This window comes from Pimephales promelas, chromosome 23 (assembly GCF_988280905.1).
Source record: "Pimephales promelas chromosome 23, fPimPro1.hap1.1, whole genome shotgun sequence".
Lineage (NCBI taxonomy): Eukaryota > Metazoa > Chordata > Actinopteri > Cypriniformes > Leuciscidae > Pimephales > Pimephales promelas.
The window spans coordinates 17,658,531-18,139,031 of record NC_142791.1 but is presented as its reverse complement, the minus strand read 5'-3'; the positions used below and the strand labels follow the sequence as shown (position 1 = coordinate 18,139,031).

The following is a 480,501-nucleotide window of genomic DNA, read 5'->3' as shown; positions in this document are numbered from 1 at the left end:
GCGTCACGCCTGCCGTTGCTCCAGATGTATGATAGGGCCATAAAGGTTAAAAATGTGTAAAAGTTTCTAAGTGAAATAAATATTCGAAATATAATATTATAATATATAATACAATAAACATATCATTACAAAAACAACAGATTTACTATTACTTTACGTTAATTAATATTTTAAAGTCCAAAACATGAAATCGTAGAGAGCAAAGCTTACATTTTCTAAATATCAAACTAACAAAGTCCTGAATGATTAGTGTAATGCATCAGGTTCAGTCCCAGCTAACATGCAACATTCCCGTAACACTCACTAACGTTCTGTAAATGTTAGGACAAAATGTTCTTAAAACATTTAAAAACATGGATGTTAGGAAAACATGCAGAAATAACATTTTCATAACTTAATGGGAATGTTAGCAAGAACATATTTTAGCTAGGATGAAGTCAGTGTATTATTCCTGCTTGCCTGTATATTGTATACTAGCATTTATTGTTAGGTCCTTATTCTTTTCAACGATCAAACAAGTAGTCAATTTTAAAATGTTAGATGAACGTCCAAGAAAAAAATGTGTTCCTTAAACAATATATGAATAATGTTTTTGTGCTAGCGTTTTGAGAAAGACCGAAATAGAATGAAGATTCTATTAACTGCAATAAAGTTTGTTCGTAACTTTGAGATAACCTTGCCAGAACGTTAGCTAAAGTTATGAGACGGTTCCCTGAGCTGGGAATCTGCTAAATGCGGCTATATGGCATGAAGATTTTAAGATTATAAATATTATAACATCATCTTTTTCTGTAAAGCTGCTTTGAAACAATGTTGTGAAAAGCCCTAAACAAAAAAAAAACAAAAAAACATTTCAAAGATGTTTGATTAAAATTGTTCTCAAAATGTTTTATACAAACATTCCAGGAATATTTAACATAAAGTGACATCATAAAGACATTCTGAGAATGTTGTTCTAAAAAGATTTTCTCTCAAAATTACGAGAACATATTAACTATTAATAGCAATATAAGAACGTTCCATAAACATTATTTTAAGAAGGTTTTGTCCAAACATTTCCATAACTTTTGGAATAGACTAGTTTTTTCTGCATACTCTCAGAATGATCCTAATGCAGTTCATGGAATGTTCAGATTCTGAAGTAAAATGGATTAAATGGTTTGCAGGTTCCCTGACTAAAAGAGACGTTGACACACACCTCAGCAAAGGATGTGAATGGCATGTCAGGCATGCTTGGAATTTACAAGAACAATCCAGTTTGCCAGAAATGTCAACAACCCAAAAATTCCCAGAGACAGAAAAATTTGTCCTCAATTGATCCTAGGCCAAGATAATAGTTTACATAAAGACTTTTATTAGTGCGGCCTTTCTAGAAATGGCAAGTTGTGAAATCGACATAGAACATGTTTCATGTATGTCAATTTCACAATTTGCCATTTCTAGAAAGGCCGCACTAATAAAAGTCTGCTCTGTGATCTACTATTTACTCTAAACTGAGAAAATGTCCCACCGATGCTTTCATAATGTCAGCAAATTGAAAAATGAAACCTAACACATTTCAAACAGAACCTGTGAACAGATACATGCAGTGATTGAAGATCAACGTACGGTCTCAACACACTGCAGTTTGAGCTTTACACACTTCTGCTGGGCTCTTCAAGCCTATTTCTAAGTTATGGCGTTTCTGTCACTCTTTCAACTGCTGAAGATACTTACAGAAGAACATCCGACCAGAAATGAACCATCACTGAACTTACTTAAGCTGGGCTGTGATGGTATTCTCTTAGAAACAAACTTCGTTGCATTATTTTCCTGTTATGTCTGTAAAGCTGCTTTGAAACAATCTGTATTGTAATCAGCGCCGGCCCGAGCCTTTTGGGGGCCCTAAGCAGAATTTGATTTGGGGGCCCCTCCCACGACGCGGAGTCACCTGTGTTTGACGATTATTGACATAAATGTCACGCAAAAATGATACATTATAAATGAATACACTGAGGTTATGTATTAATAAAAAAATTGATGCCTACTTAAATAAAAAAGTTTGAAAACAGTCTTAAAACTGTCTCAAAACATAGGCTATACAATAAATTATTTGCTAAAATTATGACAAAACTGAGAAATTAGAAACGTAAGAGCAATGATACTTTGGCCTATCCTCCTGGGACCCAGGAATAGACTTTTGTCCACTGTAGTGGACATTATATTTTAGTGTATTTCTCTGACACCATGCATGGCACACTTTTTTTTTCTGGATGTCCTGTAAAGAGCACATTCAGGGCAATACAGAGATACCAAATGTTTGGAGGTTTCACCATGAAAACAACTTCTCCTTGGTCTTTAAAAATGTCTAACATTAATTTAGTGATCAAATGTAGCACTCTTATTGAAATATGGTAATATATTGTAATTATAATTTAAATCTAACTACTTTTCAAATTGTATTTCATCAACCAACATCTCATGAAAATGTTATGGGGTTTCAAATGAAAAAAATGACTTTGCGTTACAGGGCATTGATTTCATTCATGTCCACTGTAGAGAACATCAGGACATAAATCATGTTTATCAGGCATTCTGGGAGACATAACAAGTGAATATGTAAATAAATTATACGTCAATATTCTTATGACATATTAGATATTATTATTAAAATGTTGCTTATTATTACGCCAATGCTTACACTTCTTTCCTCATTAAATGTTGCTCCAAGAACACATTAATGTGCAAATTAGATACAGTGTATAGATACTTTGCATTGAATGGGAATATTAATTTATGCCAATTTTACCCATATATTGCATAAAGTAAATTGGTGTATCAATTAATTCCATTATATCTTTCATAACATAGTTGATAATCATCTTTATACAAATTTTTGTTCAAAAAAATCCTGAAACCCCAAAATGTATTGGTGATTGGAAAAAAAATCCCATTGTTTTTGCCTACACATTGTATGTCATTTAATTTTAACAACTGAGTCCTGGTGTCCACTACAGAGGACAAAGTATTACATATGAATAAAATATAATTTTTCAAAAAGGTTTTTTTTTTTTTTTACCATTTGTTTATTATGCTCTAAACAATGTGATGACATGAAAAAAAACTAAATTAAAAAAAAAAAACTTTCTGGGTCTCAGCTATTGTTGAAAACTAAAAATATTACTAGCCTATTTCTCAACTGTCTCAATACAGAGTAACTATCCTCAAAATCTTTATTATTGTTATTTTTATTATTGTAACAGACTTTGTTATATAGTACATGACATAATCAACACAGTCTGTTACTATAATACCGGTTATGATGTTCAGGCGCTCGTTGTATGTGTGTATGCAATGTATTTTTCCCCTCGGGGCTTGCCGTAGATGGGTCGTGCGCACTTGCTAGGCTACTGGAGTGTCGCGGGTGTTTGGAGATCTGATGTGTGGTATAATAAAGTGGAGAAGAGTTCAAACTGCTATGTTTATTATTTATTCAAACTGCTACCCTTACACCTTGAAGGATAAGTTCTCCTGCGGGCTATTTTCTCCAACTTAAACCGATACCGTGACTAGGCGCAGTTGCGCACGAATTGTCTATGCACGCGCGAGGTGTCTAGAAGATGCGTATGACTTCTTAAACGCTGGCAGACAGAGCAGCAGTTGTAACTTGTAGGCAGGTATATTGACCATTAAATCAGAATTTTGTTGTCTTGAACTATTCATTCAGTCATATTCATTCATTCATTGATTTATGTCACTTGTTTAAGTCATCTAAAAAAATAAAAATAAAAAATAACCTCGATTAGGGGGCCCCCTGGTGGCCAGGGGGCCCCAAGCAGCCGCTTAGTTCGCTTATGCCTCGGGCCGGCCCTGATTGTAATAAAGGTGATTTTATAAAACTTTTATAGAATTATTTTCGTAAATTACAGCACAATTGCTTCAAAAGTCACAGGAATGTTCCTGTTACACTAAAGAGCGAGGTTTTAACTTTCGAGATAGAAACTCTTGAACACCATTCGGTATGTGCAATCAGATATCTAAAATGACTGAAATGCTTTTCATTCAACCTGTTGGCCTAACTAGTCTGTCAGGATTTCATTCATTTGAAGGAATTGTTCTCCCAAAAATGAAAGTTCTCTCATCATTGACACTCCTTCATGCCATCCCAGACAATCCCAGAGCCCAAACAACATCTCTGTGGCTCCTCAAAAGCAATCCGTATACGACTCCGGTGGTTTCCAACGCATTCTCACCCCAAGGCGTCACCTTTGACCATGCTTCAATATTTGACGTTTTAGGCGCCCTTTAGCGTCACTTACATGACGCGATCCTACGTCGTCATCTAACTGACGCTAAAGGAAAGCGTCAGTTAGAGGACGCGGTTAGGTTTAGGTGTGGGGTGGGGGTAGGGTACACGCGATCCTAGGGCGTCATCTAACTGACGCTAAAGGGCGCCTAAAGCGTCAGATATTGAAGCATGTCCAAATGCTTCCCAAGGCGTCAGTTAAGTGACGCCTTGGGGGTGAGAATGGGCTGTGGTTTCATCCATGACTTCTCATGACATCTCAAGACATCAATTTGCAGTGAAAACAGACTAAAAATTGACTTTTTCCTTCACTGCACTAGCCATTGACACAGTCTCTACCCCTGTGAATTAATAAACTTTGGTCACGCTTTAGTTTAGGGTTCAATCCTCACTAATAACTAACTATTAACTATGACTTTTAACTAATTACTGCTTATTAATAGTTAATAAGTTGTTAAGTGTAGGTATTGGGTAGATTAAAGGATGTAGAATACAGTCATGCTGAATAAGGCATTAATATGTTCTTTATTAGTACACCCAATATCCTAGTAATATGCATGCTAATAAACAACTAGTTTATAGTAAGGACTAAACTAAAGTGTTACCCACTCTTTAGCATAATAATGTTTGCATGTCTTGTGGTCTGTCAAGTCAAGTCACCTTCATTTATATTATTCGCTTTTAACAATAAGACTGTTTCAAAGCAGCTTTACAGTGATAATAGGACTTTAAAATAACAGAGATTGTTTTGGCTTTACGGCAGCTCTAGAATTAAGTTATTGTTCAGCTAAAGTTAGTTTTGATTGATTCCCTTCTGTCGCAAAGATCATTAGTTATTTCTCTAACAGAAAACCAGATGAAAATCTGTTTGCGATTAAACCAGATGATAGCAAAATTAATGAACAAAAACTATTTTAAGTTTAGGCTTCTAAACTTTATGTTGGCATTATTGGAATTGCACTAGCATGGTTTAAATCATACTTATCTGACCGTTATCAGTTTGTAGCAGTAAATGAAGAGATGTCTTATCAATCACAGGTTCAGTATGGAGTACCACAAGGCTCAGTACTAGGACCGCTGCTGTTCACTCTGTACATGCTGCCATTAGGAGATGTTACACCATGACTTCAAGACTGGATTATTTTAATGTGCTAGTTGGTTGCCCTGCATTGTCCATTAAAAAGCTTCACAATTTAAAATGTGAGAAAATATGATCATAAATCACCCCAAATCACCATCAAATTTAGCATAGAATATAAAATATTGCTACTTTTCATAAGGCTCTAAACGGCCAAGCTCATTTATATTTCACCAATCTTCTATGCTACAATCCATTTTAAGGTAAAAAATTATTGATTGTACCTAGCAACGTCCATGAAAGGAGGTAAAGCTTTTTTACGTTTTACTTCCGAACTCTGGAATAGCCTTCCTGAATATGTTCGGGGCTCAAACACTGAACATGGCACTTTATAAATGTCTTGATCCTTAGGAAATGCTCTGGTTTAACTTTTCCACACACTAAGCTCCATGGACAAGCGCAACTTTGTTTTATGACAGAGAGAAATTCCCCTGCCTTCAGAAGTGTCATCGAGCGTGTCTGGTGGAGCGAGGGCTGGTGTCCCGGGCTCTCCGTCGGAGCGAGTGAGTGAGGAACCCTCTAGAGGCCAGTCAAACTGTTTGACACTGATCCACTGACACAGCTGTTGCTGAATTACTGGGAAAACTCCCTTGGAGGTGGAGTGGACTGAACTTTCCCTGGATGATTCAGACTCCTAATGTAGAATCTGAAAACAAGTTCTCTAAAGTATGATCAAGCATGAAATAAAGTGATAATTGAGGTACTCTGTGTGAAGTTGCAGGGGGGGGGGGGGGGTTGTATTAAGAAGAATTTTAATAAATTGCAAGGATTACAATGAGTGGACATTGGAGCTGAACTATCCTACCCTATCTCACGACCAATTCGTACGAATTCGTACGAGTGATTCAAAAGTGGCTAATTCGTACTAATTCATACGACCTCACTCGTACAAATTTGTACGATTTGTCTAAACCCACGTGACGGTTATGTTTAGGGGCGGGGTCAGGGGTAGGTCATTCGTACGAATTCATACGAATTGGCTAATTCGTAAAATATGTACGATTTAGCTAAATCGTACTAATTCGTGAGAGTGAGGTCGTACAAATTGTTACGAATTAGCCACCTCGTAAAATTCGTACGAATTCCCGTGAGATCGGATTGAACTATCCGTGATAGTGGCGGTCCAGGACCAGGACTGAAGGACAACTGTCCTGCAGAGTTCAGCTCCTGTAGCTTTAAACTTCAGCTGAAGACATTGATAAACGACTCTCTTTTTTGTTTGTTTGTTTGTTTTTTTAATTTGCCAACCACTGCCAGTATTCCAGATAATTTTGAAAAGCACAAAACCTTCATGGTCCCTAGATTATTTTGTTGTATGAAAATCTGAACATGTAATATACAACACTATCTCACGACCAATTCGTACAAATTCGACGCATGATTAAAAAGTGTCTAATTCGTACTAATTCGTACAACCTCACTCATACTAATCCGTACGATTTGTTTAAACCCACGTGATGGTTAGGTTTAGGGGCGGGGTAAGGGGTAGGTCATTCGTACGAATTCATACGAATAAATATGTACGATTTAGCAAAATCGTATTAATTCGTACGAGTCAGGTCGTATGAATTGTTACAAATTAGCCACTTTTTAATCATTCGTCGAATTCGTACGACTTGGTCGTGAGATCGGGTAAAGAAGGACCCGAAGTTTATTCGGGTTTATCTTTTTAATCACGACTTGAATGAGGGCAAGTTTACAAAAACAAAAAGCTAAATTTTAAACAAAAAGCTGGGAAAATCTATTTTCAAAGACTACAACGTTCATAATCAATGCTTTTATCGCTTGATTCTGCTCCTTTTTTTCCTGTGTTTTTCTCTGGATATTCTGTACTCTTTCAGAAATTGTGTAATAGCGCCACCTACCCTATAACAGTGAAAACACAGAAAGCTGAAAAATGTTGTCAGTGGTGGGGAAAGAGTTAAATGCTCATTGGATGCAAATGTGACAGAGAACAATAAGTTTGTGCCATGTAGTGAATTATGTGATAGCTAGCAGATAGCTACATTAAAGGTGCTCTAAGCGATGTCACACGTTTTTTAGGCCCAAACATTTTTTGTCACAGCAAACATCTCCTCACTATCCGCTGGCTGCCTGTCCCCTAAACACACTGTAAAAAAAAAAAACGCTTTTTATGCAGACAACCCAGGCTCCACGACCACAAATGGCAATAAAAACAAACTGCGGCAACCCGCTCCACGAAACATAAGAAACTGTTCCAGCCAATAACTGACAAGAAGGCCCTAGGGGTGGGGTTTGGGGGGTCAGAGCAGATGAGGAGAGGGAGGGTCTATCTAGCCTCCATTTTGTTTGAAAATACTTGAAGTCTCGTCACCCGACATCACTTAGAGCACCTTTAAGGACCAATCAGTCTGAGTTTCATGACTCAACTACATATCTAGATATCTATACCTTTGTGTGGGTTCTACTCCTCAAACCTAAAGTGTCAGTCAGTTTACCTCCATCTGAAGTAGAGCAGTATTTCTTTATTCTGCAAGCGTGAGTGTTATTTCCTCTTCATCCACTTGAAGGATGAGCCTGCGTGAGGGTGTGTTTGTGTGATAACAGTGGTTAAACAGGCACAACCATCATCATCATCAGCAGCAGCAGCATCTGTGCAGTGTGAGCTTTATCTGCGGTTGCCCACTGAGAACCAGTGAAGAGTCCTTCTGACCTACAATTACATCAAGTATAGACATTACTGTTGTACTTTCTCTTTTGGTGACAGACATCTGTTGGTCTGCTGTTGTGTATCCCTTCTCTAGAGACCACAACCAGAGAAACCTCTTCTGTTCTTTAATTACTTCTATCTTTCCCTTCACATCTAGGGCTAATATGAAGAAGACTTACCACAGTTTTTAGATTGATCTTGGACAACTGCTGAAGGCACCAACATGACTCTGCAGTAAAGACCAACTTTGTATGAATTTCAATGCAAAAACTGGTCAAATTGTCTCTGCTGAAGCCTTCTGAGCTCACGATGGTAATTACACAGGGTAATTAAGTGGGTGAATCAACCAGCATCCAACGCAATGGTTTTCTGCTGATCAACTATGCTTGTGGCTCTTGAGAGACATATCTGACACTTCTCCCAGCCTCTTTCCAGAAAACAGCACTGCATTCATGTTCATTTCCACTCCATACGGATACTCCAGTACCAGTACGGTTTATTATTCTTGGCCTTCACATTTACCTAATGGTAATCTTTGCATCAGTTTAACGTTCCTTTAAGTTGGCTATCAACCAATCAGAGGTGTATCACTGTATTACATGTAAAAACTCGCCAACAGTTAAAACTTGTAGTATCAGAATGGTGATTTCTTAACCAAAGAAAAGTATGCAATGAACCGTCTACATTGTTCAGCTGTATAGAGATAACAAGTAGGCTACTCACTTGAATTTTATAAATATCTGCAATTCCAGTTTCCAGGTTTAGGTATCTAAGGTATTTCTGTATGAAATGCCACAGCCGGTGACTATCAAAATAATCTGATGGACGGATAAAAGTAAAGCAGTGACTTGATGCTGTTTAAATTTTAACAAAATTAAAACACTTGAAACCATGATTGTACTTTTGTAGCAGATTAACAGAACTTTACATGGATTCCCACCACAGATAGTAGCCTAAATACATTTCATTTTAAACCTAATCATCTTCAATATCCAATATACACTGACGAACCAAAACATTGAGAACAATCGCAGGTGAAGCGAATATCGTTGGCCATCTCCTCTTAGGCCACATCCTAAGATCTGAATGCGTGTTGGATACAGGAGAGATGGGCAGGAATAAAGATCGAGCGACTTTGTCCAGGTCCACATTGTTATAGCGACTGGCTCAGAGTATCTTTGAAACTCAAGGCTTGTGCAGTGCTGAGGCTTTACCAACAGTGTCCGAGGAGGATCAAACACATCAGAGATAGTGTGTTGAGTAGTGAAGGTTATCCAGTCCGAACCAAGCCAACAGAAGGTCTACTGTCTGTGGCGCAAGTCACACACAAGTTTAATGATGTTATGGGAGGAATGAATGTGTTACACCCTGAGACCACAGGACACCTTCAGGGTTTTTGTGGAGTACAGGCCTCGGCGGGTCGGACTCGGGGACCAACAACATATTGGACAAGTGGTCACAATGTTTGGGCTCATCAGAATGTGTATAGTAACATATTTGATCTGGGTAAAACGTAACCGCTGTATAAACTCATTGTGAACATTATTGATGAGTAAGCCTTAGGTAGGCCTATGTTTTTTTTTTCTTTTTCAAATTTGTACTGATGAGCCTAATCCTTATTCTAGTTTAACAACCTAAAGAGGTACAAACATAAAAAGAAGCACCTCGAGCAGCATATATTGCCAATAAAAAAATATATAGAATATTATCAACGTCACTCACTCGCTATTAAATAAATTGCTAGTTGTCTACACGCAGACAAAATAATGGCACTTTTGAGTACAAATATTGTGGACGTTTGTCTCCATCTAGTGTCAGAAAAGTGAAGAGGAAGCAGTTCTCTGGACCAGAAGGCTTTTATACAAGGAACTTGTGATTCATATCTACACTACAATTTGCGAAGCTGACATTTTTTAAAGAATAACTTATAAGGCAACGTCTGCTGCCTTGAGTACTAAACATTGACCACATAGGCGGATGAATAACACACACAACACCTGTTCTACACATCTTCTGCAGCCTCATTTCAACACATGAGATGCTCTGGAAACACAGTACTGTTTGTATATATATATATATATATATATATAAAGTTTGCTTCTTTCAGATTTTCTGATTGGTTGCAGACCTATAATCAGAATCTATGAATAAAACTATGAACGTCACAGTCCATGAACAAAAAACACAATGACACACATCTTTCATGTTTTTATTACAGTTGCACAACACCCAGTGTGAAATGACTGTACATTATGAACTGGTATCTGGTTCTTTATTTAATAATCAGAAATTACTCAAAATAAATGTCATAAATCAAAACCATAAATGGCATGTTAGTTTGTTATAATTAATTATAATTTTTTTTACTATTGTTGTAGAGCAGGGGTGTCCAGTCCTGCCTCGTCCTCCTGTGCTCACACACACCTGATGATCCTGAAGACCTTCACAGTGCATCACGTGTGTTTACTGTTACTCACTCTGGGAGCAGGATCAGACACCCCTGGTGAACACATTTTGGAAACACATTGCAATAAGTCCCATTTGTTAACAAAAGTCAACTACATTAGTTAATATCAACTTTTAAAATACTTAAAAAGCATTAATTTCAACATTTACTAATAAATTTTCCATCATCTGTTAATCATTTTTTTGAATGAACAGTCTTTTTAACTAGCATTAACAAAGACGAATAAACTGTAACATTAACAAGATTAATAAATACTGTAACAGCTTTCCATTAACCCACTGTGGTATTGGTAATAGGAGTGAGCAAGTAATTAAGGCACATAAACGTTAACATTAAAGTGACAGCGCATGGTTCGTGGTCAAACTGAACACGGATTGACATAAAAATATAGTAAATAGATGCATTTAATTAAATGAACAAGAAGTAATGCATTGAATACTACGTTTTTTAAGTTTATTGGGTTTAAACTTAATACGTCTGTGAAAGAATGCATTGTAGGCTATCATTTAAAAAAAAAAGTTTTATAAAAGACGCTGTTAATAAAAACAGTGATTTGAAATGAAAAAATAGAGAATAAATGTTTGTGGTACAGACGTAGATCAGTTGCGCACTGTAAACACCGCAGGCGTTAGTAATGGTAAATGGACTCTGCATGAAGCTCTTTTGAAGCTGTTAAATGGGGTCACTATTGGACTCTTAATTGTGATTATTGCTGCTCTGAGATTCCTGATTCCTTATCGACTGATGAATGTTTTATCGTTTGTTTTTTTGAAGAAAAAGCATTAGGCAACTCTTGCCTCGGAAAAAAACAACACTGAAATAGCGACAATTGTGCAGATAAATTACTACCTATGGGCTTAAATTACAACCTGTGGGCAGTTTTTCTAGATCCTTTTGTGAACTTTGTTTACACTTGTATGATGCACAGCAGGTCATCTTAAAAGTGCGTCGGAGCAACCAATCTCTGTATAACGGCAGTTAGAGCCCTCTGCTGGTAGGAAATTGTAAGTTGCAGTTTAGAACATCATGAGCTTTCCAGTCATTATATAGATCAATGGTTAGTGCATGCCATTTCCTGAGCATTGCACCGACTGTTGACACAAAATGTCATGTCCACATTAAAGATTATGTGTGATAATGTTATGAATTACACAACTTTATGGCAAGCCGATTTAGCTTTTATTCATTTCCAGGATATGAATTCTTGATATCAACAATTTAATTGCTGATATCTGTAAATGTATTTTCACTAGTGAAATTTCAGGCTGCCATTCAAAATAAACTGTTGATATCAATAAATTTATTTTTTACTATTTTTGATATCAATAATTACATTGTTACTAGTAAAAATGCGAATTCCTGATATCAATAATTCAATTGTCACTAGTTGAAATGTCTATTCTTGATGTCAACAATTCAATTGGTACTAGTAAAAATATAATTTTTGATCAGTATTATTTCAGATATCTAAAATGGCTTTCTTGCTAGTAACAATCACATTTATGGTATAAGAAATTAACATTGTCACTAGTAAAAATTGATTTATTGATATCAAAAATGATCATTGTTACTAGTAGCTATTAAATTGTGGATATATCAAGAATAGACATTTCAACTAGTAACAGTTGAATTCTTGCTATCAAAAATAAAGGTTTTTACTAGTAATAATTGTATTTCTGAAATGTGCAATTGTAATTTCAACTAGAAAGAAATCAATTCTTAAAATCAACAAATGGTTTTGAATGGCAGCCTATGGTGACATTTGACTAGTGAAAATACAATTGTTGATATCAAGAATTCATATCCTGGAAATGAATAAAAGTTCAAACGGCTTGCCATACAACTTTCCACATGAAAATAGCCCTATAAATTACACATTACCTTGAAGTCCTTTCACGTCATGAAATGCAGCCCACATTTTTACTATCAACATTCAGGACGGAAAACTTCTCTCCAGAACTGTGTGACGGTGAAGTTTCTGTTCCTGCGTAACATCAGTCCAAGCGCTCTCGCTTCTCTCTTGGACTGCTCATAACTGGACATCCACATCTGCCGAAGAGGAGAGCTTGAGCTCTCTGCAAAGTCAAACAGTTGTGGAGATGGGCACTTGAGGTGGCTCTCTTCAGCCCGCCAGACTTTAGACGGCAGCTTCTGTCATCGACCGGATAAAAGACAACCAGTTAACAATAGCAAAACATTTTGACTTAAGTTAAATCAACTCAACAACCTAACTCAACTTAAGTTAAATCAACTTAAATTTAAATCAACTCAACTGTTTAACTCAACAATTTATCTTAACTTAAAGGGTTAGTTCACCCAAAAATGAAAATTAAGTCATTAATTACTCACCCCCATGCTGTACCAACCCCGTAAGACCTTCGTTCATCTTCGGAACACAAATGAAGATATTTTTGATTAAATTTGAGAGCTGTCTCACTACCACATTGGCTGCCTAAGGGACTGGCTCTTGACGGCCCAGAAAGTCAATGAAGAAAATGTTTAAATATTCCATGTGACTACAGTGGCTCAACTATATGTTTATCAAGCGACGCGAATACTTTTTGTGCGAAAAAACAAACAAAAATAACGACTTTATTCGACTATTCCTTTTCTTCCTTGTTGGCCTGAAACGAGACTTCCTTAGATTTCCACGACGCATGCGCGAGAACTGAACTGAAGTAGTTGAAGGAGATCGCAATTCTCACGCATGCGTCGTGGAAATCTAAGAAGTCTCGTTTCAGGCCAACAAGGAAGAAAAGGAATAGTAGAATAAAGTCGTTATTTTTGTTTGTTTTTTCACACAAAAAGTATTCTCGTCGCTTGATAAACATATAGTTGAGCCACTGTAGTCACTTGAGATATTTAAACATTTTCTTCATTGACTTTCTGGGCCGTCAAGAGCCAGTCCCTTAGGAGCCAATGTGGTAGTTATACAGCTCTCAAATTTAATCAAAAATATCTTCATTTGTGTTCCGAAGATGAACGAAGGTCTTACGGGGTTGGTACAGCATGGGGGTGAGTAATTAATGACTTAATTTTCATTTTTGGGTGAACTAACCCTTTAACTCATCTGGACATATCCTATCAGAAACATCAAGTCATTACCTTTTCCTGCCTGTGGATATTCTCCCAGACCCGGTTGCACACCATGCACTCGAAGACGTCGATGAAGTTATCCTGACCGATATCCTGAACACCCCATGGACGTTCCTTCAGTTCTGTCACCAGATTCACATTTGAGATTTCACGCTTGTGCTTCCACTCCAGGAACTTGAGATATTCCCAGTCATTCTTGTCCAGCCTCTTTAGATACAGAGCGAGCTTCTCCGGCGGGTCGTCGGGATGGACCACGACCGCGCTCCTGTTATCCGGCAGCCACATGTGTACGTTGGGTGCTCCATAATACACTGGCACAACACCTAGCTTGAGCGGCCTCCACAGTTTCTCAGTGATATAGTCCTCACAGATGGCGTTCTCAAAGGCCAGGACGAACTTGTACTGGGCGAGGATCTGGTAGAAATCCTGAGCCTCCATTGCAGTGGAGTCTCTCAGATGGGGCGGCAGGTCTTTATTATGTAGACACTGCCCGTACGAGTCCACTTGAATGTGCTGCATCAGCTCTTGAACGTAGACATCTCTATCGGACGGCGGGTGGCAGTCAGACTGGACGTACACCACAGGTGCCAGGGTTTTCCTCAGCTGGTTTTTGTAGGCCAGAGGGAGCAGATGTGTGTGTGCGGTGAGCTCGCGGATGCCCTCCAGGTGTTGTGTGGTGAGGGGCAGGTGAGCGTGCCGGCTGAAACTCGCTGTGTGGTTGAACAGGGTAATGAGCGGCTCGTGGAAAAGCTTGTAGTTATTCTTGGGTGACTCCTCGTGAAACAGCGCCCACTGGTGCTGCTCGTGTCTCGGAAGAGGGAGGCTTTCAACGCTGAAATCGGTACCTGATGAAAGAAAACAAGTAGAAACAAAGGGGTGAGTTAAGTACTAGGTCTGTAAACACTATTTGTGCAATTATGTTGAATGCTATTGGTCCTTTGGTTTATGATAAAAACTGAAAATAATATTAAGATTTAATAAATAAACATGGGATTCCCAGTAAACAAATTTAGGTTCTGGGAACGTTAGTTCCCAAAACGTTCCTAGAACTTTCCTTTAAGGTTAAGGGAACGTTCCCGGAACATTCTCCTTACGTTATAAAAATGGAACCTAAAAATAACCTACATGGAACGTTCCTATAATGTTTTTATTTGGTTCCCAAAAAAATAACCTCATGGGACCATTCGGGAACGTTCTGTGTTTGCTGGGTTGCTGTTCTAGGTGGATGAGCTTTTAGTAATGTGATCTCACATGAGATCCACCAAAAGCAAACCACAACATTCATGATAAAGGAGCTCCAAAAGTATATAAACAGCATAAATAAAGCAAACCACTATACAAATAAGAACCAACAAGGGACTGAACTAAACAGGGGTATACAAACATAAACACACACACAAAAGACTAAATGAGTCAATAGGGACAATAGGGACTCAGCAACAGCTGCAGATAGAATGGCAACGACAGCCGGAAGTAAACGATTAACTGCCGTAGCTAAAGAGCGCAAAAATCACTAAGCAACAGTAAAGTGGACGGCATAGGGGATAATTTAATCATCAGACAAAATCCAAAAAAGAAAGTGATTTTAAAAAGTAAGAGAAGGGCTGATTTTGGCACTTAATGATATACAGAAACAATTACAATGCCACATAACCTAAAACATAACATTAACTGTCTAAATCTGTCACGTAGTAACGACTACGGGAAATCAGCTGTTCTCCCGTAGTAGACGGTTATTTAGAACATCATGAAGTAGCAGTTAATGTCGCGCATGCACAATAGAACACCAGAATGCCGTTGCCGTTCCACAACATAGACATATACACTAGACCTCACCTTGGCTACGGCAGTTCATTGGAATTGCATGAGCATCAATGTAGTAGACACAGGTCTAACATAAATTAAAAAATCACCATAAATCATCATGAATGCGATTTTTCTTGTTTTTTTGGTTTGTTCCAACGGTCAGACATGTATTTATCATTGATTCCAGAAAGAATTTTTTTTTTTAAACATTCTTCCTAGTTCAGATTTCTTTCTTGAACATCATACGCTGCACAAAAGTCCGCCACCATCAATGAATTCGAAGTAAAGGCAGAGATAGCAGCGTTACCTAGCTACTTCCTATGACAAGACCCCTGTTCCAAGATGGCGGCGGTTTTGACGCATGCTTAGAACCCCAAGGTGAAGTCTAGTGTATGTCTATGGTTCCACAAGAGGCTGTAGCTTAAAGTCCCTCCTAAACGATGAAAAGGTGAACACAATGGGTTGCCATGGAAACACATAACACATAAGAAAAACTAGAGAAAACTAGACACATGAACAAGGAGAACTAAAACAAAAGCGAAACAGAGGCTGTCCGAAATCGCGTCCTTTTAATTAATTACTTTAATTAATTACTTTACTACGCCCTATTAGTAATTACTTTGCTAAAATGTAAAATTTTATATTCTGTGTAGTATAATTTCAATCCAATTCACATTTATTTGTATAGCGCTTTTCACAATACATAGTTTCAAAGCAGTTTTACAGAAAATGCATGTTTCTACATTACAATTTGGCTTATTATTTTGGTTGTAAGGTCATGAGATGCATTTTGCTTGTTTAAGCAATTAGAAAAGATATAGAAATACCAGGATTCCTATTTAAAGGAAATAAACACAAAATATGTCTATATGCGGATGATATTCTTATGACAATCTCCGACTCAGTCTCAGAGATTGGTACTCAGGATACAGATTAAATTTAGACAAAACTCAAACCCTCTCTTTTAATTATTATTAATCACAGGAGAACATCCGAACAAAACAAATAATATTAAATATTCAGACGTTATGTGACAAAAATGTATCCGTATCCTTAACAAATCCATAACGAAAGACCTAAAAGTAGATTTGGACAGATGAATGGCTGCCCTTAATCAGCTGTATAATCCAATTGAAATAATAAGAATGAAAGTTTCCACGTGATTACAGTTTCTATTCCAATCACGGCCTGTAGAGATTCCTGCATGATCTCTATTCGTATGGCAAAATCAGAAGCCTAGGGTCAGACTTAAAACACTACAATTATCACAGGAGCGAGGAGGACTGTCTCTTCCATGTTTGCAGGATTATTACACACCAGCACCAGTTAAAATATCCAGTTTGTTGGTGTAATGATGAGTATGAACCGGACATTCCCCTCCCCTCCTTATTAGGGGATAAAGCCACTAAGATTAAGCACTCTAATTAAGCCATTGAATGATGGTTCCTCTCAATACTCGGTTTAAGGAATGTAAAAATGTTGAGCTCGAGAAACAAACACGTTTGTCAAGATTATGGTTAAGAAGGGTTCGCCTATGACAAAGATGTTAAACCTGCACAGCTGGATTCAAGGTTTAAACAATAGACCCAAACCCTATACCTTACAATCTCATCCAATACGAAACATTAAAACAGGACCAATCAAAATCAAGGACTGGAACTAACCGTTTAATAAACTGAAATAACATTGATATTTGGAATCGAGATGGAGTAAAGCTTCGGTACTGTGTATTTAGGAAACACACCAACTGATCTTAATACTCAAGGCAAGTACCTATACCTAAAGAACTATTGGTTGCTAGTAAGAAAGCAATAACTAGGAAATGGCTGAATGACAATCCACAAATAAAATAAAGTGGATACTGCTGTAAAAGATATGAATGATATATAAAATCTGACCTTCTCTAAGATTAAACAAGGATGCATTTTACAAGTACTTGTCAAAATTTGTAGGAGTATTGATGGAACACTGGGAGATACTGTAAATGAACTGCAATGTGTTTTATCATTATTATTACTGATAATCTCTTCCTATTTTTCAGTGTGTGAAATATTTGTCTAATGAAAATATTCTGTATTGAATGATTTATGAGGGGACCTTGAACCTTTTATGGACCTGAAATCACCATTACCAAATGTCTGTCTGTCTGTCTCTCGGGACTATTGGGAGAGTAACCCCTGTTATGAGGTTACCTGTATATGAGCAACATAACTGTTTGTGATACCCCCAGTACCCTCTCTGTTCTGTTCTACGCAGAAGCGACAAAAAAATGTTGTATTACACATTTTTAAAACCAGACAAGTAAATTGTTGAGGGTTGATATGTAAAGGACTACACACCTGCGCACATATACACTCACCTAAAGGATTATTAGGAACACCTGGTCAATTTCTCATTAATGCAATTATCTAATCAATCAATCATATAGCAGTTGCTTCAATGCATTTAGGGGTGTGGTGCTGGTCAAGACAATCTCCTGAACTCTAAACTGAATGTCAGAATGGGAAAGAAAGGTGATTTCAGCAATTTTGAGCGTGGCATGGTTGTTGGTGCCAGACGGGGCCGGTCTGAGTATTTCACAATCTGATCAGTTACTGGGATTTTCAGACACAACCATTTCTAGGGTTTACAAAGAATGGTGTGAAAAGGGAAAAACATCCAGTATGCGGCAGTCCTGTGGGCAAAAATGCCTTGTTGATGCGAGAGGTCAGAGGAGAATGGGCCGACTGATTCAAGCTGATAGTAGAGCAACTTTGACTGAAATAACCACTCGTTACAACCGAGGTATGCAGCAAAGCATTTGTGAAGCCACAACACGCACAACCTTGAGGCGGATGGGCTACAATAGCAGAAGACCCCACCGGGTACCAATTCACCAATATCGGCTGATATTAGATATTTAATTGCGCATGCTTATTTGACCCATTTTTAGATGTAAATTACCTTTGATGTCATCTAACAATCACCTAAAAGTTAATCACTAATATTTTAATTACACTGTTAATTTAAAACAATTGATACTAGTTTATAGCATTTCACTTAGACAATTTTAATATCAGCTTGTTGGTATTGGATCGAATTATAATATTGGTGCATCCTTCCTCAATATATGAAGAGTTCAGATGCAAAAGCCTCTAAATGCCATTTGAAATTTTCTTCTTTAATGATGATTTTTATCAAACTTGTATATTTAAGTTCAGTAATTTCACTTAAATAACAATTAATAGGTAATCTTCATTGCCATTTAAGTGAAATCACTGAACTTTAATATACAAGCTTGATAAAAAATTATCATTCTAGAAGAAAATTTCAAATGGCACTTAGAGGCTTTTGCATCTGAACTCTTCATATATACAAATAAAAATGAATGAGGGAATAAAATGAATGTTTACACCACCAAACTCACCATAGAAAAGAAAAGCTTTTGTTTGTGGATGTGAATGATAGGACCTATTAACAGTGAAGAAGCATTTGTTGTGGCCACACTGTCCGAGGCGTCCCAGCTCTCCCGTCAGAGGAGACCACCACACGACCACAGGGTACGGGCCCTCAGCGGCCTGTTCCGGGACCTGCCGTCTGCTGTGGGCCTGCTCAAACCGGGCCAGCTCCTCAACAACCTGCAGAAAGAGAGTACAGGGACACTGAGACTACGCCACACACATGAGGAGGACAAGCACATCTCACACTGTCTGCAGACACACACTTCTTCTACAAGCTGTTTTAGAGAAGTGGAGAAAACTCCTATATGAGAAATGCAATGCATCTAATAGTGAAAACATCAACCAATAATGAGCTGTTACTTATTTCAATATGTCAGGTTGCAAGGATGGAAAATGGGAGATTTTAGTAAAAGGAAATACCAGGGATGAGGAAAAGGATAGAGAGTTATCCAGGTGTTAGTGAGAGACTTGAGCAGATCCCGAAAGCAACCTGTGAACAAGAGACACTTTAAAGCGAGCACATTATGGTTGTGTTCTGCATGGCCGTGTATCAAACCCCAGTGAGCTGCTACGAGTAGGGGCGTTCACGCCACGGAATCGAGCGCGTGCACGGAGGTGAGACGCTTACTAAGTTTAGAGACACAGGCTCTCGCCATAAAACAACATGGTTAGGTGTGCAAATCTTTGCCGGCTTTTTGAAGCTTCAGATAAAAGATAAAGGTAATATTGTACCTGAAATGTCATGATTAAAAACACAAACGCACACGCGCAGAGACAAAAAGCACAAAGTTTTTTAACAGAGATTCGCCACATGACAAATACGTGGTCCGTGAGCGTAACATTAAAAAGTTACTACTTCCAGCTTATTTCTTTGAATTCTATGTGTTTTTCTTCTTCTTTCAAATTGGCCTATCTGCATATTTTTTATTTCTGTAAATATATTGATCCTATAGCGGCTGTCCGACGAGCATCTTTCCGTATTTCATCGTCACTTCCGTTATGCGCCCCTTTAAACTACAGAGAGGAAGTTACAGCCCACTGTCTATGGTTACAGCCCGGGGTGTTACCATTAAAACACATGCTTTGAGCATAGGCTTTGAGGCGAGTGGTGCTGAAAGTTTCAGGTTTTATTTCGTCCTTGGTTTTACTATTTGCTCTGTGTGACATTATTGTCTAGAAAATATTGCGCACAACATTTAATTGCCTATAAATATTTGTATCAATTATATCAATATAGAAATTATGAATTATAAAAATAATTATTTACTCATGGAAGCTGCGGATGCCCTCCTGGAGATACGCTGAGGTGTATACAGATTTATGGTTCAACATAATCATTCAACATGCATCATGCGAAATATGAAGCTCCATCACAGTCTGTGCATTTGACCATGTGCTGTTCTTGTGAATGCAATGTAATATAGCCTACATTCACTCATATAGCCTACCTAATCTTCAAGCGAAGATTGAACAAGCAGAGCAGATCACGAATCACTAAAAACTTTTGTGCTAAAATGTATTATTCTAGATTTACGAAAAGATTTAGGAACAACTGAAACCACACGTAGCCAAAGCACTTTCTTAATAATTATATTATATCATATTAAATTAGTCTATTTTATAGTATATTAGCCTATACTAATCTACACTCACCTAAAGGATTATTAGGAACACCATACTAATACTGTGTTTGACCCCCTTTCACCTTCAGAACTGCCTAATTCTACGTGGCATTGATTCAACAAGGTGCTGAAAGCATTCTTTAGAAATGTTGGCCCATATTACTTGGATAGCATCTTGATGGAGATTTGTGAGATGCACATCCAGGGCATGAAGCTCCCGTTCCACCACATCCCAAAAATGCTCTATTGGGTTGAGATCTGGTGACTGTGGGGGCCATTTTAGTTCAGTGAACTCATTGTCATGTTCAAGAAACCAATTTGAAATGATTCGAGCTTTGTGAGATGGTGCATTATCCTGCTGGTAGTAGCCATCAGAAGATGGGTTCATGGTGGCCATAAAGGGATGGACATGGTCAGAAACAATGCTCAGGTAGGCTGTGGCATTTAAACAATGCCCAGTTGGCACTAAGGAGCCTAAAGTGTGCACAGAAAACATGCCCCACACCATTACACCACCACCAGCCTGCACAGTGGTAACAAGTGTTCATGTTCTTATTCTGTTTATTCTGAATGATATAAACAGAATTAATTCTGACTCTACCATCTGAATGTCTCAACAGAATTCGAGACTCCAGACCAGGCAACATTTTTCCTGTCTTCAACTGTCCAATTTTAGTGAGCTCCTGCAAATTGTAGCCTCTTTTTCCTATATTTGTAATGGAGATGAGTGGTACCCGGTGGGGTCTTCTGCTGTTGTAGCCCATCCGCCTCAAGGTTGTGCGTGTTTTGGCTTCACAAATGCTTTGCTGCATACCTCTGTTGTAATGAGTGGTTATTTCAGTCAAAGTTGTGAGTGAAAATCCCAGTAACTGAGCAGATTGTGAAATTCTCAGACCGAACTGTCTGGCACCAACAACCATGCCACGCTCAAAATTGCTTAAATCTTCTTTCTTTCCCATTCTTACATTCAGTTTGGAGTTCAGGAGATTGTCTTGACCAGCACCACAGCCCTAAATGCAAAAGGCTGTGCAGAAACCCTTATATGGAGATGCTGATGTCGAACCTGCGGGCTCGGCTTGAAGTGTTCAACCCTCAAGCTGTCACCTTCTCCGCCAGTGTTGGTCAAGTTACTTGGAAATAGTAATTAGTTACTGATTACTGATTACTTCTCCAAGAAAGTAATCCAATTACTTTACTGATTACTTATTTTCAAAAGTAATTAGTTACTTTACTAGTTACTTTACTAAGTTACTTTTCAAAAACATAATGCACAACCTGAATACGCTAAAGCATAGACCTTTTAGCCTAATTCTATTCTTTCTGCATATTCCATCATCTAAAATGTAATCAAATTAAACATTCTCTTTTTTAAACTTGTTTTATTTGTTTCAATATTTTAACTTTATGCACATTGCATCAAGCAAAAATTAAATTAATGCAACAGTCTCAGACTAGAAGAAAATTGTTGAACCTTTAAACCTATATTTTCTGCACATTCCACCATTTTAATGAAAAAGACAGCCCCTCTTCTGTTAATATAAATTTCTACATATTCCAGCATATAAAATAAATATATTTTGTAAAATCCTTCATTTGAATAGATGTAAAAATACAATAAAATCATGAAAGTCGCTCCTGACTATATTACAATGTATTAACATTAACGTCTTTTAACAGTAAAGTGCAGAGAGGAGTAAAAATTAGTTTTTTAAAACAGAAAATGCTGTTGTGTTGCATGCCGTATTTTGGCTTCAAGTTTTTTTGTTTGTTTGTTTGTTTGTTTTTTTTCTTTCTTTCGGGGTTAAACAGCGGTGGATGTACCATCAGCATGTAGCCGCAGCGGTCATGTCAGACGGGGGTTCAGGGTTTTTTTCAGTAAGTCTCTCTGCATAGTACGCAAGTCTCTCTCTTGCTCTCCTCGTCGTGCGCGCGATACGAAGTTTGGACTTTGGAACATAGTCTCGCATGCGCGCTCGCTCTAGATTCCGGGAGATTTTAACTAATTTGCGGTATAACTAGTCAATCACAAATGTGGCTCAACGGTAGATATAGTCATCTTTCAGGCATTTGACCGACGGGATTGACACTTCAGCGCGAGAAATCGGGGGTGTGTCGTGTGAGCGTGTGTGAGAGTTGGCAGCTCGGCTGCTCTCTCCCGCGCTCTAGTCGTCTCTCACTGATGTCGCGGCGCTCATTCATCATTTTTATTCACGCACGACTCATGTCACGAGACAGTCTGACTAAACAAAATCACGGTTAACTAACGCAGTAACGCAGGCTGTTTACGGGGAAGTAACGGTAATCTAATTACTGTTTTTTCAATTGTAATCCAGTTACTAGAAAAAAGTAATTGGATTACAGTAACGCGTTACTTCTAACGCGTCACTGCCCATCAGTGTTTTCCGCCTCCCCTCACAGATGCACAGCTGCCACTCACGAGCCACACTGCCGTCGTTTCTGATGACGAGGCTGAAGGAAACACCACAAGGGATTGCTGTTCCATCCTGGCATTGGACAGAGAGGAGTGGTCGGGTTCTCATCACTCCTCCTCGATCCAGGAATCCGGCCGGACCCGTGCTGGTATGGAAGCTGAGTTGATGTGCCTCCTGTCTCAAGCAGTTGACCGACTCGGGCTCGAGTGGTCGCTGCCCGCACCGAACAGACTTGACAGTGGCTTTCTTCAGAGTCGCCGCCGTCAAACGCCAGCAGCCAGGGTCACCCTGTTTCTGCCTGAACTCCACACGGAACTGTGAAGTCATGGAATGTACCATTCTTTTTGAGGCTTCACTCCCAATTTTCCCCATCGCTCTCAAGAAGGGATACACTGCCATTCCCACTGTGGAGGAGGCGTTCACAGCGCACCTCTGCGAGATGGCGCTCAAAGTCTGCCCTCCCGTCTGAAGCCTGCAGAGCCACATCCGCCCTTGTCTGCTGCACATAAGCCTCTGCCGGACAGGCTGCTTCTGCCCTGCATTCGATGGCTGTACTTTAGATCCTGCAAGCCGACCTCATCCGTGAATGGGACAAGAAGGGCACGCTACTAAGACTGCAGCTCAAGCGATCGGCAGGTCTATGCCCGCATTAATCGTCACAGAGAGGCACCTCTGGTTGACGCTTGCCGACATGAGGGAATCTGAGTGCGCCACCTTTCTCAACGTGCCACTTTCTCCTACTGGTCTCTTTGGCTCAGCGGTGAGCGAGATCGTCAACCATTTCTCCAAGGTACAAAAGACCACGCAGGCCATCAATCTTCTTCTACCTCGACGCTCAAGTTCCTCTACAGGCCGCTCACGTGACCAGCCACCTGCACGAGCCACCACTCAGCGTCCAACACAGCCTAACCAGCCTTTGCAGCGACGTCAGGGCTGCCACCCTAGGTCGTGTTTGGACAGCCACCACAGACCGCCGCCCCCCAGAGGGCCTCAGCAAAAAATCGCGCTAAAGCCCGAGCACGCAAAGTCCTCTTGGCGCCAGTAGAAATACAGAAAAGACAGTCAAGTCCCGCTGCAGCCAGACCATCATCAAAGCTAATTTCCCTGTCAGTCCCCTTCACCCAGACTACCTCAGTGGTTAATTTAGCAGCCAACGAGCCGGTAACACAACCCTCTCTCCTGCACACAAACACCGTGTTCACGGTGACCCAGAGAAATCTCAAAAAGAGGATAATATCTGGTTTTTATACCAACACTTTCTCTACAGTGTAGTCAACACTTTCCGTGTCACTCACAGAGCCCACCCTCATAAGAGAGGGCAATAGCCACACAAGTGTTGAATGTAAGAAATGTGTCCACAAGTCTTTGCTCACTCTCTGCCCGCTCTGTTACACGGCATCTAAAGACTCATATCAGTCAGGTTATGAATGTAAGTCACGTGCCCGCCCATGAGCACTTACGTTTACTAATACATACCTCCGCATTTAAGAGTTGTCACAAAACGCAGGGAGATCATAAAATGCTCCCCATCCAAAGCGATCAGGGCGTCAAATTTATATGTAAGTCTCGTGCCCGCGCAAAAGCGCTCACGCTTACTAATAGACACTTCGCCCAAGGCTCTGCTTGAGCATCACAAAGTGGTAAAAGTGCGGTCCCCATTCACGGCAATCGGGACGCCACATGCATATCAGTGGTGAGCTCAATAAAGCATGGCTATTCACTACGCTCGCCGTGCACCCACGCGCTTTCAAGCGGGGACCGCGACAACAGAGATCTACTCCGCACAGAAATAGCAAAGCTGCTGTACAAAGGGGCGATAGCACTGGCATCGCCTTCTCTGTGTGAGTTGGGCTTTTACAGCAGTTATTTTCTCGTACCCATGAAGGACGGAGCCCATAGACCCATCTTAGATCTGAGACATTTGAACAAAGTGCTTATGAAAAGACTGTTCAAAATGCTTACGACCAGGAAAATCCTCACGCATGCTTGCCCGAGGGACTGGTTTATTTCTCTAGATTTGAAAGATGCCTATTTTCAGATTCAGATAAACCCCATCACAGGCCTTGAGATTCATGAGATTCATCTCATTCTTGAGATTCGCCTTTTATGGTTAGGTATATCAACACACCGTTTTGCTGTTCGGCCTGTCTTTAGCACCCCGTACTTTTACGAAGTGCATGGACACGGCTTTCGCTCCCTTGAGAAATCAGGGTTTGCGAATCATGAACTATCTAGAGGACTGGCTAATTGTGGCACAGTCAGAAATAGAACTGGGAATGGTCCCTGCACCCCCAAACAGTCAAGGAATTATGGCCCCTGTTCGGGAAAGCGGAAGTCGACTTATTTGCGTGAAAGGACGCTCACTGCCTGATGTTCTTTTCAAAGAGCAAGGAAGTGCTGGCCCAAATCTGGCCCAGCCACCCGCTGTATGCATTCCCCCTGATCTCTCTGTTGCCACAGGCTGGGCCTCCCTGTCCACCTTTGTGAGGTTCTACAACCTAGAATTTCTCGCTCTGCAGGCTAAACTTCTGTCAGTTTAAGTGAGATGTACGTTTCTGTCCAGATATGATTGTGCGCATAATTTTCCCACTTATCTGGGTTTCCAGGTAAACCCTGGGACTCATGAGTGGATGCTTGGCATGCACTGCGTTGACAAAGGGTTCCTGTAGCATAAGCAAACTTATGCAATACAAGAGAACCTCTCTTAAGAGAACGTATCGGTTACCTAACATTACCTCGGTTCTCTCTAGAAGAGGGAACGAGTATTGCGTAACCAGAGAAACAGCCTCCGAGCCCTGCTTATATACATTAAGCCACGCCCATACTGGCGGGCTATGGGGCTTTGCAAGCTGCTGCACTGTGTTGTCAAGAATAAAAATTAATCAACCATTTCCGATCCTGAAGGCCGTTTTATCATTATTAACATTTCAATCAATAATAATCCAATCACAATTGGCAACATCTATGGACCAAACTCTGATGATTCCTCCTTCTTTGCAAATTTCTTCTCCTCTCTTTCAAACATTTCCAACGGTCCAATAATTATAGGGGGAGACTATAATACTGTAATCAATCCATCATTTGACAGGTCAAAACATACAGGTAAATCTCCGCAATCCTCCAAAACAATAAAGCAGTTCATGAGTGATTTTGGTCTTTGCGATGGTTGGAGGCTACAACACCCACTCGCCAGAGAATACACCTTTTATTCTAACGTTCACCAAACCTACTCCCGCATTGATTTCTTTCTAGCCAGTAATTCAATCATACCAAATATTTTAGAAACCAAAATACATCCGATCACTATCAGTGACCACTCCCCGGTAACTCTCACATTGAACCCATCTGCAATACAGAAGCACCCCACCAGATGGCGTTTTAATATATCACTATTGAAAGATCCAGAATTTGACAGTTACTTCAAAAGAGAGTGGACATCCTTCCTTGAAATAAATGACTCTCCAAAGTCGTCAGCATCACTGCTCTGGGAAACATGGAAAGTTGTTTTACGGGGGAAAATTATATCATATTCAGTACATAAAAAGAAAAAGGACAGAGAAAAAGAAGCACAACTGGAAGAAAGAATAAAAGAACTAGAAATTTTACACGCAAATAATCAATCAGAAAGCATCTATAAAGAAATTAGAGAAAACAAATTTTTGCTCAATGAAATAATAAACAAAAGAAACCAATTTCTGATTCACAGGCTCCGTCAAGAAACTTTTCACCATAGCAATAAATCCGGAAAATATTTAGCCAGTCAAATTAAAAGAAATAAAGAAAAAACAGCTATAACCTCCATCAGAAACTCGGCAGGGAAGCTAACCAATTCACCAGTTGAGATAAACAGGACATTTCAAGATTACTATACTAAATTATACTCATCCGATCTTGATCCGAACCAAGAAGACATAACCCAATTCCTCGATAACATCATTCTACCAAAACTCAACATGGAACAAATAAACACACTAGAATTACCAATCACAGAAAAAGAACTTCACTCCGCACTGAAAAGCATGCAAAATAATAAAGCACCAGGTCCAGATGGCTTCCCTGCTGAGTTTTACGAACATTTTTGGTCAACCTTATACCCACTATTTAGCAGAACAATAACAGAAATAAAACACAATGCAAAGTTCCCTCCCCACATGAATACAGCACTTATATCACTCATTCCTAAACCTAACAAAGACCATACCTTCACATCTAACTATCGCCCTATCTCACTCATAAATGTCGACATAAAAATTATTAGCAAAGCATTAGCCCATAGAATTGAACAAATTATACCATATATAATCCATCCTGATCAGACTGGCTTCATAAAAGGTAGACATGCATCTAATAACACCCGCAGATTATACAATTTAATGCATTACTCATCAACACAACAGAAAGATACTCTCATTGCCACATTAGACGCCGAAAAAGCTTTTGACAGGGTCAACTGGAAATTTTTATTCACCACGTTACAAAAATTCGGCTTTGGAGAGTCATTTATTAACTGGATCAAGATTTTATACACATCACCATCGGCCACAGTCACAACGAATGGACTAACATCACAAAGCTTCGCACTGCATAGGGGGACAAGGCAGGGATGTCCACTCTCTCCATCCCTATTTACCATTTTTATTGAACCTTTAGCAGCAGCTATCCGTCAAAACCCAGCAATCAAAGGTATTGAAACACCACAACAAATACATAAAATCTCACTCTATGCAGATGATATCCTACTATATATACAAGAACCCCTAACATCTACTCAAGAAATAATTAAAACAATCCAGTCCTTCTCAAAAATATCCGATTATGCAATAAACTGGAATAAATCCTCCATCCTCCCTTTACATAAAACCAAATGGGATGTGGCACCCCATCAATCACCAATACCTATTTGTCAGGATCACATCACTTACTTAGGCATTAAGATTTCCTCCAGACTGTCAGAGTTGGTATCACTCAACTTCACACCACTACTAAAAAAAATAGAAGACGATTTGCTCAGGTGGCTCAACCTCCCAATCTCCATAATCGGCAGGATAGCAGCAATAAAAATGACGATTCTACCAAAAATTAACTACCTATTCTCAATGATTCCAACCCACCCCACACTCACCTGGTTTAAATCACTAGACTCCATTATAACTCACTTCTACTGGAAAAATAAAACGCCAAGGATAAAACTCACTACACTACAAAAGAGTAAGGTTCAAGGAGGACTAGAAGCACCAAATTTCCAATATTACTCAATGGCTAACCAACTGCAATACATATACAAATGGATTCACCCCACCCAATCTGATATTATATGGCTAGATATAGAACAATCACTATGCAAAGATTTAAATATAGCTGACATACCGTTCCTCACCAAATCAATTAAACAACACACATGTTTTAATGCAGTAACTATAGCCTCCACTCTGACAGCCTGGTGGAAATTTCACCAAATCACAAACTCTACATTAGCTCCATCTAACCTCACTCCACTATGGAACAACCGTGATTTTATAAGCAATAAAAAAACATTGAATTTTCACACATGGGCGGAAAGGGGTATCACCCACATTAAGCATATTTTCAAAGCCAACACATTTAAACCATTTCCACAACTGGCTCAGGAGTATGGCATCGGGAACAACGAATTTTTAAAATACCTACAAATCAAATCTTCTGTCCTGACAAAAATAAACATCAGAGATACAAATTTAGAACTTCCACCGGCAATATCAGACATGGTCAACATTTCCTCTCCAAAAAAACTGCTCTCTAAAATATACAAAATTATCTCAAATCAACTTCAGACTATATACTTACCAACAATAAAATGGGAAAATGATCTTTCAATAGCCACTGATGCCAACTTCTGGACCCAAATCTGTAAAAATGTCTATCTCATGTCCAAAAATGCGAATCTTCAGTTAATACAATACAAAATACTCCACAGAACACATTACACAGGCAATAGATTAGCTAAAATGGGTTTCACATCAGAAGTTTGCACACATTGCAATCAAAATTCTACAGACACATACATCCATGCAACCTGGCACTGCACTCCAATCAAACACTTTTGGGAAGAGGTCACACAATCACTATCCACTATAGTTGGCTGCCACATCCCATTGTCTTCTTCCCTTTGCTTGCTGGGGGACCTTACAATAATCACTGATAAAACTATAAACTCTAAAATACTCCTCATAGCGCTAACCATCGCCAAGAAAACTATCCTCATGAACTGGAAAACCAGAAATAAATTACACATTAACATTTGGAAAAATCTTATTACAGACTTCATTGCAATGGAACTCGCATCTCCCCTTCATAATTACACATCGGAAACTGACCTCTACCGTCCAACACTTTCTGACCTCTTACAGCTATGAATCCCTTCTCTGTTCTTAACTCAGACTATAACCAACCCACGAATATTTGTGCATTTTAGTTGTTCGAACTTGTTTTTGTCATCATTGTTATTGCTATCTTTACTGTCACTGTTATGATTACTATTTTCACTTTTATTTAATTTTTTGTTGTTTCATTGTAATTGCTGTTGTTGCTGTCTTTTGCTCTCACCGTTGTGATCACCACTGCCATCATCATTGTCATTCATTATTATTATTATTATTATTATTATTACTATTATTATTATTATTATCATCATCAATATTGCCATTGTCAATGCTGTAGAATTAGAATGTAGAACTAGAATTAAGCGTCATTGTCATCACTAATGCAATAACTTCCCCCTTATCTCTTCATGGGTTTTTAATGCACCACAACATAGAAAAGGGAAAAAAAAAAAAAAAAAAAAAGAAAAAAAAAAGAATAAGTATATTTGGATAAACATCGCAAACACCAAGGCAGGCAAGACAGGCGAGAAGTAGTTTCAACGGGACAGCATCTCTGGCCCAATTTGAGACATTCTCGCACTGTACTCCCTCTTTTAATGCACTTTAGACATTGCACATAACACACACACACACAAAAAAAAAGAAAAATATAGAAAAGATAGGGACTGATGAGATGTGGGGGAAGGTTGTCTTATATTATATTATATTATATTATTATATTATATTATTATATTATCATATTTTGTACAGGATTGACAATGGCAATCGTTACATAGGAGGAAGGATGGAAATAAAAATCTACAAAAACAATATGGGCAGTATGGTGGTAGTGGGGAGTGATGGTAATGACAATGGTAATAAATAATAAATGGTTACTTTGTGTACACACGCATACACATACCCACGCTCATACACGCTCACTTACACACTTAGATCAAACACTTAATCACTCTTGCCACTGCTGGAATTATGGATTTACAAGATTGCTCACTACTGCACTATGTTGGTTTGTTTGTATGTATGTCTGACTGTTAAATAAAGAAAAAAAAAAAAAAAAAAAAAAAAAAGAATACAAAATTAAGGATAATTATTAGTTTTTTTGCTTCAATATCTAAAGAAAAGATTAATCTTTCCCGTAGCGCAAGCTAACTTACACAATACTCGTTCCCTCTTCTAGAGAGAACCATGGTTACGTTAGGTAATACTTGTTTCAGATCTGTGTGTATGGTGTGTATGTGGCGAATCATTTGATGTTTGTGTATTGAGTTGCTGTACTGCGCAAAACCACTTTTAGAAGAGTGAATAAAGTTTTGAACAACATGTTTTCTTTTGCAAGAAATGAGTAATGAGTGAAGATGAGTGAAGTTTTGCATGTTTTGTGTGTGTGTGTTCTGTGTGTGGAGGTGAGACAAAAGGAGCTATAGTTTGAGAAATTGTGTAAGCAATTACATTACGAAAAAATGTAATACACAATAAATCAACTATTCTGTTTTGAAAATTTCGTTGAATAATTAAGCAGCCGATGACAGGCAAAGCCGAATCCGAGTACAATGTTTAAACGTGGATGTTTTTCCACTAAGAAACAAAGATTGTTATTATGTTTTGATTGATACTGTGAAGCTGCTTTGATGCAATATTGTGAAAAGCGCCATATAAATACTTGACGTCTACAGGATTTGACCAAACGCGATACATTTATATGCTACTGACAGGCATGATACATGTTTAATAGCACATATTTTAATTGAAAATATTTAATAAGCTGATGATGTCTGAAATGTCATCTTACTCATGGAATTATTGGGGGGAGGGGGGGGGGTTGCACACGCACGCACACACACACACACACACACACACACACACACACACACCTGCATTAATAGATGAAGTTCACCAGGGCAACAGTGAGTCATACCTGTTTGCTGTCATGGCAACAACACAAATACTTTGAGCATTTGTTCTCCTTCATGTTTGAGAGGAGAAATCCTTCTATTCCAGTGGACGACAAACACACTCAAACACAAATCAAAGGCACATTATTTTTCGTAAAGACACAAAATAGAAATGCTTTTGAGTTTTTTTTTTATATTACGACTGGCTGTTGTTTGATATTATTGTGTTTTTAATTCATAAATGTGGATTTTTTGACAAACGTATTCCTGTCCAGTCCATAACTGCAGAAGACGAGCAGAAGACAGTGTAGTTCAGTGAGAGTGTTCAGTGAACAGCGTCGTCCAATAGTGACCCTACGTGTGACGTACAGCCCAAAAGTGCTGCTCTGTTTCACTACGTGAAATCACTCCAGGCCCACACAGAAGATAATCAATAGTTGAATAAAGGTGTTATTTTAGCTTGGTTTTCTTTTGCGCACAAATTGTTTCACCTCAAAATGTAAAATTTCCTGATAATTTCCTCACCCAAATGCCATCCAAGATGTTCACGTCTTTCTTTCGTCAGAGGAAAAGAAATTCCGTTTTTTTGAGAAAATCATTTCAGGATTTTTTTGTTGAAGTCAAAATCAACGCAGTTTCAAAGGACTTTCAAATGGCTCTACACAATCCCAGCTGAGGAACAGGGTCTTATCTAGCAAAACGATCAGCCATTTTCTTAAAAAAAAAAAAAAAAAAAAAAATGTATTTACTCTTTAACCACAACTGTTGGTCTTGTGCTGGTCTGCGACGCAACAGGCATTACGCAATCCCGTTGGAAAGGTCACGCTGGACATAGGCGGAAGTACCGCCCCATTGTTTACAAGCGTGGAGAAGAATGATTGTTTAAATTTTATTGAATGTTGAATGACATATTGATGTCTTTGTGTCAGTTTATTGTCTAAAATGATCCTTTCGTGTGCGTGTCCTGGATGTTTAAAAGAATGGAGCGGTACTTCCGCCATGAGACGGCTCTTATAGTCTTTTCAAAGTTCCTCTTCCCCCGCTGTACCTTTCACCCACCCAGATAAGGCCCGTACTGCTGTTTAGTCTCTACTTAAGGACACAAACTGGTACTGAAATAAACTGGCCAAAACAGTATGTTCCTGAAACGTCACCCACAACCACGTACACATCTTTATTTTACTCATGGAAACACATGGCTCAGATAACCTAATCTTCACTAATGATTAAAATTTCCATAATAGAGTATATACATTTTTTTTATTAGAAAACAACCAATGGTTTTGCAAGATAAGACCCAGTTCCTCAGCTGGGTTCTTGCTGTGCCATTTGAAACTGCATTGATTTGGACTTCAAAAATTTGGTTATACCGTTGAAGTTCATTGTGTGGGGGAAAATCCTGAAACGTTTTCCTCAAAATAAACGTATTTTCTTTTCCACAGAAGAAAGAAAGACATAATAAGAAGAAGAATTTATTACATTTATGTAGCACTTTTCTGGTTACTCAAATCTCTCACTTGATCATCTTGACAAGAACATCTTGGATGAGGTGAGTAAATTATCAGGAAATGTTCATTTTGAGGTGAACTAATCACCAGCTCTCAGATTTCATCAAAAATATCTTCATTTGTGTTCTGAAGATGAACGAAAGTCTTACAGGTTGGAGCAACACGAGGGAGAGTAATTACAGAGTTTTCATTTTTGAATGAACTATCCCTTTAATGTTTTACAGGGTGATTTAGTCGACTGATTGCTTTAGACCCTCGGTTCAGAGAATGAGGTTTAGTGATTTAGCAATTCAGGTCAACTGTCTGTAATACTACTGATACAAAAGAGTTCAATTTAAAATGAATTCTATTTGCAACTTTATTTTTTAGAGAATCCTTCGACAGAAATATGAATCAGCAGCACTGTTTTCAACACTGATTATAATCAGAAATGTTTCATCATATCGGAGTGATTTCTGAAGGATCATGTGACACTGAAGACTGGAGTAATGATGTTGAAAATTCAGCTTTGATCACAGGAATAAATTACACTTTACTATAAATTCACATAGAAAACAGCTGATTTATATTGTAATAAAATTTCACTATATTCTGTATTTCACATAAATTCAGCATCGGTGGTTTTTTCAAAAAACATAAAAATTATACTGACAAACATCTTAACGTTGAAGTGTATAAATAAGCACACAAATCTCATGTTAGCAACACTCTCTTATGTGTATATCTACTGTATTAGAGCATCGTATAGCATTACAGTCTGAAAACACAAGTTCATCATGATCAAAACTAAGAGTTCTCTGAGAAACAGCACAAGAAAGAGAGTAAAATGTTATTCTCTGGAAAGTTTACAGCTGCTAATTATAACTAGAGCAAATGCATGTTTTGGATTTGGTTGCTAGTGGCAACATGTGTAGGTGGCCACAGATTTATACACTGAAGAAAGACATAAGAGTCCAATTATGAGACGCACAATGGGCACTTACATGAGGACCAGCGCTCTGCTTGACTTTGATAATGTGTCTGCTATTGACACACATTAATCACAAATTAAAATCTGCCTAGCTTTAATGGAGACTTTCCAACATTTCACATTAGAACAGAAGAGCGTTGAGATATAATATTGGAACGTTTTGCATGAATTACAATCAAGTCACCTTTATGTATATAGTGCTTAAGAAAATGCAGATATCTTCAATCCTACAGTGAATACACACTCTCAAAAGCAGTCTCCGGGACAGGGCCCTTTTCAAAAGAGACGCCTCTTGTGCCTTTTTCTCTAAGCGTGTGTGATATAAAGCATTAGACACACTCAAGTATCACTGTAAGTTTGATTTCATTGATGCATTTCTGAACCTGAAATACTGTGTCCTGAGGTCAGAAAGCCTTTAATCGCTCTTTACTCTGAGGTAAATAAAACTACACACAGACATTCAGTGACTTCCCAGTGCATAAATGTCAAAGTGCTTGTGTGTAGAGGAGCAAACCCACACAGATGTCCTTGCTGTCCATTAGCTCCTCCATCATCTCAAGAGCATCTCAGACATCGGGTTTCCAAGCAACTGTTACTGTTTCCAATCAGGACTTTCACAAACTCTCTCTCGCCAATTAAAGACAGAAGCTCTTCTGAGTGATCAGGTGACGCAGAGACAGCAGTACAGCTTTGTTTCATTTCAATCTCTTGATTCAACGAGGTACATGAGGATCCTTTCACGAGGCTTCTGCCTAAGTGCCGTTTACTGTTAATGTGACTTCCTTTTGTTGCGGTTCTTCTCCTTTTCTACCTTTTCTTCATCTCCTCTGGGTGTTTAATGGTGCAATTTATTTGACGGAGGTTTTGTAAGAAATGTCAATGATACATTTTTATCTAACAAAATACGTCACCCAAATCCTTTAATAATAATATAGTGTACAATGGGATTATCAAGCTATTTTGGCATAAGAATAACCTGTACTATTGACACCCAATGATAAATTCAGAGGGTTTACAGTGAATAATGATCTACTAGAATAACTGAAAGATGTTCACATATCCACCATGTTTAACAATAGACTATAAACCTGTATATTTTGTATAAACCAAACATGCTATTGGGTTGCAAATATTTGACTTAAAACACATTTTTGCTAAAACTCCTGAGAAAAAGGGACGGTTCAGACAGAACGCACTTTTGCTGTTAAAGTAGAGAGGAAACGCGGTTTAGAATAGAGACGGTTAAAGATGTCTGTCTAGTATTTACATTGAAAAACTATGGAAAAGTAGTGCAGTGGAATGGGAAAAGGCATTCTATGTAAACGGATCCTTAATTTGTTAAATTACAGTTTGTACAAGCTATAGAATAACACAAGATATAGCGTCACTCATATTGTTTTGAATCAGTTTTGAATTCGCAAAAGTGCAACGCTCAACATGGAGGAATAAGTCCCGCCATCTAAATAAGAGCCAATCGCTGATTGGTAAGCTCATCGCATCACTGCAGTGCTGTTAGAAGCTCTGGTTCCCATATAAACAGTCAGATGCGCTTCCACTGCACATGAGCTTGATCCAGCCTGAAAAATTCACTTTTGTCATGATTTGAGCGTTAAAAACAGAATTTATGAGACAGTCATTGACCGATTTTATTGGTAATGTCAAAAATAAAATTTAATCGTCAGATTTGCAAACAGTTTTGGACAATTTGATGTTTCTCCATTCAAAGAGATAGGAGCTGCACTTGCATGAGGCGTTTCAAAGATGGCCACCGAGTGAAATTACTTGTCTTAAAGAGATCCTGATGCTAGTTTCCATGACAGAGTTAAAGATAAATCTTTGCACATATTGGAGCTGCCAGTTTGCTACATTATTAAACAGCACAAACTAAGCAAAAGCAGCAGTATCTGAATTCACTCACCCGTTTTCATCAAGTCCTTCAAGTGGACTATTAGTGGAGTAAGGTAGGGAACAGTAAACGAGGGTATAGAGGGTGATTTCAGACACAGCAGTAAAAGACACAACGGCGAAACATGTCTGTCAAGCGTGTGTTTACATAGTAAAACACTGGGAAAGTAGTACAGTGGAAAAACACTGGGAAAGTAGTGCAGTGGAAAAACATTGGGAAAGTAGTGCAGTGGAAAAACACTGGGAAAGCAGTGCAGTGGAAAAACCTTGGGAAAGTAGTGCAGAGCAAAAACACTGGGAAAGTAGTGCAGTGGAAAAACATTGGGAAAGTAGTGCAGTGGAAAAACATTGGGAAAGTAGTGCAGTGGAAAAACACTGGGAAAGCAGTGCAGTGGAAAAACATTGGGAAAGTAGTGCAGAGCAAAAACACTGGGAAAGCAGTGCAGTGGAAAACACTGGGAAAGCAGTGCAGTGGAAAAACACTGGGAAAGTAGTGCAGTGGAAAAACACTGAGACAGCAGTGCAGTGGAAATAAATTGGGAAAGTAGTGCAGTGGAAAAACATTGGGAAAGTTGTGGAGTGGAAAAACATTGGAAAGGTAGTGCAGTGGAAAAACACTGGGAAAGCAGTGCAGTGGAAAAACACTGGGAAAGTAGTGCAGTGGAAAAACACTGAGACAGCAGTGCAGTGGGAATACATTGGGAAAGTAGTGCAGTGGAAAAACATTGGGAAAGTTGTGGAGTGGAAAAACATTGGAAAGGTAGTGCAGTGGAAAAACACTGGGAAAGTAGTGCAGTGGAAAAACGGAAAGCAGTGCAGTGGAAAAACATTGGGAAAGTAACGCAGTGGAAAAACACTGGGAAAGTATTGCAGTGGAAAAACACTGGGAAACCAGTGCAGTGGAAAAACATTGGGAAAGTAACGCAGTGGAAAAACACTGGGAAAGTAGTTCAGTGGAAAAACACTGGGAAAGCAGTGCAGTGGAAAAACACTGGGAAAGTACTGCAGTGGAAAAACACTGGGAAAGCAGTGCAGTGGAAAAACACTGGGAAAGCAGTGCAATGGAAAACCACTGGGAAAGTAGTGCAGTGGAAAAACACTGGGAAAGCAGTGCAGTGGAAAAAACATTGGGAAAGTACTAAGTAGTGCAGTGGAAAAACACTGGGAAAGTAGTGCAGTGGAATGGGAAAGGCGTTCTGTGTGAACGGCCAGTTTGTCAGACCAATGATATTCCACTTGTTCAATGACATCCTCTCCTATTCTCTCCCATATCTTTCTTCTCCTCCTCCATTTCCCCCCTCTCTTCTTCATCGGTTCCTCCTATTCCCTCTCTTCCTCTTCTACCCACTCCACCTCTTCTCAGTCCAAAGAGCTGGGAAAGCTTCTCGAAAAATGTAACTACTAAAGAAAAATGGACTAAGCTAAACTAAATCTGAACTTAACCAGCTAGCTGTACTTCAAGCTACATGACTAAAGTCTTACAATATTTAATATATTTTTTTTTTTACTTTTATAAATATGAACTGTTAAATATGTGAAAAGAGTTTTGATGTAAAACGGTTACACAAATGCAATAAAGGTGTAAGTATTTAGACATGAATTTCAATTAACTTTCAATTAATTTTTAATGAATAAGCCCAGCTCCAAACGGCTCAATGGCATTAATGTATAATGATCACAATCTGAGTTTGTGATCACAATTTGCAAAGTGGAAACAATGCATATTGTGAAAAGACCTATACAAATAAAAGTGACATGAGTTGATAACTCCTCATGGTCAATACTATGAATAAATCTGTTCATGTTAGCCTTGTTTATGTGACTGCTATGCATTCCTCTGGTCATATCCCCAGTACAGACAGGTTTCTGTACACTTCATCACAAGGATGCAGAACGCAGCGCTCTTTACAGCAGAAACACAGACGGCATGGCGCTGTTGTGCTGTAAACCACAATAACCACCAAAGAGATAGAGTTAAAATGTAAGAAATTAAGACTTTTATTCATCAAGGATGAATTAAATTGATAAAAAGTTACAGTAAAGACATTTGTAATGTTACAAAAGATTGTATTTCAAATAAATGCTGTTATTTTGAAATTTCTATTCATCAAAGAATCCTGAAAAAAATGTACAAAACTGTTTTCAACATTGATAATAATAATGAATGTTTTTATCAAATTATCATATCAGAGTGATTTCTGAAGGATCATGTGGCACTGAAGACTGGGGTAATGATGCTGAAAATTCAGCTTTGATCACAGGAATACTTTACTATATATGAAAATAGAAAACAGTCCAATTTAAATAAGTGTATATATATCGGGCCATATGATTGCTGGCAACTTGGGCATATCTATGATCCATTCGTGGTCTGAAATATAGGGATCAGGTAATGTCTCACCATTACTGAGAATTAATTTCTTATTATAATCGGTGGAGTTATCGGTGCTATAGGCTTCCAAAGTAATTGCTGCTAGCCATTGATTTCCTCACTGTCACACACCTAGCTAGCTGTCTCATGTCTTGTAAAGTAGGTTTACAGTATCAACTTTCTTTCAAACGGCGGGTCATGATGTAGCCTTGTCGTCAACATTTAGGATTGAAAGCCTCAACAACCAACAAAACCAGGTAAGTTCATAAATTCATAGGGTATGTCATGTTTTTGTGATAAGTAAACTTAGTTGGACAATTTCATTCAGATACCCAATGACTAACGTTATAACTTAGCCTAGTCATCTGTTGTTAGCTAACGTTTACATAATGTTATATTAATATGCAATTGAAACACAAACAGATCCAACTCTGAAATGGCAGTTTATTATTAAGTGAACAAGAATTTACAAACAATGTGAAATCTATATGTCAATTAGCTTTCAACGGTTGATTAACGTTAGAATCTTTTGCAGGTGTAATGCCGAGTTCTGCATAACGTTACAAGCCAAGAATTGCACGCACTGCGTAAAAAAAAATTATTTTACTGTTTAAAAACGATATAATATTCTTTGTGGGGTTCATTGATGGTGATAAATAATTGGGCAGAACACCTGTTAGCGTTTTTGCCCCCTGAATGCGCGCGCATCCAGTATTGTTTGTATACAAGAAACCCGTCTATTGCTGTCCTTTTGTTTTGGTGTGCAATGGAGAGTGGGATTTGGCGTTTTCATGGTCCACGCAGTGTTAGACCACCCGAATAATCTAAAGTTCACTATTAACTAACCTTTCCCACATCACAAAACACTTCCTCATTACTCCAGACATTGCTCCAAACGTTATGGTGAAGGGTTGAAATAGAAGCCGTGCGTTCAGATGAGTTTGCACACATCATTCTCTTGATGATATGTAGAGGATGTAGAATCACGCTTCTCTGTCTGGCAATCCGATGGACGAGTCTGGGTTTGGCGTTTGCCAGGAGAACGGTACTTACCTGACTGTATTGTGCCAAGTGTAAAGGTTGGTGGAGGGGGGATTATGGTGAGGGGTTGTTTTTCAGGGTTGAGCCTTTCAGTGAAAGAAACTCAATGCTTTAGCACAGCAAAACTTTTTGGACAATTTAATGCTCCCAACTTTGTGGGGAGAGTTTGGGGGTTTGCGCACCAGTGCACAAGGCAAGGTCCATAAAGACATGGATGAGGAGTTTGTTGTGGAGGAACTTGACTGAGCTGATCTCCACCCGACAGAACACCTTTGGGATGAATAAGAGTGGAGATGTGAGGAATAGAAGAGAGGTAATCAGGCGCTAAAGAGAGTAACTATTAAAAGCAATTTGGACTAATGGGATCACTTGCGGTTCTGAAGGAGACCTGATTTCCAGGGGGACCAAATTTGTCACTACATCGTCACATCCAGACATTTCTTTCCATTTCCTTAATTACATAACTACTTCAAACTTAAAAACACCTGAGTTAAAGCTATTTAGTCTACCTCAAACTTTCTGGTTCCAATTTCTCATTGCAACTTAAAGTTTGGCTCAACAAACTTCTTTTCTAGAAAACTCGAAAATGTAAAGAATTATATGTAGAGGATGTGCTGCAGTTTGATCTGCGCTTGTTTCCCCAGAATGGCCTGGCCATTTACCACACGGTCAGGCAAGTTAATTTCCTGTTTTACCTGGAAATCTTTCCCTTTTCCTTTTGAGTGTCCAACCTGTGTTGTGTAATCAGCCTCACCTCCTTCATTAGAAGCAATCAGGCTCCACTACATTCATTTCCAGTGGATGTGAAGGAGTGTTTCCTAATCACAGCTATTGATGTGGTGTAACCCGCGGCTCACTCCAAAAGCTGGCGTCTTATCTGACCGCAAACAGCATGTTGTTGAAAAAAAACATGGCTTATGTACGCATATTAACATTGAAAAATATTTTTCAGGAGTTCAGGCTTACTGTCCTCAGGGAGGGCTTGAGTTTGGCCTGGACTTCAGGCTGGGACAGGAACCATTAGCCACGCTGCTAAGGGATGAAAAAGTTGCTTGAATGGAGATTTAACTTGATGAGAGTGAATGTTATGGTTCAATCTGGTTCGATGTAAACAAAAGTACCTTTTTGGCTTGGCCTTTGTTTAATGAAAAAGGAAATGGTTTCATCGTCTAATACCAGCAGATCTAAAATTGCAGGATTGACCTTTGGGTTGAAACTGGAGGTGATGGAAAATTTTGAAGGTGAAAGCTAAAATGAACATTGCGTTCAGTACGGGCAGTATTGAGAGTAGTTGCCTAGGCTGGAGTGGAGACATGTGGTTCCAAGTCTATGGTTAAGTGTCTGAACAGGCAGGTTGGGTTAGCTGGATACCTTTTAAAGCTTATTGTGGAAGAGGGTTCACTGTAAATTAATTAATGAGAAAACGGGATTCTGCTCAGATAAACTTTGATGGATCCATGTAAACTAAGGCTTTCTCATTCAGATAAGAAATGAACTAATAGAAGGGAAAAATCGGCAAACGACATGTTTATATGAGGTAATTATCTAAACTCTTCCACACTGTCCAGAAGGTTTGGAGGGTTCTTGGAGAGATGGCTTGAAGGATGAAGTTGAGGGAGACGTCAAGAAGTGGTTTTAGCGGGTGATTTACTGAAAGATGAGCTCTGGATAAGGAGGTACCAGGGTTGGGATGAATTCACCCCTGGAGGAAGTTTCTCGTTGCTCCAGAACACGAGCTCAGGGTCCGATGAGCCAGACTCACTCCACTGGCAGTTTGGATGGCTTCTGGAGAAGGGTTAACGCACCGCAGATAAGCACTACTGTATATTGCAAGAGCATTGGATGTCTGGATTGATCAGAGCTTGTCTAAGTGCTTTAAATGTCCATTTCTCAATGGCAGGGATGGCTGGATGTGCCGGAGTAGTAGAAGACATGGAGGAAGATGGCGAATGTCTCTCCGGCAGGGGTCTTGTCGTTGGGGTAGGCTGGTGCCCTCGTGATGACGATACGGGCTCGGCGGCAGCATTAGGGTGTTAGGCAGAGAAGACTCGCTCTTTAAAGGAGAACTCCGGCGAACAATGAACCTTTGGTCTAATAAAACATCGGTACATAGTCAATCGTTCTCTGAGATTTGTTTTCATGATAATCGAATGTAATGAGTTTTATCTCTAAAAACTGTTTAGCGTATAACGCTAGCAATGGGGGCATTGACTAAGTAAAAAGAAATCGCTAGTTTATACCACTAACAAGGCTCAAAATAGCCCCACACTAACGCAGTAACATAATGAGGCTCCATACATGCAAAACGAAGCATTGAGAACTTTGTAAGTGTACAGACCGTTTAATAAGAAGATAGTTTATGAAGACAGTTCACTTTGCGTATACAGACAGTCTCGATAAGTCGATCCCCGAATGCCGTCAGAAGTTCGTTGAACTTCATACAGTTCAAATCACTCAGCACGACGTTCGTGGTTCGACTTATCGAGACTATTTTTTAAGATGGCTCCTGTCTGTATACGCGAAGTGAACTGTCTTCATAAAGCATCTTCTTATTAAACGGTCTGTACACTTACAAAGTTCTCAATGCTTCGTTTTGCATGTATGGAGCCTCATTATGTTACTGCGTTAGTGTGGGGCTATTTTTGGTATAAACTAGCAGTTTCTTTTTACTTAGTCAATGCCCCCATTGCTAGTACTAGCATTATACGCTAAACAGTTTATAGAGATAAGTTACAACTCTTTACATTCGAGTATCATAAAAACAACAAATCTCAGACGGTTGACTATATACCGATGTTTTATTAGACCAAAGGTTGATTGTTCGCCGGAGTTCTCCTTTAAGCCCGTGGATTGCAGCGGAGACTCCTCAGAGACCAAAGATTCTTCATCGGACATGATGATCTCAATCTGGGACATGCTGAGCGGAAAACTGTCGAGGAACAGAGGTGAGAGACGGCGATATAAAGGCTTCCCCTTGAGCTGATTGGCTGGATTATCTGAACATGCTCCTCACAAACTTTATTCAAATAAACTAAATAGAACACATTTATCTATCATATTACTGTCATGTTAATGTTACTTTAAAAATAATTCATTATTTTGAAGAACAAAAAACCCTATTAATTTCACCTAAGGCCTAGCATGTTTTCTGTGTCAGAGAAATGTCCACTTAGAAGACATTATGAATGACAATTACATTCAACAAAACTTGACCATTCTTATTTTTTGATGGAATATTGCAGTGTTTATTATAAATGATTTGTAACACTTTTTTTAATTCATGTTCCTGGTAATCTTGAACAAGAATAACGTCCCCTCCCTCTTGCAGCTCAACTCTTCTTTTCACTGATGACGAGGGAGGGGCACATCAGATCCACCAATAGCAAACCACAGACAAACTCAAGCCCCGCCCTACATTTGTTCTTGCTCCAGAAGTCTTCGTCACAACAGAGAAGAAAATATGAGCACAACAACAGTTGCTATAGTCAAGTCACCATCATTTATATAGCGCTTTTAACAATACAGATTGTTTCAAAGCAGCTTTACAGTGATGATAGGAAAAATATAAATATCCTGATAAATAGAATAGCTTTAAGTAATGTATAGTTGCTGGTCAAGGTTTTCACCTGATCTTGCGGCCTCAAGTGTACAGCCACTTGTTTTATACACCTGCTAATTCAATACGTGTTGACTTACAATAAGCAGGCTAACGTTTATTTGAGGAAATTGGTTTATAATAAGCTGTTGAGTTTGTCACACATACACTATATGACAAATGAGCGCGGATGCAATGAACGATTAAATACGGTATTTTATTCACTGAAGCCAACATTGTGTCCCTGATCTTAGTGGGCAGGCGTAAGACACGCATGCCGAGACCACAACCAACACATCCAGTCTTCTGAACACAGGGCAACAGGCATATTTAACAACATTTACAGAATGAAAGGAGTGGTACAGGATCACAGCTAAAAAAGGTATTCACTCGATCTGAGTTTGGACACCAATCGGCCCAACTGATGTTTAAGGCGCATTAAAACCAGCAGCTCTCCTTCAATACTCACACAATTGCATTTTGAGAGGAGATCTTACATTACAGGGTTTGATAGAGATTAAACGGACAAAGATGACATCCCTGGAAAAATAAACATCATGGTAAACATGAGCATTTGCACCCAAGGAGTATTCCAGTCAAAATATTGTCATAAAAAAGAAAGGTTTTTCATTTGCGTTGTTATTGTTCAGTGCGCTTGCATGCCACCATCTTTATGTAACACTTTTTCTTTTATTGTTCTCCTCATCCTATGTAAAATTTTAACAAACTATTTAAAAGGACTAAATCTGTGAACGACGTGCACTGGTAAAGGGTTAGTGCCAGAGTTACAGCTCACAGAAAACTGTTTGGTCTGGAGAAGCGGTGAACACCAACCAACATAACACAGAGCAACACATGAAAGGAAGAGTCCATCTCTTCATATATATCACCATTCATACTGATGACAGCTCTGTAGTATTCATTACTAAGTGTATATATACTGCTCAAAAGTAATTGCATTTTTTTTGTTCTAAACAGCAACAAATAAATAAAAACAAACATTGTCTAAGTGCCTCTCTGCGAGCAACAATATAAAGTCTGTTGAAAGAGCTAGTAATGACAAAAACACAAAGCAGGTATGAACGAATCCTTTCTATTTGTCAAAATTCTAACAAAAAAATAAAGTGTCCTTAAAAATATTTCAAGTAAACATTATAGACGGCAGGGACTAATATCTGTAATGTGAATAGCTTTTCATGTAGATTCCTTTCAAACCCTTAAAAGTTCAAATAAGTAAATAGATCCGGCATTGACGATCGTTGTTGGTGTGTAATAAACGCGTTCATATAGTGTTCACGTCAGTTCTGTCTGTAATGAAAATGACATCGTAAATTCAAGGTCAGCATCACGTAAAGCAACAGTTTCCAACCTAAATTCTTCCGTCTTTGAACAACCTAAACATGACAGCCAAAACACACAAGCACGGACAAACACACACAACTTTACACGAGTGAAAAATGTACCTTCGGCTGTGTACCTTCAATAAAATCAACCAGCGATTTGGTTATGCTTGAAAAACCTGCGATATAATGAAGTAACATATCACTACCCTTTATAAAGCTCTCTAAAAGAGTCGAAAGAACTAATAAAGTGCACTATAAATACTACTGTCATCTTTACAACAATAATGCTCTCAACTGAGAATTAAAAATTCAAATATATAAGATTATAAAATACACAAAAGGAGCATTGGCATTTACACTACTGAAAAAGCAGAAGTATACTCTTTACTTCAACAAACAGATAAAAAAATAAATGGCACAAACTGCACAGATGATGACGTCACCACTGACGACATCTCGCAGTCTGAGACTCCGCAACTCAGCAAGTACCTCCAAATCATCCTTAGAAAATAATCTATGTAGAGTTTCGGTCCATTGCTGCGACATGCTGGTACAATCCATTAACGATAAGTGTGAGCAGATATTACATTGAGAGTTCGGTGGCTGGTTAGTAGGTGGTTAGTACATCGGTAGCGGACTACATCAGCGACGACAGGCGGGAGGCTTCTGTTTCGTAACCATGCGCCCAAATCCTGAAACTCTTCTCGCTTTACATCCGGCCGCCACTGTCAGTTTATGTCCGCCACTCGTTTGTTTATTAAAATAACAGCTAACGCTCCGAGCGAGACTATATTTACTGCCTAACATATGTATGTGTGTGGACGCTTAACTTGAAGAAAATACTTCTCTTGAAAGAAAAGCAAATTAGGGGACAGCACAATCAAGAGAGTCACGTTCTCTGAACGACAGCGGTAGCACTTTACTTTACAGTCGCGTTCTGCATGCACTTACTATAGTAACTGGGTAATAACTAGATGCTAACCCTGAAACTATCCTTAACCCATGTAGTTACCTAAAACTAGTTCGCACTCGTACTGTAAAATAAAATGCAACCATGAAATCTTCACACGCTTACAAATTAAAAGAAAAGCACACTATTTTGCTCCACAAGCACCGGCTGGTCAAGGGAGACCTAGAGATTTACAACTTCCAATCAATTGATCAATTTACATTTTACACAAATGTTACCTGATACAACTGTCGGCAGGTAAATAAATTACATCAAAATACAGTCGCGCGTGATATACAGCGGCTCTCCGTGAGGAAGCAGAATGCCGCCTATGTGAGCTTGGGCGTCTCGGGCCGGTAGTCCTTGCGCTCGGACGTGTTGCGCTTGACCTTGGCGCTGGCCGGCTGGGACTCCTGGTTGAGAGAAGGGCTGGACTGAGACTTCTTCAGTGCTGGGTCCCCGTCCCGGGCCGTCAGGACCTCCTTCACACCCTCCTTCAGGAGCTTCACGTACATCTCGTAACGGTTCTCCTACGGAAGGGATTCAGAAAACCCATTAGACTCCATTATCATGTCATCCGCCCAATGACACAAGAGCTGCAACCACAGCTCAGCTCTGAACCTTTGGAGAAATACCTCACGAGTCACTCGTTTAAAGCAGTAGTTCACTTCAGAAATAAAATTTCCTGATAATTTACTCTCCCCCACGTCATCCAAGATATTCATGTCTTTCTTTCTTAAGTCAAAAAGAAATAAAGGTTTTTGAGGAAAACATTCCAGGATTTTTCTCCATATAGTGACTTCAATGGGGTCCAACGGTTTCAGTGCAGCTTCAAAGTCTCGACACGATCCCAGCCGAGGAACAAGAGTCTGATCTAGACAAACCAGCGGCCATTTTATAACAAAAATAAACCATTATATACTTTGTAACCACAAATGCTGGTGTTGCGCCAGCTGTGATGCTCCAGTCCTCACATCACGTTGAAAGGTCACGCGTGCTCCGTTCAGAAATGTAGAGTGGGCAAAAAACTTAAACTCATTTTCACCTCCAACATCGTTGTTCTACCTTTTTTTTTACGTTTTAAATGGCGTTTAACTTAGTCTTTGCACATTCACTTTGTATTTGGACTCCATTGAAGTCACCATATGGAGAAAAATCATGGCGTGTTCTCCTCAAAAACCTTCATTTCTTTTCCACTGAAGATATGATATGAATATCTTGATGATGACATGGGGGAGGAGTTTCAGGAAATTTTAATTCTGAAGTGAACTACTCCTGGAAAGACCACTGTTTTTTCATGCACTGGCCAATTTTGAGATATTGAGCTATTTTGCTTCCATAACAAGTCTTCTTTCAGACTAGTGGGTAGAGAATATCCCAAATACACATTTAAGAGTAAATTTTATTACACTTCTTCTACTGCGTCTGTAGATTTCCATTACAATACATATCTTAGAAGGCATTTGGAGAAAGTCTGAAATACCAACTTCAGCAGCTCTTGCAAACACCAAACTTCACAGTTTTATTGCTTATAAGTTATTTGTGTGTGTTCTGAAAGGGTTTGTTCATGTATAATTTGCCTGATTGTAAACATTAAACATTGTATTCCTAAAAACCTGGTGAACATGTGAGTATTTTTCAATTTATGACAAAAAGAGACCCAAAACCCCCTCTGTAAAAACCTTTGACTTTAACATGTTGAACAAAATGAAACAAGAATTTTGAACTTTATAAAATATGTTCAGATTTCTGTCTTAGAAATGTATGCAAATTTAATTTAATAATGTTAATTTTGCATATATATATATATAACAACATACAAAACAACTTTGCGTGTTGTGGACGCATGTTGGGGAGGTGTGGCGAAACCGCAGATGTTTTGTCGTGGTGTCTTGCCGTAAAGCACACAAACCGCACTCCTCAGCTGATTTCCTCATGTTGCTTTTCCAGCACACTGGGTAAAACTTTGTTATGTGAGACTATTCTCTGTTGATCGTTTTCTGTACTGAATGAAATCTATTTATAATAAATCAATTTGAATTGTCCTCAGTGTCTACCATTTGGAATTAATTTTAGTCACTGAGCTTGTTGCAGTGCATTCTGGGATTGGCTTATCTGGGAAGGATATATGTGATGCTGCCGAGTCTGCAGTTTCGAACAGCTGTTGTGTTGAAGATGTTGCCTAAACACACCAATCACTAATGTCTGGAACACAGCTAAACTCTAAACACAGTGTAATAAACATCAACTTACAAAAGTGCACAATAAATCTCATCTCATACTGATTATAGCACAGATTGCTCAGGGTGGTCCAAGGTAAAGATCCACGTTCAGGAGGGTCTTTTACCCTTCACCTATAAAACACACTGACTGGATATTGATCCTGATGCCTGGCCGAAAAACTGTAAAGGGTGTGTGTCTTCCCACAGAGGTGTTTCTTTTATCAGAGAGGGTGTGTGTTACATCGATGTGTGATTTGTTATTGGGAAGCATTAATACATCGCAATAGCAGTGAACTAAAAAAAACCTGATTTCACATTAACCAATACATCCTTCCACTGGGTTAATTATAATAGAGTGTATAATCTACATGTCTACATTTGTGTCAGTGTTGTATTATTTATGGCACACATCGCACCTCCCCTGCGCTTGATGACGAGCCATTATCCATCTGTTCTTCAACTCACTTAACGCAGCTCAAAATGAACATCGTCATCATTTACTCTGCCACGTGTCGTTACCTGCATGGTTTTCTTTCTTCAGTGGAGCACAAAAGATGATGTTTGAAGAGTGTTGAAAGAAGATGAATGTTGGTAACCAAACCAACATTCAACATTTAATTCCAATAAATAGACAAAAATATAATGGAAGTCAATGGGAACTGAACCTGTTTGATTCCCAACGTTCATCATCTTTTGTGCTCCACTAAAGGACTGGAATGACACAAGGAAGAGTAAAGGATGACATTCATGGCTGGAGAAGTGTGTGATGTTTCATAATTTACTTCTCCTTAACCTCAGTGATCGTAGAAGACACTTTCCACTAATAGGCACAACACAGGGTTTGATATGCTGTAAGTAAATAGTTTTTAATAATTATTTGTGAACGATGCTGCTATATCGTACAAGTTTTTTTTCCAAGTATAAATACTGTATAAAACCCTGATTTGTTGCATTTCTCTAGCAATGAATTTATAAAAATACAAACCATGTTTCTACATAAACATTTAGCTTAAACGAAGCTGCTTCTCGGTAGAAAATATCCGTATGATGATTTTGGTAACAGGACTGAATGGATGCACAGTCAACACAACAACTGTGTATCAATGGACTTCAAAGATGATTTGATTTTTAGAGATGTTTTAAACAAAATCTGCAAACAAGTTTGTAATTGTTACCGTATTAATTATTTATGCTTTAAGATTACATCAAATTATTAAGGCTACATCAAAAAGCACTGATTTGAATTCATTAAATATGAAAACAAGTATTTACACAGCATCTTGTTAATGTTTAAAGCACAGCCTCTCTGATAGGAGTGCAGTTTGATTCTCCTCCTCTGACCTTAACCATCAATCTCAGCCAGAAAACGAAGCGGCTTAAGTGAACGCATTTCCATCAGTTCTCTGCGAGTTCATCCCTGACAGTCTAGATGAGAAAACGTCAAAGACTATGAATGCGAGGGTAAAATACGGCCAAGGTAAATCTGAAATGCTTGATGGCGTCTCTTGATCGTAAAAAGGCAAGGGCGTCTACCTCAAACTCCAGGTAGTGCTCCTTCAAGCGGTACTCGTCAATCTCTTTGGCTTTGACCTTCTTATCTGGCGGGTAGGATCTGTGCTCGGCTAACTCTGTGGAGACGTGCTTCAGCTTGGCCTCGTGCGACTTGAGCTGCTCTTCCTGAAACACAACAAACATCAAAACATCACCAGTTACCGCACACACCTCAGCTCGTCCTGTCACAGTGCCTCAAGCTGGCGCACACTGTGCGGTTCTGCCCACGATATGGCCGTCTGATGCAAATTTAGCAAATCCTAAAAGAAGTCTTTGATTATTAGTTTGACATGTTCAGCAGATTAAAGGGTTAGTTCACCCAAAAATGAAAATCCTGTCAGTATTTACTCACCCTCATGTTGTTCCAACCCCGTAAGACCTTCGTTCATCTTCGGAACACAAATTAAGATATTTAAGATATTAAGATCACTCCTGTATACTAGTCCATTGGCTTCTTGAGGGAATGACTTGCTGTCCTCGAAAAGTCATTAAAGGACATCGTTAAAATAGTCCAAGTGACTACAGGGGTTCAATCTTAAGTTTATCAAACGACGAGAACACTTTTTGTGCGCAAAAACAACAAAAATGACGACTTTATTTCAACTATTAGTTTATTTCTCTCTCTGCCTTGAGTCAGGTTACTAGTTTAATAGCGTAAACTTCTGTTATTGTACGTCACACGCATCACACACATGACCAGCGTCGGCCAATGGTGAGCCTACGTGTGACGTAGCTCTACGCTATCACACTACGTTAACTGACTACAGGCCCATGGAGAAGGAAGTGAATAGTTGAAATAAAGTCGTTATTTTTGTTTGTTTTTGCGCACAAAAAGTATTCTTGTCATTTGATAAAGTTAAAATTGAGCCACTGTAGTCACTTGGACTATTTTAACGATGTCTTTAATGACTTTTCGATGCCAGCAAGTGTCATTCCCTCAAGAAGCCTATGGACTAGTATGCAGGAGCGATCTTAATATCTTAAATATCTTAGTTTGTGTTCCGAAGATGAACGAAGGTCTTACGGGGTTGGAACATGAGGGTGAGAAAATACTAACAGAATTTTCATTTTTGGGTGAACTAACCCGTTAATGACTGTAAAGGACCACTTTGGAGAGTCTAATATATGCTGTTGATTAAATGAAGTACGAGTTGGGTTATTGGTAAAATATTAGTGTAAATGTTGTAACCAGGGTTCCTACACAATTTCCATTTCAAAATTCCATACTTTTCCAGACTCAAATTTCCAGACCTCATACAGATTTTTCCGACCATATTTAAAGGGGAACTATGCAGGTTTTGTAGCTGAACTGAACAGCTTTGGAGTTATTGGAATGGTTATATGACTTCTTTCTGGTTGAATGGTGGTCGTCTCGCCCCCCCGAGCATTCATTTCGTTCGTTTGTTAAATAAGAGGCGATCTGAAATGTGTTTTTGAAATCAAGTGACCAAAGTGCTCGTTGCCGCTGCGATCAGTAGCGTGAAGGCAGTGTTCTGTTGTGACTCGCACAGCCTTCACACGGACGCACACTTCAATCCGTTGCGGAGAGACTCTCTATGTTTGTTACACAAAACCTAATGCACAAAAAAATGTGTCCCTGCTTGATATACAACCACCAATAAACAATCGGTTTTGATGAGGGAAAAAAAAAACGACTACTTAGTGCGGATTAGAACCCAGACCCTCTGACACGCTTGGCAAAAGTTCTGCCACTGGACCGAGTCGGATCTATGTATTTATTCACGTGAAAAATTCTCAACACTAACAACATATATTAGATCTCATTAAACGACTAATTAAACACAATGTACTATTGTATACTACAGTAAGTAGCACGTCACAAGGACTCCACGGCGACTCCAGGAGTCGCTGTTTGACAAAAACGGAATTACTGCGAAGTGTGCCGTTAACTTGTTCTGATAAATTGTTTTAAAATTCAACTGCTAACAAATATTTTACGTTCCAATGATTTATTATTGGCGTTTTTGGATTTTATTAGAATAGGAGAGTAGATAGACGATCCTGAAGCACAATGGCGCTACATGGTGACGCACTTTCCCACAATGCTAACAGCACCGACAAGTATGTTACACTCTGAGTCAAAATGTGTATGCTATCATGTTAAATTTGTACATTTGTACAGTGCAATGTTGTTCATTTTTGTAATTTTGTAAATTTAAATAACTGTAAACCCCTACAGAAACAAAAGGGATGTTCATGTACAATTAACCAGAAAATTAGAAAATAGAGCTAAAGTCATGTTTAGTTGTTTAGTCAAAGATGTCTTAGATGCTTAGTAAAACTCTGTTTGAGGTAGGGGCGCTGTGATGGCAACTGCTGCCTAACAACCAATCACTGCAGACCTAGACTCAGGCAGATCAAGTGTAAAAACGATCTTTAGGCAGCGCTCGCTGGCAGCCTAATCCAAACGCCAAAAAGATGATTGCATATTATATACATTTAGAAGTGATTAATTTTATATTTAGAAAATGAACAAACGGTACGATAGTCTGGAAACATAAATATTTTTCCATACTCTGATTTACTTTTTCCATACTTTTCCAGACCTGGAAATTACTCAAATCAAATTCCATACTTTTCCATACTTTTCCAAACTGCGTAGGAACCCTGTGTAACTTATTTAAATATTTATATTTTGTATGTGCTTTTGTTATTTGTATGTGAATGACCGGAAATTTGGTGCACCTGTAATGTTGAGACTTGTCCTTTTTTCTTGATGAACATTTAAACGGTGTGAATGGGGAGCAGCTGTGTTTGAGCCTACATGCATTTTAGCTGAGATCTCGTGTTTTATTCATGAACTTGAAACTTGACTCCCGTTTTATGACGGAAGAGAGGATTATCATAGATTGTTTGCATTCCTTGATGAGCGCAGCGAAGTATGATGTGTTTTCATTCATTGATAATTCATAATATTGTCCATATGTATGGTTTTATGAGCTGTATAATTAATGTTTGTCACCCTAAATGTTTGCTTGTGTAATGATGTTTGTAATCGTGAAAACAAGTGTGTGAAATGTTTGCTGTGTGTATGTTTTCAATACAGTTTTCACAGTGCTATATAAAGGACACATTTGCATCAGTCGAGACTCTCTTTTTTGGATCCAAGGGCTGCTACAATGACGATTAAATTTTACCTCAGATGAAACTCTGGCAGTGTCAGATTATTCGACTCTCAGTCCTACAGTTTGACTTAATTTTGACGGCCAAAGAAAATCTGTGAACAAAATTAACGTTAGAGATTTGTTTGTAGCCAGTTTCAGTCCCGTGTGTAATGCAGCTCACAGTCACCGAACGCGTCAATTGATTAGTGATATAGAACTTCAGATGAGTTTTCTTGCGCTTGTAACACATCTTGACTGTCACCCAGTCTGACATTAATGACAACTGAGATCTTACAGTGTGACATGGCTCACAGCGAGGATCATGTTCGCACAGTCTGACAAGCAACAATCGTAAAGGCGATCATAAATCGCACTTTGATCTTCGTGAACGCACCTGAGACATGCGTGTGGTGGTGGCCGGCAGCAGCGGGCGGCTGAACTTCTTCTGAGAGCCAATGGCAGCGGGGAATGACGGGGCCGAAAACATGGCCGCCACTGAGTTTATTATCCCAATCCAGGCCTCCATTTCCTCAGGGCTCCTGCAGAGAAGAGGTTTCACAGGCTCACATGACCACAGTTGTGCCAACTCACAGTCAACCTCACGCAGGAATTTGACCACCAGAAGAGACAAACCAGGCTTAATTGAGCTTGAGCTGAAGCATGACTTTAGATGTGTGGTTGCGTGTGCAATGTTTGTGTGTAGCAGTGCTGGTGTCTGCGAGCAGATCTTACTGGGCCTGGAAGAGGAACACTCTCCAGTCAGCCGTCTTGAGCTTCAGCACATTGGGCTTCTTCTCGTAGTCCATGGCCTTGATGGCAAGAGCATGATGCACACTGATGGCGTTCTTCAGATCGTCCTCCGACAGGGCCTTCTCCGGCTTATACTCGTCCTACAAACACACACACACACACACACAGTGAGTGAGTGTTATAGTGTGTGTGCGTTTGTGTATGCACTATGTATTTGAAGATCTTTAAACTAAAAATACATTTTACTATGTATTTTTCATGGTTCCTCAATATATGAATATTATCATATTTAATTGCCTTAAAATAAATTATCATCAATTAAGGGACCAGGATGTTGGAGCCATAAAGTTACAATGACAGAATTTAATATTGTTACACAATGTTTTCATTATAGTCTATTACTAAATTCATTATACGTCTTAGTTTTCAGTGGTAAACAGGATGAATTGCATTTTGCAGCAGACGGTAGTGATGTGGGAAGGGGAAGTGCGAAGGTAGATAGTTTTTCCCTCTATTAAAACTACCTTTATACACACAGGGTATATACAGTAATCCTTAAGTTAAATTTACTACTTTTTAATACCTTTTTTACTACCTTCCGAATTTTTTTTAAAACCATCACGACACTGAATTGCAAGTGTTAACCAGCGACCTTTCTATTACACAGATTGACATTTATAACATACAAAAATGAATAGATTTAGAACACGCATTCCATTTTTATGTTTCGTGGATTGCATTTGCGACCGAAGTGCATTAGCTCCCATCCAGCTGACATTGATGTTTTTTTACACACCAAACAATAGAGTGAATGCATTGACATCACTTTCCCGCCGGTACAACCCCCCTCAGCCTGACTGAGTGGCAAAAGATCTGCTGCGTGACTGGATTTAATAGGGGAAACTATAAAACGAAAATGCGACTAAAACTAACAATTTGATGAATTTAAACTAAATGTTGGACTCAATATAGTTGGACAACTTACTAAAGATCCAGTGATCCACGGATATTGACATGCAGCCAGCAATTGTGTCGCCTGAGATTTATGTTTGCCTGATTTCAATAAAAGGGAAATAAAAGCAATATATAGACCTACATAGGCTAAAACAAATTTGCCTGTGAACACTTCATATAAATACAATAGAGGTAGGTCTAAATCCGGGTGATCACTTATATCAGGGTTATATAGCCTCTATATATCGTCATATCGTCCAGCCATTGAATATGACGTCAGCATCAAACAGACAGAGATGAAAGATCTTTGATTGTGCCCAGATAAGCCACAGCCCATATTTATTCAGACTAACGCAAACACAAAATAGGACACCTGATAGTCTGGAAAAAAAAAAATAATACTTAATTTTAAAAAAAATAATACCTCTCAGACTACATTTAACACTTTTAATGGCCTTAAATTTGACAATTTTGATTTATCACTTTTTAATACATTTTAAAACCCCGCGGACACCCTGACACAGCTTTGTTTTCAAGTCTTTACTTGCTTGAAACAAAGTTTTGCTCAAACTGGTTTGGAATAGAATCAAATAAACTTTCCCATATAGAAGCAAGCACATACAAAAGGAAGCCATTACAAGTTTAATCTTTCAAAGCTTATTATTTCCTCCACAGTAAATGATAACGAGGAAGCCATCCGGCAGCACATCTCCTGCTCCTCTGATGAGAGTCGTTCGGTGTGATTGCTGAACATCGTTAGCTGATGAAGCCTGAACCCTGAAGCTGCGGGACAGTCCGTCACCAGCACTAATATAAGCACAGGTAGACCTCTCACGCCGGTGACTTCTGCATCGCTGCACAGCCGAGCAACTCATGCCAGATCAAATGGAGCACATTAATAAACTATTGTACTGCGCTTCTTTCTTTGATGGGCTCTGAAAAGGTCTGTCAGACCCGAAATAAACGTGTGAATGTGATTACCTCTCACCATCTGAGTCCCCCAGGAGGAGAAATTGAATTATTATTGATCACGTTTGCAGGAAATGATGGAAATTTTAATAATCAGCAGTGCGAGGAGGGGGAGATGAAAGAGTGGAAAAACAAACCTTCTGCAAATAGAGGATCATGCCTTTGAGAACAGCATAAAAGGTCTTCCAGCCTCGCTTTCCTCTTGGTGCTAGAGAACACAAACAATGTAAATATTAAAATCATGATGATAATATTCTGCAACATTATTTCAGGGGTATTATTTCTATGTAAAGAAAAATGTATCATTTTTATGTTTTTGATTTAAAGACAAATCAAAGCAGAACTTTTGCTCCATTCATTTAGGAATTACAGCCTATTTGCCAGGGGTCAGACAGCAAGTAAGGTTGACATCGGGACAAAACATATTTTTGACTCTAGATTGCAGGCCAGAACATAATCAATGGATAATTTAAGAAATTAATTGATGAAAAACGCAACTAGAATTGCCTGTGACAGACTGTTACAGTGAGCTCTTACTCTGTGTTAAATCCAAGGACAGTCATTAACAAAAAGCCACATTTGTGTAGGGGTGTCTGGGTACACTGGATACATTAATAAAGCTGTAGGGATGAGTCACGATTTTCGAATATTCGATTTGTTGATTTAATTATAAAAAATCGGATAGGTTGTGCGATTATTGTCCTGATGTTTTCAGTGCTGATTCGGTGGTGTTCATGTAACCAGAGGGTGACGCTGCCAATAACTCAAAAGCTGTCACAAGGAACCGACAAAAGTAATGCTTATAAATGATTCAAATATAGCAAGGAGACATTTTAATTGTTTATTAGTGTCTGTGTCGGCTGCAATTGTGACCGCAGTAGTTAACGCACCTATAAAGAGAAATGCACTTTTCATATGGATTATATAAGCAGAGAGTAGTCTGTTTCTTTTCGTTTTGAATTGTTTCGTTTGAAATTAGACATTTTTAAGCTTTCTATATATTTCTCGTGTCTGTGAGATAGCTTAACCCTCAGACGGTCTTCGTTTCGATGTCACATCCTGAGCCTTCCTGGTCAGAAGTGACCGGTCCCCTAAAAATGAAATTTCCTCCATCCCAGTAAAACCAATGCAATTTATTTTTGTTCTATAGTATTTATTCTTTGTAATTTAGTATTTTGAGACAATTTGATTGAATTTATTCATATTTATGCAATATTTATGGTCCATTTTTGCCATGGAAATATAATATATATATATATATATATATAAAGAGTTCAGATGCAAAAGCCTCTAAGTGCCATTTGAAATTTTCTTCTAGAATGATCATTTTTATCAAGCTTATATATTCAAGTTCAGTAATTTCACTTCAATGACAATTAATAGGTAATCTTCATTGCAATTTAAGTGAAATTACTGAACTTAAACATACAAGCTTGATAAAAATGATCATTCTAGAAGAAAATATCAAATGGCACTTAGAGGCTTTTGCATCTGAACTCTTCATATATATATGTATATAGATCATGACCTCAAATTCTTTGTGTGTTCACATACATAATGCCATAAAAGTCACCAAGTTTCGTAACATTCCGATGAATTTTTAGAAATTCAAAACAGAAAATGTTACGGTCATAAATGACCGAAGACCGTTTGAGGGTTAAATGCTGAATTTCGGTTCATTTATAAGAGCTCCAGTTCACAAGCAATGCAATCTTGCCGGCGCCTCCATGTCCTGATTATATTGTCTGCTATATTTACTTCTTATTAAATCCAGGCAATTGGATGACAAAACCTTGATTAAAAATAAGATACAAATGATACAAAATTAAATTACATTTTTAGAAAGGCTTTCTACAAAACAAAACTTAATGAAGTGGTCAAAATCATGACTGACCCACCCACGTCACCCGATATATTGCGGCAACTTGCAACACATCCCGCGTTGTCAAAACACACGTACGCTATTATGTTGTGTGTGTAGAGTGATGTTACCATTGAAGCTAGCTGGTGAGAGAAAATGACACTACCAAAGAGTTTAAAGAGGAAAGTTGACAGCAAAAATAGCCATACAAAGAATAATGAAAAGACGATTGTGTGTTCATCCTAACTAGTTTTGAAAATGCAAAGCCAGTGTGCCTTATCTGCAACGACAACCCAATCCAACTAAATGCGTCTCTATAGCACGCATTGTTTTTGTCGTGCAATTTATATGCAAAAATTTGTTTACGTCCATATGATATGCATGGGTAGGTTTAGTAGTGGTGTGGGGTGCGTGTGTATTATACGCAATAAAGCGCATATCAATCGCACATAAACACAACGCATGCTATACAGACGCATTTAATATAATATTAGACATTTCATGGTGGTTATTTTAGAGGTGTGTCTAGCGATCCACACTCACAGAATGTCTTTCAGAACTTTTCAGGCTGCGCCGCGGTTTTGGCCCATGGGCCGCCTGTTGCGACCAATGCTATTTGCACTGAAAACCAAAGTGACATGTTCCAGAGAAAAAATAAAACCACCCAGACTGCATAAGTGAGCACACCCTTTTATAAATGTGTATGTGACTGTGTTGAGAATGAACTAATGATCAAGCTTCAGTGCCTTCAGCATTAACTCCAGATAAACCCCGGCTGCTCCTGTAGGATCTTCTTAGTTGCTTCGACTACAGGAGCCATGGATCATTATTCAAAGGTTTTGTCAATGTTCAAAGGTTTTTGTGTGCCCTTTCTTGCCCTTCATTTCTTGAAAACATTTCCAAAGCATCAGAAAAACCATGGAGCACAGTGAAGACAGTCTTCAAGTGGAGAAGTGCGGCAGAACAGTCACGATCAAGAACAGGGTCAAAACTGATGAGAAGACGGCTCTCTGGTTTTGTCCGTCCTTCTGTTAGACTCTCACACATGAATTATGGTGAATATCTGTCAGCTGTTAAATTTAACTACACAATTAGATAATACCAGTTTAGCTCAACCAGTGACCAAGCAATGCTTCATGTTGTTCAGTCTGTGTGTAAAAAGAGCATTACCAATTAAAGAAAAAACACTCAATATAACGTGATCAGGTCAAAGTGTCTGAATAACGTTTGGTCCCAAATTTTTATACATTTTACACATAGTCACTGTACGAAGAATTTTTGGGAATAAGATGTCAGTTATATATATAACTATAGTGCCCTGCAGACACTAGTAAAATATATATATATACACACATATACACTCACCGGCCACTTTATTAGGTACACCTGTCCAACTGCTCGTTAACACTTAATTTCTAAGCAGCCAATCACATGGCAGCAACTCAGTGCATTTAGGCATGTAGACATGGTCAAGACAATCTCCTGCAGTTCAAACCGAGCATCAGTATGGGGAAGAAAGGTGATTTGAGTGACTTTGAACGTGGCATGATTGTTGGTGCCAGAAGGGCTGGTCTGAGTATTTCAGAAACTGCTAATCTACTGGGATTTTCACGCACAACCATCTCTAGGGTTTACAGAGAATGGTCCGAAAAAGAAAAAACATCCAGTGAGCGGCAGTTCTGTGGGCGGAAATGCCTTGTTGATGCCAGAGGTCAGAGGAGAATGGCCAGACTGGTTCGAGCTGATAGAAGGGCAACAGTGACTCAAATAACCACCCGTTAGAACCAAGGTGGGCAGAAGAGCATCTCTGAACGCACAGTACGTCGAACTTTGAGGCAGATGGGCTACAGTAGCAGAAGACCACAACGGGTGCCACTCCTTTCAGCTAAGAACAGGAAACTGAGGCTACAATTTGCACAAGCTCATCGAAATTGGACAATAGAAGATTGGAAAAACGTTGCCTGGTCTAATGAGTCTCGATTTCAGCTGCGACATTCGGATGGTAGGGTCAGAATTTGGCGTCTACAACATGAAAGCATGGATCCATCCTGCCTTGTATCAACGGTTCAGGCTGGTGGTGGTGGTGTCATGGTGTGGGGAATATTTTCTTGGCACTCTTTGGGCCCCTTGGTACCAATTGAGCATCGTTGCAACGCCACAGCCTACCTGAGTATTGTTGCTGACCATGTCCATCCCTTTATGACCACAATGTACCCAACTTCTGATGACTACTTTCAGCAGGATAATGCGCCATGTCATAAAGCTGGAATCATCTCAGACTGGTTTCTTGAACATGACAATGAGTTTGCTGTACTCAAATGGCCTCCACAGTCACCAGATCTCAACCCAATAGAGCATCTTTGGGATGTGGTGGAACGGGAGATTCGCATCATGGATGTGCAGCTGACAAATCTGCGGCAACTGTGTGATGCCATCATGTCAATATGGACCAAACTCCCTGAGGAATGCTTCCAGCACCTTGTTGAATCTATGCCACGAAGAATTGAGGCAGTTCTGAAGGCAAAAGGGGGTCCAACCCGTTACTAGCATGGGGTACCTAATAAAGTGGCCGGTGAGTGTATATATATATATATATATATGGGGACTTAGCCATTTTTGGTTCGACTCTATCTCCCATATTCTCTCTCTGTATGGCTATTGGGCAGAACGCCAAGATGCAAAACTTTGACACAAAAGAAAAACATCCAAGCCTGGCTAAACTCTGCAAAAACCTTTATCAATTCTCCCAAAACCATGTAAAAAGTTTGAAAGTGAACAGAATGGCCATGGTGAAGCATGATGGTGCAGAAGCCGGCTTCAGTGGAGGAGAGGGGAATCATGAGTCGCTCCAAGAACCAGTCAGTTTTTGGCACAGAACCTTCTGGCATCTGACAGAAAGCTGAATATGAAGAGAACTTCCACCTCAGCATGACTGATCCAAAACAATGATCTGAACCAACGGTAGAAAGACTTCAGTAAAGACAGATCAATGTTTGAACAACCCAGTCAGATCTGAACATCTGTGCACAGGACATGCAAAACGTACGTCAATCTGGTTTTCAGTGGCATCGCATAGATTGTAATTATACATTAAACATGCAAAAGTTCTGAAATTATCTGATTTATTGATCAGATGATTTACATCACAAAAACAGGTGTGTACTTTTTATATTCACTGGATGTGCTACTATTTTCCACTCAGTAACATGGCTGTTAAACTCCATAAACCACTAATAAAAGATATAAAACTAACATAACTGTAGTCCATATATGACTCGCACCATTTTTTAAGTCTTCTGAAGTCCTATCCTTTTTGTGAGGAACAAACTCAAATTTAAGATTAAGGATGCACAATAGGCATGGGCGGTATCCAAATTTTCATACCATCAAACCTCCTCCCTATTTTACCGCGGTATAAGGTATTACCGCGTGACTAATTAAAAATTACGAAATAAGGCTCAGACGGTATCACACATGATGACACGTTCAACCAGAGAGTGTCGGTTCCAATAATGCATCTAAAAGCTGTCAATCAACTATTAGAAAACAGGAGGTGCACATTGTCTCACACCAGAGAATGTGAGCAGAGTGGTGATATTTCCTCTAGAGAGGGGAGCGCATTTATGGAGATCACGCGCCACGAGCTCTGTCCACTCGGTGAAGCGAGCCGAGTGGAGCCGAGATAACATTATTTATTAATAAACTAGTGTTTTTGTCAGTTGCTGCAAAGATAAAGATTGCATTGACGATGGAAACTGGCATCTTCACGGTAGTGAACACGAATAAAGAGTAGCCTGAATAAGCCTATAGCAGAGAGCAGCCCATTTCTTTTAGCTTGTAATTGTTTTGTTTAAAAGTATAGACTAAAAGTATAGACATTTCAAGCTTACTATATATATACTGTACACTTCTCAGATCATTAAGACATGCATCTTATATGCCGAGTTTCAGTTCATGTATGAATCGGGCTCCAGTCACGGGTCGGCGCGTGTCCTGATTACTATCTTTGCTTTGTATTTATTAATCCAGGCAATTCGTTGATGAAAAAAATAAATAAATGAAGATGCAATTTATTCAAAACGAAATTCGTTTTAAAGAAAGGCTTTGTACAAAACAAAACATAACAAGTGGTCATAATCATGTCTGACTGACTATGTCAGTTGCTGCAAAGATAAAGACTGCATTGACGATGCAAACTAGCATCTTCGCGGTAGTGAACGCGAATGAAGAGTAATGCACACTTCATATGAATTAGCCTAAACATAAGCAGAGAGCAGCCAATTTCTTTTAGATTGTTTGTTTTGTTTAAAAGTAGACATTTCAAGCTTACTATATATATATACACTTCTCAGATCTTGTTTCTTATATGCGAGGTTCAGTTCATGTATGAGTCGCGCTCCAGTCACGCGCCGGCGCGTGTCCTGATCACTATATTTGCTTATTATTAATTAATCCAGGCAATTCGTTGATGAAAAAAACATTAAAATGAAGATGCAATTTATTCAAAACGAAATTCGTTTTAAAGAAAGGATTTCTACAAAACAAAACGTAATAAGTGGTCATAATCATGTCTGACTGACCCATTCCAAAAGTTTTCCGATATTGCGCATTTTATGATCTTATCTTATCTCATGAAGTTCCCTTTTCATAAACTCAACATACATAGAAAAACATCATATTATTAAAAAAATATGAAAGGAATACGTTTTTTTTTTTTTCAAACCTAGCTTATATTTAAGCGTTACACGGTCCGGCCCGCTTTAGACTACATACATGTGTGCGTGCATGTGGTGGTGGAGCATTTATTTTCAAATAATAATTGAATAATACCAGGCAATCTTTAAATATTATTTTTGCTTGAAATGCCCATCCCTGCCAAACTGCAGAAGTCGTGCTCTATTTCGAGACCAAGTCACTCGGTGCGCAACTTGCAATCTTAGCCCTCTCTTCCCGACTCTCTCGTCACCACACTGTCACGTCATGAGAACCAGATATAAGCATTTTAGCCATTAAATAAATTGTATTTAAAACATTGCATTTATATAGGATATTATATCCTATTTAAGGATTTATATAGGATACTTATATCCTATTTAAGTGCATTGGTTTTTTTTTCTGACGGTATGATGATATTGAAACTGATACCGTTGCTATTTTTAGATCCCGCGGTATACGATATTACCGTAATACCGCCCAAGCCTAATGCACAATATATCGGACACCATACCGACATCAGTCGTTATATGTTCATTTTTAACGTTACCGTTATCGGGCAGATGAGAAAATTAGCCAGAAATATTAAAATCGAGAAATAATGTATTATTTCCTTCAGCTGAGACTCTTCAGCACTGTTCAACATTATTAAAGATGCAATGATTGATCGATTTTCACGTGATCGGCCATGATCGGCGATCGGCCGGTCAGTCTGGCATTTGCCGATTTTATGCCGGTAAAATGTACTCACACGCCGCATGATTAATGTTGTGCATCAGTATCACACGTGCACAGACTGCACACTGAACGCACATGTTGTAAACCTTGTGAATTAAGGGCGTTTCACACCGCAAGCGGGAGCAGCACGTTGTTTTTTACATTTTTTTTTCAACTAACTGAAGTAGGCTAGGCTATGTCAGAAAAGAAAATGAAGACTTTTTAAATTTGTTTTTATTATTTCCTAATGGTTTCCATGCACATGCTCCACTTGTCCTGTTTAGCCTGGCTGGACAAGTGTCAGATGAGAGAAGAACTGTTTGAGAAATAAAACTTGCCATTGATGTAAAAGTGATTGCAATTGGCCTATGTGTGTGAGAGAGAGAAATCTATATACTGCAAGGCTATATTTATTTTAAAAATTCTATTAAATTTAAATGCTATATATATCTAGTTTTTTTATTTTTGGTTATTGGATGTAAAAAAAGGAAATGGTTCTTCCATAACACTGCACTTTAGATGTGTGTGAATTTCCCACACCAGGAGTAATTTATATAGTTCTGTTTTATAGCAATTATCTGTTCAAACTGTTCTATGCAAAATGTTCTATTAAAGAGAAGAATACATTTTTGTGTGTACTGTAAAGTGGTTTGAAAAATGAAATCGGAATCGGCTAAAATTGGTATCGGCAGGTCAAACTCAAGGAAAAATCGGAAATCGGGATCGGCCTAGAAAACTGTAATCGGTGCATCTCTAAACATTATGCTTTTGAATTGCTTTAAATATGATTGGAATCCCTTCAAAAAAGGAAAATACAGTAAAGTACAACATGTGCATCACAAATCTGTCATATAGACTACATAAATTTATTATGAGAACATTATAATTGTGAGCACGGCTTTTAATTGTGAGACTTTTGTTCTTGTAATCAGGCTCTCAAAAATGATATAAAAATTTGGATTTAGATTTATAAGCCAATTTATCGGTTCTCGGCTTTCAGATATAAAGAATTATCGGTTATCGTTACGAGCCAAAATTTATATCGGTGCATCTCTAAGATGTTATTCACAGATAATCAATGATAGTACCGTATGCTTCTGCGTACTCAATACAATCAGCAACATCATAGTAAAAGCAAGATCGATTAGTTTTGTACTGCTTTTGGAGCTCAACAGAATCCGTTCTCATTCCCTCTCATTCGCTGTGTGTTCCACTCAAGCATTGTGTATGTTAGGGGTGGCACGGTACATGAAAAAACACCCGAACCGTTCGGTTCGCCTGTCTCGGTTCAGAGCGTGTGTGCGTCTCACGGTTCGACGCATGCGCAATGTAGCCTCGTGCCCGTATGTGACGTGTGTTTTCTTTTCGCGCGACATAAGCTTGGACCGGCGCTGCTGCACAGAGCGACCGGTGAATAACATCAAACTAGTGCGAGAACGACAGCTCCGTATGCTTTTCAATCACTTTCGCGGTATTTGAAGTCATTACCGATCGCTCTGTGCAGCGTCGGTTCAAGTTAGTAAACAAGCCAGTAAAAGTGGAGTATGCAGGTCACGGCACGCGGAGAAATTGCAAGTGGGAGAGATGAGGGAGTTGGAGGATGCGCCAGCGTCGTATAAGTCTATGGTACAAGTCCAGTGTGTGGGAACATTTTGTATTTCATGTAATGATATTTTAATATAACTACTACATACTAGCAATTTAATATACTACTACATACTATAACTAGCTACAGTGGCACTTTATGTTTAGATAAGAGCTTCGGTCAAATGTTTCCAAATCCTGCACTTTAATTTCAAGTGAAAAAAAAAGTACTCTCACTCTCTGGGAATAGAAGCATTGTTGATACCGTCTTTTGTGTTAAGGTTGAACTTATGTTTCACTTTATGTTTATGGCCTTTGCTATTGCTATAGCCTAATTATAGGCAATAGCCGCGTTTCCACTGCCGGGCCAGGGCCGGGCCGTGCTAGTGCGTGCTAGGGCCAGTGCGATAAGTCATTCCAAAAATAATGGCAACGGACGTTGGTAGTCTATCACAGCCACCGCACTAGACATTATTATTAGCCTATTTATGGACGTGCGTGTTATTCAAGCATTAATGGCAGGGAAAGAGACAGAGTTCTCCCTCATTTCTGCTCCGCGGTCTTGATTGTGGCATTTCTTTGAGGTTTTGTCTAGTAGGCTATTCCTTGTATCTTTTATGAATTTTAAAAAAGAACTCTGCCTCGTATTATGTCCAAACGGTCTACTTTTGTGTTCATTCGTTTCCCCTTATTTAATCCGTTGGCCTAATTGCAAAATGAAAAATGAACGGTTGTTGTATTTTGTAAAACGCAAAATTGAACACCAAAATGTTCATTTGAACTGTAGGTCTATGCCAAATGCTGCGCAAAAATATATAGGCTACACATCGACGAATTTTCAGATATTTGTTTGATTTTTTTTTGCCCCTTTAAACATTTAAAATATTTGACAAATTAATATGAAAAAAAATTATATTTTACTGGTTTTCTGAGGCCAAATTAGAACCTGGAAATGATATTTTCCCCGCAGTGCTGAATGAGAAGAGCCGTAACCACAGCCTAGAAATGGGATTTATAGGTGATTTATAGGCTATAATAGGCCCTAGGCTAAATGTGCCTGATAATAAAATAATATAAAATAACGAGGCATTAATTGTTTATTAATAAACTATTGTTTTCTAAATCATTTTCGGCTAAAAACATATCTCCATTTTCGGATGCACATTTAGAGAGAAATTAATTACCTACATAATTACATAGTCAGAAGATATTGGCTTTCGATTCGAATTTGTTTGTTTTAAATTGGATGTTTAAAGATTTAATCTACAAAGGATATAACCCATGTAGACTAAAGCTTTAAATGTCCAATTTAAAACGAACTAATTCGAATGCGGTGGCTGTTTCTGTTCTCGCGCTTCAGTTCACTGATCATGAAGCGCGCCTGATTGTCAAAGCACAACGTTTTCTTGTTATTGTGAGTTTACGCAAATAAATGTATTTGCGAATAATGTAGGCTATTATTATTTTCTGTATGACCAGAAATGAAAGAGTATTTTAAGTTGTTTCCACTGAAAGAACTGCAGTGAAACACACACTGGATGGATATGCGTCAAAAATATTGTGTTTATTTGTGCTTTGTTCCTTTTTTGGATAAAGGCATCTTCTACATATGCAGACTAATAAAATTTTACAATAATGATTATTATTATTATTATTTGAGGACAGAGTTTTTGCGAAATGGACGTGTCAATGTGCTTATTTTCAATTGGCGATTTCCGTTTGAAGGGTGATGGAAATGCGGCTTTAACTGCTCCGTACTTACTGCGTTTTATTTCTATAATTAATTTCGTTTCAAATGGGGTCCAACCAGTTATTAAAGGTGTTAAAAATTAAAAGGGCCTCGGTTAACGGTTAATGAAAAACTTGAAAACGTGCAGCCCTACTTTTTACATCGCGCAAAAAAAATAAATAAATAAATAAATAAATAAAAAAAAATAAAAAATAAAATCGCTGCTTGAATTGGAGAATCGCCTGTACTGGTCTGTCGAGCATACCAAGTGGCGACTCGCGAGACAATCGGAACACTACTGCAGCCACGGCAGGTGAGTTAATATACATGCTATCTTCCTAATTTAAAAAATAAATTAACTCATAATACCCGCTGAAATGGGTTGGGTTTTATGACGTTTGATCCAGAAAGGCGTGTTAGGGGTGGGGTTTGGGGCAGCGCTGTGGGGCTACTGGCCCGGCAGTGGAAACGCAAGTCCGGTGCTTGAGGCCCGAGGCCACTAGCTCGGCTCGGCTCGCTGTTAGCTCTGGCCCAGCCCTAGCCCGGCAGTGGAAATGCGGCTAATGAGGTTTTCATGTATATTGTGTCTTAAGAGTTCCTCTTTTTTTCTTTTAAAAGATAGAATTTTTGCTACATAAGTTGGAAGTTGATAAATGCAAGTTAATTTCTTTGTGTAAATAAGATTTGTGTGATAAAAATGCACAAGTTCTTGAGACATAGTGATACACATTCTCCTCTTTTTTGCCAAATAAACGAAAAGCATGTCAATGTCTTCTCTCTTGCTGTGTCAAAATCTCACCTAGCTTTCCTCTGAGATAGTCCCAAAATGTGCTTAAAGTCAAGTCAAATTCAGTTTGTGCATGATTGCATGAATATCATTTTTTTTATACTGTTTGGATAATTAAGCTATATATCACATGCTGAAGTACATTTCTGGAGTGTTAAAGATTAAAAGAAAAAAATAACCGAAAACCGTGACCCTAAAACCGTGATACAAACCGAACCGCCAGTTTCGTGAACCGTGCCACCCCTAGTGTATGTGTATATTTATGTGTTCCTACAGTCCTGTATTTTCCATCCTTTTGTGTTAGAAAAGTTCAAACCTAGGATAAGCATTTTAGTGCTCTGTTCCAGCTCTGAAGGGCATTACTAGAATGTTCTCTGTCGAGTGACTCCGTGACGGTGTCTCTGCAGAATAGCTTTATTTACGGCAGTGCTTTAGGAGCTTTGGGAAGCATCCGGGCGCTTTATGGTTCTCAGAAGTGTGTGGCGTCGCACTGATGGCACCTCTGGGACACTGGCCTGAATGCCCTCAGCATGTGATGCATCAGATCACTAAAGCCCTGCTGTTTTTATCCTGGTTGTAATGCGCTCATTAGACCGCACTGGCATGGCTGGCATTGGAGCGTGGGCTGTCCAATAAACCAGAGCCGGCCAGTAAATCACAGTTACCCTGTTAGACATGTTCAAACACCGCCTCTATATTATTATGCATCTAACCCAGTTAGACAGGGTACACACACTACAGTTCAAAGATTTGAAGTCAGTAAGATGTGTTCTCTTCTGCTCACTAAATCTGCATTTATTGGATCAAAAATACTGTAAAAACTGCGAAATTTTATAAAAATTTATTTTTAAATAATCAAAAATGTAATTCATTCCTGTGATCAAAGCTTAGTTTTCAGCATCATTACTCCAGTCTTCAGTGTCACATGATCCTTCAGAACTTGATTTGCTGTACAAGAAACATTTCTGATTGATGAATAGAAAGTTCAAAAGAATAACTTTTATATAATTAATGTTATAAATATATCTTTACTGTTACTGTTGATTATTTAATGCGTTCATGCTGCATATAACGCATTGTACTGATCACAAAAGTTTGATCAGTAGAGTATATAATGCAAAACCAGAAATATTTACAGTTTTCAGTCATCTTAAACATTCCTTTTGATCATATCAACTGTCCGTGTTTGAGATTGTTCATTACTGGACGAGCTGAAACCGGCACGTCTCTTCAAACAGACACGAACAGCTCAGCAGGTTTTCAAGTGACTCTACAATCTCATTAGGAAGGAAAAATAAGTGGGCATAATATATGAGAGACTATGGCCAAAATCCCATCTCACCGTGTGTGCTTGCCAAAGCACTGAATCACACCTGCTTTACCCGCGATCACATTACACAGCATTTATTTAATGCTCTTTCCCTGCATACCCAGAAGCTTTACTTGTGGAGAGTCATAAATATAACCTGCTTATAAAAAAGGCTTTTAATTACACAGAATTAATACATCAAAATGCTTCAAAAGTCATTCAAACGACCTGTCTAGCTTTTTAGCAAAATACATGTTTAGTTAAAGGAGAACTCCGGCGAACAATGAACCTTTGGTCTAATAAAACATCGGTACATAGTCAATCGTTTCACTGAGATTTGTTTTCATGATAATCGAATGTAAAGAGTTTTATCTCTAAAAACTGTTTAGCGTATAATGCCAGTAATGGGGGCATTGACTAAGTAAAAAGAAATCGCTAGTTTATTCCACTAACAAGGCACAAAATAGCCCCACTCTAATGCAGTAACATAATGAGGGTCCATACATGCAAAACGAAGCATTGAGAACTTTGTAAGTGTACAGACCGTTTAATAAGAAGATAGTTTATGAAGACAGTTCACTTCGCGTATACAGACAGGAGCCATCTTAAAAAATAGTCTCGATAAGTCAAACCACGAACGTCATGCTGAGTGATCTGAACTGTATGAAGTTCAGCGAACTTCTGAACTGTATGAGCGGCGTTCGGGGATCGACTTATCGAGACTATTTTTTAAGATGGCTCCTGTCTGTATACACGAAGTGAACTGTCTTTATAAAGTATCTTCTTATTAAACGGTCTGTACACTTACAAAGTTCTCAATGCTTTGTTTTGCATGTATGGAGCCTCATTATGTTACTGCGTTAGTGTGGGGCTATTTTGAGCCTTGTTAGTGGTATAAACTAGCGATTTCTTTTTACTTAGTCAATGCCCTCATTACTAGCATTATACGCTAAACAGTTTTTAGAGATAAAACTCTTTACATTCGATTATCATGAAAACAAATGTCAGAGAACGATTGACTAGGTACCGATGTTTTATTAGACCAAAGGTTCATTGTTCGCCGGAGTTCTCCTTTAAACTGCTTTTTATCATGGTGTTTTAAACTTTAACTAAAAATAATAAATCTTAAATCATGTTAAACAACACAGTTTCAGAGTGTTTTACTGTATAACCATATCAAAATCTTTCTGCATGGATCATACACTTTACATGCAGTTATTGTATTGGAGATATGAAATGCAAATGAAATGAACAGCACAAACTTCAGAACTCTGGATTGGATCTTACTTTTCTTGCCGTCCATGTCGGCGTGTATTTTGCGCGTCAAGAAGCCGGTTCTGTAGACGGCAGCGTTGGGGTCATGTGCGATGTCCAGGAACGGGTTACTGCCGCTGCTGATGCGACTGATGCTCTTAGTGTGAGAGTGGTGGTTCTTATCGGCCAGCTCGGACAGAGACTTCTTCAGCTCATCTCCATCACTACAACACACACACATCCCATCAATGCATCCATGACAACTCTTCCATAGCCCTAACCATCAATAAAGCATCTATAGTGAGAGTTTGAATAGGTTCTATACAATTAACGTGTGGAAATACAACTTTTGTGTGCATTTAATACAACTTGTGTGCATTGGAGTAAAAGACTAATGGTCTGATGTGTGGGAGAGTTTGCAGTTATTTAACTTCACTGCTGGAATCCCCACATAAACACCCTGACTCATCTGTCATTTGCAGGAAAAAAGCAGTTGACTGCATCTAAATGTATCTTTTGCATGCATTTAAATGACAGCAAAAAACAAATAAAGACAATTCATGCGTCTGATTGGTTTGTACTGTCCAATTTATGCTAGGTCACATAGATGTTTCTCCACAAAATGGATATAAATGCTAGCCTGGGAAAACCCAGACAACTTCTGGCAATTTTAGATTTAGATTTGCTCTGAAAGTTAGTCTGGGAAAGGGCTCATTCAAGCCCATTTCCAATCCATCGAAATCGCGGCACCAATCAGAAACGTTGGGGCGGGCTTTACACAATGACGACAGCGCTGAGATTTTGAATCAGATTTTGTAGCCTACATTACAAAGATGGATGCCACCGTCGAACATCACTCGTTCGAATCAGCTATCGCGTCTGTTTTAAGCGATTTGAATACCAAGCAAAGAACAACACTCGGAGATGTTTCTCCGCTGCTCTGCATACGTCATCTCCTTCATCGCTCTCATTGGTTTTAGGTCTACTCACGACGTCCGTTGGTGACGCCCCTCTGGAAATGATTTGTCTATGACGCTTTGCCAGACCATAACTCAGTTACAACTGAGAATGGTCTGGTTTTAACCAGGCTATATAAATGCACTATATGCAGCAATTACAGAGTTCACTTGTGCAATGCTCCCCATATGGCAGTTAGTGTTTGCACAGTCCCTCCATCATGACTGTTCACTCATGCATGCAAGGCAGCGCTCTTACAAATCTATCCATCCTCCTGTCTATCCCGAAAGAGTCTTGCCAGGATTTTAAACCTGTTTTTTTTTATGACCAGAGACCTGTCCGATCAATAGAAACTCATTAAGTAACCAAATGTAAATACCCCCAATAATAGAATTGCGATGAAACTGGTGTGCATTTCAGTTTACAATTTACTTATTACAAGTCAACCAGATAGTGCTGTACCATGTGTAGATAATGTGTAGAATAGGTGTGTAGATCGGTTTGCTTGGTCCGGAACCAAAAAAATAAAAACCTTTTAGTCCTAGTCTGTTTAGCATTTACATTAGCATTTGTAACACCGAACCAAAAGATTTGTTTACATGTCTTTGGCCCCTTGTTGTGTTCATATTTCAGTCGAACCTCACCAGAGTTAGTTTGGAAGAGGAGCGAGACCCATCTTTCAGTCTCGGTTCGCTTGTTTGGCGTACACCAGGGTTCAGATTGCAGCGTTCACACTTATTCAAATGAACCGCACTAACAGAGCAATCGTGAACACACCCCAAGTCATTGTCATTCTTGCAAATGTGATTCATGTGCTCTTTTATAGCAACGTATTCACAAAAGGCAGCTATATGTTTGCTGCAATTAACACACTAAACTGAAACTTTTATAAAAAAAAAAGATTATATTATAAAATAATGTATTATAGAAAATAGTACATTTTCTGGCCATGTTTGTGATTGGCAAAATAGTAAATTGAGTCCCAAATCAACACATATAGATAATGCAAAGATATTAATTGTAAGAGAATTTCTCGATGTCCCATTTATGTAGTTATTTCCAACTTTAACACTTTAAATTTGTTTTCGTGATTAACCTTTGATGCGTGATGAATGTATACTAATGTTCAAAACTTTGTGGTTGGTAAGATATATATTTTTAAAGATTTCTATTTCAAATCAATGCTGTTCATTAAAACATTCTATTCATTAAAGAATCCTGATAATATAATAATGATCGTGAAGTTAGCGAATAATAATGAAGAAGCTTGTATAAACTACTCATAAGGTGTTTTGGATCCTTCAGTCTTGAAAGCTTCTATGCCCATTCATTTACTGCAACCAGTTCTTCAAAACTTCTTTGTGTACCACAGCAGATGCAAAACGTTTTAAAAAAAAGTTTTTGGGTGAAATATCCATTAAGTTTTAATCTAAGTGCAAGACAACAGTGGTAAATATGGTGTCCTTCTCTTTGTTTCATACAGCAGGACGAGAAGATTAAAGACCATTAATTGAAGAGCAACTGGGCACGTGCCACTAAACGCCCGCGTGTCTATATATTAACGGTTGAGGAGACGAAGACTGCTAGGTTCTCCAGTAAATGTGAGCACTGCGCTGGACTCTGTCCTGAAGGTTTGAGCTTTGTCAGTCACGTTGCTAGGAAACTAATAATCCCAAAAGCAGCCATTTACCACGGCATATGTTTGAAGCACAGGAGAGTCAGGAGGAGTACTGTATATACAGATTATTCTTCAAAAGAAAAGCTGACAAAAAGAAACATTAATAAACACTGATTTTGGCAACGAGTCAATGCAGTCTCAGCCTGCAGACGGACTCACAGTAGCTCGGCATATAAATAACCCTTTTAGAAGTTCTCCTGCACTTACTCGAGCTGAATCACACCATTAACCGGCAGATGGGATTTACCTACTCGCAAAATAAGCCATCAACATACCTCAAATCAGAAAACAATTAATTTCACCCTCATTTCAACTTCAGATTAAAACAGATCCTGTCATTCTCCCTCTCTCTGTTTAGTGCTCAGTCTCTACGTACTCTAGAAAACGCTATAAAAACCCAGATATATGATGATGGAGGCAGATTATTTCAGCAAGATGACAAATTAACAGACGTTAGGAACACACCAGAATCGGCCGCACTTTTGCACATTTAAATAAACCATCTAATAAAATAGGGCTGGAAACACGTCTGTGCAATACACACAAAGAAATACTTAAATCATCACTAGATGAGAAATGTTGGCAATCTTATTAAAATATCAATTGGAACTGATAATACATTTCATACATCTGACGATAGCGGTTTCAATTGCGTTAGTTTATGATTTTCTAATACAATATAAAATACAGCAGAAAACATTTTTAAATCAGTGGATTATTTACAGCTATTGACCAAAAGTTCACAGGCTGCAGGTGTTTCCACTGGCTCTTTCACTCTGATTTAGTGCCAGACTGAATAAGTGCTGCTTGTAAAGCAAAGCAATCAGAAAGAGTTGCACCCTTATTGGAGGGCAAAGGCTATTTCACACGTGAAGAATGTATAATTGTAACCTTCAGCACCAAAGAAATGAAAGATGTATGTGTGTCCATTTTACCCCAAGACAAAATGAAATATCTGAAAACGTAATGAAATTATTTTAGATGTTAAAATATATTCTCAAAACTCATAAGATTTGGAAACAAAGACGGCAAGCCGTATTTGTTTGTTGGCAGCAGGGGAGTCGCTAGGCATCTTGGCCTGTTTGTAGCCCTTATGCCTGGTTCAGATTACACGATTTTTTTTTTGTCTGTTACGATAGTCACTGTGTCAGATTACGCGATTTTGGCTCCTAAAATCTTGTCGTGTCGTGGACAAGACACATGTCAGACTACACGTTACTTCCTGACCAGTCATCGCATGCCGTGTTTAACGGTGCGCGTGATGTCATCGAGAAGGCGAAAATCGTAGCGAGTGAGTTCCTGGATTGCTCGGCATTGCCTTTTCAGCGTGAGAAATACACAGTGTGGCGTGTGAGTGTGTGAACTGGTTAAATTGCGTGTGTCTCACGGCCATTGCGTGAGACTTGAGAACCCTGCTCGAAGAGGACAGTATGGGCTGTCAATCCTCCAAAGAGAAAATATTGTTTTCTTATTTATTTTTACTTCTAGTTTTAACGTTAGTCTTGTATAAAGTTGTATTGTATAAAGTTGTATACGGAAAAGCTTGTGCTCCTATTGGTCAACCTCATACATGTGACGGAACCGTCTTGGACGACCGTTAAAAAAATTAAACATGCTAGTCTTTTTGTCGTGATGCAACGCAGACGCGACGTAGGTTGTCGCCCACTATGACACACTATACGAGATGATACGATCGAATCTTGCGTCCCGACACCCGTTGTTGTTTACGAATCCCCATGGCACCCTACGTCAAATGGATCGTGCCAAAATCGGGCTAAAATCGTGTAATCTGAACCAGGCATTATAGATCCAGCTGACTGGCTGAGATTGGGTGAGATATAGAGACATCTCAATTGGATTGGGGGTGAGGGAATGTGCCCCTGTTTGGGTCTGTTCCATCCCTTAAAATCATCCTGAAGGCCAGGGTATACTTCATTTTCCGCATTACACTCAGTCTTGCGCACAGTTTTTCAAAGTGAACTCCATTGGCCGGGAGACATTGGGCTGCACACGAAAGTGAACGGTCCCTACTGATGACGGAAATGTCACACGGAGATTGCGCATACTTTCACCACAGTGCTATCGACTGTTATTATAGAGGTTATATAATAACAGTCCATTATGGTATTTTCTGGTGTTCAGCTGGCAAAGTTGGGGAACGTTTTTTAAAAGTAAAGCTTTTCAAAATTGCGTTACTCTGTAAAAAGGTTACTAGTTATGTTAGTTACTTTTTATGGAAACAGTTATGTTATTTTAGCGTCACTTTTTCTCTCCTAGACTGTGTTTGCTTGTTTGTTTTTTAATAACACACAGACACACTTTTGGTAAATGTAACTAGCCTGGAAATCCAGACCCAAATCCGAAAGATTAAGGGTCTGGCATTGAGTAATGTAAATCGCCCAGCTCAAGGGGCGGCACCATGCATGCATGCACTTGAAAATATCACTGCACGCAATTGGATAACACTGCGACCAATCACAGCAATACTCCCTATATGCTTCACTACACGCGGAGCTAACTGGCAGATTACAGTCTTGTTGTATCCGGTCAGCAAAACTGCAAAAATGTCCTTCTTGCAAAAGACCGAATCGAGCGCCGTCTTCTGTTCCTCTTTTAGATAAAAAGCCAAGTTTAAAGGACAACTCTGGCGCAAAATGAACCTTTGGTCTAATTGCACATTGTTACGTATTCAACCGTTATCTGAGATTTTTTTTCATGATTGCCGAATCTAAATAGTTTTATCTATTAAAACAGTTTAGCCTATAATGCTAGTATAACGCTAGTATATAGGGCATAGAGTAATGACAAATAAAAATCGCTTTTTATTACCACTAACAAGGCTCAAAATAGCCCCACAGTAACACGGTAGCACAATAAGGATCCATACATTCAAACCGAAGCATTGAGAACTTTGTCAGTGTCCATACAGTTTAATAAGAAGATATTTTATACACACAGTCAACTTCACGAATACAGGAAGAAGCCATCTTTAAAATATAGTCTCTACCAGTCAATCTACGAACGCCGATCCAAGTGCGCTGAACTGTGCAGAATCTCATTTGGTCCGTTGTTTCCGGAAGAAACACAAACACGAACCACTTTCTTCTCTTTAATATGTACATGTTGCCTACTGTTCGCGCTCACATTATCACTTTATTCACATCTCACCAGCGCACTTGGATCGGCGTTCGTAGATCGACTGGTAGAGACTATTTTTCAAAGATGGCTTCTTCCTGTATTCGCAAAGTTGACTGTGTGTATAAAATACCTTCTTATTAAACGGTATGGACACTGACAAAGTTCTCAATGCTTCGGTTTGAATGTATGGATCCTTATTGTGCTACAGTGTTACTGTGGGGCTATTTTGAGCCTTGTTAGTGGTAATAAAAAGTGATTTTTATTTGTCATTACTCTATGCCCTATAGACTAGCGTTATACTAGCGTTATAGGCTAAACTGTTTTTATAGATAAAACTATTTACATTCGGCAATCATGAAAACAAATCTCAGATAACGGTTGACTAGGTAACAATGTGTAATTAGACCAAAGGTTCATTTTGCGCCGGAGTTGTCCTTTAATTCCTTCATTGTAGCGGGCAAAGCCGTTAACAACTGGTGTTCACCCATAGCCATCCTGCAATGTTTACCAATGAGTTCAACGTCACAGCGCTGTCGTCATCTCGCCTCTGGCCCACCTTTATCAGATACGGCGATGTGATTGGTGCAGCCAATTAAATGCGTTTAATTATTGGAGGTTTGCATAATAATTAGAGTTTGCTTTTCAGGTTAATTCCTTTTGTTTTGAGGAACACTGAATTCATTTTTGTGCAAGTGAGATGAGTAAACGGATGTTCACATTTAGCCTAGAACTACAATACTCATCATGTTTTCACATACACGCCTCTGCACTTACGATTCTCCCAACATGGGGACAATAGAGCTGTCAGTCAATACATGAGAGACAAAGTCACTTGTCTTTCTTGTATGCATAACAGATTTTTTTTTTGTACATTTTTAAAGTTTTAAAAAATGTCCATTATTAGTTGAAAAAAAGTAATGTGATTACATAACTTGTTACTTGTAATGTTACCAACACTGTCTGCCAGTTCTAAGAAGTGTGGTGGATTTTTCAATTAATTATTACTTTTTCTTCATTATTATGTTTGCACCTGTTTATGATGATATGGTGTTAATTATGTATTCAGTCATTGAGCCTAATTGGTTGCAAATGGATCTGTGCATTGATTTTTCATGTGATTATTTTAAATGGGAATGATTTTGAATATTTGTATATGCCTGATGGAGGTCGTGAGACCGAAACATTTCTAATACAATTTTGAAACTCATTTGCAAGTACTGATAGTGTGCAGGAGTTCGTTGTTTTTTATTGTTGTTGTTGATTTTTTGACCTACTTGGTCTTTTTTTCCCACCTATAACCTGCAGGTGTGTAACTGCATTTCCTAATTAATTCATTATTACTAACATTTATTTTTATTGCAGGATTAACAATTATATGCTTTTGAAACCTGAAATGTTTCCAAACAATTTGGTCAAACTCAAAGGCAGTCAGTGTGACTGAATCATGTCCGAATATAATAAAAGGTAAAATGAAACCAGACAGATATCTGAATTTATAAACTCATCACTTTGAATAACAAAGCTTTTCCCTAGAAACAGTAGTGTTTGCTGAATAAGAACCAATCACATTGTAGGAAAATTATGTAATGAATCATGTCACCTTTGTCATGCTCCTGTTCCTTAAAAACTATTGAATTGTTTTTGCTGGTGGGATTGTCTCTGAAACTGGTCTGAGATCCTCCGGCCGTGATTAAAGCCTGGGTGAATTCACCCGAGTATAATTTCTTTACAAGTGTCGACTGTAGACGCTAGGGTGTCGACTATAAGTAAATTCAAGTAAGGTGCAAAAGAAAAAAAAATCTACCATAGAAAGCACTATTGTGGTGAAAATATTGTAAAAGAATTGCTAAGACACAGCAGCACTTGTCTTCAGTCGATTTATTTATTATTAGTGAATATTTATTTATTATTAGTGAATTAACTTGGGCCATAAAAATCTAAAGAGACCACTCTCACAACTTGATGTGCCTAGTGTAATCACTCATGTGTTAACCATCTTCACTGAGTTTCTGGGGCATTAGGTGGTGTTGTGCCCTGGCTGCTCAGATACATTCAGGGTAAGATGGCAATAACATTTACTAAGTACCATTTCAATATGTCTCATCTCCTGTTCATGAGGGCATTGCTGAGAGCAATAATTTTGAATAAATAAATAAAATACAGACTGTACCTTTTGTGGGGTTTGCACTAAAGAACCTTTTAGCCAAATTTGTGCATACTGGACAAAATTGTTTTTTTTTTTTTTAAGCAAAGATCCAAATAATCCAGTAAAAACTGAATGTGGACCAAACAAGTTTCAAAAGTGTGAGTTGAACAAAATGAACAAATGAACAAAATGAAAAATGTGCCTAATCTTAAAATCTCTAAATTTTTAAAATCTTCAACAAATAGAAAGGGTTCATCTAAAAATTTCAATTCAAGACTTGAGGCATTGAAACAGTTTTATTTCTAACCAAATTCCCTCTTTGCAAAATATTCACATATGTGATGTTTGCAGCTTTTGTAAAATCCTCTATAAACACAGACCCGGCCCTCATTAATTCAGTGTTACTCCACCACTGTGGTTGGGGTGTTGTTTGGCAACCATTCAGCTAAACGCTGCTTGGCGGCAAAGTTGATTTAAAGAAACATTCCAGATTCAATACTGAATCATTTTGTCTACACAATCATATGTATATGTTTTGTATTCATATCTTGTGTTTATACGTTAAAAACAGTACATTTTAATGTTTAATGTTTTGGTTTCTTGGTACAATGGTTTTTAGGGCGTATTGCTTTAATAAACAATATATTCAAACGTGATATCACGTAATATTTAATCTGCAAATAACTGCAGTACACTCCATGTTTCAGCAACAGAGATAGGTTTGAAGGTTCGAATCGTTTCCTCTGGCTCAGGCAGAGCGAGCTCTGGTTTGTGGCTGGAGTAGGTGTGTGATGTATATCGTCTGCGATATCGTAATTGTTGTTTTAATGAAGTGCGATCTGACATTATCCAGTATATCCCTCACACACACCCAGAGAGCGCATGCATTAACTATGTGATGTAGTCTTGTAGATTGGACTAGTGCGGATGCGCATTTAGACTGATTTACACAATATTTATATCATTAAATATAGTTTATATATATATATCACACAAAGAGTGCAGTTTTCAGCATGATAAATGTGATATTGATTTTAGATTTGAAGATTAATAAACAAGAAGTTAATATAAAGTGACTTAATATATGCCATATTGCCTGTTTTTGCTCTATTTCGCCAAAAAATATTTTCCAAAACAAAACCACAGCACTGTAATTGCGTCTCTGAGCAACACACAGGCGTGTCCTTACTGAAGGAATCAGCATTTTGAACAAATCCGTTGAATCAATGACTAAAATGGATTAAGACAGATGCTTAAGTCAAATGCTTCATTACTGAATGAATCAGCCATTTGAATGAATCATTTGTCACCTCTGAGCTCCATTAAACACTCATCTAAATGCCACTTCAAATGCAATGAAAACGGCAGCCTCTGTGTTTCCTCTGCAAGGCAAAGATGAATTCTCTTCAAACTTAAATTTATTTGATTGGTAACAGCCCCATTGTGTCTTATTATTATAATTGAATTTGACTTAATTTATTTAAATTGACCCAAAAGATGATGCATGCATATAATTAGGTTAAAAATGGCAGTCCCAAACCTGTCAAGGTACCAAAATATCATCTAATTATCGTTATCGATAAAATCCCAGAAAATATTGAGAGAGGTTAATCAATAATCGCACAGCCCTAGGTTAGAGCAGAGAGTTGGCGAGGGCTGGCTGTGATTGGGCACAATGGGACGATGTCTCGCTCTATGACTGTTATCAGTGAGGCACACTGTCAGTCTAATGTCATGTTTTCAAGATCATAATTACAGCTCATGTCTCAAATGCCACCAATCTAATCATTTGACTGAAAAGCACACCATCACACACTTGGGCCTTAATTGGAGCATGTATTTGATGTGTATTGGTGTGCTGCGGGCACCAAAGCCAGCGATGATGGAGATAAAAATAAAACCACTCATTTCTTTCACCCCTTGTAAGGCCTTGAGGCTTTAGAAAGGTGCTGGCGGAGGATCTGCGGGCCAGTGAATATTGCATGTGCTCATGGGAATCCCAGCTTGAATCCAGCCTGCACATTTCCAGATCTTATAAAGCACAATTTATTGCTTTTTCTCCACAATTTTCTGTTAACTCTTTTTAAAAGGCATGAATGGTGGTGGTGAATGTGTAAGTACTTACACGGCCCATTCCAGCTTCTCATTCTTGATGGAGTTATACAACACCTGCATGGAAAAAACAAGAAAAGAAAACGACTTAGTATGGTACATTTTAATATAATTCCTATTCACCTGAAGTAGAAGATATTCATTTAACCTCCTGAAATAACTGTTCTTCACATGTGAGATCTGCTCCATGTTATGTGTGATCTGTGTAACTGTAACTAGGCGTGTGGTCTTTAATTTAATATACCATCTCACTGAGTTATTATGAAGTCAGTCACTGTAGAATCGGTTATAATGAAACACTGTCTCCTCTGGACACTAATGGATCTTTCTCATGCAGTGCCATCAGTGAAATTCATTTCATTGGGAAAATGTCACACAATTCATTTGCAGTATTTATGCAAATGCACACCCAGACTCCTGCGTGAAGTATGAGCGAAAAGGTCAAGCTAAACCTCAAAATGCTGCAGATATCTCATTTGTTAGCATGAATATTAAGTCACAGACCACACGCACACATTGAGAACCATGCCACACACCCGGTGCAGGTCTCAAATGACCAAAAGGGCTTCGCCACATTCATGAGCATGCGAGATTCAATAGACAGACTGTCATCTGATACACATTTCACATGAGCAACCTCCCCGTAACACTGATGTGACCCAGAGAAGACACTCAAACGGCTGATCTCTCAAAACACTGATGTTACATGAAGCTGAGAGACCACACATGATGGGTCATGACCGTATGTCTGTGGTCCTTTGTAGTACTGGGACGTACTGGTGCAGAAAAACTATAGTCATGAATCCAGTCTGTGCTTTCTGACTGACAGACGGCTGCTTTTGAACGCATATAGGTATACATATAGGCACACGTGATCGTGAACACTGATGTGAATGGTCAAATGCACTTCTGGCCCAACATGCCTGTCGTGGACTCGTGGCGAGGTTTCAATGCCAAACCAGTTCAGTGTTGTAAATCATCCAAAGGGTCACAATTAATGCTGGGCAGTCATTAATTGCATCCAAAATAAAAGTTTGTGTTTACATAATATAAGTGTGAGCACTATGTATAATTATTTTGTATACAGTAAATACACACATGTATATCAGGGTTTCCGTTGTGCGGTAATTACCGGACATTGGCCGGGAAAAAAATTAAATGTCTGACAAAATTAAATCTCTTTGGTCAAATTGTCCAATTAAAATGTCCTAATAATCCCACCCCCCTAACACAATCTGAATCTGAGCCTAAAATGTATAAAGCAAAAACACACCGACCGGTCAGAAGGATTATTTGCCATTTTACAATAGGGCTGGGTATCGATTCACATTTCAATTTCGATTCGATTTCGATTCACAAGCTCTCAGTTCGATTCGATTTCGATTCTCGATTCGATTTCGATTCTCGATTCAATTTTCGATTTTGATTCCTGATTTAATTCTCGATTCGACTATAATGAAGATGTAATATAAATCATATATTTATAAAAAAGAACAGTGGACATAAGTTTACTAGTGGTTAATTAATACAAGGAAATTAAGAGCCATAAACCTGTATATAAAACTCTTTTTATTTACTAAATGCATACAAAGAATAAACAGGATTTTGATGCAATATACAAAAAAAGTCAGAACAGTCGCACAGCTTGATCAAACAGTATCATGTTATTTTATGTTTAAGATAGATATAGATAAATAAATATATAAATATTTAGACATTTTTTTTACATTGATCTTACCTAAATGGTAATGTAATTTTTTGTTTATTTTTGTTTTAAGAGTTTATGTATGGAAGCTTGATTTCAATCTTTGAATTAAATTGAAAAAAGTAGCACAAATAAATACAATAGAATAAAGACACAAATTAAGAGACATTTTGGGGTAGTTTTTTGGGTATGTCAGAAATACTACAGAAACTGAATAAAGTAATCCAATGTAAAATAACACTGGATAGTCTTTTTAGTCCAGACTGAATTAAATAAAAAGGCTATTAATTCTGATTGCTTACAATTAATACTATATTCTGTTGTTATGACAACAGAATTAATGACTGACACAAATGGCTGCGTTCACTTTAAGAACTAGTGCGCGAATCCATTACTGTTTCATTAACTTTCTGTTACACGCGTTGAATGCTAATTTAAGACATTACCGACTGTCTTTACGAGGTTACTCACCAAGACCAGAGTTTTGACATAATGTTGCGTGTTTTAACTGTTAAAGTGATATAATCCAGGGATAAAACTTTTGTTTCTGGCAAGCTGTTTGTGAGGCAGATTTAGGCTGTAACGTTACTGTGCACGCAGTGAAAGACATCTCTGAGAGTGCGCGAGCACGGGATAGTTTAACATTGCTTGTAAAACTTAAAAAGACGTGAAAATGATAAACGTTAGTTACGATCATAGGTTACGATGCGATGCTGGCCCGATTGTTAAGTGAATATTCTGTCATGTCCCGACTCCTAAACGCGTGTGTGTATCGACAGCTGCAGCGCTTGCCTAGTGCAGAGAGACGAGAAGATGCAGCACCGCGTCCGCGAGCCCTTTATATGGAAAAAAATCGATTCGTGGCCGTTGAGAATCGATTTTGAATCGAACACATTTTAAAAAACGATTAATCGAAAAATCTATTTTTTTGCACAGCCATATTTTACAAGCATCGAGTCTGTGGACATCGCTCCTCTTATCGATCTGGATTCAGATCAAATTTTCACGCTCTTGCAGCATTTCTGACAGTGACAACAGAGAAAAACAGAGTAAAATAATACAAATAAAAAAAACATAAAATTGGCCAACACTAAATATATATTTTTTTACTTAAATAACTAAAAAAATAAGAGATAACACTGAATCCGTCTGAACGAAACTTCCAAAAAACTGGCAATTTTTTTTCCGTTAAATAACAGTAGCACCTCTATCTCAATCCACACCGAAATGTTTATCTCGATGCGATGCGGGATGCGCTTGGAAAAATGAACGCGTCGCATCCTGGTTGCACCGTGACTGCGTCGTTTCCATTATAAACACGCATACCGCGCGCATCTACATTTTAAATAACGAACTTGAGCGTGAAAAGATGCGATATGTGAGAAGCCCCCTTACGTGGCTTATGCGCATTGCAACTTGACTAATTAATATGCGATATTTGACCGGCATATCATCAAAATGTCCGTAAAACGAGAACGCTTCTGTTCACTTTGACCAGCACCATTTTTTTCTAGCGGAAACTCTGATGCATGTATATATTTAAGAAAAATTTGTAATTTATATATAAAATAATTAGATATAAATGTAAATTATGAAGAAAAAAAACAATAATTATACACAGTACACGCATATACTATGTAAACACAAATGCCTATTACTAGTGTAGAATATAAAATTTTTGCATTAGATATATCTAACATTAATAAAATAATAATACTTGCAGGAAACCGAGAACACTCACTGCGTAAGAATTAATTTCTTTGTTCTTTTTGACAGTTGACTTGAATAATTACCTAAAAAAATCTGAATCTGAACTTCACCGACAAATACTTCAGCTACATTCCAGCCATTGTTTTAATTTATTTAATATTCATATTTATCTTTCTAAATGGAGTGTGCTCAATAGTTAATTAGTTTTTGCTGACACATAAATGAAGACTCGTCTGGAGTTTTACATCATCAGTCTGTGACGCGAGCAGCGTTTACATGCGGGATAGAAATGGTGGCCCGGAAGCAAAAGCAGTCTCCAGCGAGGGTTTGGTCTCTGCTCCTATTGGTCTCTGCGTTGACGTACAGTATGGTGCAGGAGAAGTCACACTGCAGGACTGAGCCTCAAACCTTCGCACACAGGCAAATCTTCATCAGGGGGAAAGTTTGATCACAATGGTCATTAATCGGCTGTCGGTGAAAAAGTCAAAATGATTTTGGTAATCTTTCAGGATTCTCAAAACTAGTCTCAGATGGCTAAATCATGGGTGAAATCGTACAGTGTGAACCCCGTCTTTACCCATGTGCAATAGGGGGTGATGTGGCCTAGTGGTTAATTAGCTAGTCTGGTAACTGGACGGTTTTAAGTTGCAAAAGATAATACATACTATACTGTAAGGCACTTTAGGTCAGACAATTAGCTAAATCAAGAAAAAGGTGTCCACTATATTTTATATTTAAATAATAAAACTAAGTAGACTGATTTCCGGAAGAGTGTAAACAATGTGGCGTTTCCAAAACACTGACATGTTTGTTTGAGACCAAACCAATAGTGTGAGTTTCAATGACTAAGTGTGTGTTGATGGAATTGAAACCTGATTGAAAATACTATTTTGTCTTTCTATTTGGCCCTGGTGACCTATACTTGTAAATTACAGAAAAAATGTGAATTGATGCATGTAAAAAAAAATAGTAATACCATGTTTAAAAAAAATCTGTCTGAATCATTAGCCGCGTGGGCGCCGCTCCAGTCCGACATATAGCTTTCCGATTCCATCGCCCTCTCGCTGTCTCCCACACTGCTCCCTGCCAACCCTATACTGTACTATACTGTACGTCTATAGGAGCAACATGCTCAAAATGATATCAAATCTATTCCAAATACAATTAAACACAATTATAAAATCTTAAATATAAATAATATTGCAATTTGTGTGTGTGTGTATATATATATATATATATATATATATATATATATGAGTTCAGATGCAAAAGCCTCTAAATGCCATTTGAAATTTTCTTCTTTAATGATGATTTTTATCAAACTTGTATATTTAAGTTTAGTAATTTCACTTAAATAACAATTAATAGGTAATTATCATTGCCATTTAAGTGAAATCACTGAACTTAAATATACAAGTTTGATAAAAATCATCATTAAAGAAGAAAATTTCAAATGGGATTTAGAGGCTTTTGCATCTGAACTCTTCATATATATATGAATCAGTGATTATTTAACAAAAGCTATTTACAACAAAAATGCTCAAATATAGCCATAAACTCCAATATGCTCCAACTCGTATCACTTAAGCCTCTAAATCTAGCTAAATCATCAGTTTTTTAAAGGAATCGCAACCAATGCACAAACAATTAGCACTGCCGTTTACTGTATGCGTGTGCAGTAATGTTCAGCCACAGTGAGAAATGCCAATGTTCATGTGTGTACAAACACAAAGCCATGTTCCTCTCACATGAGCTGTGTGTGTCAGTGGCAGCAGGATGCCGCCCGCAGGACAGCACACACATCAGACCAAACAGAAAACACACGGGTGTGAAGGACCCAGTTACGCTGGCATGAACCATATATCAGTGACCAATAAGGCAGAGAGACGCTGTTAACCCGGGTCAAGGTGACACGTTAATGCCGTCACAATAACAGATGTTAACAACAGCATGCATGTCATTCAATAGCAGCAAAAAAGCCATCTATCATGGCTTAATGACTACTGGCTTCAGGTACAGACATAAATCCAGTGCAAGAACACAGATTGGATGTCTCATCCAGTGGGAAATGCAGTATTTTGTGGAGTGCAAATATTGCGTCCAGTGCTGCAGACACAACCTCACCACACTGAACACAACACCAGAGCCACACTTAACAACAGAGCTATCTGAAGAGCGTTAGTACGCGTCTAGTGTCCAAAAACCACAGAGATTATGTTAACACAGCATCATTCACAATGCCCAAGAAATCATCTCCATTCCAGGCACACAAACACCACAGCAAACGTCAGGCTGGTTACCTTCTCCTTCTTGGGCAGTCCGGTGTTGAATTCGGCAGAATTGGACACTTTGAGGGACTTTGAGCGGTGCTGTGGCTGACGCCTGAGCGACTCCTCCCTGCCGTACTTCACGGACCCGCCGGGCCGCATGCGGACCTTCCCCGTGCCCTGAACACTGTTCACCCCGATCATCTCCTGCGCTTAGAGCCCTCACACACACACGCGGGCGCACGGAGCGAGAGAGGAGATCGAGCGTGTGAGGAGGCAGCGGAGTGGAGAAGAGTGAAACCAACAGACGAGCACAGCAGAACGGCACACAAACGTCCCTGCCTTCAAGACACGAGCGAAGCTGCTTCCTCCTGCATCGCTCGCCGGAGTGTGTGGATACAGAGCGATAGTTTCCCTGCGAGCAACACGTCAGTGACTGGTAGAGTCAGACACACACAGAGAGAGAGAGAGAGAGAGGGAGAGAGGGGGAGAGGAGGTGCTCCTCCCATTCTGAAGTGAGCCAATGTTGAGATCGATTCATTTACATTTCACACAGCCGATGCAAGCTGCCCAACAGATTCGGAGAACACAGGCCGTCCTGGTCCTGCTCAGAGATGTTACCCAGAAGATCACCAACAGATTTACTCTTGTTCACATGATCAAGAGCCAAACAACCACATAGCGCTGCCCCTGAGGCATGCATAGACTACGCATGCTAATAATGCAGTTTATTGGAGAATTCTACTTTCGAGCGCAATAAGACTTTCACGCACAACTCTGGGTGTCTTGAGGTGGTTTATGATAATAATAATAAGAATAATAACAACAGCTCTGGAATAATGAGGCAATTTGAGACCTGCAATTCTTCCAAACATGCCTTGCTCTAGGCAGTAATTCACAGATCCACTGTGAGAAATCCATCACCTCAGTCTGATTTCATCTGAATCTATAATTCAAAGCGCATACTAATGCTCTATAAACACACCATGACTGGCTGAAAAAAACAAAACAAATTATGAGCAGGCAGGTTTAATCATTTAAGTTTCAGATGTGGAATTGTAATTATAAGTTCAATAGCCGTCTCAAAAAAAAAAAAAAAAAAAAAAAAAACGGCCAAATGTCTAATCCGATTGGCTGACAGTCTGTTGTCATGTTTACAAGGTCGCTACACAATGGACACTTTGGAGCAAGAAGAAATTTGCGTGAAAACTTTGTGAGGATCATAAGATGACTAGATTTAGAAATGTACTACATCCTGCCACCATGTCAATTATCAGTTGTTATTAGTGGGTTTCTTATATTTAAATTGATCAGTATCACCAAGTATTGTACATATATTAGCTGATATTGGATAATTAACTGCATGTTCTTATCCACCAATATTTCCATTTAGCTAAATTTGCCTTCAGTAAACGCTTCAACGTATATTTTTGTAGATCTCAATATTTCAACATCAATCTGTCTTTCATTCTGTACATTATAATGTTGTGATGACTAAATTCACACCATTTGGAACTACTGTTTGTAATTTTTGTGAGTTGGTGTCCTGAAATGTTATAGATATCTAAAATTGGGCATTTATTGATTATTGTGCATAACGAAATGATTATCAGCCAACATGTTTGCATTTCTTATTGAGAGCTATAAAAAAAGTCTGTTCAACTTTCATTTCAGAATAATAGCTGTGAAATAATCTATGCATACAGTATCATTTGTGTTTGAAATGTGTACACAAATTTTAAATCGTACAATCTTTTGGTGACAAAATATAATTCCTGGGTCATTATGTTTTTCATTCTTATCATTGACCTACCTATGATTGTCATGAAAATGATTCTGTTCCTGTCCAAATGGGTAGATCTTGGCCAGAATAATTATTTATTACACTTCATTTGATAGTTTTCAATCCAAAAAAGTAGCATGTACATTTATTATTCACTTGTCTGTATGCCAGATTCAGTCACATGACATTGAAGGAGTAAATTCTACCAAAAAATAAAATAATAAAATAAAAAACAAGGTAAGAAATGTTCAACATGAAACTCTTGATCACCCGAGCTGTCAGACAGAACTGACTGTTGCCAAACCCCATGCTACACTTGACATGAGAACAAAAGAATTAAAGAACAAAACAAGTGTGTGTGTGTGTGTGTGTGTGTGTGTTTGTTTGTTTGTTAGTTATGTGACCAATTAAAAGAAAATACTACTGGACAAATAGATAATGGGGAAAATTACTAATTTAATGTAAATCTGGAGCAGACAGTCACAGAAAGTAGGGTTGCATTAGTTAAAGCCTGGCCCATTTAGTTCAATTGAATCGCACTAGGGTTCATTGTCCCCCTTGGTGTGGTTCGTTTAGGCAGAGACCTCCTTGAAGAGGTGGTGAGAACGTGATCAGACCTCGAACAGACCCAACTGCCAAATAACTGCTCATTTCTGGACTAAACCAGCTGCCATAGTTAAACAGAACTATTTTTAAGATTGTCAATAAGCCATGACTGACTCCCGCGTTCATCATAAACACTGAAGTTATCTGCACTGCACAGTGAATCTCTCATTTATAGCACATTTAGACTTTGTTGTTTATGAGGGGATTTGCGAATTCTGATTCTGAACATACACCGGGAGCGAACTCTCCGCATGTCTGCCGGATTTTCCTCCTCTGTGAGTTCCGGGAGTTCTGTTTGTATTTTCCCACACGTTAATTCTGACCAATCGTAGTGCAGAGAGTGATGTGGATGTTGTCAGGTGACTGCATTTTGGTTTGTTTCATCAACTCATCAACTGATTCAGACCAGAGCAATCAGTGTGGGGTAAAAGGAACCAAAACGCCTGAAAATGCTACAAAGTAGAATTTTTCACCCTTGGTCCGGACCAAATTAACCGAACAACAGATGTGAAAGCATCCTAAATCACACCAGGCAGTCAGCTTGTGCAGATCATAAACAGCAGGCAGTGATGTCAGTTCTGGAGTGATGCGCACAACACAGATTCACTGTAAGCAAACATGACTTGGCATTATTCTTTCTATAGAAACATACAGCACAGGGATGTTATTAGGGACAATATATCTGTGAATGATGTTTACTCTGTTGGACGGATGGATGGATGAACAGATGGATGAACGGAAGGGTGGATGGATGGACGGAAGGGTGGATGGATGGACTGAAGGGTGGATGGATGGAGAGAAGGGTGGATGGATGGAGAGAAGGGTGGATGGATGGACGGAAGGGTGGATGGATGAATGGATGGATGGACGGAAGGGTGGATGGATGGATAGACGGAAGGGTGGATGGATGAATGGATGAACGGAAGGGTGGATGGATGGATGAACGGAAGGGTGGATGGATGGATGAACGGAAGGGTGGATGGATGGATGGACGGAAGGGTGGATAGATGGACGGAAGGGTGGATGGATGGATGGACGGAAGGGTGGATGGATGGATGAACGGAAGGGTGGATGGATGGATGGACGGAAGGGTGGATGGATGGATGGATGGATGGATGGATGGATGGACGGAAGGGTGGATGGATGGGTGGACGGAAGGGTGGATGGAAGGGTGGATGGATGGGTGGACGGAAGGATGGATGAACGGAAGGGTGGATGGATGGATGGATGGATGAACGGAAGGGTGGATGGATGGATGAACAGAAGGGTGGATGGACGGATGAACAGAAGGGTGGATGGACGGAAGGGTGGATGGATGGATGGATGGATAAACGGAAGGGTGAATGGATGGATGGATGGATGGATGGGTGGGTGGACAGATGGATGAATGTTATTTTTATGTCAACCAGTTATCTTCAGATTTTGCTTTGTTGCCGGTGTCATGACAGCCGAATAATTCTTAATAATAACCTTATTATTAATAAGGTTATTATTATAGGAAAATCCTACTTTTTTCCTCATGTATGCAATCTGCTCAATATCCCACCAGTCCTGTCAGAAGAAGATTTATGTTCTTTAATTTTCATATGGACTATATAGTGTATATAATGCAAAAGACAGCATTTCCAAAGGTTTTATTCATTTTATTCTCAGCAGGTTTGTCATCGGGTTGCTTAAGACGTTATGGTCACTTGCCAGACAATATGCCTTAATGTGAGGAGTGAGCCAACGGGCTGATGCATCATCATGTCCATCTGTTCCCCACAGTGAGAAGCAGAACAACACACTCATGTCACTCGCACAAGACGGAGGAGCGCGTCTACAGGATAATAACCACAAGAACAACAACAACAATGCTTCACGCCTGCAGGATCTGGGGTTTATACCATGAAGCCGGTTTAGGAGGCTAGCCCGATATGTTTCAGTTTAGTTTGTGCCAACCATGGGTCTAGGCACCATGAAAGTGGTTTGGCTTTTAGCGTGTTCATCGTCATAGTAACTGGCCCGGGTCAGGTGAAGCTCCAGGTGAGAGGTTACAAACCGAACTTGGACCAATCAGCTGTGAGCAAAGTGTCAAATGTCTGCCGCAATAAAGTCGCTCCACATGTTTCCACTCCAAATTAAAGATCACTACACAGCAAATGATTAAAGACAAAATCGTCTGGCTTTTAGTAATGCTTAATTATTATAATAGATTTGTATGATTTAGAAAATATTTATGTAATTATTATACCCTTAATCGATCACACAAGTACAATTTTAGTTCATCAATTATTATTACGCAGATTTTAAATGAATAAATATATAAAGGTAATATAAATGCACTTTAGAATCAATAGATGAAGATATAAAATGAGATGTAAGCTTAAATGTTCAATTCTCTTTATACCTCTATCAACTGTATAAACTAACTTAACAACTTTTATTTGCACTAATATACAGTAGTGAGACTTTCTTTTAGTTTTTCTTTTTCATAGACAGCTATTTTCTTCTTGCCGCGAACATTTTAAATTCATAATATTTGAAAACTTTTATTTAATGGTGAATTGCGCTGCTTCTCTCGCGAGAAATGAATCTCAGTTCCATTCGTTCTCAGCATGTGATTGGCTGTTCGCTGCTGATGTCACTCCTAAACTCAGGATAAAGCCTGAGTTGACAGCAGAGAGGTGATGATCAGCATCATGGTGCCAGCAAAGCCTTGTTGGACTGGTTTGGTTTTGTCACCTCGAAACTAATCCTGTAACCCGGAGTTTGTTCAACTATCTGATGGTACAGGCCCCCGATCTAATAGTTATACATAAATAATCAACATAAAGTATTAAACAATATTTAGAAAGAGTTAAAAATAGAATACAATTATTATTACAATTACTGTGATAAATTACAATTCTTAATCATACATATAATGGCAAATCAAAACAATCATATAAGTTTAAATATCAAGGGGGTAATCCATCAGCCGAAAGTTGAAGCCTCGCGCGAGCCGCCATTGTAGCAGAACTTCACTTGCTGTTAGCATCCCATTGAACCCCATTCATTTTGGCGTAACTTTGACAGCGAATGACTTCACATCTGAGGCGTCCAAAGACTTAATTTTTCTATTATTTATTTCTAAAGAAACACGACAATGTATAAAAGGCTCCATTACTTTGTATCTTACATAATGGCCCCATAGAAGCAGTTTTTGTAAAAACAGGCTAACGATTGTGTCAAAACGAATCGACTCTCCGTCGCACTGTAGAAAAATGACCGTATAGACAGAAGAAGCTCGCAGGCAATCGGGGGGACGTTGAGGCATGAAGTCGAGGGAGAAGCCCATAGAGTTGCTCCTGCTGCTGCTCATGGACAGCTAATACTCACTCTCTCAGTCTCTGTGAGATACGGAAGGGAATTATTTCGATTTCACTCGGACGAGCTACTAGAAGACGCACAGATGTTGCTCACGTGACAGGCTCAGTTTGAGCCTGCGCATTACGCCTGGCGATCAGCTTTTAATGGGCTTCAATTTTCTCTGTTGAAATCAATGGGTTCGCTGTGTCGATTTCTTTTACTGTCTATGGTAAATATCAAGAACACTTTGATTCTCCATTTCGTGACCCCTTTAAGAGAAGTCAACTAATAGACCACGATCTCATTTAAATCCTCTTTTACTACCATTTTGTATTGAATTATAAAAAACTCTGAAAGCATGACAGAAATGTCACAGCAAATGCATATTTGTAACTGTATTTATTTGTAACTTACACTCACACTTTGTGAAGTCCTGTGAACGTTGTGTCGTAGAAGTGGGGATATTCGTGAACAACATATCCGCAGAATTAAAGCAATAAATGTTGATTTTGGAAGGAGCAGAGTTGTGAAATCATGTTTTTACAGTAGCATGACTTCATGTCTCACTTTCTCTAAATGATCTGCTGGAGATAAATCTTCCGATAGCCCCTTTTTAGGAAGGTACTTCAGATATTTCCAAATAAAAACACTTTTGATTAAGCTCAATGGGGTCATTTTCCAGAATCCAGAATCTATACTTTCACTCACTCATTAAAGCCAATTGTTTTTTCGCATTGAGTGCCTGACATGTAAATGTTGGACTATGTTGGTACTGACGCCCTGTCACGCAACACATCAGCAATCATGTGATCTCATTAAAGGCGTTCATACTGATGCTGATCTACAGAGACAAAGCGATGGACGTCTGTGTTCTGATGTGACATGAGCAACAACGACCTCTGGCAATGCAACAAATTTGAGTTATAACTTATAAGAACTTTGTAAATGAGCAGTGGCGATGACCCTCATGTCATGTCCCTCAATGGCCAGATTCATGACGACCTTGGCCAGCTACTGCCTAAGATAACAATGCGATGATATTGTGTGCTTCTTAATATCAGCTCGCACAGAAAAAAAAAAAAGTTTAAGGGCAGATCAGCTAATGCACATTCTACTTTAAAAAAACAACAACAACTTGACATTTGAATGTAATTTGGGAATAGAGGTAGGATATAAAGTGTTGTGACTGGATGTATAAATACATGCAGGAGTGCAGCAGTAAGGTGATCGAGCACAAGACAGCAGTGTGTGTGAAGACAAGTATGCAACTGGACACGGCAGATGAATGCCTGAGCACAATGATTTAATTGCTGTCAGTGCGCAGACAAAATTACACTGCGTTCTAAATAGGCACAACAAGCGATCACTCTCTAGATCCGTCTTTTTATAACCCGCTATGATAATTGAGCACGCAAATTGGTGGTTGAAAGATATGGATTTTCTGATGGCCGATACCAAGATTTTAAAGAGCAGGGTGGCCGATGCCTGATCTAAAGCTTCAAACCATAAAAAACACGGGCTGCTAATGAATTTATATTTATTTTAATACTTACAAAATTAGAAATAAAAATAAAAGAAATAAAAGTCACACAGCCTGGGTTCTCCCAAGGTTTTTTTCTCCATCCAATCTGATGGAGTTTTGGTTCCTTGCCACTGTCGCCTTGCTTTTGGCTTGCTTAGTTGGGGTTATTTAATATTTAATATTTAACAATATTATTGATCTGTGTTGTACTACTTTCATGTTATCACTGTGAAGCTGCTTTGATACAATCTGTATTGTGAAAAGCGCTATATAAATAAATGTGACTTGACTTGACTTGACACAGTTATCGGTCAAACAGAAAAACGTATTGTGTTGTTAATAAATAAATGCTAAATATCAGTCCACATAACGCCCAAGGCAATATATTGGCAATACATTTTAATATTATATTTTAATTTAGTTGGATAGCTCCGCCTTTCTGCATAACCTCGTGACTGACTGTGATTTTGCTACTTTTATTGGCATTTAATGAAGACAAAAAAATGACTTGACGCTGGACAGTCGTCATGTAGCGCCTGGTTACAGCATGGTGACCTGTGGACTCCCGCAGTTAAGAGCGCCTGATATACTGAACTAAAGCACTTCATAGCTGATGCACTCTAATTGAATGAAATCTTTATAGAGTCTGTTTATTTCCTGCTGACCACTGAACTCACCTTGTTTTATACCCTCATTAAAGCGGCGCGGCTCAGTGTGACCTACAGGTTAATGGGCAGCACACATGCAATTCAGATCTTGATCGTTCAAGCATTGAGAAATATTCAGTCTAAACAAAGTTTTGGCGACTTCAGAATGACATCACAGAACTGGTTTCATTAGACATGCGAAATGTATACATGCAGCTCATAGTTGATGCAGACATGACACAATGCTTCTCAATCTACAGGAGGCCTTGTCAGTGTCTGTGTGATCTATAAAAATAAACCTCTCGAAATGGTGTGGACATGCATGTGTAGGAAGAAGCACTGGCAGCAGTCGAGCCGTCTCAGAGCACACACAGACGGGGCAAGCACTGATGCTCAGAATAAACAACCTTCACTTCCACCGGTTTACAGCGAGTACATGCCATATGATGCAATCATCTCGAAGCACACTCTAACAACACAATAAACCAGTGCAGTTTTGTGATGGTCACAGCTGCTGTCATTTCTCATGAGAAATATCAGAGAATCAACACACTGCCATCATGTCCTTAAGTCAGAAAGTAGAGCACAGTGCGAACAATGCCACGGTCATGGGGTCTGGTCCCAGTGAATGCTTTAACACAGGGAATGCTTTAACATAAACATAAACATACATATATATATATATATTCTGATATTAAGAAGCACACAATATCATTGCATTGTTAGGCAGTAGCTGGCCAAGGTCGTCATGAATCTGGCCACTGAGGGACATGACATGAGGGTCATCGCCACTGCTCATTTACAAAGTTCATATTCTTCTAAGTTCTTTAATATATTTTAAAATATAATTCATTACTGTCATGGCAAAGCTTAATTTTTCTTATTAAAGGAGTAGTTCACTTTTGAAAAAACTTTTGCTGATAATTTACTCACCCCCATGTCATCCACGATGTCCATGTCTTTCTTTCTTCAGTCGAAAAGAAATTAAGGTTTTTGATGAAAACATTCCAGCATTTTTCTCCATATAATGTACTTCACCGGTTCAAGGTCCAAAAGACACTTTCAGTACAAACTGCAAATTGTTCAAAGGGCTTTAAACGATTCCCGGCGATGAATAAGGGTTGTATCAAGCGAAACGATCGCTCGATCGCAAAAAAATACAAAGTTTTATAAGCTCAAATGTTCGCCTTGCTCTGTTCTGTGATGCACGTTCTTGACTCTCCGGGTTCGAACTCGTTCAACAGAATGAACAAATCTTTTTCCGAGTCAATTCGACGCACAAACGTGCGTCACAGAACAGAGCAAGCTCAGAGCATTTGAGCATATAAAACTTAAAATTTGTTATTTATTTATTAAATGAGCGATCGATTCACTTGATACGCCCCCTAGTCATCGTCTGGAATCGTTTAAAGCCCTTTGAACAGTTTGCAGTTTGTACTGAAAGTGTCTTTTGGACCTTGAACCGTTTGGTTCCCACTGAAGTGCATTATATGGAGAAAAATGGTGGAATGTTTTCATCAAAAAAATTAATTTCTTTTCGACTGAAGAAAGACAGACATTGACATCTTAGATGACATGGGGGCGAGTAAATTATCAGCAAAAGTTTTTTCAAAAGTGAACTACACCTTTAATGTCAAGGCCTTTGCTTCTTTTTTTTTGTTTGTTTGTGGAGACCACGATACATTTATTTTTCCAGGATTCCTTGACGAATAGAAACTAGAAAGTTAAAAAAAACACGCAGATTTTTAAAAATGTTAATATATATATATATATATATATATATATATATATATATATATGTATATATATATACATATGCCAAAAGCATAAATATCAAATGTTAATACCAAATGCTGCATCGTCTCCCTCGTGTGTAGAAAGAGTTTTTTTTAATGATCCAGAATCTTTGGGTGTGTTGTAAAAACTGCTTTTAATTACATGGCTTAATGAGTGATTCATTAGTTCTAAAACAGATTAAGATGCGAGTAATGTGAGCTTTATCAGTGGACCGATGAATTGTCATTTTCGATAAATTTCATCAATTTATCTCACCGAGAATATCAGTATTTCAGTAACGCTGTTCTCTGGAGATGGTCACCTTCCACAACTAGCTAAAAATAACATTTAGATTAAACATTCACCATTTCAGTCCTCCTTGCGAAACCTCCTGAAGACAATGAGAAACCAGCGTAAGAATGAAAGGTTTACATCTGCATGCACTGTGCAGACGGAACGCCCTTGCACGTCCACATAAGCACATTGAGAAACATGAGCATCTACCTGGATAAGACACTGAAAAGCACAGAGCAGGGGATTCAAGAAGATTTCCACTCTGAGTACAGTTAAACCAATAATTAAAAAATGTAATCAGTAAGGCAGTGTTGCCAAACCGTCCAAACAACACGGCTAAAAACTATGGGTGATCGGGCTTTTCCTTCTTTAGCTCCAAAATTGTGGAATTCCCTGCCCTCTGAGATTAGGAATGCAGAATCCCTTACGAGTTTTTAAATCCTCCCTTAAAACGTACTATTTTAGGGTGGCTTTTATGTGATTGTGTGATTACTGTGACTGTTATTATATTTGCCTTTTATTTTATTGCTAGTTTAGTTTTTATTGCCTAGACTGTTGTGTATCTTTCTAATTCCATTATTTATTTATTTTATTTTTTTTATGTAAAGTGCTTTGAGATAGTACTTTTAAAGGCACTATATAAAATAAAGTTTTATTATTATTATTAATCCCGATGAACAGGCCTTTAATGAGCCCACATCAACACTGACGCTTCATGTTACATGCCATCAGGCCAACCAGGCTAAGGCAGAACACAGCAAGTGCGAGTAATAACGTCTGTGGCCAGCTTGCAACTGCTGCAGAATTATTTGATAAACTTTTGTAGAAGTTATCTTTCTCTTGTTCTGCTGATACTGTATGAATCCTCTTCAAAGGTGTAATGAAATAAACACATGAATACTTTCTATATGCACTCCTGTCAGCAATAAAAGAACAAAAGCATCACAACATTGTGTTCTGTGATCCTGAAGAATGAGCTCAAGGATTCTCCTCTGCTTGAGCAAAGCAGCCGGCGTCTAAAGATAGTCACTGAGATTTTCCATCTAATATTCAGTTATTAATCTTTTGACCTTTGATTTAACGCTTTATTTTCAGACAGACGAGCTGCGCCGTTTATAAACCTGATATCAGACGATCTTGCCGTGAAGACAAACAACGACCAGAATCCTTCGGATCAGTTATTGCTCTCACCCAATCAAAGCTTCTAACAAGATATTAAACTGTAGGGCAATAGAGACAACTAGATAAGGCGAGAAAATACAATGGATGTAGTGTTTGAGAAGGTTTGTGTTTCTCTTGAAGTCATCACAGGTCACTGTCTTGCCCAACACCTTCAGCATTATGTGTGTGGAGTTCAGCTAAAATAGATCTGATAAGAATAGAAGCGTCATACGTGTGTGTCGGCAGTGATCGGTGTCTGATTACACAGCTGTCAATCATCACTCTGTTGCAGAGCCAGACTTCAGGCAAATCCAAAGAGCCAAGGGTCTTCAATATACCCGGACTCGAGCATTCAAACATTACTGCCGCTAATCCCGTCAAACGGTCAACGCTTCATCTTTATGCAGAATGTAATCAGTTTATATTCAGCATGGTACTGAATACAAAAATGAACGATTAAAAATGCCACAAATATGAACTATTCCAACAAATGCTAATTTAAATAAGCCATATTGCCAAAACAGGGATCAGATAAAAAGTAGTTTCATATGTATAGTTGCATATGCGTGCAAAAACAGTAGACAAATATATAGTCCAATAAAAACAAGATGTTTACATTTCCTGAGGAATGTGAGTAGCTTAGAAATCTAGACGCATCCTAGCGGCAGCAAAAATTGTTTCGCAGCCAGTGTGGTCTAGCAACTCTCCATAGACGTTTTAGCTGGAAAAACCAAACTCTGGTCAGGCCAATCACATAGTGTATAGAGTGTGCGGGCTGGCTTAACATAATGACGACAGAGTTGCGACGGTTCACTGCTACTTGAAAACAAAGAATGGCTGCGGCTGGCGAACAGCTGTCTTTCAAGGCAAGGCAAGGCAATTTTATTTGTATAGCGCATTTCATACACAGCAGCAATATGAAAAATGCGCTTCACACAGTATAATATAAACAATTAAGATTCAATGTAGCCACACAACACAGAAATCAAATAAATACACATTTATCAAAAATACATTAAAAATAAAATAAAATAATGTAAATACATTTATTTGTCACGCATTAACTGGAAAAAGCATCTGAAAAAAAACGTACAGTCTTTAATCTATTTTTAAAAATTGTAACGGTTGGAGCGTTTTTAATGTTATCTGGAAGCTGATTCCAGAGATGGACGCCAATGTATTTAAAAGTAGCTTCCCCTTGTTTTTTTCTAACTATAGGTTTTAGTAGAAGCTGTTTATGATGTGATCTAAGCGGTCTAGGTTGAGTATACTGTTGAAACATATCATGAAGATATTTAGGTCCCATCCCTTTTATTGACTTAAAATCTAATAAAAGTGCTTTAAAATTAATCCTATACATAACTGGGAGCCAGTGTAAGGACTTTAAAATCAGAGTAATATGTTCTCTTCTTTTGACCGCTACTCTGGATGATTTGAACTTAAAGGTACAGCGGAGGATCTTTCCGAATTTTAGAAAAGACCCGCCCTCTCCAATTTTTACAAAAAATGCACATGCACAAACACAAACACAACACTCTTGCTCCCGAGAGCTAGGGAACGTCTATACGCCTTGCACAATTATGTTGCAAATTCTAAACTAACTAAAAAACATTCATAAAAAAGACAACATGTCAAATGCCCTTCCGTGTTTTATTTACTTATTATACTGATCGATTGAGTGACCGAGGACTCAAGACATGATATGTGCAACCCTGTATCACACGAAATACGTTCTGAGGAAACTATTTTGCAAATCGCAATTACGTTACATAGCAACATATAAGCAGTGCTATTACGTTGGTCCTTAACCTAATATCTCTCATTGTTAATACGTTATTTTTATACATAGTTGCATATGGAGAAGTAGCTTGTTGCATTTGTGTAATAATAAACACACAAGATTTTAGAATATTTCAGCGTGATACCATTTACCATTTTGGACAAAAGGCTACTTTAGACAAATTGAGATGTTTACCGTGTCTATGCGGTGCATGACTCGTGCCAGGGCTAGCATTGTAGCTTGCATTAACTTTTACTAGTGATTTTAAATGGATTTCTCCAAATAGCGTGACAAACTTTACCTGTCTGGTAGAATCTTGGCGACTGCGGCATCAATGAGAAGCCCAAATCTGTGCTTTTAGCGCACGCCAGCGTGTGATATTCACCCAAAATCTCTCTGGTCTTGTTTCTATATTCTGCGGCCTTTCTCTTCTTATCATACACTTCGTAAACATTTTTTCTCTTTCGACCCTCAGCCATTTTCAAAGGAATGGCTGAAACCGTAACTCCGACATAATACACATGAAAGTGAAAACTACATAGGGATGAGCACGTAGCCTACGACGGCCTTACGTAAACATATCACCAGAATGATTGACACTTAGGTGGACCAATAGTATAGACTACCCACCCGGAAAAAGAAAATCCTCCGCTATACCTTTAAGCTTTTCTATGAAACCATTTTTTTTTTTGAGTCATTTTTTTTTAAAAGATGCGTTCGGAGTGTTGCTGACTGGATATGGTAAAAGTTTAATATATCAACTTGGTCCGCTGGTGGGAAAACGCATGGGAATCAGCCGTCACCTTCTTTGCTCTGATTGGTTGTAGTGCTATCCAATTGTGTGCAGAGAGAATTTGAAAGACAACCATTTATCCCGCCCCTCGGATTGAGCCCCGTCAATGATGAGTTCCCAGACCTAACATTCTTGATGTAGGTTTGGCATGCCAAGCTAGAATGTGAGTGATGATTGGTCGGCTCAATGTGGCCGTTATCTGATTAGCTTGAGGAAACGGTGGGTAGAGTCCACTTATTTTTGGATTTGTCTGCACCTCGATGCTAGAAGTGTTTCAAAATCCACAAATGCGAGAGGGGATTTACAAATGCACAGGAACTTATTCACAAATGCGCGAGAGGATTTACAAATGTACAGAAAGCGGTTCACAAATAAATGCCAGGTAGAGTTGTGTTTGTGGCATAACAAAACATTTGTAAATATATGTATTTTTTTCTTTTATTTATTTGTGAGTTTTATATTTTTTCGTGAAACTCTTTACATTTATTTGTTGATCTTAATATATTTATTTGTGAATTTGATCAATTTTTGTAAATCTCTACATTTATTTGTGGATCATAATCTATTTATCTGGAATAATGCAACAATTCTCACCCCATATACGATCAGGGCCTGGCGGCTGATGAAGGAAAACCACTTTAGATCCTCATCATTAATACAGTGCATGCTCAGAATAACAGTTTAAATTAATACAAGAATGATTTAAACTGTTTTACATCTGATACCGATTTAGATTAAATATGCCATTCTCATTAAGCACTTTAATTACATTCAGTAAAATCATTATCGAGAAGTTACGAAAAAATGTATCTTCTAATAAATACACTGTAAAAAAAAATCTTTTCATGATTAGTAATCACAACATTTTTTTCTTTTGTCAAATCAACTTAAATAATTTATTTAGTTAATAAAAATAGTAATGTAATTATAGTAATATAATTTTGAGTTTCTGATTATTAAATCATCCTCCTTCATTCTATCAACTCACTTTTTCCATTTCAATGAACTTAAAATTTGAAGGCAACCAGGCTACTTTAAGTTAAACCAACAATATTTTTACAGTGTAGAAATGTATTTTCCCACTTTTCCTGTGGCATGCTGTGTTTTAATGTTTTAATTAAAGTGAGGATTACTTAGCGCATGAAAAACTCTTTATCTGAGGAAATATTTTCTAGCAAATGGTGTTTAATGATGCACAATAAGGCTTTTGTGCTCTAAAAGACTAACTTTTAATTAAAAACTAAATGATTTTTAGCATTGTAACGTGATGCACATTGCTATCTCATATTTACCCGAGTCTGAATATGAAGAGTTCAGATGCAAAAGCCTCTAAGTGGCATTTGAAATTTTCTTCTAAAATGATCATTTTTATCAAGCTTGTATATTTAAGTTCAGTAATTTCACTTAAATGGCAATGAAGATTACCTATTAATTGTAATTTAAGTGAAATTAATGAACTTAAATATTCAAGCTTGATAAAAATGACCATTCTAGAAGAAAATTTCAAATGGCATTTAGAGGCTTTTGCATCTGAACTCTTCATATTTTGTTCCGTACGCCCTTTTTGCCGTTTGGGCACAAATACACTTTTAGTAAGGATCCTACGCACAGTTTTATAAAAAAAGACCCCTTGTCTGTATCTCTAGACGGGGCTCAGGTCCCTCCTTACATGCTGAAGTATAAAGTTGAGCTGGCATAATAAGTCCGCTGAAGGATGACAGAGGGATCACATGACCTTTACATACTGACACAATGCTGTGAATGCGTAATATATCGAGCTAGGGAACAAACCCCTAACCTTAAGAATGAGCAGCTCATAAAGCAAAACTAATCAGCAAACCAGGCTCAGCTATGGTTAACTGGGGTTAGGGACAAATACACAAGTACATGGAGATATTCAGTGATGCTGTCCGTCTCATGAACACAAAAACACACAGCCATTAATCAGCAACATGAAACTTTAATGTGACTATGGTATCAGTGAAGTTTCCTCTGGATATCAGTCGTGACGTACATGGCTGATCATCGTGACTACACTATGTCAACAAGGCTATGATCATAAACACAGAAACATTCAACTTGTAGATGATACACAACAGTCCGCCACCAAATTACAGTCTGTAACTAGAGCAGATGAGAAATGAGATACTAGATCTATCAAAGCAGTCCGCAAGAGATATGCGAGATATGAGAGAAATTGTTCCATGTGTACGGTGTTTGGAGACACGAAGTCACACAGTTGCAGACCTTCACAGTTACAGACACCGAGGCTTTCATGTTTATTTGTGTCCACAGTCACAGTCCTTAGGAAAGACGCTCTTATAGCCACAATGTTGCTCGGGGTGATAAAACTTGCCCTTAAATCACAGTGGAAAATGCCTTGTTACAAGAACTCTTGTTACAAGAAAACCTTAATGAATGGTTTGGCATGATTATCTAATATTTTAAAGGAAGAAACATTAACAAAACTGATTCAGTGCTTAAAGTCCCTGTAAAGTCAAAATTAAATATGTGTTCTGAGTATGTCACACCACAGAAAAATGTGTTACTAGCCACCGAGACAAATTTGAATGATAAAAAAGCGGCTAAGTAATCAAAATAAGCTATCAAAATCTTTAAAAAGTGAGCAGTATTCTCTGCTTTCAATCGCTGGGGGCCTGTCTGCTGTGGGGACCGCTGGCTGCGCTGAAACCACGCCCACTCGCGGGAAAGCTCAAAGCTGTTGACAGTAGCTACGTTTATATGGACACAATCGGATTGAAATCAATACGATTGATGAATCCGATCAAGGTGTTTACATGAATGATAAATAAAGTGATCGGGTTGATATGTCACAAGATTCAAATTGGAATTGATTCTTTGACATGCGCACACTGCGCGAATATGCCACCGTTCACGCATAAGCATAACTATTCTCCACTATTGGTTCTGTATTTGTTTTAAACAACAGACTTAATTTGCATCCGTCTCTGGTCATGATTTGGAGACGATGAGCATGAACCGTTTTGCCGTGCTTAGTGTATTTATCACGCAGTAAAACTCCGCGCCCAAAAGTCGAGTGTGGATGAGAATGTAAAACAAGCACTGGTGGGACGTTGTCCTGCTTCGTTTCACAGACATGGAGTGAAATGAGAATTTTTTAATAACGGAACATTCATTTATAAGACACTTTATTCAACAGGAAGAACAGCTCGTTCCGTGCCTCATACGTCATTACGCTATTTCAACGTCATTGCACATGCGCAGTCCTTTTAGTTTCGGTTTTCAATACGATCAAGTGTTTACATGTTCTCTCGCTCGGATTACAAAAGGAGTAAACCACCCCTTTCAAAATTCTAGTCGGATCGAGCTCAATCGGATCAATTAAGGTGTTTACATGAAGGTTTTTTAGTCCGATTGAGCCGTCAATCCGATAACAAGGGTCCATGTAAACGCAGCTAGTGATATTAGGTGATACTGCTTTCGGGAAGGGGAGATGAAGGCCGAGGCGGGAGATAGTTGGTTCGGCCCCATTCACCAGTAACAGAGGATCATCAATGAAGACGTTTTTTGGAAATTTAAATAAGGACACCGATCTGTTTTGTTCGTGATCGCATCCAGGTAGTACGCATTTTTGTAACGAAGGCATATCGAACATACAGCTGAAGGCTGTAGTAACTATTAGTACTGACAGTAAATCACGATTGAGTGGCGAACTGATGCGAATTGTTAGGGGAGTGGCCCACCTCAGTGCGTCATCAAGTAGGGGCGTGTCAAGGAGCTCAGTGGCTCCAATGCGTCATCAAGTAGAGGCGTGTCCAGGAGCTCAGGGCTCCAGTGCGTCATCAAGTAGAGGCGTGTCCAGGAGCTCAGGGCTCCAGTGCGTCATCAAGTAGAGGCGTGTCCAGGAGCTCACGGGTTCCAGTGCGTCATCAAGTGGGGCGTGTTCAGGAGCTCAGGGCTCCAGTGCGTCAACAAGTAGGGGTGTGTCCACGACCTCAGTGGCTCCATTACGTCAACAAGTAGGGGCGTGTCCACAGGCTCAGTGGCTCGAGTATGTCATCAAGTAGGTGCGTGTCCAGGAGCTCATGGCTTGCAGTGCGTCATCTAGTAGGGGGGTGTCCAGGAGCTCACGGGCTCGTGCGTCATCAAGTAGGGGCGTGTCCACAAGCTCAGTGGCTCCAGTGCGTCATTAAGTAGGGGCGTGTCCAGGAGCTCAGGGGCTCCAGTGGATCATCAAGTGGGGGCATGTCCAGGAGCTCAGGGGCTCCAGTGGATCATCAAGTGGGGGCGTGTCCAGGACCTCACGGGTTCCAGTGCGTCATCAAGTAGGGGCGTGTCTAGAAGCTCAGGGGCTTCAGTGCATCATCAAGTAGTGGCGTGTCCAGGAGCTCAGGAGCACTAGTGCATCATCAAGTAGGGGGCGTGTCCAGGAGCTCAGTGGCTCTAGTGCATCATCAAGTAGGGCCGTGTCCAGGAGCTCAGTGGCTCCAGTGCGTCATCAATGTCCTACACATTTTAATATATTTAAACACTATATTTATGATCAAGTAGTGTTGTCAAAATATTCGGTACTTCGGTACAAAGTCGGTACTAAAAAATTTTTAACGTCACGGTACCAAGTCCAGGTGGTACCGAGTACCCGGTCAAACCCGTTTCTGGATGCGCATGCATGCACAAAGGTCGTGAAGTTGCGTCCTCTTCATGAAAGCACTGAGACATGCATGGCGACAGACGGCGCAGCTGATGTGGTGTCTGTGTATATTAAACGGCAAAACGACTATTTAAATATGAACCCTGCATGTTCTGCTTGTCTCTGCGTGAATGAACAGCACAGACGCGCAGTTTCATTAAAGGTTACTTCTCACACAAACACACACACACTGAAGCACGAGTGACGCTCGCGCTGTTTTCAGTCTCTGTTGCCTCACGATATGATGACATGATTCCATTCATCTCTGAGACTCACTACAAAGGTCTCGAAGGTCTTCATAGCAACCATCAAAATAAAAGTTTGGTTTAACTTAAAGAAATTGACAGAAATAATTATATTAGGCTACTGTACAATAGATTTAACTACATTTAAAAATACTACTACTAATAATAATAATAATGTGTGCATAGAAGGTTGCTTATTTTTCACTTGATTTTTTTTATAAGCAATATTTCTCAATCTCATAAATATTTTCGTTTAAACAACATTTAGTCTTCAATCCTTTCATAAATTTACCATTATAAATAAGTCATTGAATTGAATTTTATATATATAAAATTCCATAATATATATATCTATATATATTATGTAATTATAATTAATAATGTAATTCAAACTGATTTTGCTGTGGTACCGAAATTGGTACCAAAAACTAGAGCTGGGTTTCGATTCAAATTTCAAGAATCGATTCGATTCTCAAGATCTTGAATCGATTATCATTATTCGATTCGATCCGTTCCGTTCTGATCCTGGTCTTCGAGATTTAGATAATTGTTTTTGAAAAGCATTTTTTTCCAGCTGTTACCTGAATTACAGGACTGTAGTTATGCAACATATTGATACTATTATTATAGACATTCAACTGCAAATTAATGTAGTATTGATTGTTGTAAAGAACAATCCCCGTTCCGTGTTGATACAACTGCTTTCACTAACTTGCACTGGTGTAGACGACAGAGGACGCAGAGGTAGGCTATATCAGCAGGAGGATTGCAAGTAACCGCAGGAACCGTGATATTAACGTTTTTTATAAGGCTATACCCTTCTTGTTTTGAACTTCTTCATGCATGTGTATTGAATGTTAGACAAGTTCATAATGATAACGAGACTGTTTATCGTGGTGATGTGTAGCCTACAGAGGCTTCGCACAGACAGTGAATGAAAGAGATCGGCAGAGCGCGTGCGATTACCTGCGTCTGTCTTTGAAGTCATATGTATTCATGGAAAGTTTGCCGTGCCGTGTCAAAGGAACGCGAAATAGTTGTCGAATCATCCTTTTAACGTTCACGTTACGGGTATTTACCATAAATGCGCGTCAGCAGCAGCGCTGATCAGCATCCCCACAGCACGAGGAAGACGAGGGGAAATAAAATCAGTGAGTCACGCATTGAATCAATGCCATCAATGTTGATGGCCCCAAAATATATATAATATATCAGCCACTCTGCTATCAAGATGACACATGAAATGAATCAAAATTATGGCTTAATAATGCAAATAAACAATGGCTGTGCAACGATTAATTGCATCCAAAATAAAAGTTTGTGTTTGCATAATATGTGTGTTCTGTGTACAATTATTTTGTATATGTAAATACACACGCATGTATAAATATTTTAGAAAAAAATTGTTATTTATATATAAAATAGTTATATTTATTTATATATAATACACAGTATATACATGCAAATTTTGTGTGAATTTACATATACAAAATAATCATACACAGTACACACATATATTATGCAAACACAAACCTTTATTTTAGATGCGATGAATGGTTGCCCAGCCCTAGATGAAGCATTAAGTTCAGCTACAGGTGCTATGAGCCTCAGTCTGCCAGTTCCTTCAGACGCCAGCCTAGAAATATGAAAAGGACAATATACTGTAAGCCATCAATATATTTTGTGTTTTGGCAGGTTGATTTCACTGCAGAAAACAAGACAGTGACTCACACTACAGAAAACTTGACCTTGCACTCAGAGAGTGTCAATGAAATGGAGTGAAAACAACTTTAAATGATTCTGACCTTGCATTCTCAGATCGTAATAAACTTGTCTGATCGCCTGATACGTCAATATGGCCGAGGGACGTCTGCCAAAGATGCAGAGATGCTTCATTCCCAGCACTGAACTAGCTCACCCGAGACAAGATCATCTGCGTCCATTACAAGACATCAAAAAGAGACACACTGCCGTTCAGAAGTTTACGATCTTTACGATTTTTAATGCTTTTAAAATAGGTCTCTTCGGCTCACCAAGACTGCATTTATTTGATTAAAAATACAAAAACAGTAATATTGTGAAATATTATTACAATGTAAAATCGGCTGTTTTCTATGTGAATATATAGTAAAATGTAATTTATTCCTGTGATCAAAGCTGAGTTTTCACCAGTCTTCAGTGTCACTTGATCCTTCAGAAATCACTCTAATATGATGATTTGATCCTAAAGAAACATTTCTGACTATGGCTATTATCAGTGTTGAAAGCAGTTATTTAAGTTTTTATTTCAGGATTCTTTGATGAATAGAAAGTTAAAGAGAACAGCATTTATCTGAAGATTTTACAACATTATACACTACCGTTCTAAACGTTTGGAGTCAGTAAGAATTATTTTTTGGGGGGAAACAAAATACATCAATACTTTTATTCATCAAGGATGAATTGATTTGATCAAAAGTAACAAAAAAAGAAATCTATGATTTCAAATTGTTTTCAACATTGATAATAATAAATGTTTCTTGAGCATTAAATCATCATATTAGAGTGATTTCTGAAGGATCATGTGCCACTGAAGACTGGAGTAATGATGCTGAAAATTCATTACATTTTAAAATATATTAAAAAAGAAAACAGTTATTTTAAATTGTAATAATATTTCACAATATTACTGTTTTTATAGTATTTTTTAATCAAATAAATGCAGCCTTGGTGAGCAGAAGAGACTTCTTTTAAAAGCATTAACCATCTTATCGAGCAGCTCATTAAGGCAGGCGTCGCATGGAGTTGGCAGAGGACAGTCACGACAGACGCTCGGCAAGGGCACTCAGTTTTGGTGCAGCTTTACATAACGTCATATAAAGTGCGCACTGAAGTTACTGCCAAGTTATTAAGCATGCAATACACACACACACATTCTGTTAGTGTGTGAAGTGTCTTCATTTTAATAAAGCGGGACAGAAAGGGGCGGAAGAGCTGGTAGTCGGGGGGTGTGCACTGATTCTGGCTTACATTCGCTCGAGCTGGAGTCAGTGCGGGCCGCTTCGGCCTGTTGCTGATCGAGCTGATGGAGCGGCAGTGACTGTGCCAGCACCGGACATCGCAGGGATTATGGGACAAAGATAGTCTGGCAGCAGGGCCACAGATCTAACGGGGAATCAAACCACTTCAAAAAAGAGGGAGTGACCCTATAAAGCCCAATCAGTTTCCAGCAGATAAAGTGGGGCCAAAAAGTATTTAGTCAGCCACTGATTGTGCAAGTTCTCCTACTTAGAATAAATGAGAAAAAAATAAATAAAAAATCCAGGAAAATCACTTTGTAGGATTTTTAAAGAATTTATTTGTAAATGATGGTGGAAAATAAGTATTTGGTCACCCACAAACCAGCAAGATTTCTGGCTCTCACAGACCTGTAACTTCTTCTTTAAGAAGCTCTTCTGTCCTCCACTGTATTACCTGTATTATTGGCACCAGTTTGAAACAGTGAACTGTATAAAAGACACCTGTCCACAGCCTCAAACAGTCACACTCCAAACTCAACCACGGCAAGACCAAAGAGCTGTCGAAGGACACCAGGAAGAAAATTGTAGACCTACACCAGGCTGGGAAGAGTGAATCTACATTAGGCAAGCAGCTTGGTGTGAAAAAATCAACTGTGGGAGCAAGTGTAAGAAAATGGAAGACATACAAGACCACTGATAATCTCCCTCGATCTGGGGCTCCACGCAAGATCTCATCCCGTGGGGTCAAAATGATCATGAGAACGGTGAGCAAAAGTCCCAGAACTACATGGAGGGACCTGATGAATGACCTGCAGAGAGCTGGGACCAAAATAATAAAGGCTACCATAAGTACACACACTACACCGAGAGGGACTCAAATCCTGCAGTGCCAGGCGTGTCCCCCTGCTTAAGCCAGTACATGTCCAGGCCCGTCTGAAGTTTGCCAGAGAGAGCATATGGATGATCCAGAAGAGGATTGGGAGAATATCATATGGTCAGATAAAATCAAAATAGAACTTTGTGGTAAAAACTTAACTCGTCATGTTGAGCCTCAACCCCAGACCTCAACCCCATAGAAAATTTGTGAAGAGAGTTGAAAGTCTGTGTTGCCCAGTGACAGCCCTGAAACATCACAGCTCTAGAGGAGATCTGCATGGAGGAATGAGCCAAAATACCAGCTACATTGTGTGCAAACCTGGTGAAGACTTACAGGAAACATTTTACCTCTGTCATTGCCAACAAAGGTTATATTACAAAGTATTGAGTTGAATGTTTGTTATTGATCAAATACTCATTTTCTACCATATTTTACAATTAAATTCTTTAAAAATCCTACAATGTGATTTCCTGTTTTTTTTTCTCATTTTGTCTCTCATAGTTGAAGTGTACCTATGATGAAAATTACAGACCTCTCTCATCATTCTAAGTAGGAGAACTTGCACAATCAGTGGCTGACTAAACACTTTTTTGGCCCCACTGTATCTGCTTTTACGATTAATCTGTCATCTGAACACTTGTGTTATGTTTCGCCATAATCAGACAAATGATATTCCCTCAAGTAACAGACTGTAATTTCTGAGTGGCCCTAGAAGGTGCATGCAATGAAGGACTTCATGTATTAATTGCAAATTTGAGGACAGTTTGTATTATAAAATGAAACATTACTTTCCCTTTATTTATAAAGCACTGCACAACTGCACCTGCAGATCAAAGTGCGGTACAATCAACAGCATAAAACATATAAACAACAAGGAATGCACGATGATATCGGGACAACATCAGTATCGGCTGATAAAAGCTTCATCGGCAGATTTGAATATTACTGCCGATGAACCTTGCCGATAGGGTGGCGTGTTTCCTATGCACACGTGACGACCGTGAATGAATGAGCGGCAGCTACTTAAACTTCCAACTAGGGGTGTGCAATAACCAAGGTTTTTAATCATGGATGATTAAAATGTCTCCACGATATGTTTTTGAAGAAAAATCATAGTATTGTGCAGTCTATCAGTTCAGTTCTGACGCCTTCATCTCAACATACTGTACAACGCGACGTACATTCACAAAAGTTCATTATTTGCATGTGCGTCAAAGTCTTGCTAGTTAAACATGTCATTCACGTGGTGATGCGCTGTTCTAACATGCACTTTTCTCAGTGTAAACCTGACGCTCACAGGAACTAACAGCCTGTCTAACAGTGCCTGAATACTGGACTAGGTTATCTTTCGAGTCTTATTGTGCTAATACTGTCAAATAGACACAAGGTTTACATAAACAAAGTTGGTTATGTCTAAAGTGAAAGCAAACGGACAAAATCTGCTTGTCAAATGTGTGTATATTAGAGAGACAGTATCTATAATATGCTGCCGCTTGTCCTTAAAGCGATACTTTACCCAGAAATAAAATATCTGTCAGTATTGACTCACTCTAATGTTGTTCCAAACCAGTATTAATTTCTTTCTTGTGCTCAAATATACTATGGAAGTGACTGGAGTACAGCAAGTTTTTAGTTAGCCACAGTCTTCCAAATAACTTTTATTTTCAACAGAAGAAATACATTTATTTGGGTTTTAAACAACTTGAGAGAGTAAATGATGACAATTAAACAATTTTGGGAGAAGTATCGTTAATAAAACAACAAAACACAAAGAGGAAATCACTCACTGCTCTTGACTGAGAACTTTAATAGAAGCTTTAATAAGATTTTGCACTTAAAAAAATTTGCTTGAAATATCAGCATATCGAATATCGGCCAAAATCCAAAATCGTGCATCCCTATAAACAACATACAACTTACTAACACAGATACTAGCCCAACCTCTCGAAGGTGTAGAAATAACAAGAATTTGTAACACAAGCTTTAAAAACATTTAAAGATGTGATTTCTTCACATCTTCAAGAGTTCAAGAGGCAGACTATTTCAAAGCCTCGGACCCACAACGGCAAAGGCCTGGTCGCCTTTATCGTCCGTGAGGCAGACACCCAAATTTCAGAAATTATTATCATAATATAAGAGGGCACCAATGCTACTCTTTTTTTTATTCAACAGAGGGATGTCCCTTGACCACAAAAATGCATAATAGCAATTCTTAGTCGGTAGCTTGAGGTTTATCACAGTTTACCAATGTTGAGATTTATTTAGCTTAATTTGCATTTTTCAGCGAGTTTAAATGTAAAATTGGTCATTTTCATACCATAAGCTACCTACATGGCACTGCTATCATGCATTTTTGTGGTCAGGGGGCATCTATGTTTTGAAAAATAAACATTAGAATTGGTGCCCTTTTTGATACCAATTTTCTGCCCGCCTCACAGACTGTTAACTTCAGATTGAGGGACAGAAAGCAATGATTTATTATCTGAACGTAAAGACCTAGGTACTTGATGAAGAGCAATGAGCTCAGATACATGAACAGGAGCGATCCAATCATGCACTCCCCGAGAGAAGCTAAAATAGGAGGAATATGAGGACTTTTCTCAGCATTCGGATCTAATTGCAAGTGTGATATAGTGGTCTGACAGAACCCCACATAAAAAAACATTTCAATAGTCAAGGCGAGACCGAACAAAGCTTTAATAACATTTTCTAAATCGGCTTTAAACAAGCAATAGACCTAATCTGGAAAAAGCAACTCAAAAGAAACCACAGCATTAATCTGCTTATCAAATTTCAGCTCTCAGTTAAACAAAACAAACACCTACATTTTTTACTTGGTCATGGCAATATTCTGACCATGTGCCGAAATAAGTGGCAATATCTAAGCATCCTCTGGCAAAGAAAGATAGAAAACGAGACCTTCCCCGAGTCCCTCGGTTGTGTATGAAAGCCGTATACTGATTTTAATCTAAAGGATGTGACGTTTACGCTCCTGAGAGCCTTTTCTGTTCAGTGACATATGAACCGAAAGCTGATGTTCAAGATAATGCAGAAAGAGCCGTTCTGTACAGTAATGTGCCAAAGAAAAGGAATTACTTCAAACTACAAGAGTCTTAAACTTTATAATCAACTATCAAAACAGTGCAATTTGACCTCATCTGTCGACATGATGCCGGTGATTCGCAGATCAGCTGCAGACATATCCTCATCGTTATGATCAGATGCTTTCTGAACTGCGGTTTTCTCACCGCTGTCATGCTGTTGTTTATCTTGTTATTGAGGAAAGCATATTCACATATTCATCTAAACGTCACTCTCAGCATCGTTGACGGCATCGGGATGTTTGTTAACAGTATTTGGCTGTAAAGGTATTTCCAACTTTTACTTCTAAACAAAGAACGAAAAAGAAGTTTGTACTATGTAGCCTATATCAGGGTCTTGAATCACAATCAGTGTAGTGAGCGCGAGCAATAAGCTGCTGGCTGCAGTTCACTCAACGGCCACCGGTGTCGCTAATAACAAGGCCTTCTCAATTCTACACAAGACATCCGTTTAGGCCAGCCTCTGTCTAATGCCTAGTTCACACTACATGATTTTAAAATGTCGGGCTGAACTGTGCAGTTCACACTACATGACTTGCTCTCAGTGAAATCATGAGTGTTCAAGTTGTTTAGCTGTTCACACCACACAACACAACGTGATTGATCCACAACAGGAGGTAACTCACTACACGAGTTAACAACGCACTACATAGAGATACAACCACGATCGGATGATAAGAGCATATCATTTGTGACTCAATGAGAGCTGTTTCAGTACTATAGTACGGTCTAAATCCTGAAAATAATCAAACAAATAACGAGTTGACAACAACACGATTCTATCTGGTCTAGAAACCATGTTTTGTAACGAAAAACCACGCAATAAAACGAACCAGAAATGACGCGAAACTGCAGAGAAGAACACAACACGCGAATATGGACGTCAGACAGAAACTAGTGCTGCACACTGTTTGCTCGACGATCTGCTCTGAGAAAAAAATGCAAAAAAGAAAAAGTAAGATTTACCTGGTGTCCTCAACCCATGCGTTGCTATGATTGGCTGTACTCATGACATCACTGAGATTGAGTCTCGCGACTGCTCGAGATATCTAGCATGCTAGATATTTTTCTGAGCTCGGTGACCTGTCTGCGAGGTGTCTGCGAGCTGTCTTTGATGCGTTGTTGGCTCTTTCACACTAACGGATTGGCGAGCGTTAATCGTCCGCTAATCGCCCGCGATTTGCACGGGATAACACCCTGACTTGTCGGCGACTCAACGATTTGCAAATCGGGCTTAAATCGGGCTTAAAATCACGTAGTGTGAACTAGGCTTAACCCTCCTGTGCATTTAATAAATTACAAGTTATATTTGTCGATTATAATTAAATTCAGGGCATTATTTTTTTATCTTTAAAAAGCTTGTAAATTGTTTTTATTTAAAGGGTAATTTCACCGGTGAAGACATGAATATGTATTGAGTGGGTCAAATATGTAGTAGAATAGTATCATACATTTCTAATTTGGGTCCTTATTGGCCGACAAAAGGCAGAAATATACTTTTTAGTGCTTGTGGATTGTAGACAACAATCCCCATAGTGCAATTCAATGCTCAGCTCTGCAGGCCACTCCCACTACTCCGCCCATCAATGTAGACTAGAGTTGAGCACCACTCTACGCTACCGCCTGGAAATCATTTCACACAATGAAATCAGATAATGCATGCTAATATAATATGACGACGTAAGAGCGCCAAGGCGGCGCCCGGGCCATCAGCCAATGGATTGGCGTGATTCTATATGGGCTTCAGACAATCGCCACACTTAATCTGACTTGTAATTTTACACGTGAAATGCAGCCAAACCTTGGAGCATTTTGTCTTCGGCATCTTCATTAATCCCCTCGCTATCAGACAATCCGGGAGTCTCCCGCATATTGATAATGGCTCCCTGATGCCCGCAAATTAGTTAAAATCTCCCGGAATCTGGAGCGAGTGAGCAAGAGTGCGACAGACCAGACTGTGCTCCAAACCATATAGTGCGCGCACAAGGGAGAGAGCGAGAGACTTTGCGTGTGTGTGCCTCATGACACAGAGACTCAGGCACCGAAATTTTCGTTCTTATTCGATCTGGTTATTACCATTTACGTCAGAACTGGTTCCCTATTGGCATCGTGTTTCGGTACCCAACCCTATCCATAATGCATTAGTCTGCGTATTCAGTACCGTCGTCCATATTTTCAAAAAGTTTGGCATTGATCTGTGATAGGCCTGTAAGCACATTAGTGATAGGTCCCTATGGGCGGGTTTGAAAGGGTGGGAACTAGTGTTTGTAGTCTTTACAGAAATCCCCACCTCATACACTTCCTACAATGACGTAACATGCCGATTTTTGCGTCATTCTAGGAGGAAGTGAAAAAGGTAAATAACGGATTTCTCTCATCTCAGGGGAAAATGAGAGAGTGTTGCACGGCCATTCAATAGTATGACTGGATTTCTAACAATGGAAATCTTAATGCAAATGGGTGGAGTCTCCCTTTAATATGGTTTAATAACAGTTTGTATTTATTTGTGTTGATCTACTGCAACTTTTGTTGTTCCTGTAGCTCAAACAACAACATAACATCGAAAGCTTTAGATTAGCACCTGCCAAATGCATACATTCAAATCTGTGTGAGCGTTACTTACCATCACAAACAACTCAAGATCTGAAAACTTACATAAGCTATAAATTCCAAATAAAGAGGAAAAAGACTGGTGTAAAACACATAAATCCTCTCCTGTCTTATTGTAAACGCAGATGCTTCTAGCCACACAAGTTTGATATCACACATCATTGCTTTCACTAATCCCATTTGTATTTTTACTTTAGTTTTCACTTTTAAACATCCTGCTGCATTAGTTAAAGGGTTAGTTCACCCAAAAATGAAAATTAAGTCATTAATTACTCACCCCCATGCTGTACCAATCCTGTAAGACCTTCATTCATCTTCGGCACAAATGAAGATATTTTTGATTAAATTTGAGAGCTGTATCACTACCACATAGGCTGCCTAAGGGACTGGCTCTTGACGGCCCAGAAAGTCAATGAAGAAAATGTTTAAATATTCCATGTGACTACAGTGGCTCAACTATAAGTTAATCAAGCGACGAGAATACTTTTTGTGCGAAAAACCATACAAAAATAACGACTTTATTCGACTATTCCTTTTCTTCCTTGTTGGCCTGAAACGAGACTTCAAGAGATTTCCACGACACATGCGTGAGAACTGAACTGAAGTAGTTGAAAGAGATCGCAATTCTCACGCATGCGTCGTGGAAATCTAAGGAAGTCTCGTTTCAGGCCAACAAGGAAGAAAAGGAATAGTCGAATAAAGTCGTTTTTTTTTTTTTTCTCACAAAAAGTATTCTCGTCGCTTGATAAACTTATAGTTGAGCCACTGTAGTCACATGGAATATTTAAACATTTTCTTCATTGACTTTCTGGGCCGTCAAGTGTCATTCCCTTAGGAGCCTATGTGGTAGTGATACAGCTCTCAAAATTAATCAAAAATATCTTCATTTGTGTTCCGAAGATGAACGAAGGTCTTACGGGGGTTGGTACAGCATGGGGGTGAGTAATTAATGACATAATTTTCATTTTTGGGTGAACTAACCCTTTAACTAATGCAGCAGGATGTTTAAAAGTGAAAACTAAAGTAAAAATACAAATGGGAATACTGAAAGCAATGATGTGTGATATCAGATAGAGACATCTGCATTTACAATAAGACAGGAGAGGATTTATGTGTTTTACAAACCCTTTAAAGCAACCAAACGCCCCTGTCGGTCTCCAATAACAGCATGCATTACTAATGAATCCAAGTCAAGAGCGCTTTGGTCCTGAACTTGTATCAGGTGTGCAAACATCAGGGTGATGGTGATTGATTAGTAAGGATCAGATGATCTTCTGAAAGCAGGGGAAAGTAGACGGCATTGTGTGTTATGGAATATCACGGGCTTTGTGGACCCGGAGAAGCTGATTTCCATTTTGAGTTTTCTGTATCCATCACGTGGGTTTGTAATGCAATGAATCCTTGCACACGTGATCTCACAGAGGAATGCTGGGAGAAGTGTTTGAGTCTTACCTTCAGCAGCTCCCGGGGGAAATCTTGTCCTTCGTTGAGTCCTTCCAGGTTATTGATGAATTCCTGGCATGTCATCTTCTTCCCAATATTCTGTGGGGCATGAGAAACATTTATTGGTCTGTTAATCGGACAGGATGGCACTGATGTGACCCTGTGAGTCTGACGGGACCACAGCAGATACGCTGTGAATCAGCCAGTCCTGCTTTCTCATCACATTTACAGGCAGAATCTGCTGTGTAAAATAAGGCGCCATATGAGATCTTATATCATAGTATTTATCACTATGTAGTTGTCATTGCTGGAAGTTCAATCTAAAACGGCTTATAGATTAAATATACTAGCGTAAGACTTAAAAAGAAAGAAAGAAATTAATTATTTTATTCAGTAAGGAGCTATAAAACTGATCATGTTATAAACTATTCTGAACAAAGTATCATAGCTTCCACAAAAATATGAAGCAGCACAGCGGTTTTCAAAACTGATGATCATCATAATGGATCATCAAATCATCATATTAGAGTGATTTCCGAAGGATCATGTGACAATGAAGACTGGAGTAAGACTTGAAATTCAGCTTTGATCACAGAAATACATTGCACTTTACTATATATATATATATATATATACATACACACACACATATATACATATTTATATATACACATACACATATATACATATTTATATCTATGTACATATGAAGAGTTCAGATGCAAAAACCTCTAAATGCCATTTGAAATTTTCTTCTTTAATGATGATTTTTATCAAACTTGTATATTTAAGTTCAGCAATTTCACTTAAATAACAATTAATAGGTAATTATCATTGCCATTTAAGTGAAATCACTGAACTTAAATATACAAGCTTGATAAAAATTATCATTCTAGAAGAAAATTTCAAATGGCACTTAGAGGCTTTTGCATCTGAACTCTTCATATACACATAGACAACAGATACTTTGAATCAAATAATTTTGATCATATATGTTTGATCAGATAAATGCAGCCTTGGTGAGCAAAAGAGACTTCTTTCAAAAACATTAAGAGAAAACTATAACGACCCCAGACCTTTGAACGGTGGTGTGCATGTATTAATGCCTCCTATTGAATAATTCAATAAACAACTTTGCGAATGAAAAGAACTTCATATTATTTGATATCTTTCTCTGCACATGTGCAAAGCAAAAGGTTATTTATAAATGAATGTCTGACATCATCCAGTGCCAAGCTCATGTACTGATCCACAGACTGAAGCAGTGGAATAACTCTGTGGAGGAGGCGACGTCTTTAACATAATGTACAGGATTAAGAATATCAATTACAGTGCCGGAACTGATCTGATCTAATAACATAATATTATTCAACTGTACTGTGTAATCGCTCACTAATGAGTCATTACTGACGGCCCATGAATATTTGCTCTTTTTACAGTTTGTGTGTACATATTTATTTGGGAATGTTTTTATATAAAACATTTAATAAAAAAAAATAAAAAAAACTATTAATTGAATCACTAAAACAGTTTGCATTATGTTAGAGCATCAACTATCCAATGAAAAGTGCCTGCTTTTGGGATTGACAACCGCTTTTACTTACAGGTGTGAGTCTCTAAAGGGCTACGCTCAGGCTGTCAGTCCAAATCAGATTTTTGTTCATATCTGCTTGAAATCTGATGAGAATGAGCTAGTGTGAACAGCGATAAATCACATGAAATGCGATTTTTACAAATCTGTTTTGAGCTACATCCATATGTGGTTTGAAATCCAATTCAAATCGCATTTCTGGAGATCGGTTTCATTCTGATCGCTCTGGTCGGATTTCGTGTGGTTTATGCGACTTTCTCTCGCCACGTAAAACATAAACGTGAGGCGTTGTTATTAGTGCTGTCAAACGATTAAAATATTTCATCGCGATTAATCGCATTAATGTCATAGTTAACGCGCACATTTTTAGCTATTCTAAATGTCTTTTGATTCTTTTTGTTACATTATTTTTTCTCATTTTAATGCTCTTATCAACATGGAAAAGTAGTTTGGCTTGTTTAGTGCAAATGTTTTTTTTATTATTATTATTGAAAATAACATTGGAATAGAGTTCAATTTCACACTAACATATATAAATAATCTCTCAAACAATGAAACTCTATCCATCAATAAATGGGTGAAAGAAATACTGACGAGGTCATCATCTGTGTGTGTGTGTGTGTTTGCTTGGCCATCATCAAGTGGCGTTTCAGACTGGACGTGCAGCGATGATGATAGCTCAGATCACTTGGTCTTGTCAATGGGACAATTTGGCAACTTTTTAAAAGTAAACTTTCTATTCAGAATCTTAGGGCATCCATTTCGGCGTCTCGCGCTCGTCATCCACTCAAAACGTAACGTTACTATTTGGCCGGCTCGCAAGCCGAAAGGAGCATGTTGCTTCTTCGACCAAAGCGCAAGCGGATCTAGCTAGACCGGAAACAAAACAACAGGCACGCCGCAAGCACACGTTTCGGCTTGCGATCCAGCTTTGAGTGGATGACGAGCGCGAGACGCCGAAATGGATCAGGACGCATGCCGCGTCCTGTTGCAAAAGCATGTGAAAAAACTAAAAAGTTTGCTTGGACAAAAAGACCGTTAATCGCGCGATAAAAAAATTAGCGCCGTTAAAATGGGTTTGCGTTAACGCAGTTAATAACGCGTTAAACTGACAGCCCTAGTTGTTATATATTATTGTGAATACAGACAGATGTCAGTCTGGTTCTGTACACACAGCGCGGGTTTTTCTAGAATGCTGTTGTCTGTCCTGAAAATTTCCAGGTGCGAGTTCTCAGCGTTTACAGTGAGCTTCAGGCTTCTCACAAGCGCCTACAGTAACCACATATACTGACTGCTAGTATTAGACAATTACATCTACAATTACTGCGTCAGAACCGTGATTTCTCAGATTGCTGCTTTTATAAATTAATGAGAAAGACTGCCTTATAATATAAAGCGCAGACGGTGTTTGTTCCACTGACTTTACTGTTCCTGCCAGCACCAGCCGAGTTTGTAGGTGGATGGCACTGACAAATGTTCAGACTGGCACGAGAAATCAAAGAGAGACACACAGGCTGCTTCCAAAAACACGACTCCACAAGATCTCGCACTGCGGTTTCATCACGAACGATGCGATCACTCCATCACTCTAACAGCTATTGCTCTCTTTCTGTGCATTTCGACATGGATCTGCAATGCACACATCACAAAGTCAGCAAAGTCACTATGTTGCAAGGACAATAAATCATTTTATAAAGAAACATTTGAGTCTTGCCCAGTAACCATACTCATAAAAAGAAGGCAAAGGGTTTAATTCTCATTACTGTAATGCAAGAAAGGGCTCTCTCATTTTATTTCATTCTGAATTAATCGTGTTAGCATTTGTTATACTGAATGATATTTGTTACTAAAGAAAGATTGTTCTCATAAAGGATGAGTACCATTATGTTTTACAGTAAATGTAAAGAAATTGCATTATGGGAAAAGGCAGTCAATTGTCCCGTCACAAACAATGCCCTAATAAAAAGAAATGTACATGATATGGCTTGATGAGTGCGGTTTTCCTGTATTGTTGTACACTGTTGTCTCTTTTATGCTCATCACGGCTGCATTTATGTGATCAAGAATTACATCAAGACATTGTGAAATATTAGTACAATTTAATTTAACTGTTTTCTATGTGAATTTATAATAAAGTACAATTAATTCCTGAGATCAAAGCTGAAATTCCAGCATCCAGTCTTCAGTGTCACATGATCCATCAGAAATCACTCTAATATGATGATTTGATGATCAAGAGACATTTCTGAATTTTATCAATGTTGAAACCAGTTGTGCCGATTCATATTTCTATGGAAACCATTCAAATGAACATCATTTCTTTATACATTTTTCAGAACAATGGAAAAGTCTTTACTTTTTTTTAATCAATTGTAATCGTTCTTTACTGAACAAAAGTATTAATTTAAAAAAAAAAAAAAATCTTACTGACTCCAGACTTTTGAATGGTAGTGTAATGCACCGTTGAAACAGGACGTTAGGTCGGGAAATACCAAAAAGGCTTCATGTCACCGTTGTTTGCCACTGGTGAACAAACATCTGGATATCTGGAGTTCATTCTGACAGCTTCCAGGAGCACAGCTATGTTCACACCACGAACCTTAGACCCCGTTTACACCTGGTATTAAAATGCGATCTGTATCCAAATAAGTTATTCAGATAATAAAAAACGCATGTTAATGCAAGGTGTAAACGCGTTGTGATCGGATCGTGATCGGATCTGCCTGACCACATCTGGAGGTAGTCTGGCTCGCATTGTGTCCGGATCTTTACTAGGTGTAAACGCAATCTGGTTGTTGAAACCACATATGTATATTTTACTCCTCCCAAAAATGCTAAAAAATAAACGAGTGAGAGCGTGTTATATAGGCTATGTCATGTTATAGCCTAGTCAGATGCGACACGCGACACGCATCACCGCAGATGAGCAGCTGAGCGTCTATTCAACATGCAAACATCGCAAATAAAAGTGAAAGTAAGTCACAGACGCAGTTAACACATCTTCAAGTAAAGAAACGAAATTATCTTACCAGGCCTGTTGCCACTCTCTCTTATTGATGTCTCGGATTTGGAAATTAGCTGATGATCAATAAAATGCCGCTCAGATCTGTTGCTTTTGGTGGCGTGCAATCCAATAAATCTGCATATAACGCAGGAGGTGAAGATCGGATTTATATCCGTTTTGCAAAAACACATTTATGTGGCCAGGTGTAAATGGAATCAGTACTTATTATCCGGATAACTTATCTGGATACAGATCGCATTTTAATACCAGGTGTAAACGGGGTCTTAGTGCTCAATCCTGATTGACTGCTCAGATCTGCTTTGTTTTGATTGGCTGCTCAGGTTTTATTTTGAATGCACGGTCCCGCGAAAAACAATAACAAGAGTGTGTGCAGCACACTGTCCTGCAGAAGCAAACACTGAGCTGACTGAAGTCAGTATTACGGGCTCATCTATAAGCTGATGTGCCGCAGAAGTCCACAAACACATGCGCAGGCAATGAGGAGGAGGACTAAGCTGATGAGAAAGAGAGATTTCACTGACTAACTTCACTGCCGTCTTCCTTATTAACCCAGTCACTAAAGAACTACCGGTGTGTAAAATCTTTGGAGTGACTCCCATGAGCGCAGAATTGTGATGAACGTTGCTCTAGAGTGATGAATCCCAATATGAATGTTCAGACATCTGATTTATTACCACATATATATGGAAGAGGCCCAAATTAGAATGGCTTCATTCAGACTGCGGGTAAATGTGGCCCAAATGTGAATGTCCTGTTTCACTGCAGGTCTTGATGCCCAATTCTGATTTGTTGCCTATATCCGTCTGTTTACACGTTATTTCAATTGTGACCCATATCCGAGTCATGCGTTTACACTTGCTAGACTATCTGAAACATCGCGCATGCGGTTCTTGCACAGATGGACGAACACCAATTATGCTTAATGCATGTTCTGCGATATATGTGAAGTTTGCCTGTGCATGTGCTTCAGTTACTGTTTGCGAGAGAGTCCTCAGGAGTTCCGGGAGCATATTGTGGCGGATTAATTTTGTTTAACGAGGAGCAGTGGGTCCGAAATTTTAGGATGAGCAAGCCAACCTTTGATTTCTGAGCCTAATGCCTTAGAAAACCCGAGCTGCCCGTTTACATGACAGTCGCTTTGGCACATATCTGATTTATTTCCAAATATGAATGAGCCCTGAAACCGATCTCAAAATATCCGAATGCATGCATTATCTGTGTCACATATGAGCAAAACATCAGAATTGGGCTGCGTGTCGCGTTTTATCTTTCTGGTCAGTCCAGGACCATGATCTGTTCACACGGGGATCTGATATTGGCCACATTTAAAACAACAATGTGACCAGCTATACAACAAAATCAGATCTGGGCAATAAATCAGATCTGAGGACTAAGACTCGCAGTGTGAACGCAGCCTCAAAGATCAGATCCCATGGGGTCAGAGAGGGAGAAAATCAGATTTGGGGCATTTCTCCAATCGAATTAACCTTAAAGCTAAAAATGGTTCAACAAAATAAGTTTGTTTTATTTTATAACGTTAAACACAAATATCTTTTTTAATCTTTCAAACTTTGTCTTTAAGAGGTTTAATGGGCCCTGGACAGGCTTTGAGGAGATTCCCTGCTCGGTCTCATATAACCTGTGTGATGTGCACAACGCTTCCCTCCACAAGCGCAGTCGTGTATGTGTGTGTGGGTGTCTGGCATACATTTCTGCACAGATCCGTGGCTGCGCAGCGTTCAGCTGCATTCACCCACATGACACTAAACCAAACAATGTTTGAAATGAATGCGTCTCGAGAAGTGCTGCGGCGTGGGCATGAGATCTCCACGTCTCTACGGCACATGCGTCCTACTGAATATGTCAAACCAACTCCAAGACACATGATCAAACTCCATGGAGACCAATGAGAGGAGCTATTCTTAGAGTACCCACAATGCACCTCACATTTCACTTAGGAAGTAGTGGGGGGTGCGAAACTTTCTCCTTCCTTCACTGTAGTTACCGACGGCACATACCCGAATCATCTCTTGTTTTCTTCCAGTGGTTACAACCAGCTGCAGATTTGACAGGTTTAACCTTCAATATCTGATCACAGATAATTAAATAAATCACAAAATCTGACATCCTTGATGCACTCTCCCCAAAAAGCTTATTTTGAGTAAATACGACAGACATATCCTCCTCCAGTGGGATCTTTACATCCACTGATAAGGTCAAATGGCGTCTGGTTTCATGTGCTTGTGGCAAAGAGGGAACAAACTGTCATTTCTCATTTAGCTGCTAATACGAGCAACCTTACCAGAGGGTCAGAGGTCACTTACATGGCCATGAAGGTCAGTGTTGAGCAGCATTAGCGCACAGGTAAGGCAATGAACTCCATCTGCAAGCATCAATGAAACATCATCAACACACTCACTCACAGGTCAAACAGAGAGAACATTATTTTTATCATGACTTTAATATCACACACACACACATATGCATCTCTGCATCAGGAGAAAATCTAACATCACTTCCATGGCAACAGTCTTAGCAACAAGGAGATGGTTTAGCTTTTTACCCATATACTGGTCATAGCGGTTACTAAGATGGTTGCTATGGTGGAAACGCAACACTGTGATACTGAATGAGCGATTAGACTCAATCATGCTTTATAGAGAATTAGTCAAGAGAGGATTTAAACTGATTTGACTTGTTGAACTGAAAACTGATGTTGTGCGAAAAAAAAAAAAAAAGAATTCTATATGCAAAAACATAAAACACTGAAATAGTCCTCGGGTAACTAGTACTAGCTGTGCTAGTTTCATTTATCTTGTGTTACTCCACACTCTTTTTCTTCTCTCATAAGAAAGAAAAAATAATGTGGTCACACTTTAGTTTAGGGTCCAATTCTCACTATTAGCTAACTATTAACAATGACTGCTTATTAATAGTTAGTAAGGTAGTCGTTAAGTTCACGTATTGGTGGATTATGGGATGTATGATATGGTCATGCAGAATAAAGCATTAGTATGTGCTTTATAAGTATTAATAAACAGACAATATCCTAATATGCATGATAATAAGCAACTAGTTCATCAAAATGAACAAATCTTTATTCGAGTCATTTCGTTCATTTTGTTTGTTGAATGAACCAAATGACTCGAAAAAAAGATTTGTTAATTTTGATGAACGATTTTGAACAGGGGAGTCATGAACGCGCATTACAGAACAGAGCAAGGTGAGCATTAGTACTTACATTTTTTGGTTTATTTTTGAAATGACCGAACGCTTTGCTAGATAAGACCCTTTTTCATCGTCTGGTGTCATTTAAAGGGTTAGTTCACCCAAAAATGAAAATTAAGTCATTAATTACTCACCCCCATGCTGTACCAACCCCGTAAGACCTTCGTTCGTCTTCGGAACACAAATGAAGATATTTTTGATTAAATTTGAGAGCTGTATAACTACCACATTAGCCGCGTTTCCACTGCCGGGCCAGGGCCGGGCCGTGCTAGTGCGTGCCAGGGCCAGTCGCGTTTCCACTGTCACTTCCGGGGCTTGATCGGGGCTTCCTCAGGGCCAACGGCCAGGATTTCTGGCCCGTCGAATACCTTGGGCCAGAGGGGGCCAGCTCGGGCTAGAGGCGTGCTCAAGGTAAAAGGCGGAGTTTATCGGTGTTATGGAACGTTATGATCTGAGGCAAGATGCACATAGGGGTGTCCATGTTTAACCGATTAACCGTTTAAAATTGCATAACAGTTTAATTTGAACTGAATATGCCAAATGCTGCGCAAAAATATATAGGCTATAGGCTACATATCGACGAATTTTCAGATATTTGTTTGATTTTTTTGCCCCTTAAACATTTAAAATATTTGACAAATTAATATATAAAAAAAATTATTATTTTACTGGTTTTCTGAGGCCAAATTAGAACCTGGAAATGATATTTTCCCCGCAGTGCTGAATGAGAAGAGCCGTAACCACAGCCTACAGAAAGGGGATTATAGGTGATTTATAGGCTATAATAAATGTGTCTGATAAAAAAATAATATAAAATAACGAGGCATTAATTGTTTATTAATAAACTATTGTTTTCTAAATGATTTTCGGCTAAAAACATATCTCTATCTCCGGATGCAAATTTAGAGAGAAATTAATTAGCTACATAATTACATAGTCAGAAGATATTGGCTTTCGATTCGAATTTGTTCGTTTTAAATTGGACATTTAAAGCTTTAATCTACTGTAGACTAAAGCTTTAAATGTCCAATTTAAAACGAACGAATTCGAATGCGGTGGCTGTTTCAGGTCTCACGCTTCAGTTCACGGAGATCATGAAGCGCGCCTTGATTAATTGTTAAAGCACAACGTTTTCTTGTTATTGCAAGTTTACGCAAATAAATGTATTTGCGAATAATGTATTATTATTTTCTGTATGACCAGAAATGAAAGAGTATTTTAAGTTGTTTCCACTGAAAGAAATGCAATGAAACTGCAAGTGTTCACATGGGCGTCTCGCAGCCATCAGTGCGTGCTCCACACACACTGGATATGCGCTGATACGCATCAAAAATATTGTGTTTATTTGTGCTCTGTTCCTTTTTTGGATAAAGGCGTCTTCTACATATGCAGCCTAATAAAATGTTACAATAATAATGATGATGGTTATTATTATTATTATTTGCAGACACTGAGTTTTTGTGAAATGGACGTTTTGCTTATTTTCAATTGGCAATTTCAGTTTGAAGGGTGATGGAAATGCGGCTTTAACTGCTCCGTACTTGCTGCGTTTTATTTCTATAAATTAATTTCGTTTCAAATGGGGTCCAATCAGTTATTAAAGGTGTTAAAAATTAACTCTGTATCTCGAGGTTGCGGCGCGCACACTATGCACCGAGTATTAACCGATGGGCCTCGGTTAACGAATAACTTGAAAACGTACCAGCCTGTTACAATCGCGCAAAAAATCGCTGCTTGAAATGAATCGCCTGTACTGGTCTCGTGACACTATTGCAGCCACTACGGCAGGTGAGTTAATATACATGCTATCTTCCTAATTTAAAAAATAAATTAATTCATAATACCCGCTGAAATGGGTTGGGTTTTATGACGTTTGATCCAGAAAGGCGTGTTGGGGGTGGGGTCTGGGGCAGCGCTGTGGGGCTACTGGCCCGGCAGTGGAAACGCAAGCCCGGTGCTTGAGGCCCGAGGCCACTAGCTCGGCTCGGCTCGCTGTTAGCTCTGGCCCAGCCCTAGCCCGGCAGTGGAAACGCGGCTATTGGCTCCCAAGGGACTGCCTCTTGACAGCCCAGAAAGTCAATGAAGAAAATGTTTAAATATCCCAAGTGACTACCGTGGCTCAACTATATGTTTATCAAGCGACGCGAATACTTTTTGTGCGAAAAAACAAACAAAAATAACGAGTTTATTCGACTATTTCTTTTCTTCCTTGTAGGCCAGAACGAGACTTCCTTATAGATTTCCACGACGCATGCGCGAGATTTGCGATCTGCTTACACCAGCACTACTTCAGATCGCAATTCTCGCGCATGCGTCGTGGAAATCTATAAGGAAGTCTCGTTCTGGCCTACAAGGAAGAAAAGAAATAGTCGAATAAACTCGTTATTTTTGTTTGTTTTTTCGCACAAAAAGTATTCGCGTCGCTTGATAAACATATAGTTGAGCCACGGTAGTCACTTGGGATATTTAAACATTTTCTTCATTGACTTTCTGGGCCGTCAAGAGCCAGTCCCTTAGGTAGTCTATGTGGTAGTGATACAGCTCTCAAATTTAATCAAAAATATCTTCATTTGTGTTCCGAAGACGAACGAAGGTCTTACGGGGTTGGTACAGCATGGGGGTGAGTAATTAATGACTTAATTTTCATTTTTGGGTGAACTAACCCTTTAAAGCCCTTTGAAGCTGCAATGAAACTGTCATGTGGACCTTTAACTGTTTGGTACCCAATGAAGTCCATTATGTGGAAAAAATCCTGGAATGTTTTCATCAAAACCCTTAATTTATTTTCGACTGAAGAAAGAAAGACATGGACATCTTGGATGAGTAAATTATCAGCAAAAGTTTTTTTAAAGTGAACTACTCCTTTAATAGAGAGAATAGGACCCTAAACTAAAGTGTTACCAAATATATGTACCACAATAATATTAAAATACAGTTCATAACAATATAACAAATTTATATACAGATTTACTTGCAGTCATGAACGTTGAAATTATCAATAGTTTCATCAATATCTGTTTAACACTAACTGGAATAACACCCTCTCCTATTCTTGCATTATTCATTTCAACTCATATCAATATCCAGTTATGTATTATTTCAGTAGCACCTCTTTGCAGAACACGAGATCCAGGGGGCGGAGTTGGATCCAGATTTAAGGGATCAGGGGGTGGAGGAGGGTAGGATTAGGGTTGGGGTTAGGGATCAGAGGACGAAGATGGGTAGGTTTAGGTATTTGTAAGGTAGGAGGAGTTGGATCTGGATCCTTCCCCTGGATTTCGCGTTCTGCAGTGAGGACCATCTCTATTATTTGGCAATGCAATAAGCAGCATAATGTACAACACACAGTCAATATAGTGAAAAACTCACAGCTTGGTGATCAGGACACAAACTCAAACTCATACTGATGTAAAATACAAATCTTGTAAGTAGGGGTGTAACGGTACACAAAAATCACGGTTCGGTACGTACCTCGGTTTTAAAGTCACGGTTCGGTACGTTTTCGATACAGCAAAAAGAAAGAAATGCCAGAGAAATGTCCTATTTTTGAATAAGTGAGTTTTCCTACAGTAGATCTTGAAACTTTCAGGTTTATAAATAGGGGTCATCTTTGAAGGATGAACAAATAATGTTTTGGTCATCACATTAAAAATAACATTTAAATATATATTTATTTATATAATATTTGAATTTTGAAGTGCTGGAAAAAGATGTGTGAAGTACTTGAAAGCATTTCACCATTCCAGCCAAACTGGTTCCAGTTAGTGTTACTATATTAAATCCATGGTGAATGTTGCTGGTCTGTGGACGTAAAGTATTACACTAGTTCATTCACGGCACAATGTTTCTCCTGGTTTCCACGACAGCGCTGTTTGATCTAATACAGATCTACGGTTAATAACGGAGAAATGTGAACGCTTCTCACTAGATCTCGCAGCGATGTTATTACCTCAGTGGCGAATTCAAATGTTTTCTTTACCGGATCTCTTAGCGCTGTGTGTTAACAGTGTTGCTTGATCGAGATCGGCTCGCGCTGCACAGATGTTGCAGGTCTGAACTGATAAACGATCCGTGAAGCACATAACGAGGAGCGCAGTTTCGTTCTGCTTTCATTACCCTTGCCATTTGGATGTTGCGCAACGTTGTGTTGGCCGCGTCAGCACGAATTTTGCCGGCAAGAAAAATGGTCCAAGCAATCGTTCGGTTTGTATGCGTACCGAACCGGAAGCCTCGAACCGAAACGGTTCAATACGAATACATGTACCGTTACACCCCTACTTGTAAGTAGTGAGTGCATGAGGTGGACATGCAGTACCTTGTGCAGTGATGACGGTGGGGTTACACTGGTAATACCGATTAGAGAAATGAATCAACACCCGCTCCCTCTCCTGAGTCTCGCCCATTAGTGAGAATGCTTTCAGAAAACATCTGCAACAGAAATACAGCAATATAACATAATCATCACAAGACAAACCAACATGATCCCCCAATCACAGCAGAAAGCAGGGGCGATGTGTGTGGGCAGGACCACACAAACAGATGAATGAAACTTTTTTTGAACACAACAATCTTAATCATTTTTTTTTTTGTTGCCAACGGGGCTTGGCATTTACTTTTTTTTTGCTCACCAGCCACTGTGGCTACTGGTTTTTCACTAGCCCCTTTTCCACCAAAGCATTTTGAGAGCCGGTTCGGAGCCGGTGCCTGCGCGCGAACCAGTTCTTTGTGTTTCAACAGCCAAAGAACCGGTTCTCGACCGGGAAAACTGGTTCCAAAGCGGCACCAACTCTTTGCTGGACTAGAACCGTTCTTTTACCACATCATGCTTACGTCAGGGGCTGGGGCGGGTTTAGATGTGTTCTAAACATCTTTTCTGACCATAACATAGGATCGCAAAGCCAGGAGAAACATTTGCAGAAACACGATGGAGTCCGCCTTTGTAATTGTTATGCTTGAAGTTGGCGCAAGCGTTTCTATTTTAATTTTTTTTATTTTTTCATTGAAAACATTATAAACAAAGAAGGAAACAGTCACAATATAGAACAAATTAATGGAAAGAAAAAAGACAAAAGAGAGGGGTACATAACTAATCAGAAAAGATTACATATCAAAGGAAAGACTTACATATTTCAATTGTTTTTAAAGCCTTCTTGGTACACGAGTTAGAGATAATTCCAAAGTAATGTACTTGCAAGCGTTTCTAGCTAAGACGTATGGCGACGTACACACTGACGTAACGACGTCGTTCCCTGTGCGCTCTAGTCAGTGGAAAAACAAACAGGTTCTGAAAAGGTTCGCAAGTTGAACCAACTCCGAACCAACTTTGAACCAGCACCAGTTCCGAACCAGTTCTTTTTTTGTGGAAAAGGGGTAACTCAGCATTACTGGCCACTCAGCATTTTCACTGGCCACAATTTTGACATACCAATAAGGAAAACCAGCCATATAGATATTTTAATATTATCTCATAATTTGGCAGCCGGTATTTCAGGCTACTATCGCTTTAAGACCTGACGCACAGATCCATTATACTGTTTTATATAGCCAACTCCACTGCTGAAATTCACACGCATTAGGCGGGTTGGCTTGTGTCAAGCCCTGGATGCCTAGATGATCTTGATTGATGATCTTGAAACAGCAATGAAGATTTCAGCAAAAACCAGCACATAGTCCTTTCACAACTTTGAAACCTATGTTCTATAAATCACATTGCAATGTGTCTAATCTTAAATAACAGTATCTATCACAATATTGCATTTTAGCTGGAAATTGTATTCATCTATTACAGAACTATTCCTATTTTTTATTCCAAATTCAACTTTATGTGATTAGAGATTTTTTGGGGGGACAAAGATACAACCACAAGGCAACTAATTTGCACTATTTAACACTTGAGTTAAAAACGAAAGACTGTATTTAACCAGACGAGGCACATTTCCAGACATAGCAAACCAGCAGCAATATGGACCGTATGACTGCACATTATTTGAGACGCTGCTTGGCAACTGTGACCAGCCTTCAGTTACAGCATCACTGCTCTTACAACGTGCACTACACTAGAAGCACTCACTTGTGACACACTTTGCATTTTACTGATGCACAGTATATAATGTCATGCCATCTAGCAGTCCTAACATGGAAATATGTATTAAATAAAAGTCACATCTAATGAGCTCCACCTTAACAGTGAATTATGCAGTCAATCACATGGGGTGAATCACCCACATGATGACATGAGACATACCTGAGCGATTGGTCCAATGTCTGGTCTGTAAACTCAAAAAATCTGAGGTACTCTTCTGCAACCATCTTGCTGAAGTCATTACTGTGGATGCAAACATAAGAAATATTTTACATTGCTACATAGAAAACTAAAAAAACATTTCAACTGGACACAATAATAACACATCACATTTTTTTACATAAAATATATATTTGGCTTGTAGTTTGTATGGTAACCTGTTGCTGTTGGTAACATACATTTTAATCACTCTCCATTTCTCTACTAAAACACTTTAACTTTTAATTTACTGTGAAGTACAAATTGTTGCAATTTTCCTGCACTTTTTACCTGCATCCTTTTTACGTTTCTACAGCACTCATGACTTGACTTGCTCTTATCATCTGACCACTGCTGCATCTCCCTTATGAATGAATGACGCATTTATATATCGCTTTTCATATATACTACTGTACACCCAAAGCGCTTTAAAATCACATCGGGGTCTCTGCTTGTCAGCAGGAGAGAGAGGCACCAGGAGAGTGAGGCAGGATGAGCTCATGCTGTGGACAGTGACGGTCTTCAGACAGCATGAGTGAGGCAGCAGAGAGTGAGACAGGATGAGAGTGAGACAGCAGGAGAGTGAGACAGGATGAGAGTGAGACAGCTGGAGAGTGAGACAGGATGAGAGTGAGACAGCTGGAGAGTGAGACAGGATGAGCTCATGCTGTGGACAGTGATGGTCTTCAGACAGCATGAGTGAGGCAGCAGAGAGTGAGACAGGATGAGAGTGAGACAGCTGGAGAGTGAGACAGGATGAGCTCATGCTGTGGACAGTGACGGTCTTCAGACAGCATGAGTGAGGCAGCAGAGAGTGAGACAGGATGAGAGTGAGACAGCTGGAGAGTGAGACAGGATGAGCTCATGCTGTGGACAGTGATGGTCTTCAGACAGCATGAGTGAGGCAGCAGAGAGTGAGACAGGATGAGAGTGAGACAGCTGGAGAGTGAGACAGGATGAGAGTGAGACAGCAGAGAGTGAGACAGGATGAGAGTGAGACAGCTGGAGAGTGAGACAGGATGAGCTCATGCTGTGGTAAGTGATGGTCTTCAGACAGCATGAGTGAGGCAGCAGAGAGTGAGACAGGATGAGAGTGAGACAGCAGGAGAGTGAGACAGGATGAGAGTGAGACAGCTGGAGAGTGAGACAGGATGAGAGTGAGACAGCTGGAGAGTGAGACAGGATGAGCTCATGCTGTGGACAGTGATGGTCTTCAGACAGCATGAGTGAGGCAGCAGAGAGTGAGACAGGATGAGAGTGAGACAGCTGGAGAGTGAGACAGGATGAGCTCATGCTGTGGACAGTGACGGTCTTCAGACAGCATGAGTGAGGCAGCAGAGAGTGAGACAGGATGAGAGTGAGACAGCAGGAGAGTGAGACAGGATGAGCTCATGCTGTGGACAGTGATGGTCTTCAGACAGCATGAGTGAGGCAGCAGAGAGTGAGACAGGATGAGAGTGAGACAGCAGGAGAGTGAGACAGGATGAGAGTGAGACAGCTGGAGAGTGAGACAGGATGAGCTCATGCTGTGGACAGTGACGGTCTTCAGACAGCATGAGTGAGGCAGCAGAGAGTGAGACAGGATGAGAGTGAGACAGCTGGAGAGTGAGACAGGATGAGCTCATGCTGTGGACAGTGATGGTCTTCAAAAAGCATGAGTGAGGCAGCAGGAGAGTGAGACAGGATGAGAGTGAGACAGCTGGAGAGTGAGACAGGATGAGCTCATGCTGTAGACAGTGACGGTCTTCAGACAGCAGGAGAGTGAGGCAGGATGAGAGTGAGACAGCTGTGGAGGCGATGCTATAGAGCACACTGGAGTAATGATGCTCTCCTCTAGAGGACCGTGTCTGGCACTGAGAGTACTTATGAATATGCATGAGTGCCTGTATGTTCAAATCTGAATTTAGTGTGTGAGAATGTGAGGGCTGAGGGCAGTTCTTTAAGAGGACTGAGGGTGTTTAACTGCTCCAGTGCAGTCACTGACCTGAGCTCACACACACATCTGACAGAACCATATCTGAGAAAACACTGAAGACTTATTTTGAATGCTCTTATACAGGCTATGCAGTGTATGAATCCCATTATAATCAGTTTGTAGTTATAAGATCTTTGTTAAGAAAATATAAAAACAGTGTCCAATTTGTTTAAAGGCATGGACAGAGCTGTGCCAGTTTAATAAACAAGTGGGAATACAGTGAATTTGGTTTACCGTGCACGACTGGTCCATCCTCTGACATTAAACTCGTAACATTTATTTATATAGCTCTTTTCAAAGCAGTTTTAAAGAGTAATATTGCAGAAATAAGGGCTTAAATTCTGTTTAAAAAATTATACCTAAATGTATTTTTTTTTTGTAAACCACAAGTGAACAAGTCAAAGTCTTGACTGTGCCAAGGAATGAAAAGCTACACGCATCTGCAGTGTAAATCTATGCCAAAACATTTTTATTGAAAATGAACCACTTTTTACACAAACTTTGGAATAATTTTATTTTTTTAACAAATCTGGCATAAAAATGTGGACTGTGTCTACAAACTCTATTAGTGTGAGCAAATTGATGACCTGGGAATGCTTTTAAACATGCATTTTTTTATTATTTATTTTTTTAAGTTATGCTTTTTGCCTTTTTGTGCCTTTATTGGATAGGACAAGTGCCTTTATTGGATGTCAAATAGAGAAGTTGACAGGAAGCGTGTGGTAGAGGGAAGAGGGAAACAGGATTGGTAAAGGACCTCGAGCTGGGAATAGACCTTGGTTCGCTGGAGTCGCGCTTTATGTCAGTACTCACGAGGCTAACCATGCTACGTTTTAATGCTGCAACAGCAAGCTCATGGTAAATCCTTGTTGGATTATGCTCTAAACTGCAGAAATCATGCTCTGGTTGCAAATAAAACATTTTCACCTTAATAACAATTAATATGTGATGTGCCCTTGACTAAGAAGATGGCTTGACAACATTTGTAATGTGGACAACAAATCCAACCAGTCAGACTCAAAGCAAGCATCTATATGTATTTCTGCAGGATGACGTTCTTCGGATTCAAGTTAGAGGCTACTAATTTCATATTCCTCTGGTTTGTGTTTATAAAATGGGTCTCCAATCAAAAAAACCCAAACTGAATGTATGTCTGAAAGCACTCACTTCTTGCCCAGGTGTTTGGCCACATCGGAGCGCCGGAAGCCCTCAAGGTGGTAGAGCCGTCGGGCCAGACGCCGCGCCGCTTCATGGTCACTCCGGCTGCCATTGTGGAGAACATCCGAGTCCTTGAGACAGTCCACAGCGTCCATGTCTGAGTCCCAGTCCGACAGCACGTCCTTCAGCCCTGCATCGCTGCTACACAACACACAAATGTACATTACACCGGTACAATGACACATCAACCGGCTTGTCAGTTAGGAAAAAAATAATAATAATTTCTTCCAGGTTTTAGGCCTTGTCCACACTAATACATTTCTGTTTGAAAAGGCATCTTTTTCTCAGCGCTTTGGCCTTTCATCCACACTGAGACCGCATTTATATTCATAAAAACTAAGCTTTTTGAAAACGCCCTTCAAAGTGGTTAAATTTAAAAAAAACGCTGTTTTAGCATTGTAGTGTGGACTGTCCAAACGATGACATTTAAAAACAATGACAAAAGTTTAATCATGTGATGCATTTTGTACCAATATTCATGTTTATTGTGCCTGTTATGTGCTATTCACTTACATACAGTTGGTAAAATATGGTACTTTGGACTCTTCATATCAAAGATGACAAAAAATTCACTCGCATTTGCCGTCCTGCGTCAAAACACGAGATCCGACGCTGATCGTTGTTTGCGCAGACTAACCAAGCATGGAATCTTTTAAATGTGAAAGTAAGAAACTGATCAATGGAAAGAACTTAACAATTATAGTGACATGTTTGCTAACCAAATAAACCAATTAAAAGCCAATTTGTGTGGTGTGTGTTCATGGTTAAGTGCTAATCTGCTAAGCGTTCTAGCACAAAAATGTTGCCAATAAAGAATGTTGCGGCCTTCTTATCAAATTCACATGATCAACCTCTCCTCCATTTTGCTTGGGAACTAATGTAGTCGGAACCACAGGTTATAGGACTGCATTCCCTGGACTCCTCTCAAGCGGAGCGCGTCAACATTCTCATTGGTTGCCGCCGAACCACATCATAGCTCATTACCATAAAGTTGACCTGACTTAAACTCTCCTCGCCGTTCTCGACGCGACGCCAGCTCACATAGAAAATGCAATAGCCTATGTCATCATGACTTTTGCGCAAACTTTCAAGTCAAGTGGCGTGTTATCTATATGCATTTTGAGCTATCCGCGTGTATGCGTGTATGTCTACGCCGTTACATGTCCGCGTGATTCCGCGTGTATGTACACGCCGTTAAATGTCCGAGCGGAATGAAGCAAAACGTAGATCTACATCTGGGGAGCGATATTTTTTTCCTAGGATGGTAGGGGAAGACTCATAAATGGTATTAAAGGGTTAGTTCACCCAAAAATGAAAATTCTGTCAGTATTTACTCACCTTCATGTTGTTCCAACCCTGTAAGACCTTCGTTCATCTTCGGAACACAAATTAAGATATTTCTTATTAAATCTGAGAGCTGGATCACTCCTGCATACTAGTCCATAGGCTTCTTGAGGAATTGAAAAATGCTGGCCTCGAAAAGTTATTAAAGACATCGTTAAAATAGTCCAAGTGACTCAATCTTAAGTTTATCAAACGACGAGAAAACTTTGGGTGCAAAAAACAACAAAAATAACGACATTATTTCAACTATTCATTTACTTCTCTCTCTGTCTCGAGTCAGGTTACTAGTTTAATAGCGTAAGCTTCTGTTATTGTACATCACACGCATCACACACATGACCAGCGTCGGCCAATGGTGAGCCTACGTGTGACGTAGCTCTATGCTATCACACTACGTTAACTGACTAGAGGCCCATAGAGAAGGAAGTGAATAGTTGAAATAAAATTGTTATTTTTGTTTGTTTTTGCGCGCAAAAAGTATTCTCGTCGCTTGATAAAGTTAAGATTGAGCCACTGAAGTCACTTGGACTATTTTAACGATGTCTTTAATAATTTTTCGAGGCCGGCAAGTTTCAATCCCTCAAGAAGCCTATGGACTAGTATGCAGGAGTGATCCAGCTCTCAGTTTTCATCAAAAATATCTTAATTTGTGTTCCGAAGATGAACGAAGGTCTTATGGAATTGGAACAACATGAGTGTGAGTTAATACTGACAGAATTTTCATTTTTGGGTGAACTAAAACTTTAACCCCAGTGACGGGTAGGTTTAGGGACGAGGTTGGGGTAGGTCATATATTTATATATACAGTAATGTAACGTTAAGTCAACGGCGTTCAAAAACACGCTAAAAAGCGATTATGCGTGTTGATAGCACGTCAAAAATGGAAATACGAATTGGCGTGTCATACATAAGCCATTTCATGAGATCATTTTGGAAAATTAATGACTTTTGACCATTTTGACGCTCTTGCCGGTGGCGGTATGAACGCAGTTAATCATGCAGACCGGCACTTTCATTGTTTTAAGCCACACTAGAATTTACTTTCTTTTTTAATATCCAGAATATTATTATCCAAAATATTTTAATATCCAGAATATTATTATTATTCAAGATGATTTTGTCTTTTGTTTTGCTTTGTTGTAATGTTGTCTTGAAACTCAAAGTATATAAAAAAATAAAATAAAAAAACATCACAGTCGGTTCATCCTCTGAACTCTGTAGATGACTTTTGAGGAAGCATCTGATATCTCGAACAGTAACAGACATATCTGAAATCTCAGTGTCTAGACCGCATCATCGGACGCATTTCATGTCAACACAGGCCTCTGCCTACAGAGATGACAGCCAAAACTACACCAGAAACTAATGTAACCAGCATCACCCGCGGTCCTCCCACATCAATGATCTCAGAGTCCAATCTGTGTTATTCTGTTCAGGCCACTGATGGATAATGCAGACAAACACTTCACTGTCATGAAGACAGCATCTGAACAAGGTGATGATCACATACCAGACGAGACACACTGAGATGCACTGAGGAGGTTGACTGAGTAACATGCATGACCATGAAAACTTTAATTAAATAGTATTGTTCACTGAGGTTGGTTTCTGAAGAGCTTGTTTGTAATTCATTTCATCTAATATTTACTGAATTAGTGCAGTATCAGCTATCCTCAATGGCTCACACACACACACACCTCAGCACAGTTTAACAGTGCCATCTGTTGAGTGCCTGAACAAATGACAGCAGAAAGGAAAAGAGCACTTCCTGATGTACTGTAGGAGATGTGTGTCCGCTCGCTGGCTCAGAGGCAGTTATGCAACAGTTACTTCTGCTCCGGTGTTCTGATTGGACAAGAGCACATTCACTTCTTTACTATATAAACAGTGACAAAAAACAAATAGAAACTGCACTACTATCTATTTCCCTAGTTTAGAAACACGTCCACAGTAAATTATACTAATTGTGAAGTAAAGAAAAGTAGCGAAAACTAAAATTGTCACACTTTTTAAGGGGAAAAAAACTTTTTTTTTCTTTACATTTGTCAATGATTTCAGTTTGAAACTTTATAAACTTTTGTAGTCTAACTGTTTATTTAACATTTTTTATTATTTAGGGCTAATACAGCACATATTATGTAACATACAATATACAGAATTAGAAAATAAGATCGTTAGAACTTTTTAATTATTGAAAATACTGGGCATATCAATATGCAAAACATCCAAACAATGGCACATAAAAATAGACAACGATGACCGAATTTAAATTTACCTTCATGATATATCCGACAAAACAAAATGATATTAGTGAAGAGATTGTGCATTGCGGTTTATGAATGTGACGAATAACTCAAGATCTGAGACACGCATGAGACTTTGAGACACATTAATGCCATCTAAACTAATCTAGAAAATGCTTTTTAAAGACATTTTACCATTTAAACTTCATGTGTGTACTAGAGCCATACCGATATATCGGCCCGCCGATATTAGGCATTTTCCATAATATGGGTATCGCCAGTTATAATGGCCGATAAACGAATATTTAAAAAATAAAATTAAAACGGACGAAACACGCTTTAATCATCTATCCTTGGCCTGTTATATTGAAAATGTATTTTTACAATTTGCAGTATGATGTTATCTATTGCTAAATTATGGCTCATCATAGACTAGCTAACCACAAAGCAAGCTAATGCCACTATCATCAGTGGAAGAATGCTAACGTTAACATTAATGAGCTTGGAAACCACAATGAACTTTTTCTGCCTAAATAAAGTAATTATTACTGTATTTATAACTAGCATACCTCTAGTTACAGTCCCTGCATTGTAAAATGTAAGTTATACTTGCGAGGAGTGGACATTTAGACATAGAGAAAAAGTATCAAACATATCTTGTGCAGAAAAGTTAGCTTTTCTTTTACACGTGTGTGAAATCCAACAATATTTAACCCAAAAAAAATATCGGCCGATATATCGGAATATCGGATTTTAAAACCCAAAAATATTTGTATCGGTATCAGAACTTCAAAATCCTTTATCGGTCGAGCTCTAGTGTTTACTAATGAAACACTTGTAATTGTTACAAATCAATTTACATAGACTGTAACATTAGTGTGAGTGTCTTATGAGACACACTATATCTGTACATCTGTTAGTGGCTGAACTCACAATTTCACTTTCTGAAGCCAATTATTTATTCAATATGGAATAAATATGCTAATACTGTCTTCAGAAACACAAATTATTCATAATATCACATAAGTGCATGTGGAATACAGTCTAAATCCAGTAATCAAAAACACAACACATTAAATGTATTCAGCCTTCAAGTGTTTCTTAATATAGTCATCATTGCCTCAAGTATTTTAGTCACTATAGTAATTTGATTAATATTTGTAATAAGTAACAGCGCCAGCTCTTTTAGAGAACATTTATTACACAGTGATGCACCAATGTGAAAATTGGGGCCGATACCGATTTTAATATTACTGTTATGGCCGATACCGATATTTACCGATATCGATATTGATGTTTATAAAAACAATTTCACCAGATGAATTAAAGCTCTATTTGGAAAGAATGAATCATTCTAGAATGACTGGGGGTGTGCAAATCCGCATTGAAACTAATAATAATAGAAATGTTAACTAATGTAGTTAACTAGACTTTAATAAATGGGACCTTATTGTAAAGTGTTTCCGATCTATGTCTCTTGAGTGTTGGACAGATCAGTTGTTTTAACCATTCAGTCAAGTGAATCGGTTCAAAGGAGTCATTAGTTCGCAAATTGGACGCGTCATTAACGGACCACGTGATTATCCAGGCAGTTTAGGACACCGCACAAGATTTGTCTCAACACAGAATACATTTCTAGATTTTTTCTAGACATTTCATCACTTTATAGATTTTTTTGTTTTTTGTTTATTTAAAGTGTGGTTTAATCTGAATGTGCGGAACGCTTTTCAGAGAAGATAAGGCAATGTTATTTCAACACAATTAGTAGTAGTAATTAGCGCATCTATGTCACTCATTGTCACAGAGATTTCAGAAGTGTTACCCTTCACTTTGAAGATCTAAACATATTTAGATATACAGGAAAATTGCAATGGAAGACGATTTCTATATATCGAGACAATGTTGATTTTTTTTCCGCAACCGCACAAGAGATCACTTCCGGGGCTTTCCAGCACTTGCGCAGACCGAAGGGCCCGTGCCCTCAGATCACTTGGATGTGGCTATGGTTACAAGAGGTAAAAACAATTTAAATACTGTGTTTTCTCACACAAACCGCTCGTTTCGTGTCTTAGGCCATCAATGTGTACTTACATTTACGAGTCATTAAATCATGTTTAATTTGGACTTCTCTGTGCATGCTCTTTGAGGTGAACCCATCAAAATTGAAAATACTGTGGAAACAAAGACACCTACATCTTGGATGCCCTTTAGGTAAGCTAAAACATATAAAAATTAATTTCAAAGTGAACTATCCCGTTAAGTTCAGGAATGCAAATAGCTAATAATCAAGCATTTCCATAAAGGCAATTCACTGCAGGGTAAACAGTTATTGTGGAGCCGAGGTTTTTGAGCACGTAAATCACAAAAAGCGACTCACGACTTTGTAGTGTTCCAGTCCAGTCATACCAAACTACCTGAGCTCAAGGAATAGTGGTAGCTAGATGTACACAAACCATTGTTGTTTGTTTTGTATAGTTTCGTGGTCTGTGACATCAGAGCGTGTAACTGGGAGTACATCGATCTAGTACGAGTTCACAGGTGGGAAGTGACGGGTTTGACTGCCGTTCCAGTGCACTTTCACGGGTATAACATTGGGAAAAACATGGGTTTATAGGTTACCTGGAACGCAGCATTAGACACAAACACAACGCAGAGACGAGAGACTGATGAGACTGAGATCAAACCTTCTGTTATTTAAACTTATCCAAAATAACAGTAAAATAGTGAATAATAGTGGACCCAGGTACAACTGCAATCACATGTCTTCTCTTTTCTCTTTACAGTTTACACTGGCTTTACAACAGATGTAGAAAAAACTAGACAAAGGCAAAGTATTATTTAAAACTATTAATGCATTTAAAATGCCTGTCTCTTGTTATTGTTATAAATATATTTCCATAATGATGCCAGGTAGTTACATAATATTGCCCAGGCAGGAAGCAAGCAGTATTTTATTTAAATCTTTAAAAAAAAGTTTATGCTGTATATTAAGTTGTTTTTATCATCCTCATTCTCAAATTGGCAATCAGTAAATAATAATCTTAAAGTCAAACACTGAAATATATAATCACTTTACCATGCAATTTATAACAGCAAAAACAAGGAAAAATATTAACTTGATTATTAAAACTGACAATTTGTTTTGTTTTTGTTTTTTATGTCCGAAGCAATAATTCAACGAACTTTGCCGTTTTGTTCCACTGCGTAACTGCACACACTTTGCATGTGCTCTTCTTATCTAGTGAAGAGTAAAAGAGAATTGTTTGAGATATTGAAGGTGTTGTAAGTCTAGTGTTTCACCACAGGGAGGCAGTCATAATAACAGACCATCGAAACATCTGTTTCCACACTACACCAGTCCATCAAAACATCATACAGCACACATCAATACAGGTGTGAAAACAATCAAGACGTCCAGGCAGAAGCTCTCATATCCTCCTTACCGGGTAATATACACCCTTGATATAAGCTTAATATCCATCACCCCCACACACACAACACCTCAGCAGTGGTTAAACATTGCAACTAGGCATTAGAGCACAATTAAGTGCATGATGTCTTATTGGACAAGTTAAGTGCGTGTGTACAATTCACTGTTCCATGGTCAGACACAACTAGGGTATAATAATAAATAGTAACGTTAGTGATTGACACTTTCTCAATTTACCAAAGAGAAACACATTAAAACATTTCACTCTAACGTTTACACTGCACGCGACGCGTCCCGTCACAATATAACGTTACCTCAACGCTATTAAAATGACCGAAGTTGTTTGTATTAAACCATGCGCGTCAACTATTCACAACATCATCGAGAATAAAGCACGCGTTGCGTTCTGATGTGTCGCGTCGTGTGCAGTTATCAAACTCTCACTAATGTCTTTGTTTACCTGCATATTTCACGTACACGTCCAGAGCGCAAACCTCCAGCACTCACAAGGCGCGTTTACGAACATCTCGACGGAGACGCGAGTTCAAACCCGCCGGTAAAGTTTAAACATCGCCGGTTAAAGTAGGAAAATAAAGCGCTGGTTAAAGTTCAGCGCAGACACATCTCTCGACTCCAGCATTTCCCACAAACCCTTGCTTCTCCCAGCCAGACCTCAGAGGAGGAGAAGAAGAAGAAGAGCGGGAACATCCTCTACTACAAAATATTCCTCCTCAAAACAACTGAGAGAAAACTGAGGAGGAAAGTAGTATGCTAGTGTGTGTGTGCGTGTGTGAAAACTGTACGCATGAGTCGATGGCGCTATAAACATAACCAACATGGCATTACTTACTAAAAGAATTGATTTCTTTTTGTTTCAGATCTCTTACTCTCACAGAGATCCTGTGCTTACCAGTATGAAATAACAGATCACATAATCAATAATCAAGCAAAAAAAAAATCTTAAGGAACTATTTTTAAAGTTAATTTAGTCATAGTTTGAGATAAGAGAAGTGACTTCATTTCTGGCATGTGAAAACCACAAGTAGAACATTTCATAGAATATTTTAAAAGAACCACAACTCAAACTGAGAGTGACCACACCTCACTGGAAATGGAGAGCACAAGGAGAGCTGCTCTGTTAGTGTTTAGCTGAACTCAAGACCTACAGTCAAACCAAATATTAATCCGAAACCAGATATCATGTTTTCACTAGTGTGTGTGTGCAGGACACTATACTTCATTTATGTAAGGAGAGCAAAATAAATTAAAATGTGACATATTATACACAAATATTCTTCATACAGCGACTGCCAGTAACATTTATTAAAAATTGGGACCAAAAGTTATTCAGACACTTTGACCTGATCATGTTTTCTTGACTGTTTTTTCTTTAATTGGTAATGCTCTTTTTACACACAGACTGAACAACATGAAGCATTGCTTGGTTACTGGTTGAACTAAACTGGTATTATCTAATTGTGTAGTTAAATTTAACAGCGGACAGATATTCAACATAATTCATGTGTGAGAGTCTGACAGAAGGACGGACAAAACCAGTGAAATATCCACTGATCTGATAACTTCATCATATTTTATCACCATTTTCTAAACTTTAGAGAATAACTGTGGTAATGTGAGAAATGTTGAAGGACTGAATAAATGTTGGTTTGACTGTACGTGAAGGACAGATGCTGTGGCGGCTGGTGATAAAAAAAATTGGCACAGCGCAAACAAACTGAATTATTAATGCAGAACTGAATGTAGGCTAATTGTTAAATAACCCTTTAACAGTGATGTGATAATAATGAATCATTAGCCGACTGCTTAGATAAACATGGAAAATTCAGCATCTAAAGCATGCCATAAGGTACTGTTGGGCAATAGCTTATTGCCAAAGAAACCTGAATTTGTGGGCGAAATGGTGATGTATAATCTCAGTATTTTCATTCGTTTCTATTTTTAAAAAAACTCTATTTAATTTTTTTTTATTTGATCTATATTGTCCAACAAACAATGTTCATATTGAAGGCTTTGAAAACAGTGAATGTAGCCTTGCAGTCTATCCAAAAAGGGGTCAGATCACATTACGTCCAACACTGCAACATTACAAACTAAAAGCAAAATAAAAATGATCGTGATTTTACCGGTAAAAGACTGTAAAAATGCTACAGTGTAAAACTGTTAATTGGTTAACAGAACCTTACCTTACTATATACGGTAAATAACTGTGATAGATCTGGTAAATTTCATGTAATTTTACTGTAAAATACCATTAAATTTAATTTGTAAATTGACATTCCCACAATTCCCTGACGCTTCGCATTTGATGTATATTTTTGTTGAAATAACTTGTTTCTTCATATTTTGCTTGGTCTTTTTCTAATCAGTTATGTACATTAGGGTTTCATTTGACATTTAATGTTGTTAAATTAATGTTTATTGCCTTTTTAAAATTTCATGTGTGTTACCATGATGATGTTTAATGTTTGAGTGAATGACACTGTGCAGCTTCTATATATTAATATTAAGACTCTTGTGGAAGAGTTGCATTGTGAGCTTCCATATATCATGTGTCTCATCACTGCTGTGATTATTGGTTATCAGTGTATTACAATGGATTAAAACAGACATTAATACTTCAATTGGTTGATAATTTAACAGTATATCAGATAATGAAATACGGTTTATTTCTGTAAATTTAAGTTAAGTCTGTAAAACCTTGTTACCGTAAAAACTTGCTACCATATTTTACAGTATACGGTAAAGTTCTGGCAACCACAGCTGCCGGTATTTTACCGTAAATTGAACACATTTTTTTTACAGTGAAGTAGTAGTTAAATTTACTAAACTTAAAATGAAAATATAACAAAACAAAACTGATATCATAAAAATACACAAGTAGGTTTGAAATTCTTTAACACATATAGACGCTTTCAGCAGGGACAACATAAACAAACGGTACTGCGCATGTGCATTAATCTGGCCCAAACTTAACTTCCGGCAGACTTGCGGAGACAATCCATAACAAGTAAATAACCTAGTAGCTGGTATTTCTTGCCAGTACATAAATGTTACCTGGCCAAACTGAAATGTGATACTACCAGACACGTTGAACAAAAATTGGAGACAAGATGTTTTTCTATCGACGTGTCTGATTTACCGCAGTGTTAAAAAAACTGTGGCAAGCGCGACGGCGGGGTTTGATAAGGTTAACATACAGTAGCTCTCCTTATTAGCTAGGCTTCTTACATGCTTGCTAACCTTTTTTTAAGGTGGGTCTCCACATTGACAGCATGTTGGATGGATCTGTGCAGCGCCACACAGACTGGTCTGCTGTCAATGTGTTTGCGAGAGAGAGAGAGAGAGAGAGAGCGTGCAAATCAGCGCTGATAATGTGGTGGGCTGCCACTAATAAATGTATGGGAAACACTGTACCGGTTATCACTCATAGGCTATTTTAATACCGCCGTCTCCCTCATAGGAAACCTTGACATTTTTATTTTTAAAAATTGCGTTTGCTCCCTAGGTCAGGTTGCACCCCACAGCTCAACAACCTGCTCATCACCTTAACTTTCACTGCATTTGTAGTCAATGCCATATTATCCAGTAAACACTTATAAACGAACAGAACGGAAGTTAACTTTGGGCCGGCTCATCACCATGGCAACGCGCATGATGAAAGCGTCTATATGCAACCACAAAAAACGAAAATTCTAGGGCCAGCAGCATGTGTCCAAAATTCAATCTTAACCGTTCTATTTCAACAGAAACAATACCAATACCAAGTGTAAAATACCAAATTTGTCCTTTAAAATAGTCCATGTGACCACAGTAGGTACACTTACATGGACACAATGTAAGTTGTGTTAAATCGGTTAAATCGGATATGAAATCAATCCGATTGATGAATCCGAACATGGTGTTTACATGAACGATAAATAAAGTAATCGGGTTGATGTGCGCGTTGTTTATTTGTCACAACATTTAAATCGGAATTTATTTTTTGACATGCGCACACTGCACAAATATGCCGTTGTTCGTGCATAACTATTCTCCTCTATCCACAAGTTTCCTACGCCCCATGAGGCCTTGCGTCAAAAGTGGGCGCGACTTCCGGTTGGAAGTAAACAAAGCGCGATTTGACATGCGACACTCGTTCATTCAACAGTTGACAGTCATTCAAGTTATAGCGATCGAAACTAGCTAACAATGTGGGAACACAACCTCAACGAAATTCAAAAGGATGAAATAACAGTACCTTTACCCTCCGCAGTAGTTGATTGGGAGTATTATAATAACATTATTAATAATCAATACTCATCAAGGCATAATGACAGACAGTTGTGCGAGCTGACAAACAATTAAAATAAAAAATACACACTTAGTCATTGTGCTTTGGAGTTTATTCAAAATTATGAATGAATGTGCTTAGAGCCCTGCACGGGCCTCAAATCTAGGCCCTAGCCCGGCCCTGGCCCGAGACGTCCAGGCCCTAGCCCGGCCCGTGTCCGACAGCTCATCAGAATGATCAGCCCGAGTCCGACCCGAGCCCGTTATTTAAAAAAAAAAAAAAAAAAAAAAAACTTACACAGCCTGCCCTTTTGCAGCAGTCATTTAAACAGATATGTTTTGTCCTCAATGGCAAAGTAGTTACCGTTTAGATTATTTTCATTTCTTTATAAAGTTAATTAAGACAAATGTTTCTTTTTATTTATTTATTTATGACGACCAAGCACCCGACAGCGAGTTAAACATGTTTGATCCATATAGCCTCTCAAATCAACACTTTACTTGGCTACAATAAAATCCATAGATATAAAAAAACTTAAACATATTCACACAGACAGTTAACGTTAGTTTAAACGTTTGTTAAACGTTTATTGTCATTTTTGAAAAGCTGAGGCAAACTGCTCCGCTGCTCGCAACAGCGCTCGTACAATACAATTTACAATACAATACAATACAGAGAATGCAATCTAAACAAATCAGATAAATTACATTAAAAACAAACATGCAGGTTATCTTACCTCAAAAATCAAGTCTTTACTACAGAACGTGGCCATTCGTATTTCCAAAAGTTTCCGATAGACTCATGAAACTAAAGTCCAATCAAACAAAAAACAACAAGACAACCTCCTAAACAGTCTCTTACAGAGCATCGTGCAGAAAAAGCACCATCCACCGTGGAAAGTTTTAATCCAGTCGTACTTTTTCCAGCTTCGCTGAAGTCACGCTCACTACTTCTGCTGCTGGCGGGACACTAAACAGAGAACGAGCCGGTCGCGCGGATCGCGTTGCCGGGAAACCTGTGTGCGCGTGTGCGTGCCGTGAGCAGACTGTCAGTCATATATGTCAGTATGATAGGTTATAAAACGTCTTTCTATGTTTGCTTTTCAATAGTCATCTTCTCATATTTTATTTTAAGTAATATCTAAAATAGGCTATAAAAAAGATAAACCTAAAACAGGCCCGAGGCCCGGCCCGCGTGTGAACTATGACGTTAAAATTGGCCCGAAGCCCGGCCCGAGGAGTGTAAATAAGTCGGGGCCCGTCGGGCTCGGGCTGAAATGCAGGCCTCTAAATGTGCTGCTTGAATACATTAACTGGCACATTTGGTATTCTGTCAACACAGGCTTTGATCCTGAGTTTAGGTGTAACATCAGTAGAGAACATCCAAACACATGCTGATAGAGTTTATAGAATATTAAGAATTTAAACAAATGTACACAGGAAGATTCGTCGTCTTTTGGGAGGTGATGGAAACTACAGTCGTTGGCAGGATCAGAGACGGGCTCTGGCAGGATCACTCTGATTTCGTTTTCAGCTTATGTTCAAAACAATCCCGTTTAAGCCACTAAATTAGTTTAGTCCGGCTATACATACAACCGCGAACAGCACATGTTGTCCCTGAGCTCCGTAACGACATCTCTCATAAAGATTTGCGTCTTTAAATAGTAAATTAATTCTCCGAAAAACAGCTAGCCTCTTCGCTAACTAACACACAAAATACCATTGGAATGCTACTTCCGCCGCGTCACCGGAAGTTTCACCCACTTTATTTTTTACAGGAGCGCCCCTCGGAAACTTGTGGATAGGTTCTTTATTTGTTTTAAACAGCAGACTTAATATTTATCCATCTCTGGTCATGATTTGGAGACGATGAGCGTGAACCGTTGTGTCGCTGCTTATATTGATCACGCAGTAAAACCCCGTGCCCAGAACCAGTTGTCCATGGATACTAATCTGAAACGAGGATTGGAGGGACATTGTCCTGCTCCACTTCACAGACGCTGAGTGAAATGAGAATTATAGAATATCAGGAAACTTTATTCAAAAGGAAGAACAACACTTTCCGTGAGTCATACATTACGCTATTTCAACGTCATTGCACATGTGCGGTCCTTTCAGTTTCGGTTTTCAATCCGATCAAGTGTTTACATGTTCTGTCGATCAGGTTACAAAAGGAGTAAACCAACCCTTTCAATCCGATCGAGCTTAATCTGATCGATTAAGGTGTTTACATGAAGGTTTTTTAGTCCGATTGAGCCGTCAATCTGGTTACAATTGTCCATGTAAATGCAGCTACTGGTTCAACCCAAGCGTGCCGCACAAGCCCTCAAAAGAGAAGCCAAAACGTCTCGATCGCCCCCTGTGACCGGTCCTAGTATAGGTCATAAACCCCACCTCCCCATGTTATTCATCGAGACGCGAGACAAACTAAACAATTCAATTACACTTCACATATCCATTTTCCAAAGATAGTTTCTGTCATTTATTGTAGTTTCTATCACGTTGATGTAATTTCAAGTGTTCGTTTTTAAAATAAGTTTGTTTTTAGTTAGTTATGTGATGCTATAAACGGTGCTCTGACATCATGATTGACAGGTTCCCTGAGCGAGGTAGTCACTAAAGCACCAGCGGACTTTTTTTTAATGATGTTGATTATGTGGTTAGTAGTTGTATTTACCTTATATTAATGAAGTTCTGCATTTGCTTACGTTTGATTCAGCGAGAATGAGGGCGTGGCCTTGATTTCGTGGATTTACTTCCTGCTCACGACTGCGCATGTCTGGTCCCGAAAACGCAAGTGTGCAGACTCAAGTCCCAAGATGTCAGCGCCATATCGGGACATTGGCGGCTTCAGTTCTCTCTGATGGAAAAGAGCGAAGGGGGTGTCGTCCATCTTTTTTTACAGTCTATGGTTCAACCTTAATGTTATGATAAAAACATTGACAGCCAATCAGAAATGAACCAGTGTTAAAGAGCTCGACCGTTTAAATCAACGGATGATATAACTGCAGCGCACACTTATAATAAACAATGTTATCGTCCACTGGAACAAACACAGGCATAAAAAACAACACAGTAAGACAAAATATAAATTAAACGTAAGCTGATGATTTGTTGGATGAATCATTCATATGGTGAATTTTCATTTCATGCCAATTTAAGCATCCTGAATTTTTTCGTTTTCCATTTAAAATGTATGTATATGACAAGCATTGGCGGTGTTTGGAAAATTCTAAAATTACTGCAATCAACCAATCAGAATCAAGAATTTCAGGAATCATACCATGATTCTTTTTAAAGTTATTTCATGTCATCTTTAGAGGACCACTTCTTGCACAGAGCTCTACAAATATCACAACAGGATCTATATCGTGGGAATATGAAATGATTTACTCTCCCATGATACTACTCAAGCAGGAAGTCATTCTTCCACAACACACGGCTGAAATAAAAGGCCATGGAGTTAATTTAATCACAGAAGGCTGAAACACAATGAGAAAAGAGCAGAGAAAGCATAACACGCACTAAAGATCACCTGAACAAACAGGCCTAGGTAACAGACAGAAGACGTTTACCACATCACCATCCTGAGCCAAGAGAGCCACTGACCTGAGAACAGACTAAAGTCCAAACGATTGCCCAGAGCTTCAGAGAGTCTGCAATAGCAACAGAACAGAGGAGCCCAGATAAAGGTCTGAAAGCACCTCCCTCCATCTATACTACTGAGAAAAGTTAGTTTTCTTCATTCCCTCACACTGAAAGTATGAAGTGAAAGCCTGCACGTGTCAGCCTCCCACCCTTTCCAAACATTCTCCGACTTCCCTATTCCCGCTCCCACATTTCAGCACACTAACATTGACCTCAGATTCTCTCCAGGCGCGCACAGAATGCCGGAATAACAGCAGACGACGACGCGCTAACTGATGCGGCCTGTTCTTACACAGATTACCACAGGAACGCTTCCCAGAGTTCAACAGCAGAGTCTGTTTGTGTATGTCCTCTATACGGATCTGTTTGTGCTATTGTATCGTGAGATGAGGTGGTGGCTCTAAAATACTCAGCCTTGAGCAGAAGGGCAGGTCGGTGAAATATGAGGCTGATGAGCAATGACTTGGACTCGCTAGAGTCAGCCAACGCACACACACACACACACAGCATCCCTCCTCCGGTCAGATCTCACCCGGGTCAGGTGATTAGCAGGGTGTGTGCTGACTTATTCAATCCCAACAGTGCAGATCAGCCATCGGCCTGATGAATAGAAAAACACATTTGCCATAGAGATGCCCTCATGTCATGATCATGATACGATGTTGATACTCCAAGACACATGATAAAAGGTTAACAATAATTGTACTGTTGATTAAAACGCTAAATTTGGTGTTACATTGTAGAGTGCACAGACCTCCTCAGGGGCAGGGGCGGAGGGACCAAAAAGGGCACTAAACATTTTTTTTGTTTTTGTTTTTATTATTTCTTCCCTTGGCATTCTAAGAAACTATGTTGATACAATTAGAATGCATAACACATCAAATAGGGAAATTATGATAATATTACTAAATATTATTAACTTTACCATAAAACTAATGAGGATCAAGAAGGTAATTATGGAAAATTCCTTTTTAGTTTTGTTGATGCTGTAAATTTAATCAATGTATGGATTATATGTATGAAAGTGTTAGCTATTGTCATGAACTGCTCGGTGGAAACAGACAGGTGATTCAAATGCAGGCTTTATTGAGAGGAAGATTCAGAAACAGGTACGAGAGAACAGGCAGAAGTCTAAACCAGGTTAGCAGTCCAGATCAGCGATCATACAATGCAGGGATAAGGCAAACAGGAAAACCAGATGAAACTGTGAAAGTTGAAAACACTAGGGGGCTTTCACACTGGCAGTTTAGTCCAGAACGGGGCACAGTTCGCATGAAAAATCGCTAATGTGAACGCTGTCATTGGATCCGGGTGCGTACTGGGGTCCCGAACCCGAGACTATCTGGAGGAGGTGGACTGAGTTCGGTTGCTTCCGAACCGTGCCGCGGTTCGCGTGACTGTGAAAGCAACACGGATTCAGGCGCGCACTTAAGTAAAGTAACCTGCGCATGCGTTTTAGCTTATTGTTATGTATTCAGTTAAATAAAACACTTGTAAGGGATGATAGTGTTGATGATTTACCTTGGATACGAGCGAGAATGTGTATTCGTGCATTGTGCGTGGAATCAGAGCAACACATTTGGAAATCCACTGTCTCCTCAAAAGAGTCCGTTTGCAAGCAGCAGAAGTCCACCTTATGTGCCACACGCACAGTAAACCTGTATTGTTCACTTAACTGCTCATAGTAGCAGCAAATTAATTAAAAAGACACAATATTTACCCACATTCTGCTTTGTATCATGCGCCGCGCACGTTTGCAATGACGTAAGATGCACGCAAACGCACCAGGGTTCGATAGAATCAAGTGAAACCAGACCAACGCTGCGGGGGCGCCGGGAACAATCACGCTCGGGCTGAGACCACAGCAAACGAGCCCAGTGTAAAAGCCCCCTAAGTTAACATTAACAATGAACTGCAGCATTTAATATTCATTTCAGCATTTACTAAAACGTTCAAATCAAAAGTTCTATTTGTTATTATTAGTTAATGCACTGACTGTGTCAAACATGAATGAATTAACAGTTAATTAACTAAAATTTACTAATACAGTAACAAATGTGTTGCTCATGGTTAGTTCATGTGAAGTTAGTTCATACATGAATAATGAACAAATGAACCTTATTGTAAAGCGTTACTATGAAATCAAAGATATAAATTCCTTACAATTTAGAGTTGGATATGGACTTAAGATTTCATTTAACTAGGTGTATTTCCCCAAGTTAATAACACTTGCTTGGATAAAAATGAATGACATTGTCACTCAGAATGCGTCTAAAATCGAGTTATACTTTTATTATAGTTAAGTATAACTTGCATGCTGTATATCTTAGAGTTGCATGGCAGCAAAAATGTAATTTTCCGTATTAGCTTTAACGTTACCTGCTGTTCGTGTCGTTTGAAGATTCGCGCAAACTGCTGTGACCACTTCTCCGCCAATTTTTTAAAATATAATATTTGTTTGTATTTTTGTATTTTCTGCTCAGTTACTGTGATTTTCACGCGCAACCATTAGGCTTTACAAATGGCTCGTTTCCACTGAGGGGTACAGTACGGTACGGGTCGGGTCGGTACACCATGATCCGGCTTGCATTTCCACCGCCAACAGTATCCTTACTTGATAGGCGTGGTATGCTGGAAAGAAGCGATTGACGTCATTTTCGCGCGAAGAAAGCGACATAGTAAACACCAATGGATGTCAGACAGCAGATCTTGTTCTTGCTTCTCAGCATGTTTGTCACAAGAAACAAGCGCTGGCATTAGGTGTTTCTCAATACCGTCCCGTGATCGCTTGGAATGGATTTCAGTCAAATTATCATAAATCTATAAATAAACCACAGATTTGAGCTTTAAAAAACTACTTTCTCGTCTGAAAAACTCTTAAAACTACATTTCGTGACACAATAACAGTAGTAGTATATTTCAACTGTATGCTTCTAATGCCCTTGTAGCACGCACGAGTGACGATACTCTGTCCACCAATCAGCGTTCTGCAGTGAGTCTAGCTCCACCTTTTAGTACCCTTTTACTGTGCAAGGTACCCCAACGGAAGGGTACACAAAAAGTGGTACGGTTCGGTTTTTTGGTACTCTTCACAACTTTTGACAGTGGAAACGCAAATAATTTCATACCGAACCGAACTGTAACGTACCACTCAGTGGAAACGAGCCAAAAGGATGGTGTGAAAAGGGAAAAACATCCAGTATGCGGCAGTCCTGTGGACAAAAATGCCTTGTTGATGCTAGAGTTCAGAGGATAATTGGCCGACTGATTCAAGCTGATAGAAGAGCAACTTTTACTGAAATAACCATTCGTTACAACCGAGGTATGCAGCAAAGCATTTGTGAAGCCACAACGCGCACAAATTTGAGGCGGATGGGCTACAACAGCAGAAGACCCCACCGGGTACCACTCATCTCCACTATAAATAGGAAAAAGAGGCTACAATTTGCAAGAGCTCACCAACATTGGACAGTTGAAGACTGGAAAAATGTTGCCTGGTCTGATGAGTCTCAATTTCTGTTGAGACATTCAGATGATAGAGTCAGAATTTGGCGTAAACAGAATGAGAACATGGATCCATCATGCCTTGTTACCACTGTGCAGGCTGGTGGTGGGGGTGTAATGGTGTGGGGGATGATTTCTTGGCACACTTTAGGCCCCTTAGTGCCAATTGGGCATCGTTTGAATGCCACAGCCTACCTGAGCATTGTTTCTGACCATGTCCATCCCTTTATGGCCACCATGAACCCATCTTCTGATGGCTACTTCCAGCAGGATAATGCACCATGTCACAAAGCTCGAATCATTTTAAATTGGTTTCTTGAACATGACAATGAGTTCACTGAACTGAAATGGCCCCCACAGTCACCAGATCTCAACCCAATAGAGCATCTTTGGGGGTGTTGTGGAACAGGAGCTTCGTGCCCTGGATGTGCATCCCACAAATCTCCATCAAGATGCTATCCAATATTGGCCAACATTTCTAAAGAATGCTTTCAGCACCTTGTTGAATCAATGCCACATAGAATTAAGGCAGTTCTGAAGGTAAAAGGGGGCCAAATACCGTATTAGTATGGTGTTCCTAATAATCTTTTACATGAGTGTATATATGCCTATACTGGCAATATGTTACTCCCCTAATTACAGAGTTCAGACGCAAAAGCCTCTAAATGCCATTTGAAATTTTCTTCTTTAATGATGATTTTTATCAAACTTGTATATTTAAGTTCAGTAATTTCACTTAAATGGCCTATTAGTTGTTATTTAAGTGAAATTACTGAACTTAAATATACAAGTTTGATAAAAATCATCATTAAAGATGAAAATTTCAAATGGCATTTAGAGGCTTTTGCATCTGAACTCTTCAGTTACTTTTCCATTTAAGCTTGGCCACATAACTCTTGATCTCATGAATGAATCTGATCTCCCATTCCTGTGCAATTTGCAAATTTAACAGGTTCACATCATGAAGAGTAACAAATATGTGCAGCATTTTATTTATCATCAGCTAGTCAAATTCTGCAATAAGAGAGAGCAGAATCAGCACTGGGGAGAGAATACAGAATTATCTCCAATTCATTTCGGAGGCCATTCACACAGCTATCCGGTCAAGAGCCCAAGTGTAAATCGGCCCATTGAGACACATAACCCCATTTCACTCAGTAACAGCCTATGCATGACAGAAAACTCAGGCGCATGAAGGGTGGTTAACCGAAATGTGTGTGTGTGTGGCACCTCCAGCACTGGCACAAACCAAGAAACTGCTGAGAGACCTGTCACATGACATCAGCACCTGCCACACACACACTGTGTACCTCCGAGTGTGTGGCCATGTGGACGTAAAGGATGGCAGAAGTGCTGATCACTGCTTTAATCAGCCACACTGAGAACAACACGCATGTTCTGAGGACAGTCTTAAAGCGTTTGTTTCACTGAAATGTCACTAACAATTTAAGTTTATTTTACACACTTTAATCATTATCATATCGGATATCAAATATCGCATTATTTAATGAGTTATCGCATATCGCACTTTTCTTCATTATCATTCAGCCCTAAAACACACCATTACTAATCTAGACAGTTTGTCGCAGACTACCAATGTCAGTTTCAGTAATGATGAGTTAAGTTCCTTGTACTAATGACGTCATTAGAAAACATTTATCAAGATTTGAACATTGGTTTGACAAAGCCTTTAAGGATATTTAAGCCTGATGTAGTTTAGAACAAATGATCACATTTATTGTTGCTCTACGAATTTCACACTGGCGAATCCTGTCATTAAAATTGAAATCAAAATGATTGGAAATTTCGCACGAGCGAAACATTTTCCCTGACAGATTGTGCAGCAGGTTCAAGTTGGCAGGGTTTCTGCAGGGTTTAGTCAGTCAAATTTGAGACTTTTTAAGACCTATTGATTTTTTAAGACCATTATGATTTAAATTTATGACCTACACGAATTACAAAAGTAAGTAGAATTCCATTTTCTTAAGAGAAACAAACTGAAGGCTCCCTTTTCCTAAGTATCAATAACACAGGAACAACACTTACCAATTATCACGATGATATATCAGTCAATATAAATAATTATCACGCTAAATGTCAAATCTTTATTTCTTTCAAGTTTAAAGGCAGATTTTTGCTCCTAACTGAAAGTTGTAGAAACCAGAGCGTTAATTGTGTTTTTAAACTACTCTTTATTGTCAGAACATGTCATGACAAACACTTGCCAAACAGGTGAACATTTCACAAATATTAGGTAGAACATTCAAACATTTGTCATTATTACAAAATTACTATCTTTATTGGAAAATTAATTTCTTAGTTTCTGCATGTGCTAATGGGGGATATTGTTTCAAGTCTTGAAACAGGTTTGTGTTGCCTGACTTTGATGGCACCTTCATGAAATGTATGAAAAACAGTATAGCCTAAATACATTAAATACTGTCATTATATTCCATTAGTCCTTTATACATTCAGTCCTTAATACATTGTCTACATTAATAATATAATACAATTCAATATGCATATCCCACATTTAATGGTGCAGTTAACATACTAGGCTAACGTTACAGTAAATCCATGGTAAATGATGGGAATTTGTAGACGGAAAAGCTTTCTGACTTTATAATTGTATATATAATATATATATATATATATATATATATATATATATATACAATAAATAATATAAGTGTTTCTCGTGTTCGTCAGCATGGTGTCATCTGCCTTTAAACTGGTTTAAATCACTGAGACATTTGTGTTCTTCGCTGAATTCAAGTGCTTCTCACTGGATCTCGTCGTAGCTAAATGTAATTTATGACCTTAATCCGAACGTTTTTATGACTTTTTATGGCCAGTTGTTCAAAGGTAAACTGGTCGGATTTTGGTTATCGGATTGGATCAAATCTTGAAAATGGGTTGTTCAAAAGGGAAAGAAGGAATCTGAAATCAGATTAGATCAGGGAATCCAATCCTAGTTTTAATCTGGATCAAACCTTCAGTTTGTGTTGTTCAAAACTTGTCAGCGGGATTTGGATAACTTTGATCAAAAAAAAAAAACAAGATTATCCTGATCCCAACAGGGGGTAGGATTTCAAGGTGGATTTCAGTAAGAAAATGTAGTAAAACTTTAAAATTGGTCAAATTTGTATAATTTAGTGTATCTACTTTTATTTATATTTTGCACCTGACTTGTGTAATTGTTGTAACAGTGATAAAGTAGACATAGGCTAACAATTAAGCTATTCAGTATAGTAAAGTAAAAATAAAATAAAAATTATCTTGTCCCCATTTGTGTTTTGTCTCAAAATAAGAAACACTTACAGTGACCCCATGTTGGCTCTTCTACCTGTTCTTTACATAGCTGGTAGCCCACATTGTGTATGTTGTCCTATATGTTGTCTTATTTAGAGCACTGGTAATCCGGATTTGGTAATCTTGAAAACTGTGTATCTGGATCAGGGTGATCCAGTCCAATGTTGTTTTGAAAAACCGACATACAAGTAAGACGGATAACCTGATCCTGGATAGGAAAAAATGGGATTTCCAAATCCGGATGGAAATCCGGATTAAATGTTTTGAACAACTGGCCCCATATTATTAAATTTAAAACGTTTTATGACTTTTTATGACTCTGTGGAAAACCTGAAGAAAAACAAATGTGTCATGTTGGCCAACGGGAAGCTGCTCGGTTTGACACTGACTTCTATCACTACACTAATGACAATAGACAATGGACCTTTTTTTGCCCATAAAATTTCACAGAATTCCTAAAAACTTGAACCCAATGCAAAATCTATGTGGAAAATTCCAAATTGCATAGATAGATTACTATTGAAATGACTGGATTAGCAAAATTTGCCAGACTATGTTACCGCATCTTAAAGCGTTTGTTTCACTGAAATGTCACTAATGTGTCCACACCATTACCCTAATTCAAGCCTGTTTGTTTTTAGTCCCAATGAAAGACAGAATATTTCATTAGTTCTTCAAGTTATACAGCAATAAATGAACAGCAGAAACAGGTAAAGGTTTGCAGTTCTGTGACTCAGCAGTACATGAGTAATGACAATGCAATACGAGCAACTTTACAACCATTACTAAACATCAGCTGTGTTTAGAGTTATTATCATTCATGATTTGCTTCAGGATCAGCCCACTGGAGTCGAGAGGGAGGGGAGAATCACACACACAGAAAGCTTCAACCTTTCAGCTGTAGAGGACATTGACAGCGGACAGACACGAGGGCTGGTGCTGAGACGTCACTGCAGTCACTCACACACACACACAAACGTACGCACGCACACGCTGGGAGCTGCTGCACGCGTGAATCGCCACAGCGTTTGAGAAGCGTTTGTCATGCAAGCCGAAGGTCAAGACTTACTGGATGGACACACTCTCGGCGTCGGACAGGCCCGGCTGGGAGAAGCAGCCCGACACTACGGAGCCCATGACCGTCGGCTGGCGTGTGCGGACACACTCCTGATGCTCGGCTCTGACCTACATGGACACGGCGCTCTGCTTGTGCTTATTCATTACTGGAGCGAGTCTCATCACTACAGCTCAACTCCGGCGTCTCACTCCATCTGCGGCTGGCCGGGGGCTGGGCCAAACACACGCGTAAGTGTGTGTGTGTGTGTGTGTGCTTTGTTTACATCCATCATGCTCTGGGGCACAAGGCTGCAGCCTGCGGTTTGATGCTGCGCCGGAGCTAAAAATAACAGCAGTTATTGGGTTGATGGGTCTTATGATGAGGAGATGTAGCGTGATGTCTGACGAGGACGCATGTTTACTGATCACTGTTGTTAATCTGTGGTACAGTGTGTTTCTCTTGCTGCATGTTGGCCTCAAATGTGCTTTACAAATTATATTATTTCCATATATAAGCACTGATTCATCAAATTATCCACATGAGAGGTTGAATGAATGCAGTGAACAGCCGGTTTAATTAAGTGTATATAAGTAGCATTTACTCATCCACAAAACACATGAGCTGCTTCAATTCTGTGTAGTTTCAACTCAGCTGATCAGTATCTCATTTTTCTTCCGAATGTTTAAAGGGTTAGTTCACCCAAAAATGAAAATTAAGTAATTGATTACTCACCCCCATGCTGCACCAACCCCGTAAGACCTTTGTTTGTCTTCGGAGCACAAATGAAGATATTTTTGATTAAATTTGAGAGCTGCATAACTACCACATAGGCTGCCTAAGGGAATGACACTTGACGGCCCAGAAAGTCTCGTTTTAGGCCAACAAGAAAGAAAAGGAATAGTCGAATAAAGTCTTTATTTTTGTTTGTTTTTTTCGCACAAAAAGTATTCTCGTCACTTGATTAACTTATAGTTGAGTCACTGTAGTCACATGGAATATTTAAACATTTTCTTCATTGACTTTCTGGGCCGTCAAGTGTCATTCCCTTAGGAGCCTATGTGGTAGTGATACAGCTCTCAAATTTAATCAAAAATATCTTCATTTGTGTTCCGAAGATGAACGAAGGTCTTACGGGGTTGGTACAGCATGGGGGTGAGTAATTAATGACTTAATTTTCATTTTTGGATGAACTAACCCTTTAATATTGTTCTTTACACACACACACTTTGGTTATGTACAGGAATCACAACCACATTCTACAAAACATTCATTCCAAAAACTGAATTCACTTCAAATATTGTGAACAGAGCCCAACCGAACATAGCTTCTTATGCAGTGACATCCCTCTCTATTGGAAACTCACTCCTCTGTACTCCATCATTTCCCATCAGCCCTGCAACATCTTAAAGGTGCAGTAAGCGGTTTCTAAGAAACACTGTTGATGTTTGAAATCGACCCATACAAACACACCCCTCCCTTCGACACCAAAATACACAAATACGCAATGCAAGATTGGATGTCTCCCTGATGCCAAGCAAGATAATGCTTGAAAAATAAAGCAACGATGACGAACGAACAACAATGAAAAACAAAAAATGAACATACAGTACACAAGAGTATGTTGTTAGTCACCAGCAGCTCCAGACAAACAATGACACTCAAACCGTCCTGGGTAACACTTTATTTGAAGGGGTGTGCATAAGACTGACATGACACTGTCATAAACATGACATAACACCTGTCATGAACATGAAGGAGTCTTTATGAATGTTTATGACTGTTGTCATCAAGTGTCATTCGGTAAATTATGACACTTTTAATGCAAAGTTGACATTGTTTAAAATGTCTTTGTTATGACAACTTGACATTAACCAAGAAATCATAACCTGTCACAAATATGTCATAACAGGTCTAATTATCAAACTTAAAGAAGTTATTTAGCTTTGTGCTAACATTACATTACCCTGTCATATGTTATGGTTGGTTTTAACTTTAGTTGTCATGACACCATTATAACTGTGACATGAATATTTTACTTGTCCTCAAGTAAAGTGGAACACATTGTACTAGTTATAAAGATGTCATTAAGGGTTATAACACTGTCAAATGCTTTAACAACAGTGTCTTTAATATTTCCCTTTACCTCAAGTAAAGTGGAACACGTTGGACTAGTTATGATTTCTTGGTTATTGTCAAGTTGTCATAACGAAGACATTTTAAACAATGTCAACTTTGCATTAAAAGTGTCATAATTTACCGAATGACACTTAATGACAACAGTCATAAACATTCATAAAGACTCCTTGTCAGTCTTATGCACACCCCTTCAAATAAAGTGTTACCCTGTCGGGTAACTAGAGCTAACATTATAACAGCAGCATATTTTGGTTCTGTAAAAACAAAGCAAAACCAGTGTTACTCATGTGTGGAGTAGAAACAACACTATTGTACATTATCAGGCCTTCCCGCTGAGCTCTGTCTAGCACTGGGCAGCTTTCTAGTATTAACCCGGATCCTAATATGTGCAGATGTTTTATTATATGTAAGGGCTCGAGCAGCAGAGTTTTGCACCATGTGAAGGCGATGTATAGCTTTGGTGGGTAAGCCGCTATATACAGTACAGTAGTCCAATCTAAACGCGTGGATAACAGTTTCAGCATCTCCAAAAGCAAAATATTCTGCAAGTGGAAGCAGCATGATTTAACAATCTGAGCAATGTGTGAGTCAAAACGTAACGAGTCGTCTTAAGTTTTAGAAGGCTACTCTTCAGTGGTTAACTTCATATCTATCGGATAGACAGCGGTTTTTTAAGAATTTTTCAATTTGTATTTTGTATTGTTTATCCCTTTTTTTTGTTTGTTTTTTGACGAAAAAAACCCCAATAAATACAATGTTCAAAAGACAGCAGTTTTTTAGGATAGGTGAGAATCGATCCTGTACCGTCACTGTTTCTTATGGTGTACCTTAAGGTTCTGTAGTGTACTCGGTCCTCTATTATTTCTCATTCGTGTGGTGAAAAAACAGTTTGATTGGCCGAAAAAAAAGCAAAAAAAACAGTTGATTGGCCCTAAATCACAGAGCATAAAATTTTCATTAATGTCTGGACACCATCAATATCGATGAAAATGTCATGCTCTGCGATTTAGGGCCAATCAATCATCTTTATTTATTTTTTTGTCAGTTTTGCCAGCATTAAGCTCTAAGACGTTATCAGACATCCATATTTTAAGTTCCTGAAGGCAAGAGATGGACAAACTGAATTAGGTTTAACCATGAAATAAATTTGAATAACATCAGCTTAAGTAAGAGAGTTGAGACCATGCCGTCTGATGATCTGTCCTAGTGGCAGCACATAAATAGAAATAAAAGAGGGCAGAGTACAGAACCTTGAGGTACACCATGAAAAATAGTGACGGTACGGGATCGAGGGTCTATAATTGTTCGCAATGGTGGTATCGAGGCAAGACTTTAGTTATTGGAGTGATGGCCGCAACTTTCAGATGATCCGTAACATAGGCAGTGGCGAAAGATCTTTTTATAACATGAGTAATAGGTTGAATAAGTGAAGGCAAAAGGGTTTTTAGAAGGTATGTTGAAATAGGATCAAGTGTATAGGAAGCAGAATTACCGTAAAACTTCAAATAATAGCCCGTGCTTTTATTTTCCCAAATCGTCGAAATGCACCAGCTTGTATTTGAGACAGGCATCTATACGAGTGCGGACTTTATAATTTAGTGTTGAGATGTTATTAATTGAGTCTCTAATCTCTAAAAATGTCCTAATGCTCCACGTGAAACTGCGGTCTTCCAACCTTTTACTATCGTGTCAATTGATTTGATTAAAATGTGCGAGGGAGAGAGAGCAAAACAGCGTTCGTGTTGTTTGAAGACGTGAGATTGCGCGCGCTCTTTCTCTCCGTCTCTCTCTCTGCTCGTTATGCGCCCTGTCAAGCGCAGCAGTCATTCTATTCTAAATCACTAACCGATCAATATAGAAGTGTGTTGTGGTGCTCGGTCCAATCCACTTTTAACAGAAATCGCTTACTGCACCCTTTACAGTACTTTTTAGTTGTTTTTTTTTTATTCATTTATTCAGCAAAGCCACATTAAATTGTCAAAAAGTGGTAGTAAAGACATTTATAACGTTAAAAAAGATTTCTATTTTAAATAAATGCTGTAAAAAATGCTTCTGAAATTTCTACTCTTCAAAGAATACTGAAAAATAAATGTATCACAGTTTCTCAAAAAAAATGAAGCTGCACAACGGTTTTCAACATTGATAAAAATCATAAATGTTTCTTCAGCATCAAATCATATCAGAGTGATTTCTGAAGGATCATGTGACACTGAAGACTGGAGTAATGATGCTAAAAACTCAGCTTTGACCACAGGAATAAATTACACTTTACTATATATTCACATAAACAGCTATTTTAAATTGTAATACTATTTCACAATATTACTGTTTTTACTGTATTTTGATCAAATAAATTGTGTATGCAGTAGCTGCTTTATATTTTTAGAACATAATACACTGGCTCTGTCAGAGGTTTAATAAAGATATCGGACTTTAAATGCATCTCTGGTTTCTTCTTTGCATCCACAAGGCTTGGAGATGTTGCTTTGATTACCATGGCTGTGAGTTTACTCCCGTATTTATTTAATGCGACTGTCCCTTTGCAGTGACTATATGGCCAGAGGAAGCATAAGCAGTTACTGCTTATGTAAAAAAAAAAAACGTGGATGTTTTTCCACTAAGAAACGAACATTGTTATTATGTTTTGATTGATACTGTAAATCTGCTTTGTTGCAATCTATATTGTGAAAAGCGCTATATAAATATACTCGAACACCTCTAAAAATAAATATCAAAGAATCGAATTCAAATATAAGTTTATCTACTGGGTTTCTGTTTCAGTTTTAAATGAGAAATTATTAATACAGTAGATTTTATAATGGAATCAATGGAAGTAATTTAAGCAATAGTTGCATATGGTGGCTTTTAAAAAGATCATAGTAAGAAAAGATCAATAAATGTCACGGGGTGTGGTGCAGGGGTTCAGGAGTGCAGGACGAAGGAGCGGGAGGAATCCAGGTTGACATCAAACACGAATTTATTTATACACACACAGGCAGGAAGGCAGGGTTACAGGCGCAAACACCAGGTAACATGAACATCGACTGACAAAGACAGACTGAATAAGATCGAACTAAATAGACAGAGGAATCAAACTAAATGGGGTGCAAACAGGTGAAAATGATGACGAACAGACGAGGAACAGGTGGCTGATGAGGGAGTGAGATCAGGAGAGGAACCAAAAGGATCCGGGGAAGCGTGGTGCAGATGACGAGACAAACAGGTGAAGACGAAGACTGTGACATCACTCCCCCCTCCCGGTAGGCGTGACCTCACGCCGTAACATCCGCGGGGAGGGGGGGTGGGCGCCCTGGAGGCCGTGGAGGACGTGGTCAGGCGCAGGAAGCCCCCCAGGGCGGAGCAGGATGAGGGCGTGGCCAGGATGGAGCAGGATGAGGGCGTGGCCAGGGCGGAGCAGGATGAGGGCGTGGCCAGGGCGGAGCAGGATGAGGGCGTGGCCAGGGCCCTTCGGGTGGCCACGGCGGAGAGAGCCCTTCAGGAGGCCGTGGCGGTGAGAGCCCTTCGGGAGGCCACGGCGGTGAGAGCCCTTCGGGCGGCCACGGCGGTGAGAGCCCTTCGGGAGGCCACGGCGGTGAGAGCCCTTCGGGAGGCCACGGCGGTGAGAGCCCTTCGGGCGGCCACGGCGGTGAGAGCCCTTCGGGAGGCCACGGCGGTGAGAGCCCTTCGGGAGGCCACGGCGGTGAGAGCCTTTCAGGCGGCCGTGGCGGTGAGAGCCCTTCGGGAGGCCACGGCGGTGAAAGCCCTTCAGGCGGCCGTGGCGGTGAGAGCCCTTCGGGAGGCCACGGCGGTGAGAGCCCTTCGGGCGGCCACGGCGGTGAGAGCCCTTCAGGCGGCCGTGGCGGTGAGAGCCCTTCGGGAGGCCACGGCGGTGAGAGCCCTTCGGGCGGCCACGGCGGTGAGAGCCCTTCAGGCGGCCGTGGCTGGGACACTGGGCCCCCCCCCAAAAAATATTTGGGTTGAGGCCCCGGGTGAAGGGCAGATGGGGAGTGGATGGTCTCGGGCTGGACGGTCTGGACGGTCTCGGGCTGGACGGTCTGGACGGTCTCTGGCCGGACGGTCTGGCCGGTCTCTGGCTGGACGGTCTGGCCGGTCTCTGGCTGGACGGGCTGGACGGTCTCTGGCTGGACGGGCTGGACGGTCTCTGGCTGGACGGTCTGGACGGTCTCTGGCTGGACGGTCTGGACGGTCTCTGGCTGGACGGTCTGGACGGTCTCTGGAGGGCTGGACGGAACCAGCAGTGAAGAGCACACAGACTCTGGAGGACTGGACGGAACCAGCAGTGAAAAGCATATAGTCTCTGGAGAGCTGGACGGAACCAGCAGTGAAGAGCATACAGTCTCTGGAGGGCTGGACGGAACCAGCAATGAAGAGCTTACAGTCTCTGGTGGGCTGGACGGAACCAGCAGTGAAGCGCTTACAGTCTCTGGTGGGCTGGACGGAACCAGCAGTGAAGAGCTTACAGTCTCTGGTGGGCTGGACGGAACCAGCAGTGAAGAGCTTACAGTCTCTGGTGGGCTGGACGGAACCAGCAGTGACGAGCGTTCAGTCTCTGGTGGGCTGGACGGAACCAGCAGTGAAGAGCTTACAGTCTCTGGATGGCTGGACGGAACCAGCGGTGAAGAGCATTTAGTCTCTGGAGAGCTGGACGGAACCAGCGGTGAAGAGCCTTTAGTCTCTGGAGAGCTGGACGGAACCAGCGGTGAAGAGCATTTAGTCTCTGGAGAGCTGGACGGAACCAGCGGTGAAGAGCATTTAGTCTCTGGAGAGCTGGACGGAACCAGCGGTGAAGAGCCTTTAGTCTCTGGAGAGCTGGACGGAACCAGCAGTGAAGAACATTTAGTCTCTGGAGAGCTGGACGGAACCAGCGGTGAAGAACATTTAGTCTCTGGAGAGCTGGACGGAACCAGCGGTGAAGAGTCTTTAGTCTCTGGAGAGCTGGACGGAACCAGCGGTGAAGGGCATTCAATCTCAGGAGAGCTGGACGGAACCAGCGGGGAAGAGCATTTAGTCTCTGGAGAGCTGGACGGAACCAGCAGTGAAGAGCATTCAATCTCTGGAGAGCTGGACGGAACCAGCGGTGAAGGGCATTCAATCTCAGGAGAGCTGGACGGAACCAGCGGGGAAGAGCATTCAGTCTCTGGAGAGCTGGACGGAACCAGCGGTGAAGAGCATTCAGTCTCTGAAGAGCTGGACGGAACCAGCAGTGAAGAGCGTTCAGGCTCGTCAGGGCTGACGGTGAGCGCGGGCTCGGCAGGGCTGACGGGGAGCGCCGGCTTTCGGGGGACGAGCCTTAAACGCGGGCGCCGAATCGGGTGGAGAATCCCCTGGAAAATCCCGGCGTCCATGTTGCTTTTTTGGTCAGTCGATCTGTCACGGGGTGTGGTGCAGGGGTTCAGGAGTGCAGGACGAAGGAGCGGGAGGAATCCAGGTTGACATCAAACACGAATTTATTTATACACACACAGGCAGGAAGGCAGGGTTACAGGCGCAAACACCAGGTAACATGAACATCGACTGACAAAGACAGACTGAATAAGATCGAACTAAATAGACAGAGGAATCAAACTAAATGGGGTGCAAACAGGTGAAAATGATGACGAACAGACGAGGAACAGGTGGCTGATGAGGGAGTGAGATCAGGAGAGGAACCAAAAGGATCCGGGGAAGCGTGGTGCAGATGACGAGACAAACAGGTGAAGACGAAGACTGTGACAATAAACATATTTGTAAAGTAATGAAAGTCAAATAAGGCCATATGTAACAGTAATAAATGATTTAGCTCTGACTCTGACATTGGGATTGGATGAGCCCAGCTTGACGACACTGTAAAATGAACACTGATGCTCAACCTGAGATAATGCTTTACAATTAAACCACTTGCAGTTAGTGCAGCTAACCAGTCCATTTCCAGCAACAAGCACTTATTCTGTCCACACTGATCGTGAAAAATGTGTGTAATGTGATACGATCAATCACAAAACACAGCGGATCAGAACAGTTCTATGATCATCTTCTGATCCCAAAGTTTGTATGATCAATTTATTTTTAGAAATTCCTAATTTTATATTTGAGAAAACTGTTAGTCTGGAAACACAAATATTATCAACACTTTTCCAAACTGCGTATGAACCCTGTAATAACTATAAAACTGTTGTGATGTACTAGAGACTGACGTCTTTCAGACAACTTTTTTAACACCATGACAAGCACAAAAAAAACTCTTTAACTTCTCAACTCTTATTTATGGATTACAGTTATCTTGAAAAAAGACTTTGTGAAAATTATTTTAGTATCACTGAGATTAATATAGTTTTATACGGAAGCCCTGAACCGCAACCTAAAAAAAAAAAAAAATCAGTAAAAAAAAAAAAAAAAAAAATCAGTAAAAAAAAAAAAAATCAGTAAAAAAAAAGATTAAAGTCGAAATGTTTCGAGATTAAAGTCGAAATGTTTCGAGATTAAAGTCGAAATGTTTCGAGATTAAAGTCGAAATGTTTCGAGATTAAAGTCGAAATGTTTCGAGATTAAAGTCGAAATGTTTCGAGATTAAAGTCGAAACATTGTGCATTCATAACAGTGCGCGTCCACTGGCTCAGAGCGCGCGCGCGTGTGTGTGTGTGTGTGAAGTCGAACTGCAATGGATAAACACAAAATAGTAGCTTTTTACTTTTATCTGGGCTTTCAACAAAATCTACACACGTCACACGTGCTAGTGGCAGTGTTTCTGAGGTGTTTTCGTGCTCGTCTAGTCAACACTATCTGGGTCGAGAACACAACAGTAACTGTTCGGTCTCCCTCTTCAACGTAAATACGCTCTGGATACATTTTAAGTGCATCATTCTGTATCCAATCATTTGGCCGGATCCTGTGATTTCCTAAGATTTAATAACCACTTATGGTTGAGGAGAGATTCTCTGATATGATTGTAAAGCACTTTGAGTGTAGGCATATATGAAAGCGCTATATAAATGCCCTATTCATTCATTCATTCATTCATTCATTCATTCATTCATAAAGCTGGATTTCTCCATCCAGTCTGAAAAGTGTTTTCCGTGTTGGTTTTCCTATAGGCTAAAGTCTATTCCGGCGCATTATATTTTATAACGATAAAGTAAGATAAGTAATTCAGATAAAAGTAAAAAGCTACTATTTTGTGTTTATCCATGGCAGTTCGACTTCACACACACACGCGCGCGCTCTGAGCCAGTGGACGCGCACTGTTATGAATGCACAATGTTTCGACTTTAATCTCGAAACATTTCGACTTTAATCTCGAAACATTTCGACTTTAATCTCGAAACATTTCGACTTTAATCTCGAAACATTTCGACTTTAATCTCGAAACATTTCGACTTTAATCTCGAAACATTCCGACTTTAATCTCGAAACATTTCGACTTTAATCTCGAAACATTTCGACTTTAATCTCGAAACATTTCGACTTTAATCTCGAAACATTCCGACTTTAATCTCGAAACATTTCGACTTTAATCTCGAAATGCTAGATTTTTTTTTTTTTACAGATTTTTTTTTTTTTACAGATTTTTTTTTTTTTTTTTACTGACTTTTTTTTTTTTTTTAGGTTGCGGTTCAGGGCTTCCGTAGTTTTATTATTATTTTGATTTTTTTTTTTTTTACAGTTTTACAGTTAAACTTTCCATTTTAATTAAAAAGCTGAGTGAGTGAGTAGAGGCAGGGCCCATTTGCATATTCATAGAAGCACATGTGTACTAAATGAGGCATGGGTGTCGAGTTACATTCAAGATATTTTTAGGCAAGAAGAATTTTTTTTCAAGAAAATAAAACACTTAAATATGTAATTATGGTAATCAAAGATGAATTTTAAGGGATAAAATTATTGACTACAGGGGGACTTTAACAAGACTTTTCAGCAGAGGGCGCCATATAATCTCTCTCTTACACACAAACAAGCAAGCTCTTCAGCTTTAATCAAACTATGCCCAGTGCTAAAAAAAATGTAAAAGCTACACATCTACAATTTTTGCAACCATGTGAAAGTTAAAAAGAGTTTCTGTCAGCGTTGCAGCGTTTTTGTGCTGTGTTCGTACCTTAAACAGCCCGTCAGCCAGTCTCTGTGGTTTCCACCGTTCGCTGTGGAGAGGAAGGAGGAGGTGAGCTCAAGCGCCGCCCCCCCGCTCGGCTTCGAGACGCTCAGCACCTCAGTGTCCGAGCTCGGGTCCGGGGGGGCCAGGAAGAGGCTTCTGTCCTTCAGCCGCTGCTGGATCATGGGCGTAAGGGGGATGTCCAGGGAGAAGGAGGGCTCCGGGGCGGTTTGGGACTGGGGTTCAGGTTCAGCTTGAGGGTCCAGCGAGTCCATGCTGCTGTAGAGAGTCGCCCGCAGACGCTCAGACTCCAGGATGCTCTCGAACCGGCAGCTGAATACATCTGTGGAGTCACTCTCACCTTCAGGACTCCTAAAACACACACACACACACACCTCAACAACAGCACACAGGGCGAAACAGGAACACCTCAACAAAAGCTGGCTTTGCGACATGCGCACCTTTACATCTCCTACTACAGGAGAACTCATGATGGGTAAAACTCAAGCATATGTTACGTATATGCTAATCTGGCAGCATACCCCGTAAGAGTGAGTTTCACAAAAAAAACAGGGAGGGTCACATCTCACCCCAGAATGAGAAGAATGAATCGAATTACATTTGCATAAAAAAAAAATACATAGCCTTTTAAGATAAAAGTCCATTAATTAAGTACATTTCTTCTCAAACTATCATTTCCATAAAGCATTTATGCATCTTATTACTGAAATACAGTATTATGTTACCGATTTGGTAACAATAAGGTTAATTAGTTAACTACCTTAGTTAACATAAACTAAGAATAAACAATACTTCTACAGCATTTATTAATCTTTATATAACCTTTCTTCATGTTAAATTTTAACATTTAAATTAATTTGTTAACATTTGTTTACAAACATGAACAAAAACTGAACAGCTGTAATTTTATTAACTAACATTAACAATGATTAATAAATACTGTCACAAATGGATTGCACATTGTTAGGTAATACATTAACTAATGTTAATGAACCTTTTTGTAAAACGTTACCAATGACTTTTATGAAATTCTAATTTAACGCATCATTTAAGGTCGTACAACAAATATATTAATTGCCATGACAATGCAACTTTATGCTAGATGTTATTAATGATCTGTATATGTTCTAAACAAATTCACGAGAGCCGCCCACAGGAAGTTAGATTCCATTATAAAGCCACAAGCCTGGTTCCTTTTTCAGCTGAAAGTGGACAACGCTTCCTCTTTTGAGCCTGACCAGTTCTTTCGAACACTAGGCAGAAAGTATAAAGGAAGTGAAACCATAGAGAACCGACTGTATAGAGTAATGAGCTGACGAACAGGACGCTTTATCTCTGTAGTGTGTAAAGTGCAGGCGTGTCTCTATGGCCCTGTTCACTCAGCTTACATGAACTGCAGGAGAAACACACGGAGAGCATCAGCTTTAGTTTCTGCTCTCATACCAGCCGAACATAGTGAGTGTGTGTTAGAATTGGGAATTGGGAGAGAAAATCCTGCTTGGTACATTTTTCATCTTCAAAGTTCAAACCAAACTTGTGTCTTCAGTCAACAAAGTTTAAATCCCGTCTGGCTAAAGCGCTTCCCATAAGTCAGTAGGTGGAGTAAACGGCCTAAAGTGGACTATACACACACACACTAATACATATATATATATATATATATATATATATATATATATATACATGCATACAGATAGAGAGAGAGAGAGAGAGAGAGAGAGAGAGAGAGAGATACACATACATATGCAGATAGCTGTGCTCCAGACCTGACGGCTATACTCCTAAAGGTTGACAGCAAAATGATATTGCCATCTAGATTGTGGCAAAACTGAAATGCAATGTGACGGCAAACAAGTAAAAAAAAATGCAAATTATAAATATCCAATTTTTTCAGTTTAAAAGTGCAATGTGTAAAAATGCTGAGAATCCATTGCAATATGACATCCATAACTATGTTTTCAGTGGTGTATAAAGAACTTAAAGGGTTAGTTCACCCAAAAATGAAAATTAAGTCATTAATTACTCACCCCCATGCTGTACCAACCTCGTAAGACCTTCGTTCGTCTTCGGAACACAAATGAAGATATTTTTGATTAAATTTGAGAGCTGTATCACTACCACATTGGCTCCTAAGGGACTGGCTCTTGACGGCCCAGAAAGTCAATGAAGAAAATGTTTAAATATCCCAAGTGACTACAGTGGCTCAACTATATGTTTATCAAGCGACGCGAATACTTTTTGTGCGAAAAAACAAACAAAAATAACAAGTTTATTCGACTATTCCTTTTCTTCCTTGTAGGCCAGAAACGAGACTTCCTTAGATTTCCACGACGCATGCGCGAGAATTGCGATCTCCTTACACTACTTCAGTTCAGTTCTCGCGCATGCGTCGTGGAAATCTAAGGAAGTCTCGTTTTCAGGCCAACAAGGAAGAAAAGGAATAGTCGAATAAACTCGTTATTTTTGTTTGTTTTTTCGCACAAAAAGTATTCGCGTCGCTTGATAAACATATAGTTGAGCCACGGTAGTCACTTGGGATATTTAAACATTTTCTTCATTGACTTTCTGGGCCGTCAAGAGCCAGTCCCTTAGGAGCCTATATGGTAGAGCTCTCAATACAGCTCTCAATTTTTATCAAAAATATCTTCATTTGTGTTCCGAAGACGAACGAAGGTCTTACGGGGTTGGTACAGCATGGGGGTGAGTAATTAATGACTTAATTTTCATTTTTGCGTGAACTAACCCTTTAATAAACCATAATGTTTTTACTACCTTAGAATGAGACATTTATATCTACATAACTGCACCCCCTTCTATGAAGGTCGACATATTGTGACGTCATGTTTGTACCGTAGCTGACATCGAACAAACATCGTTACGCATTTCGTCACTTTCTTGAAAGCCGCAGAAACCTAGAAGCTAGCCATAGACACTGCGAGTAGAGACTTTTCCGTTGTGAGTGGTGTAAAATATGTAGTTGAATTGTTTCATGTAACTTAGTTCTTCTCCCTCGCTGTGTTACGGCTTTGCTATTTGGGGATAAATGTGCTGGTTACGTTTATGAGACAGCTGATTAGTACTCTTGTCATTGACTGTAATACAGTACGTTACAGGAATCACCAACCCGTTAATCGCGATCGACAAGTCGATCTTGGAAGCATTTTAAGTCGATCACGAAGAGTTTTCAAAATCCGAGAAAAAAACCTATTAAATGGTGTCTAGGGCATGCAGAGGCACACACGCTGTTACAATCATGTCATTTTTGCCGCGCGCACCTTTGGGCTCATGTGGACACGTCGAGTTTAAACAAGGCGTTACGCTTTAACCAGCCACAGTAACAGCTCATATTTAGCCTGCTAAACTTTTACTACCCTGTTAGAAAAAATATAGTTGCATAGTTTAATGTGGTTCTTCTCCCTCGCTGTATTATGGGTTTGCTATGTGAGGAGAAATGTGCTGGTTACATTTGTGAGAAAAAAAAGCTGATTACTATTATTATATTTTATTTTATTTTATTATATTGAGACCCTTGATCCTCCCCTGACTATGGCTTTGTAAACTTTATCCATGATGTGGTTTATAATGGACTGTGGTACAGAAACAGTGACAATGTTACACACTCTGGCTATTCTCTGCTGTCTCAGACGACGATATGTTTGTCCCGTTTTAGCCACCGTAGCTTCTTCGAAAGGAAGGGGTGAGCAGTGGGCTGAGCCTTTAGTGCAAACTCGCAACCGAACCAAAAAAAAAAAAAATCAAATGAAAAATAACACACTGCACCTTTAAAATAATCAGTATTGTATTTCTTATCTCTTTTTAATTCTTATTAATTTAAAAAAAATTGAGGACATTTTTAAATGAACACAAAATTTTTCATAGACAGCATCTTAACTAAGTGAAACGCTCTGCATGGGCTGTCACTGTGTTTTTAGTATTAATGATAAAGCGTCTGATAATGAGGGTTGCCAGGTTGGGTTGCCAGGTCTGTGTAACAAAACTTGCCCATATATCAAAATATGCCACTCCCACACGTAAAATACATATTTCACAGGCACCGTTGTGCATTATACACAATTTCAGAATCACTAGAAGTAATTGTGTTTTTATAAATTAGCAAACAGGAGCTGAAAGGCTTCCTTCCATTGTGTTTCCCTAAAACATTGTATTTTCTAGCACGGTTTGATCATTACTTGAATATAAAATGGGTCAAATATTTCAAACACAATTTTTGCAAAATGTCTAACCCGCAGGAAGTAAATCAACTTGTGGCAACAGTTAAAAAGGAAGTCAATACCACAGGAAAACCAAGGACTCGGCAACCCAACAAAAAACATTTTTTAATTATAACTTTATTTTGGATTTTTCAAATAATAGCAATTTAAGAAGTATAATAAACATATGAATAGCTCAAAAACATTAATAGTACAAATAATGTTAGCACTTTACAATAAGGTACAATTAGTTACTGAATTAACTAGCATGAACTAACAATGAGCAATAGAGTTTTTATTCATCTTTGTTAATGTTAATTAATAAAAATCCAGTTGTTCATTGTTTGTTCACATTTGATTTTAATAATGTATTAGTAAATGTTGAAATTAACGTTAACTAAGATTAATAAATGCTGTAGAAGTATTGTTCATTATTAGTTCATGTTAACTAAGGTAGTCAACTAATGTGAACCTTATTGTAAAGTGTTACCCAAATAATTATGTAGTTACATAAAAATATGCAAACAAGACTAAAACAATAAAAATGTAAGGAGTTAATTTACCTGTGAACACAGTTGTTTCCTGTTCAACACACGCCGGTTTATCTATGTCTTAGAATTTAAAGTGTGAATAATATCTGTCGAAAACACAATGATTCCCGGTCTCTTAAGCAAGTGAAGGACTGTGATGGAGGCACTGTACCTGTCAGAGGCGTTGTCTCCTGTGTGTGTGTGGCCGGGTCTGTGATCGAGCTCTAGCCCCTGAGCCGCTCCTGTGGCATCTGAGATCTGCGTGTCCCGATTTGGTTCCTCTTTCACACTGCAGTTCTGCATGTCTCCGTTCGATACACTCTCTGCCCTGCTCTCCACAAACCGCAGCTTCTTTGGCGGCTTGTCCCGCAGTTTGCCCCCTTCCAGAAAGCCGCTGAAGATGCCCGGTATCTCGGCCAGGATTTTGTTGGACTCCTCTAGAGACTCGTCCACGAGTTCTTCTGCTCCTGCCCTCTTGCCCTCCGTCTCCATCCCAGTGTTTTCCGCAGCTGGAGTCGGGCTGGCGTCGGAGTTATTCTGGCTGGGCGCTGCAGGCCTGGGGTCCCGGGTGAAGCAGCCCATTTCGCTGGCGGCCGCCATGACGGAGCTGGGGTCCTTGATGAGCGCCTCACACCACGAGTTGAACAGCAGAGAGTCTCCCACAAGCTCAGACGGGCCGTTCTTGGCCATGTCCAGGGCTGGCGTCGGGCTTGGGTTGTGTCCGCTGCAGGGGATCATGGGTGAGGCGGGCGTCGATTCCAGTTGGGCCGAGGCATCATGACTGCGAGCGCTCAGGCCATTCAACAGCTTCGACAGCTCACGGTCAATCTCCTGGAAGAGGGACGTCTCGTCAATGTCATCGTCCTCAAGACCTGAGCCGCTTTCCTGGTTCGCTTGGGTTGGAGAGGTCACTGTTTGAGAAAATACAACATGAAGAATAGAGATCAGTAGGTGTTGACTCACATATTGAGCGCTGTAAAATAAAGTTTAAGGGATAGTGAAAATTAGCCCATGATTTACTCACCCTGAAGCCATCCTAGGTGTATATGACTTTCTTCTTTCAGACTAATACAATCAGAGTTATATAAAAAAAAATGTCCTGGCTCTTCCAAGCTTTATAATGGCAGTAAATTGCTGTTTCTGTTTCCATAGTTTATCTATCCATGATAAAAGTCATAGACAGATGCACCTTTTATCATGGGTGCATTTTACCATGGATAGATACACTTTTACCATGGATAGTTGCACTTTTATCATGGATGGATGCACTTTTATCATGGATGGATGCACTTTTATCATGAATAGATGCACTTTTATCTTGAATAGAAGTACTTTTATCATGGGTAGATGCACTTTTATCTTGAATAGAAGTACTTTTATCATGAATAGATGCACTTTTATCTTGAATAGAAGTACTTTTATCATGGGTAGATGCACTTTTATGATGGATGGATGAAATTTTATAGACTACAAAACAGAAACGGCCATTCACTGCCATAAAGCTGGGTAGAGCCAGGACATTTTTTAATATAACTCTAAAGATAATATAACTAAAGATTGTATTCTTCTGAAAGATGACTTAAAGGAGAGTAAATCATGGGCTAATTTTAATTTTGGGTGAACTATCCCTTTAAGTGGAGCGACTGAAACCAGCAGAAGGCGAGATGGACAACAAAAGAAAGAGAAACTCGCAAGGCAAAAGCACAGCTGGTAGTGGCATTTCATGTTGGCAAAAATAAAAAAAGTTGGTAAAATTTGTAGGTGTCATCAAGCAAATTAGAACAAAATTAGATCAGGCCCAGAAACCCTTCTGACATGACTCTTAAACACTGTGAACACTGCTAACATTCATGTGGTTTGGGTGTGAAATATTAAAAACTTTTTGGAAACGGTCAATAATAACATTTAAAAAAAAACTGAAAATGCACTACTGACCAATTTATTTGTGCTGTGCAGTGGGTCGCATTAGTGGTTTGGCTTTAATGGGGTGGTTTACTGCTTTTTTTCTTTGCATGATTGTGTTTATGGGGTGCAATATAACATGTATTTGTGTTTTTTCTTTCTTTTAAAGTCTTATTTTTCATAAATTTCACCTTTATTGTAAGCCGCAGTCTCCTCTGTCACTTGAAAGACCGGTTGACTTCCTGAGTCTATGAAAACACTCCCTCAGAAACAGGCAATGGGTTCCGATTGGCTAGTGTTGTGATTGGCTAAACTGACTAGTGAACGTTATCTGGATACTTAACGCCCATTACCTTTACGGGCGAAAATTGCGTGTGTGTTCCTGTCAAATGTACATAATGGTATCGATACTGCAGTATCAGTTTCTGGTATTGGTACTGGTACATGGTACTACGGTCACATCAAATAAGTGTGTGTTCCCCAATTTCTGCTTATATATCAAATATATAGTATAGAATGTTTTGTCAAAAATAAAGCACATTGAATTACCGGTATCAACTAAGATGTTTTTAGTGTTTGATTCAATATTTAAACGAATGAATCCTTTACTTTGAAATACGTATGATGAAATGTATACTTTTTATAAAGAAAGATTACACTTAATCTTAAAATTGTAATTGTTGTTGATTTACATGTGAAAACTTTTTAATAAAACAGAAAAAAATTCAAGGTAGATATAGGCAACATCTTAATAGGTCAATAAGCCTTCTCGTTAAATTATTTTTTATTGTTTTTTTATAACACATTTGGGGAGAGGATATATTCCAAAACTTTCTGAAAATACAGTATGAGAATATACTGCAAAGTTACTAGAAATATTTTCTTTGGATATTATCCACAAGTTTCCGAGGGGCGCTCCTGTAAAAAATAAAGTGGGTGAAACTTCCGGTGACGTGGCGGAAGTAGCATTCCAATGGTATTTTGTGTGTTAGTTAGCGAAGAGGCTAGCTGTTTTTCTGAGAATTATTTTACTATTTAAAGACGCAAATCTTTATGAGAGATGTCGTTACGTAGCTCAGGGACAACATGTGCTGCTCGCGGTTGTATGTATAACCGGACTAAACTAATTTAGTGGCTTAAACGGGATTGTTTTGAACATAAGCTGAAAACGAAATCAGAGTGTTCCTGCCAACGACTGTAGTTTCCATCACCTCCCAAAAGACGACGAATCTTCTTGTGTACATTTGTTTAAATTCTTAATGTTCTATAAACTCTATCAGCATGTGATTGGCTGTTTTCTACTGATGTTACACCTAAACTCAGGATCAAAGCCTGTGTTGACAGAATACCAAATGTGCCAGTTAATGTATTCAAGTAGCACATTCATTTATAATTTTGAATAAACTCCAAAGCACAATGACTAAGTGTGTATTTTTTATTTTAATTGTTTGTCAGCTCGCACAACTGTCTGTCACCATGCCTTGATGAGTATTGATTATTAATAATGTTATTATAATACTCCCAATCAACTACTGCGGAGGGTAAAGGTACTGTTATTTCACCCTTTTTAATTTCGTTGAGGTTGTGTTCCCACATTGTTAGCTAGTTTGGATCGCTATAACTTGAATGACTGTCAACTGTTGAATGAACGAGTGTCAAGCATGTCAAATCGCGCTTTGTTTACTTCCAACCGGAAGTCGCGCCCACTTTTGACGCAAGGCCTCATGGGGCGTAGGAAACTTGTGGATACAATTTGCATGCATACCAAATATTCTTTCTTGTGGTCCCAGTGACACACCTGACTGAAAGACTCATTATGCAGGTCTTCTCAGGTGGGAATTAGAGCATTAAAGGGTTAGTTCACCCAAAAATGAAAATTCTGTCAGCATTTACTCACCCTCATGATGTTCCAAACCTCTATGTGTTTATTTGTTCTGCTGAACACAAAGGAAGATATTTGGAAGAATGTTTTAATCAAACAGATCTCATTCCCCATTGACTACAGTCAATGGGGAATGAGACAAATATCTTCAAACAAATATTTTGTAAGGTAAAGTCTAAATATAAATGGAATCAGTACATAAAATGCATAATATTAAAAATGAATGAGAAACAGTGAGTGCTCTTTGCCATCGCGGCTATTTAGCTGCAGCAAATGGGCAAATACCGGTCTATCTTGGTTCCCGAAACCATTCAGGCACAGAGTCAGTATGGTGAATAATACCACTGTAAGTACACGGAGATATATTATGGAATTATTTTCGGAGGCAATTTTTTTTACTTTGTTTTTAATACACTGCATGTTTTGCTAACTATTCCTCATATTACTTTTACTGATCTAAACTTACAAATGCGCTTCCAGAGTTTTCATTTACGCTTCTGAAGTTTTCGTTTACATTGCCTGAGTTTGTGTTCGCTGTTCTGACACAAATCTCTCGTGGAGGCGGGGCTAGTAGTAGTGTGTTTGTAACCCCTATACCCGGGTCCCACTCGCCTCGAACCCGGGTCTCCGGCATGAGAGTCAGGAGCTCTAACAAGGAGGCTAAAGACTGCAGCCTCTAGCGTCTGTCGCTAGAGCGCCTATTGAGATCAGGGGAGTGAGGTTTACTTGAACAGCAACTACTAGCTGGCCTCCGTTACATGTTCTCATTGGCTACTGAGTTTTTGTGTAATACATAATTACGTTCAAAAGGTCACGGGCGACGTAGCCAGAAGTACAGAGTCAGAGTGTTTACAAGTTGAACGCATAAGTTGAACGTGAAAACTAACTCAAACGCCGTTTACAAAAAAGGAATTAAAAGGTAAAACAACGATGTCGGACGATTTTGATTCTGTACTTCCGGCTATGTCGTCCGTGACCTTTTGAACGTAATTACGTATTACGTGACGTTACAAATGCGCCTCCCAGAATAGAGCAAGGCTAGCATTTGCCCTTAGAAAAGTTACATTTTTGGAATAAGTTTTGAAATAACCGATCGTTTCGCATGATAAGACCCTTATTCATCGTCTGGTGTCGTTTAAAGACATTTGAAGCTGCATCTGAAACTGTTATTAACTGTCGTTTGGACCTTGGACCGTCTGGTTCCCATGTAAGTCCATTATATGGAGAAAAATCCTGGAATGTTTTCATCAGAAACCTTAAGGAAAGAAAGACATGGACATCTTGGATGACATGGGGGTGAGTAAATTATCAGCAAAAGTTTTTTCAAAAGTGAACTAATCCTTTAATGTGAGAAAACGAACAGTATTTATATTGTTTTTACCTCGTGTAATCCAAGTGATCTGAATCAGTTGTTCAATGTCCAACTGAACCGAACTGAATCAGTTCAATGTTACGCTGGAAGTGATCGCGTGCGTGTGACGTCACTCAATATTTACACGGAGATTTCGGAAGTTTTACCTTTTACTTAACATATTTAGATATACCGAAATCGTCTTCCATTGCGGTTTCCCGTATATCTAAATATGTTTAGTGAAAGGTAAAACTTCCGAAATCTCTGTATAAACAAAGAGTGACGTAGGCGCGCAAGCGATCACTTCCGGTGCATGCGCAGACCGAAGCGCCCGTGCCGTCAGATCATTTTGCCATGGCTATGATTACAAGAGGTAAAACGATATAAATACTGTTAGTTTTCTCACACAAACCGCTCGTTTCGTGTCTTAGGCCATCAATGTGTACTTACATGTACGAGTCATTAAATCATGTTTAATTCTGACTTCTCTGTGCATGCTCTTTGAGGTGAACCAATTGAGGACCCCCTTCACCTCCAGTGTATGACTGACAGACAACAACGGTTTGACCAAAAAATGTCGAAATTGAAAATGCTGTGGAAACAAAGACACCTACATCTTGGATGCCCTTGAGGTAAGCTAAAACATATCAAAAATTAATTTCAAAGTGAACTATCCCTTTAAAGAGTGGCCAGAAAGAGAGAGCTCGATTGCATATACAGAGAGGCCTTAAAAGCTGCTAGATCTGCTTATTTCTCAACCGCATTAGAAGAAAATAAAGAAACCAGAGGTATTTACAGTATTTGAAATTGAAACAGTAGCTAAATTAACAAAAAACAAAGCTTCAAGCCCAGAAGTCTCCAAGCAGCACACCAGTAATAACCTTATGACCTTCACTTTTAAGATTGATAATATCAGGAAGAAAATTATAACTATGCAACCGTCTACTACAGCATTGCATCAGGCAGTGCATTGTAGTCTCCCTGAGGGAAAAATAGATTCATTCATTGCTATAGGAGAGGAAGAATTTTCTAAACTCGTTAAATCATCTAAATCATGTTAGACCCTATACTGAAGCTATTTACAGAAAAATGTAAACAGGTCATCAACTGTATTTTTTAATGCACAGGTTGAAATGTGAGTGTCTGTCAAACATTAAACATCTAACTGTGAACCTGTTTAGGCATCATGACAATTAATCATGTTTGTTGAGAACTGCTGAAACCCTTCACCAGGGGGCAGCATTTACTATAGATGATTTACAGAAAAATATAATCAAGCTTACAATACATATCTTACAGTGTGTGAGACTAAGATTAGACATATGAGTCACACTTAGAGATGTCTGATTGTCAATATAAATATAAAATATAAAATATATAAAGCTGATATAAAATATTAAAGCTGGTGGCATTTATTGTAAAGAAAAACATCAGCCAACAAAGCAGGGCTTGCGTACAAATTCATTGTCTTTAACAATTAATATCAAGACAAACATTAAAAGACTTCCAATTGCTTGTGAGAAATATTCCCTCTTTTGTGCAGAATCCCTAGGGTCTCTAGTCTAGAGTGCAGTTTGAACAGCTTTGCTTCAAGTGCGCACAGTAGATTATATGAATTGGGATGTAAGGTCACTGCTGTGCTCTGTTGGTTTCTGAGCCTCTGAGCTTTGTGACTCATGTATGTACCCTCCTGAAACAGGTTTCATCTTGAACGCTGCTGAGGCATGACACACCCGTGATACAGAAGCACTAGGATCTTGGAGGAGTGCGTCCTCAAAACGCGTCTTTACTGAGAGTTTAATCACGTTCTGTATGCACAGTTCATTAATCATGTCAGTGATATCCACATTAAACAACTAAATTACATCAGAGACAATCACATTTATGCAGTGCTCGAATTGAGGGGGGGCTGGGGGGATCCGGGACCCCCCATAAGGTATTAGGGTATTAAGGTATACAAGTAAAAAATAATAATAATAACAAATCTGATTAAATGCATGCAATGGATACGGTAAATTTCGCGAATTGAGTATTTACAATATTTTTTTTAAGTTGGCTAGTTGCCATGTCGCTTTAAAATGTAAACGTCCGCCCCACCTCTAAAGAGTGCTGTGCGCATGACATCGTTGACTGACAGGACTGTTTGATTGGCGCTGCTCCGTTAAAGGTGGCATATGTAATAATTGAGGTAACAATATACGAAAAATGAGCTACACGCATCAAAAGAATGAGAAGAAATAAGTGCAAAGATGTCATTAAAAAACTGACAAGTTATAGTGCTGCCGAGATATTAACCTGAATTAGCATGCTAAATTACTAGCCCCGGCCCGGCAGGTATCGTAATACCAGTTCCGGCCATGGGAGGCGGTATGCGGACGGGCAACGTTACCACCAGCCAAACTGCAATAGACGAGTGAGTCGCGCTCGCGCCGGCCGGCTTGTGTGTACTTGAACCTGATGTCAGTCGTGTGGAAATACAGCCAATTACTACATTTCAGTTCAGGGAAGAGTTCAAAAAATGATTGGTCGACATTATGCATGAGGAATACATTTTGGTAAGTTGTAGCATACTGTATCTTTCACCAGTGTTCGTGTTCTTTTTCAAGCTAGTAGAGACGATCGGTTCACGTGCGCTAGGGATCTCTAGTGTAACATGTACAAGCGCCAAAACGGTATTTATTCTTTGAATTGCGTAATATAATTGACAGAATCTGAGAGCTTAACTAACCTGCTTGCTAAGTGTCAATTGCGTGTGTCTCACGGTGAATTCACGGCGCTAGCTTGATCAACATCAGCGAATGCTGTCTGTCAAATTAATTCACTAACAATAAAAGTGTAATATGAACAAAACGAATACCATAAACTTCAAATAATTGCCCAAGCTTTTATTTTCCCATACCGTCGAAATGCACCAGCTTGTTTTTGAGATCTATGAGGCGGTCTTCATCATTTAGTGTTGAGATTCATAGTGTTTAGTTTAGTTCACTCTAGTGTTTAGTTCATTGAGTCTCTGATCTCTAAAAATCTCCAAATGTTCCACGTGAAACTGCGGTCTTCCAACCTTTTACTATCATGTCAAATGATTTGAGTAAAATGCGCGATGGTAGGAGCACAAGTCATTTTTTGGAGGTATACTGCCCCCATCTGTTATGGAATATGGAGTAGGATTTGATTTATGATGTTATATGGCACCTTTAAAGCTCATTTTAACGAAATGGAGAAAGATAAACCTCCACTCGAGGTCGGGAAGAGAAAGCTTCTTACCGACTTTTTTGAGGGGTAATTGTGTCTCTTTATATATCTTTCTACTTTATATCTACCCACACCATCGGGGCTTCTGTACTCCTTGCGTAAATTGGAAACATTTAGGCTTAAGTTACTTTTTTTCCCATTATTAATAGCCCTGGTTCTACGGGAGTGCTATCTCGACAGTTTTTCCGCAAAGGGAGCGATCGTTGTGTGCTTTCTTATTTCCATTCAGAATTTGTATAAAACTTGTTTTTCATGTTGCCAGGATCGGCCACGTAAACACAAAGTTTTGGGAATTACATACGCATTCACTCTTAAAATAGCAATAATTGACATCGATTGGCATGGCATTGTTTGTTTCTGAATAAAGCAGCCTTTTTCACTGAAATCATGGTCGTTGAATAGTTGCTGACCTACTGCGTGCCTTTCCGCCACCTACTGGACGTAACTATGTAAAAATCGCATGTGCTGAAATACTCGAAAAATTTAATCGAAGTCTTTTGGAACAAACATTGTTACCACAGTGTCAAATAATTCACATTAATCGTCCAGTTGTTTTTAGGTTAAGAACAACATTTGTAAATAAATCATTCTGTTGGATGTACACAACTGTTCAAAAGTCTCTTCTGCTCACCAAGCCTGCATTGATTTGATGCAAAATACAGTAAAAACAGTAATTTTATGAAATATTATTACAGTTTAAAATAATAATATAATAAAATATTGTTTATTTCTGTGATCAAAGCTGAAAACCACCGTTTCTCCAGTCTTCATCATGATCCTTTAGATCTGAAATATAAACTTTTGTAGCATTACACACTACCATTTAAAAGCTTGCGGTGAGTAAGAATGTATTTTTAAAAAATGTTGGGAAATAAATTAATACTTTTATTCAGTATGGTCGCATTAAATTGATCAAAAGTGACAGTAAAGAAATTTATAATGTAACAAAAGATTGTATTTCAAATAGAAACTGTTCTTTTGAACTTTCTATTGATAAAATATCCTGAAAAATAAAATAAATGTTTATTACATAAATGTTTGTTGATCATCATATTACTATTAGAATGAGTTCTGACGAATCATGCGACACTGAAGACTGGAGTAATGATGCTGAAAATTTGAGAAAATTCTGCTGCCCTCTAAATCCAGTTGTAACGTACGGACAGAGACGGTCGGATCCATGTGCAGCACTTTATTAAAGCAAGCAGACATGAACACAGGCAAACACTTAAACAAAGGGGCAATCCAGAAACTCGTGGTCAAAACAGGCAATGGTCGAGGCAGGCAGCACAGGTTCGTGAACAGTCCAGGAAACAGGCAAGGGTCAAGAGTCCAGGGAAACACGGAGACACAGAACAGGGAAGAACGCTCGGAATTGCACGCTTACAGTGTAACAAGATTTCGCAAGGGACACAGGGAAAACTCAGGCTTAAATAAGGAACTCAATAACCAATAATGAAACACAGCTGAACATAATGAAACACAAAGAGTCCATGGGGAAACAAACATGGGGAGAGGGTGCCCTCTAGTGGCTCTCGAGGGCACCACGGCTGCTGATCGTCACACCAGTATTACTTTAGTAAGTAATTTAAAAGAATAATTATATATATATTATAAAAAAAAAATTGGGGACCCTCCATAAGACTTGACTCAATTCGAGCACTGCATTTACGTAACATCTGAACAACTAGTCGAAAACACAGTGACATTGCCCCCTTTTTTACAATGCCAGCTCAAAAATGGATATCATTAGTTGATAAACAAAGGTATGTTTCTTCACCAAATTTTTTTTTTTTTTTTTTTTAGTATGTTCTCTCTCACCAAAGTTTCTACCATGAGCCCCGTGGTCTTAGGGAAATCCCATACATTACTCTCTGGAAAGACAAGTGTTGCCAGATCTTGCTAGAAATACTGGGTCTGACATGCCCCAAAAAAGTCTGTTCAAAATAAGCCCAAAACATGACTGTATTCTGAAAACAACCCCCACAATAATTCATCATTTTTAAAAACAGGCCCGAAGACTTGAGTTGACATGAATCAACAGTTGTTTACTTAAAATTGCCAGTGTAAGACTGGAAAAACTGAAACGGTTTAAAGAGAAAATATCTGACCAATGGTCTCCGAAGACAAAATATGTTCTTCTTTGTTCTAGAACTTTGATGGTTTGCACTGATTATCTTTAAATTGATTATAGAATTGTAATAATATTCTAACAGACTTTGACTTTATTTTCATTACAGTTGAAATAGTCAAATATTAACGTGTATTTTTATTTGATAAACCTTTTTAATTTTATGGAGTCATATGAAACGAGGTAATACATAAGATAAAATGTATTTTAGCCGTAGAGGCTAAAGCTGCTCTTTTTCTTTCAAAAAGGGACTGTCCACGTTACTAAAAAAATAACTAAACTAAACTAAACTATTGCATTTAATTAAAAGTCCCTTTGCCATGGGAAAGACGGAACACGCATGAAACCTTCGGCTCTAATCGAACGCCGCCTTTGGATCGATTTAGTAGGTCTTACACTAGACAAAATACGTTGACTGGATAATATGCCAAAAAATAGCAGACATCAAAATAATTCAACTGAAGGTTAAATTTTGCTAGAATTATCACTACATCAATAATCACAATTTTGTTGGTGACTCATGTTGATGATCTACTTTCCAATTGGTTGCCTCTCTCAAAAGTGCATTATTTATGAAGACTGAGTATTATTATTATAAAATTATCCCCATTGACTATTGTCATATCAAATGCATTTCATTATGTTTGCTACAGAGTGGCAACCTGCAATTGTAATCTTAAATGCTATTTCTATAGTTTAACACATAAAAAGTTGTGTTGGTGTAAATATATGCATTTAGGTTGATTCAGTGACTTTAAAAAAAATAATAATTTGTGTTATTAATGATTATGTTATGAAGAACCACACAGATGTTACACAATTAGAAGAAAATAATGTTAGCAGCAGAAAATATAGCATCACACACAGAAGTGATAGGAAAAGTGTTCAAGTGTAAGAATACAATACTTTACATGCAAGTAGGCAAGAACATACAGTACCGCAATCTGATGAGCTTGTGTCTTCTGTGTTTCCAAAGAGAAACTGGTACTTGGCTTTGGCAACACTCTGTGCGTGTGCAGAGGAGCCGCCGACACGATCAAACGCTTCTCCCTGCAAGAACAAGACACAGTTAAACTCACATGCTTCAGTTTACACTGACATCATATTAACTAAACGGGATGACAAGGCTGGTTCAAATATAGGCTCATCACCAGTTGCAGGAGGACATGATGTCAGATCAGAACAGAGACTATGGCCCCTTTCACACACCCTGAGCAACGCAGCGGCAGGCGTGACGCAAGTGTGCTTTGCTAGTTTCAGCCTGACGCAGTTATCATTTTCACGTCCTGCGCCACGTTGTTTAAATAGCAAAAGCATCTGCGCCCATCTGTGGCCCATGGGCTGCTGGTTTGAGGACCAGGTGTGTGTTCAGGTGCATTGGTGGAGCGTTGCTGTTCTGAGGAACTGAAATAGACTGAAACTGACCAACTGAAACCTGGGGCTAAAATCAATGGCGCAGTATTATTATTTTTTTAAGAGCGGGTTAGTGATGTGCGCTTATAAGCAGGTACACAACATGCTACACTTCGTCCCGTAGATCAGGGAATCCCAAAGATCTGCCACCAAGGGGAGCGCGAGAGGAAAAATGTAATGGCGGTCTGTTTTTTAAGTGGGATTTTTCTATACAATAAAAAAACATGAACAGTAAACATCTCCTTAGTAATTGCTTTTATTTAAAATTTAAAAAAAACTATAATTTATTCGTTTTTGATAGAAACGTAGAAGACTGCCTTGCACTGCAGCCGCTAGGCTATATGTCACGTGATCAACTTCTAAATTCAAATGTGCTTTTCTGGCGCTGAGCCAATGCTGTCATATATCATAACTATTGAGTGTTTTCAAGCACATAAAGTTTATTTTAGGTTTCAGACATTTAAATACACATATATACTAGCAAAACAATGATTTTGATTTTGCTGATTTCTATTTCTATAGCTTAATACATTTGTGAATATTTTTGAAAAATGACAAAAGCAGATCATCATTCATTCAGCGCTGTGTTGTCAGTAACAATATTCAAACTTACGTGTGAAAGGGTTACAAGTGGAAGCTTTGTTGCATTATACTGAAACTTTGTTGATGTTGTTATTGTCATGCGTGTTCTGGTTATTTGCACATGATTAAAAAAAAGAGTCTTTATATGGCAATAAAACAAAGCTTTGCTGCATTTTGTGGGGGTTGGGAGTGCACCAACCTGGTTGGGACATAAGGGGGAGCGCAGGAAAAAGGTTTGGGAACCGCTGCCGTAGATGATCAGCTTGCGAGCTTTAACTTCTCTCTCAGTCTCGCACACACAGCTTTAACCTCGCACATGAGCAGATCTGTTTCCTCACTAAAGAAGGGTTCAGTTTTTCTGCTTTCAAACTCCGCCGTGTAAATAGTGAATCTGCCATTGGCGCGAGCACAACTGGCTTTTAAAGGGAATGGGAGATGAGACTCTGATTGGTTTATTGCACATTACACCTAAAACACACCCATTACTCATTAAGAGAATAGGAACAACCCTTTTAGACCATGCGCTGGGAGCGATGACCATTTTCTCGTCATTAAACTAGCTTTAGATGAGCTTAGATCCTTAAAAAAGGGCCCTTTCAGTTACCAAAAAATGTGCATATGACCAAAGAGAGGAATTCTTCCAAATTCAGTGCTGTTCAATTGTTACACTGAAAGAAAGAAACACAAGTTCAAACAAGTTTTACATGATGGACGCAGTCAAAAAAAAAAATATGACTTGTGCGCTATATTCATCTTCTCATGTCAAGTCACCTTTACTTCTAGCACTTTTTTCAATACAGGTTGTTTCAAAGCAGCTTTACAGGTATACCGGGAAAATAATGCAACAAAGTTTATGTCTAGAAGAAAATAGCGTCACAGTCCAGCTTAAGTAAGTTCAGTGATGGTTCATTTTTGTTGTAAAAAAGTTATTCATTTAGTTAATTATATATACATATTATATACACACACACACATATACAGTATATATATATATATATATATATATATATATATATATATATATATATATATATAAAGAGTTCAGATGCAAAAGCCTCTAAATGCCATTTGAAATTTTCTTCTTTAATGATGATTTTTATCAAACTTGTATATTTAAGTTCAGTAATTTCACTTAAATAACAATTAATAGGTAATTATCATTGCAATTTAAGTGAAATCACTGAACTTAAATATACAAGCTTGATAAAAATGATCCTTCTAGAAGAAAATTTCAAATGGCACTTAGAGGCTTTTGCATCTGAACTCTTCATATATATATATATATATATATATTGTTATATATAATAATTGAGCTGGACGATGACATCACGGAGTAGATAGCCAATCCGTTATGTCATCGTCCAGCTCAGTTGAGCTCTCATATAATGGTGTGAATGCTGGCAGATCAATAATAATGCTGAATATTAAATGTTATTATGAAGTTATTTTTCATTGAAAGTCTCTTCTCTCCTCCACTGCTCTCTCATCCATTTTGTAGTATATATTCAAATATGGTGAGTCAAAGCGTGCCGCGGCACGTTTCGCAACAATGATGCTAAATGGAAACACACCAAGTTTAGAAATGCAAATAAGGATTTCTGTGAACAGTTTTATTTTGGTGTGCACCTCACACAGAGAACATATGACTTCAGAGGACTAGACCAGATGAACAGCGTGAACACAGTGCTAAACATCATGTGATGTCCACCAGAGAAAGTCAGTCACACAGAATTGGGCCAATGGTGAGTAAATGAACATTTTAATTTTAAGATATTCTGCTGGTTTAACTCCAGCATGAGTATAAGTCTGTGAGTGTGAATATAGCGCTCCCGCAGGAGGCCAGTCACTATGGCTCGATCCCAGCGGCCCAAGAATGTTTCTGTTTCCAGAAGAGGGCTGATTTTTTAATACCAGTGTCTTTTGTATCTGGCGAGTAATGGACCACACTCCAGCCACATGATAGAGCATGAGAAATTACTGGAACTGAACTCGAAAAACACTGTCCACTTTCAATTTCACAAGAGAAGTCAGGAGCATTAGTGACAATCTGACTGCCGAGTTTAGGTTTGCCTGTTTTCCCTTGTTTGTTAAGATCAGAGTTCATAATCATACGTCTTTATCAGACATGTCTATGAAACAAGCTCAAAGTCTAACGTTTAACACGTTTTAGTCGGATCTGAGTGAAGAACTGACATTAACAGCAGCTTCCCGTCAGTAATCTAGTGTGAACCCAGTTATTGACTAGATCTCCACTGAAGACATGAGTCTGTTTAAAGGTCACCAGTGACTGGAGATAGAAACACTAAGAGATACCTCTGTTCAGTAAGTAATGTTATCTACTTGTGGCCATGGAAAAAAAATTGTGAAATGAATGAAAACAGTCTTGAGCGTAATGAATGCAATGCTCTCGCAGCAGTTATGAAGAAAACTCATTGAGCTTTCATTATCCTGTTACGGCTGCAGCTCAAAGCCCATGAGATGATGCTGGGACAGCACTTGTAGGCATAGACACAGGAGTGGAATGAATGCTGTCAGCTTTGACTTGCCCAGAATGTCCTCGGGTAAAATCCATTCCACTGCAAACACAGCATGCAGAAAAACAAGCAAAATGATGCCCTCATTTCACGATTCAATACCACAATACTCAACTCACGATGCGATATTATTGCGATACTCCAAGACATGATAAAAGGTTAACAATAAATGCATTGTTGTTTAAAATGCTAAATTTGGTGTTACATTGTGTGTAAATTAATAGGATGGACTTGGTGCTGAAAACCATAGCACAGGACAATAGAGACGATCCTGGAGCGGAAAATACTAAATTATTTTAGGCGAACATGCTTGTTCTCTGTCATTGACTAGATATATTTATAATAATGTAGGACACTTTTTAGTGGTAACATCAGACATGGCATTATCAGGATACAAATATTCCTATCAGGTTGTAAAATATCATGTGGTCCAACTCCAGTATTAATTTTTAACACTATACAATTTTTTTTTCAATAGGTTATTACGTATTACATGATGATTACACCACATGCCATTTTTAGATATTTTAAATTTAAAATGAAAAGTTTTTCAAAATAATAAGAACATTCCTATTTGGTTAACAAATGATTAACAAAATATTTTTCTGACAATTCCTTCTATGAATTAGTGGCCTTTTTCAGTCAGTCACTTCAGATGAAGCAACGACTGTTTTATGTCACACACGGCTCATGGTATCACTGACTGATTGTTCAAATGACGATGTGAAGGAAAAGCCACATGTATAAAACAGAACACTTCATTCACACAGACAACAGTTTCACAAAGGTCTTTGCACTTCTTCAAAAGAAGAACAATGTGACATTGAGGAGCTTGAGCTTGATAAAGTGGAAGATTGTAAATGGTGGCATGTATTACGAAACTTCAGTAAATGTATCCACGGCTTTTCTCATGCTGTCAAACAAACTTGATACTGACAAATTGCCTTCAGAAATCAAAATCTGCAAAAATGGAACAACAGTTTCAAAAAGTGATTTTCACTATTATTTACACCAAGACCTGCATTTTCATGGGTTTAAATAAAATTGTTATTAAAAGAGACAACTTTGTTCATGAAAACCACTCCTTTCCTGGTAAAAAAGGAAACTTGATTTTCAAGTCAATGAAATTGCGACAGCTGAATGTTACATTTTTGACAAGCAAAACATGTCAGTCTCTGAGCAAAATGTAGGTCATTTATTTAAGCCACGAAATAAACATCATTCCATAAAATAAGTATAATGAACTACACAAAAAAGCATTTCGAACTTCTCCAGCATGTTTTATAATTAGCCAAATATCAAACATAGTTCACCTCCTCTTACGCCTATTATCAAGCCCATCAAAAGTTTATGCTTGGCTGACAGCCAGAATATTACAACTAAAAACAGGCGTCACTCACTCATGGCCATCATTCGCTTCACTGAAAACTGTCCGGCTTAGAAATAAATCATTAATACCTTACGATCCGTATTTACGAGAAGCAGAGAAAATTCAGATGAAATTCACTCATTTCTTGGAAAACCAACACTACTGGATGTTTTGACAGACATTTTTTACCAAGAACTACGCAATATGATTCTGACATTCTTGATTTTAATATTTTCAATTTTAATATTTTTCCTTTTGTCATAATTTTAGCAATGGATGAACTATTAATAACTAACTTTCTTTCTTTCTTTCTACCTAATCTATCTATCTATCTATCTATCTATCTATCTATCTATCTATCTATCTATCTATCTATCTATCTATCTAATTATCTAATCTTTTTCTTTCTACCTTTCTTTCTTTCTTTCTTCCTAATATTTCTTTCATTGGAACTAAATCTTCTATCTATCTATTATTTATCTATGTTTCTAACTAATCCATCTATCAAACTTCAGATTACTTTAAACTTCTTCAAACTCTCTTGTCTGGCTTTCTCAAGCCAACTTAAAGTTTGTCCCATCCAAATTTTTTTTCTAGTTTTATGTAGTTTAAAGGGTTAGTTCACCCAAAAATGAAAATTAAGTCATTAATTACTCACCCCCATGCTGTACCAACCTCGTAAGACCTTCGTTCGTCTTCGGAACACAAATGAAGATATTTTTGATTAAATTTGAGAGCTGTATAACTACCACATTGGCTCCTAAGGGACTGCCTCTTGACGGCCCAGAAAGTCAATGAAGAAAATGTTTAAATATCCCAAGTGACTACCGTGGCTCAACTATATGTTTATCAAGCGACGCAAATACTTTTTGTGCGAAAAAACAAACAAAAATAACGAGTTTATTCGACTATTTCTTTTCTTCCTTGTAGGCCAGAAACGAGATTTCCTTAGATTTCCATGACGCATGCGCGAGAATTGCGATCTGCTTACACTACTTCAGATCGCAATTCTCGCGCATGCGTCGTGGAAATCTAAGGAAGTCTCGTTTCTGGCCTACAAGGAAGAAAAGAAATAGTCGAATAAACTCGATATTTTTGTTTGTTTTTTCGCACAAAAAGTATTCGCGTCGCTTGATAAACATATAGTTGAGCCACGGTAGTCACTTGGGATATTTAAACATTTTCTTCATTGACTTTCTGGGCCGTCAAGAGGCAGTCCCTTAGGAGCCAATGTGGTAGTTATACAGCTCTCAAATTTAATCAAAAATATCTTCATTTGTGTTCCGAAGACGAACGAAGGTCTTACGAGGTTGGTACAGCATGGGGGTGAATATTATAATTAATGACTTAATTTTCATTTTTGGGTGAACTAACCCTTTAAATACTATCTACTCGGTTGCTTATCAGATTAAAACAAATAATACAGTTTGATAAAATGTTTAATTTTCTAATAAAAGATGATAGATTTTTACATGATTTGTTACATTTAATTAGGCCGACCTCTTAGCAGATTTTGACTCCTATACACAATTCCTCTTCTATTCTACGTTACATGTGTCCCTTGGAAACAACTTTCGAAGGCTTAGTTTTAAGAAAACATGAAGTTAATCGCATAATATGAGATTAAATGGAGTTCTAAATGGAGTTCTAAATGGCGTTAAAGAACCCACAAAAGTCATTGACTACTGTACGTTTACATGTAGCCAATTTTCGGGTTATTCGGGTTTAGCTCACTATTCGGGTTTCTGAAACATTAGGAATAACCCGTTTACATGCGTGAGCAGAGAGAGTTTCTCCTGTATACAGGGAATTGCAATATTCCGATGTAAAACGGTGACGCGCGGTTAGCGTCTAGACGTACGGACAACCTTAAGACACAATATGCGTCATTTCCGATTCTTCTTCCTGTATTCAAAGACAACAACAACAGCAGCACACGGATAATGAATAGTTTGGGGCAGATAGCGATCGCCTTTGTTTGCGCTTTGATGCTGGTCACGTTACTGACCTCGCTCCAAAAGTATGCTGTGCTGTGTCTCGCCATGTTTACTTCCGGTATACTGCACGCAGTATTCTCTACTCAAAAGACCAAGATTCCTTGCGAGTAGAACATGCGCAGAACACAAATCCCTATGGGGATATGCCGATGCGCGTTTACACGACCAAATATTCGGGTTAGAAAAGGGGTAGGTATAATATCCCGGTTTTTAAAATCCACGATATGAGCACATTCGGGTTTTTGCCGGTGTTTACATGGCCGTTCGCAACCGGGTTATCGATTCGCTAACATCCTGGTTTTGTCTTGGTCTTGAATTGAATTTTAGGGCGCTGTATGTCCCCCACCTGCCACAAATCATTTAGTATACGTGCAGTTCTATGAATATGCAAATGAGCCCCACCTCCACTCACTCAGCTCAGAGATCCACTGGTTGATGATCACACGTTGATCTAATTGGTTACAAGGTAGTTTGTGACAACAGAAACACAAGCGATTTCACACCTGTTTTTGAAGACTGTCTTTGGTTCACTGCTGTTTTAAGGAGAAAATACTCAGCAATGCTGTCGACTTATGAATTTACACAAGGTTTGTCTTAAAGCATACACTCTAAAATATGCTGGATTGTTTTGACACAATTTTGGGTCAAATATGGACAAACCCATCTATTGGGTTACATTTTGAAATTACATTTTTAACCCAATGTTAGAGTTTGTCCATATTTGACCCAAAATTGGGTTAAAACAACCCAGCATTTTTTAGAGTGTATTAATAACACCACATGTAAACAACATTAAAAGCTTGATTTTCACCACAGAGGGACTTTAAAAGACAAGAAGTTCACAAAGTAGGGGCGAACTGGGAAAAACCATGAAGATAAACTGAGCTTGAGCTTTTGCCCTCAGGGTAGAACATGTATTTAAGACACATAGACAGCGTGTCAGCCTGTGATCTTCAGTTCTCTAACACAATAATTATTCTCAGGGAATAGAGGAATAACACTCTATTTAGGAGCTACAGCAGAGCACGGTTCATGTTTCCATTACATTTAATATGGTACATCATTTTAAAGGGTTTTACAATCAAAATAAAATTCAAATAAGTGTCGTGATCACCTAGAGTATAACAAAACAGCGGCCTTTATCCCATCAGAGTTTTATCTGCCATCCATCGTCAAACAGAATATATAGTAAAGTGAATGAGTTGGCTATTTATTTATTAAAAAGTGTACATTTCAGGTCCTGAAAATGCCTCCAATTTAAAAAAAAAAAAGAAGAAGAATCTTTTTGTCTTTACTAGTTCAGTACAGTAGTAGTTCGGTTATGTGGAGAGACAAATGAATTTTAAATGCAAATATTCTATGTAGTGTCTCTTCATATAAGCTCATGAAACCTTGGAAAAGAATTACAAAAATAATGTATAGATGGAACACAGATCACACTCCTACCAACTTAAAATAACAAATGCATTTGATGTAAAACTAGCCAGAGTCTTATTAAAAGCCATACTTAAATGTGAATTAAGTAACAAAGATTCCCAAAATGAGTTAGTTAGCTTCATGGTGACTGCCATGTTGAGGTCACATGACAGGCCCAATACTACTCACTTTATTTCATTTTCAGACACACACTTTTACTAATGGAATAAATGTTTTGTGTCTGCATAAGGATTATAAGGATTATAATAAGGATTATAAGGATTATAAAAAAGGAAATTATAAACCGAGATGCACCGATCGACGGCCACGGCCAGGGACCGAACTCGGCAGGCTTCCGCATGATCGGCCTGATCACCCATGGTTTTGCTGCCAGGCAAACTCTCTTTCGTCTCATTCACTCCGGTTAAATAGTGCTTGTACTGTGCATCATTTTACTAATTCTCGCAGGTTTCGCATTCAGACCAAAAGTGCACAAATACACACTAAATTATGTCAAAATGCCCATCTTTGCTGAGTATTCAGTTAAACACAGTCCATTTTAAAACCTAAGAAAAAATATAAAGAGCCTATTGGATCAGTGCAAAAGCTCTTAAAGGGACAGCAGCCTAATAAACCTGCTTCTGTCTGCCAAGTTCATCAAAGAACAGAAGACAGAAAATCTTGCTGCTCTTCACTAAATGGAACGTGCCATTCGCGTTGTAAATGGAAGCGAATATACGAATACAGGCCTCACACAAATTCAATGTTTATACAGTTAAAAACTTTAAAATTCAATGAATATAATCTTCTAAAAATAATGTATAAAGCACATTTGAAAACATTACCTGAAAACTTGCGAAATAGATTCATCAAGAGAGTTAGCAAATTTAATTTAAGAGGAACTGAAGTCTTTCAGAAACCTGAGTTTAGAACAAAATTAAAGGAAAGATGCGTCTCAATACAGGGTGTCAGTCTGTGGAACAATCTAGTGAAATTAAAACTTCAACATCATTATTTGTTTTTAAGAAGAGTGTAAAAGCATTACTAATAGAAAAATATAATGCATCTATTTAGTAGGAAAATGTGTTATTTGATTTATGACTTTGCATCGGTGCTGCAAAGTAGATGTGTGTTGTAAGTGTACCTCTTTGGAATTTGATTTGATTTATGTTGGTAAGGGCAGACATTATAAGTTTATCTTCTTTTTGCTCCTTTTCATTTCTTTTTCAAAGAATTAAATAAACATATATGAATGAATGAATGAACTTTTGTAACTAATATGAATTAATCTGTATTTAAAGGAGCTAAACGCAAGTCTCTGAGTTTTTGCAGAACTACGCTCCCTCTGGCGACAAGCGAAACTGCAACCAGAGCTGTGCGCGTTCATGGAGGAACACACGTTTGCACAAGCTGTTCATAACCCAAGGAGCATCAGCCGCACACTGTGCGGCACACATCTTTTGTTACAGTCATAATGAGGTAATACAGTTATAAATCTGCAAGGCATTTAAAATATATGAAAGGAAAGGCATTCGAGTAAATTACACACTTATGTGTGAGAGAGGGGGAAACGGGGGTTGTAACGTTAGAAAACTTCGGTTTTTGTTTCCATCTATCTCCCTGTGCTTACTGTATCCACTTATGATTGAATTACTATGGAAAAACGTTCGTATAGCACCCGTTTGAGTCCTAAAGCAGACCGGAGATCTCTCCGTTTGTTGAAAGCCTTCCCGATGTTGACTCTCGTCTTATTCCGACGCCTGGCACTGGACAGACTGAAGTTTTATTTTCTTTGTCTCACGTGGAGTTTGCATTGGGGTTTGAACTACAAGCCGGTCTCTTTCCGCGCCATATACAGATTTAATGAAGTGCACATCACCGAAAGCAACAGATATGATCTGGATTTTATTAATCATCGGCTAATTTTAAAATCAGCAAAGACAGCAATAAGAGATATCGGCAACAGGCCTGGTAAGATCATTTGATTTCTTTACTTTTAATGAAGATGGTAGTGTTAAGCGTCTGCGACTTACTTTCACTTTGATTTGCGATAGATTGCGGCGCGCTGGCTTGATGAAGGGGCTCAGCTCAGCTGCTCATCTGAGGTGATGCGCATCGTCATATATGACTAAAATAACATGACATATAGCTTGGTTTCAACAACCAGATGATGCATTATACTTGTCCAGTTTCGTCTGGAATGCGGCCCAGGCCACGTCCTCAAGTGGTTTGAGCGATCGGATTCAAATCCGTCTCTAATGCGTTTCGGAGGGCATTTACACCCTTGTCTTTTCACGGTCGAATAGCTATCCGATCACAGAAAACGCATGAAGTGACCAAGTGTAAACAGCCCCTTTGAATCCATCGTCTACTTTTGTGGAAAGCTGACTAGAGTTGTGTCGCTCGAGTTGTCTTCTCTGATACGGAGAACGGCGGCGAATAGCTACACGAACCAGCCAGACAGCCAGGCGAGCGTGAACGCGCATGACGTCACGCCCAGTCTCAGATTCAATCCGAATCCCTCTTATATATTTCACTGTACAGGATTATAGAGGCGATCGCAGTGATCAGAGAAGGGCTCATTCAGCCCTTCAGGCGATTGTTTAAGCATGTATGGGTTAGAAAAGGGCTATTTTTAACATGAAATTTTGCGCAATGCACCTTTAACTTACAATGAAGATGTTATTTTACATTTGTTTATTTTATTTCCTGCCTGAATACACTGTCCACCTGCAAAAACTTAAATCCGTGTTTATTTTATTTCTCCCTTGCATTTATTTGTGCTGTTGTTTGAAATTTGTTTAGTATTTATTGTTATACACATTTTTTATGAAACTTATTTTATTACTGTCTTTTTACTTACAATTGGCATTCAAAAAAAAAAAAAAAAAAATCTAATTTCTTTAATTCTAAACAACTAAGTAAATTTTTAATATCAGTAGAGCAGAAATGTTCAGCTGCTGCTGTTGGAAAGGCCCCTAAAGTGCACTAAAGTGTGTCATTATGGCCAAGCGGTGCCAAGCCTGCTGTCAAAATAAGGAAGCACCTTGCGAGGGTATTTTGGTTATAAACCGAGTGCACTCAATCATGTAGGTTGCGAGTGGTTTCTCAAAGGGAAAATACAACAAAGCTCTCGAGTCAGCTCAAGCTCAGCATGCCATAGGAGCAGCGTCCAGCACAGTCTGCAAGCATGGGGAACCCTCCCCCTCCTCCCAAACCAGGACTGAAGCAGCCAGTTAGACTGGCTCCTCGTTCAGAACAGCCCTTCTCAATTGGTGGGTTGCAAAACCAAAACCATGAGTGGGCCGCGGAGTGTGTAGTCTAGACGTGGGGAGGGGTTTAACTGGTGAATATATGTGACATTGTGTATGTAGATAAGGTTTGTGTTGTGGATTATGTGTCATTATGCCTGTATTGTACAACAAATTGCCTTTCGGGAATATTAAAGTTTAAGTCTAAGTCAAAAAACAACAGCAAAAAATGTCACTCTGTAAAAATGACTATTATTTTGAACACAGTTTAAGTAAAGACTAAGAGTGCCAGAGAAAAACATGTTGTCCTGATTCAGTATGTGCTGTCAAATGAGAGGCTATATGTCAGTGTCATTATTTGGACGTTATTTTCCTAATTTGTTACGAAACAAAAGTTTCCCAGAAAAGCTAACTTTCCTGTCCTGTCTGACGTGCTGTGCTCGAGTTGCGCTGTCTATCACTTCACTAGCCTATAAAGAGAGAATTAAATTACAAGCATGTATTGTAATTGGATTGTAATAATTAGTAATGAAAATTACCAAAAAGTACCAATAAATTACTTAACTGGTACGTGTTAGCTCTGAAGAATTTATTACTTCCATCTTGATGTGCAAAATGTTTAAATTTCATCAATAGTGGATACTACTTTTAACACAATGTCCCTTCAGTAAGAGACTTGCTCTGGAGAAACAGCAGTGATGGCTTTATTATTAGGGAAGGTATTGGATGTGTCATAATTGTCTTGTTTTAAATCATTTAAATACTGAATTACTGAAATTGATTTGACTCATAATATCACATTTAACATGCTTCCCCCTTATTGAGAAGCCCTAACCAGACACATGAAACACAGCTGATCTAGTTATGTCTGAAACACATTTATGATGCTTCCGAATCAACACGAACGAAATAAATTCAAGTCATTCTTCAATATTTTCCTCTGAAGAGCTTATTTTTAATCGCTTCCATCAGCCATCTATCACTTATCCATCTGATCAATTCACCAAGGATAAAAATCCATCATTATTCCTCAGACCTCAGAGAATATCCACAACTTTATTATGGATGACTTTTGATTTCATCTATTTTCACTTGAAAATAAATTGTGGTAAAATCATTGTAAGGAGGTCAAATTAACACCGTGTGATTAACCGTGTGTGATTCTTCTAAATGACTACGGCTGTATTAAGATGAATGTCTAGGAGATTATGATCCTTCAGTCTCAGCTTTTTATGAATTATTGACAGCAAAGTCAGCCCCATTATTATGCATGGTTTCAATACTGTAGATGAAAGACAAAAATAACTTCATTAAAAAGCAATCAGTCACACTGAAAATGCTGAAAGTCCACACGCTCTGCGTGCAGACACGTCACAGTGAGGGAAAATTCTGGAAACATCTGCAAAGAAAAGGTGGAAACATCATGTGCTGAGAGGATTCAGTCCCTGCCAATGATTCAGCCCAGGACGACTGTGGCGCTGATGAACTTATCCGCTCCCTTTATACAAACCCAATCATGCAAACTCAAGAGCTGAGGCAATGTCACGGCACTGTTAGACACGACTCGTACAGCAGTTGGAACAATGGCAGGGATCATAATAATCTCTATTCTCTTCCATAGGGCGATGATGGTAGCATCGGGTCAGTAACCCAAAGGTCAGAGGTCAAACCCTGATGGGGTTTGCCAGGGGATTGTTTTCCGCGTTCACTAGGGCTGAATATTAATATGCCATTTGAAAAATGTATATACCATTTGAAAAATTAACAAGTTAATAAAAATATTAATACAAAAATCAAAATCAAACTCTTGTTTGCACTGGGGAGGGTCTGCAGGGTAAACACGGCGGTTTCGGAATCGGGACAGGGTTGGAACCGCATGAGGGAGAAAACTGAACATAAAATTGCTTTTTTACTTTTCTGTTTTATAAAACAGTGCTTTACTGAAAAAAGAGTGTCTGTGCCTTTAAATAAATTAAATTATAATAAAAAAATATTAGCCATTATAGCGATCCGTCACACCACATCAAACAGCGTCAAAACAAAGAATGTCGAATTACGTGATAAAATGGACAGAATTTGAGAGATGAGAATTTGTTTCTTGTGAAGTAACAAAACACAGAGCTTATTGTGATTATTGGTGGTTTAAAGTTGTTAATGGGCGATAACTCTGTGTGTGTTCATCGGTACATGTGTACCGAACGACACGTACTCGGTATGAATATGTGCACCGTTACACCCCTGGCGCACACTCTTTCTGAGCTCCCTAAAACGCCTCAATTGTGGTCTTGAATTTTCTTTCGGGATGAACATGTCACAATATTCCTCATTTAAAAAAAGAATAAAGGGAAAACAGTAGTGCGTTGAAAATGGCGGTTATGGTAAGGGATGGGACATTTCCCAAACACACTCAAAGCACTCGACCAATCGCAACACATCGATCCAGCCGACCAATCAGAGCACAGTGTGCTTTTCAGTAGGAGGGGCTTCATAGAGACAGGAACTAAACAGAGCGTTACTGACAGACTGGGAAGACAGGAGCTGCAACAATGGAGAATATGAGCCTGTCACGAATTCTGTCACGAAATATAAAAAAATACAAGTGCTTTTGGTGCTCCTTAATGTGGCGTGACAGCTGTATCAGTTCAAGCGGCACGTGAGCAGATCATTTCAATGAACATTAGAAGGAAATGTTAAAAGACACAGTATAACTTACTGAATGTATCATGTAATCGCTCAATCAGCATTGAGCAGTGGAAAGATGTTAGCATTTGAACAATAGAAAAGCAATTCAGTGACCATAAACTCAATAGATAGCTAGAAAAAAAACAATAGAGGCACAATATATGCACTATATAAAACATATTCACTATAACCTGTGTCTACATGATGAAAAAACCTGGAAGGAGCTAAAAACACATTTCAACAGCACCTGTGATTGTGTGTAGAGCTGCCTTTCACCAGATTCACCTCAGGTATTACTCATGAAGAGAAACAGACTGGGTCTGTGCATTATTATATATGACCACGTTTATCAATTGAGGCGGCCAAACTCCACTCGATGTCCAAGTGAAGCGGACATTATTATGGTCTGTGACACTGGCTAAGATTCTGTGTAAAGAACAAATCTGCTCCTTAGTTCCACGGACACCCACGAGACCCATGAAGAGCTGAGGCTACAGATGGAAACGTGTGGAGGACTGAAATTAAACATGTTTATTCTTATGTTGCACTTTGATGTATTTAAATTATAAAATTATCCGTTTTACTTTCAGCTTTTCTCCATTGGTTTTCTCTCCGTTTACTCTGTTAATTTATGCGTTCAATAGCAGATTCAAATGAAAATGGCTTCCCCATCACAGCCGGCTGAACACGTCTGCTTTCTAATCGAAAGTGTGGGTAAATTTCGGTTTTAAAGGGGCGGTTGACTGCTTTTTTTCTTTGCATGATTGTGTTTATGGGGTGCAATAGAACATGTATTCGTGGTTTTTCTTTTTTTAAAAGTCTTATTTTTCATAAACTTCACCTTTATTGTCAGCCGCGCTCTCCTCTGTCCTCGAACGAGTGGTCGACTTCCTGATTTTATGAAACCACTCCCTCAGAAACAGGCAGTGGTCTCAGATTGGTTAGTTTGGCCCGGTGTGTTGTGGTTGGCTAAACTGTCGCTCACGTTGTCCGGAAGGTTAACGCCATTACGAGCGAAACGTGCATGTCATGAGCTCCGGCCCAAATATGTGTCGAACTGCAGTATCAGTTCGAAGCAGAATCAGACCAAGAAAGCCGCGATGAAGAGAGTCAAACAGAACCTCACCACACACGGCTCTTACTAAACGTTTCTGAATGATAATTTCATACATTTTTTATCTTTATACACATTTGTTTTACACAATAGCATCTGACTGGCAACAATAGCAACTGACTGGCTACTAATGTTATTCACAAATAGCGTTGGCATTAGTTTACGTTCTTGATCAAATCGAAAATAACGTCATAAAACATATATAAATGAAAAATAAATTTAAAATGATTAAGTCTTAGCCTACTTACTGGTTGTGGCCCAACAACTGCTGCCTCTTGTTTTAAAGTTGGAACTGCTTCATGTTTTAGGAACAGTTTCTTGTTGAATCCGGTGTTGAATTCGTGGAGATTCTGGAAGCTGTCTTCCGTATGCGCAGCACAGAGAGCTAACTTACGATCGTCATTTTCAGGAACATAATCAAACATAAATTGTATCCATTGTTGACGAAGTACAGCGTCCGTGGGTAGCCTTTGGCGCTCGGGTGGTTCTACATGATGAGAATTTTTTTTCATAATGTTGACTATGTGGTTAGTAGTTGTATTTACCTTATTTTAACAAGGTACTGCAATCATCAATGGAGAGGAATGGAGCAGACAGAGGCCACTTAAGTGCAGGGGCGTATTTTCGCCCAAAATGTTCGGGATTCGGCTATTGTGTTCTACAGTCGCCATTAATCATGATTACTGTGGCGAGCAGGACGAGTGAGGACCGTGTGGAGAAGTGTGAGGTCTCGTTTCAGGCCAACAAGGAAGAAAAGGAATAGTCGAATAAAGTCGTTATTTTTGTTTGCACAAAAAGTATTCTCGTCGCTTGATAAACTTATAGTTGAGCCACTGTAGTCACATGGAATATTTAAACATTTTCTTCATTGACTTTCTGGGCCGTCAAGAGCCAGTCCCTTAGGCAGTCTATGTGGTAGTTATACAGCTCTCAAATTTAATCAAAAATATCTTCATTTGTGTTCCGAAGATGAACGAAGGTCTTACGGGGTTGGTACAGCATGGGGGTCAGTAATTAATGACTTAATTTTAATTTTTGGGTGAACTAACCCTTTAATGATCCGTTCTGAGCTCATGGTTGGCATAAAGGTGCTTGCTGGTGATGCTGAGTGTTTTATATGCGTGTCATGTTATCCTTTATTTATTAACTGTTATCAGTTTATTTTGCACTGATTCACTGATAGTGTGAGGATGTATGATGTCACGAGTATGTACGAGTACATACATCTAAAGAATGAGTATTTAGTCATTGACAAAGCTTAAAAAAAAGGTGTTATGACTGTTTTTATGTTGGGCGGTATAACCAAATAATGAGTATTGGGTGAAAATAGCAGGAGAGACGGAAGAGAAAACGGGCAGCAGCATCAGCTAATCAAGCACAAATTAGTGCATAAAAGGTCACCAAAATTAAGTATTTGAACCTCATAATTAAATATAAAAGGAGAAAAACTGCAAAAAGAACGTACCTGAAATACTTGCTGTATCGCAATAAGAATCGCAATAATATTGAATCGTGGCCCAAATATCGCAATACTATCGAATCGGCACATTTTTGCCAATTCCCAGGCCTATCTCACTGTGAACAAGACCTTAAAGGGTAACTAAACACCAAAACAACTTTTTTTAGTTAATGATCTGTAAGAATGGAGCTTCATAAATGCTGTTCATTGATTCGAGTACATTTTTTGACAATTGAGTATAAAGTGTTTTGATTTTCAAATATATGGTGTAAAAACGTCTGAGTGCTGCCCTCTTCAGGTTAAACGGAAAGCTCCTGCAGTAGGGGTACTTTCTGACGTAGGGAACTCTCAAACGCCACTCTGTCACACCCTTGGTGCGAGCTCACCACGCCCTTGGCAGCCCCTGGTATAAAAGCATCTGGTTCCGTCAAAACTACTGTAGCGAGTCAGGAGTTGGATTTATGAGTATTGAAAACGATCAGGATAGCATATAATAGCATCTAGTTAGCATAGCATTTATATAGTTATTTAGATTATTTTTGAAAACGACCAGGATAGAGTATTGTTGCATCTATTTAGAATAGCATTATATAGATAATTTAGATTATTTTGTGTAGCTAGTAGGATAGTACAGTTAGGATAGCTTCAAGTTAGCATAGATTTATCAGTGTTTAGTACAGTGATCAGGATAGTAACGGAATAGAGGTGGACATGGGCTTCTCCACACGCAGTGCCAAACACTGCTCCTCCTGCATGGACTCCTCCACCGCAGCGGCGTCTTGATGTGAGTGATCATGGATATTTTAATCACAATTTATGGTTAGGATAAAGTTAATCGTCTGGGGTCGACAAACGAGCCGGTGCATTTTGCTGGATTTTTTCATATAGCGGCATAATATCAATATGAATATATGCCAGCGTGCGCTATTGAGATCAACTCGACGACATAACTCATCAGATGTCGGTCGCGATGCGGGAGTTAAGACCGCAGTTTGAGCCAGCAGCTCGAATGGATTTGGCCCCGTGTATACATACAATTCACTCTCATCCACTTCAGGTGAAGGTGAAGGTGAGGGAGAAAAGTCCTCGACTTCAAATGGCCGCTCTGTTGCAAAGGCAGCTACTTGAGTCACTCCAGACCAGTCTCGCTCTATTTTAGAGTCTGACAGCAGCTGTCACTCACGGCGGGTCTCAGGTGCACGCCCCCTAGCCCTGCTGGGGTCTGCCCATTTTTTCAGCATTTTTCAAATATTGCTAGTGGGTGGAGTCAGGCTCTGACCAGGGGTTTAGTTACCCTTTAAAGTCCCTGTAAAGGCAATTCTACAAAAAAATTCTAAACACATTATAAATGTTACATATGTATTGCTAAAACATTTTACAAAGACTGTGAACTGTGAAGTACTGAAATGTGGAGTTAGACCGTTCAACAGTTTTTCACCATTGTAATTTTACGGATTGTTTGGGCGGGGATAAAACAGGGCTCGATGACGCACTGGAGCCCAAGAGCTCTCTCAGACGCCCCTATAGAGAGCCTAAGTCCCGCCCCTCCGCTTCCGGCTCATGGGACCTTATTTCGGAAAAAATATGAGTGGTAGTCAATGGCGAGAGACAACTTATCTTTTTATTCCGTCTGAACTGTGCCCTCAATTACACATATGATGTTTGTCAATTTAAAAGATAATTCTGAAGGTCAAAAACGTTGCAGTTTGTCATAAAACAGAAGAGTAACATTTAGTTTTATGTGAAAATCGCTCTATGAACTACATCTCCTGGGAAGCGAAACAACGAGTGAGATCTGCTGCTCGTGTGTGTGCAGTCTGGTACAAAACACTCAGGTAGGACGGCGTAACGTTACGATTATAACGTAAGACTGTAGAAACAATGACAGACAATAGCCTCAGTAAAGTTAGCTTCATTCATTGAGAGAAAATGTGCGCCTTTGTAGTCTTTGTAATTATGTATTTCCACAGTCTTATACCTCAACGGTTTTACATCAAACTGCGACTTTCTTTACTTTAAAATGTATCTTTTAAATTGACAAACATCATGTGTAATTCAGGGCACAATTCAAACGAGATCAAAATATTTGTTGTCTCTCGCTATTGACTACCATTCAATATTTTTCCGAAATAAGGTCCCATAGTGGTCGACCGGAAGGGGAGGGACTTAGACTCACTATTTGAGTCTGATCTCTCCCCAAACACACAATAACACTCCCCGAGCACATTCGCATTCACCGCTCAATCGCGAGTGACTGTCAGTACTATTAGTTACTACAGCTGAACCTACAGTTTTCTAGCTAGCTATGCCTTCGACACAGACATGCATAGGCTACCTGGATGCGATCATGTACAAAACAGATCGGTATCTTCATTTAAATTCCTTAAAAACAATCACATCAAGAAGAGGTTTGTAGGGAGCCTACCTTGATGAAGAAGAGCTGAGGATCACCGCCAACACCCGCCTCTGTAGTGATCATTTTACACTGTTTTATAAACTTTCCTCAGAGACAACTGGGATTCACTGATCCACTGTTACTGGTGAACGGGGCTGAAACCACTATCTCCCGCCTCAGTGTTCGTCCTCCCGTCGCGCAAGCAGTTTCACCTAATATCACCATCGACAGCGCCCGCTAGTGGGCGTGGTTTCAGCACAGCCAGCGGACACGCCCCCAGCGTTTGAGAACAGAGATAACTGCTCATTTTTTCAAGATTTTGATAGCTTATTTTATGTACTTGCCAGCTTTTTTATAATTAAAATTTGGCTGGGTGGCTAATAACACATTTTTCTGTGGTGTGACATACTCAGAACACATACTTAATTTTGACTTTACAGGGACTTTAAGAGTACAGTTACCCCATAGGGTCTGTCCTACTATTAGGAAACTGTCAGTTGCTGTGAATGAGAAAACATCTGCAACATGACCAATAAGTCAATGCTGTGGCATGCATGAAACCAGAGACTATGATGCAATACATGCTGAAGGAAATAACCATACAAAAGCTTTCCCAATATCTCCAAGAGTGCACTGTGGCAGACTGCTGTCTTCTCCATTCACTGCAGGTTTCTGAAATATTCTGGCTATTCTGAGAAATCTACTAAGAGAGTTTCCCTTTTACCCTACATTAGAGTATGTTGAAATTGCTAAAAAAATCCCAAATGCAAAAAAGCGTCTGGAGATTCCCTTTGAACAGATATGATGCAAATGCTCAACAATAAGAGTTTTATATACGATGACCCCTGAACTAACAACCAATATTCCTGCCACTATGACGTTATTCATATCGTATTGACGATTGATAAAATTATTTTTTAAAAAGATTGATGCAAAGAAACTCAATATTGCAACATTAAGTGCATTTACATACACAATATGCAGATTACTATCAAAAATGTACATTTAAAAGTACAAAAACCTTTAATTATTAAGTGTGCAGTACAATTCTACATTTAAATGTTCAACTTCTCATTTACAATTGTTTAGATTCTGCAAGACATAAATTGGTACATGCTCAACGAACATGACAGTGACAGTTCAATCAAAAAACAGCAACGCATTTGCTATAACACTTGTATGACACTCCATGACACATTTTGTAAGAATAATGCAAAATGCTAAAACAAAATCCATCTTAAGACAAATGTTTCTTTCCTCCCTCTCACTCAAGCTTAGTGGTTAATGATGGGATGGTAACTGAAAGGTTGCTAATACCAAATCTGAAAATACTTCCATATCCAATCCATAAACTACTGTGCCACACACTGAACCTCAGGATGAAGATGTGTGCCACGTGACAGAGCTGTGGCTCTGGACGCAAACCCTACAGGACCAGATCGCAGTGAACCACTCCACTGATTGGCTGGTTTGATCAAACATCAGCAGACAATGAACACAAAGGCTGAACAGTGATGTTTGTGCTGAGGGTCTATGGTAACTCTCACCCAGCACTGGTCATTCACTCTGCAGCGGATTTAGAGTATTATTATTGTTACATAATTTTATTATTATATTTTACATCTATTATTATTATTTACACTGTTATAACGCGCATTTAGGTACATCGCGCACAGCATCATCATCACATGGAAATCAAATCATCGTTCATCTCGCCAGCCAGCAAACAACAATAAAGCTCCGTCCTGAATGAAGACGAAAAAACTGAATACAGTGACGAATCCCAGTGTGTTTTTCTTCTCCTCTTCTCCTCCTCCTCATCACTATTTGATTCTCATTTATTTTTCACTCATGTGTATCCTTGTGCTAAAGTGTGTTAGCATCACTACTACATGTGAACGAGAAGCTGCAGCTACACACATAAACATGCTTAAAGTGTGTTTTCTGTCAAACACACAATCGCATTTAGATCGAAACTGAATGTATGACACCAACAGTGAGTCTTGCAGAAGTGAAAGCGCGTGAAGCGAGTTATCGGGAATCGTGCAAAACACTGAACGAAACACCAAAACAAACAGGGAAACTCACCGGCAGAATGATTTACATTCAGCAACAGTCATTTAAAGCTGGACGTTGAGCATCACTGTGATTTACTTCAGCTCAGTTTGAGAGCAGCAGTGTGTGTGTGTGCGCGCGCGTGTTGTTGTTGCGCGCCCCCTCAGTCTGGCGTCAGTTGGTACAGTCCTGTATGAGTGTGCGCGCGCTCAGACGTCATCATGCATGGCGCAATCCAGATGTTGAGGACATCCGGGGTTTTTCTTTAAAAGCAGCTTTTTTAGGGTGTGTACTGTAGCTGTAGCCTATATACATCTTAAACAATGTAATAATTAAATGCATATAGGCCTACTCTAAGGTAAGACTGTGCAGATGCATTTTATTTACACATTTTATTTACCATTATGTACATTTTGTCACAGTCCTACTATATGAAACTTGGTGTTGTGTACTGCAAATCCCTGTTGGTTGGTTCCTAATAAATTGCTTGCAATGATCCACTTTTGTAAGTCACTCTGGATAAAAGCATATGTTAAATAATTAAATGTGAGTGTAAAAGGTTCAAATACACACTTAGAAATTGTTAGAAAGGCCCAATGTTCAGGGCCATGTTCAAAGCTTGATGCTTTAAGTTTCTTTTTCATTAGTGGAGAAAAGAATGCACAAAATGACTGCCCACATTTTAATAGAAATTTAAATTACTCAGTATTAAAGGTAGGGAATAGGCAATTTTCTGAGCGGCTAGCAATAGCAAGCTAGCTTTGAAAGCATGAGATCCCACCCTTCCTTCAGACCATCTCCAGAGCCACTTCTCCACCAAACACATGAACACATACACAAGAGTCACGAGAGCATTAAACTACCTCATGTCTCAAAGCACAGAACATTACAATAATAATGAACATAACCAACTTACAGAGTGCTGACCTGGACCACCTGACTGCTGCAGTTTAATTTCGGTGATGATAATGTTGCCATTGAAACATAATTTCGAGTCTTGAACCGCTCGAGTAGCCTATAACGTCACAGGTTTGCATCACACCAGAGTACAGTATTATGGTGTGAACGCAGCATAAGGCAGCTGCTGTTTGTGGCGCTCGGCGACTGATTGGCCTGTCAGAGTTGTGTTCGCTATAGAGTGCCGAAGTGATGACGTCACTTTGTAGGACAACTCGAAAGCTAGCGGCGCATGGGTTCCCTCGATCACTTCGGCACTCTATAGGGAACACAACCCTGACAGGCCAATCAGGACCAACGCTAAGCGGAGGGGTTTGTATTCGCTATCACAACCGCCTTGCACTACATTATCTTGCTTATTACGTGGCTACCTACCAAATAAATCAATAATTTGAAACAAAATATTGATTTAAAACGAGTTTATTGATTAAAAGGAGTTTACCCTCCAGAGTGAACAGAACAGTGTCCATGGCAACGCTCTGTTTTTCATGGCAACAGTGAGTTAAACTTAGCAGCGTCTGTTATCAGGAAATAGCAGACCGTATTCTGCGTTACAATTCAACCAAGCCGTGTAATAAACACACATATAAATACCCTTAGACTACTTAACTAGTGATTACTATCAGGATGTGAAGACTTTCAGCCAGCATAATGTAACGTGTTTCTGGAACAAATCAACTACCCAGCCTTTATACTCACAATTGTGCTTTTGTACTATCATAGTGAAATTTATTACAGCAGCATTTTGTACTCGTGTGATATTGCAAAATTGAACATTTATTGTAGAGTCAAGGGAAACTGCCGAGCTTTTGTAACTCGTGTGTATGAGTATGTCCTGGGCAGTGATGGGTTTGATTCGCAGGAGACACATGCGATTACATGAACACTGTACTGCAATGCTTGCCTGACCTTCTGGTGTCTATTGCTAAAGATAAAAGTATCTGCAAAATTGATTTATTGATGATCAGTATCTGACTGACCACCAGGTCTTTGTTTACCTCTAGATTTTTCCAGTATGGTAATTGATTTCTCTTTTGATGTAGTCTGTGCTGCTTCATTTTGTTGTGATGTTTGCGTTACTTTACAACAAAGTCTCCTCCGAGCACAAGCACATATGCACTCAACAAAAAACTCATGACTCATGAAAAACATGATTGTTCCACATGATGAAAACATATCTCTTAGAGAAAGCATGACGTTTCTTGAATCAAGTTAGTGGATTCATCTAAGTTGAATTTAGTTTAGTTCATCCTACATGTTTCTATCATGTGAAATAAAGTTCAGCCAAAAATACTTTTCTGTACACATGATTGGTGTGCAACCTGAGGATGGTACTGGTTAATTCATGGCATTCCCATATAGTTGCATTTTTATGTAACTTGAACTCTTGTTAGCTGGTCCTCCTCGACCCAAACACATACTCAACACTTCACCACATGCTAAACCCCAAGAAACACCAACATAACACAAACTCTTTTAAATACCAAAGCAATAGATTAACAGGTCTCGCAATCTTGCTAAAAATGCATAAAATAACACTTTATGTCAACACTTACATCTGAATACGTCCCTACTATAATATGTAAAAAACAGAGCACCAACAGAGTAGTATGACCGAATACATACACTGTCAAAAAATATTGTTGGTTTAACTTAAAAAAATAAGTAACCTGGTTGCCTTAAAATTTTAAGTTCATTGAAATTGAGTTAATACAATGAAGGAGATTGATTTAATCATCAGAAACTCAAAATAGCATGTTATCTGAACTACATAAATTATCTAAGTTGATTTGACAAAAGAAAAAATGGTCTTCGGCTTCGGGCGAGATTCTGTCAGTAAGAACATGGAAGATGTAGTACCCGAATTTCATACATATTCGTACTATATACAGGTAGAGCACTCTTTTTACCTGTTAAGTAAATTAAAATTAAAATGTACCTTCTCAAACTGCACATTTTTTCGGACATAGCATCGCTCTCCCTGACAAGCCCTATACGAGTGCAAATCCAGTTCTCAACATGAAAACATCGAGTTAAGCAAAAAAGTAACTGTACAATTACGAACGATACATGTTTGAACGATAAACCTGGTGCAATGTTGTTAAATCCATTTTCATTAAATCAATCATATTTAAGGAAGTGAAATTCGACAGGAAGAATATGCACTGCCCCAAAAAGCGTTGACCCTAAATCACACTTGATGTCATAACAATAGAAAATGAAGGCAAGTTCACCCAGCAAAGTGACCGCAGGAGTTCAAAATGTACAAACATTTTCTTTTCTCTTTTATTTTTGTCAGACACTTTGCTTGAAGTGTGCTTTCACAATAAGCACACAGTTGCTTTCATATTTCCTCCATACAAATACATTCACTCATTTTAGGTATGAACTACAGTAAATGTCCAAATATGTTTTAAGGCCATTGTACAATCCTCAAAACTTGTAAAAAGTAAAAGAGGAAGTTGAAAATTGGTTCTAGTCCATTTAATGTGAGGAATGGCAAAGATGGGCTTCAGATATCAGCTGTAATCAGCACATCTGGGTGGAGGGACAAACAACACTCAAATCCCAAAGAGCGCTCTTCAAATCAAATCTTTAGTCTAAAACAGTGCTGTGATGACACTGCCAGTCTCTACACATGCAAATATATATAAAACCAAATATATGTAAGTCCATCTGATGTGCATAAATGTCCAGTGTGAATTTAAGACAGAGAAGCATTATTAGTGGAAAGCGCATGTACCTTGACAGGAACAGCAGGTCTGAGTCTGGCCGACGGCACCATGATGATCTGTGTTTCTGCCAGCACTGGCGAACTCTCAGCGCCGTCCTGGGAAGGAAGTGACGTCATACCCACGTCAGGTATGTCCTGGACAGGACATGACATCACACCGGCGCCAGGTGTGTCACTGGAGGAGCTGGGCTGCAGGACAGGTGTGTTTCGGTCCCCGTACAGCTTGGAGGAGCGCTCAGCAACCGCGCACAGAAAGGACCTCCCGCTCTCGCTCGCTCTGCTTCGAGCGCAGGCTTCCTCTTTCTGTTTGGCGCTGTGCACCCAGCTGGTGTGCGGCGCCCAAGGCTTGCTGAGGCTCACCACAGGCACTGCAGGAGGCGGGGGGAGGACAAGAGGCTTCGGACCCAGCGCAGGTCGGATCCCTGCAGTCCTGGTGCTGCCGAACGGCCCCGCTCCTGGATGGAGGAAGCTCACTCGGGTGAGTTTGGGACACAGCGCTGAGAGGGAAGAGTTCCCCTCTGAAGCAGGACTCATCTGGCTCATGATTTCAGATTTCCCTCGACGTAAAATCCAATTAGGGGAATCTGTGTCTCATCTAGCATCGGCTGTCCTAATTTCGATTCTCAGTGAAGAGCTCCAATCTGCTACAGTTTCACTGTAATCCAATGCTATGAGTGTCAATACAATTACTCGTAGTATTGTAATATTTTGGTGCAGGTCCTTGAAGAGACGGGTCTTGGCGAGCCCTGGCAGAGGCTCTCCGGATGGGGGAAGCGTCCCGAGAGCTGGTGTGAGACTGGCGCTGATTGGACCTGGAGAGTGACTGAAGCTGGACCCAGAGGAAGGAAGTCTTACCATGATGATGATCTCCAGTTTCCTGAGGAGAGGCTAATCTCTTTGAGTTTGGTGTGAGGGGCTCTGGAAAGCTCACTAAGGAGCAGTCCCAGAATCATGAGGGCCAGGGCTGCACGATTATTGCAAAAATCATAATTGTCGATTATTCCCTTGAAATGTAATTGTGATTATTAATTACGATTATCACAATTTACATGGAATGATGTTTTGAATAGCTTTATGCCATTGTTTGAAGCGACTGCGTGCCTTATTGTCATAAGCAAGCTGAAAATAGTCTTCCTGAAAAACTTTTTTTTTTCTTTTCTATAGCATTAAGTGTCAAAGTGTCCAGAAAGGAAATAAAGACATTATAGTAGTCCATGTGACATCAGTGGGGTAGCTAGAATGTTTTGAAGCATCGAAAATACATTTTGGTCCAAAAATAACAAAAACTACGACTTTATTCAGCATTGTATTGTCTTCCAGTTCTGTTGTCGAGCTGCGTTCAGTGACGCTGATGACGTAAGACGTTGCTGACGTGTTATCTGGTGCGCCCGAGCTTCGTTTATAGTCTGAGGGAGACGCATGCTGTAAACAAAACAATCTTCGCAAACACGTCTAAGGATTTTGAAAGAGGGGAAGACTTGCATTTTTTTTGCCCAGCCATAATTATTTGAACCCGAATACACGGACACACCAGATACCCGTCATAATCGTCACTGCAGACTCGTGAACGCGGATTGACAACAGAACCGGAAGACAGTAAACAAATGTTCACATTTAGTCTACAATACTCATGTTTTCACACACACACCTCTGGATATTTTGTTGTAAATTTAAAGGTAATGTGTTACTTTACTAAGAATTCTGATAACTCACATTACTTGCAATGCGTTTGTTACGGTGGCTTTGAAAATGCACAATGAAGAAGATACAAAGTCTTTAATCTCATACCACCACGTTAACACAAACAATAACCAACAGAACAGGGAGTATAAATACACATTCTCCTCATTCACATTCTTTGGTGTGATGGCGTTAATGCCAACAACCTCTGTAGTGCCTGAGATTTTACAGAAGAGAAGACTGCGCATGTGCCTGTCAAAGTTACATAACAGGCAGTATTGAGTTGAATGTCCAGGAACTGATCACTCTACTTGAAGGGAATAGTGACTGAAGGATTAAAACATATTCAAAACAGTCAGCCCTGCAAAATATCTATATCCAATACATGCTGGATTAAGGGACTGAGTGCTGGACATCTTAAATCCTAAAATTCAACACACCTCTAAACCTACAGTACATTGATATTTAATGATAGAAAAACTTATTTTAGTCTGTTGAGATCATCAGTGTCTTCTGTCCACTAAGACTTCTGATTTAAGGAAGTATTGCATGACTAGTACAAGTGAATATTTGCTTTGTTTTCCCTCTCATTCCTAATGATGAATCTTTCTGTCTGATCATGTTAAATGTTAAAAGTGTTTTTCATACAGTTCATTCAGCTGTGTGTTTCATGCACTGCTCATGTAGGAGAGACATGGTAAATTGACAAGTATTTGCATACTTTATACCTGCGATAGAAGATAGCACACTGAAATTTAATTTGCGTTTAGTGTGTCACCTGATAAAGTTGACAGTGTTGTCTTACCCTTGTTTCATGCAGTCCTCCTGTCAAATAATGGAGATAGGACTGATAATGTAGTGGGATTGGGAACTGGCTTACATCAGAACCTTTCAGCTCAGAAAATGAGGGCATTCTACGAATGAAATGAACCTGCAACTGATAAGAGGCCAAAGATGATTCGAGAAACAGACTGAGAGTGTCTTAAAATAAAGAAATGGGTCAAACTGTGATTGAGCTGTGAAAAGAGCATCAGTTCTCATTACTTGAACTAGTTCTCGCAATAATAGGTTTGCATCCTGCCATCTCACACATAGTATGCTTCGTTCCAGACAGGACTGCTGACTTTTGCAAAGGCTCAGTGTTTCTCGTGACATAATGAGCCTCTCCTGTTCACTCACGTCACTCACACCAGGTTCAATGGCACTTTCATATACGGTTTCCTGACAAAATCGCAGACAAAATGTGCAGATGTCTTGTTCCAGTTCTTTATATCACTGTCAGTGTGTGGTGCTTTGGAATGGGGTTTCAGTGCTGCGATAGAAGAACCATTTTCTGTTCCCCAATCGGTTCTTAACCATGTTCACTATATGGACCTTCTGTGCAATGGAAAGGATCCATGGATGTTAAAGGTACAACATGCAGGATTTTTGCAGTACAATATTAAAAAAAAACACTAGGCCAGTTTTATATATTTTGTTTAGTTTATTACTTACAATATCCCAAACGTTTTCAACCATTTGTAAATCGTGAGAAAATTTAGATTTTAACCAAGGAAACAGGGTGTGTGAGCAGGGGTGAGGAGTCGCCAGTCAATGGCGTCATTTCTGCGTTACCCTCGGTTTCCGCCAGGTTTGACCTCGTACTGCAATAGTAACCATGGCGATCGACGTTGATGTAAGGGTTAATGCCCGACGAGGTGTCCATTGTCAGGTTTTAATGGACGACGGCAAGGCGTGAACCGGCTGACGCGCAGCGGAAGACGGTTGCCTCCGCCGAAGTCCATTAAAACCTGACAATGGACACCTCGGAGGGCATTAACCCGCTTATACCATGGTCACTTGCCAAATAAAACATTTTTAAAACATTAGCTGCTAGTTTATATTTTAATTAGGCTAAATCAAATTTTTACAAATAATAACTCGTCTGGTTTATTTAGCAACCGAAGAAATTTATAGTCCGCTCAGCTTGTAGAACCCTTCAGGTTCAAAATGCATTTTTTTTCATGAAACACAAAGGTAGGCATAGTTATTTTTTTTTAATTACACATAAAACAATTAATCAAACAGGCTTCTTAGGCTTGAAACGCTGTACTCTCCTCCTGACTTGGTTGTCTGGACTGCTGCGTAAAACTCCCGCAGGGTCTCATTCAGAGCAGCAGCGGTGTAATTTTCTTTGCGACGTTTCTCCGTTTTATTTACATTTTTTCTTTCTTCAGCAGCATCCCAGTCGTCAAAGTTGTCATATTCTCCATAAATGTTACAAGAAATAACGAAGTCGTTCATTGTTGTATTAGTAGGCTATGTAACATCTAACTAACGTTAGATGTTGTTTTGATAGAGCAAATTGTTAACGGATACTCCTGTTGCTATGGTTACTCACAGCTGTTGTGGGCAGCGCATTTATTTATTCATTTCGAATGGTAAACAGGCAGTTTCACCAGAACTACTTTACTAGGTGTCCTCTATCACTTTTTAACGGACACCCTGCAGCCAATCAGAATCGAGTATTCACCCAGACCATGGTATAAAACTGGGTTATGCAGGTGTTGTGCCGAATTTCGTCTCCCTGCCAAATTATTACCCCCCTCGTTGAAGTCAGTACCTGATTGCCTAATCCTAACCCCACCCCTAGTCCTATCCCCTCCCCCACAACTAATCCTAAACCTACCAATAGGGGATTATCACGCTGATACGTAGGACTTCCGGATTCAGTGATCTTTGTGCACTGCCACTTCCGTTGAATCACCGATCTCGCTGGCGAACTGCTGACAGACTACAATAAGTTTATTTATACGGCATCTCTGGTAAATTAGTCTGATTCACTAAAGTGCCGGCTGCAAACAAACGTGCTACCTTGTATTATTTTAAAGTTCTAATCCAGTTCTTCCTTATACTCAATTCAGTCGGGAATCCATGAAAACTTGCGTAGGGTTGGCGTTGTTGGTTAGATTTACAAATTGGAACAGAGAAGTGACATATATAGCCTTCGTCTCAGCCATTGTTGAACTGCATCGGAAGTGGACATGCACAAAGTTGACAAATCCCGCCCATGAAACCCGAAAGAGTGATAATCCCCTATACTAGGGGGTAATAATTTGGCAGGGGTCAGAATTCGGCACAACACTGGTTATGCCCCTTATGCTTAGCTGGACGCTCATACCGTTGTTGTTGTTGTTGTTGTTGTTGTTGTTTTTTTTCAAACATTTTGGACCATGGCAAGCAGACTTTGAGACAAAAAGAGGACTAAAATGAAGATCAACATCTTTGGAGCTCCACGTCCGCGACTAGTGTTGCATGTACTTTGTTAGGCAGATGAGCAAATGGTCATAAAACTAATCAATGCTATTTAGTTCAACATGATGAAAAATCTGTATTTTTTAGTGTGTTTGGTTGAATTGTGTGGCTTGTCGCAATACCTTTATCTATCTGTTAAATTCAGTCATGGCAGTGACGTAAATTTTGTATTTTGCAAAGCTTGCTGCTTCAGTATTTGTAGTTAACTCTTTTCACATGTTTCTACTGGAAAACAATGAAAACTATTTCAAAAGCTTTAAAGGCTTTTATTGGCCTATTACATTCACTATCTTTCTGCAGTTTGCTCTGGCATGCTGAATATCAGCGTCTGGGACAAATCCTGAAGGATGACAATCCAATCTTGCTCTGTTAGCACTCTAAGTCAATCACTTCTGCTTGGCCACACATCTTGAGGATTGACCCCAGGTTCTCTATGGGATTATGGTCTGGGGAGTTGGGGCTAGGATCCAAAATGTCAATGTAACGACATCTGAGCCACATTTCATTTCATTTCGCTCTTGGTCATCCATCATGCTGGGAAATGCACGGATCATCCCCAGGTTGTTGGGAGAGCTCCTCTTGCAGGATGCTTTGATGCCATTCTTTATTCGTGGCAGTGCTTTTGGCCTGAATGGATATGGATAACACATGGATATTCCCAGGATGCTTCACTATTGGCACGACACAGGACTCATGGCAGCGTTCACTTTTTCTTCTCCAGGCAATTGATTATTCCAATGTCCCAAACAGTCAGAAGGAGCTTCATCAGTCTTCATCATCTTCTGCTGTCCAATCCTTGTTCTTCCTGCAGAAATTAAGTCTGTCCTTGATGTTTTTCTTGGAGAGAAGTGGCTTCTTTGCTGCCCTCCTTGAAACCATCCAGAAGTCTTGTCCTCACTGCCAAGACACGATTCTGCAGCGACTCCTTCAGTCCCGGGCACTCTGGGACGTCCTGAACCCTTCACTGCAGTTAAACCTCTCCTTGAAGTTCTTAAACCAGTAAATGGTTCTTTAGGGTGCAATATTATTTGCAGCAATTTATTGCATGAACACAGTGATTGGAAGCACTTCTTCCCTCCTTTTATAGCAATCAGTCTGCAATTATAATCCAGTAATAGATATTTTAGGATAATAGACACATGACAGCACTCATTAACATTTTCCCATGTGCTGATGATATGATTAGTGAAATTATGTTAGCTGGTCATTTTGTGAAAAAAAAAATGAAATTCTGGGGGCCAATGAAGCTTTTTGCGATGATTTCAAATTCATCAGAACAATTTTCACTATTATCTAGAAACAATGTGAATCAACACCACAGCCACTGAAGCAGCAAACTTTGCGAAAAAGAAAAAATATCCCTGCCAAAACATTTGGCCATGACTATACATTATAAATGCCCTTCGTTTTGTTCCAGCATGACAATCACACGGTGCACAAATCAAGGTCCACATATAAATAAGTCTGGTGTAAAAGAAATTGACTAACTTGAACAAATCCCAAAACTTCACTGAACACCTTCGGGATCAACTGAAGAGCAGGTCAGACCCCATCACTGATGGTCACATAGGAAAACTCAATAACTGATAGTGATCAGTGTTTCCCAATCCTGGAGTATCCCCAGCACTGCACATTTGATATGTCTCCTAAATCAAACACATCTGATTCAATTCAGATCGATACTATACTTTAACTCAGCACATTATTAAGGCCCAGCAAACCAAACGTCATCAAAGCATTAGCAGTGATGAAAGCCGACTGTAGTCGCCTGCGACTGGGTTAAAAGTTGTGCTTGAACACACCCTATAAAAGACTATTTATTTAGTGACTACACACATATCCATCAGCTGTGTTCTGTGCGTGTGTGAGAAGAAATAACGGTAACACTTTATTTTAAGGCGCTTGTAATAAGGAGTAATTAACAGTTAATAAGACACTTATAAGACCTTATAAGACGCATATATGCATTAACTACTTAATATAAGGGTTAATTAAAGCACAAGACGAACCCGTAGAGGCAACTGAGCGGCCCCGAAGTGGTCATGACCCAGCTGGACCCCAGGGGATGGAGTCTACACTCACCCTGGCTGTAACTGTTGTCAGGCTCGGCGGCGGCACGATTGAGTAGAGCGGGAAAAGTGAAACAAAGCGTCCTCAGAAGTTATCTGAAGTAGTTAATGCTTATATGCATCTTATAGGCATCTAATAAGGTCTTATAAGTGTCTTACTAACTGTTAATTACTGCTTATTACAAGCACCTTAAATTAAAATGTTGCCGAAATAACTCTCCACACCAGCAGGTGGAAGCAGTCCATACGCAAAACTCAAAAGGAAACCAGAAGTGCTAGGACTGTGGACCACTAGCTTTCAGACCAAGGGGGTAATCCATCAGCCGGAAGTTGAAGCCTCGCGGGAGTTGCCATCTTGTAGCAGAACTTCACTTGTGTTAGCATTCCCATTGACTTCCATTCATTTTGGCGTCACTTTGACATCAAATAACTTTACATCTGAGGCGTTTTAAGACCCCATTTGTCCTTTATTTATTTCTAAAGAAACATGACAATGTATAAAATGCTTCATTACCTTGTAGCTTATGTTATGGCCCCGTAGAAGCAGTTTTAGTGAAAGTAGGCTAACGATTGCATCATACCCACGCGACTCTCTGTCGCACAGTAGAGAGATTACCGTATGGACAGGAGAAGAAGCTTGCGGGCAATCAGGGAAACGTAGAGGCAAAATGACAAAATAATTAATCAGAATACCTAGCAGAATTGTCTCCTTCTCCTAGCTCATGGACAGCTCCTATTCACACTCTCCGCCTCTGCATGTTTCGGAAGGGAATGATTCAGATTTCTCATGCCACAGCACTAGAAGACAGACGGGTCACTCACGTCACTACTACGTAGTCAAGCTCTGTTTGAGTCTGCGCGTCAGGGACGGAAGTGCTAAAAAATTCAATCATCTCAATGGAGTTCCAATGAGATCGCTCTGTCCATTTCTTTTACTGTCTATGACTCCCATTCATTTTGGCGTCACTTTGACAGCGAATAACTTAACATCTGAGGCGTCCAAAGACTTCAGTTGTCTATTATTTATTTCTAAAGAAACACGGCAATGTATAAAATGCTCCATTACTTTGTATCTTACGTTACGGCCCGCGTCAAAGCCGTTTTTGTAAAAATAGGCTAAAGATTGTGTCATAACCACAGGATTTCAGTCGCACAATAGAGAAATTACCGTATAGGCAAGAGGAGAAGCTCGCAGGCAATCTTTTACTGTCTGAGGCAATCGGGGGGACATGAAGGCACAATGTCAAGGTAGAAGCCCATAGATTGAGAGTCCATAAAAGCAACAGGAGAAAATATTTCAACAAAGTTTTTGAGGAATTGGGTGATTCAGATTTGTCTTGGCATAGCTACCAGAAGATTTTCAACTGTCAGACTGTCGTCACGCTCAGTTTGAGCCTGCACAGTCGCTCAGACATCAGACAGAAAGTGCAATAATCAGGCTTCAGTCTTCTCCGTTGAAATCAATGAGGTCGCTGTGTCCATTTCTTTTACTTTCTATGTTTCAGACCAGTCGTGCTCACCACAGATGGATTCGATGAAATCATCATCACGGATGAGATGAAGATATAAAATTAAAAGAGTGCCCCCTCTTGACTTGTCTTTTTTTCTTATCATGCACTGGTCTCTAAACTGAACAGCCGATCTGAGTGATCTCTCCCACCGATGGTTCTGCCGCCATTTCAACATGTGCAATCGCCCGAAAAGCCACAGGTCCAAAAAGTACCAACGGTGCAGAACACAGCACACAAACAAAGTCGACTGACGCTCAATGACAGCCGGGGCCAGTAGCATATACTTCTATAAAAAGATCTAGTATGACCCACTAGCAGTTATTCAAGGGATGGTTAGTCTTACTTTTCAGTGTGAAATTATGCCAATGTACTGTACGTTTTTATGTAACTGACTTAAAGTTATTAACAGTCTGAAAGAAAACAATTTGATGACTAACAAGTAAAACACATCTGCCATCAACAGAGCTTGCTGACCAACTCAGGAAATGTCTTTTGCATCTGCACAGAATTATTTTGACCTGTGAAGAATAAGGCCATCTTTGTTGTTCCAGTGAACATGTTCTGATAAAGACAAAACTCTCACTATTTCAAACACTTTCTATTTGAGCGCAGACACAAGCAGTCATTCTTTAAGGGTTTCAGGGACAGCTGAGGTCTCTCATGTCCCGCACAGAGGATCTATTCAGCCACTGAGATACTGGCTTCTCTTCTCTTCACTCCCGGAGATGTGGAGCAGTGCGTTGTGTCAACAGCTTTGACCTTCCTTCCCGTCTGGTGGAACTCAATAATGGGACTCAATGCTCTGTTCTGGGGTCGTGACCTGGAACAGTTGCACATATGTAAATTTCCGCTGGAAGGAGCAATATTATTGGGATATGTGTTAGGCTTATGTTTTTAAGTCCCAAGTGAGCAAACAGAGGGTGACTGTGGCTAGGGAAAATCCATACTCCAAATCTGAGTTTTTGAACCACCATGTGTTGGACAAACATGTACTTGTCTATGGCTTTGGCTTTACAATTAGATTAGCAGGCTTCATAGATAGTGTATTAGGGGCTGTTTACATGACACCATTTTCAACTAAAAACGTAAAATGTTTTATGCGGTTTGGCCATTCGTTTACACAACAATGTCGTTTTGGGTACTTTTGAAACGGGTTTCAAAGTGCAAGTTTTTGAAAATGGTCTCCGTGTAAACAACAAAAACGTGAATCTCTGAAGACGATGACGCCATGCACATGCATATTACGTGTTCAGTCTGTAGTATTTCATCGCAATCTAATGGCCTGGCAGCAGAATACAGTGTTTTTAGCAGATCAGTGTGAATGGGGATCATTTTGACAATGGTGTTGTCTCTACAGGGGAAATTCGAAGGAAAAAATTTGAAGCCTAAAACTCAATTTTAAGCATACTCTTACGGTGCTTTCACACTTGGTGCAATCTTCTGGTCCAAACCCAGTTGGGTTGCACCCCTCCCCCTCCCCCCACTGGATTCTGTTCACATTATAATATTTGGGTCCAAACTGGTGCATCAAAGCACCAGCTGTTCTCTCCTGTTTTGTAAAGTGGCATGTCTATGGCTTTACAATTAGATTAGCACGCTTCTTGGATAGTGTTTTAGGGGCTGTTTACATAGACAGTAAAAGAAGTGGACAGAGCCATCTCATTGGAACTCCATTGAGACAAGTGAAGCCTGTTTTTGGCGGTATTTAAGCACTTTTGTTCCTGACACGCAGACTCAAACCAACTCAAACAGAGCTTGACGACGTAGATGTGACGTGAGCAACCCGTCTGTCTTCTAGTGGCTGTGGCATGAGAAATCTGAATCATTCTGTTCCGAAACTTGCAGAGGCGGAGAGTGTGAATAGGAGCTGTCCATGAGCTAGGAGAAGGAGACAATTCTGCTAGGTATTTTGATTCATTATTTTGTCATTTTTGCTCCGTTTTTCCCTGATTGCCCGCAAGCTTCTCCTCCTGCCCATACGGTAATCTCTCTACTGTGCAACAGAGAGTCTCTTGGTTATGACGCAATCATTAGCCTACTTTTACAAAAAACTGCTTCTACATGGCCATAACATAAGATACAAGGTAATGGAGCAGTTTATACATTGTTGTGTTTCTTTAGAAATAAATAATGGACAAATGGGGTCTTCAAACACCTCAGATGTAAAGTTATTCGCTGTCAAAGTGACGCCAAAATGAATGGAAGTCAATGAAAATGCTAACGCAAGTGAAGTTCTGCTACAAGATGGCAGCTCCCGCGAGGCTTCTACTTCTGGTCGATGGATTACCCCCTTGGCTGTCTACATGACACCATTTTCAACTAAAAACATTAAATGTTTTATGCAGTTTGGCCGCTCGTTTACACAACAGTGTCGTTTTGGGTACTTTTGAAACAGGTTTCAAAGTGGAAGTTTTTGAAAATGGTCTTCGTGTAAACAACCAAAACGTGAATCTCTGAAGACGATGACGCCATGCACATGCGTATTACGTGTTCAGTCTGTAGTGTTTCATTGCCATCTAATGGCCTGGCAGCAGAATACAGTGTTTTTATCTGTTTTCACAGATCAGTGTGAATGGGGATCATTTTGACAATGGTGTTGTCTCTACAAGGAAAAATTTTCGAAGGAAAAAATTAGATGCCTAAAACTCCATTTTAAGCATATTGTGTAAACGTACCCTTACAGTGCTTTCACACTTGGTGCAATTTCCTGGTCCAAACACAGTTGGGTTGGTTTTTGAACTTTTGGTTTTGATTTCAAAGCGTCAACACATAACGGCACTTGCGTTCAATAATATACCACCAATGGTGGTTCACTTCCGCAATTAAGAACGATAGCTTTCAAATCACTAGCGAACCGTACCGGAGTTTACATGAACCCTTTTTATGCAGACTCTGGTTGGGTTCGTGGGTGCGCACTTGAGAAGACAGCCTTCACATCATCCAATTGAACTGAACCCAGATGTGCACCAGAACTGCAAGAGTGAACACATCCTTTAATGCATTGTTCTAAACAGGTTTCCCAAACACTCATACCACCACTTAAAAGGTCACATTAGCTCAAATTTTGCAGGAAAAAAGGTCCATTGTCTACACTGTAAAAAGTAATCCTGTAAAAAAAAATGGTAAACTACTGGCAGCTACTGGTTGCCAGCATTATTCCGTAAAAATACGGTGTGTTAATGTTAATGTTTAAACAGCTATATGCTTTTAAATTAGTTTTAAATTAGTTACTGTAGCTGACAAAATGGTATTTAGCTGTTAATTTTTAAAAACAGTAACACACCGTATTTTTATGGTATGATGCTGGCAATCACAGCTGCCAGTAGTTTACCGTTTTTACAGGATTACTTTTTACTGATGTATGAAGCAAAGCTCACACAGAAGTCACTTTCACACCAAGCATCTTTCTGCTGGTCAATGTGATGAATCTGTCAATGTGATGAACTTGAACCTGTTACAAAATCTGCGGGGAAATATTTTCTCCCATATGCAAAATACCAGATTACTATTGAAATAACCGGACTTCACACATGAAAATTCACCTCAATTCTTCTCTGCCCACAGTCTTATGGTCAGAGAAACAGTCCATTAGGAACTCACATCCATTAGGAAAATGACACACATCAGCTTTAAATCATGAAAATGAGAACTTTTCCAATCACTGCTTGCACTAGCAGTTTGCACCATTTGTTCAGCTCAAAAAAGCCAGTTACTATAAAGACATCACTAGAGCCTTTATAGGACAGAAGTCAAATGTATTCTCAGTTATCTGGTTTAAAGGAGTTCAATTCACATGGTGCATTTATAAGGCTTAACCCCTAAGCACAATAAGCCCTACCAGAAACTGCAAGCATGAAACTCCAGTGCAGTTCACCTCTCAGAAGGAATTAGCCTGAGGTGTTCGTCTGCGATCATCTTCCCTCCATCCGCCAGCGATCGGCTCATGCTGTAACACTACACCTCCCAACACTGCGGACATCAAAACGGGGCAAATATGTAAACCATCATGGATCGCAACTAATTACACCCTTGATATATCCAACATCCAAGGCCACATGAAGCCCAAGCCAGATATCATCACAGCCTCATATAAACATGGGTAAATTACAGAGTTCCAGTCCAGCCTGAAGCAGGAAATGCCTTCTTCCTTAAACTTATACTAGACGCTTTTACAAAATATATCAGCAAATAGTTGTTGATGTAAACAGTCATGCTGATGTGTAAAACTGTGTTTAGGTTTTCGAGCAACAACTCAAAGGCATTTTTAAACTAGTGACAATCCCAGACTTGACGAAGTAGAATAATTGTACACATAGTGAACCACAAGATAGCCCATAATAAACTAGATTAGGTGATAACTCAGAAATAGGCATATTAACAAGTAAAAATGCTTTAATAAAGTCATTTATTACCACATGACAAATAATGGAAAAGGCAACAACATAAATAAAATCAGCAAATGGTAAATTGTTTTTAGGAACAAGGTTTCTGGGTTTCTATGTAAAAGGCCTGTTTCAGGTTAGTTTTGTGGTTGTTTGTTTGCTTGTTTTTTGCTCAAAATCAATTTTACTTTCAACAATAATCGTGCCTCAATGGTGCTCAGCAATAAGAGCGGTCTGCTGCTGATCCAGGGTCAGTGAAATAGCACCGCAAAGCCACTGAAATTTACATGCTTTCATCTTGTATTTGGTATATTTTCTATCTTGCAAACATCTGGGCCCGTATTCATAAAGAATCTTAATGCAAAAAGTAGCTCCTAGTGGCAAAATTCTAAGAAAATTAGAAATGTGGGCGTTTACTCTTAAAATGAAAGAAAAAATCCCAGTAAAGAAAAAAGTAATTCAGAAAGAATCTTAACCCTTAAAAGAGGTCTTAAGGTCAAAATTGTTAGGAGTACGGACGAGGACTTTTAAGAGGCTTAAAAGTTTTTTTAGCAGAGGAGAAAATGGCAGAGAGACGGAAAGGGAGAAGAAATGTGTGTTGCAAATGGATGACAGAGTGAGTTAATAAGACGCTATAATCGAGATCATGCAGGGATCATGTTTGTGATCTTATTAGAGACACGCTAATATCTCAGACACAGCGCAATGACATAACGCTGATTAGGAGGCCATGGACAGAGGCCACTAGGCAAATTTGGCCAGGATGCCGGGGTTACACCCCTACTCTTTTGAAAGACATCCTAGGATTTTTAATGACCACAGAGAGTCAGGACCTCGGTTTAACGTCTCATCCGAAGGACGGTGCTCTTTGACAGTATAGTATCCCCATTACTATACTGGGGCATTAGGACCCACACAGACCACAGGGTGAGCACCCCCTGCTGGCCTCACTAACACCTCTTCCAGCAGCAACCTGGCTTTCTCAGAAGGTCTCCCATCCAGGTACTAACCAGGCTCATCCCTGCTTAGCTTCAGTGGGCAACCAGTCTTGGGCTACAGGGTGATATGGCTGCTGGCTTTATCACTCTAAGCTAATCAAATATCTTAGGAAATTAACAACATGGTTAAAAAAAGGATTTATATATACATAATGTATATAATGTGTGTGTGTGTGTGTGTGTGTGTGTGTGTGTGTGTGTGTGTGTGTGTGTGTGTGTGTGTGTGTGTGTGTGTGTGTGTGTGTGTGTGTGTGTGTGTGTGTGTGTGTGTGTGTGTAAATGCTATACTTAAAATTGCTCTTTTTTTCCTTCTTGAACAACCAACCAAACAATCACAGAGTGTGTCATACATAGCAACCGGGTCAGCCCCACCTACACACTAAGATGAAAGTTTTTTATCTTTTCCTTACTCAGAGTTGCTCTCAGATCAGTCCCAAATCACTCTTAAGCTAAGACTCCTACATAAAAGTTTTTAAGCTAAATTAAGAGTTTTCTGAGAGGATTCTTAGAATCTTCATGAATACGGACCCTGGTTTTCTGTTTTTGTTTCAAATTCTGCTGATTTGTCAGGGTATCAAACTTGCTAACAATTTTGTCAAAATTGCAAAATGACTTGTGATTACATTAAAGTTGTATATAATTAGTGGCTTGTTATATTTTTTTTGTAAATACATTTAATTAAGAATAGGCTATAAAAATATAGATATTTCTACCAAATAGCATATAGAGCATTGCTAAAAATATATTTTTCATTCCTTCTGTGTCATGATCCTGGTTCCTCCTCTCTTCTTTTTGTTCTCTGTCTCCATCTGCTGGTCACACACTCATACCCTGCGTCCCAATTCGCATACTATCCCTCCTAAATAGTATTCGAAAATAGAATTAGTACGTCCCAAACCGTAGTATGTTGAAATGAGTGTTTCAAAGATTCCCGGATGGTCTACTTTTTCCGGTCAGAATCCGAGGGGTGCTTCTCAATATCCCTCCTCGTCTCCTCGCTCCTCCGTCCTCCCTCCTATGACCCGGAAACCGATCGAGCTCAGCCATCTTGAAGGACATCTCAATTCTCTAATTGCACCGTGAGGAGTCGAGGATCGAGGAGATAGGAGGCTTTCTGAGGAGTCATAAGCGAGGATACACAGGTGCATCCTACGCGGAACTGTTATGTTGACTAAACGTGACGCACGTGTCAATTCTCCTCCCCCTTCACATCGGTCACAATCATTTTAATTTATACTTTACCTTTGCAGTTTATATAAACCACACATCTCAAATATTTCAACAGTATAGCCTATCTTTATTATTATGAATTTATTAAATAACCAAACTTCAACATAAGGGCAGATCCTTTTAGCGCTGCTGATGACACTGTGGAGTGACGCTCGAGTGATCAAGTATTCCAATGGATATAAAAAAGCTTTTATTCGATTCCTCTGTCCTCCTTTCCTTTCCTCGCTTCCTTCCCTCGCGTCCTACAGGGGGTGGAGCTGAGACGCAAGGAAAGGAAGCGAAGTGTAGATCGATGCACACTCTCATTTCTTATTTGTGCATCCTCGTTTCCTTCCCTCGCTTCCTTTCCTTGCGTCTCAGCTCCACCCCCTGTAGGACGCGAGAGAAGGAAGCGAGGAAAGGAAAGGAGGACAGAGGAACCGACCAAATGAACCCTGCGGAGGAGCTTCCCTTTCAAGCAGCTGTGGAGATCCAGGGAGCAATGCTGGGAAGGCATGAGGAGGAACTCTCCGCTGCTCGTCGTGCTGTGGAGACACTGGCCTCCCAGGTGGATGATCTCACCAAGCAGCACCATTATCTCCGTAGGGACTCGTCTCAATCTACAGACATCCCTGAGCCCCGGGTGAACAACCCCCCCTGCTATGCGGGTGAGCAGACCAAGTGCATGTCATTCTTGACACAATGTGAATTTGTTTTCTCGCTTCAGCCCCTCACTTATGCCAAGGATCACTCCCGCATCGCCTACATCATTTCGCTTCTCAAGGGGTGGGCTCGTGAATGGGGAACAGCTGTATGGAGCTCTGATGCAGACTGCTTAAGTCACTATGCCCTACTCAAGGAGGAGATGTTGAAGGTCTTCGACCGGTCTGTGCATGGACCTGAGGCTTCTCGTCTGTTGTCTACCCTTCATCAGGGAAGACGCTCTCTACCTCCTGTGGGTGGAATGAACCCGCGCTAGTGGCACGATTCATCGAGGGTCTTAACGTCGAGATCAGGGATGAAGTGCTGGCTCGTGAGACTCCCTCTCATCTCGACTCGCTGATCGACCTGGCTCTCCGCGTGGAGAAACGTTTTGAGTTACATCGACGCACTCGCAGCACAGCCGCTTCTTTTTCCTTCTCCCCTATCAGCACTACCTCTTCCTCCGTGACTGACCAGGAGCCGATGCAGCTGGGTGGAATTCGAATTTCGGCTGCAGAACGCCAGCGCCGCATTGTCAGTCGACTTTGCCTGTACTGCGGCTCTGGTAATCACTTTGTTACCACCTGTCAGCTAAAAGCCAACGTTCACCAGTAGAGAGAGGGTTACTGGTGAGCGCTTCCTCTCTGCACCCTCCGTTGCCTTCTCTGACTACTTTTCTGGTTCACCTCCACTGACTCAACTCTGCCGCCTCCAGTCAAGCCCTGATAGACTCTGGTTCTGAGGGGAATTTTGTGGATGAAACCTGGGTCCTCCAGCACAAGATTCCACTCGTGGATCTTCAGGAACCTACCATGGTCTTTGCCCTGGATAGACGGGTCCTGGCCAGGGTTCACCATGCTACTGCTCCTTTGAGTCTCATCGTTTCCGGTAACCACCGTGAGACTATATCTTTTTTTGTTTTTCACTCCCCTAATACCCCAGTAGTTTTGGGCCATCCTTGGCTTGTTGAGCATAACCCCCAGATTACCTGGTCCCTAAATTCCATTCTTTTGTGGAATCTGTCTTGTCATGTTAAGTGTTTGACGTCTGCTGTCCCTCCCGTGTCTTCTGTGTCTGTTTTCCAGGAGGAGCCAGGTGATTTATCAGGAGTCCCCGAGGAGTACTTCAATTTGCGAGCGGTCTACAGTCGATCCCGGGCCGCTTCTCTCCCTCCACACCCTCCGTATGATTGTTGCATTGATCTTCTCCCAGGCTCCACCCCTCCCCAGGGAAGACTGTATTCTCTCTCTATTCCTGAACGTGAGGCATTGGAGAAATATCTCTCAGAGTCATTGAACGCAGGTACTATTGTTTCCTCCTCGTCTCCTGACGGTGCGGGGGGGTTTTTTTGTGAAGAAGAAGGATGGTTCTTTGCATCCCTGCATAGATTACAGAGGCTTGAATGACATAACCGTTAAGAACCGTTATCCCTTGCCACTTATGTCATCCGCCTTTGAGATCTTGCAGGGAGCGCAGTTCTTCATGAAATCAGATCTCCGCAACGCTTACCATCTTGTCCGCATTAAGGCAGGAGACGAGTGGAAGACCGCCTTCAATACTCCTCTCGAGCACTTTGAGTACCGGGTTTTACCTTTCGTTCTGGTCAGCGCTCCCGCCGTTTTTCAAGCCCTTGTCAACGACGTTCTCAGAGACATGCTTAACATTTTTGTTTTCGTCTATCTCGATGACATTTTGATTTTTTTCCCTGTCTCTCCAGGTTCATGTGCAACATGTTCGTCAGGTTCTTCAACGACTTTTGGAGAATATATTATTCGTCAAAGCCAAGAAATGCACATTCCACGCCCGATCCGTTACCTTTCTCGGTTCGGTCATTTCAGCCCAGGGTATTAGTATGGACCCTAACAAGGTTTGCGCTGTCACCGAGTGGCCCACTCCTGACTCACGGGTCTTGCTCCAGTGTTTTTTAGGTTTCGCCAATTTTTATCGATGGTTTATTCTGAACTTCAGTCAGGTGGTAGCTCCTCTTACTGCTTTAACTTTTTCCATGCCATATGTCCCATGTTATATCGCCCAGTTATTGGATCTTGTAAAGAATAACATAAAAAAAACACATTTTTATTAATTTTTTTTTAAATCAATGATATATGTTCCTTTTATATAACATGGGAAGTACTCCCAACTTACTCATAACAGATGCGATTTGTGTGTGTGCATCTGTACATATTTCTAATATCCGCACTTCACTAAGAAGCTTGTCCATTGTGGTTTCAAAAGCCTCTTTCTCCATTCTTACAGAATTACGATTGGTCTGCCTTTTATCGATAGTGACAACCGAGATGATTTCCTTAGAATCATTCTCCATTGCTGTGTACGAGCAATACTGGGCAAAGTATCCGGGGCTATCCATTAGTCCATCAGCTGTGTAGTGCAGAAAATGTCAATGAATCATTTTTTTTATAAATTCCTTAAAAACACACAAAAATTGTAACGTAACTAACTTGTGAAATAAACAAGGTCAACAAATTATAGAATTTTAATCATTGAAAAAAATGTTATGCATAACACATTTCAGCACTGAAATGGACATGTAAGATTGACATGTAAGTATAGTTTTTTGTTGTTGTTTTTTTCACAAATGCCATCAGACTTACCTAATACAACTGCACCATCCTTACTCTTCATAAACTCAATTGCAGCACATCTGTTGTCCTCCCACATGTCCTTTATTGCTCCTAAGCAATAAGTATGTAATTAAACCCATGTTCATGTAATTAAACAGGTGTGCCACTTTGTAGTAGTTGGTGGCCATCATGAAGTCCCCTGCCTGCATGACAAATTTGAATATAGGCTGTGAATTCCAAGTCCTAACGTTGTGGCCATTTGAACATATCTATAAGACAAACCTCTGGTTGCTGTAGAAGCTTGACCAACTCTTTCAACTGTGCTTCATACACAATAGATGCCCGTTGTCCAATTATGTCCTCCTCACACAATACTTTGTTGCTTGCAGTAGATTTAAGGACATGATCTTCAGGTAGGGTTATCACTTCATCTTCTTGTGCAAGATGAACGGTCTCTTCGAGATCAATCACTTTAAGCTCATTGATTTTTCTGAACTCATTAGTTCCTTCACCCGTTCTGTAAACATATTTTTTTAAAATATTTCCAACATTGTATTACAAAAAAAAAAATTGTTTTTTCAATACCTTTATTTTGTTAACAAAAAAAAAAAAAAACACAAAAAAAAAAACTTGTAATGTTCTTGGGGTGGCCTGGGTGCCATAATCCTAGATAATTTAATAGTTACAGTAGGTCCATCAACTTATATTATTTTGTTTTATATATTTTTCAAACCAAAAACATGCTTCATGCAGACAAACCAGACAGATAGAGGGGACATAGTCCTCATCAGAATTGCTTTCCTCACTGTCCATTTCCCATGATGTATCATCTTGGTGTTTAAATTCAATTCTGGAAAATACATATCAGTTTAGTACTGGTTGAAGTAATACTAAAAACAATAACTAAATACAATATACAGAAAATTACACAAACATGAGTAAAGAGCAAACTGCATTTTGAAATAATGCATGTCACCACTTCTGTGTTCTGAAGATCATTGGCATCTTCACTCACAGTAATGGTGGACTCATCATGGAAACTCATCTTTGAAAAACTGCACCACACCCAGGAAAAAATAAAAAAAATAAAAATAAACTAAAAAAAAACTAATTTGTAGCTTGTGGAGCCCAACTACTTGATAATATTATTATTTATTTATTTTTTCAAAATATCTTTGTATAGTAACACGTAAAAGTCACCTTTGTAGCAAATGCAACATTTAATAATATACATAAAATGTATCAAAGGGGGCCTTAAGGCCGATTTAGCTCAAAGGGAAATGATTCATTGATTTACAATGAATCTAAAACGAATCACTACAGAAACGAGCAAACGACTCGTTTATAATTCATTTGAACGGGCCGTAATTATAACCTTTGCAAGGAAATAAATACCAAATCTATAGTGAAACACTATGTCTTAGCAAGGTAACTTTAGATCGAACAGTACAAGACATTAAATCTGCAAGCACGACACAAGGCAATTATCTTTTCATATATATGGAAGACTTTATTAGCTATTCTAAACACAAAACTAAGGTCTAAACATAATCTCACACACACACACACACACACACACACACATTCATACAAGGCACAGAGGAAAAGAGAGCGAAAAAGAGTGAGTTGGAACGGGAATGAGAGAGAAAGACTCTCTAGTATGCACTTTACAAGACGTAACCTGGAATGGACCACCAATCATTAATTTAAACCTTCGTTTCTTAGAGAACTTATTCAATTTACGTTAAAGCACCAGTTCAGTTAGAGTCTGGAGTACTTGCTTGTCTTTGCGTAGGGAATTCCCTTTTGTCATTGCGTCAAAGGGGGTTTCCCGGCCAGGTCCGCTAGGCTGGTTGTTTTTGAAGTGCCTGGATGGAAGTTTCGCTGAGCTGCCGATCACGTGTGGTTGGCTGGCGAATGAGATGTCTTTGGAGTTGAAAGCATGTGTAAACGTAGCTTTGAACCGAGACTTTTACGAAAAAGAAAATAAAGGAAAGAAATGAAATTAAGGCGAGTTAGATGGCTTGAATGAGCTGTTTTAACCCCGATCTGGATGGGTTATTTTGTCTGCTGGTCGAATTTGGTCTTGTCGATGTAGAAGCGTGCGAACACGCTCTTTGTTGTTTTCAGAGAAGTGCGAACAGGAACACTCTCTTGTTGTTTTAGAGAGAGGCACGAACTTAACAGTTACAAACTGAATGAACTCTCGAACGAATACGAACAGAACAAAAAAAACATGAGGTCTCGTTCCTTTGTTCGGATGTTTAACTTACTTTAGTCCAACCTCTTTTGAAAATTCTGACCAATGATATAATGGTATAATTTTAGGAGGTGGATCTACTTCTGCTGATCATAAATTATGCATGACAGAGAGAGAATGAAGGGCACTTTATGCCACTTTGAGTGATTTATTGCCCTCATAAAAATAAGCCCCGCCCCCTTTTTTACCCCTCCCGCTCACTTCCGGTCTGACCGCGTGACCGTGGGAAATTCCCACGGTCTCCCCTCCTCTTACCACCCACCAACACCCCTCACCACCACCACCACTTCTGGACTGGTCACGTGATCGTGGGAAAATTTTCCCACGATACGGAACCCCATCCGACCCAGTAGTCGAACTGGACACCTGTTGTACACCTGTTACACCTGTCTTGTTCAATGTAAAAATGTTCAAAATGATGGAAAAACAATACATTTTCAAACTTTAATGATGACAGAAAACAGATATAGGTTATGTTTTTTTATTATTTATTAAACAATGGTCCTTTTACACACATTGTTTAAAACCATTTAGTCAATTTATATCATTAAAACGCAGTACAGGTCTTTCCCTTTACACGTTATTTAGTAAATTACTCCATTTTTAAATAAAACATCTGTTTTAAAAAGTTTTCATTCACAAAAATAACATTTTGGAGCAAAAGTTGTACTTTTACACAATTACACACCGTTTAAAAGTATTAAATAATATTGATTATAACAATAATTATCGATGTTCAAACACTAAAATGTTAAATTGTTTAGACGTAAAAATAAATAATTAATAAATGTTATCAAAATGTGTATTAAAACAGTGTGTATTTACATTACATCAAACAATTATTAAAGGATATCAAAACTTAAAAACATAAAAACTGACTTACGTTCTGTTTTGTTGGTGAAAGAAGAACAAAATTATCCCGTTTAAAGATTAATCACCTCCAAAGATTTATCCGACAGTAGCGGTTATCCAAAAGGTATATCCAACAGCAAGGATTATCCCAAAGGTATATATCCAAAACTTTAGAGATATTCCAAAAGTTATCCGGTTCAAAGTTGTGTAAATGTAATTCCGGGAGCCCAAGAAAGCACGTCCGAACACACCTGAAACAACCCAAGAATGACATATCCATCCTCTGTAGTCTGACCAGACGTAAGCTCCACCCCTAGATCCCTCCCACAACACGTGATGAAGATGGGCGTGGAAATAGAAAGTTCCCACGCCTCTTCACGCAGGATTAGAGGAGGAGCGTCCTTGTAGCTCCTCCCAATTCTACAACCATTAATACCAAAAAATGTACAAAATGGTGGAAAAACAATACATTTTCAATCTTTAAGGACGACATAAAACAAATAGGTTTAGTGATTTTTATTAAAAGAAAAATCTTTTACACAGACTTGAAGTTGTACAAACAATATTTAAAACTATAACAAATATTACAAGTTTCAAATACAATAACGTTGTATCTTTTAGTGTTCTATTAAAAAAGTTTTCTAAAATACATTTGTTATATTAGTAATATCTTTAAGTGTTTCATTAAAAATACACGGCTTCATATATATTTTATGTTAAAAACCTTTAAAACAGTTTAAAAATGCATTAAAAAGTCAAAGATCGGACATTTTACAGAAAAAAGTCAAACAAGTGGGTTTTTCATTAAAGAAAACTGTTTTCCTAAACCATTATTTTTTAAAAGACTTACGTTTTACAAAACAATATTTAAAACTATAACAAATATTACAAGTTTCAAATACAATAACGTTGTAATATCTTTTAGTGTTCTATTAAAAAAGTTTTCTAAAATACATTTGTTATATTAGTAAAATCTTTTAGTGTTTCATTAAAAATACACGGCTTCATATATATTTTATGTTAAAAACCTTTAAAACAGTTTAAAAATATATTAAAAAGTCAAAGATCGGCCATTTTACAGAAAAAAGTCAAACAAGTGGGTTTTTTCATTAAAGAAAACTGTTTTCCTAAACCATTATTTTTTAAAAGACTTACGTTTTACAAAACAGTGTTTAAAACTATAACAAATATTACAAGTTTCAAATACAATAACGTTGTAATATCTTTTAGTGTTCTATTAAAAAAGTTTTCTAAAATACATTTGTTATATTAGTAATATCTTTTAGTGTTTCATTAAAATACACTGCTACGTATATATTTTATGTTAAAAACCTTTAAAACAGTTTAAAAATGCATTAAAAAGTCAAAGATTGGCCATTTTACAGAAAAAAGTCAAACAAGCGGGGTTTTTTTCATTAAAGAAAACTGTTTTCCTAAACCATTATTTTTAAAAGACTTACGTTTTACAAAACAGTGTTTAAAACTATAACAAATATTACAAGTTTCAAATACAATAAGGTTGTAATATCTTTTAGTGTTCTATTAAAAAAGTTTTCTAAAATACATTTGTTATAATATCTTTCAGTGTTTCATTAAAAATACACTGTTTCATACATATGTAAATGTTAAAACCTTTAAAACAGTTTTAAAAATGCATTCATATGTGAAAAAAGTCAAAGACCGGTCATTTTACAGAAAAAGTCAAACAAGACAGTTTTTCATTACAGACTTACGTTTACAAAAATTATCCTGTTTTAAAGATCCAACAGAAACACTTTTATCCAAAACTTTAGAGATATTCCAAAAGACCTCATGAGGAGCCCAACGAAACACCTCCGTTCGGGTCAGCGGGAGAAAACGATTGTTTGAATGTGTGAGCGTGAGCGGAGCCACACGCAGACTCCTCCCACGACACTCCCACATCACGTGACCCTCTGTGCATGCGGTATCCATACGTACAACACGTCCACCCCCAACGTCATACGACGGACTGTTTTAAAAAACGTCCGTTCAGGACGGAGCATGAAACTTAAATGAGAGAATTAACGCCTTGCAATGAGGCGCGCTAACCACGCCTCCTCACACGCCCCGTAGAAGACGCACGTGCGGCGGATTGGCCCGCGCTCTATTCACGCCCCGTAGAAGACGCATCCACGAAGCATTGGTCCTCGCTTCATGGAGACACACGTAAACTCCTCCCATTCCTCGGCAGCGGCTGTTCAAACCAGAGCCGTTCAAACTAGCCACAAACGCGACGTGCCCTCACTTGGATTTTACGTTACCCAAAGACTCTCGAGAGATGTATTTGATGAAGCTGATGGATTTAACTTTTTAGCTCCGCAAAAATGACGAGGATCGTGATTAGCGTGTTTTCTTCACGAACCGGAACATATATGGATTATATTTTTCATTTGATTGATCATATAAGATTTAACTGTTAAGTTACATGGAATACGACGGAGCACCCACGATTTGGTTTTCACAGAGCTTCTCTTTTCTTAAAGGAGACTTGGATTAACAAGTGGATTAACAAACGGGAAATATATTTTTCATTTGACTGATCGCAGTGGATATAAGATTTAACGTTACATGGAATATACGGCGGAGCACCCACGATTTACACACCAACCTATTTATTTAGTCACTCTAGTGATTTCAATGTTCTATCTACACTCTTGTAAAGCCATTGGATTAACTTTAAAACATAATCTTTATACAGAAATCACTAAGAAAAGCATTGTTTATAAGAAATACACGAAAGTTTGCAAACAGTCATCTTGCTCAGATATGGCGCCGTTCACATCCTGTTTTCTCGGATTGTACGTGTTTTAGGTGAAGACTTACAACAACAATACAAATTGTTTAAGTTGACATAAACAAAACACCCCTCTGATCATCCCATAAGTTATAGTAAACATTTACAATGTGTATTTCTGTTTGAGAATCTTCTATGATGCTGAATCACACAAAGTATTAACACAAAAAGTAAGTGTTTTTACATTACCACAGAATCACTCCTGACTATTGCACTGTGAGATGTACCCATTTAAAGCTTGAGTTAAAACTAAACGCATTTTCATACCTGTTGTGCAAACATAATCTCTGATTTTTATCCATATCCTTTACAAGGACAGATAAAATGCTTAAACCCATTTTAAACGAATTTCGGCACGGATATACGCATAATTCTAATCATCCCCGCAGGTCTCCTATTTATAATGGGGGATATCCCCACAATCGTAATGCACACAGATTACAAAATCAAATCATTAATTTAATAACTATCTGCCATACGCGATTTCACCACAGCATGAGTGTTCACCAACTCTTCTCTCAAATTGCGTTGTGGAAGGCAAGCATAAAGCACCGTGGCGATAATACACACTCGCGTTCAGGAATAGGGACATGACGGAATATTCACTTGCACAATCGGGCCAGCATTGCATTGAATGAAGTTTACCATTTGTTGTACGTATTTTTAGTATTACCAGTTTAACATTCAAGCGATTTTAAACTAACCAGCGCTCGCGCGCTCTCTGGGATGCGCACATTCAAAATCGCACCATAAACAGCTGGCGAGTAACAAAAGTTATTTTTCACGGATTATATTGCTTTAACACACGAAACTATGTCGATTTCGGTCTTCGTGAGTATAATAATCTAAACATAGTCGGTTTTGTCTTTAATAACCATAAAATGCATGACAGTAGCCTATATAATGAACAGAGTATCCATGCACTGACTCTTAAAGTGACCGCAACCATATGTGTCGTTCATTAATTCTGCCATAAAAAAAAAAAAAAGAAGAAGAGAGACCTTTAAGTTAAAGGAATCAGTAATAGCCTACGTGTTTAATTTATTCAGGACTAATATACTATCCACTGTTAATTTCCATCTGATTACTTTATTCAGTTTCTGGAATACTAGTGCTAGACCTTTTGGATGATATTTTAACTATTTTGCGGTAAAACTAGTCGATGTGGTAAGATCAGGGAGTTGTTTTTATTTAAAGAAAGATTCGTTTTTCACATATATTTGAAAAGTTCACTATCACATTTAAAACTTTTTTTAAAAAAAAAGCTGTATGAAGTTAAAATAGGCTACAGTGGTTGTTGTTCGTAAATGTTGTTGTACGTTATCAGAAAATGTTAAGAGTTTCTGAACATTTATAAATTGTGTGCTGCAAAAGCAGAAGTATATTTTCTTTGAATAAAGATTTACCTTTTTATTTTCTTTAAATAAAGATTTGTTCTTATGCTTTAATTTCTTAAAATCAGTCTGATGACATGCATTATTTCTGTGATTAATTGATCAGTAATGTTGCGAAGAGGCTTCCTCACGCAAGTAAAATCACTTTAGAAGTGTTTTGTGACAAACACCGTTATTTACTTAGACTTTAAAAAAAGATTTAACATGTAGGCCTAACAACTTACATTTCGTATGAATTACCTGTCATTCTTTTCATTCAAAAAGAATGCAAAAACAAAAATGTCTTGTTGAGGGACTAATGCATTCACTGTACATTTAAACACTATATATTTATTTATTTTATATGAACAGTATTTCTTAACCATAATGTGTTTTATGTCATTTTAATTTTGTGATTTTATACCTTAAGGCTGCCTTTTATTACAACAGGTTGAGGGACTAACGATGAAAATTAGTCATTTTAAGCTAACTTGGGTACATTTACACTTATGTTGACACTGAAGAAGCAACACTGAAGAAGAATCTGAAGAATAAGAATCTTCTCTAACCCCAAATAAACAGATAATGGATATTCATACATTTTACGTTATCAGAAAATGTTAAGAGTTTTTGAACATTTATAAATAGTGTCTGCAAAAGCAGAAAGTCTATTTTCTTTAAATAAAGATTTACCTTTTTATTTTCTTTAAATATTAAAAGATTTGTTCTTATGCTTTAATTTCTTTAAATCAGTCTGATGACATGCATTATTTCTGTGATTAATTGATTAGTAATGTTGCGAAGAGGCTTCCTCACGCTAGTAAAAGCAGTTTAGATGTGTTTGTGACAAACACGTTGTATTTACTTAGACTTAAAAAAAATATTTAACATTTTAAATGTTTTCTTCTGACCAACTTACATTTCATATGAATTATCTGTCATTCTTTTCATTCAAAAAGAATGCAAAAACAAAAATGAGGGACTAATACCTTCACTGTGTAGTGTTTAAAACATCACCTTTATACAGAAATCACTAAGAAAAGCATCGTTTATAAGAAATACAGAGTTTAACATCCAAAAGGTGAAGAAGCAGTTCTTTATGGAAAAAAGGAAATTAATTAAAAACAACAACAATACAAATAGTTTAAGTTGACATAAACAAAACATCCCCTTATCATCCCATAAGTTATACTAAACATTTACATTGTGTAATTCCGTCTGTCTGTTTGACATGACGGATCTGTACCACACTATTGTAATGCACGTTTGGGGGTTAACGTTACCCGTCCTTGTAAAGGATATGGATAAAATTCAAAGATTATGTTTGCACAAAAGTAGAGGTCAATTTGCAAAAAGTAAATACGAGACAATTAAAATGAATATAGAAAAACACTTGTAAACACATTACTTAAACTCGATTTAAGCTTGTCATCATTTAATTATTATCATTATTATTATCATTATCATTATTATTATTATTTATAACATCCCACCTAATGGACTGGATTAGGATTGCATGTTGTATAGGCCTAGGTTTTTTATGATCTCAGACATGACCACAATTTTTAAAAAACAATTTAAACAATTGAGACTGCATATATATTGATATACAGTACATTGAAGTGTTAAACAATAGGTAAAAGTAAAACGATAGTAATGACATTAAAGATTGTCTAACCAGCAAATAAATTTTTTGCAACTTGTGCTGTCTTGCTCTAGGATGTAACTGACGAGAGTATCAATAATTACGTCAACGCCACAGAATTTCTCATTTTTTGAAAACAGTGACGTACATAGATCTGTTACAAACGTACACATGCAGAGAACTCCAAACTCGTCACTACAATCAAACACCACTCCTAGAACTTTTCTGAGGATTACACAGATCGGCTCACTGGCATTAAGACACACGATCGTAACATCAGACCATGAATTTGTTAGGCCTCTTACAATCATTTCATTTTTGAGATGTGCTACACGTCTGGTATCTCCCGCAGAGTCGTTATTCGGATCACACGCAGCATCGATGATCTTATGCATCAAGACGGCCATCTGACCTCTAAAATAATCTTCAAACATAGAGTCTATGGTAGCTCTTAAACAGCACTCTTTGCTCATGGCACAGTTGAACACCGTAGGTTTGTGCGCAGCATCTTCAGAACTCGACGGGGAGTCGTGCTCCATCATGCTTTTAGTTAAAAGTTTTTGTTAGAAGTTTTTTAGAACAAAACTTCGTGGATGTTGTAAACTTTTCCCCCTATCCTATGCTGAAAGATTCTGATCGTTCCTGGAATGTCATGTGATTGAGTCCTTGCAGCATGATCCTCCAAGTCTTGTGCGTTAACACTCTGAAGTTTGGAGGTATGGGTCAGATCCTCCATAGTGATGTCAGTCGAAGAAACACAATGCATGTCATGTTCAGCTGGAATGTCATGTGATTGAGTCCTTGCAGCTCGTTCCTTCAAGTCTTGTGCGTTAACACTCTGAAGTTTGGAGGTATGGGTCAGATCCTCCATAGTGATGTCAGTCGAAGAAACACAATGAGTGTCATGTTCAGATATACAAGAATGTTGAAGTGTTCTTTGGCTGTCCATGTAACAATCAGACAATGTTCCTTCAACCTTTGATCGCTGAGATGTTGTAGTAGTATAGGCGCCTACGCCGGAACTCGTACTGTCCTGTTAGGTCAGCTCTGTCAGGAGGTCAGCAGCTCTGTGTCTCTGTGTGAGATCTTGAGGTCTGGTATATAAGATCGCTGGAGGGGCGTGTATAGTGGGTGTAACCGTCATGACGTCATAAACAGTGGGTGTAACTGTTGTTTAGTGACTTAGTGATCAATTACAAGATTTGATTAAACATTACAAGATCAAAAACATATGTGGGTGGGTTGTAACAAGTATTAAGAAAGTAGATAGAATGTATTTAATTTTGTGCATAAGTTAACTTTAACCAAATATCATGCTGTAAAAGTTCAGTTATAAACCTTTATAGCATTCAAATGTATTGGGTCACAATTAAAACAAGATATAAATATTGCATAAAACACACCATTACCGAATTCGGTCTTGTTAAATAACTTCTTCAAACAAATATTCTTCAAACAATGTGACAAAAGTAATTTTACGATAAATCATCGTACATGGCTGCTCTGTGTTTTGTCCAGGGTACCAGACTAACTTTTTCACCTCCGTCCTGCAACCGCCCTTAAAAACAATTTGAACTATCCTAAAGTGAATCTCAACCGTCCCAAAATAAAAATGTTGTTTCTGTACTTTGTTATTATCACCCATAGCTGATAGTTAACTAAAACAACTCAGATGGCTAAAATATAATGGGTTTAGTTCAGCTGTAATGCATTAATTTGTAATTTCTCTAAAATTTCCAAACATACTTCCAGAGAAATAATCTATTAAGTAGTTAATATGAATGATTTTAAAGTTTGAACATGCAATACAGATACAGATTTAACTACTGTGACTTAAAAAATACCTTAATTTTTGCCAAACAAAATTAATATTTATCTTGTCTGACTGTTTACGATCATTGCATTTTACAATTGTAATGTTGTTAAGAATTTACACAACACGAAGCTTGGTTTAAATTGTTCAATTAAATTGAAAAAAGTTGTGCAAATAAATACAATAGAATAAAGATACAAATAAAGACAAATAAAGAGAAACGTTTTGAATAGGTCTAGTATTCCAGAAACTGAATAAAGTAATCAGATGGAAATTAACAGTGGATAGTATATTAGTCCTGAATAAATTAAACACGTAGGCTATTACTGATTCCTTTAACTTAAAGGTCTCTTTTGTTGTTTTGACGACAAAATTAATGAACGACACATATGGTTGCGGTCACTTTAAGAGTCAGTGCATGGATACTCTGTTCATTATATAGGCTACTGTCATGCATTTTATGGTTATTAAAGACAAAACCGACTATGTTTAGATTATTATACTCACGAAGACCGAAATCGACATAGTTTCGTGTGTTAAAGCAATATAATCCGTGAAAAATAACTTTTGTTACTCGCCAGCTGTTTATGGGGCGATTTTGAATGTGCGCATCCCAGAGAGCGCGCGAGCGCTGGTTAGTTTAAAATCGCTTGAATGTTAAACTGGTAATACTAAAAATACGTACAACAAATGGTAAACTTCATTCAATGCAATGCTGGCCCGATTGTGCAAGTGAATATTCCGTCATGTCCCTATTCCTGAACGCGAGTGTGTATTATCGCCACGGTGCTTTATGCTTGCCTTCCACAACGCAATTTGAGAGAAGAGTTGGTGAACACTCATGCTGTGGTGAAATCGCGTATGGCAGATAGTTATTAAATTAATGATTTGATTTTGTAATCTGTGTGCATTACGATTGTGGGGATATCCCCCATTATAAATAGGAGACCTGCGGGGATGATTAGAATTATGCGTATATCCGTGCCGAAATTCGTTTAAAATGGGTTTAAGCATTTTATCTGTCCTTGTAAAGGATATGGATAAAAATCAGAGATTATGTTTGCACAACAGGTATGAAGATGCGTTTAGTTTTAACTCAAGCTTTAAATGGGTACATCTCACAGTGCAATAGTCAGGAGTGATTCTGTGGTAATGTAAAAACACTTACTTTTTGTGTTAATACTTTGTGTGATTCAGCATCATAGAAGATTCTCAAACAGAAATACACATTGTAAATGTTTACTATAACTTAGGCCTATGGGATGATCAGAGGGGTGTTTTGTTTATGTCAACTTAAACAATTTGTATTGTTGTTGTAAGTCTTCACCTAAAACACGTACAATCCGAGAAAACAGGATGTGAACGGCGCCATATCTGAGCAAGATGACTGTTTGCAAACTTTCGTGTATTTCTTATAAACAATGCTTTTCTTAGTGATTTCTGTATAAAGATTATGTTTTAAAGTTAATCCAATGGCTTTACAAGAGTGTAGATAGAACATTGAAATCACTAGAGTGACTAAATAAATAGGTTGGTGTGTAAATCGTGGGTGCTCCGCCGTATATTCCATGTAACGTTAAATCTTATATCCACTGCGATCAGTCAAATGAAAAATATATTTCCCGTTTGTTAATCCACTTGTTAATCCAAGTCTCCTTTAAGAAAAGATAAGCTCTGTGAAAACCAAATCGTGGGTGCTCCTTCCTATTCCATGTAACTTAACAGTTAAATCTTATATGATCAATCAAATGAAAAATATAATCCATATATGTTCCGGTTCGTGAAGAAAACACGCTAATCACGATCCTCGTCATTTTTGCGGAGCTAAAAAGTTAAATCCATCAGCTTCATCAAATACATCTCTCGAGAGTCTTTGGGTAACGTAAAATCCAAGTGAGGGCACGTCGCGTTTGTGGCTAGTTTGAACGGCTCTGGTTTGAACAGCCGCTGCCGAGGAATGGGAGGAGTTTACGTGTGTCTCCATGAAGCGAGGACCAATGCTTCGTGGATGCGTCTTCTACGGGGCGTGAATAGAGCGCGGGCCAATCCGCCGCACGTGCGTCTTCTACGGGGCGTGTGAGGAGGCGTGGTTAGCGCGCCTCATTGCAAGGCGTTAATTCTCTCATTTAAGTTTCATGCTCCGTCCTGAACGGACATTTTTTAAAACAGTCCGTCGTATGACGTTGGGGGTGGACGTGTTGTACGTATGGATACCGCATGCACAGAGGGTCACGTGATGTGGGAGTGTCGTGGGAGGAGTCTGCGTGTGGCTCCGCTCACGCTCACACGTTCAAACAATCGTTTTCTCCCGCTGACCCGAACGGAGGTGTTTCGTTGGGCTCCTCATGAGGTCTTTTGGAATATCTCTAAAGTTTTGGATAAAAGTGTTTCTGTTGGATCTTTAAAACAGGATAATTTTTGTAAACGTAAGTCTGTAATGAAAAACTGTCTTGTTTGACTTTTTCTGTAAAATGACCGGTCTTTGACTTTTTTCACATATGAATGCATTTTTAAAACTGTTTTAAAGGTTTTAACATTTACATATGTATGAAACAGTGTATTTTTAATGAAACACTGAAAGATATTATAACAAATGTATTTTAGAAAACTTTTTTAATAGAACACTAAAAGATATTACAACCTTATTGTATTTGAAACTTGTAATATTTGTTATAGTTTTAAACACTGTTTTGTAAAACGTACGTCTTTTAAAAAATGGTTTAGAAAAACAGTTTTCTTTAATGAAAAACCCATTTGTTTGACTTTTTTCTGTAAAATGTCCGATCTTTAAACTGTTTTAAAGGTTTTTTAACATAAAATATATATGAAGCCATGTATTTTTAATGAAATAGTAAAAGATATATAACAAATGTATTTTAGAAAACTTTTTTAATAGAACACTAAAAGATATTACAACGTTATTGTATTTGAAACTTGTAATATTTGTTATAGTTTTAAACACTGTTTTGTAAAACGTAAGTCTTTTAAAAATAATGGTTTAGGAAAACAGTTTTCTTTAATGAAAAAAACCCCGCTTGTTTGACTTTTTTCTGTAAAATGGCCAATCTTTGACTTTTTAATGCATTTTTAAACTGTTTTAAAGGTTTTTAACATAAAATATATACGTAGCAGTGTATTTTAATGAAACACTAAAAGATATTACTAATATAACAAATGTATTTTAGAAAACTTTTTTAATAGAACACTAAAAGATATTACAATGTTATTGTATTTGAAACTTGTAATATTTGTTATAGTTTTAAACACTGTTTTGTAAAACGTAAGTCTTTTAAAAAATAATGGTTTAGGAAAACAGTTTTCTTTAATGAAAAACCCACTTGTTTGACTTTTTTCTGTAAAATGGCCGATCTTTGACTTTTTAATATATTTTTAAACTGTTTTAAAGGTTTTTAACATAAAATATATATGAAGCCGTGTATTTTTAATGAAACACTAAAAGATTTTACTAATATAACAAATGTATTTTAGAAAACTTTTTTAATAGAACACTAAAAGATATTACAACGTTATTGTATTTGAAACTTGTAATATTTGTTATAGTTTTAAATATTGTTTTGTAAAACGTAAGTCTTTTAAAAAATAATGGTTTAGGAAAACAGTTTTCTTTAATGAAAAACCCACTTGTTTGACTTTTTTCTGTAAAATGTCCGATCTTTGACTTTTTAATGCATTTTTAAACTGTTTTAAAGGTTTTTAACATAAAATATATATGAAGCCGTGTATTTTTAATGAAACACTTAAAGATATTACTAATATAACAAATGTATTTTAGAAAACTTTTTTAATAGAACACTAAAAGATACAACGTTATTGTATTTGAAACTTGTAATATTTGTTATAGTTTTAAATATTGTTTGTACAACTTCAAGTCTGTGTAAAAGATTTTTCTTTTAATAAAAATCACTAAACCTATTTGTTTTATGTCGTCCTTAAAGATTGAAAATGTATTGTTTTTCCACCATTTTGTACATTTTTTGGTATTAATGGTTGTAGAATTGGGAGGAGCTACAAGGACGCTCCTCCTCTAATCCTGCGTGAAGAGGCGTGGGAACTTTCTATTTCCACGCCCATCTTCATCACGTGTTGTGGGAGGGATCTAGGGGTGGAGCTTACGTCTGGTCAGACTACAGAGGATGGATATGTCATTCTTGGGTTGTTTCAGGTGTGTTCGGACGTGCTTTCTTGGGCTCCCGGAATTACATTTACACAACTTTGAACCGGATAACTTTTGGAATATCTCTAAAGTTTTGGATATATACCTTTGGGATAATCCTTGCTGTTGGATATACCTTTTGGATAACCGCTACTGTCGGATAAATCTTTGGAGGTGATTAATCTTTAAACGGGATAATTTTGTTCTTCTTTCACCAACAAAACAGAACGTAAGTCAGTTTTTATGTTTTTAAGTTTTGATATCCTTTAATAATTGTTTGATGTAATGTAAATACACACTGTTTTAATACACATTTTGATAACATTTATTAATTATTTATTTTTACGTCTAAACAATTTAACATTTTAGTGTTTGAACATCGATAATTATTGTTATAATCAATATTATTTAATACTTTTAAACGGTGTGTAATTGTGTAAAAGTACAACTTTTGCTCCAAAATGTTATTTTTGTGAATGAAAACTTTTTAAAACAGATGTTTTATTTAAAAATGGAGTAATTTACTAAATAACGTGTAAAGGGAAAGACCTGTACTGCGTTTTAATGATATAAATTGACTAAATGGTTTTAAACAATGTGTGTAAAAGGACCATTGTTTAATAAATAATAAAAAAACATAACCTATATCTGTTTTCTGTCATCATTAAAGTTTGAAAATGTATTGTTTTTCCATCATTTTGAACATTTTTACATTGAACAAGACAGGTGTAACAGGTGTACAACAGGTGTCCAGTTCGACTACTGGGTCGGATGGGGTTCCGTATCGTGGGAAAATTTTCCCACGATCACGTGACCAGTCCAGAAGTGGTGGTGGTGGTGAGGGGTGTTGGTGGGTGGTAAGAGGAGGGGAGACCGTGGGAATTTCCCACGGTCACGCGGTCAGACCGGAAGTGAGCGGGAGGGGTAAAAAAGGGGGCGGGGCTTATTTTTATGAGGGCAATAAATCACTCAAAGTGGCATAAAGTGCCCTTCATTCTCTCTCTCATGACCTGTGAGCTGCCTGGTCTCCAGCATATAGCAAAGAAACAAGAGACCACATGGATTATTATAATCATAAAAAAAAAAAAATTTACACAGATTTCAATCAAGCCATCTTTTGAATTAAGAGAATACGATTCGTTTGATAGCAAGCACGAGGCATTCACACTCTAGCAGAAACTAATAGCTATCAATCATCGTAGTTAATACCATAACATGATTTATATGTGATCTAAGCAGAATACACTAACATATGAATTGTAGACACACAAACTTATGTAGTTTGATTATGAGTCCCTTGAGAATTGTTCTGGGGTGAGTTTATATGATTTTGTGAGATCTCAGAGAGATCTCAACAGTGAGGTTGTGGTATGTTCAACTCGTGGGGGAAGAGGTCTACGTAACATATCTGTCGGGGGATCAAAGGACCTTTGTTGTCAAGCCTCTTGTTTCACCATTTCTTGAGCCGATTTGTCTTGGTAAAACATTACACATTGACAGTTCTTCCTGTTTAGTGCCCATCTTTTGGGGCCTGCGGCCATAAAGAGTCTCTCTGAGGGGGGTTTACTTAACCAGAGCAGACAACTTGGAGCCGTCTTGGGACTTTGGAATGTGGTGTCCAGATCCGGAGTGCTGAATCACTTTTTGAATAATCCCATAAGAGATTAATTTGATTAATTTGTGTTTAGCTCGACTCAATTCGTTACATATCCCCCCTCTCGTTTGATGATGGGTTGAGAAGAAGACGTCATCGAACGCTGGAGAAACAGAAGAAGAAGAGGCAAACACACACAGCAAACAACAAGGCAACACCTCCATGACTGATCACTTTACTGGTGCAGGGCATTAGATTATCTAGGGCTAAAACAGGTTCACTCTCTCAATATAGTCCATTATGTTGAAAAAGTTAAGTTCAATTTTAGGACCGTTATTCTAGTTTGTTTTAAAACGGTGATTGATCAATTTTGTGACTAAGTTTTATTCTCTTGTTCTAGGTTTAGACCAATTTACCTTTCAGATTTTGATTCGAATGATGCAGGGAGTTCTCTGGCTAATATTCGTTTTAAGGTGACTTGCAAACGTCAGGCGTGGCGCGTCAATCCTTATATTGTAACCTTGACCCTTATGGGGTAACAGGGATTTTACCTAATAAAAGAAGGAGGAAAGGGAAGGAAGAGGTAAAACAAAACAAAGCAGTTGACTGACTCCAGTATGGGTACTGTGGTGCAGTGACAGGTGTCACAATGTAATGAGAGGTGTTCTACTTGTTGGGTGTATCGCTATATGTTTCCTGTGGAAAGGGTAGCTAAGTCAGTGTTGCGATTTAAGTGTCTACCTGTGGGAAAACATGTTTGTTGAATGTTTTTTCATGGTAGATGTGTTTAACTGGTGTATGTTAGTGGTACAGTGTAGTCTAGTGCATGTACTGTATGTATGCTGTATGTATGTCAGATCTGTTTTGCTCCCCCCTTTTGCTTGATGGCTTGGCTTTGATGAGCTTGTTGCATATTTGCCTTGGAAAGGGATCTTCTGTGATGTGCTGGGGGTCCAGTAAGGCAGGAAGTTCTCTGGCAGACTTTGGGATGTGGTTTGGCATGGACGCGTGAAGCTGTAGTGCAAAACAAGGTCTCCTTTGTTGCCTTCCTCTTGTGATGCCTTCTGGTTGTGACAGACTGTCTGACTTCTGTGCTTACTGTTGTTGCTGTAGCACACAGATGGTTCTTGAGTTTGGAGCTTGTGGTGTGATGGGTAACCAGGATGGTGTTTTCTGGTACCTCTGGGTGTTTGTCAGTGGTTGACTGTGAGAGGCCACTTTGTTCTGTGTTGTTGTAGAACAGGTGGTCGTCTCAGGAAGGTGTACACTGATCACTGGTCTTCTGTGTTCAGCTTGTCTTTGATGAGCACTTGCAGTGCCTCAGTGGGCACACTCAGTGTTGTTTTTGGCTGAGTGGTGCAGAGGTGAGTTTCGTCGTCGCTGGAGTTTGACACTGTGGATGTTTTCAAACCTTTCTTTGAAGTCATCTTTTGTTTGATGTAGGCCTTGTGTGTCAGGTCACGTAGCTGTTGAATGGACATTGTGACTGGGCAGGCCATGATGTCGAGATGATGACTCAGTACAGGGTGCAGGTTTCTCAGGAAGAGGGTTTTGCAGTTCACATCCTCTTCAAATTCAAGTTTGCTATGTGCACCGAAGTAGGCTTTTCGGAAACGGTGGTAATAGGCTTGGGGAGGCTCTTGACGACCTTGCTTGGTTTCCAAGGCGATTAAAGCCTAGTTCACACTACATGATTTCAAAACATCGGGCTGAACTGTGCAGTTCACACTACATGACTTGCTCTCTGTGAAATCAGGAGTGTTCAAGTTGTTGAGCCGTTCACACCAAACGACACATCATGATTGATCCGCAACTGGAGCTGACGCACTACAGGATTTGACAACAACTCTGTCACCCAACGATTCAATCTCATCTACAAGCGTTCGCAGGGATACGGCCCTGATCTTAATGTCCTCAACAGTAAAGTCTAGAATTAATAAAGAAAATGCATTGTTCATTAATTCTCAGTTATGCACCCCCACTAATTCTTTTGTTTTAATTCTCTGTTTCAAACTAAATATGACAATTAAATCTTTGAACTGAATATCCTCTTACTTCACAATATAATATCACAACAAACAGAATTACAGTAAGATTTAATGTACATTTCCAATAACATTTTGCTCACTGTTTGAGGGCGTTTGTGATTTCTGTCCACCTTTTCTCTTTCTGGATGCGGATGTGGTACATCTCATGTCCAACATCATAAAGGCATTCATGCTCCTGCCACAGTTCGATTCAATTTTGATCTAAATCTTGAGTCCATTGCTTTCTTGACATGTTGCTGATCTTTCTGCAAACTCCTATTGGACGTGTTTGTTCGAAAATCGCGCATTTCGCATATTTACCCGGTGACCTCAACCCATACCTTGCTCTGATTGGCTCTAGCTCATGACATCACTGAGATTGAGTCGCGCGACAGCTCTGGATATCTAGCATGCTAGATATTTTTCTGAGCTCGGTGACCTGTCTGCGAGGTGTCTGCGAGCTGTCTTTGATGCGTTGTTGGCTCTTTCATACTAACAGATTGGCGAGCGTTAATCGTCCGCTAATCGCCCGCGATTTGCACGCGATAACACCCTGACTTGTCGGTGACTCAACGATTTGCAAATCGGGCTTAAAACGGGCTTAAAATCATGTAGTGTGAACTAGGCTTAACACACCGTGTTCTGACTCTGCACTTGTAAATTCTTTAATCAGGATCTCACGTAGCAGCTGGTAGTTTGACTTGACATGAGCAGGTTGTCGGTCTAGGAAGCTTCGTACCTCTGAACTGGATGTGGATCTGAGGAGGTATAAAATGTCTCTGTCAGTCATATGGGGTCTCACCTCTAGGAGGAAGTCGATATCTTGGAGGTCGGCCTGGATGCTGTGGCCCTCCGTGGAGTTCGGGTTGAACTGGGTGATGTTCTTAGCCAGCTGGTTGAGATCTTTGAAGGTCATTCCATGTGCAGAGTCTGGCTGGATGATCTCTCTTTGTTTGTTGGCAGGGAAGAGTTCTGAAGGCCGGTGACGTTTTGGGGTGTGGCCATTCACTTCTTCCGTCGTTTTTATCTTTTATATATCTATCCATATAAGTCACTTGATGCTCCTCGACGAGAGCTGGTCCTTCAACAACATCTCAGGACGGGGTTCTGTCATATCCATACATCTGTCTGTGCTTGATAAACGATATTGCCCTCAAAACTTTTAGGATAGGCTTGCTCAAGCCAAATTAAAGTTTTTATTTAGAGTTTATATTCTTTATAAACAATTAAGTCTCTTAGGTACTTAGGTACTACAAAGCCAATAACACTCAAGTGTATCTTGTCTAACATTTTCCTATATAATATGTTTAAGATGTATAAAAAATAAATTCCTTGTATGACTCTGTACTGATAATGCCATTCTTCAAAATGATTCAATATTGTTTGTTCTGTATTTTATCTAAATCAGGTGTTGTGAACTGGAGTGCAAGAGACTTGCACTCTTGCCAAGAGTTCCAGGTGCCCTCTTTGACTGTGCTTGCACTGTACTGAAATACACAAGGAAAGAATGGGAGTCCTGCGTGCATTTTCTTCTGTGAAGGACGTTGAGGGCTAGTTTTTTCAATGATGGAGGGCAGTAGCGGAGTGGCAATCGGGAGAGTCGGGAGTTTTCCCGGTGGGCCGGTAGTGTTTCGAGGCCGCGAGGGCCGGTCTGATAAAATATTGGAAGTTCGCCATGTGCACCTGGGGCCCAAGCTAAGGGAAGAAAACTTTTTTTTTATTTTTTTACATTTTCTATAACGGAGCATATATTTGCACTAAGTGCCTGTCTTTACAGCAAAAAGACGCCCATCTTGAAACAGCTTCAGTGGCGTAAGTCATAGGGCGTGTGAAGTGCTTGAAAGCAGCTTTTGATGCGCTGAACGCGAGTTTGAATACGCTTTTTGCCGAACTCTCTCTTCTCCCTTTTCCCAACACATACTGTATATAAAGATGTAAAATGTAAAACCTACCATTAAGGTCTCTAGCGTTATATTTTGCCAACAAACTAAAATTGAAACTATGATATGGCGTTGCGCCATTATAATAACTGACATTAGAATAGCATCCTGTTTGTGCAGCGTGATTAACTTTGCTCACGCAATCATCATGGTCATCTGGTGTTTTCTCCTAAATAAAAGCTCAAGGGTTTATTTCTTGCAAGTGAAGAAATTAGGACAAAAGTCTTTTAATTTTCCTCCATTATAGTGTAATGTAAGTTAAAATATACTTTTGAAATACTCATTTTCATTAACATAGTACATTTATAGTCTAAATGGATTTTACAGTACGTCATAGGAATAATTATAAATCATTATTACATTATTATAATAATTGTTTGGCATCCTAAAACACCATTGATAATGTAATGCAGACTGTGACTCTCATAACTAAAAAGATGTTTGAGTCCTCTTTATTGTCACAAATTAATGCTTTTTCTTTGTTCAACGAGCAGTTCGTGTCCAAAATTCTCTTTTTTTTTTGAGTTGGCATGCATAATATGGTTTACAGAGATTGACAATGTACTGTATGTAGTTATTTTAACTTCAAACTTTATTGGCATAAATGTTTTATAATAACCTATATAATGCACAAAATAAACAAGAACTATTACAGAGGAATGCTTAAAATAAGAAATATATTTAGGTGCCATTAATGTTTACAGTTATTTTGTTATTTACATGGTGAAGTGCAACAGAATGTGAAAAACTTTTAAAATACTACAAAGATATTACACAATACTCTGTAATTCCTTATACGCTGAACTTAGATCAGGCATAGTTAGAACTATGGATATGTGCTCTACTCCTTTTTGCTGCTTTCATTATTACTTTAGAGATTTTTAATACTTAATCATTTTATTAAAAGTATTGTACCGGTATTGTACCAATACTGTACCACTTAACGCAAATACGGTTTAAGGAAAGAGATAGTAGATACAATTTAAGAAGGAGAGGAAATCTCTCCCAATCAATTGCACGTACCACACTCAAAAGCATGTGCATATCTGTCAATGGGGTAAGGCTGTGGAATAATTTACCTGTATAATAATTAAAGAAAGCAATCATATTGTGCAATTTAAAAGAAGGTTTAAAATGTTTATATTAGAAAATTTAAGGTAGATGGGACATATGTCTCATTTCCTCTTCAAGAGGATGATTTGAATTATTATACAGTCTGTTTCTTGCCATTCCTTTAATATTCATTGTCAGTATTACATTTTGTGTTTTTTGTTTATTTATTTATTTTTGTTTTTTACATTATAATTGTATTGTGTGACTTATTTTTAGATAAAATGTACTGCAAATGATTAAGTTTTTTTTGTTGTTGTTTTTTCTCAAAAAGGATAAATTATGATATTTTGTAAAGAGAAAACAGTAGCCGTTTCAAATCCAGATTTGTAAAAGGGGAAGGTAAATATAAGTTAGCTTCTTCCTTCTCCTTTTTTTTTCTATATTCTTTTTCTTCTCTTTTGAACATGCTGAGATTTTGTTTTTATTATTTTTTGTTTAAATATGCTCTGTTATCAATGACCATGTTCTGAAGAGGAAAAGGAAATGAAAAGAAATAAAATTATTCATTCATTCATTCATTCAATACGATGCATGTGCTTTCAGCGTGGTATATATATTTGGTATATTTTCATTTTAATTTATATAGTAGTACATTTATACACTGTAAAAAATTTCCGTAAAAATACGGTACAATGTACCATATAAATGTGAAGGATTTTTTCCGTATTTGTCTTTTACGGATCTTTTACCCTTATTTTGAATTTCGCGTTGCATTGTGGGAACAAGATCCCGGCAGCGCGAAAAGTTTAAGACGCATCCGCCATTACACACGCAGATGACCGCGGGCAAAGTTGCTTTTTAGAGCCGGATTTCGGGTGTGTGGAAGCCATTCTGACACTTATGTGGTAAAACTTAAACTTAAAAACGAAAATTATGTTTTGCTTGATAAGCTGTTAACGTAACGTTATTTTTAGTTACCATCTGGCATTAACTGGTAGGCAAATGAATGTCGGAGCCGTCACGTTTATCATTTTATGCATATCGTCACACATTGAAAGAGTTAGTTAAGACTCGTGGAGGTTCTCGATTGTAGTGTCCTTGTTGTAATGGGCTTATTTACTTTTATTTGTCGTGATGCGGTTTATTTCTTGCCGAGCGAATCCGTTAACTAGTTGTGATAGTTCTAACGTTAGCTAGTGTTTTTAGAGCAATTAATTAATGCCTTCAAGCAAAAGCAACCAGAGGAATCGTCAAGAAAAGTAAACGCCATTAAGACTTGCTTGATTTGAAAGGCATGAAGACACAACGTGAAGAGACTGTTTGTGAATATGCAGTAACTTGACCGCTACAGCTGGATCAAGGAAAACACCAGCACCTTTTCTGCAAAATGAGGTAAGTTAACGTTATGTTTACGTTAGACTTCATGTTTTTGTTTTAGATGACACACACGACTTTAAACCCCAAATAATGAAAGATTAATTTACATTTAGCATGACTGCTATTATCTAAACTTCTGCCTGTAATGTTAGTCATTCTTTCCCTTCTCATTTGTTCATTTCATAATGTTTCTGTTGTTTTCTTATCTATTAACAGGACTTTTCTGCTGTAGTTTACATCCCAAGCACCACCTGCATGCTTCTAATGGGTTTGTATTTTGTTTTATTAGCATTATTATGAATGTTCAATACTGGCAAAACGCATTTGAATTTAAAGTCTGAAGAATAAAGTCTGTTTATAGAAAAAGTTGGTTGCTGAATACCCCCTTCAAAGATATTTATGTTTACATGGTCGGTAGAAATACAAATTGTATAGGGAAGATTTAAACAACTATGTTTAAAGCGTTTTTTTGAAGTGATCGTGTTATGTTTTTCATTTAGTAATATCTTTTTCTGTTTCAGGTGGTGGACATTCAGGGTTGCTGTCATTCAAGAAGTTATTGACCACATCTCCTACCCTATTGAGGCAGTAAGATGCAAAATACCTGAAGAATATGGCACTTATCCTGGAGTTCATATAAAGGTAAGCAACACATTTTTAATCAAATTATTTATAGAACATGTTATTGTGATTCTGTTTATTTAGTTGAAAATAATGAAACATATTAGAATGTAGCCTATAGTTGAGCATGCAGACAAGCTGACATGACATGCAATTGGAGTCCACTGGAAAAAAGTCTTAGCATTTTTTAAACAGTGTTTGAATTTGAGAGAATTAGGAATGGCTGATAATTTTTTTATAGTTGATAATTTAGTGAATGTAAAATACTGTACATTTGTTTGTCAACCTCAACCTGGTCTACATGATACTTTGTAGTTAATTTTCCTTCATTTAATTTCTTGTGTAGCTAAAAATATATCCTTTTTTTTTTTTCATTTCCAACTTTCCTGTGTAGAAATCCTGAACGAAGGTTGAAAAGGCTGAGATGAAGGAAACGTCCCCATTCCTCCAAAACTGCTGAAGTTCCTGTATGAACAACTTCGAAAAACCAGGTAAAGTTTCAAGCTTTTGTCAAATCTCAAAATGGAACTTTAACTGAACATACTGAAAAATGAACGTTTTTCATGCAAGTTGTTAAGATCTTAAAGGGATAGTTCACTTTGAAATACATTTTTGAAATCTTTTATACCTCAAGGACATCCAAAATGTAGGTGTCTTTGTTTCCACAGTATTTTCAAGTTTGATATTTTTAGGTCAAACCGTTCTTGTTCTTTTAGTCATATAATGGAGGTTTATGGGGTTCACCCTGGGTCCCCCTAAAGAGCATGCACAGAGACGTCCAAATTAAACATGATTTAATGACTCCTAAATGCAAGTACACATTGATGGCCTAAAACACAAAACGAGCGGTTTGTGTGAGAAAACGAACAGTATTTAAATTGTTTTTACCTCTTGTAATCACAGCCACGTCCAAGTGATCTGAAGGATCACTTCCGGCGCACTTGCACAGACCGAAGCGCCCTGTGCCTTCAGATCACTTGGACGTGGCTGTGATTACAAGAGGTAAAAACAATATAAATACTGTTCGTTTTCTCACACAAACTGCTTGTTTCGTGTCTTAGGCCATCTATGTGTACTTGCATTTAGGAGTCATTGAATCATGTTTAATTTGGACTTCTCTGTGCATGCTTTTTCAGTTTCACTTTTTCAGGGTGAACCCCGTAAACCTGCATTATATGACTTACAGACAAGAACGGTTTGACCTAAAAATATCAAAATTGAAAATACTGTGGAAACAAAGGCACCTACATCTTGGATGCCCTAGAAGTAAGATAAAAGATATCAAAAATTAATTTCAAAGTGAACTATCCCTTTAATGAAATCTGAGAGCGTTCTCTCCCTCTGTTGACAGCTCTCCCTCTGCTTACTCCTACCACTTCAAGCTTCAGAAAGATAGTAAGATCATAATAAAAGTAACACAGTGTTAGAGTCCTATCCAAATGTGATGCGATAAGATTCTAGCAACAAAACATTTGTGCCACTTTATAAATTTGGGGTTAAACCACTGGAGTCACATGGATTACATTTGTGTCTATACCTTTCTGAAACTTGAAAGTGGTAGTTGCCTCAGCTGTCAATGGAAGGACAGAAACCTCTCAGAGTTCCTCAAAAAGATCTTCATTTTTGTTCTAAAGATGAATGTAACTCTTGTGAGGACGTGTGGAACAACGTGCGTGTGAGTAATTACAAATTAAAATTTTGGGGTGAGCTTATGCTTTATGTAATATTGTGTTCTCTTACAGAAAAATGGCATCAACACTAACATTTCACTCTTCTTTAATCCCTAGCTGGCATCTTGGGGAGGACGACCTCGCATCCAGTATGCTGCTGTGGGTGCCGCAGGATTTCGAACTCATTCGATCACTTGTCTCTATGCTTTTCGAACTGTGGCGACTAATCGTGCCTTGCTGTGGGTCAAGCCACTGGAACTTCAGATCTTCTTCGATTTGCTTAATCCATCCTTTTTTTGGGTGCAATGCGCTGGATTCTACACTGGGTTGGACGTTTCCTCCAGAGGACTTGTGTGGTATTCAATTTGCATCCATTCTGCATGTGTCCAAACATTTCACTCTATTGACTAGAAGTCTAAAGCAATTTTTAAAAGCAGAAGCCTTATCTTCATTGCATTTTGTTTGTTTCTGTATTGTATCGTATTCTATTAGTATTGCATTTGAAAATGTTTTGAATCTTGACTTTCACAGTTTATGAAGGTTTTTTTTTTCCATTTTTTTAAAATAATTTTGTGAGCTATTTGGTACAACACCAATATTGTGCAAGTACCTGCTCGTTTTCTTTTTTCATTTCTCCCATGTTTGTTTAATGTCTTAACTTTTTCCACAATACAAGCACTTTTTTATGGTGCTTTGCACATTGTTAAATTGTGTGTCTGTCTGTGTATATCAATTTTTACCCATTGAATGCGTTTTAAGAATGTTTACATGAAATTTTTACAGAAAAATAAAACATGTTCAATATGTATATATTGTTCTTGAATTATTTGCTACCAAAATATATGCTATAAAAATAGAAATTTCTGTATAAGGATTATCCGTGAATAGTACAGAAAATACGGAATTTTCCATTTTAGGTTTGACGGAAATGTCCGTCAATGGTACAGAAAAACTCATGTAAATCTACGGAAATTTCCGTTCTAAGGTTTACGGAAGTGCCCGTACAAAAACGGAAAAAGTGCTGGTAATTAATTACCAGCACTTTTTCCGTTTTTTAACGGAGATTTTTTTAACAGTGTAGGCTATATGGATTTTACGTCATAGAAATAATTATATAAATCATTACATTATTATAATAATTGTTTGGGATCCTAAAACACCATTGATAATGTAATAGACTGAGACTCTCATTACTAAAAAGATGTTTGAGCCCTCTTTATTGTCCTGGTGCAAATCAATGCTTTTTCTATGTTCAACGAGCAGTTCATGGGTTGAAGCTCTTAATTTTGATCTCTCAAATAGCACAAGATTGATGCATTTAGCCTTAAAATGTACAAAATTTTCTAGCGGGGGATAATGCCCCCGAACCCCCCCTAGGAACAGAGTCCACCCAACATAGTTTTACAAATTTGTTAATCTTTAAGGTTGCCTTTTTTACTGCTGGCTGGGGTACTACCGATGAAAATTAGCTCTTTTAGCTAACATTTTCATTGTTCTAATATTGATTAGAGGGAGATGGATTTGGAGAAAGGGAAAGAGAGGGAGATGGAGAAAGGGAAAGAGGGGGAGAAGGAGAAAGGGAGAGCAGGCAGGAAGAACCAGGTGAGGAAACAATAATAAATTGACAAATAGTGATTTCAAGCAAAACAGTAACTACTTATACTCCTACGTTTTGCCATTAAGTAGCCTATTACATTACTTTTTGTAACATTATTTTACACTACATTTTTTCATAAAAAAGGAGGAGGAAAACAACAGGGAGAGTCCATAAGGGATGAGAGGGAATTAAGAAATGAAGAGAGAGAGGGAGCGTATATGGGTGTAAAATGTGGGTGGTGGCAGTGGGGCTCATTGGGTGCTCAGCACCCCCAAAGCTCTGACCCTAGAATCGCCCCTGGCGTCATGTAGCCCCGCCCTAGTGCGGCCCCGCCTCAATCTACGTCATCACTTTGTTACTAACCAATGAGAATTGTTATGGGCGGAGCTGCACGTGCAGCCCCGCCCCAGGTGCAGCCCCACCCCGATCTGCAGGCTGCAGCCAGGTGTACTTGTAATGATGTAGCAAAATGTGTGGATCATGCCCAGTCACGATCTATTGATTTATACTATTTCCTGATTTTTTTTTTCTTTTCCTTTTTTTTTTCTTTGTTGAAAGTCATAATCTGAGGGTCAAATTTCACCAAGCCGTGTCAGTCGTCATTAAACCATCCTCCTCCAGGGTTATTAGACCCTACTACAGCAACAGACTCACTTTTTATTTTTAATAGTTGCGTGTATTAATGTGAGATTGATGTGTAGCCTGCTGGAGAGATCCCGCGCTGATAATACAAACGAATAGCCTAATAAAGCAGCTTTCATAAGACTGTAGAGCAGCAGCACGCAGCCGGAGTGTGTGTGTAGGAGGGAACTCAGTTTGACCTGTAACTAGGGTTGAGTTAAGGGTGTGTACAGTACATTTACCACATACTTCACTCGACATTTACCTTTCTGTACAGGTATCAAGAGCTCTAAGCTTTATCCTCAGACCTCAGCAGGGATTGTTCTGCTTTTGTACAGCTGGTGTTGTGGTCCTCCTCGCGCGAGCAAAGCGCTCGTGTATGAAGCGGTAAGTCAGCGCGTGTCAGCGGCGTCGCTGCCATTGATTGATTGACGGCTGGGTCTTCTTTTTCCTGCTTCCCGTTCCTTGTTTACATTCAAATGTGACTGTGTCAGATTTCTGTTTGTTTGTTTGTTTGAATATGTGTGTGTCGAGATTTAGCGATATCCCTCTTTTAATTTTATTTTGCAGAACTGAATTCCACTTAATTTTAGCTATATGATAAAAGAAAATGTTTTTTTTATTTCCATTTTATACATTAATGTCATATTTTAATTTTCAACAAAAATATGATGGTATAATAGGGATTTTAGGGGTTTTGTTGTTGTAGGGGTTTTTTTTTTTTTTACTGAGTGTTATGAATGAAGGCCAGTATTGCTTTTTTTCTTGTTTTAGCCATTCACCATTACAGCATAATTAAAGGTTTACATAAAATTATACAGGACTTTAAAAATATAACAACAACCTTAAGTTAACCCTAAGTTTTTAACTGAGCTTAGACTTATTAAAGCTAGTTTCAGAAACCCATTGAAAAGTAACATTTGTATAGTATGTTTCTGTCTGTAACTCAATCAGGCCTCTCTCTCTCTCTCTCTCTCTCTCTCTCTCTCTCTCTCTCTCTCTCTCTCTCTCTCTCTCTCTCTCTCTCTCTCTCTGGGATAGTTTACTCTGCATGACGTCCTGTGGTGTTACTTCTTCTTTTGAAACTGTTTTACAGAGTCCAAACCCAAGCAAGACCAGTAGACGCCCATTCTGTGAGCTGTGTGTTTTTGAGTAAAGCGTGAAGATGCTGCAGCAGATCCTGGCTGACATGTACATCGAGCCGGAGCTGCTGAGTGAGCTCAACGAGGAGCAAAAACAGGTGCTGTTCCTCAAGATGAGGGAAGAGCAGATCAGGAGATGGAGAGAGCGAGAGACACAGCTGGAGAAGGAGGAGGCTGCAAGTCTGAAAGGCAGAAAAGGTTTTCACTGACACATCCTTACTTACTGACAATAAGATGTGAATATACAGGGCAGAGGATCTGTCATACATATTACCAGAAATGTATGTGTGTGTGTGTGTGTGTGCAGTTTCAGGAAAGTTTGTGTCATGGATGAAGGGTCTTGATGATGATGATGTGTGGGTTTGGGTGATGGGAGAACATCGTGACGACAAACCTTACGATCAAATCTGTGACGAGATCATGGCCGAGAGAGCAGCGCTGCAGGCTCAGAGAGAGGCTGAGCAGCTCAGGTGAAACACACACACACTTCATTCATGCAGCAGAAATACAACTACACACTCGCTATAAGCAGTTCAAGTCAAGTCACCTTTATTTATAAAGCGATTTTAACACTATGGATTGTTTCAAAGCAGCTTTACAGTGATAATAGGAAATTAAAGTAGCAGAGATTGTTTTGGCTTTACAGCAGCTCTAGAATGAAGTTAGTTAAATTAAAGTTTGTTCTGATTGATTCCCTTCCATTGCAAAGATCACTAGTTATGAACTGTAATCGCAAAAATATGTGTCTTTGGGGAAAAAAGTTATCTTTGGGCAAACTTCAGAAGGCTTTCACAGGGAGGGACTAGTGACACTTCAGGTCTGCGTTGTCGTCGTGTCCAGGCGCTGGTCTTTCATCAGATCTGGATACGGCATGGATCCAGCGGACTACGGTAAACCTCGGGAGAAATGAAGAGACTAATATTAGTGTAGACACAATTCTTCTTATGATGTAACGAGTACATCAGGAATTATGGGAAGTGTTCCCGGTTCCGGCTGACCTAATCTATGCAGCCTAACATTGAATTATAGTACTTTTTTTCTACTATGGAAGTAAATGGTGCCAAACAATCGTTCGTTTCAATCATTCTTCAAAATATCTTCCTTTGTGTTCAGTAGAAGAAAGTACCTCATACAGGTTTGCAACAACCTGAGGGTGAGTAAATTATGACAGAATTTTTAGATTTCTGGGTGGAGTATCCCTTTAATAGGGAGCCAATGCATGGTTGACACTTGACAGAACCTTCTAATATGGCTAATATGGTCCTACTTCCTGGTTCTGGTAAGAACTCGAGCTGTTTCATCTTAAGTAGGTCGCACACGGGACGAGAAGCGCAGCGTCGCGCAGCGCCACGTCTTTAAAATTCGAACACATTATTGTCTATGAGTATACACACACCGGCGGCGCCATTCGGCGTCTGTCCGCGGCGCCCGGCGACGGCTCAGGACCGCGTTCAAAACCCTGCTGCGCCACAGAGCGCCATTTACATAGTTTTATATAAAATTTAAATTATTTTTGTCTCAAATCGTTGCTGATGGATCCTGACTTCGCCCTATGCTGCAATATACATTTAGTTTTGCATTCATTTACAGAAATCAGCTGCTTGAATGACAATTGCTGATGTTTTTTCAGGTGAGATTCTCAATTCATTCAGTTAACGGATGCTCTGAGGTAAAGTGTTCAAACTGCACACTCAGCAACGATTGTATTTAATTGTACAGTACAATCATAACATAGAACAGACATTATCTTCATTTCCTGTCATTAAACATTACAATATTGCTGGCCATACACTGGTGAGAAAGTGTGCGTCCGGTGTGCGATACCTGGAGTTGTCCTAGACGCGGCGCGGTGGCACGATAATCTAGCCTTGATGTCATGAACGCATGAACTGTTCCACATTTGTCAATTAGAGCATATGACGTAATTTACAGTAGATATATATATTTTAAGAATGCAGTTTTGCAGATTCTAGACACGTGACTTTCAATTGAAAGATTGGTATGAAAGAGCACACCCAGGTTCCTACCCGACGACGAAGAATTAACAGAGCAGCCATCATGTGTTAGAAAATATTTCAGGCTGTTACGTGTGGACGTTTTTTATCCAATAATTAGAATCTCTGTTTTTTTTTATTCAAGATCGGCCTGTAATTGTCTATTTCTGTACGATCAAGTTGCATTTTTTTTAACAAGCTGTTTAATCATAGCCAGCTTAAAAGTTTTGCTACTATCCTTATGACTAAGATGAATTAATGATATTAAGAAGAGGATTTATGATCTCTGGAAGCATGAGACATACATGTTGTCGATTTAGATGATTTAATGAGTTTAGAAAATTCTTCCTCTCCAATAGCAATGAATGAATCAAATTTTTCCTCAGGGAGACTACAATACACTGCTTGATGCGATACTGTAGTAGACGGTTGCATAGTTATAATTTTCTCCCTGATATTATCAATCTTGTAAATAAAGAAGTTCACAAAGTCATCATTACTGTTGTGCTGTTTGGAAACTTCTGGGGTTGAGGCTTTATTTTTCGTCAGTTTATTTTGCTAACCCTAACCCTGTTTCAAATAGATACCTAGAATTATGTTGGTTTTCTTCTAATAGGGTTGAAAAATAAGCAGATCTAGCAGCTTTAAATTCCTCTCTGTATGCAATTGAGCTCTCCTTCCATGAAATACAAAAAATCTTCCCTTTTTCTGGCTGCTCTCTTAAGGGTCTGGGTGTGCTCGTTGAACCATGGCATTGGAGTATTTTCTTTAATTTTCTTTTAAGTGCAAGCAAGCAACTGTGTCTAAAAGTGTTGGAAAAGAGAGTCAACAGTTTCTGTTGCATTATCAAGTTCTAAGTTATCTCATTTAGCCTAGGCTAAATGAAGTTTACATGAGAATCAGCAAATAGCTTGTTTTCACGTGACGTCATGCCACTGCGTTGCCATGGCACGAAAAGCAGATGGAGGGCAGGAAGTGATTTTCTATATTTAGGAACATACTCAAAAAATGCCTATGTTTTGCGTCATTTATGGTTGCTCAAATCGATCAAACCACGAGGAGTTTTTATCGTGTGCCCAAAGTTGTTGTTCATAAGGGGGGGAAATCAGTGTTGTAGTACTCGACACTCGGACTCGGTCTCGAGACCATATTTTAATGGTTTTGGTCTTGTCATGGACTCGTGTGCATTTGGACTCGGAATTGACTCGTACTCGAACATTTTTATTTTAGGACTCGGACTTATTCCCGAGTCCACTCGAGTTCAATTCAAAATATTTTTCAAGATTATTAATGTATGTTAATAAAATATTTCTTTAAATTGATTGACACGCCCAGTGTTTGGTGATTTTCTAGTGCGCAACTGCGCATGACAAATTGTAATAAAATTACTTTTAACACCACCTACTATGTGGCCTTTTTACCCTAAACTGATCATATTTTTTAAACTCTTAGTAAATTCAATAAAATAAAATAAAAGGATTTCTCTAAGTAAATAAAAGTAAATTAGGTAATCAACCCTCACTGGTCTCGACTCGGACTCGACCGTCTCTGGTCTCGGACTCGACTCTCTATGGACTCGGTCTTGACTCGGACTCGACTCTCTCTGGTCTCGGTGTCGACTCGGACTCGAGTGAGGTGGTCTCGACTACAACACTGGGGGAAATACAAGAAATTGACAGAAAAACACTAGGAAAAATGCCTCGCAAAGACTACGTCTGCGGTCAGGAGGAGCCGAATGGGAAAATGCCTGTGTGTGTGTGTGCAGAGATCACTTCGTCAAATGTGAGTTAATACATTATTGATGTGGCTTATAATTACATTATTCAGGTGTTAAAATACACTTATGTGGCTGTTCGTGTAACGTACCAGTTTCCGAACTTTGTAAAGTCAAAGTATGTCTGTAAGAGTAGTTAGTTGCTGATATTTACAGCCTCGATGGCAGGCAAATCTCTCAATTCAATTAAAAATCGGTCCTCTTCATAACGTAAGGATCACGTCCAACATATGTTTCGATTTTCTGTTTATATATTTCTCTTGTAATAGCGTCTAAAGTAGTACAGTACGGATTTTCCTCCATCTCGTCAATTGCGCTCTTCACTCCTTGCCCTCCATCTGCATTCCGCGCGTCAACACAATCACGTGACTGCAAACCACCTATTCTTTGATAGAGTCTGTATGGTGGCCTGTATACAGTAGCCAGCACAAATCTCAAACGTTATTTATCATTTACACTAGATAGTGTTACATTATGCACCAACACTTCAAAAGACTTCTCAGTAATTCTATATTACTATAAATTCAGCTTCAACATTTTAGTTTGTAACGTATGCTGGGGTAAGTTGTAGCAATTAGACAAACAGGCCACATTGTGCAATATGCTACAAAAATAGGTGTATTGATCAATCCATATGAACAACCTAAAACACTCCGCTCTCTGTGACTGACCATAACTTAAATCCACTTAGGCTACATTTACATTTAGTTATTTAGCAGACACTTTTATCCAAAGCGACTTACAATTGAGAAATACAGCGAGTCAACATAAAGAGGCAAACAATGCAAGAAGTGCTCAAAATACAAAGTTTCAGACATTGATTAGAATAGCATAAGCCAGACAAGGGAGGGATTCAGGGAAAAGGAAAGAGTTTTTGTTTTTATTCTTTTAAGAGGTTAAGTGCTCACAGAAGAGATGAGTTTTCAGCTGTCTTTTGATTGTTGTCAGGGATTCTGCATTCCGGATGAGGGTGGGGAGATTGTTCCACCAGCAAGGAACCGTGAACGAGAATGTTCTAGAGCGTACTGTAGACTGTGTGTGTGTGTGTGTGTAAAGGAGTCTACTAGAACAAACTTCCTTAATGAACACTCATATCAGAATCACAATAGTGACACATGAATGTTGTTAACTCTGAAGTGCAGGCTTGCTGGACAGAAACTGCATTGGGCACATTTTACACACACTTCCTTTGGCTTAGTTTTCAAATGTCTCCATACACACAATTTCATTATCTGAGGTCTCATAATCCTCACCATTGGCCTTTTTCACAACTGATCTGTCTGTCCTGCCCTTCTCTAAAACCTCTCGACTTCCTTTTTTTAAACACAGTCTGGCACACCTTTATCTGTCTTTCATCTCCATGATCCAGCCATTCTGTAAGATAATTACAAAGAAACTGTCCTGAGTTTTGAAGGGTAACACTTTATTTTAGAGTGTCATCACACATGTTAGATGTGGTTACTGTAGTACTAATTATAAATTAGTCATGCATAATTAAATGCAACTAACCCTTAAACAAACCCTCATCTAACCCTATAGTAAGTAAATGTAGTTAATAGTATTACTTGGTACTTAAATGTATAATTACAGTGTAACACTGACACCTTAAAATAAAGTGTAACCGGGGATTGTTGTAACACTTCTAAGATGTGTTACAGCCCACTCCTGTGTTTAGCTAGCTGTATTAGCATAATGGTTTGAATTTAAAATGAAAAACATTTAATCCATAATATTTGCATGAAAAATAGAATTTATAAGTTATATGATTTTATCCGCAAAAGTTTAAGGACTATAAACTTAAAGAAATATAGTTTTGGTCCAAAAAGTTATATTCTAACTTCAAAATCAGATTTTTCTTAATAAAATGACTGATGATTGGTGTAATTGATGGCGTTACAACTATACCCGGTCTCATAATTGTTGTACTGCCTTTAATTTATGCATATTTAAATTATTTAAAAATACAACAATATTATTACAATAATAAGTCATGTTATACTGCATTATGAGAATCATTATTGACAATCAGTTATTTTAGTAGTTTTTTATCTTACTTTTGTCACTTTTTAAAATACTTTTTTTTATTTTATTTCAGTTTAGTTAATTTTTTATCTATTTAAAGTAAGTAATTTTAGTGCTACAAATTAAACATTTATACATTTTCTTTAGTTTAAGTTTTTCATCTAATACTTGTATTTTATTTTATTTCAAAAATAAATAAAAAATTTTTATTTTGTTTTATTTAAATTAACAAAAAATATATATTTTTAACATTAATAACCATAATGTACCTAAAAATACATCCAAACTTATTTTAGAAGTTTGCTGTATTGTCTACAAAATAAAACTGTTAGAATAGGCTTAAGATTTCATTTCGTTCAATTTCGAGGAGAATTATGAATATTTTTGAGAGTTTAACCCAGTTATACTCTGCAACAGCACATTGTATTCAGTATTGTTCTCTTGTGTTGTGTTACATTAGAGATTATTTCTTTGGTAAACTGATGAAATACAAATAATCAAAGAGAATATTTTCTCTGATCTGGCCTGGGCCAATGAAAAATTATGAAAAGTTGAAAGTTTTATGAAGTAAAAGATACATTGACTCGTTTAATGACTCTGGAGCTGCTTTATAGCTGAACTGAACTATACATGAAGAGTTCAGATGCAAAAGCCTCTAAGTGCCATTTGAAATTTTCTTCTAGAATGATCATTTTTATCAAGCTTGTATATTTAAGTTCAGTGATTTCACCTAAATGGCAATGACAATTACCTATTAATTGTTATTTAAGTGAAATTACTGAACTTAAATATACAAGTTTGATAAAAATCATCATTAAAGAAGAAAATTTCAAATGGCATTTAGAGGCTTTTGCATCTGAACTCTTCACATATTCTTTGAACATGTATTGTTTGGCATAAACTACAGATTAATCCACTCGGTCAACGCTAGCTTAATATTTGACCAGTAAAAGACTGTTATCAACACAGAGCTTGTGTGTTCATTCCTCCTCGTGTGCCTGATCTCGTCATGGGACTTTCAGACAGAACTTAATATGAGGATTTGTTTCTGTTTTTAGAGGCACTTCTGATGTGAAATTATGACAGTCACAGTTTTGTTGTACATCAGTTCAAGCACAACCTGTATGATCTGTATTTCCATGATGCAATGCGTGTTGTTGATAACTTCCCTGAGCCAAAGGGCAAAATCTGAAGAGGCTTCTGCAGGATTTAACAACAGGTGTGGGACAATGTGCTCTGTTATCCAGGCATAACTAGTGATAATAACGGTTTATACAACATTAAACAACCGTAGAATGAAACAGGGGCTTAAATCCAACAAACTTCACAGCTGTCTGATTTTATATCATGGAAAATATGTGGGAAAACACGTTTGACTGCTTTTCTATTCACGTTGACAACTAGACAATGAGCAAAAGGAATTTTGTGTGTGTGTGTGTGTGTGCACTTATGCTTTGTCACTGCATGATAATCGTTCTCACTGACATTCACGCTCTCCCCTCAGAGCAACATTTCTTCTGTTAATAATTAATGACCTCTGATAACCTCTGCAAGTGGCCTGCATGTTTAATGTTTTCCGTATATAATTGTCCAGGGCGAGGAAAGAAGCTGAGCTGGAGAAGCGTTTCTCTGGACTGAGTGTCGAGCCGGAGCAGGTCGTGTTGTCGGATCAGCTGAAGGCCAGAGAGGAACAGAGAAGAGCAGATGAGGAACTCAAGGTACTGCCGTCACACACCCACTGACACACACACAGTGTTGTGCAAGTTACTTCCAAACTGTAATACATTAGGTATTACTTGTTACTGTTATTTAAAAGTAATTCATTACCTTACAATATTACTGTCCCAGAATTGTAATGCGTTACATTACTCATGTATTACTTTTGAGTTACTTTCACCAAAATAACTAAGTAGAACTTAACTTTTGGGCTGTAACGATATGCAATATGAAACCGAAATCGCGATTCGCCACACGACTCAGATCCACGAACCTACAGAATCGTGACACACCTCTTCCAACTCCAGCGTTATTCTCCTTACCGTCCATATCCAATGCTGCCTTATCTTTAAATTAGGCTATTAGTATTATTTGAAGTTAACATTATAAAATACGTAGACCTACACCACAAAACTAGTTGAGGATAAATTATTTAAAATTGGGGAAGTCCAGCATTATGGACATGACATTTGCAGTCAAAACTTGAAATAAAAATTCTCAGAAAATACATGTATTGAAACGTATATAGGCTACTTCCTTAAAGGACTCCAGACATTAGACAAATATCAGTCTATGTTTTATTTTTAATATTAGGGAAAAGACACACATTCATGCCAAAAAAATAGGAGGCAAAATATATTTTTCGTAATTCTGTTAATTATACTGCGCAAATCGGATGAGGAAGGGTTGGCTCTCCAGTCTCCATAGAACTTAAAATATTCATTTTATTTTAGTTTTCGTGTTCACATTTATGAGGAAAAAACAATGTTACAGACGCGACCGCTCTGAACTGGCACTAAAAGACTGCTTTAAAACTTTCACATAGTCTGTTGCCTTTAAGAAGTAAAAGCAGACAATACACTGTAATACAACTGTAATACAAGCCTCACTGAACATGTCACGAGTAAAATATTACTGAAAATTGATTAGTAATGCCTTACACTATTGCGTTACAGCAAAAAGTAATATGTTACTGTAATGTATTACTTTTGTAATGCATTACTCCCAACACTGCACACACATACACGCATTCTGCCCTGGTCTCAGTGTGTGTGTGTGTGTGTGTGAGTCAGGAGGAGAGGCGTAAGGCTGAAGAGGATCTGAGGAGGCTGGAGCAGGAGAGAAAACAGCAGATCTACATCAGCCTGAAGGAGAAGAAGCAGCAAGAACACACACACGACCAGCAGGACAACCACTGGCAGCAGACATGTAAACAACACACACACACACAGCCCTCAGTTACTGATCACAACCACTTATCATATATCTAATCTAAAGGGTTCATGGGAGTTATGGTCCATCTCACAAAATCAAAGTCATATCACCCCCAAAACCAACAGGAAAATTTCCTTCAAAATCCTTGTTATTTTAAAGTGCCCTGATTATGCTATTTTGCAGTTTCCTAATGTTGTCTCCTACAACAGGTTAACATGCATCAAAAGTCAAAAAACTTTTTAATTCTCTTATAAAATAGCCTACTTTTGCACATCATCACATTTTCAATGATTCTCAAACGTCTCGTTAGATAAATAAATCTCTCTTAATACCTCCTTTCTGGAGCTACTTTGCCAGACAGCTCAGTCTGTTGTGATTGATCTACTCTGCTCTGATTGGTCAGACAGCTCAGTCTGTTGTGATTGGTCTACTCTGTTCTGATTGGCTAGACAGCAGTCTGTTGTAATCTGTCTACTCTGTTCTGATTGGCCAGACAGCTCAGTTTGTTGTGATTGATCTACTCTGCTCTGATTGGCCAGACAGCTTAGTCTGTTGTGATTGATCTACTCTGCTCTGATTGGTCAGACAGCTCAGTCTGTTGTAATCGGTCTACTCTGTTCTGATTGGCCAGACAGCTCAGTCTGTTGTAATCGGTCTACTCTGTTCTGATTGGCCAGACAGCTCAGTTTGTTGTGGTTGGTCTACTCTGCTCTGATTGGCTAGACAGTTCAGTCTGTTGTAATCGGTCTACTCTGTTCTGATTGGCCAGACAGCTCAGTCTGTTGTGATTGGTCTACTCTGCTCTGATTGGCCAGACAGCTCACTCTGTTGGTATTGATCTACTCTGTTCTAAATTGGCCAGACAGCTCAGTCTGTTGTGATTGGTCTACTCTGCTCTGAAAGTATGTTGTCTGCTGTGATTGGTCTACTCTGTTCTGATTGGCCAGACAGCTCATTCTGTTGTGATTGGTCTACTCTGCTCTGATTAGCCAGACAGCTTGTACTGAGGCTTTTTACACCGTAAACTAAACACGGCAACGAACAATGACGTCGATTTGACCATATCAGTCTTAGCGCGATGATGAAACATTGGAAGAACTAGTTATTCAACCCAAACCTCCATCGCTAGGGCAATTCGAGCAGGACTCAAGTGTTTCTTAGTGATACACTACTCAGTTTGAGGGAAATTATGAGATGTTTCAACTGTAATTCCTCACCATCAGCATTAACAAGTGCATGTCCATCAACAAACCGATTATTGTTGTTGTAGTTATTTATTTACAGAGTATTTTTCAAATTAATTCCAGTGCTATTAGTTAGTTAGCTATTATATTATTATTATAGGCTGCTGTCACTTTAAGCGTCACTTTACCGCAGATCCATTATAATGATACACACACATTTTACACCCAACTGTTTACTTTCACTTGAGTCATAACCAGCTGTTTACATGATTACAATGCAATGAAATGCATTTTGACATTATTGCGTGTGTATATGACTGTTCAAGCGCAGTAAGACGTGAAAGAGAACTGAATTCACGATCGCATGCTTTCTGAGAGTTACGTCTTTCTGTGTGCGCAATTATGCTGAGTTCTTTTTCACTGCTTATTGTGCTTAGTAACACTTTTATCATCGAGCATGTGCCAAATTCATATATGTATACAGTAAATACAAATACTCATGCATTATTGCTTTATTCTGCTTTACAGTAAACATATTTTAATTTAAAAATCATAATGGAGAATAATGAGAATAACTACTGTTTATTTGGTGTGAGATTGGTGACAGTGACACATGACAGTTGTAGACTGAATAGGGAAATTTTGTTGTGTTTTTGTTATTTTCTCAAACATGTGCAGTTGGACTAACAGTGTGATTTTGCATATGTGGTTCCAGTGCAGAAATCAAAAGCCGCAGACGTGCGCAGACGGTCTCTAGCCAAGCAGACGATGGAAGACCACCGCAGGCGCTCAGTGAAAGCTCTTGAGAGAGGACGTGTAGCGGCCGTCACAAAGGCCTTCACCAGCCCAAACCCAGACCCAAACCCTCCACCTCCTCCTAAACCCAAACCCAGAAACACCAGCGCTGCCATTAGCCGGTGAGTGCCACAACCAGTGTCCCTCATCTCTGTGACAACAACTCCACAATAATTGCATAATTAAAAAGAAAAGCTGGTGGTTTCAAAGTCTTGGTGACCATGTTTGCATTATAAAGGTTGTTTATGTAGTACTCCCTTTAGTAATAAATGAGAGTTAGAGAGACAAAACTGTGTGTTATTTCAGTGGTCCTCTCTGTGCTCATAAATGCAAAATAAAATATATACAACTACTTAAATATTTTTGTGACAAAATATACAGGGTGGTCACATTTACACTGGATTATTCCTGCATTCACGTAATCGGCATATTCCACATGAACTGTGAAAACTGTGCATGTCCTTTACCTGCTGTTACCTGCAGTTATAGGACCCAGAACCAGACATGAAGAATGAAGACCCGGAGTCAGAATTATAAAAAAATTAAAGAAAAGTTTACTGAACATAGTTTGCAGTTTCATCAGCAGAACTCAGCTTCAAGACTCACACAGGAGTTCGTAGGCCGCCCCCTTACAGTTACAAAAATCACAGCATTGATTTTACCATTTTCAAGGTCTAAGCTACGTCATTGCTTACACATTGAATGATTCTCATTGGCTAAGAATTAGATAAACACAGTAATTTTCCACATATATACAGATAGACGAAGCATATCTCCATCGATGATGTATCTGACATTCAGAGGCACGTCATGACCTTCCAGGTCACAGATTTGGGTTGCTGGCGCCAGTATGTCCAGAACAACAACTCATTCAATCTCCAATAATGGCATGTGGTTCCTTAAACTGCAACCAAGAAGACTAACACTAAACTTTAGTCTAACTGGAGTAAGACTTTACCAAAGAAATGGTGCCTTAAACTGTTGGCTTCAATGATTCCTTTATGTTTTAACACTCAAACATAAACCAAAATCCCTATTTCCCTATTATTTTCACTGTTACCGCATTCACATAGGACACTAGCAAATAAGAGCTCCTATCAAGGCTGAAGAGAGTCTGAGCGGCTTATTATCAGTTAAGTGTACAAAAACATAATGGTAAAACATTCACTCGTTTGGGAGAAAAACAGATAACATTTGCTCCTCAGAAAGCAAATATAATAGAAAGTATACATTTTAATACAACAATTAAAGTTCAATATAGCAATGCTCAATATAGCTTGACCATCTGTACAGAGAAGTATCATGTGTTGGACATATGTGTTCACGACGCCTTTAGGATCCATAAACCTTTCTCCTGAGACCAGAGAAAGAGACAAATGGCCTTGTGCACCTAAAAGAAGCTGGTGACTTACATCAGCATGCATTTAAGTATATGATTTCACAAGCAAAAACACATATGTCAATAAATGGTTAAGTAATAATGAATATCCTTAATTATTGCTTTTATAAAAGAAATACATAAGCATTCAAAAGGATGCTGAACAGGCAAGGGATTTTGACCACACCTTCAAAACATTACCGGTAATAATTATTATCAATGTTGTAAACCTGCTATCTATTTAATAATCAGTAATGTAAGTACATGCCAAAACCTTGACTCATTCCACAACTGTAATGCCACCGTTCTTGTGCTATTAATAGTCTTCATTCACCAGTCGTACTCACCTCAGGAATGTCATACTGCAGACTGTACATATAATTTACAGGAATTTCCCTTCAGCACATCTGAACAACACAATAGATCATAATCTGAGCTAATTATAGAGCTCAATGTCTACTGTACGGCCTGTTTAAAGTTCAGTGTCTTAGCCTGGGTAAATATCTTTCCCACCGCTTCAGTTGCTTGGGTTGTGATGATCCAGGATTGGACAGAGATGTGATGAATGTGTCTTCTGTTGTGGTTGGCAGGAAGGCTGGTATGCGGCGCTCGTTTTCGGCGACTAGTCGAGATCATATCGTCCGCTGGTTTCGTGAGGAGCAGTTCCCCCTCAGAGCAGGATTTCAGCGCGACCACAGCCGGATCGCCCGCTGGTTTCACGGTGAGATACGGCTGTTCATCTGGACCCCCTCCAGTCCTCCCTCTTCAGACACACCAGACCCAGCAAGCTTCTGGGGCCTATACCATAAAGCCGGTTCAGGTGGCTAGCCAGTTATGTTGCAGTTTAGTTTGTGCCAACCCTGGGTTTTAGGCACCATGAAAGTGGTTTGGCTTTTAGCAGTGTTCATCGCCATAGTAACTAACGCTCCATGGCTAACCTGGCCTGGGGCAGGTTATGTTCTAGGTAAGAGGTTGCAAAACGAACTTGGATCAATCAGCTGTGAGCAAAGTAAGTGACACATGTCTGACTCAACAAAGCCACTCCACCTGTTTCTACTCCAAATTAAAGAGCACTACATAGCAAATTATTTTTAAAGACAAAATCATCTAGGCCTGTATTCATAAAGATTCTAAGAATCCTCTCTTTTACGTAGGAGTCTTAGCATAAGAGCGATTTGGACCGATCTGAGAGCAACTGACTCTGTGCACGAGAAAAATGCTAACTTCCGCCTTGAGGGCGGATGTTGGGTGCTTCGGTTCCGGTTGCCGTTGTTTACATCCTACATCAGTGGACCGGCTATCTAAAGCTTAGCTATCTAAATATATTTGTCTAAAACTATGTTCGTTTGTTCATTGTCAAGTCAACCAACACAGTTTTCACTCATATTTGGGTGGAGCCAGGCGCTGCTGCATTGTGAAAAGTAAACGATATTTCACATTTTGTCACCGCACCCAAGCAGTCGCTTCACAGAGTGGAGCGTTGCGTATCCATGACAACTAGAAGGAAGTTTTTAGGCTACTAATTATTTATTATATTATACCCTTTAACCAGGAGAAGCCCCTGGGTTTAGAACCTATTTTGCAAGGGAGACCTGTTTAGAAATATGTGTGAACAGCCTAATATGTGTTAAACAGCCTAACTTGATAACGAACGAACCAACGTCGGATACCTTTACTCCCTGACATGTAGGCTATAGTGGTTGTCAACACTGATCTATATGACATTCTATATAGATAGTGGTTGTCAACAACATAGCCTCTGAACATCATAAACAAAACAATGGCCAACACAAACTGTTCTGGAAAATGCACTTTCTAACGCATGATTTCGCATTTTATAATGTATAGAGAGATATAACAGTTACCAAATCGCATAGCTTGAGCACGTAGCATGGCAACATTAATGTCCCAGTGATTCCACGTGTACCGCGTATGTACACGCCGTCAAATGTCCGAGCGAAACAAAACAAAATGTAGATCTACATCTGGGGAGCGATATTTATTTTTTCCTAGGATGGTAGGAGTGACGGGTAGGTTGGGGTTGAGGTAGGTCATATGTTATATATATATATATACACACACACTGTGTATAATATATATATATATATATATATATATATATACAATAATAACGTTAAGTCAACGGTATTCATAAACACGCTGAAAAGAGATTATGCGTGTTGATAGCATGCCAAAAATACGCAATTTCATGAGATCAGTCTGAGCATGGATGTTGTTGTGACTTAACGTTCCCTTCAAAATGATGCAAATACTGAGAAATGTAATATTTAAACCCCTTCTCTCTTGCTCTGGGGAGCTGGAGGAAAATCATTAGCCAGTCGATGAACATAATCGACTGTAATATTCGGCAAATGTTCAAGACATCTGGAGAAACATACATCCTCTACGTCGTCCATCAGGCTACCGGAAACTAGACACCCCATATCGGTTTCGCAGCCGGAACTAGCATATGCTAACGTGCACATAGTCCACTCTGAGTAAGGAAAAGACAAAATGACCTGAGGCTACGTGCTGCGTTTCGGCACAGTGCCACCTATTGGTCAGGAGGAATGAAAAATAGCCTTTTTTTTGTTTATCTTCTGAAATTGTAAAACTGGTCTCTTAATTCAGTTAAAAGTTATAATGAAATTTGACAATTATGAATAGCTTTTGATTCATTTAGCTGGTCTGGTTAGATTCCTTGAGTCATATTGAGAATAATGATACCAATTATTAGTCAGTCGAAACTGCTGTCCGCCATTCTGAATTTCTTTGAAAACCTACTTTTTTTAAACTGTTCCTAAACTGTTGATGTGATATTTACCAAAATCAGCTCAAATCATTGTGAGACCAAACCACTGTGGAATAATGCATCAGCGAAATTGATGTCTTGATGCCTAGCTGATGCACTGCTTTGGCATATTGACACAAACTTTGCCTCTTCACACTGACCAGACAACAGTAACAGTGCCACCCATTGGTCAAAAGTGATAAGCAAGTAAAATCCTATCACATGTGATTGTATTTGTGATTTTTCAATTGCTTTGCCTAAAATAATCTAAATCTCCCATCAATGCTTGCATAAAAAAATCATTTAGATTTGGGTTGTGCTTGGCTACTTAATTGTAGCTTGCAGTGATATTTGTCACTGTAAAGCTGCTTTAAAACATTTTAACTACATTTTTTCCCAAAAAGAAAAATCAACGACTGTATCTTTCCTGTTTAAATGAGTAAATGGTAAATGTAAAGTGAATGTTCCTGTGGTGTGCACTGCATTGACATTGAACGCTGCTGGCTTTCCTGTAATGTGCATCTCTCATATCCCCTTAGGTATTATATCTCGTGAACAGGCGGAGGCGCTGCTGAAGGACGGCAGGCCCGGGCTCTTCCTGGTGCGTGTCAGTGAGAGGATATTTGGATATGTGCTCTCCTATCGATCTAAAGAGGGATTCAAGCACCTGCTGATCGACGCCTCGGAGAACTGCTACATGCTCCTGGGAGACCAGATCAGATTCACATCACTCAGTGAACTCGTGGAGTATCATCAGGTGATGTACTGCGCACACCACTCGGGGTAAACCGAGCCGAGGTCTAGATTTCATCTGGCTGTGAGGGACAGAAGTACAGTGTGTTCAATGCATTGTACTTTTGTTTAACAACAGTTTTGAAAGCCACAAGTGATGTCCTTTATACAGTGCTTGTGGTGTTAAACACAAGTCTGTCTCTCACAAGCTTGAGTAAAATTCAATATGGTGTCCTAATATTGGTGTCTAATGTGTGGCACAATATGAAATCAGCCTTAAAGTCTTCAAATGTGTGGCCAGCATTGTGTATGACTCATTTTGCCTTTGTTCATACAGAACAAATAATTTCATTCTAAATGTAATGTTCACACTCCTATTGAATTGATGTTTATTTTTATTTTTACACTCACCTAAAGGATTATTAGGAACACCATACTAATACTGTGTTTGACGCCCCTTCGCCTTCAGAACTGCCTTAATTCTACATGGCATTGATTCAACAAGGTGCTTAAAGCCTTCTTTAGAAATGTTGGCCCATATTGATAGGATAGCATCTTGATGGAGATTTGTGGGATGCACATCCAGGGCACGAAGCTCCTGTTCCACCACATCCCAAAGATGCTTTATTGGGTTGAGATCTGGTGACTCTGAGAGCCATTTTAGTACAGTGAACTCATTGTCATGTTCAATAAACCAATTTAAAATGATTCGAGCTTTGTGAGATGGTGCATTATCCTGCTGGAAGTAGCCATCAGAGGATGGGTACATGTTGGCCATAAAGTGATGGACATGGTCAGAAACAATGCTCAGGTAGGCTGTGGCATTTAAATGATGCCCAACTGGCACTAAGGGGCCTAAAGTGTGCCAAGAAATCATCCCCCACACCATTACACCCCCACCACCAGCCTGCACAGTGGTAACAAGGCATGATGGATCCATGTTCTCATTCTGTTTACGCCAAATTCTGACTCTATCATCTGAATGTCTCAACAGAAATTGAGACTCATCAGACCAGGCAACATTTTTCCAGTCTTCAACTGTCCAATGTTGGTGAGCTCTTGCAAATTGTAGCCTCTTTTTCCTATATGTAGTGGAGATGAGTGGTACCCGGTGGGGTCTTCTGCTGTTGTAGCCCATCCGCCTCAAGGTTGTGCGTGTTGTGGCTTCACAAATGCTTTGCTGCATACCTCTGTTGTAACGAGTGGTTATTTCAGTCAAAGTTGCTCTTCTATCAGCTTGAATCAGTCGGCCCATTCTCCTCTGACCTCTCGCATCAAAAAGGCATTTTCACCCACAGGACTGCCACATACTGGATGTTTTTCCCTTTTCACACCATTCTTTGTAAACCCTAGAAATGGTAGTGCGTGAAAATCCCAGTAACTGAGCAGATTGTGAAATTCTCAGACCGAACTGTCTACCACCAACAACCATGCCACGCTCAAAATTGCTTAAATCACTTTTCTTTCCCATTCTGACATTCAGTTTGGAGTTCAGGAGATTGTCTTGACCAGGACCACACCCCTAAATGCATTGAAGCAACTGCTATATGATTGATTGATTAGATAATTGGATTAATGAGAAATTGACCAGGTGTTCCTAATAATCCTTTAGGTGAGTGTATGTACAGTATGTAGGATAAATGAGAGGCTTCTCCCCTCAGTGTGATTGTTAACATGGTGATAATGAGCACAGACACAGATTGGCATCTCACGCCTGCGAACAAGAAACATGTGCGTTCACATGCATGCCAGTCATAGGCGGAGAGTCATCGGGTTTAAATAGAAAGGGGCCATCGAGTGCGTTCCTTACACCAGAAACAAAGGAAAGGAACGTCACAATACACACCGCACAGCGTTCACAGCTTACATAAACCACTGCTTGATTCACATATTAGTTCTCACACCACATTGGTTATTGATGCAGTGCTTCAGTGTTGGCTACAGGTCAGTGTGCAGTTCAGCTCAAGCCGTGTGTAACTTTGTGTTTTCTGGCACCAGGTGGAGCCGCTGAGCTCGTGTGGAGAAGAGGAGTTTCTGCTGCAGGCGTGTGGACAGAGCGAGGCCACAGCGGACTATACCGAGCTCTTCACCTGACACACACACACACGTGCGGACAAAGCGAGGCAACAATGGACTATACCAAGCTCTTCACCTGACACACACACACACACGTGCGGACAGATCAAGACCACAGCGGACTATACCGAGCTCTTCACCTGACACACACACACACACACGTGCGGACAGATCAAGACCACAGCGGACTATACCGAGCTCTTCACCCGACACACACACTACTCTCAAATCAATCAGAACAAGACACAATCATGACTCTCATTACAGTCAGGTTCACATTTCATAAACACCCCATTTTTCAAGTATTGACTAACTGAAAAGTTTAAATCACCAATTTTATATCTAAATATATATGAGCCTGTTCCTTTGTGTAGAACAGGCCTTTTCCACTTCAGAAACGGATGTGATGTTGTTGATTAGTAAAAGCACTCTTCATTTATCCTGAACTAACTATAGCTGGTTCAGTGTAAAGCAAACCGAATGTTATAGGTGTGACCGGGAATAATTGAAAGGGCGAAATCATAACTTTGATGGAACATAAAGAGTTTATTATTTTTATTCACAACAGATTTAAAACACATTTTTGAAGCTGTGAAGTTTTTTTTCCCCCCTCCAACACTTTACAATAAGTGCTGCGATATGAAAACATTTACACATTCAACAGTTTTCCTGTAAAAAAAACAGCACATTTAGTTTTGCACTTGTAAAGTGAGTGGAAACATTATGAAGGAAACCATTAAAACACCCTCTCTTAACAAGAACACTCGTATTGGATTTGTTTTAGGGTTTAACTATGCTGTTCATTTTATACTCTGAAATGCAAGTTCAAATATAGAAAGGAAACATACACAAGAACATAAGACAGAAAAGTGACTCAAGATTTGGAAATCTCACAAAAGTGTGCAAATTTAAGCTTCCCTTATTGTTGTGCGCATACTTCATAAACTACATAATCTCACCCAGAATGCATCAGTACGCTCAGATTCAGCTCACATAAAGACAGTCATCAGGAAATGTGCACCAGTAACCCAGTCTAGAGACTGAAGTTTCCCTTTATGTATCCATTAATCACACAGGTTATATTTCAGCATTCACAACACTGTCACAGTGAGGACCGGGGCAGAGCTACGAGATCACCTGACTTCCTCTCGCTCTCGGTTGAGAACTTGTGAGTAACTGGAAGCAACAGTGACGTTAGGCAGAACTCACATCTGCTCATCAACTCCGCATTCATGACGATTATTGCGATTATAAAGATTTTTTTTATGATCAAATCTCTGTTGAAACTTGAGCAAGGAAGAGCAGTTAAAAGCAATATGAAAAATCTATAACTTCTTTAAAATGTCAAAACTTCGATGTTTGGTCTCTTCGGGTGAGTTTCTTGAGATGAAAATCACGTGTACTTGTTTAGTAGGTTAATGCTTCCAGCACCTAGACTGGCCTCCTGTGAGAGCTGGACCGGTCACATGAAGAACTGTCCGATCAGGTTGGCCCCCCCGAGGAGGATGAGGAGGCCGTGGAAGAGCGCCGAGGGCCAGCGCAGCTCTCCTCTGCGTCTCAGAGACACCATGTGGATCAGAGAGGGGAGCACGAACACCAGAGCCAGGCCACAGATGGCCCCCGAGTACCTGACGGCAAACACAGCAGTTTAACACCACGCGTCACACTGATCCTGGAGATAACACTGCACTGCTCTCACCTGATGATGGAGCCAATGTTGGGGTAAAACCTGGCCGTCACAACTCCAGCTCCGACAACCAGGACGTTCAGCACAAACACATGGAGGAAACTAGCAATGGAGAAACAATCATGAAGACAGGCTCATCTTGTATAATCAGGCAGTGTTCTGCTCATATGATTTCCAAGCATTGCATATGATCATTTTCATGGGGTTTTGTAACTGTTTATAGGGGTGGGGGAAAAAATCGATTCTCGATGCGGACGTGGACGATCCTGAATCGATTCACAAATGTCAAAAAATCGATTTAAAAAAAATGTTTTATATGTATAATAACGTAATATTGACGGAACGCGAAAGACGGAACTCTGAAGCGCGGAAGTGCAGTGGCGGGACCGTCTGTGGCGTGCACATAACAGAGATGAGATGGCACGCGAGATCCAAACACTTTCCTTGTTAGGTTAAAAGCTGACGTGTGGAAATATTTTGGCTTCTGAAGTTGAAGGGGGAAAGGAGCTGGAAAGAGCCGCACTAGTTGTACGCTTTGTGGAATAAAACCAACGACGGAAACACGACAAATATGATAAGCCATACGACACCTTTCCAGCCAGAGGAGGAAAAACACTCGGCTGCACCAGTCGTTATATTATTTATTTACTACAAGTATGCTCCTAGTTCAGGCACACATTTATTTTCCTGGTCGTTCTTTGTAATGTTAATAAATATATTGTGCATTAATTCTTTATGGGTCATTAATTTGTACTTTTAAAGCAAATTATTTATAGTCACACACAAAAGATTCAGATAATCGATTTGTAACATTATAAATGTCTTGTACTTTAACTTTTGATCAACTTAATTTATCCTTGATGAATAAAAGTATAGATTTCTTTTTTCTTTTGCCCAAAAAATTAAATAAAAATTCTTACCGACTCCAAACATTTGAACGGTATTGTTTAATGTTACAAAAGCTTTCTATTTCAGATAAATGCTGTTCTTTTGAATTTCTGGGTGATTCTCTGAATCGGATGCCCTACAAGTCCCCCAAACTTGCTTCAAATATTTTCAATTGAAGGAAATCACAAAATACATTTTAATGCTGTCAATTAATAGAACCAGGTGCATTTGCATTATAATGCAACAAAATTGCTTTTGAAAAAAATTTAAAGATAATAAATGTAAAGATAATGGGTTGCCTAAGTAGTAGACAACAAGCATGTTTGCATGTCCTCACTAACCATCATTATATTTTCAATGAATATGAAACAAATAAAAAGTGCAATTAATACCAAAATGTTGCTGCTGCTAATATAATCATATGTTGATCTAGTGTATTTTCGTTTACTGTTGTGAAATGGAAAATCAATAATCGGTAATCGAGAATCGTTAATAATCGAAAATCGACTGTAATCGAATCGGGACTTCAATAATCGAATCGAATCGGGAAATCAGACAGATTAACCACCCCTAATTGTTTATGAGTGAGGCTGTGGCGGAACTGAATGAAGGGAAGCGCAATACGAGCTGAAGCGTCATGCTTCAAGACGACTGATGTGTCAGCTTTTATACACAGTGTAAAGTCTATGTGTGAGTGCGCTTTCGCAATTTTAATAACTTTTTAAACACACCCCGTTCTGCAAATGTGAGTGGTTTAACGAGTGTAAAGATGAATGATGTTTGCGATCAGTGTCAGACAAATGCAACAAACATGAGAGGATTGTGAATGACAGTGCAGTGACGTATAGGTCACATAATAATGACATCATGGTGGATGTATTACATCTAGATTAGATTGATACTATAGAACAGCATTGGCTGCTCTAGCCCGAAGAATAAACTTTTTTAATGCTATTTGAGCATAAGAAACTACATTTTATGCGTCAGTTCATGACAGATTCTGTTGTTGATTTCAAAAATGTCGTTTAATTGTGAGACAGGACTTGGTCTTGGATGCTTTAAAGACGTCTCTAATATGACCGGCGACTCAGACTTCGCTTTATATCAGTTATTTGTTAAAGCCTCCTTATTTACTGTTGTGGACCTTTTGACGATATTTTATATAAATATATTGATATTTATTGTTTGTTACCCTTTTTCATTCAGAGGAGCAACATTTCATCCAAACAGACATGAAGACTCAGACGGAGAGCTCATGTGTGTTTCAGTGGATGCGTCATGCAGCTTTAGAGAAGGCAGAAGCAACACTTGTGATCATGTCACAATTATTTCAAGTAATTTGCGGTTTTGAAGCTTGCTGAAGACATCTACTGGCTTAAAAAAAACATCTATAAAACTCTATAATCATCTACTCTATAAACATCTATAAAACTCTATAATCAGCAAATACTATTAATTATAATGTTAAATGCCACAAACATGTTTGTAATAACACTTTTACAGAGAATCCCAATTCTACTCAAACGATCAAAACTGACTCAAGAGATTGTAATACTGGTTTAAGGGTTCAGTTGAGGTTCATAACATGTCAACATCAAAACGCTGACTTTTCTAAATGTTTTAAAACAGTACGATGTAAAGTCAGGTGATTTGGTTACAAAGCACTGATTTGAAGCAAAAGATTTGAAAGGCACCCATCATTAGCCACAGTTATTACTCATTACCATCTACACAACTTCGGTAACACTTTAGTTTAGGGTCCAATTCTCACTATTAAAGGAGTAGTTCACTTTTTAAAAAAAAACTTTTGCTGATAATTTACTCACCCCCATGTCATCCAAGATGTCCATGTCATTCTTTCTTCAGTTGAAAAGAAATTGAGGTTTTCGATGAAAACATTCCAGGATTTTTCTCCATATAATGGACTTCAGTGGGAACCAAACGGTTAAAGGTCCAAAAGACACTTTCAGTACAAACTGCAAACTGTTCAAAGGGTTTTAAACGATTCCAGACGATGAATAAGGGTCTTATCAAGCGAAACGATCGCTCATTTAATAAATAAATTACAAAGTTTAAGTTTTATAAGCTCAAATGGTCACTTTGCTCTGTTCTGTGATGCGCGTTCGTGACTCTCCTGTTTAAACTCGTTTATCAAAATGAACGCATCTTTTTCCGAGTCAGTCTGTTCATTTCATTCGTTGAATGAACCAAATGACACAAAAAAATATTTGTTCATTTTGATAAACGAGTTTGAACAGGAAAGTCATGAATGAGCATCACAGAACAGAGCAAGGTGACCATTTTAGCTTATAAAACTTTTTTTTTTTTTAAATGAGTAATCGTTTCGCTTGATAAGACCCTTATTCATTGTCTGGAATCGTTTAAAGCCCTTTGAACAGTTTGCAGTTTGCACTGAAAGTGTCTTTTGGATCTTGAACCATTTGGTTCCCATTGAAGTCCATTATATGGAGAAAATCCTGGAATGTTTTAATCAAAAAACTTCATGTCTTTCTTTCTTCAGTCGAAAAGAAATTAACATCTTGGATGACATGGGGGTGAGTAAATTATGAGCAAACGTTTTTTGAAAAGTGAACTCCTTTAACTAGCTGCTTATTAGCATGCATATTAGGATATTGGCTGTTTATTAGTACTTACAGGTGAAATTAGAATATCGTGCAAAAGTTCATTTCAGTAATTCAACTTAAAGGGTGAAACTAATATATATTATAATAGACTCATGCAAAGAAGAGATTTTTTTTTTTTTTTTTTAAAGAGAGAGATATTTCAAGCCGTTATTTGTTATAATTTTGGTGATTATGGGTTACAGCTTATGAAAACCCCATATTCAAAATTAGAATATTGTGAAAAGGTTTTCATAAGCTGTAACCCATAATCATCAAAATTATAACAAATAAAGGCTTGAAATATCTCTCTCTTTAAAAAAAAAAAATCTCTTCTTTGCATGAGTCTTTTATAATATATTAGTATTCTCATATATCATATTCTCATTTTCCAGTTTCACCTGTATAATAATGCACATATTAATGTTTACATACTTATTCTGCATAGCCGTATTCTACATCCCATAATTCACCCAATACCTAAACTTAACAACTACAAAAGTCGTAGTTGATATTTAGGAAATAGTGAGACTGGGTTAGAATAATGATTGGTGCCCACAGTTATCACTGACCCTGGGTAATGATCCCCGAAGACTTGTCCCATGAGCTGCACGCGCACCAGGTACCCGAGCAGCGGATACACAGTGGTCATCTGGAACAGGAGGAAGGTCCTCGCCACGAACACCAGCACATCGTCGCTGGGAAAGTTATCCAGGAAGTTCTGTAATAATAGAGGAGAAAATCCACTTCATGTCTGCACCTCAAACGCCTTATTCCAACAACTGAACGTGTATGATGCTCCGTTTGCAGGTCTTACAGGCTCGATGCACTCTTTAGACAGCGGGGGTGATGGGAAAGCAGCGAAGATCAGCACTCCCACATACAGGTACGTCAGTCCCACCAGCAGGTACGCCAAGGACAGATCCCGCACCTGAACACACACCACACTCAGATACAGTCTACACCAATGACAGCGGTTAGAACAACTAAGGAAGCAGCGTTACTATTATACTGCAATCAACTATAAATACTTGATGATTAGAGCCCGACCGATAAAGGATTTTGAAGGCTGATACCGATACGAATATTTGTTGGTTTTAAAATCCGATATATCGGCCGATATATATATATATATTTTTTTTTCAGAAACGTGCAACAAAACATTAACAGATTTCCCTAACATTAGTTATTTGTAGTTATGTATGAGTTTTAACTAAAATAATATGATAATGCATTTTTGAGTTGGTCTCGTGACCAACTCACCATGAACACACTTCACCGATGATCTCACTCGCGGATAACTGGTTCTCTCTGCCTGAATCTGGTTTGCAGAATGTGTGACACGTTATACACGAGTGTTGCCAACAGGGATGCTGTAGAGTGCCCTCTGGTGGACAAACTATACAACTCCAACACTCATGACATGGTTGAAGCGTGTTTTGTCCGTTTTTAATTTATTTTTTAAATATTCATTTATCGACCATTATAACTGCCGATAGTTTGGAAAATGCCTAATATCGGCCGATAATAACAGCCTGCCGACATATCGGTCTGGCTCTAATGATGATTATAATAAAAGTGGGCTGTACTGTTATTTAATGTGTTTTTGGATAATTCTGCTGACAAAAGACTGCAAGAATCTCTTTACAAAAAAACTAAGTAGTCAAAAAACTCCAGACAACATGATCTGTGGAAAATTATAAGTGAAAAGACGGTAAGCCTGTCCCTCACTGCTTGTGGCGCTGCTCTGAATAAGGTCTATAATATGATGATGAGCAGTGTGTGTGTAAATGAAACGTCTTCACTCGGAAACACACAGAGCAACACACTTTATGTTTCTTCAGGTAAATCACAGTCTTTGATATGATAAGATATAGTCGCCATTTCAGATTCATTTAAATTCATTGTTCAGACCAATTTGATTATTAATGTTAGATTTGATTTAATCATTAGGTTTTCTTCAGCTTGTGGACCCCCTGAGGTTCCTTCACGAACCCCGGTTTAGGAAACCCTGTTCTATAGCACCTCAACGCTCCTAAAAGTTCATTATGCAATATATATAACCCATTGTTTTTGGTGAAATGTTATCTGGGAGACTCACTCCAAAAGAAAAAAGAAAAGAAATCTTCATTTTGCAGAAACACTTCCTGTGTTTGCTCAGTAACTAGACAATGTGAAATGAAGCATTATGACCAAACTACTCAAGAATCATGACATAGACAGAAAAATGGCTGACAGTGAGATTATTTCTGTTCCTACTGACCACAATGACTCTACTCCTATTTCCCCTTTGTAAAAGGTCAGAAACACTATGTCTCAGTCACTTTTGCACACAATGCAGAAGTATAATGTGTGGAATATGAATGTGCTGAGTTGGTGATCATGCAGTGATGATGACAGACGGAGAACACTCACGTTGTTTTCTTGATGTCTGTTGTTCTTCATAAGCGTGATGATGCAGTTGTGAATGAAAAATGCTAATGTGAGAACTCCACTCAGCTGAACAAACATGGATCTGAACTCTAAATCAAGCCAGAGACAACATACATCAGTACGTGCTTATTATTCACACTACCACACTTCTCTTTCACCCGACTCCAGTGGAGGCTTTGCTTGCCGAGTACATCATGGGAAAGAAAACAAACTAAATGGGGATTCGCAAAACTTTTCCATTTGTGGATTCCTGATTTTGCACTTGAATTGGACATTTAATGTCATGTAAATTGTCTGTCAATCAAAACTTTTACAGTAATTTACAGGGATTGTTGTGTGAAAGGGGGTATTGGTGGTGTTTCAAAAGTTAAACAGCAAATGGGGTCAAAGTTGAATTAGCTTTCTGAAACTTTAAACGCTTCAACTACACAGTGCTGAGCTTGTGGCTTGACGCTTGGCTTGTTTCAGGTCATTGCAATGGGTAGGGTGAAAGGAAATCAATAAAGAACCATAGATATGCCTTCAAAATGTGTTTACAGATGATTTCATGAGTGGTTTCTCAAGTTGCTAGATTTTAGGGGGAAAAAAATAAATAAATAAAAATTCCTTTACCTGGAACAAAAAACATTGAAGAGTCGAACCAGTGGAACTCCAGGTGAAAGCCCAATCGAATAGCTTTATATGTGACCAAAAAGATGAGATAGACCACCGATATAGTGCCTGTGGAAAACAATGAAAGCCTCTTAGACAACAGGTTGACACTGCAGAAAACACAAGCTGCTGTTCATATCAGTCCTAACACACCAATGGCAAGATTATTCCATTTTAATGGACCAGAAAGTCAGAAGCTGTCCTGTTTTGTGTGATAATGACCCAGTTCAACATGTAACCTCTCCGTGTATTTTCACATCACTGCTACATTCCTTGCACTAACTCACCATCCCAGATCAGGTCCAAAATACTGGTCTAGGAGTGCAAGATAATTCATAAACCCCGACATACACACATGACAGACTAACATAGCAAAACTTAACACCCTCAATTCCAAGTGGATACATGTGTATATGCCAAATGCCTTGATATTTAAATGTCTTAAATGTGCCTAAAACACCTATTTTGATCTTAAACGCCTATTTTTGATGAAACATTATCCCTCTAGCTGTGAAAATGAAGGTCATACCTAGGAAAGTGAACCTGGCGAAGAAGGACGCGGAGCGGAAATTGAGCAGCGGCAGCAGCAGAACGATGAGGTAAAACGGGATGGTGTTGGTTTTACTCCACCAGAAGTCGAACACATGACCTGTGCTGTTCTCACGCGCGTAGTTCAGTAGAGCGCTGCTGTTCCCGTGTGGATCCACATCTGGATACGGGCAGATCACTAGTGCAAGAGGAACACACCTTCTCATTTGGAATCAATGAATAAAGGACATGAAATGAAGCTTCAATGACCAAATGAGCACATCTAAACATCTAAGCAACGTTTAAAAAACTTAGAACCAACGTTTAAAAAAGCAACAAAAAACCCATAATTTTTACATTTTCACTTCAGTAGATACTTGCATTTTGTGATCTTCATGATCACATTTGTTATAGTGTCACAAAAATGGTTTGGAATATCAAAAATTTAGTGAAGAATTTTTGTGAGGCCATGTCTGAAAATTATATGATGCAAAAAAATGGTCAATTAGTGAGAGGATTGTCACAAACCTCTAGGCAATATGGCTGACGGACTCATGTTTCATGCATAACTTCCCAACCACTAGATGTTGCCATCTCAAAATTACACTTGAATGACAAAATGACACTTACCAAGTTGTATTCAAATAAAATACAGCTTTTTGCGAGAAAAAAACCCCCAAACCAATTACTACTACTAATAATAATCATAAAAACACTGACGACTCACCTCTATCTGTTCCATTTGTGCCAAAAGTATCTGATGAGCTGACATTGTGAACATAGTCTGTGGATGCAATATACACAAGCAGTTAACATAAACATCCCATCAGCTAATGGACGGCAGGAAAACACGAGGAATGCTGGGAAAACCATCACTTACTGTAAATGAATTTCCCAGTATTGAACAGGAAATTGGACATGAGAACCCAGTAGACCACCATTGCACCAACCAGTGACACCAGTGAGAAGATGAGACTCGACCATTTTCCAAATCCCCCAAAGTAATATTTACACACATCAGGAAACTCCCAGTCTGAGGTATCCATATAAGCTGCAAACACAGAAGTCATGTTATCCCATATGGGAGAAGTCAGGAAAATCCCTTGTCTTGAAATGGAGCGTTAGGCCATATAGAACCTCTAGGCAAAGAGTCCTAAGAGAAAAATACCATTTGTTGTGGAGTTAATATTTGATACAGTTGGAATTTATGGCTCATACAGTATGATATCGTGAGAATATAGAGCTCAAACTCGAAGAGGTACAGTATTCAGAGGCCCAAACAGAGCTTGATGGTGTTTTTAGCCCCCAATGAGCCCCCCTTACAGGCAGCTAACCCTAACCTTATCCCTAAACCTACCCATCCCCTCGCTGCCTGGAAGGCTCCGTTGGGGGATAAAAACACCAAACACGCCAAACAGAGCAAACATATGCAGTTTGGATCAGATTCTGATATTTAATGGCCAAAAAAATGATGAAATTGAGATAGCTTGGAACCAAGATCTTTAGAACAGCAGACTACTGACATAACATCCGTATAAACATCAGTTGTCACACTTAATCTGCCAAACATGTCTTTGTAAGATATATAAATGCTTTATTATTTATTTAATGTTATGATCAAAGCTCTGTAGTTTTAAAACATAGAAACAACATTCCTCAAAAGCCTGATGTAAAAATGAAAAACTATGTATGGATAATCAAGTAAATCATGCTGCTTCAGTCCAGTGCGGGTGTAAAAAATGAGAAAGATTGGCTGTTTATTTGAGTCATGTGGTCGGCTTACGTATGGACTTTGTGGACTTTAATACTCTGTAGCAGCAGTAAAGCGTCAGCAGGCCCATGAGAACAATGATGATGATGCCCAGGGTGAAACCAGCCTAGAACAGAGCCAACAACAATGCATTTTCACAATAGCCTGCAGTGAGGAAAATAAATACAGTACACACACAAAAAGTTAACTTACTTGTTTTATTCCCCATGGTATACTTAATATAGATGTTCCCATCATAGTGTTCCATATGGCAAAGCTGCACACACACACACAAAATAAGCAATAATGACTGCGTGTACATCGCAAGAAATGTCACAGTGTAAATCCACTTGCTCATTTAAAGGGGTGATGAAATGAGAAATCAAATTTTCCTTGAGCTTTTGACATCTAAGAGGTCATCATATTGTAAGAATATCCTGTAAGTTTCAGAACTGAAAACATCCTTGTTAGTCCAATAAAAGCTTTTATTGACACCAGGCTCAGCAAACGACTCGTTTTTCAAAGTGGGGAACTATGACGATCAAAAGAGGATAAAACACCACCTCAACAGAAGAAGATCAACGCCTACTTCAACACGGCCGTTAGCCCCGCCCACCGATTTGCGCATTACACGCATAGCTAAATAACATAGATGCCTACCTCGTAATGACAAACCGGATCGAGCTACCGAGCAATAGAGCAGATGAGGGTAAACATTTTCCGTCTGTTCGCTTCATTTCACTGAGGATTGATTTGTAAACAAGTCTGGATTTGCAGACCGATTAAGAGTAAAGAACGGTGCTGTGCCGTCTATATTGGATCCAACAGGAAAGGTGCAACACACGGACTCTGGGTCGAACATGTACGGGCGAATCATTCCGTTTGCCATTTTACAACATTTTACGTTTTCAAAACAATTTCCTCCAGGTGCACCAACGGGTGAGTTGAAATTCATTATAAAATGCGAAACTGTTATCCACTCACAGCTGTGGGCGTTTACTTCCAAGTCTTCAGTGCGAGACGCCCATAAAAATCTAGCGTTTTTCAGCTAGGCTCAAAACTAGGGTAGAAAATAGCCTAGTACTTATTCATTTTGATGTTTTTGAATGCAAAAACCAAGCGAACGTTCATAAGTTGACCTCAGACAACAATATAATAAAATTTAAAAAGCCAGTTCATGACCCCTTTAAAAATCCAAATACTGTATAACCCTCAAACCGTATTCACTTTATAGCCCCTAATCTTGTAATTGTGGACAAATGTGGGCACAGAGGACTCAGATGTGATCCTAATTTTTATTTATTATAAATGTTATATCACGGTCTTTGATAAAGTTTTGTCTATCCATTTATGGTGTACTTTTTTATTTTGGGGGTATTTTCGAATTTATTTACTTCAAAAATTACCATATTTTCTATGTAAATTATGCTATTTTTCATGCTTTATTTTTTAATTTTTTTAACTACATTAAAATATCATTCCAATAAGTTCTTAGAGCTAAAACCTAAAGATGAAGTGACTTTGCAGTCACCTGGTGCCTTATTCTGGCTTATTTTAGAATGCTCTAAATTACAGTTTTTCCCATTCATTTCTATGGGTGCCCATTTTTGACCCAGTTTTTTTTTTTTTCACCCACTTAAAGGTTCTCAAAGCGATCCTGGGTGTTGTTGACGTTCGGAATATTTTCAAACAAATCGGAGGCTAGCTAGACCCTCCCTCCTCCGCATCTCATCTCATCTCCTCCCCCTCCCTTCCGTGCTTCCTGAAATAATTGTGAACGTGCATGTCTAGCTAATTATATCCTTGTGTGGGTTTGGCGAACATAAGCGTCAATTTAGAAGAAAAAAAAACTATTTAACGTTACCCACCTGTCCAGCAAAAACAGAGCAACCTGACGTCGGACTGGAAGCCCTTCTGCCGCCGGAGTTCTCGCCATCGTTCAAAAGCTTTGCTACCGATGTAAATTCGGAACTTTGCACATTCTTTATCCGACTCCTTCTTCTTTTTAATTTGTTCTTCAGAACGACGTCTCTTTGGTCATGTTTCGGTCATTTTTCAAACTTCCCTCTGATGCTTCTATCTCCTTCACACACACACACCCCCTTCATGTGCACGTGCACTAACCCCCCAGACCCACCCTCAAATACTTCTTGCCAGTGATTGGCTGGAACACTGTTTGTTAGGTTTCGTGGTCCGGGTGAGACATGATTGTTTTTGTTGCCGCCTGTGGTGTCTACAGAGACCGCGTTTTTGTACAGTGTGTTTATTGGACAGGCAGCTAGCCGATAGTGAGGGGACGTTTGATGTATGTGACAAAAAATGTTTTGGCCCCACATCGCGCTCAGAGAACCTTTAACATTGTAGAATTGAGTCAAAAAAAAAGTGCTTGTTCAGGAGGCAACAATGTAGCCAAGTCTTGTACCGCTCAGATCAAGGGAAGTATTTTTTTTAAAAATAAATCAAAACTATTTTGCCCACATTCGTTCAGATTACGGTTTTAGGGTTAAAGCCCATTAATATTGACTGAGGAAAGTATTGCTTAGTTTTCTGACTGGTTGTCTTTTGGTAATCAACTCGACATAACATTCTGGCTAGCTTTGGCACTTCAAAACTGGGTGTGAAAATCACTGCATTAAAAGCCTTTATAAGAATGGTCTTACATTGTGACAATGCTGGGGTTTTTGGCAGTACTGTCGCCTCCTTGGACTTTGAACGCTGTTCCCAGTGGACTGTAGATATAGAGGTCCTCGAGAGAAGGAATCACATGGTCTGGCGGTGCCTGAGGAAGATAAGGTGCATAAACAAAAGCATTACATCACAGTACAGGACATGACCACAACCTCCAGGAGTCCCCAAACAACTGAGGCACTGTCCTAAAACACTGCTGGAAACACATGCATTGCTGAAGACCGTGCTAATCTGGGTTTAGAAACGCATCCTCCACAAACCAAACCAGGAAAAATCAAAGCAACTGGAAAATTGAAATCATACACAGATTTAAAACGGCATATCAGTGAAATAAGGCAGGATAAAGATGGAGTTGCCCTCAAACAATGAATGAATGTTATGCTTTCACCCACAAGCTTTCACTTCACAGAAAGGAAGACTATTGCGTTGGTGTTGGTGTTTCTCATTTGTCCATTTGCCATTGTTGTGCGAGTTTGTGCGGGTAAAATAGAGTAATTACAATAGTAATCCATACGATTGTGAATTTCACGAGGGGGAGGGTTAGGTTTTGTAATGTGGACGTGTTGTGTTGACCAACGGGAAGCTGCTCGTGTGGAAGTGATCTCTGTGTGAGCGGCGCTTCATACATCACTACACTAATGATAATAGACAATTGACCTTTTAGCCCACAAAAAAAGCTTAGCAGAAAGCACTGCAAAACAGTGGCTCACTACGCTACTACTGACGTCACAAGTTGCACAAATTGTTCTTTAGGCCTAAGTAGAGACTGCGTATGTTCGTTTGGCCAGAAGCCGGTTAATTTACTTTGTAACATGTTAAAAATGTATATTTCTTTTACACGAATGCATCGCTTCAGAAACTTTATTAACCTCTCAGAGCCATGTGGAGCAGTTTTATCATGGACAGATGCATTTTTATTATGAATAGATGCACTTTATCATGAATGGATGCACTTTAATGATGAATATGCACTTATCATGAATAAATTTACTTCTATAATGGAGATGAACATTTATCATGGATAGATGCACTTTCATCAAGAATAGATGCACATTTATCATGGACAGATGCACTTTTATCATGGATAGACGTTTTTTTAATCAAGAAAAGATGCACATTTATCATGGACAAATGCACTTTTATCATGGACGGATCCACTTTTATCAAGGATAGATGCACATTTATCAAGGATAGAAGAATTTTAATCATGGATAGATGCACTTTTATCATGGATAGATGAACTTTTATGATGGATAGATTAACTTTTATCATGGATAGATGCACTTTTATCATGGATAGATGCACTTTTATCATGACTAAATGCACTTTTATGATGAATAGATGATCTTTTATGATGAATAGATGCACTTTTACCATGGATAGATTAACTTTTATCATGACTAAATGCACTTTTATCATGAATAGATTAACATTTATGATGAATAGATGCACTTTTATCATGAATAGATGCACATTTATCAAGGATAGATGAACTTTTATCATGGATAGATGAACTTTTATGATGAATAGATGCACTTTTATCATGGATAGATGCACTTTTATCATGGATAGATGCACTTTTATGATGAATAGATGCACATTTATCAAGGATAGATGAACTTTTATCATGGATAGATGAACTTTTATCATGGATAAATGCACTTTTATCATGCATAGATGCACTTTTATCATGGATCGATGCACTTTTATCATGACTAAATGCACTTTTATGATAAATAGATGATCTTTTACCATGGATAGATTAACTTTTATCATGACTGAATGCACTTGTGTGATGGATAGATGCACTTTAATGATGGATAGATGCACTTTTATCATGAATAGATGCACTTCGATGGGCTACAAAACAGAAACGACCATTCACTGTCGTTATAAAGCTTGGAAGAACCAGGATATATTTTTTATATAACTCTGATTGTACTTGTCTGAAAGAAGTTGTCATATACACGTAGGATGACTTAAGGTTGAGTAAATCATGGACTTATTTAATTTTTTGGGTGAACCATCCCTTTAATAAACCTCCTAAACCTGTTGTTGCTATTGTCATGTTTGTCCTCACACAGTGCCGCTTGTGAAGCCTGTGCTGGTCGTGAGGTGTGGAGGGTGACCCACCAGCAGTCTGTCTGAGGAGCCGGTGAGACGGCTGTAGTAGTGGACTCTGCTGCTCAGCACCGCAGCTTCAGCAGAAACCCTCTCTTGTGCCGAAGAGTCCTCCACGATGTTCCTTGGCTCCACGTGGAACGGCCTGAAGGAACATGAGCAAACAGGGTTCAGGAGCATCTCAGAATGCACACATGTCTGGGTACAACCGTTACTGTACATTAGTGGATATTAGGACAGTCAATCAATGACGACAGGATCGGTGAGGATTGCATTATTGTTGTGTAATATAAACATATGCTTTCAACAGCAGTGTCTCTGTGTGTGTGTGTGTGTGTGTGTGTGTGTGTGTGTGGGGGGGGGGGGGGGTTATTGTTCTGAAGCATATAGTGCTACATCTTAGACAGTACTTGTGAAATACCAGACTGAGTTCATTTGATCCTGTCGGTATCAATATTAATTGTAAAGGTCAGAGAGGGGAAAGTATTCATGAGTAAACTAAATTATTGAATTTTGATGGACATGTTCTTTTCTCGCACACACACACACACAGTACTTCCTCTGTTTGGGGTCCAGTGAATCACTGCGATACTCCCCAGCTCGCACTCACACACACACACACCTCCTCTGTTTGGGGTTCAGTAAATCCGTGCAATACTCCGCAGCTCGCACTCTCTCTCTCTCTCTCTCTCTCTCTCTCTCACACACACACACACACACACTGTAAAAAAATATTGTTGGTTTAACTTAAAATTTTAAGGCAACCCATGTTACTTACCTTTTTAAGTTGATTGAACTGGAAAAAGTGAGTTAATACAATGAAGTACACAGAATGTAGATGAGAAACTCAAAATTATATGTTATCTGAACTAAATTAATTATTTTATTTATGTTTTAATTATTCTGATTTATTTTGATTATTTTAATTTCTTCTATGTAAAGCACTTTGAATTGCCATTGTGTATGAAATGTGCTATATAAATAAACTTGCCTTGCCTTGCCTATTTAAGTTGATTTGACAAAAGAAAAAAAATGTTGTGATTACTACAATGTAAAACAATATTGTTGGTTTAAAAAAGTAAGTAACCTGGGTTGCCTTAAAATTTTTAAGTTGATTGAACTGGAAAAAGTGAGTTAATACAATGAAGTACACACAATGTAGGTGATTTTCAGGTTTTACTATACTTGTGGGGACATTTGGTCCACACAATGGAATATAAACAGAAACACACACACACACACACTCAGTACCTCCTCTGTTTGGGGTCCAGTGAATCAGTGCAATAGTCCCCAGCTCGCACTGATCCCAGTAACGGTTTGCTGTCCTCATCCATGATGCTGCGCTTCGGTTAAACCGTCATCAGCTGTACAGACGAGATCTGAGACGGGTCAGTGAGAAAGAGGATGTCCTCTAAAGCACCAGACTAACAGCCAAACATCAGAAGATTTTCCACAGGGAGGACCACACTTCAATGTCAATGTCCTGTGAAAAAGGCAGACATGACACTTCAAACTCTGCACATACACATGACTGAATAATAAGACACGATGAGACATGTCACACAAACACTCTAAAGCGTCACACAGATTCCTGTCCTGTGAGTAACGTGGACATCCGGCAGGACACCGGCACTCACAGCCCCTGACAACAACTTCTACAGTTACATTATCGTCACCTTTTATTCAAAATGTTTTCAAAATTTTTTAAGCATAATGCATAGTTGTTGGGTAACAGTTAATAGTTTTGTTTGTGATAACGCAACTTCCTTTTTGTCCATGCTGTCATACAAAGAAATTATGAACAAGAGAGAACCAATGAAATATTAAAGAGTGATTGTGGTGTTGTCAATGTATGTTTTTTTCCTGTAAGGTTTAATTACCATAATTACCATAACCAAGTGTGTGTGTTTGTCTGTGTGTCATCCACATAATCAGCGCGCAGAAACTAAAGTTATTCAGAAACAGCCAATCTAATAATCAGTAAATCCTATAACGCAATGTAAGTAGATTACGTTTCCTGTTGTTTGTGGTCTTGACAAACAAAACAAGTTCTGAAAAGAGCATTAATGCTCATAATTCTTTTACTTCTGCATATAAACGCCATTCACTGATTAACTGAATCTCATAATATCATCTCTGCTGTTTGAAGACACTCTGAAAGTCATATGACATCATCAGGTGTTATCATACGAGTCCCGCAGCTGCTACGGGGAAAACACATTCATACCCAATGTCCAATAGTGAAATATATGTCTATACTAAGTTTAAGACACCTGCAGTTTCTCAACAATATGATAGGTAAATCATAGCACGAATGTGAATGTGTGAGTGCATCATGTTAAGCCCCGCCAAAACATGCGTTAGCCTAGAAACAGATTAGGTTAAGTTAACACATCATTCATGCGAGCATAAATTACCACCATACACTAAAATACCTTTACATTGGCTCAAATCTGTCATAAACTTCACTTGTTTCCATATCCGTACGCTTCACATGAATATCGCGACGCTTGTTGCTTACTTTTTAAATACAAGCCCATCTATAGGAAATTGTAATAATAAACTTACCAAAACCAGACATAAACCGACAATCTGCTGAGACAAATGTTTTGAAAAGGAAACAGTCTTTAAACGGCACATGCCTATCAGATGACGCATGGGATTAGTAGTGCGGATTTCACGGATACACAAGGCATGTGGAACGTGAGAAAGCGTTCAAACAACTACATTACCCACAATTCCCTAACGGGCGGCGGCGCATACGCCATGGAAGCTGTTTTGAGAACGGATCCAAATGTGTAATTTTAATGCATTTTATATAGTTTTCTATTTATTTTCAAATTTAAAAAAATAGATTAAGCATTTAATCATTATTGAAATAGTTTTACTGTTGGTATTGGAAATTATTCAAGCTCTTACATTATTCTTGGAAATTATGAGTTCAAACGTCTATCAAGATGACTCAAAACCACTAAAAATACAGATATTTCTTATTTTAATTAACCCCATCGACGTCTTATAATTCCAGGGGCATGTTCAAATACATTTTTCTGGTTATGCCTTTATAGTTACAAATTTAATTTACATTTAAAATCTTTAATAAAGCTCAATCTGGAAAACCATGAGGCTGGGGCTCCTGAAGGGCCATGTAGTTTCTCTGACGGAGACCAGAACACTGTAGCTTTAACCAGTAGCCTCAAACTCAATGTATATTTAATAAGTTATGGATAGGTAGTTATGATTTGTGCCAGTCTTTGAGACTTCAATTCCATGCACTGGAGAAAAATAGTGTAGATAAAAGAAAATATAATACATAGGGTTTCTAAAACCTTTGACCATTCATTACTGCAGCCTCTTCTTTCAGGACTCAACTCAGCCAATCACACCAGAGAAGCAGGACTGTTTATATACAGTCATCCTCCTTAAAAACGTTATGCTTACATAACGAAGTGAACCGATACAGGCAACTAATACCAGTTGTTAAGGTTAAGGGTTACTGTGTGAGGGTTAAATTATGCGTTTATCATAACCATAACCAACGATAGAATCCATTATTGTGGAAATCTTAGATTCTCACAGAAGTTTAACCACACAGATATTCTCCTCTCCTGTAAACACAAATCAACTTTTGAACAAAAAACTGGAGCAATATTTCTAAATGACCCTTGAGATTTCAGAAGACCTGCATTTTCTTTGGGGTTCAGTCTGTATGACCAATGAATTCAGTTTGAAGAAGTCTCAGTCATTGGTGATCAACAGACGAGATTTGATATACTCGTAGCAATTCCTATTAAAACATGAGCTTTACATAACAAGGAAAAAAAAAAAAAAGGTTTAAAGAAATGTCCAGGACAGAAATCAACACTTAAAACCAACTCAAATCTGAAATGATCAGTTTTTAGGGGGAAATGTTGAGATGCAGAGCTTCTTCATCTGATCACTGCAAATCCTGACTGAATTGAGGAATAAGATTTAGAAGCAAAGATGAGCGGTAAATCACTTTATTTACCTTTATCTGGCAAGGTACATTGGCAAAACAAGTTTCTTTACTTGTTATATACTTTGGCTTCAAGATGAAAACATCAAGAAAAACAATCTGCAAAATGTCACATTTAACAACAGAACTGATTGATAAGATACAACTGTAGGAATGAGCTTCAGGGAAAGACTTACAAAACTCAATACTCTCTTAGCAAAGTGTTAAAATGTGACAACTTAAAACAAATCCACTAATCAAGTCGTGCTCCAGTCAAAACAAGTGATACAAAAGAAAATCATCAATCCAAACAGCTAAAAGGCATCATGTCCTGATCAGTGCTCTGGCCTGGAGGGCAAACCTACAGCTTCAAGAATGTGACTCTTTAAATGCAACCGCTTTACTGTAATGCTACCTTAATCACTCAACTTATAACAAACATGTCGGAGAAATGAAACTCAAAAATAAAAGTTGATCTACATAATAGAACATGGTGTAGATGCAGTTATTCCCATTCCTCGTCGTCGGCCGCGGCGGCAGACGCTGAGTTTGATGCTGCCGACGCCGGCTCCTCGGCCTTGAAGGATCCGCCCTACAAACCAGACAGACACACATCAGCAGAGGCTCAGGAACAACCTTGTTTCAACTATTTATTTTGTTCCTTATGTTATCGGTTCGGTTTTGTGAGTATATATACACTCAGGCTATAACCCATATATGTAATGCTTTGCTTTTTTAAAATCATTTAGTTGTATTTAGTTTACATTTTTGCTATGTACTCATATTTTTGATACCTTGGCATTAATAAAAGATCAGGATAGGGATGTGTGTGGCGTACCTTCCGCGAGTCTGTGGACGCAAACGTTCTTCCGCGTGGGTTGAAGCCGGTTGTCCCATGAGCACTGAACGCTATTTCCTCCAGCCATTTGGGAACAGTCTGTTGAGCCTGAAAGATTAAGGTTTATGGACGTTACTCTGGTCTTCACGTTTAATAATTCAGCAGACGCTGTCCAAAGGAACTTACAAATGAGGAGAACAGAAGCTAATCAAACCAACTGAAGGCAACTATTTGCAAATGATGTGACAAGACCCAGTTGCTCTAGCACAGTGCATGTGACAACCGTTTTTATAGAAAAAATACAATAGAATTTGTATTTGCTCTTAAAGTGACAGCAGCCTAATTTTCATCAATCATTAATGTAGATAAAACAAACAAGAAAAAGGAATCAGGATTAATAGTCTATGCATTTAATTTATACGGGACCAAATAACTATCCAGTGTTATTTTACACTTAGTGTCTGTAAGTATTTCTGAATACTAGTGTTAAACCTACCCAAAAAACTTAATTGTTCCATTTACTTTTTCAACTTCAAAGATTGAAATCAAGCTTCCATGTGGTGAGTAAACTCTTGAGCAACACATTTACCCCATTTTAAAAACACAAATACAATGAGTGAGCAAACATATAGGGGCGATAAGTGTAATAATTTTAGAAAATGATATATACACATCATTTGTTTATAAAAAACTATTAGATTTAATATTATAAGCAGGTATTAAGTACACATTTATGAACACTGTCTACCCCAGATGCAACAGCAAATGTTGCAAACTCATTTGTTCTTCGTCTTAGAAGTTGAAGTACATCAGAGCATCAGTTTACAGTTGCGCCACATCCAGTGTAGACAGCTGAATATAATGGGTTCTGTTTGCTTTGTCACATCGCGCAGCAAGTTTTCATTTCAGCTTCACTGTAAAGAATGTGAAATTTTGTTTGTGCTGCAAAAATGTCAGCGATTGGCTGCCCCTGAACGCCCCTCCTTAACCTTAAACTTAACGTCCAAATCGTGTAACGTGACTCACAAAATGCACTCTACTGCGGGATATGCTTAATTTAAATAGTTATTAAAAGCACATTAAACTGACAGAGTCTGGTCCTCACACAATTTGTGTGAGCTTCGAGACGCAGAGAAACACAGACAGCTTAAAGGAGAACTCTGGCACAAAATGAACCTTTGGTCCAATTACACATTGGTACTTAGTCGACCGTTCTCTGAGATTTGTTTATGATAATCGAATGTAAAGAGTTTTATCTCTAAAAACGGTTTAGCGTATAATGCTAGTATATGGGGGAATTTAATAAGTAAAAAGGCTCAAGATGGCAAGGCTCAAAATAGCCCCACACTAACACAGTAACACAATGAGGGTCCCTAAATGCAAAAACGAAGCATTGAGGACATTGTAAGTGTACAGACCGTTTAATAAGATGATATTTTAGAAAGACGGTGCACTTTGTGTATACAGGTGGCACCATCTTTGGAAAACAAAGTCTCGACAAGTCGAACCACGAACGCCATTCATACAGTTTAGCTCACTTGACAAGTCGTTCGTGGTTCAATTTGTCGAGACTGTATTCCAAAGATACGAAGTGGACTGTCTTTATAAAATATCTTGCATTATATGTCTTATTAAACGGTCTGTACTCTTACAAAGTTCTCAATGCTTAGTTTTGCATGCAGGGACCCTCATTATGTTACTGTGTTAGTGTGGGTTTATTTTGAGCCTTGTTAGTGGTATAAACTAGCGATTTTTATTTTCATTACTCTATGCCCTAAATACTAGAATTATGCGCTAAACAGTTTGAGATAAAATTCTTTACATTAAATTATCATGAAAACAAATCTCAGAACGGTTGACTAGGTACCAATGTGTAATTAGACCAAAGGTTCATTTTGCGCCAGAGTTCTCCTTTAAGTCTACGTACGGTTTCAGACGCCATGCCCACCCCCCCCCCCGACTGTGTGAAAGTGTCTTTGATGTAATGTGAGAAGTACAAACCCCTGAAAGGACTTTGACCAAAGAGCGAGCTACTGGAGTGTCTGACTCTGGGTTAAAAAAAGACACGGCCCGACCAGTGTTCCCACAGCGTCCAGTTCTTCCAATGCGGTGGACGTATTCATCGATGCTGCTGGGCAGGTCGAAGTTCACCACATGCTGCACATGCTCGATATCCAGGCCTCTGGCAGCGACAGATGTGGCCACCAGCACCGGACACTGGCCTGTGCGGAAGTCACTGAGAGCTTTCTCTCGCTCCCGCTGCTCCCGGTCACTGATCAAATATAAGAAGTGCTCCATTAGAAGCAAATCATAATACCTTGCATTAATGATTGATTACCATAATGAATAGCAGCTCAGGAGTTATGAAGCTACTTTTCAACATAGAGTCCTGAAGAGCAGGCTATTGTGGGAGGAGAGAGAGAGAAGAGTGGAGGAACCGTACCCGTGGATGCTTGTAGTATTGATCTTCTCTTGACAGAGAAACGTTGCTATGAAATCAGCACTTCTTTTGGTTTCAACAAAGACCATTGTGCGTTCAGTCCCTGTAATTGCAAACACACAATGGCATAATTTATAATTTACTATCTTGACAGTGAAAAGGTAACCCAGATTATTTTATGCATAAGAAAACAAACACATGACAGGCAGAAACATCGGATGTTATTAATTTCGATTCAACATCAGTTTTGTGATGTTGATGTACAATTTTAAAATAACTTAATTTGAATATCGATAAGTTAATTAATTAATCGATAAATTGTGAGCATTCCTAGAGATCACCAATGGAGTCATTCTAGTTCAAGAGGAAGATTAATGTATAAATAACAGATATTGGATAGAATTTTTTTTAATCTTAAGCATGTCAACAAATTTGAGCATAGTGTACATGCAGCCTTCGAGATGGTTGTGCCTCAACCAAACAGTGTTTGAAAACGCTGGATGGAGAACGAGATATGAGCAGCAGAGGGAAGGGTTTCTGTGAACTTGCATTTCCTTCTGATAGCTTAGGGAGGAACAGATGGATTTTGACTGTCTCTGTTACAGGCATGTTTGAACTTTCATACATTGCAATGGGAAAATCAACAAGTCCTCAAGGTAAATTATGATGCAATGCATGTGAACACACACACCTGTAGTTTTGAGCAGTTCCAGCAGCTGATCCCTCTTGGAGAACTGGTCCACCTGAATGATGGTCTGCTCCACATCACTGCAGGCTCCGCCCACCACACCGACAGCGAGGAAGAGGTAGTCAACTTTCAGAAACTCTGCTGCCAACCTATCATGCAATACATGCATACAGTACATCAGTCCTGCTGAAGCCACTATTAGCATGATATTTTACAGAACAGTAAAATACTAACATTTATGGTTGTCCAAATTTTTCTTTCAAACATTAAAATTTAGGCTGAAAACCAGAGATCTTAATACTTCTTTGTTGACATTACACATTTCTAAAGATGGTTGGTGCAAGTTCAGCTCCAACCTTGATTAAACTCCCCTGCCTATATCTTTCTAGCAATCCTGAATACCTTGATTAGCTTGTTCATCTGTTTGATCAAGGTTGGAGCTCAACTCTGGCCCTTGAGGTCTAATTTCCTGCAGAGCTGAGAACCCCTTATTTAAAGCATTTTTTATTTTCCATGGAGGAAAGTTATACAGGTTTGGAACAATTAGGTTCTGGAAGAATAGCTCTTTTAAAGTGTCAGACCTTTGGATCTCTTCAGGGAAGGTGGCACTAAACATGAGGGTTTGCCGCTCCTCTTTTGGAGGAATTCCTGGAGATCCCACTAGCTTTCGCATATCTGGCTCGAAGCCCATGTCGAGCATCCGGTCTGCTTCATCCAGAACCAAATACCGTAGCTTACTCAAGCTAACCTGATGGGAACAAGTCAAACAACACTCAATTACAGTCACACAACATATACAGTTATTAAGTGCATGGTATATTAGAGAAAACTACCTTTCCACGCCCAATGATGTCGAGCAATCTTCCAGGGGTCCCACACAAAACATTGCAGCCCTTCAACACCTCTCGAATAGTATATCCAGTATTTATACCCCCATATACCACCACAGGGCGCACACAGGTCCTAAAAGATTCAAGAACAATTACTTAAGGATATTAAATTGCTGTAGTTTTCAACTTGGGGACTACAAGCAATATAGAATAAACGGGGGACTTTATGCAAGCCCAAGTGTAGACTATGCTAATAACCACAAGTAAATCAGAATCAATTCATGAAATCTATATCAATACCCAGCCTCACTGTGCAAACTGTACTGTAGTCATCAGTTAGTATTAGTTATTTTTTTGTGGATTCATGTCCACAGCTCCAACTTTTCTAATTAGGCATGCACTGCATAAACCTCATCTTTTCTGATAAAAATATTTAGGTTCATACACATTAATTGATAAATTATCGGTTATTGCTTATTGATAAATCAACCAAAGGATGATCAACTACTCAGAATTCAGGGGGTCGTCATTAGATTTCATTAAAAAGAAAAGAATCAATTAAAAAAAAAAAAGTTTCAGCCCTAGTATATATATATATATATATATATATAAACTACCCAATTTATATGGCTGAGAATGGTAAAGTGTGTACCCAAATGCAAACTTCCTGGCCTCTAGATAGATCTGGTTGATGAGCTCTCTGGTGGGAGCCACGATGATGGCCTCAGGCTCCTGCACCTCACTGAACTTGCTTGCTGCCACTCCATCAGCCATGAGCTGCTGCAGGATGGGCAGCAGGAACGCCGCCTGGGGGACGACACACAGGCAGTCAGCTGTACTGAAAAGTGTGTAGCAAGTACTCTTCTGAACACACTGACAGGAAAGACAATCATTAAATAAGAACAGCATGCAAAAGTGGTTCTTGCCGTTTTTCCTGATCCAGTCTGGGCACAAGCCATTAGATCCCGTCCAGCTGAGATAATGGGGATCCCATGTTTCTGGACAGGAGTAGGCTTCACATATCCAGACTTCTTTACATTCTTGTTCAGTGATTCACAAAGTCCTGCTTCGTCAAAGGTCTGTGAGTGAGTAAGAGAGTGAGACTTTGATATTTTGGCCTATTATAAAAGCTATATTGAACATGCTATGTACACAAAACAGCTCGTGGACAATTGTATGCACAATATACACTCAATTGTATACACTCTTTCAGTCTCTCATAAAATCTGATCTACTGAGTTATCAGATCACTCATTACCATGCAGGCTCCCTCTAGTGGTGTTCAGGTTAAGCCACATTTCAGTTCACTGTTTTCAGTTCATTCATATGAAGCTGAGGTTGGCTCACACAAGACAGAGTTCCATGAATGATGAGAAAAGACTCACTAGCTGCATGCCAGTGTGTGCTCGCTGCTAGTGTGCTTGCCTACTGTGAAGTTGTGAACCTCGCTTTACAAACAGTCAACGCACCCTGCTGTTTAAAACGTGTATCGCGATTCCTTTAACACTTTAACTGACTTGAACCGTCACACATTTTTATCGATTTTCAACCGGTTGCGAGTGAATCGTTACATCCCTATTTGTTAACTAAATTGCAGGGGTTAACCAAAAAAAAACAGTGTTCTGATCACTTTTCACATAGCTGCAACAGACTTGAAATACTCTGCTCTAAATACTCTGACGAAATACCAGGTCCCGTATTCATAAAGAATCTTAATGCAAAGAGTAGCTCCTAGTGTCAAAATTCTAAGAAAATTTTTAGAAATGTGGGCATCTACTCAATGTTAAAGAAAAAAATCCTAGTAAAGAAAAAACTAATTCAGAAAGCATCTTAACCCTTAAAAGAGGTCTTAAGGTCAAAATTGTTAGGAGTACGGATGAGGATTCAAGAAGCTTAAGAGTTTCTTTAGCAGAGGAAAAAATGGCAGAACGATGAAGAGGGAGAAGAAATGTATTACAGACAATGGATGACATGTGAGTTAATAAGATGCTATGAGATCGTGCAGGAATCATGTTTATGACTGATCTTATTAGAGACAAGCTAACATCTCAGACACAGCGCAGGAATGCCATAACACCAGAAATGAAAGTAGTCACTACATTAAGATATTTGGCAAATGGGAAAATGCAATAAAGCAGCAGTGATTTGGATCTGTCACAACCGTCTGTAAGCAGTGATCCTACAAACAATTACAGCACTTTCAGAACCTCTTATTGTGTCACAGTTCATTTAGTTTCCACTAGACATTCCCACCTTGCAGGCTCAAAAAACTGCATTTATAAATATAGCAGGCTTCTCTGTTGAGCACAAGCAGAGGAATGAACCGTTGATAATTTGCGCTATAAGTTCCCACGTTAACTTCTTGCTCCGTGCCGTGACACCCGGCCTAAATTTTCCTTTAATGATGGAATGATAGTGTGTTCATCCACTAACTGGGCTAACATTAAACACAGTTCTTCTGTCCAGTCAGGCTTTCTCGTCTTTTTTTGTTTTTTAATCCATATTTGCTATATTAAAACCAACATTCAAACCACTACTTAAATAGACATGACAGCAATCAGTGTAATTGGAAAGAGTGGAACAATTTATCATTCTAAGCCAATCAAATACCTTAGGAAATTAACAGCAAGGTTAAAAAAGATTTATATACATAAATATACAGTGTGTGTTTGTGTGTGAGGTTGTGTGGTTTTTTTTCCCCCTTCTTGGACAACCAACCAAAGTCTTCAAAAGATTGTGTCATATAGCAACGGGGTCAACCCCACCTCCTCAATAAGACGAGTTTCGCTAAGACTCCTACATCAAAGATTAAGCTAAATTAAAGAGTTTTCTGAGGATTCTAAGAATCTTTATGAATACGGGCCCTGATCTACTTTTTTTCTTAAATCTTAACACTAAAAATATGCACTTAATTACATTTGTAAAATTACATAATTTAAAAAAAAAAATTCTAGTCTTTTTGGCCTAGCAAACTATGTAGTTTTCTTTTGCAACAGAACGCGGCATGCGCGCGCTGCGCTATGAAACCCATTCATTTCAATGGCTTGCGTAAACTCTCTAGCTAGACTGTAAACAAAACTGGCACGCCGCACACTCGTTTGGGCTTGCGAGCCGACCAAATAGTTGGTTAACGTTACGTTTTGAGTGGATGACGAGCGCAAGACGCCGAAATGGATGCCAATAAGACTCTGAACGGAAAGTTTACTTTTAAAAAGTTGCCAAATGGTCCCACTGACAAGACCAGTACAAGTAATTAGTGATCGACCGTTTTATCAGCCGGACGATATATCGGGCCGATATTTGCGTTTTTTACGTGTATCGGAACCGCGTTCGCCGATAGTTTTTTAAAATCGCGTGTAAATCGGTTATGCTCGCATGTCACGGCTCGTATCGTGTGTGTTAGATACGAGCCGAGCACCTCTCGACCTCCCGATAATTTAAGCATGTCTAAAAATTTCGGGAGCTGTCGGCTTGCATTCGTGAGGTGTGTGCGGTTGAATGAGCCGATTTGTCTATCTGAACTTGACCAATCAGGAGCTGAGGAAATCCACAGAAGAAAGACGAAAATGGTGTGGACTACTAGAAACACTGCTTCAATTAAAGGGACTCTGTGTAGGAAATACCCCCATCTAGTGGTTAAATAGTATTTTGCATTCAAACGAATTTTGCTCTCCAGCGCCTCGCATTTTCAAATGCGTATTGCATCTACGGTTGCCGTTATGTACCAAAAATGCTATGACAGGATGTCTTGTAGTAACACTTCATCGAGTTTTTCTCCGGGTGAACAGGTTTGTAACTTAAAAAACCCCCCAGCAACTTATGTGTTAACTTATGTGTACAATTTATGTGTCTAGCTGTATAAATTGATTTTAATTCTCTGTACAATCTTATCCACATAGCAAAATCACAATTTTAGCTAATTGATCATTTATATATAAAAAGAAAGCTATAGAAAATCTTACAGAGAGCAATATTTTCTTACAATAATTATCTCTATATTCTTACTGAATTTATAGGTTATAAAGAATTAACTTACAAACCTTGTTTTTAGCACCTTCCTTCACAATAGCTGCGAGTAAAGTAGTCAATAGCTGCTATTCATCAAAGACCTTGTTTAACTGTTATACTGTCTATATAATAAAGTACACAACCAAGCAATGACAAAACAATTAAGTCAGACTGTAACATTGACTAACCTGTCGAGGAGAAAGCAGGCAACTTCAGCGTCTCTTCTGAAATCTTTCTGCTGCATTAGCTATTTCCACGGTTGAAAACGCTATCCCGATATTTAAGGCCATTGCACACTGAGTACAAAATTTTCGTATGCGTATTTTCCTGTACGTCAGCCTAAAAATTCGTCACGCATAGAAACCTGGCACACCGAGTCCGTTGCGTATTTATTAAACCTTTGCGGGAAAAAACGCAAAAATACCAAATGGATTCGTCAAGCAGTGAGGATGATTTTTGCCCTCTCTCATATTGAAAAGAGAAGAAATAGAAAATATCCATCCAATCCTGAAATTGCGCCGAGAGGAAGGAGTTCATTATCAAGAAGTTGCGAATTTATCCTGAGCGATTCAAAATTTACCTCAGAATGTCAGCGGGACAGTTTGATGCTTTGCTAGCGATTCTGGAGCCACATATTAAAAACAAGACCACCAATTTCCGTGAACCAATCGATTCTGAACGGAGACTGGCAGTGTGTCTGGTATGGACCAGGTATGGACCAGGTATGGACACACACACACCCGCGCGCGGCCCTGTGGAAGCGCTGGGCAGACAGAACAGCTAGGCTGTTATTGTGTATGTATTGTGTATATTGTGCCCAAATAATACATTAGTTATCGAATAGGCTGCTCAATCACACCTTATTCGATCCTAAATTTCAATCTGATTGAAAGGGGAGGTTTATTAATTTCATAATCCAATATAGAGAAGAGAACATAAACACTTGATCGAATTGAAAACCGAAACTGAAAGCACGCATAATGTTCAATGATTTGAGGACGAGCTCCCCCGGCCCTGAATTGTCAAAAGATCTCTCAAAATGCTGGCTCTGGATGCGAAAAACGCAGAAAATCGAACCATATCCGATTAATTTTATGACGGAAAAATGAATGGCCTTGTTTTTTGCAATCTCCGGTCACGTTTCCTTTTTCGTTCAAGTCTGGCCTTTTTTTGCGAGGAGGATGCATTCTCCTGTGACTCGGCATATGGTCCGCAACAAATAATAGAGCAAAAGAGCAATCAGCAATCATAGGAGTGCAATGCAGCCGTTTAAACTTGCAGGGAATGCGCCTCTCAATGTGACGTGACGATGGCTCTGAGTCTGAACGAAAACGCGTTGTGGAAAAGCGTTTGGCTGGTGGTACTTTTTGACCCTCTCTGCTATTATAGTTTTCAAGATGGCGGAACGGACATGGAAGCCTCCGTGAACCTACCCGTCCCATGTACATAAAGATAATAAATTCTTCATTTACGAGGATAAGTCAGATAATTTGCAGAGGTATTTGTACACCATTGAGGACATATTTATGAATAAAAATATTGATTTCAGATAATAAAATACCTAAAAATCTACACAGAGTCCCTTTAATGTTTTTATGATGACTTTGTGAAAGGTTAACTAAACAGCATCTGCCTTGTTCCTACTGGCCAGTATTTGGCATTTCATTCTTTCATATTTCATTCTTAAACATCTGCTATTATGCTATTGTTTTTGATAGTGTTATGCATTTCTTACAGATTCTTACACGACACGATGATCATTACGTTTGCATCTTCCTAAAAGCAATTACAGTTTGTCTACAGCCTGAGCTTTTTTTTTTATTAATGCCGACAGAACAATGTTGCCAGATATTGCTACGAAAAACAAGCAAAAACTAACAAAAATAAAGAAATTATATAAAAATCTGAAATAAGTTCAAAGCTTGTGTTTTGGAAATAAGATTAATATATGAAGAGTTCAGATGCAAAAGCCTCTAAATGCCATTTGAAATTTTCTTCTAAAATGACCATTTTTATCAAACTTGTATATTTAAGTTCAGTAATTTCACTTAAATGACAATTAATAGGTAATCTTCATTGCCATTTAAGTGAAATCACTGAACTTAAATATACAAGCTTGATAAAAATGATCATTTTAGAAGAAAATTTCAAATGGCACTTAGAGGCTTTTGCATCTGAACTCTTCATATTATGAACCACTTTAATAACTTCCTAAAGTGTAACATTAATCCAAAAAACAAGTCCAGATACTGTCACCTTTCCATTATGTGGATCTGACAACACGGGATCTGGCACCCGCGCCCTCACTCACAACGCGCTCAAGCTCACTCAAGCCCAGTTCACTGCGCTATAGCTTTCTCGCAGCAAAATTGCAAACACTCACATGAGGTGGTTAAAACGGCTAATTAATCATTCAGAGAGCTTGAAATTAAATTTTTTTAATGTGTAGCCTACCGTAACTACGTTTTTTAATTCTCACACACACACACACACAAGGGTTACCGGACGTCCGTTTCCCGGTGCTGAAAAGGAGCCTATAGCAAAATAATCACAGCTTGTATCAATATTTTTTATGCAGTTATGAGAGAGTTTTTAGCGCGGAACTTCGTGCGATTTCTTCGGAATTCAGCAGGTCGTAAAATCGTGTCGTACATCACTGCCTCCGTACGATTTTTGGATAAACTCACTCGTACAGTGTGCCTGGACACACGATCTTCTGACCATCAGAATTCGTACCGTGTACGCCCGTCTTTAAATGAACTACTTCTAGTCGACTAGAAATCTAGGACTCATTTTGAGGAATGAATGAACAAACAAACCTCTGTTCAGTGTGCCGCTGTGCTGGATTGTGTAGAACGCTCATTGAATTTGGGGATTTATCGCGTTTAGGCTAAAAACAGGTTTGGCGCTTATCGTGGTTTGGAAAGAAACTGCATCTTGCAGTACATTTAAAACAAGGAAATGTAGCGATTTGGCATGAAACGATGGGAGCAGTGAGTGAGTTCTGTACACAGCAGAATGACACAACAAACTCATTTTGCTTTTTGGAAAAGAGCTCTTCATTATTTATATATATATATATATATATATATATATATATATATATGTATATAATAATTTAAAGGGATAGTTCACTTTGAAATGATGTTTTAGCTTACCTCAAGGGGATCCAAGATGTAGGTGTCCTTGTTTCCACAGCATTTTCAATTTTGACATTTTTTAGTCAAACCGTTGTCTGTCAGTCATACACTGGAGGTGAAGGGGGTCCTCAATCGGTTCACCTCAAAGAGCATGCACAGAGAAGTCAAAATTAAACATGATTTAATGACTCATACATGCAAGTACACATTGATGGCCTAAGACACGAAACGAGCGGTTTGTGTGAGAAAACGAACAGTATATCGTTTTACCTGTTGTAATCATAGCCATGACAAAATGATCTGACGGCACGGGCGCTTCGGTCTGCGCATGCGCTGGAAGTGATCGCTTGCGCGCCTACGTCACTCTTTGTTTATACAGAGATTTCGGAAGTTTTACCTTTCACTAAACATATTTAGATATACAGGAAACCGCAGTGGAAGACGATTTCGGTATATCTAAATATGTTTAGTAAAAGGTAAAACTTCCGAAATCTCCGTGTAAATATTGAGTGACGTCACACTCAACGATCACTTCCGGCGTAATATTGAACTGATTCAGTTCGGTTCAGTTGGACATTGCACAACTGATTCAGATCACTTGGACGTCACTGTGATTACACGAGGTTAAAGCGATATAAAAACTGTTCGTTTTCTCACAAAAAAACGCTCGTTTCGTGTCTTAGGCCATCAATGTGTACTTACATTTAAATCATGTTTAATCATGAGTCATTAAATCATGTTTAATTTTGACTTCTCTGTGTATGCTCTTTAAAGTGGACCCCCTTTGCCTCCAGTGTATGACTGATAGACAACAACAGTTTGACTGAAAAATTTCAAAATTAAAAATACTGTGGAAACAAAGACACCTACATTTTGGATGCCCTTGAGGTAAGCTAAAACAAAACATAACACATTTCAAAGTGAACTATCCCTTTAAGACTTTAAGGATCCGCAGGAACCCTGTAAATTTATGGGTTAGTTGCATATAAAACCCAGGAAGTATCTCGTACACCCATTCGAATCGCTTTTGTAAGCATTAAACTTCCTGATTTTTGAAAGACAATATCTCTGCTTACGTTGAACTTTCAGCGCAGCAAATTTGCAGATACTGTTCATGCAGGGTTAACCTGAATGGCGTGAATGGCAGGGAAGTGGAGTAACGAACACCATGGGTGTGGCACATCCACATTGCACTGATACAATCATCTATTTTAAAGTTAAAATGGATTGCAAAATTTATCTCTATACAACTTACCATAATGGCTTTTGGAGTATTGCTGCCGCTCACTTCCACGGAAATATCATCATATTTATCAAAATTAATGCCTGTGGCAAATTGTGCAAATATGGAGCTCTCCTCTTCTGGAGGAGGGGGCGGCACATAGACCACCTTAGGTCCTGCAACACAGACAAATGGGACGTTACTCAATTTGGATATGAAACAAGCCTGCAGCAATAACTTTAGATCCTACGCAGCCCATTTCAAAATTTTAAAATCCATGTTAACATGTCACATTCATACTATGCATGCTATTATGTTCCCAAATAATTGCTGGAATATTGTAACCAAGTACTGTAGCTCAGCAGCATTTTATTTAAACTAATATGATAAACTACTAAATTATATTTGATACACTTTTAAATAATTTTGTCATCAATAACGTACATTTTAGAAAATATTGTCAAAATAATGGCAGGATATGCTATCCAGTATAATAAAGATTGCCATATACATTTACAGATTACATTCTGGTAATATGACTTTCTCCAAGTCCTAACCCATAAAGTATTCATCCATGCGGTTTCAACATCAGAAGACTTGCTTATGGTGAAGACAAACAGTTTTGCATAATAAAAAATATGGACCTTGAATTCACTGTCTTAAACGGCCTATAAAACCTTTGGTTGCGCAATGAAAAACCTCTTGTTGTATCATTTATTTTAAGAAAACCTAAATCTAAAAAAAATTCCCAAATACTTTTCCAGATTTGGAAAAAATCTGATTTCATACAGCAAAAAAAAAAAAAAGCTTTGTTTTGCACTCAATGTAAATATGACCCACCTGCATTTTCACCAGCTTCTTGATCTGTGTTGTCTGATGTTGAGACTGGGCAATCAGAGAAAGGGCAAGAAAACCAGCAAGTTAAAGCAGCAGTCTATTACATACTAGTTACTAGGGCTGCACAATATATCAAAATATTGCAAATGTATGTATCGGATATGAATCTCTCAACAGCTTGCAATAACTTGGGTCATGAACAAAAGACAAAGAAAAAAAAAATCACTTGCTGCTCTTGGCTGAATAACTTCTAGCTTTAATAAGAATCAGTATATATTTAACTCATACAGTAAAGACTAAGCAGTGTTTTATTATTCAGTTTGGGTTTAATAACCCTAATGTAGGCCTTCCCTAATTGAAACCCTAACCCCATGCTTTACACCGGTGTTGAACACTTCTCATTCTACAGTAAAACACTGATGTGCACTTTCAGAAGTTATAGGGATGTTTTTGTAAAAGAATGTGAAACACGTCGGTTATCTAAATTTTACATAAGATAATGCTTAAAGTCTGTAAAATAAACTTAAATTATCATATCGCATTATTTAATGAGTTATCGCATTTTTCTTCAATATCGTGGAGCCCTGCTAGTTCCTATAAATGCAGTAATTACCCTTGGAGAACACTTCCTCGTTCTGGCCTCTGAAACCTAAACCGAGCCATTGAAGAGAGAATTCAGTTAAAGCACAGAAGAACCACTTGTTAAAATCCCTCAAGCACCACATAAATAGATTAATTTAACATCACCTCCTCTTCCGAAGCCTCTTTTCCCCGTCTCTTCATCGCCACCTTAAGAGCAAGAGATAAATATTACAATTCGATTGTGACCGGTCAAAGGCAGCTGCGGTCATACACATGTATACCTACTAACTGCATGATTTACCATTGCTCCAGCCAATCAACCTCCAACATGACAGGAGACAGACATGAAACTAGCAGAGCTATCTTCTCTCTCTCAACTACAATTTAAATTAATTATTTCCAAAAACTAACCATCACTAAAACCCCCACGGAAACCACCTCGGCCTCTTCCTCGGCCTTCACCTCCTTTCCACCCTGCAACACAGATGGACTCCATGAAACACACAAGGCATGACAACATGTCTGTTATTCAAAAGAAAGAAATATTACCTCCGTCGTTGCCATTTTCACAACCATCTGGAAGATAAAGAGGATTATGTAAAAATTCTAATGCAATTGTACATGCATTCATTCAGAGATGAATATTTAAATATCACCTTTCCCAAAGCCTCTTCTTTCGGTCTCTTCATTACCACCTTAAGAATGACAGATTAAAATTAACTTGTGTATTTAAGAACTCAACTGTGATTGGTCAAAGTAAGTGTTTTCGGTCAAATGCGTATGAGCAGTAAATTTAATTCACCATTGCCCCAGGCAACCAACTTCCTGCATGCATAGCAGTGCATATTTCAAGGCAGACACTTTTGGCCATTTTCTCACATAAAATTACAATTAAAATTACTTTATTCCAACAACCCACCATCACGGAAACCACCTCGAGACCCCCCACGGAAGCCACCGCGACCTCTTCCTCGGCTCTCACCTCCTTTCCACCCTGCAACACACAGATGGGCTTCAGGAAACTAAACACTAGACTCATTAAACATGCCTTTTTATTCGAAAGATAAATATTACCCTCTTCGTTGCCATTTTCATCAGTTTCTGAAAAACAAAGCAAGAGCATTATGTAAAATTTCACACAGCTTTAAATATTGCCTCCAAGTGTCTGTAGATGCTCAAGCCACCACACACAACTTGTTCAGCGAGGCTGCTGTGTATGCAAGTGAAGCTTGAATGTTTAAAGCCTTATTCAGACGGGATTAGCTTTACAAGTAATGTAATTTTACCACAGGACGTCTGTAATATTAATGGCCAATTTGCTCGGGATAAGATCTCAGTAAAACTCGATTTGCACATCGCCGTTGTCCTCCTGTCCTCATGAGTGTGTTACACTGCTTCCTGATATCACGTGCGCAAACAAAAGCAATATTTATATAAGCATTTAAACAGTTATGACCATTTTTTTGCAAAGCCAATCTAGCGCTCTGCAAACCACTGTCTGATCACGTGCCTCCATGAGCCCCAGTGCGCAAGAGACCGTGTCTGCACGAAAGCGACAGTGCATGAAAGAGATGAAGAGCACGCTCGAAAGATAGTGTCTGCGCGTGAACAATACCGAGTGTGTGTGTGCAAGAGAGACCGAGTGAAAGACAATGTAAATGTAAAATAGTGCCCTGTTGAAGTTTTGCTACATTTTATTTGTTTACTTTATTTTTATTTATTCCTTAAGGCAGGGGTCTCAAACTCAAATTAACTGGGGGCCGCTGGAGATAGAGTCTGGGTCAGGCCGGGCCGCATATTCCAAAAAAAAAAAAAATGTATTTAAGTATTCCAAAAATGGAACAACTGACATTAACGTTTCTTCTGAACTGTTCCTCTGAATTTGAACATTCCTTTCTGTAGACGATTGGTTCTTCATGAGGTGACCTTTTGACAGTTGAAGTTAATTTTAACTTTTTTTAAAGTTAAACTCTTTTTCTTATACACAACATCTTTGTGATGATAGTCATATTTGCTTTTTATTTTCTTTATACAACACTATTTTATTGAATGTTTTTTTTTTCCCGAAAGGCACATTTCCTTTTATTATACTTAGAAAAACAATTACTGCTTTTGAAAATTTGATATGTGCAAATTACTGACTTTGCACATATCAAAGCAAACCTTCTTATCAACCTGTTGGACCAAGTTCATTACATGAACTAGTTCAAAGTTCAGTTCACAAATTTTAAAATGAACTAGTTCAGTTCATATTTCAAAAATGAGCTAGTTAGTTCTTTTTTTCCACATGTTGCTGCGAGCTTCTTTTTTATTATTAGGCTATTATTATTATTGCCACAGAACATACAACAACCACAGATAACAATCATTTTATCGATGGGCAAAGTTTGCACAAACATAAGATTTTCCCATCCTCACCGACCTCATAAAACCCTTTTAAATGATCTTACGACGCCTCCTCGCTCCTCCGTTCACAGACACTTGAATGAACGAGTTCACTAACGTTCATCAGGCAATAATACAGTAGGCTACGTTCAGTTCACGTTCGCCCAAAATATGAACGAGTTAATTGAACGCGTTCAGACACAACACATATTACAAGCTCAAAATGATTATTCTCACATTGTTTTAGAGCAGCAGGGGTATCCAACACGTCATAAACTATCAGTTAGCTGTGGCCTGATTTGGTGGTGGTAGCTCGCCTGTTCACATATCGCGCTCACATATTTTGCACGCTCAAGTACGTTTCAGATGTAGGCGCGCATCAAGCACCCAGCGCGCTCATAATTGAAGCGACGCGCTCATTTTTTCCAGGCGCAGTATATTTGTACTTTGTGGTTGTCTATGACAACTGACAACAAACCCTCCGTAAGCTGTCACGAGACTATATATGGTAGCCCATAACGGATAAAAATAATAATTAAAAAAAAAAACGCGGCAAACGCAACGGCGGGCCGCACTAACATTACATTTTAATATCAAGTAGGGGGCCACAAAATATCATCCCGCGGGCCGCAAATGGCCCGCGAGTTTGAGACCTCTGCCTTAAGGAGATGCACTGAATTTTGGTGAATAAGAGGACCTATTTTATTTTTATGCACATAGTTGTACATTAGCAGGAATGTAGCACAATATGGATGTGAAAGTATAGTTATAATTAGCCTATGTGAAAAAATTAGTTTTGGTTAAAATCAAAAAATAAATCAGAGATAATTAATCTTGATCTCAATATGGATCAAATTAATCGTGATTATCATTTTGGCCCAAATCGTGCAGCCCTAATTTACGTGCATATTTACAGCAGGTCTATTCGTATGAGATGAGCATCACCTGAGGTCATTCTTCCGGACCTTTTTACTAAAAGTCCCCATAATCTTTACTGAGAAAATCTAAAATCACTGAGAATCTCTGGTAATTTTTTATTGATGAGGAGGATCAGAGATGAATGTAAGATCACCTGATTTAAAGGTGTTCCTGAAGCCACCTCTCCCTCCTCGGGATCCTCCCCTGCCTCCTAAAAACAACAGATAAGCAACAGTTACAGCAGTCACACTACACAAGCACAAAAAACTCCAGATTTAAACTCCATAAATGTAACAATCTACAGTTCTTTTAAAATACCGGACCATTATTTTTAAAGATGTAGTTTTGCACATCCCTAACCATGTTTCCTGGACAGGCATAGTTATAATAAACTAGGAAACGATAATCATGTGTAGTGTTTGGGAGCACTGGGTCAGATAAGGAACAGTGTTGAGAAACATTACAAATTACAGTATGAATTTAGATCCTCACCTCTGCCTCTGAATCCATCACCAGAATTTGATCTCCACGAGTCACCATCTAGAAACACAACGGCTTAAGTTAGACGGGCTCTGATCTAAATCCTTTCAAACATCATGGTTCCACAATATAATTAATTACACAAGTTATTGCTTCTAATGTTTGTAAAAACACAGGGCTCCAGACCAAAATAGTTGGCAAAAGGAAATTGGACCCAAAAGGTTCAAATCTCAGAGTTGCTTGATCAATATGGTTGTTTAGAACAGCCGATTATAATTTAGATCTAATTTGACGCCTTCACTCTAGTGATACTGATTGTATTTGCATCTACAGTGCATTCAGAAAGTATTCAAACTTTTTGTTGCTTCTTCACTAAAATACCCGACACAAGTGCTCAGACCCTTAACAGTACTCTGTCGAGGCTGTAATCACTGCCAAAGAGCTTCATGGGTTTTCAGCTATGATGCAAGTTTTGCACATCAAGATTTAGCACTTTTCTGTGATACTCTCAGATATAGAGCATTTGCAACAGATGTAGCAACATTTATTCTGTATTTTGATGGGCATTAAAGTATAAAATTATTTTAAAATAAATGTAGGACATTGCACTCCCAAATGGAAGCAGAAGAGTATGAGCGGGTTTAACTCGAACTAAAGGATTGAACAAGTCTCGCAACCATCACCAGAGAAGTCTGAAGTTAAAACCTGAAGCGCATGTACAGATGAATCTTTTATTTCACAATAAGATCCATTACATGCATTTGGAATATAGGGTGAATTTTCTGAACACTTTTTATATGCACTGAATAATTAAATACTGTTTAAAAACATTTCTGCTCGTTTGTGAAGGTTGATTTTAGAATTAGTTAGATCACAAACAAACATTTGATATTAATATTTAATAATTTACTATTACCATTTGAGTATTATTATTAATTGCAACATGCATGTAATGAACGGGAAAAATAGCAGCTTTAGTTTTTCAGATTAATATGCATGAGACCCAAATGTAGGGTGCTTGCTGTTTGGCTGCCTGTTTTTGATCCTGTCAGTAACATGTTTGTCCCAATTAGGACTAAAAATAATTCATTTTAGTGCGCATGTTGCATTAAGGTGTGGTCTGGAGACCTGCAGAGATTTCTTTCAAGATTCTAGAGCAGATTCATACGAACAACCTTATCAGATGGAAAAAGGAAAACAAACCTTCATTGTTTTTCTCATTTCCTGCACTTCCTACAAATAAAAAGCAAGAACAATAAACATATCTGCCAATACTCTGAGGGATTAAGCTGATGTGGTGCATGTACAGAACGTGGTTAATGAGCATATTACAAAAAAAGTTCCCATCCATGGTTCTAGTCTACAGCTGTGAAAACTCAAAGCTATGCTAAAGTAACTTCTGGCAATCACTCCTGCGATCCGTAAATGCACAATCATTTACACTTGAGTATTAATACAAATAAATTTTGTACAAAATGAATCCACCTGTGTAGAAGCTCTTGAACCCTCCACCAGTACTACTGGAGCCCAGACCTGCAAGTGAAGAGAAATAAAAAAAAAAAATCAATGTCAAAACATCCTTGAGGCTTAACCCATAAGAACCCGGACCAATTTCCCCCAGGACAATTATGGGGCATATCCACCTTATTCTGCTCTAAACAATGAGCGCCGCCATGACGACGACTCCGGTTGTCAACTTCTGGTTCTAGCCTGGTCTATGCTTTTTTGCCATGCGTTTTAGATTGTCTCATCCCCACATCGCTAAACTAAATTGAAAAAACATTCATCAAATGTGATCTGATCACATTATTTTTTATTAAATCACAGATAAAAACAAAAAAATTCTCTTTTCTTCATAACTTCTAAAGGATATAGCTGATGCATGACAGCACGATCTCCCTAATCCAGCAAACATCCGACAGTTTCTATCACCCCGACTGCTGCAGAATAACTGGACTTTAAGGTTAGGCTGGTTAGCCCTTTACTGTCTACCTCTGCTTCCAAAGATGCATAGTCTATATACACTCACCGGCCACTTTATTAGGTACACCTGTCCAACTGCTCGTTAACACTTAATTTCTAAGCAGCCAATCACATGGCGGCAACTCAGTGCATTTAGGCATGTAGACATGGTCAAGACAATCTCCTGCAGTTCAAACCGAGCATCAGTATGGGGAAGAAAGGTGATTTGAGTGACTTTGAACGTGGCATGATTGTTGGTGCCAGAAGGGCTGGTCTGAGTATTTCAGAAACTGCTAATCTACTGGGATTTTCACGCACAACCATCTCTAGGGTTTACAGAGAATGGTCCGAAAAAGAAAAAACATCCAGTGAGCGGCAGTTCTGTGGGCGGAAATGCCTTGTTCATGCCAGAGGTCAGAGGAGAATGCCCAGACTGGTTCGAGCTGATAGAAGGGCAACAGTGACTCAAATAACCACCCGTTACAACCAAGGTGGGCAGAAATGCATCTCTGAACGCACAGTACGTCGAACTTTGAGGCAGATGGGCTACAGCAGCAGAAGACCACACCGGGTGCCACTCCTTTCAGCTAAGAACAGGAAACTGAGGCTACAATTTGCACAAGCTCATCGAAATTGGACAATAGAAGATTGGAAAAACGTTGCCTGGTCTGATGAGTCTCGATTTCTGCTGCAACATTCGGATGGTAGGGTCAGAATTTGGCGTCTACAAGGATCCATCCTGCCTTGTATCAACGGTTCAGGCTGGTGGTGGTGGTGTCATGGTGTGGGGAATATTTTCTTGGCACTCTTTGGGCCCCTTGGTACCAATTGAGCATCGTTGCAACGCCACAGCCTACCTGAGTATTGTTGCGGACCATGTCCATCCCTTTATGACCACAATGTACCCAACTTCTGATGGCTACTTTCAGCAGGATAATGCGCCATGTCATAAAGCTGGAATCATCTCAGACTGGTTTCTTGAACATGACAATGAGTTCGCTGTACTCAAATGGCCTCCACAGTCACCAGATCTCAATCCAATAGAGCATCTTTGGGATGTGGTGGAACGGGAGATTCGCATCATGGATGTGCAGCCGACAAATCTGTGGCAACTGTGTGATGCCATCATGTCAATATGGACCAAACTCCCTGAGGAATGCTTCCAGCACCTTGTTGAATCTATGCCACGAAGAATTGAGGCAGTTCTGAAGGCAAAAGGGGGTCCAACCCGTTACTAGCATGGGGTACCTAATAAAGTGGCCGGTGAGTGTATTTCTCAGGCCTGTGACGTTAGGCATAACGTTACGCCGAGTTTCATTCATGAGACCAAAGTCCAGTTTGCACGCTGTTGCCTCCGTCAGGATCATCAATTGCTATACACTTAAAACATGTCTCAATTTTTAGTAGCCTTGGCTATATCTAAAATAATTATCTTTTTCATTTTTGTTATATTGTTTTTGATTGAATGTATTTTACAACAATAAAAAGAGCAATATGTATTATTCACTAATCTAGTTTATAATAGCATTTGTCAGATTATGATCATATATTTTGGGGATTTGTTGTTTATCTTTATAATGAAGCTATCTGTATTACATAGATTGTGTTTAACACACACATTACAATGTAGAATACTGCTGTTTAAATTGTTTTAACTTTAAACCTGTTGGTAGCTAGCTAGCTTTTAAGAGCATATTGCAGGTAAAAAAAAATTGAAATTTATAGATAACCTTGTATGAAAATACCATATAAAAAGTAAATGCAGGATTTAAAATGTTTTAAAACAACATAAGGGCACTAATTTAGAAGATAAAGTGAGCGTTTCTTGGACTGCTAGTAAAAACGGCTTTTTTTTCAACATCGCGTCATTTGACGTCATATCAGGGAGCCTCAGCCTCGGCTCAGTGGAGAGCAGGCTGGTGTTCAGTGAGAGCGCTCGTCAGTCAGTGTGCTTTCGTTAGTTTTTGGAATTTAATTTATCATCGTCATGGTAAATTATTGTGTTTGTGGAGATATTGTGGAGAAAACTCCAGCCTGTCAGGACTTCAAGATCGAGTCCACAAGTTTCCATTACAATAAAAGTGACGGTGCTATATAGCCTATCTTTCGTTCCTGGTGCGGTTTGAGCAGGTGAAGAGACGGGATTTCTCTTCTGCATCGGCTCGGAAAACGCGGTCGTCTGTAGCGTTCACTTCAGATCAAATGACTATAGCATCCCGGCGATATGATGGAGTTCAACATCATGGTATGCCGAAGCAAGAATATTGATCGTCGTATACTACCAATGGCATCAAATAGTGGTATATAGGTAACTTAGTCATGTCATGCCCTAAATAGGACTTATAATTGAAAAACAAAATTGGTTGTTTAAATACTCAAATCTTTAATGTTCTGTTTATGTTATAACCTAGGTGAAAAATATGTATTAAAAATGTACCCGAGTATAGCCTATGCTTTTAGTATAGAAATATACTTAAGTAAAGTTTTTATACATTTAATAGTATATAAATCTACCCTAAACATACTAATGTCTGCTGGCCTGTTATAGGATCATAACAATCTGTACAATATTGTGAGCACAGTGTATATCGTTAGCGAACGTGTATAGCCTACTATAAGCACGTCTCTCACCTAAAAGGCACCTGTCCTGTTCTCCACTGGTTCTCCTCACATCACAGCTCAATTTTTCTCTGACCATTCTGTCTGACATTATCCTGGCCTGTCCCTGATCTCTTTAGCATAGCAGGCTCATAACTTTATGGCTTGATCCGTCATACGAGTATTTTCTCAGCGTCCGAAATGTCATGCGATTCATTGTTTTCCTGTTGTGTGAATCGACGGCTCTCCCGCTCATTGCGTCACGCCCGCCACACCCATTTTCAGACGCGGAAATAAAATTCTCTCACAAAAACGACTGCAGAAGCTTCTGTAGCGTGTTTATACGTATATTTTAAAGAAAATCTAGTTCCTACATTGTTTTTCTATGCATTGACTCGTTGGGTCCTCTAACCTGCAATATGCCCTTTAAGTACTGAAGTACTTGTATTTTCTTTTTATATATATATATATATAGTGTTTGAATTAAGGGTGGCAATCTTTCATAATCAACTGTTGTTGCTGACTATATACTGGAGGTATATTTTAAAGGGCTAATTGAGGAAATTGCTATATTTTTTATTAGTTTAAAAATAAAATAAAAATATCGGATTAATATCGGTATCGGCAAAAGCCAAAACTGTGGCATCGGTATCGGTATCGGAAGTGAAAAAGTGGTATCGGGACATCCCTAATTTTGGCCAATATTTGCTTGGTTTTTAACCTCTATTTGAAAGCTAAAATGTAAAAGAAATGATAATTTCTTAACATCGACAAACTTTCTCAACAAAAACATTTTATCCTCTCTAAAAAGGTCCTGAAACATGTATTTTTGGTTTGTTTGTTTTTTGTTGACGGACAAAGACAAATGGACATAACCTAATTCACAAAAAAGGAGAAAAAAGAACTTTAAATGATTTAATTTTTATATATAAGATTTATTATATTTTATTTAATTTAACTCCTAACAATAACGTATTTCACTAGTAAATTGCTGTTGAACGACAAAAACCACCATCAGATGAGAAAACTATATTTTACAAAAACTTTAAATGCATCACAACGCACCATCTGTCTGTCTGTTCTTCATCCCACTGTTGGACCTTTTAGTCTATAGTGAAATACAATCACACTTTATACTGTTAAGCATTTTAACCATGTTTAATCCAGCTACTAACTAAGGGTCAGTGTTGTGCCTGAAAGGGTTCAATGAACGATAGTTCATGAACGCGTTCATATTTAGGTCTGCTGCTCACTCGGCTGGAAAATGAGTCTAGCAGCAGCGTGCGTCAAACACGTGTTCCACGACAACACTAGGCTGCCCACAGATGCGCCTGCCTAATAATCGGCTTGATATAGTTGGATATTGGCTGATTCCGATTATGTAAAAAAAAAAATGCCAAAAATAGTCTGATTAATCGGTCTACCTCTATTTTTTCCCCACAACATTCACAATTATAACTTTTTTGGGAAGAAAATTTTTTTTTTCAGAAGATAGATGTTGGGTAAACACTCACATCTAACTTACCCACATCACAAAAGATTGCCTAAAGCGTGAGCGCGCACGACAACGACGATATTCAAATGTTCAGGGTTATTTTTATTGTAAAAAAAAATAAGTTACTAAACCTGTTGGGATGACAACACTTTATTCTAACCTAATTGTATATGTGATACCATATAGGCATGTGATAGGAAAATTTGATAGTCACACGTTTCCCACAGGATTTTGTGAAACTATGGTTCGGTGTTCCTCTGTCCCTCAAGGGGCTTTTAAAATGTTGTTTACATATCTATGTAATCTTTTTAATGTGCTTTAAGACAAACCATGTGAAAATTCATAAATCGACAGAATTGACGAGTATTTTCTGCTTACAACTGCAGTGAACCAAAGACAGTCTCAAAAACACGGCTAAATCGCCAGTGTTTCTGACGTCACAAACTACCTTGTAACCAATCAGATCAACGTGCTGGCGGGCTTTAGCATATCATTAAGTATGACTTCTCTGAAGCAAGCGAGTTTCAAGAGAATTTTTTTCTGATGATATGAAAAATCATGTAATGGCGGAGGTTTCTGTAACATTAGCATCACAGTATTAGCTGTTTGATAACAGTCAAGCAAAAGGCTAGTTTTCTTAATTACCGTTAAGTTTCGGACTTTGTAGAGAGCAATGCATAAAACACATTACCATTCTGATACTGTGTGGATCTCTGAGCAGGTTTGAGTGAGTTGAGGCAGGGGCTTTGTGCCCTTTATATTGTAACACTTACATACTAAACATGTATGGCACAATATGAAACTCTGCACAGAATGTTAAAAACAAAACAACAAAAAAAACACCTACCAAATCCTGATTTTGAGGACACAACAGGGCTCTGAAGAAGGACAAAAAAAAATAACATTAACAACTTGCCTACATGACAGCTAATGATGTTCTATTGGGTTTGAGTGAGTTAAAAGCAGGAAACCTGTATAGTTATTTACTGTAGCTCAGACTAGACAGCAAAAAATATTATCAATAAGTTATGACGTCTTTACATTGCTTTAACTCATTAAAATAAGCAATTTACTCAAGACTCAACCCAAAAGGGATAGTTCACCCAAAAATGAAACTGTCCCCATGATTTACTCACCCTCAGGTCATCCTAGTTGTATATGACATTCTTCTTTCAGAAAAATACAATCGGAATTATATTATAAAATACCCTGGTACTTCCTAGCTTTATAATGGCAGTGAATGTCCGACCATTTATGTGTTGAAATTCATCAAAGAGCATCTTCTGTCCATGATAGAAGTGCATCTGTCCATGATAAAAGTGCTCCACACAGCTCCAGGGGTTAATAAAGGCCTTCTGAAGTGAAGCAATGTGTTCATCGATTTACGGTAAAAGAGTAACCTCCTGACCCGACGCATGACGTAAAGAGCAAAACAAAACACCAGTAACAAATTAGATATCTAAAACAAGATTTAAAAAAAAAAAAAAATGTGGGAGGAGTACGAGTTTGTAGCCCAGCCCTGGTTTTTAATACCGCGAGAGGAGAATTACGCTAGCTATACATTTATGTTACCAGTTACTCTTGTGGTGTAGGCCATCTGCCAGAAGCTCGTTATTTTAGCCGATAAAGTTTTAAATATGGATATTTATCTTACATGAACACATTGCTTCATTTCAGAAGGCCTTTATTAAGCCCCTCCTCTGTGTGGATGACTTATCATGGACGGATGCCCTTTTATCATGAACTTCAAAACAGAAACGGCAATTCACTGCCATTATAAAGCTTGGAAGATTCATGATATTTTTTTTAAATATAACTCTGATTGTGTTTGTCTGAAAGAAGAATGTCATATACACCTAGGATGGCTTGAGGGTGAGTAAATCATTGGGGTTAACTTCATTTTTGGGTGAACTATCTTTTTAAGTTGAAATGTCAAGAGTGCACTAGTCCCGCCATAGGGTGTACTTGTAGTGCTCATCAGGTTTTAGAGTATAACTTTGTGTTATACAGTATAACTGTTTTTACTTTTATTCATTTCCAGGATATGAATGTGATTTCAACAACTCAACTTAACTCTTTTACTAGTTAAAAATGTTAAATTCTAAATTTAAAGAAATAGATTTCTACTTGTAACAGTGGCTTTTTTTATATCAGGAATTACATTTCCACTAGTAAAAATTGTATTTCTTGATATCAACAATGACATCATCAATCCCAGAAATACAAATTGATACAAAGAATTGAATTTCAACCAGTAAAAACTATCATTCTTGATTTCTGTAATTGTATTTTCACTAGTTAAATTTCACCATAGGTTGCCATTAAAATTCAATTGTTGATTTCAAACTTTAGAAATCAACCAAAGAAAATTACAATTTCTCAGAACAGAAATACAATTCTTACTACTGCAAATAGCATTTTACATATATTAGGGCTGTCAAACGATTAATCGCATCCAAAATAAAAGTTTGTGTTTACGTAATATGTGCGTGCACTGTGTACAATTATTATACATGTATAAATACACACACATGCTTGTATATATTTAAGAAATATTTTTATGCATATACAGTATATACTTTTATATAAAATGCATATTATATTTTATATACAAATATAAAACATTTTTCTTAAATATAAATGCATGTGTGCGTATTTATATATATATATATATATATATATATATATATATATATATATATATACACACAAAATAATTATACACAGTGCACCCACACATATTATGTAAACACAAACTTTTATTTTGGATGCGATTAATCGCTGGACAGCCCTAATATATATCGATAATTAGTTTCTAGTACAAATATAAATATTCCTGACATCAAGAACTTAATTTGTTACTCGTCAAAATGTTGAAATACATTTACAGATATCAAGAATTGACATGTTACTTTTTTATATTTCAGATATCTGAAAATGTATCGACATTATCAATTACTAGGAGAGTAACTTAGTTTCAGGTATCTAAAATGGCAGTGTACGTCAGCGTGGATAAAAGTGCTGCCAAACACGAAAATGTAAAAAACGTATAAACTCCTGCTGCCAAAACTTAAATTGCAATCAGCTCACTCATTCACAATATATACATGTTATATTTGACATATGAAAAAACAATGACTAATGTTCGCAATGCTGAAGTAACAAGTACGTTAGCGGAGAGCACGTGGCTTTGCACTCATCTTGGTCTGGTGAGGAAGAGTGTGGTCGACTTTACCTGATCTTCCTCCCAGTCATCCATGTTGAGCAGCTTCGGCTGAAAGAAGACGATTCAGATCTGTGAAAAAGAGTAAAATGTGAACACCGTGTAGCTACTACTTTAGGAACCAATAACCTAGGCTAACATTTTAGGCCTATAACGTTATTCAAATTCAAAGCCGTCACTAGAGTTCCTGGTTCAACGACAACTAAGTTACCGTAAAAACGCTGTGATATCTAACAAAAGCAGCAGACAGTATAGTTTAAATGTGTTATCACCGTAATAAACCTTCATTTAAATGCTAATAATTAAACATAGACACGCTAATCAAAATGACTGACATTAATTGAATCGCGGCAGAAACTAGCATCTCGTCAATTAAAGGTTCACTTTGAATCTAACAACTCAACTTTCTCATAAATTCGCGTTGATACAAACATTTTAATACCTAAATAATTTTACTGTCGTTTATAAAAGTAAAACAGCATACATTTATCCGAAGAGCTAGTGGCACGTGCGGCTGGAGTCGATCGGGACGCTGGCGAAAGACCGGGCAGAAGTGACGCATCTACTTGTGGGCGGGAAACTAGAACGCGCTGCGATTTGCGCGTTTGAACAGATTCTTTTAATGAATCCAGGTGAACGATTCACTCATTCGTTTGAATGTTTTTCTACAACTTGAAGTTATTGTTCTTCTGAATCGATGGCCCAAATGACTCTGAGTCATAATTCTTTCATTGTCCTGAATCAACTTGCGGCGTTTAATACGGTTTTTTTTTATTAATTAACTCAATTATAATCAACTAAAGAAATGTAAAATTTAAAATAGTAATTGATTATATGTTTTTTATGGTCACCTGTCTGGATGGTTGGTGGTACAGACACAGGTACACCTCAAGTCGCCCTAATTATTATTTAAGTAATTACAAAAGTGTTAACACCAATATAACAGATTGTTAGACAAGGTTTAGTGCTGTTAAACACTGAAGACACTGTACATTTCTCCTGTTATTTCAATGGCCCTTCCAACACTAATTACCATTAGGAGAGTGATGATGTGTGTTTTTCCAACAAGAGATCATGAAACCTGACATTAATAAAATGCATTACACTGGAGGTAAAGAGAAAGACACATGATGAGTTCATCTCTAGCTTAGCTTTTCCACACGCTGAGATAAATATTTGGAAGGAAATTCTAAAACATTATGTGTACTTACTCCCATTTTTTTGTTTTTGTTTGTTAATATATTTGTGCACTTTTGGGACTGTTATGGACACTGTAAATAAACATTCTTGCACTGAGGTGCTACTGTGGCTGCGCCATCATTACTCCAGTAGCATGCCTCATCATCAGTTACAATCCCAATATACAAAGAGTAAAAGTAACACTGAAGCAGTGTTGCAGTTAATTAAATCAATAAATCAATGAGTGATATTTGACCATTCGTGACAACAACTGCGCCTTAGAAGATATCTCTTCATATTTTACCAGGGGATTCTTAAACAACTCTAAAAACATCATTATCATGCTCATTTATTACTGTAGAAACCAGCTTGGCTTTAAAAGTTGGTTGAAAATAACCATTTGTCAGAGTCCTTGATTAGCGTTCCCTTAAGTGAACTTGGCCCTTGACTTTTCTTACTTCAGGAGTTAGCATTAAGCTTTCTATTAGTAGAAAACCTGCAGTATTTACAAATTAACGTGCTTTCCTCATATCCCCCTGAGACGATAGATTTATATATTTTTTTTTCATCATTTTGCGTCATCGGAGGATTTTTTGGCCAGAGGCTAAAGACTGAAGACTACTGTCTGTCCTGCATGTTCTCAACCCGCCCATAAAAGGTGGGGATCTCACTCACAGAATGTAGGCTACACATAGTGTCAGCCATCTTTTTTGGAAGCTAAGCTAGCAGGCTCTTGTTATGGAGAAAGTGGAGTAGTAGGGGTTACCATCCTCTTATTTCCGAACATGTCCGGCCGTCGATGTCCGGGATTCAGCTTTTGGTTTCTGCCGTCGCCATTCATTGTTTACATGCACACTTTTAGTTTCGATCTAACTTAATTTATTCCATTGGGTAATCTTTACATGAACACTAATGATCGGTTGATGCGTTTTAACATTGATAAGAAAATTCTTACTGGTAGGCGACAGGGCAGCGAAGCAAGTGCATTCTGGGAAATGTTGTCATGTAATAATCCCCAATGTAATAATCCCTGTTATTGAACAAACTGCCCTCCCCCCTTTGTTTGCATATCTCCAAAGGTTTTTGTTTTGCAAACCACACAGGCTTTTGATATGTGTACAGATCCACATTTTGACGAATGTACTATGTGCATGTAAAATGTATCACTGTACATTATTCACCATGTTCTGTGAAGATTAAGAAAATGTCATGAACCACAGTTATTTTGTCTCTTGAATTGAGGAGAAGAGGATCTGGATGCATCTCTTTTCTTGTATTAATAAGAATCAAAAAGATTTTATTTATTTATTTTATTTAACCTTTATTTAAGCACGTATAGAGATCACTTTCTCAGTTGAAACGGTGACCTGGCCAAGATAAAGCAGGGGGTGCATGACATACAAATAATTTCACATAAATTATACTAATTACACTTTAAATAGACAAGAAATAAAATTTTAAACTAAAATGCAACATTTTCTGAACAATAGAATAGACAAAGTCAGTACATACTGTAAACAATTAATGGAGCACAATCTATAATAAAGCATAAAATTATTGTCTAAAAGGTAACAAGACAACTACATAAGTAGTAAATGATACTGGCATTATTGCACAGGATTTATAACACATTAGATAATGTACAGAACAGTGCAAACATGGTACCAAAGGACAAGAGCACTAGAGCAGGGGTAGGGCTCTGATAGTCGATTCTTAAAAGAAATGAGAGAGATGGTGTTCTCAAGTTTCAGAGTCTTTTGTAACTCATTCCAGTTGGATGCAGCTGCAAACTTGTCACAGTCTTCGTCTGCACCATCCTGTCTGCGTCTCCAGCACTACACTTCCCAGGATCCTCTTGTCTCCACACCTGAACTCACTCCCTCATCAGCCTCCCGTTCAGCGTCCTGTATTCATCTGTTTCACCTGTTTTCACCTCGTTTAGGTTGATTCCTGTGTGTATTTAGTTCCTTCCCATTCAGTCTGTCCTTGTCGGTCAATGTTGATGTTACCCTTCCGTGTTGTGAGTGTTTCCTGCCTGTACCCGTGCCTGTTGGCTATTCTGAGTTAAATTAAAGTGTTTGCATTGGAGCATTCGCCTCTTGTTCTCCTTCTTCTGCCTACACTCCACCGGCACCGTGACAGATTGACCGACCCAAAAGAAAAAAAAGAAGAAGAAAAAATGGACATTCCCGCCGTGGCTCTTCTTTGCCTTGATCAAGAAGACCGTTCCCTGGAATCCCATACTAGGGATTTTCTGGAGTTGGCGTGCCTCACTCACTATTCTGACCGCTCGCTGAGTGAGTTCTACATCGCCAGCCTCAGCGAGCGGTCCCGGGCACGCCTCCCAGGGAACGGTCCAGAAGTTTTCGCCGCCTGTGTGGAGTGGGTGCTGGTGTGCTGTGAGTCTCCATTCACGGTGGAGGAAGTCACCAGCACCCCTCCAAAGCTCGAGCTCTCCTCTCCGCTGGTTCCGCCCAGCCTCGCCGAGCCCGAGATTTCTTCGCTGGTTCCGTCCAGCCCCGTCCAGCCAGCCCCAGAGACCGTCCAGCCAGCCCCAGTGACCGTCCAGCCAGCCCCAGAGACCGTCCAGCCGGCCTCAGTGACCGTCCAGCCTGCGCCAGAGACCGTCCAGCCTGCGCCAGAGACCGTCCAGCCTGCGCCAGAGACCGTCCAGCCAGCGCCAGAGACCGTCCAGCCAGAGCCAGAGACCGTCCAGCCTGCGCCAGAGACCGTCCAGCCTGCGCCAGAGACCGTCCAGCCTGCGCCAGAGACCGTCCAGCCAGCGCCAGAGACCGTCCGGCCTGCGCCGGAGACCGTCCAGCCTGCGCCAGAGACCGTCCAGCCAGCGCCAGAGACCGTCCAGCCTGCGCCAGAGACCGTCCAGCCAGCGCCAGAGACCGTCCAGCCAGCGCCAGAGACCGTCCGGCCAGAGCCCGAGACCGTCCAGCCAGCGCCAGAGACCGTCCGGCCAGAGCCCGAGACCGTCCAGCCAGAGCCCGAGACCGTCCAGCCAGAGGCCGAGACCAGGATCCCACCCAGCCTCCCTCTCCCACCTCCTCCCGCGACGCAGCCGTCAGCCCTTCCGTCTGCCAGCTCCCCTGACCCAGCTGGGTCGTTGGATCCCCGGCCTTCGCCTCACACCTCCTCCATCTGGACACTTCCTCGGCCCCCGGTCCCATTGGCTCCCCCGTGGCTCCTACCTCCCTCAGCTCCTCCATGGCCCCTCAGTCCACCAGCTCGGCCAGGCTCCCTCGACCCTCCGGACTCCCTTCACTCCCTCGTCATCCTCCCTTCACCTTTGGACTTCCTTCCCTTGGCTCCGCCCCGTCATGTCACCCCCCCGGTTCAGTTGGACTCCTCACTCCCTCCAGTCACCCGTCAGCCCTCACGCACTCTGACCTCACCGTGTCCCTCTGTGCCCCTGTCGTCACTTCCGTCACCTGAGCCTGCGGTGTCACCATGGTCCCTCGGTCCCTCCTCAGCACCATATGTCATCGGTCCCTCTGCTTCACCCTGGTCTCCTCTCCCATCTGCTCCGCCCCTGTCAGTCGGCCCCCTGGTGTTGTCAGCCCCGATTCCATCGGCTCCACCAGGGGTCCTCCCTCCAGCTGCTCCGCCCTGGTCTCGCCCTCATCATGCTCCGCCCTGGTCTCGCCCTCATCACGCTCCGCCCTGGTCTCGCCCTCAGCCTGCTCCGCCCTGGCCACGCCCTCAGCCTGCTCCGCCCTGGCCACGCCCTCAGCCTGCTTTGCCCTGGGGACGCCCTCAGCCTGCTCCGCCCTGGGGACGCCCTCAGCCTGCTCCGCCCTGGCCACGCCCTCAGCCTGCTCCGCCCTGGCCACGCCCCGCCCAGCCCCCAGTTCGTCCCCCCTCCTTCCTCTGTTATGCGGCGTGAGGTCACGCCTCCCGGGAGGGGGGAGTTCTGTCACAGTCTTCGTCTGCACCATCCTGTCTGCGTCTCCAGCACTACACTTCCCAGGATCCTCTTGTCTCCACACCTGAACTCACTCCCTCATCAGCCTCCCGTTCAGCGTCCTGTATTCATCTGTTTCACCTGTTTTCACCTCGTTTAGGTTGATTCCTGTGTGTATTTAGTTCCTTCCCATTCAGTCTGTCCTTGTCGGTCAATGTTGATGTTACCCTTCCGTGTTGTGAGTGTTTCCTGCCTGTACCCGTGCCTGTTGGCTATTCTGAGTTAAATTAAAGTGTTTGCATTGGAGCATTCGCCTCTTGTTCTCCTTCTTCTGCCTACACTCCACCGGCACCGTGACAAAACTAGAAGGAGCTACTGCCAAAATTAGTATTAACTTTGGGGATTACTAGGGAAATGTACCTGCTAGAGCGCAGGTTTCAGACAGCTAAAGCAAAAGTTAGGAGAGAGTTTAAGTACGGAGGGTTTTTGCGTAAGATTGATTTTATATAAAAATGGTACCAGTGGGTCAGGCGTCGGGTATGTAAAGATAATAGTCCAAAGGAGAAAACAAACACAGCTTTACATCCAAATGTACAATACTCAATGAACTTAGGCAAATAAGGGCATTAAATACAAAAATAAATAAATAAATAAAAAATAAGCAAGGAACTAAACAACACACAGACGATAATTATTTAAACAAGCTAGCAATTATGGGAACAAAGGAAACGGGGACTAAAAAGCAAATAGGAACATACAAACTGAAAGAACTAAAACCCACATAGAACATGACATAAATAAATTGTGGTTCACATTTTACCCATTTGAATGTTTTTTTCATTTGTTATTCAAAACTTTAAATAACATCGATAAATAAAAAAATAATAGTAACATAATCAAAATGTCAGTTGTATTTTCAACAGAAGGGGCAAAAGTAATGACAAAGTGATCCCGTTAAATGGTTAAAATCATTTATTGTTCCTTTAAGTGCTAAATTTAGAACATAGACTGTAAAAATGATTTAGAACTACACAAGCAAAAACAATGCTTGTCCCACACAACACTGCTGCTAATTGACCACTGGCCTACTTACAGACTACAGTCACAAAGCAGGGCAGTCTTGGTCAACCACCTGTCAGAACAAACAGTGCTTGTGAAACACACTGTATTTGTTTAGCATGAAAACAGCACTATTCATGGTCCACCAGACCAGTAGAGTACATAAGACCAACACTATCAGGAAGTCCTGAGGCAGTATAGTATAAAAACCTGTTGAATTTGAAGATTATTCAATAAACTATGCTAATTTTTGCCACCACTTTGTCTACTGCTCTTCCTCTGCCTGCACCTCTTTGATTTGTATATTAGACAAAACTCAGTGTTGACTATGGAGGACTAAAAATGACAAAAAATAAATAAAAGTAGAAATAAATAAATGCAGAAATATAGTGAAAAAACAAAACACTTTGGTAATATAAATTTCTTTATTTTTACACGTATTTATTTTTCCTTTTGTCACTTTTAGTCCTTCATAATTTTATGTTGGATATCTATGATTACAAGAAGTGTGCAACTGCACTGCAGTACAAAAGAATACGTGTTGACAGTCTGAATGTCCTAACGGCTGAATTCGCAGGGTGTCCCAACTCCAAACCATTAAGTTATCAAACCAACTCCATCATTTTGACTTTCATAAAGCATAAGTCAAAAATGACCGATTTCATATCTGTTAGTAGGAATGGGGAAGGGGGCAGGTAAACTAAAAAAAAATCAGGTCAAGCGGTTAATAAACACCCGTTAGAGTTTGAACGCGGCCGTTGATTGGACAACGTCACCTTAGCTCCTCATCCTTTACGTGACGTCACGATTGACGCGTCCCCTCCTCGACTGCCGTTTTTACTTTTAGCTTAAATTGGAGTACATTCAGACAATATTTACACAGATGATTGTAATGCACCGTTAATGGAGAATCTTAGAGGCCCGCAAAATACCAGAATGTGCTCGGATTAGGATGTTTGCTGCTGGTGCTTTTAGCATGTGTGCTAATAGCGCTCCTCATTCAGTGTTTCAATGTGTGTGTGATAGATAGCTAACATAGCAGCTCACAGCCTCCGATTTTACTTCGATATCTTTTAGAGCAGGTAAGAATATACATTTCTTGCTGTTCATCACCTCTAACACCATGCATGTGTTGTGTCTGACACAATATTTCTGCAGGAGGAGTCATTAACTGTTAACGTTAGCTGTTGAAGAAGTGAGACGTCAAACTGCACATGACTTTTACTGCCATACTAATGCATTGTCACACCTTTTGTCATGTTAGTACAGATATATGTTGTTAGTCACATGACACTGGCTTCAAAACTGTTGTGTTGATTTGACTTAATCAGATATCTAATTTAACTAAGTTTAATATCGTCTGTCTTTTATAATGAATTAACACCGAAGCCGTTATAGTGCATAACGTTATATGACTGTAGCGCCGGTGTGTGACACTTGTTTGTTTTGTGGTGAATTGATTTGCCCCTGCTGTGTGTGTGTGTGTGTGTGTGAGGTCTGTCCAGTCTGCTGCTGAGTTGTGTGTGTCATGTGGTGTTGTATATGTTGTGTGTGTCATGTGGTGTTGTGAGTTGTCAGACAGGTGGTGTCAGTGACAGATGTCCCAGGATTATGGCAGTTCTCTCCGTTTATGTCTCGGATCACTGCAGTTTTTTTTTTCTTTTTGGATAGTTTAGTTAATTTATTTATTTATATATAGCACAATAATATTACTGTCGCTGACCACTGTGCTGCACAAAAACTGTAAAAAAAACACACCAATCAAATACATCAAATACAAAGACATTCTACATACAGAAAAACGTTGAAAAAGACTCATAAGCCATTATTATTCATCATCATGACTATTATGGGTGTAACAGTTCAGTCAAATTGCTCACTGTTAGGTTTTTATCACAATTTTAGGGTCAGTTCGTTAAGTGCAATGTTCATGGAAAAACGACTACTAAAAACAAGTATTTAAACTTCAAGCAACACCACAAATAAACACAATCGTACAAAGATGTACATAAAATAAACAGTGCTTCATTTTTTTTCAAGTAGGTCTAACAACAATTTTCAGGTACAGAAATAGAATATAGTAATCAAGTGGAAAATGACATTGCATATTTGACTGTATAAATTAAAGATTAATACTTATTCAAGTTACAAAAACTATTCAGTCAAGAGCAGGGAGTGATTTCCTTATCTTTTGTCGTTTGATTAACATTAATACACAGCAGGAATATTAGGCTGCTGTCACTTTAAGGCATAATGCACTGATACTGTACACTTGCGTTGCCTTTCTCCACTGACTGTGTCTAGCTGGCTGTACTCGCCAAGACGGGCAGGTTGACAATTTTTGTGTAAATTTGTCGGTTTAAGCGCAAGCCTCAAAAGTGTACTCAATATTTGCACGCTGTCTGAGACTTGAGACTGTTTGAACACAGACTGTCTGTGAGTTCAGTTTGAACACAGATAGCACCGTGTGGTGTTCAGGTTTTGCCTGAGGAACATACAATGGTTGTGACACTTTAATTCGAGCAGAATTTCACAATGCACATCGCTAAACTTCAACACACATGTGTATGTGTTTTCTGTTCATCTGTGTTTTTTTTTTTTGCAGCCCAAGGTGCGCATGGTTGCCATGTTGGGAAGATTAAGTAAAACACTTGACAGAAAACATATATTTTTAAGAGAAAAACTCTGTTTGGGGGATTTAATTTAACATTTGCAAACTCTAAGCAAGAAAGATAGAGGAGGCTTGTTACCAATGCTCTTCCATGCATTATATTTTAGATATTAGTTAAATAAGAAATACGTTTTTCTTATGTAAATGTAAACATGCATCTTTTATTGATTTTTCGTATTGTATTTTATTATCTTATATTCCTATGGGTGTATGTATGATCTTGTCTGTGAATTTCTCTTCTGTAATACACTTTGTAAGCACTGTTTTTAAAAGGTGTATAAATAAAGCTTTACTTGCAATGCTTACTAATGCAAAAAATGACTAATTTTACAAACCAGTTTCAGGACAAATAAAAAGTAGCAGATATCGCAACAATTAGTTTTAATTAATCCAGAGATGCTGAAATCGTTATCTTAATGAAATCTTAACAAAGTCATTATTTTTAAAAGCTATTAAAATACAATGAATCATGCACCCTAGAGTATCTCGGCTCAGGATGGCCTGAACTAAACACAGATGTTCTATAGCAGGATAATTAACACTTCTAAGCATAGTTTTTTTGTATAATGAAATGCCATTTACTCATCCTCATAATACCGTTCCAAACCTGTTTGCTTTCCACTCTTCGGTGAACCACGAAAGAAGATATTTTGAAGAATGTTGAAAACCACATTTTTAGACCTGGTTGACAAGAATAAAGCTCTTCTTGTATGTCAATCATAAACGTAATTACTGTAAAATACTGTTCATGTGTGTTATGTTTATGCTTATATTACATCTGTATTAGCTCTGTAACAGCTAATCTCAAACTCAGAACAGTAGAACAAGGATTTATAAAAATGTCACTTTCCTTCCCCCATTAAAAAGAAATCTTTATGAGCACTACTATTGGTTTTGTAAAGTTAAAACCTTCCTATTATCATTTATGACCCTAAAACTGGAACTTTGAATGACCTTGATCATTACATTTCATCTTAAACTCAAAGTATAAGGAACAAGAATGTGCAATGTTATACATGTACACACATGTATTTACAGTATATACTTAAATATGTTCCTTGAAGTACTGGCATAACCTGATCAGTGAGTTAAATATTCTTCAAAATATCCCTTAAACATTGACACTTTTGCTCTTTTTCCCACTGAATTTATCCCCCTTAATTCTGCTTTCTATATGTTTCTAATTCGTTCATTTTTAAATCTACCGGAATCAGTGCCACAGTTAAACATTTACATCTCTCATTAATTCTCTTTGTATTATTTTCCTTTATAAAATAAGTGTGATCAATTTAAGATAAGAAATTTAAAATAAGAAAACACTTGAATTGTGAAAGTTTTTACTGTTTTCAGCGCACCTGAAAGATTTAGTTTAGTTCAAGTTCATTTGTATAACGCTTTTCACAATACATGTTGTTCTAAAACAGCTTTACAGAAAAAGCTGTTTCCAAGCTTTCTGTTATTAGTCAGAGATGAGTGTGTCAAAGTAATGCACAGCTTAATAAAACATGTTTTATGTGTTCATGTTTTCGTCTGGCTTGAAACATCCTTTAAACTGACTTCACCTTGATTCTTAGTCATGGGATTTTGTTTGGGTGCAATGAAGGTCAAATATGTGTCTTATATAAGTGCATGATATGCTTCGGCATCAGTGTGTTTCTTTAGAGAAGTGTCAGCACTGTTGAAAATATGAGCGAATTGTGTGAAATAATCCAGTTTTAACTTGTGTATTTAAACCTAGATGTTGAAAGAAGCCCCCAAAAACCCCTAAAAGCTTGAAGTATATTTAGCTTTCACACATATGTAGCGTATAGTATGTGTAGAGTACATGTAGTCAACCGCACGGAATGAGAGCACTGTGTGAGTGAGTGTATCCTGTTCTTTCAACTGTGTGTAGTGTAATCTGCAAGCTCAGGACACACACATGAAACATTGAGAAAATTCTCTCATGATTGACTCACACATGCCTCATCCTGGATGGGTATGACTCTTTCTTCTGCAGATTAGCAAACGTTTTATAAAATATTATCACATAGGCAGAGTAAAAGTAAACCATATTACTTCTAAGCATCAAAGTTTTAGTCGCCATTCATTTACTGAAATCACTTTTTTAAAAAAATCTTTGTTTGTATAAGAAATAAAACCATACACCAGAAACAAATAACTAAAAATTGTATTTATTTTGCAGGGTAATAGAAAACTGTGAGCCTCTGGTCATCTGGGGATTGTTCTGACACATCTGAGAGGTGAGACAGTGCTTTCTGGGTCGGTCACATTCAAAACCAGACTGAACCAGTAACCTGATTGGCTCCAGTGAACCTGAGTGGGCTGTTCCTCCTGAAGTCCACCTTCAGCTCCTGGAGATGAACAATAATACTCAGATAATACTTTAAAAGTGCAATTAGTACATACAATAACTGCATGGCTGTTTCAAGGTCATTGAAAAAGACGATTGTGATTTTTATTTTTTTTGCAACAGAATTATCAGGTACTTTTTTCAGATAATTTGACTTTTATGACAAGGTAATGGTATTTTAGATTGTAATGTGACATATGGTCTGACTCCCTAAACATGTTAGAATATTTGGTACTTTCCTGTTATCCGGACCCCACCATATACCATTTAGGAACTATAGTCATCCCTGATAGGTCTTAACCCCATTGACGGGTAGGTTTAGGGGCGGGGTTAGGGGTAGGCCATCGGCCCTGATTGGTCTTAACCCCAATGACGGGTAGGTTTAGGGGCGGGGTTAGGGGTAGGCCTCGTCCCTCATTGGTCTTAACCGCAGTGACGGGTAAGTTTAGGGGCGGGGTTATGGGTAGGCCATCGTGGGGTCCGGATCTCACCATATACCATTTAGGAACTAAAGTCATCCCTGATTGGTCTTTACCCCAGTGACGGGTAGGTTTAGGGGCGGGGTTAGGGGTAGGCCTCGTCCCTCATTGGTCTTAACCCCAGTGACGGGTAGGTTTGGGGTCGGGGTTAGGGGTAGGCCATCGTGGGGTCCGGATAACAGGAAAGTACCGAATATTTTTGTATCAATTCTAATATTTGTGAAAATGCTTTTTACCTTGAAAAATATGTTTTGAAAATATGAAAATGTGTTTTTGAGACTGTCTTTGGTTCACTGCAGTTTTAAGCAGAAAATACTCAGCAATGCTGTCGACTTATGAATTTACACATGGTTTGTTTTAAAGACATGACAGATAAGAGATACGTCTGATGCACGCTAAAATACGTAGTTTAACGTGCATCAGACTGAGATGTGTCTCTTGTCTGTGTGTGCGGTGACGAGCCTGACTCATGTTGCCAGATCTTGTAAGAAATCAGCAAACAAGTCCTTAAAACCCCCCAGAAATAAATGGAAATGCTTTATGCTGAAAATAAGCCTGAAATATCACAACCCACACCTGCTCACTTTAATAACTCCATAAACTTGATCGCTGTATGAGCCAAGCCCGTCAGCTGGAATTAAAGGGCCATCAAGCCCGAAAGCACTTATAATTAATTGAACATGGTAACACTGCAAGAGCTGCTCTCAAATGAACAAAGCATAAACAAAACACTTTTTTATGTGTATAAAGTCTTAAAGGAGTAGTTCACTTTTTAAATTACTTTCGCTGATCATTTACTCACCCCCATGTCATCCAAGATGTCCTTGTCATTCTGTCTTCAGTCGAAAAGAAATAAAGGTTTACATTCCAGCATTTTTCTCTATATAATGGACTTCAATGGGAACCAAACGGTTCAAGGTCCAAATGACACTTTCAGTGCAAACTGCAAACTGTTCAAAGGGCTTTAAACGATTCCAGATGATGAATAAGGGTCTTATCAAGCGAAACGATCGCTCATTTAAAAAAAAAAAAAAAAGTTTACGTTTTATAAGCTCAAATGGTCACCTTGCTCTGTTCTGATTCGTTGAACGAACCAAATGACACGAAAAAAGATTTGTTCATTTTGATAAATGAGTTCGAACAGGAGAGTCATGAACGCGCATTACAGAACGGAGCAAGGCGACCATTTGAGCTTACAAAACTTAAACTTTGTAAATGAGCGATCGTTTCGCTTGATAAGACCCTTATTCATCGTCTGAAATCGTTTAAAGCCCTTTGAACAGTTTGCAGTTTGTACTGAAACTGTCCTTTGGACCCTGAACTGTCTGGGTCTCTGTACCATTTTCACAGGACACATGATGTGTGTCCCACCTAAATTATATAATGTTAATTTCTTTTCAACTGAAGAAAGAAAGACATGGACATATTGGATGATCTGCAAAAGTTTTTTTTGAAATTGTGAAATTTAAGCATAAACAAAAACCTTTTTTTCTGTATAAAGTCTTAAGCATAAAAAAACCACTTTAGTTACAATTGCTGAACACAACAAGTCTCAGTCACTGTAATGGTACTTTAGTCAGAATAGCGACCCCACTCCCCCTTGTCAATGCGGTTGTCACTTCTGAACCTCTACAGTGTGTACATGTCCTTTGAGAAGCACTAAACTGCTGTGTGTGCTGTGTTCAGATGAGCGTGAGTGAGGAGCAGGACGAGGCCTGTGGGGCGGGATCTCGGTGTTAACCTCTGCGGAGAGCCGTCTGTGGGGAACATGTCCGTGCACGAGGACCTGGACCACCCGCGCTTCTTCGTGGGAGCTGAGGATGGAGAGGGGGATGAGCTGCTGGACCCGGGCAGAGTGCTCGGCTACGACTGCCTGTACGAGAACGTGGAAGAGGAGGATGAGGAGCGAGACGACGATGAAGAATATGATTCGGTATGTGAAAGGCTTACTTGCTGACAGGTCTTCAGATTCTTGGCCCGTCTTCCTGCTGGTAAACCGCAGCTGTCACTGTTCATTAGGGATGGGAACCAGAACAATCTTATGGTAGGCTAGACCGTCCCGTTTAACAACCCTTGGTCCGACACTCGTTGACCTCGAAGGATGCAGATTCTGAGGGCTAGATGTATGTACATTTCGAACGCAGCGTTAATAGTGCAATGGCCAAGACACAGAAAGCGCTTGATGTGAAGGCGCAGTGTGCGTGTTATGTACCAAACCTTGGAGATCATTAGGTAATCATCACCCCACCCAGTATACCGTAAAGCACTTGAATGGGCCTCCTCCTCTCACTGTTGATGCAATGACTGTTTTAAATGGTCCTGCTGGCAATAATGATTGCATATGTACAGTGATGGTCCAGAGGTAGAATTTTTGCCTAGCGTGTCGAGACTCGGGGGGTTCGAGGTTCTAATCCGCACTCTAATAGTTTTTTTTCCCTCATCAAAACCAATAATGTTTATCAGTGGTTGAATTGATATAATGTTTATCAGTGGTTGTATATGTTTTGATGAGGGGAAAAAAAATATACGAGAGCGGATTAGAACCCATGAGAAAAAGGGACACGTTTGTGTGCATTTTGATTTGTGATTTCACCGGAACGAATCTCCGCAACGGATTGAAGCGCGTTTCCGAGAGAATATAACAAATTTCAGTACTAGATCGCCTGTTATTTAACAAACAAATTAAACGAATGCTGTTAACTGGAGATGTTTTATTTGTATTGGTACATCTGTGCCGCGAGATGTTTCAAAAGTGGTCGGTACAAATTTGACCCTGTCAAAAAGTGGTGGGGACATGTTGACACTACAACTCCCATGACAGTACAACTCCCTTGCTCATTTACATCAACATTGTTTTACGTGCACAGGGTTGCTGTGGGTTCTTCTGTCTTCTCAGGTTTGAGACCAGTATTTTGCATAAATGCAAAACAGATTATTTGGCCAAATGCAAAATGTTATTTTAAGCCATAAGTGTGGTTGGGAGCGAGTGTACTGTAAGACTTAAAGCTTACACTGCTGTTTTAAAACAACAAAACGATATGTTATGGCGCCGTTTTATACATAAACAATATTTATATTTAATATTTATATATAAACAATATGAATGTAAGCCAGAGGAGAACTGGCCCCCGACTGAGCCTGGGTTCTCCCAAGGTTTTTTCTCCATCCAATCTGATGGAGTTTTGGTTCCTTGCCACTGTCGCCTTGCTATTGGCTTGCTTTTGGCTTGCTCAGTTGGGGTTATTTAGGGCCAATCCCAATTCTACCCCTTACCCCTTCACTTTAGCGTTTAGCAATGTTGTTGATCTGTGTTGTACTACTTTCATGTTATCACTGTGAAGCTGCTTTGATACAATCTGTATTGTGAAAAGCGCTATATAAATAAATGTGACTTGACTTGACTTGACAAAAAGCAGATGAAGGATGTTGTGCAATATCAATTATTTATCTGACTCCATGATAGTTAATCTGACTCCTTTAAATGTGTTATTCTTAAACCTCTTAGTTAAAGGGAAAATTATTTCTTAGAACTGACTTCTAATCTGAGAATTTAGATAAAAAAAGTTATAGTTCCTTTTGCCTTCAATAATTTTGAGTAGTAAAGGCCACCTGAAGGCACATCTAGAGGAGCATTAAGCAACTGTTCGTACACTAAATAGCAGGATATACTTTAATATCTCTGTGAAGTTCATCATAATTCTTTTTGAGTTTCAATTTTATTCAAAGCAGCACTATGCAGTTTTTTTTACCTTAACTGAATAGCTTAATAGCTGTAACAATATGAATATTTGTAATGCAAAAATAATGAGACTGTCCTGCAAAGTACTAATTTTGAGTTTTGATCTGGAAAACAATTTCATAATTGTATTACTTTGAGTTATGTTTCATTAAGCCAGAATGTTCAGCTGTTAATATTATTTTGGGTCATATTTGTGATTTGATAATGTGTTACGAAGTGAGGGAATTTGTTTCAGTATTTGTATTGAACACGTTCATTTCAAAAGGGTAAAGAACAACATCTTCTAGAAAAAGATTCCTTTAATGTTTGTTGCATGAGTTTTGGTAGGTATGACAAAACTGATCTTATGTTAAGGATAATTTGAGATGCATGTGTTTAATCTGCAGCCCCCAGAGAGACAGATCGTGGTGGGTATCTGTGCCATGTCCAAGAAGTCAAAGTCCAAGCCCATGAAGGAGATCCTGGAGAGACTGTGTCTGTTCAAGTACATCACTGTGGTTACACTCGAGGAGGAAGTCATTCTGAACGAGCCGGTGGAGAACTGGCCCCTCTGCGATTGCCTCATCTCTTTCCACTCCAAAGGTTTGTGCCATCATGTCTGGTTTTGCTTAGTACTGTATTTCCCATTAAATAATTCACTTCTGACCACGACGAAAACATCCGTGTCACATTTTATTATTGCGTTCAGAAATTATGTAATTTACTGGTTAATAAAACAAAACTTTTACAAACATTTTAAACACTACAAACATATATTTTTTTCCCCCTCTCTCTACAACAAATCCTTTAAATTTAACACTATTCAGTACAGGAATGCAAATTGTAAGTGTAAAGTATTAAACAAACATTTTTATAATATAACATTATTTATAACATTTATAATATAACATTCATTATAATAATACATCAAGCCTAAACAAATTTATTTAAAGCAAAATTTAAACTACTAGAGTGTGGGAAATTTGCTTTTCCTCGGATTTGACAAACTGCTTTGCTTATGTTTTGCGTGCTAGATGGTAATATTTATGCAAGCAAATGGGTATCAATATTCAATTTAAAATGTAATATGCAAAATAACAATGCAATATGTAAAATGGCAATGCATTTCTGTGTTTACATTTACCATACATCTTTGCAACGTTTGGTGCAAAATGAAATTAATGAAAATAAATTATAACTGTAAATTATAACAAATGTAAATAAATGTAATATTTACATTTTCCATTTAATACACTAGTTTTAATTTGTAAATTTTATTTAATTTTCATTAAATGTCGGAATGCATTTTCAATTTTCACTTTTATTTTTGCTACATTCATTGTGGGACATTTAATGAAAATGCAATCGCAAGTGTCTTAACTGTGTGTGTAAATGCAATAAAGAAAAATAACATTTAAAGGATCATTTTGCTACAGTTTTTACTTGAACATGTTAAACATATCTAATCATTTATGTAATACATTTTAATTTGAATTTAGCAACTTATAAAGGATTAAAATATGTATTCAATGTACATATTAAAACTAGTGTATTAAATGGCAAATATAAATTATATAATTTAATTTTTATTTTCATTTTGCACCAAATGTTGCACAGATGTATGGTAAATGTAAATTTAAATCCATAAATGCATTGCCATTTTACATATTGCATTGTTATTTTGCACATTACATTTCAAATTGAATATTGATGCTTGCATAGTAATTGAGTTACATAAGGCACATTGTAATAAAAGTGGGATAATAAAAAACAACTTATATTCTAGAAAATATGGTATCTAATTAAGTACAGCATGTGTAATGGATTACATTTTAAATTCCTTTAAATTCTTTTAAATTTTACTGACTTTAAGGTGTGCACATATTTGCAAAATCAAAGCTTTAAGTTTATGTAGAATATCAATCATGCTCATTTATAGCGGTGCGTCTTACAACCATTGAATGCACAGGGAGTTCGCTCAGTTACTGTATTGAGAGCTAGAACATGTGTAAATATGTTCATTCCTCTTGATATGTTGGCTTCACACACCAGAAGAGTTTTGTTCACTGTTTATCTTCTGGTTTTAAAGGATTCCCTCTGGATAAGGCTGTGGCTTATGAAAAGCTGAGGAATCCATTTGTCATCAACGATCTGGATCTTCAGTACTTCATTCAGGACAGGTGTGCTTTGACGACCGCCATCAGAACATCTGTAATGGTGATGTATAGTGAACCGTGCTCAGGGGAAAACATCATGCCGTTGCTTATATTCTTGACATGATCATAATGGGCAATTCCACTGAAATAATAATAATGGGGAAGAGGATTTGAATGTTTATTTGAGTAATTGTTTGACCGCACATGATGTGCTGCAATACAAACAGATATTGGCAAAAAACTTCCCTTGATCTGAGCGGTACAATACTTGGCTACTTTTCTTAAAATTGCCTCCTGAACACACACATTTTTTTGACTCAATTTTCAATGTTAAGTGGTTAAAAAAAACAAAAAAAAATCCTTAACCTTGTATTTGGGTCAAAAATGGGCACCCATAGAAATGAATGGGAAAAACTGTAATTTAGAGCATTCTAAAATAAGCCAAAATAAGACACCAGGTGACCGCAAAGTCACTTCATCTTTAGGTTTTAGCTCTAAGAACTTATTGGAATGATATTTTAATGTAGTTAAAAAAAAAAAAAATAAACATAAAAATAAGCATAATTTACATAGAAAATATGGAACTTTTTGAAGTAAATAAATTCAAAAATACCCCCAAAATAAAATAAAAACACCATAAATGGATAGACAAAACTTTTTCGAAGATAGTGATATAACATTTTTAATAAATGAAAATAAGGATCACGCCTGAGTCCTCTGTGCCCACATTTGTCCACAATTACAGGATTAAGGGCTATAAAGTGAATACGGTTTGAGGGTTAAGTCATCTCCACAACAAATTGCTCCTATTTTGAATGTGTTTAATACACATGATCACTGCAGTATATACTGATGTATAGCAGCTTTTCTGATGTGTGGAACAACGGCACTCTTGGTGTTGCAACTATTGTAAGGAACAGTTCACCCAAAAATAAAAATTCCTCATGTCCTCGTGTTTTCATGTCCTCATGTCATTCCAAACCCATAAGACTTGTTTTTTTATAAACACAAATTTATTTTTCTGTTCTGCCATTGAAGGTCTATTCAACCAAAACCGTTACGCACCATAAAGTTCATAAAGAAAGACATTATAAAACGTATTCATATGAATGTAAGCTTTTCTATAAACATTGATTAACTCACATACATAAAGAACATCACATATGGTAAATTGAATCTCAACCATGTTGGAGGAAAAAAAGATGAAAGTTTCGAAGATGAAATCCTTATGCCCAATTTATGCTTCCGCGTCAAACTCACGCTGTAGCTACGTCGTAGGCTGTGTGTAGCGAGCGTACCTTTCGGCGTACCCTGACGTGCACCTCTCCAAAAATGTAAAAACACGTCGATTCTACGCGTACCGCAAGCGCTGTGATTGGCCTGCTAGAACCGCTCCCCGGGTTTCACATGCTCCCTCTGCTTGTGTAATTGCGCGTTAACGCGGACAACGACGCAGAAGTATAAATGAAAACCAACGCGTAGTCTATAGCGCAGAGGCTCCACCGTAGGTCTGATGCAGAAGTATAAATCAGCCTTTATGGGTTTAGAATGACATGAGAATAAATAGTGTCACAATTTTCATTTTTGGGTGAACTATCCTTTTTAAATGGCAAAATAAAAATGGATATGTTATGTGTTCTTGTTTAGGAGAGAGGTGTATCGAATCCTGAAGGCCGAGGGAATACAACTGCCTCGCTTTGCAGTCCTGAACAGAGATCCTGCCAGACCAGAAGGTTTTTCAGCTCTCTCAAATCTCACACTGACCTAGTTTATTCACACTAGTTCACTACACGCAGTAAGCCTATGGCCCCAATGGACAGATAATGTGTTTAGATGTGCTACATCTCAGTGGTGTGTCCTTGTGAGTTTGTAGTGTGTAACTGTCAATCCTCTTATTCAGTGATTATGCTGATGAATACCCTACAATATTAGTAGTAATATTAAAATATTAGTAATATTAAAATAAACACTTAACCCCTAGTTGCTCCAGATGCGTGCGACCTCTGACATGTATAGCAATTGTAAGTCGCTTCGGATAAAAGCGTCAGCTAAATGAATAAATGTAAATGTAAATATTAATTAAACTGTAGTGGGGAGATATTACTTTTCCAAACTTTTTTTTCTTCAGTTTTATTGGGAGGAAGAATTAACTACCGAGTAGATTATGTTTTTGTTTATTAAATAATGAAAAGTTACATGCTTAAATTAAGACAAATTATTCAACCTCAGGAATGAGGTTAAAAATAACTGAATGAATTTGAAACTTGTTTACAAAAACATTAAAAAAACTGCTGGTGAACATGTCATCATCTCTATTTTTCTGTCAGGGAAGTTATATGGTGTTCATAGTTCATTAGTTAGCTAGAAAAGAGCAGACTACTAAGTACACAGCATTTCTTTTTTTCTTTTTCTTTTTTTTTACTTGAGCTGTTAGTGGTGTCTTATATATTATCATAATCTTAATATAATATTATGTATGTATATAATTTATACTATATATATATTATACTGTATATATTTCAACTATTGCAGCCAGAAACATATTTGTATATTTAGAAAGACATAAGGTTATTTGACTCAAAACGAAGGCCACATTTCTTTTTCTAGTAATGAATTATTGTGAGTGGCTTTCATTGTTTTGCAGTATTTATTCACAGCCTCAATTTAGACGTGTGGATTCATGAAAACCCGCCACACCTGTTAGTTAAAGTTCAAATGGTTGTAGGTTCACTTTGTAGTTTATAGAATTAGTTGAGAGTATTTTTTCAGTTGACTTCATGTCAAATTCTGATCTAATCAAATTAAGACCATGTTAATAAGACTTTTTAAAGCAATGTTTAGTTAAACTGACTGAAATGTCTCTTGAGCTTAATGTTATCTCCTGTACTGTGAATGTGAGGTGGTAACAGCAACATACAAATGTAAAGTCACGTGAGAGAGGAGGTAGTGCAGTGCTGTGATTGGCCTGTTAATCTGGCAGTGAGATCATAACAATGTGCAAAATATGCCTCAATTTCCTGTTTCAAAAAGACCTGCATCAATAAAGAACAAAAAGTAGCATTCATCAAACCATTCCACCAGTCCTTGATAAGATATGCTGTGTGGTGTTTCTCTAGAATGTAATCTGGTGGAGGGAGAGGACCATGTGGAGGTGAACGGGGAGATTTTCCAAAAGCCGTTCGTGGAGAAGCCAGTTAGTGCCGAGGACCACAATGTGTACATTTACTACCCCACGTCTGCAGGAGGAGGCAGCCAGCGGCTCTTCCGCAAGGTGTGTGTGTGTGACCTAAACACCCCAAAACACACCACAGTACAACATTACATTCTTTGCAAAAGTATTTTAAAACCAGCTAAAGACAACTGTACTTGAATGTTTTTTTTTGGGGATATACAATGTTTCCCATAGTATTTTAAGAGACTATGGGGAGCTGACCTCAGGGGTGTGCCTCCCCTCTAAGAACATTTTAAAATGAAATAAATGTATCTGGTGCTCTTTGAGCTTCAACCCATTTTCAGTGTCCAAAGTATTTGCATTGACTTGCATCTGGACTTTAAAGTGGACTTAGACCTCCTTTTAGTTGTGATATAGGCAAAATCCAATCCAAATCTAATCCAAATATTGAAATAGCAAATGTGAATGGCAATAAAACACATGTAATTCGATACAAATCCGTTTCGACCTTCATACGTGGTTTGAAATCCTATTAAAATCGCATTTCTGGAGATCCAGTTTAGTCTGACCGCTCTGGTTGGATTTCGTGTGGTTTATGTGACTTTCTCACACCACGTAAAACACAAATGTCAGGCGTTGTTATAGGAAACTGCTGAAAGTTTCTGCAGAAGCAAGGTTGTGTTGCTGGGAAGTGTTAAACAGCAGAAAATGCAAAAAATATCCAATCACCAATCATTTGACTTAAAGGTATAGCGGAGGATCTTTCCGAATTTTGGAGAAGACCCGCCCTTTCCAATTTTTTTTAAAAAATGCACATGCACAAACACAACACTCTTGCTCCCGAGAGGGAACGCCTATTACGCCTCGCGCAATTATGTTGCAAATTATAAACAAACTCAAAAACATTTATAAAAAAGACAACATGTCAAATGCCCTTTCGTGTTTTATTTACTTATCATGTCTTGAGTCCTCGGTCTCTCAATCGATCAGTATAATATGTACAACCCTGTATCACACGAAATACGTTCTATTTTGCAAATCGCAATTACGTTAAATGGCAACATATAAGCAGAATCGCAATTACGTTAAATGGCAACATATAAGCAGTGCTATGTCTCATTGTCGTAGGTTTTAATACGTTATTTTTACACATAGTTGCATATGTAATGGAGAAGTAGCTTGTTGCATTTGTGTAATAATAAACACACAAGGTTTTAGAATATGAACACACAAGGTTTTAGAATATGAACACACAAGGTTTTAGAATATTTCAGCATGATACCATTTACCATTTGGTCAAAAGGCTTTAGACGAATTGAGATGTTTACCGTGTCTATGCGGTGCATTGTGCCAGGGCTAGCATTGCTAAGTAGCTTGCATTAACTTTTACTAGTGATTTTAAATGGATTTCTCCAAATAGCATGACAAACTTTACCTGTCTAGAATCTTCGCGACTGCGGCGTCAGTGAGAAGCCCAACCTGTGCTTTTAGCGCACGCCAGCGTGTGATATTCACCCACTTGTGTGATATTCAATCACTTTGGTCTTGTTTCTATATTCTGCGGCCTTTCTCTTCTAATCATACACTTCGTATACATTTTTTCTCTTTCGACCCTCAGCCATTTTCAAAAGGAATGGCTGAAACCATAACTCCGACATAATACACCTGAAAGTGAAAACTACATAGGGATGAGCACGTACGACGGCCTTACGTAAACATATCACCAGAATGATTGACACTTAGGTGGACCAATATTATAGACTACCCACCCGGAAAAAGAAAATCCTCCGCTATACCTTTAAGTCAAGCCTTTTGGGGTCTCATTTGAACTTGTCCTAATGTCTTGCGGAGTGCTTGGACACATTTCTGATCCCTGTACATCTCTTTCAGATTGGCAGCAGAAGCAGCGTGTATTCTCCTGAGAGTAACGTCAGAAAGACTGGATCCTACATCTATGAGGAGTTCATGCCTACAGATGGAACTGATGTGAAGGTATCTCCGTCTGGCTTATCTCCAACAGGGTAAAGAAGCACAACTCAAGCACAATTCAGACTAACACGCATGCTTCTCATGGTAGCGATGGTCATTTTGATTAATTAGAGTAAAATGTTTTTTTTTTCTTTTTTTTTCTTCACAAAACATAATGAAATATGAGGTATGTGTGTTAACTCTTGGGTTGTGTTTGCCTGGAGCTTACAATACTAGTCAAAAGTTTAGAATAATTAAGTTAAAAAAAAAATGTTTTCTTCTACTCACCAAGGCGGCAGTAAAAAACATGCACAGAGAATATTAGCAATTAGCTAAAAAACAGTAATATTGTGAAATATTATTACAATTTAAAAATATTGTAAACTGTAATTTATTCGTGAATTTTCATCATTACTCCAGTCTTCAGTGTCACATGATCCTTCAGAAATCATTCTAATCTGATGATTCGATGATCAAGAAGCATTTCTGATAATTATGAATGTTGAAAACATTTCAAAATGGCTTGTGACTGACTTATTCATCTAGTCAGCCTGACTTCAGATCCAGTTCGTGGTTGCGCTACATGTGACCCGAGTTTGAGTTCGGGCTTGCGGGACTTTCCCATCTCGCGTCTGCTCTCCATACTGACCTCTATAAACAGTCAAAAGTGCTGAAAATAAATCTTTTAAATATAAAGGAAATATACTTTAATAAACAAAAGTATATTTAATATAATTTAATAAATGAAAGGTAAGTCATGAAAATGATTCTTCAACTTAAAAGCAGTGCTGACATACACTCACCTAAAGGATCATTAGGAACACCATACTAATACTGTGTTTGACCCCCTTTCGCCTTCAGAACTGCCTTAATTCTGTGTGGCATTGATTCAACAAGGTGCTTAAAGCATTGTTTAGAAATGTTGGCCCATATTGATCGGATAGCATCGTGCAGTTGATGGAGATTTGTGGGATGCACATCCAGGGCACGAAGATGCTCTATTGGGTTGAGATCTGGTGACTGTCATGTTCAAGAAAACAATTTGAAATGATTCGAGCTTTGTGACATTGTGTATTATTTTGCTGGAAGTAGCCATCAGAAGATGGGTACATGGTGGCCATAAAGCAATGGACATTGTCAGAAACATTGCTCAGGTAGGCTGTGGTATTTAAACGATGCCCAACTGGCACTAAGGGGCCTAAAGTGTGCCAAGAAAACATCCCCACACCATTACACCCCCACCAGCCTGCACAGTGGTAACAAGGCATGATGGATCCATGTTCTCATTCTTGTTTACGCCCAATTCTGACTCTACCATCTGAATGTCTCAACAGAAATCGAGACTCATCAGACTAGGCAACATTTTTCCAGTTTTCAACTGTTCAATTTGGACAGTCAAAATTGCTGAAATCACCTTTCTTTCCCATTTTGACATTCAGTTTGGAGTTCAGGGGCCATATTCACAAAGAATTTTAAGGCTAAAAGTAGCTCCTAACTGGCGAATTTAGGAGCAACTCCTAAAAATAATGGGTGTGTCACTCCTAATTTTAGGACTCCTAATTTTTTTCACTAAGAGTAATTCACGAAGCATTTTAGCCTTAAAAGTAGCACCTAAGTCTGGGACAGCTTAAAAGAAGTCGAGAGGACTCCTAACTCACTAAGACCTATTCACAAAGGATTGTAGCACATACCAGCGCCTCTCGCAGTCGTCCGGGCTTCGCAACAATGCTGCATTCAACCGCAAACAAATGTCTCTCGCGTAGTTTAGCTTGATATCCCAGTGCTGAATTTCACTTTTATTGTTTTTATTTTTCTAGCACCAACTGGGTCAGCAGCAGTAACTGATCCTGCGTCCAGTTGGGCTTTCGAGTTCATAATCCACCGTCATTCAACTATTACATTACTTCAATACTTCATTAATTCAACATTTCCTTGCTTTAAGTAGTCTTGGCTAATAGAATGTCAGTTAACCAAGCAAGTGTTAATGCAAGTGTAATTTTTCATTATTAGGCAAGTGGAGGTTTTCATTAGGGTATTAGGCACCATTCACATACAGTATAGCGCCTAAAAACGCAAGGCGCGCCGCATTCTCCGGTTGGTTCTTGTCACGTGACCTACGGTGCGCTCCATATGGACGTGCTTGGAAAAAACATTTAAAATAACGAACTTGAGCGTGCAAAAGACACGATATGTGAACACTGCAGGCCCTTAGGCTGCCTTGAATAATTTCATTCATGACTTTTCTCTCTCTGCCTTTTTAGAATTACACTTCATTGGGGCCTGCACAAACATGTCATTATAGCCTATGCATTTTGATGACATTACTTTTTTGTGTCATAACGTATTCAACAAGCATGCAAAGTTTCATGGAGATCGGACTATAGGTGGCGCTATAATTGTTAAAAATATTAAAAACAATGTATACCCTATAGTAAATTGCCATTATTGAAACTTAAAACTTAATGTCTTTTGATGCTTTTGTGCTTAAAGGCCTTAAAGGCCTAAACTGCTTGAACCCCGCTAAATGCTGCTTGCAGCTTTAATTTCTTATTATTATTTTGTGTAGGACACAGACATATTTAGATGTCGTAATTCCATGATTTGTCGCTGTGTTATGTTCCGCATGATGGCCCTGTCATAATAACCAATCACCGTGATCATTGCGAGGAAGCTTGTGCATGAGAATTGACGTCATCAATAACAACGAAGATTCACTCTTAGTTTAGGAGTGGTCATTTTTCCTTACTAAGAGTAGGTCTGAAAGGTGTTGTGAATAACTTTTAAAGGGGGGGTTGACTGCTTTTTTTTTTTTGCATGATTGTGTTTATGGGGTGCAATATAACATATGTTCGTGGTTTTTCTTTTTTAAAAAGTCTTATTTTTCATAAACTTCACCTTTATTGTAAGCCGCGCTCTCCTCTGTCCTCGAACGAGCGGTTCACTTCCTGATTCTATGAAACCACTCCCTCAGAAACAGGCAGTGGTCTCAGATTGGTTAGTTTGGGCTGGTGTGTGGTGATTGGCTAAACTGACGCTCACATTTGTCCGGATACTTCACGTCCATTACCTTTACGGGCGAAACGTGCCTGCGCTCAGATGTAAATAATGGTGTGAACTGCAGTATCAGTTTGAGGCAGAATCAGACAGAGAAAGCCGCGATGAAGAGAGTCAAGCAGAACCTCACCACACACGGCTCTTACTAAACGTTTCTGAATGATACTTTGCTACATTTTTAACTTTATACACGTTTGTTTAACACAATAGCAACTGACTGGCTACTAATGTTAAACAATAACAGCTTTTGCATTAGTTTACGGTCTTGATCAAATCGAAAATAACATCATAAAACATATATACATGAAAAATATTTTTAAAACATTATACAAAATTCAGGTCCATAATGTTTGTACGCGTTTGTCATAGGCACAAAATAGCATAACTAGTAGCCGAGTGGCTATAAAGCCAGCGCTGGTATTTGAAAAAAATAAAACACAAGGCTACGTCTGGAATTATACATGCAAATACATTTAAAATAATGAATTCTTAGCCTACTTACAGGTTGTGGCCCAACAACTGCTGCCTCTTGTTTTGAAGTTGGAACCGCTTCATGTTTTAGTAACAGTTTCTTGTTGAATCCGGCATTATATTCGTGGAAATTCTGGAAGCTGTCTTCCGTAAATGCGCAACACAGAGCTAAATTACGATCGTCATTTTCAGGAACATAATCAAACATAAATTGTATCCATTTTTGATGAAGTACAGCGTCCGTGGGAAGCTCGAACACAGACGATGTTAGTGACGTACCCTAACCCAGCTGTAGTCCCAATCGAGTCGTTTTTGTAGGCAATATACTTCCTGATTTTTAAAAGACGATATCTCTGCTTACACTGAACTTTCAGCGCTGCAACTTTGCAGATACTGTTCATGCATCAACAGCAACATTACACACTATTTAAAATGAAAAAAGTGAAATTGCAATCAACCCCCCCTTTAAGATAAATCTCCTAGCTAAAATATTTTAGTGCGATTTAGGAGTACTCCTAGTGGTAAGGTAACATTCTTTGTGAATACGGCCCCTGGAGATTGTCTTGACTAGGACCACACCCCTTAATGCGTTGAAGCAACTGCCATGTGATTGGTTGATTAGATAATTGCATCAATGAGAAATTAAACAGGTGTTCCTAATAATCCTTTAGATGAGTGTACACTGATCCATTGATGAATGAAACATTTCCTCTGTGTGTCGGCATCAGGTGTACACTGTAGGGCCCGACTACGCCCACGCAGAGGCCCGTAAATCCCCTGCTCTGGATGGCAAGGTGGAACGAGACAGCGAGGGGAAAGAAGTCCGTTATCCAGTCATCCTCAACGCCAGAGAAAAACTCATCGCATGGAAAGTCTGTTTGGCTTTCAAGGTAAATCCTCCAAAATGTGTAATTGAGTCTCAATGCCACTTATTTTAGCCATTAGAGCCTGATATCTGAAAGTTGGTCATGACTGACATTTACATTTACAAATTCAGTTCCTCATGTGCATCATCAGGAAATCAGTTTCTTGTCATTTTCTGCCCTCTATATAATATTCCTATTGCTAAAAGTGACAAAAAGTATTTTTTATGTGCATATATGATACATATGTAAGAGATAATGTGTTGTGGCAAAGTGCTCAGGTCTTTTTCATGTACATTAGCTGTACTGTACATTATGTGCATTAGTTCACAGCTACATACATACTCAATAAATATATGGTCGTCTGGGACAATCGGTCATAGCTTTTAGCAGCAAAACAGTGATGAATCAAAGAAATGTGTTCCTGTGTGAAATGTGTCTTAAACACTTGCATAATACAAGTTTGAATATGTGAAAATTTGTTGAGTGTTGAGTGGAGCATTTACAGGACATATAAATGCTAATGAATGGATTGTCTCGATGTGCCAGTGTAAACTGAAGTGTGTTCTCATTGGTAGCAAACAGTGTGTGGCTTCGACCTGCTCCGAGCCAATGGCCAGTCTTACGTCTGTGATGTCAATGGCTTCAGTTTCGTCAAGAACTCCATGAAGTACTACGATGACTGTGCTAAAATCCTGGGGTCAGTACATCATACAAACTTCAACAAACTTTTTTGCTACAATTTTATTATAATCAGATGATTACACTATGGTGTAATCTTTTATATGCTATTCATGAATTATCAACATGTATTTATACTAGTGTATTTGTTTAAACTCAATTGAGTCAAGTACTATTTTCCTTTTGCACAACAGGAATATCATCATGAGAGAATTGGCTCCACAGTTTCAGATCCCGTGGTCTATACCTTTAGAAGCAGAGGACATTCCCATAGTTCCCACAACCTCTGGAACGATGTATGTCCTTACAAGCAGATATGAACATCACTATCCTGATGATTACATCAACAATGCCATTAGTATCTCAGCTTGTCCTGCTTTTTCTATTACGTTATTTAAGGAATGGTTCAGCCAAAAATTAAATTGTCCTTAACTCATCCTCATGGGGTCCCAAACTCACATGACTTCCTTCTGTTTTCACCAAAACCAACTTCATTAACAAGTGCTTTGTTGAGTTAGTTCAACCAAACATTTTAATTGTGAACTTGCTCACATTTACTCACTCTCATGTCGTTCCAATCCAAACCATAAGACGTTCATCTTTGAAACACAAATTAAGATACTTTTAATTAAATCTGAGAGATTTCTTTCCGTTTATTGACCAAGTCCATTCACTAAAACTTTGACGCTTCAAAAAGTTCATAAAGATTGTAAAAGGAATCCATGTGGATGAAGTGGTTTAATCCAGGTTTTCTCAAGCCTCTGTTTCGCTTATCCAATCTGCAGTTTATGTGCATCGATCAATATTTATATGTATGTTCGTCATATGAAGAATTTGTGTCTTAGACTAAACCGCTCAATTCATACTGATTCGTTTACGTTACGTTTCTCTTAGATGCCATTCAAAAATATGTACGATTTCAAAGATGAACAAAAGTCTTATGATTTTGGATTAAAATTAGGGTGAGTAAATGATTTAAGTGTTAGTGACACACACACATACAGCTATTGAATGGATTTCACCAAACTTGATATTCATTCAATTGTCGATGTTTGTGTTGAGCAGAAGAAAGTCAGTTAAATAGATTTGGAATAACAGTGAGAAAATGGTGACAGAAATTTGAATGTTTCGGGAAAATTGTTCCTTTAACACACATGAATCTATATCAATGCTGATGTATTGATTTATATCTTTTTTTTTTTGCATAAGCTCAAAACAAATATCCTTTCAAGTGCTGCTGTGTGACTTTCAGGATGGAGTTGAGGTGTGTGATCGCTGTGATTCGACATGGTGACAGAACTCCCAAACAGAAGATGAAAATGGAAGTTCGACATCAGAGGTACCAACATTTCAAATCTACTGTCAGTAAGCAGTCTTCATCATGCACTGAATATGATGTTAAAGGGATAGTTCACTTTGAAATTAATTTTTGATATGTTTTAGCTTACCTCAAGGGCATCCAAGATGTAGGTGTCTTTGTTTCCACAGTATTTTCAATTTTTCAGTCAAACCGTTGTTGTCTATCAGTCATACACTGGAGGCAAAGGGGGTCCACCTCAAAGAGCATGCACAGAGAAGTCAAAATTAAACATGATTTAATGACTCGTAAATGTAAGTACACATTGATGGCCTAAGACACGAAACGAGTGGTTTTTGTGAGAAAACGAACAGTATTTATATCGTTTTTACCTCGTGTAACCACAGCCACGTCCAACTGATCTGAATCAGTTGTTCAATGTCCAACTGAACCGAACTGAATCAGTTCAATGTTACGCCGGAAGTGATCGCTTGCGTGTGACGTCACTCAATATTTACACAGAGATTTCGGAAGTTATACCTTTTACTAAAAAGGTATCGTCTTCCATTGCGGTTTCCCGTATATCTAAATATGTTTAGTGAAAGGTAAAACTTACGAAATCTCTGTATAAACAAAGAGTGACGTAGGCGCACAAGCGATCACTTCCGGCGCATGCGCAGACCGAAGCGCCCGTGCCGTCAGATCATTTTGTCATGGCTATGATTACAAGAGGTAAAACTATATAAATACTGTTCGTTTTCTCACACAAACCGCTCGTTTCGTGTCTTAGGCCATCAATGTATACTTACATGTACGAGTCATTAAATCATGTTTAATTTTGACTTCTCTGTGCATGCTCTTTGTTGAGGTGAACCGATTGAGGACCCCCTTCACCTCCAGTGTATGACTGACAGACAACAACGGTTTGACTGAAAAATGTCAAAATTGAAAATGCTGTGGAAACAAAGACACCTACATCTTGGATCCCCTTGAGGTAAGCTAAAACATATCAAAAATTAATTTCAAAGTGAACTATCCCTTTAAAGTGATGGTATGCTTATGCCTGGTTCAGATTACACAATTTTTTTTATCTGTTATGATAGTCACTGTGTCAGATTACGCGATTTTGACTCCTAAAATCTTGTCGTGTGGGGACAAGACACTGTCAGACTACACGTTGCTTCCTGACCAGTCATCGCGTGCTATCTTTAAAGGGATACTCCACTTTTTTGGGAAATAGGCTCATTTTACCACTCCCCCAGAGTTAAACAGTTGGGGTTTACCGTTTTTGAATGTATTCAGACGATTTTTTGATATTTAGAAGAATATCAGTAACCAGACAGTTTCTGGTCTCATTGTCTTCCATAGTAGGAAAAAATATATACTATGGAAGTCAATGAGACCAGAAACTGTCTCGTAACTGATATTCTTCTAAATATCAAAAAATCGTCTGAATACATTCAAAAACGGTAAACCCCAACTGTTTAACTCTGGGGGAGTGGTAAAATGAGCCTATTTCCAAAAAAAGTGGAGTATCCCTTTAACGACGCACCTGATGTCATCGAGAAGGCGAAACTAGTAGCGAGTGATTTCCGGAAACGAACGTAAACAAACAATGGATGACGCAGTGAGTGTTGTTTTGGCTGTCCTGTGTTCAGAAAAAAGTAAAAAAAGAAAGAAAACCCGACAATGGACACGTTCCTGGATTTCTCGAAGAAGACAGTATGGGCTGTCAATCCTCCAAAAAGAACTTGAGGTAAAATGTTTTCTTATATATTTTTACCTTTAGTTTTAACGTTACCACCATCGTCTCTCTTTCGTTTCGCCATTTTTGAAAGTTGTGTACCACTAAGCTTCTGTGCTCCTATTGGTCAACCTCATACATGTGTCGGAACCATCATGGACGACCGTTAAAAAAATTAAACATGTTAGTCTTTTTATTGTGATGTCGTGAAGCATCGCAGACGCGATTTAGGTTGTCGCCCACTATGACACACTATACGAGATGATACGATTGAATCTTGCTTCCCGTTTGCGATTCCCCACGACGCGCTACGTCAAACGGATCTTGCCAAAATCGGGTTAAAATCGTGTTATCTGAACCAGGCATTAGCTAAAGCCTGTCCTTTGTTAATTTCTCATTTTGTGTCTTTCAGATTTTTTGACCTCTTTGAAAAATGTGAAGGTTACAAAAGTGGGAAACTGAAACTGAAAAAGCCAAAGCAACTCCAAGTAAATACATTTTTGATTTAGCAATGAATAAGGAATAATATTCACCCCTTATATCTAAAGGTTTCATTTCAAGATAATAAGTTATATTTGATTGAATTGAACAGGAAGTGTTGGACATTGCCAGACAGCTGTTGGTAGAACTGGGCCAAAATAACGATTCAGAAATTGAGGAGAGTAAAGCAAAGCTTGAACAGCTGAAAACAGTCCTCGAAATGTAAGTCTTCCTGTAAGTTCATTAGTAGGGGCCAAGCAACACAGCTGTTGAGACACGTATTGTGTCTGTTCGTTTTCCACAAGAGTGAAAGGCATAGTGTTTTCAATGACATGAGGGTGAGTAAATGATGAAAGGATTTTTATTTTGGGGTGAATCTTCTCATTAAATGGCATGTCAACATTGGGTTTGAAATGTTTGAAGACACAGATTTCTCTATTTTGATTTTTTTATCAAACGAATGCTACAGTGTCTATTTAATTTAGTATCGCCTTTAGATCATATTCGGACCATGCTAGTGAAAAATTTTGTTATACCAAACCTTTCACATGTAAAGCAAAGCATTATTGATTTGATGGCAAGAACTCCATAAAACTAATTTACAAGATACTGTGTATCAATCTGATGGCAGCTTTTGTGTTTTTTGAACCACTTTTCCTAGCTGTATCAAGCCTAGTTTTATGCCACTTATGATTTTGTCACGCTTGGCCCCGTTACATTTAAATATACATACAGCTATATTTCAGTCCTGTTTCTAATATCTCATTCTGTTTGTTTAGGTACGGCCATTTCTCTGGCATTAATCGCAAGGTTCAATTAACATATCTACCACATGGTTGCCCTAAAACGTCCAGTGAAGAGGAAGGTAACGATGGTCTTGCACAAGCAAGCTTTTGGCTGGTTTTAATTCATTTTCAGGCCGTTTCTTAGACCTTCCATCTGTTTACATTAGTTTTATGTATGTGTAAGATCAGTTACATTTTATTAAAGCCCCCTGTAGTGAAAATCAAGCTTTTAATGTTGTTTATAAGTCTATGTGGTGTTTTTAATGTACTCTAAGACAAACTATGTGTACTGTAAATTCATCTGTCGACAGCATTGCTGAGTATTTTCTCCTTAAAACTGCAGTGAACCCTCCCTCTCTCTGTAATTTCTTATTCATTTATTTCTTATTTCTTATTCAGTGAGCTTTGATTTGTATCTGGTATGTTAACTTAAAATTGAACTAAAAACTGCAGTGAACCAAAGACAGTCTCAAAAACACGGTTTGAAATTGCCGGTGTTTCTAACGTCACAAACTACCTTGTAACCAATCAGATCAATGTGTGATCATCAACCAGTGGAACTCTGAGCTGAGTGAGTGAGTGGAGACGGGGCTCATTTGCATATTCATAGAACCGCTCATACTAAATGTGGCATGGGTGTCGAGTTTCATTCAATACATGTCATGAATCATTTTTTTTTTCAAGGAAAGGTTTTTAAATATGTCATTTTGGTGATCAAAGATGAGTTTTAAGGGATGAAATTATCGACTACAGGGGGACTTTAGAACTAAATGTGATAAAAGAGATTTGATATTGATTGTGTGTGTGTGTTTGTTGAGATGTGCGGAGGGATGACCCATCACTGTTGCTGGTCTTGAAGTGGGGTGGCGAGTTGACTCCAGCTGGCAGGGTTCAGGCCGAAGAGCTCGGTCGGGCCTTTAGGTGTATGTACCCTGGAGGACAAGGTACTTCACACACACACACACACACTGCCCCTGTTCCGTCCGCCTCTTGTTTTTTATGGTTTTCCTCCTGCGTCTCAGGTGACTACGCTGGCTTCCCTGGCTGTGGGCTTCTCCGTCTGCACAGCACATACAGGCACGACCTGAAGATATACGCCTCTGATGAGGGACGTGTTCAGATGACTGCTGCAGCGTTTGCAAAAGTAACATTAAAACTTCAGATTTAATCTTATAATGTTAAATTGTTGTTAAAAGCATAAATTGTTTTAAAGATTTTTTAATCGCATGCTTTAATGTTTATTTTGGCAGCTGAATTAAAACATATTTCTTTAACACTTTACAATAAGGTTAATTAGTTAATTTTAGCTAATGTATTAACTAACTTGAACTAACAATGAGCATTTGTTACAGTATTTGTTAATCTTTCTTTTTTTTTTTACTTTTTTTTTTTATTGGAACAAAGAACACAAAAGTTATCATGGATGTTAAAATATCAGACAGTATCACAAAATAATTCCAACATCTTGATATATAATATCACACTCAATGGTTTACATGCATAATCCATTTTTCCCAAAGCCTCTCCATACTGTATATTTCGTTTACAATCCCTAGCCATTGATCCTTATTTGAAGGATCCACCTGCAACCATTTACGGGTTATTGCTTTCCTACAGCTTGCTAACAATATTTTTAGTAAATATTTATCCTTGTCTAAAACATTACCCGATATTTTACCTAGATATATAGTAGTGAATGAAAAGTCCATCTCTACTCCCATAATTTTCTTATTTTCTCGCCTGTTAATCTTTCTTAATGTTAGTTAATACAAATACAGCTCTTTCACAGTACATTAACTAATGTTAACAAGATTTTAATAAAGTATTAGTAAATGTTGAAATTAACATGGCCTAATTTTTTATTTTTTATCTTTGTTAATGTTAAGTAATGTAGTTAACTAACAAACCTTATTGTAAAGTGTTACCATTATTCCTCTTATAAACGACGGGACGTGTGTGTGTGTGTGTGTGTGTGTGTGGTATCCTCAGGGCCTGCTGGCGTTAGAGGGAGAGCTGACGCCCATCCTGGTTCAGATGGTGAAAAGTGCCAATATGAACGGCCTGCTGGACAGTGACAGCGACTCCCTAAGCAGTTGCCAGCAGAAAGTCAAAGCACGACTTCATGAGATCCTGCAGAAGGACAGAGACTTCACGCCAGAAGACTTCGAGAAGGTAAGGGACAATCATATTTCGCTTGACAAGGTCGCTTAATAGATTTGAAATGTAGGACATTTCTATTGGTCTGTAAAGAATTGAACTGTGTTGTTCATCTTTTTGCTTTTGAGTAGTTGTCATTAGGCCCTTGACTTAATTAAAACTGATGCAACTGTGAATTTGCCACTGAAAGATGTTGTAGAATTTATCCAATTTTTAATGCAAATTCCTCCACCCTCAAATGTCTGATGGAGCAAGACAAAATGACTAAAGAAACCCATCTGTTAACAAGATCAGTGTTGTGAAAAGTAAGACGACGGTGTTAGACCCGAGTTTGAAATAAGTAAATTGCCTAACGGGTATTTAATAATGGGAAAAAATGGGTATATCGGGTAGGTTTACGGACAGGGACAAGTAATGTCCCAATAAGGCAGCATTTATTTATGGTTTTAACAAATGTAATCTTATGCATTGAATATGTTGTTATTGCGTACTGTTTTATAATGTACAGCAAATACACTGTATCTGCCACTATAAATGGCATCTAACAACTATTTACACTCAGTGCAAAGAAAATACTGTTATTTACACCTCGTGAAGAAGAGGAAATGAACACCTTGTGTAAATAGCCTGAGCTTTTCTCTGTTGCTGTGAGTGGTGATGGTGTGTGTTTTATTTGTGGACCAGCTGGCGCCCACCTCCAGCACATCCCTTGTGAAGTCCATGCAGATGATCAAAAACCCTGTGAAGACCTGTGATAAGGTGTACTCCCTCATTCAGAGCCTAACGCTGCAGGTCCGCCAGAGGATGGAAGACCCCAAATCAGCAGGTACACGTTTCAAATGCTGCACTTACAAATATTTAATGGTACATCATTTGTAGACATGATGTATAAACAAACTTCAATGACTGCAGTGTTACTGGGCTAATTCAAAGAAATATTACAAATGCATTTCTGACATACCTGTGAGAATGATCAAAATTTCTGATTCTGCATTGTAGTTCATTGAATTTACCTGATTTTAAGTATTAATGTTGTTTATAAGGTTTTTTTAGGGCCTGAGCACCGATTGTGTGAGGACCCTATTGGAATTGCTCAGTTTATTATTATTTTAATTTATAATTATTGATCTGTTTTTTTCAATGGTTTTTGTAAAATGTTTGAAACCAACATAAATACAAATATGAGATTTAATGTGAGATATTTAGATGCATGTACATCAATATTGTATTGATGTCATTAGTTATGATGTTCAAGGGGTAGTTCACTTTGAAATTAATTTTTGATATGTTTTAGCTTACCTCAAGGGAATCCAAGATGTAGGTGTCTATGTTTCCATAGTATTTTCAATTTTGACATTTTTCGGACAAACCGTTGTCTATCAGTCATATAATGCAAGTATGGGGGTCCACCTCAAAGAGCATGCACAGAGAAGTCCAAATTAAACATGATTTAATGACTCGTAAATGTAAGTACACATTGATGGCCTAAGACACGAAACGAGCGGTTTGTGTGAGAAAACGAACAGTATTTATATAGTTTTTACCTCTTGTTAACAGCCATGTTGAACTGATCTGAATCAGATGTCCAACTTAACCGAACTGAATCGTGTCCAACGTTACGCCTGAAGTGATCTCTCGCCCGTCTACGTCACGCATTGTTTACATAGATATTTCGGAAGTTTTACTTTTCACAAAACATATTTAGATATACGGGAAATTGGAATGGAAGACGGTTTCGATGTATCTAAATATCTTTAGTGAAAGGTAAAACTTCCGAAATCTCCATGTAAATAATGCGTGACGTAGACGCGCGAGAGATCACTTCTGGTGTAACATTGGACACGGTTCAGTTCGGTTCAGTTGGACATCTTATTCAGATCAGTTCAACATGGCTGTTAACAAGAGGTAAAAACGATATAAATACTGTTCGTTTTCTCACACACACCGCTCATTTCGTGTCTTAGGCCATCATTGCGTACTTACATTCACGAGTCATTAAATCATGTTTAATTTGGACTTCTCTGTGCATGCTCTTTGAGGTGGACCCCCTAAACCTGCATTAGTTGACTGACAGACAACAACGGTTTGACCGAAAAATGTCAAAATTGAAAATACTGTGGAAACAAAGACACCTACATCTTGGATGCCCTTGAGGTAAGCTAAAACATATCAAAAAATTAATTTCAAAGTGAACTACCCCTTTAAACCCAATTTTATTTATTTAGTTTTTTAATACCAAATCTCTTAAGTGTTGTTTCTACAGCTAACATCAGGTTGGCTGACATACATTTGGCGGACAGGGTTTTGGAGCGAGAGGGTGTGTTGGTTGAGTGTGGTTGTGTATTTTTTTAATCAGATATCCAGTTGTACCACAGTGAGACTCTTGAGCTGATGCTGCGTCGATGGTCTAAACTCGAGAAGGATTTCAAGATGAAGAATGGCCGGTACAACATCAGCAAGATACCTGATATCTACGACTGCATCAAATATGATGTGCAGCACAACAGCTCATTAAAGCTTGACCACACCATGGAAATTTACCGCTTATCCAAAGCACTGGCTGACATTGTCATCCCACAGGTAAAAGGCAATTTTGCTTTTAATCAAAAATCAATTAAGTGAATTATGAGAGCTGCTATATTTATATGGCACTGTTTGAATATTTTCTTGAAATTGTCCTTGTTTTCTCTTGTCAGGAATATGGTATTTCTCAGCCTGAGAAACTGGACATAGCCAAAGGTTACTGTACACCTCTAATTCGCAAGATCCGCTCTGACCTACAGAGGACCCAGGATGATGACACTGTGAATAAACTGCACCCAGTGTAAGATATAGTCTGAGAATATAACACTCATAAAAGAGAACTAGCCAATACACAGTTCAAGAACTGAAGCATGTGGAATACAATTCTCTTATGACATTCATTGCGCATGTAAAAACTTAAAGGGATAGTTCACCTAAAAATAACAATTCTGTCATTTAATCACCCATGTAGGGCCCTATGATTTCCGCGATAACGAAATCACGGACGGAATCGCGGAATTGGCCAATTAACGCAGAATCTAGTGTTAATGCGGAATTTCGTGGATTTTTACATATTTGGTTTGAAATTCGGTTTTTGTGTGGGAGATGAATGCATATCTGGTGAAAATGCAGACCAGGGGAAGGAAATCTGGGCGACACAAACCCCTCAACCCGTCATTTCAGCTCCAATGATGAAAGCATGGCGAAGCGGCTCTTCGCGGCCCTGCTTTCGTTGGCTAAAAGTTAAGAAACTCGACGCTTTAAGTAGTCAGTGCCGAGCCGAGCAGTTCGCACGTGACTTATGCAGTGTTTCCCACACATTGACTAATTTGCCGCCACATACTGCGTTTCGGTTTTTAACACTATTTAAAACACGCAGCTCTTTCAGTTGTATTTCCCCGCTCTCTCGAACACACACACACACATACACAACGTGCACACCGCGTCTGTCTATGAGGCAGCGGACTGGACGAAAGCTAAGCGAACTCCGTGAGAGACAGAGTGTGACTTTATTTAAACTTATATAAACGAATATAATTTATATTACAGTTTAAAGCTCATAACCATATTTTGTTGTTACTTGAAGAGTGCAGTGTTATGTTGCATCGTGCAGTATTTGTCCTGAAAAGGCTCCTGAGTAAATGTCTGTATTACCTCAATAAATTTAAGGTCATTCCTAATGTATTTTTATTTTTTAATACATTTTAATCATTAACTTTAAAAGCATACTTTTTTTACGACTAAAATAACAGTCAAGTGTAAAAAAAAACCTAATTCCCAAAAATTAAAATGGAAAAAATGGAATTTGGGAAACAATAAAACGGATTTCATAGGGCCCTACCCATGTCTTTCCAAACCCATAAAAGTTGAGTTAATTTTTGCAACACAAAGATTTGTTTTAAATATTCACTCATCGTTTTTGTCCATCTGTTGAACAACAGAAAAACTAGCTTTTTATATGAACTGTGATCAATGCACATAGAGTACATCCAGCACATCATGCAGAGTTTTCAAAATGGCTTTGCTTGGATCATAGTGGGAGGTGTTAGCCAGTCATGGCCATTAACGTTGAAATATTGAAAAAGAAACGGCACAAAAACCAAGCATCATTCCTGTGGTCAAAGACATAGTGCGAAATGGACAGATTGGTGCATAAAACTTACATTATAAGTTGACCCCAAAGAGCGATAGATAAATTAATAAAAACCTGTATGTCATGACCCATTTAATGTATTAATGCATTAATAGTTGGCTGTTAATTAAAGTGAATTAATTCACTTTTGGGGTGAATTATAAGTAGTTGATTTTTCTTTTCTGCACAGATATTCCCGGGGAGTCATGTCTCCTGAACGCCATGTGCGGACAAGACTTTACTTCACCAGTGAGAGTCACGTACACTCACTGCTGTCTATCCTGCGTTACGGCGCCCTCTGTGATGTATGTCTTCAGTTATATCAGCTTTCATATAAACATGTAATGTGAATGTAATCAGTACATTGTAATATTCTGGCTGTTTTTGGCTATACCATGCAAAATGTATTTCTGCTCAAAGGAATTGTTTTCGCTGTATCCTCAGGAGGCCAAAGATGACCAATGGAGGAGAGCCATGGATTACCTTAAAATCGTCAGTGAGCTGAACTACATGACACAGATAGTCATCATGCTCTATGAAGACCCAAACAAGGTACGAGGACGTCACATGCAATACTTTTAAATGGTAGAAATATAAAGTAAAATACTTTTGTTTTTCTGTGTTTTGAAATGTATAGAATGATTTTGGCATAATTCTGCACGTGTAAGATCATAATTTGAGCGCACAAAACTTGTGGTACAGTCTTGCGTACCAGATTTACAGCTTAAACCCTTTTTTGGCGTTAAAAATGACTACTTTTGGGAAGACACGCAGTGGAAGATTAGCGCTGAGAAGGAGTGGACAGGGTTATTTTTCTGGCTGTAATTATTACATAAGCATTTACTGGAGTTTCCCTTTCAGACCCAAAATAAATGTGTGGAGATATTTGAATGAATCATGCTAGGTGATTTAAAGGTTTGCGCTATTTACTGGTATTTTCTCTATTGTTTAACACCCAAAAAAAGCTTGTCTTAAACTAGACGCTAGTTTGCGCTGCTCTTGGTAGATTGTGTGTTATGGAAATGATCCGGATGCGTCTGTATTCTTTAATTTGCAAGTCGTCAGTAGATCACAAGCAGAACTTCAGGAATTCTACGTTTTTATTGAGCTCTCACGCAAATTTGCCCTATTAAGAAAATCTGGCCCTTAAAATGTCATGCTACGTATATATATATAACATAACATATATACAGTATGTATGATGTACAAGGATGTGAACAACACGGGTCCAGAAACACTTCCTGTTTCAGTTTGTAACTGTTTTCTTTATTTCACATGTAAAGACCCAGACAGCAAACTGACATTGAATCAATGTGGAAACGACGTCTCTCATGACATTGAAACAACGTTGATTTTGCTCATCGAATTAACGTTGAACCAACGTCAGACGCGGCATTCTTCAAAGCTAAATGAAAATCGAAAATTGGTTTGCTTTCATAACGTTGAAACAACGCGTTGATTTCAAGTTGATTTTCCGTTAGTTTTGAAAGAATGACGCGTCTGACGTTGGTTCAACGTTAATTCGATGAGCAAAACAATGTCAGATCAACGTTGTTTCGATGTCATATTTCCACGTTGATTCAATGTCAGTTTGCTATCTGGGGAAAAAATCTTAAAGATGTTTGTTTAACTTTTTGATTCAGTTTTATATGTTCTGTTGGTTGTATTTTATCCCAGCTTTTATGTAGTGTTAAACAACTGAAATAGGAAGTGCTTCTGGACCAGTTTTGTTTACATCTTGCAAAATGGTCTTTGTATGTGTAGGATCCTTCATCAGAGGACCGTTTCCATGTGGAGCTTCATTTCAGTCCAGGAGCTAAAGGCTGCGAAGAAGATAAAAACCTGCCATCTGGGTTTGGATACAGACCAGCATCCAGAGAGGTTTGCTGAGACTGATGACTATTGTTTTGAATGTTAGAAATCTTTTTTTTTTTCTGCTATTCTGCATATTTCCTTTTGCTGAGGTCGGGAAAAAATTGGTGATACAAGAAACATTCCATCTCAATTGATAGTTGCTATTGATGTACTGTTATATGTCTGTATTTGCAGTGTTTCTCAGTCTCTGTCATTGAATCTTGAATGTTTGATGTCTCTGTAGAATGAGGGCTCCAAGAAGAAATCCCATAATGACAGTGACGAGGAGGCCGCTGGTGCCAAGCGGGACGAGCCGGATCGAGCCCTGATGATGTTCCGCCCCATGGTGTCGGATCCCATTTACATCCACCGCAAGTCCCCTCTTCCCCGCTCCAAAAAGATCGGCTCTGTGGAAGTAAGTTATTATATGTTATCATTATAAAGGGTCACTGAAAACCTTTCTTCTAGTAATTTCCAATTTATCACTATTCTTCCATGCATATGTAAATTGTACATAGAAGCTTAGCTTTGACAGAGACAATTATTAATGCATGAGTTAAGGCTTATCTACACAGAGCTCGAACCTTTTACTGCAAATTTAAGTGAAACAATCCATCCGAATGTAGTGTGACAAAGCACTTTGTTGTTTTTCTTCATATTTAGCATATATAATATATGTGTGTATATATATATATATATATACTGTATATATATATATATATATATATATATATAAAGACAGAGTCTTGTCAAGGCCACGATTCATTCATAATTCTGCATCATCAATGTACTATAGCGCTGTAAAATGTTACATCCTGATGTTAAGATAATATAGATTGTAAACCCAGAAGAAAATGAACCATTGCTAACAGATGCTAACATTGTCCTCTATGATGTGCAACACAAAAATCTCTGTTAAAGCTACACTAAAGAACATTTTTTACCTTAAAATAATGTTTCCAAAATCATATCAGTGGTTCATTAAGTAGTAACAGGGAGAAATGCACTTATGCCTCTGCTTTGCAGCCCTATATCTGATATATCCATGCTATGCAAGATTGGCAGATCGAGTTGCATTTCTGTAGTTCTAATGAGACATAAGAAAACTACAAATTTGACTTGCTTTACAATAGTCATTATTTTGTTTTTCTTCATTTCTGATGTCACAATACATCATACTTTCGCGAAATCATGCAACATACTCTACCTTGTCTGTGGATAAACAGCGAGCGCGTGTGCAACAGTAGGATGCGGTAGGCTCAATTATTTACGACAGCGGTAATGGACAATTCCAACCTGTAGGGTGACCATAGAATAAAAGTTCTTTAGTGTTGCTTTAACATCTCAGAAAATGTTGTTTATAATGGAATCACCATTTAATCAACGTTCGAAATGAATACTCTGCCTTCATTGCAGCAAACGCCCACACACACAGTCACTCAAACACCCAGAAAAATTCTGTTTATGAGTTTATGTACAATAATGTATTTAGACTTTTTAAGATCGCAAGAAACAAATTCAGTGTTTCCAAACTTTTGTCTCATAGTGTATGTACTGTGCATAATGAATTTTATGTATCTTACTTTTTTCCCCATTGCGGTGACATTCACATCATACATTAATGTGGAAAAATTGTGTTTGATTTTCATCAATTTCAACTGCGTCTCTCTTCACGTCAATGCGCCTTTACCTGTCCTTAATGTAATGACTGTGCCAACGTCTTCTTTTCATTCTCAGTTTCTTTCCATTGAATTTGTTTTTTAGGAAACGGGTTGATGTTTTTGTATTTTGTTTTCATCAGTTCAGTTCAGTTCATCATTTTAAAGCATATAAGCTGGCTCAAAATGGGAGTGAATGACTTGCATATGTTGTTGTTCTAGGAATGTTGTACAGTTGCATGTTAAAGGTACACTATCTAACTTTGTTTTGTTCAAAATGAGTTAATGCATCATCAAACCTTCTTACAAAATGTGTTTTTGTCTTACCCTGATTTACTATGGTAGGCCTTTTATAATATTTCTATTTTAGTCCTGACAGGATGGTTTTCGCAGGATATTGCACCTATGTGTGTCTCGTCATATCCGTAAATAGACCATTTTGCAAGATGTAAACAACGCTGGTTTAGAAGCACTTCCTGTTTCAGTTTTTTAACACTACATAAAAGCTGGGATAAAATACAACCAACAGAACCTTTAAAAGTGAATCAAAAAGTTAAACAAACATCTTTAAGATGTTTTCTTTACATGTGAAATAAAGAAAACAGTTACAAACTGAAACAGGAAGTGTTTCTGGACCCGTGTTGTTTACATCTTGCAAAATGGTCTATAGAGTAAAGTTGGCTGCCCATAATCATATTCATCCGCACAGTCACAGGCATGCAGTTTTGTTTTTTAACCAATAGAGGGCCAAAAGTTACAATAGTGTACCTTTATGTATTGCATTTTAGTGTAATATTTCAAAATATTTGTTATAATTCTAAGTTAGTCATTGAGTTGCACTATGCAAATCAAAAGAATGGTGGTGGTTTTCTTTTTTTTAGGCCCATTATTTTTGCCTAAATGAAATTTCACCTGTATATTTCTAAAACTACATTTTTCCTTCTAATGTCCATCTCTTGCCAAATTAATACACTAAATAACAAAATAATTACAGCCCTTGCTTCTGTAAAAAATATGATTTATTGCCATCATTATATCATCGTCTGCCTGAATACTCATGATTGTCTGGAAGGTGTTCCACCCGTTTTATGCACAGGTAGTTCCAGTCAGTTTAAAGGGGTAGTTCACTTTGAAATTATTTTTTTTTATATGTTTTAGCTTACCTCAAGGGCATCCAAGATGTAGGTGTCTTTGTTTCCACAGTATTTTCAATTTTGATATTTTAAGGCTTTTATTTTGATATTTTTCAAACCGTTCTTGTCAGTCATTCATATAATGCAGGTCTATGGTCACCACCTCAAAGAGCATCCACAGAGAAGTCCAAATTAAACATGATTTAATGACTCGTAAATATAAGTACACATTGATGGCCTAAGACAATAAACGAGTGGTTTGTGTGAGAAAACGAACAGTATTTATATAATTTTTACCTCTTGTGACCACAGCCACGTCCAAGTGATCTGAAGGCGCGCGCTTCGGTCTGTGCAAGTGCCGGAAAGCGCCGGAAGTGATCTCTTGAAGTGAAATCAACGTTGCCTGTTGATATATCGAAATCATCTTCCATTGCAATTTCCTGTATGTCTAAATATGTTTAGATCTTCACAGTGAAGAAGGGTAATATTTCTCAAATCTCTGTGTAAACAATGAGTGACGTACATGCGTGAGAGATAACTTCCGGGGCTTTCCAGCGCTTGCGCAGACCGAAGCGCCCATGCCTTCAGATCACTTTCCCTTGAAAATACTGTGGAAACAAAGAGACCTACATCTTGGATGCCCTTGAGGTAAGCTAAAACATGTCAAAAATTAATTTCAAAGTGAACTATCCCTTTAATCACCGTTCTATAAAGGTCACACACACCCATGGCCTGCATTAAAACCATGTAATGCCAACCTAGCCATGGATGATCCTTTGCGAAACGAGATATAAAAAACAAATTGATGCATCCCAAAAATGGAAGTTATGTATTTGATCAAAAAAAGTATTGAATATAGAAATTATCTACATAGCTATTTTAGAGTAAGATGGTGGTTTGTGTTTATCACATAATTTTCGAAAAGCACTTCAAATAGACAGGTGTGTATAATTTTAGCCTAAAACCCTATTGAGATGTAAGATTCAAGTCGTTTCCATGAAAAAAAATGTAGACAAAAAGACATGACATGTAGTTGAATCGCACATTCCCTTGTCTATACAGAAAATAAACTTTTAAAGGGCTATGTTGCAACTCTCTCTTTTTTGTTTTCTGTTTTAGTCCCCAACGCAGACAGACTTTTTCAAGACGCCTGCTGGCAAAGTATGAGCGCACATATAGCTTTCCGTCTCCTCTTGAGTAAAGCCTTCATGTGGTGAATGTTGGTGGACACGTAGCCGGACTGTTGTTAACGTTGCATGACTGTGCTGTTTCTGCCCCCTGTCTCACTTCCAGGAAGAGAGCCCCCTGAGTGTGTCTAGCCCTGACTCTATAGGTACCTGGATTCATTACACCTGTGGTGGTGTTGGTACTGGGCGTCGAAGACGCAGATCAGGGGACCAAATAACTTCCTCCCCAGTCTCCCCCAAATCACTGGCTTTCACATCCAGTATTTTTGGCTCATGGCAACAGGTTTTTACCAATTTAATTCATTCTTCACACCAACCACTAACGCACTGTTCATTCACACTCAAGATCTTGGTGGCGGTAAGCAAGGACACCTAATGAGCAGATGAATTAAAAGAGAGCCCTATTACCTCATTCGTCATGTGTTTTGTTGATGTTTATTGCACTGGTTTGTGTTCTGGAATATCAGCTTCTAACTTTTCAATTTGTAGCAAGTATCTAAGTCTTGACAGTTTTAGTCTTCATCTTTGTCTTAAAGGGATAGTTCACCCAAAAATGAAAATCATGTCTTCATTTACTCGCCCTCAAGTTGTTCCAAACCTGTGTGAGTTTCTCTCTTCTGCTGAACCTAAAAGAAGATATTTTGAAGAATGTTCATTGACTTTAATAGTATTTATTTTCCTACTATGGAAGTCAATGGGGTCTGTCAGATGTTTTATTACCAACATTCTTCAAAATATCTTCTTTTGTGTTCAACAGGAGAGAGCAACTCATACAGGTTTGCAACAACTTGAGGGTGAGTAAATTATGACAGGATTTTCATTTTTGGGTGGATTATCTCTTTAACAATGTTTTTTAAACATTGCGTCTTAATGAATATTTTCTTCTAGTTCCACATAAACATGTATTTGTTCTAATCGTATGAAAACTAACTTGTTTAATATTTCTCCCGACCGTAATTGGTACTAAATTGTGTGATTCTTGATTTAGAAACCAAATCCATTTGTGTTAAGACACCGATGACCCAGTCTTTGTTTTTTAAAGTCAACTTGAAATAAAAATTGGCTAAAAGTTTTATTTTCTTCAAATGTTCCTGATCTCAGTGTTTATGATTCATCTGTGCATGTTATTCCGAGAAAAATCACAAATGCCATGCAGCCAAATAGTTTAGTCATTGTTTTTTTTTGGTATTTTTATAGGTAAATCACAGGGGATTCTTGCCAATATTTCATTGTTAATGTAGTTTAGTGTTAGTGTAAGTAATTTTACTGCAAAAATAGCTAAGGAAGATTAAATATTACCATTTTTCTTTGTTGAGATGCTCTCAGAGACAAACTTTTTTTAGGTTTGTGTTTTTCAGATGTTCAGTAGTCCTGTGCAAACCCTCATTCAGATTTAAAGAGCCACAGTCCGCAGTTTTTCCTCTTTGTCGGCACCTCTGTTTGAAATTTGCAATTGCAGTCATTCGCGGGAATTAATAACTCTACGTGAGTTGTAGTTCGACTCGACAGCGTGGATGAACACAATGTTTGAGGAGAGTGTGCAGCTGTCAGTCACCGCGCCGATGTGGATATTGTCATTTGCAATCGCAGATTATGCCTTTTGGAAGTATGACAGACCAACATAAGAATTTTTACTAATATCATCAAAATAGTAACATCCACTTTTGTTCTGGTTCTGACATTGCAGTAAATAGCGCTGATTAAATCTAAAAATCGCAAATCATACTTTGTTCTCAAATTGTTTGTTAACAACGTAAGCAAGCATTGCGTGACTACATGTAATGTCCTTTCGTTATTTATCTTAGTTTAGCATGGGTCCGGTTGCAGTCTCTTTTTTTCTGTAGCCACTCTGAAGTCCGAACGTAATGACTCAATATAGTCTACTAGCCGAGACTCTTCTTTATGTGTACAGATGTGACGTAATGACTCAATATAGTCTACTAGCCGAGACTCTTCTTTATGTGTACAGATGTGACGTAATGACTCAATATAGTCTACTAGCCGAGACTCTTCTTTATGTGTACAGATGTGACGTAATGACTCAATATAGTCTACTAGCCGAGACTCTTCTTTATGTGTACAGATGTGACGTAATGACTCAATATAGTCTACTAGCCGAGACTCTTCTTTATGTGTTCAGATGTGACGTAATGACTCAATATAGTCTACTAGCCGAGACTCTTCTTTATGTGTACAGATGTGACGTAATGACTCAATATAGTCTACTAGCCGAGACTCTTCTTTATGTGTTCAGATGTGACGTAATGACTCAATATAGTCTACTAGCCGAGACTCTTCTTTATGTGTACAGATGTGACGTAATGACTCAATATAGTCTACTAGCCGAGACTCTTCTTTATGTGTACAGATGTGACGTAATGACTCAATATAGTCTACTAGCCGAGACTCTTCTTTATGTGTACAGATGTGACGTAATGACTCAATATAGTCTACTAGCCGAGACTCTTCTTTATGTGTACAGATGTGACGTAATGACTCAATATAGTCTACTAGCCGAGACTCTTCTTTATGTGTACAGATGTGACGTAATGACTCAATATAGTCTACTAGCCGAGACTCTTCTTTATGTGTACAGATGTGACGTAATGACTCAATATAGTCTACTAGCCGAGACTCTTCTTTATGTGTACAGATGTGACGTAATGACTCAATATAGTCTACTAGCCGAGACTCTTCTTTATGTGTACAGATGTGACGTAATGACTCAATATAGTCTACTAGCCGAGACTCTTCTTTATGTGTACAGATGTGACGTAATGACTCAATATAGTCTACTAGCCGAGACTCTTCTTTATGTGTTCAGATGTGACGTAATGACTCAATATAGTCTACTAGCCGAGACTCTTCTTTATGTGTACAGATGTGACGTAATGACTCAATATAGTCTACTAGCCGAGACTCTTCTTTATGTGTACAGATGTGACGTAATGACTCAATATAGTCTACTAGCCGAGACTCTTCTTTATGTGTACAGATGTGACGTAATGACTCAATATAGTCTACTAGCCGAGACTCTTCTTTATGTGTACAGATGTGACGTAATGACTCAATATAGTCTACTAGCCGAGACTCTTCTTTATGTGTACAGATGTGACGTAATGACTCAATATAGTCTACTAGCCGAGACTCTTCTTTATGTGTACAGATGTGACGTAATGACTCAATATAGTCTACTAGCCGAGACTCTTCTTTATGTGTACAGATGTGACGTAATGACTCAATATAGTCTACTAGCCGAGACTCTTCTTTATGTGTACAGATGTGACGTAATGACTCAATATAGTCTACTAGCCGAGACTCTTCTTTATGTGTACAGATGTGACGTAATGACTCAATATAGTCTACTAGCCGAGACTCTTCTTTATGTGTTCAGATGTGACGTAATGACTCAATATAGTCTACTAGCCGAGACTCTTCTTTATGTGTACAGATGTGACGTAATGACTCAATATAGTCTACTAGCCGAGACTCTTCTTTATGTGTTCAGATGTGACGTAATGACTCAATATAGTCTACTAGCCGAGACTCTTCTTTATGTGTACAGATGTGACGTAATGACTCAATATAGTCTACTAGCCGAGACTCTTCTTTATGTGTACAGATGTGACGTAATGACTCAATATAGTCTACTAGCCGAGACTCTTCTTTATGTGTACAGATGTGACGTAATGACTCAATATAGTCTACTAGCCGAGACTCTTCTTTATGTGTACAGATGTGACGTAATGACTCAATATAGTCTACTAGCCGAGACTCTTCTTTATGTGTACAGATGTGACGTAATGACTCAATATAGTCTACTAGCCGAGACTCTTCTTTATGTGTACAGATGTGACGTAATGACTCAATATAGTCTACTAGCCGAGACTCTTCTTTATGTGTACAGATGTGACGTAATGACTCAATATAGTCTACTAGCCGAGACTCTTCTCTATGTGTACAGATGTGACATAATGACTTAATATAGTCTACTTGCCGAGACTCTTCTCTATGTGTACAGATGTGACGTAATGATGCAAAGACATGCTCGAATCTCCCTTGGAAGTCCACCAGTACCACTGGAATTAAAGGGTTGATGAACTGAGAAATCAAATTTTCCTTGAGCTTTCAATATCTAAGAGGTCATCATATTATAAGAATACCCTGTAAGTTTCAGAACTGAAAACGTCCTTGTTAGTCCAATAAAAGCTTTTACTGACACCAGGCTCAGCAAACGACTCGTTTTTCAAAGTGAGCAACTATGACCTCAATGAGAATAAAACACCACCCCCGTAGAAGATCAACTCCTACTTCAACATGGCCGGTTTAGCCCCGCCCACCGATTTGCGCATTACACGCATAGCTAAATAACATAGATGCCTACCTCAATGCTTCATTGTGCGTTTGTTCGCTTCATTTCACTGAGGATTGTTTTTAAACAAGACTGGATTTGCAGACCGATTAAAGGGCCGTACACACCGGGACGGATATCGCCGCGCATTATTCTCCAGCGTTTTTTCAAAACGTTTTTGTGTTCACACCCAAGCGATTTTCACTGACGATGAGCCAAATAAACATGCAAATTCATTCCCTGACATTAGATGGCGCCGATTTGCTCTGCAATACCACTCCATAACTGTTCTCTTTTATCAGGACGTTTGTAGTCGCAGTCGCGTTTGTCATATAGTACTTTATGTTCTAACACCAACGAGACCAGCAGCTCTACATTCATCTTGCGTTGCATCTTCCTCGTCTTATTTCTTGCAGTGTAGATGGCGACGCTACTTGGTGTAGATCTCTTCTCCATTATGTATGTGTGCTCGGCAAGACCGTTTTGTGTCTGAGCGCCCCCAAGTTTTGTTTTACTGTAACTTCAGAAGCTCCAGACACGTGAGCAAAAAGCACCAATCTCATTGGTCGGATTGTTTTTGACGCTCCGCTTCAAACTAAGAAAAAAATTAACACGAGGCGTTTTTTTAAATGATGCTTTTACGTGTGGCGTTTTCCGCGTTGGTGTGCACACTCATATCGGTGCCATTTGTTTAGTCACGAGGCGTTAAACATCGGCGAATATCGTGCGCAAAATTTGTCCTGGTGTGAACAGGCCTTAAGATTAAAAAACGGTGCTGTGCCGTCTATATTGGATCTGACAGGAATGGTGCAACACACGGACTCTGGGTCAAACATGTATTGGTGAATCATTCCGGTTAATATTGGACGTTTTCATAACAATTTCCCCCACGTGCACCGACGAGTGAGCTGAAACTCTTTTAATTAATTATGAATTATAATGATGATGATGATAGAAAATTATAATGTGCAAAACTGGTATCCACTCACAGCAGTGGGTGAAAACAGAGCGTTTTTGAGCTAGGCTCAAAACTAGGGTAGAAAATAGCCCATTACTCATTCATTTTGATGTTTTTGAATGCAAAAACCAAGCGAAAGTCATAAGTTCACCTCAGACAACAATATAATGTGCAATCGAGCAAAGGCAAGCAGAAAGTTTTGAACACTGGCTGGTTATGTATTTTCTCAAATATGTATTTTGGATAATTATTAACCCCAAAAAAGCTACAGATTGCAGCTTTTAACATCTAGTCAATTCCTGATGCACACACTCTCTTTTCCCTGTTGAATATCCTCAAAAATGCTTCATTTTAAGGACATAAAATGCAGTTTCAGGTTGACTTTAAATTCTGTTTAAAATGTTTTGTTTTTTTTACAAAATTTGTCAATTAGTTTTGTATACTATTGTTATATTTATTTATTCATTTATTGTTTATTGTGTGTGTGTGTGTGTGTGTGTGTGTGTGTGTGTATGTGTGAGAGAGAGAGAGAGAGAGAGAGAGAGAGAGAGAGAGAGAGAGAGAGAGAGAGAGAGAGACTTGGATACTGATTGAATCAAACCAGATTATTATACTATGTAGATTGTAGAGGAAAAAATAATAGTGATTCATAGACGTTTCGGCCATGAAAATAGACTCTTTTGGCTTTTTGCTGCTGCTTCAGACCATAAACTAAAAATCTCATTCCAACCCTTCAGTGATTAATTTTTCTCTCTGCACCAATCAACTCTCTCTATCCATGTTTAGCCTGTAGTCGATCTCTTTTCATTCATCTGCTGTGCTGTTAGCTGTCCTTTGCACCCCGCTCCACGTCAGTGTCCAGCAAGCGTTGACCCTGGGCTGTTACGGGACATGTGTCTCTGATGTCACACATGTGGGTGAGGGGGGGTTACGCCTGTCACTCACCTCTTCCACCACAGACTTTGCCTCTGCTGCGGCACATTTAATATTCATCGGTCTCACCCAGATACACATTTCTCATTTCTTGTTCTTACAGTTCAGTGGGAAGCTTTATCAACATAATCAGTGATATTTGTTTATGGTGGTTAACCATTTAGTGAACATCACAAGTTGTATTCTGTTTTACAAAAATAATTATAACCCACATGTTATAATTATGCTTGTGTCTTTGATTTAAAACATATTATTGGTTCGTTTTATCAGTTTTCCTGTCATTTTTATGCAACATTATAACAAAGTGGGAACCTCGGTCAAGTTCTTAACACAATAAATGTTTTGAGTCTTCAACTAAACACAGTGACCCTAAAAGACAATCTGGACACTTTAGTCACACTTGAAAATGTCTGAATGATATTATGTTAAATACGAGAATTTCAAAGCAATTTGCAATCCATTGAAATTTTGTCTATGTGATTTTTAGTAGATACATCAATACCAGAAAAAAGTCTTGGTATCACTTTTTTTGTGGAATGTTTGGCTTAAAGGAAAGGTGTACTTCACTTTTGAAAAAAACTTTTGTTGATAGTTTACTCACCCCCATGTCATCCAAGATATCATTCTTTCTTCAGTCGAAAAGAAATGAAGGTTTTTGATGAAAACATTCCAGGATTTTATATATAATGGACTTCATTGGGAACCAAACGGTTCAAGGTCCAAAAGACACTTTCAGTGCAATCTGTTTTAAGGTGCTTTAAAAGATTCCAGACGATGAATAAGGGTCGTATCAAGCGAAACAATCGCTCTTTTTTTTTTTTTTAAATTACAAGGTTTATGTTTTGTAAGCTCAAATGCTTGCCTTGCTCTGTTCTCTGACGCACGTTTGTGACTCTCCTGTTCGAACTCGTTCATCAAAATGAACAAATGTTTTTCCGAGTCATTTGGTTCATTCAACGAACGAAACAAACGAACTGACTCGGAAAAAGTTTCGTTCATTTTGATGAACAGGAGAGTCACGAACGTGCATCGCAGTACAGAGCAAGGCGACCATTTGAGCTTATAAAACTTAAATTTGTTTGTTTTTTGTTTTTTAAATGAGTGATCGTTTCGCTTGATAAGATCCTTATTCATTGTCTGGAATCGTTTAAAGCCCTTTGAACAGTTTGCAGTTTGTACTGAAAGTGTCTTTTGGACCTTGAACCGTTTGGTTCCCATTGAAGTCCATTATATGGAGAAAAATGCTGGAATGTTTTCATCAAAAACCTTAATTTCTTTTTGACTGAAGAAAGAAAGACATGAACATCTTGGATGACATGGGGGTGAGTAAATTATCAGCAAAAAATGTTTGAAAAGGTAACTAATCCTTTAAGCGTGTTACATTGCAACCAAAATATTTCAGGTAAATTAAATGGGTTTGCTGTATGATATAAATACACAGATTTGATGTGTGCCTTAAGTGTATTTTTGGGGCCATTGTAAACCCTTTTAGTTGAGGACTGGCTTGATCTAGGCCTCACGAGAACCGCTGTTTAGTGTCTGGTAACCTCTTCCTATTCCCTGGGTAACACTCTTTTACCCCAAAGTAGATTTCATAGATTTGAAGTTTCCTTTGGTTTTGCATGAAACTGAAATGAACCTTTTTAACAGAGAGAAAAAAGTGGGCTGTGACCGTCTTGTTCCCTGCTCTGTTGGGTTTTACTTGGATGCAAATTCATTGTTTGAAATTGTGGTTTGTTCAGTTATCCTCTATAAACTGTTGCCATGTCCGTCCTCATACCCTTCTGCACTCCTGATCTCATTTCCCGTTTCTGATATGGAATGGAGTCTGTGTGGCAACGCTTAACGCATGATCCATTTTCTTCATGCTGGGTCCTCTTTTGTTGTATAGACCTGTGAACTCACATATTTACAGTGCTGCTTATTAATGTTTGTCTATCTGTAAGTGGGCTTCATGAAGAAAGGATGAAGGTTGGCTGTTTGTTGAGCAGTTATTGTCGTCTGCTTGTGCTCTTCCAGGTTCTGTCGGAGAACAACAGCCACAGACCGACCAGACTTCACCCCGAGCACAAGCTCACCCCTGGAATCGGTAAGATCACACTCCTTATAATGTCAACAGACATATCTTTTAATATGCTGAATGTTGTCGGATGTTCATTATGGAGGAACTCTGACACACTGTCCTGGTTTTCTATGTCCAAATAATATTTTGCCGTTCCATTTCTAATCTCTGTTGTGTGTGATGTTGATGTGGCTGCTCTCTCTTGATTCTTTAAACTTAACGACTGATTCATTTGGAATTGGAAGTGAATGTGTAATACTGTCAGTGAGCTTTACTCTGAAACACACTGTGTTCTAAGATTGTTGCCACACAGCTGACTAATACAGTGCTGACTCTCATATATGCTTGTAATGTCCTTTGTATGTTTGTAGGCTGTATACACTCAAACCCTCATGCTTTATATGGAAGCATATACTTTAACCTTACTAGGTGATTATACATCTTCAGTAAGGGTGTGTAGATGTGTAGGTGACATGAAGTAGTTCTGTGTTACATCACTCTTAGAAGAAAGGTTCTATATAGAACACTAGGGTTCTTGAATTTTATAGAACGCTTTTTGCAAAAATATAAGGTTAAAAGGAGAAAAGGAGACATTGGCTGTCATGAGGCCATTTTAACATTTTAATGACAAATTCAATCTGTACCACTGTAGTATGAGGTCAAATTATTCATGACACAGTTATAATGGTCTCATGACAGCCAATGTCAAAACCAACCACATGACAGTTTAATGTAATGTCAACCCATAAAGCTAAGTGGTTTCTTAAGTTTGATAATTAATCTGCTATGTCATGTTTATGGCAAAAATTAGTAATGTCAAGTTGTCATGACAAAGACACTGACAGGTTATGATGGATTGGTTTATGTCAAGTTGTCATAACAAAGACATCTCAATGTCATATTTTCATTAAAAATGCAATAATTGAGCGAATGACACTTAAAGGAGTAGTTCACTTTTCAAAAAACTTTTGCTGATAATTTACTCACCCCCATGTCATTCTTTCTTCAGTCGAAAAGATTCCAGGATTTTTCTCCATATAATGGACTTCAATGGGAACCAAACGGTTCAAGGTCCAAAATACAGTTTCAGTGCAAACTGTTCAAAGGGCTTTAAACGATTCCAGACGATGAATGAGGGTCTTATCAAGCAAAACGATCACTCATTTAAAAAAATAAATAACAAAGTTTAAGTTTTATAAGCTCAAATGGTCGCCTTGCTCTGTTCTGTGATGCGCGTTCATGATTCTCTTGTTCGAACTCGTTCATCAAAATGAGTAATGTAAGACTCTTATTCATCGTCTGGAATCGTTTAAAGCCCTTTGAACAGTTCGCACTGAAACTGTCTTTTGGACCTTGAACCGTTTGGTTCCCATTGAAGTCCATTATATGGAGAAAAATCCTGGAATGTTTTCATCAAAAACCTTAATTTCTTTTCGATATCTTGGATGACATGGGGGTGAGTAAATTATCAGCAAAAGTTTTTTTTAAATTGAACTACTCCTTTAATGACAGTTGTCATAAACATGCATAAACCTTCCTTGTGTCATGTCATGATTATGAAGGTGTCATGTCAGTCTTATGCACACCCCTTCAAGTAAAGTGTTAACGTTTTTAATAGACAGTCTCACATACAATAATACAACTGGCCCCAGTATTGTATATTTAAATTTTTCTTTATTTATTTTTTAGAAATTATTATACATGCAGCTTTTTGAGCCCTTAATAGAGATGAATTGAATTTGGTATTAATTGAAGTTAATTCTTTTGTCGTACTGCAGGACAGTTTAAAACTATAGAGAAGACGAAAGGTTACAGGACCTACCATCATCAAAATGTTGATGTTGGCTTGGGGGAAAGTTCCACATGGACAAGCATGTGTTCTTTGTGTCAGCCCTCCAAATTTAGTGCAAATTTCACTGATCTTTTCGAACAACTAAGAGCTTGTGTGATTTAGTTTGGTTCTTTGCAATGTGACATCAATGGGATCGTGACTACTAGTGAAGTGACATAACAAAGTAGCACAGATTTATACAACATTATAAAACTATAAAGCTTGCCAACTGAAGAGTTTTTCTGTCTGGTGTAAAAATGTGTTCACCAAACAAAATCCAAATGCATTCTGGTCATTTACAGAAAATTTTTCCATTAATACAGATTTGCCATAATGCAAAAAACAAAACAAAACAATGAATTGTTAATTACTGTAATAGTTACAGCAGTTGTAGTAAAGATGGTGTACGTGTATTACACATTTAATTTAGTCTTATTTTATTTAGTAATATGTCACTTCACGTGACCCTAAAGATAATGTCTTATTGGTCGGATGAGTGTTTTTATTTTCTCTCTAAAGTGAGGTTCTCTGAAGATTGTTTTACCTAACTTTGTTACAATGACAAAAGACATTACTGTCATTATGGGATGCTTTCAGTGAGGCTGCACTACTCATTCTGTGGCAAGAATCTGTAATAAATTCTGCATGTTGCATGCACTGCCAGGCGTCTCTGGGAACACCCGATTGCTGTATGTATCTTCTCTAACTCCATCAGGGTCTCATTGTGCTGGCTTGTTTAGCACCATGGTGCTGGGCGGCTCCTCCAGCGCTCCTAACCTACAAGATTACGCTCACGCACACCGTAAAAAGCTGACCTCCTCTGGCTTCTTAGATGGTATGTGCAAACACGCACACACACCTTCTAATGGTGCATCCCCGTCCCTACTTTTAAGGAATCCTGGAGTCTTATGTGTTCTCAGTGGGAAACTACTGGATTTTATGTTGTTCTCATTGGAATAAGTTTTCCTTTTGTGGTACAGATGCCCGTCTGCCCCGATTAGATTCATTTATAATGAGAAGCCTATATTACTACAAACTCAGGATCTTTTCGGGAGTCCTGCAAAAAGTATGCTATGGACTGTACATAGCGTTTGTTTAATTAAAAATCAGGTATAAGTTATCGATAAAAAAACGTTTCTTTTGTAAATCCTACTGTATGTGTGGCCTTTGTCTCGTCCTGTGTAACGCAAAGCTGTATGTTGAATTCATCTCACCAGAATCCCTGCGCTGTTAGCAAATAATGTAATTTATTTATTAATTCACCTTAATGTAGCTCATATACTACTGTAAACACATCTGTTTTTTTTGCAGTCAGTCCATACAACTTATTGTACGTTCATAAGGATGGTCTCCTGTTTTCTTAGCTTTCCCTTCAGTAGCTACACCACAGATTTACATGTAACTTACATGATCATTATTTTCACTGCAAACAAGAATTACAATAACACACATTTCTTTAAACCCTTGTGCATCAATATTAAGAGTTACTCTAAGGTCCTTAGAGAACAAAAACTTGTTTTTTCTATTGGTACGTGTGTTTGAATATATACAGTGGGGCCAAAAAGTATTTAGTCAGCCACTGATTGTGCAAGTTCTCCTACTTAGAATAAAGAGAGAGGTCTGTAATTTTCATCATAGGTACACTTCAACTATGAGAGACAAAATGAGAAAAGAAAATCCAGGAAATCACATTGTAGGATTTTTAAAGAATTTATTTGTAAATTATGGTGGAAAATAAGTATTTGGTCAATAACAAAAGTTCAACACAATACTTTGTAACATAAACTTAGTTGGCAATGACAGAAGTCAAATATTTCCTGTAAGTCTTCACCAGGTTTGCACACACTGTAGCTGGTATTTTGGCCCATTCCTCCATGCAAGTCTCCTCTAGAGCTGTGACGTTTCGGGGATGTCCCTGGGCAACATGGACTTCACAAATTTTCTATGGGGTTGAGGACTGGAGACTGGCTATGCCACTCCAGGACCTTGAGATGCTTTTTACGGAGCCGCTCCTTCGTTGCCCGGGCGGTGTGTTTGGGATCATTGTCATGCTGGAAGATCCAGCCACGTTTCATCTTCAAGGCTCTCACTGATGGTAGGAGGTTTTGGCTTAAAATCTCATGATACATGGCTCCGTAGATCAGTTTTCCTGTCCCCTTTGCAGAAAACAGCCCCAAAGCATGATGTTTCCTCCACCATTCTTCACAGTAGATATGGTGTTCATGGGATGCAACTCTCCATTCTTCTTCCTCCAAACATGACGAGTTGAGTTTTTACCAAAAAGTTCTATTTTGGTTTCATCTGCCACATGATATTCTCCCAATCCTCTTCTGGATCATCCATATGCTCTCTGGCAAACTTCCGACGGGCCTGGACATGTACTGGCTTAAGCAGGGGGACACACCTGGCACTGCAGGATTTGAGTCCCTCTCGGTGTAGTGTGTTACTTCTTGTAGCCTTTGATATTTTGGTCCCAGCTCTCTGCAGGTCATTCATCAGGTCCCTCTGTGTATTTATGGGACTTTTGCTCACTGTTTTTATGATCATTTTGACCCCACGGGATGAGATCTTGCGTGGAGCCCCAGGTCGAGAGAGATTATCAGTGGTCTTGTATGTCTTCCATTTTCTTACACTTGCTCCCACAGTTGATTTTTTTCACACCAAGCCTAATGTAGATTCACTCTTCCCAGCCTGGTGCAGGTCTACAATTTTCTTCCTGGTGTCCTTCGACAGCTCTTTGGTCTTGCCGTGGTTGAGTTTGGAGTGTGACAGTTTGAGGCTGTGGACAGGTGTCTTTTATACAGTTCACTGTTTCAAACTGGTGCCAATAATACAGGTAACGAGTGGAGGACAGAAGAGCTTCTTAAAGAAGAAGTTACAGGTGTGTGAGAGCCAGAAATCTTCCTGGTTTGTGGGTGACCAAATACTTATTTTCCACCATAATTTACAAATAAATTCTTTAAAAATCCTACAATGTGATTTCCTGGATTTCTTTTCTCATTTTTCTCTCATAGTTGAAGTGTACCTATGATGAAAATTACAGACCTCTCTCATCATTCTAAGTAGGAGAACTTGCACAATCAGTGGCTGACTAAATTCTTTTTGGCCCCACTTTGGTTTTATCTGTGCAGAGGTAAAGGAAAGGGAAAGAAGACAATTGGGAGATTGTTGAAGTAAACAAAAAGTAAGGGGAATTTGTGTATTTCCCCTTATCCTGCACAGTGCACACACACCTGCACGATATGGCGCTTTTCCACTGCATAGTACGGTACGGTTCGGCTCAGTACGGTTCGACTCACCACGGAACAGTTCGGCTCGCTTCGCGTTTCCACTGCGTGGTACGACTCGACTCGGTACGGATCGGTTCGGTTCGCTTAGCTCGGTTGCTTTTCCACTGCAGTAGTACCCCTTCAAAGTGTGTGGGACTGATTTTTATTTGCGCGCGCCTCTACTGCCATGACATCATCTTAAAAGCGCCACATTTTCAAACCCACAACACAGGAACAATGGAGACTATCGAGGAGATGGTGTTCCTGATTCTCGGTATGTGGTTGTTTTTAACTGCTAGACGGAAAAATGTGTTTAAAATGAGGCTGATGGCAGCAAAACAAAATACTGCTAAAAAAGTGTCTCGTGTCGCAAATCCAATGACGCTAGTAGTGACGCTGGTAGTGACGATTCTGTCTGACCAATCAGTGATCTGCAGTGTTTCACGTCACATTTTAGTACCGTTACGGTACGCTTGGAACCTCAACAGACCAGGTCCCATTTAAAGCGACCCGAAGCGAACCGTACTGTACCGTACCATGCAGTGGAAAAGCACCACAAGTGAGCCGAACCGAACCGTACCGTACTATGCAGTGGAAAAGCGCCAATAGTAGCCAAACCTTGTTTCTTTGTATACAGACATAACTAAAACAAAGCCTTGGGGCAAATCTTGGAAGCTAGAAATTTCCCAGCAAGCCCCACAGCTCTGTATTAAAATAACTATTGCAGTTGGAGTAAGGCAATAATGTGCTTTTCAACGCAGATTTATATTAGTGTTAACTTCTAAAGAAATATTGAGCAAGCAAATCCTGTATAGCTTTTAATTAGTTAACCTATTTTGGTAAAATGATTAATTCCTCATACAATTATATAGGATTATGGAATCGGTTAATGGTTCTGTTAACATATCCAGCCAACTTGTAGTGTCAGTAACAACTGTTCAACGAAAGTTTTAAGTCCATTTATCATGCAACAACTGACTTTGTAGCTATTATTTGAGGAGAATTATAACTCAGCATATGTTTTGATGACCTATTATGTTGTTTTTCATATTTGGTTCCCATAAAAAAATTTTTTTTACATTATTTATTTAAGATTCCACGGCTAATTAGCGTTGTAGATCATGAAGTTCATGCAGTTGCAGTGCTAAAGAAAGTGTAGCGTCATCACGAGTTAACCCTAGAATGCATAACCTGTACCGAGAGACGGCCTCCTGTCTTTATCTGTCAGTGCAAGGAAATCATTGAAGAATTTCAGCAATGTTCAGTTGTCCTATATACCATAACCAAATTCAGTTCAATATAATTACTTGTGACAAATGTGTATTTATGTAAGATTATAATTTATTAGCAGCGTTTCCCTAATATTTGGCTGATCCTTGCAGACATGCGAGTTGAGTTGTTTTTCTGAAACTAATAAGATGAAGAACTGGTAAACTTGTGTAAATCTGAATAAGTGCAGTGGATGTGTTGTAGTCTTGTGTCCATTAACTGTAGGAAGGTTTGTGGAGACTTGTTGCATGGCCAGTAAACAGAGCCTTGAGAGTAAAGACGGGTGAGCTTTGGGCCAATGAGAAGTCCTGATGCTGAGGTCATCCTTATCTAATGCCACTGGCTGTGGTTGTGTGCTAGTCCAAGATTTAATCACTGAGGAATACTGACCAACCAATGTATAGTGAGTCATAATGCCATATGAAAATCCTACGGGTCATTTTGAGACCCTTTACAAAGGCTTGGGGTAGTGATTAAAAAAAAGGGATTTTATTTGAACAAAATATTCCCAAAAGTGGTGCGTCTCTTGGAACAGCATTGCACATTTTTGAAAGTCTCTATTATCTGACACAGTCTATCTTCTGACTAGCTGATCATCTGAGTGTGGAGATTCATGACGGCTCTGTCGGGTCGTTTAACCCCCCGTATGCATTCTAGGGTTAATAGTGTTGTTGCGTCCCAATTCGCCTACTTATACTACGCCTTTTGTGAAAAAAAAGTACACACTTTTGAGTGTGTAGCAAAAGAGTAGGCAAGCTTTGGGACATACTACTTCGTCATCTTTAACGGACAGCTCTGTCGCGTGCATCCTGTCACCATAAACTGCTCTGTCAATCATCTTGTCAGAGTTAAAATACTCCATTCAATTTAATTTAATTTCTTACCTTTTCGGAGAGAAATGTTGTTGCACGTTCACCTGCCAGTCGTGAGTCTTTCATGCGGAGACTCTTCTCAAATGTGTTTGCAATTTGAATATAACACCGTGTCCTAACTACATGCGACGCGATGCCGCGACACGCGATAAAAGGTATCTTTTCCATGTTAATCAGAGTTTTTGTCCTAACCAGACGCGACGGTAACACGCGAAGTTTCTAATTTAAAAACGGTTCCTATTTCTGCGACGTCGCGTTCATCTCACACAGAGATCCACACAGAGATCTTATTGGATGGAAGTTCTGCGTTTCATGAATATTTAATCATCAAACATGGACGACGAGGAACTGATTGTCGAAGTTAGGTAGAACCAAGGCATTAGGTCACTGTGCCACAAGCTATAACGGATAATTTACCTCCGATTTTGAAAGCATATAATATAGCGTGCAATGCAAACATACAACTGTACTTCATAACAAAAGTAGTCAATGAGTATATTTTGTTAATTTTTTGATTTTCAATAATGTTATTTCTTGATTTGATTATGTCCTTACCCATTTCCAATGCGAGTGTGGGCCAGCAGTGTGCTTTCACAGAGAGACTCCGCCCACACGCTGTTCTGAATGGCTGTGATTTTTGATTGATGTGTGGCATCTAACAGTCGCGTTGCGTCTAGTGTGGACAGACACATTTGCTGTCGTTGGAATTTTATCGCGTCGCGTAGTTAGGACACGGTGTAAGGATGCATTTAAAAGTTAAAGGACAAGTTCGGTATTTTATAATTAAAGCCCTGTTTTATGATCGTTTCTGATGAAATAGAATCATTAAGATTGTTTTTTAGACAAATGCTGCTGTCCTGAGAATTTTCGGATTCTGTGGTAGCACCCCACACCTCTTCAATGGTAGCATAGATGCACAGGAACAGTCCTTCATAAAACGCATAAAACTTTAGTTTACAAAGACGTGAAACTCACAGAGTGGTCTGGGGTGTTTACTGATATACTCACACAAAAATCACTGCAAAAGATGCTTTCCAACATAGACCTATTTTTTCGAACGCCTCACAACCGTACATTCTTCCGTTGAGAGCTTGAATAATTGACACTCCAGCCCAGTTGGTGGCGATAATGCACCTTTGCCAATTGCAAGCAAACCACTTGTAGCCTACGATTCCGCGACTGCATAAGACTACAGAAAGAATACAAACAACCCCATTTCCGTTTCCGGCGGTGGAGTAATACCGTACATCACAGAACATACAATACAAGTCACGCCCCGTTTACACGATGGGAAACCGCAGATATTTCTCTGCGTTTTGCCCTCTCATTTACACGAAAACGTCTTTTTTATCACTGAAAACGATTAGTTCTAAAAACTCCGGCCAAAGTGGAGAGTTCCTGAAACGGCGGTTATGTGTTGTCGTGTGAACTGGGAGAAACGGCGTTTTAGGTTCTCTCTTGTCGTTTCTGAGGATTCTGATTGGCTTGAATGGCTTTATCCTTAACCCCTACACTGCCGCCAATAGGTTTGGCATAGCTATGATGGCGCTCGACGGCGTATTTATGTGGGTGTGTAAACGGTGTTATTTTTGAAAACGAAGAGGGGGAAAATATTCGTTTTGCTAAATACCCGGCTTTGTGTAAACGTGGCCTCAATGGAGTTGTACAAAAACTACGATAAAACCTGTTGGAAAGCATCTTTTGCAGCGATTTTTGTGAGCATAGAAACTCGGTGAGTTTCACGTCTTTGTAAACTAAAGAATTGATCGTTTTGTGGTGAACAATTCATACATCCAAGTCGATCCACACAAAAAAATTTTTGGCTTTGTAAAATTTAATCAAATTTTGAAAATACCCCTCCCCTCTGCATTGGAAGACCTTGCCCGATGATGTAGGCTTCACGGTTTGGGTGTGTCCCTAACATCCATAACCACGCCCCTCCAACTGACAGCTGCTGTGTGTTTGCGAGCGCTGAACGCGCATTGATCGACAGCGTGTGTAAACTTGCGTCATCCTCCATTTCAGAATGAAACACCCATTTTTCTAGATCCAATCAGGTGCTAGTTGGAAAAAAAGCCACACCCACTATTTCGCCTCATTTAGTATTCCGTTTCTCTCGGAAATACGTCACAACACTGGAGAAAAGTCGTTTGCAACTTCCGGTTCACGGGGACTTTAAACCCCTCTGGCAGCCTACACACCCGCCGGACGTGCGCGTCCTCCATGTCTGTAGTTGTTTAACACTTTTCACTCGTGTTTGTAGTTCTAACCGAATCCTTGTACAACGCGCGATGAGTTGTGGGCAATATCACCCATTAGAGTGTGCATCGATCTGCACTTCGGACCTGACCGAATATAGTAGACCATCCGGGTCTCTTTGAAACACTCATTTCAACATACTACGGTTAGGGACGTACTAATTCTATTTTTAAATACTTTTTAGGACGGATAGTATGCGAATTGGGATGCAGCATGTGTGTTTGCTTGAACAGAAAGGAAACGAAGGCTTAATTTTTTTTTAACGTTTTATTGTTGTTGTTTAATCCCCATCCCTATGGCTGTCCAGACACTAAACACAAGCACTCCTCTGCTTCACTTCTGCGTCTCTCCTGCATGACTCCTGTCTTCTTCAGCCTTTCTTTAACCCTCTCTCTGTTAGCTCTTATAATTTCAGGTACCTGTTTTTCTCTTTCTCAGAAGCTACGCGTGGCTCTGCTGTTAAAAGATTTTCTATCTCATTTGCGCGACACCCAACCAATGGTATGTTTGCTTTTGTTAATTCCCAGTCACGTTTTCCCCTCACATTCAGTTTTTGATGTCTTGAGTTTTAGAGTTCCTCCTTCAAGCGCAGGATAGGGCTCAAGGAATCAGACATTATAAAGGAGTAGATACTCATCATGTATGTGTGATCAACAGTCTAGTCTCCTCTGGACGCTGATCTCATTACATGGATTTTAAAAAAAAATCGCTGTCATTTACATAAATGACAATAAATGAATATTTTGCTGTTACCTATTTTTAATTATTTGTTTGTTTGTTTGTGGTTGAATGAACTAGTTCTTCGAAACTGATAAACTGAACCGTTGACAGTTTTCAAGTGAAAAGAATGCGCTGCTCTTTGGCCTAAATGAAGAATATTTATTTAATATATTACACTTTATTTTAACCTGTTTAAATGTCTCTGCATATTTTAGCTTGACTAACGTTTACATTTTTTTCTGTTTTTTTTTTTTTCACTTGCAAATTCTATAGCAAAAATCCAACTTTATCATCCAACAGAGTGGCATACTTAAAAATATATATATATATATATTATTATTATTATTTTAAATGATTGGCTAAAATGTAAAGCATATTGTGCATAATGCTGCATTGCAGTGTTTTATAAGTTGCTAACATCCAAGATGATGCTTTTGGACGTTTAGAAAATTGCCCATTATTAGCATATCATTTTTATTGTTTGTTTTTTCTTTTAATCTGCTTTTCTAAATGGGTCAGTGTTTTCCAGTATGTTCAGTGGTAAGTGTTAATCATACTTAATATACACATTCTATTCTGTCTAATTAGTGTTTGTTGTTTGGCTCTAGTTCCCGATTCTGTGTAGCAAAAGTCTGATCTAGACTATAGACCTTAGTTTTTGACCCTTAGCGAAGTTCAGTCTCACTTAGATCTATCCTGTAAGTCAGAATTATATTGTATTTTTATGTTTCTTTATGTACCCACAAGAAAATGAGCTTTTGGTTTATTCATTCCGTTCGCAGAAGGAAAAGTAACACGCATCGCATATGCTCTTTTGTATTTTTTTATATTATCCCATCTTGCATTTAGTCTTATTCTAGGTACATCACCAAACCTACTCATTTGAACATTGCCTAATAATAGTTTCCTTATACTGTTATGTGATTGGCTCCTTCACTCATTCACTTCTTTAGATGCCTTTTTTATTATTGTCAAAAGGTATTGAAACTTTTTTTTGTTTTTTAGTAAATCAATCTATGTTAAGTGTGGACAGCACATGTACTCTAAATTGAATCAGTTCTATCGTTAAATTCAAATAAATTGAGTCCCATTTGAAGCCAATGTAAAATGCCAATGAAGGCACACTATAGTCGCACATTCTATATGAATATATAAATGTTGCGTTGCTTGGCAACCGTAAACAGTCGAATGAACTATATTACTTGACAGAAGAATTGGTTATTCTGATTTTTGAATTTTGATAAATGTTACTATTTATGGACCATGTGTCTTCTAGAACTGTTTCTGCCGTTGGATAAAAGCAATAAACCATGAGAGGCTGTGTGTTACAGTGGTTTTACCGTGGTTAATAACACCTCCAATTACTGTAATGCATGGCCTCTTGTTGCTTAGTGCTTTTATTAAAAGACACCTGAAGTTTATATTCAGGCATCTTGTGCCAAATTGCATGAATTGAATAAATCAAATCATAATCATGTTGTTCCACTAGTTTCATTTGAGAAAAACAATTATAAGGTAGGTCGATTGTCATTTCTGCTTCATAAAACCATCTTGGCTGAGTGATGTTTTTGGTAGATTTTGAAGGTATTGTGAGCTGTTCTTTGTGTGACCCATCTGCCTCCATCTTGCCCACCTCAAACTCACGTTTGACGGTGTTGTTGCTTGTCATTTAGAGGAAATGGAACGCCATATCTCTGCCATTTCTCCAAGTTGTTTAGTTATAGTTCATGCTATGTGAGTTCTAGCCGTTTTTTGTTTTCTTCAGATTCTGATGTTGTATATTTCATTGAAGGTTTTGAGTTGTATTCCATGGTTCCTTCAATCTGTCCATTGGAGACCCTCCATAATTCCCTGTCTCTCAAACAAGTGGACGACTTCCTCGCCTCCATAGCCATATCCAATGACCCAGTCCTGGAAATGTCTCCGTCCTCGCCAGGTACGGTCAGAACAACACGCCTCGGCTGCCACTGTGTCATGGTTACTGTACATTAGTTTAAACCTGTTTATTTGTTCTAACCCTCAGCTCTGCCCTCAAAGAAGGCTCCTTTGAACACTTACACTCCAGCTAAAGTTTTGCCCTGTCCATTCACACAATCCCTTGGCAAGAAGACGTGCTCACCGGAGAAGAGTGCATCAGGCATGTTACATTTACTGTATAGAAGCAAAACCAGTAGAACCTAGCTTTGTATTTACAAGTGCTTCATATATAGTGAGGGCTCCAGACTAACACTAGAGCGACTTAGGCCCTGTCCACACTACTGTGTTTTCATTCAAAAACGAGACCTTTTGCACCTTTTACGTTTGCACCTCGCTTCCAGACTAAAACAGAAAAAAAACGAAGACAGAAATTTATAAACGCTGAAATTTTACACCGGCACGCGCAAGCCCAGTGTTGGTGAATGGTCATGTGATGATCCGCATTTACAGTCGTTTTAATGTGGCTGAGATCAATTCTAATACGCAGATAAAACGCTGGTGTGGACGGAGATCGTATTCGTTTTAATTCTCTCTTTTTAAACGAAAACGCAGTAGTGTGGACGGGGCCTAACACTAGAGAACACTAGTAGCACTGGAGGGTTTTTAATCAAAGTTCAGTCAAGCATAAAACTACTATTGTTTTGCATTCATAAGTGCAGTTACTAATAATATTGCATGTTTGTTTATTGTAAATTTGACAGTAAAGCACTGAACGGAATTGAGATGCAGATAAAATCAACTTTCATTTTAATTTAATATTCTACTATATTCTTATTAAATGTACCATTGTTCATCTATAGTATAATAGTGAACTGACTGGCAGCTTCAGGGGTTATAAAAGAAGCGCTCTTTACTAGTTTTCTGTGTAATTTAGTCACAAATGGAAGAAATTTTTTTTTTGTTTTCATGAGAATTTGTGACTTCCTACATTTTTCCATATATTATTAGGGAGTGGAAATGGCTAATAAGTCAAATAAATGCTCCTCTGCCGACATGTAGTGGTTATAGTGGTAGTCTCTTGTGGTTATAGTGGTATGTCTTTAAAAAAAAAGTGTTTGTGCTTTTAATCAACTTTTAATTTCGCAAATCATCACATTAAAAACAACACTAAAAATGGATCATATTTAGAGCTTTGAGAGTGCTTGAATTTCACTCTTACAAAGTCAACGAACCGTGAGATAAATATAAAACCATAGACTGTAAAAAAATATGGACGTAGTATCCTTGACGTCACCCGTAGGTTTCTGAAGAGCGTTTTTGAAGCCTAAAGTGGGCGGGCCGGCTGTCGCCATCTTGGCAGCGTGTCAACTCTCGTCACTACCGGATCAATTAAAATGGGCAAAGAGGCGGGACATGGGTGGAGCTGAGGTACTAATGATATGCTACTGCCCTCATGCTGAAGAGACAGCTGATTGAAGAAGTAAAGCCAATAGTTAAAGTTCATGTTTTTGCCCTTCGAAATATTATAATAGTAAAGACGTAACTAAAAGTGAGACTCTTTACTTTACTTTTTTTTTATCAACTTCATTAATCTCACAAGGGGCAATTAGTTCCGAGCATGTATACAACAGTAATGTTACATAACACAGATCACACACATTTCTCACAACATACAGTCAACTATGTGTATCGTGATGCATTATTATTCTGCTAGTTAAAAATGTATTACCATGCAGTCAGTTACAATATTGTTCTAAGCTTGTGCGTGTGACAGTGATTCATGCACATACTGTACATGTCAGTCAGCAGAGCATCTCACGTCAAGTTCGTAAAGAGCTTTACTCAGTCCATTTTACAATCTGATTTTGGCCGCCTCTCAGTTTCTCAGATGGGTCAAACCAAAGATATTACCTCAGAAGTTCAAGTAAATTCACTAGAAATCTGCGCTCATTCAATTGCATGGACGGAGAGAAAACACTGAAATTGTCAGACATCCATTAGTGCATGCGAGGGAAACAACTGGAAATACGTCGCTGTTCTCTCCATACTCGACAACGACAGAGTCCAACGGCGTGCACGGGCGAAGGTGTATAATACATGTATTAAATTGTATGAAATAATCCCGGAAAAAAGCACAAACACAGCTGAGGGTGACGCTAAAATCAGACAGCAGACAAACGACTAGCAGTGACAGCAGCGGCAATCCACCTGTCACTCAAGTGGCCACGCCCTTAATTATGCAGAACTTTAAGGCTTAAATAATTTAAACAGATGAGTTGTAAAAAAATTCACCCCCCTCACAGTCGTCATGAAGGGCAAAATTAGCAATATAGACCAAAACAACTATTTGCCACCAGGCTGTAAACATGTTTTTTTCTGCTGTGAAGTTAGACATTTTAACTTGAGGGAGATACAGATTTGACTCGCTTTTGCAGCCAGCCTCAAGAGGCCACTCGATGAATTGCAGTTTAATTCACTTCCGTGTTGGCTTCAAGAGAGAAACGGGGAGGTTGCCGCTATGCTATGCTATATAAAACACTCTACTATTTCTGCCACAATACCATGTTTACAGTTACGACATTAAATCCATGGTAAATGTTGATGATTTGTGGATTGAAAAGCCTTCTTTAACTTGTTCATTCATGGCACAGTGTTTTTCCTGGTTTCCACATCAGTGCTGTTTGATCTGATATCTGTGTTTATAATGCTTCCTACTAGATCTCGCAGTCATTAATACTGCAGTGAATCCAAACGCTTTCTCACTGCGCTGTGTAGTAACGGTGTCATGTGATGCGAGTAAACCTGATCTGAGCTGCACTGCTCTCTCAATCATTGCCAGCTTTTATCACTTGGACAACGTGGTTGGCACTAGTGCGACCTCTTACTAAATGTAGTCACCAGCAGGAACAAAGTCTGCTTGCAGTCTGGAGCCCTGACAGTTTATTTAATGCATAGTGTTTTGAAAGTGGATAAATTGGTACAAAAATACTCAGTTCTACAAAAATATAGTTAATAAATCTGAAATAAAAAATCTTATGCTTTTCACGTCTGTATATATTTATTTTCCTTCAGATCAGGATGATTTTCCCGCCAGAAAACCCAAAGAAATTTCAGCAGATGTTCCGGAGCCCGGTGCAAGTAGTGGCAAAACCTCACACCCAAGCTCAGAGACCACACAGCCCAACCCGGCTCCAAACATCTCCATCACTGATCCCTCCTTTAACACCCAACCACTGTCCTGTGGCTCATCCAGTGGCACACCAGCACATGAAGTCCCTGCTCTAGAAAAGAAGAGTGTTACCAAAACCATGCCAGGCTTTTACACATGACATCAATCTGCAAACCATCAACTGGGAAATGTACAGTATATCACAGTACACTCAGTACACAAGCAGAGGACCACATGCCATGGACCTAGCCAACCAAAACAGGATTTCTGTTCAGACAGATTAGAGCAATTCTTAGAGCATGTTACAAGCCTGACTTTGTTACTTATAGTGACAAGAATTTGTCATAATTAGCAGTACCTTTATTTTGTATTTAAAGGAACATCTTACTGAATGTTTGTTACCAAAACAGTCCACCAAAAGAGATCACATTGTTGTAATTACAATCATATCGTAAGCTTATTTAGCTCTTCCATTCACCCTGAATGGTTCGGAAGAATGTGTTTGTATATTTGAATGTCGAAATGTAAAAGCTTGCATAGAATTTACTTGTCATAGTATGACATGTTACTGCAGCTGGTTTTAATTCTTTTGGAATATTTAATGAATACAGCACATTCTGGGGCCTCATCAAACAAGGTCCTAAGTGATATTTCGTGTTAAGAAACATATTTTTAATGCATATTTCATTACAATCATAATGTGCTATTATTTCCCTCCACTGTAATGGAAATCTGCCTTATGTTAATTACTTTTACATCAAATTGAAATTAAACTAAATGTTGTGAATATTGGGAATGAACTTCGACTGATGGCATTTTTAAGTTCATCATGATGAAATCAATACTAAATTGTACATTTCAATCCTAGCAATGGTAGCCACCACCTAATTAAAGGAGAACTCCGGTGCAAAATGAACCTAATCATTTGGTCTAATAAAACATCGGTACCTAGTCAACCGTTCTCTGAGATTTGTTTTCATGATAATCGAATGTAAAGTTTTATCTCTAAAAACTGTTTAGCGTATAACGCTAGTAATGGGGGCATTTACTAAGTAAAAAGAAATGGCTAGTTTATACCACTAACAAGGCTCAAAATAGCCCCACACTAACACAGTAACATAATGAGGGTCCGTACATGCAAAACGAAGCATTGAGAACTTTGTAAGTGTACAGACCGTTAAGAAGATACTTTATGAAGACAGTTCACTTCGTGTATACAGATAGGAGCCATCTTAGAAAATAGTCTCGATAAGTCGATCCCCAAAACGCCGTTCATACAGTTCAGAACTTCGCAGAAATTCTCGTCATTCGTGGTTTGATTTGTCTTGACTGTTTTCCAAAGATGGCGCTGCCTGTATACACGAAGTGAACTGTCTTACAAACTAGAGATTTCTTTTTACTTAGTAAATGCCCCCAGTACTAGCATTATATGCTAAACAGTTTTTAGAGATAAAACCCTTTACATTCGATTATCATGAAAACAAATCTCAGAGAACAATTGACTAGGTACCGATGTTTTATTAGACCAAAGGTTCATTTTGTTCTGGAGTTCTCCTTTAACATTTTGTAACAGTTTAGCACCAAGCTTCTACAACAATCCTATAATTTCCTAGTAATCCTGAAGATTATCTGTTTCAAGTAGAGTTGGAGCCATATACAATTTATTTTTACTTGTGATAATGTGACTTATTTTAGGACTGTAGCAAACAAACTGGTTTCTGGAGCCCTCAACACTGCACATTTTAGGCCAGATTTACTAAACAGCAAATTGGCACATGACAATTCAGTCCCATAAGTGATTTGATGCACAAATTATAGGACACAGGTGCAGTCATATTTCATAATGTGTGCCAATAATGATCAACACAATGGGCGAAGTCAAAGCTCCGTTTTTGCACCCTTGAAGGGCACTTCGGGAAGGGGATGTCATTGGTAGGAGTGTTTCAAATGAAAGTGAATAAAGTAATCCCTTAACAAAGTGCATTTCCACAAGTCTGTTAGCACAGGGAACATGCAATGGTCACTTCAAGGAGGGTAACTTTATCAATTTATGGTCATGTTCTGCCCTTCGGAGTGAGTAGGGCATAGGGATGCCCACTTTCAGAAGGAATTTGCCAAATGTACCAAAAGCCGCGCCAATTAATGTAGGGTTGCAAACAAGCAGAGCCAATGATAATCATGTTCGAGTAATCTACTAACAATGCAGGTGCAGCAAATTAAAAATAAAGTGGATTGGCAATCGTTCGGATAACATCTTCAAAATCATTTCAAATAAATGATCATAAGGGGAGGAATATCTTTCCCTTCTATCACACGCTCTCTGTTCTCTGGGTTCCTTCTACACACTGGTTCAGGGGCAGATACACACACACTGGCTCAGGCTGGGGAACAGACAACACACACACTGGTTCAGAGGTAGACACACACACTGGTTCAGGCTCAGTAACAGACAACACACACACTGGTTCAGGGCCAGACACGTGTACTGGCTCAGGCTCCGGAACAGACAACACGCCCTCTGGCTCGGGAACAGGAACAGACTCTGGATTGGCCATCTTGTCCGAAGACACTGGCTTGAAGGAAGTGACGTGAACAGACTCTGGATCAGCGCAAGTAACGTAAACAGTCTCTGAATCGGCCATCTTGTCCGTAGACACTGGCTCGGAAGAAGTGATGTGAACAGTCTTTGGATCGGCAGAAGTAATGTGAACAGTCTCTGGCTCGGCCATCTTGTCCGTAGACACCGGCTCGGAGGAAGTGACGTGAACAGACTCTGGATCGGCCATCTTGTCTGTAGACACCGGCTCGGAGAAAGTGACGTGAACAGACTCTGGATCGGCCATCTTTTCTGTAGACACCGGCTCGGAGGAAGTGACGTGAACAGACTCTGGATCGGCCATCTTGTCCATAGACACCGGCTCGGAGGAAGTGACGTGAACAGGCTCTGGATCGGCCATCTTGTCTGTAGACACCGGCTCGGAGGAAGTGACGTGAACAGACTCTGGATCGGCCATCTTGTCTGTAGACACCGGCTCGGAGGAAGTGACGTGAACAGACTCTGGATCGGCCATCTTGTCCGTAGACACAGGCTCGGAGGAAGTGACGTGAACAGACTCTGGATCGGCCATCTTGTCTGTAGACACAGGCTCGGAGGATGTGACGTGAACAGACTCTGGATCGGCCATCTTGTCCGTAGACACCGGCTCAGAGGAAGTGACGTGAACAGACTCTGGATCGGCCATCTTGTCTGTAGACACCGGCTCGGAGGAAGTGACGTGAACAGACTCTGGATCGGCCATCTTGTCTGTAGACACCGGCTCGGAGGAAGTGACGTGAACAGACTCTGGATCGGCCATCTTGTCTGTAGACACCGGCTCGGAGGATGTGACGTGAACAGACTCTGGATCGGCCATCTTGTCTGTAGACACCGGCTCGGAGGAAGTGACGTGAACAGACTCTGGATCGGCCATCTTGTCCATAGACACCGGCTCGGAGGAAGTGAAGTGAACAGGCTCTGGATCGGCCATCTTGTCTGTAGACACCGACTCGGAGGAAGTGACGTGAACAGACTCTGGATCGGCCATCTTGTCCGTAGACACTGGCTCGGCAGCAGTGACGTGAAGCGTCTCTGACTCGCCAGAAGTGACATGAACAAACTCTGGATAGGCCATCTTGTCCGTAGACACTGGCTCTGTAGAAGTGAAGTGAAGGGTCTCTGGCTTCGCAGAAGTGACTTGAAGCATCTCTGGCTCTGTAGAAGTGACGTGAAGCGCCTTTGGCTCGGCAGAAGGGATGTGAAGCGTCTCTCGACTGGCAGAAGTGACATGAACAGACTCTGACTCGGCCATCTTGTCCATAGACACTGGCTCGGAAGAAGTGATGTGAACAGTCTTTGGATCGGCAGAAGTAACGTGAACAGTCTCTGGCTCGGCCATCTTGTCCGTAGACACCGGCTCGGAGGAAGTGACGTGAACAGACTCTGGATCGGCCATCTTGTCTGTAGACACCGGCTCGGAGGAAGTGACGTGAACAGACTCTGGATCGGCCATCTTGTCCGTAGACACAGGCTCGGAGGAAGTGACGTAAACAGACTCTGGATCGGCCATCTTTTCTGTAGACACCGGCTCGGAGGAAGTGACGTGAACAGACTCTGGATCGGCCATCTTGTCCGTAGACACCGGCTCGGAGTAAGGGACGTGAAGCGTCTCTGGCTCGCCAGAAGTGACATGTACAGACTCTGGATAGGCCATCTTGTCCATGGACACTGGCTCTGTAGAAGTGAAGTGAATCGTCTCTGGCTTCGCAGAAGTGACTTGAAGCATCTCTGGCTCTGTAGAAGTGACGTGAAGCGCCTTTGGCTCGGCAGAAGGGATGTGAAGCATCTCTCAACTGGCAGAAGTGACATGAACAGACTCTGACTCGGCCATCTTGTCCGTAGACACTGGCTCTGTAGAAGTGATATGAAGCGTCTCTGACGGGATAGAAGTGACGTGAACAGTCTCGGGCTCAGCAGACGTGACGTGAACAGTCTCTGACGGGGCAGACGTGACGTGAACACTCTCTGACGGGACAGATTTGACATGAACAGTCTCTGACGGGGCAGACATGACGTGAACACTCTCTGATGGGACAGATTTGATGTGAACAGTCTCTGACGGGGCAGACATGACGTGAACACTCTCTGACGGGACAGATTTGACGTGAACAGTCTCTGACGGGGCAGACATGACGTGAACAGTCTCTGACGGGGCAGACATGACGTGAACACTCTCTGACGGGACAGATTTGACGTGAACAGTCTCTGACGGGGCAGACATGACATGGAGCGCAGGCTCGGCAGGGCTGACGTGGAGCGCAGGCTCGGCAGGAATAAGCTCCGGCAGGGCGGTCTCGGCGGCGGCCATCCTTGGAATGAGGATCATGCGTTGCCTACTTGACTGGAGATTCCTCTTTAGTGCTGCTGGATTCATGTTTGGTCGGTCGTTCTGTTATGATCCGGCAAGAAGGAAGCAGAGGTGGAATCCAATCACAAGCACTTTAATAATCCAACAAACAAACAAACAAACAAACAAATAAATAAATAAATAAATAAATAAACCAGGGTGTACTCAGAACAGGGAACTAGAAACAGCATAACATCAAACAATGACCGACACCCAACAACTGAAGCACAGAGGTTTAAATACACAGACAAACAAGCTAAACAAGGTAACAAGGGGGCGTGGTTAATCAGAAACACCTGGAGGAACTCATCAACAAGAAAAACTGCAAAGGACTACAAAACATGGCACGGAACAGGAAATAGCAAAAGTTCACACAAGACAAGGGAAACAGACAGGAATCATTACATCGACTATCAACTGTGCTGCTTCAAACAAGTCATGGATCGTATTAGTACGTTGTTTTTTGGATGGAAGCAGTCAGAAGCTCTGTGCAAGAGAGGCTAGAGAAAACACTAGAATTACCAGTGCTGAATACACAGGCAATGAATCTCCACAGTTTCGGAGCTGAGTGTCCTGTAACTACTGAACACAACATCATGAAATTGACACTTGAAAGTGTATGAGAATCAGAGAATAGAAATCGCAGCAACAGGGACTCCAAGTCTCTACTGCTGTTATGAATGTCACTGGAGAACATGTGCAGAAGAAGCTTGAAGGGTTTGCAACTTTTCTTCTCAGAGGACACTGAGGAGCTTTCAGCGTAAATAAGAGCAAACTCTACGGGTGAATGGTATCAGGTAGAGTTGAGAGATTAACCAAATCTCTTGTGGGCCCTGGAAAATATTTTTGGATAGACTGTACAAGGACCAATTCCCACATGAGTGGAACAGTTTGGAAGAAGATTCACAGATTTCAAAAAAGTTGCGAGTCTTTGGGAAACCTGAACAAGATGGCTGAGAGTCCAGATGAAATAAAGCCTTACAATATTTTAACCAGTAACCTGGTTACACAGTAACCTTTTCAAGTTGTTTTACCCTGGAAACCAAATGAACCAGAACTAACCTTTTACACAAAATACAGAGACGTAATACAAGACTATTTACAGCAAAGCATATTCGAAGATGTTCATGCCAAAAACTCATAAGCAGAGAAAACCGATGTGGTTAAATGCTACACACCATGCTGTGCTTGGAGATCGGATTTTCGCTAATACAGGTGTAAATGCTAAAACGCTTTGAGCTTTTCCACTTTCAACCACTTCCCGAGTTGAAAACACATTTGACTGGATTGCTTTAACAGTGTAAACACTCATGTTGTCGAATGTGTTTAAACAGCCACAATAGACCGTCTACTCTCCACCTACTGATGTAATGCCTAAACACTATGGAAAAGAGCTCTAGACAGACAGGATTTAAACTTTGTCAACTAGAGACGCAAGTTTGGTTAGAAGACAAAAAAAAAACGTGATTCGTGATTTCTAAGACACACTCACTGTGTTCGGTTGGTCAGAGCAGAAACTAGATGCTGTCCGTGTGTTTCTCTCTCGCCTCCGGGCACAAGATTGTTTTGTTCATTAGATTGAGAGATCTGGAAAAGCCATTTATACTCACCCATAGACCCGCCTCACCTTGAAGAAATCAGGACAGAAGAGGTCTAAAGTGGACAGAGATGTATTAAAACACCAGGTGTGCACGCATATGTCTCCCTCGTCCAATTTGTGACCCAGTCAACCAAAAGCGAACAGGGCCTAAAAGACGTTTAACTGGCACAACCGCTAACAAGCAAAACGGGTGCAATTTTAATAAGGATAAGAGCCTTTTAGCAGCACCAGCCTGGTGTTTGTGCATCAGAAAGATCAGTGTTGTAGAGACGTGGCAGTTCTGCCGAATGCGGTTATGAGGTTAAATTAAATGTCGGACTGTGCTTCATTACCTTGAAACTATTTTGGATAACAGATAAAAAATGTAATTATACATAAATTATAAATAATTATAATGAAATGCCTTTTAAATATAACACTTAAAATATTCTCCTTTTATTTAGGTTTTCCAGATTCTTCGAAGAAAAATACTTGGCTATATTTAGCCTTTTCTTTGCTGGTTTGGCTAATTTTAAAGCCTGTTTTATCTCATTTTGAGTCATTTGAAGCCTTTTCAAAGCCGCTGAGTCCCCCTTTTGGGCCCCGGGACCCTGTTTGAGAACCACAGCTTTACATAAGAGCATCCGAGCCTCGACACATCACGTGACTGGATCCTGAGCGCCAGTGGCTCGCGTCACGTGACTGGTGTCGACACCACTCCTCTGACAGGGATCTCGCCTATGGTTCGCTCAAGCGCAGGTGTGCAGTCTTTCTGAACAGGTTTGATTTTACACCATTTCCTTCGTTACATTTCTTCACTGCTATGAATAGAGTGCTGTGTGTGAGCCTCGCTTAAGCCGCGGCTGTCCCGTTAAATCCCCTCGTTGCTGTTGTAAATCGCGAAATGGTGGCAGTGACACAGCCCAGAATAAAGATAGCGTGTGGAGGACGGGTTTCTGCTGTACTGGATTTTGATATTACTCGATTTCGTCGATAAAGGTCGTTTTATGGTACATATGATGACGTTTTTTGGGTACATATGGAGCTCAACGCAGTAATAGAGTCTCATAGATGTCGAGCATCATCATCTTCATCAGGAGGAGAAACAGGATGATTCTGGCGGACCCCTCTGCTAAACCCTCAACATTATCCTTTCTCATCATCATCATCATTACATCTTTTACAGCAACCTTATTCTACAGTGTGGTAAATTGCGCCTGTGATTTTTTACCGAAATATTAATGTTTGATTAATATTTTTACAGTAAAGCGTTGGCCTGCTTTCTCGGGGTTTATTCATGATAATGTCTGGCATTAAAACAAACACATTTCCATTTTTTTACTGTACAAACCAATCTGTTTGAGCTCAGTGGAAGGGCCTTTTGTTTAATAACTGAATAGTGGATATAACTTACTCCTCTTTTTTCAGTTTAACTCAGATTTCCTTTAAGGTTTAGCAATGTCACAGTGAATAAACTAAACCTAATTTTGTTGACTGAAGGCTAGGGCTGATATTTTATGTAACTTATGCTAATAACACTCTTTGTTTTTGATAGGACCTTCTGTCCATATTTTATTCTAATGAACTGGGTTTGGCAAAAAGATAATGTAGCCTAAATGTTAATGTTTTGATGATTAGTAAGTGTGTAAACATGATCTTAAATTTGGTAATTTCTTTTTTTATTAGCCTACATTTTTTTTGGTCACACTTTAGACTAGGATACACATATTCACTATTAACTAGTTTTCCCTCAATAAACTCCTAATTACTGCTGATTGACAGTAAATAAGGTAGGTAAGGGGTAGGGTTAAGTAATGTAGAATATGGTCATGCCGAATAAGGCAATAATATGTGCTTTATGCTATATGTATTAATATACAGACAGTATGCTATTAATATGCATGCTTCTCTTTTCATTAATTTATTTACAAAGCGCAAATACTACAGCATTTGCCCAAAGTGCTGTACAAAGATAAAAAATAAATAAAGCAGGTGATCCAGAAAAGAAAACACAGAATTCAGTGTAGAATATGCCTCAATACCCTCAATTTAGAGTTAAAAGCCTGAGATAATGGATGAGTTTTGCAGGGATAAATGATTCCAGCCCTAAGTTTTAGTCTAGAGTCCTATAGGAACAGTTAAAGCAGCTGATCAGAGCACAGTTGTGTGCTGTTTTAAAGGACTTCTAGAGAAGCTGCTGCCAAACCCATTTAGTGATTTAAAAACAAACAGGAAAAGATTAAATCAATGTGGAAATGTACTGGCAACCAGTGAAGATAGAATCGTAATGTGTCTGCGTACCTGTCAGCAACCTAGCAGCTGCATTTTGGACTGAGACAATACTGTCTATCTGACTTCTATACATAGAGAATTGCAATAATCAAGACTTGAAAAAAAAAAGAGATATGAATGACCTTATCAGGGTTCTTAAAAGAGAGAAATGTCTTGACTTTAAAATGATCATTTGGTCCAAATTTGATCATGTCTGTTTTGTTAAGAAAAAGAAGAAATATCCAGCCTTTAGACAGGTTAAAAGAGGAGTTAATGGGATAGTTCACTTTGAAATTAATTTTTTTATGTTTTAGCTTACCTCAAGGGCATCCAAGATGTAGGTGTCTTTGTTTCCACAGTATTTTCAATTTTGACATTTTTTGGTCAAACCGTTGTTGTCTGTCAGTCATATAATGGAAGTCTTTGGGGATTTTCTAAAAGAGCATGCACAGAGAAGTCAAAATTAAACATGATTTAATGACCAGTAAATGTAAGTACACATTGATGGCCTAAGACACGAAACGAGCGATTTGTGAAAACGAACAGTATTTAAATAGTTTTTACCTCATGTAATCACAGTCACGTCCAAGTGATCTGAATCAGTTGTCCAATGTTCAACATTTGACAGTAAATCACTGAGCTTAAATTGGCATGCTGATATTAATTTACTTATAATATAATTTCAATATATTAACATAGGGAAAAATGTAAATGCTCTGACGGTGTGATAGACCTGACCTTGATTCTATATTTGCTCATAATCTACCATTGTTCTTCAATCACACTATTAATTTAAAGATAATTAAAAACACAAACATGACAGTTGCTGCAATTAGATTTAGGTTCAATTTACATAATATTTACTAAAATAATTGTTCTGGCATGCACCCAGTTTATGAGCTTGTAACTTAGTTAAGTCAGTACAATACAGTTCAGTACAATATAGATTATTTCAAAGCAGCTTTATAGTAGTGAACTGGACAAACAGAGAAGGAAACAAGTGATGTCATCGTCCATCTCAGTTCAGTTCTCACACAGTAGTGTCAGTGCAGTCAAATCAATAATATTGTTGAATATTAAGTGTCCTTAATAAGCAAGCCAGAGGTGACAATGGCAAGAACCCAAACTCCATCAGTGACAGAAATGGGAACCTTGGGAGAAACCAGGATCAGTTCTCCTCTGGCCAAATGAACGAACTCGGTGAAATACAAAAAAATCACACTTTGTTTCTGTATTTTTATTTTATTTTGTAGATTATAGTATCTAGTATAAAACATATGCGTAATAAATCTGCATGTCCTGCAGTCGAGTCTGTCAGACTTTGGAGCTGTAACGGCTTGATTGGTCTGCTTGTGTCTCTGACCCATCTTTCCCACAGAGACAAAAGTCCCCTTCAAATGTGTTTAATCTTAAACTTGCCAAAATCTTGTTAGATATCGTTTGCCATGTCACTGGACTGGCGCATCATCATTATGCTGCATCATCTCAAACCAGCAGCTGAGGCTCAAAACCTTTCTTTTACAGCTTTTGGAGGCATTATTTCAGGTCAGAGTGAAATCCAAGTGCTGGATTCAAGTTTGGTTTCATTCTTCCTAAGAAGAATTCTTTCAAAATGACAGTCAGCATTTGGAATTATCCTTCATTGTTTTAATATGAAGACCCAATCTGATGTTGAGCTGATCTCTGTGCCATTGAGCTGACCGCTCTGCGTCCTGTAGACTTCATATCTGTGCGTGTTCTGCTACTGAATTGCAGGACAGATGCAACTGCTTCTAATTTAATACCGGTAGAAGAGTCCAAATCTGTAGTCGCTGATCATCATCAGGCTATAACTGTCACAATCGGTTTCAGAGTACATGGACACTGAACTCAAGCTGAGCTCCAGCCCCATTCAGCTGCCGCCAGTGTTGAAAGCTTTCAGCTGACATACGGCTTTACTTAAACACGATTGTATGCGCATGTGCATTCTAAAACTCTTTCATACTCTGTACGCTCTGAATTTTCTGGGGACACTGGCCTGGCCAGAAAAGAACAAACTACTGTAGAACTCATCTTCGATCACCAAAATTACATTTTTGAATTTTTTTCCTTGGAAAAAAAATTCTTCATTCCTTAAAATATCTTGAATGTAACTCTACACCCTTGCCTCATTTAGTATACATGTGGTTCTATGAATATGCAAATGAGCCCCGCCTCCACTCACTCAGCTCAGAGATCCACTGGTCACACATTGATCTGATTGGTTACAAGGTAGTTTGTTATGTCAGAAACACCCGCGTTTTCACACCGTGTTTTTGAGACTGGTTCACTGCAGTTTTAAGGAGAAAATACTGCAATACTGTCGACTTATGAATTTACACATGGTTTGTCTTAAAGCATATTAAAAAAAACACCTCGTAGACTTATAAACAACATAAAAAGTTGGATTTTCACCACAGGGGGACTTTAATCAGCCGAGAACAGCCGAGATCTCACTTTGAAGAAAACCAACAAATATTTAAATCTCTTAATTGCTTTTGAATGCTCAAGTCACTGCTGCACTAATATATGTGCTAGACAACATTACAAATACAATATAGCTAGATCTAAATACAGAGGATCACTCATCGTGTCATTTTGCGATGTTATAAATTGTCATATTGTCCATCCCTAAAACTTGCTGTATGTACAGAAGTAGTACAACTTTTTGTAAAAACTTTTTGAAACAATGTTTGTTGTAACTAAAGGGCCGTTCACACCAAGAACGATAACTATATTTACGTCCACACCAATGAGCGATAACACGCTGTTTATTCTAAGCTCGTGCGCTGCGGTTTCAAAGTGTGTACAACATTATTAAACATGTTTTGGTGTTCTTGTTGCATTTAACCAGAAGATGTCCTCAGCATGCTGTGTTTTGAGTGAAGCTAGTGTCATCGATCTAATAATCTAATAGTGAATTTAGCCGACGTTGTCAATATAGTGGAATAAAAACAACACCTAGTCTTTTTCACAGCAACTTCAAAGGAAGCAAGAAAATGTTGTGTAAATGAGTGCTGGATACCTGAGGTAATACTTCACACCATTTATTTGGCTATGACTGGTTGTTTTCCATGTCCATTTTCTTGCAAAGGGGTTTGACTTGTCAAACAGTGCTGTATTTTTTTGGACAACAGCAAATAACTTCTCCGCAATGTTGTCTGCCATTTTAAATGTGAGAGCCCATAAATTAGAATCTGATTGACTGTCAGTGTTGTATCAATCAACAGCTGAAAAAAAAAATCATTCCAAAAGTGATCCCATCGATATCGTTTCTCTATATAGTTATCGCTGTGGTGTGAACTCTGCTATTCTTTAATATTGAGAACAATTTTTAGAACTATATCTTTATCGTTATCAACCTTGATTTTGAATGGGCCTTAAAAGTACTAATTTTATTTGTAACATCATAAGTTTGTAACAGCAGACGATGCTCTCGGCTAGTCTGTAACTGCAGATGGCGCTCTAGGTTTGTCTTTAACAGGAGGCGGCGCTCTGGGCTAGTCTGTAACAGCAGATGGTGCTCTAGGCTAGTCTGTAACAGCAGATGGCGCTCTAGGCTAGTCTGTAACAGCAGATGGCGCTGAAAGCTAGTCTGTAACAGCAGATGGTGCTCTAGGCTAGTCTGTAACAGCAGATGGCGCTCTAGGCTAGTCTGTAACAGCAGATGGCGCTGAAAGCTAGTCTGTAACAGCAGACGACACTCTAGGCTAGTCTTTAACAGCATATGGCGCTGAAGGCTAGTTTGTAACAGCAGATGGCGCTCTAGGCTAGTCTGTAACAGCAGATGGCGCTGAAGGCTAGTTTGTAACAGCAGACGGTGCTCTAGGCTAGTCTGTAACAGAAGATGGCGTTGAAGGCTAGTTTGTAACAGCAGACGGTGCTCTAGGCTAGTCTGTAACAGAAGATGGCGTTGAAGGCTAGTTTGTAACAGCAGATGGCGCTCTAGGCTAGTCTGTAACAGCAGATGGTGCTGAAGGCTAGTTTGTAACAGGAGATGGCGCTCTAGGCTAATCTGTAACAGCAGACGGCGTTCTAGGCTAGTCTTTAACAGCAGATGGTGCTCAAGGCTAGTTTGTAACAGCAGATGGCACTCTAGGCTAGTTTGTAACAGCAGATGGCGCTCTAGGCTAGTCTGTAACAGCAGACGGCACTTTAGGCTAGTTTATAACAGCAGATGGCGCTTTTGGCTAGTTTTTAACTGGATGCTCAAATGCTCACAAAGAAGAGCGTCCATGTGTTTGGCTGATATGAGAATGTACACGCACCTCAGAATGCTTTTATGACGCGAGATTAATGTCAACAGCCCACAACAAACACCCTTGTGATTCGCTTCAAACTTTTCAAACTTTATGAATGATTATTTTATAGAAGGTTCAGGTGGTGTGCGTAAGGCATTGGAACAGCCAGCAGAGTACAGCTGTTTCTAGGACACGCACTGCCCTCTGCTGGCAAAAACGAAGCTCCGAATCGATTCTAGAGAAAATCGCGATGCATTCGGAAAATCTCGGAATCAATCTAATTTCTCGATCCACGATGCATCAATTTCTTGTCCCAGCCATATATATATATATATATATATATGTTTTATTCTCCTCTGTTTCAGCCAGGTCATGTCAGGAAAGATGGAAATGGATGCCAGTGGATCGTCCAGGGCACCCATATCCGTTCTGTCAGCCGCTGAGGTCAAAAGCACCCTGAAGCCCGAGCCCGACAAACCACGCTGCTCCAGCACCCCCTGCTCCCCCATAAAAAGTACTGTCTCAGGATACCAAATCCTTCACATGAACTCCAACTATCTAGTGGGCTTCACCACCGGCGAGGAGCTTCTTAAATTAGCCCACAAGTGGTCTAGTCCTGACAGCAGCAACACAGAGGCCTTGCCCAGCCCCATCAAAAAGCCTGTGGATGTAAGTCTGCACCGAGCCTCGCGGATCTGCAAAGCCAAAAGCCGATATTACCAACCGTACGATATCCCAGCCATCAACGGGCGGCGGCGCCGGCGCATGCCCAGCTCAGGAGACGGCTGTCTGAAGTCCCTGGCCAGCGGGGAGCCCGGCAAAACCCCGCACGGCCCGCTGCCCCTGTGCCTGTTGAAGGGCAAACGCGTCCACTCCAAGTCCCTGGACTACCTCAACCTGGACAAGATGAGCCTCAGGGAGCCGGCGGACACCGAGGTGCTGCAGTACCAGCTCCAGCACCTCAACCTGCGGGGCGAGCGCGTGTTCACACGCAACAAGACATGAGGCCTCGGACACCCAGCACTAACACACTCAGTGTAGGGCTCCATTTTTACCCCTCTCCCCCACTACGCCATCCATACACCACTGATCTTCTGTGTGTGAGGAAACACAGAGGCAGGGAAAGCTTTAAAGGGGCAGTTCAGCTGAGAAGACTAGTTCATAGTCATTATGTGCGCACCCTCATGCTCTTGCACACTGTTCCTTTTTGTTTCTATGGAACAAAAACAGCTAATTTTATACAAGGACAGTTGTTGGTGACCCTCCATGTGGATCGTGTGTTGTATTCAAGGTGTGCTAAAGCCATATCATAGGTCATTGATGCTGAAGCTCTGAAATTTCATCTGCGTCTAGCAAAGAAAGACTTTGATATCTGTCTGTCACACAAGATAAATACCACACTTTGGAAGACTTGGAATAAAGCAAAGTTAAAGCATAGAGTTGTTGCATAAATGATAGGGCTGCACGACATTTGAAATAAAACCAAAATCGGCAAATGTCAAATACCTCCATATGTGTTTTTTAGAGTGAAGCGTGGCACTGTGTCGCTTTACACACGAGTTTGAGTCGCTTTCACTTGCGTTTGAGAAGCCAAGCATCTTCACAACCCTGTAATGAGAAGCTGTTGACAGCTGAGAGAAGCTCCCTGCAGGCTCTTGAGGCAGCCGTAAATATTCGTTTTGTAATTTATGGCTAAAATGTGCAGCCCTACAAACAAGCAAACATGGAGATGTTTTTATAAATCACATTTTAAATCACAATCTCTGTTGTTATCAGGAAACCCGCAATGACATTTCATGAAATTGAGCAGCCATATCATGTGTATTTATGGCACTAGTGTCACAGTAGCCGCGTTTCCATTGCCGGTCTAGGGCCGGGCCAGGGCTAACAGCGAGCCGAGCCAGTGTCCTCGGGCCTCAAGCACTGGGCTTGCGTTTCCACTGCCCTAAATCCCGCCCCTTACTCGCCTTTCGGGATCAAACGACATACAACCCAACCCATTTCAGCGGGTATTATGAATTTATTTATTTTTTAAATTAGGAAGATAGCATTAACTCACCGGCCGTGGCTGCAATAGTGTCCCGATTGTCTCGCGAGTCGCTACTAACAGAGGGACGGTGACCCAGCAAATCGTCCATCAAGTCGAACTATGGCAAGTTCCTTTTCTGAGCTCCGCTTTGTCCATTGTGCGTTTTAATCGCCTTGTACGATACTGCGCCCGCAACTTTTTATTTTTTCCTGAACTTGAAGCGTTGCTCGCTGAATGCTTAGCTTAGAAAGTTCAGCATCGATGTATTTTATAACGTCCTTGTTTCTTCATTTTTTTGCGCGATATAAAAAAGTGAAATAACGTTCCATAACACCGAATAAACTCCGCCCACCTTGAGCACGCCTCTAGCCCGAGCTGGCCCGCTTTGGCCCAAGGTATTAGACGGGCCAGAAATCCTGGCCGTTGGCACCGAGTAAGCCCCAATCAAGCCCCGGAAGTGACAGTGGAAAAGCGACTTGCCCTGCCACGCACTACCACGGCTCGGCCCTGGCCCGGCAGTGACAGACAGAGTCACCGTGAACTGACTTTGTATGAAAATGAACTGCATTAACCTTTCACCCCCTTTTTTCTTTTCTCCTTAATTCAGTTTGGAAAGACATGAGGGTGAGTAAATAATGACATGGGAATGAATCCTTTATCCCCACAACGAATTATTGTAAAAGTGTGTGTTACAGGGCCATACATTGCCATGGTGAGGTTTTTTAAGATTAGCAATAAATGGTGTGTCTTAATTGCTTGGTGTGTGCGTGTTTGTGAGAGTGAGTGTGTGTGTTTGGCAGGTTCTCACTTTCTGAGAGCCCTTTAAAGGCCTGTTTGAGGAATAAGATCTGGTTTTAGTGATGAGGTTATACTGTAGTTAGGTTTGGGGTCAATGAATGTCCTCACAAGACAGATTTGTGTGTGTGTGTGTGTGCGTGTGTGTGTGTGTGTGTGTGTGTGTGAGTGAGAGAAATGATACCTTTGTAAATTAAGTGTGAAAATGGCTGTACTGCAAAAATGTGTTTAGTCATTTGTTCCCCCTCAACATCCAGTCGCACGTGTGTGTTATTCTGCGTACATTAGTAACTCGTGTCAGGTGAGGATCTTGACTGTTACGCAATCCGGATGTTCTTTAAAACACACTCCGATAGGATTAGTGCAGGAGAGGCTTTTCCTCGGAGAAGCCAAGCCAACATTAGCATAAAGAAACCATTAATGGCCTTTTCATTTCTTTAATCAATATTTTACAGGAGACTCACTGGATCATCTTACACTGAATACTCTGTTATTGTCTTGAAGAAATGTGTGTTAATTAAGGTTGATAGTGCATATAGTAGATAACATTGCTATAAAACCAAAGTCCAGGGGGAACTTGATTAATAATTTTTGGTCAACAGACAATCTTTCACCGCTTCACGCGATAAGCACTGGTAACTTATCTTATTTCTCCATTTTCACAACAATGTTTAATATGTATCCATTTGCTTTTTTGAGTTTTTAAAAACAATCTTTATCATGATGAATATTAGTTCTAGACAACGGGATTATGTTTCTTTAGGATCTTTGCTAGTCGTTTGATGCTTTTCCTCCTTCATCTTTTTCTTCTATATCTTTGTCGTGTGATTTTAATGAATGCATTGAACTGAATTGCTAGATTTCACCGATTTCAACATTACAGACTGTATTCTATAGTTTAGTTTGGTCTTTTAGGTCATCTATCTAATCCAGTCTATTGTTTCACTGTTACATTCAGCTAACCGTCAGTGGAATATGCTCTAAAAAGCACCTTAGATTAATTCATTATATATTTATTAATTGTGATGTGTTGGTGATATTTTATTACAGTATTTCCAAAGTTTTTATTTTATTTACATATTGGTTTTAATTGAAGCCTAATTAATAGTTTTGTTGTATAATTTTCATGTTAATGTCCTATTAAGTCTTTGTACTACTGTTAAAAATTCATTTAGTGACATTACACTATTGGAACAGTGTAATTTATCATTTATCTACACAGCAACACATATACAATACTTAACATAAAGTGAAAAAGATCAAGTCTATTTACAATAATGAAAAATATTAGGCTACTTTTAAGGTGAACTTTCAAGGAAACCGCTTTTAAAAACACCATTACTTCAGTTTTCCAGTTTTGTATTTGCATTTGTTTTGGGCAGGCAGTCAGCCAGCTGTCAATCATCCCGTCTGAAGTGTTGCCTGACCCAGTCATGTTCAGAGTACCAAAAAGTGAGCGGTGTGTGTTCCTGTAGGCAGGCTCGTGGACGATTGATGAAGTGTGTGTTTGTACACTCCGCGAAATACTAGAGCTGATGAGGGTAAACGCTTCAGCTTGAATACCTGTCATGAAAAAGTTCATAATTGGTTTAAGTACTTGGATGTGAACCCGTCGATGAATAAAGTGTCACTACTGGCTGCAGTGCCTTCAGTACGAGCGTCCATGAATGATCCAGAAGGCATGTCTTAGAATACTTGAATGCACATGTAATATTGTTACGTTATCTTCAATTCTGAACATGTTCAATGCTTAAAATGTTATTTTACCCTCAGCAATGTTTTTGTCAAAAGTTTTGAGTTTTGTTTGATATTAATAAAACACTGTTCTTTACATTGTGTGTTTCTTGCATGGTGTTACCAGGGAAAGCATGAAACATTTATAGCTACTTGAAATGCAATGGAAGTCACGTTTTGCCAAATGCGTACATTTAATATGAATCAGTGAGAACAGTGTTATCTGAAATATGTTTATTTTATTTTTTTACATTTGACCTTTTCGTAGTCGTAGTCCAAGTGTAGGCCTACATGTCCTTCAAGACAAACTCGAGTCGTATAAGTGCTTTTGGTATGGGCCCCTCAGCAAACTTTACAGGGGTCTGACAGAAATGTATGTAAAATTAGTCATGATATTAGTATATTAACATGACCTCAAAGTTAATGCTAAAACAACAACCTCGAGATGATAAATGTCAAATCTTTTTATGGAAGAACATGCAGTTCTGGAAACATCTGGAAGGCTCCGTTCCAACCAGAGATGTATAAAGTACTAGAAAACCGGACTTGAGTAAAAGTACAAGTGCTCTATCAAAAAAGTGACTTGAGTAGAAGTTGAAGTGCTCTTTAAGCACCACACTAGAAGTACTAAAGTATTCAACATTTTTTGTACTTAAGTATTGCAAGTAGTTTATTTTAAAATTCACTACTTATACTAAAAGTAAAAGAACAAGTATTGTGTCATGTAATTATTAAAGAAAGCAGTCAAAAGTTTGAACTAGCAATCAAATAAGGTGCTTTTGGCGGCCACCAAAAAAATGTCATTGCAGGACAACCCCTGCATTAGTTGTCAATGTGTATGTCAATCAATACCATTATCCTATAAAACTGGCGTGTGATTTGGGTAGCATGAAAGCAGACACGCAACGAATGATTCGTAAATTTTTTATAATTGTAACAAGTAACTAGCCAAACATTAAAAAAAATCGAAGTAAAAGTATTAAATTCATCGAAAATATCTACTGAAGTAAAAGTAGAAGTATGAGAAAAAACAATACTCTAGTAGAGTAGGCTACAGATACAGCATTTTAGTTAACACAGTCTCATCCCAAAAAGTCATATGACTGACGTCTTGGGACGTCTTTTGACCAAACGTCAATATCCGCCTTTTTAGGGCCCCCTTAAACGTCGGTAGATGGCGATCCCGGGCCGTCATACAACTGACGCTTTACCTTTAACGTCAGTTAGGTGACGGGTTAGGTTTAGGTCTGGGGTAGAGTTAGGATCCCATAACCTCATCTACCGACGTTTAAGGGGGCCCTAAAAAGGCGAATATTGACGTAGCCTATGGTCAAAAGACGTCCCAAAACGTCAGTTATGACGTCTTGGGATGAGAAGTAGTTCTACTACGTTCCAACACTCTGCCATGTTCACTAGGACACGCATGGCTACTGTAGCTAATAGGTAAATCGGTATTTAGGCTATACGGACAAAAATAATTTTTTATTGTCCTCAGCTGGAAGGTCAAGAAATCGATTGCAGCAATCAAAGAAAGCACTTGCAGGATCTTGATCGATGAGTTTATTATTCGCCCCTGTTTGTCTGAAGTCCTTGCATCACATTGTTATTGAAAAGCCTCAAAAGTAGTTAAAAATTAATGCATACGCATTTTAGACTACTGAAAAATATATAATTAAATATAAACAGGGTGTATTCCGTTCTGGCTAACATTCTTTCATAAATAGGCTAATAGTTTGTATTGGATGTTGTATTTGGATAGGCTGCCTATATAGGACATATTACAGACATTTTTGTTGTAATATTATGTGAGGAATATAATAATATCATCCAAATAAATAATAATGGTGCTGGACTGGTAGAGTGTGAGGAAACGAAGCAGTAAAATGGTGAAATGTTAGACAAAACTAAGCCAGTAAAATGTATTCAAAATGTATGTTACTTCATCCTATATTATCACATAATATTTATATCAAAAATTATATCAAATTATACAGTCTGTAGCCTATAATTTGATTTGTAGGCATAAATGATAAAGGCTAAATTAAGCCATAGGCTACAAAAAAAGACTTATTCGACATTATGAAATCATCCGCTGGATGTCGCTCTTCCAGGAATAAAACCCTAACCCGACCACAACTCTATCCCTCCACCCCATTAGACGGTCCAGAAAGGAGAGGATCGCACTTAAGCCTAGTTCACACTACGTGATTTTAAGCCCGATTTAAGCCCGATTTGCAAATCGTTGAGTCGCCGACAAGTCAGGGTGTTATCGCGTGCAAATCGCGGGCGATTAGCGGACGATTAACGCTCGCCAATCAGTTAGTGTGAAAGAGCCAACAACGCATCAAAGACAGCTCGCAGACAGCTCGCAGACAGGTCACCGAGCTCAGAAAAATATCTAGCATGCTAGATATCTCGCGCAGTCGCGCGACTCAATCTCAGTGATGTCATGAGTACAGCCAATCATAGCAACGCATGGGTTGAGGACACCAGGTAAATCTTACTTTTTCTTTTTTGCATTTTTTTTTCTCAGAGCATATCGTCGAGCAAACAGTGTGCAGCACTAGTTTCTGTCTGACGTCCATATTCGCGTGTTGTGTTCTTCTCTGCAGTTTCGCGTCATTTCTGGTTCGTTTTATTGCGTGGTTTTTCGTTACAAAACATGGTTTCTAGACCAGATAGAATCGTGTTGTTGTCAACTCGTTATTTGTTTGAGTATTTTCAGGATTTAGACCGTATTATAGTACTGAAACAGCTCTCATTGAGTCACAAATGATATGCTCTTATCATCCGATCGTGGTTGTATCTCTATATAGTGCGTTGTTAACTCGTGTAGTGAGTTACCTCCTGTTGTGGATCAATCACGTTGTGTTGTGTGGTGTGAACAGCTAAACAACTTGAACACTCATGATTTCACTGAGAGCAAGTCATGTAGTGTGAACTGCACAGTTCAGCCCGACATTTTAAAATCATGTAGTGTGAACTAGGCTTTATGAGCACCACAACCTCGCTCTTCTTCTGAGGAAAGAAGGCCTGGCTTCTACTCTTACTAGACCGGCAAAGCAGAAATAGTAAGAGTAGGATGCTCATCCTCCTGTGGATGAAACATTATTATCTTGTCAGTTCATAATAAAAGAGCCATACAGTTGTGCCACCCTGTCATTTGAGAAGTTGAGAAAACTAGCTACTGCACAAAGGTTTTTCAATTATCGCAACAGCTTTAAAACTACTGATATTTATAAAAACAAACTGTATGAAAGGGTTCAGATGTAAATAATGCCATGGTATTTTTTGATTTTTTATTATTAAGATACCATTCTTAGTCTGTTAATTTGTTCGGACAGTTATGCACCACCTGACATTTTGGCGGTTTAAGATAACAAAACATAATATTTAAATGTAGCCTACTAAAATGCATTCAAACTAAATAGATTGTATTGAATAAAGTGATATATGTCATGATTTTATCAAATTATTTAAAAATAATGCAGTTGGACAAAAAAAATGCACATCATGTCATTGACCCATATGTATGTGTTACGATACACACATGGGAAACAGTATTTAAACGGCTTTATGCACAGCTGTACTACTTCCTGAACTTCAGCCAGCTCCTTGTTTTCTATCTGCCATTATTGGACAAACTTTATTAATTCAGGTGTGCCTGATTATTGTTGTTGTGACTACTGAGGTCAGACACACCTGGATTAATCAGTTTGTCCAATAATGGCAGACAGGAAACAAGGAGCTGGCAGAAATTCAGGAAGTAGTGGAGCTGTGCATAAAGACAATTGCAGTATTTATTGGGTGATCCATAATACATTATCCAGTCCAGGCAGGGGACAAAATCCATACAAAACAGTCCAATTACAAGAAACAAAACAAGAACAAGCAAGACCACAGACCTCTAAAGTGGTGTGACGAATAACAACAACTCCGTGACAAACACTGAAACAAACAGGGTATATATACACACACAGATAACAAGGTGATTGGAAACAGCTGTGTACAATGATCAAAGGAGTGACAGAACAGGATGATGGGAATTGTAGTATTGAGTGAATGACACCGTGGGGCAAGAGGACCACTGGTGGTTACCCAGGGAAACACTAACCAGACACTGACAGTATGTTTACCAAGATTAGGATTGTTCTAGAAAAACAGTCCCCTCACTTGTCCATTGCCATATCTACATGGACTACATTTCCCAGAAGTCACAACCCAGACTCATCATCTCAGATTTCTGTCAGTTGTGTATCATTAACCTGTTTAACTCTGATATAAGCCTGGTTTAATCAGTCATTCATTGCAAAGTCTTGTATGTGTCACAACTGGATTTCTGAGTGCATGTTTTTTTTCCATGGTTTTGCCCTGTTTGCCTGGGTTCATGTCCTGGTATCTGTTTGGATTGCTTGCCTGAGTTTTGACCTTTTGTATCTTTTGAATTATATCTTTGTCTTACCCTACTGAATTTGGATCCTCTGCCTTTAAGTCTCCAAAGCAGTTTGTAACAGTTCCAGAAAGTTTTAAAGAGTCCTGGAAAGGTTTAGGAAGTGCTACTTATAATTATAAGCAGTAAGTTTATCTTTTATTGAAAAAATGGCAAAATTGCATAATATACATCTGATAATGTTAATCATGTTGTGTTTTGTAAAGGAAAAATAATTTATCAATTGGTCATGTCCAGAGTATTGAATTTTTAAATTTGTTGTGTATTCATATTTTCAAATGACCTGCTGGAGTAGTTGCAGTATAAAGGCTTCCTCAAAGGAACAATAGCAATCTGCTATTTCTCCGAGCCATAGGAAAATCAACATACTTCTGCATCAAAATCACATACTTCCCTAATACATAGTTGGGAAAAACAATATATGACAAAATAAGTACAGTATGTCACAGTACTCATAAAAGAGTAGGCAAAAAGTCCCCGGATGACCCACTATTTACGGCGAGATTCTGAAGTGTACATGGACTCTTCACTATCCCATGAGGGCACGGGAGAGGATTTGTGAATGGCAGTGAAGAGAGACAACTGATGCTGGTAATTCATGATAATCACATGATAATGACCACATGACAAATGTAGTACATCCAGATTACATTCACTCAAGACTATAAATACTTTATAAATGGAATGTAGGTCAAATCATGTATTATGTGACCCAAATCAATCAATAGTGCTTTTCAATACTCAAATTGATGGTTCCTTGTTTCCTCTCTGCTCTGTTCTCCAGCCCGTGAACCAGAAAGCGAACAAACTCAGCCATCTTGAAGGACATCTCAATTCTCCAACTGCACTATGAGGAGGTGAGGAATGAGAAGCAAGGACGGTCCCTGAGGAGGCATGAGGATACACAGGTGATCCTTCCCTCGCATCCTAAGTGGGTGGAGCTGAAACGTGAGGGAAGGAAACAATGATGCACCAATAAGACATAAGAAGCACCCAAGCTCTGTCTCATTTTGAAGGATCCATCCTACCGCTTCATTTCAGTAAACTAACCACCACTACATTCCAAATTCATTAAGAAATAACAACAATTTATGCTTCACTATAAGTAGGACTAATTAACAACCAATGAACCTACTAATGACAGACAAATCAGGCAAACAGGAACAGGGAAAACACCACCAAAATACAAAGAAACTAAACAACTAAACTAAACATACCAAACAACTGACATCAAGGCTCCCCCTCCCCAAGAAGACATGTCCTCGCACCTTAAATAAATTGAGGGGGTCTAACTGAGGGAGGGTGGGGACTCTGGGGGAGGATGATAGGGCAGGTGAAGGAGAGGGAACAGGAAATGCTGGCAAGATAAACTAGGGAGGCGATGACAAAGGGAGGAGCCAGGAACAGAAGGAGCAAGACGGGGACCCAAAACACAACCAGAACAAAGGCCCACGGCAGAGTTGAAGGAGGGAGGAGGCATGATGCAGACGTAGGTCTAACCAGGGGGGGTGACAGACAGAGATGATGGAGGTGGAGACCCATGCGTAGCTGAAGAGCAGATAAGACCTATGGGTCAGGATACCAATGCGAAGCCGGAGGGACAAGGGCGCCCGGTGGAGCCATAAGGACGACGGTCCCAGGTGGAGCCGAGGGAGGGAGAAGCCACATTGGAGCTGACAAGTCGACTAGCTGAGGTGAAGTGATGGGCTCGGCAGCTGGAGGTGAAACTTGCAGGGAATCTTTACGACCAGGCAGAACTGGAGACTGGAAGACCTGAGGCAGATCCATACAGCAGAGTGGAGTCAGAGGAGGAGCAGAGGGACTGAAGGGAAACAGTAGAGGTGGGGCCGGAGAACTGTAGGCAGAGGCAGGTGGGAAAGGAAGGCTGGGTGGGATCACTGGAGACACGGAAGACTTGCAACTTGACAAAACCAACTGAGACACTTGGAGCTGGGCGGACCAGTGGAGACGCACAATACTTGGAGCTGGACGGGACCGGTGGAGACGCAGAATACTTGGAGCTGGACAGGATTATTGGAGACAAGAAACAGGAAAATATCATCTTACCATTTCCTCATATAATACAGATGCCAGTTGCAGCTCACCCTCAGTGATGGGAGTATGGGCGGGGCTCTACTTCATGCCTTCAAACTCCACAAGGACACCCACAGTGATCGTTGGTGCAGCTGGGTTATGCATCTAGTCGCACTTTTTGTTGGGCTGGTATAATGCATAGATTTTTTTTGTTGTTGTTATCAATACATTTAAGAGAGTCAATATGCAAAGAATTCGATCTTAAATTCCCCATGAAAATTGAATTGAAGTTTTTTGGCTTTTAGTATGAATATGTTAGCGTTATGTTTTCTAGTGTTCTCAAAAACAATGACAAAATTTGCATTTAAAGGAACACTCCGACTTTTTGGGACTTTAGCCTATTCACCTTACCCCCCAGAGTTAGATAAGTCCATACATACCTTTTTCATCTCCGTGCGTGCTATAAGTCTGTTTGACGCACCCACCGCTAGCCTAGCTTAGCACAAAGACTCGATGTGACTGGTTGCAGCTTTCATACTAATCCAAATGAGTGACAAAATAACGCAAACGTTTTCCTATTTACATGTTGTGGTTTGTATAGTCACAGAGTGTGCAAATATCAAGGCCATATGAGACACAGACATCTTTTGACCGTATAAATACTATATTTTCTGAAGGGGAAGCACTGCTACTTGGGCAGAGTGATAACAATCACCTGAGACGCACCGTGACGAGGAGCAGAGAGTTCGCTTCGCTCAGCGTTGGAATAAAGAGTCAGCAATTACTAACGTTAGATAGAAAAGCATAGTTTATCATGGGTGTTTGCTTTATTGTATGAGCTGTGACAATAAACAGGGGAGACCAGGTAATACAGTACCATGTTTCATTGATTTCCAACCAAAAACGCACCCAGATTTATAAATATCACATGAATAAATAATTATTATTACAGAAATCAATATATTTTAAATGCAATTTATTAGCTGAACCAAATGTATTCAACAGTAGCCTATATAATATACAGTATTGCATTACTATAGGATAGAATAAGGGGAAAGTAATTAGCACAAATTGTTTTTGCACAATTTGTAAAATTTGTAAAGCAATAGCTTTGCTGCCTTTTATGTTTTTTTTTTTTGTTTGTTTTTGTTTTTTTTAATTCTGTGTTCTGTAAAGCACTTTGGTCTGTCTGAGCGGCTGTTTAAATGTGCTATATAAATAAATGAACTTGAACTTGAACACTTACCTCAGCCGCAGGTGATCACTTGTCCTGTCTGTACGCTATCGATGGGATGGCCGTATCCTTCAGCACATTATGGTCCGTGTGGCAAATTCCATTTTTTCAAAATAGTCGTCCTCATTGAAATGTACCGAGCAAACATAATGTCCCTTGATAATCTTAGGTGTGTTTGGATAAATATCCAGAGTAAGTTAGCCATTTCTTCATCCAGTCAGCGTTTTTAGTTGGAATTCTGTGAAACATGGTTACCTCCCCTGTTTACAGTCGCAGCTATTCACAATAGAGCGAAAACCCATGACTCTAAACTACGCTTTTACTATTTATAAATTGCTGACTCTATTACCCAAACACCGAGCGAACTCTCCGCTCCTCACCACGGCGTGTCTCCGGTGATGCGGTTATTACGCCGTCAAAGTAGCAGTGCTTCCCCTTCAGAGAATAGTTCCCAGGTTTTATACGGTTAAAAGATGTCTGTGTCTCATTTGACTTTGTTATTTGTACATTATGTGACTATACAAATCACAACATGTAAATAGGAAAACGTTTGCGTTATTTTGCCACACATTTGGATCAGTATGAAAGCTGCAACCAGTCACATCGAGTCTTTGTGCTAAGCTAGGCTAGCGGTGGGTGCGTCAAACAGACTTATAGCACGCACGGAGATGAAAAAGGTATGTATGGACTTATCTAACTCTGGGGGGTAAGGTGAATAGGCTAAAGTCCCAAAAAGTCGGAGTGTTCCTTTAAGATATAAGCATCCAAAACGTGCAGTTTCTCAATATGGATCAGTGATTTTGATTACATCACTCTGCTATTCAGCTTCTCTTCAGATTTCCTGACCAATCAAATGCTCTCCAGAATCTGAAGCTCCGCCCTGGCTGAAACAGTCACTTGTTCACACATTTACTATTTTCTATATGTTGAATGGCACATAGTTCACTATATAGGGGATAAGGAGTGATTCAGACAGTGTAAATATGTTCTGGGCGAATGAAGTCTGGTTTCATGTTAGTGTCACTTGAACCGCCGCAGCTCCAGTCCAGAGACACGATACACAGAGCAGATCATATGAGTCACACAGAACAGAAAACATATCAGACCAGTTTGAGTTCTGCTCATTATGCTGTACTGTATTTTAAAGCGATATGGAGAAAATCAGGAGGAGAAAGAGGACACTCAGTTTTACTGAGCTCAATGGCTCTGTCCGAGCTGTGATATGAACTAAACTCTATTGGCTATTTTAGAAAAGGGGAGGGGCTGTTTGATATGTCCTGCCCTCTTTTCCTGTTTCAGTGGAAATTACCATAGACAGTAAAAGAAATGGACACAGCGACCCCATTGATTTCAACGGAGAATTGATTGCACTTCCTGTTTGATGTCTGAGCGACTGCGCAGGCTCAAACTGAGCGTGACGACATCTGACAGTTGAAAATCTTCTAGTAGCTGTGCCAAGACAAATCTGAATCACCTAATTCCTCAAAAACATTGTTGAAATATTTTGTCCCGTTGCTTTTATGGACTCTCTATTTATGTGTTTCTACCCTGACTTTGTGCCTTCATGTCCCTCCAATTGCCTCATATTGCCTGCGAGGTTCTCCTCCTGTCTATATGGTAATGTCTCTATTGTGCAACAGAAAGTCCTGTGGTTATGATGCAATATTTAGCCTATTTTTACAAAAACGGCTTCGACGGGGCCGTAACATAAGATACAAAGTAATGGAGCATTTTATACATTGTCATGTTTCTTTAGAAATAAATAATGGACAACTGAAGTCTTTGGACGCCTCAGATGTAAAGTTATTCAATGTCAAAGTGAGGCCAAAATGAATGGGAGTCAATGGGATGCTAACAGCAGGTGAAGTTTTGCTACAATGGCGGCTCCCACGAGCCTTCATCTTCTGGCTGATGGATTACCCCCTTGGAAATTACCGAGGGGGTAATCCACCAGCCGGAAACTGAAGTCTCACCGGGGGCCCTCCATTAGCTAGCAAGCCTTCACCTGCTGTTAGCATCCCATTGACTCCCATTCAGTTTGGCCACAGTGAATAACTTTACATCTGAGGCATTTAAAGACTCCATTTGTTTATTTCTAAAGAAATACGACAATGTATAAAAGGCTCCATTACCTTGTATCATAAGTTATGGCCCCGTAGAAGCAGTTTTTTTGTAAAAATAGGCTAACGATTGCGTCATAACACGTGACTCTGTCGCACTGTAGAAATTACAGTATAGACAGGAGGAGAAGCTTGCACGCAATCGGGGGGACGTGGAGGCATAAAGTCAAGGGAGAAGCCCATAGTGAGTCATAAAGTTGATCCTGCTGCTGCTCATGTACAGCTAATACTCACTCTCTCCGCCTTTGTGAGATTTGGAAGGGAATGATTCAGATTCCTCTTGGCACAGCTACTAGAAGACTTACAGCTGTCAGATAGGTTGCTCACGTCACATCTTCGTCATCAAGCTCAGTTTGAGCCCGTGCAGTCAGCCATCAGGAAGTGAGAGCTTCTAATGGGCTTCACTTTTCTCCGTTGAAGTCTATGGGGTCGCTGTGTCCATTTCTTTTCCTGTCTATGGAAATTACGTCAGCACATTGACTAATGCTGCATGTTTCAAGACACTTCAGGGGGTCATGTGCTGCATCCCAGATCATACTTCCCCACTATATAGTAGGCGATAAACAGATTGTGACAAAAGAAGTAAATCTGACTGAATTCACAGTAGACTACTCATAAAAGAGTAGGAGAAAGTCCCCGGATGACCTCCGGCCAGACACTTACTATCCCATGAAGGCACAGGAGAGGATTGTGAATGACAGTGAAGCGATGTGGCACTGGTAGATGACTGACACTGGTAGATCACATAATAATGACAACAAAGTGAATGTAGTGCATCCTCTCCAGATTACATTCATAGGCCTACTAGGCAGCGCACATTTATGCTATAGCCTACAGTGTAGGCTACTTTTTTTTACTGGTCGTGACTAGTAATGCAATTTCGGACGCAGCCATTATCACTTCTTCTGCTTTCATGAATATGGAATTTACTAAATAAAATCATAAGACTCGCCATAAGTTTATAAGATGCATCTTTATACTCAATATAGGCTATATAAAAAACATATTTGCAAGTTATATCAACATGATGTCCAGATTTATTTTGAAAAATTATGAATCCTTCTAAAAAGTTTTTATTTTTAGAAGCGTATTATATTTTCTGTCATATCAATACAAAATAATCGGCTTTAATCGATATCAAAAAAATATTGATGAAGTGTATTACAGACAAACATGCTCATGAAGAATTTTTAAATGTACGCTAATTCTCGAATTTTGATAGATATACAAAAACGCAAACTTTCCCCCATGTAGTCTAATAAGAGAAACAAGCATCCCTACGGATCTTTTCTTATATAACAGCCGGTTCCGCGGGAGCTCGCCGCGGCCGGGTGACGTCACAGCCCGGGGTTTCTCTCTCTCTGTGCTCGAGCGCGTCATGGCGGAGAGAGACCGGCTGGTGTAGGATTTACAGCTGAAATATGCCTGCTATCCTGTCTGTTTCCCGGCACATGGAATACACTAAAACTGTTTAGCAGTTGATCCCAAGGCACTCTTGACCGTGGAGGGGAAACTCAGAAACTCATCTCTCAGAGTAAAGTGTGTAAGAGTGTTTTTGTGGAGTTCTCGAGCGACAGCGGCGATCATCAGAAAGAGTCCGCGGGCAGCGCGCACACAGGCGGGCAGGTAACACATCAAAACACCTTCAATATGACCGCACTTGTGCGCAGAACGTGATGGACGTAGACGAGAAACCGGTCGTGGCCGGTTATTCCCTGTTATATGTCCGTATACTGCTCGGGATGCTGTGTTTGGGTGTTTTAAGAGCTAATGAAAACAAACCGATCTACAGAAACGCAGTGCGGGAATCAACAACATGATGATCAGACAATATTACGCTGAAAACACCTGTATTTCAGTGCGTACATCTGGTCGTGAGACAAAATCCACGAGTAGAGTATCGCAACTGCTTGTTTTAAGGGCTTAAGACAAGCCAGCTGATTTTATAAGCAGAGTGTCCCATAAAATCAAACTCCAGTTGAGCGAGGCTGCTCGTTTAGCTTAGCACGCGTAATAATAGCTGGCTAAACAAACAAATAATGTTTATTTGAGAAAGATACGATCTAAATGGGGTCTGAAGGTTGTTATATTGTTGCTCTTATCAATTTTATGTGTACACTGTTCTCCAATAGCTTGACTGTGTTAGCGACCGGTAGCCAAATAGCTAACACGCGCTTCTCGTTTAGCTTTAGCATGCTAAGCTAAGTTAGCATTGCTACAACAGAAAGAGACTGATGAAAGATTTGAAATGTAGCGCCAATCCATCGCGACAAGTAGGGCAAACGATCAAAACATTGTCCCAAAATATGAATTTGTGATGTGAAACCTATTATTAAGACTGGATGAACTTCATGACAACTGATATTTGTAAATGGCCTTGAACATAAAGGTGACCCGACAGTAATGCGCGCCTGTGCCCGAGCATGGCGCTGCTTCAGGGGGCCGTACAGCGCAGGATAGTCCGCGGCTTTTTAGGCCCGAACCTTGGAGGCCTCTGCGGTCAACATCACACTCAGCACTTTCATTCATTAGGCAGTGCTTAAGATTTTGCATTACATAAAAGAGAAACTTCTGTACGATTCGTCTGTGGATTTTGCGTGCGGTTTGTCACTAAAGTACGCATATTAACGATAAAAACAAAGTTAAGTGTTTTGAAGAGAGGAAGAGAAGTAACCCTCTTTTAGAAGCAGTTGGTGTTATTGCCTATTCCTGCAATATCATGACTACAATACTGAGGAATAAACAAATACTGCACATCATATGGAAACAAATGTTGGCAGTTTTCTACATTCCTGCTACTGTTATACTAGCAAACAAAGGTGTTTCTATTTGTTACACTGTTTAACCTTTCTAAAAACTAGCTGTTAAATAGTTTCCGCAGCATAATTTTGTTCATCTCAGATTCTCAGACTGCTTCAGACTTGACAGTAATGTTTACTTGTCAGTAATGTAAACATAAGTTGAGTCACTTTGACATGAACCTGTCATTTGCGTGAGCTTCTGTTCTAATTACAACTTTACTTTCTGTTCAGGTGAGCTGCTCTGAGGTGGCGCACGCAGACTGTACGAATCTCATCAGGGATTCATCTTTAATATTTGATTGAGATGGATGCACGCAGTGAGGATGAAAGTGTCAGCAACAGTAGCGGCGAGTCCAGGTAATCGCAATACATGCCATTTCCATGTTAAAGGAAGGATTAGTTTGCTTGTGAATGAAGATTTCATTTGCTTGCATTCTCATTTTATTGTCTGCAGTCAAAGAGAAGCTTTTAGGTAGAATATTTCAGCTTCTTTATCCGTACTGTGAAACTGGGTGTTTATTCATACTGTCCAGCTTCAGAAAAGACAGACTCTTGCAGTGGACACCGCTTCATTGATTGTTATTTGAGCCATTTACGTTTGATGTACCGCTAAGCATCTGTTGTAGACGCTGTTTGACAGCAGACTTTCACATCAGAGCATCTCAACATCCTACGTTTGTTCACACATAGCATCAAAATGAACCATTACATGTAACGGATCCCAAAAGTATCAGCAGTTGATTGGCATGCCAGACTACTTCAGTTATAAGTTACGCTTATGTTCCTCCATTCTTTCTCAATTAATGAACACTACACCTGTTTCTCCAGACTTGTGCTTGTCAGTCATCCATGATTTCAGTTCTTTTAAAATGCAGTCAGTGTTTTAATTAGTTCTGAAAAGTGATCTAGTCTTAAATTAATGCTGAATACTGAACAACGAAGCATGATACTTTGATTGACTTATGAGATGACAATGTCCCACCTGCTTGATAGAACTGCAGTTACTGTAAATAACTTTTTAAAAAAAAAATAAAAAAAATTTAGCAAAGTGTTTACAAAAGCAAGGACATTTACCCAATTAGTCGATTAGTATTTCCAGTACCTAGTCCTGATTTCACCACTAGCTGGATAAGTAAAAATATTAGGGCTGTCAAACAACTAATCGCATCCAAAATAAAAGTTTGTGTTTACATAATATATATGTGTGTGTACTGTGTATAATTATTTTGTATACAAATACACACACACACATGCATGTATATATTTAAGAAATACTTCCATGTATATACTGTATATATTTTTATATATGAAGAGTTCAGATGCAAAAGCCTCTAAGTGCCATTTGAAATTTTCTTCTAACATGATCATTTTTATCAAGCTTGTAAATTGAAGTTCAGTAATTTCACTTAAATGGGAATGAAGATTACCTTTTAATTGTCATTTAAGTGAAATTACTGAACTTAAATATACAAGCTTGATAAAAATGGTCATTTTAGAAGAAAATTTCAAATGGCATTTAGAGGCTTTTGCATCTGAACTCTTCATATAATTGATATTATATATAAATATTTATATATAATTTTTTTTCTTAAATATATACATGCATGTGTGTGTATTTATATATATATATATATATAGAAAATAATTATACACCGTACACACACATATTATATAATCACAAACTTTTATTTTGGATGTGATTAATCGTTTGACAGCCCTAAAAATTATTAATACTATTTATTAGAGTAGATATTATTGTCGTCAATATGTTTATTTGTACAGAAAAATATGTTTATTGGAACATGAGGAGGAATAAATTAGACATTTCTAATTATGAATCCTAGTAATATTTTTCATGCTAATTATATTGTCTAATTATAAACAATGCTATTACTTAATCTGCTCACAGTTATTTATGGATAAAGGTAATTGATTTCATTGTGTTTGTGTCTCAGTAATTCAGACGATGAGTCTGGGTCAGGATCGGGTTCTGGCTCGGGCTCGAGTTCAAGCAGTAGCAGTTCTAGCAGTAGCCAATCAGGGAGCAGTGACTCAGGAAGTGGATCGGATTCTGGAAGCCAATCAGACTCGGACTCCGAGAAATCCAAAGGAAAGAATGATCAAGGCAACAAAATCGATGGAGCCGCGGTAAGCGTCATAAAGCTTGTGTGAAGTTGTCAATGCTGATCAGATGCTTTAAAGCCCATGCAAAAAATACTAGGGCGGGGTAAAAAATATAGATTTCTTGATTTTATTCAATTCTCATTTTGAAGAGCCGATATCGATTCTTGAATCCATATTTCAGTGTATGCTGTTTTCAGTTGATAAATATTCCATCCAAGTTCAGTTCAAGAGAAGCACACATGAACCGTTCATCACTTCCATTTAAATACCAGTTACAACACAAAATAAAGATGAATGAAATTGAACAACAAAGGCATTTGGCTAAATATATATACACTATATTGTAGGGCTGGGTAAAAAATATCGATTCAAATTTTTACAAACCAATATTTATTCTTAAATCCAAAGAATCGATTAGGCTATCCTGTTTTCAGTTGATGAATGAATGAAACATTGTAGCACTCATCCCATCCAATCTTTATGCTTTGTTACTATTGATATGAAACAAAGTACACCCATTTCCTTACGAAATTCAAAAATATGCCATTTTGGCGCTGTGGCGTGAGATCAGCTCAAGAGAAGCAGCAGTTTATGATCTTCTCTTCCGCCTTTAATACGAGTTACAACGTGAAATAAACATGAATGAGCGTCTGAAAGCGTGTTAAAAGAGAGTACAACTTATCGAAATCTGTCTGTATCATGTCGCATTAAATCGCTCAATCAGTGTTTCCCCCGTGGAAAGACGTTTGTAAAACAACTTTTGCATACAATGTCAGTTAACGTCACATTTACCTCAAATGATAGAAATTATGATAAAAATTATTTATAGAGAGGAGCATTTTGCTAAATATATGCACCATATTACATATTCATTATCATTTTTAATGCACGTTTGAATAAATCTGGCAAGTTTGTATGACTGCCACCATTTAAATGTTTATATTCCATTTCCATATAACTTTATTATTATAAAAATAAATAATTGTTCCAAGTGTTTGTATACAAATCAGTATTTAATTATCAATATTATTGTAGGCTAATAATGAAGCCTATAGGCTACAACTGACCCCCATAGTTTACAGCATTAGTTAAGAGATTTGTTTTCCTTGAGAAAATTTGGTTTCGGTTTTCAAAAAATCAATATTGCATCAAATCGAAATCGAATTGTGAAATTTGTGTCAATACCCAGCCCTATTATATTGCATAATTTATTATATCTTTAATTAACCTGTTCTGAAATATTTTATGTTTGAAATGCCTAAATCCATGTTTTTATGACAGCCACCATTTAAATCTTTATATTTCACAATACGAGTAGAAACATAATTATGGCAATAAAAATGTATTATAGCACTATTGTTATAATGTTATGTATTTCCATGTTTAATTTAAATGTGCGTAGCTTACAAATCTAATTTAACCTTTAATATTACAGTGATGTACCAACTGTGATTCCCTGTGTAGTTTACAGCATTAGTTGAGATTTCTTTGCCATGCACTGTATCTGATTGGCCCCAATCAACTGATATCGAATTCAATCAAATTTAAATCTAATCAAATTGCAAGCTTGTGAATCAAAATTGAATCATGAAGTTTGTGCCAATGCCCAGCCGTACAAAATTGACTACATTTATTCCACAAGCCCAATGTTGTCCACCAGACAGTGCAAATAGACTCACATTTGAAATGTAATAAGGCTTTGCTAAAATTAAATGTTTGGAGGTAGACATTTCTAGAGGAACAAACATTAACTCCTCTGAGCATAGCATATTTCTGTATCTTATTAAAATAAGAGACTTATTACATTTATATACAATTATTTTTATAGTCATGATGTTAGTTTTATTTATTAGACTTCCATTTCTGCCTATAAGATTGTTCTGTTTTCAAATGTTTACACCACTGTAAAGTGATGGAGCTGCAAATATTGTCCATGCACTTCACACAAACCTGAAAAATTAATGTAAACCATTCTTTTATTTTCATTAGATTATAGATGATCAATTAGTCATTAAAGCCCCAATTCCCTTTCTCGCACAAATAACGTTTCTCTCGCAAAGTACACAACTCCACTCTTGATCTATTTCAGTGAAGTTTGTTAATAACATGTTGTGCTGTAGTCCAGTTATCATAATACATAGTCAAACCAACATTTGACTGAGTTCATCATATTTTATCACCATTTTGTAAATTAGAGTTATCAGATCAGTGGATATTTCACTGGTTTTGTCCATTCTTCTGTTAGACTCTCACACGTGAATATCTGTCCGCTGTTAAATTTAACTACACAATCAGATAATACCAGTTTAGCTCAACCAGTGACCAAGCAATGCTTCATGTTGTTCAGTCTGTGTGTAAAAAGAGCATTAGCAATTCAACTAAAACATGATCAGGTCGAAGTGTCTGAATCAATTTTGGTCCCAAATTTTAATAAATGTTACTGGTAGTCAATGTCTGAAGAATATTTGGGTGTAATATGTCACAGTTTACTTTATGTTGCTATCATCACTTACATAAATAAATTGTTTATTAATAAATGAATCCTTGTTGTTTCCCCTTGCTGTAGTTTTGGAAGTCCAACCCCAGTATCCTGACAGTGCAACGGTCCGCCATGATCCGGAAGCAGCAGCTCCAGCAACAGCAGCAGGTCCAGCAGCAGAGCTCCTCCGGCTCAGACGAGGTACTGCACGCTCACCCCCTCACAGTCATCCTGGTTCCCCAAATCCCTCTTGTTTCTCACTCGTTCTGCTCTCTTATCGCCTCCAGGACTCTTCCAGTAGTGATGACTCAGATGATGACTCCAAGAGCAGGAGTAAAGGGTGAGTCGAGGGAAGCCGTCTGCATTAGTAAACATGAGGTTACTGCCTCACTCTGCATTTACGCTGGTGTTGTGTGTGTAGGTCTGGATCGGACTCCGGATCGGGTTCAGGAAGTGGCTCATCGGACTCTTCAGCAGAGGAGGAAGGGCACAGTGACGAGTCGGTGTCTGACTATGAGCCCAGTCACAAAGTCAAGAGCAGAAAACCTTCAAACAAGTACAGTTTTCACCTGATCTTGGTTCACTTTTGCTGTTTTATGTAGTGAGAAATGCAGTTTTTGCTGTTTTCTGTGGATGCGTGAGCAAAACTGCAACATTTGTTGCGCGCATGCCATCCAATAATCTCTACGCTTAGTTAGTTTTATATGAAACAGACAGCATGAAATTCTTTTGCCGATGTACGGTAATACAATATCACAATAATGAACATGCACGTTATTGTTATCACGGGCACTTCAAAATAAAATAGAAAAATATAAAATGGAAATGAGATTTGTTTCAGCGCAAGTTGCGCAACATTAACATCCATTAAATTAAGTCTAATAAGATTATACAAAAAAGTGCATCGTTTTAAAAAACATTTTTAGATGTCATCCACTGTTTGGTGTCTTTTAAAGTGAACATGAAATCAGAATTGACCCTTTCTGTGAACACCTTCTGTAATATAAAAACACCTTTGTGCTGATTCTCACAACATTTGTCACAGCCTCATTGGACACCGCACCATGTATAATAAGATTCATAATTCCAGTTACTACCTGCTGAATTTTGATTGAATGTGTCCGATTTCATTGAATGACTGTTATAGTTTTATAGTTTTCGCCATGGCTTTTTGTTTGTTGGAAAAAAAATTCTTTAAAAATGCTCCTGGCATTTTAAAATCTTTGAAAAAATAATTCCTTCTATTTTGTTGGTCACAAAAATTGGATAGCATATACATAACACATCAAAATATTTTTTTATGCGTCATCTTTTTAACGGAAAAGCCAATACAGTTTTTGACGTGACCCATGAGTATTTGATTTAACAACCACCAAGTCATTTTAGGCCAAATTATAAGGTTGCCATCAAAATACAGGTACTCACAATTTCCACGGGATTCATGCTTCCAACCTTCGTGGTTTTAGTCATGCTCTTTCACATATGCTTAGATCCTAATGATTGGTGCTTATGGCTATTTTGTTTTGTAATTCTTTTTTTAGCAAACACTCCTTAACTGAACAGATCTGTTCATCTCTCTCAGGGCCACTGCCAGGAATGGGAAAAATAACAAAGCTCCGAAGAAGAAGCCCTCGCACTCCTCCTCAGATGAAGACGACGATTATAAGAAAGCCTTGGCGGGGCCTCGGCGGCAGGCCACGGTCAACGTGAGCTACAAAGAAGATGAAGAAATGAAGACGGATTCCGACGACCTGGTGGAGGTGTGTGGAGAGGACGTCCCGCCCCCAGAGGAGGACGAGTTCGAGACACTGGAGAGAGTCATGGAATCGAGGATAGGGCGGAAAGGAGGTGAGAACAATAATGCTGAACAGGGCTGTGCGATATAGCTAAAATATAGATCGCAATATAATATTTCATATCGTTCGGTATAGAACGATAGTATAGAAATGTGACTGCTTCTCACTAGATCTCGCAACAATGTTATCACTTTAGTGGCGAATTCAAATGCTTTCTTTACTGGATCTCTGTGCACTGTGTTTGGGTTTCCAGCACCAAGTCAATCCTCGCAATGTAACACCAAATTTAGCATTTTAATCAACAGTATAACAGTTTTTGTTGACCTTTTAACATATGTATTGCAGTATCGCAATATCATATTGTATCGAATTGTGACATGAGGGCAGAAAGAGAACAGAATCAGCTCGGGCGGAAAGTTTAAAAGGAACTTTTTAGTGACACCAATACTTTTGTTTAAATGTTGTCTGGTTTTTTAACAGCAACGGGTGCCGTAACCACAGTGTATGCCGTAGAGGCAGATGGAGACCCCAACGCCAACTTTGACCCCAACAGACAGCCAGGAGAGGTGCAATACTTGATGAAATGGAAGAACTGGTCCCACATTCACAACACCTGGGAGACAGAGGAGACGCTCAAACAACAGAACGTCAAGGGTATGAAGAAACTGGACAACTTCAAGAAAAAAGAGCAGGAGAAGAAGAAATGGTAGGAAAGCTTACAGAAACCTCTTTTCCTGTTGGTAGTTTGGCTTTAGATGTTCATTTTGTTCTTCTGCACTGCCGTCCACAGGCTCAAAGCGGCCTCCCCTGAAGATGTGGAGTACTTAAACTGCCAGCAGGAACTCATGGATGACTTGCATTCTCAGTATCAAATCGTGGAAAGAATCATTGGTAAGGTTTTCCAATTTTCATTGTTTTGATTGATTGTTCTGAGTCACGAGTCAAGTCACCTTTATTTATATAGCGCTTTTTACAATACAGATGGTTTCAAAGCAGCTTTACAGTGATAACAGGAAAATAATGCAACAAAGTTTGTTTCTTGAAGAAAATAGCTTCACAGTCCAGCTTAAAGGAGCACTTCACCCATTTGCATTAAGCTTTGTATCCCTTTGAGACGGGAGAAACACGGATTTAAGTGTTGCAGTTCAATGAATTGAAAATCGTCATTCTAAGCAGGAAGTCCCATATCTTTGTAGAGGGGTTGGGTCCCACTCACGCTACAGACTTCACTTGCAGAAACTAAAAGCAATATCCACCATCTTGTTTGGAAGCTAAGCTAACAGCCACTGTGGAGGCAGATGTGAAGTCACAACAATGGCGTGTTCGTGGCTACCTTAACAAGCTGCGATGTAGCGAAGAGCAGCTGAGGCTGATGGAGGAACAATAAATCGCGGCAGAGGAGCCCGGACTGGCTCCAGCTGGGCGGACAGGACACAGATATAGAGTCCGTCTGCTGCAAAGAATTTCAACGATGCCAATTTCTCATGGACGAAATCAGACGAGGACACAGACGTTTGTGTTGTGAACCACCCTAGTTTCGCGGTGTTCTGGATTAGTGGGAGTGGCTTGTGGAGCTCTGCAATGTGGTGCATTGTGGGAGTTGTTGTTTTCCATAGAAATGTGCCCTAAAGTTACTTTCTGTCTTTCCTTGGTCAAGAAGGCACCAAATTCGATATTTACGTTACATTTCTATTACATATATGACCCACTTTCAATGAAGATTAATGTTCTCATGGGTGAAATGCTCCTTTAAAGGTGCTTTATGTATTTTTAGCGGCCTCTATGAGTGATGTTTCAGATTGCTACCAATTTTTACAAGAGCACTCGTGCTCGAACACAAGAGCGAGCTCTCACGGTACACGGCCACACTGAGAATTTCAACACGCCACCGAAGAAAGCATCATACAAACATGCTGGAAACATGCAACATGGGTGAATGTATAATATGATAATGAAAACGGTTAGTAAACTAGACTGAACTATTTCAGTGTAACAGTAAGATCGTAGGAAGTAACATTACTGTACTGAACGTGTCTGGAAATATGTATTATAAACAATATGATAGTAGTGGGATGAGTGACGTTAGACAGTAGATCTAGTACATAAAATAAGTTGCATCCTAAAGCGCATAATTTTTGTTATCCTGGAACAGTCTATTGTGTTCATTTCATGTCTCGTGTATATTGTAGTATGTTGTAATTTCATTACAGTTTACTATTATTTCAGCATATCTGAAAATTTGTAGTTTATCACAGTAAAATTAGCGGAGGTCTCCATAATTGAAACACTGTCAATGTTGATCCGTGTTTTCGTCTTAAGTCAATCCGATTCACGTTTGGCCTGGCGAGCTTTAGCAGATATATTTTTGTTTTGTTTTTTATATTTATGTGGAGTTTGTGTTTGAGTGCGTGTTGTGCAGGAGGTAGGTCATTTTTGGGTGTTATCAGACTCATGTCGTCAGCTGCAGTGCCGTCGTATAGACTGTATATGAAAGAAGAGAAGCTCAGTAGCGTGCATGCACGTCACATCCAATGGATTTCGCAGAAAATCCGAACCTGAGACTTCACATAGGAAAACTGGCCTTCAGAGGTAATAGAAAAACCCAAAAAGTGGATTACAAAAGTGTGATTACAAAGTGTACAAAAACATATAGCAATTTTAAGGAAGTTCAGTGATAGTTCATTTCTGTTATATATATATATATATAGCCACTCTGGAGAAAACAGTGATGTCATCATTCAGCTCTCACATAATGGTGTCAACAAAGCAAGCCAAAAGCGACAGTGGCAAGGAATGGAGAAATGTGTTAATTTACGTTCATTGTTGCTTGAATCTTGCAGGACATTCGAATCAAAAGTCTGCGGCAGGTTTTCCCGATTACCTTTGTAAATGGCAGGGGCTGCCATATTCGGAGTGCAGTTGGGAAGACGGTGCTCTTATTTCTAGAAAGTTTCAAAAGTGCATCGATGAATACATGAGCCGAAACCAGAGCAAAACCATCCCCTTCAGAGACTGCAAGGTAACCACAGTCAACACCATGAACACTCGTCTCAGAAAACCAATGAAACTGGGAGCTCTCCAACCAGTTTTCTGTTTGGTTTCTTTCAGGTTTTAAAACAGAGACCCCGGTTTGTGCCCATGAAGAAGCAGCCTCCGTACATCGGTGGAGATGGCCTAGAGCTGCGGGACTATCAGTTGGACAGTCTCAACTGGATGGCCCATTCTTGGTGCAAGTATGCTAGTTTCGTTCATTCCAAGTAGACATCAGCCCGGTTTCAATGAGTCATGATTTCATGAGTTTCTTCTTCATCTCTTCTACTCTTCTTCTTTCCCAGAGGAAACAGTTGTATCCTGGCAGATGAGATGGGTTTGGGAAAAACCATCCAGACCATCAGCTTCCTCAATTACTTGTTCCATGATCACCAGCTTTACGGGCCCTTTCTTCTGGTGGTGCCTCTGTCCACCCTCACGTCCTGGCAGAGGGAGATCCAGCTCTGGGCTCCTCTGATGAATGTTGTGGTGTATCTGGGAGACATCAACAGCAGAAACATGGTATAATGTTAAATGTATGAAAGTGAGCAGATCCTAGATTTCTTCAACTCAAAGCTGAAGATTGTTGTGTGTTATTTAGATCCGGACACATGAATGGATGCATCTGCAGACCAAGCGACTGAAGTTAAACATTCTGCTTACCACATATGAAATTCTGCTGAAGGATAAGGTACAGCATGAGTCAAAAGACTAATTTACACTTTCACTATTAAATGTATATTTTGCATAAGCTATTAGACTATTCAAACTAAGAAACTCTCACGAAACATTGTGGATTTTCAATTCATTCGAAATACTCGACCTATTGTTCCAATAGTCACATGATCTGGTACTAAATGATGCTGAGAAATGGGGCTTATATTTGTGACGTACTTGTAAAACAAAATATAGGAATATTTATTGAAAACGGTTGAACAAGTGTCTAATACACTACTTTTACTGTTCTTAATTTTTTATATACATTTCATTACATTTTTGCTTTGCCTGAAATGAAGGCTTTCTTTTCCCCCCAAATATGTTAACGTATGTTAACACGGAGATACTGTGCTAGAAAGGTTCCCAATAAATATAGATTATTTATTTTTTGTTAAGCTACCAGCTTGTGCTTTTCATCAGTGGGTGTCCATTATTTTATTAAATTTAACTTTAAAAAAAAAAATATTAACAGAAAACACTAATTTGAAAGAATTTGTTTTGAGCGGTTGCATCTAATTTGATGTGAAATACATTATATAACACAATATATCGATACCCAGTCCTATTTTTTTTAATGGATATGACATTTGTTACCTGTGTAATAGTGTTAATTTTACCAGCCATTTTTAAATTTAGTTTCAGTTTTAGTCCAGTTTCAGCATCGCTTGTTAGTTTTTATCACATTTAGTCGACATCATCCCATTTTTATTTAGTCTAGTTTTAGTCGACTATAAGTCGAGCATTTTAGTCTTTATTTTAGTCCAAGAAAACATAATTTTATTCGTTTAGTTTTAGTCAAAAAAAAAACTGTCAACATTTTAGTCTAGTTTTAGTCAGGACATCATTTTAACCTTTTACTTTTTTGTCAGCAGATAATATTTAACATTTCCTAAAATTATTTCACATTTCAACATTTTCTCTCATCTTTTTGATAAAAAAACACAATTTTAAGGAACACATGCAGACATGGAAGATGTTCTGACAATATTTGCATATTTATTTTGAACATTGTTAAGGTTCAAAGACACAAACACAAATGCTTGCATTAAAACAAATAAAATACACCTGACAAAGGAAACAAATAAATAAAATAAAGTGTATTATGAACTTAACACAAGTGCTGGCTGTTTAAAGCTAGTTCACATAGAATAATAAAATAAATAGATTTGAGGTCAATGTTGTGGAAAAAAAAAAACTCCAACTGATACAACAAAAGTGCTTTCCTGCCAGCTAGTTCACATGGTATAAAGGTACAGTATTTAAGGTGAAACAAGGCATAGCTTGCTAGAACGTATGAAATCTTTTTAACTAATCTTTTTAAAGCGTCTGTCTGCTTTAATCAAATTTAACTGAAACTATAGTTGCCCGGCCAGTATAACATATCTAAGTTAGCATAAATTTAACTTCACATACAATTCTATCAACAAGTGGCTACGGTCGCTACGTGCTAAGAAGCTAACGCAACATAGCCAGCCTGGATACTAAATGCTATGAAAGTTAGCCATCATTAGTTAGTTTGTCATTGTAACAAAATGTGTCCATATATCACGTCTCTTCTTTCTCCCGAGCCCCGTGCAAAGCATGTTTTACTTTTAACCTGTCGCCGCCGCCTCACCGTGAATCCAGCTCCTGTCTGCTCCATGTGTTGTGTAGGCTATTCTGACTGCCCGCCCGCTCCAGGTTTGAACGTGGGTGTGTGTGGCGGAAGAGCTGACGAGGAGGAGGCGGAGGAGGAGACAGGATTTGACAAAACCATATCATATAATAATATGTAATTTTCGTCTCGTCTTTGTTCGTGAACTAAAATGTCCATAGATTTTAGCCCGGTCTTTATTTACCGAACTGCATTTTCGTCTCGTCTTTATTAGTCTACGAAAATTATTTCTGATTTAGTCCCAGTTATTGTTTATTAGTGGGGATTTTAGTCTCGTCTCGTCTAGTTTTCGTTAGGTGAAAAATGTGCGTTGACGAAAATATTTTCGTTTAGTTTTCGTTAACGAAATTAACACTACTGTGTAAATGAAAAGTATTGTTTAACCCAGCAGACTGGTGTGCTCAATGTTATTTCCTTTTGCAGTCATTTTTAGGAAATGTCAGCTGGGCGTTCATTGGTGTTGACGAGGCCCATCGGCTGAAGAACGATGACTCTCTCCTCTACAAGACCATGATGGAGTTCAAGTCCAACCACAGGCTCCTGATCACTGGCACACCTCTCCAGAACTCACTCAAAGAGCTCTGGTCTCTGCTACACTTTATTATGCCTGACAAGTAGGTGTGCTCTTGTTCTGTCAGACTGCTCTTTTTGCTCAGTTCAGTATGACTCGACTGTAGCAGTGTTAGTGTATGCAGCTGAGCTTTTCATGTGGTATTTTTGGCAGCTCTTGTAACTCTATGTGGTTTATTCTTAAAGGCTGATAGCTTAGAGAGAGGAGCTGACCACATTCTTGCATTGGTTTAGTCAGATGTCACTGATATAAGCTTGTATGTTGGTAGATTTCACTCGTGGGAGATGTTTGAAGAGGAGCATGGGAAGGGCAGAGACTCGGGCTATACCAGCCTTCATAAAGAGCTGGAGCCCTTCTTGCTGCGCAGAGTAAAGAAAGATGTGGAGAAATCTTTGCCTGCCAAGGTGGAGCAGATCCTCAGGGTGGAGATGAGCGCTGTTCAGAAACAATACTACAAGTAAGAGAACCATGAGCTTTTGAAAGATGGCAGGGAATCAAATTGGGACAACATTTTACTGTAAACATGGTCTTGTTCATGATTCATCGTTGCATGTCATTCTATATTTGAACACATTTTTTTCCCCCAGAGAAAATGTCACCCTTCGCTATAGATTTATCACTTGTACCCAATTTTAATAATTGTTAATTTAAAACAAATTGTTTGTTTAGGTGGATATTGACGAGGAACTATAAAGCCCTGAGTAAAGGAACTAAAGGAAGCACGTCAGGCTTCCTCAACGTCATGATGGAGTTGAAGAAATGCTGTAACCACTGCTACCTCATTAAACCCCCTGACGAGAACGAGTTCTACAACAGACAAGAAGGCCTGCAGGTGCGTTTCATCTTGCACAGGGGAAGCTCTCCTTTATTAGTTGGACTGTACAGCGAAACATCCAAGACATTGGCCACAGTTATAAAATAGAAGTTCAGTTACAAAAGATTTAACAAGCTTAGTTAGTTACAGGTTTGCCACGGGTTCTTGAAATCCTTTAAAGTTTGTGAATCAGGAAAAAATTCAAGGCCCTGGAAAGATTTGAAATAAATAAACTTACATAGATACAAGCTTGCTTGATTTATGTTTTTCCTGTGTGGGGTACTTTGTGCTGTACATTGCCTTGACGTTCACGCATAGACAAATCTACTATGATGTTACCTGAACTTTTATTGTTGGACACAACAAAGGTGTCCCCACATGAAGTCCTTAAATTTGAGGCTATGGGCTCTATGCACGGCGGTATTTCCGGTGAAGGATTAAGGATGCTCGATAACTTCCGCCGATCATAGAGTCCAATGCAATACAGAGAATTTATATTGAATTTTATACTCCATGGTTATAATAAAGAAACGTTAGTCACAAAAACAGATAAAACAGACACCCCTCGTTGTGTTTATGCTTCTTTTTAAAATTATATTAAATAAACATAACTATATATAAAATTACATCTAGACGTATGTACGTTTCGTTTCAAAATCGGGAGGACAGTAAATATTGAAGACTCTGCCATAATCCCGTTTTCCTCGGTTCTCCTCCGCTTTAATCTCCACAACCGGAAATGGACGAGCATCCTTGCGTCAAATGCGGAATTTATGCGTGCATATAGCCCATTGGACCTGGAAAGTCCTTGAAAGGTCCTTGAATTTGAATATATATTTGAATATATAATATATATTTCCTGCAGCACCTTATTCGCAGCAGTGGGAAGCTGATTCTTCTGGATAAACTGCTGGTTCGGCTGAAGGAACGAGGGCACCGTGTGCTCATCTTCTCCCAGATGGTTCGGATGCTGGACATCCTAGCGGAGTACCTGAAGTACCGGCAGTTCTTATTCCAGGTGATGGCACAACTCACTCGCTACAGGGCATCTGGATTTAACCGCAGTGTTTGTGGCTCAGGTGTGACTTATGAAAGTGTGTGTTTGCAGCGACTGGATGGTTCTATAAAGGGTGAGATGAGGAAGCAGGCGTTGGATCACTTTAATGCAGAGGGCTCTGAGGTATGTGTGAAATCACTGGTTATTAATGGTGTAAATATTTGTACTGGCATTGATTTACTTAAATACATTATGATTGCGATGTGCTGTGAAGTCACAGAAATTAGGTCATGATTTGATTTAATCCAATTCTGGAACAATTATTATAATATATTAGGCATTACACTCAAAGTCTGTCATAGACTGAGTCTTCATAATATTTTTTTTAGTTCTATGAAAAATGTATAGTTGTTTTAAAAGTTGACCGTGAGTTTATGTGATGTCTTGTCTCTGACGTTCCAGGATTTCTGCTTCTTGTTGTCGACACGAGCGGGTGGTCTAGGCATTAATCTGGCATCTGCGGATACGGTGGTCATTTTCGACTCCGACTGGAACCCCCAGAATGACCTGCAGGCTCAGGCCAGAGCGCATAGGATTGGGCAGAAAAAACAGGTCAGCATTACCTCCACACATTACATTACATGCTGTAAATCTGTTATGTAGCGTATGCTGGTTTTAATTGTATTGATATTGATTAGGGCAGAAAACAAGAGCATAAAATTGAAAGGGATACTCAACAGTCTATGCTTTAACCAGTGTAGCTTTGCAGAGTTTATGGCATATGTCTGAAAATAGTAAAATTCTGTGGTGAAACATTTAAATCTTATATCGCTGCTGGTTGTCAAATTGCTATTTAAAGCGCAATCAATATATGGTAATTTTGTCATTTGCGGAGGCCTTATAGTGATAACGTTTTTGTGTATTAGCACTCATTAGTCTATACTAGTGAACAGTATTGTTCTCATGGAAACCTTGAAATACAGTAAATAATTCTAGATACCTTGTTACAAATTTACTTTATGTATGATGCTTAACTAAATGTGCACAAATCATTGTTGTATGATATAAGTAATATCAGTGCCGTGATATTACCGTTATAAAAAACTTTGTACCAATTTTTTTATTTCACAATAATTGCTAATCACATGTCTAGGATATCTTTATTGTTTATGACTTGATCTAGTCCATTTCTGTAATGTCTTCTATTGAATCTCTCTCAGGTGAATATATACCGTCTGGTGACGAAGGGCTCAGTTGAGGAGGAGATTATTGAGAGAGCCAAGAAGAAAATGGTGTTGGACCACCTGGTGATTCAGAGGATGGACACCACGGGGAAGACTGTCCTCCATACGGGTGCTGCTCCTTCCAGGTACAGATACAAATATATAACCTGACTAAATTGCTAAATAATTGAATGTAAATATGTATATGTAGGGCTCGCAATTAAACTGTGTCATTCTCTTGTCAGGGCTCTGTCGTTTTTTACCTATCACTTCCTAACCTAAGTCTTCCTAAGTTCTTACATTTTATTAATGAATTCCATTAGAATAATCAGATACTGTAGGGCTGCCATCAATCAAAGGAAATCGGTATCAACAAAATCCGTCTTTTCACTGCAGAGGAAACACAGAAGCTACGTCTGAAGTGGCATTTAGATGCGTTTACACAGGCCGTTTAATGAAGCTCAGAGGTAGCATGAGTGCATTCACACTGCAAAATTACAACTGCACAAATAATGTTATGAGATTTAATCTTTCAAATCATTTTTGAACATGTTGAGAAAACAATATTAATGAGTGATTTATTGAGTCTTTCAACCAATTTCATTGAATAATTCATTTTCATTGAAGAATTGAGTGACTGGCTGCATCTGAAATCACAAACTTTCCCACTATATTATAGTAGGCGAAAAACATGCGACATTGTAACTAGTATGTCTGAATTCACAGTACTCATAAGACTAGGAGAAAGTCGCCGGATGACCTTCTGCATCCGTCGAAATTCTGACCCTGCATACGATGGACCCTTTACTACCCCATGAGGCCACAAAGAGGATTGTGAATTACAGTGAAGCAACACAACTGATGCTGTTAGATTACACAATGACAATGTGGTGGATTTAGTACATCCATATTACATGCTATATAGAATACACTTATTTTTTTTAAACAGTTGCGAAGTAGGGGTGTAACGGTACATGTATTCGTATTGAACCGTTTCGGTTCGAGGCTTCCGGTTCGGTACGCATACAAACCGAACGATTGCTTGGACCATTTTTCCTGCCGGCAAAATTCGTGCTGACGCGGCCAACACAACGTTGCGCAACATCAAATGGCAAGCGTAATGAAAGCAGAACGAAACTGCGCTCCTCGTTATGTGCTTCACGGATCGTTTATCAGTTCGGACCAGCAACATCTGTGCAGCGCGAGCCGATCTCGATCAAGTGACACTGTTACTACACAGCGCTAAGAGATCCGGTAAAGAAAACATTTGAATTCGCCACTGAGGTAATAACATCGCTGCGAGATCTAGTGAGAAGCGTTCACATTTCTCCGTTATTAACCGTAGATCTCTATTAGATCAAACAGCGCTGTCATGGAAACCAGGAGAAACATTGTGCCGTGAATGAACTAGTAATACTTTCGTCCACAGACCAGCAACATTCACCATGGATTTAATATAGTAACACTAACTGGAACCAGTTTGGCTGGAATGGTGAAATGCTTTCAAGTACTTCACATATCTTTTTCCAGCACTTCAAAATTAAAATATTATATAAATAAATATATATTTAAATGTTATTTTTAATGCACTCTCAGAAAAAAAGGTACAAAAGCTGTCACTGGGGCTGTACCTTTTCAAAAGGTACACTTTTGTACCCAAAGGCTGCATATTGGTACCTTAGTGGTACATATTAGCACCTAAAATGGACATATTACCACCTGAAAAGGACATATTAGCTCATGACATTGACATATTACCACCTAAAATGTACATATTAACACTTAAAATGTACATATTAGTACCTTAAATGTACATATTACCACCTAAAATGGACATATTAGCTCATGAAATTGACATATTACCTCCTGAAATGGACATATTAGCACCTAAAATGTACATATTAACACTTAAAATGTACATATTAGCACCCAAAATGTACATATTAACACCTAAATATACTTATTAGCTCATGAAATGGACAAAAGTTTACCTTTTGAAAAGGTACAGCCCCAGTGACAACTTTTGTTCCTTTTTTTTCTGAGTCTGTGATGACCAAAACATTATTTGTTCATCCTTCAAAGATGACCCCCATTTATAAACCTGAAAGTTTCAAGATCTAGGAAAACTCACACTCATTTAAAAATATTTTTTCTTTAAACAAATAGGAAATTTTTCTGGCATTTCTTTCTTTTTGCTGTATCGAAAACGTACCGAACCGTGACTTTAAAACCGAGGTACGTACCGAACCGTGATTTTTGTGTACTGTTACACCCCTATTGCGAAGTAATTACTCATCATAAGCACCTAGTTTGTGATTCGGGACACAGCCACTGGCTTTATGAATGGGTCATTGAATCATTGACTCATTGAGTAGTTGTTCTACTGTGGCTTTGTTAGGAATTAGTTTAGCTGGTGAAAATTGTCAATATTTATCTAAAATTCAGATAAAAAGTCACTTAAAATGTACCTACTTGTTTATTAAAGGGGAAATTGCACTCTAGGTTGTGTGTTGCTGAACTATATCAGATGTTATAAATATACTTTTTTTTTTTTTTTTACTGTAGTGTGTAAAGCTTCTGTGTTTCTTTGTGCTGCTGTCTCCACTGACAATTCATTATCCATCAACAGCCACCGTTTACACTCAATGTTATAAAATCAGAATCATTGCTTTTGACATGCATTTAAAACAACCATCTTCCCAAATTTGTACTGGGAATTCTTTATGAATCTGTTGTTAAAAAGGTTTCACTGCGGGTTTCCTCTATGGTTGAACTATTTAAGGAAAGAAATTAAGACTGCCATTGATTATTAGGATTGATTGTACAGTTGTTCTGTAAAAATCATAAAGCATACTCAGTAGTAAAAGTTAGTATTAAGTACTCAAAATGAAAGAAATGCTTGAATAGTCAATTGTTTCAATTGTTATATTAGTGCATTATCAAAATAATCATTATTTGTTTGGGATCGGTAAGATGTTTTTTTTTTTTCCCCTAAGGCTGCTTTTATTTTGCTAAAAAAAAAAACAGGAAAACAACAGACATATTGTGAAATATTACAATTTAAAATAACTCTTTTATTAGAATATATTTAATAAAATGTAATTTATTCTTGAGATCAAAGCTGACTTATCAGTGTTGAAAACTGTTATGAACAACTTTTTTTCAGGATTCTTTGATAAATATAAAGTTCAAAAGAACAGCAATTATCTGATCTTGTGTAACATATACACTACCATTGAAAAGTTTGGGGTTAATGATTAATTTTTTTTAGGAAATATAAATGAAAATATGAGTACTTTTATTCAGTAATTGAGCAAAAGTGACACTAACCCACTTGCATATTTTTATTTTGAATAAATGCTGTTCTTTGAATTTTCTATTTATCAAAGAATCCTAAATAACTTGTACATAATGGTTTTCAACATTGATAATAATCAGAAATGTTTCATCATATCAGAATGATTTCTGAAGTATCATGCGACACTGAAGACTGGAGGAATGATGCTGAAAAATCACCCTTGATCACAGTAATAAATTACACTACTATATATTCACATAGAAAAAGGCTATTTGAAATAAATATAAAAACAGGAATATTTAGAAATATTAATCAAAAAAAAATTGGTGAGCAGAAGAGACTTCTTTTAAGAACGAACTTTTGAATGGCGGTGTTTATTCTTAGCTGAGATTCTGCTATGTGTATAATGTATAGATTAATGGGATTATTATTGTCTGATTCCTCTGCAGTTCCACTCCATTCAACAAGGAGGAGCTGTCAGCCATCCTGAAGTTTGGTGCGGAAGAGCTTTTCAAAGAGCAGGAAGGAGAGGAGCAGGAACCTCAGGTTTGTGTATGTGTGTCACAATATAGTATATGTGTAGCGCAGAGATGCCCTTCAGCATGTGCATTGTGGAAGCGAGAGAAATTTCTACTGTGATGTTTTCAACCGCAGATGCAGACACACACAACCCTTAAACCTTCTATACCATAATCTTCTATAAAGGTTGAAAAACATTCAAGGGTGAATGAGAACTCTTTTGAGGGGGATGCCAGGTGTGCAAAAAAAAAACAAACACAAATATCTGATTGTCACATTTTCAAATCGAATACCAACCCCCTGAGTGAATATTCGATTATTTGAATATTCAGATCCAGCCCTAGTGCTTTTAGCAACTGAAAGCATTTTTTTCTTTTCTTTGTTCGTCTTTACAACTTACTATTTGCTTGTATGTTTTGAAGTTCGCTTTAGTTTGTTGACAATTTAAAAAAAATTTAACATGCAGTGCCTAAAGACTCCCATCCCAAGCATTACCGTAGGTTTTTGTGCAGAAGCTGATGCTTGATGTTTGTTGATCCTGTAGGAGATGGACATTGATGAAATCTTGAAGAGAGCCGAGACCAGAGAGAACGATCCTGGGCCGTCGACTGTAGGAGAAGAGCTCCTCTCACAATTCAAGGTGTGCGATTTAAACACTGCAAATAATTCTTCAGCACCTTCTCGCTCACACCATTATCACGCTATTAAACACGTTTGCTCCTTCCTGCAGGTGGCAAACTTCTCCATGATGGAGGAGGAGGAGATTGACATGGACACGGAAAGGAACAATAAGAACTGGGATGACATTATCCCAGAGGAACAGCGGAGGAGACTTGAGGAAGAGGAGAGACAAAAAGAGCTAGCGGAGATCTATTTACTGCCCCGCATGAGGAAATGTGCTAAACAGGTTAGCCAATCCAACTCGCTTTAGTGCTGGCAGAACACACACGTCTGTGTGTTTGATGACGTTAGACGATTAAATGCTTGGCTTACATCATGAGTTGATGAACGATAAAAGAAAAATGACATTTCTAGCAACATAGGCCTGCAGTTCTTTGTGCTTTCTCTTTATGTTATTGTTTGTTTTGCAATGACAGGCCAACTTTAATGGAAACGAGGGCAGGCGCAGCCGGAACAGACGATACTCTGGTTCAGACAGCGACTCGGTCTCTGACAGGAAGAGGCCCAAGAAACGAGGAAGACCTCGAACTATTCCAAGAGAGAACATTAAAGGTTTCACTGATGCCGAGATACGCAGGTAAAGCCGCTGATGCTCATTTTATCAACCTCACCACTGTATAAGCCGTTTGATTTCGTGCTGATGATGATGTATATTACAATATAGAGAATTACTGGTGGAATTGGTGAAAAAAGAGATTTCTCTATTAATCTTGTGGAAATCTGTATTATTGGATAATCCAGTGGAAGTTTGCTGTGAGGTTTTTCTTCACACAATTGTTTTTTTCTTTACAAAGAAAATTACAAACAAGCTAGAAATGATAGTTATAATTTTTCTCCTGAAATTCTAGCATATTAAATTATGTATATTTTTTATTGATCCAAAAATAAGCTGCTGATGCTCTGTTTATCAGTTTGATATTGTGCTAATGATAGTGTATATTACAATATAGAGCATTCTTTGACATCAGTGAAAAAAACATCAGTTTTTTTGTAATGGACAATACAGTGAGAATTTGCTGTAAATTAATTCATTTTCAGCTTGCTCGTAATTTTCTTTGTGCTATAAAAATATAAAGTTATAATTTAACTCCTGAAATTCAAGCATATTATATTAATTATTTTGTTAATCCAATAATTAGAGGTAATAATTTAGTTTGAGATTACTTAATTTTATGTGACCAATGTGTTTTGTTTCCCATACAGATTTATTAAAAGTTACAAAAAATTTGGTGGGCCTTTAGAAAGGTAAGAAGTTTATTTTTTATTTCTTTCAATCACTTCATGTGTTAGCAGTTGGGCCTCTCTGATTGATTGTGTGTCACAGGCTGGATGCTATCGCTCGGGATGCGGAGTTGGTGGATAAATCTGAGAATGATCTGCGGCGGCTGGCTGAGACCGTACACAACGGCTGTATGAGAACGTTACGGGAGAACCCCTGTGGACCTGAGCGAACCTCAGGCAAGAGCACTGATCACTAAAGCCTCTGTGGAAATTGTGAATTATGCCATTTCAGTCATAATGTGAAAAAAAAAAATCATGTCTCTGGGTTCTTTTTCACCTTTTTCACACCACCTGATGAGTTTGTGTTTGGGAGAGTTAGTTAACATTTTGGATGTTGTAAATGAGTAAGAGTCAATAAATGTTCCCCATATGTGCTGGTTCATATCAGGAGGCAGGCGAGGGAAGGTGAAAGGACCCACCTTCAGGATCTCAGGGGTTCAAGTCAATGCTAAGCTGGTGATCTCTCATGAGGAGGAGCTGGCACCATTACACAAGGCCATTCCATCTGACCCGGAGGAGAGGAAGAGGTAAGAGCAAAACTGTGTCACAACCAGGCTAGGGTTCGTGTTAATGTCAAACCCCTCAGAAAACCTGCTGATTACCATAGTTATCATAAAGTGTGGCACTGTTTGTCACGGTTTGCTTGACTAGAGTTCAGCAGCCAGCGTTGTGTTTTGAATATGACATGTCATGAAAGGTGCAGTAAATTTGATATCTGAAAAGGACACCCACCCCTCCCTTCATTGCTCCGCCCACAGAATAACAAAAACACACTGCATCAGATGATTATTAACAGCTGGTATATTGGGTAGCTCACAAAAGTATGGTTGAACCAGCTGTGGTTCAATAACAGCACATCTTGGCTCTGTGAAATGTGGAAAAAAAACAATTTTACTTGTGTATCTGGCAGAAATGAAGCAAAGCAATCTCAGCATCCATGTTCAGGCCCTCCTGCTTTCTAATGTCTCTCCAGCACTGGAAAGATTTTCTGAAATGGACGAGGGTCTTAAAGTTTTTGCCTGAATGTAACCCCTTTTTTCCAAAATATATTCCTCCTGACTTTTCCTAAGCCTTCTCTCTTTCTAGTCTTTCTACAAATGTTCACTCTCTCTCCTCCCCCAACATGAGCTGCTGATTGGCTAAGAGTGTTTTGGTGCTCATTCTGATTGGCACAACCAGGACTATGTACAAACACAGTATTTTTCACTTTTTTTTATTTTTGACCAGATTTCAAGTTAAATGTTTAAAAGTAGTTGTTAATAAGAGACCCTCCCGTCTTCTTTTCTTTTGGTTGCTTGCTTTGTGAGGGCTGAAAAATGACTTGTTAGACAATATATGTTAATCTTTTTTTCCTTATATGTAAAGGTATATAATCCCATGCCACTCAAAGGCAGCTCATTTTGACATTGAGTGGGGTAAAGAGGACGACTCCAGTCTGCTTATTGGGATCTATGAGTACGGATATGGCAGCTGGGAGATGATCAAGATGGACCCAGACCTCAACCTCACGCATAAGGTACAGAAACACAGTGTTTGACCAACATGCCCTGTTATGCTGTTGTGTTCTTGTTGTTTAAGTGATTATGTATGACGCATTTAAATGATAACTGGTTACAAAATTTGTTGCAGCTCCTTCCAGATGATCCTGACAAGAAGCCACAGGCCAAACAGCTGCAGACACGAGCTGACTACCTCATCAAATTACTGAGCAAAGACCTCGCCAAGAAAGAAGCACAGAAACAGGCCGGCACTGTGAGTGACTCATGCAGATTTAACACAATCCACACATACTACAAAATTTAATTTGGTTCACTTAAAGCAGATTGGCATTCTGTAAAGCGATAAGCTTCAGAGCTCAATATCAATCTATTAGAGTCTCCGTCTCCTATATGGCCGCTGGTGGCAAAAAATAACTGTTCTTAAGTGTTTAAGAACTTCTGAACCGCTATTCCAATCCGTATGCTTTCAAAAGTCCCATAAAGAGGAGTGTCATGGCTTTTCTGGATTTTTTTTGGATTTTGGCTTTAATTGTGTTTGGACATTCAGAAGCTTCATAGCGATTGTGATTGTGTCATCAAGTTTTGCTCCACATTGATTCGTCAAAGAAACCTGTGCGATTTGTTCCTCTGAGCCAATCATCAATGAGGATTGATGCTTAGTCCCACCCCATGCCCAGATTGGTTTAAACTATCATCTACTCAACCAATAAACATAGTTTTTGGCATCCAATTAGCTTCTTTCTTTGGAAATTTGAACTGAGGCACAGAGAGGTGTGTTTATATTTATATAAAAAAAATTATTTTGCTTCAGTGTTATTACTATCGTTCTGTTAATTTTACTTCTTTAAATTTTTTGGACATATCCAAGTTGTCAGTAAATAAAAATTACCAGCTTTTCACTAAAAATCGCCTATAATAATGTTGTAATAAATGGCTACAACTTGCTTAGGGATTGTAGTCAACAATCCATAAGCATGTAGGGACACGTAGTCAAAATAACATCTGGAAATGTAGAATATCCAATTATAGCTTTCTAAAGGAAAAAAAAAATTCTCTGAGTTGAGTGAAAAAAAAAATCACTAAAAACATGCTTCCGTTTTTCTTAAATCTGGTGAATTCGTTCATTCTAAGACAAAATAAATGTAAAATTGGATTATTTGAATGAGATGGATTGAAACTTCAAGTTCTCCCATTTAAAATTATATATGGCACTTGATGCTGACTGCTATAATGGGTTAGAAAAACAAAGAAAAGACCAGGCGGTGCAGGTGCTCCAAAAATGGCCTAGGTCTTTAAGGGTTAACATGCATTCATTTCAAAGTGAAGAAATCCACTGAGTTAGTTGATCTACCACCAGATAGACTACACTGAACCATGACTTTTCACAAATGACTGTTTTTGCGAGATCATAAAAGCTCTGAAATTTACCAGGTAATCATTCGGAACAGTTGCAACCAACTCTGTTTATTGCAATTGTTCCCAAACTTTTTTAAATCAATGTCACCCCTTTTAGCTAAAGCATAAGATTTTCTTGTAAAAATGAAAGTGAAATATGCAATAACAATGTCGGTGAACAGCTTCTTCATTTGCCCTTCGATTCTGCTCCATAGGCAAATTCACGCAAGAGAAAACCACGGGGCAAGAAAAATAAAGCTGTAAAACCGAAGATGGATGATGTGACGAACAGTCTGTCCTCTGCGCCGCCATCGGATAAGAGCTCTGAAGAAGAGGATGAGAAGGAGGAAGAGGAGAAGGTTTGTGTTGAGCTGGTATACCATGTGTGAGGGTTGATGTGCACAGCAAGTCGAAACGACATGTCTGATGGAACAGGCTGCTGTTGTTTGTGTATGTGTGCAGAGCACATTAATATGGAAATCTGCTTGTGTATGGTTTCACTATCAACAATGTGCAACTGTGTGTACAGTAAAACAGCCCTTTGAAGACAGCCTGAACTTATCTCTAATCCATTAGCATCAACTAAAGATGGTAATGCTAATAACTGTAAACTTTAGAGTTCTACCAAGTAGATTTTCGGAGTTTTTATTTTAAAAACCTACCATGTCAGACTCTTACCGCAAACGCTTCTCAACCAGGGAGCCTGAAGTGAAGACATTTCCAAGCGCTGCCCATGAGGCCATTAACTCCAGACAAGACCGGAGATTAAGCAAACTAAAACTGCTAATGCTAGCTAGCTTCAACAGCTATCGAGATTGATTTATGTTTAGGTACCAGGGTTCTGTCTCTGTCTGAAAACCTGGATATATTATGTAATTTTTGAAAGACCTGGAAAAGTCATAGACAATAAATGAAAATTGAGAAATTGTGTTGGGGACTTAATTGTAAAAGCCTTATCCCATAACCACAAACAATTAGGAAAGTCGTAAATACATTGAACTTTGAAGAACATTCTTGAATCTAAAAAAATATAGAATGTTATTATTTTTAAATAACTTAAATAAGTACTTTAAATTACATTATTTATTGTAATTTATTAACAAAAAATGTGAAGAAAAGCAACTTTGTCTTGAACAATCTGGGACTTTTGCTGGATGATGTGCAATATAGTGAAAATAAGGCCTGATTCATCCTATTGTTAGACATTTCATAAAGCTAATGGGACAAAATCGGCCTTTGGTTAAAAGTCAAGTCAAGTCAAGTCACATTTATTTATATAGCGCTTTTCACAATACAGATTGTATCAAAGCAGCTTCACAGTGATAACATGTAAGTAGCACAACACAGATCAACAACATTGCTAAACACTAAATAAATAAATAACCCCAACTGAGCAAGCTCAAAGCAAGCCAAAAGCAAGGCGACAGTGGCAAGGAACCAAAACTCCATCAGATTGGATGGAGAAAAAACCTTGGGAGAACCCAGGCTCAGTCGGGGGCCAGTTCTCCTCTGGCTTACATTCATATTGTTTAAATATAAATATTAAATATAAATATTGTTTATGAATCAAACGGCGCCATAACATATCGCAGGCGTTGAGTCGTCTCATCACAGGCGTTGGGGCATCCGAAATCCCCGTGAGAGGCTGGACACAAAACTGGACCTGACGAACGCCATTTTTCTCGGGACAAGCGTCCCGAGATAACAGCAGAAAGGCAGATGGGAAATAATTAGCATAGCTGATGTTCATAATAATTTCCGTTATAACTCACAAACTCTCCGTAACCCGAACTCTCCGCAACCCAACCATACGCGCCGACCCGTTTGTCTAAAAGGCTGTCGAGCCCCACTGGTGCGTTAAGCAGTTTCAGTGGCAAACGGTTCCGTATGGCATAACAGAGGACTAGAAGGTAAGCATTATGTGAATGCTTGACTAAAGAGATGCGTCTTTAATCTAGTTTTGAACTGTGTCAGCGAGTCAGAGGCTCGGACCGTATCGGGAAGGCCATTCCAGAGTTTTGGAGCTAAATGCGAGAACGCCCTCCCTCCTTTACTAGACTTCGATATCCTAGGAATGACCAGAAGCCTTGAATTTAGTGATCTTAAGGAACGCGGTGGATTGTAGGGCGAAAGAAGGTCCGTTAAGTACATAGGTGCTAAACCATTTAGGGCTTTATAGGTCAGTAGTAGTATTTTGTAGTTGATGCGGAACTTAATAGGTAACCAGTGTAGAGATGATAAAATCGGTGTTATATGATCATATTTTCTTGACCTAGTAAGAACTCTAGCAGCTGCATTTTGTACTAACTGTAGCTTGTTTATTGAGGATGCAGGACAACCAGCTAATAAAGCATTACAGTAATCTAGTCTCGAGGTCATGAATGCGTGAACTAATTTTTCTGCATCAGAAATAGATAGCATGTTACGTAGCTTAGCAATGTTTCTAAGGTGGAAAAAGGCTGTTCTTGTAACATATGAAATATGATTTTCGAACGACAAGTTGCGGTCTAGTATAACACCCAGGTCTTTTACTGTTGTGGATAAAGTAACAGGACATCCGTCTATATTAAAGTTGTATTGTGAGAGGTTTTGTGAGTAGTTTTTTGGACCAATAAGTAATACCTCCGTAAAAGAGGTGGAGACTGGAGACATTATAAATGATGTCCATATCTCTACTTCCTGCTTTCTTTTACAGATTCATCAGTGTGCTACTTATTCTGAACATTTAAGAACAACAAAAAATCCAAATTGGCCATGGATAATACTTGGATAATTAAATGTCTCTGAAACAATGATCTAATGATGTAACCAAGCTTGGAAAAGCATTATTTGCAATAGTATATTCTGTTCCTTTTGGAAATGCATCACATTCTGGAAGTTAAATGCATTACCAGTACTAATGTGTTTTCTGTCTTCTTGCAGGAAACTGCTCCAGTGAAGCCGGCCAACAGAAGACCACGAGTGTCAGAGCGGGCAGTGAAGGAGGAGGAAGAGGAGGAGGATGAGGAGGAGGAGGAGGAGGAAGAAGACTCCGAGGACGAGTTTGAGGATAAAGAGCCAGTTGAGAAGGACGTAACCGAGAAAGTGGTTAAAAAAGAGATTAAGAAGGAGAAGAAAGAGGAAGCCCGTGACAGCAAAGAGAGGGAACCAAAGGAGAAGGAGATAAAGCCTGAACCTGTGCAGGAAGAGACTCCAGCAGAGAAGGTCACACCTCTTAACTATGCCTTATTTTAAAACTTGAAAACTTTTTTGAAAGTCAATTTTAATTTATTTATTTTGATGGCATGTCCTTTTTATACGCTCTTAAGCTCGCTCGTTCAAACTCGCGTGATCTCTTTTAGTTGTTTTTCCTAGTGTTATTCTGTGACAGTTCTGGTTTATAATCATCAGTAAGATTTATGACCTTTTCATGTCAATTGGTGAGGAGACTTGAGTCTGACCTCTGACAGATTTAGTTAAGAACAGGCCAATAGTTTCACCGCTAGTGGTCCTTCAGCATCCACATGCATGTGATGTCCAAATCCGCTGTTTTCATGCTGCTCGCTAGGGTTTAAGACATCCATGTGTCATTTTTATCTTTGTATCAAACTATACTATTGGTCCAACATGTGTATGAATTACTCAACCAGCGGTTGACTGTGTTCTCAGGCTGTAGAGGTGAAGGCCGACACCCCCGTGCACACGCCCTCAGGAGGAGATGCCATTCATTTGTCTGAGGAGTCTGAAGAACTGGACCAGAAAACCTTCAGTGTGGTGAGTTTGAAGAACCGAGAAGCCATTCATCTGATCCAAACCTTTTCCCAGGAGATCCAAAGCCAAATCATAAACACTAGCTGCGATTACATGGACCCTAATGATCCAATTGCAATCGGACTAGTAGCACAGCGGGAATAAAGGCATGTGTAACCACGTCATTTGTAATGAATTGGTCAAATCCGATTGAAATTTCATTAGGATCGTAAGGGGTGGTGTTGTCACGATACTGGAATTTCCAATTTCAATACGATACCTTGAAAAATATCTATATTAGATATCAGGGGGGAAACTGTAATATATAGCACAAATAAATACATTCAAATAAAAAGATAATTAACATAAACCTGGATTTAAGTTTTTTAGGTTGGACTAACAGTATCCAGGTAAGAAATAAAAGTGAAAATGATTGTTCTACATTTGATTTAGATTAATCTTTAAATACCGATTAATACTTAAAAATTTAAGTAACAAAAGTTATTCAGTCAAGAGCAGTGAGTGATTTTTCTGTTCTTTGATTAACATGGCAGACAGAAGCGGGTTTATTAGGCTGCTGTCACTTTAAGAGCTCATGCACAGATCCAATATAACATTTACATTCCAAAACTGACCAAATTTACCTGAATACTCGCCAAGATGTACAATTTTACATAATTTTGTATGAATTTGATTTGTTTTAAGGGCAATAAGCCACGAAAAAAATGGTACTCGGGCCTTCTGAGAGGCGGCACTTGTGTAGGTCAGTGGTGCGTGTGAAACTGCAGGAATGACTCAAATTATGCACAATACAAGCACAACGACAAAAACAAAAAAAATTCACAACGACAAAAACTAAAAAAAAGTTGCAAAAAACGTATTTTTTTAAGTAAACTTTCGATTCAGAAACTTATCGGCATCTCTTTCGGCATCTTACGCTCGTCATCCACTCAAAACGTAACGTGAACTTACAATTTGGCCGGCACGCAACAATTGTGTTTCCAGTCTAGCTAGATCCGGTGCTTTCAGTCAGGATGCGGAATACGCGGCACTACGCCAGTTTTAAAAAATTTTAGATGCTAAAAAGTTTCTATTGGCCGCGCTGGTAATCGTCACAGTGGCAAAAGTTGAACTATTTTGAATTTTGACCGCGGTGTGCGCGCCGCTGCTCTTGCACTTTTTTGTTCAACAAAGCAACAAAAACGTCCATTGAAATGAATGGGTTTCATAGCGCAGCATACCACGTCCTGTTGCAAAAGCATGTGAAAAAAAAACTGCAAAGTTTGCTAGGCCAAAAAAAAAAAAAAACGTTAATCTCGTGATAAAAAAATTAATCGCGTTAAAATGGGTTTGCGTTAACACCATTAATAACGGGTTTAACTGACAGCCCTAATCCATACACATCGAAGTGTTGAGTATTGAACAGTAAGGGGGGTTTAAACCTTTAATCCGTTTGAAACCCGAAACTGGAGCATTCTATAAATGTGCAATGACGTATGTTCCCTTTTTGCCGCGCATGCGCACCAGAACACGTGGAGGCAAGTGCTTTTAAGTACCAACATTTTTAGGGACAGGGACACGTTCAGTTACTTGAGTAGGATTTTCTCCATCCCTGGTAAGATAGCATCATAAGCGTGTTCAATTATTAGGGGTTGCCTAATAGCAATTGATGCGTACGGACCCACAGTTCGGAAATCATGTAACTGATGGTTAATCTTGGCAGTTAATCCAGGAGAGTGAAAGTTTACCATTTGGACATGTTTTGTTTTGCCAATTAACAAATTTTAATGATTTTAAACGCGGAAAAAGTAGAAATCGGCAGGTGCACTGTTTGTGTGCGCTTCGGGTGTGTGAGGCTGTGCGCACAGAGAGAGAGAGAGGCGGGGTTTCAGAGTGCTTAAACACTGAAATGATTCCTCTTTGGCGTTTACGTTGTACTTGAAAGGACGCATACTTGAGACAGGTATTTTGACAATTGTGTGTGTGTGTATAAGTAAGTTATAAAAGTTGAGAAACAAATCGGATATGTCAGTGTATTGGGTCTGTGCATTCGGTCCTAGTGACGCAGCATAATATTTCTGCTGTTGTCTGTGTCATTAATGGTTTTTAAAATACTAATAGGATAAGTGTGCCGTGTAAAGTGTGACTAACAGGCAGCGTCTCCAGCTGCTCCCTTGAGAACCAGACCAAAAAAAAGTTGCATGCACCCCTGATAATAATGCATGATGCATCGAACAAGCTGAATATAGTGTCATAAATGTGTCAATATAATATTCTCCTTCTACTCATCGTATGTAAGTTGTGCAAGATAACATTTTGCTTTGGACTCTCATACACGGTTCACACTCTCGTTCACAAACACAGCAATCATACCATGGTTAGTTTTAAATCCAAGCAAACCTGCTAAGTGTGAGCACACCCTAATTAGGGTGGATCTAGTAACTGCTCACCTCTAGGCAACATTTCCTGTTTGTTTGGCAAGTCGACAAAACTAGGTTTAGAACAGAAGCTGATTTCCTGTTTTGTGAGTGATACTGATGTAGATGATTGTACTGTACTGAATTGTGTGTGTTTGTCAGTGTAAGGAGAGGATGAGGCCCGTGAAGGCAGCACTGAAGCAGCTGGACCGTCCAGAGAAGGGTCTGTCTGAGCGAGAGCAGCTGGAACACACGCGGCAGTGCCTGATCAAAATAGGAGATCACATCACGGAGTGTCTGAGAGAATACACCAACCCCGAACAGATCAAGCAGTGGAGGAAGTACGTCATTTCTCATGAGCCTAGTAGAGCTGCGCGATTCAGCGTTAAAACATGGCCAACTCGTTTCAAACGACCACTCGATCTTGCTCCTAAATGAGAACGATTCGGCTCTATTAATCCTTTCACAAGTACGATTGTGCTAAGCAGTTGGTCATGTACAGTATAGGTATGAAACCACTTCATAAACGGTCTTTTCAACAACACAGGATTATTTCTTAAAAATACTCATGTCACAGAAGTACTGGAGCAAAATTGTATAGTTGAGATATAAACACTGATGTCTACTGTAGCGATTGAAATAGAGTAAATCACCTTTTGAACTTTTTATTGGAGCTTTACACCAGTAGGTACGATGAGAGACCGTTACATTTATTTGTCATTGAATCATTCAAATCATTTAAGAGATTCATTCAAAAGCAGTCATTCATCCAGTAAGAAACAAGTGAACTATTTATGAGTGAGTCATTGAATTATTTATTCAAACATTAAAAGTAACACTTTATAATAACTGCACACTATTAATCATTTGTTAAGTATGAGTAAACAGTTAATTCATCATTTATAGAGTATTAATAGACATTAATAAGCAACTTATAAATAGAGCTATAAATGCTTTTTTTCTTGATTTAAGCATATCGATAATGCGTTTAATAATTGTATTTTCATACTTTGTTAATGATCAGTTAATAATTTCTAAATAAAGTATAGCATTATTTACAAACCAGTTATTTAAAAGTTGTCAGTCATTTATAAGATCACTTAGAAAGTAGGGGTGTAACGGTACACAAAAATCACGGTTCGGTACGTACCTCGGTTTTAAAGTCACGGTTCGGTACGTTTTCGATACAGCAAAAAGAAAGAAATGCCAGAGAAATGTCCTATTTTTGAATAAGTGAGTTTTCCTACAGTAGATCTTGAAACTTTCAGGTTTATAAATGGGGGTCATCTTTGAAGGATGAACAAATAATGTTTTGGTCATCACATTAAAAATAACATTTAAATATATATTTATTTATATATTTATATATAATATACATATATATATATATATATTTATAATATTTTAATTTTGAAGTGCTGGAAAAAGATGGGAAAAAGACTTAAGTTTCACCATTCCTGCCAAACTGGTTCCAGTTAGTGTTGCTAAATTAAATCCATGGTGAATGTTGCTGGTCTGTGGACGTAAAGTATTACACTAGTTCAATCACGGCACAATGTTTCTCCTGGTTTCCACGACAGCGCTGTTTGATCTAATACAGATCTATGGTTAATAACGGAGAAATGTGAATGCTTCTCACTGGATCTCGCAGCGATGTTATTACCTCAGTGGCGAATTCAAATGTTTTCTTTACCGGATGTGTGTTAACAGTGTTGCTTGATCGAGATCGGCTCGCGCTGCACAGATGTTGCTGGTCCGAACTGATAAACGATCTGTGAAGCACATAATGAGTAGCGCATTTTCGTTTCGCTTTCATTACGCTTGCCATTTGATGTTGTGCAACGTTGTGTTGGCCGCGTCAGCACGAATTTTGCCGGCAGGAAAAATGGTCCAAGCAATTGTTCGGTTTGTATGCGTACCGAACCGGAAGCCTCGAACCGAAACGGTTCAATACAAATACATGTACCGTTACACCCCTATTAGAAAGTTTAAGTAAATGTAGTTATAAAGCATTTAGTAGTGGCCAGTTTGTGAGCTCATCTAAAGTGAGGACTATTCATGCCTTGTAAAGAAAGGCGATTTAAAGGCTCATCAATCTCCTAAACAGGTAACAAACACAACACAGTGATGCAGAACGTAGAAATATTTAACAGCCTTTAAATCTCCTTTATAAATGCTTTACAAGGCATGTCCTCACAAACATAGTTAACTGACCACTACTATATTCTTTATAACTACCCAAATTAACCCTGAATTACAGCATAAATACATGTTAGAAGAATTTATTAACACACTAAGTAACCATCACTATATGTCTGAATAAGATGTTTGAATGTACATTTAAACACTTTATTAATCATTTACTTACACACTCTAAGTAATCTAATGAACCACTGACAACTCTTAAATAACTGGTTTATAAAAAAATGCAATTCTTCATTTAGTAATGATAAATTGATCATTAATAGAGGATGAAAATAAAATTATTTAACAAATTATAGATATGCTTTTAAATCAAGAAGAAAGCATTTATAAACTGATTATTAATGTCTATTAATACTTTAAGATGAATTAACTGTTTACTCGTGATTAACTAATGATTATTAGCGTGTAGTTATTATAAAGTGTTACCATATTGAATTATTTGTTTTTTTTTAAACTTTACAAATATATGTACAATCTTTTAAATAGACCGCAGCAATTAACATTTGTCCAGAACCGCTATTAAATTGCACGTTATTTTGTTCAATGGGCTTTATGCACAGCTGCACTACTTCGTGAATTTCAGCCAGCTCCTTGTTTCCTGTCTGCCATTATTGGCCAAATTGATTAATTCAGGTGTGTCTGATTATTGTTGCCGTGACTACTGAGGTCAAGCACACCTGAATTAATCAATTTGGCCAATAATGACAGACAGGAAACAAGGAGCTGGCTTAAGTTCAGGAAGTAGTGACGCTGTGCATAAAGCCCATTGTTTATTCTGAATCAAGGGAGAATCATGATCTATTTTAAACCAACAAGAACATTTGTAATTCTTAGTTGATCCAGAATCGTGCAGCTCTAATTCACAGTAAATAAATGAAGATCATTTTGAGTTTATCAATATCTTGATTGTTCCTATTTTCCAGAAATCTGTGGATATTTGTTTCGAAATTCACTGAGTTTGATGCCAGGAAACTGCATAAACTGTATAAGCACGCCATTAAGAAACGACAGGAAAATGCTCAGGTATGAACACAACATCTTTGAAAAATTCACTCATGTTTGAATGTTTTTGCTGAATCAGTGTCATATGCTGTAACGCTTGTAATAGATGTCATTATCTTCGTAATCTTTTGATTGAAGTTGATGCTTGTTTAATTTCAGGCAGTGGAACAGAACACTAGCACTGTAAATACACAAAGCTTGAAACACGCAGGTATGTCCATTTATATGGGATGTGTCACTACTTCTGTTGCATAACCGCTCTCTGTGAACGTGCGTGACGTTGCGTGCGCTGTGTTGCAGATGTCGAGCGGATCAAGGAGTCGCAACAAGACGACAGCAGCAGAGACAGCTACAGCTCTGACAGACACCACTCGTCCCGCTACCATGAGCACAGCAAAGACCGCCACCCTGCAGACATGTACCGCAAGAGCTCGGACTCCCGGAAGAGGCCCTACTCGTCCTTCAGCAACGGCAAAGACCACCGCGAGCGCGAGCGAGACCCGTACACAGACAGAGCAGAGCGACAGGACAGCAGGTCAGGGAACAAGCGTTTGTTTGCAGATGCATCTTTCTCCATTGTGTGAATGGGGTGATTTATGAGTACATGACGTGCATATCATGGCCACAGCTGAAGAATCACATGACTTGACCTGTTCCTTCATTTTAGGTGCATCTTAGAATGAGGTCAAATTAAAATGATGGAACGAATTAGTTCAATGTGGCCTTGATTTACTTAAAGGGTACATGACACACACACACACACACACAGTTTCTAATTATCTAATAATGTTGAGTGTTGCATCCTTCATATTTCTGAAGAGTCTTTAGTTTTATCAGACTTATAAAAGACAGTACCGATTCTTCCTGAAAACAGCCACACTCCCGGAGGCGAGCCGTGGGCGGAGCTAAAGTCAAGCACAATACATCATTGCATGATCACTGCATAACTTCTCATTCACTATACGTGTTGTTTAGATTATATGCACTTGCACGTCGATTGCCAACAAAACAGACATTTGATGCAGTTTTAATCACTGCCTGTGGTGCCGACTCATGACCGGGATCTTTTATCTCTGGGACTGCTCCATCTTTCAGTTTCAAACGATCTGCAAATCCTGCGTGGAACTGAGCCGTGCTAATAAAACATTAACCACTGAAATACCTTCCGAAACTTACGAATCCTGAAGGAGTTCATACGTCCATTTTGCTTTTTTGCTACTACTTTGTTAAAGAGTTGGGTTCTCATGCTAAACATGGACAGTGTGAATAAGTCAGAATGCATGAAATCGCATTAGACATCCCCTTTAAAACTGTCAAATATATGAGTTGACGACGGGGAGGCCTTGAAGTGAGAGATCCACTGGTGTAGATGACCGATATATCGCCGACGCCTAAACGTGCCGTTTGTTTTATCTACATCAGGTGATTCGTTTTTCTGTTTGGCTGATGTGCTGGAAGTGAAACTTTTAGTTTGACACTGCTTTTACAGAGGATTTTTCATATTATTAATTATCTAATTATTTCTAATTTAGTAAATGTTTATTCAAATAAATATACATTTTATTTCAGCAATTGTTGTGCGTTTCATATCTTTAAATTAGTGTGAGAATTTCTGGTTGTTTTGTGGTATCAGTAAAAGGTCTTTGTTGTGTCATCATCATCATCATCATCATGATGCTGATATGGTAACGTGTGTGTGTGGTTCTGCAGATACTACAGCGACAGCAAGCACCGGAAGCTGGACGAGCACCGCTCCAGTCGAGAGCACCGATCCGAGAGCAACTCCAAGGACCGAACGCACTCCGACCACCGCTTCTACTCTGAGCACCGGCCCGGCTCCGACTACACGCATCACAAATCCTCCCGGGAATACCGCTACCACTCGGACTGGCAGACAGAGCAGAGGACCGGCCCGCGCTCGCCCCGGGACCAGCGCTCGCCCTTCGAGTACTCATCCGACCACAAGAGCACACCCGAACAGGTCTGGAGCGGCCGCAAGACATAGCGCTCTCAACGCACTGGTCCTGATCAGCCATACATTCAAACAGACACACACACACTCTCACACACACAGGAAATGCCTTAGGGGACTGTTGGCCGCTGGGACTCTGGGAGTGCCGCCCTTTCCTACTCACCTCGGAGGACACACAGATTTACACTTATTTTTGTATTTAAGAGTTGGCTGCATTCTTTCGTAGGTGCTGCAGAATAATTTTTTTTTAATTATTATTTTTTATAAATTGACTACTTTCCTTTTTTGTTTTTGTTTGTTTTTACTTTGAAACAGACGAATCCATGTTTCACTCTCGCGTGCGACACTGGATACCGACACACACCCGTAAACGACCGCAGCTTATTTAAGAAGTGTTGAGTGAACGGACGCTACACCGGCGTGTCGTCTTTATCAAGGGTTTCTGTTGTGAAGGACTGGGGTTCACCTTCCAAAGTACCTCGTTTACAGTGTTTTGTGACAATTTTGCCAATTTTTACCTGTAATTTTTCTTTCCATCATGCTTGAATTATTTAAATCTGTCTTGGCTGTAAAATAATCTGGACTGTTTTTAGTGCGCATCAGATAATGTCACTTTTTCACATTGTACTACTGTAAATTATTGTATAAAGTAAATCAAATGGGCTTTTCTCAGGCTGGTATTTTTTTAACTATTTCCCCATCGACTCAGGCTATTTCCTCTCCCTTTTTTTTATGTAAGTAGTTTGAATCATGAATTGGGGTAAATATTCCATTTGTATTCATTCTGTAGGAACGTTTTGTTTGTTGATCTCTTTAGTTTATCTGTATTTGTAAGTGAATTAGCCTCACTTTATAATGGCATCATGTCATAGAATACAAACTGTGTAATAAAAAAAGGACATGAAAGGGTCGATCCTAGCTAGAGGCACTTATGAGCTCTCATTAGAACATTTCCATGATAATCTTTCCTCTTGTTTTCTATAAATGTTGGCAATAATGTACTCTTTTCTATGCAGCCCGAGTGTTTTTTCTGCTGACTGGCCCGAGTAAGTCAGAATGCTGTTACAGGACATACTGATGTATATAGATCTCCTTCTATATTTCAAATCCAAATTTACACTGAAAATGCATGGATTTTTAAAGTAATTGTTTTATATAATTGTTTATAAAGTCATTAAACTCAAATCACTGTTTCCACCTGTAATCTGGCTTTAATGTAATTTAGTGTGATTTCTAGCAGTTCTCATGGTCCTTTTTCAGAACATTTTCAGTTGCATCGTTCCTCAGAAGCATTTCACATTGAGGTTGGCTGGTATTCGTCTATGAATCCATTTTAAAACGGGTTGGTTTGTGGATAACCGGTTTGGCCTGGGGCCGGTTGCATAAACCGTCTTACATGTGAGTTGTTAGACTGTTCATAACTTTTGCACTCAGTTTGTCTAATAACTACTAGTTGGTCATTTGAATTCTTAAGATAGTCTCAACATAATGCTATATTTATTCAACCAGACCACGTTTAGATTAAGTCTTAGTTCAATTAGGACATTTAAGTATCTTTCATAAACGTGCCTTGCGTCAAACGAGGTTTGGCACCAGCAGCAACTAGAGTAAACTCGTATGTGTTGCTCGTCACCTCAATATGTTGTAATTCCAGGACATTGAGTAGAAGCCATCCAATCAGATTAGATTTGGGCTGCGTCTGAAATCACATACTTTTGTGTAGGTACTTGTCTTAAAAATACTTTGAGTGTGCTAACGTATATTCCATTATAGTATGAACGTAATCTGGATGCACTACACTAACCATGTGACCTACCAGTGTCAGTTGTCACTTACTGTCAATCACAAATCCTCTCCTGTGGCCTCATGGGATAGTAAAATGTCCAATATATATTTCAGAATCTCATCAGAAGTACTGAGTACTGTGAATTCAGACATCTTTTGTCACGCGGTATGCGATTTCAGATGCAGCCTTGGTTTGTCAGCGATGTATTGTCATTCACTCCTTTGACCATGTGATACATGTGAACTACAACGAGCAACATGACGTTTGCTCTGACCTACTCTTTATTGGCTTTCGTACTCGAGTACTCTCTCCTTCCCTCCTCACATTGGTTGCGTGCCAACAGATGTGCTGTTTGTGCAGTGAAGACTGCTTTAACACCAGCAAACCATAAAACCACACCATGCTGCTAAAGGAAGAAGAAATGAAGCAGCGTACACGTCACAATCAGTTGTGGATTTCAATGGTTTAATTGATGTCAAATGCATGATACATATGTTTAGAGTTCCACTGATATCCTCAGAATAGACATTTTCTACAAACAAAAAACCTTGTCGCACATAAATACATCTTAGAATGAATATGTTAAATAAGAAGCAAGATAAATCATTTGATGACCTATATAGAAGCCAAGGACGTCTACAGGAAAGATGCGGATGTTTACTGAGACTGAAGCATTGCGGGGGGAGCGTCACTTAATTTCTCTAACGTGATTCATGATAAATGCCTTACCTGCTTAACCATAACCATCTTAACTCAGAATTGATGTCATCTAATATGGCTACCACAGTATAAAGACAGTTACAATAATCAGCCACTTCCAGTTTTCAAAAATTAAAAATAAGTGCATATAAAGGCAACATTTATTCAGGCAGGTGTCGTCCTGTGGGATAAGATGCAGTTGAAATGGCTGTGGCTTTTAGTAGTTCTTTTTCTCCTCAAAAATAAGATTGGCAGTGGCTTTCTTGGCTGGTGACAGAGAGAAGATGATAAGATTAGCAATCAGTGCATAACTGCTTTTACAAACTAAAGACGCATGCAAGTCATTCTGAAACAACATGCAGAGTTTGGACATATTACATCAGTCAAATCATTGATGAAACATCATGATGATTTATCTATTCCTCAAATCAGAAACAAACTCTACTGGCAAAAGACATGAAATGCATCTGGTTTTCACCTTCTTCTTTAATCTTGTCCGCAGCATCTGATGCTTTATCCTTGACGTCTTTCATCACACTGTCAATCTTGACTTCATGCTTTAAGAAGAAGGGGAGGATGATTTTTGTGTAGAGCAGAACAGAGCCGTTGGAGGGGGTGGGAGCCATGCACCAGACCAAGAACACACACTAGAGAGACCAGAACACACACATTATAATACACATCAGATAACAAGACTTCTGTGTCCATCTCAGTCCATTCACACAGGTGCTTTTCTACCTGAATACTGTGTTTTGATGATATAAGTGTTCTTTTAGGGATCAAGCACACAGCTAAACACGTTTGGACTGTATCACCTTATTGAAACTGGAGTCAAAACTTATCAAAATCAGGTTGAATTGTTATACAGCTGGTCATGACTAGCTATTAGGGGTGTAGCGATGCCCTCATGTCACGATTCGATACAGAACACGATACTGAACTCACGATATGATATTATTATTGCGATACTCCAAGACATGATAAAAGGTACTGTTGATTAAAAAGCTAAATTTGGTGTTACATTGTGTGTGTGTAAGTGAATAGGATGGACTTGATGATGGAAACCCAAAGCACAGGACAATAGAGACACCAGAATAGCAATATTCAAGATTCTGGAGCTGAAAATACTGAATTATTTCAGACGAATATGCTTGATCTCTGTCACTCGATATATTTATAATAATGTAGGACACTTTTACTGATAACAGTAATATACTGAGAATATTTTCCCTACACATTTTGCGTGAACTATACAGAATACATATTGTCATTATCCACTACACATATGGTTTAATTTTTGTATTGCGATATATAGCTACACCCCTACAAGCTACTGTGATATTTTCAGTACACCTAAATATTTCAATCTGAAGACGTACAAGAAGTTTGCCAAATTAATAATGTCACTGATGATCCAAAAAACTAAGCACAACTTTCCCAGGACTATTATTAGTCAAATATAGGAATAGGAAAAGATATAAATAGGTTAATAGGAAGCTTCTGGCAGATGTATTGGGCTGGAGCTCAACAGTAAACTCACTACAGTTCAAACACTGCCTTTCCTCTTATAACTTCATGAGTTACTCTCTTATTTTAACTTCTATAACCTGTGCACCATTTGGTGTAGAGAAACAAAATACTTTTTTGAATCTTAAGTGTACTTTTAAATTAGTTACATTTTGGCATTGGACGCCATCTTGGTATTTGTTGAGCGTCTTCATACTGACCTCAACTACTCCACTGGTCTTCAGCGTTCATGAGACTCGCAAGAAGAACGCCACATGAAATTCACTTTGTGTACTAGGACGGACCCCTTTGAAAACAAGATGCGTCTTAAGGGGTTTATCCAAAAGAATCAAAACAAAACACCAATATTCACCTTAATTTGTGTCATGTCGAGTTCTTCTTAGTCTTGATTTCCCACAACTTGTGTGTTTTTCTGTGCGAGACGGAGTGAACTGTTGCGCTTACAGAGTCTCATGAACACACAAAAGCCCAACGGCTGAGGTCAAGAATTTTCATTAAATAACATTAAATCTCAGTCTGTTTTTCACCAAACCTATTTTAAACCCCGAACACTTGGCATCGGGTCGCATCATTCTGTGATACTCTTCTCTAAAGCGTGACACGGGTCACTATTCACTGCCACGGGGTTTGTCGTACAAACATTGTAAAATGAAATTCCAAGACTTTCCAAACACTACTTTTAGGGTTTTCAAGGACAACAATCAGAGATATCACTTATCAAACAATGATACATCTACACCAATATCAGATGAGTGTAAAAAGATTGTCATAAAACGGATAGTTCCAGTCCTTGATTCTGATTGGTTGAGCTGTGTTCGCAGCCGTTGTAAATGACTCACACACCTGTCAGCGCATTACATTAGTGTTACACACACCCGTTAGCGCATTACATTAGTGTTACATGCACGCACGTGCGCACACACACGCGCACACACACACCGGTAAGGGGTTTTTAGGTGCTTATTGCTTTAATATAGGGTCTTATTGCTTTATTTTATCGATACATTTAAACACTATTTTCAAGGGTTTTCCAAGACTTAAATTTAAAAAAGTCAAACTCCAGCACTTTAAACACATTGTAAGAACCCTGCTGCCATTATATGGATGAGCGCGGCATTAAAAAATAAATATATATATATATATATATATATATATATCTCCCTTTGCGGTCCAAAACAAAAAGAATAACATACAGCATTACAACACCAGGGTGAGTAAATGATGACTTAATTATCATTTTAGGGTGAATTATCCCTTTAAGTAATAATAATAAATAGGTGAAATATAGTAAAATATGTGATTGTAGAAATATGGCTCAAGTACCTAGCTATTTTTTTATTAATTGTGAACATCTGCTGTAAGCTTACAGTAATCAGTGGCATGAAATCAAAGAAATCAAATATGGCGACTAATCCCTGTACAAAAGCTCTGCAGAAACCTGTGATAAATCTATATCAGCAACTGATGTGACAGGACTACAGGTTCTCATTACTAAAGAAATACATGCATTGCGAACAACATCATGCGCGGTCCAATACCTTTCCCAAGAAGTAGAAGGGGAACCAGGAGAGGAAGATGTCAGCGAAGAACTCGGCGACGCTGAACACACCGTACACCACCCAGTAGGTCAGCCATTTGGTGTCGTCCTCTTTAGTGGCGCTCTCGATGGCTTTGATTCTGCAGACACATCAACAGTCACACACACAGTCGGACAAAAGATGTTTCGTCTACTCATGTCAGATAACGGGCAGAGGAGAAGGGATCTGTGGGTAGACCAGTGAAACTCATAACTGCTATTTTAACCCTGTAAAGCCTGACATATATGAGATCATAGTCGGTTTTCTATTTTTATTGAAACTTTAGACAAAAAAGAACTCAGTTTATTATCAAATTTGACACATCAGGCATTTATGGCTCATATAGTATGATAACGTGAGAATATGGAGCTCGAGGAAGAAAAGTGCAGATGGTGATGCTTATATTCACAAAGATGTAATGTGTAATGCGATGAGATCTTAACAGAATACTGACATCATACAAGCATATAAATACCAATCACTCTATACCTGACAATAATGTCTTAGAAAGATGATATTTCAATGCTTAGTTTTAAAATGTATAATGCAATGCAATGTAATGAAACCTTCATCAAAAGCCTGATGATCATATTTGCGACTCATGATTTTACTATAAAATGATAATCAAGTAAACCAAAGTTGCTTCAGTCCAGTTAATGTTAAGTTTGAAATATTACTTACAATTTAAAAGTTATTATTACATTAACTTGATAAAATTAGGTCAGATTTGACAGCAGAAAGATATATAGGAGGAGCTACCAATCAGATGACAGAGGAAATGTAGAGGGTTGAGTAAAACAGGCTTTTCAGCAAGTTTTGATCGTTTAGAGACGTGCGTGTCAAATATGCTACACAGGCTTCATTGAGGTAAGAGGAACTGAGGCTGGAGTCACGAGGCCTTCTGTGGTCTAGCGTCTTCAACCCCGAACTGCCTATCGCACCATCACACAAGATCAATCCTGTTTACAAATACATTCATAACATTGCGTTTTATGTATTCAACATTCTAATCATTGAAATATGTACTTCCTTGAATCTGCACTAAATGCTATGGTGCCCTGAAAAGCATTTTTGTATAGGGCCCTACACCGCAGTTTTACTGTTCAAATTAAAACATGAATAAAATGTTGATAATTATTAGCAAGTTTTAATAATATTATTATATAACTACATTGCTAAATTCTACGGTACAGCAGTAATACATTTCTGCAATTTAATTCAGTAATATAATCATTCAGTAATACATCACAAACGGTGGCCATTGACATAATGGGGGAAAATATACAATGGGGTCTATTAACTGTTCGGTTCCCAGCATAATTCAAAATATCTTCTTTTGTGTTCAGTAGAAGAAAGAAATGTACACAGGAAGGATAGAACATGAGGGTGAGCAAATGATGACGATTTTCATTTTTCAGGTGAAATAGCAGCTATCCCTTTAACATAAATTTGACCTAATAAGCAATATCTTCTGCCTACTCCTTTTTATAATCAGTTGTAATCAGATATTCGACGATAAACATAAGGTTTTGAAGGAAATGTACATGTTTTGCCGTGTACACTTCCTGCTGCGTACTACTAAAGAGTGCGCGCCGTTACGATGACGTCAGCGGTCCGTAACCGCGACGTCGATGACGCAACTACCCGCGGCGTGACGCCAGAACAAACAAAAAGATCGATTACAGTTTTAACTCACGATATATACGCAGGATAGACGAATCCAATGAGATTACAAAGAAGAGAAGCGCCGTATCCGATCACCAGATAGACTGCAAGGAACGCGATGACAGCTGCAAGACAAAAGACAACATCAGCCTACTATCACTCTGATCCAATACAAAAACCCTATTCTTGGTTAAACAGCATTGCAGCTACAGAGTAAACCGTTGAAGCGGTTGTTTTTCTCCTGATCTGACGTGTCCAACACGACACATGTGTTCCTGATTAATACTCACCATAAGCGATATAGGACCTGTCCACGCCAGTTCTCGCCTCTATCTTCGAGAGCACGTCCGTCATGACATTTTTCTCCCGGAGGAACTTGTCGAAACGCTCTTTTAGCGCGAACGCCATGATTTGTCTGGATTGGTGATTGTTTAATATAGTATGAACAGCAGCTCAACTCCTGCTGTTCTCAGTTCAGTGTGACTTGCACGCCGAGGTTGTGACGTCACGACGGCACTTCCGCGACCACACCCTTCATATAACGGTGTAAAATGACAGCTGTAAGGAAGAACGCCCTGTAAATGTAAAATTAAATTTTACACTGAAAATATGTGTAGAAATATATTCATAATGGCTTTGACTGCAAGAGAGGTGAGGTCGAATACATAGAAGATATCCTTTTCACAAATTAGACAGGTGTTTAAATTTAATTACATTTATTTATTATTATTTATTTTTTTTGCAAAAAAAAAAAATACATTCATAGCGTTGCACTTCACATACAAACTGCAGGTTCCAATCGTTTCATTGTTCAATGAACTTCTTCGTGATTGGCTTGATGATGTCAATCGTGTAAAAGAGTGACTGTGATTGGTCAGGAGTTTCCGTTCACGGGCTTTCGATCCCGCCTCCTGAACGCAAGAGTTGTTCATGAATTTGTATTTTTAGCTAGTTAGCATGTTAGCATCAGTGTCGTCGTAATAAATTCACAGCACTTCGTGCCCTTTTATGGGTAGTATTTGAATAGTACAGAACCATGTTATTTAGCCACATATTATAAATGTGAAGCACGCAAGTGTTGGTGCCTGCGCAGTTTTTAACGCATTAGTTTTGCTTGTTCGGGATGTTTTTACCCTTAACATGGAGGCAAAGAGATGGGAGATTCCTAACGGCTTACTGGATGACCTTTGCAGGTAAACCAATAGCTTATTCACACCATACGGTGTGTTTAATAAAAGTACCTGTACGTTTAATATGGACTTATATCAGTTTAAGGCGGTCGAATAGCAGTATTTTTTACGCGGTCATCTAATGGACTCAGCGCTGTTTGATCGAAGGCTGTGTTGCAACCGGTATTAAACTCCTGCGGCAAGCAGTGTTGGGGTGTCGTGGGCATCCCCGTCCCGACTCGAGTGCAGTGCAGTTTTGCCCGTCGAGAGTGTGTGAGTCTGCAGCGCATATTTGTATTTCAGGTGCGCGCTCCTGTCAGCTCTGGGCGCGTGCCAGGTCAGCTGTGTTTTGACTCCAAATGCGAGTAATCTGATCAAGATGATGCTGCTAATAGTTATTGTTACTGATATATTCTAAAGATTTGAACTAAATGGACAATTGACTGACTACGTAGAACTACTTCCGGGTTCGGTTCTAATTGATACAACAACAACAACAATACAAACTTGGTTCAACCGCGTTTCCGGTAAAGACATTCAAAATAATTAATTATTCTTTTTTTTTTAATTTAATATTAATTATTATAGTCACATGCTAGCGAAAGGTAGATCCTAGTGCTGAGAAGTGATGAAAGAGAATGAAAATTTTGCCATCATTTACGCACCCTCGAGTTGTTTTAAACCTGTATTTTTTCTTCTTTTGATCATAAAAGTAGATATTTTGAATAATATGGTTAACCAAACAGGCCCAAGACCCCATGACTTAAATGGGGGTTTTTCCTACAATGGAAGTCAATGGGGTACATCAATGTGTTTACCCATATTCTTCAAAATATCTTATTTTGTGTTCAGTAGAAGAAAGGAATGTATGCAGGCTTGGAACAACTTGAGGGGGAAATAGGTAAATAAATGATGACAGATTTTGAGTGAACTTAATGTGCATCAAAATTTCTTGAAGTCTTCATTACGAGCTTGTTGCATTCAAGTGTTCTGTTATTGGAAAGAACAGGAATCATGGAGGGGACCTGGTTTATTCCTGCCTGTATTTTTCCAACATTCCAACATGCATATTTACCATGCTTATCTTGATCAATAGTCTCAGACTCAATTTCTGGAGAGCCACAGCTCACCTCCTGAAGCTTCTAGTAGTCTTAAAGACTTTGATTAGCTGGATCAGGTGTGTTGGATTAAGGTCGGAGCAAAACTGTGCAAAGTGTGGCTTTCCAGGAATTGTGTTTGAGACCACTGATCTAGATAGTCGTTTTGCTGACAATTGTGGATATTTTGTCAAATACAGACTATTTTCACTGTACAAAATGCTTCAAAATTTGAAGCGAAAAATAGCCTGTATTTGACCACTTAAATAATCATTTGAAGATCAAATGATTATTCTTGTGTAAACATGCATTACTTTAAGTACAAGACACGATGATGTAGCTGTTGTGAAAAACCTAATAAAGAATAGCAGTCACAGCAGCAATGATTCTCCCCGCCGCCTTGCTTAAAGTTTGTGGCCCATCCAACACGAGTATCAACACTATCCCAGAGCTTCCCATTGGTAAATACGACTTAAGAGGGCGTTCATGTCCAATTTTTAACTAGAAAACTCGTATGTACAGTAATTCCAATAGTGACTTTTAAGGTTATCTTCGCTTTCCACCTGTTGGTTCTTCAGAAAAGTATCATGCTATATTATTTATGAGTATGTCACAAAGCTCAGTGCAAGACAAGTAGTCCATTGTGTTGAACATATTTCATCATTAAATGTGCTGTTGGCTTATGATGTGGGCTTAATGTTTTCAGTATTTTCGGTGCGTGTGATGATTTTGTTTTGTGTCCTGTAGTCGCTTCATTCTTCACATCCCCAGCGAGGAGAGGGACAATGCCATCAGAGTCTGCTTCCAGATCGAGCTTGCCCATTGGTTTTACCTGGACTTCTGCATGCAGAATTCACCAGGATTACCTCAGTGTGGGATAAGAGACTTTGCCAAGGCTGATATCCTAAAGAGATTTTTGTGTAATGTTTCTCAACGAGAGTGCATTGGTTTGCCTGTTTTGAGTCTTAGAAAAGGGGTTTGGGCGCTGCAGGAAGACTTTGTGAACATTCATTAAAACATAGACTAAAGGCCTGTTCACAACAAGGATGATAACTACATAATAATTGTTCTATTACCATGAGAATAGGGAAGTCCACAGCACAGCTTTAACCATAACCACAGAGAGGAGCGATATCAGTTAAATAATTTTCAGAATGATAAAAAAAGACATTGACAGCCATTCAGAATCTACTTCCAAAACCCAGTCAATTGGCTCATTTAAACGAATAAATGCGTTGGTATGTATGCAAATATATTTATTGTTATCGTTCTTTACAGTAATCGTTCTAAGTGTGATTAGGATTTAAATTTTCTTAAATCTTTTTTTAACTGTGGTGCAGGTGCCTTCTTGATCAAATGTAAAGTATTATAATCGGGCATCAGAAAATCTTGAAGCATGCTAAGTATTAATGATAAATGGGGATGAATTGTTGTTTGATCAAAATTGTGTGATGAAATAATTGCTCTCACACTAAACCGCACGAGCCGATTGAACACAGAGTGGCTTATTACACGTTTCCTTGAGCCGAATATCACACTGGAGATCCACAAATCCCAACACACAAATACATGTGTAGCTCATGTAAATGCAGCAGAAGTGCTTCAAAATCCAGAAAAACAAAGCAAAAAGATGAGAGCGTGCATAATCTGTAGCTGGTCTGATCGGGTCAAGTTGCAGGAGTTTTTTATATAATTTAGGATCCTCAGATCTGTGGTGCTTGTAAGATTATATATGCGATAAATGAGTCCTGGATTCAAATCCAGCTGCGCCTTAATGGGAGGGAGTAGGTGATGCCGTAAGGAACAAAAATTGTCATAAAAAATATCCCTGCACCTCTAATGCCAAAAAAGCAGTGTCGGAATAGGACAACAATTAGAGAAGACAAACATAAATAGTGATGAAAGCTGAAATATTAAATGTTATGGATGAATATTTGTAGAGGGGGATCAAAAGACAATTTTACCTGAGATTTGGAGCCAAAATACAGGGGTGTAAAAAACGACGTCAAAACGGCATGGAGATTGGTAGTTAAATCGGTTTAATTTAGCTATCTTTGTTGCCTTATATCCCAACATTGACCGTTAAAAAATATGTTTAAAAAGGTATGTTATGCTTTGTATTTTGATAGAGGGAAACAAGATACATTTCTAGTTTCAACATTAGTTCTTTAAAAGAAAATAAGTGTCAGCAGTATGCTGTGACTCATATTTGGTTTTTGACCCCTGAAAATATGTACAATTGACTAGTTTACAGAATTTAATAATCGATTAGGAATAGGATGACTATAGAGCTGGTAAGTCCCGCCCATCCGTAAAACTCCAAGTGGACCTCTAGGTTAAAAAAGCGTCAATGCAAGTGAATGAGAGAAAATAATTATTTTCTGATCCCGTTTGAATTGTGCCATGAATGTAACATATGTTGTCTGTGATTTTTTTTTATTAATATAATTTCTCATGTAATGAGTTTGACAGTATATTGTATGATTCTTTGGCTAGCAGTTGTGGAATAGACATAACGAGAAAGACTACACGTCACATATGTGACGTCGCTGCATAACACATTTTCTCTCCACAAATCACGGTTTTCACCACGCTCACCTAGTTTGTCCTCTCCCTGAAAGAAGACGGTGAAGTGCACCAAAGACACAGGCATGTTTAGTGGGATCCGTGTGCTGGTGGGTGTGATGTATATCAAACACGTCGAAAGAGTTGTAGTCCACAAAGTGCTCTCACACAAAGTCTAACCGTATGAAAATTCTACCCGCTAAATTGTAGCATTCTTTACTTGAAACATTATATAAAAAATTCACAGACAACATATGTTCACATTCATTGCAAAATTCAAACGGGATTAGAAAATAATTATTTTCTCTCATTCACTTGCATTGACGATTTTTCAACCTAGAGGTCCAGTGGGGCTAGAGGAAGGGGCGGGACTTACCAGCTCTTTAATAATACCCTGTGTGTTGCAGAGGCCGTGTCAAAATACACACACACTCGCAGCAGAGACACATCATTTCCTCATTCTCAAGCCGTGGTGGCATTACTACTACCTCTCATGACATCATAGCAGTCTCTTTTAGTCAAATCCATTCACTTGGGGGCCATCTTTGAAATGCCTCTCGGACTGATGTTTCAGTTGTGCAACTCTCATCTCCTTGAATGGGGAAACATCAAATTCTCCAAAGCTGTTTATCAAGCTTATGATCAACTGTATAATGAAGATGCTCAAATCATGAAGATGAAGTGCAAAGAGCAATATGGCGGATCAATTCCTGTTTTCTTTTTGTGGTTTGTTTCTGCCTGTGTGTTTCCTTAACATTATGATCACTTTTTAATCACTGTCCATTCCTGCTGCCCCACGGAGAGGATGTTCAGAAGGTTTTAGAGCAGTGGAAAGAGTATAAGATGGGTGTGCCGACATTTGGGGCCATTATTCTTGATGAAACACTTGACCATGTAAGTCCACAGCCGCTAGAAGCATCATTATCTATGCTATGTGATTTTTGAAAGAGGGTTGCGACGACCTTCGTGTGTTTCTAAGAGTGCTTATTGTAGCTTTATGTGTACCTGAAGGTGTTAATGGTCCAGGGTTATCTGGCCAAGTCTGGCTGGGGTTTTCCTAAAGGGAAAGTCAATGAAGACGAGGCTTTCCATGACTGCGCCGTAAGAGAAGTACGTCTTATTCTTGGCTGTGAAAATACAAATGTTGGTCTGATGCATTTAGAGGTCAGATGTCATTGTTGTTCTGTTTTCTCTGCAGGTTTTAGAGGAGACGGGCTTTGATATCCGAGATCGGATATGCAAAAAGACGTATATCGAGCAGAGAATTTTAGATCAGTTGGCCAGATTGTACATTATCCCGGGAGTTCCTAAAGACACCAAGTTTAACCCCAAGACCAGAAAAGAAATAAGGGTGTATATACATTTGGATGCTTTTGTTTTGCCTATAAATACAAGCATATGTGTTTGATTGTGCAACGCATCCACTGAATTTCTGTCCTTTTGATTTCTGATAGAACATTGAATGGTTCCCGGTGGATAAACTGCCTTGCCACAGGAACGATATGACTCCTAAATCCAAGCTTGGACTGGCTCCCAACAAGTTTTTTATGGCTATTCCGTTTATGAGGTACTGCTTCTCATTGTGCATCATAAATGAGCATCTGAAGTGGACCATAGGAGTGGTGTGGTACGACTGAAGCTGTGATTGAGGTGTGATGTGCTGATTTGCAGGCAGCTCAGAGAGTGGATTGCCAAACACAAAGGAGAGTCGACGAGCAGCGATGAGGATTTTGCGTCCAATGGCAGCACACCATGCAAACCATTCCGGTGCGTTGATTCTTGCTATAGAAGGCTTTCGCCATCATGCTTTCATGCTTGCAAAGATTTTATATTTTGCATAAAGAGCTTATAGTGCAGTTTAATATTGTAGTGGCTGTGTATTTAAAGAGGCACACAATTGTCAAATAAGAGACAGAAACCTATTTGTAGTTATTTCACTTATTTATTTGTGAAATATGCGTCAGATAAACCTACTGTAGGCTGCGCTCATTATCTGGAGTGCCTTAAGACTGAATAGTTGTTCAGAAAGCCCACTGACTTTTATGAAAAGATAAATTACATAAGATAAATAACATGAAAATTATCAACTATGAAATATGTATTATCGGTGTTGGGTGTAGTTTATTACAGCACTTTAATTACCTTTCCCTTATTTCTGATGTAATTGCATTAAATATAGATACAGTACAATATCAATATCATTGCATTAAATTATAGAACAATTCTTCATATAAAAAATAGTGGATTTAACATTAAAATGTAACGTCTAATGTTAAAATGTATTTTATTAATATAAACTTCTGTCTTTAAATACTTTAGTCAGTTCAAGAATAATTTATCCAATTTTTTATATTTTTTAAATTTATAAAAAAAAAATTAAACGATCCGTTTCATGTCTATCCTTATATTGCTCGGTATTGAAATGGGATTTAGAAAGTGATTTGTAATATAAGTAATGTAATACTTTTTTATAGAGAGTAATTAGTACTGTAATCTAATTACACTGTTGAATATGTAATTAATTACTTTTTAAGAGTAACTTTTTACTGATTATGATATGAAATTGAACTACATCCGCAAAAACTAATTTTCTGTGGAGTTTTTATCGACTTCACTGTTTTCTGCCGAACTGCTTTATGGATGAATTGAACTCATTTCATAATTAATTAACTTTACACAGTTATTGAACTGAACTGAATCAACACTGGACTGACTGACAGCAGAATTGAACTTTGTTTGCATCATTATTTTCCAGTTTATCCCTGTGAAGCTGCTTTGAAACTATAGGAATAAAGACTTGACTTACGTCATGCTGTTGAATGCGCAGTCAGATGAGTGTTGAAAGGATGACATGCACTAATTTTGTTGTCGCTCCTCTGCTCAGCTCAAAGCCCAGAAAATCTCAGATGTTGGTGGAAGCATCTCCAGTGTCGGCTGACAGCTGGGCAAAGCAGAAACCACAGAAAACTGCTGGCCATACCCCCCAGAGTGAGCTTGTAGACATGCTTAAACCCAAGGTAGGTGTTCACATCATAAAATAACTCGTGGGCAAAAATAAAGATGCTAGGTAGGTAGAAGTCTGTGAACAGTATAACCAACTTGTATAGCACAGAGAAAATAAAGCTTATAAAGAGTGATGTCAGATTGCAAGGACAAAATTCTGATCTTATCAGAATATCATGCTCTTCTTTTTTTCATTTATCCCTGTTGTGTATGTAACTCTAAGCATTTCTGCCCACTGAAAGCTGCACAAATATATTTACATACCGTGATATGGCAAACTATGCTGCAAAATTAGTGCATTAGCATGTTTTCGTTAAAGTGTTATAAGCCATGAACCAAGCCAACCAGCTACGAGCTGAATCAAGTTTGATTTGAAAGCATTTCAAAGTTGACTTGAAGCAAAAAAAGTTCATAAAAAAAAATGCACAAAATACAAAGGTACAATTTGAGTTTGTGACTTGTGTTGTGTTTGTTTGAGTTTGTGTGAGCAAATATATTATTAACTGTATTTTTTTATTGAAGTGATTCCAATCTTATTTCAAGCAACATCATGGCAAACAGTTGCGCATCAGATGTGTCTCAGCTGAAGAAAACAATACACTATTTATCAGCTTAAATATATCGGCTTAATTTTCTTATCATTAGAAATGAACATATATTGGCCGATACCGATATGATGGCTATTATATTGTGCATCCCTAGTTTATAAGTTATCGTTCAAAATCCCAAAGAGAGAAAAAAAAAATGTAGTTTTTGCTTCTGGAACCCGACCGTTGCACTCTATTGACTGACACTTTATTTTGCTGTTGTGAAATCTCATGGGCTTCATTCATTGTTTGGAAGACATTTTCTGTAGAAACATTTTTTTACAGCTCAGATAAACTGCTCTATTTCACACACAGTCACTGAATCATCATCAGTTTGTTTATTATTGCTGATTTACTGATTGGTTCTGGTATTTCATTGCAGAATAATGTGAAAGGCAACGGCAAGAAACACCAAGAGTCTCCAACCCTGAAGAAACGAGTTAATGGTGTCAGTCAGCAGCAGGCGAGTTCCTCCTTTTGCTATACATACTATTCCTCAACATTAGAGTAGTCTTTATCACTATTGTGTAACAATATATTGTCTTGTAGAAAGATGACAAGAAACTTCAGCCAAGGCGACTGCAGGATAACTTTGACACAGGTATTTAAATAAGCCTTTTAAACAGTGATGAATTGGGGTGTAGTTATATTGCTAAATCAAATTATTTGTACTTCATCACAAGCAAAATCCTCACGCATATCCAGTATGGGATTAGAACTTACGAATGTTTGAAGACTTGGATTCGCCCTGTTGACCAGCAGAAAGATGCTTGTTTGAACTGGCTCTCATATATCACTACACTAATGACTAGGGGTGTAACGATACTCTCATGTCACGATTCGATACATCTCACGATACGATATTATTGCGATACTCCAAGACATAGGGTTAACCAAAAATGTACTGTTGATTAAAATGCTAAATTTGATATTACATTGTGGGTTTAAATGAATAGGCTTGGACTTGGTGCCTTGTAACCCAAGGACAATGGTGACACCAGAATAACAATATTCATGATTCTGAAGCTGAAAATACAGAATTATTTTAGATGAATATGCTTGCACGCTTCCATTGACTAGATATATTTAAAATAATGTCGGCCACTTTTTACTGGAAACATCAGACATTTGGCATCATCAGCACCTACAAATGTTCCCACATTGCATTATTATACATTATAACCAATATTATACAAACTCTGAAAACCTGATTTTTTTTTTCTCACAGATTAATTTTTATTTTGGGGGAACTATCCACAAAACATATTGTCACTATCCACAATACGTATTGTTGTATTTTTGTATTGCGATATATTGTTACACCGCTAATGACAGTGAACTTTTAGACAAGAAATGTGATGCACATTTAAGTCATTCATCAAATAGCATATTAACTGCATGAATTAAAAAAGTTGTGTCAATCTGAATGTTGAACATCTTCAACTGTTTTCCTAGACGCAGCTGCTGATGGCTATAATGGACAGGCAGACTTGTGTTGTGAAGAATACGAACACATCCTCTCCTCACGCTCCTTTCTCAGCTTCAAATTCGACAGGGAGGCCATTATGAAATCCTGCTTTGAGTCCTGAAGTTCCTGGTTTTTAAAAGATGTGATCCAGAAGATTGTGCTTTGGATCTTCTGCCCTGTGAAAGCTGTTATTGGAGAGGCATGTGTGTTGGACCAACATTAAAGATGTATCAAAATATTCCTTTTTTACACAAATGTCACCTAATGTCAGTTCCTATTAATCTGGATCTGGAATGCTGTTTGCTTGAGTTCTTTGTAGACTTAATATTTTATGCTAAAACTTGTGCCCTATCATGAGGGCATCGAACATTGTATCCCTAAAGTAGTTGTTCTTGGTCAACTTGCTCTTAGTGATCTGTTATGAAACTGGTTTGTCTAAAACACATTTATCAATAATTTGGTTCAGAGCCCCTAAAGTACATGTACTCTTGTTTCATTGTTAACAAATGTTACAATAATACTCAGTCCAGCTGTGTGTTGAATTTCTATGGCTGAACTCATCTCGGTATTCATTGTTTGCTGTGTTTTTCTTATAACCTTGCAGTTATAAGAAGCTGTTCAGAAAGCATGCTTTTAGAACGTCACATGACTGGTACTGTACAGATAGGGTTGATGTTTCTCCTTGTGAAAAAGCAGTGAAAACCATTCAAGCACTATATACTTTATCAAGTCCAGTCAGCAAATGTCTGCTTGGCTTGACATTGATGCGCATTTGATTTTTGCTTTTTGATGAATCACATTTCATCCATGTGTTCTTCTGTAGTTTAGTTTCCTGTGCCATGAAGTCATTTTTCTGTTCTTGTATATTTTTATTATGCTTCAACTTCTTCCCGGTTTCCCCGCCCTTCATGTTTACGAAACAATATTAACATTTTCTCTATGAAATGGCACTGAAATTTGTAGTAAGTCACTTTACAATTATGCAACATGATTTACTTAACCAGTATCCATGGTTTTGTATTGGGTTATTTTTCCTTCTCATTTTTTTGGTAAATAAAGACACTTTCTTAAAGAGTGATGGTCTGTTTTGCATTTTACATGTTTAGAAAAAAATGTTTATAGTGAAGCAGTCAGAAGCAAGTCAGAAACATTCTGTCTAAATATGTCTTTTCTAATTTTATAAAAAAAAAAAGGTGAGTATAGTGCAGTATTGTACACTAAGTGTACTGATTATAGTTCATAAGTTACCAAATATGATATTTTTTTTCTTGCTGAAGCTCAAACATGCTGTTTAACATGAGAATAAACCTTATTGATTCTTATTTCTGAAGCTAAATCATGCTGTGTAATGGGAGAATGAACCTCATTGGTTCATGATGAAGCTCAAACATGCTGCGTAATACTCCGCTTTCTCAGGTTTGACTTACCTCTCATTCTGAAACACAAAACCCAGAGTTTCCCTCATTTCAGGGTTAACATATTCAGAATTTTCACTTAACCTCCTTTCTGAAACAGGCCCTGGGCACGTAAAAGAGACAGGCGTCTATTTGGGACTCGGCTATTATTTGAAGTTTTACGGTATGAACATATTCACAGGTAAAGGTGAAGGGGAGTACCTTGAAGATGTCATATTTAAAAATCACTTGACATCAACCAACGTTCCTCTGGAGTCAAAATGTCCTTTATTATGAGTTGGCTTGGTTTCAGCTATGGTGGTTTGAATGTTGGTTTTAATGTAACAAACATGGAATCAAAACCAAGCATTAGGATTTTTGTCTATACAAATTTCTGACAGGGCTATTTGCTGAAATTGTGACCCATGGTATACTGCGTCCCAGACACCAATATTTAATATATTAATCACAGTATGCGCAGTGATTCAGTTTGGAACTGTGTATATGTATAAATAAAATAATCGCTGTTTAATAGATTCTTCTTTTAGATTTTATATGCAACTCCAACTTTTACTAAAGCAAATCATTGAGCGTAATCATGCTGAGGATAACGGTAGTTTGAACAGTGTGCAAGTCATGTTGATGCATGATGGCACCACCAGTGTTTTCTCTTCTACTCAGTGCAGTTTCTTTGTTTTTACCCCCGATACCAGACCAGGAAACCCAAAGTTGTGCAAGATCATGTATGATTTGAAAATGAAAACTTTACTGCAATTTTACCAATTCCACCAAATATGGCACCACTGTCTGAATTCTAGCATGTCAAAATAGATTGTGATATTTCTAATGGGCTCTATGCACGGCGTTATTTCCGGTGAAGGATTAGGGATGCTCGATAACTTCCGCCGATCATAGAGTCCAATGCAATACCGAGAATTTATATTGAATTTTATACTCCATGGTTATACTAATGAACAAAAACAGATAAAACAGACACCCCTCGTTGTGTTTATGCTTCTTTTTAAAATTATATTAAATAAACATAACTATATATAAAATTACATCTAAACGTATGTACGTTTCGTTTCAAAGACGGGAGGACAGTAAATATTGAAGACTCTGCCATAATCCCGTTTTCTCCGGTTTTCCTCCGCTTTAATCTACACAACCGGAAATGGACGAGCATCCTTACGTCAAATGCGGAACTTATGCGTGCATATAGCCCATTGGACATATAAAAGCATGACCATGATGTTCAGCTGGTTTGATGTGATCTACTGGGAAAAAAACACACACAAAAAAACAAAAAATAACAGTACTCAGTCAAATTTACATGTTTATTGACACAATCTGCTTGTGTTGGAAGTTCTAGACAGATTCCTGGATGGGGGGGGCTCATATCCGTCGGCTCTCTCTGTCACCCTCTGCTGGTTTAGCAGCAGTACTGCTGGTTCCACCCGCCTCACCGCGCAGCTCCATCAGCTTGCAAAACTGTACAATAATAAATACATTAACACACTCATACTACATTCACAAGTGGATAATATTTTGTACGAAGTCCAAAGATTGGAAGATTTATGCTAAATTAATTTGGTCAGTTTAGGAGGGGAAGTTTGTCATGTCCAACAACCAATGAACCACATATTGCTCTTAAAGGGTTAGTTCACCCAAAAATATATTATTTACTCAGTATTTACTCACCCTCATGTTGTTCCAACCCCGTTAGACCTTCGTTCATCTTCGGAACACAAATTAAGATATTTAAAATATTTAAGATATATTAAGATATTTAAAATTTAAGATCGCTCCTGCATATTAGTCCATAGGCTTCTTGAGGGAATGACTCTTGCTGGCATCGACAAGTCATTAAAGACATCGTTAAAATAGTCCAAGTGACTACAGTGGCTCAATTTTAACTTTATCAAGTTTATTTATTTGACGAGAACACTTTTGTGCGCAAAAAAAACCAGCAAAAATAACGACTTTATTTCAACTATTCGTTTATTTCTCCCTCTGCGCGAGTCAGGTTTCTAGTTTAATAGCGTAAGCTTCTGTTATTGTACGTCACACGCATCACACACATGACCAGCGTCGGCCAATGGTGAGCCTACGTGTGACGTAGCTTTATGCAATCACACTACGTTAACTGACTACAGGCCCATAGAGAAGGAAGTGAATAGTTGAAATAAAGTCGTTATTTTTGTTTGTTTTTGCGCACAAAAAGTATTTTAGTCGTTTGATAAAGTTAAAATTGAGCCACTGTAGTCACTTGGACTATTTTAACGATGTCTTTAATGACTTGTCGATGCCAGCAAGAGTCATTCCCTCAAGAAGCCTATGGACTAGTATGCAGGAGTGATCTTAATATCTTAAATATCTTAATTTGTGTTCCGAAGATGAACGAAGGTCTTACGGGGTTGGAACAACATGAGGGTGAGTAAATACTGACAGAATTTTCATTTTTTGGGTGAACTAACCCTTTAAAAGCATGAATGCATGGAACCTAACCATGAAGTTGTGCTACATCAGACAACTACAGTGTCAGTCATGAGCATAAGTGTCCAAATTAAGTTGTTCATATTCACTTACGTTCAAACTTGGGCATTTTAAAGGTGCAATGTGTAACAAAGTTGAGTATCTATTAACAGAAATGCAATATGACATCCATAACTATGTTTTCAGTGGTGTATAAAGAACTTACTTAATTAGCCGTAATGTTTTTATTACCTTAGAATGAGACATTAATAGCTCCATAACCGAGGGAATCCCCTTCTATGAAGGTCGCCATGTTGTGACGTCATATTCCTACCGTAGCCGAACGCGAACACACAGTGCTACAGAACGCGTTTCATCACTACCTTGAAAGAGAAGTAGCGGAAAGCTGGAAGCTAGCCTTACACTCCGTGAGTAGTGACTTTTCCCTTGTGAGTGGTGTAAAATATGTAGTTGGGATTGTTTCATGTAACTTAGTTCTCCCTCGCTGTGTTATGGGTTTGTTATGTTGGGGATAGATGTGCTGTTACGTTCGTGAGACAGGTGATGATTAGTATTCATGTCATTGACCGTAAAACAGTACGTTACAGGAATCACTAACCTGTCGATAGAGACTTTTACTAAAGTCTTTTATCACTAAAGTCGATCGCGAAGAATTTTAAAAATCAGAGAAAAAAAGCCTATTGTGTGTAGTAAATAGTATCTATGGGATGCGGAGATGACATGATTGTAACAGCGCGCGCACTTCCGACCTTTGGACTCATGCGGACGAGTCCCAGCTCTGCCACAGTAACAGCTCATATTAGCCAGCTAAACTATTACTACCCTGTTAGAAAAAATATATAGCTGCTCCCTCGCTGTATTATGGGTTTGCTACAGTATGTGGGGAGAAATGTGCTGCTGGTTACGTTTGTGAGACAATCAGCTGATTATTATTTTATTAAATTATATATTAAAACCCTTGATCCTCACCTGACTATGGCTTTGTAAACAGACAGTATTCATGATGTGGTTTATAATGGACTGTGGTACAGAAACAGTGACAATGTTACACACTCTTGGCTTACTCTGGCTATTCTCTGCTGTCTCAGCCGACGAGATGTTTGTCCCGTTTTAGCAACCGTAGCTTCTTCGAAAGGGAGGGGTGAGCAGTGGGCTGAGCCCTTAGTGCAAACCTGGTGCAAACTCGCAACCGAACCACTAGATGTCGCTAAAAGTCACACATTGCTCCTTTAAGCAGCTTAACTTTCTTGATAGAGATGTCATGTAGAGGGTAGATGGATTGGCAGGCCTTTTCAATGTCTTTGCCAACACTGTCAGGAATCCTGTGCAACAACAGAAGAGAGAACCATTACTTACACACAGCTGCTTAACAGTTAACAGTCCAAGACAACGTTCAGGTTAAAAACCCATGCAGGTGAGAGTTACTCCAACCCCTGCTTAATATTCATGACCTCGGCAATCAAAAGTTATGCTATGGGTCAGTTCCTATATAATATAGTCACATTTCACAACTTAAAAACATTAAGAAATCATTTGACCACAACCTATACAATTTTCAATCAAGTATTTAAACCAGAGTAAATCTCCCACTTATACTGAAGACCATAAGTCGCTGGTTCTATGAGTGTTAAATAAGAGCTGCTGTTGAATTACACAAGAAGAGGGCCCGACTCCTCTAAAACAAAATTGTAATGCCATAAAAGAGATGGAAAACTACTTTATACATACATTTAGTTGACCACCTCCTTGTGACCACCTCCTTGTGGTTATTGGTCTGGACATCATGAGTCTTGATTTCCATCATCTTCTTGTGGATCTGACGGACCTGCTGAGCATAGGAGGTCTTTCTGATCTGGTTGGTGCGCTTCTTGGTGAAGCCCATGCAAAATAGCCATCAGTGGTCTTCACATCAAAATGGGCCTCAAACATTGTCTAATGGGAAAGAACTAATCAGCATTTTAAATGGCCTGCATGAAAACTCAAAAATAGCTGCAGTATACACAGAACTTTTTCCAATTAGGCAAGTACTTAATCCCAAAAACTAAAGATGTAATAGATCTTAGAACACCACGATTCAACAACACAATACCAATCTTGAAAATACTTTTTGGAATGTCAAACCATATTGAGTCCGGCTTCAGTAGCAACTCTTTCAACCGCTTTATTTCAAATGTTCCTAACATTGCTTTAGCAGGCGGTCGGTTTAGCCAGTCTGTCTGCTTCCTGACCTGGTGCCAAATTAATTTGTCATGTTTTAGCTCAAGACTTAAAGAGAAGAGCAGCACCAGCCTAGGAGGGATGAATACCTTCTCTTTTCAACAGGTCATGATCTTATATCTATGAATTCTTATATTATTTTGCTGACACTCAGACAACCAGCGTTTAAGTGAGGACAGTCTACTGACTATCTCATCACTCCTACGAGCAGGAAGGGGGGCCAGAGCAAATTACAGTGCCTGACATCATCCTTGCGAGTTCACACACCTCTTTAATATTAATTTAGGTGATCTCCGACTGGCGGAGTCGAACATCATTAGTGCCGACATGAATTATGATCTTGGAGAATTTACAATTAGTATTAGTCAGCACTTTTAAGTTTGCTGTGATGTCAGGTGCTCTGGCTCCCGGCTAACATGTGACTTGGTGGCTGGTGGTGTCTCTATTTTCACGTTCTGTGTGATCGAATTATTACCAAGGCACAATTTGTCAAAATTTCTGGTGTATTGAGTAGGCTAATTACAACAGTCTGGGGTTCTGTTGGGACAGGAGGCTCCAAAAGACAGTTATAACCATCAGAATCGGGAGCAACAAACAAACAAACAAAAAAGTAAAATATATGGAAGCAAGAAAAAAAGTAAAATATATGGAAATATCGAAAACAGCCTATTTAAAAAATAACACATGTGGACATCTTACATTTTATGAAGGCACTTGAATCTTCGGCAGTGACTGGCTCTGATGAAGTCCCTCCAGGAATTCCCTCAGCCATTGGCCTTCCAGTATTCAGGGCCTCTGAATCTCCATCTCCTCTGCATCTCCATCTCCTCTGCATCTCCATCTCCTCTGCATCTCCATCTCCTCTGCATCTCCATCTCCTCTGCATCTCCATCTCCTCTGCATCTCCTCTCCATCTCCATCTCCTCTGCATCTCCATCTCCTCTCCATCTCCATCTCCTCTGCATCCCTATATCCTCTGCATCTGCATCTCCTCTGCATCTCCTCTCCATCTCCATCTCCTCTGCATCTGCATCTCCTCTGCATCTCCATCTCCTCTGCATCTCCATCTCCTCTGCATCTGCATCTCCTCTCCATCTCCATCTCCTCTGCATCTCCATCTCCTCTGCATCTCCATCTCCTCTGCATCTCCATCTCCTCTGCATCTCCATCTCCTCTGCATCTGCATCTCCTCTCCATCTCCATCTCCTCTCCATCTCCATCTCCTCTGCATCTCCATCTCCTCTGCATCTCCATCTCCTCTGCATCTCCATCTCCTCTGCATCTCCATCTCCTCTGCATCTGCATCTCCTCTCCATCTCCATCTCCTCTCCATCTCCATCTCCTCTGCATCTCCATCTCCTCTGCATCTCCATCTCCTCTGCATCTCCATCTCCTCTGCATCTGCATCTCCTCTCCATCTCCATCTCCTCTGCATCTCCATCTCCTCTGCATCTCCATCTCCTCTGCATCTCCATCTCCTCTGCATCTCCATCTCCTCTGCATCTCCATCTCCTCTGCATCTCCATCTCCTCTCCATCTCCATCTCCTCTGCATCTCCATCTCCTCTGCATCTCCTCTCCATCTCCATCTCCTCTGCATCTCCTCTGCATCTGCATCTCCTCTGCATCTCCTCTCCATCTCCATCTCCATCTCCTCTCCATCTCCATCTCCTCTGCATCTCCATCTCCTCTGCATCTCCTCTCCATCTCCATCTCCTCTCCATCTCCATCTCCTCTGCATCTCCTCTCCATCTCCATCTCCTCTCCATCTCCATCTCCTCTGCATCTCCATCTCCTCTCCATCTTCATCTCCTCTGCATCTGCATCTCCTCTCCATCTCCATCTCCTCTGCATCTCCATCTCCTCTGCATCTCCTCTCCATCTCCATCTCCATCTCCTCTCCATCTCCATCTCCTCTGCATCTCCATCTCCTCTGCATCTCCATCTCCTCTGCATCTGCATCTCCTCTCCATCTCCATCTCCTCTCCATCTCCATCTCCTCTGCATCTCCATCTCCTCTGCATCTCCTCTCCATCTCCATCTCCTCTCCATCTCCATCTCCTCTGCATCTCCATCTCCTCTGCATCTCCATCTCCTCTGCATCTCCATCTCCTCTGCATCTCCATCTCCTCTGCATCTCCATCTCCTCTCCATCTCCATCTCCTCTGCATCTCCATCTCCTCTGCATCTCCATCTCCTCTGCATCTCCATCTCCTCTGCATCTCCTCTCCATCTCCATCTCCTCTGCATCTCCATCTCCTCTGCATCTCCATCTCCTCTGCATCTCCATCTCCTCTGCATCTCCATCTCCTCTGCATCTGCATCTCCTCTCCATCTCCATCTCCTCTGCATCTCCATCTCCTCTGCATCTCCATCTCCTCTGCATCTCCATCTCCTCTGCATCTCCATCTCCTCTCCATCTCCATCTCCTCTGCATCTCCATCTCCTCTGCATCTCCATCTCCTCTGCATCTCCATCTCCTCTGCATCTCCATCTCCTCTGCATCTCCATCTCCTCTGCATCTGCATCTCCTCTCCATCTCCATCTCCTCTGCATCTCCATCTCCTCTGCATCTCCATCTCCTCTGCATCTCCATCTCCTCTGCATCTCCATCTCCTCTCCATCTCCATCTCCTCTGCATCTCCATCTCCTCTGCATCTCCTCTCCATCTCCATCTCCTCTGCATCTCCTCTGCATCTGCATCTCCTCTGCATCTCCTCTCCATCTCCATCTCCATCTCCTCTCCATCTCCATCTCCTCTGCATCTCCATCTCCTCTGCATCTCCATCTCCTCTGCATCTCCATCTCCTCTGCATCTCCATCTCCTCTGCATCTGCATCTCCTCTCCATCTCCATCTCCTCTGCATCTCCATCTCCTCTGCATCTCCATCTCCTCTGCATCTCCATCTCCTCTGCATCTCCATCTCCTCTCCATCTCCATCTCCTCTGCATCTCCATCTCCTCTGCATCTCCATCTCCTCTGCATCTCCATCTCCTCTGCATCTCCATCTCCTCTGCATCTCCATCTCCTCTGCATCTGCATCTCCTCTCCATCTCCATCTCCTCTGCATCTCCATCTCCTCTGCATCTCCATCTCCTCTGCATCTCCATCTCCTCTGCATCTGCATCTCCTCTCCATCTCCATCTCCTCTGCATCTCCATCTCCTCTGCATCTGCATCTCCTCTCCATCTCCATCTCCTCTGCATCTCCATCTCCTCTGCATCTGCATCTCCTCTCCATCTCCATCTCCTCTGCATCTCCATCTCCTCTGCATCTCCATCTCCTCTGCATCTCCATCTCCTCTGCATCTCCATCTCCTCTGCATCTCCATCTCCTCTCCATCTCCATCTCCTCTGCATCTGCATCTCCTCTCCATCTCCATCTCCTCTGCATCTCCATCTCCTCTGCATCTCCATCTCCTCTGCATCTCCATCTCCTCTGCATCTCCATCTCCTCTGCATCTGCATCTCCTCTCCATCTCCATCTCCTCTGCATCTCCATCTCCTCTGCATCTGCATCTCCTCTCCATCTCCATCTCCTCTGCATCTCCATCTCCTCTGCATCTGCATCTCCTCTCCATCTCCATCTCCTCTGCATCTCCATCTCCTCTGCATCTCCATCTCCTCTGCATCTCCATCTCCTCTGCATCTCCATCTCCTCTGCATCTCCATCTCCTCTCCATCTCCATCTCCTCTGCATCTCCATCTCCTCTGCATCTCCTCTCCATCTCCATCTCCTCTGCATCTCCTCTGCATCTGCATCTCCTCTGCATCTCCTCTCCATCTCCATCTCCATCTCCTCTCCATCTCCATCTCCTCTGCATCTCCATCTCCTCTCCATCTCCATCTCCTCTGCATCTCCATCTCCTCTGCATCTCCATCTCCTCTGCATCTCCATCTCCTCTGCATCTGCATCTCCTCTCCATCTCCATCTCCTCTGCATCTCCATCTCCTCTGCATCTCCATCTCCTCTGCATCTCCATCTCCTCTGCATCTCCATCTCCTCTGCATCTCCATCTCCTCTGCATCTGCATCTCCTCTCCATCTCCATCTCCTCTGCATCTCCATCTCCTCTGCATCTCCATCTCCTCTGCATCTCCATCTCCTCTGCATCTCCATCTCCTCTGCATCTGCATCTCCTCTCCATCTCCATCTCCTCTGCATCTCCATCTCCTCTGCATCTGCATCTCCTCTCCATCTCCTCTGCATCTCCTCTGCATCTCCATCTCCTCTCCATCTCCATCTCCTCTGCATCTCCTCTGCATCTCCATCTCCTCTCCATCTCCATCTCCTCTGCATCTCCATCTCCTCTCCATCTCCATCTCCTCTGCATCTCCATCTCCTCTGCATCTCCATCTCCTCTGCATCTGCATCTCCTCTCCATCTCCATCTCCTCTGCATCTCCTCTCCATCTCCATCTCCTCTGCATCTGCATCTCCTCTGCATCTCCTCTCCATCTCCATCTCCTCTCCATCTCCATCTCCTCTGCATCTCCATCTCCTCTGCATCTCCTCTCCATCTCCATCTCCTCCTCCATCTCCTCTGCATCTCCATCTCCTCTCCATCTCCATCTCCTCTGCATCTCCATCTCCTCTGCATCTCCTCTCCATCTCCATCTCCTCCTCCATCTCCTCTCCATCTCCATCTTCTCTGCATCTCCATCTCCTCTGCATCTCCTCTCCATCTCCATCTCCTCCTCCATCTCCATCTCCTCTCCATCTCCATCTCCTCTGCATCTCCATCTCCTCTGCATCTCCGTCTCCTTTGCATCTCCAACTCCATTTCCATCTCCTCTGCATCTCCGTCTCCTTTGCATCTCCAACTCCATCTCCATCTCCTCTGCATCGCCATCTCCATCACCTCTCCATCTCCATCTCCTCTACATCTCCTCTACATCTCCACTGCACCTCCATCTCCTCTGCAACTTCATCTCCCCTGCATCTCCATCTCCATATCCTCTCCATCTCCATCTCCTCTGCATCTCCATCTCCTCTCCATCTCCATCTCCTCTGCATCTCCGTCTCCTTTGCATCTCCAACTCCATTTCCATCTCCTCTGCATCTTCATCTCCTCTGCATCTCCAGCTCCTCTCCATCTCCATCTCCTCTGCATCGCCATCTCCATCACCTCTCCATCTCCTCTACATCTCCTCTACATCTCCTCTACATCTCCTCTACATCTCCTCTACATCTCCTCTACATCTCCTCTACATCTCCACTGCACCTCCATCTCCATCTCCTCTGCAACTTCATCTCCTCTGCATCTCCATTTCCATCTCCTCTGCATCTCCATCTCCATCTCTATATCCCCTCCATTTCCATCTCCATCTCCTCTCCATCTTCATCTCCTTTGCATCTCCAACTCCATCTCCATGTCCTCTGCATCTTCATCTCTTCTGCACCTCCATCTCCATCTCCCACGAATCTTCATCTCCTCTGCATTTCCATCTCCTTTGCATCTCCAACTCCATCTCCATCTCCTCTGCATCTCCATCTCCTCTGCATCTTCATCTCCTTTGCATCTCCATCTCCATCTCCTCTGCATCCCTATATCCTCTGCATCTCCATCTCCTCTGCATCCCTATATCCTCTGCATCTTCATCTCCTCTGCATCTCCATCTCCTCTGCATCCCTATATCCTCTGCATCTTCATCTCATTTCCATCTCCATCTCCATCAGTGCTAGACACTGGATGCTATTTACTTAATATGTCAAATGTTATGTTATGTAAAGTCATGTAGCCTACATTCAGGATATGCTCAAGCCTTACCTGATTGAATTAAATTTTTATATTTAATTTTCAGCTGCTGCCACATTCGTTTAATGCCTGCAGGATTGCACCTTGAAAATTAAACTTAGTTTGAATAACAACCTGTTCTTCCCATTTCACCTCTGATATTAGAACAGTTGGGTTAGTTACTCTGAAATAGTTATTAAAAATTACACTTAATCGGTTGCTTCACTCGATCGGTTGCTTCCATCAATCCATTGATGACTTCCACAAACAATCAGTTTTTCCTGAATCATGAATTTTCTTCCATTCAGTTAATTCTGATGTTGTTGTCGTTGTAATTGTGTGAACAGCGTCAGCCATTCATCCAGCAACAAGACTGTGATCTTCTGCCAGAAACATCATGTTAACCTGCTCTTGTCCAGAATCAGGTGGTTTGTCTTCGTCTGGCATCTCAGCTGAGACCTGTCCTCTATGGGTGACCCTACCAGTAGTTGTGAAGTACCAGAGGCGTAGCTCTCAGCATCACTGATGCACACAAGCCCTCACAGCACGTCAAGCTGCAAACCGAGTGAGGGGCCCTAACCTAACCTACCCTAACCAACAACAGCAACTGCTTAAAACCAACCAACTACTCTAAACATCCCGACAACTAACATCAAAGCATGAAAAACTACGCAGAAAAGGCCAGCAACCGTAAAACAACACGCCAACAACCGCACAAAAATCCTTGACAAACGCATGCCAACACAGGAAACCGTCCAAAACATCCCGACGCCTACATAGCAAAGCACCAAAAACCACTTAGAACAACCTGTGAACCGATATCAAACCAACCACTCTAAACATCCTGACAACTAACGTTCCATCAAAGCACGGAAAACTACACAGAAAAGCCCAGCAACCGTAAAACAACACGCCAACAACCGCACAAAAATCCTTGACAAACGCATGCCAACACACAGGAAACCGTCCAAAACATCCAAAGCACCAAAAACCACTTAGAACAACCTGTGAACCGCATCTCAACGCATTG

At 38.9% G+C, this 480,501-nt stretch overlaps 10 protein-coding genes and 2 pseudogenes across 38 annotated transcripts; 5 read left to right on the top strand and 7 right to left on the bottom strand.

Annotated features, from left to right (window-relative positions):
- Window positions 1–10,289: 10,289 nt before the first annotated feature.
- pofut3 (protein O-fucosyltransferase 3) lies at window positions 10,290–19,899 on the bottom strand. Of its 4 annotated transcripts, none has more exons than XM_089126357.1 (5): window positions 19,636–19,899; window positions 18,870–19,080; window positions 13,667–14,502; window positions 12,443–12,712; window positions 10,290–11,652 (listed from the first exon to the last, which is right to left on the bottom strand). In XM_089126357.1, the coding sequence occupies exons 1-4, from the start codon at window positions 19,714–19,716 to the stop codon at window positions 12,488–12,490; spliced, it is 1,353 nt and encodes a 450-aa protein (XP_088982483.1). In that variant the 5' UTR covers window positions 19,717–19,899; the 3' UTR covers window positions 10,290–11,652; window positions 12,443–12,487. The 4 variants fall into 4 exon arrangements, with proteins under 4 accessions (XP_088982483.1, XP_039534179.2, XP_088982482.1 ...); XM_039678245.2 differs by having other exon boundaries at window positions 10,290–10,594; XM_089126356.1 differs by having other exon boundaries at window positions 10,290–12,712.
- Window positions 19,900–42,483: 22,584 nt separating this feature from the next.
- Window positions 42,484–205,927, bottom strand: psd3l (pleckstrin and Sec7 domain containing 3, like). 3 transcript variants are annotated; one of them, XM_039676604.2, is made up of 16 exons: window positions 205,379–205,927; window positions 180,350–180,461; window positions 169,066–169,804; window positions 164,138–164,503; window positions 131,034–131,225; window positions 127,856–127,936; window positions 125,927–126,039; window positions 120,708–120,766; window positions 113,777–113,866; window positions 78,460–78,503; window positions 68,449–68,639; window positions 54,599–54,669; window positions 52,521–52,678; window positions 52,183–52,327; window positions 48,646–48,789; window positions 42,484–45,420 (listed from the first exon to the last, which is right to left on the bottom strand). In XM_039676604.2, the coding sequence occupies exons 1-16, from the start codon at window positions 205,910–205,912 to the stop codon at window positions 45,220–45,222; spliced, it is 3,240 nt and encodes a 1,079-aa protein (XP_039532538.2). In that variant the 5' UTR covers window positions 205,913–205,927; the 3' UTR covers window positions 42,484–45,219. The 3 variants fall into 3 exon arrangements, with proteins under 3 accessions (XP_039532538.2, XP_088982463.1, XP_088982464.1); XM_089126337.1 differs by having other exon boundaries at window positions 131,034–131,222; XM_089126338.1 differs by lacking the exon at window positions 205,379–205,927 and adding an exon at window positions 199,654–199,722.
- On the top strand, window positions 174,484–270,635 carry sh2d4a (SH2 domain containing 4A). Of its 5 annotated transcripts, none has more exons than XM_089126340.1 (10): window positions 174,485–174,660; window positions 251,506–251,615; window positions 252,325–252,568; window positions 252,678–252,840; window positions 259,755–259,878; window positions 260,950–261,085; window positions 262,991–263,192; window positions 265,039–265,169; window positions 267,779–267,996; window positions 269,970–270,635. In XM_089126340.1, exons 3-10 carry the CDS (start codon window positions 252,394–252,396, stop codon window positions 270,063–270,065), a joined length of 1,245 nt encoding a protein of 414 aa, XP_088982466.1. In that variant the 5' UTR covers window positions 174,485–174,660; window positions 251,506–251,615; window positions 252,325–252,393; the 3' UTR covers window positions 270,066–270,635. The 5 variants fall into 5 exon arrangements, with proteins under 5 accessions (XP_088982467.1, XP_088982466.1, XP_039532541.2 ...); XM_039676607.2 differs by lacking the exon at window positions 174,485–174,660 and adding an exon at window positions 183,067–183,148; XM_089126341.1 differs by lacking the exon at window positions 251,506–251,615 and having other exon boundaries at window positions 174,484–174,660.
- On the bottom strand, window positions 270,570–288,139 carry slc38a9 (solute carrier family 38 member 9). Of its 2 annotated transcripts, none has more exons than XM_039676605.2 (15): window positions 287,983–288,139; window positions 286,666–286,897; window positions 285,427–285,559; window positions 283,266–283,384; window positions 280,819–280,882; window positions 280,639–280,732; window positions 279,736–279,906; window positions 279,583–279,639; window positions 278,857–279,054; window positions 278,289–278,396; window positions 277,659–277,765; window positions 276,061–276,174; window positions 275,816–275,964; window positions 271,747–271,836; window positions 270,570–271,675 (listed from the first exon to the last, which is right to left on the bottom strand). In XM_039676605.2, exons 2-15 carry the CDS (start codon window positions 286,746–286,748, stop codon window positions 271,510–271,512), a joined length of 1,653 nt encoding a protein of 550 aa, XP_039532539.1. In that variant the 5' UTR covers window positions 286,749–286,897; window positions 287,983–288,139; the 3' UTR covers window positions 270,570–271,509. The 2 variants fall into 2 exon arrangements, with proteins under 2 accessions (XP_039532539.1, XP_088982465.1); XM_089126339.1 differs by lacking the exon at window positions 287,983–288,139 and adding an exon at window positions 287,850–287,869.
- A 1,260-nt stretch (window positions 288,140–289,399) lies between these two features.
- ddx4 (DEAD-box helicase 4) lies at window positions 289,400–317,625 on the bottom strand. The gene is made up of 25 exons (XM_039677894.2): window positions 317,521–317,625; window positions 317,049–317,108; window positions 314,661–314,691; window positions 309,244–309,291; window positions 308,962–308,991; window positions 307,771–307,818; window positions 307,433–307,489; window positions 305,050–305,076; window positions 304,895–304,969; window positions 304,632–304,670; window positions 304,525–304,551; window positions 304,387–304,449; window positions 304,141–304,182; window positions 304,007–304,042; window positions 303,397–303,441; window positions 302,590–302,732; window positions 295,113–295,265; window positions 294,839–294,993; window positions 294,190–294,319; window positions 293,938–294,104; window positions 293,360–293,505; window positions 292,672–292,771; window positions 292,230–292,500; window positions 290,229–290,336; window positions 289,400–289,982 (listed from the first exon to the last, which is right to left on the bottom strand). The coding sequence occupies exons 2-25, from the start codon at window positions 317,070–317,072 to the stop codon at window positions 289,896–289,898; spliced, it is 2,052 nt and encodes a 683-aa protein (XP_039533828.2). The 5' UTR covers window positions 317,073–317,108; window positions 317,521–317,625; the 3' UTR covers window positions 289,400–289,895.
- A 6,347-nt stretch (window positions 317,626–323,972) lies between these two features.
- ppip5k2 (diphosphoinositol pentakisphosphate kinase 2) lies at window positions 323,973–385,634 on the top strand. Of its 16 annotated transcripts, XM_089126470.1 has the most exons (34): window positions 323,974–324,269; window positions 328,044–328,101; window positions 330,377–330,623; window positions 332,816–333,011; window positions 334,498–334,588; window positions 336,212–336,297; window positions 337,681–337,835; window positions 339,627–339,728; window positions 343,958–344,119; window positions 344,671–344,792; window positions 344,968–345,069; window positions 346,026–346,112; window positions 348,227–348,302; window positions 348,407–348,516; window positions 349,074–349,159; window positions 349,898–350,023; window positions 350,102–350,223; window positions 351,069–351,251; window positions 351,921–352,062; window positions 353,593–353,816; window positions 353,933–354,060; window positions 355,583–355,697; window positions 355,837–355,944; window positions 357,157–357,273; window positions 357,491–357,661; window positions 361,157–361,198; window positions 361,331–361,507; window positions 369,486–369,555; window positions 372,075–372,194; window positions 379,467–379,529; window positions 380,268–380,288; window positions 381,541–381,684; window positions 381,772–381,885; window positions 384,738–385,634. In XM_089126470.1, the coding sequence occupies exons 3-34, from the start codon at window positions 330,459–330,461 to the stop codon at window positions 384,992–384,994; spliced, it is 3,984 nt and encodes a 1,327-aa protein (XP_088982596.1). In that variant the 5' UTR covers window positions 323,974–324,269; window positions 328,044–328,101; window positions 330,377–330,458; the 3' UTR covers window positions 384,995–385,634. The 16 variants fall into 16 exon arrangements, with proteins under 16 accessions (XP_088982595.1, XP_088982596.1, XP_088982598.1 ...); XM_089126469.1 differs by having other exon boundaries at window positions 323,973–324,269; window positions 349,898–350,223; XM_089126472.1 differs by lacking the exon at window positions 361,157–361,198.
- A 6,332-nt stretch (window positions 385,635–391,966) lies between these two features.
- Window positions 391,967–402,541, top strand: macir (macrophage immunometabolism regulator). Of its 3 annotated transcripts, none has more exons than XM_039675587.2 (2): window positions 391,967–392,115; window positions 398,252–402,541. In XM_039675587.2, exon 2 carries the CDS (start codon window positions 398,259–398,261, stop codon window positions 398,889–398,891), a length of 633 nt encoding a protein of 210 aa, XP_039531521.1. In that variant the 5' UTR covers window positions 391,967–392,115; window positions 398,252–398,258; the 3' UTR covers window positions 398,892–402,541. The 3 variants fall into 3 exon arrangements, with proteins under 3 accessions (XP_039531521.1, XP_039531520.1, XP_039531522.1); XM_039675586.2 differs by having other exon boundaries at window positions 392,015–392,136; XM_039675588.2 differs by lacking the exon at window positions 391,967–392,115 and adding an exon at window positions 392,169–392,562.
- Window positions 402,542–413,623: 11,082 nt separating this feature from the next.
- chd1 (chromodomain helicase DNA binding protein 1) lies at window positions 413,624–451,690 on the top strand. Of its 2 annotated transcripts, none has more exons than XM_039676242.2 (37): window positions 413,624–413,908; window positions 415,315–415,440; window positions 417,039–417,231; window positions 419,774–419,887; window positions 419,974–420,026; window positions 420,108–420,242; window positions 421,269–421,534; window positions 421,963–422,188; window positions 422,273–422,373; window positions 424,323–424,501; window positions 424,591–424,715; window positions 424,818–425,034; window positions 425,114–425,203; window positions 427,307–427,497; window positions 427,723–427,911; window positions 428,124–428,286; window positions 429,134–429,286; window positions 429,377–429,448; window positions 429,728–429,877; window positions 430,486–430,634; window positions 434,236–434,332; window positions 434,850–434,945; window positions 435,036–435,212; window positions 435,403–435,563; window positions 436,190–436,231; window positions 436,311–436,444; window positions 436,656–436,794; window positions 437,633–437,783; window positions 437,897–438,019; window positions 439,377–439,520; window positions 442,084–442,365; window positions 442,810–442,914; window positions 445,470–445,648; window positions 448,436–448,535; window positions 448,674–448,725; window positions 448,815–449,049; window positions 450,225–451,690. In XM_039676242.2, the coding sequence occupies exons 2-37, from the start codon at window positions 415,388–415,390 to the stop codon at window positions 450,517–450,519; spliced, it is 5,331 nt and encodes a 1,776-aa protein (XP_039532176.2). In that variant the 5' UTR covers window positions 413,624–413,908; window positions 415,315–415,387; the 3' UTR covers window positions 450,520–451,690. The 2 variants fall into 2 exon arrangements, with proteins under 2 accessions (XP_039532176.2, XP_039532175.2); XM_039676241.2 differs by having other exon boundaries at window positions 434,236–434,338.
- A 1,026-nt stretch (window positions 451,691–452,716) lies between these two features.
- Window positions 452,717–458,252, bottom strand: reep5 (receptor accessory protein 5). Its single transcript, XM_039676299.2, has 5 exons — window positions 458,031–458,252; window positions 457,772–457,865; window positions 456,037–456,175; window positions 453,450–453,618; window positions 452,717–453,238 (listed from the first exon to the last, which is right to left on the bottom strand). Exons 1-5 carry the CDS (start codon window positions 458,146–458,148, stop codon window positions 453,189–453,191), a joined length of 570 nt encoding a protein of 189 aa, XP_039532233.1. The 5' UTR covers window positions 458,149–458,252; the 3' UTR covers window positions 452,717–453,188.
- A 381-nt stretch (window positions 458,253–458,633) lies between these two features.
- On the top strand, window positions 458,634–467,895 carry dcp2 (decapping mRNA 2). Its single transcript, XM_039676297.2, has 11 exons — window positions 458,634–458,933; window positions 460,754–460,905; window positions 463,338–463,465; window positions 463,583–463,681; window positions 463,770–463,922; window positions 464,026–464,138; window positions 464,243–464,338; window positions 465,456–465,588; window positions 466,544–466,624; window positions 466,711–466,762; window positions 467,617–467,895. The coding sequence occupies exons 1-11, from the start codon at window positions 458,881–458,883 to the stop codon at window positions 467,748–467,750; spliced, it is 1,194 nt and encodes a 397-aa protein (XP_039532231.1). The 5' UTR covers window positions 458,634–458,880; the 3' UTR covers window positions 467,751–467,895.
- A 2,465-nt stretch (window positions 467,896–470,360) lies between these two features.
- On the bottom strand, window positions 470,361–473,448 carry LOC120481835 (small ribosomal subunit protein eS1-like; annotated as a pseudogene).
- Window positions 473,449–473,706: 258 nt separating this feature from the next.
- On the bottom strand, window positions 473,707–477,254 carry LOC148969433 (uncharacterized; annotated as a pseudogene).
- Between the last annotated feature and the right edge of the window lie 3,247 nt (window positions 477,255–480,501).

What these genes read in the sequence shown, in the direction of transcription:
- ddx4 (XM_039677894.2), bottom strand. Translation starts at nt 317,072, where the DNA reads ATGGATGACTGGGAGGAAGATCAG. An exon ending in CAGGAACACCTTTAAATCAG is followed by an intron (nt 305,077 to 307,432) that starts GTGATCTTACAT and finishes TTTGTTTTTCAG; the next exon opens with AAACTGATGAAAATGGCAAC. An exon ending in TGAAAATGGCAACGAAGAGG is followed by an intron (nt 304,970 to 305,049) that starts GTAATATTTATC and finishes TGTGTGTTGCAG; the next exon opens with GGTGGAAAGGAGGTGAGAGC.
- psd3l (XM_039676604.2), bottom strand. Translation starts at nt 205,912, where the DNA reads ATGAGCCAGATGAGTCCTGCTTCAGAGGGGAACTCTTCCCTCTCAGCG. An exon ending in GCCAAACACCTGGGCAAGAA is followed by an intron (nt 127,937 to 131,033) that starts GTGAGTGCTTTC and finishes TTGCATCCACAG; the next exon opens with TAATGACTTCAGCAAGATGG. An exon ending in ACATTGGACCAATCGCTCAG is followed by an intron (nt 126,040 to 127,855) that starts GTATGTCTCATG and finishes TTTCTGTTGCAG; the next exon opens with ATGTTTTCTGAAAGCATTCT.
- pofut3 (XM_089126356.1), bottom strand. Translation starts at nt 19,716, where the DNA reads ATGTGGCGAATCTCTGTTAAAAAACTTTGTGCTTTTTGTCTCTGCGCG. An exon ending in AAAAGCTTTTCTTTTCTATG is followed by an intron (nt 14,503 to 18,869) that starts GTGAGTTTGGTG and finishes TTCTTTCATCAG; the next exon opens with GTACCGATTTCAGCGTTGAA. An exon ending in ATATCCACAGGCAGGAAAAG is followed by an intron (nt 12,713 to 13,666) that starts GTAATGACTTGA and finishes GGTCGATGACAG; the next exon opens with AAGCTGCCGTCTAAAGTCTG.
- slc38a9 (XM_039676605.2), bottom strand. Translation starts at nt 286,748, where the DNA reads ATGGATGAGGACAGCAAACCGTTACTGGGATCAGTGCGAGCTGGGGAC. An exon ending in CACAAATGGAACAGATAGAG is followed by an intron (nt 279,055 to 279,582) that starts GTGAGTCGTCAG and finishes CTCTTGCACTAG; the next exon opens with TGATCTGCCCGTATCCAGAT. An exon ending in TTCGGGGATCATTACCCAGG is followed by an intron (nt 271,837 to 275,815) that starts GTCAGTGATAAC and finishes CTCCATTGCTAG; the next exon opens with TTTCCTCCATGTGTTTGTGC.
- reep5 (XM_039676299.2), bottom strand. Translation starts at nt 458,148, where the DNA reads ATGGCGTTCGCGCTAAAAGAGCGTTTCGACAAGTTCCTCCGGGAGAAA. An exon ending in CAGGTCCTATATCGCTTATG is followed by an intron (nt 457,866 to 458,030) that starts GTGAGTATTAAT and finishes TTTGTCTTGCAG; the next exon opens with CTGTCATCGCGTTCCTTGCA. An exon ending in GTCTATCCTGCGTATATATC is followed by an intron (nt 456,176 to 457,771) that starts GTGAGTTAAAAC and finishes ATGTGTCTGCAG; the next exon opens with AATCAAAGCCATCGAGAGCG.
- sh2d4a (XM_089126341.1), top strand. Translation starts at nt 252,394, where the DNA reads ATGCTGCAGCAGATCCTGGCTGACATGTACATCGAGCCGGAGCTGCTG. An exon ending in CAACCACTGGCAGCAGACAT is followed by an intron (nt 261,086 to 262,990) that starts GTAAACAACACA and finishes ATGTGGTTCCAG; the next exon opens with TGCAGAAATCAAAAGCCGCA. An exon ending in GATCGCCCGCTGGTTTCACG is followed by an intron (nt 265,170 to 267,778) that starts GTGAGATACGGC and finishes ATATCCCCTTAG; the next exon opens with GTATTATATCTCGTGAACAG.
- macir (XM_039675587.2), top strand. Translation starts at nt 398,259, where the DNA reads ATGTCAGGAAAGATGGAAATGGATGCCAGTGGATCGTCCAGGGCACCC.
- dcp2 (XM_039676297.2), top strand. Translation starts at nt 458,881, where the DNA reads ATGGAGGCAAAGAGATGGGAGATTCCTAACGGCTTACTGGATGACCTT. An exon ending in ATGACTGCGCCGTAAGAGAA is followed by an intron (nt 463,682 to 463,769) that starts GTACGTCTTATT and finishes TTTTCTCTGCAG; the next exon opens with GTTTTAGAGGAGACGGGCTT. An exon ending in ATGGTGTCAGTCAGCAGCAG is followed by an intron (nt 466,625 to 466,710) that starts GCGAGTTCCTCC and finishes ATTGTCTTGTAG; the next exon opens with AAAGATGACAAGAAACTTCA.
- chd1 (XM_039676241.2), top strand. Translation starts at nt 415,388, where the DNA reads ATGGATGCACGCAGTGAGGATGAAAGTGTCAGCAACAGTAGCGGCGAG. An exon ending in AATCGTGGAAAGAATCATTG is followed by an intron (nt 422,374 to 424,322) that starts GTAAGGTTTTCC and finishes TGAATCTTGCAG; the next exon opens with GACATTCGAATCAAAAGTCT. An exon ending in ACCTCAACCTCACGCATAAG is followed by an intron (nt 437,784 to 437,896) that starts GTACAGAAACAC and finishes AATTTGTTGCAG; the next exon opens with CTCCTTCCAGATGATCCTGA.
- ppip5k2 (XM_089126469.1), top strand. Translation starts at nt 330,459, where the DNA reads ATGTCCGTGCACGAGGACCTGGACCACCCGCGCTTCTTCGTGGGAGCT. An exon ending in CAGATGGAACTGATGTGAAG is followed by an intron (nt 339,729 to 343,957) that starts GTATCTCCGTCT and finishes TGTCGGCATCAG; the next exon opens with GTGTACACTGTAGGGCCCGA. An exon ending in ACAGACCAGCATCCAGAGAG is followed by an intron (nt 357,274 to 357,490) that starts GTTTGCTGAGAC and finishes ATGTCTCTGTAG; the next exon opens with AATGAGGGCTCCAAGAAGAA.